A 576,716-nucleotide genomic window follows, 5' to 3' on the forward strand; every position below is an offset into this window, starting at 1 on the left:
TACAGAATGGTGATTTGAGCAGGACTAAGCTGTAAAGACTGTGGAAAGATATCCAGGAGGGTAAAGCTACTTAGCATGTCACAGTTCTTTCTCAGCAGTACATAGATAATGGTGTAACTAAAATCATAGTGTCTTAGAATCACTGAAATACACACAAATACCTTTATACTGATAATTGTTTTTATTTTCAAGGCACATTACATTAAAGATCATGCTTCTCACTTAAATTGAATTAGGCCAGAAACCAATACCGTTCCCTATTGTCCTCTGTGGTATTAATTTCGGTGCGTCTTTTTGGAAAATATTCAGTAACAGAAATCATGGAGACCCAACAATCTCTCTTTTTGATGGCCTAATCATCACCAACTAGATCATTTTTGTTATGTGTTCTCTTGAAGATCAGTATGTTGAAGTCCTAGCTGTCAGTATCTTAGAACATGACCTGAGTCGGAAATAGGGTCATTGCAGATGTAGTTTAGTTAGGATGAGATCATTAGATGGGTCTTAATTCATATGACTGCTACCTTTAGAAAAAAGAAGAAAGTTAGAGACAGAGACAGATATACACACAGGAAAGATAATGTGAAGAGACACAGAGAGAAGGCAGCTATCTCAGGGCCAAGGAGTGAGGTCTGGACAGACCCCTCCCCTGTAGCCATCAGAAGGAGATGACCTAGACACCTGATGTCTTGATCCCTGACTTCTGGCCTGAACCATGAGACGATACATTTCTATGGTTTAAGCCACCTAGTTTGTGGTATTTTGTTACAACAACTCTAGCAGTCTACTACAACCATAATTTTAAAACTATCATTTATAAATTCATAATTACGGAGAAGTAAATATCTAGTGACTAGAAGCTCTGAAAAAAAATTCCAAAATATTCCTTATGTCATGGATGTCATCACAATTAGATAAGAATCTGTTCTTAAGAGAAACGGTCACCCAGGTTCTAAAATTTTGGCTCCACGGCTGTGTGGACAACATACATTGTCTTCATACAATGTGCAATCAATACATTCCATATGTGCAGGTCCCTACAAATGTATAACTTTCATTATTTGTCTAATAATGAGACTTAACCTACATTTTCAGGCACTATTCTGCCTAATGACAGAAATTGTGGTCATCTCTCTGGAGTTTCATATTTAAACTTCAGTGAATGCATGATTCTGCCTTCTTTCTGAGGTGCATTCCATTTTGAGGTCAGCTACGGAGTCATGCCCCTTGGTGGGTGCATTCAGGGGCGACAACGGAGAGCGGGCAAGACGGGGCTTCTGCTGTGCTCAGCCTGTTCGTAAATCTTCTGGCATCTGCTGAGACATAACCATTCTGCCTGGGGCCCAGCGGGAACCATGCCTCCCCATCGGTCCGGACACCCTCTTAGCAGTGTGTATGCCGTCTTCCCCCTGCTGACCTCTAGCCTCCTTCAGGTGCATCAGCTTTCCCTCATGCCATTCATGTCCCTTCCTGGGGGATGGTAGGAAGTTTTAGGATCTCTCCCATGCCCTTTGGAGGCCAAACACAGTGTCTGGACTGTTCTAGGCCTGTCTCAGCCTAGGCCTGCCATCACCGCTCTATAGCTGCTGCAGAATAGAGGAGACTCTCACATCTTATTTGCTCTATTGGCTTTCCTGAAACTTATAGATCAACTCTATCTTGAGGTGTCCATATTTTCTGGGGGCTTTCTCATTGGACCAACCCACTGCACACACTTTCTGGAACTCAAGTGGAGGTCAGCAAATCACAGGGCTCCCCGCTCTGAATCATCACCAGGACCAGCCCCGAGAGCACTTTGCTCTGCTTGCACAGAAACTTGCTCTTCAAGTGAGCTGTCAGCTTACACCTGGACCAAGCATTTTGTTTGTCTTCTGCCTCCTGAAAACTAAGAATTATGAGATCGCTAGTCTCTGGAGCAGAAAAGACCTACATCTGGCAGTCAAAAAGGTGAATGCCTGGGAATACAAGAACAGAAATGAAGTGATGCCCCAAAGGGACTTAATATGTCAGATATTATTCTGCCACATGTTTTCATTTTGATATGGTGTATTTCCAGTGCTGTTGTTGTTGGGTTTTTTTTTTCTAGCCGAAGGGGGTTTACTTCTTTTATAATATTTTTGTTGTTGATGAGAGCCTTTGTTCTCCCTAGTGTCTACATCATACCCTATTAGTTAGCTGGGTGCTTGAGAATGCATGTTATTTTGCATATTAGAAAAATTAGTCATTATGATGATGCTTCCGCTTCCATATTATTGAAGGAAACATTCAGGAAAGAAAGAATACAGTTAATGATTCACTATTAAATGTGCATATTAAGTTGAATATTTTCACAAAGAAAAAGTACCATTTCAACTGTCTTACAGTGTATGATTTAAAATGCAGTAGAGGGGTGCCTGGATGACTCAGTTAGTAGAGTATGTGACTCTCTGTCTTTGAGTTGTGAGTTCAAGCCTCATGCTGGGTGTGGAGATTACATGAATGAATAAATAAATAAACCTTAAAATGCAGTAGAGCAACCAGCAAAAAGGACTAAGGAATCTTCACTTTCTTCCCATACTGATATTCATTTCACTCTTCAAAGATGCATATCATTGATTAGTGTTTCTTTTAAAATTTAATTTTCTTCATACTAATCAACTTTAGAGTTAAAATGGCCTTTGAAATTTTTATTTATAATTTTCTAATTTTCTTTAAAAAATTTTTCTGTTTGTTTATTTTTGAGAGAGAGAGAGAGACAGAGTGTGAGCAGTGGAGGGGCAGCAAGAGGGAGACAGAATCAGAATCAGAAGCAGGTCCAGGTCCCAAGCTGTCAGCACAGAGCCCGACATGGGGCTTGAACCCACAAACTTCAAGATCATGACCTGAGCTGAAGCTGGACACTCAACCGACTGAGCTACCCAGGCACCCCTATAATTTTCTAATTTTATAGGATAAATTGAGGGTCAGAGAATTCAAATGATTCCCAAGGTCATTCAGAAATCAAGATCTTCTGTCTCCCCAGGCTAAACCTCTTTTTACTATCCTGTGTGCCTCTTATACCAGATTTAGAACATTATCTATGAGGACATGTTATTTAAGGTATGCTTGAGTATACCTGCAAAAATAATAGTGGGGTCCATGGGGGGCTTGAAATAGGGACAGGATCCAATTTATTAGCATGCTTTGTCAGCCACAAACAGCTCCTCTAACATAAAATTCCTCAGAAATGTAGTTCACAGCCATTCTGAAACATATTCCAGGTCTCTATAAGTTATAAAAGATATGATCAGCATTTAATGATTTTTTTTTAAAAAACACAGAATACAGCAAAACAAAATGGAGTCATTTTTTCCCCCACACATAAAAGCAAACTAGATTGAGCTACTTGATGTTTTCATCCACTTTCAAAAAAAATCAGTGATGCAGCTCTGGAGAAAGAGGAGTGGACCACGTGTTACAGTATCATTATTTCTGGAAGGGTTGTTAGCGCATCAGATAATGTGATCCAGGGAACAGAAATCCGCTTGCAAAAAGAGGGGGTGATTCTACTTAAATGCATGAAAAGACGGGATGCTGTAAAGAACCAGGGATGGTGGTGGACAGTGAGGTTTGTGAGATGGTAATCACATGTCCAAAAGATGGTTTGAGTACCAGTAGCTCATATGCAGTAGGAGAGAAAAGATTTCAAGGATTTCAAATGTTGTTAAGGATGTGTCCTGCCAAGGAAACGAGTTTGAATGTAAGATGCAGCTTTTTTAAACTGGCAAACCCTTTTCCCTCTGCCCAGGAGGTGAAGGATAATTTTTTTGTGAAAAAGGAAATAGGGAATTCGTACCATAGAAGTCTTCTTTTCTGAATAATAAAGAGTTTACCATATAATATTAGCACAGTGTCTGTACATGGAATTTAATGTATTGTAGCCATCATTGTCATGGTAGAAATATCGATTTATAAACTCCTAAAATATCAGTAAACAAAATCTTTAGAATAAACATGTTCAACAAGGTCACAGGGATACAAATACACAAAAACCTATTGCACTTCGCTATGCAAGTAACACAAAGCTATAAAATAAAAAAAGATTCCATTTAGACCAAAGCAAAACATTTGATTTTTGGAAATTTTTTTCAACTTGAACATAATATTTTATCAAAAAATTAAGTCCTGGGGGGAGCCAAGATGGCAGAACAGCATGGAAGTTTTTTGTGTGTCTTGTGTCCATGGAATACAGCCAGACCAACACTAGACCATCCTGCACACCTAGAAAACTGATCTGAGGATTAACGCAACAATCTGCACAACCTGAACCACAGAATTCAGCAGCTACGTGGCACGGAGAGGTGAACTGGGGGAAACAGAAGCCGCAGAAGGCAGGGAGCTGTTTTTGCTTGCAGAGAGAGGATGGAGCAGGAGGAAGAATATGGGAAAAGCAGCCCCCCAAAAGCAGCTGGAGAGAAAGTGGAAAAGTGGAAACTTTTCCACAGGGACTGAACTAAAAAGGGAGAAAGCAGAAAGGAGAGGGTTTAAATTCCATTAAGACTATAAACATGGGGAGCACAGAGTCTGAGACTCTGCAGTTCCATACCTGGCGGTGCTCTGGTGAGAAGGGCGAATCCCCAGGAGCAGATTGGAGTCCAGGGTTGTTCAGGCCACACAGGGAGAGGCGGTTCCCCTGCTGGGAGGACACCTGGCGGAGGCTGTGTGGGTCCCCCAAAGGCAAGGCCCCAGTGGACCTGGGAGAACAACCACATTCGCCGGTGCTGGAACAAGGTCGTTAAGGGTGAAGCCTGGTGCCAGATGTGCCTTGTGATTTTCCATAGTCCCTGAAACGCTGCTGCTACGCTGTCTCACGAACTTTTTCTGGGGCGGGCTGGCACCAGCTGAAGTCTCTTCAGTATCAGCAGCAGCACAGCCCTGTGAATGTTCCTGGGTGTGGCCGGCACCCTGCCATTGCTCGATGAGACACTCCTGCGGAGGGGAAGAATGGGTCAAAGCCGCAGTCCCTCAGAAGTAAGGAGTCGCAAAAAATGGCCTCACTGGAGACAAACTCAGGAGAGAGGTACTGCCTGAGGCTTGGTCACAGACTGTGTAAAAGCGGGGAGTGGATGGAAGCCGAAGACAAAGGACTGGTGCGCGACTGCTGATCGGGGAGAACAGAGTTCCAACACTAGAGGCTGGAGAGCTGGGTGACGCAGTGTCACCGCTCCCGCGCATGCGCATACACACCTACTAGCGCCACAGCAATCCACCCCAGTAAGCTAAGCGGCGCCATCCAGTGGAGAACAGAGCCATTACGCTCAGCCCTGCCCAACTAGGCCAACCTGGTTCTTCAGGAACACAAGTATCTCCACCTGCTTAGTTTATGGACTGTAAAGCACTTCATAGTCTGACTTCTAGGGGAAAACGAAGTAATTTTAGTGGTATTTCAGTCTGTTCGCTGGTCCATCTGTTCAACTTTATTTCTTTCCTTTTTTCTTTATTTTCTCTTTTTCATTTCTTTTTCTTGAATACAGAAAGAGAAAAATTCATTTTTATTTTCAATTTTTATTAAAAATATTTTTCTTCAATTTTTTCTACTATATTTTTTAATTTTGTGTAATTTTTTCAAATCCTATTTTACTTCCTTCACTTCATTTTAGTCTACTTCAGTGTATTTATTTTTTCAAATTTTCAAACGATTTCCTTTTTCCTTTCCCCTTTTTTCTCTAATCTATCAAGCCCCTTTCAGCACCCAGACCAAAACACACCTAGGATCTAGCATCATTTATTCGATTTGTGTGTGTGTTTGCTTTTAATTTTAATATTTAATTTTAATTTTTTACCCCATTAGTTACCTTTCTCCCTTCAAAATGATGAATTAAGGAATTCACCCCAAAAGAAAGAGCAGGAAGAAACTACAGCCAGGGACTTAACCAACGCAGATACAAGCAAGATGTCTGAACCAGAATTTAGAATCACGATAATAAGAATACTAGCTGGCGGGGCACCTGGGTGGCTCAGTTGGTTGAGCGTCTGACTTCAGCTCAGGTCATGATCTCGTGGTTTGTGAGTTTGAGCCTGCTTCAGGCTCTGTGCTGACAGCTCAGAGCCTGGAGCCTGCTTCAGATTCTGTGTCTCCCTCTCTCTGCCCTTCTCTCGCTCTCTCTCTCTCTCTCAAAAATGAACAAACATTTAAAAAATAATAATAATAATGTTTAATGTTGATGAGGTGCCTGGGTGGCTCAGTTGGTTAAACCTCCTACTCTTGATTTCAAGTTTCTTATTGAATACCAAAAACACAAAATATACTTAAGAAAGGATGAAAAAATAACTATTTTAAGATAAAAAACTTCCATGCATCAAAAAACACCACTGAAAGTGTAAGCTATAGACTAGCATAAAACATGTGAAATGCACATAAACCGCAAAGGTTTTGTATCCAAAACATAAAGATCTTAAAGATAAGAAAAATGACAAAACAATTCAACAGAAAAATGATCAAAGTATGTGGATAGGCAAATGACTGAGAAAGAAACCAGAAAAATGTTCAACTTCACTTGTGATCAGGGAAATGCAAAATTCATAGATTGGTGAAACATTGGAACTATCTCTCACAGCAATTGGGTAATAAGAATTCAACAATGTCAGTTCTGAGTGTGTGTGATGTATATTCTTCACCTCTACATATATACATAGCATGTGTGTATGTGTGTATAAATACACACACATATATATATATTAAATAAGCAGAAAAACAGGTACAAGAAAATGTTCACTGAGTTATGGTCTATAATCTTAAAAAATTAGAAACTGACATCTTCAATCAGAAAAAGATAGTTTGGAATAATATATAACCACTAAAATAAATACGCTAGATACATATATTTCAAAGTGTATGAAATGTAAACAGTATGTTTTAACATTAAAAAAGGCAAAATTGAAGTATATACACAGAAAATTCCACTTAAAGTTATGCAAAACACACTGTATATGTTTTATGTCTACATATGTATTTAGGAACAGTATAAAAATGCACATGATTATAGTAAACACTACCTTTTGAGTAATGGTCAGTTCCGGCAGGAGGGGGATATGTTCTGAGTTGAGGCGGGTTCACAGGGAACTTCAGCTACATTAGCCGTATGTTATTTCTTCCCCATGTGGTATTTTCAGGGTGTATTTTCTATTTTTTGTGTACATTTCTGCGTGCTTGATAATATGATGCTTTTTTAAAAATAATATGATACTTTTTTTCCTGAAAAAGCTTGCTTTGTAAAATACAGAAATAATTGAGACAAATTTATAATGGCTAACATTCAAATTCCATTTGATGATTGGTTAAAGGAAATGAGCATTCAGTAATAGAGAACTACAAATAAATCATCACACTGATTAATCCATATCTCTATCATTTGTTACTAAATTCTAGCAACATTAAGAACCCATTGTATAAATATTACCAAATACGTAAAAATTATAAAATGGAAAATTTTGGATCTGTTGGATCTGAAAATGACATTTTAAATGTTTCTGGTCACATTTTCAATTGCTTTAGTTTTTATTTAAAAAAAAAGCTATGAAACTATTGGATATGATTTGGTGTCATAATCTTACTCTTTGGAACATTCTCTGGGGAAATAAATAGATTAAAAAACTATTTCATTAGAAATATTTATAGTATGCTATTTATGATTGCAAAAACAAAAACATAACAGGGAAAGCCCAAATGTCTAATAATAGGAGATGGCTAAGCAAAATAGGTCACATTACAACAGAAGATCACTGCAGAACTATAAAAATGTCAACTATATGGCTCATGGTGATGCATGAAAATATGAAATAAAATTAATTTTGTAAAGCAGAGTTACAAACATGTCAACTGTGAAAACCCTGCTGACACATGGAAATATAAATTAAAATTAATTTGAAAGAGCAGAACACATTATTTCCTGATTTCATGATTTCCACTAGGAAGAAAAAAACAACAGTATTCAGCAAAGAGAATTTGGAGAGGAATAAATACATTAAATTGGGTTTATTGGGTTATAATTCCTTCCTTTAAAGTTGCCTAGTTGATGTGTATTCATTAATGAAATAAGACCACAGGGACTTTGTCATAGCGTAATGATTTTATTTGTGCCATGTGGTGTGATTAGAAAGTATGCACCTTTTCTAGAGGATATCGTTCATCCTCTAGGCAGGGGACCACATGATGTACTGGGGAAGAACATTTTTCCCTAGTAGATATGCCCAGTCTCAACCATGTTAAAATTTTACCATGGTAATAGTTGTTGGTTAGTCTCTTATTTTGTAAAGGATATAGCTGCTGCATAATAAGATGCTAAATCCATTCACATAATATTTACTAGAGTAGTTTATAACAATCATGTTACCATGAACTACAAACCTGTATTCATGTACAATTCTATACACCATTGTGTGCCATAGCTAAGGTTAATCTTCTATCTGGATCAAGATACGTATGAGCCAAAGGAACAAGAAACCCACAAAAATTGTAGCTTAGCCCTTCTGCAAAAAATCTTTTATTAGAAATGAATGCATGAATGAAATTATTGAGGGGGTAAAAATAGAAAAACTATGGTGAGTGATAATATTAGAAAAATAAAATTAACTCTCTGGGATAGATAGGCTATTCTGGAATATTTTTTTCTAGAGAAACAAAATTTTAATATAAGAATAATATTTTAAGTCATCAGCTAAGTAATTTGATTCTACTACTTCCCGCCAAAGGTAGAGAAAAGACTGATGTTCTAGAAAGATGCCCGTGGGTTTGTGTACTTTCAGCACATGGTCGCCCACTCCTGAGGAGGAAACAAACTCCTGTTTGTGAAGCAGGGCTCAAGCATACACCCTGAGTGGGAGGATTTGAGCAAGAGCATTAAAGTCATCAAAGGCGGGAGAAGAGCTGATATTTGCTTTGCTCATAGATTGTTTTTTGCATTTAAACTTGTATGTATGTGTGTATGTATGTATGTATTTTTAAGCTTTTTAAATTTATTATTTTTTAAATGTTTATTTATTTTGAAAGAGAGAGCATGAGCAGGGGAGAGGCAGAGGAGAGGCAGGGGAGAGAATCCCAAGCAGGGTCCATGATGTTAGTGTGGAGCCCCATGTGGGGCTCAATCTCATGAACCTCGAGATCATGACCTGAACCAAAACCAAGAGTCAGACACTGAACCAACTGAGCCACCCAGATACCCCCTTATCTTTAAACTCTTTTTTTAAATTGAAGTCTGGTTCACACACACATTTAAACTTTTTTTTTTTTTTAATTTCAGAAAGAAAATGAAATCATTAAATCTTTTCCCAAGTAAAGGATGCTTAAATCTATTATTATAAAACAGTTTGTACATAGTTTAATAAATTGTTTTCCAAGCATTAGGCTTACAGTTGGTGAAAAATAATATATGGTATTAACTTTTGCTTCATAATATATTTATCTTTTCTGCAAAATAAATCCAACTAAATGTTTTACTATCTAGTATCGGGTTATTTAAGATAGGATGTTCTCAAGGTCATATTGTCAGAAATCAGTGAAACCTAAGTAACAACATTGTAGAAAAAAACAGAAAACCATAGAAATACTAATTATTTTTCCATTTATAAAATAAGACAATTGATGCTAATAACTCAATGTGGTGAGAGATGATATGAAGACTAAGTGAAATACTTAGAAATAAAACATTAAAGGGGCATTGATAATGTGACAAAAGCCAATATTGTACAACTGAATTTCCATAATTAGCTACTTCGAATTTTCCCTCAGAGCTTCAAATGGACCAGAATGATGATGAAGAAGCAGCAGTACCTCAATAAATGTTGACCAAAGCCTCTACAAAGATTATTGGGCAGAAGTTTTGAAAATACTATTGGGATAGAGTATAAGTATAGTAAAACATAAGTACAGTGTTAGACCTTATCCACATGCTGAGTAAACTTCAATGCACCCAATCCATGCACGGCACTCTGGCTTATCGATACTTGTATCCATGGAAAATTTAGTGTGATTCTAAGAATGTTAGTGATAAAGTAGGAGTCTCGCCTTTTGATTCATGTTTGCTGTTTGTTTATTGCGGTGGTGGTCTGTTTCCAGGTTTAAATCATAGCCTGTGGAAGAAAGATGAGAGCAAAAGTCAAGCCTGTGGATTGGAACTTAGAAACAGTGTGAGTATCCAGACTTACGTGTTGAGTTGGGACGCAAGGTAAGCTAATGTAAGATTAAAAAAGATAAATCAGAGTTTTCTTTTCTTTTTTTGTTTTTGTTTTTTGGAAGATGGAGGTTTATCGAGTTGCATATCTAAAGCTCTATTTAAGAGCATCTGGGTCACTCTATGTGTTGGTTAAGCATCCAACTCTTGAATTAGGTTCAGGTCATGATATCATGGTTCATGAGTTCAAGCCCCATGTTGGGCTCCACACTGACAGTGTGGAGACTGCTTGGGATTCTCTCTCTCTCTCTCTCTGAAAATAAACAAATAAACTTAAAAAAGACTTTAACCCCAAATAGTCTAGTTACTTGCATACATTTCACCATAACAATGATTAGTGAAGATAGGCAAAGAAAGAAAAATCTGAAGTATAATATTGAAAACACATATGATATATTACATAGGTCTCTTAGAGTTAAATTGTACATGCAGCACCTCTTATAGCATCCTTGTCACCCTTGGGTATCTACTGAGCAGCTGGTAACCATCTGTTCTGGCAATTGTTTGAATGTGCTTACCTTCAGAGCCACTCTCTTCGTGTAAATAAGTATGACATCTTGGAAATCTTGGACACAAAAAGACTTAAAGTTCATCCAGGTCAAGTCTGTACTGATGAGTGAATTTCCTCCACAGTGCACTTCTTTTTCTTTTTCTTCAAAAAAATTTTTTTTAATGTTTATTTGTTTTTGAGAGAGAGAAAGAGACAGAGCATGAGCAGGATAGGGGCAGAGAGAGAGGGAGACAGAATTCGAAGCAGGCTCCAGGCTCTGAACTGTCAGCGGACAGACTAATGCAGGACTCTTACCCATGAACTGTGAGATCATGACCTGAGCTGAAGTTGGACGCTCAATTGACTGAGCCACCCAGGCACCCTTCTTTTTCTCTTTTTTTTTTTTTTATTTTTTAATTTTTTTTTTAATTTTTTTTTTCAACGTTTATTTATTTTTGGGACAGAGAGAGACAGAGCATGAACAGGGGAGGGGCAGAGAGAGAGGGAGACACAGAATCGGAAGCAGGCTCCAGGCTCTGAGCCATCAGCCCAGAGCCTGATGCGGGGCTCGAACTCACGGACCGCGAGATCGTGACCTGGCTGAAGTCGGACGCTTAACCAACTGCGCCACCCAGGCGCCCCATCTTTTTCTCTTTTGAGAGAGGGAGGGAGAGAGAGAGAGAGAGAGAGAGAGAGAGAGAGAGAATCTTAAGCAGCTCCACACTCAGCCAGCAGCCGGACATGGGGCTCAATCTCATGACCAACCGTGAGATCACTACCTAAGCCAAAATCAGGAGTTGGATGCTGAACCAACTGAGCCACCCAGGTGCCCCCACAGTGCATTTCTTCTGAGCATTCACTCAGCTTGTCCTGGAACAGGACATAGTGGTTTCAATTCCAGAAGCTTTCTGAGCACATAACACATGTACAGAACTGTGCAAGGTCCTGAGAGAGAAATAAAGTCAAATTAGAAATGGAGACTTGGAGAAGTCACTGAGTTCCTCTTTGAAGTACCCATTCTGATCCAAACAAAGCCACTAAAACAACTTAAGATGACAAGGCAATCATTTCCGTGGTCTAGAAACACACAAACACAGAAACACACAGTGGACTGCAGGGCTAAAACTAGGAGTTTCTGGGTCATAAACTACCAGAAATGAATGGCAGCTCCATTCCTATCAAAAAAGCATTTCATGCACGATGGAGGACTGGAGCCACACTCAATGTCTAAAACTGGGGTTGGGTGCTGTCTCCTGGCCCCAAAAGATCCAGAAAACAGCTTCATTGCAGTGCAGCTGCACTAGGCCTAGGCCAAATTTCTTGCTATCTTGGTGTCTGTGTCTCCCGGACCCTCAATATCACTGTAGAATGGAAGTCCAGCGTGGCTGTGACAAGGCCTGAATCTGGATAAGAAGGTGAGGAACAGGTTGAGGCAAAAGAAGGGAGGGCAGCGGAGAGAGGGAGAGGAGAAAACAGATCTCTACTCAAAGACTGTGAGAATGAGGTGCCTGAGTGAATCAGTTGGTTAAGTGTCTGACTCTGGATTTTGGCTCAGGTCATGATCTCGTGGTTCCATGGGTGCAAGCCCCTCGCTGAGCTATGTGCTGGCAGTGTGGAGCCTGCTTGAGATTCTCTCTCTTCCTCTCTCTCTCTCCCTCCCCAGCTCTCTCTCTCTCTCTCTCTCTCTCTCTCAAAGTAAACAGACTTAAAAAACAACAACAAACCCCCCCCCCCAAAGACTCTGAAGATAATTGACACTGAGAAAACAGTCAACAAAACAAAATTGGAAGACGAACTTATCAGCAATAAAGTTCAAATAGGAAAACAACATCAAAATAACTTTAAGTATGGTTACAATACCCCTGAGAAATAAAGGAGTAAAATGTCTGAAAGAGGTCATTATGAAAGGGAAAAACTGACCATCTCAATAAATACTGAATGGGCCTCTGATAATATCCAAACTTGTCACGTAAACAAGAACAAACAAACAAAAACCACTTCGTAACAAGAGATAATGGAACTTCTTTAACCTGAAAAAGGATCTCTACAAGAGCCTACAGTAAACACAGTAACTTTAGAAGCATCCCCATTAGAGTCAGGAGCAAAATAAGGCTGACTTGTATCCCCTACAAGTTCAGTAAGTGCTTGAGGCCCTAACTAATACACTATCATTAAAAGATATTTAAGAAAAAACATCACCTTTTATAACTCAGAGTAAAGGAAGGATTTCTTTAAAGGACACAAACCTGAAAAAATCATAAGGATTGTAGCTTATAGTAAAGGGATATGTACCAAATTCCTAATAGTTGCACGACAGGCAGCGGGAGACAAAGGAAGGGATGATAAAGGAATTCAACTTTATTTTATTTTTCAACGTTTATTTATTTTTGGGACCAAGAGAGACAGAGCATGAACGGGGGAGGGGCAGAGAGAGAGGGAGACACAGAATCGGAAACAGGCTCCAGGCTCTGAGCCATCAGCCCAGAGCCCGACGCGGGGCTCGAACTCACGGACCGCGAGATCGTGACCTGGCTGAAGTCGGACGCTTAACCGACTGCGCCACCCAGGCGCCCCAAGGAATTCAATTTTATACATAATGTTTTACTTCTTTAAAAACATCAAGAATGAAGTGTTAAATAATATACTAGTCCGTCTGATGGGTGGATGCATGGGTGTTCAATTGCATGACCGCCTGCATGTTCTGAAAAAAAAATTGCATTAAAAAGGACAAAAATTAAAAGCAAAACCCCACAGACAATTAAAAATGTAAAACCAACTTAAAAGAGATGGCTCCTCCTCTTCAGAAAACCGTAGTTGTCAGTTATACGTAAACTAAGAAGTGATTATAGTTAAAACCAAAATATTACAAATGCAATACAGATGTATAAACAAGATGTTATGGGTACCTAGTAGAAGGAAAAAAGTAAAGCAATTCAATTGATAAATGTTTCATGGGAGAGATTTCATTAAGTGTTGAATCCTCAAAGGTACATCATATTTTAATATTCAGAAAAAGCCTTGATAGAGGAGTGTTCCCGGATAAGGCTTTGTGGGCAAATCGGCAAAATTCACAGCCATTCTGAGAACAGGGAGTATCTTGTCCTCGGTGACGGAGCTGGAGATGGAGCTGGTTGTGCTGTGTGGGGTAAAGCATGGTGGCCTTTAGTTTAGGTAACATCTGGACTTGGAACTGTAGGTCAAGGATAGTCATGAAGGGTTTTTGAAGTTTTTGAGGGGACAATATTTGGGGTTATCTGTTCATCTGTACAATACTTATGTCAGTTGTGGGCATCTGTAACATTTTGAATAGGTGCCCCTGACCAAGTATAGGTTAAGAGTGAACACATGAATCAAGCTGGGCCAATTTCCTCATTCCAGGAATGAGGAACTAGAATCCAGCAAAGCGGATCAGTCTGTGAGGTGCTTGAACTGGAAATGATATGAAGTTAGGCCTGGGGTGGCTGCGTGTATCTGCTGAGACAGAGAAAGATGCTGCATATCCAGAGAGCAGAAATGGCTTGAGAGGCCATAGTGCCTGGACTGGCAGGTCCCAGTGCCTAGAGAGGTCATCAGGCTGTGCTTCCAAACTTTGATTCTGGAAATACCTCTGCTTCTGCCTGGTAAATCTGCCTTTTTTCTAAGTGACCTCAAAGGGATTTTATCCCTGACCATGGCTAAAGGATGGGACTTGAAGGTGAGCAGGCTCAGTGTCCTCCAAGGAACAGAGGAGTCCAGCAGGTAAATGACCAGATGGTAAAATGAATTTGGACAATTCTAGGGCCATTTATGACCTTTGAGATAACTGTTTCAGTAGGGCACTGGAGCAAACATCAGACTTGAAGCAGTTAAAGTATAAATCATAGATAGATTTTTCGAGGACTTTGGTAACTAAGAGGAGAGGGAGGTAGGGCTGCCTGTGAGGGAAACAAAGTCAAATGAAGTCTTCTGTTGCCGTCCCTCAGGATAAAACACTTGAGCCTTTGTGTAAACTGGGGCGGGGGGTGGGGGAATTAATAAGGAGGACAGAATGGCTGCACTAGGAAGAACTTTAATGGAGAGTAAGAATTCTATACACTGACCCACATTCATGCAAACCATAAACAGCTGCATTTGCACCCTCTGATTTCGTCCCTGTAATCAGCAAGGCTGACTTATACAACTTCCAAGTTTTAGGGGAACAGAACACTTAGGTACTGAATTTACTCCACGAGAAAAAAATTGCATTAATGCTGTAATAAATAAACCTTTTGTATCACATGGCTATTGTTGCATAAAGGAACAGTCCAACACTTGGGGACTCATTTCTCATTTCTCATGAGTGTATAGGTTCGATGCACAGTTCTGCTGATCCTGGCTCAGCTGGCCTTGCTGGAATCACTTCTTCAGGCTTCTATGATCAGGTGATGGGTTGGCTGGGCATTACATGCTCTTCCACGGATCTAGGGCTTTGAATGGAACATTTGGGCTCTGTCCTGTTCTCCAGCAGGAGCGCTTAATTCTCAGGGTGATCACAGAGAAGCAAGACGGAAACAAGAGCACACAAAGCCTTTGAGGTCTAAGCTTGGGATTGGCATATTGTCACTTCATCATATTCTACTGAGCAAAGTAAGTCACAGGGCATCCCTGGTTCCAGCAGTGGGAAATTGTCCCCACCTTATGATGGAAACAAATACAAAGTTACATTGTAAGGGGGTATTGGTAAAGGGGTTTATCAAGCCCCATCCTAAGTTGAAAATATTTTAAGTTAAAAATGAATTTAATACACCTCACCTGCCACACATCACAGCTCAGCCTAGCCTACCTTAATAATCAAGTATCGAATATCTCATGTAATTTATTGAATACTGTACTAAAAACAAAAACAATGGCTGTATGGGAACAGAATGGTTGTCAGTGTATGGGTTGTTTACTCTTGTGATGGCACAGCTGTCTGGGAGCTGTAGCTGCTGTCCAGCATTATCACTACAGAGGATCTTCCAGTAAATCACCAGCCTGGGGAAAGATCAAAATTCCAAATTTGAAGTACAGTTTATAATGGATGAGTATCACTTTTGCACCATTGTAGAGGCAAAAAAATCCTAAATCAAACCAAAGTCATGGGTCATCTGTAATTCAGGGCATCAATTTAATCTACCATACTTACACAGACATGGTTTTAGATAGAGTAGAGAAGTATTTGAAGGTCAGTGAGGGGTTTTTCAAGGAGGTCATGAATAGGTGAGGAGTTTAGTACTAAAATAGAAGGCTTAAAATTACTTAGGAACAACTTTCTTACTCTTATATCTTATGTTGTTGGCTCAACTAGACTAAGTTGGTGAGCTTTGTTCCATTCAGGGCTTTATATAAACAGATAATCTTATTTTCAGGGTACTATTAATAGCTCAGTAATATAGAGTAATCAACTGTCTTCAATCCAGAAACAAATTCACGATATTTAAGTTCAAGGTGTTCATTGTACACTTGGTAACTAAAAGTCTAAAGAAACATGCAACTTCTTTTCCTATGAGAATGGACAAAGCCTTTTTACTTTTTCAAGCAAATGTCACGTTAGTAGTTTTAGGTCAATTCACATTTGTAAAACTGGAAATGAATTCTGTAAGAATTTTTGTTGGAACTATTATAATGTAAGAGAACACATGCGTATTGAGTCCAGAAAAAGTGGGCTCTATACTTTTTAATGGAATATTAATCGTTAAGATAACGCCTTAAACAAAAAAAATCTGACCTTTAAATTTTGGCTATAGGTGGGGCGCTTGGGTGGCGCAGTCGGTTAAGCGTCCAACTTCAGCCAGGTCACGATCTCGCGGTCCGTGAGTTCGAGCCCCGCGTCAGGCTCTGGGCTGATGGCTCAGAGCCTGGAGCCTGTTTCCGATTCTGTGTCTCCTTCTTTCTCTGCCCCTCCCCCGTTCATGCTCTGTCTCTCTCTGTCCCAAAAATAAATAAAAATGTTGAAAAAAAAATTTAATTTTGGCTATAGGTTTAACAAAATACAGAAATTAAATATAAAATGGAAATAACTCAGACACATTTTCATTTAGGCAGATAGTATGGAAGAGATTGTAGGTACTTTTGGGTTAAGAAAAATCCATCCTTTGAAAGGGCTTCAAGAAAAAAAAAATAAATGAGCATATTATTCTGCAGAAGCAGCCCCCACAGAAGATGATTTGTAAATTTATTGCTGATGGAGTTTTTTTAAAGCACTCAAATCCAGTTAAGGTGACCAGGGAACATCCCAAGGATTAGAAACTGGACCTCAATGAAAAACATCATAACCAGCTGACGTAGCCTTTGAACATCTTGGCTGAAGACCTTCCTTTATGAGAATGGCTGTATTATACCCTTGTCATTTGCTGGCACTACCCATTAGGAAGCACCAGCTCTCCTTGTTCTGATTTCGTGGCCACTGGACAATATTTTAACATAGCTTGCCTTCCTTTGTAGACTACAGTGGCGGGAATGTGCTGATCTCCAAATATCCATCTTATTGGCATTTATATCCATCGGCATAATTGATATTCTTGTTTTTAGCTGGTTCCCTTAGCCTGATCACTTCTGGGAGCATTAACAGACTCAGGTTTCTGGGCCTTAAATAATAAGAACTAGACCTAGACCCTGAACTTGGTGGTTTCGAAAGTAAGTCCTATGCCACGAGACACATCCTGTATAGCCAGCTGGCTTCTTCCATGATGGATCAATGGCAGAGGTAGGAATAACAACCATCTTTCCTGACACCTAGCATGTGTTCTACATCTTATAACACCTGTTATTTCTTAGAGAATGTATGTCTAGCTACAGTTTTTGGGGCATATATCTATTCAAGAAAGTATGAATTGACTACTCTGAATTTTCCATTTTTCTTTTTCCAGATCTCTCACCTCGGAGAAGGTATGTTGCATCATCAATATCTTTGAAAATGAGATTAAAGGCACTGCTGGCTTTCCTTCTGCAGTTTTCATGCCTTTCTCCAAATCCTATTAGTTCATTCAGTATGGTTGTAGTGGGAATTAAAGTTTATCTATTGATATAAGGATCCTTATCTCATTCAGTCAGTTTATACAGACTTTAAACATCATCAGAAATATTTTGTATAAGTTGGATTTTTAAAAATTCCAGGTATAAGTTGGAATATACCTGGAAACAGTGTTTTTATGCTATTTTATGACAGTTTTGTTCCATCAAAAAAAGTACAAGTATAAAAATAAATAGTACACATATAAAAATAAATCTATTTTTGATGAAGTCATCAATTAAAAATAGTATAATGTGCATATTATCTTATTTATGAAGCTTTTTGGCATCATTTAAAGTTAGTTTTGGGGCGCTTGGGTGGCTCCGTTGGTTAAGCAGCTGACTTCGGCTCAGGTCATGATCTCACGTCTCGTGTGTTTGAGCCCTGCATCCGGCTCGGTGTTGACAGCTCAGAGCCTGGAGCCTGCTTCGGATTCTGTGTCTCCCTCTCTCTGTCCCTTCCCCACTTGCATTATCTCTCTCTCTCTCTCTCAAAAATAAATAAACATTAAAAAATTTTTAAGTTAGTTTTAATTCTTCAATGTTATTTACACTTCTCTCTGAACCAGTATTTACACTTAAATATAACTCTATGTAATTATTTATATCTGAACTCATTAATAAAGTTTAATATTGGGCAGTCTACTTAAGAAAATATCACAGTAACAGAGAAAATACAGTGTGGTATAAATAAAATTATTAACAGTGGCATTGACATGAAAATAAACATGAGGGTAATAATTATTGATGATAAATGGTGACCAGTGAAATTATTTTAGCTGCAATGGACAATTTACTTGTGGAATAAGCATAGAATGCTGTTAAGATAACCTCTCTTCAATTACACTGAAGTGTATAAAGGAATTTACTCTGTGTTTAACTCACAAACAGTCCTAAGTATATGCTAGGAAACAATCATGAATTCTAAGAACATGTCTGTATTAATGGGCAATCCTGCTACTGATCAAATAATAAAGCAATGTAATCTAATTCTACTTAACAATAACATTTATACATATAAAAACAACAATATACAACATAGAAAAATAAAATAAAACCACCCAATTAGAAAAAAGTAAATAATTTTAGCAAATTTAAAAATGGAGTATTCCTTGAATAAAGCCGATCACTATCTCAGCAAATGAGAGGGTTTCATTTCCACCCACAAGAGACAGACAGACATTATAGAACTTCCATGACTCTGTTATGCTTTGAAGATGTGCCGAAAGGGGTTCTTCTGTGTTGACCATTCTACCAGCTATGCCTATCTAATAATAAGCCATCCTTACCTGTCTGGCCAACATTAACTTGGCCACTTAGAGTTTGTTAGATTCAACTGAATTATAAATACAAAATGCTGTAACCATCAGATTTCTAAACCCCATTGTTCACAACGACCATTGGTAACACTGCAATACACAACAATGTGGCTATTTCATTTTAATCTGCAGCTGTTCAAATAAAAGGGATTTACTACAACAGCTTTTCAAAAATTCTGTAATAAGTGTACCAGTGCTTACACTGCTTATATTTCCATATAATTTGAATAACAGTATCATTTAAAACAGATGTCAGCTTCTTTGAATATAATCATATGTTGTTGTCAGCACTATGCACCCACAGATTTACATTTAAGTAACCCAGGATGAGGTTCTCTGCCTGTGTCACCTGTTTTATTGGTGCATTCTTTTCCTTATTTAAACCTTGCCCATGAAAACAGTGTTTTGGTTTTCATCAATGCAAGCCATGTATATTCAATAAGCATGTTACAATAACCGTTTTCCCCAAAAAGCGAAGACAAGGTGATGTAAATTCATTCTTTTGGATTTCAATCCAGCTTTCTTTTATTTTGTATAGTATTTAATATTGATTTTTCTAAGGGGAAGGTGGAACCAGACTGCTGTTAACTCTTCTTTGTGCTGGGAACATTTTGATGTTTCCGTCATTAAGACTTAGAGTCTTTAATGATAAACACCACTGGGAAAGACTAGGGTTACATTGCAGTAATCGAGACACTTGTCCTTTGCTAAAAAGACACATAAAGCACATCTATGCTCACCTAAGTAGCAGGGAGGGGGACTTCTCATCCAACCACTGGGTCCTACTCTAATTTCATGCAGTCAGGTGAGCAAGTGTGGCAAGACAGCATCCCGAAGTGTGCCTGTTGTCACAGAAATACACAACTCTATAAAGTCTTTATCATAAACATGTTAAATGGATGAAAAAAGTATACCACTTCATTAGATCTGTTTTAAATGTTCTCTTCTATACTGATACCTTCTGCTTCCTTTTCTTTTTCTTTGCCAGAAATGTTTTTCTTAATTGATTAGAGCATAGAACACAGCCGTGTGTGTATGTGTACTTATAAATTCCTGTGATCATGGTTCCTAATTGAAAAACTGCATTAGCAAAGGGTTTTCTATTTCTCTCTTCAGTAAAAACGCTAAATGGTGTTTGTACCAACGGACCAGTCTCACCTGAAAAATGAAAGTTTTAGTTGTTGGTTTATGGTAGTCAACAAACCAAAAAGATCATTGAGAAGTTATTATTCTTAATCATGTTAAATCACTGAATTTCTTGCTGGAAGCAAGCTAATATTTGTTTTGTACTTGACAGCTATTATTTGCATACTAGAATTTTTACACAAGACACCTCCATGAAAGAAAATTACATCTAAAAGTCACAAAATACAGTCTTCGATTACCAGCTACTTTTAAACATAAACCAACATAAAAGATTTAATAAGTTTCTCTCCAAACCTGCAACGATGCTTTGTGAAAGTCTAACACTAACCTGTAAGACTGTAAGTTTCCTGAGGGCAGGAACTCCTTTGCTCCTGTTTCCTACTCAATCTCAAGCAGCTAGAACAGGGTCAGTAATCATTTGTTCTAGCCGCTCAAAAAGAGTGTTCTTTTATTTTGAAATGGTATCCGCAGACGGGTGTGTAGGGAAGTCGAGAGCGGGAAAGGGGCATCTGAAAGGAGGTTGCAAAATCCTAAGGAGCAGCAGAACAGAGAGGAATCCAGAGGCCTGAGAACATTTGGAAGGTGAATCCGAAGAGCTGGGATGAAGCAGGGATGAGCGCCCCGGGACACCACTGCACGAGTGGGTAGGGGTCAGGAAGGAAGTAGCCAAGATTTGGGGGACTCCTTGCCGGGGAGCATATAAGGGGAAAGACGCACTCGAAGATACAGCCGCAGCCGCCTCCCTCCCACGTGAAAGCCCGAGCGGCCGCCCCGCGTCCACTCCGCTCCCCGGGGAGCGGAACCCGGAGCGAGGCAGGTGCGGCGGGAGCATGCGCGCGGGGCCGGCAGGGGAGGCTCCCGCGCCCCCACCCCGCGCGTGCACCCTCGCGCCCCTCCCGCCGGGCACCGCGGGGCCAGCGGCGCCGCAGCCTGGGCCGGCGGAGCTTTGCCGCTCCGGCTCGCGCCCCGCCGGCCTGTCGCCGAGTCGGCGTTGCGGGCGGCCCGGCTCTGCTCGGGGTAAGGACGACGCGGCAGCCCGAGCCGTGTGGTCGGGGGACCGCGTGAGCGCCCACGGCCGCCGCCGCCGCCGCCGGGGTTGGCCCCGGGCCCCGCGCCCGACTGAGGGGCGTGCGCGTCGCCCGCGGCGAGGCCGGGCCGGGCCAGGGGGCGGTGGCGGTTAGGAGTCGCCTCCTCCCGGCGCCGGCTCTTTCTCTTTCTCTTTCGCCGCCGGGCGCGCGCCGGGCTCCCCGCGCGAGGCGCTGCCCCACTTGTCACCCACTTCGGACGGGCGTGGCGTGGCCGCGTACCGTCCCGCTCCCGGCCGCCGCGGCCACCTGGGCCGGGGGTGTCGGCGCGGCCACCTGGGCGGGGAGGCGCCGGTTCAGCCTCGGCCCGCGGGACGAGGGCCGGGGCGAGATTCCAGGCGGTCCCAAGCCGGCCTCAGGCCACCGGGCGCCCGGCGGTGGGCGTTTGGCTTTTGTTTTCTCGGGGCGGGCGTCCCCGGTCTCCCCCCCTTCTCCGCCGACAGCTGTCGTGTGTGGCGGTACAAGGCTGCGGCCGAGACACCCTCGGGCGCTTCCTCACTCCAGCCCCTTTTCCTCCCTGGTCGTGCTCTCCCAAGTTCTGCCCAGCCCCGGGGCCGGAGCGGAGGAAGTGCGCGCTGGGGGACGCCTCGCCAATCTGTGGCGGTTTAACTAGCTCCAGCCACAAGCCCAGAACTGCGCCCCGGGGAGCGCTGCCCAAGCCTCCCGGGCTTTCTTCGCGGAGATGGGCCGAGGGCGAGGCGAGCGGACCTGGGGACACCTGGGCCAGCGCCGCAGTTACCTGCGGGATTGGTGGAAGCCTTTCCCCAAGGTGGGAGAATTCTGGTGGCTTTTGTCGCCAGCCTTTTAAATCCTGCAGTCTTTGATTAAAGTCCATATGATGTACTTTATTTTGTATATGCCTTTACCCACTTAGAGGGTCATTCTTAATCTGTCCCTGCCTGGAGGTGAAAACTAAATAAAAGGAAGGTCTGGTCATTGTCATTGTTAAGACTCCCGCATGTGAAAGCCCCATGGAGTTCAGTCTGGTCACCGTGACCTGCTGGGGCGGTTCCGTGCCCAGGAGACTCACACTAAGGGTTATTTGGTCTCCACGCCCAAAGTGGCACCGTCTCTTGGATCCCTGTTGGAGGGATCCCTGTTGAACTGTTGGAGCTGTTCTAGAAGGCGTGGGGGCAGCCTCCAGTTTCACTCTTTTCCTGAAATAAGGGTAGTGAGGTCTCCTGGTGTTTCTAGTCCCCTTTACTCAAAAATGTTAGAATGGGAAACAGGTGGAATTTGTTCTTGATGCTTGATAATATAGACTTTGAATGCATTTAGCTCTTCACAAGATGCTAAAAATGTCTTTTCATGGTATCCTAGAATCAGGAGAAAGAGTTTGAAAGAGGAGAGATTTCTCTAACATCCAAGTGGATCGGATTCTGCTATATTCACATGGAGTGCGATTGTTAAGTAGGAGAGATGAGCTTACAAATGCTATTGATTATGCTCTCAGATTGTGAGGTACATTGATGAGTTTGTATCTCCTGTAGCTCTTGACTGTGGAATTCTTTATTCAGCGCTTTGCGGGGCAGTATTGGTTTACCTCTACTATGAGCTCTCAATCTGTTTTCTAATAAAGGAATTGGTGAGACAGTGATCTGGTGAAGACAGATGAAAGAAACTAAGGAAATGTCTTTTACTTTTTACCTTAAGGAGATGTGTGGTTTTAAGTTGATCACAAGAATCTTAGGTGAGTGCTACCACCTACCTATATGTTTCATTGCGATACTTGTGTGATTTGTATCTTAAATTACACTTCTAATTCATCATAAAAATTTCAATTGTCATTTGTACAATAAGCCATTTACTATGTATGTTCATACATTTGTATGACAGACCACCAAAAGCTTGAGCTTTTAGTGCGTTGGGTAGATAAAATATGCAAACCAAATGTTTGTAAACAAAATAATGTGATAGGCACATGAGGTTTGAGACTAAAACAATGTATAATCAAATGCCGTCAGTCTGAAACAGATAGTGGTCAGGGAGTCTGGCAAGGAGAGGGTCTTTGGGATCTGGAGTGATCAGAAAAGAACACAGAGTTGGGTCTTGGGCTGAGTCTTGAGGTGTGTGGATCTTCCATAGATTGACAGGGTGAAGGAAGAAGAGATTGGGGGCCTAAGAGCTTGGAGAAGGGGGTTTCACTCCTCAAAAGGAATGATTATGATTTGTTTAGGACTAAGAAAGATTATTTGCAGTGCCCACATTGGGAATTGTGGTTGTACATGCTCTTCCCATCAGCTTCTACCGTCCCAAACTAGAAACCATTTATTCTTCATGATCAAGTGTAATTCTTCTCCTGGGAAGGCATCCCTGATTTTCACACCAGACTTCCTTCCTTTGGCTTCCACGTTCCCTAGTTCACCTATAAATGCATATGTAAAAACAGGTATTTTTTTTTTTTTTGATGGTCCAGGCTTTAGATTTTACCATTTCCTGTTTATTTTTAAAAATTGAGGGGCGCCTGGGTGGCGCAGTCGGTTAAGCGTCCGACTTCAGCCAGGTCACGATCTCGCGGTCCGTGAGTTCGAGCCCCGCGTCAGGCTCTGGGCGGATGGCTCGGAGCCTGGAGCCTGTTTCCGATTCTGTGTCTCCCTCTCTCTCTGCCCCTCCCCCGTTCATGCTCTGTCTCTCTCTGTCCCAAAAATAAATAAAAACGTTGAAAAAAAAAATTTGAAAAAAAAAAATTGAGATATAATTAACGTATTAGTTTCAGGTGTATGGCATGATGATTTATGGATATATTGTGAAATAATTATCACAATTAATTCAAGTTAACATCCGTTACCACACATAGTTACACATTTTTTTCTTGTGATGAGAACTTTTAAGATCTATTGTCTTAGCAACTTTCAAATATACAATATAATATTATTAACTATGATCGCCATTAATGAGGGTCATCAAAAAAGTTTTATATATTTTCCACAATTTAGTGTCTGTCTTTTAAGTAACGTGTTCAGTAAGGGTATGAACAGGTCCTTAGATCTCTTTTTATTTGGAATATTTTTGGACTGTAGTCATAGCTTTTTTTTTAAATTTTTTTTTTTAACGTTTATTTATTTTTGAGACAGAGACAGAGCATGAACGGGGGAGGGTCAGAGAGAGAGGGAGACACAGAATCGGAAGCAGGCTCCAGGCTCTGAGCCATCAGCCCAGAGCCTGACGCAGGGCTCGAACTCACGAACCGTGAGATCGTGACCTGAGCTGAAGTCGGACGCTTAACCGACTGAGCCACCCAGGCGCCCCTGTAGTCATAGCTTTTTAACTTAAATGATAATAACCCTTTGCGGCCTGGGATGGTACTTGACAAGTGATTAAGTGCACAGACAACAGATATAGGTAGGACTGAATCCCTGTGTGAGCAGGCAGCTGCTGAGCAGAGGCATGGGGTGATAAAAGCAGCAGTCAGGAGGATCATTCTGATTATGGAGGGAGATTTGCAGATGGAAAGCTCTGGAGTTCTTACCTTGAAGGAGGGGGAGTCCTGAAGCCACTGGGGGGTAAGGCTGTATGGGAAGCACCAGAGCCACCCAGTCTGACCAAGGAAGCAAAAGGAGCCCCAGCCTCTCTGCTCCCACTCCATTCCTTCACACGTCTTTACTTCTCCTTCTCTAGAGCTGAAGGAGAGTTTGAAAATTACAGATAAGTGTTCATTGTTTCCATCAAGTATTTTAATTCAGAAGGAATGCTGCTGTTAAAATGGGGAAATTAGCGGGAGAGCCAGGTAGGTGGTTGAGGAGCGGGGGTGGAGCAGATAAGATCAGTTTATAAAATACACAATTGAAAGAGACACTGAAGTGGCGGTGAGTTTGGAGAGAGCAACTGTGATGTTGGGCCAGGAATGGCGGTGACAGTAAAAGAGACAGGGTGAATAAATTAGCACAGAGGTGAGAGAGCACGTCCAGGACTGTGGGCTGCACCCAGTGACAGTGTCAGCGAGAGAAACAAAGAAGTGGTCAGAAGGGGGAGGAAAACCAGGCGTCAACAGTAATAGGGATGCCAGTGGAGGAGGTTCTTCAGGAAACTCTGAGTTAAGTCTCATCAGTTGCAGATGAAAAACCCCAACTGAGAAGGTGTGGTTGAACTTGGCTGGCACCAGGTGATCTCAGTGTGAGCTGTTGGTAGCACTTACTGTCCATTTCAGGGATGTAGATGTCCCCTTTAATATGAATAGTGTTTCCTTGTTTCCAAAGCATTTCCATCTTACAGTATTGGTAAGCATATTTTGAGCATAGTTTATTATAGGCACATACCTCCAAGTGAAGAAAACTATTTAGATTCATTAAAAAACCCCCAATGGACTGTTCACAGTCTTACAGTAAGTAGTGTAAATATAGATACTATCTTGTACTTTAGCAAAATAAAGCAAAAACAATGAATTAGAACATACTCGGGAAAAATGAAAATCTTCATTGACACATGTAATATTATCTTTTGTTTAAACATTTGCATTACTTTTTTTTCTCTTAGAATAGTGCCTGAGAAGAATCTATCCTTGTTTGATTTTGCAAATACAACAAACTTTACACAGTAGCAGTGGAAAAATGAAACATTTACTCTGATTCCATCAGTTGTCACTGCTCTGCTCCCGTGCTCTGTGTGTGCCTTTCGGGGAAGATGTCATTGCAGTAGAGCTCAGCGTCACCTGCTGAAACTTTCTTCATTTTGTATCGATTTCAGCTCATGTGAAGAGTGTTCTCTTAATGAAGCTAGACATTGTGGAGAATGTTTATGCATCCTTTCTGAAGGTGGATCTTAAATGATGAAAGTGTGGTCGCTGCCACAATTAATAATTGATTAATTGTTTGGAAAGTATCAGGTGTGGGATGTGGGCGATGGAGCAGAAGTGCACGCATCTTTCTTTGTCACCGTGACTAGCTAGAGAGACCATATTTAACTAGAGGGACAGATGGACAGCACAACACTTTTTATGCACTGTGCTTTGGTGTGTAAGCTATTATGCTAGCTTTTAGGATTATGACAGCCTTTTAGATGAAATCATTGTTGCCCTACTCCCTGTCCTTTTGAGGGAGAGATGAATGAAGGAGCCCAAATGGGTGCAAGGCATTTTTGCTGGGTATCCACTTGGTGTCAGTTGCATGCTCTGTGTATGGGGATGGCTACTACAGACATAACTCCTGCCTTCTTGGAGCCGATAGTCAAGTGAGGGAACAGATATGAAACAGACTCCAAATAAATGTAGAAGGACAAACTTTCAAGTGTACTATGAGAAAGATCAACAGGAATGCCTTATATGGGTTTGTGGGTCATAAAAGTCCTCTGGCTGCCTTCTACAGAGCATTGTGCGGGTGGCAAGACCAATTAGAACACCACTGCAGGCGTCTAGGTGGGAGTCCTGCTGCTTGGACCAGGGAGGTAGGGGTGGAGATGAGTAGAAATGGAAGGATTTGGGGAGTATTTTGATGGTAGAATCTTATAAAATTGCTGATAGATTAAAGGATAGGGGAAAGGAATGCAGTGTTTTCCTCTGATCTTTGGCATGAGAAACTGGGGACAACTGGTGGGAAGAAGACTTGGTAACTTTTCCTTAGCCATTTTTCCAGTGAAAGACCTATTGGATATAAAGTATATTTAGGGAGATAATTCAGTGTCACTGTGATATGTGTTATTTATCCAGCACTGTGCTGGGCATGGGGTTTTGAAGTTTAGCAGATGTGGTCTTTCCCTCTTCTTTGGCTGTAGGATTTTTGTATTCTGCCTGGCTCACACCTCACACCAGACCCAGTGTACCTCCTGAACTTGAATATCCAGTCTTTCTGCAAATGGGCACATGCACCCAAATACGTGTAATCTCAGAGCCTGCTGTCAAGCTGCCCTGGTGGTAGCATTTTCAGTCATGACTGAGGAGGTCTACTGGATGTACCACATGGACCATTTACTACTCAGTTTCCTTATACCATGGTGTCCCAACACTGATCCTAACACTGGGAGACTCTGCCAGGCCTTGAAAGTTCTTTGGTCCTGTGACTGTAAGCCATTGCTTACCTTCATGGTTCCTTCTCTTGTGAGTACACCAGAGTTGGAGATGAGACTTCCTTGAGTGACAGCATTTAAAAAATTGCTTTTGGTCATTATTGATGAAATTTGTTTCTAAATAAAAACCAAGGAGCAGATGATAGACATGATTCCAGGCCTGTGTAAATGGATCCAGGTTAACACTGATGCCAGTGCAAGGCCCAGTTCATAGTCGAGCAGATGTTCTGCTTTTGCCTTTGGTTTTCTAGGGCTGGCCATGCATGAGAAACTGGGTGAACTTCAGTAGATGGGAACGCCTGGTGAGAAGCAGACTTGGTAACTTTGCTTTGATCATTTTTGCCCTGAAGGACCTGATGGATATAGGCTATTTTTAGGGAGACAACTCGATGTGGTTGTGTTATATGACATGTGCACACTGAGTTGGCACTCTTTGGCAAATGGAGTTACGGCCTAAATCCAGGGTCACAAATTTGGATGTATGTAAAGGGGCCAGGCAGGTAAGGGGCCTGAGTGAAATAGGCAGATAGAAGAAAGCTCACAAAGCACTCTTGATTTCTATTTTCTCACCTTTGAAAACTGGGCATAGATACTTGTCTACCATAGAAAGTTCTTCCTTTTTTTTTTTTTAGATGTTTATTCATTTTTGGGAGAGGGAGCCTGAGTGGGGGAGGGGCAGAGAGAGAGGGGGCAGATATCTGAAGCAGGTTCTGTGCTGACAGCAGCGAGCCCAGCCCGATGTGGGGCCCTACCTCACCAACAATGAGATTGAAGGTCTTCGACCTGAGTCGAAGTCCGACGCTCAGCTGACTGAGCCACCCAGATGCCCCTATCATAGGAAGCTCTGTAAGAACAAGGGCAGTGGGAAGGGAGAAAAATCCCCTCAGTGCAGTGGGAACAGTAGGGAGTAGTCTTATATGGCTTAAAGGGGTAGCTAATATTAAAACAAACAAACAAGCAAAACACCCAAAACCCTCAGATTGGAAATCTGCGTTTTAAATGATTAAAAAATGTTTAAATGTTTATTCTTGAGAGAGAGCGAGAGCAAGAGAGAGAGAGTGAGCGAGAGAGAGAGAGAGAGAGAGTAAGAGAGAGGGTAGAGTGGCAGAGAGAGAGGGAGACACCAAATCAGGAAGCAGAGCCTGCTCCAGGCTCTGAGCCGTCCACATAGAGCCCAACGTGAGGCTTGAGCTTGTGAACCATGAGATCACATAACTTACTGAGACACCCAAGTGCCCCAGAAATGTGCATTTTTAAAAATGTGAAATACCCTATTTAAAAATACTGGCTCAAACCTTTTAGGACACCAATAAGGTAGACAGTATATTTACAGACTAGATGCAGTTGTGGGCTGTCATTTTACAACCTCTGACTTGTGGGGTCTTATTTATCATGGTGGGGGAATATTAGAAACATACCAGTTTCTTGTTCCACTAATTCCTGCCCATTTAAGTCTGCCTTGATTAAATCTGGGAGTTAGGAGTGGGAATCTGGGCCCAGCCCTGTGACTCTGTAAGGCATATGCTTGTGTAGGGGGCTGGGGTTATCAAAATTTGGGTTGAACCTAGACTTTTTAAAGCTTTTAATCATGTTTCTATGGAATTTTTTCATGTCTCCATTGTTAATATATATGTTTTTCATCAAATGTCTAAGAGTTTGTATCACCTATGGACACCTATGATTGGAGGGGGACAGTGTCTTCTCTTGCTTTTGGGATTTTGGACATTTGTATCTGCCTTTCTTGTTGCTGTGAATTTTACTCCTCCAAGAAGCCTCCGAGTCTCCCAAAAACTGGATCACCCCCACCCCCAGTTTCCTGCACAATGTGCTGTCATAGGCTATTTCACTCTGAAGGGTGGAGCCTTACTTTTTGTGTCCCAGGTAACTTTTTGGATTCAGTTCACCATGTCTTTGTAAAGCCTAGGAATTTCCTGACATATGTCAGAGAGCAGTAAATAAAAATTGAATGATTTCGAGTCAATTAGTGACAGGCTCATATAGAAAAGAAGTGCCACTAAATCCTTAGCATTTTGGGATTCTGTTGCGTATCTAGTTGAGACTTTCAATTCGATGGAAAATGTAAGAGCTGACCTTTCATCCACTCATTTTATTATTATTATGGTCACATATCAAAGGGAATGTAAAGGTTTTTCTCTTTTTGCTTTATGGCAAAAAGATATTCTTCTAATTCCCTGTCATTATACCCTTCAGTTCTGGTCTTAGACATCATCAAGGTGAATTATTAGAGATGCCATGATAGCACTTCCAGATCTATATTTTATGCACTCCATTTCTGAGGATAGTTAGAAAAAAGATTTTTCCCCTTCCTCTTCTAAAACTGTGAGCTTGCTGTGATTTTATTTCAAGAAGATATGTGGATGTTTCTCTGGCAGCTTAACACACACAGCTGAGCTTAGAATAGGAACTGTTAGGGCTAACAGACCAAGAATTTGAGAAGTCTTGACCAGCACAGGAGAACATCTTTTTGCTAAGTGCACCTGGAACAAACCAAGGCTCATAGGTGATTTTCAAGGTGATAGACTTCTGTGTAGGGCCATGAGTATACTTCATGGGTTTTGTTAATTGAATGTCACAGATATTTGGTAATTTTTAGAAAGATAATAGGGTAGGGCATGTTGCTGGATTCTGTACCCCATGTAAATTAGCAGCTGTCAGTTGGCATCCATCTTATGTGTAGACCCTGTATACAGTTCAGACGTGTCCTCCCTGCCGGCTGTTGCCATCTTTGTGTTTTGTGTGAAGGACAATGCCCAGCCATTTTACCGCAGTCAGTTATCAGTAATCTTTAGGGCCACTTTATTCTTCTACGGTGAGGACAAGAAGATATCACTGTCAGTCTTTTCAGAACTGTCTGGCATCTGTGTCTAAAACAAACAATGCCCATTGCTGTGGAGTAAATGGTGAAGAAAAAGAAAGGGCACTGTGGAGGGTACAGTTATACATTAATTACCCATGTGATGCACAAAGTGTAAAGCTGGTAGGCATGGTTTTAAATTGGGCTTATGTCCAAGTAAGTTGTCTTTCAAGTTTTTAGAAGTTTCAGCTCATGTAGCTGTAACTTCTCTCGTAGACCAACCGTAGCTTACGAATAAGCTCCTGCTGTTCCACATTTAACAATTTAGACTTACCATTTTTTTTTTTTTTTTAATTTTAGAGGGTTTGGGAGTAATCTGAATCAGATTTTTCTCAATCCCTGTTATCAACAGAAATGTTTTTGTTCTAAGGGGCTGCCCTGGGCACTGTGGGCTGTTTAGCAGGAGCATCCCCGGCCTCTACCCACCAGACGTCTGTAGCATCTCCTCCCACTTAGTTGTGACAACCCAAAATGTCTTCCGACATTTCCAAATGTCCCCTGGGGAGAGGACAGAGAGGGAGAATCACCCCTGGTTGAGCCTGATCTAATTCAGCCTGTTTTATAGATAACAGATCAGAGATCCAGTTGTATTAAGCAATGTACCCAAGGTCAAAAGTCATTATGTGAGAATATGAATTACAAAACAAATGATCTAACTTGAAGGAGCTTCTTATCAGTTCAAAACTCATTTTTCTCTTGTAAAAAATAGTTCTTATCATAGTAAATGGTCCCTGATTCTGTCTTGCCATGACTAGCCAAATACAGCTGTCACTGCTGTTAATCAAACTGTGGCAAAGACCTAAATTAATAGTGCTTCAAAAGCTAAAACAAGTTGTAAAGTAACTGCAAAATTACCATATTGGTAAGTAGTTTATAAAATTACTTGGTTTTGAGCTCTGTAGTCTTATGGCTTTATGTTCTTTACCCAATTCATGAATTCCTACTAATAACAAGGATAAATTGTCACATATATTTCTAATCTAAATCCCTTATTGCAGAGAGGCCAAAATGAAAGCCCAGCAAAAGACCTGATGTACTCAGGTTGATCCACCTGAGTAGTGGCAGAGTTGGACTCTTCACTTGGCCTTCTTGAGCTCCAGCTCAGGCTGTTTTCTATTACTGCATGTCAGCTTTTGTTTTTATAGCCAGGCTTTGCAGTAAAGTTGTATTCAGTGGGTGGCAAATCTTATTCTACAGTAATAATTAATCTTTTGTGTGCTTGCACAGTTGGGAATTATGAAGCCAGTAACACAAATATCTGCTAAGTAAGAGTACCCTCATTCATTCCATAGATGTTTATTCAGTGTCTGCTTTGACCAAGGATGTGCTAAGCTGTGGAATGTAAGGGATACGAGAAGGATGTTGTTAGATGTTGAGATGCAGGTCTACCCTCAGGAAACTCACAACCAGAGACACATTCAAATTTGAGGCTTCTCTGTGTCACATCAGAGAAGATGCACTGATTTATTCATATATTTATGTATTTAACTGCAGTTTTGGGTACTTGCTGCATACCAGGCATTGGCACTGGGTACTCTGTCCATTTAGTCCAGAAAATACCCAGAATGAAGCTGGGAGGGGACAGTGTGTGCTAATGAGTGGGCCCTCAGACTCTACAAGAGAGACATGAAAAATATCAGTGCCTGTGCTGACAAGGGAGTAACTGTGCTTCTAAAAGTTAGTGAGAATATCTTTGTCAAGTCCATAGCTGACAAGCATCATTGTTGTGTTCCACAGATGGTGGATAGAAGCTGACTGTGAAAGGTCACACAGTGCAGGGTTGAGTTACCTTCATGCCAGTTCTAGTAATTGTCAGCTGGATCATATAGCACTCCCTCCAGAGACCAGGTGTTACAGAAGGAAGAAGATGTTCAAGGTGTTAATCAGCCCCTTGTAGGGATGACTGATGTCTCAGGGTTGTGTTATTTTGGTATTGTTTGTGTGGACACTGTTGGCATACAGCACAAAAGAAGAGAGTTCATTTTTTGGAAATGGTGAAAAGTCTCTGTCCTCATCTTTGAATGTTCTCGTTGTGTGTTATATCACAAGTGAAAATAATAAATTCACCAATATATATGCCCTTCTGCATGAGCATTAAAAGTGTTCTCCAAGTTTTCCCCAGGCTAAGTCACTAAACATGTCAGTCAAAGCCAAAAATAAAAAAGAAATAGTTTATAAATTACTTTGAGAGATGATTTAATCCACTCACCTTCTTTAAATTATTCTGATTTTTACCTAATCCATTCAAAGTTTCCATAATGAATATCCTTATGGCTAAATAAAGGCACAGGCGCCTTTTATATCCCTCTTTAGGATCACACTTTCCTACAGGTAATGAGGGTCTTTCTTCTGAGACTAAAAGTGAAAGAACCTTTAAAGAAGGAACAGCAAATGGAGTTTTTTTATTTCTGTTTTGTACCCAAAGTTTGCACTTACTTCCACCCCTGGCCAGGCATAAAATAAAAGCTTAAATAAATGGCTTAGGGTGTATTTGTCACCCATATTCCTTTTTCACTTGTTTGTTGAAGTAGACACAGGAAGAACCAAGGTGGAAGAATGTTTACGAATGTTTATGGGTCAGGAGTTCCAACTGTACCAACCCTTTGACAACATATATTTGTAACATCCCTCTTAGTGCCTTGAAATGAAGTTATTAGGTAAATAATTTACCTGCACGAACTTTCAAAAAAGTCATTATGATGTCCATATATAATATAATGGGAGAAATAAGTGGAAGGTAATTCATGATTAAATGATACTCCAAACGTTTGGACATGATTAGTGTAGAAAATAAAGTGAAGTAGTTGGATAGCTTGTATTATATATAAATTCACCGATAAAAGTGCTGATGGGGGATTGTATCAAGGAAGGGCAGTCTTTGAGCACTGTTGTGCTTAATAACATCATCTTCTGAAATGGTGAAAATATTTGCTAAAGTTCTGCATGAAACATCATAAAACCTTTCCTCAATTTACAGAGTTGCATTCCTAGGAAAGATAGGAAATATTAAAACCATTGCAAAAAGTACTTTTTGATTAATATACAAAATGAAATTATGCTCCCAGTTCAGAGAAACATAAGGTTTTTGCACATACTTGAATGTCAAGTGAGAGACTCTCACCTTTTAAAAGTGAGAGCCTTTGCAGTACCCTATTTCTTTCTTTCTTTCTCTTTTCTTTTCCTTTTTTGTCTTTTCTTTCTTTCTTTCTTTCTTTCTTTCTTTCTTTCTTTCTTTCTTTCTTTCTTTCTTTCTTTCTTTCTTCTTTCTGGAATTGAGAAAGAAAATTAGTGTTAGCATATGGGGCTTACCCATGTATGGTTTGGCAGTAAGAGTCCTGTATACAAACTATATGTCCCCCTCATTTGTGCGTTATCTACATCTTATAAGCTGCCTTCTTGCCCTTGCGGTTGCTGCTCTGAGCATGTTTTGAGACTTGGGGGAGAGGAGGGTAGGATTAGAATCCAGTCCATTGTCACAGCTTGAATATGATTGTAAGAAGCCAAAACAAAGACTTAAATTTCCACAAAGTAGTATTTTAATGGGGTTTGACATCAGTCAAAATTCAGAGTACAGTGATGTCTATGAATGGTGCTTGCAAGGACTGAAAGTTAACATGTGCCGTGTACTCATATGCACCCAAACACCTCCACATTCACACTCACATTGGATGATTTGGGCTTTGTTGTTGAATTGGTAATCATTACTGTCCATGAGCGATATAAAGGCATGTTCCACTGAAGTTCAGTTTGCTTGCCACTGTATACTTAGAATCGGATATAGTGAAAGACTGTGCTGAAAGGGTAGGGCGTGTGGTCTTTTGAAGTCTTTTTCTCATGATGCAAATCAGAGTTGAGAATAGGCTAACATATCTGGTAACCTACAAATTAAAGTTGTGTCCTAGTCTGACCATGCAAATGGGGGGCTTAGCTTTTGACACTCAACAGTGAGGATGGGGCCAGACAGCATGGGAATCTGAAGGGGTGTGTGTGGGTTTGGCCTCTGTCACTGTCTGCCTTGAGGATGCTATTCAAACCCTGGTGCCTCTCTGAACCTGTCTTTTTAGCAGATGTGCATTGATTTTGGAGGTGAGCATTAAGCCATTTTCCTGATTATTGCTTGTATGTGCAAAGCTTTTGGTAAGTTCCCAAGTAGTTTACAAAAATCAGACCCATAGGTTTTATAGTCATTTTTATTTGATATGATCTCTGGGCTTTCTGTCACTTTTTTTTTTTTTTTTTTTTTTTTGGCCTCTTGTTTTATGCTGTATCTATAACCCAAATGTAGAAACACCTGGGAAGAATGCATCCAGTGGTTTTTCAATTAATACAAATGTACAACTAGACCAGATGTAAAGGAAGCAGAGAAAATTGGCATATTAAATTATTTAAGATTCACTCTTTGAATTTTGGAAGGTTTATGGTAGTTTAATTTGGTAGACATAATGTGAAAGAATGTGTAAGGTCGTGATGCAGAACCTCTTAACTTAGGCTAATTTCCTCCCACATTTATTTAGCTCTATATAAGGTGTCTTGTAAAAGTTTGTTTGGTATTTCTACAGTACTTCATACTTTTATAACATATCCATATGGATTTCAGTTATTACTTGTTTTAAACATGTGCTGATATTGCTACATAGTGATTTCTCAAGGTTATTAGTTATTATTAGTTATTATTAGTTATTAGTGGCAGTACACTCCTAGCCAGAGTATTTCAGAAATCTATCTTTGCCTTTATTTAAAAAATTTTAGTTGACTAAAAACATGGTGTTTTGTAGGCCATCGACTACTCAGAATTTCTATACTAGAAGAAATGGTTTTGTGAGGAAACTGGAGTGATTAGCATTCTGAATATCTCAGTGTGTCATATAAAGAAAATTCATATGAAAGGTCTTTTTTTTTTTAAATTTTTTTTTCAACGTTTTTTTATTTATTTTTGGGACAGAGAGAGACAGAGCATGAATGGGGGAGGGGCAGAGAGAGAGGGAGACACAGAATCGGAAACAGGCTCCAGGCTCCGAGCCATCAGCCCAGAGCGCCACGCGGGGCTCGAACTCACGGACCGCGAGATCGTGACCTGGCTGAAGTCGGACGCTTAACCGACTGCACCACCCAGGCGCCCCCTGAAAGGTCTTAAGATAAAATTTACTCTGTTAATTCCCCATTAGCTCTGTTACCTAAGAGAGTTAGGGTTTGTTACTTTCTAAGATGTAAGTATTGTGAAACTTGACATTTTTGCTAGCTTTTGAGAAGATGGCAACTGCTGAGCTTTCTTTGCTGAATTATATCCAGTCAGTGGAGATAAAAATGAATTGGAAATAAATGGTTATGGCGAACAATTAACATGCAGCAAAAAAAACCCCTTAACAAAGCTGGTTATACAGTTAGGTGGCACTGTTTCCTTTTTCTTTTCAAAGATTTGACTAAGTGTAATTAAAATATAAAGAGGTCTCATGTGGTCTTATTTAGATCTAGCCAGATTAAAAACAAATAGGAAAAGTAAATTATAAACCAGTTTGAGGTGAAGATCCAGCCCCCATCTGTTACTGAAACATATCTTCCAACCCATGGGCAGAAAGTGACTGGTTGTGTAGGGCTGCTGAGCAAACATTGAGGTGCTCTCTAGAGTTGCTCAAGGTGGCTTCAAGGGCCAGGCAAGTCACTTAAGTAGGTGAAGTGGTCCTGGGTTTAAGACAGGAGGGAGTCATGGGCTTGTGGGGCCCTGGTGCCTTTGGGAGTTTGAGTTCTTGTTGCCATGCCTAATGTTTTATTTGTTTATTTTTCCCTAATCAGAGTCAGAAATCCAGTTATGTTAAATGTGTATGTGATTTCCATTCTATTGTAGAACCATCTCTCTCTTTTCTGTCCTCCAAACTCGTAACACTTGGTGTCTGGAGCAGATGCTTCCAGCTTTGGGGCTGTTTTATATACCAACAAAACTGTATGTTAGCTTAAGAGAGTTGCCAATATTTTATTTTTTCATGGACAGACAAAAACCAAACCAGCCACCTTGTGTATAACCTCTTTTAAGGAAGGTCACCATAACAACAGAAATATAGGAGAAAAATCATCCCAGAACAATGAATTTTTTGTTCTAACGGACACAGTAGCAGAAAAAGAGTTATGAAACTTCTCAGATGTGAAAAGTTTCAATATAACTGTAAAAATGATTTTTATGATGTCACACTATGATATTGTTTCATGTTGATTTTTTTTTGATATGGATTTTTCAATTTGGGCGATATTTGAAATAAAGACAGGATGTTCACTTGTTCTGGTACTTTCATTTTTTTTTATAACAACTTAAAAAACAACTACACATAGTTATTGACAAAAAGGAGCAAGAATCAACACTAGTTTGCTCAGCTTGCTGTAGCTGGCATAATGTAGGATGTAGGAGGTTTTAATAGTTTTTGAAGTAAAATATTGTGTATTTGCTTTGTTTTATTTTATTTTATTATTATTTTTTAAATGTTTATTTATTTTGAGAGGGACAGAGAGCTCCTGTGTGTGAGCAGGGGAGGGGCAGAGAGAGAGGGAGAGAAAGAATCCCAAGCAAACCATGTGCTATCAGTGCTATGAGCACAGAGGCCAACTTGGGGCTCTATCTCACGAACTGCGAGATCATGACCTGAGCCAGAACCAAGAGTAGGAGGCCTAACTGACTGAGACACCCAGGCGCCTGCATTTGCTCTTTTTAATGCTTGTCCCCCAGTGTCTTGCACTGTGTTTTTCAGAGATGTGGAATGCACTGTTTTGGAGTTGGCCAGGCCCGTGGACAATGGGCCTCAGTCTGGCTCTCACGAGTCCTGCCTCCTGATGTACTCCTGTCCTCGCTTTGTTTGTTGTCTGGGCTCATCTGAATTTCACCTCAGTCTGGTTGGTTTAGCTGTTCAGGCTTATTCAGATTTTTTGTTTAACTTTTCAGAATTCCTAAGCATCCATTTTTACACTTAAAATGTTGATGCCTTTGGTTGAGTAAACAAATGTTCAGAAATACCCCCGCTTTGACTCCTTGCTCAGCCATTTTTAGCCATGAGAACTTATTTATTGTATCAGTTTTCTCAGCTGTAGAAATGGGAATGACGATAGTGTTGTAAATACCAAAGGACTCTCTAAGCATCAACCATGTAGAACCTAGTAGCAGATAGCTATTGTTCAGTAACTATCAGTGACTGAGTGTCAGTTGTTATAAACACTAACTTTAATATTGCCCCAAATGGGTAAAATATTTAGGTACACACTGCAGAATTCTATGCTATTCCTAAAAAGAATGAGTAAATGCATGCTGAGAAATGCACTACTTTCTTAGGGAAGGTCACTGTTGACCTTTGTCAGTCACAGGAGTAGTTTTCTGCTTGAAAAGTGGGTGCTTCCTTGTTCGTTGGCTGCAGCATGGGTATGAAGTCCACACCTTCCTGCACCTCATTTGTAGAGAGAAGCGTGGACTCTTCTGGGTGGGACGAGAGGCACCAATGAAGCGAGTGGGTGGTGGCAGATGAGGTTCCCAGTGTCCAGGCTGCAGGATGGGCCACTCCATTCCCCTGCCTGGTGACACCTTGCACTCGCCCTTGCTGTGCAGCTCCCCTTGCCGACATCCAGGGCCAGCCTCGTGCAGTCAAGGACTTCTCTGGAGGCTTGTGGCAGGCCACGCTGGTTTGCATGATGGGCTCCCTGAGGCCTTGTAATAGTCTGTGGCTGCATAGTAATTGTTTACAAGTTGTGTGAATGATATTAAAAGAATTTTGTTGGGGTGCCTGGGTGGCTCGGTCGGTTAAGCGTCCAACTTCGGCTCAGGTCATGATCTCGCGGTTTGTGAGTCGGAGCCCCGCGTCGGGCTCTGTACTGACAGCTCAGAGCCTGGAACCTGCTTCAGATTCTGTGTCTCCCTCTCTCTCAGCCCCTCCCCTGCTCACGCTCTGTCTCTCTCTGTGTGTCAATAATAAATAAACATTAAAAAATAAAAAAAAAAAAGAGTTTTGTAATCTTATAAAGCGGGGGATCTCCTTGAATCTTCATTTGGGAGATACTTTCTCATTACTAAACACTTTAATACCAAAAACTCAGTTCAGAATGTGAGCCATCTTTATTTACTGTAATAAGTTCAAAATTGCGTTCTTTTTTCTTAATTCATATGGATTGGATTGTTTGTTTTAACCCAGAGAAAGAAACATTGATTAATATGTATTGTGAATATGCTAATTTTAGTACTAGAAGAACTTGGATTTCAGGTCTTGGTCTTGCACAATACTTATTATATGACTTAGGGAAAGAAGTAATTTTATAATGCTGTTTCCTTTTCTGCTTCTTTATTGAGGATAATATCCCTGGGGGTTAAATTATAACAATAATCAAAAGGCAAACTGAATATAGAATACCCATGTGATATGGTAATGTATTTAGCTATTGTGGAGCAGAAAATGATAGTCACGTCTCGATTTTTTTACAGTGTTTAATTATGATTTACTTCTCCCCAAGTGAAAGTTACTTCAGCTTTTCAAGTGTTGCTACTACTAATCACATTTTTTGAGACCTGTGATTGAAATTAATGCGCCGAACATATTGCAGTGCGTATTTTTAGCACGGAGAACAGTAACTTGGGTATTTAGGCACACATGTCACAAGTTTTGTGTCAGACATATCACTTTATTAAGACTACACTTTTTAGAATTAAGAGAAATATCCCTGACCCTGGGCTGAGTTGACCTTTTTGCATTATGTATATCTTCACACTGCACACACATGCTCTTCTTCTCCCTTATGTGTCAGTAAGGGTGGGACAACTATTTTGGTCATCTTTGCCAAAAGAAACCAGAAATATATATGGTGAAATATTGGAAAGCAGAATATGATGAATAGGAATAAGACAGAGTATATGATGGGCAAAACAAGGCTGTTGGTGTGTGAGTGATCATTTTTTATTATCCAAGGTAATCCTGGAAGTAACAGTTTATATATATTTTATATAAAGTAATGGAACAGAGGGGAAGGGAAGAAATTTACATGTGTGTCAAAGTTTTGAGAACAATAAGTTGTATAAAGAATGAGCTACTTCCTTCTGTGTATTGAAGGGAGTATAAACCTTATTTTCATGTGATTACATTTGCAAATAACATTTCCTTGCATCTCCTATGATCCCATGCACATGCAGTAAACAGTCTTAAAAATGGCGTAAATATAGGAGAATTGAAGCTAGTTTTTTCTTTCTTTCTTTCTTTCTTTCTTTCTTTCTTTCTTTCTTTCTTTCTTTCTTTCTTTCTTTCTTTCTTTCTTTTTAACATTTATTTATTTTTGAGACAGAGAGAGACAGAGCATGAACAGGGGAGGGTCATAGAGGGAGACACAGAATCTGAAACAGGCTCCAGGCTCTGAGCTGTCAGCACAGAGCCTGACGTGGGGCTCGAACTCACGGACCGCGAGATCATGACCTGAGCTGAAGTCGGACGCTCAACTGACTGAGCCACCCAGGCACCCCGAAGCTAGTTTTTTCTTGATAAGGTGGTACCTCTCCCTCTGTCTTTTTTTTTTCTTTCACTAGATTTACAAAATTGATGGATTATGTAGTGGCATTATTTCAAATTGATCATTCAACATCTGGAGTATAGTACCTAGTTTCTTTGTTTCACAAGTAATTATTGGGGGGCTTAGTGACATCAGGCACTGATGTAGGTGCTTGGGTGCATCAGTAAACAAAACAGGCCAAGATCTTTTGTGGAGCTTACAGCCATGTAGGGGGAAGACAGTCAGTAACTGATGAACACACTAAATGGCTAAACTATTTAGAATTTTAGAAGATAATAAATGTTATGGAAAAGAACAAACTGTGCAGAGTAAGAAGTACTGGGAGTTCTGGCTAGTCAGATACCAGCGTCCATGAGGAGAGATTCCAGCAAAGTGGATGATACGTGGGCAGGAGTTCCAGAGAGAGGGAGGGAGCAGTTAGAGGAATGGTCCAAAGGCCCAAGGAAAGGTTTGGAGACTGTTGTGAATGAGGCAGTAGTCGGTGATGAGGTCAAAGAAGAGAGGATGGGGGTGAGGGAGAAGAGGTGAGCCCTGTGAGCACTTTGTGTTTATGCTGACACGGGGAGCCTGGCAGGGACTGGACAGAGGATTGACACTGATGGACTTGTGCTTTAGGACCATCACTCTGGAGTGGAGTGGAGAACAGCACTCAAGGATACCTGCTAGGGAGCCTGTTGTTAACTGGGTGGGAGACCATGTAGCTCTGACTATAGTGGTCACAATTTAAATGGTGAGAAGTGGCTGTGTTCTGGATGGCTTATGAAGGTAGAGCCAAGGGGATTTCCTGACTGTGTGGGTGTGCATGGAAAGGAGTCCATTTTGGCTCCTGGCAACTGGCATGAGAAAATTGTCACGTGAGGTGGAGAGGTCTTGGGTGGGCAGGTGTTTGTTGAGAATAGCACAGGCTAGCATGCATGAACCCCTTAGACCAAGGTCTGCTTAGGGCGGGTCCTCGATAAATGTTGGCATCTGGCATTAGCATTGGCAGTAAGTTGTAATTGAGTGCTTTTATGATACTTTGTGTTTTTTCAAGTTTTTTTTTTTTTTTTTTTTTTCTGATCTGCTCCCAGCATATCTTCTTAATGCTCCCTGTGAGAAGTAGGTGGTATAGAATAGACTCAGCGGGCCTGGACTTGACAGATTCAGGTGAGTGGGCTCATCTTTGCCCAATTGCTAATTTCCAGTTTAGGGCAAGTCATTTACCCCTCTACCCCACCAGTAGTATGGAAGGCTTACGTGAGAGAGGAGACAGAAAAATAGGTTGCATGTCTAAAAAGTTAATGTGTGTAATTCATGTAATGTATGATTGATTGTATTTGGTCCTTTGATTCAGTAAAAATAAATATGATACATGGTAGGCTCTCAAGGGGTTTTATTTTCCTTATAACATTTTTATTTTTAGCAAAGTGATACTCATACTATATGACACATGGAAGAATTTAGAAAAGATTGTGATAATAAACAATAGCTTCATGCCCAGCTGTCCCTATCCCCAGCTCTCCCATTCTTTAGAGGCAGCCTCTTTTCTGTTTTAAATGCTTTTTTCTGCTTTGCTCCCTGCTTCTTCTCTTTTCTCCATCTCTCTCCTTCCCTGTTAGGAGCAGCTGACATCTGGCCCTCACTGCTTTGCTGCATCTCTGGTCTCTGGTCTGTTAAAGAGGACACGGTATATCTCTGAATAGTGGGACATGTCCAAGCTGTCCTAGGCCCAGACCCTCAATTCTACTTCTGATTGGATTATCTAGTTCTGAAAAATGCAACAAAGTCCCCAAACCTCTTACTAGTTATACAGATAAACTCATACAGTTTTGCATGGCTAGTGTATTTGTTATGTGTGCCTTTCCTTGCATTTTTATTTTTTTCTTCATTTTAGCTTGTTTCTTCTTTGTTCTCCTACTTCCCTTTGGCCCATCCCAGTGTCTTCTCTCTCCACTAGATCTTGCTTTCTATGTCCTGCTTATCTCACACAGCAGCTCTTGGAAGTCAGGTGGGATAAGTCTAGTTCATTCTTTGTAAAGGCTGTTTAATATTCCATAGTCATGCTGCCCCCTACCTTATTCTGAAATTTCCATATTGTTAGACATCAACTTTTTTCTCCCCAAATTTGTCTTCAAATAATGCAGCAGTAAACATCCATGAACATAATTTATTCAGCATTCCCATATTGTTGAGCATTGGGTTTTTTCATTTTTTCTTATTAATGCTGGAATAACTATTTTAAATACATTTGTTTTATATACAGGTGCTTTCATTTTTTAATTTTATTTAATTTTATTTATTTTATTTATTTTTATTCTTTAAAATTTACTTCCAAATTAGTTAGCATATTAGTGCAACAATGATTTCAGGAGTAGATTCCTTAGTGCCCCTTACCCATTTAGCCCATCCCCCCTCCCACACCCCTTGCTGTAACCCTCTGTTTGTTCTCCATATTTAAGAATCTCTTATTTTTGTTCCCTTCCTGTTTTTATATTATTTTTGTTTCCCTTCCCTTATGTTCATCTGTTTTGTCTCTTAAAGTCCTCATATATGAGTGAAGTCATATGATTTTTGTTTTTCTCTGACTGACAAATTTAGCTTAGCATAATACCCTCTAGTTCCATCCACGTAGTTGCAGATGGCAAGATTTCATTCTTTTTGATTGCTGGGTAATACTCCACACACACACCACCTCTTCTTTATCCATTCATCCATCGATGGACATTTGGGCTCTTTCCATACTTCGGCTAGTGTTGATAGTGCTGCTATAAACATGGGGGTGCATGTGTCCCTTCGAAACAGCACACCTGTATCCCGTGGATAAATGCCTAGTAGTGCAATTGCTAGGTTGTAGTGTAGTTCTATTTTTAGTTTTTTTGAGGAACCTCCATACTGTTTTCCAGAGTGGCTGCACCAGCTTGCATTCCCATGGTGCTTTCATTTTTATGACATAGATTATTAGGAGTAGATTCTTGGGATGATGGATGTATACACACACACACACACACATACACACACACACACACATATAACTTCAGTTTACTTTTGTTTTTAAAAAAGTATTCTAGGGGCGCCTGGGTGGCGCAGTCGGTTAAGCGTCCGACTTCAGCCAGGTCACGATCTCGCGGTCCGTGAGTTCGAGCCCCGCGTCGGGCTCTGGGCTGATGGCTCAGAGCCTGGAGCCTGTTTCCGATTCTGTGTCTCCCTCTCTCTCTGCCCCTCCCCCGTTCATGCTCTGTCTCTCTCTGTCCCAAAAAATAAATAAACGTTGGAAAAAAAAAGTATTCTATTTTTGACATATATTTAAGGTGTACAATGTGATGCCTCTCTCTATATAGACGTATACTGAAATGATTACCACAATCAATTAACATATCCATTACCTCTCATAGTTACCTTTCCTTTGTATGAGTGGTTAGAATCCTTGATATTTACTCTTTTAGCAAATTTCAGGTACATAATATGCTATTATTAAGTACAGTGACCATACTGTACATCAGGTTTCCAGAACTTACTCATCTTATAACTGAAAGTTTATACCCCTTGATCAATAGCTCTTTTTCTCTACCTCCTAGCCTCTGGTGAACACCATTCTATTCTCTGTTACTATACATTTGGCTTTTTTTGTCTTTATATTTTTTAGATTTTATATATAAGTGCGATCATATGGTTTTTGCTTTTTTGTGTTTGGCTTATTTCATTTAGCATAATGCCATCCAGGTTCATCCATGCTCTCTCAAATGGCAAGATTTCCTTCGATTTTAAGGCTGAAAAATATTCCATTGTGTGTGTGTCTGTCTGTGTATAGATACAGATTGTGTGTGTGTGTGTGTGTGTGTGTGTGTGTGTGTGTGTGTATGTGTATCACATTTTCTTTATCCTTTCATCCATTGATGGATACTTAGGTTGTTTACATATCCTGGCTACTGTGGGTAATGCTACAATGAACATGGGGATGGAAATACCTCTTCAAGATAGTGATTTTGTTTCTTTCGGATATATACTCAGAAGTGGGATTACTGAATCATATAGTATTTCGATTTTTAAGTTTTTGAGGAACCTCTATAATCTTTTCCATAATGGTTGTACCAGTTTACATTCCCAGTAATGCACAAAGATTCCCGTTATGCCACATTCTTGCCAACACTTACTGTCTTTTGACTTTTTGATAATAGCCATCCTAACGGGTGATAACTCATTGTGCCTTTGATTTGCATTTCTATAATGATTAGTGGTGTTGAACATCTTTTCAGGTATGTGTTGGCCATTCATAGATCTTCATTGGAAATATGTCCATTCAGGTCCTTTGCCCATTTTTATTTTTATTTTTTATTTTTTTTGGTTGTTGGGTATTATGAGTTCTTCATATATTTTAGATATAAATCCCTTATTAGTTATATGGTTTGCACATATTTTTCCCCATTCCATAGGTTGTCTTTTCATTTTGCTGATCATTTCTTTGGCTGTGCAGAAGCTTATTAGTGATGTAGTCCCACTCGCTTATTTTTAGTTTTTTTTTCTTGTGCTTTAGGTGTTATATCCAGAATATCATTGCCAAGTACCAAGTCAAGGAGCTTTTTCCTTATGTTTTCTTCCAGAAGATTTATAGTTTTAGATCTTACATTTAAATCTTTAATCCATTTTGAGTTAATTTTTGTGAGTGGTGTAAGGGGTTTAGTTTCGTTTGTTTACATGTGAATATCCAGTTTTCCAGTATCATTTATTGCAGAGAATTTCTTTTCTCCATTAAGTATTCTTGGCTCCCTTGTCAAATATTAGTTGACCATATATGCATGGTTTTATTTCTGGGCTCTTTGTTCTGTTCCATTGGTTTATGCATTTGTTTTTATGCCAGTACCATACTGTTTTGATTACTATAGCTTTATATATGGTTTGAAGTTTGGAAGTGTGATGTCTCCTGCTCTGTTCTTCTTGCTCAAGGTTGATTTAGCTATTTGGAGTCTTTTGGTTCCATCTAGATTTTAGGTGTTTTTTCTTTTTCTATGTGAAAAATGCCATTGAAATTTTGATAGAGATTGTGTTGAATTTATAGATTGCTTTGGGTAGAATGGACATTTTAAGAATATTAATTCTTCTAATCCATGAACAAGAAATATCTTTACATTTATCTGTGCCTTAATCAATTTATTTCTCATATATATATATGTATATATATACACACACACACACACACACATATATATATATATAGTTCTTTTTAACGTTTATTTATTTTGAGACAGAGAGAGACAGAGCGTGAACAGGGGAGGGGCAGAGAGAGAGGGAGACACAGAATCTGAAACAAGCTCCAGGCTCTGAGCTGTCAGCACACAGCCTGACGCAGGGCTCAAACTCATGGACCATGAGATCATAACCTGAGCCAAAGTCGGACGCTTAACCGACTGAGCCATCCAGGTGCCCCGTATGGTTTTAAAAGTATAGATTATTTATCTCCTTTGTTAAATTTATTGTTAAGTATTTTATTTTATTTTTTGCTGCTGTTGTAAATGGGATTGTTTTCTTAATCTTTTTTGGATAGTTAGTTGTTTATATATAGAAACATCTGGTTTTTATGTGTTGAATTTGTATCCTGCAACTTTACTGAATTCATTTATTAGTTTCAAGTGTGTGTGTGTGTGTGTGTGTGTGTGTGTGTGTGTGTGTGTGTGTGTGTTTTGTAGTCTGTAGGGTTTTCTATATGTAATATCAAATCATCTGCAAGCAGAAAAAATTCTACTTCTTCCTTTCTGATTTGGATGCCTTTTTCTTTCTTTCTTTCTTTCTTTCTTTCTTTCTTTCTTTCTTTCTTTCTTTCTTTCTTTCTTTCTTTCTTTCTTTCTTTCTTTCTTCCTTCCTTCCTTCCTTCCTTCCTTCCTTCCTTCCTTCCTTCCTAATTGCTCTGGGTAGTACTGCTAATACTATGTTGAATAAAAGTGGCAAGAATGGGCACCCTTGTTCTTGTTCTTGATCTTAGAGAACAATCGTTCAGCTTTTGACCATGGAGTATAGTGTTAGCTCTGGGCTTGTTATACATGGGTTTTATTATGGGTAGGTACATTCCTTCTATACCTAATTTGTGAGTACTTTTATCATGAAGTGATGTTGAATGCTGTCAAATATTTTTAGTACATCTACTGAGATGATCATATGATTTTTATCCTTCATTCTGTCAATGTGGTGTATCACATTTATTGGTATGTGTATGTTGAACCTTTCTTCCATCCCAGGAGTAAATCCTACGTGATCATGGTATGTATTTCTTTTAATGTGCTGATGAATCTGGCTTGCTAGTATTTCGTTGAGGGTTTTTGCTTTTATGTTCATCAGGGATATTGGCCTGTAGTTTTCTTTCCTGTAATCCCCTTATCTGGCTTTGGTATCAAGGTAGTGCTGTCCTGGTAAAATGAGTTTGGAAGTATTGTCCTCTTTTCAATTTTTTGGAAGAGTTTAAAACAGGCTTGTATTAATTCTTTAAATATTTAGTAGAATTCACCAGTGGTCATCTGGTCCTGGGTTGTTTTTTGTTGGGAGATTTTTGTTTACTTGTTCAGTGTCCTTACTTGTTATCATTCTGTTAAAATTTTCTATTCCTTTATTCAGTCTTGATAGGTTGTATGTTGCTAGGATTTATCCATTTATTCTAGGTTATTGAATTTTTTGGCATATAATTGCTCATAGTAGTCTCTTATGATCCTTTTTATTTCTTTGGTATCAGTTGTAACACTTCCTCTGTTATTTCTGAGTTTATTTATTTGAGTCTCTATTTTTTCCTTAGTCTAACAAAAGTTTGTCAATTTTGTTCATCTTTTCAAAAAAAAAACCAGTTCTTAGTTTCATTGATCTTTTCTATTTCTTTTTAATCTCTATCTCATTTATTTCTACTCTGATATTTTTTTATTTCCTTCCTTTTGCTAAATTTGGGCTTAGTTTATTCTTACTGTTCTAGTTCCTTGAGGCTTAAAGTTGGGTTATTTGAGATATTTTGCTCAAGTTTCCCTTAGAATTGCTTTTGCTGCATCCCATAAGTTTTGGTATGTTTCCATTTTCTTTTGTCTCATGATTTTATATATATATGTGTGTGTGTGTGTGTGTGTGTGTGTGTGTGTGTATACATATGTACACATATCTGTGTATATATATTTTAAGTATATATACATAAATATGTACATATATACATATATAAATACAGACACATATCTATATATATATATTTAATTAAGTTTAAAATTTCAATTTCAGTAAACAGTGTTATATTCATTTTAAGTGTACAGTATAATGATTCAACAATTCTATACATTACTCAGTGCTCATCATGATACATATACTCTTAATACCCTTCACCTAATTCAACCATCCCTGCAGTCATCTCCCCTCTGGTAACCATCAGTTTGCTTTCTATAGTTAAGAGTCTGTTTCTTGCTTTGTCTTGCATTTTTTTTTAAATCTTTGCTTGTTGCTTTAGTTTCTTAAATTCCACATATGAGTGAAGTCATATGGTATTTGTCTTTCTCTGACTTATTTTGCTTAGTGTTATACTCTCTATCTCCATCCATGTTGTTGCAAATGGCAAGATCTTATTCTTTTTTATGACTGAATAATATTCCATTGTAAATATATACCGCATCTTCTTTATGTAGATATATTTTGATTTCTCTTTTGATTTTTTCTTTGAATGTTTGGTTATTAAGGAGCGTGCTGTTCACTTTCTACCTGTTATGTGAATTTTCCAGATTTCCTTTTTTTACTGGTTTCTAGTTTCATACTAAAGTTGGTAGATACTTTAAAAAATTTTTTAAGTTTATTTGTTTTGAGAGAGAGAGAGAGAGAGAGAGAGAGAGAACACGAGTGGGGTAGGGGCAGAAAGAGAGGGGAGAGAGAGAATCCCAAGCAGAGTCCACACTGTCAGCCCAGAGCTTGATGTGGGGCTCAAACTCACCAACCGCAAGATCATGAGTTGAGCCAAAATCAAGAGTTGGACACTTAACCGACTGAACCACCCAGGTGTCTGGAAAAGATACTTGATATTATTTCAGTCTTTTTAAGTTGTTTAAACTTGTTTTGTGGCCTAATATATAATCTATACTGGAGAATTATCTGTGAGCCCTTAAAAAAATATATGTGGGCTAATGTTGGATGGAATGTTCTGTATATGTCTGTTAGGTCCATTTGTGTAACATGTAGTTCAGGTCCAGTGAATGTTCACGTCATTCTTTCTTGATGATCTATCTATTGTTGAAAGTGGGGTATTAAAGTCTCTACTGTTACTGTATTGCTCTCTACTTCTTACTTCAGATAAGTTAATTACTTTATATGTTTAGGTGCTCTGATGTTGGGGGTGTGTGTGTGTGTGTGTGTGTGTGTGTGTGTGTGTGTGTATTTACTCTTATTTTCTTATGATGAATTGACCCATTTATCATTATATAATGACATTTTTTTCTCTTAATACAGGTTTTGACTTAAAGTCTACATTGTTTTATATATCTACCCCATTTTCTTTTGGTTTCCATTTGCATAGAATATGTTTTTCTTCATTTCACTTTCAGCCTATATGTCCTTAAAGGTGTAGTGAATCTCTTATAGGCGGTTGGTGAGTTTGAGTCCCACATTAGGCTCTGTGCTGACAGTGCAGAACCTGCTTGGGATTCTCTCTCTCCCCTGTTTCTCTGCATATAAGTTGGGTATTGCTTTTCCATTCATTCAGCCATTCTCTTTTGATTGGGGAATTTTATCCATTTATGTTTAGAATAATTATTGATAGGTTAATATTAATACTAACATTTTGTTAATTATTTTCTGGTGGGTGTTTTTTTCTTAGTGGTTGTATAAATCCTTTGTTTCTTCCTCTCTTGCTATCTTCCTTTGTGATTCAGTGGTTTTCTATAGTCATGTGCTTTGATTCCTTTGTTTTAATCTTTTGTGTATCTACTGTAAGTTTTGCAGTGTGGTTATCATGAGGCTTATGGAAAATATCCTATAGTTTCTAACAGTCTGTCTTAAGCTGAGAAAAACTTAACTTTGTTCATATACAGAAAGTCAACCCTTTTACTCCCTTCCCCCATATTTTATGTTTTTGGCATTATAATTTACATTTTTTTATATTGTGTATTCATGAACAAATTATTTTAGGAATAGTTATTTTAAATTCTTTTGTCTCATAATCTTTATACTGTATTTATACATGATTTATATACTCCATTTACAATATTAATGTAATTTGAATTTGAGTGTACATTTACCTTTACCAGTGAGTTTTATATTTTCATATGATTTAAATGTACTAGTTACTGTCCTTTTTTTTTTTAACTTGAAGAACTCCCTTTAGCATTTTTTATAAGTTTGATCTAATGGTGATGAATTCCTTTCAGCTTTTGTTTGGAAAATTCTATCTCTCCTTCAGTTCTGCATGATTGCTTTACTGGGTAAAATATTCTTTGTTGGAAGGTTTTTACTTTCAGCACTTTGAATATATCATCCCACTCTATCGTGGCTTATAAGATTTCTGCTGAGGAATCTGCTGATAGCCTGTATGTGGTGATCTTCCTTTCCCTTGCTGCTTTCAGGAATCTCTGTTTGTCTTTTATCTTTGACAGTTACATTATATCTCAGTGAAGTCTTCTTTGGGTTGAACCTGATTGGTAACCTTTTAGCTTCATGTATCCAGATATCCGTATATTTTCTCATATTTGGGAAGTATTCAGACTTCCATTTCTTTAAATAAGCTTTCAGCCTCTTTCTTTCTTTTCCTTACTGCAGGTGTGTGCATGGCAGTGGAGGCCAGTGAAGGGAGTTGGGGCTGGCAACATGCTGCATGGACTAGCTGTGGGCACATGCAACAGTGTAGGCCAGTGACAGGAGTCACATGTGGTCATGGACACATGAGCAGCTGTAGGGGTTTGGGCTGTTGACATGCAGTTATGTAGCTACAGGGGCTAGTTATAGGCATGTGCATGGTAGTGGGTGCTGGTGACAGAAGTTGGGGCCAGTAAGTGCAGGTGCACTGATGTGAGGGCTAGCTATGGACACACATGACTGTGCAGGCTAGTGATAAGAGTGTGGCCCACATCTGGGCCCATGAGTAGCTGTGGGGGTCTTGGCTGTCAGTGTGCACTCATACAGCTGCAGGTTAGCCATCAGTGATTGGGCCACAATAGTGGATGCCTGTGATAACAGTTGGGGCTTGGGGCATTCAGGCACATGGCTGCAGGGTCTAGCTCTAGGTCCATACATAGCAGTGAAAGCTGGTGACAGGAGTTGGGCTGGATCTGGGTGCATGAGCAGCTGGATAGGCCTGGGCTATCATGGTGGTGTGGGTGGGGGAAGGAGGATCTGAGAGGGACTCAGTAACTGGTGTCTATGAACATGAAAACGTGGAAGATCCTCAGCAGCAGAAGCTGCAGTGGGTTCACAGCAGTGGTGCTAGCTGTTGGTTCCTCAGTGGTGCAAGCATGCTGGGGCCTTCTGCAGAGTAGTCTGCGGGGGATCCATGATGAAGTCCTCAGTGATGAAGGCTGTGGGGGTTCATAGCATCTAAAGGTCTGGTGAGGTCCTCAGCAGTGAAGGCTGATAGTGTCCTCTGCACAGTAAGACAGTGGGGGCTGCAGTCACTCCTACTGCATGGCTGATACTGGTAGCCTCTGCCCTTCTTCTTTGTTTCTAGCCATTTCTAGATGTCTAAACTATGCCTGTCTCTGGGTGGAGTGAAATTGAAATGAATCCTTTGTGCAGTTCCCTGAAAGGCTGGGCCAGTGGGTCACTCGCCCTGCTCTGCGCTTCCTGGCTGAGGTGTTCCCTCTTGGTGCTGAGCAGTGCTGGTCTGGGAAGGTGGGATGATGCACAGTGAAACTTTTTATTAAACTTTTGGTGCAGTCATTCTCAGGTTTTTTGCTCCATTGTGTTGCTGAAGCTTACATGGGCTCGCGAACATTTGCAGGGCTGTTTTCATTTGTGGATAGCTGTCTAATTGCTCTTGTGGGAGCATGGAGCTGGTGTCTCCTGCTCCGCCATCTTGATGACGTCAAAAATCACATCTTACATCCAGCAGCAAGTAAGAAGGTATCTCTTCCACACATCTCTTGTCAGAGTTCTATTTAATTTCTGGTCACTCTGATGGGCATAAAAGGACATCTAATTATTACTTTAATTGCACTACCTAGAGTCTAATGAATCTGAGCATCTCTAAATCTACTTCTTGGCTGTTGGGTTTGCTGTTTTTTCATAAGTCTAGATAATGTGTGTATTCCCCCACTCTTGTTTTATCAATTTTCACGTACTATCTGTTGACATTCAGATGGAAAGGATGAGAATTAACCGTATTTATACTACTACTACTTCTCTCTCTCTCTCTCTCTCTCTCTGTCTCTCTTTTTGAGAGAGAGAAAGAGAGAATCTTAAGCAGGCTTCACTTCCAGCATGGAACTCAACATGGGGCTCAATCTCCTGACCATGAGAGTATGACCTGAGCCAAAATCAAGAGTCAGACACTCAGCCGACTGAGACACCCAGGTGCCCCTCTTTATTTCAATATAATCATTTCTTATTCCATCAACTTTTGACAGTATCTCATGGCTCTCCACTCTTGAAGATTAGGATATTTGTACGCTTCCTTTTTCTGCCAGCTTCCTCCGTTTCTCCATTCTAACTTCTATCTGTTGGTTGCGCTTGAACATTGTGAAAGATGAGTTATATTTTATTCTGTAATCACAAGCCCATTCTCTATGTTTTGCCCACTAGAAGACTGAAAGTGGAAAGCCAGTAAAATGTGTTTAAAACACAGAATATTAAAGAAGAAGGTCCAGAGATAGCATTTAAACCAGAACTTCTCAAACTCTTCCGTCAAAGTGTGCCAAATGCCAGTTGAGAAGAAAATACAGTTCTTCTCCCATAAACTCAAAATTTTTATGTACATGTTCAGGAAGTATTTTGTCTTCTACTCCATAATACTCCAGTTTTATGTTTTGAGAAGTATAATTGGTAAATACAAATCACTCCCTGGATCTGTTAGTACAGTTAGCTTTCTGGGGAGATGTATAAAATTTTATTGTGGCTTGAATACTTATATGGGTACTCTAGTTTGATAAATACAGACCTAACCCTTTGCTTGATTGTATGGACAAGGGTGTGGTAGCAAAGGAGATGACGCGATTTGTCCAAATTCTTTTAGATGAGGACGTCATGTTTCACTGTTTCCTATGGCTCCCAAGACTTAAATTTGGTAAATGATCTGTGGTCAGGGCCAGCCTGTATTTTCAACCTTGTTTTCTCTTGAGTGTGTTGAGGCCCCAAACCTTGAAGCCATTTCTCTTTCTCCGTAATCCCATTGGTCACCAGTTGTTGGCATCTCCACTTTCAAAGTATACCCAGATTCTGGCCCCCTCTTGTGACCTCTAATGCCACCACCTCTATTCAAGCCATTGTCATCTCACTCGGAGCACTGCTGTGTATGGGTTCTTGATTGGCCTTCTGCCTTCCACAGAGCCCTTTATGGTCTTTTACTGCTCAGAATCCTTGAATCTCATTCACATTTCATTAATAGTAAAATGAAAGTCCTTCCCATGAACTGCATGTTCTGGCTCTTCTCTGCCTCCCTGGCCCTGGGTCCCCTTGCTTACTCTGTTTTATCACATTGGCTTCTTTACTGTTTTTTTGAGTGTGTCAATAAGCAACTCCTGTAGGACTTTTGCATTTCTCTTTTCTGGGAACACTCCTCACAGAGATGTGTCAATTTTTCGTTCCCTCATTCCTTCAGATTTATGGTCAAATTCTACCTTACGAGAGAGACATCTCTGATCCTAGCACTTATCACTACCTGATGTATATATTATGTACTTATTTATGGTCTACCCCCTGACTAGAATGTAAGCTTCATGAAGACAGGGACAGTTTTGTTTTTGTTGTTTTTCACCATATGTGTGCATTGGCCTGAACTGTGCCTAGCACATAGTAAGTGCTCAGTAAAGTATTTGTTCAATACATGAATGGATCTTGCTATTATTGCTCGTGGCCCTTAGTATCTGACTTGAGTCAAACAAAATTATATCCAGTCATTGATTAAATCACAAACATTTATTGTATGTCATCTGTGCCAAGCATTATGCTTTTCTCCTTGTCATACCTTCACACACACTGTTCACATTTTCTCAAATATTTTTTGTGTGTGTGTGCTTTTTTTTCTACTTGTTCACATCTCTCCCATTCTTTAGGTTCAACTCAGATACAATTTCTTCAATGAAACCTTCAATCCCCAAGTTGCAGTTAAGCACTTTCTCCTCTGTGTGCCCAGTGTGCTATTTGTAGTTCTATTTATTACCGTCTGTCTTGTATTACAGTTATTTATATACATGACTTATCTCTCCTCCTGGGTGGAAGGAGCCGTTACGAAATCCTTGTATTCCCTGAGTGCTTGTTCTGGTGTTTGGCATGCCAGGTACTTGTGAAATGATTGTTGAAATGAATTATACCTGATACTTAACCCATGGTATTGGCTCACATTTAGAGACAGGTTCAAATTGTAATTGATGCAAGGAAGACTGGAGATTTTGATTTCCTAAAGATAATACTAGAAAAAGGACTGGCAGATGGACCATATGAGAATTGAGTCCATTTGGCCTTTGGGAGGGAGATTTTGGAGTAGGAAGAGTTTTCTGAATGGAAAGTTGGACAATCATTCTTGCCTTCGAAAGGATAAAGAGTTGACTTACATAATGACTAGTAATTAAGACAACATGTGGAACTAAGTTTTAAAACTGACATATTTTCTTGGAGATCTTGAGGAGTAGTTGGTTGCTTTGAATGAAGGTGGTAAAAAGTTTAAAAGGGTGAGTTTTCTAAACTTGTAGAACACGGTGCTGACCTCATCATTTCTCTTCCCTGTAGTTTGGTGACTCTTGGAAATCTCTACCTGTAACTTAGCTTTTTATCTCACTCTTAACTCCACAGAAATACTGAGATGTTTTGCTTTGAGCTTTTCACGGCCCCTGCCCGTCTGTATTCAGATCTCTGTCTCTGTGTCTCTTCTTTCTTCCCTCTCCATTTGACTTCAGAGGAAGCCTTTCCCTCCTCCTTCCCAAGGCTGAGGCCCTGTTGCAGCTCTGAACACCTCCTGTCCCTGTTCAGACGTCTTTACTGGCTGTTCCCTGTCTTTCAAACATCATACTCCTTTATGTCTTGTCCCACGTGCTTCCCCATGTACTGCACAGACCGCTTGAGGGTCCTCACAGCACCGTTGCTGACACCCCCAGGGTCACCACTAAAGAGAGGGAGTGAGCCAGGTGGGAGCTGTTCTTTATGTCCCAGGCTTGGAAGGTACATGGCATCACTTCTGCACATTCTTCTCAGGAGAAGCGAGTCAATAACTGGCCTGCATTTGACGGGCATCTCTTGATGTGAGTAGTTCTGAAAACATTTGTGGGCATATTTTAAAATAACCACAGCATTTCTGGGAATGGTGTCCCATGCTCAGTGCAAGAAGAGAGAATTTTACAACTTTATTGTGTTTCAATAGATGTTCTCAAGTGGCACACAGTTCAAAGGGGATAGAAGTCTCCCTTCCACCCCATCCTCTGGCTACCCACTTGCACTTCCTGAAGACAGCCATTGTAACCACTTTGTATATCTCTTTCCAGAGAAATTTCAGTTTTGTGTGACTATAGGAAGGTGTGTATGCATGTGTATGTTTGCGTAAACATACGTGCGTGTATGTAGGGATAAAAAATCACCTTAGGTATGACTTTATATTCAAAAGAGAAATCTTGACAAGGTGATCATGGGAGGAGGGCTCTGGCCACTCTAGCGAACAGGTCCTGCACGTTGGGCAGCAGTGGCTTCCTCCTTCTGATTGGTGAAGACTGCTCCTCTCGGGGGAGGACAGCAGTTCCCAAGTATGGCAGGTCATCACAATTACAAGGGGAACTGTTTTTAAAAAGTCAGTTTTTTGGCCCCCACCCTTAGAGATTCTGATGTGGTAAGTTTGAAGTGGGGTCTGAGAATTTTAATTTTAAATATTTCTGAAGATAAAATGGCATACCCTCTATGGAGGCAATTTGGTAATATCTTTAAAAATTATACCTGATCCTAAAGTCTTACTGAAAGGTTTTTATCCACAGTTATAGCAGCCAGTGTATGAAATGATATGTATACATATATCACAAGAAATTCATCAAAGCACAAACCTTAGAAAACTTCTAGTAAGGTGTGTGTGTAGGGGGTGGAGAATGGGGTGGGCAGGGCCAGGGGAGGAAGGGAGATTACTCCATGTGGACCTGTGTATGTTCTGCTCTTCGAAGCAGATGAATACAGAGCTAACTCAGGAAGTGAATGAGTGGATACATGGCTAAGTGAATAAGCACAACAAAATATAGGCCAGCGCTCCCATGGTCAGCCAGGAACCCTGAGACAGGAGGGTGTGAGTGGTAGAAGAAATCCTTCACCTCTCTAACTCCTTTCCCCTGTTCTAGCTCCCTCAAGAGCTTTACTTGCCTTTTGTTAGAACTTCTTCCTGGAATTCCTGAGATGGCTAGTCAGCATTTTTAGGTTCCTTGTATACTTGACACTTTGCGTCCCTTTTTATATTCTTACAACTATTTCAGCGATAAGGCAGGAGGAGGAGGGCAAAGCCTGTTCTGATAGCTTTATTCATCCATTCACCTATTCATTCAGTGAACTTGTTGAAACATGAGTAGGGGCCAGACTCTGTTCTGAGTCCTGGGAGCGTGCTGGTGAAGGACAAGGATGAAGGGCTGGACTTTGTGGAGCTTACAGCGTATGTAGGATAGGCAGACAGTAAGTGTGCGAAAACAGTTAGCAGTCGGAAGCCATAGTGAGTCGGCGGGGCTGCTCTGATGACTGTTTTGATTGGCAGGCAGGGTCTCCATGAGGAGGTGACCTGTGTGATGAGAGGCAGAAGCCATGTGAAGATCTGGACAAAGTACTCCAGGCAGAGGGCACGGTAGGTGCAGGGATGTCAGGGAGGGGCTTGCTTGGCATCTCCAAGGGACGTCGAGACCCACTGTGGCCGGAATGAGGTGGGCAAGGGGAAAACATGATCAAAATGATACTGGAAGGTTGGAGAGAGCTAGACCATGCGGTGCTTGTAGGACACAGTGATGAGCATGGAGTTCATTTAAGTGCACTGGGAAGCCGTGTGCCTCTCAAACAGGAGAATATTGTGTTCTTAGCCAAGACCTCTTGGACCTCAAGAGGTACCTCAAATTCAGCATGTCTAAAGCTAAACTCATTACCTCGTCCCCTGAATTTGCATCTCTCACTTTTTGGTGAAAGACACTGTTTGTGTTCTTGCCCAAGGTGGAGATTTGACATACCAGACCCTTCTTTCTTTATTATTGGCCATGTCTGTTCTGTCATCAAGTCCTACTTGGTAACACCATGTTCTATTTGCTTTCTTCTCTATTTCTGTATCTTCACTGTTTGGGTTAAGCCATCATCCTCTCATGCATTACAACAATGCCCCAGGCATTATTCCAGGTGCTGGAGATACAGTAATAGAGAAGTCCTCTTGGAGTTTACAGTCTGTTAAGAAATAATAAAATAGTGATGAAATGTGATTAAGTGCCACAGTAGGGAAAGTACGGATGAAGCCTGTAGCAAATGTCCCTCCCCTGGGAGATATGCTAGGAAATGACATTTAAACTGAGACCTGAAGGGCGGTTAGGAGGTGAGAAGGGCGGTTGAGGTGGGAAGAGAGCAGGGTGAGTTTGCAGCATGGACTGGATAGGATTAGAGGTCGGCAAGCAGGGGGTGAAAGTTAGGTCAGGAAGTGTCTTATGAGCCCGGTGAGGCTGGACTTTGCCTTACAACAATGATCAGCAGGACAGAGCTGAAGTCATAAGGGCATATTTGGGCCACATGTGGACAGTGGATTCAGAAGGAAAAAGACCAGAATGACAGCAATGGTGGAGGTTGAGGCGGTAATCTAGCTGGCTACAGTGAAAAGCACCAGTGAGTCAGTATTTGAATTTCCTGTGTGGACCTATAAATTAATTCATCAGATCAAATTTGAGTTATGATACAGTAACAGCCAAGATTTCCCAATTACACTAAAGCAGAGTCTTTTTAGAAACCAACATTTTTTCATATTATTGGGAATGTCTTCAGAATATAAAAACTTTATTGAATTGGGTCTGAAATGAATTTCATTTAAATATTGAATTAATTAAAAGCCTCACTTCTGAATATTTTTCCATAGATTTCACGCTCCTTTAGAAACCTCATTTTGGCTCATGTTTCAGTAGTGGCAATAAATACTGGTAATAGAGGAGGCGGGGTTGAGAGCAATGGCAGTGGGAAGTGGGGCTGATGGTCTAGTGGAAACTCTCCACTTTACTGTGGGCAGAGTGGCATGTGGAGGCCAGCAGATGAGCAGTTTTATGGTTTCCACTGGGGCCAGAGTGGCTGTGCAAGGCAAGGAGGTCCCACTCCTGGTGAGGACAGCACTCCGTCCCCAGTCTACCATCCTGGCGATTTGAGTTTAGGAGGCTGCTTGGAATTTTAAACATAATCATGGAAGAGGGGACTGGTTTCTTCATTTGTACAGCCTTTTGTGTCCATCTGTCCCGCACATATTTACTGATATTAAATGTGTGTTAGGCACTCGTTAACAAAAATGTGAATTTTTCAAATGAGGTAGGTGTCAAACCTGCCTTTTGTCTGAAAGGGGAGATATTTTGAGGGATTTTATTTTGTGGCTCTCTTTGTAAAACTTTTTAGCAAACACCTGTGTGCCAGGCTTTGTTCTAAGCACTTTACTGATATCACCCCCCTTTAATCCTCATGGCAGCTCCATGTGGTAGGACTTACACACTCGGGAGTGCAGGCACAGAAGACCTGCCTCAGTCACACAGCTTTCGGGAGGCACAGCTGGACTTGTACCCAGTGGTGGTGGTTCCAGAGTTGGCCATCAGGGAAGAGGAAACAGAAGGGTGTGACTCTCCTGCCAGGGGTCAGCAATGTACTCAGGGCTTAAATGTGGGTGACCACATGGGGCTTCTATTCTGCTTCCCCTTTTTAGTGGACCGCCGATACATGGAGAAGATAGAAGATTGGAACGGTTTTTAAAAATCCTCTTTTAAACACATACTTTTGTTTCTGCTATGAGTTTCTCAGACCCGTCCTTTAAAGAAAATAATAGTTTAGCTTTGTCTATTGCCAGAAAAAAGCAAACACAGTTTCTATTTTGCTTAGTCTATCACTTTCAAGTTTATTTTTAAAATATTTTAGTCTATAGAAATGATGGAAGTGGGGTGTATTTCTTTTTATTAATTCACTTGACATTTGGGCACATCTGAAATGGTTTGTAAACCAAGGCCTGCTGTATGATTCCCTTTTACTTTCCCTAGAATTATCCTATGGTTTACTTGAAGGCATATTTTATACAATCCCTAATCTGCTTAACCACGTGTTTGCTTTGCTGGTACTGGGTCGGTTTCCTTGTTTATGACAGGGATCACCATAATTTGAGGTAGAGTGACTTCCTTTTTCCTTTCATCACATCTTCCAGGTCTTGTTGTGTATGTACGGGGTTGTGTATGCACAGGGCAGGTAGGAGTGGGGTGTGCTGGAGAGCTATGCTTGGCTGCTGACCTCAAAGCATACAGACAAAGAGGAACCAATATCAGGGACACTGGGTTAAGAGACTGTAGTAAATGAAAGGGATCTTGCTCCATTAAACCTGTTGGAGGGCATGCAGAAAGTTGTTCAGAGACATGAAACACTTTGGCTGCCCTTTGGGAAGGTTTGATAGAGGACTCCTCTGGATTGTTTCTTTGCTGTGTGTGAGGCAAGCTGTACAACTCGTAGTGTGGATGGGGCTGCAGAGACAAAGATGTGGAAACTGGATGGCTTCCCAGAATACGCAAAGTCACATCTTCATGGTGCAGCCTTATTATTTTCTTTGGAGAATTCCCCGCCCCCCCAGATTACTGTGGGTGGAGGGACCCATGTTTAAATATTAACATAACATTTAATCAAATGTATATGATTTTTGCATCATTTCCAGTTTTAGATGATTATTTCCTAAAAGGAAAAAAATAAAGCCTGTCTTGGGGCGCCTGGGTGGCTCAGTTGGTTGAGCGACTGACTTTGGCTCAGGTCATGATCTCACGGTTTGTGAGTTCGAGCCCTGTGTCGGGCTCTGTGCTGACAGCTCGGAGCCTGGAGCCTGCTTCTAATTCTGTGTCTCCCTCTCTCTCTGCCCCTCCCCCACTCATGCTCTGTCTCTCTCTGTCTCAGAAATAAACATGAAAAAAATTAAAAAATAAAGTCCGTCTAAATGTAGTTTGCAACAGTAAAGCTCTTAAGCATTCGCTGTCATCTTATGTCAGGAGGATACTGAATATGAAACTTTTTTCCCACTATTTGTAAAATGTAATTATAATGGGTCAAATTCTTGGGGAAAAAGTGTTTTAAATGGAAGTATTAAAGTGAGACCATGTATTTCCATTTTGTTTTTAAGAAAAATCACAAAAATTTTAAGCAATTTATGTATTTGCAAAAAGTATAAATTATAACTGGAGTGATCATGTATTTTAATATACAGGCCAAGACACTTTGGGAGGGAAAGGAGGAGCATACTGGACAAGAATTAGTAGGTTAGCAGGTGTGAACTGCACCATCTTGTGCAACCAGGACCTTCAGTCATGCTTCATATAAGAATGCTCGCTAAAAAGTGAATATTAAAAAAAGGAAAAATCAAGTGTTGCAAATTTTTTTTTTAATTTTTTTTTCAACGTTTATTTATTTTTGGGACAGAGAGAGACAGAGCATGAATGGGGGAGGGGCAGAGAGAGAGGGAGACACAGAATCGGAAACAGGCTCCAGGCTCTGAGCCATCAGCCCAGAGCCCGACGCGGGGCTCGAACTCACGGACCGCGAGATCGTGACCTGGCTGAAGTAGGACGCTTAACCGACTGCGCCACCCAGGCGCCCCAAGTGTTGCAAATTTTTATTAATGTTGAAAAGAATTATTGGTTTATTTATTTATTTATTTATTTATTTATTTTAACGTTTATTTATTTTAACATTTATTTATTTTTGAGACAGGGAGAGACAGAGCATGAACAGGGGAGGGTCAGAGAGAGAGGGAGACAGAGAATCTGAAACAGGCTCCAGGCTCTGAGCTGTCAGCACAGAGCCTGATGCCGGGCTCGAACTCACGGACCGTGAGATCATGACCTGAGCTGAAGTCGGATGCTTAACCGACTGAGCCACCCAGGCGCCCCAGTTATTATTGGTTCTGAGATTTGATGTTACCCTGCTCACAAACTAATAAATTAGCTTGCTACTGTTTCACTGATGTGGGCAGAAGACAGGAGACTCCTGGGTCAGAGACAAAAGGGTTTATAGTTTTTGGCAGAACAAGCATCATGAGCATCTGCATAGTTATGTCAGTTTCCCTTGCTCCTCAAGCCCCACAGTGGTGACTTGATAAGGCCCAGTTGGAGGCTGTGCCCGCGGGGTGTTAATATCACAGTTGAATTATGCACCAAGGATTTCCACTACTTTTATAACAAGCAGTAAGTAAGTCTAGTCTTTTTCTAAGGATGGGAGAAAAGGTGAAAGGAGGAGAGAGGTTGATTCATCTGTCAGTGTTATCAGCTGCATCAACAACCTTAAGAAGTGGTGTGGGTGAAAGGTGAAAGGGTAGGGACTTGCAGCGGTGGCACATCCGACAGGATGTGTAGGAGGGCACAAGACCCAGGAAGACTGTCTCACCTAACAATCTGTTATAGAATGTATTGTCTTTATGGCTTTAGGCCTATGTTAATTGCATTGAAGTAGAAGGGAAAGTAGAAGAGGAGAGATTCATGGAACTCAGAAGGACTTCTGAATAGTGATATTGATAAGCTTCTTGAGAAACTGAGCCAGGCATTTTTTAACCTGTGGAGCTTCCATTTCTTTATAAAATGGGAATATGATATTAATATCTTCTCCAAGGGTTGTGCTGAGGACTAATGAGTTGCATCCATATTTTGTGAATAAAGGTCATGGCATTTCTTAAAAGGCAAATCACAGTCTTTTGTGACTGTTAATATTGTTTATGATGTGCCTTCTCAGTGACGGTGGGAAATCTGGAAGTGAGGTGGCATTCTGGCAACAGCCTGGCCCTCAAAGTGCTTCATTTAAGAACATTCTGCACTGAGGCCAGGTAGCTCCTGGAGATTTCTGATGAACATGCACAAGCTGCTACAGCTACTTGGCAAAGGGGTGAGGTGGTGACGAGACTTAGCTGCCTGTCCCTACTCTAGCTTTCAAGAGGAGGCTCAGCATGCATGTTGTATTCAGAGGGGAGAGGCCAATTTAAGCACCATCCTCTGCAGGCCCAGGACCAAGAAAGCCTGGGGGGGGGGGGTGGTCCGCACCGTGACGGTTAGTACTTAAACCTCCTGGACTTGGTGGGAAGCCTGTTCTCAATAGGAACCCTCTCATTTTCCAGGAAGGGCACATTTGCCAAGTAGCTCAGGTCTTCCATAAGACAGTTTAATTTGAATTGAGCTAAACTGGCAATGGCAGTGGGGTATCTGTGTGCTCGTTTTCTTGGCCTTCCTAGTGATTATTTCTCAGTAAGTTTTGAAATGAGAACACTCTGTTCTATATTTTACTGGAGGTTGAGGGTGTTCTTTGTACATATATGGAGAATACGTTTTCTTATTCTTCAGAAAAGATGGTATTTCAGGCCATCAGTAGGACCTTTACAGAAAGGGTTAACTCCAGGGTGAAACTCTCAGGTTCTAGATCTTAGCTCCTACTGGGTGAGCCTTCCTTCTGGCTTTGCCATCCAGTGCCTGCAGCTGAGGGCTCTGTTAGGAAATTGTGTCTCTGCCCTGTTTGGGGGGGTTTGGTTAGGCACATCACGGCTAGTTACTGTTATTTCTTCTCTTGGTTATGCAGAGATCTGATCCACAGAGAGTGGTTTCTTTGGCTAGAATAAAATAAGATCTTCTTGTGGTTGTAGGGATACAATTAATTCATGAATTTCCTTTGAAGGCAGTGATTTACATTCTTGAATCTGGTAGCAAAAGGCAGGCAAACTTAAAGAAAATCTAGCATTTTGATGGCTTCCCAGTATCTTGGGGCATAAAACAAACATCTGTATTCAGCAGAATATTAATGTTACAACATAATCTATTCAACTAGATTTTCTTTCAGTGAGTGTTCTTTTTGAGGGTATAATGAACTTAGACACCCATTTAAAGTTGTATTCACTGCCTTGCAGCATAATGGAGATATTTAGAACTTTTGAATACTCTTTTGCGTCATGAACTTAATAGCTATATGTTTTACATAGAAAGACTCAAGTCTTACCCAGTCTCTATTTTATACACTTCTCTTTTTTTTTTTTATTCTGAAAGAGCTATTTCTGATGTCATTACTTAAAAACATTAACTTTTCTGTCTTAAGAATTCAGTGATACTGTGAACATTTTCAGATGTTGGAAGATGACCTTAACATAGACATTTACCATATTATGATTCTTTTGTGTAGGCAAAGTAGCCACAGATCATTCTCTGATATGAGAGTGCTTCTCTATATCCTTGGTATGGCTACCTTCTGGCAGGGGGGATATTTCACAGTTGTCTAATGAGGAATGTGCTGATCATCTGTGGGCAGGAAATATGTTAATACTATATGGAGTTTATATTATACGTAATTGTTGAGCTTATACATTTAGAGAAGGAAAAGACTAGAATTAAAAGGTTGAAAGTCACTCCTCAGTATAGCTCATGCACATGTATGATTGAATTCACAAAAGTATGCTTCGTCTCTGTTTTTCATACCTGCCCTCCTAACAGAATGGTCCCCATTGGCTGTGCCTTGGTGAGGTGCTTTAGGTCAACGCTGTGTGGCTTTTTCCAAGCTTATGCATTGCCAGTCTCCTCTTTATTCAATACAGGAGAGTAACCTTGATTAAGCCAATTTAGCTTAGTAATTACAAAAAGCAAGTAACTAAGTATAAAATCTACTGTCCCTTGAAGAACTAGTGATATGATAATTTGAAGATCTTTTTATTTGCAAACAATGCAGCCTCTCAAGTAACATTTTTTAAAACTGGCATTTTTTGCAGAAGGCAGAAAGGGCTGAGGAACCAATTTATATGAGGAGATAGTGGTCAGGGTTTTGTTTTTTCCTTGACTTTACAAGCTTGTCTTGCTCTGTGGGCCTTGTTTTCTTTATCTGAAGTGTGTGGGATCTGATAATTCAAACCATTGTTGCTGCCTTATCTTTGTAAGAGAAGTCTGAACAATTTTCTTCATTTAAATGGCTAAAATGTCGGGGCGCCTGGGTGGCGCAGTCGGTTAAGCGTCCGACTTCAGCCAGGTCACGATCTCGCGGTCCGTGAGTTCGAGCTCCGCGTCAGGCTCTGGGCTGGTGGCTCAGAGCCTGGAGCCTGTTTCCGATTCTGTGTCTCCCTCTCTCTCTGCCCCTCCCCCGTTCATGCTCTGTCTCTCTCTGTCCCAAAAATAAAAATAAAAAACGTTGAAAAAAAAATTTTTATAAATGGCTAAAATGTCTATTTTCAAATAGGAACATGACAGTAGGAGAAATCCTACATTTCTTCTTCTTAGGAAGAAGCAGTTAGAGTAATTTAGAGCCAGTCTAAATTAGCCTAAATAGTTGTTATTATGTGCACTTATGATTAACCTACTTATATTTCTTTCTGAGTTTATATTGTGTATCTTTATTTCACAAAGCTAATAGGAAAATATCTCCTTAGACATCTTGTTGGACAGTGTATTTTTTTGATCTCTTTGTCTTTTGTCTGTGTGTGTCTCTTTTCCTCTCTCTCTTTCTTTTCTGCCTGTATAAAACATCATGTTTATACATTTGGGTTTAGGTATTTTGTAATCTTTATAAACTTTTTGGAAGGAAGCACGTCTGTTGCATAAAACATATTCATACGTACTTCACATCTTGATAGGATCATCTCTGCCTTTAATAGATGTTTTTGGCAATGATGATTGTAATTGCATTGATTGTAAGTATAGATATTCACTCTTAAATTTTAAAAGATACATAAACAGTTTAGTAACAGCAGCATGAATTAACTTTTAATTTGAGAATTAACATTGTACTTATAGTTTTTCTTGCCATAATATATTTTAAAAAGCCAAACAACTGTCCTCACACTTGGTTACTAGTCTTTTTTATTGGTATGGAAGTTAATAGTGCCTTTTGTGTAGCTGCTTTTGACACATGCCTTATATTTTGTTTAAAAATATAAGCCATCAACCTGGATTGCTTAGATGTTAAAAGTCGTAGCTACTTAAGTCTGAGATTATACTTATGAAGTTATTAGGTGTTGTAAAGAATGTATATATGATAGATAAAACTTTTTAGTGTTATAATTAATCCTAATTAATTTAATTTTATTAATTTATTTTTTTAAGTTTATTTATTTATTTTGTGAGAGAGAGAGAGAGAGAGAGAGAGGGATGCAGGCAGGGCAGAGAGAGAGGGAGAGAGAGAATCCCAAGCAGGTTCCTTGCTGTCAGCACAGAGCCCAATGTGGGGCTCAAACTCATGAACTGTGAGATCATGACCTGAGCCAAAACCAAGAGTCGGATGCTTAACCAACTGAGCCACCCAGGTGCCCCAATTCCAATTAATTTTAAATATGATTTGTCAACCACAGAAATATGTTCTTTTGATTATATTTGAGAAATATATCTTTTTGGTTCCACCTTTATGTGAATTTATGTTAAGTGCAAATTTATGAGGTAATCTAATTTTTCAGTTTTGAAGTTTAGAGGCTCATGTAATCACGAAGAATTTGGGGGAAAAAAAATTTCCCAGTGAGTCTTATCTTCCATTTAGGAAGTATCGCTGAAGCTTTTAGGTTTGAAGCTTGAAGCTTTTAGCTTTTATGGGCTCTCTGTCCTCTATAAAAATAAAAATTTAATTAGTATATTTTAAGATGGTAGTTCTTAAACTTTTTGGTCTTGGGACCAGGCCTGTTATACTCTAAGAAATTACTAAAGACCGCCCAAAGTGCTTTTATAATTATTATATGTATTTATGTGTCAATATTTATTGCATTAGAAATTAGAAAAAGTATAAATAATTGTTAGTTTCCTTAAAACTAACAATAAGAAAGTCGCTAACAAATAATATTTTAATGAGAAGTAACTATTTTCTAAAACAAAAATATTTAGTGTTTTGTGTTTTATAGAAACTGTTTTATGTTTTAGCAAATGTCTTGAAATGCCTGGCTTCATAGAAGACAGCTGGATTCTCTTATCTGCCTCTGCCTTCACTTTGTTATGATGTGTTTTGCTGGCTGAAGCATATGGGAAAAATCCAGCATCGCATGGATGACAAAGATGAAGGGAGGACCCCCTGGAAGTGTCATGGAGACCCCCAAGGACACTCACACCACACTTTTAGAACCACTATGTGAAGATGTTGCTATAACATGTGAAAGATTTCATTTTTCCTGTCTTTCCTTCTCTGCCTCCCTCCCTCCTTCCCTTTGTCTTCCAGTATTAGTGCTTGAGGGTGTTTGGTGATAATGAGAGGTCATGGAAACTTCCTGGAGTAAGGGTTACTGCTGTTACTAGTTATGTGGATTAAAGACGTACTGCTTTTGAAACACCGTATCTGTATTCTGCAGTATGATTCAGTATAGCCTAGAAGTTAAGCAGGGTTGGGAACTCTAGCTTGAGATACCTGCATTCAAAACTAGACTTCACTTGCTAGATTCCTATGCCTGGGCCGTCTCGTACCCTCTGTAAGTCTTAATGTGTTCATCTATAGTATGGGAATAGTGAGCATACTGGCTTCCTAGAATTATGGTGAGGACTTAGTGTGATAGCTCCTATAAATATTTGAAAGTCTGGCATATAGTAAGTACTCAGCAAGTTAGCTACTATTATTTTTATTGTTATGTCTGGTTTTTTAAAAGTAGCTTAATGGTTATTCTAGGTAGTAAACGCCATTTTCTTTGTAACTTTTCACATCATGCTTCAGTTTGCTTTAGAATAATGTACTTGGCTATACTTTTCCTGATTGTCAACTTTCATAACATTGCAGTTTGGAGGTAGTCCGGGAAGATGCAGGGGTTCTGGAAGCACACTGAGGCTAGTGTGAGGCCTGGGTGTGTGTGTTTGGGGGGGGGGTGTAGGTGCTGAGTGGTCAGGGTCTGCTTTTAGACCCTTTGTGCCTGATTTTCCATAAAAGAGTTTTTTTTTTTTTTTAATTTTTTTTCAACGTTTATTTATTTTTGGGACAGAGAGAGACAGAGCATGAACGGGGGAGGGGCAGAGAGAGAGGGAGACACAGAATCGGAAACAGGCTCCAGGCTCTGAGCCATCAGCCCAGAGCCTGACGCGGGGCTCGAACTCCCGGACCGCGAGATCGTGACCTGGCTGAAGTCGGACGCTTAACTGACTGCGCCACCCAGGCGCCCCTAAAAGAGTTTGTTTGAAGAAGGGCTCACAAGGTTAAACAAAGTATGAAATCCACTTACTGTTAACTGCCACAGTTTTACCAGCTGAAAAAAAGAGACTTGAATGTATTTGGCGATTTTTCTCTTTTATTTATTTTTCCACTAGAGATAAAATATCTGTATGTAGCATTTAGCTGTGTCCTTGATATTTGCTCTAGACTGTTATCTCTGTAAGATTTCATAGAAAACAACCTCTTCATTTGCACAGGAATCAAGGGAAGAGTGCTTTAGAACAGAGATTATTTGCTGTAATTCACAGTAGATGAGTGCTTTCATTGGGCATCAGTGTGCAAAACACACAAACACCTGCTACCCCCCACCCCTGCAAAAAAAAAAAAAAAAAACAGAATAATGTGGGAATTGTGATTTAACATTTCTAGAAAATGTTCATTTGTTTCCCTATATTTTATATTGCTTTTCTTTTCCCATTACTTTCCAATACCATGTATAAGAAAGTGGCCCAATAACTATTGTTCATAAGTTGATGTTAAGATGTTATAGGACACAAGGAAGGGAAAGTTGTGTATGAAAAAAGTACACATTTTGAAGTCAGAGATACTCGGGTTTGAATCCTGGCAGTATCATTATTGATGTTGTGAGTTGGGGTGAGATAATAGATTTCTATGATACTTCACAGGGATGTTGTAGAGTTTGTAGATTGTATTAATGAAATGTAGCCAGAGTTGGGGTAGCATCTCCTACTGAGCCACATGGCTGGTGGAGTGGGAAGGAACATTTTTCTGATAGAGAGAGATACTGATCCAGAAGAAGAGAAGGGTACAGAGCAGACAAAACACAGAGACGGCGTATGTGAGGTTTCTCGGTATGGGGCTTGGCACCAGTTCATACAATTTCTTTTCTATCACATAGGCCCTTTGGTTGCTTGAAACAGAGGCCCAACTAGAGGTAGCCTTAGTAGGAGGGTACATATACTGAAAAGTTCCTGAGGTGGTCATGGAATCCAGGGACAGGATTGCAGCTGGACATAGGAGCAGAATGTGGGATTGGTACCCTGTTGAGGACTCTTCTAAGTTTCCTTACGTATTTCCTTCATTCTTTTTCACTACAATCTGTTTTAGTCCATTTCACATGATGAAAATTGGGTCTGGCAACAATTCCCAGTCTACATGTTACATTCCAGCTACCCAGAGAAAGATTAATCTGATCTGCCTTGGTTCCAGTAACAAATATCTTGGGAGGCAATCCGATTTGTCTGGCTTGAGTCTGGAAGCCACCTCTGAACCCACCATCAGCTCTTGCCAGGGGCTAAGAACACGTGACCACCGGGCAACTCCCAGGGTAAAAATGTGGATGGTAGGTGGTGGAGACGGGGCACTCCTGAAAACGGAGTGTTGGCAGGAGAGGCTGGCAGCCTGTGCCATTACAATTTATACAGGAAAGAGAACTGAATTTAATGTGAGAAGATTTGTGTTTGAGTCCTGTCCCTGCTCTTTTGACCCACAGTGGCCCTGAACATTTCTCTTAATGGGGATGTGAATCTCATGTCCTCCTCGATGTCATACGCTTAACATATTGCAGGACATTGTTGAAAAGTGAATGAGGGCTCTTGCTGTTACTGTTGCTGTTGTGTTTGTTGCTACTAGTATTGTTATAATTATCATCATTATCCAGTCTGCCCACCCAGTGTCACTCTTGAGATTAAATCAGATCCGTTAATGTATGTGAACGCCGATTAACCACACACACATATACACATGAAGGTGTTATTACTTAATCACTATCTCATAGTCAAATGTCATGCTTTCATCCTTGGATTTCTCAGTTTACCTCATTATACCATTAAAATGATAAATCCCCTTTTAGAATTTATTCGCTTTTGTAAAGTTTTTGAATGGTTGCTATATAAGACCCTAGAAAAGTGAAAACCTCTAGAGGAGTGACTGATTCAATCTCTTGTCTCATCTGGCTTTCTTAACATCCTCCTTAGCAAGTTCTATTTCTATATTAAGCATTGTATTTATGAGACAGAGAATTACTTTTTACTTGCCAACTTGTTATTAGCATGTCATATGGTGGTTCAGAATTATCAACTCATACTTAAGTAATTATGAAACAAAAAGAGAGAAAAAAAGGGCAGACCGTGGTGTCCCCATGCCTACTCCCCTGGAAGCCATTGTGTTTGCTGCCTTCTGCTTGCCACACACGTGGACGGGCATGGAGAGCGGGATGCAGAGAAGGCCCAGGCTCTGTGGCTGAAAAAGAAATCTGTAGGACATTCTCAAGCCCCCTGTCTCTCTTTTTAAATAAGGATGGGTTTTGGTCATCTAGTACTTCAACACAGCGTTGGAGTCTCATTCTCTCCTACACTCTGGGAGTATTTTCTGAGATTAAGATTGATTCATTGTAAAGTTCCTCTCAAAATTCCTTAGAACAGACAATTTACTTAGGGTGCTTTGTAAAAATAATTTCTTTTTAAAAAATGTGTCACGGCCTATCCCTCTCCTTGAAGGGCAGTATATGTACAAATGAAAAAAAAAAGTTTAGTGAAAATTCATTTCAGCCATTTTCTCAGGATTATGGTAAGATATTGTTTGAGGTTATGGTGTATCATTTACATGTTGACATGAGAATTAAGGAAATTACACAATTTTATATGTTAAAGCAATTTCAGAATGTCTTATATGACTGATGAAATAAACTTCTCATGTTGGGACCAGGCTGTGAAGCTAAGTGGCACAAAATAGACATGTTGGATTTTAATCAATAAGTACAAGAAGACCAAAATGCTCGACTTTTGCAAGGCATTTTCATAACCTGCAATCCTACCAGGACTGTCACGTTGGAGATTTAACAGCAAGGGATGAAAATTGCAATTTAACCCATTCAATTCAATTTCATTCTGCTTCTTGCATGTTTGCGCAAGACTCTTCTAGTGGAAACCACCAGGATGCACTGTGGCACATCCCTCTCTCCCTTCTTGCCATCTGACTTCCCTGGGGACTGTCCTCTCATTTGCTTTCTGTGAGAAAAGGTCAGTCAGAGTATTTGAAAAGTCAAGTTTGGTAGGTGTAGAAATTGTGAATTTATACTATACACGGGTGCTTTGAAGCGTGAGCCAGTTAAGATCTTACAAAGTCTTGGATTTGCGCTGAAGAAAAGAAACAGGCAGAGGGGTGGGGAAACAAGGGTAACTGGTTGATACAGCTGGTGGTTACTTTTTTTATCCACAAAGCCTTGGCTTTTGCTACAGCTTTCTTCCATTGTGAGTAAACTTTGTGATAGTGTGTTCTAAAACTTTGTTGGTTTTGGAAGACTCTGCTTTGGAACTGGGGTAACATGAATGTTTTAACTTTATAGAGGGTATTCTTAAGGAGGCAGTGGGGCATGGTTCAGGATTAGTCCAGTGTTCTGACCTGAGCCTGTCATCACCTGGCTTTGTGACCCTGTCTCTGATTTGTCTGAGCTTCAGTTTCTCTTTCTGTAGAATGAGAAGGTTGGATTGATTTGAATGGGTATTTGATAAACCATTTTTCCATTAAACACAAATTCATTTAACATGTATTCTGTGGGGAAAAGGATCTGTTTTCAACTAAGTTTAGGGATAAGGATTGGATTAAAGCTAAAACTTTTCTTTCAGTTGCAGATCTCACTACTTTTACTTAAAAGTTAAAAACTCGTCAAGAGGAGAGATTTAGTGTTCAGGGTTTCTCAACTTTATTTGGTCATAGAGTATAAATAAGGGTTAGGAGTGTGGGCTTTTGGAGATAGTTCAGTTGGAATCTTGGTTGTGCCCTTTGCTAGCCATATGACTTTGGATAAGTTACTTACACTCAGTAATTATATAATGTCTGGAAAACATTTTGAAAAATTCCTTTCAATTAGTAAGTGCTCAGTAAATGTTAGTAAGTCTTAGCAATAACAGATTACAATTCTGTGACTGACATATCTCACCTGACTTGTATACTTTTGTATGATGGGGTGGTAAAGAATCATTTCCATTTTGTACAGAACAAGATTAAAATCTAGAGCATGTGAGTACCTTGCTGCAGGTGATCATATTAATAAGTGGTAGAGGCAGCACTTGAATGGGGCTTCTGATTCTCCATCCAGGGCTCACCTCATAGGACTGCTTCCTGTAACACAGATGGAAGTAAGCCAAACATTTCTCAGCTTAGGAAGGATTCTCCCTTTGCAGTATTGTCAGCAGGGAGACATTGTTTTACTCAGCAGGCTGGGGTCCAAGTTAAAGACATTGTCCAAAGTAGAGTTTCAGAGGTATAAATTAGACGTAGGAAAGGTCTTAGGGATAATCTGCTGGGGGGTGGTGGTGTCTAACCCATATATTCTACAGATGAGGTAATAAATTCCCAGAGCAATGAAATCCTGGTTTAAAGCTGCATACTTTCTAGTGAGATCAGTTTCTCCCTCTTGATGGAGGGGAAAGCTTTCGTAGATGAGACTGTGAAAGAGGACACAGTCTTCTGTCAAGTTTGCCCTGCTTTATCCTTGTCTGTCTATAGCTTACTTGAGGAAACGTTTAGTGGCTACAGTTTTGTGATTTCATATGAACTGCCAAGAGAACAATGAGATAATGAGATTAAGTTCTGAACTTTAAAGCCCTGATGAAATCAGTCTGAAAAGCTTTTAATGGGGAGAGACCTGAGTAATTCCATTTTGATGGTTGTATCACAGTTTATGCATCTTACATAATCCATAATGTTTAGGCAACTGATTTAGCCATCAAATGACCAGAAAATCCTGCCTGTCTCTTTCCTTTATGCATGTGGTTTGACTTTTCTCTAATGATTTTTTTTTTCAAAAGACCTAGATTGTGATAATTGGGCCCCACTAGTTGAAAGGAAGTTTCACAATTGCTTATAGCATTTTGATCAGGCAATCAGCATTTGGAGTACTCCTGCATTCATATTAAAAAGAATAGCAATCTCTCTCTCTCTCTCTTTTTTTTCTTTCAAATCTTCACTGTCTGGAATTAGAATAGTTCATTGGTTGAGGGTGGGGATGTGTGGATGGTTTAACAGAAAAGATACCAAAGTTAAGTGAGCTGCGGAATGAAAAGAAGGTATTAGTTATCTCACTGTTCAGGATTTCTTGGTTAGTGCTTTTACATATTACTAAATTGTTTCCTACCAAGTTTCACTTGATACAAACTTAGGAATTTCACATAATGTTCCAAGGTTTAATGAGAAAATAACAAACTATAGTGTTGGAGCACCTGGGTGGCTTTGTCGGTTAAGTGTCCAACTCTTGATTTTGGTTCAGGACACGATCTCAGATCTCATGAGATCAAGCCCCATGTCAGGCTCTGCAGTGAAAGCATGGAGCCTGCTTGGGATTTTCTCTTTCCCTCTCTCTCTGCCCCTCACTGGCTCATGCAAGTGCGCGCTCTCTCTCTCTCAAAGTAAATAAACATTTAAGGTAGTGCCAAAGGCTGCAGCCTGTCATCACCATTTCTGTTTAAGATAAATGAGGTTTCTTAATTACATTTTTTGGAATAGACTTAAGCAGGCCAAAGTGAAATTTCAGGTGGGAACTAAGTTGATAAGATAGTGCTTTGAATGAGGCATAGCAAAAGTCAAATATGTTTAGATTGATCTAGAAAATCAGAAAAAATATCCATATACGAGAATGCGTACACAGATAATTAAGTTGTAGTACGTATAGGGTTTGGATGTATGCTGGTGTATATGGTTATGTTGACTCCCATCCTCTATCTGAGATTGGCCTTTGGCTTCCTTATGAGTAGGAGCAGTATCTTCCACTTCCCCAAGGCATTCTTTGGAGTGTAAATGTCATCTTGCACCAGGTCCTGTGCAAACACAGAACTATTTTGGATTTAAAATGTATAGACACAGAAAGTCCAATGACTCATGTGGTTTTTATTAGTAACTGGAAAGAGAGCTTCAAGTAGATGGCATGAGGGTAGGTTAAAAGAGCAGAAGTTCAAGGATTTTTGAGGACTGTGACCCAGCAACACAACAGTGGAGGAGCCCTTAGAAGTTCCAAGCCTGCTGCTAACAAATGTTGTCTTAGACTGTGGTCCCATAGAAATGGGAGTGGCTGGCCCCATTGGGGATGAGTCGGACAAATACTGATGAATCACTGTGCATGCACATAGTACTAACATAAGATCTCACTGCTTTGATACTTATAAATTTAGATTAAGGAAAATAATTCAAGTTAGGATAATATGTGGATAATGAAGTTTACCTTTACCTAGCTCAGTGTTTAGTCATGCATGATATAAGTTAATGGAGTTTTAGTATTCCAAGGGGTTGACTTGAATACAGTTGATAGATTTGCAAGTCATTGATATTAATTTATAAAACTAGCTCTGTATCCTTAAAAGTAATAAAATGATAATTCTTTAGAACTGTTCCATAATCTAGACTTTTTACGTTCAGCTAGTTGTTTCTAGTTGGTAGATTGTGCCTATTGGGAAGCGTCTTTGCAATAGCCCTCTGTTTTACTTGACTTCTGAGGTGCTCTGTAGACAAAATGGAAGGAGTTTACTATTACCTAGCACTTTGGCTTTCAGGCTTAAAAGAAAAACACACACACAAATATCCTTGTGTTATACTAATGCTGTTGAAAACATTTGAGTGAATCAAGAGTTAATTTATTAAAATCTTTTGAGAAATGTGCTTAGCGTGTTGACAGAATTCATTTTAGAAAGCCCATGCCACTCACATTTTTGTACCTTTTATTTCATCACATCTGCTTAACTGAAATCCGTAGAATTCTTGCTTCATCATGCATAATATAAAAATTCTGTAGTAAGAATGCTTATTGAAAATAATGAGTAGAATGCATACGTGATTAGTAGCAAACAAATATGCATAGCTTTTTTGCTTTAATCATGGTCTTTTGAAAGCTGAGGTTTTAGAGCTACCTCACAGTCAGTTTTGTCAGTTTGTATCTTACCATGAGCTATGTCAGTGGCAGCGAGCCAGGATATTTTCCAACCTATTTTTTCAAGTATATGTCTATCAGAGGTGAAATATGTGGAAAGCCTCTGAAACAGAATATGCCTGTTTAAAAAGATACTGTATTAAGTTGTATTTGTAGTAACTTATAATTTACATATGTTTCAGTTCAGGTTGTTGATAAACCATGATTATGTTCATTTAATTTATTCCAGAAGTTCACAGTAGGTGCAGTTGACCCTTGGACAACACACCTTTGGACTGCACAGGCCCACTGGATTATTTTGGAGAAATACAGAAGAGTACTGTAGATGGGCTTTCTCCTAAAATTTTCTCCTCTCTAGCTTACTGGATTGTAAGAATACACTACAGAATACGAATAGCATATGAAATATGTGTTAAATATTTATGTTATTGATAAGACCTCCAGGCAGTTGTAGGGTATTAATGGTTAAGTTTTTGAGGAGTCAGAAACTTTGGTGGATTTTCGACTGCAAGGGGGTGGACACCCCTAATCTCTGCCTTGTTTGCAAGCCAACTGTATTTGACTTTTAAAATAAGAATTTATATAAACTCTGTGTGGTATTTAACTATTCTTTAGGAAGATAATGAAGAATAATTTAGGAGAAAATGAAATCTTAGAAGGGAAGTATTTGTGACAGTTTGAAGTACCTGAAAGAAGTCTGCTTTCAGTTTCTTCCAGCTTCGAGGCTAGCAACTGTATCTTCTTTTCTTTAAGTCTTCAGCACATAGTAAGAGAAGTGAACGGAAGTGTTACCATCCATAATATAGCTTCCCTTTGCATTTCTCTGGGAGAAACAAGGTCACTGCCTGTATCCTACCTTAAAGACATTCTGTGGCTCAATGTTTTCTGGCCTCTGGTTTGGGGAAGGCAAGATTCATAATGTGGGAAATTATCTAGATGTTAGGGAGTGATAAATGACAAGTAGTCAAAATAGAGTTCATATAATCTTATCAACCACTTTTATTTTTCCAGACCAGAAGATAGAACATGTGATATGGACGTTTTCTTAGCCAGTGTGAAAACATTTCCCTTCTTTTTTATAATAGGTTGTTACCAAATTTTGAATGAATAGTAATACTTAGAATTTATTGAGTGCCTACTTGTGGAATGGACTGTTGTATGTGAATACTTTAAGTAATTGACATAAACTGAGCCAAAGATTTGACCCATAAGGTTGAACATATTTGATTTGGATAAAAGGATAGAATTACTTAGAAGGGGAATGATCGTAGTATGTTGCGATCTTTGGTTTTGAGCTGTAAGTGGATAGGTGCTTCAGATTTTAAGAGATTTGGAAGAGAATGCTTAGAGTGACCCTGTTTTGAGTAATTATGATGAATAGGAAGGGAGACAAGTAGAGCATTTTAAGTACACTTGAAAATTCACCTTTGGGGTGCCTGGGTGGCTCAGTCGGTTAAGCATCTGACTTCAGCCCAGGTCCTGATCTCATGGTTTGTGGGTTCAAGCCCCACGTTGGGTTCTGTGCTGACAGCTCAGAGCCTGGAGCCTGCTTTGGATTCTGTGTCTCCCTTTCTCTCTCTGCCCCTCCTCAACTCACGCTCTGTGTCTCTCTCTCTCTCTCAAAAGTAAATAAACATTAAAAAAAATTCCCTTTTAATTCTGTCAATTAGTACAGTGACAGGAAAAATAATATATGCTCAATAAACTTAAAAAAGTTTTGGTGAAAATATACATAGCATGAAATTAATCATTTAAACCATTTTAAGTGTATAATTCAGGGACATTAAGTGCATTCACATTGTTGTGTCACCATTATCTCTAGAACTTTTTCATGATCCGAAACTGAAGCATACTCATCAAATGGTAAGTACATTTGTACTTGCTTTCTTCCTCATTAGGTAAATATTACTTCCTCATTACTTCCTTCCCCCGCCCTTGGTAACCATCATTGTATTTTCTATCTCCATAAATTTGACGGTTATAGATACCTTATCTAAGTGGAGTCATACAATATTTATTTATTTGATTTATTTCACTTAGTGTAGTTTTTAAGGTTCAACTGTGTTGTTATGTGTGCCAGAATTTCACTTCTTTTTAAGACTGAATGATAGATGCCCCATTATAGTTTTTACCACATTTTGTTTATTCATGCATATGTCAGTGGACATTTGGGTTGTTTCCATCTTATAGCTATGATGGATAATGTTGCTGTGAACATTGGTGCACAAATTTCTGTTTGTTTTTCTGCTTTCATTTCTTCTGAGTATGTACCTAGAAGTGGATTGCTGGATCATAAGGTAATTCTATGTTTAATTTTTTGAGGCACCTCTGTACTTTTTTCCATAGTGACTGCACTATTTTATATTCCTACCAGTAATGCACAAGGGTTCCGATTTCTCCATATCCTTGCCAACACTTATTAATGTTCTGTATTTCTGTATAATAGCCATCCTACTGGCTATGGAGTGGCATCTCATTGTGATTTTGATTTGTGTTTACCTAATGATAAGTTATATTTAACATGTTTTGATAGGCCTGTTGGCCATTATTATATATTCTTTGGAGAAATGTCTATTCAGGTCCTTTACCCATTTAAATTTTTTGTCAGTTGAGTTTTATGAGTTCTTTATGTATTCTGGATATTATCTCTTATTAGATGTATGAGTTGTAATTATGTCATCTATTCATAGGTTGTCTTTTCACTCTCTTGCCGGTATCTTCTGATGCACAGAAGTTTTTAATTTGACGAAGGTAGTTTTATCTTATTTTCTATCAGTTGTTGCCAAATCCAGTGTCATGAAGCTTTCCACCTGTTGAGTTTTATAGTTTTAGTTGTTACATTTAGGTCTTTCATGCATTTTGAGCTAATTTTTATATATGGGTAAGGTAAGAGAACAACTTCATTCTTTTGCATGTGGATATCTAGTTTTCCCAGGACCATTTGTTGAATCAATATACTATTAAGTAAACTTTTTATTGAACTATAAAATATTTAAAAATTAGGTGTAGCATAAGAATACAGCTAAATAGATTTTTATAAAGTGTACACATTATGAACACTAGCACCCAGATCAAGAAACAGAACATTACTGAAGGAGGACTTCATGGGGGTGGGGTGGGGGTGAAAAAAGGACTTTACTGCCTCCATTTTGACCTCAGACTTTCTAGTTGGGTTCTTTTTTCTATCTTCTCTCTCTCTCTCTGTTTTTTTCGAGTGTTTTATTATTTATATTTGAGAGATAGAGAGACAGAGCATGAGTAGAGGAGGGTTGGAGAGAGAGGGAGACACGGAATCTGAAGCAGGCTCCAGGCTCTGAGCTGTCAGCACAGAGCCCAATGTGGGGCTCGAACTCATGAACTGCAAATCATCACCAGAGCCAAAGTTGGATGCTTAACTGACTGAGCCACCCAGGTGCCCCCCGCCCCAGCTTGTCTCTTGACTCAAACAGAAGACCCTGAGGGCAAAGCATCCCCTGATGGGAACCTAAATTACCCCCTCAAGTAACAAGGACTGCCCTGAGTCAGCAAGACCCTGCCTGTGATTGACTTTCAAGACAGTCTGATCCCTTTGACCTTTACTCCCTACCTGCGTGTGCCCACCCACCTTTGTTCCACATTTTCCTTATATAAACCTGGAAGTATTTTCAGCACTTTGGAGATAGTCTTTGAGACACTAGTCTGCTGCCTTCCTGGTGTTGGCCTCACTGAAATAAATTATTTTCTTGTTCTACCACCCCTCATTTCTCTCCCTTTGGATTCTGTCAGTGGTGGGTGGATGAACCTGGTCTGTTTAGAACCTTGGAGCCTGGTGCTCTTGTACCTCATGCTGGCTACATTACCAGGACCCCAGAAGCCTCCCCACTCTTGGCCCCTGCTAGTCACTCCCTACCGTGCTCCAGCTCACCAATGATGATTGCTCTCCATCAGTTTGTTTTGCCTGTTCTTGAGCTTATAGCAATCAGATCAGACAGTATGTATTCTTTTGTATCTGTTTGCTTTTGCTTAGCATATTGTCTGTGAGAGTCAATGATGTTATTTTATATATCAGTAGTTTTTAAAGCAAATTGGTGTAATGCTCTATGGTATGAATATACCACAATTTATGTGTTAATTCTATAAATGGACATTTTGATTGTTTCTAGTTTGGGATATTAGGAATAGCGCTGCTATAAACATTCTTGTACATGTCCTTGGATGAATATGTTCATTTCTGGTGGATCTATACCTAGGAGTGGGATTGCTGGGTCATAGGAGATGTGTACGTTCAGTCTTAGTAGTTACTTCCAGATGGTTTCCTAAATGGTTGTACTTATTTACATGCCTGCTAGTAGTGAATGAGAGTTCTAATTGCTCCACATCTTATCTACCACTTGGTGTTCTTTTATTGTTAATTTTAACCATTTTGGTGGCTGTATAGTAGTAGCACTTGGTGATTTTAATTTTAATTTTCCTGATGACTACTGAAGTTGAGCATCTTTTCACATGTTTACCGGCCATTTGTACGTCTTCTTTTGTGAAATGCTCGTTCAAAGCCTTTGGCCATTTTACTGATTGTTGGCTGTTATCTTACTGATTTGTAGGAATTCTTGATATTTTTTGGATGAGTGCTCAGTTTGACATATATTTTTCAGGTACCTCTTCTTGCTCTTGGGATTGCCTTTTCACTTTCTGAACGAGGCCTTTTAATGAACAGAGATCTTTAATTTTAATGTAGTCTAGTGTATATACCTCTTTCCTTTATGGTTGGTCCATTTTCATGTACTTTTTAAAGAATCTTTGCCTAAAGTCATGAAGATATTTCCCATTATTTTTTTCCTAAAACCTTAATTATTTTACTTTAGCTACTTAGCTAGATCTACAGTACATGTGGAATTCCTTCTGGTGTATGGGTCAAGTAGAGATCAAGATTCTTTTTATACCATTGGATATCCAGTGATCAAGGCTGTTCTTTCCCTATTGTACATCCTATTGCAATTGTTTACTTCAAATTGTGTCACCCTTGTCATAAATTGTGTCTGTTTCTAAACTCTCTGATCTATTCCACTGGTGCCTATTTATCTTTCTATTGATGTAAGCTGCCATATCTTACACTGTAGCTTTAGAATGTCTTGATATATGGTGATATAAGCCGTCTAGATTTGTTCTTATTCTTAGCTCTCTGTACTTTTACGTAAATGTTAGGATCAGTTCATCAATTTCTTTTTAAGAAAGGCTGCACACATATGGGGATTTCATTATATTGTATTGAATGTATAGATTGTTTTAGGGAAAATTGTTATCTTTTCAATACATAACTTTCCAGTCCATGTACAGTTGACTCTTGAACAATGCAAGGGATAGGTTCACCAGCCCCCCATGTAGTCGAAAATCCACAAAGAACTTTTGACTCTTCAAAAACGTAACTACAAGTAGCCTACTGTTGACCAGAAGCCTTACCAATAAACAATTGATTAACATATTTTGTATGTTATCTGTATTACATACTGTATTCTTACAATAAAGCAAGCAAAAAGAAATGTTACTAAGAAAATAATAAGGAATACAATGGAATACTAGTTGGCAATGAGAAAGAATGAAATCATGCCATTTGCAGCAATGTGGATGGAACTGGAAGGAATTATGCTGAATGAAATAAGTCAGTCAGAGAAAGACAGATATCATATGTTTTCACTCATATGTGGAACCTGAGAAACTTAACAGAAGATTATGGGGGAAAGGAAGGGGAAAAAATAGTTACAAACACAGAGGGAGGGAGGCAAACCATAAGAGACTCTTAAATACAGAGAACAAACTGAGGGTTGGTGGGGGGGGGGGTGAGGAGAAAGGAAAATGGGCGATGGGCATTGAGGAGGGCACTCGTTGGGATGAGCACTGGGTGCTGTATTTAAGTGATGAATCACAGGAAAGTACCCCCAAACCAAGAGCACATGGTATACACTGCACGTTAGCTAACTTGACAATAAATTATATTAAAAAGAAAATTATAAGGAAGAGAAAACACATTTATAGGACTGTACTGTATTTACTAGAAAAATGCCAGGTATAAGCAGACCCACACAGTTCAAACACGTGTTGTTTGAAGGTCAGCTGTATGTGGTATATTTTTTCTTTACTTGAGTGTTTAAAAATTTATTTTCAATGATGTTTTATAGTTTCCAGTATAGAGATCTCACTCATCTTTTATTAGATTTAGTATTAGATTGTTAATATTAATTAATTAATTAATTAATTAATATTAACAATATTAATTAATGCCACTGTAAGTGACATTTAAACATTTTCTTTAAAAATTTTTATTACACATTTATAGAAACAAAATCAGTTTGTTACCTTGACTTGTATCCAGTAATCTTGGTAAATTCACTTATTTATAGTAGTTAGTTGATTCTCTTAGATGTTTTGTCTTTGTAATTATGTTGTCTGCAAATAATGAGAGTTTTATTTTCTTCTTTTCCAGCCCTTATGCTTTTTATTTCTTTTTCTTGCATCATTACACTGATTAGGATATCTAGGGTAATACTGACAGAAATGATAGTGGCTATCAGTCTTCTTTGTTCTATTAGGAGAGAAGCTTTCAGTAATTCACCATTAAGTATGCTTTTTTTTTTTTTTTTTAAATTCAGTGTCTTTCTTTTTTTTTTTTTTTCAAGTAATTGGAGTGTAGTTGACACTGTGTATGATATTTAAGATTTATTGTAGATAGTGTTTGTCAGAATTAGACAGATACCTTATATTCCTTGGTAAGTTTATTTTTTTCAATCATGAATTGATGTTGAATATGTCAGTTGCTTTTTTTGTATGTTTTGAGATAATCATACAATTTTTTCTCCCTTTATAAAGAGGATTTTTGCATCTGTATTCATAAATGCTTGGTCTATAATTTTCTTTTCTTGTAATGTCTTTGTTAGGTTTTGATACTATTGGTTTTTGTTTTTGTTATTGTTTGTTTGTTTGGCCTCAGAAAACAGATTGAGAAGATTAATTCTTTTCTATTCTTGGAAGAGTTTATGTGAACTTTGTGTTAATTTCTTTCTTAAATAATTAAAAGAATTTGCCAGTGAAGGTGTCTGTGCTTGGAGCTTCCTTTGTAAGCAGGTTTTTGTAAGAGATTCATTTTCTTTTATAGATAAAATGGTATTCAGATTTAAAATTTTTCTTTGATTTAGCTGAACATGTTTTTTTTTTAAACAACTTGTTCTTCTTATTTAAATTGCCAAATTTATTAGTGAAAAGTTAATTGTGAAGTGTTTTATTAGATCATTAACACCTGTAAGCTTTGTAGCCATTTTCTCCTTATCCCCACCTAATGTTGTCAATTTGTATTTTCTGGTTTTATTATTTTTCTTTGTTGGTCTTGCTATGCAGTTAACATTTTCATTAATCTTTCCAAAGAATAAACTTTTGGTTTTGTTGAGTTTTTCTGTCGTACATTTGATTTAGATTTTGCTTAGTTTTTCTCCTTTAAAAAATTTTCCAGGGTGCCTGATTGGCTCAGTAGGTTAAGGTCTTGATTTCAGCTCAGGTCATGATCTCTCAGTCATGGGATTGAGCCTTGTGTTAGGCTCTGCACTGAGCATGGAGCCTGCTTAAGATTCTCTCTTCTTCTCCCTCTGCTCCTCCCCAGCATGTGCCTGCCCTCTCTTTCTAAAAAAATAATAAAAACTTTTTTTCCTTCCTTCTGATTTTTTTGGGTTTGATTTTCTTTCCCTTTTCTAGTTTCTCAATAATTCGTTTAAGGCTATAATTTCATTCTAAGCACCCATTTTAGGTGTATCTCACAAATTCTAATATATCATATCTTAATTATCATTCAGTTAAAAATATTTTCAAATTTCTGTTGTGATATATTCTTTAGTCAATGGACTGTTTGAAGTGTACCATTCAACTTCAAGAAGTTGAGCATTTTCTCATTGAGTGTTATTTATTGCTTAATTCCACTGTGCTTAATTCCAGAGCATATATTCTGAATATTATGATTACTGAAGTTTGCTTTATACCTGAGCATATAGTTAGTTTTGGTAAATGTTCCATGTGCATTTGAAACGAATTTGTATATATTTTTTTGTTGGTGCAGTTTCTGTGTGTGGTCAGATTTGTTAATTGTATTATTTAGATCTAATTTAGACTTAATGATTTGATTTCTTGGAAGAATTGGGGTAGAATCTGTAGCTTGATGTCTTTCATCAGTTTTGGAACATTTTTGGCAGTTTTCTCTTCAAACATTGCTTTTTGCTTAGTTATCTCACTCTTTTTCTTTTGGGGACCCCAATTACATTTTACATATTAAAAAAAATGTTTATTTATTTTGAGAAAGAGAGAGAGTGCACACGTGCATGCTCGTGCATGAGCAGGAGAGAGTTAGAAAAAGAGGGAGAGGGAGAATCCCAAGTAGAGGATTGGGCCACACATGGGGCCCAATCTTATGACCTTGAGATCACAACCTGAGCCAATATCAAGAGTTGGATGCTTAACTGACACCTGAGCCACCCAGGTGTCCCACATTTTACATCTTTACACTGTATCCAGCATATCTTTTCTGCTTTTTTTTATGTGTTTCCCATTCTTCCTTTCTTTTGTTCAGTTTGGATGTATTCTACTGATTTGTCATTCAGATTACTGCAGTGTGAATCTGCTATTAAACCCATCTGTCAGAATACTTCATATAGTTCTAGAATTTTCATTTGGTTCTTTTTATGTATTCCAAATACCTGGTGACATACTCTATATGTTTTCACATCTTTTCCTTAATTTTCTTGAACATAGTAATCATAGTTATTTTAAAATTCTTGGCTGTTAGCTTCAATATCTATATTGTCAATGGGTCTATTGTGGTTTTTGGTCATATTATTTCTTACTATGCATAGTAATTTTTGATTGAATGCCAAGCATTGTGTGTAAAAAGTTATAGAGGCTCTAAATGTTACAAATTGCTATTATCTTATTCTAGAGAGGGTTTGCTTTTCTCTGCAAGGCAGAAAAATTGGAGATTGATCACCTTAATCTAGCTGAGTTGAGGTTGGGTCTCAGTTTCCATAAGTATCAGTCTGCCTCTGGATGATCCCTGTTCCTTAAGGACAACCTTCAAGGACTTTAACTGAGACTCTTTTGCATTTACCTCTTCTCCTTGTTGAGTCTTCAATTCTAATCTTTGTTTACAAGGTACAGTGAGACTTTAGAAAACTCTACATTACTTATAGATGCTTATGGCATAGTGTTTTCACTTTTGATCTTGTTACATATCAGAGTAAAATGGGCCATATATTTGAGGGCCTTCACGTCTCTGATTTTGACCCTGTATCCCTCACAAGATCACATAAGCTCCATCCTGGTCCTTCACATGTGCAAATATAACCAGGAAAGTGTTGATGAAGCTCAACACCTCAACTTTCTGAGATCTTTCTTTCTTTCTTTCTTTCTTTCTTTCTTTCTTTCTTTCTTTCTTTCTTTCTTTCTTTCTTCTGTCTTTTATCTTAGCCTTTCTAGTTCTCATTACTCTCATACCTCTCTGATGCTTTTATCAGTTTAGTATTTTATTGAGATTTTCCTGGTGTTATTCAAGGAAGTATTGGTTTGCCATTAATCATTTAATTCTACTTGGATGTCCTCAATAAATATTTATTTGCAAAAATTAATGGCTTTTAGAAGCACATGACATCACAGATCTGACTTATGATTTTAATTTAAGCCTTTAACTACAAATTTGACTTAATAAGTGAATGCTAAGTATTAGGAATTAAAGAATGACTACATATGGCCTTTGGAAGAATAATTCAAACTTTATAGGGGATTGTTAAGTCTTTTCATTAAAGTAAAGAAGATGCATTATTTTTAGTTTGTAAACTATTGATTTTAGAGCAGTCACAAAACTCCAATAACCATATAATTAGTGTGCTGTGAGAGCATATTATTTTTATCTCTAAGACAGAAATTGATTTCTGAGAGCCTTGATACCTTAGAAAGACAGATTTTAGAGAGACAAAAGTAAAATCTTAATGGTTTAGGTGAGGTTTTAGTGCCAGCTTTTTTAGTGTTGTTGAGGTTATATTTTTCTGTCAGTGATTTTGACGATATATAAAAGGGGGACATTTCAGAAATAAATGAAATGATCTTATTTAACCCCAAGCACATATTTGGTAGAGCAAAGATATGAAGACGTATGTCAATAGAGAGTTACATTACATGAGCAATATTAGAAGGAAATCAGCTCATATCTTCTTGGTAATCACACATCTCCTTACTCCAGAACAAACCATATCTTCCACAAACTGGACAGTAGATTTGCTGTGTGTGACTGTTGTATGGAAACCACTGCATTTCATCTAGTATAAGACACTATTGATTGTAAGTTGCTTCATTATTTTAAGGGCCAGAAGTATGAAAAAGCAATGTCAATTAAGCAGTTATATGATGTTTTCATATCACTAAGAATTTATATTTTATTGAAAGAATCTTCTGTACTTAAACATATTTTTATTATTTATTATTCTTGTACAGTTCAAAAAGGAAAATATTAGTTTAGTAACTTGGATTGGGCTTTTCTAAACTTAATCACCTTCAGAGTCCAACTCTACTGAATCACTGCGACTCAGTCATCATCACTACGGTGTTTTCCCACATAGTATCATCCTCTGTGCCCTCAGGAATGCTAATGTTGAATCATTTCTTAAAAGAGTGTTTCAGTATTATCTCTGGGATTTCTTTCAGGCTGTTGGCATACATTCTGTGCATTTTGACGGTATCATCAGATGGTTTATCTGACAACAACAAAGACTTGTATTCTTTCTTCAAATGATCTGCAAGTGGTTTGTTGACCAAAGCATAAAAGGTTATAGTTGTTCTCTCCAGCCCCCAGGAGGCATAGCCAGGTCTGTGAAGGGGAGTCAGGCAGTGATACTTACATAAGAACTGCTACCTGGCTAGCAGCACTGCGAGACCATCCTGATTTCAGATTTGTTAAAATGTACAAGCTGTGTTTTGTTATTAGTCAAATGTGGTGTATGTTGGCATATGTTATGGTCACTTAATATCTGACTACTGTATACATGATGTGTTTTGTATTTCTGACCACAGATATACATGTCTTTATGCAGACAGTATGGAGAGAAATGATGAGTTTAGAACACTGCTTGACATTAATATTTGATATTTGGGGGTTATGGGAGGATCATTTTAACATTATTGAGCGACTAGGAACATAAAGAGGCACAAGAGACTCTGAAAGTGGATGACAGAAAAAAGATATGTTGTTTGGATTGATTTGCCTGGGAGATTTTTGTAGTCTCATATAGCTGGAGTTATGCTCAAAGTTACATAAACACATGTGAGCATCACTCCCCACTCCATCTTAGTCCTTCCCTTACATGCTACTGTCTTATTCATAAACAGTTAGGTGCTTTGTTGGTTTGGTGCACCAGAATCTCACTTACTATTGCTTCTATGTCTTCCAGAACCCAATCGTTATCATTATTGATTTCTACTCTTTTAAGGCTTTTATTTTGTGCCATATCTTAATTTCCCTAAAATTGTAAATGTCATAGTTTTTAAATTTTAGATAATTGAAAACCATTTTGTTTTGAAATTATTGTTTATAATTTTGTGAGGTCTTTCGAGGTGGTTGGAAGAGCACAAGACATTGCAAAATGAAAATTGGATCCACAGAGTATGATATGCTTAATGAGTTAGAGTAATGTCGGGATTACAATCCAAATCTTTTTCAGTGTTTTAAATTGGGGAACTATTTAGAGAGCAGCTGTCCTCTCGGTGTTGCTGCAGTCACTGCTGCTTCTTTGCTTCTAAAATTTTTATTAGCCTGGACTATTTCAGTTGCAAATGACAGAAATCCAATTCAAATTGGCTTAAGCAGAAAAGGGAAATTATTAGCTCATAAAACTCAGAAGCCCTGGTGTGTCTTTGGATCAGGTATGGCTGGATCCGGGGATTTATCCCTCCCAACATCTGGTTCTGCCTCCCTCCTTGTTGCTCTCATTGAAGCTGTCTTTTACTTGGTGGCCTCTGCAGCTCCAGACTTAGCTTCTACTAATTTATAATCTCAGAAGAAAGGTTCTTTTGCCCAGTATTTCCAATTGGAGTCCTAGAATGAGATCTCTTTGGTCTTTCTTAGTTTACATATCTATTTCTGAAGCACTTACTATGGCCAAGAGGATGAATTTTATTGAGTTGGCCCTTTTTTTTTTTAACCTTCCTGGGTTACCTGCCTGCTCTGGAACTATGTGGACTCAGCATGAGGCTTCTCAAAGTAAAAGTCAAGTAGCTGGACAAAGAAACAGGATGGTGAACTAGCCAAACCAATGGATTCTCTTTACTGGCAGTATTGAGCAGAAGCCCAGTGGTCTACAGCACATGTAAACTACTTGGCTTCTGTGAACAAGAGGGGAAAGTAAGAACTACGCTAGTGAATCTGGAACCAAATCCAGGGAAATAGATCCCCAACCTCAGCTCTGACTCTCTCAGTTTTGTAGGGTAATATTACTTCCCTACTTCAAAATTATGTCAATCAAGTCTGAAGAGGGAGAAGATGATGACACACTAGGGAGGCAGAATGTCACGGTTGGAAGGGTCCTTCCCTGGGAATCAGAGTTGCAGGTGCTACTTTCAGCTCTGAGAACTTGGGCCAGGGTTTTTTTCCTGCCATGTGACCTGTGGAGGGTAGAGATGGTGCTTGACTTTGCCTTTTGAACAGTTTGACTCTTTACATTTTTCTTCTAGATACTATAAATCTCTCCTTCTAGATCTGTTATATGTATGTTGGGGCCTCTTAAGTTCTCCTTATATCTGTTCTCTTTAATAATTTTTCGTACCTGCTCTTCTTGTGCTTTATTTTGGGTAATTGTTTTAGCTTTGGATTCCAGTTTACCAGTTTTCAGTTCTAAAAAGTATACTTATTTGGCATAGTTTTCATACCACATTATGCATTTCATTTCTATATTTTCTATTTGTTTTTGAAATCCGCTTTTTTTTTCTTTTGAGAGGGTGAGGAATGGAGGGGCAGAGGGCAAGAGAAAGGAGAATTGCAAGCAGCATGCCACTCAGCTCTCACTCTCTCAAAAAGTTTTTTGAACAATGTTCTGTTCTTGTCTTGAGGAGTCAGTATTATCATTTATTTCTTCAAGAGCCTATGTATTCTTATATTTAAGTCCTTCTAGTCTTTTTCTATTATGAAGACATCCAAAGTGTTAATTCTTTGTTGCTTTTGCTGACTCTGGTGGGTTTCCTTGTGTGTTCTGGGAGTTTTATCTTCAGAGGTAGTTTCATATGAGTTCTGAGAGTGTCCTGGGTGGTTGAGATGTTGCTGTGGGGCAGTCTTGCTATCACTGAGCTTTCTTGATGGGGAGAATTGGAGCCCTGTACGTGTGTGTAGTACAGGATTGCGTTTCTGATTTCTTGGTGATTATTTTTCCACCAATGTGTTAGTGAAGGCGACCCTTTCCTTAAAACCATGCTTGCAGCTTTTGGTTTCATTTCCTATCCCCAGGTGGGAATACAAATAAAAGCTCCTAATTTGTATATCTGATTTAGTTTCCTCAGTTTTATCTTTGTTTTTGGCATCTGAAGATTTCTGTCTTTTAAGCAGTCTAGAGCTCAGCTGTGTAATACAAATATTTTTGTTATATTTCTCCAATGTATTCTTTCCCCCGCACCTATTGTATTTCCCATCTTGACCAGAAGTCATTTCTGTAGCCCCTACTGTATTGTCTTTCACATAGTGGAAATCACACACACACACACACACACACACACACACACACACACACACTTTTTTAAATTTATGTTTATGCTTAGTAACTGCTTCTAGTTAGAAGAATTACAAGGCTGAGAAAAAACTAGAACTGCTGCATAGAAAGGAAGAAACTTGCCATAATGTTATAATAAAATGTTTGTAATACCTACAGGTTTTAAAAACATGTTCAAAATATATGCATACTGTGAAAGGCAGGATACTGACACTCAAATATGTCCATATCCTAATCCCTAAAATAGGTCTGGATACGTATGGTATAAGGCAAGCAGGGGAGTCAAGGTTGTAGGTGAAATTAAGATTGGTAGTCCGTCAACCTTAAGATAGGGAAATTATCCTGGATTATTCTAATGTGACCCATATGATTACATGGGTCCTTTAAATGTGGAAGAGGGAAGCCAGAAGAATCAGTTTCAGGGTGATGTGTTGTGAGAATGACTTGACTGGTCATTTGGCTTTAAAGGTGGAAGACGTGGTTTCAGGCCAGGGAATGTGGGTAGCCTCTAGAAGTTGGAAAAGGCAAGAAAATGGATTCTCCCCTCCAGAAAGGAATGTAGGCCTTATTGACCCCATGACTTTAGCCAAGTGAGACCCATTTAGGACTTTTGACCTCCATATATAATATATATGTATAATAAATTTGAGTAGTTTTAAGCAATCAAGTTAGTGGTAATTTGTTACAGTATCAATAGGAAGGTAATGCACATACTGTGTGACCCAGTAATTCCACTCCTAGAAGAAATGTGCTGAATGGACATTGCATCGGGAAAAATGTAGTAGGATGTCAGATAGCAGTATTTGTAATACCTCACACCTGGAAATGACCCAAACACTTACCAGACACAAAGCAGATAAGTATGTTGTGACATACTCTGCAAGACTCTATAACAATAAGAGTGAACTATCTACATGTACATGCAGCAGTATGGATGATTATCACAGTCATGTGTCAGCAAAAGAAACAGACACAAAAGCAGCGTGTACTGTGTAAGTCCTTTATATGGTGTATAAAAAGATACAGAAGTTATCTATTGTGTTAGAAGTTGGGATAGCTATCAAGATTATCTTCGATGGAGATACATGTATATATACTTCACTTTTACTTTCTTTTCTCTTTTAAAGATTTTATTTTTAAGTAATCTCTACACTCAACATGGGGCTCAAACTTAAAACCCCAAGATCAAGAGTCACATGCTCCAACTGAGCCAGGCAGGCACCCCTTTTATGCATTTTTTTTCTGTATGTATGTTACATTTCCATTAAGAACAGAACATGTCCCGGTCATTGTGTCATTTTCCATAAGAGTGGAAGTGTGGATGACTCTATTCAGTGTGGATGAGGATCCATCTCATTGCCAGTGAGCTGAGCAGTCAGGTCGAGAACTTGTGATTGGATGAGTTTTCTGCTACCCTGGTCTGACTTCTTCCGAGTCATTGTATCAAAGAAATAGAGAAAGGGAAAGTTTCTGTAGTACTCGTTTGTGATTTGCCTGATGAAAATTCTGATGAATAGAATTCAGATACCTAATGTGTTCTTGTAAAGCTTGTATCAGACACCATGCTCTTGTAACACAGTTCGATTTTTATTTCTGCAAATAATGTATTCTTATGTCTTTTAATGTGGCATTTTAGGCAGCAGTACCTGTTATCATGATTCAAGTGCCATTGTATTAAAGATACTCCTGGAAGGAGATTTATTTGAATGTGCCTAGTGGTGTGATATTGGGAAAATTTAATTTGGGCAAGGCTTCATAGTGGCATTTGTTGGAAAATCTGTTTTAATGAGTATAGTCTGTCCTCCTCAATAAGGTATGAAGTGGTCTGTCTAGCTCTGCTGTTAGTAGCCACATGAGCTTAGGCAAGTAATGTATGTACACATTTTGCCATTATCTCACAATAAAAAATGTATGCTAATATTACAGCTATGCATTAAACACATGCGTTGTCTCCGTGTTGTGGCTAAATGCAGCAACAATATGTTTTCAGAAATGGGGTCATTAGTTAAGGTATGACATTTTGCACTTAGACCAGTTCAAGCTTTGCCCGGCCCGGCTTGTCAGCTGGGGCTTGTTAATGCCAAAAGGGCTGTTGAGAGGCTGCCACCGCATGCCTGGCACATAGAAGAATCTTCCTTAATAACTAGTAGTTGCAGGGATGATTATATTTGTGATTTGTTATGTGTCCTGGTTGTAGTTTAAGATTCTGAGCGAATACTTGATACTGAGCGAGGATAGAACTTCATTACTTGATGATAATATTCATGAGCAAGTGAAACCCTTATAGAAATAAATATGAAGATCTAACATTCCTCCTGTAAAACTACCCTGAATGTTGAATTTTCATCATAAATATTCCAGATATGCAGTGAAGTACAGAGAATAATAAAATGAACAACCCTGTGCTGGCCATCTAGATTGAAAAATTTCAATATTTTGACCTATTAACTTCTATTTTTTAAAAGCAATGAAACCATTGTAATTACAGTTGCAGTCTCCTTTCCCCAGACCTACTTATTTCCACCCCTACTGAGATGGGACTACTAAGCTGCAGTTTTGTATCATCCTCGGTCATGTTCTTATATTTTGTTTTTTTTTTTTTAATGTTTTTTTCTTTATTTTTTTTTTTTAATGTTTGTTTATTTTTGAGAGAGAGAAAGAGACAGAGTGTGAGCAGGGGAGGGGCAGAGAGGGAGGGAGGCACAGAATCCGAAGCAGGCTTCCGGCTCCGAGCTGTCAGCACAGAGCCCGACGTGGGGCTCAAACCCACGAACTGTGGATCATGACCTGAACCGAAGTCGGACGCTTAACCGACTGAGCCACTCAGGCGCCCCAGTCATGTTCTTATATTTTGAATGGACATCTATGTATCCATAAGCAGACATTACATAGATGGTCTGTGGTATGTACATTATCCTGCAATTTGATCTTTTTGTTCAAATGTATTTTAGAGATTTATCTGTGATGGGATATATGTCATTCTAGCTCATGTATTTTTAAAATGCTGTATAGTATTCCCTTAAAAATTATTTTAGAGAGAGAGCATGAGTGGGGGAGAGGAGCAGAGGAGGAGAAAGAGAGAATCTTCAGCATGGAGCCCAGCCTGAGACTTGATCCCACGATGCTGAGACCATGACCTAAGCTGAAATTAAGAGTCAAACTCTCAACCAACTGAGCCACCCAGGTGTCCCCCCTTTTAAATATATTACAATGTATTCATTTTTCCCTGTTTTGGGGTATTTAGAGTATTACCAAATTTTTCTTATTTCAGACAATGCCACAATAAAAGCATGTTCTTTTTGCACCTGTGCTAGAGTTTTTCTGTGTTTCTAGAAACATCTGGATCTAGTTGGTAGTATACCAGTTTACACTTAAGCAATATGTGAAAGTTCCTGCTGCTTCACTTTCTCTCCAAGTCCTTGCCAGTCATATTCATGGGTGTAAGAGGATATTTATTTTTAATATGCATTTCTTTGTTTCTGTCTGATCCTGCTGTGGGACATTAACTCTCTGAGTCCTGAATATTCTTCCAGTAAATAACCTTTTTGCTTAGGAGAACCAGATTCAGTTTTTCTGACTTGTGATTTTTCACCCCCATTTTTGCCCTGCTGAGAATTCACTTGGTGGAACTAGAAATTCTGGAGTTCAGTTTATGCCCTGGGTCTGGCAAGCAGCACGGAGGAAGCTAATGCCCTTGGTTCAGTTACAGACTCTTATTTCTTTGAGAATAGCATGGTCTAATGAAGGCAGGTAGGAGTGACACATGCTCCTGGCCTATGTGCCTCTTGCTGTCTGCACATAGTACATGCTCAGAAAAGGTCTAGTGAGATATTTGTTTCCAAATATAAGAGCAAAAGGTAGTGAGTCTTGGTGAAAAAGGGATTTAAAAACAAGAAAAATGGACTGTTCAGTTAGAAGAAAATGCTATGTCCATTCTTTTACCTCTGTAAGCTTTTCTTTTATCTTGGATGACTAGATTACACCATTTCAAATGATTATGCCATTTTATATATACACAATGATATATTTCAATTGTCAGTTATGAAGCACAATAGAAAAAAGTAGACCTATGAAGCCAATATCCAGCTTAAGAATGAAAAGATTATAGTACTGTTAATTTTCCTCTCCAAACTACTCTGCTGCATTTTATGTTTATCATTTCCTTGCTTCTTCAAAATAATTTGCCACATAAGAATGTATCTCTAAGGCACATATTGAGTGCTTTTGGTTGGTTTGTGTTTTAAAAATGTATGCTGCAGTCTTCTGGTTTGCTTTGTTTATCCAACGTTATTGCTAATTATGTTCTTGCATATGTAGTTGCAGCTGATTCATTTTCACTGTGTAATGTTATATTGTGTGAATATAACACAAGCTACTTTTTTCAGATTCCTACCGATATGTATTTGGATTGTTTCCAGTCTCTCCTCCCTCCCCCTCCTCCATTAATATAAACTTGTCTCCTAATGGAGTACAATTGCTACAGTCCTGGGGTCATGGGATTTGCTGGAACCTCTTCAGCTTTCAAGTTTATGATGCTAAATTGTTTTTTGGTGGTTAATCTGCCAGCAGAGCATGAGAGTTCCCATTGCTCCTCAACCTTGCCAACATCTGTTATTACCCGAGTTTTAAGTTTTTGCCACTCTAATGGCCATGAATTGGTATCTCATTGTGGTTTTATTCTTAATTTTCCTGATTACTAACCAGGCTGAGCAACTTTTCTAAAATTTCTTCATGAAGTGCTTATTCATGGCTTTGCACCTTTCTCCCCTCTATGGATTGTTATATCTGTCTGCTATTGCTACCAAAGCTACTGCATCTCAAGATCTTAATAGATCTTTGACTGATTTGTGACTGGGTTTGCCTGAGAAGCTTATCTTTTTATTATTTTTTAATGTTTACTTATTTATTTATTTTGTTTTTGAGAGAGAGTGCACACATATGAGGGCGCAAGTGGGGAAGGGGCAAAGAGAGAAGGGGAGAGAAGATCTGAAGCAGGCTCTGTGCTGACAACAGAAAGCCTGATGTGGGTCTTGAATTCACAAACCATGAGATCATGACCTGGACCAAAGTCAGATGCTTAACCAACTGAGCCACCCAGGCACCCCTCCTGGGTAGTTTATAAAAGACTTCAGGACAGTGGTATGATGGGTGTGGCTACAAGTTGGTAAGGTTCAGGTGTGCTACCTTTATTCATTGTGGGGCTCACTCTGAAGGATGAAAGGCTAACTGAGGCATACCCTTTTAATGGTGTATAGTTGCAATGTAGTAAAGTCAACACAAATTGCACCAGCACATTTTAAGTCCCAGCTAACATTGCATCTCCCATTGGCCAAACAAGTCATAGGCAAGCCTAAATTGAGTGTATTTGGTTCAAATGGAGCCATGGAAAGAGTGAGGATGTCTCATTCTGTAGAGGAGGGTCAAGAATTTAAACTGAGGAAAGTGAAGGTATGGAAAAATACATTTTATATAAATGGAAACCAAAAGAGATCAACTTAGCTGCTATAGCTATAGCTAAGAGAGGTGGGTATATTTGTATCAGACAAAATATAATTTAAGTAAAAAACTGTCACAAGAGACAAAGAAGAACATTATATAATGATCAAAAGGTCAGTCCACCAAGAAGGTATCACAGTTATAAACATATATGTACTTAACATCAGAGCACTTAAGTATGTCAAGGAAACATTGACAGAACTGAAGGAGAAATAGACAGCAGTAACTCTAACAGTAGAAGACTTCAATACCCTACTTTCTGTAATGGATAGAAGATCCACAGAGGATCAATAATGACACAGAGGACTTGAATAATATTGTAGCGCAAATGGACCAAACAAATACAGAGCATTCCACTCAGTATCAGCAGAATACATTTTCTTCTCAAGCACACACAGAAATTTCTCCAGGATAGGTAATATTTTAGGTCACAAAACAAGTCTTAACAAATTTAGAATGATTGAAATCATACCAAGAATCTTTACTGATCACAGTGGAGTAAAGGTAGAGATCAGTAGCAGAAGGAAAACTGGAAAATTCACACAAATATGTGAAATTAAACAAACACTCGAACAACCAATGGGTTAAAGAAGAAATCAAAAAGGAAATTAGAAAATACTTTGAGACAAATGAAAACAAAAATACAACATAATGCAACTTATGGCATACAACAAAAGTAATACTAAAATGAAAGTTTATTGTGATAAGTGAATACATTAAAAAAAAAGATCTCAAATAAGCAAGCTAACTTTACACCTTAAGAAGCTAGAAAAAGAAGAATAAACTAAACCCACAATTACCAGAATAAAGACAATAACAGTTTAGGACAGAAATAAATGAGATAGAAAATAGAAAATAAAAGAAAACCAATGAAACTAAGAATTGAGTTTTTGAAAACGTAAAATTGAAAAATCTTTAAACCAATTAGGAAACAAGGAGAAGACTCAAAATCATATATGAGAGAAGGGATATTACAACAGATGCTACAGTGGTAAAAAGGATCAACAATTCTATACCAACAAACTGGATAATCCAGAAGAAATGGATAATTTTTTAGATACATACAATCTACCAAGACTAAATCATGAATAAATAGAAACTCTGAATAGATCTGTAACTTCTATGGAAGTTGAATCAGTAATAAAAAACTTCCAAGATAGAAAAGCTGAGGACCAGATGGCTTCATTGGTGAATTCTACCAAACATTTGAATAAGAATTAATGGGGCACCTGGGTAGCTCAGTAGGTTGAGCATCCAACTTTGGCTCAGGTCACGATCTTGAGGTCCATGAGTTTGAGCCCCCCATGGGGCTCTGTGCTGACAGCTCAGAGCCTGTAGCCTGCTTCCAATTCTGTGTCTCTCTTTCTCTGCCTCTCCCCCACTCACTCTCTCTCTCTCTCTCTCTCTCTCTCACTCTCTCTCAAAAATAAACATTAAAAGAAAATAATTGATGCCATTTCTTCTCCAACTCTTCTAAAAAATTGAAAAGAGAATACTTTTAAATTCATTTTATGAGGCTGGCATTACCCCAATACCAAAGCTAGACAAAGATACCACAAGAAAGGAAAACTGTAGGCCAGCATCCTGGACGAATATAGATGGAGAAAATCTTCAACAAAATATAGGCAATCAGGATCAAACAATGCATTAAAAGGAGCATACACCATGACCAAATGGGATTTATCTTTGGGATAAAAGGATGGCTCAACATACAAAATCAATTAATGTGATTACTACATTAATGAAATAAATCACATAATCATTTTATTAGATGCAGAAAAAGCATTTGATAGAATTCAAAAACTCTTCCATGACAAAAACTCTCAGTAAACTAGGGATAGAAAGAAAGTACCTCAGCATAGTAAAGGTCATATATGAAAAGCTCACAGCTGGCATTATATTTCCTCTGATAATCAAGTTTTCACATATACCTTTCTTTTTGGAAGCTCTCTCATCTTTTTTGTTGGTCTGTTTGCATATCTCTGCACAAGTATCATACTGCCTTAGTAACTATATCCATTTGTCAATTGATGGGCTTTGAGTTGTGTCCACTTTTTGGCTGTTATGAATAATGCTGCTATGAACATTTGTGCACAAGTTTTTGTACGGATGTGTGTTTTCTTTCCTCTTGGGTACATGTCTAGGACTGGAATTGCTGGTACACGCTGTTTAACATTTTGAGGAGCTACCAAACTATTTTCCATCCTACCAAACTGTTTTCCAAAATGACTGCACCATTTTACATTCTACGAGCAATATGAGACGTCTCTGATTTTCCCATATCCTTCTTACTGTCTGACTTTTTGATTATAGCTATCTTATAGTGGGTGTGAAATGGTATCTGTGTTTTTTTATTTCTGTTTCCCTAATGATTAATGATGTTGAATATCCTCTTTTCACGTCCTTATTGTCTATTTGTACATCTTTTTTTTTTTTTTTTTTTAGAGAAATGTTTGCTTAAATCCTTTGCCTGTTTGGGGGAGGGGTTCTTATTAATAGTTAAACTTCTTTTTATATTCTGAATACAGGTCTTTAAGATATATTATTTGCACTTATCCCCCCACCCCCACCCCATTCTGTGTGCTGTCCTTTCACTTTCTTGATGATATCATTTGCAGTCCAAAAGGTTTTACTTTTGATTTAGTCCACTTTACCTATTTTTCTTTTGTCACTTGTACTTTTTGGTGTCATATCTAAGGAACCATTTCCTAACCCAAGGGCATGTATTTTCTTTCCTGTATTTCCTTCCTGTATTTTCTTTCAAGAGTTTTGTAGTTTTAGTTCTTACATTTAAGTCTGTGACCCACTTTGAATTAATATCTGTATTATGGTGTGAGGGAGGGATCCAGCTTCATTCTTTTGCATGTGAATGTCTACCTGTCCCAACACCATTTGTTGAAAAGACTATTTTTTTTCCCTAGCAAATTGTCTTGACACCTTTGTTGAAAATTAAGTAGACATAGATGTATGGGTTTATTTCTAGAATATCGGTCTATTTAGTTGGTCTGTATGTCTGCCTTTATGCCAGTGCCACACTGTCTTGATTATTGCAACTTGTAATAAGTTTTGAAACCAGGAAGTACAAGTTCTCCAACTTGCTACTTCTTTTTCATGATTGTTTTGGCTGTTCTGTGTGTGTGTGTGTGTGTGTGTATGTGTGTGTGTGTGTGTTTTGTTTTGTTTTTTTTTGCATTTACATTTGAATTTTAGGCTCCCACCTGAGATTTTGATAGAGATTGCATTGAATCTATAGATTAATTTGGATAATATTGCTATCTTAAAATTGGTAAATATTCGAATATATGAACAAGGAGTATCTTTCCATTTATTTTTTTTCATTTATTTCTTTTTATGGTGTTTTGTAGTTTTCAGTCTGTAAGTCTTGCACTTCTTTATTAAATTTATACTTATTTTATTGATCTTATTGTGAATGCAGTTATTTTAATTTATTCTTGGTTTATTAATTTCATTTGTATATAAATGCAAATAATTTGTATATGAACTGGTTTCATAATTTGTATATGATATGTATTAAGCCTAATAGTTTTTTAGTTGATTGCTTAGGATTTTTTTTTTTCACATACTAGACCATGTCATTGTAAACAGAGACAGTTTTCATTCTTCCTTTCCTATTGGGTGCTTTTTTTTTCTTTTTCTTGCTTAGTTGCCCTGACTGGAATCTCTAGCACATTGTTAAACAGAAATGGTGAGATATTTTTGTCTTGTTTGTGATCTTGGAAGGAAAGCTTTCAGTCTTTCACCACTGAGTGTGATGTCAGGTGTAGGTGTTTGATAAACTCTTTATCAGCTTTAGGAAATTCCTCATATTCCTATCTTGATGAGTGCATTTTTTTAAAACATGAAAGAGTCTAACTTTTGTCAAAAGCTTTTTCTGTGTTTATTGATATGACTGTGGTTTTTGTCCTTCATTCTCTTAATGTGGTATAATACTGATTTGTATCAGTACTGATTTTACAAAAATCAAAAGGATTATAAGAGAATACAGTTGACCCTTGATTTTCTAATATTAAATTAACCTTCCATTACTGGTCATGTTGCATAATTCTTTTATATGTTGCTGGATTCAGTTTGCTAGTATTCTGCTGAAGACTATTGAATCTGTGTCCATAGGGATATTGGGCTATAGGTTTATTTTCTTGTGTTATCATTGTCTGGTTTTGAAATCGGGGCAGTACTGGTTTGTCTCACAGGATGAGTTGGAAGTAAGGCTTCATCTCTTCTTTTTGGAGAAGAGTTTGTAAAGGATTGGTATTATTCTTCAAATATTCAATGTAGATCATCTGGGCATGGGCTTTTCTTTTGGAAAGTCTTAAAATTGCTACTTTTATCTCTTTACTTATAGACGTACTCCGCTTTCTATTTCTTCTTGAGTCGTTTTCAGTAATTTATGTATTTTTAGAAATTTCATGTTATCTAATTTGCACACAATTTTTGTGGAACAGTTGACCCTTGAACAACATAGGTTTGAAATGCGTGGGTCTACTGTACAAGAATTTTCTTGATAAATACAGTATGGTACTCTTTTTTTTTTTTTAACTTATTCAAGATTATATATTAAATCAGATAAACAATGTATGGTTATTTTTTTCTTGGGTATTTGCTTTCAGGTGGTTGCTTCCTTCTGTTGATTTAGTAACATATTTTTTTTTTATTTATATATGAAATTTATTGTCAAATTGGTTTCCATACAACACCCAGTGCTCATCCCAAAAGGTGCCCTCCTCAATACCCATCACCCACCCCCTCCTCCCTCCCACCCCCCATCAACCCTTAGTTTGTTCTCAGTTCTCAACAGTCTCTTATGCTTTGGCTCTCTCCCACTCTAACCTCTTTTTTTTTTTTTTTTCCTTCCCCTCCCCCATGGGTTCCTGTTAAGTTTCTCAGGATCCACATAAGAGTGAAACCATATGGTATCTGTCTTTCTCTGTATGGCTTATTTCACTTAGCATCACACTCTCCAGTTCCATCCACGTTGCTACAAAAGGCCATATTTCATTTTTTCTCATTGCCACGTAGTATTCCATTGTGTATATAAACCACAATTTCTTTATCCATTCATCAGTTGATGGACATTGAGGCTCTTTCCATAATTTGGCTATTGTTGAGAGTGCTGCTATGAACATTGGGGTACAAGTGCCCCTATGCATCAGTACTCCTGTATCCCTTGGATAAATTCCTAGCAGTGCTATTGCTGGGTCATAGGGTAGGTCAATTTTTAATTTTCTGAGGAACCTCCACACTGCTTTCCAGAGCGGCTGCACCAATTTGCATTCCCACCAACAGTGCAAGAGGGTTCCCGTTTCTCCACATCCTCTCCAGCATCTATAGTCTCCTGATTTGTTCATTTTGGCCACTCTGACTGGCGTGAGGTGATACCTGAGTGTGGTTTTGATTTGTATTTCCCTGATAAGGAGCGACGCTGAACATCTTTTCATGTGCCTGTTGGTACAGTATGGTACTCTTAATGTATTTTCTATTCCTTATGATTTTCTTAACAGCATTTTTTTCTTTAGCTGTGAGAATACAGTATATAATATATGTAACATACAACTGTGTATTAATCAACTGTTTATGTTATCAGTAAGGCTTTGGTCAACAGTAGGCTATTAGTAGTTAAGTTTTTAAGGAGTCAAAAGTTATGAATAGATTTTTGATTGCACGGGGTGTCAGTGTCCCTAATCCCTATTTTGTTCAAGGGTCAATTGTATTCCCTTATAATCCTTTTGATTTTTGTAAAATCAGTACTGATATAACCTCTTTCATTCTGGTTTTAGTAATTTGAATCTTCTCTTTTTTCTTGGTCTGGCTTAAAGTATGTCATGTTCGGTTATCTTGTTGACTATACTTTAGATTGCCAAGGTTTTAAGCTTTTTTCATATCCATATCTTTTAGTTTTACCTACTTGTGTTACTGTTCATCATTTCTTGTTCATTTCTTAGGCCTGTTTTTACTTCATTTATCATTTTGAGTCTCCTAAACTGATTTATTTAAAAATATTTATCAATATTTTCCATAATTTAAATTTTATCAGGATGAATTCTTCCCTCCAGTGGCTGATTTTATGGTCTTTCTTAGTATTTGATTTCTTTTTGTGTTTTTGAATTTTGATTTTCAGATGCACTTTGAGTGGGAGGATTTTTTTTTTTCTCATTCTACACATACCTACTTTCTCCTGGATTTTTAGTGTTTGTGGTTGCCTGTGCCTGGCTCCCTGCAGCCCACTTCCTGGTCAGGAGTTAGCATTTATTCTTCCTGCCTTCTTAGACTCAAAGTTACAGCCCATCCTTCCGGGCATTTGTCTCAGAAGTTCCATTTGGCTCCCATTCACCAATGGTGGAGCCTCCTTCCACCTCTTGGCTTCTGAGGATAAACCTGGCTGTAGCACCCATCTTTTATTGACCACTGGCTTCCTAACTTCCTCTGCCTTTCTCTTGCTCTGAAGCCCGATAGCTTTAAGACTTGCCAGTCTGTTTCTGATTTGTGGTATGTTGACAGAGAGGGTTATTTGGTGTATATTTTAATGGCTTTGTTCTTGGTTTAGAGCAAAGGAGCATTTCCTCATCTGTAAAGTATGAGTGATAATGGTACATATGTCCTTGGGTTGTCATAAGTATTAATTGAAAGTCTGTATGTAGAGGGGTTGTGGCTATGCCAAGAATATATGAGTACACAGGTAATGTTAACTGCTAATACAATTAAGAGAGGGCAAAAATTCACACAGAAATTGTCAAAATGCACTTAGTTGTAGTTATTTATTAATTTATTCAAACACCAACTACTATGTATTATTATTGACACCGAGTATCAATGGTTACATTTTAGCCTGGTAATGTCTTTGAAATAGTGGCAAATCAATACAATAATCAGATATTTGAATTCGATATTTTGGTGCTAAATTCACTTTAAATTCTATGCAGCATCGTAGAAGCAGGTGAAATGTTTTTCCACAGTGCGTTTTCTAATCATTGTTAAACATACTGTCTCTCCTGTGAACATCATATGAATTAACCACTTATGACTCTTATTTTTTGTTATTTTGTGTATATTTTTTATCCATACAGTGACCATATGATTTACTGTCTAAACTGAAACATTTTTGGGAGTGGAAGGTGGTAGTGCTAATAATTATACCAGGATGGCATGAGACAGAACTATCCTGGGTTATGGGACAATAGGGCTACTTTCATTATCTCCTTTCTGAAATGTCTTAGGAATCATCCTTATATTCTGCAAAGTATCTATGACTGTCTTGATGATAACAGGTGATCAATAAGTATTTTGTGTAAGAATTACCAAATAGCAAGTGGATATAAGCAGGCAGTACATTATTTTTGTTATTTATAGACTTAAAATTTGAAGTATTAAAATTGTTTACATTTTTTCTAAGTAATAATCTTAATTTGTCTGCTTAATTAGGAGGTCAGTAACACAAGTGTTAGGCAGTATGCAAGATGAAAATTCCACAACCGAGAAGGAAAATCAAACTGATTCAGAGGATTAATTTGAAAATCAGTGCACTATTTCCAGAGTTTCTATCGAAATACAAATCATTTACATTATTATCTGTCCTGCTTTAAAATACTATTTAGAAGTGTCTTTAATTAAAATCACTTAAAAATGTTTTCTATTATAGCTAGTGCTTGGGTATAGTTACAGAGCCAAAGTACCCTGGGGCGCAGTGCCACCTAGTCATTATTCACCTTCATTTCCCCTGGATGATATTTCTTTAATGTGTTTTAGAATATGACGCTATTCTTCCTTGGTTCTAATTTTTTTTTTTTTATTTCTTCAAAACTCGGGAAGGAGCCACGTGGCTGATGTGACATTTGGGGCTTTCTGGGAGTAGGCCATGTATTAGGACAATCAGAATAATCCATGTATTTTGATACTGTGTCAAGGATGTCAGGTTAAGTTTATATCAAAAGAAGTGTTCTATTTTGTTGGTAGAATATATCTTGTGGTTTGACATTTGAAGGGGTTATATAAAACCTTCCTGTCGCCCTTTCTGTGTCATGCTATCTTCTATCTGTCCATCTCCCTATCTGCATATCATCCGTCTCCTTTGTGTTGCATTTGATGAAGAATTATATTTAATTCCTTTTTTGTCTGGCAGCAAAATCTTATATGGGCTGTTGGGTATATTTTGTATTTTTGTTTCATTATCTAAAGGAAATCCAATTGTTACTAAATTGTATTTTGAAACTTTTCAGTGGAAAAAAATTCATCTTTTTTCTCCAATACATAATATGAATTCAGGCTTTCTTGTTTTTTTTTTTTTTTTTTTAACAAACCAGAGTTATTGATAATTACTAGGGATTAGCAAAACAGATCACTTTGATGGCAGGAGAAAAGCCTTAGTGGCCAGATGATTTCAGTTTGACAAGCCATGGGGTGTTATTAGTCATGAAATGCAAGTTAGCCTTGGCAGTGCTTATGTCTTGTGCAATAATACTTTGCTAAAGGCATCAAGTCTAAGCTGTTCATTTGCATAGATGTTCAGAGTATTACTGGGAGCTAGGCATGATAAATTTTATTTATATCCTACAAAATGAATGTAATATTATTGAATTTATTATGTAAGTGCCTATCTTAAGGACATAAATATCAAATGGCTAGAAGGAAATGGATATGAGCAAATTTTTTTTTTTTTAATATATAAAAGAAAAAGAGAAAGGAGTTGTTAAGTTAGAGAACTACACTTATCTAGGCATATAGCACGATAAAAGGGGTGGTGTAGGGATCAAGAACTAATAACACTAACTTAAGGTGTTTGAGGCTTCTCTATAATTCAGAGATGCACTTAATGCAGTTAAGGGCCCCAAACCCATCCTGAAAGTCCATTGTGATCCAGGTACTATCTAGACAATAGAAAAATAAGGATCAGTAATTTAGAATCTTTGTCATAAGGAAGCTTGGAGCCACATAAGGGGAGACATATCTATAAATAAAAAAAATATATAGTATAAGGTGTTGAAGAATGTGACAAAGATAAGAACAAGACAATGGATTTTTTTTTTAATTTTTTTTTTAACGTTTATTTATTTTTTTGGGACAGAGAGAGACAGAGCATGAACGGGGGAGGGGCAGAGAGAGAGGGAGACACAGAATCAGAAACAGGCTCCAGGCTCTGAGCCATCAGCCCAGAGCCCGACGCGGGGCTCGAACTCACGGACCGCGAGATCGTGACCTGGCTGAAGTCGGACGCTTAACCGACTGCGCCACCCAGGCGCCCCAAGACAATGGATTTTAAGTAAGACACACCTGGTCCACTGGGAGCAGGAGGTAGGCAAGGAAGACTTTTCTCAAGAATATGAAGTCTCTTTGAGTTGAGTAATAAAGAGTGATTAAGAATTAGAGATTGAAAAAGGAGAGGCAGATAGTAGGGAAGGTGTTCTGAGGTTGAGAGACCAGTAAAAGTATGGGGCTGAGAAGCAGTGTTCCAAATAACTTGGCTGGAGCTTAAGATTGGAGGTAGTCAGAGTTAATAGGAGTAGGAGAAATGAATTCAAGAAATGTTGAGTAGGTTAAAAATGAGCAGAACCTGGTGATGGAGTGTGAGGTGTGATGTAAAGGATGTAAATGATCCTAGGTCTCTGGCTCAGGCAAAGTCAGGGCCACCATTAGCCCAAAAGGAGTCTTTGTTTGAATCAGAAAAAGATGCATTTTCTGACCGGCCAATGTTAACCCTGGCAGAGGGAATGGCACGTGTGCAGAACCCAGAGTACATTTCAGCTTTCACTTGCCATTGGCTTGGTACTCTTATGCAGTGTCTAGTTTGAAGAACTGTGAGGGGCAGAGGTGGGCAAACGGGTGATTAATCATGTCATTACTGCAAATAGGAAGAGAGAGCAGAACTAGGAGGCAGTGAGAGGGGAAATGATGAACTCAGGTGTGAATATGTTCAGTTGATAGTATCTGGGGTCATTGTTCAGGGGCACATATCAAGGAAGAAGTTGGATGTATGATTCTAAAACACTGGGGACTATAGATGATTTAGGTCTGCTAAACTTTTTTTTCCCTAAAGTTTATTTGAGAGTGACAGAGAGAGCATGAGCTGGGGAGGGGCAGAGAGAGAAGGAGACAGAGAGAATCCCAAGCAGGCTTCATGCTCATTGCAGAGCCCAACATGAGGCTTCATAACCTGAGCCGAAATCAAGAGTCGGATGGATGCTTAACTGACTGAGCCAGGTGCCCCTAAACTTTTAAAAATTATATGTCAGTTGTAGTTAAAATTTTTCAGAGAGAATTATAGCTCCAGTGGTACTCATCTAATACTATGGGTAAGTTCTCCAAAATGGTTAACCTGTTTATCAAACACATTCCAAATAATTTTTCAAAGAGTGTCTACTGTTATTTATGTATTCATTTTGTTTTTTTAATTTTTATTTTTGTTGAAGTATGTTTGACATACAATATTTTATTAGTTTCAGGAATACAACACAGAGATTTGACAAATATATACATTATGAAATGGTCACCACAGTAAGTATAGTTATCATCTATCACCATGCAACATTATTATTAATATTATTGACTATATTTTCCATACTGCACTTTTCATCCCCATGATGTTTTTATTTTATAACTGGAAGTTTTTACCTCTTTTCCTTAATTTTTTTTTTCAACGTTTTTTATTTATTTTTGGGACAGAGAGAGACAGAGCATGAATGGGGGAGGGGCAGAGAGAGAGAGGGAGACACAGAATCGGAAACAGGCTCCAGGCTCCGAGCCATCAGCCCTGAGCCTGACGCGGGGCTCGAACTCACGGACCGCGAGATCGTGACCTGGCTGAAGTCGGACGCTTAACCGACTGCGCCACCCAGGCGCCTCTGGAAGTTTTTACCTCTTAACCCCCTTCATCTATTTCACCCATCCTTCTATCTCTCTCCCTTCTGGAAACTGCCAGTTTTTTCTCTATCTCTATGAATTTATTTGTTCATTTGTTTTATTTTTTTAGATTCACATATAAGTGAATCATATACTACTTGTCTTCTTCTATCTGATTTTTTCCCCTTAGCATAGTAACCTCTATGTCCATCCGTATTGTCATGAGTGCCAAGAATTCATTCTTTTTTATGGCTGAGTATTATTCTGTTGTGTATACACACACACACACACACACACACACACACACACACACACACACACACATTTATATATGTATTTATTTAACATCTTCTTTATCCATTCATCTATTGGTGGACGCTCAGGTTGCTTCTATACCTTGGATTTTTTTTTTTTAAATAATGCTTCAGTAAACACAGGGGTGCATGTATCCTTTTGAATTACTGTTTTGTTTTTGTTTTTGTTTTTGTTTTTCTTTTTTTGGTGAATACCCAGAAATGGAATTACTGAGTTGTATGGTATTTCTATTTTTAATTTTTTGAAGAATTTCCATACTGTTTTCCATAGTGGCTATACCAGTTTACATTCCCACCAGCAGTGCACAAGGATTGTCTTTTCTGTGTATCCTTGCCAACACTTTATTGACTTTTTGATACTATTTTGACAGGTGTGAAGTGATATCTTATTGTGGTTTTGATTTGCATTTTTCTGATGACTAGTGATGTTCAGAATCTTTTCATGTGTCTGTTGACCATCTGGATGTCTCCTTTGGGAAAATGTCTGTTCAAGACCTCTCCCTGTTTTTAATTGGATTATTTGTTTTTTTGGTGTTGAGTTGTATGTGTTCTTTACATATTTTAGATTTTAACCCTTTATTAGATATATCATTTGAAAATATCTTCTCCCATTCAGTGAGTAGCCTTTTTGTTTTGTTGATGGTTTCCTTTGCTGTGCAAGAGTTTGATGTAGTGCTATTTTTTTATTTTTGCTTTTGTTGCCCTTGCATGAGGATACAGATTCACAAAAATATTGCTAAGGCTGATGTCGAAGAGATTACTGCCTACATTTCCTTTTAGGAATTTTATGGTTTCAGGTCTTACATTTAGGTCTCTAATCTATTTTAAGTTGATTTTTGTGTATGGTGAATGAAAGTGGTCCATTTTCATTCATTTACATGTAGCTGTCCTCCTTCTGTTTTTATTGAAGAGACTGTTTTTTCATTTATTGTATTATATTCTTGCCTTCTTTGTGACACGTTTATTTACTATGTAAGTTTGGAATATTCTGCACTGTGGATCTATGCATCTATTTTTGTGTTGGTTTCATACTGTTTTGATTACTAAAGCTTTGTAATGTAGTTTGAAATCTGGGATTGTGATACTTCCAGCTTTGTTCTTCTTTCTCAAAATTGCTTTAAGTATTCAGGGTCTTTTGTAGTTTTATTTAAAATTTTTAGGGGCGCCTGGGTGGCGCAGTCGGTTGAGCGTCCGACTTCAGCCAGGTCACGATCTCGCGGTCCGTGAGTTCGAGCCCCGCGTCGGGCTCTGGGCTGATGGCTCAGAGCCTGGAGCCTGTTTCCGATTCTGTGTCTCCCTCTCTCTCTGCCCCTCCCCCATTCATGCTCTGTCTCTCTCTGTCCCAAAAATAAATAAACGTTGAAAAAAAAAATTTTAAATTTTTAATGTTTATTTATTTTGAAAGAGACAGTGTGAGGAGGGGCGTGGCAGGGAGAGAGGGAGACACAGAATCCAAAACAGGATCCGTGCTCTGAGCTGTCAGCACAGAGCCCGATGCGGGGCTCAAACTCATGAACTGTGAGATCATGACCTGAGCCTAAGTTGGATGTTCAACCTACTGAGCCGCTCAGGTGCCCCAGGGTCTTTTGTAGTTTAAAATAAACTTAAGATTGTTTGTCCTAATACTGTGAAAAATACTATTGGCATTTTGATAGGGATTGAATTGAATCTGTAGATTACTTTGAATAGTATGGACGTTTTAACAATCTTAATTTTTTCAGTCCACAAACATGGTATATATTCCCACTTACTTGTTTCATCTTCTTTTTTTTTTTTTTTTTCATCAGTGTCTTATGTTTTTCAGAGTTCAGGTCTTTCAACTCCTTGGTTAGATGTTTTACTAGGTATTTTATTATTTTTGATGCAGTTGTAAATGGGATTGTTTCTATAATTTCTTTCTGTTACTTTGCTCATAGTGTATAGAAATATCTGGGTATTAATTTTGTATCCTGTGACTTTACAGAATTCATTTATTAATTGTAACAGTTTTTTGGTGGAGTCTTTAGAGTATTCTGTACAGTTGTCCCTTGAACAATGTGGGAGTTAGGGGCACCAATCCCAGTGTAGTTGAAAATTTGCATGTAACTTTTGACCCCCCCAAAAAACTTAACTATTAGGCGCCTACTATTGACCAGAAGACTTACTGATAACATAGTCAATTAATCCATGTTTTATGTATTACATATATTATATCCTGTGTTTTATAATAAAGTAAGCCAAAGAAAATGTTATTAAGAAAATCATAAAGAAGAAAAATACATTTACAGTACTGTACTTTGTTTATTGCAAAAAATCTGCATATAAGTGAACATGTGCAGTTCAAACCCATGTTGTTTGAGGGCCAACTATATATAGTATCATGTCATCTGCAAATAATGAAAGTTTTACTTCTTCCTTATCAATTTGGGTGCCTCTTATTATTATTTTTTGTCTTATTGCTGCAGCGAGGCCTTCTAGTACTATGTTGAATAAAAGTGTTGAGAGTGGACATCCTTGTCTTTTTCCTAGTCTTAGAGAAAAATCTTTCAGCTTTTCATTATTGAGTAATCTGGTTTTGTCATATGTGGCTTTTATTATGTTGAAGTATGTTCTTTCTAAACCAAATTTGTTTGGTTTTTTTATCATAAATGGATGTTGAATTTTGTCAGATGCTTTTCTGCATCTTTGAGATGGTCATATAATTTTTATTCTTCATTTTGTTAATGTGGTGTGTCATGGTGATTGATTTTTCAGATATTGAACCATCCTTGCATCCCTGGGATAAATCTCACTTACTTCTGGTGAATGATCCTTTTAATGTATGGTTGAATTAAGTTTGCTAATATTTTTTTGAAGAATTTTTGCATCTGTGTTTATCAGGGATATGGGCCTGTAATTTTCTTTTTTGTAGTGCCTTTGTCTGGTCTTTGTATCAGGGTAATTCTGTCCTCATAGCATGAATTTGGAAGAATTCCTTCCTTTTATATTTTTTGGGGATAATTTTGAGAGGGATAGTTATTAGCTCTACTTTCCATGTTTAGTAGACTTTACCTGTGAATCCTCAGGTCCTGGACTTTTGTTTGCTGAGAGTTTTTTACTACTGATTTAATTTTGTTACTAATCCACTACTGTAATTGTTAGTGTACTGAAGAGTGGTCATAATAAATTGGTTTGGTAAAGTTTTTTTTTTTTATTTTCTCTGTTCCAGATTGCTGTGCTATGCCTTGTATGACAAAAGTCCTCTCACCAAGAATACCTTTGCCTTGACACCTGAGGACGGTCAGACTGTGTGAGTACAGCCTATCTGAATAGGCAGATTGCAGTGAATCCAAATTGGTTAAATTAGCTAAGCAAACAAAACAAAAAAAACAAAACAAAACAAAACAAAGCAAAAATGATGTAATAGGTAAGACCAAAGAAAAGTATCTATTTTCTTTGTGATATAAATTCTAGATGAGGCGGAAAACTCATCTCTTTTCCCGTTAACTTATTATTATAGTAGTGTCTATAAAAGCAACAGTGAAATTTTTATGTCACCTCAGTTTCAGGGTATTTATGGAAACAAATTAGAAGAAGTTTAATGAGAAAATTTTGGGGGGATTGTTTTTGTTATTCTAAAGGGGCAAAACTCCTAAATTTTTTATGTGGCACTATTTTGCAGAAAAACACTTTGCTAAGGAGTGCTAAAGTGGCAATGAAACAGCCCAACAGAAAGAGGAAGCTTAGTATGGATTCCAAAGAGCATTTGAATCAGGATGGATGCTTGGTAAGATGTCAGTTCCTGGACCCTTCCTTCTAGTTTGTGCTCACTGTGGAAATTCAGTGTGATTGTATAGTTTGTGTAACCACAGCAGAGGTGTTTTCTCAATGGCTAGGAGCTGGTTGCTTCTGGTTGAGGTTTATATATAGAGCTATTGAATACATATGTCATTAAGTCCGATACATTTTAAAGGGTAATCTTCATTTTGAAGGTGAAAGGAGACCTTTTCTTTTTCTTTTTTTTAATCTTAAAAATATTTTAATGCATATTCTTTGAACACATTTATATGTACATATATATTTTAAACATATCATAGTGCATACATGTAAATCAGCTATTGTACTATGTATATCTCACACAACAGGGGAATCAATACAATTCTACCTACTGATATTCTGTGACTGGCCAGTGTTGTCCAAGACTTTATGCTGGTATTTACAAACATGGTGCATTGCTATAATAAGATCATTACTTCTGTGAAAAATACAAGATTTATCTTCTTGATAAATGTTTTCATACTTAAGATTTTATCAAATAAAATTTCCTTTAATGTTTTTATTTTATTTTTGAGAGAGAGAGTCAGAGCACAAGTGGGGAAAGGACCAAGAGAGAGGGAGACACAGAATATGAAGCAGGCTTCAGGCTCTGAGCTGTTGGCACAGAGCCTAATGTGGGGCTTGAACTCATGGATGGAGAGATCATGACATGAGCTGAAGTTGGATGCTTAACTGACTGAGTGACCCAGATGCCCCTCAAATAAAATTTCTAAAATAATCTCCTTTTATCTTAATACCCCATCAAATATACCACACATAGTTTATGTCTTCTTAGAAAGAGGTATTTCTCCAACTGAAGATAATTATTTGATGAATAGTTTGAAAAAAAATAATCTAAAATATGAAGAAGAAAAAAGTATTTCCCCCCCCTTACAAAATCAGTTATCTAATAGTCATTTAAGGAAGAGCTTAAATTTGATGTGGAGACATAGACTAAAAGGTTAAGAGTAGTTATTACTAGATGATTAGAGGTGCCTTTTATATTGTCTTTTCTATTTACTTAGTTTACCATAAGCATGTGTTAGTTTTTGAACTAGAGTTAAAGCTATACCTATGTATGTACAGGGAAATTCCAGAAAGAAAATCCATCAAGTATCAGTCCTGGCATGTCTTAGGTTTTAGAGACTTCTGTTTTAAAGATGAAGGTAATTGATCATTATCAAGTGAGGGATAGAGATGGTGAACTGGAGGGCGTTGTGTTTGTTGGGGTTTTGCAGAGAAACAGAACCAATGGGAGTAGCTGACAGTCCTGTCACACACTCTCTGTTCACAATCTTTGTCCCTACTTGATAATGATGAATTATATGTATATGTATATGTATATGTATATGTATATGTGTATGTGTATGTATATGTGTGTACATGTATATAGAAAGATTTATTTAAAAGATATTTTAAAGAAATTGATTCATACAATTGTGGGGGCTGACAGGTCTGAAATCTATAGGGCAGGTTTGTAGACTGCAGACCCACAAAAGAATTGATGTTGCAGACTTGAATCTGGAGGCATTCTGCAGGCAAAGTTCCCTCTTCTTCGGAGAGGTCAGTCTTTTATCTTGTAAGACCTTCAACTGATTGGATGAGGCCCACCCACATTATGGAGATTAATCTGCTTTACTCAGAGTCTATTATTTGAATGGTTTTTTTTTGTTTGTTTTTTATTGTTAAGTTAACTAACATACAATGTAGTCTTGGCTTTAGGAGTAGATTCCTATGATCCATCACTTACATACAGCACCCAGTGCTCATCCCAACAAGTGCCCTATACCCATTTTCACCACCACTCCACCCCCCCCTCATCAAACCTCAGTTTGTTCTCTGTATTTAAGAGTCTCTTATGGTTTGCCTCCTACTCTGTATCTTATTTTTCCTTCCCTTCCTCTACTGTCATCTTTTAAGACTCTCAAATTCCACATATGAGTGAAATCATAGGATATCTGTCTTTCTCTGACTGACTTATTTCGCTTGTCATAATACCCTTCAGTTCCATCCATGTTGCTGAAAATGGCTAGATTTCATTCTTTTCATTGCTGGGTAGTATTCCATTTTGTATGTACGTATGTATGTATGTATGTATGTATGTATGTATGTGTGTATACATCTTCTTTATCCATCCATCATGGTGGACATTTGGGCACTTTCCATAATTTGGCTATTGTTGATAGTGCTGCTATAAGCATTGGGGTGTATGTGCCCCTTCGAATCAGCACTCCTGTATCCTTTGGACAAATTCCTAGTACTGAAGTTGCTGGGTCATAGGGTCATTCTATTTTTAATTTTTTGAGGAATCTCCACACTGTTTTCTAGAGTGGCTGCATCAGTTTGCATTCCCACGAACACTGCAAGAAGTTTCCCCTTTCTCCACATCCTCACCAACATTTGTTGTTTCCCGAGTTGTTAAGGTTAGCTGCTCTGACCGGTGTGAGGTGGTGTCTCAGTGTGGTTTTGATTTGTATTTCCTTGATGAGCGATGTTGAACATCTTTTCATGTGTCTGTTTGTCATCTGGATGTCTTCTTTAGAAAAGTGTCGGGGCACCTGTGTGGCTCAGTCAGTTAAGCGTCTGACTTTGGCTCAGGTCATGATCTTGCAGTTTGTAAGTTCGAGCCCTGCTTCAGGCTCCATGCTGACAACTCAGAGCCTGGAGCCTGCTTCGAATTCTGTCTTCCTCTCTCTCTGCTCCTCCCCTACTCATGATCTGTCTCTCTCTCAAAAAGAAACATTAAAAAAAAAAAAGAGAGAAAAACTGTCTATTCATGCCTTCTGCCCACTGGATTTTTTTTTTTTTTTTCGGGTGTTGAGTTTGGTAAATTCTTTTTTTTTTTTTTTTTAATTTTTTTTTAACGTTTATTTTTGAGACAGAGAGAGACAAAGCATGAACTGGGGAGGGTCAGAGAGAGGGAGACACAGAATCTGAAACAGGCTCCAGGCTCTGAGCTGTCAGCACTGAGCCGAAGTCAGCCACTTAACCGGCTGAGCCACCCAGGCACCCCTGAGTTTGGTAAATTCTTTTTTTTTTTTTAATTTTTTTTTTCAACGTTTATTTATTTTTGGGACAGAGAGAGACAGAGCATGAACGGGGGAGGGGCAGAGAGAGAGGGAGTCACAGAATCGGAAGCAGGCTCCAGGCTCTGAGCCATCAGCCCAGAGCCTGACTCGGTGCTCGAACTCACGGACCGCGAGATCGTGACCTGGCTGAAGTCGGACGCTTAACCGACTGCGCCACCCAGGCGCCCCTAGTTTGGTAAATTCTTTATAGAGTTTTGATACTAACCCTTTACCTGATATGGCTGGCATTTGCAAACATCTTCTCTTATTCTGTCAGTTGCCTTTTAGTTTTGTTGATTGTTTCCTTTGCTGTGCAGAAGCTTTTTATCTTGATGAGGTCCCAATAGTTCATTTTTGCTTTTATTTTTCTTGCCTTCAGAGACATGTCAAATAAGAAGTTGATGCGGCCAAGGTCAAAGAGGTTGCTGCCTGTTTTCTCCTGTAGGATTTTGATGGTATCCTGTCTCACATTTAGGTCTTTCATCCATTTCAAATTTATTTTTGTGTAAGGTATAAGAAAGTGGTCCAGTTTCATTTTTCTGCATGTTGCTGTCCAGTTTCCCAGCACCATTTGCTAAAGAGATTGTGTTTTTTCCATTGGATACTCTTTCTTGCTTTGCAAAGATTAGTTGGCTATATATTTGTGGGTCCATTTCTGGGTTCTCTGTTCTACTCCATTGGTCTGTGTGTCTGTTTTTGTGCCAGTACCATACTGTCTTGATGATTACATGTTTGTAATTCAGGATAAAGTCCAGGATTGTGATGCCTCCAACTTTGTTTTTCTTTTTCAACATTGCTTTGTCTATTTGGGGTCTTCTGTGGTTCCATACAAATTTTAGGATTGTTTCTTCTAGCTCTGTGAAGAATGCTGGTGCTATTTTGATTGGGATTGCATTGAATATGTAGATTGCTTTGAGTAGTATTGATATTTTAACAATATTTGTTCTTCTAATCCATGAGCATGGAATGTGTTTCCATTATTTTGTGTCTTCTTCAGTTTCTTTCATAAGCATTCTATAGTTTTTAGTGTACAGATCTTTTATCTCTTTGTTTGGGTTTATTCCTAGGTATTTATTTTATAGTTCTTGATGCAATTGTAGATGGAATTGATTCCTTGATATTTCTTTCTGTTGCTTCATTATTAGTGTATAGAAATGCAACTGATTTCTGTTCATTGATTTTATATCCTGCAACTTTGCTGAATTCATGTATCATTTGTAGCAGTATTTTGGTGGAGTCTTTGGGTTTTCCATGTAGAGTATCCTGTCATCTGTGGAAAGTGAAAGTTTGACTTTTTTGCCAATTTGGATGCCTTTTATTTCTTTTTGTTGCCTGATTGCTGAGGCTAGGGCTCCCAACACTATGTTAAACAACAGTGGTGAGAGTGGACATCCCCGTTGTGTTCCTAATCTCAGGGGAAAGCTCTCAGTTTTTCCCCATTGAGGATGATATTAGCTGTAGGCTTTTCATATATGGCTTTAATGTGTTTAAGTATATTCCTTCTTTCAGGGCTTTCTTGAGGATTTTTATTAAGGAAGGATGCTATATTTTGTCAAATGCTTTTTCTGTGTCTATTGACAGGATCATATGGTTCTTATCCTTTCTTCTATTAATGTGATGTATCACATTGATTTGCAAATATTGAACCAGCCCTGCAGCCCAGGAATGGATCTCACTTGATCACGGTGAATAATTCTTTTAATATACTGTTAAATTCGGTTTGCTAGTATCTTGTTGAGAGTTTTTGCATGCATGTTCATCAGGGATATTGGCCTGTAATTCTCCTTTGTATTGGGATCTCTGTCTGGTTTGGAAGTTAAGGTAGTGCTGGCTTCATAGAATGAGTCTGGAAGATTTCCATCCATTTCTGTTTTTTGGAACAGATTGAGAAAAATAAGTATTAACCCTGCTTTAAATGTCTGGTAGAATTCCCCTGGGAAGCCATCTGACCTAGGACTTTTGTTGGGAGATTTTTAAAAAAATTTTCTTTAACATTTGATTTTGTAAAAATATTTATTTATTTTTGAAAGAGAGAGACAGAGCGTGAGTGGGGGCAGGGCAGAGAGAGAGGGAGACACAGAACTCATAGAAGGCTCCATGCTCTGCACTGACAGCACAGAGCCCTTTGTGGGGTTTGAACCCATATACTGTGAGATCATGACCTAAGCCAAAGTTGGATGCTTAACAGACTGAACCACTTAGGTGCCCCTGTTGGAAGATTTGTGATAACTGATTCAGTTTCTTCATTTGCTATGGGTCTGTTCAAAGTTTCTATTTCCTCCCTTTTGAGTTTTGGTAGTATGTGGGTGTTTCCATTATTCCAGATTGTCCAATTTGGTGGCATATGCTTTTTCATAGTATTCTCTAATAATTGTTTGTATTTATGTGGTGTTGGTTGTGATCTCTCCTCTTTCATTCATGATTTTATCTATTTGGGTCCTCTGTCTTTTCTTTTTGGGAAGTCTGGCCAGACTTGTTTTTTCTTTCAAAAGACCAGCTCTTAGATTCATTGATCTTTTATACTAGTTTTTTTTGTATTCTATATTGTTTATTTCTGTTCTAATATTTATTATTTCTCATCATCTGCTGGCTTTGGGCTTTCTTTGCTGCTGCCTTTGTAGTTTCTTTAGGTGTGAAGTTAGGTTATGTATTTGGGACCTTACTTCTGGAGATAGGCCTGAATTACAATGCATTTTCCTCTTAGGACTGCCTTTGCTGCATCCCAAAGGGTTTGGACTGTCATGTCTTCATTTTTCAGTTGCTTCCATATATTTTTAAAATTTCTTCTTTAATTTCCTAAGTTTACTCATTCATTCTTTTGTAGAATGTTCTTTAACCTCCATCTATTTGTGTGCTTTCCAAATTTTTTCTTGTGGTTAGTTCAAGTTTTGCAATATCAAAATATACATGGTATGATTTCAATCCTTTTGTATTTCTGGGGGCTCTTTTGTGACCCAGTATATGATCTATTTTGGAGAATGTTCCATGTGCACTTGGGAAGAATGTGTATTCTGCTGCTTTTGGATGAAAAGTTTTGAATATATCTGTTATGTCCATCTGGTCCAATGTGTCATTCAGAGCTGTTGTTTCCTTATTAGTTTTCTGACTAGATGATCTGTCCATTGCTTTAAGTGGAGTATTCAAGTCTCGTATAATCACAGTATTATCTATACATTTGTGTTTGGGATTAATTGATTTACATATTTGGGTTCTTCACATTGGGGGCATAAACATTTACAATTGTTATCTCTTATTGATGTATAGACCCTTAATTATGATGACCTTATTCATCTCTTGTTTCAGTGTTTGTTTTAAAATCTAGTTTGTCTAATATAAGTATGGCTGCTTCAGCTCTCTTTTGACATCCAGTAGCATGATAGATCTCCATCCTTACACTTTTTTTTTTATTAAAAAATTTTTTTTTCAACGTTTTTTATTTATTTTTGGGACAGAGAGAGACAGAGCATGAACGGGGGAGGGGCAGAGAGAGAGGGAGACACAGTATCGGAAACAGGCTCCAGACTCCGAGCCATCAGCCCAGAGCCTGACGCGGGGCTCGAACTCCCGGACCGCGAGATCGTGACCTGGCTGAAGTCGGACGCTTAACCGACTGCGCCACCCAGGCGCCCCACCATCCTTACACTTTTAATCTGCAGATGTCCTCAGGTCTAAAATGAGTCTCTTGTAGGCAACATATAGATGGATCTTATTTTTTTATCAATTCTGATACCCTGTGTTTTTTGATTGGTGCATTTAGTCTATTTACATTCAGAGTAATTATTGAAAGATATGGATTTAGTGGCATTGTGTTATCTGTAGGTTTTGTGCTTGTGGTGATGTCTCTGGTCCTTTGTAGTCTTTGCTGCTTTCCACTCACAGAATCCCCTTTAGGGTTCCCTGCATGGCTGGTCTATTTGTCATGAATTCCTTTAGTTTTGTTTGTCTGGGAAAGCCTTTATCTCTCCTGTTCTTAGTGACAGCTTTGCTGGATAAAGGATTCTTGGCTGCATATGTTTCCTGTTTCAGAACGTTAAATATTTCCTGCAACTCCCTTCTGGCCTGTGGACAGATCTGCTACAATCCTTATGTCTACTCTTGTAGGTGCAGGCCTGTTTGTCCCTAACTGCTTTCAGAATTCTCTTTTTATCTTTGTATTTTTACCAGTTTCACTATCATGTCATGGTGTTGACCTGTTTTTGTTGTTTTTGAAGGGAGTTCTCTGTGCCTCTTGGACTTGGATATCTGTTTCCTTCCCCAAATTAGGGAAGTTTTTAGCTATAATTTGTTCAAATAAACCTTCTGCCCCTTTCTCTCAGTCTTTCTAACTTGGAACTCCTATGATATGGCTATTATTTCATTTCATTGAATCTCTTAGGTCTCTAATTCTCCCCTCGTGATCTAGTAATTTCCTTTCCTTCTTTTTCTCATCTTCATCATTTCCATAATTTTATCTTCTACTTCACCTATTTGCTCCTCTGCTTCTTCCATCCTGGTTGTCACTGCTGCTAGTTTTTTTGCATCTCATTTACAACATTTCGTAATTCTTTGTGACTATTTCTTAGGTCTTTAATCTCTACAGCAGTAGATTCTCTGCTGTCTCCTATACTTTTTTTTTCAAGCCCAGCTATTAGTCTTATGACTGTTATTCTAAATTGTTGTTCAGATATATTGTTTGGATCTGTTTTGAGCAATTCTCTGGCTGTCATTTCTTCCTGGAATTTTCATTGAGGAGAATTCCTCCATTTCATCATTTTGGTTAGGGTTCTGTCTTTTACATGTTTTAATAGCTTGTTATGTGTCCTGAACCTGTGATACCGCCATATTAAAAAGGGGTCATACATTGTCTAGGGCCTGACACTTCATAAAGTGTTTTTGGAGTGTTTTGCATGTACTCTGTTGTTGCATATTTGGCTGCTCTATCCCACTGCTTGTAGTGGTGGATTGTTTGGACCTTCTTCCCGGTATGCTTTGATTTGTTCTTTGACGTAAGCCTGGAAAAAAGGAAAGGGCAGGCGACCTAACTCCATACAAAGAGAAAAACTAAGGGGCAAAAAAGACCAGGCAGACAATCAAAGAAATATTGAATAAAAATACCTGATTAAACAAACAAACAACATAACAGAGAAAGAAAGAAAGAAAAAAAGGGATATAGATATAGATATAGATATAGATAGGATAAGAATTAGCCAAAAATAAAATCAGAAACTATGAGCCTGATTCCAAAGGGTTTAGAAGGGAAAAGAGAAGGAAAGCAAAGAGAGAGAAAAAAAAAATACCAGACTAACATACAAAACTGCAGGACAGTTGTCTGTTTGTTTCTGGGACTGGTAGCTGTGCTGGTCTGGAGGAGAGGCCATCTGGTTCACTCAGTGTTTGTCCTGCTCCAGTAGATAAGCAGTAACCAGACACAGAGTGGCAGGGTTTGGTGTAAGCGGGTCCACCTCCACTGGGGGCCGCTGTCCTGTTCCCTGAAACCCTGCCATGTGGGTGATGGGGAGAAAAATGGTGACACCCGAATCTTTCCTCCCCAGACCAGACCAGGTGTCTCAAATCACTCTGTTCAGGCAACATTCACAGAGTAGGGGTGGGCAGTTGGCTTGTCCTGCTCCATAGTGTCCCGTGCCTCCCAGACCCTGGGCTGGGATTCAAAACTACATGTGTGAAAGGATCCCTCCTCCACCTGGGCCTGGTTCTGGGGTAGTGCCACTCCTCCCTGCTGACAAAGGGCCTCTGGCTGGTGCCTGCAGGGTCTTTTGTCCTTGGGGTGGGTGGCAATAAACCCTATTTGTACAGTACTCCAGGGAGGGGACCGTTCTCTCCCAGTGTCCCGGGGCTGGCTCCCACCCCTCAGGTGAATGCACACCATATGGGGTTTGGTCTGGAGAAAGTCACACAACCCTGAAAACTTCAGTCTTCAGCTCCTAAGGCTGTTTGCAAAGTAGAAACTGATATTTTCTGTATTTCTCATTCTCCAGTCCATGGTCCATAGAGGTTTCTCTCTTGTCGTAACACAATACCACACTTCGACAGCCTCTCTTTCTCTCCCTTTTGTCCCTCCACTTAAGGGGTTCCCTCCCCTCAGTGCCTATGCTATTTTATCTCCCCCAATTCACAGACATGCACTTCTGTCCCGCCAAGCTGTCTCCGTCCACCTGTGGAGATTTTTCTGTCACTCTGAAGACTGTATTCCTGAGTATTTCAAGTGTTATGACCTCAATACAGCAGTATTTGAGGGACAAGGGAAATCCCAGTCCCCCTGCTTCTTCACCATCTTAACTTCCTCTATTTGAATGTTTATCACATCTAAAAAATACCTCACAGTGACATCTTGACAGCCAGAGGGTTTAATAATGCATCTTGCTTCTTAATATGCATCCTGTGCTCTTTCCCTATGGCAACTGTTTGTATTCCTACAAATTTCAAGGGGAAAGAAGTGACCAGGCAACCTCCATAATGACTGTTTTGGGGATAGTGGGCTATTAGAACATTCTCATTAGTGACCCTTTCATGGGCTTTCATCATGTATTGGTTTTGGGGTCTTAATGTGGGTTGTTATGCATTTTCACACTGCAGTTGGTGAAGTGACATGGTGTCACACAATCTTTGTCAAATAGGTACAGTTTATTGAACTCTGGGAATTAAATAAGACATATCAAGTGATGATCTTGTTCATGGTTGGTTTTAAGATGATAAGTGTAGGTCTGTGTCTAGTTACAGAACTGTTTCCTTTGGTCTGACTCACTGGGAGGTGGGGTGGTTAACGTGGGACCAAGGACCATTCCCCCAGAAGTCCACATTGGTTGCATTTCATAGATCAGTTCCATGAGAGTTGAGTGTGAGGGTTGCTTGGATCAGACTTAGGAAGGCCTGAACCTGTCTCAAGTTATGTGAGGATGCCATTTTTCTCAGCATTTCTGGTGTTTTGTGTCATGCCCTCTGAAGAGACAAGGTATTTGATGTGCTCTCAGTTGTTCTTGGATAGTGGTTCTTCAGCTCTGGTCTCCAGAACAACAGCATCAGCATCAACAAACCTGAGGGTTTGTTAGAAATGAAAATTCTTGGTCTTTACTCCAGACCTACTGGATCAGATACCCTGAAGTGAGGCTGAGCAGTCTATATTTTACAGGGCCTCCTGGTGATTGTGGTACACACTCATGATTGAGAACCGTTGTCCTAAGGAAATAGCTAGGCCTATCCTACCTGTACCAATAGTCCTATAGTTAATCAGTATTGGCTGCTGAATATTTATTTTATTTTTTAGTTTAGTATTTGAGACCACCTCTCCTATCCAAACATATTTGCTACCTTTTCTCAGTATCATTTCCTTTTAAGCTGCTAAAATTATTACTGTCCCTTCTCAGAACTTCTGTTATCTTGCCCTACAACACGAATATTCAACCTTCTGTCTTTTCTGTATTGGCACAAATTCCAGTTTTCTCTTAAGGCCTATCTTGATGCCAGTGATTTTACCATTATTTCCATTCCATATGGGGATTTTCCCATTTTTGAACCCCAGAAGTGCTCAACACTTACATAGGTGCTGTTTGAGTGTGGCACCTTACATGCCTGGATTTCCAAAAATATCTGTTAAATGATGTTCCTAGTGTTTAATGGCTACCTCAGTCAAACGGACTTCTTTGATCAATAGTAGATAATGACATTTCAAAGGACTGTATTACCTATTTGAGTTTTGAAGTGTTTGGAACATATAATTATTTTAAAGAGTGTTCATGGGGTACCTGGGTAGCTCAGTTGGTTGAGCGTTTGGCTCTTGATTTTGGCTCAGGTCATAATCTCATGGTTCATGGGTTCAAGTCCCATGTCAGGCTCTTATGCTAGAGGGATTCTCTGTCACCCTCCCTCTCTGCCCCTCCCCCACTCATTCTCTATCACTCTCTCTCAAAATAAATAAATAAAAACATTAAAAAAGAGAATATTCACACAGGATAATAGAAAAGACATGAATTTAGGATGAATTCCACATTATACTGACAGCTAGGGGCTCATTTCCAATTACAATGTCCAGTGTAATTAGTTAAATTTAATAGTTTAATACAGTAAGCTGATTTACATCTGTGGCTGCATTCACTATGTAGAGGAAGGGGTTCAATTATGTTTGAGTTAAACTACTTAAATTATGTTTGGAATTTGCTTGAAATATCAATAATATTCTTTACTTTCTCTGTTACCTTTATGAGTTTACAAGTCAAATTTCCAGTTAATTAAGCAAAATAGCATTGATAGATTAAACACATTAAAGATAAAACTAATGAACAGTTGGGTACTTTCTAAACATCTGCTTTTGAGGTAGTAATTTCATATCTTCAGTGTCTTATAATTTCCAGAAGCTGATAATAATATCTGTCAATGAGTCTTCATATACTAGTATTTATTTTATGTATTTGTAGAATTTTAAAAGCATTTATTTACATTTTTCTATGAATAGGCACATAGTTAAAAAAATAATATAAATAGTATGAAAATAAGAAGTAAATTCTCTATCATACCCACTCACACACATGCTAACTCCCAAATCTTTTTTTAAAGGTACGATCACTGTTTACATTTTCTTGTGAATCTATATAGGAATCAAAGCAAAAAAAAAAAAAAAAAAAAAGGAACCTACAAAACCCAAACCCTTTATACATACATACATACATACATACATACATACATAATACAGGCATGAATGCATACATGTACCCAAATGTGCTCATACTTTATTTCTTGTTCTGTATCTTGCTTTTTCTTGCAGTTAAACACATATGTCTTAGAGATGCAGATATTTCCATTGTTTTCAGTGGTGCTTAATATTCCATACTGTGAATGTACCATAATTTATTGAAGCAGTACTCTACTCCAAACATGTAGATGATTTTTAGTTTTTGTTGTTATAATTCTGTATTAAAACCAAAGGTTTGCATTCATATATTTTGATATACTTTTGCAGTTGATTCAAAGATCAAATCTTACTAGTAGACGTGTCATACTAAAGGCTATGTGCATGTAAAATCTTGATAAGCCTTTTATGTCATCTTCCAGAGCAGTCACCCCAGTATATACTCTAACAGCATCTGCAAGAGTGCTTCTTTCACTTAGGTTTTATTGCATGTCTTATGCCTTTGTTTACTGAAATCCATCACATGAATGAGCTTTGTTTACCATGCCCCATAGTGCTGCCGCAGATTTGGAGAGAGGAGTTTCCCTGCCCCTGTTAGATTCCCTAACATGTCATGCTTTTCCATATATATAACACAAAGACAAGTGCCCTTTTCAGTGCTATTTGTTAGTCTTTTCCACTCAACCACCATTAGAATTGACTGGCAAAGTGTAGGCACACGATAATTGGGGAAACTAAGCATTTTTTTTTTTCAAGGAGATTTCATAGATGTTTGGTGTGCATTTGGTGTGCATGAAACCCCAAACCATATATAAGCTGTAAAATTTCAAATTTCCTACATAAAAATGCAAGTTTACCAAATAAAAAAGGAAATTTTATTTGAGTATATCAGAATAAAATAATTGTGTATATAAAATACTGAATAAATACTGGTTCCCATTCTTTCTTTTCTTCTGAACCTTTTAAAATCTATGAATCTATATCTGATTATTGAAGTAGGAAGTTTGAGAAATAGAAATATGAGACATTATTTGTTCTCTAAAGGATCTGAATAAATCTGAAAAATAAGTTTATTATTATTAGAGAGAAAAGAACTTATAGGGGGTAATGTGAGACAACTAACTGCTTATACACATTAGTGTTTGTAGGTACATTCAACCTTCAGGGCCAGGTAGAATCATTAGGGGCTCATGTATAGACTTTGAAGGGTGAGGAGTACCTAAGATGTCCATATTTAATGCTTTATTTAATTTATTTAACAAATAAAATTTAATGCATATTTAATGCTATTGTGACAAATGGTTCTTATGTCCAACCTGGTAAAAAAAAAAATCCAATTTGGTAAGATGCAATATGCGAGAGTATAACTTATTTGTGTTTTAACATCTGGGTGCTATCTAGGCAACTAACCTTGAGAGATAAGGAAGTTGAAAGGTCAGAGGAGGGATTGTCTGGGCCAAGAAAGCAGCATGAGTAAAGGTATGGGGTTGGAAGCAAATATGACATATGTGATAAATGACAAGATTATAATTACTTGTCTCATTGAGCAGATGTTGCTGTTGGCAGTTTTGCAGAATGAGTGTTGGGCTGGGGGTCAGAATATTTGGATTTCAGTTTTTGGCTCTGATGATAATTATTAGCTCTATGACCAAGGATAAGTCCTTCACCAGGCTGAGCCTCAGCTTTTTTATTTATAGAACCAGAGTCTTAGATTAAAAGATCTTAAGGGTCTTTCCATTTCAGTGAGTCTAAGATTTGGTACATAATGAAATAGCAAGATGACTAAGATGGACGTGAGTGGTTAAGCTTAGAGAGTCTTGAAGATAGAGCAGAGGAAGTTGTACTGTATTGTATCTGCTGAACTTGATATACGTATTGGCAGGAGGGAGCTGTGGTTGGCTTTTACTTGGGCATAATGTAATGAAATTATTTTGTAATATCCTTAATTAGTGAGAAAATGTTTAGGGTAAGGTTACATTGGTTTCTTAATCTTCAGTAGTACTTAATTTTTTATCATTTTGTTGCCCTACACATGACTGATATACTAGTTTGCATCAGCCAATAGAATGCATTTATATATGGGGGAACTAGGGGCTCCTGGGTGGCTCAGTCGGTTAAGCGTCTGACTCTTGATTTCTGCTCAGGTCACCATCTCACAGTTGTGAGATCGAGCCCCATGTCGGGCTCTGCACTGGGCATGGAGCCTGCTTAAGATTTTCTCTCCCTCTCCCTGTGCCCCTCTACCACCTCAAAAAATATGTATGGGGGAACCATAGAGAGGAGATATTTATAGAGCTATTTTAGATTTTTTCTCTTTGATTTTTTATAGACATCTTAGCAGATACTGTTTTAAATATGCCTGGGATTCCCCGCCCCCCCCCCCCCCCCCACCCTGCTCCTAGCTGGCCCTGAACAGGGCACATACCATTTGTAACAATTATATCACAGCCTTCCTCCTCGGAGTCTAGGCCTCTAACATGGGATTTTGTTTTTATTCAGGTAGAGTGATGCTAACAGATCCAGAGATGACTGCCATTGAAAAATAGTTTTTGCTCACAATGAATATTGAATATTTGAATAAAATGAGATCATTTCCTTCTCTGTCTCCATCTGAATTGCAGTAAAGCAATGAAAAATAATCCTTTTCTGTTTTTTTATTTTATCTGAAAAGTTAATTTCATTTGTCTTCAATTTGTCACCCACATTGAATCAGAGAAAAAGAGAATTTGAAAAGTGGACTTGAGACAGCAAGTGAAATTCAAATGGTAGTTTGTTACTGGAGTCATTGAAGGGGATTTCAGTGTTTTCCACTGTCCATGAAACCAATAGGTGTCATCCTGTATTCTTATGGGAGAGGAATAGTGGTTGCTGGAAAATCCTCCAGTGCTCCAGGGACTGGTCTGAGGGTGAAAGAAAGGAAGGGGCAGTATCTGGAAGTTCCAGGGCAAAGACTTGAAATTGCAAACCACATATCAATAGGTGAAAATCTTTTGTTTTGCTTCCTTGATTGGAATTCATAGACAGGGAAATGTCGACACTTATTAATCAGAAAAGTCACTGTAACTTGTAGTAAAAGTATATGATGCATCCGGGTCCATCAGGAGGCAGCAGAACATGAAGCCTTTTGGTTATTATCTCACCTCATCATCCTCTCTTCCAAAATGATGGATTTTAAATTGGTGAATGGAAATGCACCATAGCAAGACTTATTTTATGTTCCTTAAACCACTCTCTTCCCTTTTTCAGAGCACTTTTTTTTTCCTGAAGCTTTATTTTCAGTTTTCAAGAGTAAAGTTTGAAACCTGAGAAATCACAGTAATGGTTTTATTTTTCTCAACTCATACTGATTTCCTTAAGTGTTCTGCCTGGGAAGATAAGGAAAAGTGCTCATTTTTCCTTTCCTTTTTAAAAAAATTAACTCTCTAGTCATTAATAGCAGTGTGGATTTATTACCTTAATGAAATAATTAGTTAGCTCAGACAGAAGCACAGAATGTTAAAACTTGCAGGAGTTCCTGTTGCAGGAGAATATTTGGTCCAATCCCTTTTCTTATAGACAAGAAAAAGTAGGTGCAGATAACATATGTCATTTGTTCATGGTTACATACCTCTTTGTGGGTGGGATTGGAACTTGACCTTGGATCACCTGACCCCAAATTCAGCATTTTTTCTGATCTATTTTAAGATATTAAATCCTCTTTTATTTGCAAAATTTTCCAAAAAAAATGAGGTCGGTGTATCTTAAGAGAAATATAAATTTATTCTTAAATACAAAATGGTGACCTTTCATATATATGTCTACATATCTATAACCTGATCCATCCAAAAAAAAAAAAAACATATGTACATAAGGAGCTTGGATAATTTAACTCTGAAGTGAGAGGTAATGTTATTTTTGGGAAGGATATGTTTCTTCTATCTAGGCAGAATTTCAATAGCAAATAAAGAAGTGTGAACCAAACATCCTAATCCACTAACGGAGTGACAGACAGCATATTATATATTTCTTTTTATATTTGAATGATACAGTGATTATAAAAATGCTTCAGTAGCTGTTGTGCTCACATAATCAACTCTTGAATACTATTTCTTGTTACCATTTCAGTTTTTGCAGTAAAACCTTTATGAGAAGAGACTGGTGTTGTTTCAAATTATGTAAATTTCCTGTGTATTGAGTGGGTAAAAAGGGATGAAATTGGGGTAAAGAACTGCCATAGAAAATTAGACCGATTCAGTTCATCATTTCACATGCAGTAGAACAGAGGTAGATAGGATGGCTTCTCTACTCTCACCCTCTGCCTGGAAGATGGTGGCTGTACAGCTCATGCTGTGGTCCACAGACCTTCAGAAGTGTCTTCAGCTGGGGCTTGTTGGACACTGGTAATCTCAGGCCCTATTCCAGACCTATAGAGTCAAGATCTGCATTTTAACAAAATACCCAGGTGATTCATATGCATGTTAAATTTTGAGAAGCTCTAGGTTATAGTATGTTTTATCAGGATGCTACTTTATTAATTGCATGATAACATTGGATGTGAAATCTACCAGGTGGAAAAGTACTTGCATTCATGCCTTCATTCAGCAAATATTTGTTGAGCTAGACTAGGTGCCAAGTTACCTTTTGGGGATGAAAGATGGTTGAGACTGTGCCTTCAGTAAGTTCCTCAAAGCAGGTGAGTCCAATAAGACAGATGATAGGCCCAATAATAGAGATTTGTACAGGGAATTTCCAGGATTCAGTAGGTTACCCAGTTTAACGTGGGCGGAGAGGGGAGGAGGAAGTAAGAGCAAGGAGACCTCCTTGTGTTAACTTCTAAAGGATAAATAGGCATGTATTAGTTTTCTATTGCTGCTTAACAAATTGCCACCAACTTTGTGGCTTAAAACAGCCATTTATTATTACCTCACACTTTCCATAGGTCAGTCTTCTAGGCATGAGTTAAATGAATTTTCTGCTTGGGGTATCAAAGGGTAAAATCAAAGTGTTGGTCTGGCTGAGATCTTTTTGGAGCTCAGTGGCCTCTTCCAAGCTCATATGGTTGTCAACAGAATTCTGTTCTTTGTGGTTGTAGGAATGTGGGTCCTGTTTTCTCATTGGCTCTCAAGCAAGATCCAGTCTTAGCTCCAAGAGGCCCTGCACAGTTCCTTGTCATGGGGTCCTCTCACTGCATGGCAGCCTGCTATTTCAAGGCCGGAGATCCTCCTGCTTTAGTCAGCTAGTGTGGAGTCATATATTGTAATGCAGTTGAGAAACTGACTGTCCCATCACCTTGGCATATTCTTTGGTCTAGAAGTAAGTAACAAATTTCACCCCTGCTCAGGGGAGGGGATTCTACAAGGGCATTGCTCATTAGGGTCGTCTGAGAATCCGCAAGGAGAGTAGCTGGTGGAGGAGAGGGTGTGGGTGAAGCAAAGTGCAGAGTGAGTTTGGGGAACTTTGGGCAGGGGATAAGAAGAGGTTCAGAGTGTAATGATGAATTCCCTTTGGTAATTACTGAGTTTCAAGAGCTTGTAAGGCATCCAGATGAAGCTGTGTAGTGGGACTTTGGATCTGCAGGTTTGAAACATGGTGGAGGGAGATGTGGATCCATTGGTCATCTTGCCTGTGAGACTGAGAGTGGGTTGGCAGGTGTCAGAGCGAACAGAACAGGGGGTGGGCAGGACAGAAAGTCCGGAGAGCAGTGGGGATGCTTGCACATGAGAGGCATGAAGGCAGGAAGGCAGAGGTGAGGCCAGAGTGGTGCATGGAGAATGGGCAGCTGCAGGGTTGTCGCAGTGGGGGTGAGAATGTATGTCATAAGGAGCTGGGGGGACAGAAGAGTAAATGTGAGGCTTCATTCTTTCCTCAGTCAGCCATTCAGTAGTGAACGCCTATCAGATGATGGGTTGTCAGTGAACAAACACTGGGTGTTGTGTTTCATTTGCTCCTTAAAACCCAGTGCATTTCCTGCCATATAAGAATAGCTCAATAAATTTGTTAAATAGGTAATTAATTCAGTTAGTGGTTTAAGATTCTTCTCTACTCTCTCTCAGAATTCTTCTTTCATCAGAGATTCTGTTCATTTGAGATATGTTTCTTCAGTCAGTAAACACAAATAGGAAGGCTAACAATTTTTATTAAGTCTGGATCCATTTCAAGTCTGCAGCTTGAAATCTGGCAGAATAACTGTGACGGCTACCATGGAGAGTCTGCCATGTGTTACAGGCTGCAGTCAGGTTTTACCCGTGGATCTCTATTCCTTGGAGCAATTCAGTAAAGAAGTTAAGATGATCTCCAGATCACAGATTAGAAAACTGAGGCTCACAGAAATTAGGTCACTTGGTCAGCGTCATACCACTGGTAAGGTGGATTGGGGATGAACCCTCAGATGCCTGACTCTAAAACTTGAACAGAAGGGAACTCGCTTATTGTGGGTAGACGCTAAACAGTCTAGGAATCATATTAAAACACAAGGCCGTCATCATTAAAACAGTGTGGTACTGCTAACTGAAAAGACAGATAAACAAAGAAACAGAAGAGACATGCCAGAAGTAGGAGCAAATGCACATGGGAGTTCAGTATATTGTCCATACATGTTGGGAGAGGTGAAGGGCCACTTGGGTGAAAATACTGGATGTTTACTTCACACTATATCCTGGCTCAGATTCAGATTTATCAAAGATCAGATGTGAAAAAATAAACCGTAAATGTAATAGACATAAGCAAAGTAGAAGGTTTTTATAATTTGGGAGTGGAGAAGGATTTTCTAATGATTATTCAAATTGAGAAGCCATGAAAGAAAAGTTTGTAATTTCATTTCTTAAACAACAAAAATCCCTACATATTAAAAAATACCATAAGAAAAATGAAAAAGACAAATGACAAACTGGGGAAAAAGAATAATGCATCTCATAATGTAAACACAGGACTAATCTTCCTCATTTATCAAGACCCAAAGATGAGCAATCATTCCAACAGAAAACGGACTAAGGATGTAAAAAGATATTTCACAGAGAAGGAAATACAAGTGGCTTTAAATATACAAAGTGATCTTCAGTTTCTTCATAATGTAACAAACGCACATTTAACTGTAGTGAGATGTTTGTCACTCGCCGTCTTGGCAAAAATCCAAAAATTTGATAACACACCCTGGTGACAAGGCTGTGGGAAAGCAGGCACTGATCCAAGGCTTGTGAGACTGTTGAGTGGGAAAGCTCGTGTGGGGATTGGCAGCAGGAAAGCACGAGTCTCTTGACTGGCAGTTTCACTCCTGAGAAGTCATTCCATAGATACCCTTGCACATATGCAAAATGACATACGTGCTGGTTTTTCACTGTAGCATTATATGACTGGGGGAAAAAAAGATTGGAAATAGCCCAAATATCCATAAATATGGAACCAGTTAAGTAAATCATGAAATATCCATTCAGTGTAATGCTGTGCAGCTGTGAAGAACAAACAAGAATGCTCTTCATAATCTGATAAAGATCTCTGAGGTATTTTGTTAAATGAAAAGAGAGGGAAAAAACTGTATTATGATGTGCGACCTTTGTGCATAAAAGCAAGACAATAAGAACGTATATTCATGTTTCTTTGTGTTTTTATAAAGAAAACTTTACAAAGACATATTAGACTCTAGTAACTGTGATTTCCAGGTGGAGGTGTTATGAGTTGGCCAGAGTGGGGAGGATGGGTGGGAAAGTTTTCACTCTATTTGTTTCTCTGTATATTTTTACCTTAAGCCATATGAACTTAAAAAACAAATTATATGTACAGAAAGATACCAAGCTTTCACAATCAATTGTATCTGGCTGTATCAGCAAGTGGCAGCCTGGTGTGCTTACCCATCAATAAAGAAACATTAATCACATATCTCAATACATGTGGGTTATTCGTTTATTTGAGAATTGTATGATTTACTATTACTCAAATTGTATTTTGCACCTCAAAGCCATAAACCAAAAAAGAAACTAAGAAAGTGTCATAGAAAAATGAAATCAATGCTATTTAACAGTTACAAACAAGTTTGCTCCCATTAAAATATTAGCAAGCATGATTCTTTTTTGAAAGCTTGATGCAAAGCTTTGTGTTGGCATTGTCTGAAGTCTGTTTTTTTAGGTTCGGTTGTAATGGTTGTCATAGCCGGGATCACTGGGTGTCCTGGTTTGTCTAGAACTTAGGGCTTCCCCACATGCAGGCTTCAGTGCTGTGGCTATGTCAGACCTGGGAAAACTGGGGTGGTCAGTCACCCTTGTCATAGCTTAAAAAGACATGTCCCGGGGCGCCTGGGTGGCGCAGTCGGTTAAGCGTCTGACTTCAGCCAGGTCACGATCTCGCGGTCCGTGAGTTCGAGCCCCGCGTCAGGCTCTGGGCTGATGGCTCAGAGCCTGGAGCCTGTTTCCGATTCTGTGTCTCCCTCTCTCTCTCTGCCCCTCCCCTGTTCATGCTCTGTCTCTCTCTGTCGCAAAAATAAATAAACGTTGAAAAAAAAAAAAAATTAAAAAAAAAAAAAAAAAAGACATGTCCCAAGAGTAAACAGGCCTAATCTGAAGAAACGATTGTTAGCCAAACCTGCTAATCATGACACTCATTTCTCAGCACCCCTGTCAGTTATGTGAAGGTTTTTGTGTATTTCAGCTGCTGACTTTTCATCTTCCCTGATGACAGTTTTTCTTGGGAACTAATCAGAGGTATTGCATATTTATATTTCCAAAAGTGAGTTCAGAGCCCACTGAAACCCTTCATTTGGAGGATTTTAAAATTGGGAAACTCTGCTCCTCAATTTTTAAGTGTATAATTATGAGTTTGAATGGGGGGCATTCAATGTTTATGACTACAAAATTGTAAATGAAACACATTTCTGAGTACCCACTAACAAACGCTCTTTGTTACTGTGAGTATCTTTCAAAAAGAAGTTATTCCCTTAGTCTTTGTTAGGTGGTCAGCCTTTCTTCGAGAGTTGCTGTGAGAATGTCTGATGAATTGCTTGCTCGGTGGAGAGAAGCTCTGCCATGGTCTTTTTGGGCGCTTGTATTGTTTGTCATATGCAGTCTGGGGTTTTTTCAAAGGAATCTTTGAAGTCATTTGTCTCTTCTCTGGAGGTCAGTTTGGCTAAAATTAGATAACGTTACCTTGACTGAGCCTTAATAAATTGTCATAGATGCCGGTAGGCTGAAGGAGGCTTGGCTGTGGTGTGGGAGTTGACTCTTCCATCAGCCTGCCTCTGGCACAGTGTCACACACAGGCAGTAGGGAGGCGTCCTTATCAGCTTCCGTATAAACTGTTTTTGAACCTTACTCTCTCTCATACTTTAGCCAGAAAAGAATTAAGACAGTAATAGAGGATTCCTGCCATGTCCAGATGGATCATGGTGTGCCCTCTGAGGTCGCACACCCAGCTGAGGGCATTGGCTACTCATGGATTGTTGCTGCCTTTACAGTGCTTTTCACGGTTTGGCTTCCTGCACACAGAAGAGTTCTTTCTGGTGTGTCCAATATGTATCTAAAAATATGGTCTAAACCACATTTTCTGTGTTCTAGGAGCAAGCTGAAGAAGAAAAGAAGCCCAGGGATGGTGCCACCCCATTGAGTCACGGTAATCATGACCATCCCTTACAGTTTTAGTCTGTGAACAACAATGAACAACTTTTAAGTGTAGTTTTTGTTGGGTAGCTTTCATTGTTTTAGGTTTGTTTATTTCAGTGTATAATCATAGCATCATTTATTGACATTGTGTTCCATACCCCTCTGTAGACCATCCTAGTCATCTGAGATTTTCACATAATATACATCAAGAAAAAGTCTGAAGCTCTGATCTCGTTTATTTGCTTTTTAAAAATGCTTTAAGTAAAATAACTTCCGACTTGTAAACCTTCCCAGAGAACAAGACAATGGGAGATGCTACTTAGTTTATTATAATTCTTTGTTTAAGCTCTTCCCGGAGTAGTTTAATCTTCTAATGATTGCATCTGTCCTCTTCCGTTGAAGTCATGTTTTAGAGGAGGATGCATATTTGCTATAAAATGAATATCGCTCATTATGGTTATTAATACATCAATAAGTTTTAGATAACAACTTTTTAATATTCAGCTAATTCTCTGATGCTTTAAATTTAAATCAACAAGTGCAGATGATATTTTCCTGGAATATATTTTCCATTATTAAATTTTCTGTAAAATGTAGCTGAATGTCCAATATTTGTGCTACTCTCCATGGGAAGGAAGCATATAAATTTGATAAGTCTTTTCTAATGATCTTTTTAACATATGTTAAGTATTTGTTGAGTGAGCTTTTTAAAATAAACAATGGCAATAACTAAAAATACCTTGAAAAAATGACAAACAAAAATTGAGGTTTTTAAAGACCATTTTATATTGCTTAGTTTAGGGACAAAAAATTGAAAATTGGTGATCTTCCATCTAAATGCTTTTAAAATAAAAGTTGTTTTCTGCTATAAGCAAAATATGCTGCTTTAAATTCTTTTCTTCTGTCGCCGTCAGCCAGACCCATCATGTTCTTTGCTGAAAAAGCAAAATAGAATGCAGTAATTTGGTAATTATGTAACTTGATGTTCAGCTCCATTGAAATACACTTCAGTTATGCAACACTGGAATTCTAGAAATAAATTTGGACTCTACCTGGCCCTAACAGCGGGGCTTTTTTAAACATTGTTTTTTTTTCTTCTCAGAAGTAGGTTGTGATTTATTATGTTGTTGTTCTCCTCTGCTGCTGTATTTTCACACGAATGCAAATTGTTTTAGATTCTCTTATTCCATGGCTAAAACAGTTATTCTAGAAGAAGAAGACGCAGAGTTAGGCCAACAATTTAAGAATGTTCAGTCCTTAAAACTAAGATTTTTTTAGTAATTTAGTATTTATAGTTCCATTATAGCCGAATATATATTTATCATAAATAGTTTTTCAGTTTCAATACAAAGTGACTTTTTGCTGTTGTTCTTCCATTGTCAGAGTTGTTTTTATGGGTAGTGGTCCATTCTCAAAAGTTTCCCCAGTGGTTTATTCTTCTCAAATCTGAGGTTGTTGTTGTTTGCCCCAACTACTGAAGTTAGCTCCATGTTTACAGGAAGGATGGGGTTTGGTTTGTGCATACAGATGCTACAGACTGCTAGTTGAAATGCAAATTGAATTATTTGCGAGGCTTTTGAAGTACCACTTGTAGTGGGATGAAGGAAACCATTCCCTAAATGGCCTTTCATCTTCATATTAAAGTGGGGATTTTCCTCCCATAGTTTCTGGACATTGTTTAATTTTTTCTGTAGGCTACTTACAAAACAAAAAAGATTTAGTCACTTACCAGTTTCTTAATAACACAAGGAAAGCAAACAAATGTACACATGCACATTTATATGTGAACAGAAAATTGTATTGAAAAATAAACACTTAATTCTTAGTCCTGCTTTTACAACAAGGAAGGCATTTCCTTGGAAATCATTACCAAATCATTTATAGAGTGCCCAGTCTGTGCCACTAATACTGACTGCAGTGTTACACAGATGATGGAGCGTTGGTTCAGAGGCCATTTGACTTATTTAGGGTAAATAACTAGTGAATGGTGGATCCAGGATTTGAACCCACAGCTAGCAAGTTCTAAAGCCTATGCGCTTTCTACTTTACCTGTTACTTTAACATTCTCCCTTTGTAGCTGCTAACACAAAGGTAGAGAAAATGAATCGTGCTTAGAAATGGGATGGGAAGAATAGCTGCTAATAATTAAAGTACTAATGCTGTCTCGTGTAGCTCTTTGTGTCCATGGGAACTAGCTGAACTAGAGTTTTCCTGACAGTCATGCCCTGAGATTAACTTTTTTTGGTTCTTTTGGAGACTTTCTGAGTTATGTTATTCCTGGTGATTGAAAAAATTTGGTAATTATATTGGATACCACTAAGAAAAGGTTTGTCTCGGTATTTGTTAATAATTATGTATGATTAAAGGTATAGAAGTAGTGTCGTCAATCACTGTGTAATCCCAGATGTGTACATTTGAAGTCTTGAAAATAAAAGCAACTCATTTCTTCAGTTGGACAAGTGATCTGGCTTTTCCCCTTCTAAATTTTTTTAAAAAGTTTATTTATTTAGAGACAGAGAGAGAGAAAGAGAAAGAGAGAGAGCGGGAAAGGGGCAGAGAGAGAGGGAGAGAGAGAAAGAGAGAATCCCAAGCAAGCTCTGTGCTCCTTGCTGAGTCTGATGTGGAGCTCAGTCTCACAACTGTGAGATCATGACCTGAGCTGAAACCAAGAGCTGGACGGTTAACTGACTGAGCTGCCCAGGCGCTCCTCCCCTTGTGAATTTTAAGTGCTCTTTTTAGCTACTGCTAATACTTGTTTAGTTGAGTGTTGGGGCAGTGAGGTCTGTATAAACATAAAAAGAGTAGAAGAAATTATGAGGGAAAATGACATGTATACACATCCAAATCAAACTTTGTAAATCAAAGAATGTCATAATAAAAATTAAAGTGGAAATCAAGAAGGTTCATACACACAACAGATTTAGAAAAAGTAATGCACTAAGATCTCAGCGCAAAAATAGACAAAGGACATGAACAGGAATTCATGGAAGAGGAAATAAAAGTAGCTAAAATATAAATGTGTTAAGTACATTTAGTCTTACTAGAAGGCAAAGAAATACACATTTAAATGTAATAATGAACATTTCTTAGCCTTCCAATTGACAACAGTTACAAAAATGCTGATCCTGTTTGCTGATGGGCGGGGGGCGCTGCCAGTACACTGCTCTTGGAAGTATAAGTTGTTCCATTGTTCTGGAGGACATAGTGATGGCATTTATCAAAAGTGTTAAAGAAACATTTCCTTCAGCTCAGGAACTCCATTTTTTGGAATTTCTCCTAATGAAATAAGCCATCCGCATTGAATTTATGCATATGATATTCCCTGTAGTACTAATTACAAGTGGAGAAAAGTTGGAAATGACCTAAATGTCCAACAAATTTGGAGTAGATAAGACATTGTGGTACAACTGTGTGTAAGCAATTGTGTGGTCACTTCAGTGCTTTTGGAAAAAATTAAATTACACGGGAGTGAAAGTTTATGATAACATATTAAGGGGGGGAAGCTCAGGAGAGTAATCTCAGTGATGATTGAAAAAAAGCACATATCTTATGGAACAGAAGGAATGACGTGTTATAACGATTATTATTTCTAAGTTGTGAAATAAAAGAATGCTTCCTATATTTTGCAAGTATTTTTTTTCACAATTAGTAGGTAATCATGGTACAGTCAAGCAAATATTGAAAAATAAATTCCTCAAAGCTTCAATTTGTGGAAAGAAGGATGTGGTTGGAATGTCTGCTTTTGGATTTCTTCCTTTTTTTGTAAGTAAACTTGCCATTTTGGAATAAGTTTAGACTTGAGAAAGATTGCAGAAATAGTAGAGCTCAGTCCTTTGCCTAGTTTCTGCAAACATTAATATCTTACATGACTGCAGGACATTTGTCAGAACTAAGAAATTAACAATGGTACGTCACTATCACTAAACTTTGTACTTTATTCAAATTCCACCAGTTTTTCTACTAATGTCCCTTTTCTGTTCCCAAATCCAGTCCAGAATACCACTTTACATGATCATTGTGTGTACATTTCCTTTACTCCGGAGTCTTGTTCTTTGTGACTGGAAGTCACCACCAGAAGTTCCAGTCTCTTGAGAGAGACATTGTTTTCTCACTCGCTTTCAACTCATCCTGTCTTCACCATCTGGCATCTATGCTCAGCCGTCCCCCACACACTATTCTTTCCTCCTACACCAGTGCCCCACAGATAGTTGCCAACATTTTGTTGATTGAATGGAACGAGGGACCTCCCAAATTAGCGGAAGCTTCCCTGCTCTTACTTTTCTTACTTTTTAGATTTCACATCCCCTTTACAGCTGAATTCTTTGTTCCTAGGTGTTGAGTGTGCTTCCTCTCTAGCCCCTTAGTCTGTAGCACCATCTTTGACCTGGACTCAGTCTAGAGTCCTGGAGATATCCTTGACCCCTCTTTCTCACATACCCACAAGTTTCCTAAATAATTACCAACATTTCTCTACTCGTCTCTCTTGATATCTTTTAAATAATATCTCTCAACTTGAGATGACCCTACTCACTTTTCAGTGGTTTCACATTTTTACCCTCTCTGAAATGAGAGGAAATGTACTGCTTTTACCCTCTCTTACCCAGCTAAAATGTATCTGAAATTCTGTTAGTAGAGGGCCTTGTATCCTTTCTCTAGATTATCATTAGAGGCCTCTGAGCTTCTGGAACTTGCCAGGCACCTGCCACTGAACTCTGCCTCTCCCCGTTTGGCTTCAGCCTAACAGAACATGCAGTATAGACCTTGCTGTCTGAAGAACGGTTTCTTCTGCCTGGAGTCTTCTTTTTCTAGCCTAATCCAAGTAGCTGGATCCTTTCAAACCTCATTATCTTCTCTACTTTGCTTATTTAGTATTTTTCTCTCTATTCTGTTTTCTCTCAGTATATCCTCAGGCATTTGGCTTTTAAAAATTAAGTTATATAATATGCTATGTCTCCCACTTAAATTTGGTGTTTTTTAAAAAATCATGTAATCCAGCCAGAGGATTTATCATTTAGTATACTGAAGTAATAATTTACTAGAGCTCTGAAGGATTAATTAGCTAAATGGCCTGAAGAAGAATTAACACAGCTTCCAAAAGTGCTTAACTTACTTTTGGAGAGTAGTTTTGGTGCTGGGGGATATGGTTCATTAAATGTGATTCTAAAAGATTCAAAGATGGTCCTTTGGGCATTATCCCCAGAGTCTGTTGTTAGAGTAACTAGTTTACTTCCTAGGTGTAATGACGGAAGTACTTTCTTGCAATGGAAATAATGCCCACATTTTTAAAACTTTATGAGAGGTCCGTTTATTCCCATCAAGGTACTTCCTTACCTAACAATGGACAGCATTCCATCAGAAAAGGGAAAACCAAATCGATTTTACTTTAGTCAGTTCTTATCTTTATAGATGGCATTTACTATCATTAAGTGCATAGTTAAATGTTTAGGTATTTGAATGCTTTGAACCTATAGAATTACATTTTCACTGAGCCATGAAACTATCACTCAGAGATAAGCAGGGGATTTCTTTGTAACTAAAGTACTTTTTTGGGGGGAAATTTTAATAAATAAAACACATCCACATGCACTTTAACAAAAATACTACTCTGTAAAAAAATTTATTTGCTCTTGATAGTGGTTTATTAGTGAGCTCATCTTTGAACTTACCTAATTAAGTTACCAAACATCCCCTGTAAGATTCTGCCACTCTGGGTGAAGAAGCAGGAGTGTGAATATACACTGTCACAGAGGAAAGGAGCACATGTGTCAGTAGATGGTACCAGTGACTAGACTGTATAAAGCACAAAGAGAGGGCAAGGGCCTACATTCATAAAACCTGTTTTATAAAGACAGTTTTTATGGGCCGTGTTGAATTCTTTAATATATGAAAGCAGACATCATATTAAAATTTTTACCTCATTAAAGAACTTCCTGAGGAAGCCTCCAGATTATTTATGTTCTCAAGCTGTCCCACAGAGGAGCCTCTACTACTTCTGTTATTAGAGGTCCCTGGTGGATAATAAGGGTATTGAACTCTGGGAAGGGGACTGAGTGCCCTGACTTTTAGATTGATTTAGCAAAAGAAAATGTCACAGAGCAGTACTTAGTCCCAGTGGGGGTGTCTGGGAAGCTTTCAAGCTGTGCAGCCTCGTATTTATAGGGAGGGCCTGGTGGTGGCGGGCCACCATCAATTAACCAAGCAAAACACCCCATCATCTCCTCCTGCAGGACCTATTCTCCTCCTTCCTTGTTCTGTTCCTAAAACCAGAGACTTTGGTTTAACCAAAGGACTCTTTCCACTAACGTGCTTTGCTGTTTTAAAGCACGTTTGATTTTTGTTCAGCATAATTACCTTTCGCTACTGAGATTGAAGCTGCTACTTTGGGGGCATTTCAATATTCGTTTGAACCTAAACTGTTTCATGTGAAATATTTAATTTGGACTATGGGCTTATTTGCTGACATGCCCGTGTTTAATGACTACTTCATCTCCCTGTGCTCTCTCAGCACTACCGAGTGAAATTCTTCTTTTCTTAAATACATTTCTGAAATATTTGGAACTATCTCAAATTTACAGAAAAGTTGCAAGTACAGCTCAGAGACATTTTTTCTTTCTGAATTATAGAGTACCTTACCAGCTTGGTACCCCATCACCTCCAAATACTTTAGTATGTAATGTCCTACAAACAAGATCATGCCATGCACAACCATTCAGGGCAACCATTCAGGGCAGGAAGTTAAAGTCGATACCTTACTGCCATGCAAGCTGCAGACCCCATTGAGGTTATACCGTTATCCTGACAATGCCCTTTATGGTGAAGGGATCTATTTCTGAATGCAGATTGCATTTAGTTACCTCTGCAGTCTCCTACATCTGGACCAGTTCCTCAGCTTTCCCTGGCCTTGACCTTGACACTCTTGAAGATCACAGGCCAGTTATTTTGTAAATGTTCCCCATTTTGAGTTTGTCTGATATTTCCTTATGATTAGATTCAAGTTGTACATCACAGAAGTGATGCTTTTTTTTTTTTTTTTCTCCCTGGGCCTCCTGTCAGATGGCAGACAATTATGATTTGCCCCATTTCTGATGATAACTTACTTTGATCCCTTGATTATCCTGGTGTCTGCTGGGTTCCTCTACTGTAAAGTTACAATTTTTCCTTTGGTATTGGTAAGTTTTATAGGGAGAGAATTAGAAGCTGTAAATATCCTGTTTTTCACCTAACTTACTCCTCCCCTTCCCTCCCCTCCCCTCCCCTCCCCTCCCGTCCCCTTCCCTCCCGTCCCCTTCCCTCCCGTCCCCTCCCGTCCCCTCCCCTCCCCTCCCCTTCCCTTCCCTTCCCTAGAGGGAATAAGAGGGAATAAGTTTTATAGGGAGAGAATTAGAAGCTGTAAATATTCTGTTTTTCACCTAACTTACTCCTCCCCTTCCCTCCCCTCCCCTCCCTTCCCTTACCCTTCCCTCCCCTCCCCTCCCCTCCCCTCCCTAATTTATTTATTTCAATATGGACATAGAGTTTCTTATCTTATATTCATTGGATTTTAATCAATTACTGTCACTATTTTGGTGCTCAAATTGACTCAAGTTTGGCCAGTAGAAGCCTCTTCAAGTGGTTTTGGTGTCTTTCTGATATGTCTGTGTTATTCTTTGAGCACTTCCATATTTTGTGATTCAAGTTGTTTTAGGCTCATCTTGTATTCTCCCTGCCCCAGGCCTTGAATCAGTAATATCTCCAAGGACCTCTGGTTCTTCTTCATGATTGGGGTTAAGTGTGTTAATTCCTAACAGGTTGTCATTACTCCCCAGCCCTCTCGGTGGACAGAGGTAAGGAGTGTCTCTTTGTATGTTTATACACACACATCTACATACATACACATTTATACACACAATATATGTCTACACTCACCCAGACACACATACACTTCATGTTAGTTTTTTGTTTATATCAGTCTCTCTCTGTATACTGAAATTGATGCATTCACAGTGATACCTCCACTTTCATTCTGATTCCATAGGATTTATTCTGGTTTTCCCTTCATGTATTTGAATCACAGTTTGTGACAGTGAAAAACGTGGCTCTTGTTATCTTTAGTATATTTGCTAAATCCTCCTCTATGTAATCATTATTGCCACCCACCCCTCCCTGGAATGTGTGACCACCTTGTCCCACTCAGGCTTCACCATCCTGGGCTCCCTCCTTTTCCCATGCCGCCTCTTTGAAGGACACCATTCTCACCCTAACTGGGCTTTAGTGCTGTGCACCAGGCTGCCCATCCAGAGGGAGTCCTCCTTGCCCCATTTGGGCTCTTGTTCTTATTATAGTAATTCACGTTAGCCTCACTTTTGGTTTCATGGAAGAAAGCTTTATTAATTATAAGGGAAAGGGAACATATGGATTAAACAATTACAGTAAACTTAAAGAGGAAGAGAAGTACAGAGAAGAACAAAGAAGGGTTAATACATCAAATCGGGTACTCACAACATCCAGCCTTCTGGCTGGGGAAGCCCCTGCGGTGACCAGCCTGGTTGGAGTCCTGATTGAGGGTCCTGGGCAGAGTGTCCTCCCCTCAGGTGACACTTCCAACAAACTATTCCCACCAGGGCAATATATGCGTTACCCATGTGTGATTTATGGTTAGTCATTAAGTGTGCCTAAGTGCAGCCCTGAGCAAGATTTTTCTTTTTTTCCTTTCTGTTTCTGTTCTCTCACAATCTTAGGAGCCTGGGCATCTGTATATTTCCCCTCTCTCCCTGATCCATTCCAGGCGCCAGCCTGGTCTGGCTCAGGGAGGTGAGGCAAGTTAATCCCTCTTGGTGTCAGGAATAAAAGGGCCAATTCTGATCCCAAGGTCAGATACGGAGCACAAGCCAACTAAGCCCCTCATGATCGTGTGTGTGTGGCTGTGGGCAGAAATGCATGACAAATCACACAGACAGCTTCTATAGGGAATGGTTCTGACTCTAAACGCTGGGTCAGCTTCCCAAATGGATGCCCTCAACACCTTGTTTAGGACTCCTCCACCCCCTGCCCCATGCCATTTGCACCCCTCTGTGGTGACACTCCCTCACCCTGCCAGGTTGCCGTACTCTGTGCTGGACTCCTCCATGTGTGGGTGTTTTCCTTACAGCCCCTCACCTCCATCCTCCCATGTGGATGCCTACCTTGTTCTGCTCACATACAGCTTTAGAACAGAATTGTTCGGTAGGGGAAGGAAGGGACAGGCAGCAAGCAAAAAGAAGGGAAGAAGGCCAGGGGATGAGAAGAACATGGTGCCATTCTTTTTTAATTTTTTTTTTTAACGTTTATTTATTTTTGAGACAGAGAGAGACAGAGCATGAACGGGGGAGGGTCAGAGAGAGGGAGACACAGAATCTGAAACAGGCCCCAGGCTCTGAGCTGTCAGCACAGAGCCCGACGTGGGGCTTGAACTCACGGACTGCAAGATCATGACCTGAGCTGAAGTCGGCCGCTTAACCGACTGAGCCACCCAGGCGCCCCGAACATGGTGCCATTCTTGAAGAGAGGATCCGGAGAAAATGAGAAGCACCTGAAGTGGAGAAAAAAGCAAACAGACTGGGTGGTGAGGAGTTCAAGTGGGGTCCTGCTTACGTTTCCTGGCTGCCTGTCTCTCCCTTCCCGGTGAGGGCCACGTGTCAGCGGGTAACAGTCGAGGCTCCTATACATCAGAGCAATTGAGTTGTTAACAATCAATCATCTGAAGGGTTCCACCATTTGTGTGCGTGGTACTCTCTGGTCTCACTGTGTGCTTCAGATCTGCGTTCACTTGTGCCCTCATTCTTCTCCCAGCCCTAATGCTGACCTTCCTTCATTGCATTTGTATATAATTCCCAAACTTGTGAAGCACAGGGGAGAGTCAAGTATGACCCAAGTTGTGTTTTGAGTCCCTATGCCTGGGACCAATGTGGTACCAATATGGATGTGATCCTGGGGCTTCCAGAGAACGCCTGTGGATTTCCCTCAAAAGCCAGAAGGAGATAGGAATTGGTAGTGTGTTCTTGCTGCTTTGCTAAAGTTGTTAGCTGTTTTAGTGTTTAAGTGCAAAGCTGCATTTGTACGGTAGTTCCCCCCCCCCTTTTTTTTTAATGTTTATTTATTTTTGAGAGAGAGTGCGAGAGTGAGCCAGGGAGGGACAGAGAGGAAGGGAGACACAGAATTTGAAGCAGGCTCCAGGCTCTGAGCTGTCAGCACAGGGCCCGACACAGGGCTTGAACCCATGAACTGTGATATCATGACCTGAGCCAAAGTCGGACGTTTAACCAACTGAGCCACCCAGGCGCTCCAATGGTAGCTCCCTTTTGTAGAACAGGTGAATCCCTTAGAAATTCACTTGGAATGTTCATGACTAGAATCTTACTATTATTCTACTGTTTCCATGAGCATAATTAATCCTATTTTTTAAAAAACTTTCTTTTTTTAACATTTATTGATTTTTGAGAGAGAGAGAGAGCACAAGCGAGGGAGGGGCAAAGAGAGAGGGAGACACAGAATCTGAAGCAGGCTCTAGGCTCTGAGCTATCAGCACAGAGCTGGACGCAGCTTGAACCCTCGAACCATGAGTTCATGACCTGAGCCGAGGTTGCACTCTGAACCAACTGAGGCACCCAGGCACCTCCCCACGTCCCCCTCCAAAAAAAAAGTTTTCTTTTAGACAGTACCTAATTCACAATGAAGGCGTTATAGTATAATACACAGAAACTTCCCTAGGGTTCAGGCCAGCGGGTGCAGGCAGGTTGATCCAGACAGATGCCTGGGCCCTGGATGTCCTGTCACGGTTTTGTTTTAAGCCCAGGATAAATGTTATCTTTTAAAAGTCCAAACTTTTAATTTCTCTTTTGATATGTGAAAGGAAATAAAGACTTAGACTCAAAGATACCTCATTTGAATTTTGGTTTTGCCACTTAACTGGCTGTGTGACTTCCAACAATTGAATTGTTTAACTTCTCTGATTCCCAATTTACTTGCTGGCGAATTAAGAGTAACAGGTAATTTCTCTTAGCCTATAATACTGTCAGGATTGAATGAAAAAGTATTTATAGTGTGTTTGGCTCCTGGCAGATACTCAACAAATGATATTTTTCTTGAACAGCTTAAATAGAAAATTCATGTATCAGTTTTCAATAGTTTTTAGGTTCTTTTTGGTATCAGTTCTCGTATTTTGCTTAGGAAATTTCTAACGGACAGTTTTAAAATTATTTACTCCGGAGAATTAGCACTAGCTGAAGCATTTTTTAAAAAGTGTTTTTATCCTACTTAAGAAAGGACTTATTTTTCTTTGAGGAAGAAACCGATGCAGAGTTTAAACCTTTAAAGTTTATTTTCTTTCTTTCTTTCTTTCTTTTCTTTCTTTCTTCCTTTCCTTTCCTTTCCTTTCCTTTCCTTTCCTTTCCTTTCCTTTCCTTTCCTTTCCTTTCCTTTCCTTTCCTTTCCTTTCCTTTCCTTTCCTTTCCTTTCCTTTCCTTTCCTCTCCTCTCCTCTCCTCTCCTCTCCTCTCCTCTCCTCTCCTCTCCTCTCCTCTCCTCTGCTCTCCCTGTGTGGGGCTCAAACTCACAACCCCGAGGTAGAGTCACATGTTCTTCTGACTGAGCCATCCAAGCACCCTGAAGCCTTTAAAAACTCATTTGGTTTTTTTCCATGATGTAACTGGAAGCAGCACAGTGTGTTTGTCACAAGTCTTTCCTGAAAAGCCTCTTTGGCGGGTAGCTATGTGTGGAAAAATAATTTTTTGGAAAAACACTTTAAGTGGAAATGAAAGATTGTTGCCAATATTTTGTGACTGTTGTGATAAAAATGAGGAGATGGGAAAATGATAGTGGCACGGGTCTGGTCTTTAGTAAGTTGAACAGATATAAAAGGTATGTAGGGTTATAAAAATATGCAAACATTTGGAAAACTTGCTGAATGGGTCCATGTTTTGGGGGATGAACTGGATCTTATACATGACTTAAAGTCATTCTTAGCAAAACCCATGCCCAGCGGCTCTGGAGAGAGGAAGACACACCCTAGATGGCAACTGACCCACCCATCAGATGCTCAAGCTGAGACCTGGACAGCCACCTTGACACCTTCTTTTTCTTACTTTTCATAGGCATTCTGTCATCAGGAGTTGTTGGATTTCCTTCTGGAACATTTCTTTAGGCGGTCTACTCTTCTCATCTTTCCTTAAGTGTGAATCCTTGGTCTTCTCCCCAACCCTACTGCTGACCTCTCCCCATTGCATTTCAACATAAAGCCCAAAGTGGTGTCGCACAGGGGAAATCCACTTAAATCTAAGCTGCCACCCCTGTCTGCATGTCCCAGCTCATCTCCCCTACCTGTTCTTGAGATGATCTAATCCGGTCTTTCAAAACACAAGACTGGGCCTGTCAACATTCCTACCTTTGCTTGCTTGAAACTTGTCAGATGCCTTCCATTGCCTGTAGGATAGGATATGGGCAAATCTTACTAAGGATTTAGTAGAACTTAACCCTGGAGAATCAGGACCTTTCTTGCCTCCTAAGCCTCATCCCCAGCCAGGCATCTGCCTCCTCATACTGTAATGGCTGCCCTTGTCTCAGGTCTGGCCACAGGACCCCAGTACCTGCTATGCTTCCTGCCACAGTGTTCCTTCTCTCTCTTTCTGGGTCTGTCTTTTGCCTGTTTACAGTACACATGTGTTGCTAATGCCCACAGAGCCTCACATTTTCTCCTTAGGAAAGCTTTCCCTGATCTCCCAGGTGAAGCAGAGCCGTGTGTTCTGTGCTCCCAAGGACCTATACTCTATGAAAGCACTTAGCATAGTTGATAATTATATTTTTGAATATTTGATTTTTACCCACTGGATTTAAAGCTTGTGAGTGAGGCTTCATGTCTATTTCTGCTCACTGTTGTGTCCACAGAGCCTAGCACATAGTAGATCCTCCATATGTATTTGTTGAATAAATGACCAGAGAAAGCAGTTGAAGAGAGTGAAAGTTAGTGTGGGCTATTAGAGAAGCTCCTTATTTGCTGTCTGAAGCTGGTTGTTTGCTGTCCCATAGTTAATAAAGGTACCTTAAAGCTTTGGGCAGGAGAGTGATATTGTTTCTGGTAGAGAGACAGTTGCAGGGAGAATCTCTGGAGAGTTCTGGGGAGAGGTTGTGGGCTGAAGAGGAGTGGAAAGCTCAATGTACTGGCAAGAGCTGGTGAGATGGGGCTGCTTGGCTACTACAGAGCCAGGGGTATCTGAGAGGAGGAGATGGCTTCAGAGGTATTAGGAAGTGGAGCTGCAGGAATGGTAAATGACCAACTGCAGGGGCTGCAGGAGGCAGCACCGGAACTAGTGTGTAGAGACCATTCACTGACTTAGGGAACGTGGGGATTGCATTTGAGGGACAGTGCTGGATTTTCCTGTGGAGATTGGGCCCCGTGGAATACTCCGAGGGTCCACAGCAGAAGCTGGTGAGAGGGGTCGAGCGGCAGCTACATCAAGTGTATAGGTAATAGGGGAACATGTGAGTACAGGGAGACCTCTCTGCGGCAGGGGGCACGTTGAGCAGAAGACTGAGGATAACCCTTTGGTGTGGAGAGGAAGGGAAGCCAGTGAGGAGCCAAGATGGAGCCCTCAGAACCACGGGAGGAGCATTGGATGGGCAGGCACCCTTGGGGCGGGCATGACGCACTGTTCTCTGTGTGTCCTGGGACCCACCGTACAGCACTCTGTGTGAGTAGTTGCTACCTGGAATGACTCTGACTCTGTGATAGAGATTTTGAAATAGAAACATTTATTTCCCAATTAAGCAGGGATTTCTATAAAGCCAGGTTTTAAGAGTTTATGACAATGCTATTTTAGTTTTGCTATATGTTGAGAAGTGTTCTACCAAGATAACCTATGGGTTGCCATTTTCTTTGTACTTTTAATGATCTGTAGTTGTCTTCACAGTGCTTAGGATCTTACGAGAAATTATTTTTCTCTGGTAGTTGTTGTTATAATTAATCTTTTATGATAGCAAATCTGAATTCGGTAGTTCAGGATTTAATTTGATGAGGAAGCTGTATTTTATTGATGATTTTAAAATCATAGGCAGGATGCCTTAGAATTGAAACCAGTTATTTAAATCAATGCACATGTAAGGCTTATCACAATAATGGGTACACAAAATAAGACATTCATACCAAAACTAAACCTTGGGGAAATCACTTCCTTCATCTTTAAGATGATTAGCTGATTTGTTGGCTACCTCCCATCTCTGAAGCTTTATGACTGTATTTAAAACTATTTTGGAGAGTTAACATCATAAGCTTTTTGTATAAAAAAATGCTATGATCGTGAAAGATTTTTGGTGCTGTCTCCATGTGCTATTATGAATTAGTTCCTTGAACATCAGCTTAAAGAGACAGAAAAATATTAGCTGTGAGTGCACTCTCTTAGTTTTTATAGTTCTTGTCTGTATTTTATACAGTGAACCTCAGTTTAAATCAGAAAATACAGTATTTACCATGTGATAACTATACTCCTAAGCTAATTTATCATTTATGCATTCCTTCTTATTTTTCAAGCAAATTAAATATTATTTGGTCTATTTTCACAATTATTGAACATTTAGAAAATTTTTAGTGGCGAATTTGAATAGTTTATTAAATATCAGTACTTATTATTTCTGATATACAGCTCTATATTTCGTTTCTTTTAACCATGACTTAGCAACAGAAATTTATATTACACTTTTGCACATTAGAAACCTGAAATGGGTGCCCCTGAGCTAAAGTGAAGGTGTGGGCAGGGCTGCATTCCTGTGGAAGCTCCAGGAGAGGATCTGTTTCCTTGCCTATTTCACCTTCTAGAAGCCACCTGCACTCCTTGGCTGGTGGCCCCTTCCTCCATCTTTAAAAAAAATTTTTTTTAATGTTATTCATTTTTGAGAGACAGAGCATGGGCAGGGGAGGAGCAGAGAGTGAGGGAGACACAGAATCTAAAGCAGGCTCCAGGCTCTGAGCTGTTAGCACAGAGCCAGATGTGGGGCTTGAACCCACCAACTGTGAGATCATGACCTGAGCTGAAGTCAGATGCTTAACCGACTGAGCCACCCAGCCATCCCCCTTTCCTCCATCTTTTTTTTTTTTTTTTTAAAGTTTATTTATTTTTGGGACAGAGAGAGACAGAGCATGAACGGGCGAGGGGCAGAGAGAGAGGGAGACACAGAATCGGAAACAGGCTCCAGGCTCTGAGCCATCAGCCCAGAGCCCGACGCGGGGCTCGAACTCACGGACCGTGAGATCGTGACCTGGTTGAAGTCGGACGCTTAACCGACTGCGCCACCCAGGCGCCCCTCTTTTCCTCCATCTTTAAAACTAGCAAGGTAGAATCCTTCCTATTTCTGTGTCATGACATCTTCCTCTGACCACAGCTGGGAAAACTTTACCACTTTTAAGGACACCTGTAATAACATTGGGCCCACTGGATAATCCAAGATAATCTCCCCACCTCAAGGAATCTTAATTTAATCACACCTGCAAAATCCCTTTTGCCACGTAACCTAATGTGTTCAGAGTTTCTTGGGATTAGGACGTGCGTGTCTTTGGGAGATTAGGAGGTGCATGTCATTGGGAGGCCATTTTTCTGCTTACCGTAAGTTCTCATTTGCAGAATCACTCTGGGCTTCCATGTAGGAAATGGGAATTATTTTGTACCTGTTACCTGTACCTGTACCTGTTAAGGGCACAGTGCCATTGTTGAGCATCTTGAGCACATAGCATAGGGTCTTATACTCCTTAGGTCTACAGTTACTGCACTTTCTTGTTGCATTTATACAACATTATAATTCAAGTCAGGACTAGGGGGCTCTAATTCCAAAAGAGTCCTGAAGAGCTCAGTGGAGAAGAGGCCAGTGGGGACTAATGGAGTCTTCATTGCTCCTTTGAATGCACTTTCTAGGAATTTAATTTTTGAAACTGGTTTAGATGTTTTTACATTAAAATTCTCCTTTCAACAGTGCTAATTATCTTTCAACTAATAACAGTACTCTTCTTTGCCCCAAATGGTCTGCCAGTGAACCGAAATTTAATGTTCCTTCATGGATTTTAAACTTACATTCAGCAAAAATGATTAGTGTTTTAAAAGGTTAGCAAGCTGTGAGGTTAAGATACGATTTGGGAAGGAATTTATTTTAAACACTTTAGTATCATGAGAAAAAACAATTTTGAACAATATTTAAAGTATGTTCATTAACTGAAGCCCAGCAGGGGATATCTTGAATAGAGGAAGGTCTAAATTCTTGATCGACAGAATTAATTAAATTAATGAAAGTAGCAGTAACAAATGGAGCTATATTATATTTAACAGATTTCATTAGATGTTTCTAGGATACGTAGAAGAAAAAGGTCAAGGGAAATATGCAGTTAATCGCTTTATGAAGAGAATATTGCCATCTCATATAGACGGATGTTATTTTGAAGATTTACAGCATGGTATTCATAGGGGAGTATTTTACTACCAACCCATAATTATAAGGGGCTTCTTTAAGGAGTCTTGGTGATAGAAATTAATTTCATAGACTTGCCTGCCCCACATCTACTACATGTCAAAGAAGAAATCAGTTAACAGTAGGACATCTGCACACGAGTGTGCTCGTTATTATACACTTGGCCATTTTCAGTAAGAACTCTGAGATTCCTTAGTTCTTTATTCTCCTCTAGTGAGAGAACTGGGCCCAGTTAGTGATCTTGATCTCATTCAACCCTGTTGTTAAAGTGACCCTTCATCTTTTCGGCAGTTTCTTCTGGTCTTCATCCTATTTTCCACACCCAACCACCTGTTTGATTTGATCTCTCGATTAAAGACCTTCATTCTCTTCTCCACCTCCTTCTCCCTTCCTCTCCAACTTCTCTTCCTTTTTTCCTTTCTTCTCCTCCTTCTTTACTTGTTCTTACCTTATATTCTGATACACCACTCTGTTCTGTTTTTTATATCTCAGTGCTTTCTCTTTTACAACTCTTTACACTCCCTCCCATTAGGTGCTGAGATTTCCATGTGCTTCACCTATGATTCTCTTCTCATATTGCATTTTTTCTTTTGGTGACTTCGTTATATGGATGTTACCCCATTTGTTTCTACCTAGCGGCAGATTCATATCTCATTCCACACCTGAAGTGAACTTCACCATATCCATTCACACCCTCCTCAATCTTCTTTTCTCTTTGTTTTTGGTCTCTTTTAATGCTGTCACCATTTACCTGTTCTGAGTCTGAAACCGGCATGTGCATATGGCATACATACATATATGGTACATGCTGCATCTTAACCTTAATTACTAAACAAGAAAGGAAAACTAAATGAAGATGTGGGAGAAGTTTTAAAAAAGTAAAAGTGAGAGGGAATAATATCTGCGTCTCTGTAGCAACATATTTGCAACATGATTTCCTAGCAAACTATTGATTATGAAAATGCACCTAAGAACATGCTGAACATTTGAATAGGTCATACAGTAGAAGAGACTGGAAGGTGAGGTCCAGTGAGAATCACAGCTGAACTGTTCTTCATCTTTAAAAAAAAGAAAAAGAAAAACAGGTGATTCCAGTGAGATTCGAACCCTTCCAGGCCATATGAAGAGGATGATTTTTTTTTTTTTTTATTAAGCTAGCATATGATACCTGAGGATGTAGTACAAAACCCTAAGCTTTAGACTATAAATGTGTGTAACCAATATTCTAAATAAATATTGACTTAATCCAGGAATATATTAGAAAATTGATATCCTACTCACAAAGAGGGTGGAATACAAAATTCAACAATGAGACAGTTTGATATCTGTCAACACAATTCATACATCAACAAACTAAAAGGGAAAAATCATATAATGACCTTTAACAGCGAAAAGGCTTTTGATACATTTAACTGCCATCTGTAGCAAAAATTCATGTGTAAAATAGAATTAAATATAATAAAAATTATTTAGCAAAGTGTAGTAGTAAATACGCCAAATAGCGAAATATCAAAACCATTTCAATTAAAATTAGGAAATAGAGATGTCCACTAGCATCATTTATATTGTCTTTTCGTGGGGATTTTAGTGAATGAAAGAAAAAGCAAATTTTAGTGAGTGGTAAAAATTCTGGAAAGAAGAGATAAAACTAAATAGATAGTTGCAGAAGTATGGTATTTATATCTAGAAAACCCAGAAGAATATAATTATAAGCTATTAGAATTAATATAAGATGTTGTGTTTGGGTAGAGAATAAATATAAAAACACATTAGCTTTTCTGTGTGTCAGCCACTAACTCTTAGCAATCAAAAAGGGAAAAATACTGTGCCCACCAAAGCAATAAAGTATAAAATATTTGGAATAAATTGAGCAAGAAATGTGAAGGACCTTATATGAAGAAAACTAGAAAACTCTATTAATGCGTATAAATTAATATCTGAACAAATGGAGAGACAGATCATAAAAGTATCAATTCCCCCAAATTAATATTTGTTTGTTTGTTTTTCTTGTAATTATTAAAAAAATTTTAATTCCAGTATAGTTAACATACAGTGTTATATTAGTTTCAGTTGTACAATATAGTGATTCAACAATACATTTCTCAGTGCTCATCAAGATAAGTATTACTCTTAATCCTCTTTATCTATTTCACCCCTCACCCCTTCACCCTCCCCTCCAGTAGCCATCTGCTTGTTCTCTATAGTTAAGAGTCTGTTTTTTGGTTTGTCTCTTTTTTCCCCTTTGTTCATTTGTTTTGTTTCTTAAATTCCATAGTGAAATCTTATGGTATTTGTCTTTGTCTGATTTGGTTCACTTAGCATTATGCTCTCTAGATCCATCCATGTTGTAAATGGAAGATTTCATTCTTTTCTTATGGATGGATAATATTCTATTATATACCACATTTCTTTTATCCATTTATGGTCTTCATCTATTAATGGACACTTGGGTTGCTTCTATAATTTGGCTATGGTAAATAATGCTGCAATAAACATAGGGGTGCATATATCCTTTCAAATTGGTGTTTTTATGTTCTTTGGGTAAATATCCAGTTACTGGATCATATGGTAATTCTATTTTTAATTTCTTGAGGAACATCCATACTGTTTTCCACAGTGACTGCACCAGTTTGCATTCCCACCTGATAGGTGTGAGGTGATATCTCATTGTGGTTTTGATTTGTATTTCCCTGATGAAGAGTGATATCAAACATCTTTTCATGTGTCTGTTGGCCATCTGGATGTCTTCTTTGGAGAAATGTTTGTTCATGTCTTCTGCCCATTTTGATTGGATTATTGGTTTTTTGTGTGTGTTGAGTTGTGTAAGTTCTTATATAATTTTGGACACTGATGCTTTATTGGATATGTGATTTGCAAGTATCTCCTCCCATTCAGTAGGTTTTGTGTCTCACAGTTTTGTTGATCGTTTCCTTTGCTGTGCAGAAGCTTTTTATTTTTGCTTTTATTTCCCTTGTCTCAGGACACATATCTAGAAACATTTTGCTACAGCCAATGCCAGAGAAATTATTGCTTGTGTTTTTTCTAGGATTTTTATGGTTTCAGGTCTCATATTCAGATCCTTAATCCATTTTGAGTTTATTTTTGTGTATGGTGTTAAGTGGTCCAATTTCATTCTTTTGCTCGTAGCTACAAGTTTTCCCAACACCATTTGTTGAAGAGACTTTTTCCCACTGGATATTCTTTTCTGCTTTGTCAAAGATTAATTGACCATATAATTGTGGGTTTGTTTCTGGGTTTTCTGTTCTATTCTGTTGATCTGTGTGTCTGTTTTTATGGCAGTACCACCATACTGTTTTGATTAATACAGCCTTGTAGTATAACTTGAAATCTGGAATTGTGATACCTCCACCTTTGTTTGTCTTTTTCAAAATTGTTTTGGCTATTCAGGGGCCTTTGTGCTTCCATAAAATTTTAGGATTATTTGTTCTAGTTCTGTGAAAAATGCTCTTGGTATTTTGATAGGGATTGCATTAAATGTGTAGATTGCTTTGGGTAGTATGGGCATTTGAATAATATTTGTTCTTTCAATCCATGAGCATGGAATATCCTTCCATTTGTTTGTGTCATCTTCAATTTCTTTTATCAGTGTTTTATACTTTTCAGAGTATAGGTCTTTCACCTCCTTGGTTAAGTTTATTCCTAGGTATTTAATTAGTTTTTGTACAGTTGTAAATGGACCTGCTTTCTTAGTTACTCTTTCTGCTACTTCATTATTTATGTATAGAAATACAACTGATTTCTGTACATTCATTTTGTATGCTGAAATCTTACAGATTTCATTTTCGGTGAAGTCTGTAGGGTTTTCTATCTGTAGTATCATGTCATCTGCAAATAATAAAAGTTTTACTTCTTTCTTACCAATTTGGATGCCTTTTATTCCCTTAAAAAACCTAATTGCTGTGGTTAGGACTTCCAATACTATATTGAAAAAAAAGTCATGAGATTGAACATCCTCGTCTAATCTTAGGAGGAAAGCCCTCAGTTTTTCACCATTGAGTATGATAGCTGTGAGTTTTTCCTATATGGCCTTTATTATGTTGACGTATGTTCCCTCTGAACTTACTTTGTTGAGGGTTTTTATCATGAATGGATGCTATACTTTGTCACATGCTTTCTCTGCATATATTGAAATGATAATATGGTTTTTATCCTTTGTCTTATTGATATAATGTATCATGTTTATTGATTTACAAATATTGAACCACCCTTGCATGTCTGGGATAAATCTCACTTGATTGTGGTAAATAATATTTTTTATGTACTGTTGGATCTGCTTTGCTAATACTTTGTTGAGGATGTTTTCATCTGTATTCATCAGAAATGGCCTGTAGTTCTCTTTTATTGTAGTGTCTTTATCTGGTTTTGATAAGGGTAATGCTGGCCTGTAGAATGAATTTGGAAGTTTTCCTTCCTCTTCCATCACTTGGAATAGTTTGAGAAGAATAGTATTAATTCCTCTTTAAACAGTTGATAGAATTCACCTGTGAAACCATTTGGTCCTGGAGTTTTGTTTGTTCGGAGTTTTTTGATTACTGATTCAATCTTATTGCTGGTATTGGTCTGTTCAGATTTTCTATTTCTTCCTGATTCAATTTTTGGAGGTTATATGTTTCTAGAAATTTATCCATTTCTTCTAGGTTGTTAAATTTGTTGGCTTATAATTTTTCATAATATTCTTTTACAATTGTTTGTATTTCTGTAGTGTCAGCTGTTATTTCTCCTCTTCATTTGTGACTTTGTTTGAGTTCTCTCTCCTTTTCTTGATCAGTCTGACTAAACATTTGTCAATTTTGTTGACATTTTCTTTTAGTTTCTATTTCATTTATTTATGCTCTAATCTTTATTATTTCTTTCTACTGGTTTTGGGTTTTGTTTATTCTTCTTTTTCTAGCTCCTTTAAGTGTAAGCTTAGGTTGCTTATTTGAGATTTTTCTTGCTTCTTGAAGTAGGCCTGTATTGCTGTAAACTTCCCTCTTAGAACAGCTTTTGTTGGAACCCACAGATGTTGGACCATTGTGTTTTCATTTTCATTCGTCTCCATATATTTTTTGATTTCCTCTTTGATTTCTTGGTTGATGCACTCATTAGTAGCATGTTATTTAATCTCCATGTATTTGTGCTGTTTCATGATTTTTTGTTGTGGATGATTTCTAGTTTCATATCATTGTGGTCAGAATAGATGCATGTTATGACTTGGAACTTTTAGAATTTGTTGATGTTTGTTTTGCAGCCTTTCTTTGCAGTTTGTGGTTACCATTCAGTTTATATATAACATCTTCTGCATATAGCAACCTATATTGAGTTGATGGTCACATAAGTTTGAGCCTATTCTTACTCCTCTTCTTGATATGTTTTAGGTATATAGTGTCATACTTTGCATCCTTTTATTTTGTGAGTCCCTTGACTGATTTTTACAGATATACTTATTTTTATTACTCTTGCTTCCTATTTTCCTTACTCTTGCTTTGATCTTTCCTTTACAGTCAGAGAGCTCCTTTAACATTTCTTGTAGGGATGGCTAGTGGTCATGAATTTCTTTCCCTTTTGTTTGTCTAGAAAACTCTTTGTCTCTCCTATTATGAATGAGAGACTTGCTGGATAGAGTATTCTTACTGCAGACTTTTCCATTCAGCACTTTGAATATATCATGCCACTCTCTTTGGCCTGCAAAGTTTCTGCTGAAAAATCCACTGATAGCCTTATGTGGTTCCCCAGGTGTGTAACTGTTTTCTTTTCTCTTGCTGCTTTTATTTAATTTTTAAAATTTTTTATTTCTCTATGTTTGAGAGGGAGAGAGAGAGTGTCTGCATGAGAGGGAGAGGGGCAGAGAGAAAGGGTGAGAGAGAATCCCAAGCAGGCTCCTTGCTGTCAATGCGGAGCCCAAGGCAGAGCTTGATCCCTTTGAAATGTCAGATCATGAGCTGAAATCAAGAGTTGGACACTTAACTGACTGAGCCACCTGGGCTCCCCTTGCTGTTCTTTAAAATTCTCTTTTTATCATTACTTTTTGCCATATTAATTCCTATGTGTCTTCCTGTGGACCTCCTTGCATTGATTTTGTTGGCAGATCTCTGTTACTCCTCGATTTGGATTTCTGTTTCCTTCCCCAGATTCAGGAAATTCTCAGCTATTATATCCTCATAAATTTTCTGCCCTTCCTTTCTGTCTCTTCTAAGATTCCTATAATGTAAGTGTTATTATGCTTGGTGGTGTTGCTCTGTGCCATAAGTGTATTTGCATTTTGCATAGTTTTTTTTTTCTCACTTGGTCAGCTAAATTACTTTCCATTACTCTGTACACCAAGTTGCTGATTCATTCTTTTGTTTCCTCTAGTCTACTATTTATTTCATCTTGTGTATTTTAAGTTTCATTTATTGTGTTCTTCATGCCTGATTTGTTCTTTTTTTTATCTCGGTTAAAGTTCTCTCTAACATCCTCCACTCTTTTCTCATGTCCAGTGAGTATCTTTAAGGTCATTACTTTAAATTCTCTCTCAATCGTATTACTTATACCCATTTCTCTTTCATTTTGGACATATTCTTCTATCTCCTCATTTTGACTGACTCTCTGTGTCTGCTTCTGTGTGTTAGGAAAGTTAGCTACATCTCCTGTTCTTGAAAGCAGTGGCTTTATGAAGAAGAGATCCTGTAGCACCCTGCAGTACAGTATCTGCTATTCAACAGAATCTGGTGCTTCAAGAGTGTCTCCTATGTGTGTTGCATGCACTTTACTATTATGGCTGAGCTGCTTTTTCCTTTAGTCTGGTTGTGTGCAGTGGCTCTCTTTTGCCTGTTGTGGGCAGTATTCATCCCTGTGGTGTTAGTGGGTTAGTCTGGGAATGCCTTGGGCTGAAGTCGAATCAGACTAGGCATTTGCCAGAGATGCAGTAGCACCAAACTGCAGGGCACTTTCCCTGTGTTGTCCCCTGATAAGTTTTCATTGGTGCACAGGGCCTGCGGTTAAAGCAGCTGTCTGTCCCCAGCCCACTGCAGGGTCCACAGTCTTGACTGGTACAGGTGGTTATCTCTCCCCCTCCCCGGGGCAGGAGTCACCGTGGAGTGGTGCTGGCCCCTGTTGGGGCTGACTGAGCACTGCCAGACTTGTGGCCCCATTCTGGACGGGCTTCATTGAGAGCTTATTGGAGGGAGCAGGACTGTAGAAGGGTGTGGGGTTGGAGGCACAGTGTTAGTAAAGTTTGTACTTGTCCTCAGGACTGAGGCAGGCTGAATTGGAGGGAGCAGATTTACAGAAGTGTGTGGGAGGGCATGCATGATGTTAGCAAGTTAGGTATTGAGTGTCAGCACTATGCTGGTTCCTGCAGGTGGCTGTGTGCTTAATGCTGGGGGGCAGGGGAGGGAATTGGCAGCCTCGTTTCATTTGTTCCAGGAGAAGTCTCCTAACAATCCCTGTTCCTCCAGCACAGGCTCTGAGATTAGTAAGCAAATCTCTCTTCTGTACACCCCAGGCATTTTTTAAACTGCTGCTTCTATCTGTTCTCTCTGCAGGGCCATTTGTTGTTTGGTCTCTCTCTCTCTCTTTTATAATATGAAATTTATTGTCAAATTGGTTTCCTTACAACACCCAGTGCTCGTCCCAATAGGTGCGGTCCTCAATGGCCATCACCCACTTTCCCCTCCCTCCCACCCCCCATCAACCCTCAGTTTATTCTCAGTTTTTAAAAGTCTCTTACGGTTTGGCTCCCACCCTCTCTAACTTTTTTTTTCTTCCTTCCCCTCCCCCATGGTCTTCTGTTAAGTTTCTCAGGATCCACATAAGAGTGAAAACATATGGTATCTGTTTTTCTCTGTATGACTTATTTCACTTAGCATAACACTCTTCAGTTCCATCCATGTTGCTACAAAAGGCCATATTTCATTCTTTCCCATTGTTAAAATGTCAATACTACCCACAACAATCTACACGTTCAATGCAGTCCCAATCAAAATTGCACCAGCATTCTTCTCGAAGCTAGAACAAGCAATCCTAAAATTTGTATGCAACCACAAAAGGCCCCAAATAGCCAGAGTAATTTTGAAGAAGAAGACCAAACCAGGAGGCATCACAATCCCAGACTTTAGCCTCTACTACAAAGCTGTAATCATCATGACAGCAGGGTATTGGCACAAAAACAGACACACAGACCAATGGAATAAAATAGAGACTCCAGAATTGGACCCACAAAAGTATGGCCAACCAATCTTTGACAAAGCAGGAAAGAACATCCAATGTTGTTTGGTCTCTTAAGGGTGGGGACTCAGTTTCCTCTTGCCCTCCTGGCTCTCCCAGACCTGAGCCCACTGACGGTTAGTGTTTCAGATTTTAAGTCCTGCTGGCTGTAAGAACTCATGAGATTTGGCCTTTCTGGGTTTCAAAGCCAAATGTTAGGCGGATTCATCTTCCCCATGGGCTCCCTGGTGTGAGAGTCTGTTTCTCTCCCCTCTTTGCACCCACAGGATCCCTCCCTCCCAGGAACATTCCTGCGTTTGTTTAGCTTCAGACCACGTCTCTTCAACATGGCCTCTTCTCTACGTGTAGCTGTGAAGAGTCTGTTCTGCCAGTCTTGGGTCATTTCTGGGTTATTTACACTGATGTGAGTGTTATCTGGTTGTTTCCATGGGACAAGGTGAGCTTAGGGTCCTCCTACGCCACCTTCTTCCCCAGAAGCTCCCTAATTAATATTTGATTCAGTTCCAAAGTAGAATCCCAACTGGTTTTTATTTAAATGTATTCAAATTATACTGAAGTCCCCAATATTCTGCTTGCATACTAACAGACCAAGAATCTGGGACACAGAATAGAGAAACCAGGAAGAGGTGTGAGTATGTACTATATTACATATAGGCTAACATACACAGTACATACAGGCAAATCAGCTCAGGAGAACAGAGTATGGATATTTTTTTTATAGGTTATTGTTGTGAAACTGGCCATCTATCTATATAAAAATGAATTACAAATAGAGTGTAGACTTAAATGTTTTAAAAATTTTTTTAATGTTTTTATTTATTTTTGAGACAGAGAGAAACAGAGCATGAGCAGGGGAGGGGCAGAGAGAGAGGGAGACACAGAATCTGAAGCAGGCTCCAGGCTCTGAGCTGTCAGCACAGAGCCCGACACGGGGCTCGAACCCACAGACTGTGAGATCATGACCTGAGCTGAAGTTGGATGCTTAACTGACTGAGCCAGCCAGGCGCCCCTAAATGTTTTTTTTTTTTTAAAAAAGGTTTTACAAGAATATTTTTAGGAGGCTAAATGAATTCTCTAGTAGTGAGGTGGAACTTCCATCAGGAGTGGAAACTATATTCAATGAAAGAAATTAGATAGACATGTCAAAATAAGTTTTTATTTAATCTGAAAATTTTGTTATTTCACTCTTTTTGGAGGATGTTTTCGTTGGATGTATCTTTCTTACTTGACAGTTTTATGGCATTCATTGCTTTAAATTTGTCATCTGTTATCTTTTTACCTCCATTATTTCTGATGAGAAGTCATCATATTAAAATTACAGAGCCCCACCTGCTAATATTGCCTAACCCTTTCCTTGGTTTTATTTTCTCCTTAACCCTTATTGCTATCTGACACACTGTATATTTTACTAATTTATCTTATCATCTCTTTTCACAGACTAGAATTGATGGTAGATAAAGGTAGGGATTTTTGTTAGTTTGTTTCATGCTGTATTGTAAGTAACTAGCATATAGTAAGCATTTGATTAATATTTCTTGAATGAAAAATAAAAACAGAATGAGTAGTGTCATCCAGACAATGTTAATTGTTCTGTCCACTGTATTCTCATGGCTCTTAGCTCACGTCTCTGCAGTTGGAATTTTCCTTATTATATAATAGATATCTGGTTCCCCACTAAGCTGCAGTCTCCGTAAGGGCAAATACTATATTTTATTCATCTTTGAATAATTAAGACCTAACAACACAGGGTTTGTGTCATAGAAGATTTTGTTTGTTGGATCAGTTATTGTGCCTGGCTCACCTTGGCTTTCTCTGTGTTGTCCCACAAGACTCCTCATGACTGTAATCCACATGGCTCTTTGAGCTTGTCACTTCTGAAGATGACCCTTTCCAATATGCATTTCATATGCATATCCATGAACCTTGTCTTCATCATAGACTGTGCTTCTGGTCTTTCTCCTGGTCACCTCTAGACTTCCTTGAACCAGTGCCCACTACTTGTTTTCTCGTAGAAAGTATTGTTTTCTTGAAAGTATTTCCTTCCTCATTCATCTTGTTTCTCAGCTTGCTCCTTCTCACTATTGTTTACTGATTTTCTTTTGCACACATCTTAGATACTGAAGTTCCCTAGGATCCTATCCTTGGCCCTGCCTGCTTTGTGCTCTGCATACATTCCCAGAGAATCTCCTCTGCTTTACCCCCAGTCACTAATAGCCACTAAATCGAAGTTCCCGGTCCTGATCTTTCTCAAAAATTTGTGTTTATAATGTCTCCAGATAGTTCACCCTAAATATCACTTAGACCCCTTTAGATTTCAGAGATTTGGCATCTCTGAGAACATGTTCATGTTGCTTTCTTTAAACATTTTTTTTTTTCAACGTTTATTTATTTTTGGGACAGAGAGAGACAGAGCATGAACGGGCGAGGGGCAGAGAGAGAGGGAGACACAGAATCGGAAACAGGCTCCAGGCTCTGAGCCATCAGCCCAGAGCCCGACGCGGGGCTCGAACTCACGGACCGTGAGATCGTGACCTGGTTGAAGTCGGACACTTAACCGACTGCGCCACCCAGGCGCCCCTGTTCATGTTGCTTTCTAAGCCTGCTCCTCTAGTTTTGTCTTGCTCAATGTCAGGCACATAGACTGTGTCTTCTAAGCTTGAAATGTCAGCGTCCTCAATTTCCCATCTCCTTGATTGTCCAATTTTGTCAGTTCCCTTTTAAATGTCCCTCTGAATTATTTCTGCTCCTCTCAATCCTAGAGTAGCTATCTCAAGCCCAGACGTCACTAGCGCATGCCTGCTTGTTGAAACAGCCTCCTTTCTGTTATCTCTGATACCAGTTCTCCCTCTGTGTTCAATTCCATCATCTCTAAAACTGCCATCAGCAGTATCTTTAAAAAAAAAAATCTAAATAACTACCCAACCACTGTGGACAGGGCAGAGGAGAAATAAGACCAAAACTTATTGTGGCATTTCTCTGCTTAAGACATGCACTGGTTTCTTAGCACATATAGGCTAAGACTGAAATTCTTTGCCTGGTGTTTTAATTAGATTCTTCCTTTTATATGGAAGAGAGATCACTCAAGCTTTCCCAAGTAATGGGCTATACTGAACAAATACATACTGGGGGAGGATGGAGACTCATGGAAAGTGAAGAACAAGACTGTGGTCAGAGAGTGCCCATCCTGCCCCTGTCTTTAGGGCCATCTGCAGCTGGAACCTGGCCCTCTTTCTAGGGCAGTGGTTCTTAAACATTAGCTGCATCAGAGTCACCTCCAGCACCTGTTAAAGCAGATTTCTAGGCCCCAGCCCCAGAGTATCTGATTCAGTAGATGCCCAGATTTTAATTGATGCCCCAAATTTGTATTTCTAACAATTTCCCAGGTAATACTGGTGCTGCAGGTCTAGGTACCACACTTTGAGAACCTTTATCCTTTAAGGCACATATCATATCATCTGGAAAGTCTTCTTTGATGATATCAGTCAGAATTAGTTTTCTCTCGAGGTGCCTGGATGGCTCAGTCAGTTTGGTGTCTGACTTCGGCTCAGGTCATGATCCAGTTAAGCGTCTGGCTTCTGCTCAGGTCATGATCTTACAGTTGGTGAGTTTGAGCCCCACATTGCGCTCTGCACTGACAGCATGGAGCCTGCTTCGGATCCTCTGTTCCCTCCCTCACTTGTTCCCTCTCTCTCTCTCTCTCTCTCTCTGTCTCTCAAAAATAAATAAACATTAAAAAAAAGAATTAGTTTTCTATGTTTCAGGTTTCTGCATGTTATGTTAGAACCGTGGTTCTCAAACTTCAGCCTTCATCAGAATCACTTAGAGGGACTATTAAAACACAGGTTGATAGTCTTACTCCCAGAGTTTCTGAATCATTAAGTCTGGGTTATGACCTCCAAAACTTGCATTTCTGACAAGTTTCAAGGGGATGCCCATATTTGGAAAAACCATGGTATTAGAATAACTTGCTTAACCACCTCTCTTCTGTGCAGAACTCAGATTTTTTTGTGTTAGTACCTTTACATTGTGCTTCTGGCCACTTGTTGCAATATCTGAACACAAGTGCCAGCCATACATGTGTGCTGAATAAACTTAATTCACCAGAGCCTGAATTCTGGAATGTTCTTTGATAACACATCCTTAGAACTCCTCCTTCTCCTCACCTCTTTGCTTTCTGAGGAAGCTTTGAAATTGCTTATGTCCTGTATTTTAGCTTTTCTATTTCTTCCTATTCTGTGTCACTGGTTTTCAGCCTTCCAGTGCCTCCTGGGCCAGTTAGGGCCCTTTACACATTTTATCTCCTGTTCTCATGTTCCTCAGTCCACTTGGCGGCCTCCTTCCTCATCCACTCCCAGCTGTCCTCAGAGTTACCCATCTGCTCCCACTACCAGGCTGCCAAGAGCTGAGGAGAAAGTCCCATGGTGCCAGTCACTCCTGTGCAGAATCACCAGCTTAACTGAGTGGGACTCTCAGGGCAGATCTGTGTTCCTTCAGTCTGGTCCTGGTTGAATTTCTGCAGCTCCCACCTTTCCCCGTGCTCCCAACACAACCATTACACCTCGCCTTCCGGCAGATGTCCTCCAGCCTCATGAAGGAGGTGAGGAGTGATGTCCTTCCACCTTCTTCCCTAGCACACTGCAAGTGCTTTCTTTTTACTCTTGTTCACCACCCACCTCTTCATATCAGGATCCTTGTTGAAACATTTCTCTGTCTGATTCTCTCCCCCACTGATTGTCTCATCTCCTCTCAGAGCCTCGCTTCCCTGTCTGGGTTCATTTCCCTCAGCTGCTGAGCTGAAATGCTCTCTTTTCCTTACATTTGTTAAAAAAAAATCCTTTCTCATGAATATTGTTCCCCCTCTGGGTCTCATGTTACCTGTCTCTTCCTTTTCTTTTGCAAACCTCTCCCAGGTATAGTCCACACTTGCTGCTTTCATGATGCCTCCTTTTCACTCTTTGGCCACTTGAATCTGACCTCTGATCTGGTCCTTCCATTGAAATCTCTCCCTGTGACATCACGGTGATGCCGTGGCTGTCAACCCCGGTGGCTTCTTCTCCCTGGTTAGTCTTACTCGACCTCTTCAATATTTGATGGTGCTAATCCTTCAGACCCTGGGAAACCTCCTCCCCTCCCTGGCTCCCAGGTCTTGTATGTCTCCCTGGAGCCTCTTGCAACTCTGATTATTCGTTGTGCTTCCCCAGCTCCTGACATGGGCATTCATGTCTGTCTTTGATTCTTTCTCAGGATTTCTTTCATTGTTGCCTCTTTCTGAAAAACTTGGACCTGTCTTTTTTTGGATATGTTCACCCAGATTATTCCAGTTACCTAAAATTCAGCATCTCTGAAAATAATCCCTTTTTTTCTACAACATCCTGTGATGCTCCCTCAGTTTGCTACTCTCTGGGTACCCAGGACTGAACCGCAAGATCATCTTAGCCTTCTCCCTATACCACCCCACCTCAAGCAGTTGTTTGCTGTAGCCTGTCAATTTTATTTCACCATTGTCCCCCAGTTTCATCTCCACCTTTATTTAGGGAACATCCACACTCTCTTGCCAAATCTGTTGTCAGTCTGTGGTCTCCGTCCCGCGCATCTGCTTCATCCTTGCCTAGCACTGGTTAGTGAGTTCTGATAATACCATTTTCCATTCAGACATCTCTGATGCTTCTGTAAACCATAAGAATAGAGATAAGGCTCCTTAGACTTTCAGGAGCTTTCCTGATCGTATTTTTGCCTCCTTGCAATCCAGCATTCTAGCCTTCTGTTCCGTGGACCCCTGTGAGCTTTATGTTAGTGGACACCAGACTCTGGCATTTGTAGAAGCAGCTCCCCGCTTGCCAGTTTCTCTTGCTTTGGTCCTGCTGCTCCTTCCTGGATCACCTGCTGAATTTCTGTTTGCCTCAGAAAGCAGTGGTCTCCAGGAAGCTTTCCCTGTTCATAATTAATCCTTGTTCATCTTGTCCCCAGACACGTTGTTTGGGTTTCCTAACTAGTGCCTATTAGTACTCATGTCTTCTTATTTGTTCACCAAAACATGGAGTCCTGCATATGTCAGGTTGGGGGTGACATTTGTCTGTTTGCATGTCTCCTCAACCCGAGTAAATGCCATGTGAGGACAGGAGTCAAGCTCCTAGTATATCTCCCAGCACTTGGGACCTGCTTTGTCTAGGGAAATGAGCAGGAAATGACCCCTGAGTTCAGTCGTACTGAAATGAGAAGCAGCCTGGGTGTACAAGTGAAAAATGTTTTAGCAGAGCGTGGACAAGTGGCATGGCGGAATTACTAAACTGCAGGCGCTTGGAAAGTGTGGGTATATTCAGGAAGCTCCTACTTCAAGGGTTGTTACCCAGCAGTGATAAGCTGCTAACATGAGGAAAACTGTCTCATTCCAGTTGGTACCACAAAAGAAGACATTACTTACATCAATGTGTAGTAAGATGGGTTGGTTGCTACTGACATTTGTTTTTCTCACATATTCCAAATTGTGGCCTGATGGAGCTGTATGCAGCTTATCTTTTGAAACGAAGTTGGAATATTGGTGTGAAGTGTTATGTTTATGGCTAATGAAGTTAAAAAGGTATTGTTCTGTGACACGAGCCTTAGGATTTATGTGGTTCTATCCTTAAAAATGATAATTTATTCATTCTTTACCCCTTACCATTTTTAATTTTAGCTCAGAGAATTACTAATAAATATTGTGCAGTTTCCTAAGACTGGAAGTTCCTATTGCCAAAGTGAGGCGTTCATCTATCAGGGATTTTTCAGTCTGCGGCCTCTGAGCGGGACAAATGGGAGCCTGAGTGGTTTGAGCGTGGAGCATCCAGATCAGTTGCACTTGGGGGGTTTCTAATATCAGGGCTCCTAATAGGATATTTTTGTAAGGAAAAAATGGGGTCATGCTAAAGAGAAATTTAAAGTTTGAAAGCATCACAGCATCAGATGACAACTAGGGCTTCTTTCCATATTTCACTAGCATGCTACACTTTTTACGTCATGGATTTTTATAAGAAGAGTTGATGACAAAAATGCTAACATGCAGGTGGAAGAATGCCCATCTGAAGAGTTTCCATACAAAGTAAAGGTTTTTTATTGATTTCAGTAAACTCAATTATTCAGAACTCCAGATCTGAAGTGATGAAGTAGGAGACAGCTGTGGTTTACAGAATTGAAAATATATCTCAAGGTTAAGGTATCTGGTCTGGGATAGAGGATACTCAGTGCATGACCAACCCCCTTTTATGAGGGTGATATTGCTGCTGATCCTATTAGATGTCGTGAGCACTTCATAAAAGGAGTACTTCCGAGAGCTAAAACTCTAGTGGCCCTGTCTTCTGCTCTCTGTAAGGACACGGCCTGACTCAGTGAAGTGTACCCATGCATTCATTCATGATTAAGAAAGGGAGTCATTGTCCCAGTCTTCAACTTGTCCATGCACTGACCCTGCCTTTCCTTGACTTGTGACTTGTGTTCCGCTTAGCTCTTTTACTTTGTCACCCCGCTAGACTTGTTTTTCTCAGCAGTTGACTCTCCTATTCCACTTTCCCAAGTTGAATCCTCTGCCAACACTGCCCTCCCTGGACCATCCTTTCTGGAGCTGACCCCCACTGTGAATCATCTGCTGGCAGCTCTGGCTGGACCCAGTGTGGTTATTCTCATCCACCCATTCTTGCTGATGGTTCCGATAGGCTTGGCCCTGGGGTCGCAGGCAAGAAAAATGATTATGGTCAGTGGAGGAGGACACTGGTTCATGGCTGTGGTTAAAAAAAAGGGGAGGGGGCACGCTGTCAAAGTATGACAAATAACACAGTCACTTCTACCCCTGTGAAGTTTTTTCAGGCTTTTTTTCTATATTCTTTGCCTTCAATTTCCAGTCTTTGCTCTTGCTAATTCTGATGAAGAAGCCAACAAACCTCAAGGTGTACGTAGAAGAACAAAGCAAAATTTAGTGAGGTGGTAAAGTATAAATGTGTCATCTTGGCACGCACAAATTACTGCTTTTAATGAAGCAAGTGCTGTGGGTTTTGGCTTTCTGCAAATTTGGCTGAGGCCATGTAAACCAAACAGCATGGATATGCAGATAAGGAGAGGGAATCTTCTTTGCTTGGTAAGAAAGTATATGTGCTGCACGTGCGCGCATGCGTACGCGCGCGCGCGCGCACACACACACACACACACACACACACACACACACACACTGCCTAGTACTGCTCAGAGAAAGAGAGATGGCCCTGCTTATTTCCACAGAAGGGAAAGTGTTGTGTTTATTTTTAAGAGCCAAATGCATCCCCTTGTTTGGAGGATGGCTCTGCCGTGGTGTCTTGGGGACCCTGTACATACCCAGTTGGCCAGGTAGACGAGGCTTACCTGCAGGTGATCTCAGTCTGAGAGTGCTCTCTGATCCTTCTGGCCCATGAGAACACCAGAGGCTCTCAAGGTGCTGCTTGGAGGAGGCCACCCCCAGGAGGCCATAGTGATAGTTTCTTGTTCCTCCCAGGTTCCCATGAGGCTTGAGTCCTTTTGTGTCACCTCCCCCCAGGGTAGAGCTGCTGATTGTACAAGTGCACAAGGGCAGCATGAAATGGGCTCTCCAGGAACAGGGTATGTGAGCACCCATGCTGCAGTATCTGGACCCTTTGTCTCAGTGTCACCCTGTGCAAGGGACATGGGAGCTGGGTCCTATAATTGCTTTTCCTTTTTGCTGTCAATATAAGTAATAAACTGAAGATTTAAAAAGTGCTTGGTACTTTACTGGCTGAATCTGTCAGCCCTTGTCTTATACCGCTTGACAAATCTCACTGCCTTAACCCAGCCATCTTCATTTCTTTGTTTTCTTATGTTTTTTTTATTCATATGTAAAAACATACATTCTCATGCTGAAGTGCATATAAACTGTGCTGAAACTGTGCTTAATTTGAGATTTGCAAAAGTTATGTCGTGTGGTCATCATAATTGTAATTTATTTGACCTCTGTTGTTGGATATTTAGATTTTTTCCAACTTTGTACTGTTGTAAGGGCTTTTTAAAAATTCCTTTTGCATTTTTTTAGAATAATGTTAAAGTTGGGATGAGTTGATCATCAAATATTAACACCTTATTTTTGGTTATAAATACAGGTATACCTTGCTGTATTGTGCTTTACAGATACTGTTTTTTTTTTTTTTTTTTACACATAAGGTTTGTGGCAACCATGTATCAAGCAAGTCTTTTGGTGCTATTTTTCCGACAGCATTTGCTGACTTCGTGTCTTTGTGTCACATTTTGGTAATTCTCACAATATTTTCACTTTTTCATTATTATTATATTTGTACTGTTGTAACTGTTTTGGGGCACCGTGAACTGCACCCGTATAACATGGTGAACTTAATGGATAGATGTTGTGTGTGCTCTAACTGCTCCACTTACCAGCTGTTACCCTCTCTTTCTCTCTTCGGGCCTCCCTATTCCCTGAGACACAACAGGGATTAAAATCAGACCAGTTAATAACCCTACTGCCACCCCTAAGCATTCAAATGAAAGGAAGAGTCAATCAATGTAGTGAACTTAATTGTCTTATTTTAAGAAACTGCCACAGCCACTGCAACCTTCAGCAACCACCACTCTGATCACTCAGTAGCCACAACATCGAGGCAAGACCCTCTACCAACAAAAAGATTATGACTCACTGGAAGGTCAGATGACAGCAGTTTTTAATCAATAACATATTTTCAAATTAGATTATGTAATATTGTTTTTTAGGACATAATGCTATTGCACACTAGTAGACTACAGTATAGTATAAACATAACTTATGTATACACTGGGAAACCAAAACGTTCATTTGACTGCTGTATTGCAATATTTCCTTTATTACGGTGGTCTGGAACTGAACGTACAATATCTCCCAGGTATGCTTGTATGTATTGTCAACATGACTTTCAAAAGTTTTAGTCAATTTTACAAAGCCACCATGAATGGGTGAGCTTATTAATTTCCCTGTGGACTTAATTTTATGGTGTTTTTAAATTTAAAAGTTACTTGTTAATAAATTTTTATTTATTTGTTGAGGGAGAGAGAGAGAGAGCAAGCATGGTAGGGGCAGAGGGAGAGGAAGGAAGAGAATATTAAGCAGGCTCCACGCTCAGTGCAGAGTCCAACACGGGGCTAGATCTCACCTCTGTGAGATCATGACCTGAGCTGAAATCAAGAGTAAGACACTTAACCGACTGAGCCACTTAAGTCCCCCAAAAGTTATTAATTTAATAGGCATTTCTGCTGTGTCTTCACTGTGTATACTAAAGTGAAGCAATATTATATAATGGGAGTGCATGGGCTAGAAATTCTGTTTATTATTTTTTTTTTTTTATTTTTTTTTCAACGTTTATTCATTTTTGGGACAGAGAGAGACAGAGCATGAATGGGGGAGGGGCAGAGAGAGAGGGAGACACAGAATCGGAAACAGGCTCCAGGCTCCGAGCATTCAGCCCAGAGCCCGACACGGGGCTCGAACTCACGGACCGCGAGATCGTGACCTGGCTGAAGTCGGACGCTTAACCGACTGCGCCACCCAGGCGCCCCTAGAAATTCTGTTTAAATTCAGATTCTTCCAGATGTGTGACCTCTGTAAGCCTGTTTCGTATAATTATAAAATGAGATTATAAATCTGATATTCAATATTATAAGGAATAAATCTAAACATGTACATTCGCACATATACACTTATGTCATGTACATGTGCATGCACACACACACCCTAATTTGGCATTTGGCATATAATAGGTGTGTATTAAGTGACAGGGAATGTACAATCAAATATATATTGTACATTAGTAATGTTTGGCAGAAGAGTAATAATTGGAACATTTTGCTGTAGCCACTGTGTATAGTGAAAAATAAAATTTAGGATTTACTAACCTGTGCGCATATCTAATACTCTATAAAATGAATGTCGTATCTGTAGTATGTTCAAGAAAGTTACATAAAAAATAAAGAAAATTTGGTGCCTGCAGCAGTGCTGTTTCATAATTGGTTTCTTCTCTCCAGGAAACTGGGAAATGAGTTGGTCACAATAGATACCTTTGAATTCATTTTTAAAGCCAAAAGCATCATGTCAGCAGCCTTTAATTCATTAAGCAAATATTTATGGTCAAGCGTGGTTATAGCCCAGGGACACAGTGATAGATAGGATCAGTGAGATTCTTTCTTTTGAGGAGCTTACCTGCTAATTCTAAGTAAGCAAACTCGTTTCTTTCAGCTGGTGTACGTCGCCTAGAGTCAGTGATGATGCGAGGCCTGCCTGTGGGCCCCCAGGAGCAGACCAACATGGTATTTCTTCATCTCACTGGCAGGCACTGTGTTGCTGAGTAGTTCTCTTGCTTTACGAAATATTTAATTCATTGAAAGTTGTTATTTTTGATATCATGTTTTCTTTTTCTGATAAAATTTAAAAGGGTTATTATAGACTTATGTGATCATACAAGAAGATCTTAGATGTGATTTACTTCCGGTGAAATGATGATATATAACAATGGGAAATATGATTAAATTGAGAAATTACACACAATCTTTTTAAGAACACAGCTGTTGTAGAAAATGAGGTATCTATATTTGCTTTAGAGACAACACTGCTGTAATTTTTTTTGTAAAGCATATAATTGTAATGTAGTAAAGTGCTTATGTGAAAATAGAGATGTTGAATAATCTTACTAGGGAATCTTCAGGGTTTGTCAAATTGCTTTCTCTATTTAGAAAAATAAAATATCACATATTGTGGTAGAGATGGCAGTAAACTTGTAAGTGCTATAATGGTTGAACAGACTGTAAGCTCCTTGATGGAAATCACACTGTAATGTCCCATTATTTTCAAAAAAAGCAAGAAAATCCATTGATGATGATTCTGTTAGCCTTATTTGATGATTAAAATGCTTTTCAAAATTCTCATGCTTTAGTAAGTGTATTTCTTAGCAAGGACATATTAGTGTGTTGTGATTGAGAACTAGTAAATGCTAATGTATATACATACTCTGTGTCTGTTTTTAAATTCTGAATTGATGTATTTTCTTTGTAATCTGAGATTAAATTATTCCCTTTTTGTCAATTATATATATGTATATATCAAAGGATAAATAGTATATATTGTTTATTTTTCATCTACTGGACCAGGGACTGGGTTATATTTCTGTTTTGGCAGACAGCACACTTGTTACATAATGGAAGGCTCATCAAATATTTTTTAAGTGATTAAAAGTCTACATGAATTCTTCCTATGCAACTTGACGGATTTTTATGTTTGTTATTCCATCAGGGTGCTTTATTGTCTTGAGAGGTTTGAAATGTTTGACTTAGAGGTGCATCTTACCACCTGTCACTACCTGTGCTCATGCAGTTCTGACCTTTTACCATCTGTACCTTCTTCAGGAACATTTTACGGCAAGATAAATGTTAAAGCTTACATAGCATTTTTGACCACTCTTTTCCAGGATGTGTGCATATGAGTGTGTGTTTGTGTGTGCGGGTGTGCATGTGTGTGTATGTGCATGGTAATAATATTTGCAGAGAATTTTAAAACAGTAGAAGGCAACAAACAAGGAAAAATATTTATGTTAATCTCACTGCCCACATATAGCCACTATGAATATTTTGCTGTTTCTTTTCAATTGCTTTCCTATGCATGTGTGTTTGTGTGTGTGTACAAATATCTATGCATAGTGCCTAGCACAAAGAAGGTGCTTTATAAATATGTTGAATAAATGAATGTCTTAATATATGTCATTATTTATATTTTAAAATTTAGGATAATATAATTAATATGTTTTATGGCTTATGGCCTGACTTTGGTTTTTACTTAACCTAGAGAATTCTAAAGACATTTTGTTACTTAAAAAATATACTTTTTGGGGCGCCTGGGTGGCGCAGTCGGTTAAGCGTCCGACTTCAGCCAGGTCACGATCTCGCGGTCCGTGAGTTCGAGCCCCGCGTCGGGCTCTGGGCTGATGGCTCGGAGCCTGGAGCCTGTTTCCGATTCTGTGTCTCCCTCTCTCTCTGCCCCTCCCCCGTTCATGCTCTGTCTCTCTCTGTCCCAAAAATAAATAAACGTTGAAAAAAAATATATACTTTTTGACAACTTCATAATCATATGTAGGTCATGTGCATATGTATATATGTATATGTATTATAATCTATTTAACCCTTCTCCCATATTAATACTATTTTGTGTTTTTGCTGTAATAATGTTGTGATGTATATTTACTATCAACTGTTATCATGACTCCTTCCTTAGCTTGTTAATCCTAGAGGGAGAATGACTGGGACATAGAATATAAACTTAAAACAATTATCAATCCTTTTCAGCAGATTTTTATTATTTAAAAATATATTTTTATTGAATTACATTGGATAGCTATTGATCTAGAAAATTTGGAAAGCAGAGAAGCGAAGTGCAGAATAAATTGGGAAGAAGCTGTAATCCTGGCAGCTGAAGATGACTTCATTTATGATTTTGATTTACATAATTTTAGTCTTATTTCCATTACATACTTTACCAAAAAGGATCATTTCATTTTCTGAACTGCTGTTTATTTCCCCCCACTAGTAGTGTATCATTAACATAGTCTTTCTCTGCCATTAATCTTCTATAATATTATAGCTTATTGTTAAAATGACATGTCTGCACAATGCATTTAATTAGCCCTCTCTTGGTGGACCTTTGGTTTGTTTCCAATGTTTCATTATTATGAGGAGTCCTAGTATAAAAAAACCTTGTGTTTGCCCCTTGGGCATATTTGCTGTAATCGTATTAAGACAGATTCCTGGAAGCAGAATTGCTGGTTCAAGACATACAAATAATTTTTAAGGCGTTTGGCATATATTTCCACCTTGCCTTCCAACAGGTAGTGCCTATCGATCTTCACCCCACAAAGAGGTGTGAAAATGAAAGGAGATTATAAAGATATTTTCAGGGCATTCACCTTAAAATGGACCAAATCATGCTGTAGAAAACCTGTAGCTGTTGACTCTTCTTTGAGAAGAGTAATAGGCTACCCATTTTACGTGCTTATCAGTGGTTTTATTGAGGGTGAGATACATTCACAGGCCTGCTCTAAAACAGGAAAAGCTGGGGCGCCTGGGTGTCTCGATGGGTTAAGCGTCCGACTTCTGCTCAGGTCACAATCTCACGGTCCGTGAGTTTGAGCCCTGCGTCGGGCTCTGTGCTGACAGCTCGGAGCCTGGACCCTGTTTCAGATTCTGTGTCTCCCTCTCTCTCTGCCCCTCCCCTGTTCATGCTCTGCCTCTCTCTGTCTCAAAAATAAAATAAACGTTAAAAAAAAAATAAAAAAAAAAAAAACAAGAGAAGCTGTAGGTGGACTGTTAGATGATTTTACTAAATGCTCACAGAAAGTAAGAGATACAGGTTTTATTTATGTATTTGTTTATTTAACTAATCAGCCTGCTTGTTGGGTTTATCTTCAATTAAATATTATTCTTTTGTCACTAATTGTTTCAAGAAAAGTCACTGTGTTTTCTTTTCCAGTCCCCTCAGTGGCTGCACAGGAAGCTTGGTCTTGGGAGCAGTACTTGACAGAACAGAAGGCTATAGCGGCACCCGTGGAACTGTTTTCCAAGGTGAACCACTAACTGTTGTACATTTTTGTAAGGAGTGAACACTTAAGAGAATTAATTAAAAGGAAATCATTTGCCCAGATAGAATACCCACTTACTTGATTGTAGGTCTTGCTGGAAAATAACATAAAACCCATCGAAGCCTTTGTAATTCAGAATGTGTGCTCTGGGGCTGGACTACCTGGGTTTGAAAGTCAGTGCTACCATCTCCCTGCTCTGTGACCTTGGGCAAGTCACTCAGTTTCTCTGTGCTTCAGGATCTTCACTTGTAAAGTGGGGGAAACTACCATACCTACCTCCCTGGGTTGTTGGAAGACTCAGTGAGTTGTACACCTAACGGGCATTGGAAGCCACATGCACATACTAAATAGCAGGTACTAGTCTTTCTTTGTATTAGCACATGCCCGCCCAAGGATCAGGTTTGAGGAATCCATTTTAATGTGGTGCATGAAAGTGGTGGATCAGGCAGCATGTTGGAGGAGATGGTGAAACCCCTTAATCATGTTCTACCTGACTCTGACAATGCCCAGAGTAGCCTGCGTGGGCTTGCTTGACCAAGCAGCTGTTGGCATGGAGGCTGGTGGCTTCAGGCGATCATCTTTACCCATGGTACCAAATCTTCTGCTACCCTTTCTATTCTTGGTGTGTGCTTTCAGTATTTGAGGGGAATTTATAGAAAAATTCCATCAGATTTGCATCATTACATTGCATTTTAACCTGCAGCGAGATGCTAACACTTTTTATTTGCTTTACTTTTCATGACATTCCTTGAGTTATATCTAGTACTTTTCATTATGAAAAAGGGCTAGGGATTTTAATCCTGACTACAGCATTAGAATGGGGGAGAAGAAGAAGTGAAGCAAATAGGGAAAGAGAAACCAAGTGCTGGCAGGTCACGTTTGCAAAATACTAAATATTTAGTACTTGAGCCAGTCTTCACATCAGATGCCTTTATCGATCTTTGGAGAACCCAGATGCATGGGTATTCCTGAGACCTACTGAATTAGGCCCTCAGGGGCGTGTGGCATGGCACACTGTAGCTTGAGAACCTCCTCAGGCTTCTGGATGCAGGACAGACGTCCAGTGTGGTAGTATCTTGTAAGAACCAAGCAGAGGCCCAGCTCAGGAGTCCAGTACCTGCTGACTCCTGATGAGACTGTCATGTGATGAGACCTAAGGTGTTTGCTCCACTAAAAGCATGTAAGGTCCCTACGTAGGGGGGGGTCTCTTCTTCCTTCTCTTTCATGTTTCCTCACAGTGTCTGTTCTAGATGTGCTCATGATCAATCAATGTTGAACAACTTCTGGGTAACTTCTTTTCACCTCTGAGCATAGGTTCTTTTTAAAAATTTTTTTTAATGTTGTATTTATTTTTGAGACAGGGAGAGACAGAGCATGAGCAGGGTAGGGGCAGAGAGAGTGGGAGACACAGAATCCAAAGCAGGCTCCAGTCTCTGAGCTGTCAGCACAGAGCCCGATGCGGGACTTGAACTCACGGACCGTGAGATCACGACCTGAGCCGAAGTCGGATGCTTAACCGACTGAGCCACCCAGGCGCCCCTGAGCATAGGTTCTTAAAGAGAGCTGCTTTGGGGAAATCCAGTGTAGCCTGAAGTTGTTCTTTCCCTCTGTCCCTGGGCCCAACTTGTGCCCTTGCTATGTGGTCACTGCAGGGCAGGAGGGTGGAGTGGGTCAGCTCTGGAAATAGCTAAGGTCTATCAGGTGCTATGAGCCCAAAGGGAAGATGTAGCTTGTGAGTCCAGTATGCAAGGTTCAACCACAGGACACAAGCCAGGCTTGTAACCCAGTGGCTTGGCATGGATGAGAATCACTGTAGGCATCTAGAAGCCACAAAAATGTAAGAGCAGTCAGTGATTGAAGTCAGAACCTATATGTAGCAAAATTGGCCATGAGTGACGCTTCGTCTGAGTCAGACCCGTGTATGTGTGTCTCCAGACCAGGATTCTCTCTTCCTTCCACTGCAGATTGAAGCACATGTTAGGGTGTTAGGCTGGAGTGTGCTCTCATTTCCAGAGCTGGTGACAGAGAGCTGCTAGGTTCTGGCCAGTGCCTGCATTCTTCCATCAGCTCCGCCAGTGAGGGTAGTAACACCATTGCTCAGTTTCTCCTTTAGGACACAACACTTAGTGCAAGAACCCCTGCAGAACAGAGAATTTCTCCCCCAGATTTTCCCTCGTGACCTAGCATTAACTAAAAAAACCTCTAAGGGGCAAATGTGAGATTTCTGTTCCTGAAATAAATCCATATGGTAATATTGGGAACTGTGTAATAATAGGTTATGGTTCATAAAGCTTTCTCCCTTGACTTTATAGAGATCTGATTAAAGAGGTACTGGCAAGTCCTAAGGGAGGGAACATGTGGCATGTAAAGACAGGTGTGGGTTCCCTTTGGAGGGTGTAACTAGCATCCATGAGTCTGTCCACTCAGTAAAGATGAGCAGTGAGTAGGAGATAATCTTTGAGGATTCCTTGGCTAATAATGTGACTTCAAAATATGACTTTCTTGAGCTTGTGGACTCTAATTTTTGTTGACTCTGAAAGTGACCGTAAAGTGTTAGCATGTGAGAAAGTGGGCATGTCTGATGTGTCGACATGCCTCTCTCTTCACTCATAAGTTAACAGTCAAGCTACTCATGTTTTTGAGGCTCTTTCTGTAAAAAGCACCATGTAAGATCTGGACTGAAACACTAAGGAGTTTATTACATGTTGCTTAAAATCTTGCCATCCTAGTTGGGATGTAAGATATGCCCTAAAATGTGACAACAGTATGAGGTAGAATATTCTTGTCAGTGGAATGTACAAGTCGTGAGTTTCCTGGGTGTTCCATGCAGAGGTGGGATCTCATCCATCCCTGAACAAGGAGAAAGCTTACCAGTTATTACCTCTGATTTGTCCTGATGACTGAAGATCTTTGCACTCAAGATACAGTGTTACTCTGCACATTTATATTCTAAGATGAAATAACATGGTTTATAACTGAAAATAAGTTTCAGTAGAGAATAAAAAGGGCCAGTATTCTAAGAAGGATGATCAGATTAAACTCAGTTTTGGATTGGCATTGTGCTCTTGACTGTTCCTGTCCATTTTTATTGTGTAAATATTATAATAATGGTGTTCAGGTCGGCCAGCTGAGATGGAACTTTTCAGCTTTTGAAAACTGAAATAGTTGAAAATAAAATGAAATAGTTTGCATATCCTGAATAGAAAACTATTAAAATATATTAAGTATTACTTTACTTTTAATATATAATTTCCATCCTAATATTCAAGTTTTAGAAGATGTACCAGTGACACAGAGACATACACATGTGATCAGTTCCATCATGCAAACCAGACATATATATATATATACACACACATATATATATCATATATATATATATATACATATATTTGGCAGGACAGAGGCTTTTATACTTTTTTTATTAATTTACATTCAAGTTAGTTAGCATATAGTGCAACAATGATTTCAGGAGTAGATTCCTTAATGCCCCTTACCCATTTAGCCCATCCCCCCTCCCACAACCCCTTCAGTAACCCTCTGTTTGTTCTCCATATTTAAGAGTCTCTTCTGTTTTGTTCCCCTCCCTGCTTTTATATTATTTTTGCTTCTCTACCCTTATGTTCATCTGTTCTGTGTCTATAAGTCCTTGTATGAGTGAAGTCATATGATATTTGTCTTTCTCTAAGTTCACTTAGCATAATACCCTCTAGTTCCATCCATGTAGTTGCAAATGGCAAGATTTCATTCTTTTTGATTGCTGAGTAATACTCCATTGTATATATACCACATCTTCTTTATCCATTCATCCATCGATGGACATTTGGGCTCTTACCATACTTCGGCTATTGTTGATAGTGCTGCTATAAACATGAGGGTGCATGTGTCCTTTCGAAACAGCACACCTTTATCCCTTGGATAAATGCCTAGTAGTGCAATTGCTGGGTCCTAGGGTAGTTCTATTTTTAACTTGTTGAGGAACCTCCATACTGTTTTCCAGAGTGGCTTCACCAGCTTGCATTCCCACCAGCAGTGCAAAAGAGATCCTCTTTCTCCACATCCTCACCAGCATCTCTTGTCGCCAGCATCTCTTAGCCATTCTGACAGGTGTGAGGTGGTATCTCATTGTGGTTTTGATTTGTATTTCCCTGATGATGAGTGATGTGGAGCATTTTTTCATGTGTCAGTTGGCCATCTGGATGTCTTCTTTGGAGAAGTGTCTATTCATGTCTTTTTCTCATTTCTTCACTGGATTATTTGTTTTTTGGGAGTTGAGTTTGGTAAGTTCTTTATAGATTTTGGATACTAAGCCTTTATCTGATATGTTGTTTGCAATTATCTTCTCCCATTCTGTCAGTTGCCTTTTACTTTTGCTGATTGTTTCCTTCTGTGTGAAGAAGCTTTTTATTCTGATGAGGTCCTAATAGTTCATTTTTGCTTTTGTTTCACTTGCCTCCGGAGACGTGTTGAGTCAGAAGTTGCTGCAGCCAAGATCAAAGAGGTTTTTCCTGCTTTGTCCTCTATGATTTTGATGACTTCCTGTCTTACATTTAGGTCTTTCATCCATTTTGAGTTTATTTTTGTGTATGGTGTAAGAAAGTGGTCCAGGTTCATTTTTCTGCATGTCGCTGTCCAGTTTCCCCAGCACCATTTGCTGAAGACAGTCTTTATTCCATTGGATATTCTTTCCTTTGTCAAAGATTAGTTGGCCATACGTTTGTGGGTCCATTTCTGGGTTCTTTATTATGTTCCACTGATCTGAGTGTCTGTTTTGGGGCCAATGTGTATATTTTTTAAAAAGCGTATGCTTATTTTATTTGCACACAAGGTTTTTGCATGTCTGTAGGTCTATTTTGAATTTATTTTTGTATAAGACAAAGTGAAGTTCTTTATAATTTATGATTTATTTTACCATCTGGGGTAGTGAGTTTACAAGGATGTAAACACCTTCTGTTGTCAGAAAATGTAAAAACATTTTGTCTTCATTACTGGTGAAATGCGCCTATCTTGATTTGATTCACACTACAATATTTTTCTTTTGTTTTGAAGTTGGTTCCAAAACTTTTCTCTCATATCTCTCCCTGCCAGTCATCTAACCATCCGCCGTATCTTCCCAAAGCATTCCTCCTGACCTGTTGCCTATCACAAATTCAAATACGCCAGCCAGGAATCAAAGTCCCCACCGTCTAGCCCTCTCTGCAGAGGCACATCCACACAGAGTTTCTTCCGTGCCTGCCGGGCTGGTCCACGCATAGACCATTCAGAGTCTTTATCCAAGTGTGAGGCCTCTGTGTCTCTTGTTCTCTGATCTTCCTTTGTAGGTCCATGCCCCCCCAAACCCTTTCCTTTCCTGAAGCTGTCCCACCCTGCACTCTAATCTGTGGACTTGGCAGCCTCTGTCTGCCCAGCTCATGCTGGTGGGAGTTAAGGTCGGGGACAGTGTAGGACTAGCAAGAAGGCAGGTGCCACCCCCAGTGTAATCTGCCCATGAGCAAGTGGGACCTCCACCTATACCTGTCCCTGCACTCTGGGGGCAAGTCTGACTGGAGGAGTACAGCTCCTGCCCTTGTGCTAAACCGCCCTTGTCCCACAAACCACACTTCCCCATTGTCCTTAGTCACTGGCCCAGAAAGCTCTGATTTTTATGCCCAGCAGATGTTCCTGTCTCCCAGCCAGTGTTGGATAGCCAAGCAAATAGGCTAAATGCGTGCTTTAGGTCCCTGCAGGTCAGAGACAGTTACATATTTTAATATGATTGGTATTTCAGGACAAGATGAAAGTTGTCCTGGAAAAACTAAAACTCTCCTAGGCTTCTCAATATGTCTTTTATAGTGTAGTATATAGTTGTAGTTTGAATTTTATATAGCAAGGGAATTGTTTCTCTTTTTCTTTCTTTCTTTCCTTCTTTCTTTCTTTCTTTCTTTCTTTCTTTCTTTCTTTCTTTCTTTCTTTCTTTCTTTCTTTCTGCTATTGTAACAAATTACAATAAACTTAGTGGTTTAAAACAACACAAATTTATTATCTTAAGTTCAGGAAGTCAAAAGTCTAAAATGGGTCAACAGGGCTATGTTCCTTCTGCAGGCTGTAGGGGAGAATCTGTTTCCTTGCCTTTTGTAGCTTCTAGAGGCCACCTGCATTTCTTAACTTGTGGACCCACATCACTGCAACCTCTTTCCATGGTCACATCTCCTTCCCTGGTCCTTCGGCATCCCTTCTGCAAGGACCTTTGTGATGACATTGGGCCCACCTAGATAATCCAGGATAACCTCTCCATCTTGAGATTCCCCACTTAATCACATCTGCACAGTCCCTTTTGTCCTGTAACATACTGTATTCACACATTCAGGGATTAGGTCATGGCTGTGTTTGGAAGCCACTGCCCACAGGTGCATCCCCTTTCCACTGCTGGGCTGATCTGACCCTGGCCAGAGTGACTTCTCATGGCCAGCCCCCTCCTGTCATTCTCTTGTGATCTCTGCAGCACGTCCTGTGGCAAAACAAGGGATGCATCATCCTTAGCTCAACATATGGGTCCCTCCTTTCCCCAGCCAGCATGCACAGCTGCTTGGCCATAACCTCTGCTTCCTGAGAGTGCACTTTCTCCTCTGCCAGACCCACTTCTCCATCCCTCAGGGTCAGTGGGCCCAGCCTCCTCCTGCCTCCTGCCTGCTGATTAGTATGTTGTCACGTACCCAGCCTTCCTCCCTTGAGGTTTATGCCGTCTCCTCCCTACCGTTTCCACCCTTATTACTTCATTGGATTGTGCATGTGCATGGTTGTGTGTGTGCACACTCACGTGCTGTGCTCCTGAGTCTTCCTCTTCTCCTGCCACAGTCTTGTTCTCATCCTTGCACATCCTTTGCCCACATGAGCACCTGGTACCTTGAGTCCCTCCCCCCAGGGCCTGACCCTCCTTTCCAGCACAGTCCATCACTGCACGCCACACTTGCATAGATCAGAACCAAACACCTTCTGCAGTGTGGACCTTTATTTTTATAAGTTTATTTATTTACTTTTGAGGGAGAGAGAGAGAGAGAGCGCGCGCGCATGGGAGGGGCAGACAGAGAATCCCACGCAGGTTCCCAGCTGTCAGCACAGAACTCAACTTGAGGCTCGAACTCACAAACCGTGAGATCATGTCCTGAGCGAAATCAAGAGTTGGAGGCTTAACTGACTGAGCCACTCAGGTGCCCCTGCAGTGTGGACCTTTAAGTCCCACTTTGTGGTCCCGTCCACTGCCAGTGCAGCCTTTTCTTCCCCTTATTTTCACAACACCAGTTTTTCCTTTCATTGACACTTGTGGTTGTTGAATTTGTCCTTTTTCTTCCTTCTGGCTTCACACCTGCCCCTGGCCAGGCTAGGCCCCCTGTGTCCATCATTTCAGCCACTCTCTTGCCAGGATCTTCAACTGCCTTGTCCCCCTGTCATCCTCTCCCCATGTGTGACTGCCCAAACCCCGGCTCTGGATGAATCATGTGTGCCTAACTTCTGCACCTAACTAAGCCACCAGGCACTGCTGGAGAACCACAAAGCCTTGCAGATTGGTGGCACTGCAGACCTACAGTCTGCTGAGAGGGCAGTGCCTGGGCATCTTTCTGGGTCATCAGTCTGAGCGCCACCTGTTTCCTAGGAAAGCTCTTCTCTCAGGCACCTGCCCTCTCTCCCTCCCTCCCAGCAGAAGGAGTCAGTCCCTTGATGGATGTGCTGTGTCCTTCTTCCACTTCCTGCCACAAACTGTGACTCACACCTATTCATACATCTTTCCCGAGTTGGACTGGAAGAAATCTTCCTGCTCCTTGTCCCTTTACCTATGCTCTGAAGCTTTCCAGTTTCTGCTTTTCCAGAGAGAATTCATCCACTACCCATCAGTCATCTCATGTCCTGCATGTAAGTTGCCTTCCCTTCTGAATGTTTATATCTAGAACATAAGTATGCCTGTCTGTCCCATCTTTAGGAAAGCATGCTGTCCCTTAGTCCGGCCCTCCTCTCAATAGCTCATCTCCTTAGTCTGGTCTAGCTTCTTGAAATGTTCACCTGAATTCTCTCTTTTCTTCATTTTCTAAACTTTACCCACCCTCCAAGCACTGCATCCTGGCCCTTACTTCAACCACTGCCGAAACTATGCCCGCAGATGATTTCATCCTTGACTTGACTTACACCTTGACTTACATCCTTGACTTACACCCCCTCTGCCCCAGGACTCTGTCCGTGGTCAGCTGCTGCTTTTGCTTGTTCCCAGCCACTCCTCACCAGGTGCTTCCGAAAGTCCTCCTCTTCTCCTGGGCTTCCATCTAGGGCCCCATTCTGCATGGCTCCCGGGGCATCTCATCCATCCCCGTAACTCGAGTTCTGACTAGACCTCATGGAGGCCATAACCTCCCAGACCTTTCTCTTGGTCTTCTGGCCTCTTCCCCAGCGTGGCCCTCAGGAGGCTTACACTCAGTACATGAAGACCGATTCCTCTTCTCAGTCTACCTGTGTGAGTCTGCTTCATGGGCTCCTCATCCTTGGGAAGGGCCCTCTACTCTCATTGCCCTGTGGCCAGCTGCCATTCCTCCTCTCTCTGCTTGAGTATGTCTGGCAATCTAGTCTGCTCAGGTTTTGCCCCTTCAGTTTCTTCTCTCGGCCCCTACCATTACTGCCTTCATTTGGGAGTAAGCCCTCCACTTCATTTTGATAACAACTGTAACAGATTTGTATTGCTGGAATGATTGTTGTAAATTGTGGTTCTGGTTGTCATTTGTGTACATAGCATGTCTGATGGCTTTTTATGTTGTTCTCTGTGATTGCACACAAGTGTGTTTTGTGTCTGGGTAGAACTGTAATTTCTGTGAAGACTGATTGGGTTTCTTTCTTTTTTAAAAATTCCCTCTGCTTTGTGATTCTCTGGGAGAGGTGCACTTTTGAGCATCTTTAATTGGCTTGGTGCTTGGACATGTGCTTCCTCAATAAGGCCTTTAAATTTTTCTCCCCTCAATAGAAGAAGGACTCTGATGTGTTTCTCTGACTCTTAGTTTTTTAACTGAAAGTGGAAGATAGTATCACCCACTTCTTAGGGACTTTGAGGAATTACATAAAATGTATATAAAGTGTTTAGCACAATATAGTGACTGATGTATAGTTCACTTTATTAAATGCAAGAATTCATTTTCTAAATGTCTATTTATTTATTTTGAGAGAGAAAGTGGGGGAAAGGCAGTGAGAGAGGGAGAGAGAGAATCTCAAGCAGCTTCTGCAATGTCAACAAAGAGCCTGATGTGGGGCTTGATCTCATAGACCACAAGATCATGGCCTGAGCCAAAATCAAGAGTTGGAGGCATAATTGACTGAGCCACCCAGGTGCCCAAATGTAAGAATTCTTAAAATTATACTTCTCAGATTCTAGTCCTTTGCTCTCCCCAGAACTTTCTCTCTGCCCTTCTTGACAGTATTTATTCAGAACACTAGCCAGGACCAAGTCTCCCGAGACTTCATCCTCACTGGGACTTGCCTCTCTTTGACCACAGTAATGCTCTTGGCTGCCCCCATCAAGCATGGCCTATCAACTGAGGTGTTCCATCTCAGTTCCCTGATCTTCTGTGCTTCAGGGTGAATGTCAAGTCTGAAAACCACCCATCATTGGAGCTTCATCTGAAATCTTAGTGTTGGTAGATACTGCTATTCCACATCTTCTACTCTTGTTGTGATGCTGCTCCTTCCATCTTTATGAGGAAAACAGATATATTTCCTCATTTGCTCTCCTTTGTCTCCTAAAGCAAGGCAAAATCATCATGTGGATTTGGTGTTTCTACTTTTTCTTCCCCTGCTTCCTTTAGCAACATCTTTTTCTTGGACACTCCTTAACACATTTTTGTATTATACCCTGTCCCTCTACATCTCTAAAATCTGTAGTAATCTGTTACGATTTTGGAAAGAAATACTTTGTGTCCTGATAAGGAAATTTCAGCCATCTGTAGGATGATGTGCTGTGGGGGGTTCTTTTGGAAAGAGCTGGGGGTAGTTGGGGAACAAAGACACCTTCTCAATTTAACCTCCTAATGGCCCTAGACATGACAGCTTTATTTGAACACACTGTTGTTCTCTCTCAACTTTCCTTATGAAGTCCAAGTGAAAGAATAGCTTACACACTCTCTCTAAATTTAACTTCTGTACCCAGACCTGAATTATATTTTTAAAAATCTATTTTTTAAATATGCCAGTACATTAAATAGAATCTGAAAAACCTGTGTCTGTGTTTTGTTTTTTATAAAGCCTGGATTTGTGTTTAGCTTTGCAGGTGTAGAAAAATGCTGCCATGAAAATTCGTATTTGTTATAACCCCCTGTAGAACAATTTCAGACAAGTAGGACTTTTTCAACCAAAACAGTTCAGTCAAATGTCAAGTTTTTGTGCTTTGAATGTGCTTCCAAATTACTTGCTAATCACTGAGAACCCTATTGTAGTTTTAATATAGATCCTTTTTAGATAATACTTTAAATATTAATCATTAGCCACATTGATGACCATGCATGGCTTTTTTGGTAGTTGTATAAACAAAAATGAAATACCTAATTATACTATGAATTCTCATGTGCTTAGAATCAGATTATAGTCTCTGTCCAGGTGCTCTGTCAAATACTTAAAGTGTGTGCTTGTTTGTTTTACTGCTTGTTTTTCTCTTCTGTATGTATTTTGCTGCCCCATTTTAAGATAACATCATTGATATTTAAGAGTTCTCCTAGGAATAAAGAAGATGTGATATATATATACATATGTATATATATATATACACACACACACACACACACACACACGCACACGTGCACACACACACACAATGGAATACATACATATATGTATGTGGAATATTACCTGGCAATCAAAAAGAATGAAACCTTGCCATTTGCAACAACATGGATGGAACTAGAGTGTATTATGTTAAGTGAAATAAGTCAGCTAGAGAAAGAAGAATATCATATGATTTCACTCATGTGGAACTTAAGAAACAAAACAGATGAACTTAGGGAGAGGGAAGGAAAAATAAGATAAAAACAAAGAGGGAGGCAAACCATAAGAGACTCTTAAATACAGAAAACAAACAGGGTTGCTGGCATGGTGTTGGGTGGGGGGATGGGCTAAATGGGTGATGGGCATTAAGGAGGGCACTTGTGATGAGCATTGGGTGTTGTATATAAGTGATGAATCACTAAATTCTATTCCTGAAATCATTATCACACTATATGTCAACTAACTTGGATTTAAATTTTAAAAAATTAAAAGAAAGAGTTCTAGGGAAAAAACATGTTTTGAAAAAAATACTGTGTGTATTATATTCACACCTTTGGTTGGGGTTTAAATCACAAGGCATATTGAGGGCAGAGAAAGAAGTATATTTTAAAACTAGACTCCTTGCAAAGTGAAGTCATTTAAGCTGATTAATGGCTGGGACTCTGAAGAACGGAGAGAATTCTCATTCATGTTCATTTCTCATGTTCTCTAAAGCTGTAAGTTCTGGGGCAAAACTGAAGATCCATCCTGAACTTGTAGCTCAGGTATTTTTCCTATTCTTAGAATCCACTTCTCTGTAATGGTGGGATTCAAAATACCAGAGGCCTGGGAAATGGTTTAGCACATCTGAAGTAGTGAGGCTGGACAGTCTGATCAGGATTGCCTGTTCCTTCTTGGGGTGGGGGAGGCTTGGAGCCCCTGTACAGTCTGCTTATCTGCAGTTCCAGCTGGAAGCTGAATGTCGTGTTCAGAGATGTTCAGAGGAAGAGAAATTAAAAGAAGAAAATAGTGGTATTCAGAATCAAGAGTAGATAGTTTTCACAGCTCTTCTCTTTCAGTTAAAGCAAATTTATATTAGAAATATCTTTGTCTTTTTTCCCTAGAAGGGTTTAGTCATTTGGGGAAAAAAATATGTGGTTTATTGTTGTAGACACTACACTCAGATATTTGTGGCATCTACTCAGTGATGGCCAGTGAATTATCAGACAACTTCAGAAGTTATTTTTAAAAGTTGTTTCTATGCAGTATTTTATTTTATACTGTGTGGGTTCTTTCTCTTTGTTCATAAAGATTTTTGTTGGTATAAAGCTTCCTAAATCCAACAGTATATCACCCACTCTGCTAAGTGTTTTCTTTTTGTTTCTGAGACTATAAATCAGTCAGTGGGTAGGTTAGGGTAACTGGATGTACACACACACACACACCAGCCAAATTTCTTACTATCAATAAGGTCAGTAGTTCTGGAGAAATGAGAATTTTTGCATCTGAGATTATAGTAAAATATTCACGAAAAAGCAGTAGGAATTATATCCACTAACTTATTAAAGAATACTTTTGTTGTATCATGAGTTCTGTGTTCTCTTTTTGTAGAATGCTTCTTGTTATAATCTTGGCAGCAGTTTGGGATACAGAATTAATCTATGAAAAATGTTCAAAATAACAAGGAAGTAGTCTCTAAAATGAGAGTTTAAAAATACACAATCAGCCATCCTTCACTGCCATCTTAACTGAAGCCTTGCAGCGAGTTATGTTTAATTATGTAGGTGATGATTTTTCCCCATTAGCCTAACAAATAGATGGCAAAAATAGGCATCAGTTGAAAAAGCAGGATTTGAAGCATGCCTTGTTGCCTGGCCTGTATATCCGTGATGAACAGCTGCGGTGAACTGCTTTGTCTGCTTAGTGAAGACTCCTAAATATGTTGTTTAGTCAGTGGATTGATTAATGACAGATTCCCTTAAAGGACAGCCATGTGGCTCTTAATCTTTTTTTAGGTCTGAGACCCTTTTGAACATCTAATGAAAGCTATTGATAATCTCCTTAGAGAAGTGCTTAGATCCATTTGCACACGAAATTTTAAGGAGGCTTCTAGAGTCCCTGAAGACATCATAGATGCCACTCTTACTCCACCATTAAAGTCATGGACCCCGCCCTTGCCCCACCATTAAAAACAGCTACATTAAGGTGTAGTTTAGGCAAGAATAGAAAAACAAATGTGCATATGTACATGATTGGATGCTCTGTGTGAGTGCGTGTATGTATATATGGATGTATATCTGTGTCTGTCTATAGATTTACATATATTCAAGATCTCCATTTTCTCTGTGATTAAAACCAGAGGAAGCCAGGAGGGATTCTAATATTCCTGATAGGTTCTAGTGTTAGCTCAGGTGAAAATCATAAAGCTCCCTGAGGAGAAAGCAAGAAAGGAGTTTCATAACCTCTCATAGTCTGCCAGTATTTGCAGTGAATAGACTTGAAAGATGAAAGATTCATTGCAAGATACTGTACCGGGGGTTTGGGGGTGGGGGGAGGCTTTGAAGCTTTAGTAATGCACCAGAAAGTTGGAATTGAAAAGTAGGTACAAAAATGTCATTGTCCACGAGCTGTCTATAAAGTCCTTGAAGGTATCAGGAGATATTGATAACATTATAAAAGTAAAAATTATCACATTATGGAAAATTTGGGTATTTCTTCCAAGCCTGAAACGTGGGTGTCAGTTTAAAATTCCCTGCCATCTTTGTCCTCTGCCGGTCATCCAGCCGGTCATCAGGTACTGCCTGTCTTGTCTCCTGCGTGGGTGGTGAACCTGCCCCTCCCGCCTGTTCCCAGCTCCGGCTCTGCATTGGTTGTGGTCCTCATTGTCACTTGTCCAGCCTCCTGCAGTGTTCTGGATTGCGGTTCAGCACACGGACCAGGGTTTGAATTTGCAGTCCAGGTTTTTACTGACTAGCTGTGAACGTCTCTGAGCCTCATAGGTGACATGGGGATTGTATAGTTCCAGTACAGTGAGTTTTAAGGCTTAAATGAGCGGAATTAGGTACTATACATGGCACATGGCAAATTCTCAATTATCAGTAGATATTAAAAGCCTCCGTAAGCATCTTTCCTATTTCTAGTCTTGCTATTTTTTACGTTAATTCTCCATACTGCCACTAATAAGATCTTTACAGAATGCAAGAAATTTTTTTCCTCCCCTCTGCTTAAAAGCTTTTTCTGGCAATTCATTGACTAAGAATAAACTGAAAGTTCCTTAACAAGACACACAAGGCTTCTTGGGACCTATGTCCTATCTACTTGCCTGGCGTCGTCATCACCTAGTTTTGTGTGTGTGTGTGTTGGGGGGGGGGGCACACACTGATTTTTTAAAACTAATTATAATGCCATTTAAAAATTCTAATAAGACAGAAGAGTGTGAAAAGGGTTTCTCTCTGCTGGCTCCCCTTTCTAGGTGAGCCACTCAAAATGATTTCATGTATATACTTCCAGGTCTGTATTATGTAGTTATGCAGATATGTGAATAATGCTTATATAAATAGTTGTGTTCCACTCATCTGATGCTTGCTTTATATGTATCAGTATGTCATGGCTATCATGACACCTCAGCAAATTCAGGTCTTTTTTAATAGCGGCATTGTATTCCATTGTATTGTGTCTGTTTTCTCTACCTCTAAAGTTAGTTTTGCATACATTGCTGTGGTAGGCTTATAATTGAGTTAGTCTTCCCAGATGGATACTCACGTGTCCTAATGATAGTTCCGTTTACTCCCCTGACTTAAAGTGCCACCTTTAGTCCATATTAAGTTCTCATATGGCATTTGGGGATCATTTAATGGTCGTATAGTACATATTCAGACCACAAATTTTAGAGATTTTAAAAACTCATTCTACATTTTAATTATAAAATAAAAGTTTAAGAATTGTTGAAGTCTTTAGTTAGTGAGTGTGATGATGTTGATCTAGTATACTGATTACTCACTCATACACTAAAGCCAGACACACATTGTGGTCTCAGGAGGCACGTTACATAACCTCTTGTGCCCCAGTTTCATTATCAGTAAAATGTACATAATGCCTATTTCATATGGTTTTTATGATGATTTAATGAATTGGTATTTATAAAGTACATACAACGTAGCACTTAACTCTGGGCCAGATCCTGTTCTAAGCACTTTATAAATACCATGACATACTGATACATATAAAGCAAGCAAAACCTGTTACCTGTATGTTACCTGTTACATACAATCTGCGGGAAAACACTCCCCAGCTGTGGAGTGAAGAGTTGGCAGATTTGGGTCCTTAGTTACAATCTGCTGCTAAGCAGGTTGTGTGACCTTGAGAAAGTCTCTTAACCTCTCTGGGTTTGAGTTTATTTATCTCTAAAAGTTTTTTCAGGTCCACAGACCTTACGATTTTTTGTGACTGAGTTTAACAGACTATTGTTTGCTTTATGTGTGATTCCAGCTCCCTTTTGTCATCATAAAATATAATTTTACAACATGGCTATCAGTTATGTTCATAAAATATATGATATTTAGAGAAGAAAAAAATTAAATGTGCTATGAATAAACCATTAAACAAAAGAGATTGATGAAAGACAATGCTATTTCTCACTAAATGCTGCCTTTCAGATTGTCAAAATGAATGGTTTTTTATTTGAAACCCTCCAAAGAATGCTGTAGTCATTTTAGCCATGCAGCGTCCCTTGCAATGTTATCTAAAGCTCCCAAATTTCACTCAAAAAAACCTCTGAAAAAGCTAACAAGAGTAATGTTGATCATCCTAACTCCTGGCTGTGAATTATTGTCAGTATCTTGAATTTGTCATTCACATGTGAAAAGAAAGTATAGTCCATTCCATAGAATACTGGTTCCTCCCCGTCTCCAGTTTTGTATTTGAAGTTTTGTTAAAACATGAAAAATGTTCTCTCAGTTTTTAATAGCTTCTTAAATTTCCTTTCAGCGTTATTAGTATACCCCCCGTGTCTCGCCTTCCCCTTCGCTTTCTTATCAGTGTTGTGTGTACACACATGTATGTGTGTGCAGTGCTTTTGAAGTTAACCAAGAAAATTTCAAAGCAGCAAACAGGAGGCAGTCACACAAAACCTGTTACATACAATCTGCGGGAAAACAGAGTAGATGTGAGAAGAAGGCTGGGGGAATTAAACACACACATGACATTTATTTTTGCAGAAATAAAATATTCTTGAGAAATCATTCATTCTTGCCATTTCGTTTTGGGTTTTGTCATCCTTTAAGTTTCTCCTTGGAAGCTTCTAAAATGATCTGTGAATGTTCTTAACGACATTTTACAAGCCAATTTATAAAGCTATGAAAACAATTTCATGTTCATATAAAAAAGGCATTCACCCAGCTGTAGAGGATGGTGGAGTAAACTATGATACATACACACAGTGGAGTAAAATGCAGCTGTGAAAAAGAATGTGGACGTCACTGTGACCTGACATGGAGTGATTTCCAGGGGACATTAGGAAGTGAAAAAAGACACGTGCAAAATAGTATGTATAGTATGCTACCTTTTGTGTCAGAAGGAAGGGAAAAATAAGACAAAACATAAACATAAGTGTTTATTTTTACAAAATGAAATCCAGGAAGGACAAGCCAAAAAACAGCAAGGTTGGTTACCCATAAGAGGTGGAGTGTGGCGGATAGGATATGGGAGGGAGAGGCACTTCTTTGAGAACTTTTTTTGTATAGCTTTAACTTTTGGAAGCATGTTAACATTCTACATATTAAGAGATAAAAATAAATTATTAAGAACCGAAAGCACATTTAAATCAACGAACTCGACCATATTTCAAGTGAATACCATAACTGCGCTAAAGGCAGAGAAAAACGTGAATCCAAGTAGTATATGAACACAGTTTTTAACTATATACCCCATTCTTGGATCGCAGAGCAGGGAGGGAGAATTGCAAGCAAATCTTGAAATTTTTCTGTAGATATGTTTATTATAGGTGTGTAGGTGATATAGTCCTGAAACTCTAACAGATACGCTATAGAATTCAGTATATGAATACATGTGTGGACCTGGTTGGAGGAAAAAGACAAAAGTGGATGGAAAAAGGCAGAATAAGCCCATTAGGGATGGATTGGAATTAGACTTATCTGTCTGAACTTGACGTTTATAAAATATACATAAGAATGCATATATGTACATATATGTGTAAATGTTTATTATGTATGTGAATGTGTGTTTTCTATGTGACTATATAATGAAGGAATTTGACAACACTGTAATTTTGTGATCAAAATTAACATCACCAGAAAGAGGAGTCATGGATATCATCATGTGGCTCCAGATGTGATCTCCTGAGGACACATCATTACCCATATAGTATACTGGCAGAAAATGCATAACCCGAATGTAATCATGAGGAAACATCCGACACATCCAGAATGAGAACTTTCTATTTAACAGAATGTTGGAGGGGAAAGACTATGTTCTTTAAAAATGTCAATGTTATAAAAGATAAATAGTATGAAAAATGTTCCAGATTAAGGGAGAGTAAAAAGACATATCAACTAAATTTAATATCTGACCCTAGACTGAATCCTGTTCTGTAGGGGGACAATGTTACAAAGTGCATTGTTGGATAAGTTGGAAACATTGGAATATGAATGGAAGATTAGTTAACAGTATATAAATGTTAAATTTACAGAAGTTGATAACTGAACTGTTGTTATGTAAGAGAATGTTCCTGTTCTTGGGGAATGTACACTGCCTGCTCTTTGGGAAAATCATTTAGTACTTAAGGGTAAAGGGCTCTCGAATGATTTAGAAAAAATCATAAGTACATGTGTATGTATCTGTGTATATCTATATCTGTGTACATACACAGATGTATGAGAGAGGGAACAAAGAGAAATGATAAAACAAATGAGGTCCTCTACTATTGTTAAGAATAACTGGGTCTAGGCAAAGGCTATGCATGTTCTCTGTATTATTTTGTTCTTGCAACTTGTAAGTTTGACATTATATCCAAATGAAAATATTTTTTCCAAAAGAACAAATTTCACCCTAAAAATAAACACTAATATGTAACTAGTAATAAACAGTAATAAAATTAGTGATTAAAAATCAGCTCTTGATCTAATAGAACTACTAGATTTCAAGCATTACTTTCTATTAGCATACTTATAATTTATCTGCAATTAAGAATAAATTGACTAGTAATGCTGAATCTGCTCAAAACTGCTCAAAAGTAATAATAATTTAGCAAGGCTGTGGGAAACAAGGCTAGTATTAAAGAAAATATTATGAATGGGAATACATTAAAGTCTATTACAAAATAGATTCCATTCACAGTAACAATAAACATTGAAAGGTATACAGAAATAAATGTAAGAAAGCATTTTTGAAGCCTGTTTGAAAATTTTAATAACATATGAAGTCTGTTTTAAAATTGTAAAAACATCTTGGACAAACAAAAGTGATTAGATGAAATGGAGAGGGAACAAGCTCCTGAATTAGAAAACTCAATATGATAAAGATTGCTCTCTGGACAGTCATTATAAGCAAGTGAGACAATGTGATATAGGCATATACACCAATGAACAGAATAGGAAGGCCAGAAATAGACCTACAGATATGTAGAAACATGATATAATGGTGATAACTTTGCTGAATAATGAAAACTGGAGACTATACCAAAAATTTTGCCGAATACTCTGTTTTCCATATGAAAAAATAGATCCTACCTCACACCATAGAACAAAATTAATTCCAGTTGTGTTGTAGATTTGAATATTAAGAACAGAAGTTTTAAAAGAACACCAGAAGAATGTCCGTGTAACTTCAGGGTTGTGAGGCATTTCATAGATTAGATGTGCACACTGTACAGGGAATAATTGGTATATTTTACTACATTAAAATTAAAAAAAAATTCTCTACAACAAAGTTATCATAAAGAAAACAAAGAGCCAAGTCATAGACTGGGAATAGGTAATCATTATAATCAACAAAGGATTGTTTCCAGAGTGTGGCAAGAATTCCTTAAAATCACTAAGGAAAAACGGGCAAAAGGATAAATGGGGAGTTCATAGGCCATGTAGTTTCTCATACGAACTGTTTCATAATGATCAAATGATCAAATGATCAAACACTCTTTGTGGGCCAAATATAGAAAAGCAACCTTCTATCTTTAGAAGCTATCTTTAACTATATCACTGGGATTTCAAACTAGTACAGTAAGTTCTTGATTGTATGCAGAGCCACACCAAGTGTTTTAATATCAAATTGTGAAGGTATTTCAGTAGCTAATGTTATATCATGAAATTTCATAGGACCAATCCTTTCCGGAGCACGAAAATGGTTTTCAGGTTGGAATGAGATTAGAAGGCATTGACCCCCGACATCCATCTGTATTCTGTGTACTGTCTGTAGCTGAGGTAAGAGATGGTGTTACTGTCTTGGGCTGAGTGCACAGTGACAGAAGAGAATTTTCTAGAGAATAATGAATTTGAGTGCTTTCTGTTATAAACAAGTTCCAGTACATTATGGATTAATTTTAGTCAGTGATGGGCGAAATACGTTTCTTAATGAATTTTTTTTCCTTCTCTGAAGATTAATCTTCTAATAAGTCCTTTATCACCAGCAGTTACCCTTGTTTCCATTGGTAAAGTTTTCATCTGAGGTTGATGAAAATCAGTGAATCCCACAGTGTTACTTTTGTCTGTTAAACGAGACATAATTATTTAAGTTTTAGCTGAACTAATGAGAAATGTGTATGAAAAATGCCTATGCACATGAAGTATATATTTATATAAATGCAAGCATTTTATGAAAATTATATAGGATGAAGAGCCATTGATGAAAGTAAATGGCTTATAAGATGTAATATTTAGTAAACGTTTTATATTATTAAAATGATGAAAACTCTGTATTTTTAATAACCACATAAAAAGCACTATTCACTTAATTTACTGATTGATTATAGCTATTAAAATTTGTATAGCATCTCTTAAGGATGCATTCCACATTGTTTTATTATTTCCTTTATTAGGTGTGCTAGATCCATATGTTAGAGTTGAAATGAGGCCATGTCCATTTTGGTTTTGCTCTGTACTTTAGCTTATACTGTCTTGGGATATGAATCCAAGCTAGACAGCAGGAGGTGGGGTTTCTGAAAGCAATATTTAACAGGTATTGAATTAACAAATAAACTTTTTGATTGATGGAGATGTCAATTGACCTCAGATTTCTAGAATGAGTAAAAAGATATTTTTTTATAGAAAAAATTCTAGATACTTAAAAGATAGTGTCTGTTTGTCAGCATTTTGCTTTATTCAGTTGTCCTCTTTAAATTTGTTTTTTTAAATTTTTTTTAATGTTTATTTTATTTTTGAGAGAGAGAGAGACAGAGAGCCAGAGACAGAGTGGGGGAGGGGCAGAGAGAGAGGGAGAAAGAATCTGAAGCAGGCTCCAGCCTCCAAGGTGTCAGCACAGAGCCCAACGCAGGGCTCGAACCCATGAATCACGAGATCATGATCTGAGCTGAAGTCGGATGCTCAAACTACTGAGCCACTCAGGCGCCTCTCTAAATTTGTTTTTTTAACACAAACACATTTGTATGGAAGGATTTGTTCAAATATGTTGATGGCACTGACAGAATATATGACAATTTTGTTAATTTTGTGTACCCTTCAAATGTGTGACACTTAATGAAGGATTGTAAACATTCCATTTTACAGGTGTGTGGTTACCGCCTAAGACTTCATTTTGATGGTTATTTAAGCTGCTACGATTTTTGGACCAATGCTGGTTCCCCTGACATTCATCCAGTAGGGTGGTGTGAAAAGACCAAACATGAATTGCACATCCCTAAGGGTAAGCCAGGTTGGAAAGAGAGTTTGTTTTATTTTAACAACATTTTATGAAACACTAACAAGAGAGCCTGGTGTGAATTGATTTTCAAAATGAAAGTTTAACCCACAAAAAGAAGTAAGACTACAAGGACACCATTTTTATAAATGAATAAATGTCTTTAAAAGAAAAACACCATTGATTACTAAGGTCAAATATTCTGATAAGTTACCTAAGGCAGAAATTAAATCTTATGAGTTACATAAAGTTTATTAAAACCTTATAAGGAATGAAGAAACTTATTTTTCATCACGATTGAAATGAAATATTTCACTTAGTCACTGATGTCATACAGGGAGGAACTTTGATTCACTGTATGTCATCTGTTTCAAACAAATCTTGGAAAACAGGGAACTATGAAAGAGAAGACAGTTTCACAATCTGCTTTCTTTTTTTGGGAATTGAAAATCTCATCTTTGTCTTTTGTTATGTGCTAGAGGACCTGGTGCTGGTAAATGTGACTGAAGCCTTTTTTATTTGCTGTGTGCTGGTGAGATGAGGATTTAATCAGTTGAGATGCCTGTGGGCCCATTTCCTTGCACAGCAGATTTCTGTATACAGTCTCCTGCTTGGATGTTAGAGTATTTGATGGCTGTGGCTCTTCTGGAGTCAGTATATAGTCATTTCATTCTCCGTAACCAACTCAGAGTATCCTTGGGGGATCCGTCCCTAAGACTAATGGCAGAATCCCTAAGATTGCTGGATTTCATGAAAGCTGGTCACAGGCTCATTCATTCAGTAGGTATTTATGGAGCCCTTGCTGTGTGCAGGCACTGGGGACAGTAAACCATCTGCGTCTTCATGAGGCTTTCATTCCAGAGGGGAGAGCAGTAATAAAGATAAGCTATAGTGTCAAGCAGTGACTGGGTTAGGGGATGGAGAGCTCGCTGAGGAAGGGCGTGAGAACATCACTTCCCATACACAGGTGGATGAAATGAGGGAAGCCAGTGAGGCTCCTTGGCTAAGAAGCCTGTCAGAGAGAAAAGCAAGAGTAAACACCCTGGGGCTGGAGCCTCTGGCCACATTGAGAAATCTCGAGGCGATGAATGTGGCTGGAGCAGAGAAAACAAAGGCAAGAGGTAGGAGATGGAGTTAGGGGTCTAACCCTGGCCTTGGAGACTATGCAAGGAGTTTGACTTCTATTCTGTGTAACACTTAATCAGAAAATATTTATTGAGCCCCTCTTATCGGGGCAAGCACTGTGTGAGCCACTTTAAGGCACATGGAGAGGAGGAAAAGTAAAAAATGGAAACCCAATAAAGATAAACAGCAGAAATCTGGGGCTGCCAGATGGTCTTTGGATTGTGAAGGGGTTTCTGTAATTTCCCCAAGGGCTGGCACCCTGGATTGTTGCATCAGTAGGATCTCTGACATTCTCAGTGAGATGACTTCTTCAGGGTGATGATCAACTCAGGAACTTGGTCTCTTCCCTTTTTCCATGTTGGAAAGCCTTACTAAGAGATGAGACTCCCATCAGGCTTCCAGGGTACCAGTTCCATATCTTAATGAGTTTAAAAAATTTGTAGGGAGTGGCACGCCTGATGGGAAGTCACAACAGTTTTGAATTTCATACGTTAAAAAACATTGAAACAATTTAGGGGTTTTAATTTAAGTCTTTTGTGGTCTGCTAAAGGACATTGAATTTATGACAGAAGACTAGAGAAGGCTAATATATTTAATATGCACACGGTTATATCCTGTGGGTATTTTGAGCAATCCATATTTTTTTTAGGTTATAGAAAAGATAAATTTGTTTGGATGGATTACTTGAAGGCCTGCAAATTGCAAAATGCTCCCAAGAAATTATTCAGAAACCGGAGTTCTGTAAGTATTTTCTTCCTCAGTATAAATCAGATTTCCACTTGAGCTTAAATGTCTTAAAATCCACTATATATTCTGTTGTATTTTAATCTTTTCAGAATCCTTAGCTTCCTATGACTTTTCTCACTTAATTTGTCAATTTCCTATGGTCATATCTTTTTTCCTCCTTTAAATTTACAATTAAATACTTTAGTCAGAGGCAGAGAGTTGAAGATTTTATATTTAAATCCTGCTAAAATTTAAAATGCCTTTTAGAAATGTTGTTTCTTTTTGCTTCCAATGAGTTACTTGTTTCAACTTACCTTTGGTGTTTTGAGACTGGTAGTTATCACAGGTGGACTTTGAATAAACCCGGCTTAGTTGGATTTATGTGTAACAAGAAAGAGGGTGACATTTCATACAGATTCAAGGGGCATATGAAGATTCGGGTAGAGCATACTCCTTATGCCCTGTGTCCCCAGCAACCTACCAGCTCTTCAGGACAGAACGAGAGTAAGGGTGCAGAATAGATAGTGAAGAGATAGAAAAAAAACTCTTCTTGTCCCAATATATTGTATGTATACTCTCTAAATCCCAGGACTGGCTAATTACACCCTACAAGAAGTGGAGTTTTATTATTGTAATGTTACGGTAAATCATAGCCCTTACTGGTTTTTAATATGAAAAAATATGTACAGATGCTACAAAAAGCGTGTTTGGATTATTTTTAAGTTTATTTGTGGATTAATGCATGTATTTCTTAAATATTGAGAAAGCCACTATTTTCAGATCTCATCAAAGTAAATGATAAGTTTGGTGCTAAAGAGCCTGTCTTTACTACTTCTTCAAACTCTGATGTTTGGAAACTATTCAAAAGCCTACAAGGAGCAGAGAAAATTATTTGACACTCCCTGCATTCAGTAAACATCATATTTTAAAATTAATACCATTTCTTCTAAGAACTGAAAAGGGAAGATGATAATGAGGAGGGAAATAAAAGTTGCCTGCATGCAAATGTAAAAGCTGGTTACCTGGGTTTTTGTTATGAAGGTTAACTTCGTTAACAGTTTACTGCAATATTATTACTAGCATTTGCTGGTTTCATTCCGGAGGGTAAGTGTTGATACCCCTTAGACTGTTCGGATGCTAAACAAAGAAGTTTTGACAGTGGCTCAGTCCTCTTTGGTGTCCTGTTTCTCTTTGTGCTTCTTCCGTCTGGTGCTGTGTTAGAATGGGCCAATGCCTAAAGAATTTCAGGTTGGAATGAAGCTGGAGGCCGTCGACAGGAAGAACCCTTCCTTGGTGTGTGTGGCAACCATAGCAGATATTGTTGAAGATCGCTTACTAGTGCATTTTGACAATTGGGATGATAGTTACGATTACTGGTGAGACACCAACGTGCGTTTTATTTTCGTGTGTTCGTGTTTGGTGTTAAGAATTTAATTTCATTCCAGTCTTGTCACCATTCTTTCTGTTCTTAGAGTAATGAACATCAGGAATTTAGTGACCAACTTCTCACTACCTTCCTTCTCTTCCACATGAATTGCTGAATTAAAGAACCCGAGAAACTTCTCCGTTCTATGAGAGGTTACCTAATGAGGCTTCATCTGAAATAATATGACCAGTTCAGGGCCCTTCACTATAGTGTGTCTAGTTTGTGAGGGAAGTATTTCTATGAAGAGGAAGTTAAGAACTTGCAGTATTTTTTTTTTCCTGAAAAATGTTGAACTCAGCCTGTCATATTTTTTAAAGGGAAGATTCACAGGGAGAACGGAGGAGTGAATTATTTGAAAGCCTGTGGGGAGCAGAGAAAATGTATGCTACGATACCATTAAACTAACATTGCATGAGTTAAAAGGGTTTTCTGGGTAAAAACCTGAAATATAGAAGAGGGAATGGCAAAAATCATTTTTGTAGCGTTTCTTCACAGTATATCCTGAATAACCAACACATCTCTGCCTGAGGCTGTGGTTCTTCATGTGCATGAAGGGGACCCGGTTTTCTTCTTTGAACTAGGATAAGAAGTAGAACATTGGTTAATTGTTCTATGTGTCTTAGGTAGAATGGTCTGGGTTCCTTGAAACGGTGAGGGAGGAAATGGTAGGCATATGGAGTCTGATTGGTCTGTCTTATTAAACTCTGGGCCGGCCTATTAATATTTTTCCTTGCTGCTAGCAAGAAGTGGTGGAGGAAGCTTATTAAAATGTGCACTCCTTGGGGATATCACTGGCAGTTCGGGTTCTAGTCAAACACTTTTTGAAAATACTTTTAAATTTCAAGAGAGGTTTGGTCACTTAGCTTATGAAATACAGTGCTAAAAATTACTTCTGAGTCTATTTAGCTACAAAATATTTTAGTTATGTAGTTCTATATTCCATGGAGTAATGAATGGTCATTACTCTTGGATTCTCTCTCTGGCACTGAGTCATATAGGCTCTGAAACAGAATCCTGTTTTGCAGGTGTGATGTAAATAGCCCTTATGTCCAGCCAGTTGGTTGGTGTCAGGAGAATGGAAGAACTCTGATAGCACCCCAAGGTGAGTGGACTGGCTGGGTTTTCTTTGAAGCATCTCTGTGTGAGTGGCAATGCCTGTTTTTATTTGTGTGTATGCAAACCACATTTCAACACCAAGTGTGTGATAAAAATACTGTGCAAGATTCTATTGACCAAGTAACCCACATGTCTGAAATCTGCTCGTCTTTCCTGTAATGAAAATGGACTCTGTTTATAAAGATATATTAGGTGGCCATTTAGAAAAAGGTTGCTAAAAAGTTTTACCCAATGAAATGAGTACCATTGCTACAGATCCGTATTTTGAACTATCCATTTCCGCCTACATACTTTATCTTATAACTTATGTTAATTCACTAATTGAGCCATAAGATTATTAAATACACTTAACTTTGGGGTTAAATGACAAATGGAGAAATCTAAGGAGTGAGAATTAGCCGTGAGTCTTCAGACTTGCCAGAACTCTTCACCACACCAACTTAATGGTTCAGCTAAACACCAAAGTAGGGACTTTTTCTAGTTATTTGTATTTTTTCTCACTACAGAAATACTAAGTATTTAGAGACTTTCTCTATCAAATTTATGTTTTATAATTTGAAAATTAGTTAGATACAGTGGCTGCATAAGCTTAGCATTTTTACAATAAGTATTCTAGGAGAAAACAGTTTCTTTCAATTAAAAATGTGCAGGAAGAAATGTAGAGTATGTGACATGCCATTCTAGAATGGAGCAGATATTTAGTGTTTTTATTTGAATGATTCTAGAATTTTACTGTGTTTTAATATTTTTTCTTAATACAGAAAAATAATAAGGATTTGTCATCAAAACGGCATGAAAAAAATTCAAAAACTAAAAACTAATCAACAAACCAAACCAAGCCAAATTAAAAAAAAAAACACAACCTATTTAAACTATCCAGTTAGCTAGAAAAGTTTTATAAAATGTGTAACGTCTTCCCAAATTCTGATTTTGATACGCAGACAGATTTAGAGTTTTTGTCCTATTTTTCTGTAAAACTGGCTAAAGTTAACTTTAGAGTAATGTTCTTCAAGATGAGGTGAAGTGTTTGCGAGATCTCAGAACATGTTGTTTGAGTTGGTGTGTCTGGAGATAGAGCACACTCTGTTTCCCATTTCCTTTAGTGGAATCACTTCTCTGCTGCCTGTAGCTTGTTCTCACTAGACTTCATGGATAGAGTCTGTGGTTAAGTTCATCACCTCGTCTCTTGGTGCTGTGTCAGTCGAGAAGTAGTCTGTGTAGTACTTTAAGAATTGTATGTCCAGAATCTTTCTTTGTTTTAAATTTTTTGATGTTTATTTGTTTTTGAGAGAGAGAGGGAGGGAGAGGGAGAAGAAGAGGGAGAGGGAGAGAACGAGCGGGAAAGGGGCAGAGAGAGAGGGAAACACAGAATCCGAAGCAGGCTCCAGCCTCTGAGCTGTCAGCACAGAGCCTGATGTGAGGCTTGAACCCACTGATCGTGAGATCATGGCCTGAGCCAAAGTCAGATGTTTAACGGACTGAGCCACCGAGGCACCCCTGTCCTGTCCAGAATCTTTCTATCATTAGCGTGAACTGAGAATTGAGGAGGCAAAGCTCCCATACCCCAGATAAAGCCAAGGCTTGAAGGTTCTGCTTGATGGGAGTAAGAAACTATTTAGTTCATAAAGTGAATAAAGTACCAACCTAGGTTTGTCATTTTCCCCATGGAATTGATTGCATATACAAATACCATTACCGTTCTGAAATTTGAGTAAGAGTTGTCCCCATAGACTAATTTAGTGATAGTCTATGCTTTAGGGTCAGATTTTCTTCCCTACGACTTAGGTTTAAAATTCTGAGGAGATTTTGTCCTGTTATACAATGTCTGAATTAGAATCTTTCAGTTAACCTACCTCTAAACCTTATATACTTGTTGGTGTTTCTTTTACACATTACAGAGTGTTTTTATACAGTAAAATACTACCCTCCTCTAAGCCCCAATTCATACAACCCTTTGTTTCTCTGTAGCAAATTCTTTACCTACTTCTTTTTCCTACTGAGATATAGTCCACGTATTACAAATTTCACCTTTTAGTGTATAATTCAGTGGTTTTTAGTATACTCACAAGGTGGTACAACCATCACCATTATCTATTACCAGAGATTTTTATCACCTCCCAAAGAATGTCATCCTCATTTTCTTCTCCCTCTCAGGCCTAGGCAACCACCACTCCCTATCTCTATGGATTTGACTATTCTAGACACTTGGCCACACGTGGAATCATAGAGTATGTGGCTTGTTGTGTCGTAGCTTCTTTGATTTAGTGTAATGTTTTCCGAGTTCATGTTGTAGCATGTCTCAGTACATCATTCCTTTTGTTTACAAATAATATTTTAGTGTGTAGCTATACTACAATTTTTCATGCATTCATTAGTTGATGGCCATTTGGTTTGTTTTCACTTAATGACTATTATGAATAAAGCTGCTATAAACTTTCATGTTAACCTACCTCTAGGTAGTTTTTGAGTGATATGTTTTAATTTCTTTTGGGTATAATTCTAGGAATGGCATTGCTGGGTCATAAGGTAACTCTGTTTGAGGAATTGACAAACTGTTTTCCAAAGGAGGCCACACAGTGTACATTCCCACTGGCAACGAATGAGAATTCTACTTCCTCCACATCCTCACCAGTATGTTACTGTCTTCTTGATTACAGCCATCCTAGTGGGTAGAAGGTAGATCTCGCTGTCCTTTTGATTTGCATTTCTATAATGACTAATGATATTGAACATCTTTTACTGTGGTATCTTCTCTCAAAAAATATCCATCCAAATCTTTTGCCCACTTTTAAATTGGGTCATTTGTCATTTTATTATTGAGTTGTAAGTGTTCTTTGGATATTAGATGCTGCAGTTGTTTTCACTTTCTTGATGGCTTCTCTTAAAGCACAGAAGTTTTTAATTTTGATGAAGTCCAATTTATCTGTTTTTTTTTTTTCCTTTGTTGTGCTTTTGCTAAGAAAGCACTGCCTAATCTTTGGTCACAAAGACTTGTCACTAAAGACTCTACTTTCCCTATTGATTGGCCTTGGCAGAATTATTGACAAAAACAGTTGACTATAGATACGTGAGTTTATTTCTGGATTCTCAATTCTATTGCATTCCTTTACATGTCTACCCTTAGGCCAGTACCAGACTATCTTGATTACTGTAACTTTGTAGTAAGTATTGAAAATAGGAATTGTGAGTCCTTTAAGCTATTTTCTTCTTTCTCAAGATTGTTTTGGCTGTTCTGAGTCACTTGCAAACATATCCCTATGAATTTTAGAATTATCTTGCCAATTTCTGTCCAAAAAAAGTCAATGCAAATTTTGATAGGGATTGATCTGTATCAATTTAGGAATTAGCCATCTCGAAAATATTAAAATTTTCAGCCCATAAACCTGGGACACCTTTCCACTTCTATAGATCTTTAGTTTTCTTTCAATGATATTTTGTAGGTTTCAGTCTGTAAGTCTTATACTTCATTAAATTTGTTCCAAGGTATTCTGTTTTTTCTTAATTGAAGTGAAATTTACATGACACACAATTAACCATTTTAAAGTGTATAATTTAGGGGCGTCTGGGTGGCTCATTGGTTAAGCATCTGACTCTTGGTTTCAGCTCAGGTTATGATCTCACGGTTCGTAGGTTCAAGCCCCACATCAGGCTCCATGCTGACAACCTGGAGACTGCTTGAGATTCTTTCTCTCCCCCTCTCTCTGCCCTTCTCCGCTCAAGCTCGTGCTCTCTCTCAAAATAAATAAATAAACTGAAAAAAATAAAGTGTACAATTTAGTGGTAGTGTATTCAGAGTGTTATGCAACCACTAGCTCTCTAGTTTCAAAACTTCCATCACTTAATAAAAACGTTCTGTACTTATTAAGTAGATACTCCCCACTCCCTGCTCTCATCCCCTTGTAACCTCTACTCTGCTTTCTGTGAATTTGCCCATTCTTGATAATAATACATATCTTAATAATACGTATTATATAAAAAAGAATCCTATAATACGTGTTTGTATTTGGCTTCTTTTACTTAGTGTAATGTTTTCAGTGTTCATCCGAGTTGTAGCGTGTATCAGTATTTCATTCCTTTTTACGATTGAATACTATTCTGTTGTATGTACACACGCCATGATTTGTCTGTCCATTCATCTCTTGGACATTTGGTTTGTACCTTTGGCTATTTTAACTAGTACTATTATAAGCATTCATGTACAGTTTTCTGTGTGGACATGTGTCTTCACTTCTCCTTGGTGTATACCCATTGTAGAATTGCTGGGTCATATGATAATTCTATGTTTAACATTTTGAGGAACCGACAACTGTTTTTTGAAGTACCTGTGCCATTTTAATATTCTCACTAGCAACATGCAGTAATTCTTACTTCTCAACATCCTTACTTCTCAAAGAAACTTGTTCTTTTCTGTTTTCTTAATTAAACCCATCCTACTGGGTGTGAAGTGGTATCTTATTGTGGTTTTGATGTGTACTTCTCTAATGATCAGTGATGTTGATCATCTGCTCATGTGGTTGTGGGCCATTTGCATATCTTTTGAGAAATATTTATTTAAATCTTTTGCTTGTTTTTTAAAACACTGGGTTATATTTTTATTATTTATATATTATTTAAAAATTGTTTCCACTTACTAACCTATATTGCATAAATGATTTACAGATGTCTTACCACATTCTATAGATTGTATTTTTACATTCTTGATAATGTATTTTGCCATAAAATAGTTTTTAGTTTTGATGAAGTCCAATTTATCTATTTTTTCATTCATTCATCATGCTTTGGTATTAAATACAAGAATCCACTGCCAAATTTCAGGTTGTGAGGATTTACCACTATGTTTTTTTCTTTTAAAAAAATTTTTTTTTTCAACTTTTATTTATTTTTGGGACAGAGAGAGACAGAGCATGAACGGGGGAGGGGCAGAGAGAGAGGGAGACACAGAATCAGAAACAGCCTCCAGGCTCTGAGCCATCAGCCCAGAGCCTGACGCGGGGCTCGAACCCACGGACCGCGAGATCGTGACCTGGCTGAAGTCGGACGCTTAACCGACTGCGCCACCTAGGCGCCCCCACTATGTTTTTTTCTATGGATTTTATACTTTTAGCTTTTATATTTGACTTGTTGATCCATGTTGATTTAATTTTTGTATATGAAGTAAAGCAGGGGTTCAGCTTCATTCTTTTGGATATGGTCCAGTTTAACCAGTGCCATTTATTAAAAAAGCCTATTCTTTCTCCATCACATGGTATTGGTACCATTATTGAAAAGAAGTTGGCCACAGATATTTAGGTTCATTTCTGGATTCTCGATTCTATTCCATTGGTCTGTCTATACACCTATCCTTATGCCAGTATCATCCTATTTTTTTTTTACTTTAGTTTTTAGAAAAATTTTAAGTTCACAGAAAAATTGGGAGGAAGGTACAGAGATATCCTTTATACCTCCTCCTTCACATATGCACAACCAGCTGCCAGTATCAACATTCCCTACCACAGTGATACATTTGTTGGAATTGATGAACCTACATTGACATCATTATCACCCAAAAGTAGATAGTTTACTCATGGTTCACTCTTGGTATTGTGCATTCCGTGGATTTGTACAAGTGCCTAAAGACATGTAGACCATCATTTTGGTATCGCGCAGAATATTTTCACTGCCCTAAAAAATCCTCTGTGTTCTGCCTAGTCTTCTTTCTCACTCCCCGAACTCTTGGCAGCCAGTAACTTGTTTTCTTTTTTTTTGCTGTCTTTATAGTTTCGCCTTTTCCAGAATGTTATATAGTTGGAAACATACAGTAGGTAGGCTTTTCAGACTGGCTTCTTTCACTTAGGAGTATGCATTTGAAGTTCCTCCACATCTTGTCATGGCTTGATAGCTCACTTCTTTTTAGTGTTGAATAATATTCCACTGTCTGGTTGTATCTCAGATTATATATTCATTTATTGACTGAAACACATCTTCGTTGTTTTGATGTTTGGGCAATTATGAATGGAATTGCTATAAACATCCATGTGCAGATTTTTGTGTGGACATGTTTTCAACTCCTTGGATAACTTCAAAGAATGATACTGTTGAATGGTATGGTAAAGGATGCTTAGTTTTGTAACAGCCTGCTAAACTATTTTCCAAAGTGACTGTAACACTTTACATTTCCACCAGCAACACCGAGAATTCCTGTTGCTCTACATTCTCACCAACATTTGGTGTTGTCAGTGTTTTGGATTTTAGCCATTTGAATAGGTGTATAGTGAGTGTCTTGTTGTTTTAATTTGCATTTCTCTGTTGACATATGGTGTGGCACATATTTTCATGCGTGTATTTGCCATCTGTAAGTCTCCTTTGGTGAGGTGTCTGTTAAGCTCTTTATCCCATTTTTTAGTTGGGTTGTTTGTTTTCTTATGTCAAGTTTTAAGAATTCTTTGTGTATTTTGAGCAAGTCTTTTATCATATGTATCTTTTGAAATATTTTCCCCCACTCTGTAAATTGTCTTTTCATTCCCTTGACAGTGTCTTTAGCAGAGCAGAAAATTTTAATTTTAACGAAGTCCAGCTTATTAATTATTTATTTCATGGATTGTGTCCTTGGTGTTATGTTAAAAAATCATCACGAACCCAAGGTCATTTAGGTTTTCTCCTATGTTATCTTTTAGGAGTTTAATTATTTTGAATTTCATATTTACATCTGTGATCCATTTTGAGTTAATTTTTGTGAAGGATGTAAGGTCTGTGTCCAGATTCTCTCTCCTCTTTTTTTTTTTTTTTGGTACGTGAGCATCCAGTTGTTCCAGCACCATTTGTTCAAAAGACCATCTTTGCTCCATTCTATTGCCTTTGTTCCTTGTCAAAGATCAGTTGACTATACTTTTGTGGGTCTATTTCTGGGCTCTCCATTCTGTTCCATTGAGCTATTTGTCTATTCTTTTGCTAATACTATGCTGTCTTGATTACTAACAAGCTTAGTTACATACAAGCATACTAGCTGTAAAATGTCAGTCCTTCAAATTGTTCTTCTTAAATATTGTATGTATGTTCTGGATCTTTTGCCTCTCCATATAAACTTTGAAATACCTGACAATATTCACAAAATAACTTGCTGAGATTTTCGTTGGGCTTGCATTGAATCTATAGATCATGTTAGGTAGAACTGTCATCATGATAATATTGAGTCTTCTTATTCATGAACATGGAATATCTCTCCATTTATTTAGTTTTTTGTTTTATTTCACAGATTTTTATAGATTTCCTCATTAGACCTTGTACATATTTTGTTAGATTTTATACATATTTCATTATTTTGGGTGCTAATGTAAATGGTATGATTTTTATTTCAAATTTCACTTGATCATTGCTGATATACAGAAAAGCTGATATTCAGAAAAACGTTTATATATTAACCTTGTATCCTGAAACCTTGCTATATCACTTGTTGGTTCCAAGAGGTTTTTTTTGTCAGTGTCTTTGGGTATTCTGCACAGACATCATGTCATCTGTGAACAAAGTTTTATATTTTTCTTCCCAATCAGTATACATTTTGTTTTTTTTTCTTGTATTATTGCATTAGCTAGGATGTACCACACTATTTTGATCACTATTGCTTTGTAATCAGTTTTGAAATTCGGAAGTGTGAATACTCCAACTTTGTTTTTATTTTTCAAGATAATTTTGGCTCCCTGTGTCCCCTTGCAGTTTTTTTTTTTAATATGAAATTTATTGTCAAATTGGTTTCCATACAACACCCAGTGCTCATCCCAACAGGTGCCCTCCTCAATACCCATCACCCCACCCTCAATACCCATCAGGGAACACCCTCCCACCCCCTATCAACCTTCAGTTTGTTCTTAGTTTTTAAGAGTCTCTTATATTTTGGCTCCCTCCTTCTCTAACCTTTTTTTCCCCTTCCCCTCCCCCATGGTCTTCTGTTAAGTTTCTCAGGATCTACATATGCTATCTGTCTTTCTCTGTATGACTTATTTCACTTAGCATTACACTCTCCAGTTCCATCCACATTGCTACAGAAGGCCATATTTCATTCTTTCTCATTGCCACATAGTGTTACATTGTGTATATAAACCACAATTTCTGTATCCATTCATTAGTTGATGGCCATTTAGGCTCTTTCCATAATTTGGCTATTGTTGAAAGTGCTGCTATAAACATTAGGGTACAAGTGCCCCTCTGCGTCAGCACTCCTGTATCCCTTGGGTAAATTCCTAGCAGTGCTATTGCTGGGTCATAGGGTAGATCTATTTTTCATTTTTTTGAGGAACCTCCACACTGTTTTCCAGAGCGGCTGCACCAGTTTGCATTCCCACCAACAGTGCAAGAGGGTTCCCGTTTCTCCACATCCTCACCAGCATCTATAGTCTCCTGATTTGTTCATTTTGGCCACTCTCACTGGTGTGAGGTGATATCTGAGTGTGGTTTTGATTTGTATTTCCCTGATAAGGAGCGATGTTGAGCATCTTTTCATGTGCCTGTTGGCCATCTGGATGTCTTCTTTAGAGAAGTGTCTATTCATGTTTTCTGCCCATTTCTTCACTGGATTATTTGTTTTTCGGGTGTGGAGTTTGTTGAGTTCTTTATAGATTTTGGATACTAGCCTTTTGTCCAATATGTCATTTGCAAATATCTTTTCCCATTCCATTGGTTGCCTTTTAGTTTTGTTGATTGTTTCCTTTGCAGTGCAGAAGGTTTTTATCTTCATGAGGTCCCAATAGTTCATTTTTGCTTTTAATTCCCTTGCCTTTGGGGATGTGTCAAGTAAGAAATTGCTGTGGCTGAGGTCAGAGAGGTTTTTTCCTTCTGCTTTCTCCTCTAGGGTTTGGATGGTTTCCTGTCTCACATTCAGGTACTTTATCCATTTTGAGTTTATTTTTGTGAATGGTGTAAGAAAGCAGTCTAGTTTCATTCTTATGCATGTTGCTGTCCAGCTCTCCCAGCACCATTTGTTAAAGAGACTGTCTTTTTTTTCCATTGGATATTCTTTCCTGCTTTGTTAAAGATTAGTTGGCCATACTTTTGTGGGTCCATTTATGGAGTCTGTATTCTATTACATTGGTCTATGTGTCTGCTTTTGTGCCAATACCATGCTGTCTTGATTACAGCTTTGTAGTAGAGGCTAAGGTCTCGGATTGTGATGCCTCCTGCTTTGGTCTCCTTCAAAATTACTTGGGCTATTTGGGGTCTTTTGTGGTTGCATACAAATTTTAGGATTGCTTGTTCTAGCTTCGAGAAGAATGGTGGTGCAGCTTTGATTGGGATTGCATTGAATGTGTAGATAGCTTTGGGTAGTATTGACATTTTAACAATATTTATTCTTCCAATCCATGAGCATTTCTTTATATCTTCTTCAATTTCCTTCATAAGCTTTCTATAGTTCTCAGCATACAGATCTTTTACCCCTTGCAGTTTTATATGAATTTGAAGATTGGATTTTTCATTTCTAGAGAGATTACTGTTGGGCTTTTGAGAAGGATTACACTGAATATTAGGGAGTAGTGCCATCTCAACAGTATTAAGTTTTCCAACCCATGAATATGAGCTGTCTTTTTACTTTTTTAGGTCTTTAATTTCTATCAGTGGTATGTTTTAGTTTTCATCATATAAGTCTTTCATATCATTGGTTAAATTTATTCCTAGGTATTATATTCTTTTAGAATGTACTAGAAATATAATTATTTAATTTATTTCCCTTTGAATTGTTTATTTCTGGAATGCAGAAAGCAGTTAATTTTATATCCTGAAACTTTACTGAGTTTATTAGCTCTACTGGTTTGTGTGTGTGTGTACGTGTGTACTCTATGGGATTTTATTGCATAGAATTGTGTAGTCTGTCAAGAGAACAGAAGTTCCAAAATATTAAAATTTCCAATTTGCATGCCTTTAATTTTGCTTCTTGCCTCGTTGTTCTGGCTAGGACTTGCAGTACAATGTTGAATATAGAAGTTAAAGTAGGCATTCTTATCTTTTTCCTAATTTAGGGCAGAAAAATTTCAGTCTGTCACCATTGTGCATGATGTTATCTGTAGATATTTATTAAATGTCCTATATCATGTTAAGAAAGTTCCCTCCCTCTTTTCTTAGTTTTGAGTGTTTTTATCACAAAAGGATGTTGAATTTTGTCTAATGCTTTTTTTATATCTGTTGAGATAATTGTGTGGGAGTTCCCCTCCCCTCCCCCCCCATAGTTTCATGCTATATAATCATTTTAAATGTGCTGGTGAGTTTAGTTTGCTACTATTTTGTTGAGGATTTTTGTATTGATGTTCAGAAGGAGTATTGGTATTTAGTTTTCTTGTTATGTCTTTTTCTGGTCTTTTCATTTTTAAAATATTATAAATGGAATTGTTTTCTTAATTCATCTTTAGATTATTCATTGCTGTTGTGTAGAAATATAATTTATTTTTGTACAATGATCTTATATTCTGAAGCTTGCTGAATTCATTAGCTCTAATATTTTCTGTGTGTGTGTGTGCATGCGTGCATGTGTGTGTATTCCTTAGAATTTTCTATATGCAAAATTGTGTCATCTCTAAGTAGAGAAACATTTACTTCTTCTTTTCCATTTTGGATTCATTTTATTGGTTCCTTTTTTATCTGGCTAGACCTTCTAGTGCGTTGTTGAGTAGTAGTGGCAAGATCAGACATCCTTTTCTTGTTCCTGATCTTAGGGGAATACTCAGTCTCTCCACACAAACTGTTGTGTTTGCTGAGAGTTTTTGTAGATGCCCTTTATCAGATTGAGGAAGTTCCTTTCTGTTACTGGTTTGTGTTATCATAAAAGGGTAGTCCTTTATTCTATTAATATGATATTATTATATTTACTTCTTTTTATATGCTGCGTATGCTTTTTATATGCTTGTGTTCCTGGGATAAATCTCATTTACTCTTTTAAAATGTATTTATTCCTAAGGCTGCTAAGAGTGCTAAGGAAAAGCAGGATAAACAACAAGTCAAATGTTTAATTTTTTTAAATGTTCATCCACAGTATGAATACTTGTTTCTAGGAGGGAATCAACTGTGTCATAAGGGGGATTCTTCTTGTGGTGTTGCAGGGGATTGGCCCTTCATGGTCACAGGACCACCTTGGACCACAGAAAGCTTCCCATTTGATGTGGTGATAAAATATAAGTAAATCAGCCTCTTAATCAAAGTATGAACAAGAGAATAGAGTATAATGAAAATATATGCAGAGGAAAAGTAAGAAAAAATTGGGTAACGGCAATTAGAAAGTAAACAAAATTGCTTAAAGCTTGTGATGGATCATGAGTATGCTGGCCTGTAGGTTTATGTGAAAACTCTAGTGACCGAAGATGTTAGGTCCCTATTAACTACACAAGAGAGGAAAGGTTTGAAACCACGGATGGTAGAAGGGGTCCTAAGACATGAGAATATAATGCTGTGTACTCAGGTAATCCACAAATGGGAATTTGGTGACAAGGCTGAGGCTAAGACTGCTAATAATTTATATTTATATTCATATGCACACATATGTAATATAACTTATGTCATATATATTTTGTACTTATATATGTACTTTTAGGGTTTGAACATAGTAAAAGATAAAAAGAAATTAACACTGGTCTGTATGAATGATTTGTTTCTGTTAGTAATTTAGTGCCACAACTTGTTAGCTGTAGTTATTTTACTTTAAGTGAATTGATATTTTAAGCATCATTTATGCCCATAGATTTTTACATTAAGTTTTATTTTATGGTTGTAATTACATTGTTGTCAGAAGAAAATGTATTGACTATATTTGTTACAGTTTTTTATGCGCGCGTGCATGCGCGCGCGTGTGTGTGTGTGTGTGTGTGTGTGTGTGCGTGTCTGTAATTGCACATCTGAGAACAATTAGGGCGCTTGAAAGTAGAACAGTGTGTACTGATCTGTCTAGTTGTCCCTGGTGTATACTCAGATTCTCATAAATTCCGGATAAAAGAGCCTTTTCAGAGGGAGAAAGAGAAGGGAAAGGCCAGTTTTTAAAATGAGTGAAGTATAAAATGTAAAGGTGCTTTTCACTGATATAAATTTAATCCAAAGCGTTGTTACATATTCTATTCAGTGTCTTTCCGGAGAGGACTAAAATGTATGGGCTTCTTTTCCTTCAGAGGAAGCAATCTGCTGGAATTGTAGTTGAAGTTACAAAATGACAAGAAGGTGTCAGGTAGACGCCTCAGCATTTGAAGGAGAGAACCCTTTCCAGAAGGGTTGTTGGGTCTCATAGTGAGCTTTTGAGCTTCATCTGGCGGTGAGCAGGCAATGTCCAGTTAAGAATCACCTCCTTACCAACAGAGGCAAATCTCATCCTTTTGTTGAAGTAAAATCCCCAGTAGCATAGTTTTAGATGGTTCATGGTATAGTCAAGTCTGTACGGTTAAAAATTAGATCTATTAAAGAATATTAAATAGATTATCTGTGGAAAGTTATATTCTTTGCTTTTTTTAGTTATTTTGAATGGTATTGCTATTTAAAAGTGACTCTGAGTTTGCTTTTTTTGTAATGTTTGTGAAATTCCTACTGCTCTCCATTGCTCAGTGTGGCTTTTACCAGTCAAAACACTATTGTGAAGACTTTTCTCAACAGTGTGATTACTTGTGTGAAAATCTGTTGGCGCAGTCCATGACGGGAGCCACCTCCCCATCCTGTCTCCTGCTCAATTTGGACAGGGGGACAGGAAGCCCTGCAGAACCAGAATGGCTGTGAGGGCTCCTCCGATCGGCAGTGGGACCACGTCCCCCAGGAAGGATGACAGTCCTGCACGGAGCGCCTCTGCAAATGCAGACCGCTGCTCACATTTGAAGCACACTCTGCGACCAAACTCACATTCAGTTCAAACATCTCCACAAACATCTCCGTAGTGACTTCTGTGCTTATAGAATGGAGAGAAACAAGTAAGCATAAAACATGCTGAAGGAAGGGATCTGTTTTTGTAAAACGCTATTGAGATGTGATTCATACACTGTACACCTATCCATTTATAGCAGATATACGCTGTCCATTTACAGTATACAGTTGGTGGTTTTTAACCTATTTACAGAGTTGGGTAACCATCACCAAATTTAATTTTAGAATGTCTCTATCACCCCAGAAAGAAACCCTGAATCATTTAGCTATTATCCCTCAACCCTCCTTTCCCCTCAGCCCTTGGCAACCATTAATCTACCTTCTGTCACTGTAGATTTGCCTATTCTGAGTAGTTCATGTAAGTAGAATTATGTAACCTGTGGCCTTTCATGTCTGGCTTATTCACTTAGCATAATGATGTTAGAGCTCATCCGTGTGGTACCGTGGATCAGCACATCAATGCTTTTTAATTCCAAATATTATTTCATTACATAGATAAATCACAATTTGTGTATCTGTTTATCAGTTAATGGGCATTTGGTTTTTTTTTTTTTTCCCACATTTTGGCTATTTCGAATAATACTGCCATGAACATTTGTGTAAGAGTTTTTGTGTGAACATGTTTCCAGTTCGCTTGGGCATATACTTAGGGTGGAGTTGCTGGGTCATGTAGCAATTCTATGTTTAACTTGCTGAGTAATTGCCAGGATCTTTACCGCAGGAGCCGCACCATTTTACATTCCCCTGGGTAGTGTGTGAGGGCTCCAGTTTCTCTATATCCTTGCTAACACTTGTCTGTGTTCTTGTTCATAGCCATCATACCGACTGTGAAGTAGAATCTTATTTTTGGATCTCATTTTTCTTGAATGCCCAATATTACTTCACACATTTATCTGTTTTCATAGCAATTTTGTTAAGATTTTGTCAATAATTTCAATTTCATAGTTGAAGGCCTGAGGTCCAGAGAGATCAGATAACTGGTCCCAGACCTTTCACGTGATGTGAAGGGGATTAGGTGGCAGGCCTCGTTAGTTCACTTCAGGAATTCCTCTGCCTTTTCTTCTTCCCCACACTGCTTATAGTCTCCCTGCACACAGGCTCTACAATGGAAGGAAACATTTCAGTAGCTCACTGGGAACACAGGAGAAGGAGATGTAAGTTCCAGCTCTGTGTGTGGACACCTTCACACTGGAAGCAATGTTGCATCAGTCTTTGAAGGATGTGCAGAATTTCACCTAAGAGATGGAATGGAAGAGTTAGATAGAAGGAATGGTATGCACCTCCTTAAAAAAGGAAGTTCCTGGAAAGTTCAAATTATGGGCCTATGAGTAATGTGCTGGGCCGCAGGGTAGGGAAGGGGGAGAGAGGGACGGGAGGTGATGGGTGATTTAGAACATTAGGCTCAGACTGCTGTGTGATTGGCCTTGTTAATGTCTTTATTGTATTTAAAATTGGAAATAATTTTAAAGATTCAGAAGTCACATTAGCAAAAATAAACTCCTTGCAAACCATTTGAGGTTAAATTGCCAAGATGAAAGTTTTGCAAAGGTCACCCAATAACAATCCTCTACGAAACACAAATGAGCAGATTTAATCCAGGATCACATGTGTTTACTTGTCATATCTCTTTAGCGTTCTTTCATCTGCAGCGGTTCTTCATCTTTCCTTGACTTTTATGAACTTGACACTTTGGAAGAGTACAGGCCAGTTGTTTTTTGTAACGTGCTTCTCACTTTGGGTTTGCCTGATGTTTCCACAGGAGTGGACGGATTATGTACCAGGGGAGGAATATTCCAGAATTAATGCATCGCCTCAGGTGGATGCTAATCCCCTGCTAATGTTAACTTTGATCACTTGATTGAAGTGGTGTGTGCCACTTCTCCACTGCAACTTTGCTTTTTCCTTTTGTAATTAATATATATTTGTGGGAATTGACGTTGAGATTACATAATTATACTATTTCTCATCTATCACTCAATAGTTTTTAGCATCTATTAATGTTCATTGGATGAATTAGTTGTTATGATATTTGCCAAATGGCGATTTTCTAATTACATTATTTCCTCTACATTTATTAGCTTATTTATTTATTCATTTTTTTACATATAGTTGTGGATTCCTGCCTTATCATTGTGCTATAATATGTTACTATCGTTATACAGGACCTTGGTGGGGGAGGTGGAGTAGAAAGGTCGGTGAGCAGCCTTCCTAGACCCAGGGAACTGACAGTTTACTAGAGACTGTTGGTGAGTTTATAAATAACTGTTATAGATGATAGCAAGGAAATTAGTCAAAAAAATAATACCTGGCCAGAAGAAGAAAGAAGTGCCTCATGGAGAAAATTATATGATGGTGTGCTGCTCCATAGCAAATTACCACACTTAGTGGCATAAAACAAATGCACACTTAGTGGCATAAAACAACACAAAATTATTATCTTATAGTTCTGGAGGTCAGAACTCTGAAATGGGTTTCACTTCAGTTTTGAAATATTAATAGATTAGTTAATTACTAATGAATAGAGAATTAGTAGTATGGGTAGGTTGAAGCCATGTTGTAAAAGATCTTTAAAAAGCTAGAATGAGGAGTTTGTAGTCACATCTCTGATATAAATATGTTTAAGTATTTATTTGGCAATAATGCGCCAGATTAAAGGAAGACCATTAAGGAGACTGATTGTATGTGAAAATAAGGAGTAGAGGCTAGGAAGATGTTAAAATACTTTGGGATTTCTACTTACCTGATTTGGCAAGTGACTGAATAAGAAGACATATATTAGCTCTTTATTCGGAGTTTCTTGTGGTCTGGAATGCTTGGAATTGATGGGCTAGGGAAATAAATCTGGTTCCTGACCTTTTATTCTTGTAAATATCATGTTCCACAGTAAATACATGTTAATGTGATAGCAAAAAGCCACTCAAAGCAGAAAAAAAACTGCACTTGAATATTTTGCTAACTGTGGGACAATTTTCTGTGGCCATCTGATACAGTGTGTCATATTATGTTATGTTATTGTGCCTGTGCCTCAGGTAGACATTCTCCTACCAGAGGTCCCATAAGACATTGCCATATTTCCACCAATAGGTGATCATGCCACTGCAGCATATATCATGATCCTCTCTCTTGTTCTTTAACTTAATTGGAAATCATATCATCATTTCCCCAAGGCTTTTCATAGAAAGTGAATTCCCTACACAATTCTACAGAGACACTATAAAAGGATGGTATTCTGTTCTCTGTCTCTGTAAGAGTGTTCAGTCAGCTAAATTCTCTTTATGAATCCAAGTTTATTTTTATCATTGAATCCTTATAAACAATCACCAATGAAGTGAAGCTGCGGACTTACTAGAAGTCAAACTTATTTAAAATAAATGTTAATTATATTTTATTTTCATAAAAGTGCAGGAAATTTGTAAAATTGAAATGTAATAATGTATACATTGAAGTATTGATCTCATCACTAGATAGAGCTTGCCATTATTATTGTTTTTTCAATCATCTTGTCTTTTTATTTGATTTTATACACATAATTTAAACACTAGAATTATGATCTTATTGTTCATTTCTCCCCTTTACTTGAAAACATAATTTGAATATATTTACTTATCTTTAAATAGTCTTTGAAAACCTAGTTATTAATGACTGCAAAATTATCTGAGTACACCACAGTTTATTTTGGCTTATTTTCTTTTGTATTGGACATTAACTTTTTCTAGTTCTTAAATAACAACAGACATCCTTTTAATTTTTTTTCATGTGTATTCATTTTTGAGAGACAGAGACAGAGCATGAACTGGGGAGGGGCATTGGAAGAAAGGGAGACACAGGATCTGAAGCAGCTCCAGGCTCTGAGCTGTCAGCACAGAGCCCGACGTGGGCTCGAACCCAAAAACCGCGAGATCATGACCTGAGCCAAAGTCAGATGCTTAACCAGTTGAGCTGCCCAGGCGCCCCAAGAAGACATCCTTTTAAAGAAATAGTTATAGATGTTGGTTATTGCTTTGTGGCTGTTTTAAGTGGAGTTAATGGATTACAGAGGATAGAAACAAGTTTTAAGCATTTGATAAATACTTCCAGATTACCCTCCATAAAGTTTCTTCCTTCCAACAACATTAGAAAATTCAGACATGAAAAAGAAAAAAATGGAACAAGACCCCAGATCTCTCAAAATACAGGCACCTGTTTTCTATGAATATTGTATTAGCAAGGACTGTATTGTTTTGTTCATAATTTATCCACAAGTTCTGGTACATAAAAATAGGCAATTTGTGTGTGTTTTAAATCACACTTAAAAATATTTTAAGTAAAGTAACTCATATATAGATTGAATTAGTGATCAGAAAACTCCCAACAAAGAAAAAAGCCTTGGACTTGACGGCTTCACTGGTGAATTCTACCAAACATTTAAAGAATAACTAATGCCACCACTTCTCAGACTTTTCCAAAAAATTGAAGAGGAGAGAACCCTTCCTAACTCATATTATGGACCCAGTACTACCCTGTTACTACAGTCAGGAAAAGTCATTATAAGAAAAGAAAACTGTAGACCAGTATCCCTTATGAACACTGATGGAAAAATCCTCAACAAAACACTAGGAAACTGAATCACATTGAAAGGATTATATGCCATGACCAAGTGGAATTTATTTCTGGATTGCAAGGATGATTCAATATGAAAATTAATCAGTGCAGTACACCAAATTAACAAAATGAAGGACAAAAACCAACATAATCATCTCGAGTGATGAAGAGCTTATAACAAGATTCAACACCCTTTCATGAAACAAAACAAACAAGCACAAACATTCAACAGTTTAGAAACAGAAGGAAACAAATTCAATGTAATAAAAGCTATATATGAAAAACCCACAGGAAGCATCATACTCAGTAGTGAAAGACTGAAAGCTTATCTTCTAAGATCAGGAAAAAGCAAGGATGACTAATTTTGTCACTTCTTTCCAACATAGTACTGAAAATCCTAGCCAGATTAATTAAGCAAGAAAAAGTAATAAAAGGCATCTGAATTGGAAGCAAAGAAGTAAAATTATCTCTGTTCACAGATGATATGATTTTATATGTAGAAAACCTTGAAGATTACACATACACACACCCCTTAGAACTAATAAATGAATTCAGCAAAGTAACAGGATACAAAATCAAGACTCAAAAATCAGTTGTGTTTCTGTGCACTAATTATGAACAATCTGAAAAGTATATTGAAAAAACAATTACATTTACAATGGCATCAAGAAGAATAAAATGCTTAGGAATTAACCAAGGAGGTAAAAGACTTGTACAATGAAAAGTACAAAACGTTGCTGAAAGAAATTGAAGAGGTAAATAAATGGAAAGACATCCCTTGTTTAAAGATTGGAAAACTTAATATTGTTAAGATGTCTATTACCCAAGGTGACCCTCTCAAAATCCCAAAGATGTTTTTTGAAGAAACAGAAAAATCTGTCCTAAGGCTTATGTGAAATATGAAGGGACTCTGAGTAGCTAAAAGAGTCTTGAAAAGGAACAGAGTTGGAAGACTTGCCATTTATTTCAACATGTTACGTATATGTATACATGTTACAAAGCTACAGTAATTCAAACAGTGTGATAATGGCTTAAATGTAGACATACAGACCATTGGAACAGAGGCCCCAAAATAAACCCTAACATATAAGGTCAAATGATTTTCAGCAAGGGTGCCAAGACTATTCAAAGGAGAAAGAATAGTCTCTTCCATAAATATTGCTGGGAAAGTTGTTTAACCACATGCAAAACAATGAAGCTGAACCCCTACCTCACTTTATATACAAAAACCAAATAAAAATGGATCAATGGCCTAAATGTAAGGGCTAAAACTATAGAGTCTTAACAGATAAGGCAAAAGCTTCACAACATTGGGTTTAGCCGTCATTTCTTGTATATGACACCAAAGGCCCAGACAAAAAAAGAAAAAATGGACAAATTGGACCTTGTGAAAATTAAAAACTCCTGTGTATCAAAGCATGCTATCAACAGAGTGAAAAGCAAAACTCATGATAGGACAAATATTTGCAAATCATATATCTTATAAGGTATTATTATCCAGAATATATGGAGAACTCCTAAAACTCAACAATAATAAAAAAAATAACCCAAATTAGAAATGGGAAAAGGACTTGATTAGACATTTCTCTAAAGAAGATACATGAATGGTCAGTAAGGACATGAAAAGATGCACATCATCACTAATCATTAGGGAAATGCAAATTAAAACTACAATGAGATACCACCTCATATCTACTAGGGTGTCTACTATTAAAAAAACAAAAAAACAAAATAAGAAGTGTTGGCAAGGATGTTTGGAAATTGGAGCCCTTGATCATTGTTGGTGGGAGTGTAAAATGGTATAGTTGCTTTGGAAAATAGTATGATAGTTCCTCAAAAAATTAAAAACATAATTACCATGTGATCTAGTATTTCCACCTCTTGGTATACGCCCAGAAGATTTGAGTGCAAGGTCTCAAAAAGACAGTTGCACACCTAGTTCATAGCAGCCTTATTTACAATTAGCCAAAGCATGGAAGCAACCCAAGTGTCCATGAACAGATGAATGGATAAGGAAAATGTGGTCTATGAACACACTGGAGTGTTAGTAAGCCTTACAAAGGAAGGAAATTCTGACATATGGTACAACATGCATGAACCTTGAGGACATTATGCTAAGTGAAGTAAATTAATCACAAAAGACAAATACTGCATGATTCTACTTATGTGAGATCGTTAGAGTAGTCAAAATCAGAGAGAAAAAAAAATATGGTTGCCAGGGGTTATGGGGAGAGCGGACAGGGAGTCGTCGTTTAATGGATACAGGGTTTTAGCTCCACCAGATGAAAGGAGATCTGGAGATGGATGATGGTGATAGATGTACAGCAATATGAATGTACTTAGTATCACTGAACTGTACACTTAAAAATGATTAAGTTGGTAGATTTTGTATTTTACCACAATAAGAATTTCGAAAAGAATCCCTATGTGTAGTTATATTACAAGTCCTATAAATTTTGTTTAATGTTTATTTTTATTTTTGAGAGAGACAGAGACAGAATGCAAATGGATTAGGGGCAGAGAGAGAGGGAGACACAGAAGCAGAAGCAGGCTCCAGGCTCTGAGCTGTCAGCAGAGTCCAACGCGGGGCTCAAACTCATGAACTGTGAGATCATGATCTGAGCCGAAGTCGGACGCTCAAACGACTGAGCCACCCAGGTGCCCCTACAAGTCCTAGGCAAGACTGATGAAAACCAGCATTCTTCTCCCTGTCCCAGAATTTTCTGTGAAGGGGCATATCTGTCACTTGACGTTTACTTCCCTCTTCCTCAAGAATGTGTTTTTTGCTTCCTACCTCTATATTTTTCAGTTTTAGATACTGTCTCTTATACTCAAGCACTTTACATTTAACACATTTCTTTGTATGATTGGATTTAATGTTACTAGTGGCTTTCTATTTATGTTTTTGGTCCTTTTTTTCTCCTTTAAAAAGTTTGTACTGAGAATTATTTAATGCTTCCGTTTTATCTTTGCTATTGGATTTTTATTTTTTTAAGTTTATTTATTTATTTTGAGAGACAGCGTGAATGGGAGAGGGGCAGAGAGAGAGGGAGAGAGGGAATTCCAGGCAGGTTCCTTGCTGTCAGTGTGGAGCCCGATGTGGGGCTTGATCTCACAAACTGTGAGATCATGACCTGAGCCGAAATCAAGAGTCAGACACTCAATTGACCGAACCCCCCCAGGTGCCCCTGCTATTGGATTTTTAGTTTACCTCTTTAAAAATATTTCTCAGTTCTTACAGGATTTGCAATGTACCTATTAAACTCATCACAGTGTACTATACCACTTTTATAATATAAGAGCCTAATAGTGAGTGGTTTACTTTCATTTCTTTCTCCCATTATTTCTCATCTTTTCTTTATTTACAGATGACTTTTTGTTCTCATAAAAAAGCAAGGAACATAAGAAGTGAAAACAGTGTGACCTCTATATATGTTCTGTACCTTATAAATGCTGTTCACTATTTCCAGTGCTCCTTTCCATCTGACAGCATACTCCTTCTCCCCGAAGAACTTTCTTTTAAATTGAGATATAATTTATATATAACATTATATTACATTCAAGTGTACAAGATAATGATTCAGTATTTGCGTGCACATACAACAAAATGATTACAGTGACAAATCTAGTTAACATCTAGCACTGCACATAGTTATGAAGTTTTTTCCCTGGTACTGAGAACTTTTAAGATCTACCGTCATAGCAACTTTCAAGTATACGATATAGCATAGTGTTAACTACACTTGTCATGCAGTGCCTTATATCTTCATACGTTATGTATTTTATAACTGAAACTTTATACTTTTCAACTCCTTGTCCCATTTTGCCAATCACCCACCTCCTGCCTCTGGTAACCACCTATCTGTTCTCTTTGTGAGCTTGTTTTTCTTTGCTTGTCTGTATTTGTTTGTTGTTAGATTCCACATGTACGTGAAATAATATTATATTGGTACTCTCTGTTGACTTATTTCACTTAGCATGTAATTCCTTCAAGGCTCATCTATGTTATTGCAAATGACAGCATTTCCCTTTTTTATGACTGAATAATAGTCCATTTTGTGACTGAATAATAGCCCATTTTCTTTATCCATTCATCCATTTCTGGACACCTGGGTAGCTTCTGTGCCTTGGCCACTGTAAATAATGCTACAGTGAGGATGGGGATGCATGTATCATTTAAAGTTAGTGTTTTTGTTTCTTTCAGATAAATAACCTAGAAGTGGAATTTCTGGCTCATATGGTAATTCTAGTTTTCATTTTTTGAGGAAATGCCATACTGTTTTTCATTGTGGCTTCACCAATTTACATTCCTACCAACAGTGCACAAGGATTCCCTTTTCTCCACATCCTCCTTAACACTTGTTATTTTTTGTCCTTTTGATAATAGCCATTCTCACAGGTGTCAGGTGGTATCTTCTTGTGGTTGTGATTTGCGTTTTCCTGATGATTAGTGATGTTGAGCATTTTTTTCATGTATTTGTGGGCCATTTGTATGTCTTTCTTTGCAAAAAATGTCTGTTCAGATCCTCTGTTATTTTTTAATTGGATTGTTTGTTTTTCTTATATGAGTTTTCTATATGTTTTGGGTATTAACACCTCATCAGATACATGACTTGCAAATATTTTCTCTCATTTAGTAGGTTGTTTTCTCATTCTGTTGATGGCTTCCTTTGCTGTGCAAAAGCTTTTTAGCTTGATCCAGTTCCACTTGTTTATTTTTGCTTTTGTGTCAAATCCAAAAATTCATTGTGAGGACCAAGATCAAGGAGATTACTGCCTACCTCTTCTTTTAGGACTTTTATGTTTCAGGTCTTTTGTTCAAGTCTGTAATTAATTTTGAGCTAGTGTTTGTGTATGTTGGAAGATAGTGGTCCAGCTTTATTCTGCATGTGGCTATGTGATTTTCTCAACATTTATTGCGGAGACTGTCCTTTCCTCATTGTGTACTCTTGCCTACTTTGTTGTAAATTAATTTACCACATATGCATGGATTTATTTCTGCCTCTCTGTTCTGCTCCATTGGTCCCTGTGTTTTATTTATTTCTTATTAAAAAAAATAAGTGTTTATTTATTTTTGAGAGAGAGAAAGCATGAGCTGGGGAGGGGCAGAGAGAGAGGGGACAGAGGATCTCAAGCAGGCTCTGCGCTGACAGCAGCAAGCCCGGTGTGGGGCTTGCACTCATGAACTGTAAGATGATAACCTGAGCCAAAGTCTGAAGCTCCACCGACTGAGCCACCCAGATAATCACATCCCTATGTTTTAATGCCAATGCCTTACTGTTTTGATTACAATAGTTTTGTAATGTAATTTGAAATCAGGAAGTATGATGCTGCCATCTTTGTTCTTTTTCCCAAGATTCCTTCATTCAGAGTCTTATGTGGGTCCAAACAAATTTTAGGACTGATTGTTCTGTTTCTGTGAAAAGTGCCATTCTAATTTTTAGGGATTGCATTAAATTTGTAGATTGATTTGGGTAGTATGGACATTTTGACAGTATTAATTCTTCCAGTCCATGAGCACAGAATAGCTTTCCATTTATTTGTGTCTTCTTTAATTTCTTTCATGAAAGCCTTCTAGTTTTCAGAGTACAGGCCTTTTACCTCTTTAGTTAAACTTATTCTTAATGTATTTTATTCTTTTTAAAGCAATTGTAAATGGAATTGTTTTCTTAATTTCTATTTCTAGTAGTTATTAGTGTATAGAAATACAACAGATTTTTGTGTATTAATTTTGTATCCTGTAACTTTACCAAATTTGTTGATTTATTCTAACAGGTTTCTTTTTATGGTAGAGTCTTAGGATTATCTATATATAAAATATCATGTTATCTGCAAATGGTTACAAGTTTGCTTTTTTCCTTTCCAGTTTGGAGACCTTTTATTTCTTACTCTTGCCTAATTGTTTTGACTAGGACTTCCATTATGTTGAATAAAAGTGACAATAGTGGTCATCCTTGCCTTGTTCATGATCTTAGAGGAAAAGTTTTCAGCTTTTCACTGTGTGTGGTGTTGGCTGTGGGATTGTCATATATGGCTTTTATTGTGTTGAGGTATGTCCCTCTATACCCACACTGTTGACAGTTTTTATCATAAATGAATGATGTGGACGTTGAATGGATAAATGGATGTTGAATTTTGTCAAATGCTTTTTCTGCATCTATTGAGATGATGGTATGATTTTAATCCTTTGTTTTGTTAATGTGATGTATCACATTAATTGATCCCTAGAATAAATCCCATTTCATCACCATGTATGATTTCTTTTAATATATTGTAGAATTCAGTTTGCTAATATTTTGTTCAGGATTTTTGCATCTAAGTTTGTCAGAGATATTGGCATGTATTATTTTTTCTTACAGCATCCTTGTCTGGTTTTGGTTTCAGGGTAATGCTGGCCTCATAAGGGATTTTGGAAGTGTTCCTTCCTCTTCTATCTTCTGGGAGGGCTTGAGAAAGACTGGTATTAATTCTTTAAATGTTTGGTGCTTTTCACCAGTGAAGCCATCACAGGTTTTTGATTACTGATTCAATCTCCTTACTAGTAACTGGTCTGTTCAGATTTTCTATTTCTTCATGATTTGGTTTTGATAGGTTGTAGGTTTTTAGGAATTTATTCATGTCTTCTAATTTGTCCAACTTGTTGGTGCATAACTGTTCATAGTAGTTTTTTATGATCCTGTGTGTTTCGGTGGTATTGGCTGTGGCATTTATTCTTTCATTTCTGTCATGTTCCTTCTTGCTAAAGAACTTCCTTTAGAATTTCTTCTAGCACAGGTTTGTTGGAAATGCATCATCTCAGCTGTTGTTTGCCTGAAAAAGTATTTATTTTGCCTTAATATTTTAAATATATTTTTGCTGGGTATAGAATTGTAAGTTGATGGATCTTTCCCCCTGCATTTCATTAAATATGTCACTTCCTTGTCTTTTGGCTGGTATAGTTTTTGTTTGTAAGTCTACTCTGATTCTTTACCTATGTTCTCCTGAATGTGATTTTTATCATCCTTCTGGTTACCCCTTAAATTTTTATCTTCAGTGCTCTGAAAGGGAGCTCTTGCTAGTCTTCTGTCTCACTCCTAGTCTTTCCTCTGAGCACTTGGTAAGACCCATTAAAACCACCTTGTGAGTGAGTATGGCGACACTCCTCTTATGTCTGGGGTCAGCTATTCCAGACTGCCATGCTAGCTCCCACTTGACTTTTAAGAATTTATTAAAATGTTCGCTGATTTCTTTTTACTTACTTGGGTGTGATTACCTTTTCCTCTAGTTCTCTGCCACAGGTTAAATATTTTGAGTTTCTCAGCTGTCTCTAGAGGAACTTGTGCCCCCTTGTATTTCCATTACTTTGTTTCCTTGGAACTTCAGCTCTTTGATGGACTCCCGGAAGTTTATGATTTTTCAGATTATCTGACTGTTTCTCATTGTTAGGGAGTGGGTAACAGTCTTTTTGGCTTTCTACATTCTACATTGAAATGGAATTCTCCTTTATTTTCCAATAACAATATTTTATGAGTCTTCTCTTAGCTCTCTAAGGATATGAATTAAGGGTTCATTTAGTTTTAATTAATTAATTAATTTTGAGAGAGAGAGAGAGAGAGAGAGAGAGAGAGAGGGAGGGAGAGGCAGAGACAGAGGGAGAGAGGGAATCCCAAGCAGGTTCTGCATTGTCAGTGCAGAGCTTGATGTGCTTGATCTCACAAACCATGAAATCACGACCTGAGCTGAAATCAAGAGTTTGACACTTAACTGACTGAGCTACCCAGGCACCCCAAGGTTCATTTATTTTTTAAACTTGTTGGTTTAAATCTTGTGTTCCCTATATTGTCTCTTTTCTCAAATTTACGTTTTTATGTTAATTGTTTTTGTTTTTGTATCCAGGTATTGCGTTCTTCAAATCTCTAGTGAATCTCAGTTTCCTTTCATCTTTAAGAATAAGGTCCTGAGAAGCAGAATAAAATCTCTGGGTGCCCTGATGGAGCGTGTGAAATTGTAAACATCCCTGTGGGGTGCTGAGATGTTTAACCAGGATGTTTTAGTTGGATATTGGATACCTCAGAATGTCATAACGAGGACTTTTGGGTTGGTTCCCACAGGAAAGGCTCCTCTTCCTCCTTCTGACTGGGGTGTGTGTTATGTCAGGGTTGTGGGAGTTGTTGAGAGCTGAGGCAAAGGGCTGCCCGCAGTTTGAGATTCAGGTACTGCAAGTGGCCATTCTTCTATGAGTGGGCTGCATCATTGCATAAGATCCCAAAGTCTGTTCCTTCTCTGTTTCAACCTGTCCAGAGACTAAACCCTCCAGCCTTTAGCCTTAATGTGGGAGGGATAGTTGCCTAATTGTGTGGGGTCAGGTAGGTGACCTGGTGTGTCTAACTGTTTCTGTTAGGACTTCAAAACAGTCATCTGTTGTTAGCACCACACTCTGCCTTCAGAAGGATCTGATGCCTGCAGCTACTGAAGCTTTCCAGGGTCCTATAACATAAATTAACCTGCTTCTTTAACAGATTTGTTTTAGCTTTCTCAGTATGTGAAGCCAATTTTCATTCATTTATTTCCTTTTCATGCTTCCAGGGGTTTTGTTTCCATTTCTCATCTGCTTTTGGCTTTTTTTTTTTTTTTTTCACTTGTTCTCATTGCGGCTTTATATCCTTGTACTGGTACTGTTTTTATTTTTAATTTTTTTCATAAACTACATTTTATTTATCCTGTTTTTTTTAATTGTTTTTTTATTTTTGAGAAAGACAGCACGAGTGGGAGAAGGGCAGAGAGAAAGGGGTATGGAGGATCTGAAGCGGCTACTGTGCTGACAGCAGTGAGCCCGATTTGGGGCTCGAACTCACGAACTGTGAGATCATGACCTGAACTGAAGTTGGATGCTCAACTGACTGAGCCGCCCAGACGCCCCAATTTATCCTGTTTTTTTAAAAGCATTGTATTTCTTTTTCTACTCAGGTTAGTTACTCCACTCAAGGAAGTAGCAAGTGGTGCTAATCCCTCCATATTAATTACTATGAGCTAACTAGCATAACAAATGACTCCAACATTTTAGTACCTTAACACATTAAGAATTGATTTCTTATTCTTCTCACAGTACAGTTATGGTTAGTTCTGCCCCATGCAGTTATTCCGGAACTGGGGCTCCTCCAGGTCTTTCGGACTCTTTCAGCAAAGCCTGAAAATGGGAAAAGAACTGATGTTTGTTTGCACATGAGATGGTTTTAGGGGCCAAACTTGGAAGTGGCTTATTACATCATTTCTACCCAAATGCATGGGCCAGAACGCAGTTACATAGCTACATTTAACAGCAAGGGAGTCCAGGAAATGTATTTTCTCAAGAGGAGAATGAAAATGATTGAACTATTAGCCATCCTATGCTATATATATTTTACTAATTCCAATATGATTGCAAATGCATGCACACATACACACTCATACATCCATATATTTGTGAACCCATATCCTTTTCAAATAATTGCTTGTGCAAATGAATGAAATTATATTATATACATATTTGTCCATTATCTTTTTATCTTGCTCAGCTGTTTCATGGCAAATCTCTTTCAATTAATTTGGTATAGTTCTGATTCTTTATAAAGGCTACATAGTATTCCATAATGTGTTGTATCAAAATTAATTCAGAATTTTCTCTGTTGATAAGTATTCATTTAAAAATGCCTTTATTGATATTTTGGTGGCATTTAGAAGGAACAGAGCTAAATGTATATGCTCATTTCTGCATTTTTAAATTGGGAGTCTAGTATTCAGATTGGTTGTGAATGTATGTTAAATGCAAGATTATTTCCAGAAATAAAGCTATAATAATTCATATTTTGAGAGGTGATGAAATGTGGTTTATAACAGCAATTGATTTCTGTAGATTCTCTAGAATTATCAGTTTGCTGGACATACTTAGCAAATATTCTAAATGTCTGAGGAGCACATAGAAATATTTTAGCAAATTATATTTTGATACCAAATAACTACTTAACATCATAATTTATTTGGCAAGCTAAAATTACATTAGCAAAATTTATAGCATAAATAAATCTTGTATTTAATTGCAACATGAACTATTGACTTTTTTTTTTTTTTAATTTTTTTTTTTTTCAACGTTTATTTATTTTTGGGACAGAGAGAGACAGAGCATGAACAGGGGAGGGGCAGAGAGAGAGGGAGACACAGAATCGGAAACAGGCTCCAGGCTCCGAGCCATCAGCCCAGAGCCCGACGCGGGGCTCGAACTCACAGACCGTGAGATCGTGACCTGGCTGAAGTCGGACGCTTAACCGACTGCGCCACCCAGGCGCCCCTGACTTTTTTTAGTTACACACAGAATTACTATATTTAAATGGCATTTTGGTATTTTCCAAATATAGATTCTGTTGACATAAGGAAGGTAAGAAGAGTTCAGAGAAAAATGTAAATTATTAATTAATTAATTGAATAGATATTAAGTACCTGCTAAGCATGAGGCCCAGCTAGGAGCTAAAGATGTAGCAAAGACCAATATAGGCATAACATGTAAGGATTATTAGTCATAGAATATTACTCAGTGGAGTATTGTGTAGTTAGTGAAATTGAGAGAAAAATAGAAGCAAAATAACCAGTATGTTCTCCATAATGTTAGCTATTGAGAGAGACAGACAGACAGAGACAGAGAGAGGGGGGGAGACAGAGGGACAGAGAGAAATAGAGGCAATTACCCCATCTTGAGTGCCTGCCATTTACCAAACACTGGGTTGGATTAGGTACCGTGGGAGCCATGGTCCTTTTGGAGACAGTACCGCTGGGAGCTCATCCAGTGTAGCACAGATTGGCTGTTTTCTGAAAGTGATTTCACTAGTTAAAACAGAGACTCTGTTTCCTTAGTCTATTCCTAATACACTTCATCTCAGCCATACTTTCAGCAAAACAATCAATTATGAAATGAGCTCCTCAATAAGTACTTGAGTACTTCTAGTTCATTGTGTAGATTGAAAGTTCTGTGTATGCTTTATGGTCTGGTGATTAAGGAACAAATCTGACATACTCTTAAAAATATTAGGGAGCATAACTGTATTCTTTGGTCAGAAAGGATATTTTACCCCTGATTGTGATGAGCTGAATATGAGTCCAAGACTTCTGGCATCTAAGGTACCATAACTGTGAGGTTAGTTTCAACATATTTTTTGAAAACAAAATCGAGTGAACCTGAATTAGGCTCAACAATGATTGAGATAACTGATTGTCCTCATGTCTTGCATTTCTTTTGTCTTGTACTAAATAGTGTAGTGCTGTCTAACATGGGATATTTAGTGATTCCTTGATGTTAAGATCGTTTTCATAAAGAGCCCCTCCATGTGTGCAGAACCTCGTGAGTAGAGTGGCAGCACACAGTCATTGGCGACTGCCTGCAGTCTCTACCATCTGGAGGCCTGGATGAGTTACTGCTCTGCCTTGTCAGAGCTTCTTGACACAGAGAAGTAAATAGGTAATGCCTGGGGGGCATTCTTAGAAAATCCACTCTCTTGAAATGATGGCAAAGCCGGTCAGTCAGGGCTTCAGCAGTACTAGTTGCATGGCCCTCATTCTTCTGTCGATGCTTCTTCTCGGCCTTAGTGCCTGGCAGCATACAGAGTACTCACCAAGCCTCAAAGCAACTTTTCACAAGTTTTGTTTTCTGTAATTGCAGATCGGGAGACCAGGGTTCTAGCTTTGGCTTGGCTATTAGTTGTCTTGCCTTAGACGAGTCACTTAAAATGCCAGGTCTCACTTTCCTTATCAGTACAACAAAGAGTTAGATGAAGTGCCCTGGTAAGTCCATCTAGCACACGTGTTTATGATCAATATTCTCTGTGTTCTGATTGAACCTTCTCAGTAAGCCTCTTAGCACATCATTATTAAGCTGGACTATTGTCCATTACCTAAAAACTGTTTGTCCTGGGACGCATATGAGTTTTGGTTCCTGGACTGGCCACTGATGTAATTATGGTTGTCATGCTTCTCTAGGTTGCATGGGACATGCTAATCAGACCAGAATTCCAGGACCTCAAGGGCTTATACTATTTATTAACTACCCTTCTTTAGACTGTCCCAGTGGCAAAATTATGTTTCTATTTAGGCTATTGTTCCAGGTGGTAAATTAATGGAGGACGTTGTTATAAGAAGAGTCTGTAACTTGGGGCGCCTGGGTGGCTCAGTCGGTTGAGCGTCCGACTTCGGCTCAGGTCACGATCTCGCGGTCCATGAGTTCGAGCCCCGCGTCGGGCTCTGGGCTGATGGCTCAGAGCCTGGAGCCTGTTTCCGATTCTGTGTCCTCTCTCTCTCTGCCCCTCCCCCGTTCATGCTCTGTCTCTCTCTCTCTCTCTCTCTCTCTCTCTCTCTCTCTCTCTGTCTCAAAAATAAATAAACATTAAAAAAAATTTATAAAAAAAAAAGAGTCTGTAACTAATATGACACATAAGTAGGCCTTTCTTACATGGAACAAACAGTTGAGGATTACATTCACCTTATACAGAAGCCACAAGTCAGATGGCCTTCCCTTGATACTGTGCAGTCTATAGTGCTATTTGGAACCTTAGCCAGAATTAGTACAGGAGCATCAGCTCGTTCTAATGATACCTCTGAATACTGCCAACACCAACAGGCAAACAACTTTATATCAGTGTTCCATTCATTATATTGAGGCTAGACCAGTACAATTTTGGCTCACATATCTGACATTCTTGGCCACCACAATATCAAATGCAAACTTCTTAAATACATTTCATTCAGCAGATATTTGCCAAATATTTAATAAGGGATAACTACTGATCACTACATACTAGGCTCTGTTCTGGAGAAAGTCCCAGAGAAAATGGGACTTAAGTGAACAAATTCCTGTCATTAGGCAGTTATGATCTTATAGAGCAAGAGAAACAACAAATATGTAAATATTAATTTAATAAGTTAATTGGTGGTAAGTGCTATGGAGAAAAGTAAGGCAGGTCATGAGGTTAGGAGGGGCACATGTATTTGGTGAGAGGGTTCTGTATATTTAGGGAGTTCAGGGAAGGACATTTGAGCAACAACTTAAAGGAGGTGAAGTAAGGAGTGTGGAAGGTACATGGGGAAAACTTCTCTGTAAAGGAACAGCAAGTTTGAGACCTTGAGGGAGAAGAAGTCAGCTGTGTCCTAGTTGGAGCAGGAGCAGAGTGAAGGGAGATGAGGTTGGAGTGGTAATGGGTCCCTGGTGGGTAGGGGCCTGTAGATCACTGTAAGGAATTGCTGTTCCGGAATGGTATAAGTAGTCCTTGGAATGATCTATTTTAGTATATTTTCACTTGCATTTAACTTGGTTTGACGTTAAGTTTCTCTGTTTTTGCACCGTCCCATATTTGTATCCCTTTTTTCTTGACTCTCAATTTTTTCAACTCAAAGCACTGGAATTGACCTTCATCTAAGTGACTTTTTCACACAGATCTTTCTCTGTCACCCTCTTGGGATAGCACATTTTGTCGTATCCCAGATAGTCCCACTGTTTCTCCTAGGACAGTTCTCAGCCTTTAGAGAGGCTCCTCTCCCATGAGGGTGCAAGCTCTTCCCCTCCATTGCACTTCCTCCCTCCGTCCTCTCTGGCTGTCATCTGTTTGCCTTCTAGTTATTTGCTGACGTTAATTAAAGATATTTGTCACCTGGGTCTTCCTCTTCTTCAGGAAAGTGCCAGTACCATGGGGAGATCCAGGGGCTGCCTGGCAGGAGCCTTGCTATGCTTGATCCCAATAGCTGACACGTTTCCTTTGTTTGGTTCAGCCACCTGTGCCCACAGCCACAACTTGAACCTCATCTTGCCTCAGCGTTTGCCCATCTCTGATGGTTTAATCTCTCAATAGAGTGGAATGAGGTGGGACGTGAATAAAGACATTTATACCAACAGCCTGCCTCCAATCTAGCAATGTTCCCACCCTTGCCATACGACACCTTGGCCTCCAGGGGGAGCTCATACTCCCAGTCCTGAGGCCTTGGCCCACCTTGGATCATGGAGCTCTGGGTTATAATACTAGGGGGAAGCAGTGGTTGAATCCGTGGGTAATGGAGTCAGACATAATTGTTCCAAACCCATTTCTTCCACTTCTACGTGTATAGCACTGGGAAAGCTGCTCAAGTTCCCTGAGCCTCACCTATAAAATGAGCAGCATATGTGAGGAATGAATGACTTAGTGTAAATGGAGTACTCCGAAGAGTGGTTACTAATAAACTGAAACTAGTTATATGTTGCTTTCTTTGAGACAAGTGAAGATGCTAAAGGCTATTGTTCCATGGGGTGGTCTCATATATTTCTTGAAACAAGAAGGAATTTCAGCTTCTGAAAAGCTTCTGTCATATTGCCACACAGCTGTGTCAGTGGACCTGGCTCTTGCCCCTTCCTCTGTTGCCCTGATTCTGCCCCCTGTCATACCCCCCAAAGGTAGCAGGACTCAGGGTGGGGCTAGGAGGAAGACAGTGGGAGTATGTGGCTTTTGCAGGCCTCCCTAGGCAATGAGACATTCTTCTTCCTTGGACTCATTGAACAGGGAATATACACACAGTACATACATAGCTCATTTCTGGAGAGTGTCACGGAGGCAGTACTGCTTCAGAAACACTGAAAACAGTCCAGTCTTTTATTCTCACTTATTGATCATGAAAAAAGATGATTTCTTTCATAGCAGCATGCAAGATTTCTTTACGGGACTGGAGCAGCACTAATTGCTTCCTCCCTCAGCCTCTGCACATTCATTCCTCAGCCCACCACACACTGCTTTCTTTAGTCACCATTCCCCAGAATCTGCTGCTTAGGCCCCTGGTGAGGGACCTGGAGCCAGGGAGGAGGGGACCCCGGTGCTGACGTGGCACGATATGAGCATAATCAGAACCCACACGGAAATGTGGAAATTCAAAATACAAGGAATGAGTTTGGACAGTCGTTAAAAATATGAGCTACAGGGGCACCTGGGTGGCTCAGTCGGTTAAGCATCTGACTTCAGCTCAGATCATGATCTCATGGTTCATGGGTTTGAGCCCCGCGTTGGGCTTTGTGCTGACAGCTTGGAGCCTGGAGCCTGCTTCAGATTCTGTGTCTCCCTCTCTCTCTGCCCCTCACCTGCTCGTGCTCTCTCTCTCTCTCTCTCTCTCTCTCAAAAATAAAATAAACATTAAAAAGTATATGAGCTACAAAAGTAGCAGAAATAATTCCTGAAACAGAAGGTATGTAACATAGCTCATATATAGACAGGGACAAAAAGCAAAGGAAACCCTAAGAGAGTGTTTAAAAAAACAACAACTCCAGCCTAAAACATGTGTACGGAAGTTAGATAAAGCAAAGGAGCTATGAAAGTAAATGCAAATGGATTTCAAAATCCATTTAGAAGATGTTTAAAATAGATATACCTGAGACAAAATAATTTAAAAGTAAAAAGGATGGGCAAAATTTTATTAAGAAAACAAACAGAAAATACAAGATGGCATACAATTTAATTTTTAGTGACAAAGAAGAATTTGATGTAAAAGCAATCAAGGTGTCTAAGGGAAATTTTTTTTCAATGTTAAATAAAAAGCACAATCAGTAGCGAAAATTACATGTGCTTTTCTGTGCTAACTAATGTAACATCAAAATATAAAGAAAACTACCCCATGATCCAGCAGTTTTACTCCTGGATGCATTCCAAAAGAAGTGTATATTTGTGATGACCAACAAGAATATACTAGAATGTCTGTAGCAGCACTTTCCATAATAGCCCCCGAAATCGAGACTGTCCAAAGGACCATCATCAGTAAAATGGATAAATAAATTGTGAAATCCTCACCCAATAGACTGCTACAAAGCAGTGATAACAGATTTTCTGCATGCAGCTGTCTACACGAACCTGACAGAGTGCCGAGCAAAAGCTGACCACTGCAAATGAGTACATGCTGTATGATTCCATTTATACAAAGGAAAAAATGGAACAGGCAGAGCTAATCTTAGAGGTTAGAAACTAGGATGAGAGTTTCCCTTTGCGGAGAGGGGGCAGTGACTGGAAGGGTGTAGAATGGGGAGGGGCTGTCCTGGGTCCTGGTGGTGCAGCTATGCTAATTTTGTGAACAGTTTTTCAGGCTGTTTACTTCATTGGCATATTTTTCTTAAAATATTCTTTATTTTAGTAAAAAGTTTAAATATGAAGAAAAAGTTATCACAGATACTAGAAAACTGTATGAAAAAGTATTTTAGAAATTTTAGCTTATTGCTTCAGGTTTTTTGCTTAAATAAAAAATAAAGCAGATTTTTTAATAATAATAGCTACTTACATTCAATTGAGGCATACTAATATGCCTCAAAACATGTGTGTATGTGTATGTATAAACTTAAACAAAAATTTCAACTGTTGATCCTATATTATGCCAAAAAGAAATCCTAGATATCATGTGACATTCTGAAACTACCATGTGGTAAAGTAGATATTATTATGAATATTTTAAATAACTACAAAAATTAATGATTTGAGGTATCTCTTAAATAATTATTTGGCCAGTGACTAAATGAAGGTGACACTTACAGATTGTAATTATAATTGTTTTTGAAAAATAAAAGTGAGATACACAAATATTTCATAAAAGTTTGTCCAGATGTCTAAAGCTGTGATATTCAGGGGGAACAGTGGTAATTTCATGGTTTTAAATGCTTCTGTTATTTAAAAAAATGAAAATAAATCAATTATCCTTATAGTTCAATTTGATGAGTAAAAACAAACCTAAGGGAAATATGAGTAAAGAAGTAATGAGTAAAAGCAGCAAATGAAATAATTAGAAAAGAGAAAAAACAAGAAAGCTGATGAATAAATCTAGGTGCTTATTCCTTTAAAGGAAAAAGAAAATGACACAATAATATAGACCTCAGCAAATGTAATTAGGAATAAAATAACACAAATATAAAGAGAAATGAGAAACCCAGTTAGAAATATATACATCTATGTATATATATATGTGTGTGTGTGTGTATATATATATATGTGTATGTATATATATATATGTATGTATACACACACATACACACACACACACACACACACACACACACATATATATATACACACACACACACACACACACACACACAGAGAGAGAGAGAGAGAGAGAGACGGAGGAAGGAACGTGATAGTGAGCACAAGTAGGGGAGGGGGAGAGGGAGAGGAGGAGAGAATCTCAAGCAATCTCTACACTCAGTGCAGAGCTCCACGTGGGGCTTGATCCCTTGACTCTGGGATCATGACCTGAGCCCAAATCAAGAGTTGGATGCTCAACCGGCTGAGCCACCCAGGTGCCCCCAGTTAGAATTTTTTTAAACATACAGTGCTTTGTACCATGTTATACCAATATATAAGTTGCAATTATAAATGGCAAACCTGGGAAATTGCAATTACAGAGATGTAATTAAGAGAACAAAACCCTAATAGATGCAGAAGTATTGGAGAAATTGGAAAGATTTTCAGTTTATGGTCTGAGGTCAGACAGGGATTGTGAGTGTTTTTTCAAACTTTCTAAAGAGGCCTTTTGGGTGTAACCAGGCTCTGCCAAATACCCACCATTTGACCTTGGCCAACCTGTTTAACCTTGTTCAGTGAATGAATGAACTGGTATATGAGTGCTTGCTTGCCTTAGTGGGGATGAAACAGCCCATTCAGAGGTTAAAATAGACTTAGGTAATGTATGTGAGGTTCTTAGCATAGGGGCTGTTAAATAGTGAGCAGTTCACAGAAGGTCAAATGTCTTATAGTACATGGGAATCAGAATATTAGTGAGTAATTTTTTGATATGTATATGTATTTTTCAGGTTATCCTGATCCAGAAAATTTTTCCTGGACAGAATATCTGGAAGCTACTCAAACTAATGCTGTTCCTGCCAAAGTTTTTAAAATGGTGAGTTGTATACTCTCTAATACACTCTCAACTTGAAACGGTGTACATGTTGACTTAATTTGGCAGCTCAAATTATTCTAGTTTTTTTCTTTTTAAATGCAAGTGTTATTTTCATAACCACTTTGCCTGGTTTTCAGTTAAAACTACAAAGGAGGGGGCGCCTGGGTGGCGCAGTCGGTTAAGCGTCCGACTTCAGCCAGGTCACGATCTCGAGGTCTGGGAGTTCGAGCCCCGAGTCAGGCTCTGGGTTGATGGCTCAGAGCCTGGAGCCTGTTTCCGATTCTGTGTCTCCCTCTCTCTCTGCCCCTCCCCCGTTCATGCTCTGTCTCTCTCTGTCCCAAAAATAAATAAACGTTGAAAAAAAAAAAATTTTAAAACTACAAAGGAGGTGACTCATTTACTATTGTTCCTCTACACAAAAGTAATGATGGTTTCCCTTCTTACAAAGCACAGTAGCCCACCCTAGTGCAATTGAAAGCCCCTCATGAACCCCTAATAATGGCAGAGTCCTTCATTTCTGCTTGTCTTAGTCCACATGGAGGGAACTCTGAACTTTCACAGTCTTGGGAACTGTTTGAATGCCAACGATGCCATAATAAAATAGGTGAACTGTATGTAGTGGGTGTGTGTTACAGTTTTATCCATTTTGAGGGAAACATTGCTTTTAACATTTAGAATACCAGTTTTTAACGTTCAAATTTGTACTTATACCTTTATTCCAGGGTTGAACCAAGCATAAATTATTGGGGAAAAGACAGTGCACTGATAGTACAGTTAGAGATATTTATGTTGTAAAGTGGTTTTCAAATTGTTCCCTTTCAACTTAATTGTGTGCTCCAGGCTTCCTGATTCATCTTTAGTCAGAATTTTATATAGTGAGCTTCTACATACGATTTCATTTATAGAAAGTTTTCTAGGGATCAAAAGGGATTTTAAACAAAATGCTATTTTGTTTTTTTAAATAAATCTATTTTAATAGACTGGATTTGGAAAATGAATTTAATCAAATTAAGAAAGCCAGAAGTCCTGGAGTGCTAGAAAGGACTTCAGGAATTGAAAAAACTCGATAAGCAAAGTACCAGCTGCTGGTAGTTAACCTCTTTCTCTTTTGCTTTCTGTCAAAACTCATTTTATTTTTCCAAGAAGAAAATTACAACAAAATAAAATTATGATTTTGTTAAAAAGGCAGCTTCCAGGATCTGACATGGAGTTATCATGGATTCATCTCAAGCTGTGTATCTTTGGCATCTGCAATATGAAACTATTACCTTTGTTATCAGGACAGTGACCTTGGGGAGAACAGAAAGATTTTCAAGCATCAAAGACCTACTTGTAGTCAGTATATTCTATTTAGTAGACATAATAATGCATTCTAGAAGAAAATATACTTCCACAAAAGCGGGAGAGAAGCAAACCAGATATTGGAGAAAGATTTAACTGTTTATTATGTATTATGAGGGTTTCCTATTGCCATTTCTAGACAAAATTCAGTACAGTTTCATTTTCAATAAAGTCGATTGAATATTTTATGTGTAATAGCTTTCAGAGTGACTTTTTACCAACCTATGAACACTGCTGGAGTTGTCTTTTGACTTTGATTTTTTGTATTTAAATTTCATTGGTGTCAATGATTTGGTAAGTCCCAGTGTGCTTTTTCCCACCCCATTTTCTTTAGGATTTCCTAAGTGCCCTCGCTATAGACTCCTGGTTCCTAGGATTTTTGGAAGAAGCTTAAATTAAAACAGTTTTTAACATGCTTATGTTACAGATAAGTAACAAAGCACAGGTTATAGCTTTAAATTACATTGTGGTTTGATTCTAAAATAGTTTTAACTGTCAAGAGTTATGCAGCTTTTATCTATTTTAAAATTTAGATTTATAAAGGATTATGTTTATGTTTTTCTAATTATTTAGTAAATAATTGTGTCTTCTGAGTCATACTCTACAAAACTGGACAGTGAGAGTGGTCAACAGTTTCTTGATTTATAAAGTTAATTTCAGAAAAAATTAATCAAATAGATAAATTGTTAATAAATTAGGACCTATTTTGAATCTTGTGATTGTTAATGAATATATGATTTAATCTGTCTTTTTAGCTATCTTGAAAATGACCAAAAAATTCTTTCTCCTCTCACAGGTTTTTATGAAACTGGATAAAATAATATGCACGAAGTGTTACGTGCCCTTGAAACTAAATTCCAGTTGTGTTCAAGGTCTAAATGCAAAGTCAGATCAATTGCACTTTAGAAAACATGCGATGTGGCATCTGAGCAGTGGGATTTTGCTGACTTTGGCTCTCTTGATGTTTCAGCGGCCACCCCACGGTTTTCTGCCCAGCATGAGGCTTGAAGCGGTGGACAGACGGAACCCCAGGCTAATTCGCGTGGCTACAGTCATCGATGTGGATGAGCAGCGGTTAAAGGTAGGAACTTGCCAGAAGTGCCCTGCTGTTGTGGCTCCAATTTCTTGGCTCCGTTGGAGGAGAAAACTTCCACTGATTTCGTTCCTAGTCCCAGTTCCTGGATACAGAGATTTCCAGCTGGCTGGTACCTGACACGGAATCTGTAGATTAGACACACAACTGATTTTGAGTGGGATTCTAACATATTCACGTTGGGATTTGCTGTTTAGACTTTCTGTGTTCTTTCTTTCTTTCTTTCTTTCTTTCTTTCTTTCTTTCTTTCTTTCTGTCTTTCTTTCTTTCTGTCTTTCTTTCTTTTGTTCTTTCTTTCTTTTGTTCTTTCTCTCTCTCTCTTTCTTTCTTTCTTTTTTTAGCTGCCTTTTGTCACTATTATCAGCTATTTCTTTGAAATAGTCATTAAACACCTTAACAAGAACAATTAAGTCTTTGTTTTCTACTGTTCTTTGTTAGAGCAAAGAAAAATGAATAAAAGGACTTTAGTCACTGTAGCTAAAACAAAAAGTTAAATTTTGATATAAATATTTGATGAACAGATTTCTCTACTGTTCTTATTGTGAAATCTACTTTTTTAAAAGCACACATCATCAAAACTAAATTTTCTTAGAAGCTTTTCATTTTTTTGTACAGAGCTGAAAGTTGTGGTATTCAATAATTATATAACATATGACAGTTCAAAAGTTATTTTCCACCCAAACACAGTTTATTTCATAATAATAAAAAGATTCAAGTCAACTACTTTGAAAATAGGCACTATCAAGAAAGATGCTTTTATGTGTGATGTACAGTTATAATTTAAAATAAATCTTATGTGCTATATGCTGAATAATTTATCTCATAAAGAATAATCAGTACATATATTTTAGTAAAATTTAGAGATGAGTATTTGGCCATAGATTATCAAGAATTGGCAGTGTTTTATTCTTCTGACAAATGGAAACAACTATGCTGAATGCTGTTCAGAACTCATACATTATAGGTGTTTTCTCTTACATATATTGTTATTAATATTTTATTTTAAATTTAATTTTAAGCATATTGCTGAAATTATTATTTGTGGCTCTTTATTGCTTACTCTTACAGCACTTACTCTGGGAATAAATTTTGGATATCGTAATTACTTTATAAATTCATGAATATTTTGTTATTGAAAATGAACCTCAGGTTTTTTTTCTCTGAATTCTCTTTTAACTTTTATTATACAATTATTGCATTTATAGGAAAAACTCAATAGTACATCAAATCTTATTTAGAATTCTAAGTGACAGATTGCTTTCTTGTGATTCATAAGCTATGTATCGTGGTATCCAGTTGAATGTATTTGCCAGCTTATTTATGTGATCATATTGGGCTAACACATTACCTTGAAATATTTGAAAAACTTTAGTTCCTAAATTGAATTTAGTGTATTCCTTATTTACTATCTCAACATTGATCCTTTTAAATCTCTGACAATTTAGCTGGTCCTTCCAAAAAATATTTCATGTATCTTCCCCTTATTTTTTCTCTTCCATGGTAATTGCTTTGTCTTTTACTATAAGGAAAGAGTTGAAAAATGCCTCGTCTCTCTGACAGGATTAGAACCTTAAGTGTTACCTCTGTGGTTGTGAGTGCAATGGAAATCCCGTTAGGATTTTAGGACTAAATTAAGATGTGTTTATGCTGCTGACATTCTCTACCCTGTGAAATGTTGCTTTATAAAATGTGAAATGAATTGCTTCCACATACCATTCAATCTGTCAGAATGTTATCAGTCCTGGAATGGACATTAATGTCTTAGGACTTATAGAGTACTTTTGACCTCACCAACAGCCTCTGCCCTCTTATAGCCCATTCCTGTGATGGAACCTCCATTTTGCCGTGGACTCTCCATGCTGCATCCACCCCCAGTCCTGCAGTTGGGTATATCCTTGTCCTGTCCCATGAGGTACAGGGAGAAAGATTGTGGGCTGGCAGTTTTCTGAATAGACACAAATTATAGAAAACATTCAGAAGTGTGGCTTAAAATTCCATTTATCAGTGTTCCCAGGGAGAAAAAGGCATTGAAAATGAGTCTCAAGTGTTTTCCTCTGAATTGTTGTTTAAGGAAATTGAAGGCAGTGGATGGGACTCTCTCTGCAGTAGAGAGCACAGTTGACACTTCCCTGATCTCCTGTTTGTCCAGCACCATTTGTTTATTAATATGCTGACCATATTCTTCTGTAATTTTCTCTTTTATTTATGAAAACAAAATTTTTTGTAATTTTCTCTTTTAACATCTATCTTTCCAAGACTGTTTTTATCACTGATACTAGCACATAATAGGTGCTTAATAAACATGTGAATGAATGAGTGAAAGAACAGATGGCACTGCATATATTCTGGCATCCTGTTATTTGAGTAATTGTGTGAAACAAAAAATACTCTTCTCTGATTCCTAACTCCTGTCCTGATTACTCACTCTTCCATTGGAAATCCAGTTCAACATAATGTACGAAAGTGACATAGGATAAACGGATCTGGGTTTGAATGTCAGCTCTGACTTATTTAACTGTGTTATTAGCTTGGTTACTCAGTATATTTGAACTTCTTCTTATCTGTAAAGTGATGTGGTTAATAATGCCTACCTTGCAGGCTTGTTGTGATAATTCAGTGAAGTAACAAATGTAAAATACCCAAAAATGTGCCTGACTCTCTCTAGCACCGTTATTAGCCAGTAGTAACTGCTGTTATTAGCCAGTGCAAATGCCCTGTGCTGCTCTCCCTGGGTGCCTTTATTTTCTGTGCTAACAAAGAGGCCTCATGAAAGGAATTGTCATCGGTAGGTAGAGGAGGAACAAGCCCACAGTCCCTGGTGAGTTCAAGGGGTACTCCCCTGGGAGTGCTCGTGCTCATATGGTATTGTGCTGCATGATTGTGTCTGACTGCTGAGAGTAGAGTCAGCAGGTCAACCAAAAAAACTATACTAATGATGATGATAATGACGACGATGGCACTTAATTTTATCAGACGACACTCTTGTAAGGGCTTATATGCATTAGTGCATCCTCATAGCAACCGTGGGAACAAAGGTGCTATTATTATACTCATTTTATGGATGAGGAAACTGAAGGCCAGGGAGGTTAAGTAATTGGTCCAAGGTCACAAGAGGGAGAGAGAGAGAAAGCACAAGCAGAGGAGGGGCAGAGAATGAGGGAGAGAATCCCAATCTGCCCTGTGGCACTCCCTCTCACGAACTGTGAGATCGTGACTTTAGCCAAAGTTGAGAGTCAGAAGCTTAACCAACTGAGCCACCGGGTGCCCGAGGGGAACTGGGTTTAAACCCCAGCTTTCAAACAGAGTTTTCAACTCTAGAGCTTATAGTCTTCCTACTCCTTCTATTCTTATGTTTTAATCGTTATCATAAATATCCCACTTCATAATGGGAGAGCAGATGTCTAGGGTGGGGACCGAGTTCCCTCTTAACCCACCCTACTTTGTCCTTTTGCTGAGCCCACACTGCCTGTCCTCCCTGGAGGTTTGGGCGGTGGTACTGGCACTCCCTGGCAAAGCGCAGTAGATCCAGAAGACTAACTTTTTTCCTTTCTGCCACTCCTCAAATATGTAGTTGACCTTATGTGCTTGATTAATTCTATTTTTAAAGCAGCTTTTTTGAGATATAACTCACACACCATAAACTTCACTGGTTTTGACTATATTCCCAGAGCTGTGCACCCATCACTACTATCTAAGTTTAGAACCTTGTCATTCCTCCCAAAAGAAAGCTCATACGCCCTAGCAATGACTCCTTGGTCTACATCTCCTCGCAGCCCCTGGCAATCACTAATTCCATTTTCTGTCTCTGTGGATTGGCCTATTCTGAACATGCCATATAAATGGAATCGTGTAATAAATATGTCATCTTTTGTACCTGGCTTCTTTCACATAGCATAATGTTTTGAAGGTTCATCCATCTTGTAGCTTGTATCAGTAGTTCATTACTTTTTATTTCTAAATAGTATTCCATTGTACAGATGGATCTACCACATTTTGTGTATCCATTCATCATTGTAGATGTTTGGGTCGTTTCCGTTTTTTGGTTGTTTTGAGTAATGCTGCTATGAACATTTGTGTATGTTTTTTAGTGGATTTAAGTTTTTGTTTCTCTTGGGTATATCTCTAGGAGTAGAACTGCTGGATCATATGGTAACTTTTTTTTTAACATAAAATGTTTTCCATAGTGGTTGCACCATTTTACATTCCCACCAATGGAATATGAAGGTTTTAGTTTCTCTACATCTTCACCAACACTTGTTATGGTGTTTTTATTTTATATTTTAAATACTACCTAGCCTAGTGGGCCTTATGTGTGCAGATACAAAGAATGTGAATTATTACAGTTGACATGTTACCGCCAATAGTACATTGGCCAAAAGGAGTAGGATGCAGTGACTTCTTAGCGGTTGCAGGAGTAGAAGTGATAACAGCAGTAGATATGGTGTCAGGCTCAGAAGTCACAGAAGTGTTATCAGTAGAGTAAGAAGACCCAGTTATTGAATATGGACCTTGTTTCAGACATTTAGCTAAGTATCTTATGTATTGTACCTTTATCTTCACAACAACTTTTTAAAAAACTTTTATTGAGGACTAACTGACATGTGACACTGAATTGGGTTCAGGTGTGCAACATAGTGATTCCATATTTGATCACCACAGTAAGACTGGTTACACAAAGCTCTTACAGGTATGGGTTATTTCTGCCTCACAGTTGGCATGGAGACTTTAAGTATTGACCCAGAGTTCACAATCAGTAGTGGAAGAACTGGCTGTAAACTCAGATGTTTCTAATTCCAAAGCTAGTGCTCTCTCATTTCAGATATTACCCTCTAGCTGTGATAAGCCATAGGAACTAGAGACTATAAATTGTCAGTGTTGGCAGGACAGGGCTGTGGCAGCCTGACTCAAGATATTCTTCACTCTTGCTCTTTTAAGTCCACTGGCACTAGACAAGTCAGATATTCTGATTTTCATACTGAAAATATTAATTTGCTCATGTGTGGTTCATGGCTTATGAAGTTTTTCTTGCCATGGCAGGTTTTTAAGATGCTATTTCCCTTGTGTTGATTACTGTGTTTATTAATTACCATAGTTACTTTCTAATAAATATTTATGATATACTCAGTGTGTATCGTGTTCAGTTTATAGCCATCTATTATGTTTAATAATTATTCTTTTGTTTGGTTGCACAGTATACTCTGTTATATTTGAAGGCCCATTACTGTCACCTTATCAGGAAATGCATGTTAAACACAATAGACGGATGGATGCTTTTAGGAAGGTTAGCCTTTATTTAGGAAAAAAAAGTGTATTCTTCTACAAATAAATGTAAAAGGAGGACTTAAAACAGAAATATTTGATAAATATTTGCCCTGTGGGAACCACAGCTAAGCTGTGAAATGAATTATAAATGAATTCCAAATAGATGCTTTAGGAAATTCTCTTGAATCATTAATAAATTGAGTGTCTTCAGCAAGTCTTTTCATATTTAATGCATTAACTGGATGTATTTGTGGCATTTCTAAATGAAATAAAAGCATCACGACAAAAATTGTCCAATTGTCATGGTAAGTTGTCTACTTGTGTGACCAGACTGTTTTGAATTTTTGGGCAGACCAATAAGTTCAAAGCTTTTGTTTGAAAAACCTGCAGGTGGATTAGTGCAAAGCAAAAGTCCAAATACAAGTCAGTGAATGTTCATTTTAATTAAGGGTTTCCTGTGCTTGGAGAAAGTTGCTTGACCCCTATGAGTCCTTGTTTAATTATCTGTCAAAAAGGGAGCAGAATTGGAATATATCACCTCTCTTGCCACTGTCTCTAGCTGGGATGCATTTTTGAAAATGGTTTTGAAATATGAGGACAGAACAAGATACTAACATTAAAAATGACTGTCCTTTGAGCTAAACTTCTAATTAACGCCCATTACAGTGCCACAATGATTGATGACTGTCTTCATTTGGGAAGGAGACTGGGACAAATTTCAAAAATATTATGACCAATTAATGAAAAGATATTTTTTAAGAGTAGGTGAAACTATAAATTAGTGTCAGCCATGATTTCCAGATAGGTTTACGGCAGGTAGAATGCCCTCCCCGGTAAAGGTGCATTAGTGTAATTATAGTAACAGCAAACAGCAGCAACAATAATATCGGTGATGGCTGACTCAGTTGTGGTGCCTACATGTTGCTGTTTATGTGCTTTTACATTTTCATATTCTCTTAAACCAGACAGCAAGCCTATAACGTAGATGCAGGTGAAGAAACAGTCACGCGTAACTTAAGCCACTTGTCCAAGGCCACCCAACTACAGCCGGAGCTTGTAACCCATAGGGCAGCATCTCTTCCTGTAAAGGGACAGCAAGGAACTATTTCAGCCTTTATGGGCCTTGAGGTCTCTGCCACAACTCGTTGGTTCTGTGGTTTAGCACAAAAACAGTCATTAACAGCGTGCAAGCAGATGAGGGTGGCTATGTTCCTGTAAAACTGAGGACACTAAAATTTGAATTCTCTATAATTTTCACATGTCATGAAATACTCTTCTTTTTTTAAAATTTTTTTTCAACGTTTATTTATTTTTGGGACAGAGAGAGACAGAGCATGAACGGGGGAGGGGCAGAGAGAGAGGGAGACACAGAATCGGAAACAGGCTCCAGGCTCTGAGCCGTCAGCCCAGAGCCTGACACAGGGCTCGAACTCACGGACCGAGAGATCGTGACCTGGCTGAAGTCGGACGCTTAACCGACTGTGCCACCCAGGTGCCCCATGAAATACTCTTCTTTTGATTTTTGCAGCCATTAAAAAAATATAAAAACCAATCAATTTTTAGCTCACAGGATGCACAAAAACAGATGATGGACCCTGTTTGGCCTGTGGACTATAATTTGCCAACTCCTGTCTTAATAGATATACCAGACTGATTTGGCTATGAGAGATGAACTTATAAAGTTGTTACTTTTAGTGTAAACAGTTGTGTATTCTTGCCTTATTTTTTAAAATATTTTTGAACGAAACCACATCTATGTTTATTTTCCAATCTAGTTTTAGATATTCAGTGGAAAGAGGTAGAAGAGATGAGCTATACCATATAATTAATAGCTTCTAGACTTAAATATATTTCTCCTCATATCAATTGATAACCATCCATTCATTTGATTTTCAGTGTGAATGTAGTCAAGCTCCCCAAACGATGTATAATCTTTCATAGGGCAAGCTTCCTTGCCACTAGAATTATACTCTCAAAGAAATGTAAATAGATACTTACCTTGAACGTTTTTATTAAAGTCTCTATATCCAGAACAGAATCATATGCCCAACAGCATGGCCAGGAAGAACTGCCCTGGCGATGACTCGGATGTCCCACTCTGGAGCCATTGCTGGCACTCCTTAAGTAATCCTCACCAAGCCCCCATCTCACCAGCCTGACCTGTGAGATCTAATGAGATCCTGACATGTGATTATTTGGCTGGAGGCATCAGCTTAGTCATGAGCGGAATAGAATAGAAATAGAACATTTCACAGTTTTCTGTGCAGAACACTGTCTGTGTAGAAACTTCTTAAATAAAGATGATGATGTTGTAGCACTAGTTGTTCTTAACCCTTATTTTAGGATTATACATTTCTTTGAGCGTCTGAGGGATGCTACAGATTGTTCGGCTGCAAAATGCACATACCTGTGGGTACAGATGCTGGATTATATTTGTGTTTCAAGAGTTACTGGACTTTTTAGTAAGGATCTCATTTTAGGCTAACAATTCTCAACTTAAAAAAAAGGTCCTCCATTATCTGTAGTCTGTTGCTTTATTCAGTGCTTTATATTTACTCAGGAAGTATGAGACCCCTTGCCTGCTGTGATAACGAAACCTCTGGTTTCTCAGATGTTCAGTCAGAACGTGCAGTGTGGACCTGCTCTCTTCCTTCAGGGAAAACAAGAGAGTCTGTTGGATTTGTCTTGGCTTTGGAGGAGATGTGCACGTTTTCCATGGTTTTCTTGAACAGAAGCGTACTATTTCTGACCAGCTGCAGTTTTGACATTCCACATGCCCTTACTAATACTGATACTTAGCTAATTAGGCTGGATATCATCTCTTTTTCTCACATCTTGCTTTATAGGCACTCTATTTTTACCAGTGGAAGAATATCTATCAAAAATAAATAAGAGCAAAAAACTCCCCAGAATAAAGTGACTAGGCAAGAGGGTGAATACATCTCCCATCTTGTTCTGAAATCTGTGTCATTTCTTGTGAAATAAGAAAAGATGATGGATAGACTCAGGAAAAGCAGCTTCTTCTGTGAGAAGAGAACGAGTGAATTCTTACATTAGATTAATTTATTTCCAAAATGGAGTTGTATTATTTTCCCACTGCTGCTGTAACAAATTACCACAAACTCAGTGGCACAATGCATATTTCTTTAGGTTGGCAGTGTCACTAGGCTCCAACCAAGATTTCAGCAGGGATTCCTTTTGGATGCTCTGGGGGAGAACCCTTTCCTTTGCCTTTTCCAGTTCCTAGGGCCTGCATCTGCTCCTTGGCTCATGTTCCCTTTCTCCATATTCGAAGCCAGCAGCATAGCATCTTCAAACCTCTCTCTGATATTTCTGCCTCCCACTAATCAGGGCAGTTGTGATTACCTTGGGCCCACCGGAAACCCAGGATAATCTCCCCCATCTCAAGATGACACCTGCAAATTCCCTCTTGCCATCTCAGGTAACCCTTTCACAGGTTTCTGGGCTTAGGATGTGGACAACTTTGGGAACCATTATTCTGGTTCTGCAGACTGCAGTAGTACTGGACAAAATTAAGATGCTCATTAAAAAGAGGGAGAGGGGGCTTTTACTTACTAAAATCAAGAGATTTTACTTACTAAAGAGACCATTCCAGGAGCAGTGGGCCCTGGGGTGATGTTGAGATTTGGAACCTGCCCTCACAAGCGAGTTGGGGAGGTAGGTTAAATCACAGTTCAATATGGGGGGCATGGCACAAACTATTGAATGTTGTAAAAGCCCATTTGCAAATGCAGCAAGCCTTGTGAGCAAAGATGCCGAGGGGCAGATGGCTTCTCCAGGAGAACAGTTTTTCCTCTCTTAGAAAAAGTATAGAACATGCCTTGTTTTATTTGCATTTCCAAACACCAAATGCCTTTATTTACTATCATGTAGAGACAAAGGAGATTTCAAATTTAATCTGTCTTAATGTGTATGTGTGTGTATGCATGCATGTTTGTATCTATATACACATTTCTTCTTCTTTTTTTTTTTTTTTTTAATTGAAAGCCCCTTGAGCCAGTGGTCTGTACACGATCTGTGTTTGGACCAGTTGCATAGCTGTGGGAGCCACTGGGGCTCAGCTGTGGGAAATGGGCCACAGGGGTCTGCAGCACAAATGGTTGCTATGGGTCTTCTTTTTCTACTACTGCTTCTTAGGGGCTTGTTCCCAGCACTTTCTACTCCAGGACTCTGCCCAGGTGTGTGTGTGTCCTTGCTTCCTTGGCAGAAACAGGGCCGAGTCATGGAAACAACGGGACAGGGCCATATTCACTGGGACCCAAGGGGTTCTGGTGATAGAAAAAGAAGGGATGTGTAGATCCTGTAAACTCAGAGGATGTATTTGTGTTCCAGGGCCATTGAACCAGTAGGGAATGAATCAAAGTTGAACCAAAGATGGGGTTCAGAGATACAGGCTGGGCAGGATGATGGCCCCAGTGAACAGGTTGATGATCTGGTAGGCAGGCAGGGCAAAAACTGGAAACAGGCACAGTTGAAAATGTTTAGGCAATATTCCACATCCTGGCAGAACTGGGTGTGTCAGGAACTGGGTGTTGCATTTCAAGGGTGTAGTACAGGGGAGGGTTTTCCACAGCAGCAGGATCCAGATCCAGCATTGCCCGGAAGAGTGCAGAAATGGAGAATCAGGGCCTCCCCCAGACCTGCTGGAGTCGGAATGTGCTCTCTTCTCAAACATGAACAAGGAGTACTTATTCACATTCAGAGAAAGGCAGTCTGTGTGTCTTCTGCCCTCGTTTTTAATTCTCTTCTCCACATGGGTTGAGGAGGGTGGTGCGTGTCCACTGCCCTCCACGGTAAGCCAGGCATGAGTGGCTGCTTTTGGATTCTAAATTCAGCAGACATTAAGATCTGGGTGGTTCTCTGGGGAGCCCTCTGACCTGTGATACTGTTGTAGGAAAATTAAGTCATCTAATTAACTCCTTCAAATATATGCTCCCTAATTTGGTGTCCACAGTGAGCCTTTATGTCAGAGAGCTGAGAGGCTGGCACTCAGTCCTTGGACTCCTAATGTAATGATCAGTATTTCCCTGTCCTTTTCCTTTGGGTAGCAGTAATCATTCTTGTAGGGTCTATGTGGTTACATTTACCTTGTTCTCCTCTACCTCTTTGCTCCTTTTGAGTCTTCTCATTGGCTTCTGTCCTTAACCTCTTGCCCAAGGCCTTGGTCCCTTTGTCTTTACTTCTCTGTTCTGGTAGCTCTGAAGCCTGAGTCCATATTTAAAATGCCCAGCAGTTTGGGAGCTCCTCAGGTTATTCTAATGCACTGCCTGGGCTGAGCACCTCTGCTGGGTTCTATCTCCCTGAGAGAACTCATCCACTCCGCTGGTTGTCAGGACCTCTTATTGACTGATAACTTCCAAGTTTGTATCTGTCTGTTTCCATGACCTCTTCTCCAGAGCCCCAGGGTCATATATTTAACTGTTACTTGACATCTTTTATATGTTTCATGAACTCTTCACTATATAGGCCCCAACCCGTTTCTCCCTTAGGCATCCTCAACTTAATAATGGCAACTTACCCATCAAATTGCTCAAACCAGACACTTGGGAGTCATTCCTAAAATTTACCCATCTTGAAACAACCATATGCAGTCAACCACCATATTCGATTGATTCTGACTCCAAATACTATATCCCTAGTCCCATTGCTGCTCTCCATCTCATGACAGTCATCCTACTGACAGCTGACATCATCTGTCAGTTGGACCACTACAGTTACCTCCCAGCTGCTCTCTGGATCCACTCGAGATCCTGTCTGTCCATACTATATAAAGATGCCAGCGTGAACTTAAAAACATGGGTTGGATCACATGACTCTCCTGCACACACTCTTTGGTGTCTTCCTATTATTATATTTATTTATTTATTTATTTTCATTTTTTTTATGTTTATTTATTATTAAGAGACAGACACAGAGCGTGAGCAGGGGAGGGTTAGAGAGAGGGGGGAGACACAGAATCTGAAGCAGGCTCCAGGCTCTGAGCTGTCAGCACAGAGCCCCACGCGGGGCTTGAACTCACAAACTGTGAGATCATGACCTGAGCCAAAGTCGGTCGCCCAGCCGACTGAGCCACCCAGGCACCCCGAGCCACCCAGGCGCCCCATTCCTATTATTATATTTAGTTGAAAAAGAATCAACTCTTCTAATGTGCCCCACTAATCCTGTATAATCTTGACTTACTTCTACAATCTTATTCCACATTTTATTACCTTCAGAGACCATTGTAAAATTTGGAAGAAAATAGAAAAATACTAGGATTTGGCTAGTGACTTTTGAATTCAGTTTGAAAAATTATCTTTTCAGCTGAAAGTGATACTTCACTCTTAACTTCACATGAAGGGATCACACATAACCCTCTCTTCTGCTTTTGAAAAATGCCAAAATCATCTGTTGAAGGATTGGCTATATTCAAAACCAGTGTGGGCAATGACAGCTATTCTGTGACCAACTTCTATAACAGGCAACTGGCAAAATTCTTCACAATTTATTGTAAGGTGCATCTTGATTTAATAATCAGTGAACTGTAGTACAGGGTGGGGTGAGGGATGTGCATGATAGAATCAGGGAAATAGGAGAATTCTTTTTTCATGGTTTTTTTTTTCCAGTAAAGATTTGCTTTGTGAGGTTAGAAGATGCATTTTTTTTTCTAATATGTGAAAGTGGCCTCAATTTTATGTGAATGTACCAAAGTTATAAATGGACAGTGAAGCCCAAAGAAAATATGTATAAAATCTCTATGTATGAGCTACATGTAGATGCTTTTAGGGCCACTCAAAATCAGTAGGTTCTGGGCTGACTTCAGAGGTTTTGCGTAAAGAACCTTCAGTGAAGCAGGTTTTGTTGTCTTGTTTACCATGTGCCATGTTTCTGGCATTTGTGTCCTTTTACAAGTGGACTGTCTTCTCTTTCTGCTCTGAGTGTCTCTCCGTAGCCCCTAGCTTCACTGACAGTGTGATATTCACCCATTCTCAAATGGTTGCCTGTTTGCAAATTTCTGAGTGAGGCCAGAAAAATCCTATGCCTGGAGAAAAATGAAGAGACATTCCAAGAGGTCTAACTTTAAATTTATCTCTGCAAGTGTCCAAGGGAACCATAAGTTCATTCTTGTGATTGCGCTCCATTTCCCAAATCAGTTCATGTCCCCATTCTCCAGGAACACCGTTTCCCACATCCTCTGTCCTCACGTCTTTCTCCTCATTTCCCTTTTGTAACCTTGGCTTCTCATTCTCTGGGAAAATGGAAGAAATGCAGAGTAAAATTGCTCCTATCCCCATGCCAAATCTACCTTTCTATCCTTGTCCAAATATACATACTCAAAATTCCTACTTGTTGCAGTGGGAGAATTATCCATGTTCCTGTCTAATGATCCCTGCTTCTGTAAAGCAATTTACTCTCCTCTTATATGAATTTAATTTTCATCAAAAGACTTGTGGTTATCTGACATTAAATTATGTATTCACTTATTTCTTTTATCATCTATTTTGCCACTAGAATGTAAGCTAATAGAGGAAACCCTTTTCTCTCTTGATTACTCAGGTACTCTTGATATCCCCAGTGTCCATAGCACAAGTATCTGGCATTTCAGGAGTGGCAAATAAATATTTGCTGAATGAATGAATGAATCAATGAATGAATGTGAGTTGCAAATAAAACTGTACTGATAGATTGTTTGCTGTAATGAATTACTGATTATTAAGGATTAGTTATTCCTTAATGCACAAATGAGCATTAACTCTTGGCATCAGCTGTGTGCCCTCTACATATTCCCTCACAAAAGAGTAGCTATTTATAACATCACATGGAAAATTGGATTAATTGGCAGTTTGCTGTTACTAATACACCTTTAATAAGCAGCGTGATAATGGTAAGCATGGCCGAGAATGATATAATATTTGAATAACTGCAGTCATGCATTATTTCATTGTATATGATCCTTTCTCCCTTGTAATATTGGCTTTGTGAATCATGGCAGTTATAACAGTGTCAAAGAAGCATAGCCCATTATGGGGCCATTATACTAATAACACATGACAAACAGTGGCACCGTGGAGTAGTAATGGATGCATAATGGATAATAAATGGTTGGAATTCTGAACAGTAATGCTTGCTAGTGATTTGCTCGTAATAATAACCTTCTCTTAAAATAATTGTGACTTCAGTGTCAAAACTGCCAGCCGCCTGAGGGGTGCACATTACTTTTTGAGGGCGACCCATTTCACTTGGCTTAAACCTTTCTTTGCTTCCCAGCTGATGAGGCATATCCTGTGACAGCCTATGCCCACCGTGTCCACAGGATATCTCCATTGGTGAATTAGCATGGCATATCTTAATAAATAAGAACCCCCAAATTGATATGTCCTGGAATATATGAAATATCATTACATCTTCTCACTTGCTATGCTCCACACTGATTATTTCCCATTTGCATCTGAGATTCCTGAATGAACAGTTTTACCGACAGTGCTTTGTGCTGCCTTCAGGAAACTTGCTGCCTTGACCTCTGTGACATGCTCCCCGAAGCCCTGCTCACCACTCTTTGCTGTCTTTGATGTTCCGTCATGACTTTTGAGGCAGCTCCCTCTTGCCAGGGGGATTCATTACTCTGGCACCTTCCTCCTAGATGGCATTGCTGCCTGGCACCTTCCTCCTAGATGCTCCGAAGCTCTTTACCTCCTTGAGCCCTGGGCATTGCAGTGAGACCCCAGTGTTTTGCTCTGATTATTAATTATAATTTGTCTGTCACTATCCAAGAGCCACTTCAGTGCTTCCCTTCTGTTGAAGCTCATCTTAATGTTTCTATTTCAGTTGCCCCCCCAAAAAAGCTACATTTATTCAAGAATAATATCACAGAAGTCCCCTTCTAACCCCAAGTGTCCATCACTAGTCCTTCAGATTCCCCCTTCTGCTTTGGCTGTAGCCAAAACATCCCCCTAATTCTGCCATTCCTACCATCTCATGACGATAGGGCTCAGTGTCACTTTTTCAAGACCATATTGCCACTTGTCCAGGTGGTAGATTGTTATCCATAGTGACTACCAATAGGCTCTGCACAGTAATCATGGGGACATTCCATCTCTGCTTTCTCTAGTATGGTATCCACTTGGTACATGTGACTGGAAAATGTGGCTGAGGAACTGAATTTTCAATTTCAGTTAAGTTTAACTAAATGGATTGCCACATGTGAGCAGTGACTCTTGGACTGGATAGTGTAGCCGTAGGACATTTGGTGCAAGTGGAAGTGGTGGCTGGTGCACATCCACCTGCAGAAGTCCCTTGTAGGTCATGAGGGGTCAGTTAGCTGCCCCCGGGAATCTGATCCTGTATTGGATTTGGGATCATGCATGCTCTATCCCTGCATCTTTTTGGTCAGCTTGTGTCTGAAGGTCAGGCTTCTTCTGTCTCTTTTAACATTACTAGTGAATATCACAAGCTTACAAGGTTGAACAGATTTTTTTACCCCTTTTGGAAACCAAAAGTATAATTCAGATGAGAGAAAAGAGGCTGGTTAAACAGTAGGCAAAATCAATAATTACTCAGTGATTAATTCTCAAGACTGAAAATTGTCTAAATATTTAAATTGACCTTTCTGCTCTGCCCTAAAATGTGTTTTCAGCAGTGTGAGCATCGTAATAAATATATGCTTCCTTCCTAGCCTAATAGAATATGTCTACAGTTTAGCAATTTAATAATTATGCCCCAGGACTAGATGCGACCTGCCTATCATTGTCACAATTTAAATTCCTTGTCGGACAGTGGGTACCCTGTCGATTTTGAAAAGGCCAAGGACCTTCATTTAATACTCCTTACAACACACGGTTGTTTCTTTTCAACTTCTACTGATTTATAGAATTTTAGAATTTAGGCTTTACTTTGGGAGTGGCACTGAATTTGCTGCAGTTCAAAGCAGGTGGCTTCAAGGGAGAAACAGACCAAGGAGCACACAAGAAAAGAGAAACACAATAGAAACTAACATTTTTAGGCCCATGGTATTCATTTCTTTAAAAACGTTTATTATACAACCGGTGCTCAGAGTGCGACACGAGAAGCAGAAATAAGACAAGGGACTCTTTTAGACTTGAAGTCTCAATAAAGATTAGAATAAGTGAAGCATATTGAGAGTAGTGCAGAATTCCTGGGTTTTGAGGTAGTGTTTTATCTTCCCCTGATAAATACCAGACATTTTATCATAAACCGGGAATAAATCCGATTAGCAGGTGGCGAAATGACAAACGGAGCTGAAATAATGGCTTTATTAATGTTGAGCATGAGCGCTTGCAGCCACAGGGAGTGGGGAATGCGTCGCTCACATTTCCACTGTGAGCATGTGCCTTCTGTGAGTAATGTGACCTTTTCGTCGGCAATATAATGCCCGCAAAGAGAGACTGAAGAGAGAGGAAAGCACCCTTTAGATTAGCTTGAGAGGCCACAGTGGCAGAGAGAGGGGGTGGGGGGATCAAAGAAGCCTGATGAATGGAGAGGGCACTGGAAGCAGGTGGGCAGAGAAGTGGGGAAGGCCACGTGGACCCAGAACTGCGCTCCGCAGCCCTGAGCTCAGGATCCGCTGCTCCTGATACGTACTCCTCTGCATCAGAGCTTCGTTGGTTCTCTCAACTGCTTCGGCTGGGGGGTGGGGCGGGGCATGGCATGAATGTATTGACACCTGTGGGAATGTGTGTCTGAAAGTAACCCTGCTTGGAATTCCATCCAGGTCACCAGCGCCAGAGGACGATACAAGCCCCTGCAGCCGGAAGCTGTGCAGGGCAAGGCCACCTGTGAAAGCCAGTGTCAGCCACTTGGGGCCAAGAAAGAGTTCTAGTGAACACTGTCAGGAACGGTTGAAGTACTGGGGCTCTCTGCACCAAGGCAACTGTCAACAGCTGTCTTAGGCCCAGGTTTCTAGATTTATCTCTAAGTTATTCAGGCCCCTGCCTGGCCTTGCCTTTTGGGTTGAACTTCTGATTTTGAACGGATTCCTGAAGGAATATTTGTGAAGGCTCTTCTGGTGCAAGTGAGAGAAATCCGAGGCTTCCCCAGCATAGACTGGGAAAAAGGGGGAGTGGGAGTAGCATTTGTCTCACTGAAATGGGAAGAGGTGTGTGGAGATGATGCCCAGGGTCTCTGAATCCAGGGTCTCAGGCAACTCTGTCAGTCTTTCCCTCCAGATCTCTTTCTCTAGACCTTCCTGACTGTCTCCCTACTCTCCTTCCCTCTGTGGGTGTTGACGTTTCCTTTTCCATTTAGGCATGCGGCCACCAACAGTGCCACCCTCGAGTCATCCCAGCACTGAGATGGCCATAGCTTCCCTACTACTCTAGCAGAAAAGTCATGGGAAGATTCCAATGGGGTCAGGAACCAACCCCCAGACCCATCACTGTGACCAGGACTTAGGTCATCTAATTGGCCCGCTGTTCCCCTGCTGGATACTGGAACGGGCTGAGTCTGTGGCCCGGTTGATGGACATTGATTGGAATGAGGCCGATTCCCCAAGAAAGGAGCTCCCTGGTCAGGTGGACTACCATAGAGTCGCTACAACACCACTCAGCCTTTGTTAGCATTAGCGCTCATCTCCTCCAGTCCCTACGCCTTCAGGATACAGGTCTGAAGGCAGAGACGTTTCTCCATCCCCACTGGGACATGCTTGACATTGGAGCAGACCGTCAGATGCTTGGAAAATTCAGGCTTTGTATTAAGTCTCTCAGCTCCTCTTCGAGCATTTTTCACCCGGAGAAGGGGTCAGAGTTTTATACTTAAAAGGCTTTGGATATTTTCTTTTGGATAGATAGGCCCCTAGGACCAAACAATTTTCATAAATCATGTAACTTTTCTAGTGATTATCTTTTCTGAACCTAAGAGTGTATTCAAAGTTAATATTCCAAGGTTCTATTTAAGAGGAGCTCTAGGTCAGGGTATTTCTTGCACTTGTGGGAGTAGTAGAACAGTGCAAAGTCATTAGTGAGTTCTAGTCCACCTGTGCTTGCCGTGGGTGCTGTAGCCAGTTACTGCGTGAGTGGGGTGCCGAAATGTGAGAGCCAGAGAGAGGGAGTGAGGGACGGAGTGGGCCACTCCCCCCAAAGTGCACCGCAGAGTGGAAGCACACCGACCCCCTTCTCTGTCTGCTGACCATCAGTGGGCACCAAAGGATATTATTACCTTGTCTGCTCTGGGGTTGGTTGGCCAAGAGCTCTTTAAAATTCCCATTTTGTTTTTCTGGCTCAGGAAAACCAGGCTTTATGGAAGAGCTAATAAGGCCCATCAGATAAGCAATAGGCATCTGCAGGCATTAAACTGAGCAGAAGCAGGGATTGTGTGGAATTTTAAAACCGTCGTTTTCTTCTGGGCAGCAAAATATTGTATCCCTAAAGTAATGTTTTCATCACAAAAATAAATTTCTGCCGTGTTTCAACTCCAGAAATCTTGGTAAGTCTCTTCTGAGTTTGCCGTTTGCATACATCTGTACGTATGTTCCTCAGATAGTCGGAGGCTTACGGGACATTGCTTCATCCCAGTGTCTGTGCCCTGAATGGAATTGTGTCACAAGGTGCACTGCTGCTGCTGCTTGCAGCCCTTTGTAACTTAACACCGAACAGAAAACCCCGACCCAAAGCTCTTAGCTTTAGCCAGTAATTCTGCAAGCCATCTAGCAACCAGTAAAGGGTGAGATATTAGGTGCCACATCTCCCAGTGCACGGGTACTGGGGGGCTTCCAAAGATCCAGGGGACGGGGATTTCTGAAGCCAGATGAGAACCTGGCTCCCTTCCGTGGACCTACCACAGAGGGCATGGCTCTCCTCGTTCAATTCAGGCAGGTTTGCGCTCAGTGCTAGAACAGACATTGCTTATTAATCTACTAGAACCTCAGACCATGGTTTCTTGATGATATGTGTTGTTCCCAACCTACTGTCACTTCCAAATATTTCTTTTTTCTTTTTTCATTTTTACTTAATACCGTAATCCACGATCCCATGCTTTGACATCATTACCTCCATGTTGCAGGCAAGGACGTTGAAGTTCAGGCTGTGCAGCTGTCACACTTAACATCACTCAGCTAGCAACAGGTGGCACCTGGATTCATGTGGTCTATGTGTTTGGAAAGGTCCAGTGTGTCTCTAGTGTGAAGGCAACTTCTCTACTTTGACAGTGACAGCTGTTCTCTGACTTGCCGTCCTGAAGAGGCTCCTTAGTGCAAGATGGAGACTGGGGTTACCTCTGTAGCTCTCCTGATCACCCGTGCCCACCACATCTGTATTGCAGATTTCTAGTCCGTACCCCAAGAAGGAGGAGGTGCTGGTGGCCTCTGTCTCCCGTACTGATCCTTCAGTGCTTTGTGACTGACTTGGCAGTTCCAAGTTAAGGACCACAGCGCCTAGTGTGAGGAAGTAGAGACCTTACTGTTAGGTACTCTGGTTTTGCTGGAATCATTGTGAATTACGCCTCTCTTTAGGCTGCGCAGCACATGGGCTGTAATTAATTAAACGGGCCACTTCCCACTGTGCTTGCTTTTAAATTGGTAATAACTATGATGCCATACTTGTCACTTCACGGAAGAAACATTTTTTTTTTTTTTTTTAAAGAAATGGTGGAGATGACTATGGCGGTGGCATTTAGCAGCCTACGTGTGCCATTTCTTCCAGATATGGTATTTGAGCCAGTTTTCAGAGGCGGGTGGGCTGCTGTGACCTGCACCCTGACCTCCCTTCAGGAGAGCAGGCTCATGCAGATTCCCTTGCTGAGCCACTTTCCTACCTGGATTACGGGGTGTTTACTTATTTTCAGGGGCAGTGTGGGCAGAGGTGCTACCGAATTGCAGTAAAGCATGGAACAGATTCTGATATATTGGGAATTTAACACTCATGGATGCCTAAAATTCTCAAAAGTTAAAATGGGAGAATATCTTGATTTATTTTCCAGTGGGAAGGATTTAAACAGGCTCAAATCTTTTCTCCTCTCCTTAACTTAATTTTGGAGAGCTTGACTGGAGGACATTTAATAGGACAGACTTCTCTCCTCAATCCCACAACATGCTGCGGTGAGCACGGCGGGCTCCAGAGGAGGTTTAGTATATATTCACCAAGATCAGAGGATTCCTTTGCCCTTTTTATTCCTTGAGGTGCTTTTGGCCAAATAACATGAATTAGAGGCCGTACAGTGAATTTGTGCCAATAAAAGATTATTTAAGCATATTCAGGAGTGGCCCATATGTTGGGCGTGTGACCCAATCTCCCCACTCCGCCTCCCCTTCCTCCACAGACCCAGTACCACTCCTCAGCAACACCCCTAACTCACAGCCATGCCACCGCCCACTTCTTTGATTCCACCAGGAGTTGTGCTCTCTGTCTATCCCTGTTTATGGCAATTTGATTAAGAAACTCAGACCCCTGAGCCCTTCAACTGTCCCAGCACCGCAGTCCCCAGTCTTTGCCCTGTACCTTCTGGAGTCTTTTCTCTGAGCACTCTCTTTACTCTTCTCCTCTAGACAAAACCTGGGTCCCCGAGGACACTGCCTCTTCTTCCGCCCAAACCAGCAGGAGCCCCCAGGGTCTGGAAATGGGAGAGTTGTGTGCTTCACTTCTCCTCGTTATTTCCAGACCTTCTCCCTTTCCCTCCCTAAAGCCCTCCGGCCTGGAGACCGTGCTTACCACTACTACTCATAGTTACAGTTGCCCACCGGTGCCCCCTCATTCCTTGGTTATTTTAGCTGCTAGCTTATGGCCACTGTTGCCAACACACCCTGGTCTTCATTCTTGCTGGTTTCAGTATACACATGGATATTCCTTCTGACACTCTGTCTCTTCAGTTCCTTGAACTTCTGTCTTTGAATTATCTTGTCCTCCGCCACTGGCCCCTATTATCCTACTTTAGTGAATACATTAGTCCATTATTATTAGTGTCAATAATGTAACTCTTTTCTAATTGCAGTTTCTTGCGCCTTCCTCTCTGACCACCACCATATTCTTTCTTGGTGATTCCCTTGAATATCTCAATTTCCATCAATCCTTCAACCCTCTCAGGGCTCCTGATCCATTGATTCTACCTCTTATTCACTGTTGCTCACCTTCTCATTTTCTTTTTCCCCTATTTTCCACAGCATGAATTCAGTGGATAAAGGGCATAATCAGACCATAATATATACTTTCAGCTTCCTTGTTCTTCGGTTGATCCTGCTTACTTGTCAAAACTGCAGCGTTGGCAAAATCTAACTGTGCCTTCCTCATGAAGTTAAACATGGCTAGACAAAACGTACGCACTCTGCTGACTGGTCATCTTGCACAAACACAAAATGCACATGTTACCTGGACCTTAATAATGACTGCGAATCATTATGTTTCCCTAATCCATTGAGTCTCCTATTGTCCTAGATAACTGTTTCATATCTGCTTTCCTCTCCTAAATTTCCCACTCCTCTTGCCCTCATCCTTGTCCTCAGATGATGATACTTTTATTACTTCCTACCCCACCTAGAAGATTGATGCAGTCGAAACAGAAATTCCACACATTCCTGACACCATATGTACCCACCTGCCTGCTTCTGTCCCCATGTGTTCCACCTGCCTGTTTTATGGATGAACCTTCCATGTTCTGTTGAAGGCAACCCCTGCTTGTGTATAATCCTGTGCTTCCGGCCTCCTCAACCACATGTCAGCCACTTATCTCTCTTCCCTTTATTATCTTTATTCCCACAAGATAATTTATCATGGAAATATGATATTTCTGTTAGCTTAAAAATATAATTTCCAGGGGTCCCTGGGTGGCTCAGTCGGTTAAGCATCTGACTCTTGGTTTTGGTTCAGGTCGTGATCTCATGGTTTGTGGGTTCAAGCTCTGTGTCCAGCTCCATGCTGACAGTGCAGAGCCTGCTTGAGATTCTCTCTCTTCCTCTCTCTCTGCCCTCCCCCCTTCAAAATAAATAAATAAACTTTAAAAAAATATGTAATTTCCTGACTCCAGTTCCCTATTCATTTTTCTTCTTCTATGGAAAGGAAGCCTCTTTGAAAGAGTTGTCTGTACTTTTGTTAACACTTTCTTCACCTGGTTTCTGGGCACCACATTCTCTTAGTTTTTCTCCTTACTCATCGCAGTTCCTTCTCTGACCCCTTTTCTTTGATTCCTCCTTATGTCCCCAAACTTCTAATATCATGAGCACCAGGGCTTTTCATTGGACCTCTTCTCTTCTTTAACTGTATTTAATTAGTTTGTAATTTCATCAAATGTCATGGCTTTAAATATCATCTACATGCTGGTGGACTCCAGACTCTTACATCAAACCACCTACTCTGTGTGTCCGTTTGATAACTAATAGATTATCAGACCTGACGTGTCCCAAATTTGAATACCCATTCTTCTTTCCTAAAGTTTTTCTACCCCCTGTCTTCTCCATCTCAGGTAATGGCCATTTCATCCTTCCTGTTGCTCAAGTCAGGAGCACGGTGTTATCTTTGAGTCCTTTCTTTCTATCACAACTGATATCAAATCTGACAATGAACTGTTTGGCTCTAGCTTTGAAACACATAGAATCAGCCATCTCTCCACCCCTTCTGCTGATAGCACTGTAGTCCAGCCCACCGCCATCTCTCACCTAACTCATTACAGTAGCCATCTACCTGCTCTTCCAGCTTCCAACCTCACAACGTCTCTGCCACTCTCTGTTGTCTCAGTGCTGCAGCCAGACTGATTCTTGTAAAGCACAGGTCAGATAGGTTACTCTTCTGCATCAAGCCTTCCAGTGCGCTTCTCTTTCTCCCAAGAGTAAAAGCCAAAATCCATAAAGCCCTACCTAACTTGGCACCGATGTCACCTCTCTGACTTTAACCCTTACTACTTTTGCACTTGCTCACCCTGCTTTAGCAAAACTGGACTTCTTGCTGTTCTTCTTGGACATGCCAGGCTATTGCCCCAGGGTCTTTGCACTGGCTGTTCCCTTTGTCTGTAATATTCTCCCTTATAGATCAAAATTTCTAACTCCCTCAACTCTGTTAAGCCTCCCTTTGCCAATTTATTTAAAATTGCAGCAACTCTCAACTGGCACACTCCCATTTCTCCTAACTCTCCTCTATTTTTTCCATCTTTTACTACCCTTTAACTTGCAAAAAAATTTACTTGTGTGATTGTATGTGGTTATCTCTACTACAGTGTAAGTTTTAAAAGCAAAGAGGTTTTTTTTTTCCTTCTTTTGTCCGCAGATATATTCCTAGTGTCTAAACTAGTCCCAGGTGTGTAGTATTGGTGTATTGGATGAATAAATGAATGACTGTTGAGAGCTCTATCAATTCTGAATCTGGCTTATTTTCCATCTAGGACGCATGTCACAATGGAGGAAATATTTGTGAGCCCATTCCTGTTTTATTTCTTTTTTACTTTTGTAGAGTTAAATGTATATATCTTAAGTGTACAGTTCAATAAATTATTACATATGTATCTATCCTTATAACTACCATCCAGGTCCAAATAGAGAGCATTTCCATCACTCAGACATTGTCTCTTGAGCCCTCCTTCATCAATACCACAGTCTCCTTCTGTACCTTCCAGACACAGCTGTTATTCCAACTTGTATTTTACCACAGATTAATGTTTCCTGTTCTTACATTTCTTAGAAATGGAATCATACACTGTTCCTCACAAATGGGATCATGCTCCCTGTGTCTGACTTCTCTAGCATTTTTATTTTCAGCCTATCTATGAATTTAGTCAGATTTCAAACAGATATAAAAACAGATACAGTTGAGTCTTGCTTTTCATTTAGTGTGATAACCTCTAGATCTTTCATTTTTAGCAGTTTGAATTGATGTGCCTAGGTCAGGGATTTTTTGGTATTTCACGTGTTTGGAATTGACACCAGTTTCTTGTGCATGTGGGTTTGTGTGCATCATGCGTTTTGGAAAATACTCATCCGTTACCTCTTCAGACATTGATTGTGCCTATTTTCTGTCTTCTGCTCTTCTGATATCAGTTATCCATGTGTTACACTGCTTGAGAGTATCCTGCATTGCTCATGATCTGTTCTATTTTTATCCATAGATAAATTCTATCTTGAATTCAGGCATTTTCTATTGATCTGTCTTTTGTGTCTCTTGTCCTTCTTCTGCTGTTTCCAATCTGCTGTTGAGCTCCATTGATGAATTCTTAATTTCAGATATAGAATTGTAAATTCCAGAATATCCATTTGATTCTTTTTTAGATAGTACTTTTTTTTCTTGGTGAATTGATCTTTTTGTCCACTTGGCCTACATTTTTTTCTGTTTCCTTTAACATATTTAAAACCACTATTTTAATATCCGTGACGGCTGGTTTGAACATCTGGATCAAACATGCTGGATGTTGTGTATTAAAGAACCATAGATCCTAAAGTAGATGTTACTTTCCCCCAGAGAGGCCATGCCTTTTGTGCAATTAGGCAGCTTGTGAGAGAACGACTCTTGTGGGTTGAATGGTGGCCCTGCAAAAGATACACCCACCTCTGTCTCCCGAACCCGTGATGGTCACCTTATTTGGGAAAAGGCTATTTGCAGATAGAATTAAGTGCAAGATGTTAAGATGAGATCATCTTGGATTATCCAGTTGGGCCCTAAATCCAATGACAAGTGTCCTTGTAAGACACAGGGGAGAGTGGGCCCTAAATCCAATGACAAGTGTCCTTGTAAGACACAGGGGAGAGTGGGGTGATGCAGCCCAAAGCCAAGGAGTACTTGCAGACGCAGGTCGCTGCCAGAGGCAAGGGCTGATTTGCTCTTAGAGCTTTCAGAGAGAGTGCAGCCATGCCAGTGCTTTGATTCCAGACTTCTGGCCTCTGTGAGAGAGTAACTGTGAGAAAATAATGTCTTAATGTCTTTTTTTTTTTTTTTTTTTTAAGCTACAAAGTTTGAGGTCATTTGTTACAGCAGCCCTTGGAAACAAATTCAGAGGTCACATTGGTCTGGTTAGGAATTGAGCTGGGTCTAAGGTAGGCTGGTGGCTTAATTTTAGTTCATCTCTGGGTTCAAGTGTACTGAGAACAAGGACTTTCTTGTGTGCACTACAGACGCTCCCTCTAGTGATGTGGGACCAGGAGATCTCTCTGCTGTCCAGCCCCTCCTCACAGCCTCCTGTGCCCTGAGCATTCAGCAACACTCAGGCGGGAGAGAACCAGCTCCGGGTTTGGGCTTCCTCCAGACTCTGATGCATCTAGCTGGCGTGGAGAGGGCTTTTCACAGCTCCAGAGCCTGCTTCTTTCTCTAGCAGAGTCCTACCACCTCTGGCCTGTGTGATCTCTGCGTCTCCATGAAGCAGTCTGAAGATCTCTGCTCACTTAGGAAGGGGCCCTGCCCTACCTGGTATTTAGAGCATTTAGACTTCTTTTGCATCCACAAGCAATTAAAAAACTGTGGTTTTAAAATGTTTTGTAATTAGGGGCGCCTGGGTGGCTCAGTTGGTTGAGCGGCCCAACTTCGGCTCAGGTCATGATCTCACAGTTCATGGGTTCCAGCCTCACGTCGGGCTCTGTGCTGACAGCTCAGAGCCTGGAGCCTGCTTCTGGATTCTGTATCTCCCTCTCTCTCTGCCCCTCCCCTGCGCATGCTCTCTCTCAAAAATAAATAAACATTAAAAAATTTTAAAAAGACATTTTGTTGTTAGTTTCTAGGTATTTTCTAGTTGTAGTACTTCTCATTGTCTTGTACTGATGTCTAATGTTCAACATCCCAACCAGTAGAATTCCCTAATATATCTATTGCAGCCTAAAATTATTAATTACTAAACATTCAATGTTAAGCATATTACATATTATTTAAATATGTGACACATATAAATGTATATATAATTAATCAAAAATGCATTTGTATATAGTTATATATGTAATTTAAAATATAGCTAGTTAATTATTAATACCTTTGTGTATAATCTGTGTGGAGGTTAGTTAGCAGGACTGGTGTCTGATCTGCATGAGGGCTAATAGTTACTGATTCTGGATTCCAGGCTCTAGGCTTTCAAGGTAGAAAAGTGGAAGAAAGGCAGAGAAGAAATGGATAAGCATAAATATTCAGGAACATATGTAAACAAAATATTAGAAATAGTTTCTGGCTGAACAATAATGATTTTTTAAATTTTGTTTAAAATGAAGTAGAAAACTAGCCCTAGATGATTATATCTTTGCATGATACTTATAATTTACACTCCGTTTAGCTGTCATGCAAAGTTTTAGAGGCAGAAGCCAGGTTGTAAATAGTTTTGTTTTTGTTTTTCCTGTAGCAGGAGCCCTCTGGACAAGAAATATATTTTCAACAGAAATAATTTAGACTTCTGATATTGAATTATGAAAAAAAATATGGGAACACATGAGCAAACATGCTAATTACAAACATTCATTCTCCTCTGTTGCTTTAAAGTTATTCACTGGCTTGAACATTTTTTCTCCAGAAATTTAATCCATTTTCAGAATGCATTGTTCTGGTTGAGATAATTACTCAGTTATACGTGAAAAGAGAAGGCTCCTGCAGTCAACTGGATGAATTACCTGTTTCAGAGAGTACAGCACGTGTAAATACAAGCAATTTGTAGAGAATTTTAAATTCATAACTGTTGTGAGCTCTATCTCCTTGTTGTTTAGAAGCAATATACATTTATTTTAATGACCGGGTGTACTTCACAGGACATGAATATAATCAGTATGTAAATAAAGCCTACTGAAAATAGATACTATTGTTGAAATAGAGCCAGGATCTTCATCTATCATGATTTGACTTTTTATATTAAATCCTTTGAATTGAGTAATGTTAGAGTAAAATACAAGATTCTTTTTCTGTAAAAAGAGACTAAACAAACCATTAAAAATGAGACCTCAGGTATATTTGCTAAAAATAAGCATGTAGGTCTTACAAGCATTTATTCTGAGTGTGAATAGGCAGTTATGCTGTTCTCACCCACGTCATCATAACTCAGGTTGGAGCAGAGGAAACAAGGATTATTGACGCCAGGATCTCAGGTGTCATCTCTTTTCTGCTTCTGGCTCCCATCCCCACACATTTGGGCTATGGCACCACACATAACAGCTTCCTCTTTTAAGATTTTAAATTCCAGAATCAGTTTCTGAGCAGAGTTTTCTCTCTGTTTAGCTCGCTCCCCTTTGCTTCTTGCTCTGCTCCCCTACCCAGACCCCAATGCCCGCCCCCCACTCCTCTCACCCACCTTCTAGGTCTGCCAGCCGCCCCCAGACCCCCCCATCTGGAGCAGACTGCAAGTGCATCACGTAGGGATGCGTCCGTGAGGGCTTTGGCCTTCCTCCCTGTGTGTGTGTACTCTGCCCTTCTTCAGACCTTTATCCATCCTAGGGAGCAAGCATCCGCTGAAAGAACAGCACCTTTGTCAGTTGTCATTTGCCATCCCAACTTGCCTTTCCAGTCTTGTACCACCTTCACCTCAACTGATGACCTTACCTTGGGTGTGCCTGAGCAGCTAACGGCCACCTCATGTTTAGTCCTCAACTTCTCATCCCTCCACCTTCGCCATTCTTCATTTGTCTCATGTGCCTCAGAATCTCTTTTCTGGGGTGCCTGGGGCTCAGTCAGTTGAGCTTCTGACTTCAGCTCAGGTCATGATCTCATGGTTTGTGGGTTTGAGCCCCATGTCAGGCCTTGGGCCGACATCTTAGAGCTTGGAATTTCCTTCAGATTCTGTGTCTCCCTCTCTCTCTGCCCCTCCCCCACTCATGCTCTGTCTCTCTCTGTCAAAAATAAATAAACATTGGGGAAAAAAAAGAATCTCTTTTCTGATACTGTTTCTTTTTTCCCCATTTCCACCCTATCTCTTCATTTCCACCGTCATTCTCTGCAGGGTCTTCCTGTTAGCCTACAATCAAATGTCTGCGGTCCTAACCACATTCTCCTGAGGACACTCTGCCATGGTGCTTACCATTGCTACCAGAATTGTTCCAAGTGTGTGTTACGTTCCTTTCCCTTCTTCTCACCTGTTCACTCTTCAGATCGAGCCCGCCAAGACTCTGTCACCTTGCCGCACCTGCTATTGCTAACCATAGACATTTTAAATTCTCCTTGTGCTTTTCTGTGGCCATGGCACAGTTGACCATACCTGCCTTTGTGAAACAGCCTTCCCTCCACTTCTTCCTCATCATTCTGGCTTGATTTTCTACCTTCTTACCCTGAGGCTTCTTTATTGCTTCTTGTTGCTCTGCTAACTTTTTTTTTTTTTTTTAACTGTGCCAACTTTTAAATAGAATTCCTCAAGATTGCTTTGTAGACATGTATCCGTCAGGATCCTGCTGGAAATAGATGGCACATCATACACTTTATTTATTTATTTGTATCTCGTACACTTTAGTAGAGGGCTATTTATGACGCCTTGGCCAGGGTTGAGAGAAAGCAGTGAGGTGTGGGGCTGAGCACAGCTGGAGTTGCAGGAGAGGCCCCAGGGCAGGGTTATGGCCTTAAGGAGGGAGCAGCCACTGACAAACTGCCCTCCAGCAAGGGAAGGAGGCCCAGGAATAAGCACCCACCCCTTCTCTCTGCCTGTCTTCCTACACTCTAATGACACTTCCCATTCGCCAAAACCTAACCAGAAACCTGAAGGTAAGGGACATTGATGTCACCCGCAAAGGTCCGTGTCCTCTGCACAAGGTGGATCTAGAGGGAAGACAAGAGAATATTCCATCCAGCACTGTTTCTTTCTCTATCCATTCTCACTTTGTTTTTTCTGTCAGCATATACATCCCATAGCTTCACCTGCCACCTCTGTGTTTATGACTCCTCAGTCTGTGCCTCATCTCTCTCAGCCAAGATCTAGGAACTAATTTCATTTGTCTGCAAGATGTTTGCACTTGAATATGCCAGGCACTCAAATTTAATATGATCGAAATGGAATTCATTACATTCCCACTTCAACAAAAATAAATCAAACAAATCAAAAATCAAAACCCTTTTTCCTGTATTCCTTATTCAGCAATGGCACAGCCATTAACTAGGTTGCCAGTAGTAAAAATTGTTTTTATTTTTATCCACGTTACACTCACACAAAATGCAAAAAGCAGTTCTAACAAGTTTTATTATAAAATAGTTGTCCAAAGAACACCCTCTCCCGCATTTTCCCCACTGCAGAGACCACTGATTGTATTAATTTTAGCTACTTGTTAGGGTGTTTATCCTGTGACTCTAAGCATAGACTTGTTTTGCAACTTCTTGACCTCTGTGTGGGGTCCTCACTCTCCACCCCTCGGGCTGTGTGGGCTCGCTCTCCACCCCTACCTCCTGGTCGTGCACACTCTTCACTCCATTCGTCCTCTCCATGTAGACAGGCCATGATTTTACTTAGAACAAAATTTGTGTTTACCCACAACACATCAGTCATTCTACCGAGAGGAATGTTTGTCCAGTTTTGTTTCTAAAGAATAAACGGCTTAAAAACATGTCAGTCAGTTTCACATGTTTCAATGTCATATTACTTGAAAGGAAAAAAGTGTTGGTAGTTCAGAAGATAGATCTGTAAAATAAATGGATAAATCAGTAGGTTTTGGTTAAACTTAAGTACATCCTTTAGATATATTTTTTCAGCGGTGTTTACATAACTTGAAGAGACATACTTGAGTCTGCACATTTGCTAGCTTATTCATTTGCCCAACAAACAGTGTTACAACACTTCAACAAATATGCTCCAGATATTATCTGGTACTGGTGACCAAAAAAAATGAGAAGGTGCCTCTGGCTTCCAGTTCTGTAGGTGAGGAGCTTGAAAGTTGACACTCTGTCCTATCAACAAGCAGAAAGCTGAACAGACTGGACAATCATCAACTCTTCTTGGATCCAAAAGTGAGAAGAGGACGCAGGGCAAACTGTTGTCCCCAGATTGGAGAGATGATGGGAGTACAGGGAGTCGTGACCTGCTGAACAGTAGGAAAACCTGTATGGACAACTCAGAGTTAAATTGTGAAAGTTACCTCTAGGAGGTTGACCAGGTTCTAATAGGAGCTCAATTACAGTAAATACTGGATAAAAATCCTCTCATACATCCAGCAGCGTGAGGGGAAAAGAAACCCTTTTGAAATATGCCAGAGCACTCAGTTCTTAGCAAGGCCTGTTCTCAGGTGAGGGAAACCAGTTAACCAGAGCCTAACCTGCTAAGGTATTACAAGAACCTACCTGACTTGAGGGGAAGGGAAATACCTAACTCTACCCTGCTCTACCAGTCCCACTGAGGGAGGAGAACAAAACTGAGAAACACTTGTGACGTTCACAGGCCAGAGGCTCACTCAAAAACTGAGACCTAATCACAGCTCTCTAGGTTGCATACCCTTCCCCAACACCTTACTGCCACATTAGTAAAGGCCTGTTTATAGTTTTTCTTTTTACTTGATATAGCATGTCTGACTATCAAGAAAAAATTGTAAGGCATACCAAAAGGAAAAAAAAAATTGAAGGCACAGAGCAAGCATCAGAACCAGACATGGCAGGGCTTATCAAACTGGAAGTTGAAAACCACTATTACTAATAAGCTAAGGGTTCTAATGGATAAAGTAGACAGTGTGCAAGAACAATAAGGCAACAGAAGCAGAGAGATGGAAATCCTCAGAAAGAACCAAAAAGAAATGCTAGAGATGAAAGACACCATAGCAAAAATGTAGAATGCCTTTGATGGGCTTCTTAGACTGGTCATTGTCTTTTTTTTAAGTTTTAATTATTTATTTTGAGAGAGAGAGAGAGAGCATGAGCGGGGGAGGGGCAGAGAGAAGAGAGAATCCCAAGCAGGCTTCATGCTGCCAGTGAGCCAGATGTGGGACTCAAACCCACAAACTGTGAGATCGTGACCTGAGCTGAAATCAAGAGCTGGACACTTAACTGACTGAGCCACCCAGGAGCCCCTAGAGGATGTTTTAATAGAAATTTCTAAAATTGAAAAGTGAAGAGAATGAAGACAAAACAACAACAACAACAAAAACCCAAAAACAACAGAGAGGCACCTGGGTAGCTCAGTTGATTAAGTATCTGACTCTTGATTTCAGCTTGAGTAATGGTCTCATGGTTCATGAGAGCATGCCCTGTGTGGGGCTTCATGCTGACAGCACAGAAGCTGCTTGGGATTCTCTTTCCCTCTCTCTTTGCCCCTCCTCTGCTCACACTCTCTTTCCCTCTCAAAATAAACAAACAAACATTAAAAACAACAACAACAACAACAACAAAACATCTAAGGACTGTGGGACAACTACAGAAGGAGTAACATTTATGTAATGAGAATACCAGAAGGAGGAAAAAGAGAGAAAGGAACAGTAGAAATATTTGAAGCAATAAGGATTAAGAATTTTACCAAATTAATGTAGAACACCAAACCACTGATTGAAGAAGCACCAAGAACACCAAGCAGAATAAATGCCAAAAAAAACCTGCACATAGGCATACCGTATTGAAAATGATAGAACGTCGAAGATAAATTCCTGAAAGAAGCCAGGGAAGAGGGATACCTTACCAATAGAGGAACCAAGATAAGAATTACTTCTGACTTATCCTCAGAAACCATGCAAGCAAGAAGAGAATGGAGTAATATTTAAAGTGTTGAGAAAAAAAAAAAAACCCACCAACCTAGAATTCTCTACCCTGTGAAATTAAGCTAAAAAAAAGAGAAGGAAAAAAAAGACTTCCCAGACAAACAATAAGTGAAAGAAATTGCTGCTAGTGTACCTGCTTTGCAAGAATGTTAGAAAAAATTCTTTACAGAGAAGAAACTTGGCTTTACATAAAGAAAGAAAGAGCATTGAAGGAATAAATGAGGAGAAAGTAAAAATTTTTATTTTTATTCTTAATTGATCTAACAGATCACAGTTCAAAATAATAAGAGGAACAATGTTTTCCATTATATTTATGTATGTATATTACATATATATTTATATGTATGTATATGTTTATGTATGCTTATATATGTTCACTGAATGACAGCAGTGATATCAGAGCCAGGAGAAAGGAATTAGTATTATTTTGTTATTATAAGGCACTCACATGACTGTGAAATAGTATGGTATTATTTGAAAGTGGACTTTCAGTTAGTTGTAAATGTATATTGTAAACTGTAGGTCAACCATTAAAACAAATTTAAAAGAAAAGAGTATAATTTGTGCTAAGAAAGGAGAAAATGGAATCATATAAAATACTCATTTAAAGGCGTGAAAGCAGAGGGGGGCACCTGGGTGGCTCAGTCGGTTAAGCGTCTGACTTCAGCTCAGGTCATGATCTCACGGTTCATGAGATCGAGCACTGCACTGGGCTCTCTGCTACAGCACAGAGCCCACTTTGGATCCTCTGTCTCCCTCTCTGTCTGCCCCTCCCCTATTTGTGCTCTCTCTGAAAATAAATAAACATTTTTTTAAAAAGTAAAAAAAACCATGAAAGCAGAAAAAAAGTGGAAGACAAAAAATAGAAACAAAAAAAAAGACAGCAACATAAAACAGTGAATATGGTAGATATTAATCCAAGTATATCAATAATTATTTTGAATGTCAATGGTCTAAAATCACCAATTAGGACAAAGATTGTCAGAGTGTATAAAAATACATGTCCCAAATATATGTTCTCTCCAAGAAATCCACTTTAAATTTAAGAATGCATATAGATTAAAAGTAAAATGCATGGAGAAATATATACCTAACACTAGTTAAAAATAAAAATAATACAGTGTAGCTGTATTAATTATAAGCAGAGCTGATTTCAAAGTAAGAGAAGTTATCAGGGATAAAGAAGGGCATTAGATAATGATAAAGTGGTCAGTTCTCCAAGAAAACATAATAATTCTTAATGTGTATTTACCTAAGAACAGATCCTCAAGCTACATGAGGCAACAGTTGATAGAACTGCAAGGAGAAATAGATGAATCACCATCACAGTTGGAGAGCTCAGCACCCCTCTCTAAGAAGTGGACAGATCCAGCAGGCAGAAAATCAGTAAGGATCTAGTCGAACTCCGCAAAACCATCAATTGGCTATATACACTTTTCATTCAACAACAGCAGAATACAAATTTTTTTCAAACTCACATGGAACATTCACCAACACTGACCACATTCTGACTCATAAAACATACCTTAACAGATTTTTTAAAATGTATAAAACATACAGTGTCTGCTTTCAGACCACCATGGAATTAAACTAAAAATCAAAAACAGAAAAATAACTGGAAAATCCAAAAATACACGGAGATGAAATAATACTCTTCTAAGTAATTCATGGTTCAAAGAAGAGATCTCAAGAGAAATTTAAAAAATATTTTGAACTAAATAAAAATGAAAACACACTTACCAAAATTTGTGGGATGCAGCAAAAATAGTGCTTAGAAGAAAATTGATAGCATTGAATGCATATATCAGAAAATACAGATCTAAATCAATCAGTAATCTAAATATCCACCTTAGGAAACTAGAGAAAGAGTAACTTAAATCCAAAGTAAACAGAAGAAAATAAATAAGAAGAATGAGAGCAAAAGTCAGTGACATTAAAAACAGGAATTCAGCAGAGATCCAGGAAACCAAAACATGGCTCTCTGAGGTAAATAAAATTTATAATCCTCTAACCAGGCTAACTAAGAAAAAATAGAGAGGACACAAATTACTGATATTAGAAGTAAAAGAGGTGACATCACTATGGATCCTATGGATGTTAAAAGGGTAATAATGGAATATTGTAAACAACTCTGCCCATAAATTTGATTACCTAGATGAAGTGGACCAATTCTTTGAAAGACACAATCTGCCAAAACTCACAAAAAAAGAAATATACAATATGAATAGACCTCTATTTATTAAGAAAATTGAGTCAATAATTAGTAATCTCCAAAAGAAAAAGCACCAGGCCCACATGGTTTATAACTGGTGAATTCTATCAGACATTTAGGGAAGAAATTATACCAATTCTGTATAATCTTTTTCATAGGATAGAAGGAGAGGAAATACTTCCTAACTTATTCTGTGAAGCCAGCAATTACCTAAATTCAAAGCCACACAAAAACATTACTAGAAAAGGAAACCATAGACCAGTATCTGCCATGAACATAGATGCAGATATTCTCAACAAAATATTAGCACATTGAATTCAGCAACGTATAAAATGAATTATACACCATGCCCACCTAAGTAGGTTAATCCAAGATAGGCAAGGCTCATTCAATATTCAGAAATTAATTAATGTAATCTATCGTATCAAGAGCCTTAAAAAATCACATAATTGTGTTAATAGATGCAGAAAAAGCATTTGACAAAATCTAACACCCATTTGTGATAAAAATTCTGTCGTTTATAAAAGTAATTTAGAACTTGCTACCAGTGAAATTGATCTTGTACTAATAAACAAATTATAAGAATGGATAGAAAAAATCTGTAGCCCACCAATGGCTTCAAAAATTTAGAAATAGTGCTCATGATACATTCAGTTCATAAGCATAGCTGCAAGTGTGTGTTTATATATAAATTTCCATTTGGCTAATAGTACCTATGTAGATATTAGGTAGGTATATAAATCATTATTTATGCCTTATATTATACTGTCCATTGTGTTATTCAGTGTTCCCTATATGAATGTCTGTACAGTAAATTCCTATCAGTGAAAATTTTGCACCTTTATACTACCTGGTGTAGTTTTTTCATATTATAATTGTGTAATAGATCCTCTTCGCCATTGGTGGGGTATTTTGGAACTATTTATTTGTAGCAATCATCCTTTGACTACCAAGGGTAATTATATATTTTGGCTTACCTGGGATAGTCCTACATTATGCCTGTTGTAACTGTGTAATCAATAGTGCTCCCTTTTACTCTTAAAAATGTCCCATTTGTATAATAAATTATGTGGTCCCTCAAGATATAACCAGCTTTTCTTGGCTTTCACATGCCTTATGTCTTACTATTCATATTTAGAAATCCTGTCTTCTTTTAACATAAGCAGCTAAAGCCCTTTTTGAGTTGGTGGTTTGTGAAGAATGAGTATGAATAATTTGTGATTTAGTAGAAAAACCTTGATGGTTTGATACCATATCCAAAGTAGAAATTTGGAATTTCAAGACGAATGGAGAGTACGTGTTGAAACAGCGTCCACTGTGAGGGCTGGTGTCCTGAACAGAAGGGGAAGGGAGCAGCCTGGTGAATATCCAGAAAGGAAATGGCCTTTGTGTTAACAATGGATGTGTGGCGTATGTCAGTTCAGTGCTTAACACTTTTAAATCTTATGACAGAGCTTACTTATAAAGGCATTTATGTTAGTTATAACCATAAACTGATTTGGAGATTGTTTGTCCTCACACTGCTAATGAAGGAGGTTTTTCTTCCTAAGATATTCCCCACAGACATGTGGCCACAGAACCCTGAATGTGGCTATTATTATGCCTAACTCTGATGAAATATTTAGATTTCTTAACAAGAATTAAAGCCCCAGGGATTCTGTTGGAAATTTGGCGTTTTTATTTCTTGTAGGACTCTTATGGGGAAAATATATCTTATGGGAAAAACTAATTGTATTTGTTATAACAGTAACCATAGAAATAGAGAAATGGAAACTTATGCAGACATATTTATCACAAATGGAAACATTTGGAGTTGAATGTTCTCTGCATTAGGCCTTCAACCAGGTCTCTCTTGGACTTGTTCTACAGAATTAAAAGGGATTTGTGACTGTTTTTAAAAATAAGTTATTCTTCATTGCTTTAGATGTAACTGTGAGTTTGATGGCAAGTTCAGTTGATTAACAACCTTGTTGCCATGGGGATACCCTAAGGAAGCATTTCAAAAAGTTTATCCAAAAACCACCTTCAACAGATAATCTATGATGTGTGATTAAAAAAATACAATTTCCAGGTATCGTTCCTGACATCCTCCGCCCCCTGTATTAGAGTTCCAGTAGAGCAGGAGACAATTGGTATTTTGCTTACTAAATTTTGAAAACCATTGTCCAGGAAATATGCTGAATTTGGGTAGTGGCCTTAAAAAAATGAAAGGTATTTTCAACTTGCTATAGTGAAGCTGTTAATTTTTCAATTTAATGATTACATGTCTTTGTAGTGCTTATTATAGGAATGAACTGGAAGGAAAGTGGAAGCAATTGTATTTGTGAAAGAGCAGAAGGGTTTAGGGAGAGATTAGCAGGGAAAGGGAATTGAGGTAATTTACCAAGAGTGGCTGTGGATGCCCTGGAAAGGAATATGCAGAGGCTGCCAGTCCCAACACTACTCAGTGGCAGTTCAGGCTCATGGCCTTGGGGGAGAGGGAGAGTTTCAAATCACAATCAATGACTTGGAGATGTTGGCCACATTTCCTAATCCCTATGTATCTCACTAGCTTCTTATGTAACATGGAGATAATAATGTGTGAGACTAATTTTCAGAGTGTATACACTTGTCTGTTATAATTCCTTTTCTTCATGTTCCCTCCCTCCCTGTTCTTGCCCGGAAGACCTGTAGGCAGATTGGCTCAGTGGGGAATTAATATTTAATGTGCAAAAGTATAGGTAGTTCTGGACTGCACCCTGTATTATTCCATGTTAATTTGTTTTCATTATGAAAATGCCTTTTTATACTTTAAAAATGTAATTTAACTCGGCTACAATAGATTCTTAGTTATAGTAATCCCAAATATCCCCACCATTTGTATTCTTGTACGGTTCTCTCAATAAACTGTTCTCAGCTGAAGTCTGGTTCTGCCATTTACTGGTGGTATGATCTCGGCAAACCTCTTAAAAGGTTCCTTTTCAGAATGTGTGAAAACAGTATATTGTAGACGTTCAGTGAAAATGTATGTATTTTATAGCTGTGTTTGGACTATGTAAGCATACGGTAAAAGTGAGCCCCCTGCTATACTCAGCGCTCTTGCTCTTAGATGATGGTGGTATTTTGTGAAGGCATTATGTAAGCATGCTTGTCCTGCAGTGGAACATATGTCTGGTCTCATTACTATTTCTTCATCCGCCACGCCGTCCAACAACAGAGCTCTGCATCACAGGAAGTGAGATTTACTGTAGTCTTATTAGCACCAGTAGTTATGAGTAATAGATATCAGGAATAATATATGAAAACCCAGTTTTTTTTTTCTAGAATGAAATTTAATGTTAAGTCTAGTTATCTGAAAATGTATTCAATTAAAGGAGAAGAGTTCAGGTACAGTGAAGCCTTTTTCTAAATAAATTAACATCATCTACGTGCTTAATAATTTGTTCACCATAAGCCTTTAAAATAGATTTGAAGCCTTTGACAATAAAATACACACATCCAGTAAGCCCATTAAAGTGGAAATTACAAATTTAAAAACCATATAGCAGAAGCAAACAAGCATAATAATATCACTTAGGCTAATAAAATTGTTGTGATTGAGCATTAAATTTAGCTCCAGTGTTCCTAGATAAATAACAGTTTATTTTCCAGCTGCTCTAAGGAACAGCGACGAGTGATGATTACTGCCATGCATCTCATTCCGCTGATGGCTTTTGAGGTCTGACAGGGTGGAAGCCATGGTGCTAACAGTCATGGTGGCATCAAAGACAGCTGAGGCCTAGTGGCAAGGCTCCAGGGCTGAGGGACAGTAATGATAAGGCAAAACAAGAAAGACCTTGCCAGTCCAGACAATCAACAGCTTTATATTTACACTCAGGAGTGTATCCTTGTTTTTTAATAGGGTGATCTAATTCTTAAGCGTCCAAGTTATTTTACCAGTCATTAATCACTAATGCAGATGATGTTAATACCATCAGGAAGTATCACTACCCATTTAAAGGTAAGAGCTTGAGACAGTGTTTGATTCAGTTATCTGACCTCTGTTTTCCAGTTTGTCGTAATCTGAGCGAGAAGTGTCCATATTTCTATTCAGCTTTATACAAACCCAAATATTTAAAAATCATAAATATGAAATGGAGATGATTTGGTTTCCAAAATAATTCTTTCCTGTATGAAAGGACTCTGTAAATATTCTTAAGATGCCAGTCTCCTTTATTAACTTGACCATCTGGTTGCAATTCTTAAAATTGGGTTTTCAACTTCAGAGATATGAAGATCTACAGACTTGAAAATATCTTTCATAAAGATGTATATGGGTCAGATTTGGGTTATATTTTCCATGTTTAGATGGCCTTTGTCAGGGAGTGGAGCATCACATCATTGGGTTAGGAGGAGCTCTTTTTAATTCCCATGATTTCATTGTAAGTAATTATATGCAGCATCGGAAAGGGTAATTTAATATTTATTAATGAACATAAGGGAAAACATTGAATAAAGTACATAAAAACATTGTATCTGCTTTCAGAAAAAAAAAAATTTAAAGATACTCTCATTTTAGTTTTTTAGTAATAAGCCTGAATTCCAACAGTAGGATTTCCAAGTCCAGGTACAGTAGCTGAAATAGAAAGACCTAACTCCTTGTAACAAGATCTTGCTGGAACATTTGGCCAGTCTTGTTTGTGCTTAGAGGTGGTTCCCTTGCTTTTGAAATAGAAAAAGTAGCACTGCAAACTTAAAAGAGAAAGGACATTGAAATTAGGAAGAAATATTAAAGTTTGAGGAAATTTTCTGTTTCTTCTTCACAGCATTATACACACTTACACAAACTTCTTCCTGTTGGTAAATCCAGAGCAGCAGGCATCAGTCTTAAAAAGAGTGCTATTTTTGCCTTTCACAACTGGAATATTTAGTCTTCGAGTACTGACGGTATTATGCAGTTCGGCTGTGTCCAGAATGCTGAAACATTGCAATACATAAATATGGTAAAAGATAAGAATAGCCCCCATTGACAGCAACTGCATGTAGCTTTGTGTCTTCCCTCTTTCTCTACATGATGTCTGGTTGATGCATGTTGGTACATGTAGAAACAGTCTATCCTTTTTATTGGTGACTACTGTTCATCTCATGCCTATGCTACCCTTGCTTTCCAATAGATATTCATCTGTTGTTGGGCATTTGGGTCATTGTCAGGTTTGGCATTTTGAATGAAACTGCAAGGAGCACTTGTTTACACAGCTTTATATTTTCATCTCTTTGGGATGGAATTGCCAGGAGTCACAGAGTAGGAACATCTGAAATCTACAATACAGTAGCAAAACATTTTCTAAAGTAATTGTCCTATTTTCCAGCCCCAGTGACATTGTATGAATGTTCTGGGAGCTCCACAGCCTCACCAGTAATTGATGTTGTCTGTCATTTAAGTCATACAGTTGGCTTTGTAGTATGTCTCAATGTGATCTCTTTGATGAATAGTGAAGTTGAACAATTTTTTATTTAGTTTTTGACCATTCATTGAACCTTTTTTTTTTCCTGTAGAGTATCTCAAGTGTTTTGCCTATTACTTACTGGATTGCCACTTCTTTTGTCAGATAAATGTATTACAAATGTTCTTGGTTTGGTTGTCCTTTATATTAATGATGATTTTGAGGAGCAGAAGTTTTTTATTATGATGAAAAATGAATTTCTAAAATTATTCCTTTATGGGTAGTGCTGCTTGTGTGTTAAGAAACCTTTGAGTATCCCAATATCATGAAGATTTTATCTTAAGCTTCATTCTTGAGTTGATTAGGTTGTTTAGGTTTATAGCCCATTTCGAATTAATTTGTATGTGGGAGGTGACATAGAAGTCAACTGGTTTGGATTTTTTCATATGTGGATATCCACTTAATCCAGTATCATTTGTTGAAATTACTGCTCTTTCCCCATTGAATGGCCTTGTTACATCTATTGAAAAGCAATTTAACTATATAGATGTGAGTCCATTGACATAATCTTTTCTGTTCTAATAATGTATTTGCCTACGCTTAGGCCCAAACAACACTGTCATCATAACTGTGGCTTTATAGTAATTATAGAAATCAGAGTGGGTCTTCCAAATTTGTTCATTATTTTCAAAATTGCTGTTGTTCCATCTGATAATACTTATGAAATACTTTCTTTTTTTTTTTTTCAGCAGAAATCACACACTTTATTACACCTGCCCATATTTCTTTGCTTTCCATTTCTCCCTCCCCTCCCACTTACCCATCCTCCTTTCTTCCCTCATTTTTTTTTTATCATTTGTAACTGTTTGAATGCATTTTTTTTTAATTTTTTTTTCAACGTTTATTTTTTTTTATTTTTATTTTTTATATATGAAATTTATTGTCAAATTGGTTTCCATACAACACCCAGTGCTCATCCCAAAAGGTGCCCTCCTCAGTACCCATCACCCACCCTCTCCTCCCTCCCACCCCCCATCAACCCTTAGTTTGTTCTCAGTTCTCAACAGTCTCTTATGCTTTGGCTCTTTCCCACTCTAACCTCTTTTTTTTTTTTTTTTGTTCCCCTCCCCCATGGGTTTCTCTTAAGTTTCTCAGGATCCACCTAAGAGTGAAACCATATGGTATCTGTCTTTCTCTGTATGGCTTATTTCACTTAGCATCACACTCTCCAGTTCCATCCACGTTGCTACAAAAGGCCATATTTCATTTTTTCTCATTGCCACGTAGTACTCCATTGTGTATATAAACCACAATTTCTTTATCCATTCATCAGTTGATGGACATTTAGGCTCTTTCCATAATTTGGCTATTGTTGAGAGTGCTGCTATGAACATTGGGGTACAAGTGCCCCTATGCATCAGTACTCCTGTGTCCCTTGGATAAATTCCTAGCAGTGCTATTGCTGGGTCATAGGGTAGGTCTATTTTTAATTTTCTGAGGAACCTCCACACTGCTTTCCAGAGCGGCTGCACCAATTTGCATTCCCACCAACAGTGCAAGAGGGTTCCCGTTTCTCCACATCCTCTCCAGCATCTATAGTCTCCTGATTTGTTCATTTTGGCCACTCTGACTGGTGTGAGGTGATATCTGAGTGTGGTTTTGATTTGTATTTCCCTGATAAGGAGCGACGCTGAACATCTTTTCATGTGCCTGTTGGCCATCCGGATGTCTTCTTTAGAGAAGTGTCTATTCATGTTTTCTGCCCATTTCTTCACTGGGTTATTTGCTTTTCGGGTGTGGAGTTTGGTGAGCTCTTTATAGATTTTGGAGACTAGCCCTTTGTCCGATATGTCATTTGCAAATATCTTTTCCCATTCCGTTGGTTGCCTTTTAGTTTTGTTGGTTGTTTCCTTTGCTGTGCAGAAGCTTTTTATCTTCATAAGGTCCCAGTAATTCACTTTTGCTTTTAATTCCCTTGCCTTTGGGGATGTGTCGAGTAAGAGATTGCTACGGCTGAGGTCAGAGAGGTCTTTTCCTGCTTTCTCCTCTAAGGTTTTGATGGTTTCCTGTCTCACATTCAAGTCCTTTATCCATTTGGAGTTTATTTTTGTGAATGGTGTGAGAAAGTGGTCTAGTTTCAACCTTCTGCATGTTGCTGTCCAGTTCTCCCAGCACCATTTGTTAAAGAGACTGTCTTTTTTCCATTGGATGTTCTTTCCTGCTTTGTCAAAGATTAGTTGGCCATACGTTTGTGGGTCTAGTTCTGGGGTTTCTATTCTATTCCATTGGTCTATGTGTCTGTTTTTGTGCCAATACCATGCTGTCTTGATGATGACAGCTTTGTAGTAGAGGCTAAAGTCTGGGATTGTGATGCCTCCTGCTTTGGTCTTCTTCTTCAAAATTACTTTGGCTATTCGGGGCCTTTTGTGGTTCCATATGAATTTTAGGATTGCTTGTTCTAGTTTCGAGAAGAATGCTGGTGCAATTTTGATTGGGATTGCATTGAATGTGTAGATAGCTTTGGGTAGTATTGACATTTTGATAATATTTATTCTTCCAATCCATGAGCAGGGAATGTCTTTCCATTTCTTTAAATCTTCTTCAATTACCTTCATAAGCTTTCTATAGTTTTCAGCATACAGATCCTTTACATCTTTGGTTAGATTTATTCCTAGGTATTTTATGCTTCTTGGTGCAATTGTGAATGGGATCAGTTTCTTTATTTGTCTTTCTGTTGCTTCATTGTTAGTGTATAAGAATGCAACTGATTTCTGTACATTGATTTTGTATCCTGCAACTTTGCTGAATTCATGTATCAGTTCTAGCAGACTTTTGGTGGAGTCTATCGGATTTTCCATGTATAATATCATGTCATCTGCAAAGAGCGAAAGCTTGACTTCATCTTTGCCAATTTTGACGCCTTTGATTTCCTTTTGTTGTCTGATTGCTGTTGCTAGAACTTCCAGCACTATGTTAAACAACAGCGGTGAGAGTGGGCATCCCTGTCGTGTTCCTGATCTCAGGGAAAAAGCTCTCAGTTTTTCCCCGTTGAGGATGATGTTAGCTGTGGGCTTTTCATAAATGGCTTTTATGATCTTTAAGTATGTTCCTTTTATCCCGACTTTCTCAAGAGTTTTTATTAAGAAAGGGTGCTGGATTTTGTCAAAGGCCTTTTCTGCATCAATTGACAGGATCATATGGTTTTTCTCTTTTTTTTTGTTAATGTGATGTATCACGTTGATTGATTTGCGAATGTTGAACCAGCCCTGCATCCCAGGAATGAATCCCACTTGATCATGGTGAATAATTCTTTTTATATGCCGTTGAATTCGATTTGCTAGTATCTTATTGAGAATTTTTGCATCCATATTCATCAGGGATATTGGCCTGTAGTTCTCTTTTTTTACTGGGTCTCTGTCTGGTTTAGGAATCAAAGTAATACTGGCTTCATAGAATGAGTCTTGAAATACTTTCTATAATATTTCTTGCAATGCAAATCTATGTGAATACTTTCTTGTTTTTTTTAATCTGAAAGTTAATTTTACTCCTTTTTGAGGGAAGTTTTTTTTTGTAAAACAAAATCTTAGGTTGATATTTTTTTAATTTCTCACTGCTTTAAAGATCTCATTTCATTATCTTCTTGTCTATTCTGTTTCTGATGAGAAGTTGGCTAACATTCCTGTCATGGTTCCCTGTATGTAATGTGTTGTACTTCTGTGGCTGCTTTCAAGACTTTTTCTTTTGTCTTTCATTTTTGGCGGTTTGCCTATGATTTGTGTAGTTCCGATTTCCTTTGTATTTATTATGCTTGTGTTTTGCTGTTTTTGTTAAGCTTGTAAATTGGCTTTTTTTTTTTTTTGACCAAATAGATTTTGTTGATGTTATTTATTCAACTTTTGTCTGGTTTTACCATTATCCCTGCTTTATTGTCTCTCCTCTCATTATGGACTCCAAATTGCATGTGTTAGACCAGGTGATTCTGTATTACAAGTACCTGAGCCTCTGTTCATTTTTGAAATTTTTTTATTGTGTGCTTTAGATTAATAATTTCTATGAATCTGTTTTCATGTTCACTTACCCATTTTTCTGCCATCCCTAATCTGTTAAGCCTATTCAGAAAATTTTTATTTAAAATAGTTTGCTTTTCAGTTCTAGAATTTCCATTTGTTTATCTCTTATGGTTTCCATTTCCCTGCTGAGACTCCCTATCTGTTCCCTCATCAAGACTATTTATCCTTTAAGTTATTAAACATATTTCAATAGGTACTTAAAAACTTCACGTCTACTAATTACAACATCTGGGGCATCTCAGGGTCTCTTTCTATTGACTACTTTTTTAAAAAAATGAGCAGGGCTCACATTCACCTGCTTATTTGGATGTCTAATAAATTTTGATGTTATGTTGGACATTAAGAATGATACAGCATTCAGATTTGGGAGCATTTGTCTTCCTTTAAAAAGGGTAGAGTTTGTTCTGTCAGTCAGTTACTTACTGATGGCTGTTCTTAATCTTGTTGAGGTTTTATTTTGGCCTTTCTTAGGGCTGGTCTAGACTACTCTATGACATGGTTCTTATTAGAAAATTATGGCCTTTTTGCATGTCTCGGTCAAATTCTTAAGATGTCTACACTCTGGTCTCTCTACTCTCCAGGTGTGTGTGACCTCTGCTATCTTCATTTTACTTCCAGCTCTGTATCAGATGCTCTCTTCTTCACTTCACCTTGTCTCACCTTGCACATGTACAGTCCAGCCCTTGACCAAGGTTGTGCAAAAATCCCCCAGAGATTTCTGGCGTCCCCTTCTCTGTAGCTCTATTCTCTCTAGTGTCTGTCCTCCGATTTCCAGCTGCTTCATCAGTGCTGAACTGCATCTGTGTCTCCTCAGCACAGCATGACTGCTCTGTTTCTCCTCCCTGTGCTGCTGTCAGGAAATTGACTACAGGCTGACATCTGGGGCTCATCTAGGTGTACTTAGGGATTACATATCTGTGGTGCCTATTGTCCAGTGTCTACAGTCCCTTCATATATTCAGTCCAGTTTTATAGTTACTACTGGGAAAGGGCACTCTGTCTCAGCCAGAAGCCTAAGTTTGGTAGAAATATTCTCTTCAAAGTTATTCCTAAGATTGTTGATTCTCGGGGCGCCTGGGTGGCGCAGTCGGTTAAGCGTCCGACTTCAGCCAGGTCACGATCTCGCGGTCCGTGAGTTTGAGCCCCGCGTCGGGCTCTGGGCTGATGGCTCAGAGCCTGGAGCCTGTTTCTGATTCTGTGTCTCCCTCTCTCTCTGCCCCTCCCCCGTTCATGCTCTGTCTCTCTCTGTCCCAAAAAAATAAATAAACGTTAAAAAAAAAAAATTAAAAAAAAAAAAAGATTGTTGGTTCTCAAACTTCAGCATATATTAGATACATCTAAAGGACTTGTTTAAAAATTGTGAGTCCCTGTCCTGTAGAGTGTCTGAGTCAGTGGGTTGAGTTGGGGCCTGCCAGTCTGCATTTCTAACATGTGTCCAGGTGATGGTGATGCTGATGGTCAGGGAACCAAACTTGGAGAACCACTAAATAAGAAAGACGGATCTTGAAAAAAAAGCATTGGACTTTTTCCTAGATACAGTTTTACCTTTTTTTCTTTTTTTGTGGTCCTATGTCTTGCATAACAGACTGATGTTTCAGTTAGTTTATTACAATGCCAGCAATCTTGCTGTTTTTATTCAAATTTTGATTTTCAAAAAATTGTGGGTTTTTTTCTGCGTTGAAAAGGGATTCCTCACTTAATTAATAGAAACAGAAAATATGTAAGAGAGTAAGTAAGGTTATGAAATTTATTCTTTTTGCGTGCCCAAATAATTTGGTTTATTCATTCTGATATGAAACTTCTAAAACATAGTGTTTTGTAAGTTTCAGAAATAAGTATGTGATTATTGTTTCAGAAATTGAGTTTTATTTTTTATTCTTGGACCTATATGTATGTGTATATGTGAATTATGTGTATGTGTATGTGTGTTTTGTAGATAAGACCCAAAACAGTGGTAACCATTTGCTGGATTTCTGGACCTGAGCCATATCTCTCCTCAGGTTTACTGAAAGTTTACACTGTCTTTTACAGCTCTCAAGATAGCCATTAATCTGTCTACCTTAGTAGCATATTTCATCCGCTCCTGTGCCTCCATTGTTTCAATGGCTCCATCTCTCCTTGGTTGTCAGGATTTTGAAACTTATTGCTTCCTTTCACTCTAAAATCGATGCATTTCCCGATAGGGTAAGCCTTGTACTTATGTCAAATTGGTGACTCTAGTTGTTGTGTCTGACATGATTTTTCAGAGGCATCCAGTAGAAGAGGTGTCCTCCCGCCAGCATTACAGTATTACTTAGCCGGGGAAATGGATTGGTATTGTCCCTTCAGATTCTGATCAATCTCTAACAGATTTTTTTGTTTACCAACTTCTTTAATTTCTCAGAAAAATTGGTACTACAATAGTCTTTAGTGGTTAGATTAGAATGCCCTTTGATGGCACATTTTAAATATTGTTTCAGCTGTAATGTATAATTGTTACAATTTCAATCTCAATTTCACAGGTCTGATTTCTAATATTTTGATGCAGACAGAGTGAAATACTAATTACTAAATGCTAATTACTCAACAGGTTCATTTTGATGGCTGGGACCACAAATATGACTACTGGATGGATGCAGACAGCCCTGACATCCACCCGATTGGATGGTGTGACATAACAGGGCATCCCCTGGAAGTACCATATCGTAAGTATTTTATTCTTTGTTGTTGATTTTTAAATACTTAGCCTGAATTCCTACCTTAATGCTGTTCTTTTTCCTGTCATTATAAGTATTTTAAAACTAAATATCAGATAGGTGAATTGACTAATCAGTGCTACAGCTATGCTGTAATTATTCATAATTAAGCCTCAAATGAGTGTGCTTTATATTTTTAAAAAGTTATAATAATAATTAAGGAATTATTTTGATAGTGTTGTCTAGGAGAATCTTTATTTTCTACATTTTAGTTTGGGAAACTTAACCCAGTCCAAATCCATCGAACTTGGGCCATTGATTTTAGCTGACGTGCATTTTGGTTTTTTTTTTTTTTTTTTTTTTTTTTTTTTAATTTTTTTTTTTTTTCAACGTTTATTTTTTTGGGACAGAGAGAGACAGAGCATGAATGGGGGAGGAGCAGAGAGAGAGGGAGACACAGAATCGGAAACAGGCTCCAGGCTCTGAGCCATCAGCCCAGAGCCTGACGCGGGGCTCTAACTCACAGACCGCGAGATCGTGACCTGGCTGAAGTCGGACGCTTAACCGACTGCGCCACCCAGGCGCCCCGGTTTTTTTTTTTTAAACATCCCATCTTAATTAATTTTCTTTTATAGATTATATTTCAAAAAGTTTTAGAAAAAATAGATATTTTAAATTTCAGCAATTAAAAAAATTTGTTGAAAAAAGTCCTCTGTTATATTGGTATTTTCATTATTTCTTTCTGGCTACTTAAAGTTAAAGAGGAAATTAACCACTCTAAATTTTAATGAACCTTGAACCAAAATATCTCATTCTTTTGTCTGAAGGGTTCTTTCTACCAGATGAGGCTGACATGACTAATAGCTGGTTCCAGACACATGTGCAGGCTCTCCATTCTTTTGTTTGTTTTGTTCCCTCACTGCTTCTGGTGTTTTTCTGTTGGTTTCTTGGGATAACAGCGAGCGTATTATTCTGTTAATGAGGTTGTCTTATATTGAGCCAGCCCCATGATGCTAGAACCTCAAGGACTAATTGCATCTTTGAAGTAGTTCCTTAACTTATAGGAGTGAGAAGAATTCCTGAACTTATAGAAGTGAGAAGCGTTCCTGACTTGCTAACATGACATCTTTACGTTGTGCTGGGTGCTTCAAAAACTACAAAGTCAAGAAGGTGCAGGTCCTTACTTAACTTAGAGTGTGTTAGCAAGTGTGGAGTCTGTACATACAGAATGTAAAACCCAGAGACCATGGTCAGTTCTATGTTGGGGGGAAAGTGTTAGGATTTGTGCTAGGTGTGTGTGTGTGTGTGTGTGTGTGTTTTCTGATTCCACTTTTAACTCTCCATGATTTCACATCCCAGTATGTCAGGGAGATGTTTCTCATTTTATGTTAACCTCCCCCTTTTCCCACATGGACGTGCACACATCTATCCCTCACACAGTAACTTTCTCAAGTAGGAATGGTCTCAGTGTAAGTAGGAATGGGTCAGCATTCCAGGGACAGGGACACCCTCTCTTGACTCCACTCCATCCCATCCATTACCTGCTCCCTTGTCAAACTGCTTAACCAGCTTCTCAAACTGAGTGTCTCATAAATATCCCAAAGTCTATGGATCAAACTGAACTCCATCCCAAGCCAAAAATCTTGCTTTTCTACTATAGTTCCTACTTGCTTTCAAAGTTCCTACTTCTTAAGCAGAGTCATTCTGGACTTGCCCCCCCCCCCAACCCTTCCTACACCCCACACCCCATGTACAATCAGTCACCAAGTCTTATTGATCCTCTAACTTAATTTCTCTAAAATCTATCTCTGACCCCTGCCTGTTCCCTCCCAGGTCCATTGCATTTGATCTCTCATCATAGTTCAGTGACTTGCAGACTGCTAGTTAGTGAGTTGCATACATCCTCCTGAAAAGCCTAAGATCTCAAAATTCAGGTTCTAGAGGCAATATAGTCTACCAGTTAGAAATGTGGAACCTGGAGTCAGAGTGCTTGGATTTGAATCTCAGTTTTACTGTTCACATAGCTGTGTGACTGACTGTCTATGCCTGTTTCCTCATCTAGGAAATGGAGATAATAATATTATGTGCCTATCTCAAAAATGTATAATGATAAATGAGATAAATGCACACAATACTTTAAAAACTACCTAGCCCCAAAGTATGTCCTGAATTGGTGCTGGCTGCTGTCAGGAAATGATATCACAGTCTATAGATTATCATTTTTACATGAAATTATGTGATTTATTAAGGATTACAAAACCTGAAATTGTGCTAAAATTAATGTGATTAGAGTTTTCCAAATGTTTTCATTCCTTCCTTCCTTCCTTCCTTCCTTCCTTCCTTCCTTCCTTCCTCTCTCCCTCCATCTCTCCCTCTCTCCCTCCCTACTTTCTCTTACTTTCTTTCTATTCATTTATTTACTTACATTTATTTACATTAATTATAGTTGACACATGTATACATTGTAGTGATTTGACATTTATATACACTACAGAGTGATCATTGTAAGTGTAGTCACCATCTGTCACCATACAAAGTTATTAAAGTATTATTGACTATATTCCCTATGCTGTACTTGATATCCTCATGACCTGTGTTATAACTATAAATTTGTACCTCTTAATCCTCTTTACTTATTTCACCCACCCCCCAATCCCTTCCCTCTTAGCAACCATCAGTTTGTTCTCTGTATTTATGAATCTGTTTCTGTTTAGTTTTGTTTGTTTGTTTAGATTCCACACGTGAGTGCAATTATGTGGTATTTATTTTTTCTCTGACTTATTTAATTCAGCATAATATGTTCTAGGTCCCTTTTGTTGCAGATGGCAAGATTTCAATCTTTTTATGAGTGAGTAATATTCCACTTTATATATATGTGCCACATCTTCTTTATTCATCTGTTAATGGGCACTTGGGCTGCTTCCATATCTTGACTACTGTACATAATGCTGCAATAAACATAGGAGCACATATCACTTTTTGAGTTAACGTTTTGTTTTCTTCAGATAAATACTTAGAAGTGGAAATGCAGGCTGATATGGTAGTTCTATTTTTAGTTTTTTGAGGAACCTCCATACTTTTTCCATAGTGGCTGCACCAGTTTATGTTCCCACCAGGAGTGCACAAGGATTCCCTTTTCTCTACAACCTCACCGGCACTGGCTATTTCATGTATTCTTGATACTAGCCATTTTGGCTAGTGTGAGGTATTATCTCATTGTGGTTTCGATTTGCATTTCCCTGATGACTAGTGATATTAAACATCTTTTCATGTGTCTGTTGGCCATCTGGATGTCTTCTTTGGGAAAATATCTATTGAGGTTTTCTGCCCATTTTTTAATTGGATTTGTTTGGGGGTTTTGGTGTAGGTTGTGTGAATTTTGTTAAATATATTTTGGATATTAACCCCTTATTGGATGTACTGTTGGCATATATCTTCTCCCATTCGGTAGGTTGTCTTCATTGTGTTGATGGTTTCCCTCCCCATGCAGAAGCTTTTTAGGTAGGTGCAATTTCATTTGTTTATTTTTGTTTTGGTTGCCCTTATCTGAGGAGACAAATCCAAAACAATTATTGCTTAAGACCCGTGTTTAGCAGTTTATTGCCCATGTTTTGTACAATTTTCATGATTTCGGGTCTTATATTTAGGTCTACATGTATAGTTTTTTTCCCCTTGTAATTGATTTCTAATGTTTGGAAAAATGCTTCATGTGATTTCAATCTTCTTAAATTTATTGAGACTTGTTTTGTGACCTAACATGTGGTTTATTCTTTTTTTTTTAAGTTTTTTAAAATGTTTATTTATTTTTTGAGAGAGAGAGACAGACAGAGCATGAGAGGGGAGGGCCAGAGAGAGAGAGGGAGACACAGAATCCGAAGCAGGCCCCAGGCTCCAAGCTGTCAGCACAGAGCCTGACGTGGGGTTCTAACCCACCAGCTGTGAGATCATGACCTGAGCTGAAGTCAGAAGCCAAACTGACTGAACCACCCAGGCGCCCCACATGTGGTTTATTCTAGAGAATGTTCCATCTGCAATTGAAAAGATCGTACATTCTGCTGTTTGGGGATGGGATGTTCTGAATATATCTATTAGGTCTATGTGATCTAATGTGTTGTTTAGGGCCACTGTTTCCTTATTGATTTTCTGTCTGTATGATATATCCACTGATGTAAATGGGGTATGGAAGTTTCCTACTATTATTGTATTATTGTCAATTTCTCCCTTTATGTCTGTTAATATTTGCTTTATATATTTAGGTAATTCTATGTTGGGTGCATACATGTTTACAATTGTTAGAGACTTTTGTTGGATTTATCCCTTTATTACTATGTAATGCGCTATTTGTCTATTGTCATCATCTTTATTTTAAAGTGTATTTTCTCTGTTATATGACAGGGGTATTGCTACCCCTGCTTTCTTTTAATTTCCATTTGCGTGGACTATCTTTTTCCATTCCTTCACTTTCAGTCTGTGTTTTTTAGGTCTGAACTAAGTCTCTTATAGGCAGCATATAGATGGGTCATGTGAGTTTTATTGGTCCATTTAGCCACCCTTTGCCTTCTGATTGGGCGTTTAGTCCATTTAAAGTAATTATTGATAGGTATGTACCTACTGCTATTTCAGTAATTGTGTTCTGGTTGTTTTTGTATTTCTTCTCTGTTCCTTTCTTGCTCTTTTCCCTTGTGGTTTGATGATTTTTATTAGTGTTATATTTGGATATTTATTTATTTATTTATTTATTTATTTATTTATTTTTATTTGAGACAGAGAGAGTTGGGAAGAGGGACAGAGGGGGAGAGAGAGAGAAAGAGTGAGAGTGAGAGTGAGAGAGAGAGGGAGAGAATCTCAAGCAGGCTTCATGCTCAGCACAGAGCCTGACAAAGGGCTTGATCCCACATCCCTGGGATCATGACCTGAGCCCAAATCAAGAGTCAAATGCTCAACTAACTGAGCCACTCAGGAACATCTTCTCTCCCTCTCTCTCTCTCTCTCTCTGTCTCTCTCTCTTTTGCATGTGTATGTATTATAGGTTTTTGTTTTGTGGTTACCATGAGGTTCATATTATAATACCCTGTGTATACAGAAGTCTATTTTAAGTTGATGATCACTTAAATTTGAACACATTCTACATTTTTACTCCTCTCTGTTATGTTTTGTTTTTGACATATTTTCTATCTTTTTATTTTGTATATCCCTCAACTAATTATTGTAGATACAGTTTATTTCACTACTTTTGTCTTTTAACCTCCATGGTATCTTTATAAGTGTTTGATCCATTACCTTTACTATATTTTCTTTTCTCACTGCAAATTTTTCTTTAACAATTTTCTTCTATTTATGACCTTTTATTTTCTGCTTGAATAAGTCCTTTTAAACGTTTCTTGTATGGAACTTTAGTGGGGATGTACTTCTTTAACTTTTGTTTGTTTGGGAAATGCTTTCCCTGTCCTCAGTTCTGAATGGTAACCTTGCTAGGTAGAGTATTCTCGGTTGTTGGTTTTTCCCTTTCAGTTTAACTATATCCTGCCATTCCCTCTGGCCTGAAAAGTTTCTGCTGAAAAATCAGCTGATAGTCTAATGGGTGTTCTCTTCTATGTAATTAGTTGATCATCTCTTTAATTTTAATTTTTGCCTCTTTAGTTACTATGTGTCTTGGTGTGGGCCTCCTTGGGTTCCTTTGTGCTTCTTGGACCTGGGTGTCTGTTTCCTTCCCCAGGTTAGGGAAGATTTCAGCTATTATTTCTTTTTTTTAACATTTATTTATTTATTTTTGAGACAGAGAGAGAGAGAGAGAGAGAGGGAGAGAGAAAGGGCATGAGCACAAGTGGGGAGGGGCAGAGAGAGAGGGAGACAAAATCCCAAGCAGGCTCTGAGCTGTAGGTTGACACGGGGCTTAAACTCACAAACCATGAAACCATGACTTGAGCTGAAATCAAGATTCGGATGCTCAACCAGCCAAGTCACCCAGACATCCCTCAGCTCTCATTTCCTCAAGTAGGTTTTCCACCCCCTTTTCTCTCTCTCCTCCTTCTGGGACCCCTATAATGTGAACATTAATTTGTTGTTACAAAGATCCCTCAACTCTTCTTATTTTTTTTAATTCTTTTTTCTTTTAGCTGTTCTGCTTGGGTGATTCCCACTACCCTGTCTTCCAGATTGCTGATCCATTTGGCAGTATCCTCTAATTCGATGTTGATTCCATCTCATGTAATTTTCACTTTAGTTATTGTATTCTTCAGCTCTAATCGATTCGTTTTTATATTTTCTATTTCTTTTTTGAAGTTCTAATTGTTTTCATCTACTCTGTTTTCAAGTGTGGGATCTTTATGTCCATGACTTTGAACTCTTTATCAGGTAGATTGCTTATACCTGTTTCATTTAATTCTTTTTTTTTTTTTTTTTTTGAGATTTTTGTCTTGTTCTTTGACTTGGAACGTCTCTCTCTCTCTCTCTCTCTCTCTCTCTCTCTGTCTCCTCATTTTGCCTGCCAATCTGTTCATTTCTCTATATTAGGTAGGCCAGTGTGTCTCCCAGTCTTAAAAAAGTGGCTGTATATAGAAGGTGTCCTGTAGGGCTCAGAAGAAGCACAATCCTCTCTGCTCACCAGAACCAGGTTCCCAGGGTGTCACCTTTGTGGGCTGCATGTGTCTTCTCTTGTGTCTGGGGTGTGACTGTTGTAGATACATACCCCCATCCCGTGAGGGTGGGAGCCATTTTGAGGTGCATCAGTCCAGGCTGTGACTGCTCACCAGGTGCATCAGGGCTGGAGCTGCTGTAGGGGGACACCTCTGCATTTCCTGGTTTGATTCTGGTTCTGGTGTACCCTTTTCTGGGAGTTGCTTTTATTTTTTAAATTTTTAAAAATTTGTATCAATGTTACTTCTTTTCAGTTCATTTATTTTGAGAGAGAGAGAGAGAGCCAGAGCATGCTAGTAGGGGAAGGACAGAGAGAGAGAGACAATCCCAAGCAGGCTTCACGCTGTCGGCAGAGAGCCCAACACGTAGTTCGATCCCATAAACTGTGAGATCATGACCTGAGCTGAAATCAAGAGTCAAACACCCAGCTGACTGAGCCACCCAGGAGCCCCCTGGGAGTTTCTTTTGGTGATGCTGGTCCCAGCTAAGGCCACCTGCTGGGTGCAGTGGGGGCAGGAACCACTTTGGGGGAGTGCCAAACCCAGTTGAGGCTGCCTGCCAATGTGGCAGGGGGAGCTGGTTTGGAGGGGCATGTTGGGCAGAGCAGACCTGCAGAGGATCACCAGGACAGGATGACTAGTGTTGGCAGGGTTGATGGACAGCATCAGAAATGGCACTTGCAGCTTTCAGTCACCATGGTAGAAGGAGGGTAAGAAAAATGGTGCCCCCCTGTGCTTCTTTTCCTCGAGAAAGTTCCTACAGATCCCTGCCCCTCTGGCAAATGTCCTAGACTGAGTCAGTAAGTCTCCATTATGATGGAGATTATGGTTCAGGTGCTTCTTAAAGGGCTGCCTCTATGCTGTGTCTCAGACTCAGTGTGCTTGTGCGCCTGCCCTTTAAGAGTAGAATCTTGGTTTCCTAGAGTTCTCTGGCTTTCCTAGAGTTAAGCCTTGTTGATTTGCAAAGCCAGACATTATGGCGGCTCTTCGTCCTGGTGTGGGTCCTCAGGACAGGGGGTGCCTGATGGGGACTTGAACCTTTTGCTCCTCAGGGAGGGTCTCTGTGTTTTTCATATCCTTCCTGCTTGTGGGCTGTTGTGCTGGGAGTGTGGATCCTGACTGGACCACTTCGTTGCTCCTCTCACCTCTCTTGATGGGGCTTTTAAAAAATACCTTCAGTTATCAAAATTTCTTAAGTTTGACTTCCCTGTTTTTTTGGCAATATTACAAGATTCCCGTTTTCTGTATTCATTTTTAAGGTAATTGGAATCCCTATAATTTGGGAGAATTGGCTACCTCCAGTTGGCCAGGATATTCATTTACTGCTGTGCTTGCTTTTTTGTTATAAATGTGTTTGGATAAATCATTATTAATTGTAATTACATTATTAATTGTAATTACAACATACACACAATGCTACTCCAAAATGTATGTATGTATGTATGTATGTATGTATTTATTTATTTATTTATCAATCACTGAATTATTTTTTCCCCACTGGAAAGTAGAAACGAATGTTTTGGTCAAGATATCTAACAAAACAAAGTGTGAAGGTCTGTTGACAGTTGCAACAGCTTCATGATTATCTTTGCTGATGTCTTTCCTGTGATTGTCTGTATAAAACTCAAATCTGACCTCATTATCTCCATCCTTTTTTTGTTGAAGTATAGTTGACATGGGTTTCCATTCTTAAAGCTCTCCCTTGGCATCCAGTATCTGACAGACTCCTTTCTTTGCACATACACAAGGTGCTTCACAATCTGTGCTTTACTCACTGCCATACCTTACTCTTCTCAAAGCAGAATTATTTCATTTATACCAACAGAATTACTCCTAACACCTTGACCATTGGCCTTATAAGATTTTGAAGCCAATACAGCACCTTTCTATACATTCCTCCATATATTAGCTTTCTTTACAGAAAAGTCACCCCCTCAGCTGGTGTCAAATTCCTGGGTGGTAAGGAGCGGGTAGGAACGCTTGCTCTACAGTAGGAATTACGTGTAGCATCCTATTCTGATGTCTTTTATGGATCGTGTTTGCATAATCAACCAAATCAAATCAGTTTTTATTGCTGAGTGCTATATTAAGTCAAAGAGTTGATCTTATTTACTGATATAATTCAAACTAAAGTTCTAATGTCCAGGATCTTTGAAAATCAGATCAGTAATTGTGTCTACATAGATCTATAAAACCACACACAGCGTTTTCTCATATATGAGCAGATAAAGTCCCTTACTGACATTAATTTGCAAGTATTTTAAGGTATTTTCAGATATTTTAACTTTCATATATTTTTTACACTCTTTTGTTTTACTTTTGTTATATTTATGTGACTCAACAATTGCCTCAGTACTTTATTGTATATGATACAATAGATTTATAGATCAAACATTGCAAAGAATACTAAAAATTTAAGGTTTGGAAAAAAATCTTAGAGGTCATCTTATGTATTCTACCATTTTATGGAGGCTGTACCCAACTTGAACTTTATCTATTTTATTGATATAGTCTAGTGAAATTTTACAAAAAGCATCACACAGGTTGCCTGGTAGTGGTATTCTGTGACAATAAGAACAATTAAAAGGAAATATGAGGAAGACACCTTTTAAATCCATATTCTCATCATATATTTTGTTATGAATATTTTTCCCTTGATTCTTTTTCCCTTGACTCAGTATTACAATGCTTTGGAAACAGAGGAAGAAAAATACTATATATATATATATATATATATATATATATATATATATATAGTGAATTTTTTCTTCCATGAGCTTCCCATTTATGTTTGAGGGAGCTGTAGTTTGCAAATATATGAAATAGAATAAAATCTTATAGCTGCTGATGAATGAGTGAAAACTAAATGTACATTGCTATGTTTCTAAATGTGTTTTTAAAGACAGAGCAGAATGACACAGGGCTAGTCCAGCCAGGCCTCTAAGAATGGTGTTGACCTGGGCCCAGAAGAGCACAGAGCACCTGGACCAGTGGAGGGAGAATGGTGACCCCTTTAGAGATGGAAATGGCACAAGCATAAGTAAAATTAGAATCTGTTGGCTCTAGTACAAATTTTATTCGATTTATTAAAATTTTTTCTTTTTTTTTTTTTTTTCAACGTTTATTTATTTTTGGGACAGAGAGAGACAGAGCATGAACAGGGGAGGGGCAGAGAGAGAGAGGGAGACACAGAATCGGAAACAGCCTCCAGGCTCTGAGCCATCAGCCCAGAGCCCGACGCGGGGCTCGAACTCACGGACCGCGAGATCATGACCTGGCTGAAGTCGGATGCTTAACCGACTGCGCCACCCAGGCGCCCCAAAATTTTGTTTTTCTAAGTGAGTGGTAGTTACTTTAGTTCGTTTCCATTTTTTCTAGTTACTTTAGTTCATTTCTATTTTTCTAATGCCATTTAATTCATATATTTATACTCATTGCAGACATTGAACCAAGGTATAATGCATGTTATATAGCCCAAGCTTCTGCAAAAATGTACAGTGTATTTTTGCAAAGACCATAATATTCAATAATTCATAGCATTCAGTCTCTGAGGCCTAATGTAAGTTATTGAAAAGGTTAACTGTGAAAAGCCACTTGAGAATGAAAAGTTCAGAGTTCCCATTCAGAGCACCAGTTTGTATGGCTGGGTGCAGATTTCCTCCTACCCACCACACCCAGCCAGAGGTGCTCAGCTGCAGTTCACCCAGTGTTCCACCGTCAGATGAAACTCTCCTTTTCTCATGCCATTAAGGCATGATTTGTCTGTTTTATCTTATGCATAGTCTTTCATGGTGGACTTTTTCTACCCTTAGAATCAAAATTAAATACCTAAGATAAAGCACTAAGGTGTCAAGAGCTTTCTGTTGTGCTTTGCATTCCCTGAATGTCTTTGAAAAGGTTTGAAAACACCAGAACCAAAACACCATGCCTACATCGGTCTTCTACAGAATTGCCTTTTGACAATCTTTTCAGTCAGATCATTTGGAAACTGTAATCCCAGTCACATTTGGTGCTCAATTTCTTTTAATAGATCTCATTTCTTTTATTATATTGTGAATTAGCTGCCTAGACTACCTACCCCATTGGGCAATGGGATTTCCAATAGTTCTTGCTTTGGAAATTCACCAAATTTGAGAAGTAAGATGATGGACTTTGGAGCTAGAAAAATCTTGGATTTAAATTTTCATTCTACTCTGGCTGATTCTGTGTCTCCGAGCAAGTTACTTTGCCTCTGCAAAGACTTGCAGGCTTGCGTGTTTAAATACCTATTTATTTATTTATTTATTTATTTATTTATTTATTTTTAATTTTTGAGGAAGGCAGAGAGAGTGCAAGCAGGGAAGGAGCAGAGAGAAGAGGGGGAGAATCTGCGCTGTCAGCGCAGACCCCAACATGGGGCTTGAACCCATGAAACTGTGAGACCATGACCTGACCGGAAATCAAAAGTCAGATGCTTAACCGACTGAGGATTGAGCCACCTTGTGATTAAGTACCTTAATGGCTGCTTTCGGTTGTCTGGCTCATGCTGGCCTTTCAGTAAAATAGTAGGGCTGGGGTGAAGAGTGCAGGCACATGTGCTTCCCATGCCATTTCTCTTCATTGATCTAGAAAATTGGAAGTTGACTTTATTTCCTAAAACTTAAACAACCAGTGTGGTTTTCTTCTCGGTACTTGTTATAATTATACTATCCATAAAGGGGTTGCTGATCTCTGAGCGAATATTGACTAATGTTTAGGATAGTTTGAAACATTTAGAATTACTGATTTAGATTTAAGATTAGCACTCCCTATAAGCCCCATTAAACTGAACTAAGGAACTTTGCTGTTCCTTAAAATAAAAATTTGAATACATTGCAATTCTGCACCTAATTCTGATGTGTCACTTTTTTCCTGACACCAGGCAATTTTTCAACACTGGCTGGGTGTCCTGCAATTCAACTCCATTCTGACACTGCTTACCTAGAGAAAGCGTCAGGCTCCACAGGGTAAGGGCTCAGTCCTACAAGACTGCTCCAACCCCCAACTTCAGATGACAGTCATAAGTCCAGGTCATCACCTGTGCTTCTGGCTACATATAGATCAGAGGTTCCAATGACCCACTGCTTGGGTTCAATTAATTTGCTAGAGTGTCTCCCAGAACTCAGAAAAACATTTTACTTATTAGATGATCTGTTTATTATAAAAGAATGTAATTCAGGAATAGAAGCCAGATGGAAGAGATGCATAGGGCAAGGGACACAGAGCTTCCGTGCTCTCTCCAGACTAGACACTCTCCACGAGTCTCCATATGTCTACCAGCCCAGTGGCTGGTAAGGTTCAGAGGAACCTTATCCTTTGGTTTTTTATAGAGGCTTCATTCCATAGGCACAATTGATTAGATCATTGGCCATTGGTGTTGAACTCAATTTTCCAGCCCTCCCCATCTCCAGGAGTGGGAGGGAAAGTTCCAGCCCTGTAATCACTGGTTGGCTCCACTGGCAGTCAGCCTCCATCCAGCCTTAGGTGCTTTCCCAAACTCACATCATTAGCATAACAAAAAACCTCTATTGCTCTGGGCAGGCAATTGCAAGGGTTTTAGGAGCTCTGTGCCAAGACAAGGAGGAAGACTAAGTATATATTTCTTATTGTAAATCACAATATCACAGTCGTAAACATACCACAGTGAAATGAAAGTATTCTTACTGAGTTGTTCACTAGCTTTGTCGTTGTCAAACCAAATGGATATAAACCGGCGCTCACCTGAGCCTTCTCTGTGAAACACAGTTTTCCATTCTTTTATCCCTGATTTAGCAATGGTATTTTTTCACATCTCCTTCTACCTCTCTTCTTAGTCTACACTCTCAGCTTCTTGCCTCTGGGTAGGGTCTATATTCCTTGTGCCTAGTGCTTATCTGCTAGCATTTGGGCAGAAGGTGGGTGACCTTCTCTCCCAAATTTCATGTGACATCCCCAGGGAGATGAATCGTCTCCACCCCTGCCATCCTAAGGTATCTTTACTTACCCCTCGACTGCCCCAGGGGCCCCTAGCAGGGATTTCCACTCTTGTCTTTGCTCAAGGGACGCCTGCCGCTCTGGCCCTCACCATATCTGCAACACACCAACCTTACTGCCACTGCTGCCTCTGTTGTCCCCTTGGATTGGAACTTTGTGCTGCCACATGCTCCCTGGGCTTGTTCAAGTATCCCCTCCCAGAGGTGACTTCTCTGCCCAAGCTGTCCACGGACAACAACTCTGCCATTCTCTAACTCCTCAGATGTCTTTGTGTTTTGGATGGCACATGTCACAGGCCAGCGTAATACAATATGCTTATTTGTTTCTGTTGTCACCCCTTCTCCATTACTAGAATACATCTCCCATGGTGGCAGGGACCCGTGCCCCTGTTGGTCTTCCATTGCATGGTCTATACCACCTCCAAAGAGTAATGCAGACTTGGAGCTGAAGACATAGGCCTGAATGAATGAATGAATGAATGAGCAAGTGAATGGATGGCTTCCCTTTTAGACTACAAGATCCCGTGGAGCAGGGTTTTTGTGTTATTCACCTTTGCTCCTTGGAATGTGCGCACTCTTGCAGGTGGTAAATGCAAGTCAGAAAATGCTTGTAGAAGAGTCCAGGATGTGATGAGCCAGTTGGTGGCGCTGTCTCCTGCCCCACGCCCTGGACCACGTGCTCCTTCCTACCATGGGCTGGGATGATTCAGCCTGTGTCCTCCCTGCAGGGTGGGCCCTTGGTGAATATTTGTCCAATTTGCTTGGTGTTTGCCTCACTTTGTACATTTTATAAACGTAATCCTTCTGTACTTAGTTCCCCCTTCCTGCTCCTTCAGCCCTTGTTGTAAACACTGTTTTAGAAATCGGAGCTCGACAGAATAAAATATCTGATTGCATGGAAATGCTTTGCTAATGTTTTAAAGTAGGAATAAAAATAATAACATAAAAATATGACTGGCTCCGATGCCTCTAATATGGTAGATCTAGTGGAGAACAGAGAACCTTTTTTTTAAATAAATTAGATTTGGATGTGCCACCTGATAACTATAGACTTTTCTCGCCAGGGTACATATGAAGATGTTTGTTTTTTTCTGAAATGACAACCGCCATGCAGAGATAAGTGCTGGTGGGAGTGTGGAGTGACAGGGCCGGCCACTCAGCCCCCCAGGGTGAGGACCCTCGATGCTGGTGCCATCCTGTCGGACAAAGTTGGCTTCACCATTTGTGCCCACAAACTTGAGGGGAACAGAGCTGCTCTCTCAGCGTGGATATAAAAATAAGTAGATGCAAGAGAGGATTTGATCCATATGCTCAGGAAGCCCAAGCAAACCTCAGAAAAGTGCTTTATCCTTAGAAGTTACCAGAGATGTGACTGTATGACACGAACCTGACAGAATACTCACCGCTCGTCGTGCCCCAGCCTACCACGTGCGGGTGTGGATGCAGTGGTTTGCAGCACCTGTTCCAGACAGAAGTGGGTGTGTGGTCCTGATCACGATGCACTTTCTGACTTGCCTGAACCCTACAGTATATTCCCTTATGATTGTATCAGTCTCCCCGCCCCCTCCCCCTCACTTAGACAGGAAGGTGTTCACCCCAGCCTCGGACGGGCCTGTGGAGCTGCTGAGTCTGGGTTTCCAGAAAGGGGCACCTCCTCTGTTTTGCAGCATCAGCGGTGTTGCATGAAGCATGATGGCTTCGAAGAGGGTGGCAAAAAGTAAAACTAGATTACACTGCCGTGCAGTGCAGTCTCATACATGGAGGGTCTGCAGTAACTGCACATCATTGGTGGTAATTGACAGCCCACAGGGTGTGCAGCTGCGTCCAGGGAAGAGGATGAGCCCTACTTGTCCATAAGGAGCAATCCTGATTGGACCTGGGAGGAATTTGCCAGGTTAGTGCCTCAAGAGACTTCCCCAAGTCATGTGATCCCAACTGTTTGCTCCAGTCCCCAAATCTCTCTCTCTCTCTCTCTTTTAAGTTTTTATTTATTTATTTTTGAGAGAGAGCATGAGCAGGGGAGGGGCAGAGGTAGAGGGAGAGAGAATCCCAAGCAGCCTCTACACTGTCAACGTGGAGCCGGATGTGGGGCTCAAACTCACAAACTGTGAGATCATGATCTGAGCTGAAACCACGAGTGGGACACTTAACCAACTGAGACACCCAGGCGCCCCCCCTCCCCCCAATCTCTCTTTATGTGGCTTTGTCTTGAGGCCAGGCTCTTGCTCACCTAGACCCTGTGCCTCCTTACTGAGGCATAGGAGAACTTCTGGGTCTCTTCTGTGTCCCACACAAGTTGTGTCAACACAGAAGTATGGCCTCGGGCTTATCAAGGTCCAGGTTGAAAATGGCAGTGGCAGCTTTGTCCCAGGTGTCTGGGCTGCTGGGGCAGTCGGGCACATAGCTGGGGCAGTCCATGTCAAGGGGCACCCACAGTGAGGATGACTCACCTCATGTGTGGAAGGCCCTCACCTCCTTCTAGCACTCCCCAGTGTGGGAGTGCACGTGCTGAATGTCTTCCTGAAATCACATCACGCAGAGCACGAAAAACCAGAGTTCATCCCTACCCCTATCTCCTCATCAAGTCCACGTCCTTTCCCTGGGGAGATGGTAATCATACTCTATTCCTAACTGTCATGTGAATCCACTTCCAACTGGCTATGAAGATGCATAAAGAGAACCTGGACCGCTACCCATTGGGGACCACAGCACTCGTGTGGATCATGACTCTGCACATGGACCAGAAAAGTATATAGGACCTTAAGCTCACCTTCCTTACTCGTATCAAATGATGACCAGTATACTGATTTCCATCCCTTTGCTTATGGCAGGAGATGGCTTAAATAAATAACTTAGATTGGTCCATGAAAAAAAAAAAAAAAGCAGAAGTATGGCCTTGGGCTCATTAACTTGGCCACTGGCCACTGCTATGTCATTACCTTCTGCCATGTGGGATCTTTTCCTAAGGATGTGCAGCTACCCCCTAGTGTACCAAAGGAAGCAAATAGCTGACTAGCTCCCTATTCATAAACAAATGCCCACCCCAGTGCTAGTCTAAGGAGGGGGGAATGTGAACAGAAGAGGAAATGCAAGAAGAAGGAATGTGAGTACACACACCTCTGACTTAGTCTTCCTTTCACCTCTTGTCTCCTCCATGCACTCCTTTCTTTCCATTTCTTTTTTTAAATGTTTATTTATTTTTGAGAAAGAGAGAGAGCATGCATGCATGTGTACAAGGAGGGGAGGGGCAGAGCCAGGGGGACAGGATCTGAAGTGGATTGTACTCTGACAGCAGAGAGCCAAACGCGGGGCTTGAACCCACGAACTGCAAGAAGATGACCTAAGCTGAAGTTGGACGCTTAACCAACTTAGCCACCCAGGCACCCCATTTCTTTAAATTTCTTAAACACAAATTATTTACACCCCAGGACCTTTGCATATGCTCTTGTCTCTGTCCAGAATGGTCTATCTGCTCTTCTAATAGATGACACTTTCATACTCTTTAGAATTCATCTCTAATGGTCCCTTCTGAGAAAGGCCTTGCCTGGCCACATAACCTAAAGAACAACCCCCACTTCCATTTCACCACTTCCTTTTCTCCATAGTACATTTCATAATATGCAGTCATTTTAAGGGTCTGTTTCCTTGTGTTTTGTCAGTAGTCCCCATGACACTGTAAGCTTATAAGTGGAAGGATGAAGAGTGTTGTGTCTGCCAGTATTTCTTATTTATCTGTTTATTTCTCTAAGAGTTGGTTAATCACTTATGCCAAAGCATCTCTAGAGGCCACCTTGGGCTCTCACCTGCAACCTTTATGGAGGGAATTCTTGAGTAGTAGCTGTGGAATTAGTCCAGTCCGGCCTAGTAGCAGAAAGATAGGCTGAAACACTCCCACTGCTAACAAAGAGAACTTCCACGAGTAGGAGGTTGACAGGCAGAAAAAGAAGATTTCCTAGCTGGCTTCCATGTCTGAATAATTTTGTCATTGTTCTTTCTTTAGCTTCTGTTTGATTTATATTTGGAAGTAATTATGATGCTTGATTACCAAATAAATTAAACATAGCATTATTATGAAGTTAAATTGCACACTAATAGCATAGTATTACAAACAGTAGTAATAGTATCTATAACCTTTATTATTATTTGTATTAAAGACCTTGTGAACATTGCTAATTTATTTAACTGTTAAGCATAAACAAGCATAATAGAACATAACTCGAGAAGGAAAATAGCTCATTTTCCCATTTGGTTCATTACTCAGCTGATGTATAAATATAACAGAATGACTTGTAAATATACCAAATGTCCTGGCACGTGGTTTATCCTGGTAAATGAGAAAAAAATAATGAAATCTGCAGTAAGAACTGAATGATTAATGAAGCCCCTTTGATGAACATTTGGGACCCTATGGAACTAGAAAAGTTTTGTTTTTTTTTTTTCTGTTGGAGATGGAAAGTCACATAGATTATTAAATAAGACTGAGTGCAGTTCTAGTCCTGATCTGGAATAATCAATCTGATGATGGATAGATGTCATTCTGAGGAAAAAAAAAAAGATTAATTTAGCCAGGTAACAGCACATTTTCAATTTCGTTCTTTTCTAAAGATAATTTTATAAGGAGTCTTTAGTACTTGTTCTTCCAAAATCCAGCAAGCAAGTAATCAGCAGTTTTAAGAGTCCCTAAGTACTCATTGACTTAATAGACAATTACAGCATATTGTGTTTAAAAAAAGTTAGCTATTTTAGAAGTCCCTAATTACAGATTTACATGATAGACTTATCAAGGAAAAATAATACATTTCAAAATGTACTTACAGTCTTAATGATATTATCTGTTTTAAATGTTCCTTGTTGAAGTGCTTATCCTGTGTGCTCTACCTTCTGGAGGTGTGAGGGCAGAATTCATTTACTTTGTTCTAAAATTCGATGTTTGGGTGTCTGATGCTAGCTCAGAACAGTTTTGCAGATTATTTTCTCATCATAGCTAAATGACTTCATTTGCTACTGTTCACAGTTATTGAAATGAAATGTGACACGGTGGTCTTAGTTATCCTATTACAGACACTGGGAGATTGTATCTCATCAGGGCACTGCTCTGTTCAAAGTTACTGGCACTTAATGCAAATGCATACTAACTTCTAAAAGTCATGGCATACCTCAGGTGGTTTGACAATAAAGCAAAACATATTCTCACTCTGTCCCAGTGTTTTGGTCCTATCTGGCCATAGATCTGTGGATGTCAACACATAGATGTCCAGTGGAGACCCTGTGTTGGGCAGCAGACCTTTCAGGATTTCTCAGCAAGAGTTTTAACCCTATCCAGAAGACTTCAATGTCCTCCAAGGAGAGGGAAAGGGACGAGATGCAATTGTTCCAACCCTACCTCTACATTGCCCTACAGGTCCAGACAATGGAAATCTTGAGTGATCAACAGATTGCCTAAGAATATTGCTTGAGGAAGGGCTTACCATCTTAGAGGGTAGTGTTGGAGTTGTCACTGAACAAAGAATTTTTTTTTTTGGCATTCTCGACTGTATTAAGCTCTGTGTCAGAGTCAGAAGGTCCTGTAGGACATGGTTTAGCACTGGTGACCACGGTGGGTGGTGCAGCTGGGAAAGGGAGATGGCCCATGAACAGGCACCCTGGGGGGCTCGGGGCAGGTCACACAGGAGGTGTTACAGGATCTCTCTGCTGCCACAGGCACCTGATTCAGTTTGAAAAGAGTGGAATTCTGCCTCCCAAGATGCTAGTCACACCAAGGTCATTTTTAAACTTGGGGATCAGAATGGGGATGGGGAGTATGTGAGGGCAACTCCGGGTGTTGCTTTACAGACAAGCTTAGTGGTATTAGCATCTTGGAGATGTTTTGTTCACTTGTCTTTCATGGTATTAGAAAGATTGAAAAAAGGGGCGCCTGGGTGGCTCAGTTGGTTAAGCGTCCTACTTTTGCTCATGATTTCGGGATTTGTGAGTTCAAGCCCTGCGTCGGGGTCTGTGCTGACAGCTCAGAGCCTGGAGCCTGCTTCGGATTCTGTGTCTCCCTCTCTGTCTGCACCTCCCCGGCTTGTGCTCTGTCGCTCTCTCAAAATTAAATAAACATTAAAAAGAAAGAAACATTGAAATATATCTGTCCACTGGATATATCCTTAAATGACCCATTGGAATTAAAATAGAATGAAATATTTTTAAATGTAAAATAAACAATATATTTTTGCAGTATGAAAGAAGCTGCATAGAGATTCTGGTTTGTTTTTTCATTTCACTCTGCATTCCAAGCAACCAAGAATCACAAAGTGGAAATGTACACAAAGCTAAACTTCAGTGCATAATGCAAATGACAGACTTAAAGAACTGAAAATTCCATAACATATTTGGAAACTAAGAGCCTTTAGCTTATATTTTACTTTTCATATATGCTTTGATACTCATTCAAACCAGAGAGTAAAAATCAGAATATTTTTTCGTTGCAAAGAAATACATTTTACCTAAATGCATACGAATACTGTAATTATAAGAGATGTCAGAATACCCTCCACGGATCTTTGGGCTAACAACTCTTTACGCTAGTGCATCCAGAAGTGCTGACCCTGGATCTTTCCTTGCATGACCCGCTCATGGAAGGATTGACGTGCATAGGAGCCCCTCATTGTAGGAGCTGCAGACACAAAGTCAGAGCCGCTTTGACTGGCCAGTAGCCTATCCCTATCATATTTGACATGACCACTGGCCTGTCTTCTGCTACATTTCACCTGCCCTAGAGCATTCTTTAGAATGCTTCTAATTTTTCTTGCATCATTCCTTCACAGAATTTTCTATGTGGAATGTTATTTCTATAATCACCAAATGGTTGAAAGCCAATAAGGGTGAGGACACGGCTGCTGAGAGTGTATCACTTTGCTTCTGGGTTACTGACCCTCTCTCCTTTCAAGACATTATTCTCCTTGAATACTGCTACACTCTTTTTATTGCTGCTCTACTTGACTATTTTTCTGAACATTAAAGCCTTTATGTCCTAAGGAATTGCAGAAGAGAGTAAAAGAAATGGCTGTGGAAGTTTATATTCTTTAATGTGGAGTTTGTGGGTTTTCTTAACAATGACAAGAACATCCTCCATCATTTTCTTTGAAGTCATCAGTCTCTTCTTCATATCAATGGATCTGTTTTGAAATGGAAGTCATTAGGAGCCGACTCTTTTTATGTAACACCTCCAAACAAATCTTATACAATGCCAGGCAGTCAGGGGAAACTCAGCACTACAGTGGAGTCTCACATCTGATTCTAGGGTTAGCTTCTAAATTCAGCAAGTAAGGCAAACAGTGTAGTTAGTCACAATTACTGAGAAGTGGGTCTCACTAAGCCCAGCACAGTGCATCTCTGAACTAGACAGTTGGCATGTACTGAGCATAAGGCAAAATGATTGGCATGAGTTCAGGGTCATGCTGTATGAAGACCAAACAGCATTTAAAAATACCTGGACCACTGCCAGCTCAGGAAAGTGCTCCCACTGTGAGGAGCACATGAGGACCGGTGGAGTGGTGGTCTCTGATTCCCTGCGCATGCTCATTCCAACGGCCATTGCTGAGTAGCATGGCGGGATCACCCAGACTTCATTCTGTTTACTTCAGATATTTGACTAACATGTGCATGGCTACCCTAACTGTCTCTTAAAGCTAGGAGTAGTTGATTTTAAAAGTTCACATATATAAACCTGTACAGGTTTTGAATATAGCAGTTGCCTATTAGCATAGCAGAGTGAATAGAGCACAGGTATGCAAGTTAAGAAGCTTGAGTTCTTGTCCTAACTGGCATAATATGATTTATGATCCGGCACAAGTGATTTGACCTCCCAGACCATCATTTCCTAATTTGCAAATATAAGAATGGTCTAGGTCAGGGGTTCCCAACCCAATGGGGAACGCCTAAATAAGATTCAAAAGCTTACCCCTGGAATTCAGATTCTGTGGGACCTGGAACTTTATATATCCCAATATCTCTGAGTCCTTTCCAGCTTCGAATGCCATTAATGGGACCTCTCTCCTCAGGACTCCCAAGCTTTCCTTATCCTGCTGTGTCCATCATCTCTGGTCCATAAACCAGAACTTGTGGAACCTGGTATATTCCTGTCCTGCTGCTTTGGAGTGCACTGAAGAGGCAGGTACCATGGACACTTGCAGTCATAGCCAATTAGCATTTCATGGTGGGGCCGTATAATGGGAGCTTTCTGTCCTTCTCTGAATGGAGCATTTTTATCTCTATGATGAAAGTGGACGTTGTTATTTGCTGTTTTGTTCAGGCAGCACACAGGAGATGTAGCCTATTGCACGGAGCTCCCTCTGGGAAGCACTGACACGCAGTAAGTGCTCATCCTTCTCCCTCAAGCCTATAATCCAAACTAGTTCAAAGCCACCGGTGGATAAACTAGTGCACAGGTCTTGGAGGGAAGGTGAGCTCCTCCTTCCATTTCATCCAGGCATCTATTATAGCCATCGGCATTGAGAATTTCCTTCCCACTAGAAACGTGGCAATCCTGCCAAGACCGTACACAAGTTACTCAGTATGGGAATGTCATTCATTGTAGAATTAGGTTTAGGGCAGAAGCCACAGGGAGAAGTGTACCTGTTAATTATATACATATAAACACGCTTTCCAAAGAAGTCTCAAGATTTTTTATTAAGAGCAGTTAAAAGCTTATGGGTAATGGAAGTTCTTAACGTGGCCGAGCTAGGTCAAGGCTAATTTGAGGAGTGATTATGAATGCCAAAGTTCTGCTTTCAATGTAAGGTGCAGGTTATTGGAACGAGGCTGTTGTCACCCCACTTTGGAATCTGGAGTTACAGAGTATGTTTAATTCTTCTCAATATTTTTTCCTCTTGGTAAAAGGGGAGAAGGCAGCTCAAGGATTGGAAAGCTCAAAAACAAATCACGATACAGTTTTTGACACTTCTTATCTCCCTTCACATGAATAAGAAAAATCCTAGGAATAAGGAAGGCATAGTTACCACCCTTTTGGATTCTATTTAGTATCATGTTGCAGGAGGTAAAGTAGAGAGGGAGAAGGAGAAGTGGGGAGGGGTTCCAGCATTTCATGTCTAATAGGTGGGAGTAATTCATTTACATAAAGCAAGTACCAAACTAGTCATTTTTTTAAAAAGCTGATTTCATATAAAAGGCAAACCAGGGGAGATTCAGGACAAAAGAAAGTAGTTTTAGTTTTTATAATAGCTTTGAGAGAATTCATGTAAAGTTAAGATTTAGAAGACAAGTGCATCTATTTTTATTTCTTTTTTAAAAGTAATGCAAACAATGAAACAGGACAGTCTAGGGAAGTGGTTTTGTCTTACTTGCTGTTAGACACCATATTTCCCTCTGTACCCCCCCCCCATAAGGTTATCAGTTTAATTCAATTTAGTTTAGTTACCTGCAAACCAGATGTTTTTTTTGTGTGCCAGTAATGCCTAAAATTTTTTTCTACTCCTAAAATTCTGTGCTTCTGTGTTATCTATGAGGACCTCTCCCAGTTTTTCCCTTCCACAAATCAAGAGTGTTTTCCAGATTTTTTGAAAGGTTGAAAACTGGGTTACAAAACAGGTTGGCATTTTATGAAGGCCTATGCTATTCAGTAATATGAAGAGCCTAGTTTTGTGTATTTAAATAGTTGGGTACAAAATGATGGCACAGAATTTTTTACTTTAAAATGCTAGGGTGACATACCTGAATGAGAGCTATCTCAAATCTATGTTCCCCCTTTGCTCTGTCATGTCAGCCATCCTCATCATGACTCATCATTACAGCCATGTGTCAGTCAACACCATTCACACTTTCCTCACTGCTTGTCCCCAGTCCTGCTGGGGGCTTATGTCAGCACAATACCAGATCTAAAATATTTCATGCACATATGTCGGATGGGACCATCTCGTGTTACAGCAAACCCCAGGTCTCCCTGATCCTGTGCCCACACTGAAACATGAGATCTAGTTTTTCTGGGATCCTTGTGTTATCAACCAGTCACCCACCATATTAACCTGTCTCTTACTTAAAGCTCAAAATGTGATAATGCATTTTATATTTGCAAAGAAAATCTTTGCCCACTGTTCTGCTGTCTCCTTTTGAATACTGAGCAGAGCCCAAAAGAACATGTTCCACTTTTTACCATAACTGCTCCCTGGGAAACTGTGGGATCTATGAAAGGGCTTTCAGAAGGTCGTCCATTGCGGCTACTCCTGTCTGTCTCACCCGTGGGTTGTTGTTTTCCTCCCCCTGGTGGAATAAGTATCATTATTGCAGCCACTGGTCCCTGGGACTCTGGCACATTTCTATTCTTGTCCTGCATCAGGTGGATGGTTAGTTTGCCTTCCTCTGTGGATATTGCCATTGCTGTATTTTAAGGGTTTTTCTTGATCATCAGGTTAGGCAAAACAGCCACTTTTGTAGGAACCTTTTCTTACTCTTTTGGTGCATTTTCTTATCACACAATTATTGTTCTATTTTACTTATGTATCATGAAATCTGACAGTCTGCAGCCTAGTACAAGCAACCATGGTGTGTGGTTACGTTATTTTCTTCTTCTGTTTGAGAAACGCACTATTATAGCACAGTGGATATTTATGGTCCTTAATTTCATTAGGAGATGAAGAATAAGGATGATTAGTCTATAATTTCAGTTTGAAAGGTATGCTTATTATTTGCATTCTCTAGCACTCAACAGTAATTATTACATTAAATCTTAACAAACTACAATATAAATTTCCTGGGGGCAGGGTGGGGCAAAAAAACCCAGGATCCTAACCTAAAAGTTTTCCATCCAAAATAAAGATAGTGAAATCTTAATTTAAAAAATGGGAATGTGTGCATATTTGAATAGTTTCCTTTATTTATTTCTTTTAAGGTCCAGATTTAATTCTGCCTGCTCCATTCTTTTTTTTTTTTTTTAATTTTTTTTTTCAACGTTTATTTATTTTTGGGACAGAGAGAGACAGAGCATGAACGGGGGAGGGGCAGAGAGAGAGGGAGACACAGAATCGGAAACAGGCTCCAGGCTCTGAGCCATCAGCCCAGAGCCCGACGCGGGGCTCGAACTCCCAGACCGCGAGATCGTGACCTGGCTGAAGTCGGACGCTTAACCGACTGCGCCACCCAGGCGCCCCTCCGCTGCTCCATTCTTAATCTCTGCTGATGCTCTCAAGGCCGGTTTTACTGAGAAAACTAGAGCGGTGGGTGGAGAACTTGGCCATCCTTCTCCTGTGGCCACTGGCACACCCTTCCTCTGTGCAGACGCTTGCCTGGGCTCCCCGTTTCCTGAGCCTGGGGCAGCCGCTGCGCACATGGTGTGCCCACTCAAGGGTCTCTCCCACCAGTTATACCCTCTCTCCCTACACAGTCAGATTTCTCTCTCCTGGAACATCCTCCTCATGACTCAAAAATTAGAAGAGAAATATGTTTTCGACCGCGTACCCACTTTTATACTGCCTTTTATATTGAAAGTCCTCAAAAAAGCTGTTTATCACTTTCGTCTTTTTTTCTCCTCCACTCTCCTTTGACCTTGAGTCAGGTTGTTGGTGCCCGGCTCCCGAAAATGGTCTCCATTCCGGTCCCCACAGCCCCATGCTGCACACCTGCAGCTGGGGAGCAGGTCCCCTTTTCATGGCACCGTGGTCACAGCCACTGACACGCTTTCTGGCGCGCTGGCTGTGCGTCCTTCTCTGTGGAGCATGCTTGTCTCTGCCTGGCTGCACCTTCACAGCTCCTTCCTCCTGCCCTTTTAGTCTCCTTGAGCAGTGTTTCCCAGAGCTCAGTCCTCAGGCCTCTTGTCCTGCAATGACACTAACTCACCATGGGATCTCACCTAGTCCGTGGCCTTGAGCACCAGGTGTAGATGCCTTGGCTGCACCAATACCTCTAGTCCCAGCCACAGGGCACAGCCTGCCCCAGGCCCTCTTCTCATGCACTTCTCAAAGAACGGGCCCAGTGAGTGTGTTCTCACTCATTCATCAGCCCTCTCTGCTCTCCAGTGCCCCTGCCTAACCTAGAATGTCGCTTTGGCCCATGGGACCTCATCTCTTGCCCCCTTTCCTTTGTGTGGCTCCCACCACACTGGCCTCTCTGCTGTTGCCCCAGGTTGCGTTGTACCCTTACTCCACGTAGGGTCCTGCTCACGTGTCGGGACTTCTTCCCAGACTGCCGGCCTTAGGAGCATCCCCACTTCTGCCCCATCACTGTTCATGACTTGCTAGCACCATCACTGTGTGACTCCATCGTGTTTCTCATTTGAGTGTTTATTCTTTGGCACAAGCACCGGGGCTCCAGGGGGACAGGTCTCTCCCTTTGGTCTGCTGCCGTGTCCTTGGTACCCAAATCCTGTCTAGCACATAACAGGCACTCAGTATCTCTTTAAATGTGTGAATAACCCTCAGTGGCTACTCAAAAAAAATAACTTAAAAAATAATACTAGGAAAATAAGAAGAAATAAGGTATCTTAACTTGTCTGTTATTAGTGACATTTACATCTCTCCCACTTTTCTGTGTGTCCTCTAGTGGATATTACTACCCCATGCTAAAGTCATTTGTCTATGAAACACTTGTTAAATGAATCAGGTTGAACGGAAAACTTTTTCAGCGGTGGGTAATTAGTGTTGAAATGAGGCTAGGAACGCTGCTGCTCGGTCCTCGTGTTCTGATGCGGGCCAACACCAGCGTGGAGCTCACATGTGCACTTAAAGGAACGGATCATCAGCGTCAGAATTGTCATTCTGCTCCCGGTCAGCTCTACACCAGATAAAATAACAATCTGGAGAGGGAACGGCTTCCTACTCAGAAAGAGGGCGATGAGCTCAGCCTCTAACCCACATGGAGTGGGATAATGAACGTTTTCACTCACATCACTCAGGGTCACCAGTTTGGGCCATTTTGAAATAAAGGACAGTTGCCCTTCTCATTTTCTAGAGATGGGTGCAATCTTTAATTTATTGATTTTTCCCTTGAAATCTTGTATCTTCTTTACATGACAAATAGGTCTAATGCCCACATGCAATTCTAGTTTTTGTTTTAGAAAAATTACCTAATTTCACAAAAGCAAAAACAAAATAAAATTGCCGTTTCATCGTGTGGACTTTGCAGCTGCAGGTAACACAAAAGTCTGTTTACAATGGTTTAATCCAAGAGAGGGTTATTTGTCCTGCGTGACAGACTCTGATGTGGTGGGTCCACCCGGGCACGTCCCGGGTCCAGGTTTGTCTTCCTTTGTTCTCTGCTTTCTTCAGCTTTTGCTTTTGCCTTTGTGCTTGTCACCTCATCAGTTCCTACCTCTGTGTCCCACGAAGGTCAAAGAAGGAGGACTTGAGGGAGCAAAGCATCACTGGCATCAGCTTTACCCTTCTGCTTGGAAAGAAAAACATTTATAGACATCCTTATGTTGCCTTTCCCTTAGGTCTGACCGTCCTAGACAGTGTCAGATGACCACATCTGGATGGGAGAGGCTGGGAAAGCCAACCTGTCTAGCTGGGCACGTTGCCATCCTGAACCAAATCAGGGTTCAGTCGGCAAGAAAGAAGGGGATGGATGTTGGGTGGGAAATTACAGTGTCTGTTTATGGCAACCATGTAGTTCCATGTGAAGGGGGCTCCGCGAGGACATTTTACTTCCTGTATCATGTGAGTGTGACACAGTTCCCTACTCAGATAATTTACAGTCTACGAGGATATTTTCCATTTCATTTTGTCTTTGCAGGAGGATCTCTGCCATTAGGTTTACTCCTGCCTGAGTAAAATTTTCATAGAAGACTTGGAATAAATTAGGACTTACTCATGCTGCTTTATAGTAGCTCATAGTATTCAGGAATAGAAATCTAGAGATTGATTTTAGACACACTAAGCTCTGCATTAATTTATTCTTATTTATTACAGAGACTAGCCCACAGCGTTGTGGCCAGTATATACCAAATAATGCTTAGTGGGTGTTAATTGTTGTCTTTATGGTCCTTCCTCATTTGTAAAACATACTTATTCGGTATCTATTGTGTTGTAGTGGGTTCTGGGGATACAGTGGTAGACACATTAGATACGGTCAATGTCCTCACTCTAGTGAAGGGAGACAGGAGATCAACAGATACACTAGGAAATTAATTTCAGTTAAAGTGGCAAAAGGAAGGCAAGAAATGGTAAAATGTTCAGAATGGTCTCTCTGAAAAAAATGATTTCAAGTTGAGAACATTTTCTTCTTGAGACCTAATTCTCTAAATATCCAAGTTACAAGGAAGATATTCTTGGTGAAAATGAAATTATTTTCTAGGGAACAAAATATTAATTTTATCACGGGTTCCCTTATCCTAGAGGCGATAATATGAAAAATTGTTGAATTTACAGGTTTCTTTTCCCCAACAGATGGCTGTCTAATTCACCGTTGAGTCAACCCATTAAACCTCATCATACAAAATCTACCAAGGAAAATTTTAGATTCCATGCATTTTTATTGCATGTTCTTCTCGACTCCTTCTTTGTTTTGACCCTTGCTGTGGTTCTTAATGTGATAACTCTTCTCATGATAATTAAGGTGATACCCCTCCTTAAATATGTAACAAGGAGAGAAATGTGACCCCGGTCAGGGCTCTGGAGATAAATATGCATTGATAAAGATGTAAAAGATCACTCTAAGTCTTAGTCTAATCAAATGATAGTCCTGAAAAAAATACTGAGGAATCTTCACTAACAGTTTATCGGAATGTTGTCCACACAGAGCAACACCTGGGCTGACTGATGGAGAGCATTTGTTTGTTTATAGGTTTAATATTTCAGGATTTTGTGATGGTGGCCTTGGAAGTGTATTGTGAAGCGAAGTTTGGAGAAAAGTCTACCTATAGTCTGTGTTTCTTTTTTACAGACTTTTAAAATTTACTGACTGACACAAACATACTTCTTAATTATAGACTTGTTTACAGTTTTTAAACATAGATTCCTTGGGTTTGTTTAAAAATTGTTTCTTTTTTAAGGTTATTTCCATAAAGCTACCCTTGGATAGGGCAACTCTTACTTAACCTCAAGGTGTTTTTCAAAATTATGAGAGCATAATAAGTATCTAGGAAAGACTTGCTTGTTGCTCAGTAAACTTAATGAAAATGTATTTGAGGTGTAAATATTTATTGTAACAGCCTGTAACATTTGTTGTATATATCCTGTGAGCTTGTATATAGCCAGTGAGCATCTATGGCGTATAGTCGGTAAATGAGGCTATAGAAGTGGATGGCCCAGGAACATATCGTGAGGTTCTCTGACATTTTAAGGTTAACTAGAGGAGGGAGATCTGGCAAAGGATATAATGAGAGGATGCCCATATGCAGTCAGGGTGTGATGTCACCAAAGCTTGTAGACAATAACAACTCAAGAAGGACGAGTGATTAATAGTACAAGGCAGGGAGTGTGATACCTACTCAGCAGCGCATGTGGGGCTTAATGCGGAGAGCTCATTAGTGACCTCAGAAGATGGATCTTGTTTAAGAAGTGAGATGTGAGGAAGCAGAAGTCACTTCTTTGAGAAGTTTGGCTAGGAAGGGGAAAAGATTAAAAACAGCTCCTGAAGGGGAATGTGGGGTCCCAGTAGAGTTTTACACTTTTCTTTTCTGTTTTGTTTTGCCTTTGTTTCTTTGTATAGAGGAGAAACTGCAGTTTGTTTAAATACTGGTACAAAGGATCTGGTAGTTCAGGAGTGATTAGAGTGAATGATAGCCTAAAGACCCTGGAGGATGAGGTAGATAAGACCCAAACAAAACCGGTGAGAGACTTACCCTGGAGAGGAGAGAGTGCTCCCTGCGCCATGATGGCAAGGAAGGAGGGGAATGCTGTATGCTGAGGAGAAGCTCCTGCTTTCTCAGTGGAGGGCAGGCAAGCTCAGCCTGCCAAAGGGTGGGGGTTAACAGAGGCTTGGGAGAGTGGGGAGGGGCTAGGGTGACATTGGAGACAGTAGTTTGGGTAATGGTGAATCTGCAATGCTCTGTAATTTTTTCCAGAACTTAGTCATGCAAAACACAGACCAGCAGGATAGTACCACTGACCCAGGGTTGGCTCTTTGTTTTCTTTTCACAGCCACTTGTCACAAAAGGTCAGCGAGGCAGGGGGTTTAAGTTATTTGCAACAGAGGGTAAATACTGGTTGGCACAATCTAAGACAAGGGAAGAGAGTTGTGATGGGAGAGGCTGAGGATGGGAGAGAAGGGAATTCGTGGCCTGGAAACTCCCCTGATGTTGAAGCAGCAGCAGCAGCAGCAGCTGGGCTACCTGAGCGAGCAATCTGGGAGGATGCGATTTTGTCGTCAGATGGGCTGTTGGCTCCGTGCTTTTGGAAGCAGTGTCATTTTGGGTGATGGCAAGATCCAGAGGGTTTTCTCTGGAGGGAGAGCAGACTGAGGAGAATCACAGATCAGAGAAAGAGGGTTTAATTCCTGATAGTCTTTAGAGAGAGATTGCCTCTTGGGGTTGGCAGAATTTATCTCTGGCCTATAGTATACTAAACATAGTATTAGTATTAGCATAGTGTAGTATGGGTACTTTTTTTCAGCTAGCTTTGACAGCTACTTGAGTAAGCATGGGTGGGGCCCTGTTTGCTCTCTTTGGTGTGCCTCATTTATTAGCTGAGTTTCTGTCCATCATTTGGGGGAGCCCTTTGCTGTGGTTGAGTGGGAGTTTCAAGGGAACCACAAACCAGACCTCACCCTTTCACACTCTTATCTTAGCTCATGGTTATATTGCCTTTACCAGCGTTACCTTCTGAAAGAAATGAGCGAATGTTCTCATATTTTTAAAATATTTCAGTGCCTTTATGTTTTGCTCTGCCTCAGATATTAGTTGCATTAGTGTTATCTATTACAGCACTGATATTTTCTGCTAAATCATGTTATAAAACCTCACAGGTATCCAGTAAGTGTTTTAGTGATGGTTTGTGTTTAATTTGCAAAGTCTCAATGAATATCATTTACATATTTTAGTCTTTTTAGTTCTTTACTGAGGGTGTTTTCAAGGTATGTTCTTTTACTTCCTGAAGGAGCAAATGATGTGAAAATCCTTCCAGGTCAAGCTGTTTGTCCTACTCCAGGGTGCCGAGGAATAGGCCATATCCGTGGTCCACGGTATTCAGGACATCACAGGTAAAATTTTTTCTTGTTTAAATTATTTCAAGGATGAATTGGAACATTATGCAGATTAGCAGCTGTAGGTAGCATCATAAATGACTCTCTTAGAGCCAGATGCCCTCCCATTATACTCCCTTCTCTGTGTTCCTAAAGTCCCTCCTTGACATTTCCTGCTGCCCGCCCACCTCTGCCCTTCCTGGAGACTTGTTGGACCCCTGAGGCCTTGCCCAAGCCACATCACTTCCCCCAGCCTCTGCTGACACTTTTCTAAGCCAGTGCCCATTCCATCAGATATGCTCACCATTCTGTGTCCCACCCCAGGCCTGAATTTGCTCCACACAAGTGCTGAGTCCTGCTGTCTTCTAGAGCACTTCTAGAACCTCTTGCCCTTTTCCCCTTTTGTTTTTATCCTTCCCCTCTTTCTTTTTCTCTATGTCTTAATCCTTTGGAGATGAGATGATTCTGTGATAGAATATAAAATAATGAGTGTGAAGTTATACTGTAGCATATACCCATGTTTTTAATATTTCATAATAGTATACGGAGAATATGCGTGTAAAGAAAAGTAAATACAGATAAATCCGTACAAGTCTGTACTGCTTTTTCTGTTTCCATCAGTTGGTAAAATAATGCATAGATGAATTATTCATATTGGTGATCTAGTTACAGAATATGTCAACTAAAAAAAAGTTTGCTAAAATACACAAGTAAATAAAACAAATATCATAGATAAGTATAAAGAGAAAGGAATACATTATATAATGCGTGAAGCAAAAAAAAAAAAAAATATTTGTTTGAATAAAAGAGATCCAAATGGAAGTCCTGGCTTTATCAGGTGGTTGCAATCCTGGAAACAAGTGCTGAAAACAGTTCTAAATTAATCAAAGCAAATATTTCTATAATAAATAATGGTAAATACTCCCAAATAGTCTAAATGAACATATTATGTGTGTAAGTACAATACTAACACTTAAAAGTGTATCACATAGTATCCGTAAAAAAGAAATAAAGACACGCAGACATCTTGGGTACGTGGACAAAGGTGTAGGACTTGCGGACCAGGAGAGTAGAGTTGAACCTGCTGGAGACCTTGTGGTATTGTGTGGGGGAAGGAAGAAAAGAGAGTCAAGGACATACGGGAGGGAAGGGGGGCAGTTGCATCGTTGGGAGAGGGCTCTCTAGTGTGTGAGGACCCTGTTGGGGCAGAGAGAGGCACTTTTCAGACATCCCCAGGGGTATATGGCTATGAAGAATCTTCCTCAGGCTTTTCTTGTGTGCTTGCTGTTTGTTTGTTTGTTTGTTTGTTTGTTTGTTTGTTTAAATCTAGAGCTGCAAACTCCAATATGGTTAGTCACTAGTCATATGTGTCTGTTTAAATTAAAATTAACTAAAATAAGACAAAATTAAAACTTTAGTTCCTCAGTCACACATAGCCACATGTGCCCTTACTGGACGGCACAGGAAGTTCCGTGGAATGGGCCTGAGAGAGCTTACCATGTTCTGCTTTCTCATAGTAGATTTTTGAGTGGAAGGTATTTCCTGATGAAATAACTGGTCACTTAGTGCTTCCTTCAAAACTTGAGTCATTATCCTGAAAGTCAGCGAGACCATAACATTGCAGTTGGTCTGTCCCTTGGTTCTTTCTGGACAGCTCCTTAAGATTGCTGTGTACCTCAGCCAAGGTCTCTTCTTCTACTTCATCACAGCTGACTTGCCTCCCACGCTGTTCCCATGTGTGCCTCTCTTGCCTCTCCCTGCTTGGATGGATCCTGAAAACACTGTGAACAAAGTCACAGTGGATGTGCTCCACTTTGTTCCGGCAACTTCCCAGAAGTTTTCTCATTCAGAATGACACAAAGAGGTCCAACTGTTGCTGTTGTTTTTAGTGTCTAATTATGAATAATATTGACAATGTACGACATGATTTCCTCCATCCACCAACTAGCTTTTAAAGCTTGGCCTCAGAACTTTTGAAGAGACTAAAAGAATATGGAAGTAGAGTTTAAAGAAAGGCATTCTATGAACCTTAGGAGAAAAATGAAATACTGCACATATGTGGTCGAAGAATGGGACATTTTTTAGGGAACTAGAAGGCACAAGGCATTCTTTCTTGAGAGCTTATGATTCACAGGGCTGTTCAGGGAAACACCTACATGATTGGGTCTTGGCTCTTCTCCTACGATAGACCTTGTTGTGATAGTGCCAGGACTCCTGTAAGTGAAAGTCTTCAAAAGCTTAATGATTCCATTATCTCAGAAAAGGAAAATAACAAACAATGAGTACCTGTGATGAGTTTCTCTCTAGAGTGGAAAAGACAAAAATTAGACAACTGGATGATTCTTGAACTTGCATTTAGAACTTATAAGGCATTTACACTATCAACTAAATAAATCCTGACTTACTTATGAAAAGAGCAGATAGAAAGATCATTTTCAGTGACAGGTCTTGTCTTTATCAAGTTTAGTTTTGAGATGCTAGAGTCACTCATTGACTGACTACATCCATTTTCAGTTAATACATTGATTTATTTTTAAAACACCAACTCTTATTTTCAAATATCTATAGGTCATCCCATTCTAAATATCATTGACTAAGTTAGTCAACGTACTGACATAACTATAAGTATAACTTAATTTGCTTCAATTCTCTTGAACTAGTTGGGCAAGAGCTGTTTTGATAAATCATATTCTCTGGGGTTTATCTTCCTGTATTTCAATTATTGTAGTCTTAATTTTACATAGTTCTACAAGATGAAGAATATCCCTCTTCAGTATGTATCTTTGGTGGCATTTGTTGAGAATATTACATACGCACACACACCTAACTTCACCTGCTGGGAATTTGCCATAACATACCCCAAAGTTGTCATTGTACATTTTGCTTCTTATATGTCAATGAGATGGTAAGCAGGAGATGAGAATTTTAAAATGCTGCATTCTCCCAGGACTCTAAATGTGCTGTTATACTCATCTCTAGTTTGAGTTTCCTGAAGCATGTAAGTTAGGCTTACATGCTCTAAAATGAAATCATTTTTCCTCTTGTCATAAACATACATACCTTTACCAAGTAGTCACCATTCTACAAAATGCTTTCTACAGTCTCTAGTCCAGAAGAGTTTTAGGCAAATATTTTTACATTTAAAAAAAGAAGAAAATCATACAACCAGAAACCCCTCCAGCTTCACTAAGGCCTGTATGCAACAGCTCAATTGACTTCTGCTTCCAAAGCCTTGGGGAATGCTTGCAAGTGGAGAGCCGTGTTACAGAAGACAGCGATTTCAGCTGCTCTTCTCGAAGATACTCCCAGGCAGCAAAGTGCTTGCAAGGAGTGAATCATGTTTTTACCATTTTATGTCAGAAGTTCTGATTCTGATATTGAAGTTCCAGTGTTTTGAAAGGAAGTAAACAATGTTCTTAAAAGAAGTTGTCAGCGTCTTGTTTCGTGCAACTGACAAGGAGAGCCGTGACATCAGGACATCACTGAAGACACTGAAAACAATACAGCACTTTAAGAGATCAGGTGGGCCTCTTGGTGTCCTTTGTAGATGGATTTCAGACAGGTTTACTTTAGTTTTCATTAAAATAGTCAAGGGGTTAACAGTAATATTCAAAGCTGTTTGGAGTTCATGTAAAATCTGCATAAACCATTCTTTGAGAGAAATTGCATCAATTCTTATCAGTGTGAAAATGAGACTGGGCACACAATTATCACACAATTTACATGTGATTTGAATGAATTTACATAGTGAATAAAATGAAGTAGGTGTGTTTGTTACCATAGAAATATTTAAAGATTACAATATTGAGACTACAAGATGTAAACTTACTTTAAGCCAGGGTCCAGGATTCGACAGGCAGTTGTTTTTTTCTAAATGAGTAGAATGTAGACTTGGGAAGACTGGTCTACCTCTGGGTCGTAAAATGTACAAAAGTGGTTTATTTAGGAGCTAATAATTACATTCTTTATACAAAGAGCTGGGTATTGTTACAATGTAAGGACCTCTGGCCCTGATGTTCCTGTGTGGGTCCAGGACATACACTGCTCATGTCACACCGTAAAGAACATACTAGAAAAGGGGCATCTGCTGCTCAGAAGTGAGGGTGTCTGGTAAAATCTAAGACGTTTTTGGTGATTTTCATGGAAACTTATGGCACAACGCCTCTATTCAAGATTTATCTAGAATCGTTTTGCCAGTAGTGTGTGTGTGTGTGTGTGTGTGTGTGTGTGTGTGTGTGTGCGTGCGCGCACATGTGTGCCAGGAATGTATTAATGTGTGGTATGTGTGCGAATGTGTGTTTATATGGTATGTGCATATGTATGTGTGGTGTGTGTGTGTTGGGGGGGGTGGGTGCAGTGGGTATGTGTGTGTGGTATAGTGTGTGGTGTGGGGTGTGTGTGGTATCTGGGTGTGTGTGTGTTTGTGGGAAGTGTGCTAGGGTATATGTGTATGTGTGGTGTGTGTATATATATATATGTGGTGTATATGTGTGTGTATGTGTATGTGGGGGTGTGCTAAGGGTGTGCATGTATGTGTGGTATGTCGTGTGCATATGTGTGTGGTGTGTTATGTGTGTGGTGTGTATGTGGGGTGTGTATGTGGTGTGTATTTATGTTTAAGACTTCAGGCAAGCCTGAGTTGGACTTCCAGACCTACCACTTAGTATGAACTTTAGAGCAAATGACAGTATTGTTCTCCATCTCAGTTTTCTAATCTGTAAATGGGGGGCTCTGCACAAAAAGAGGTTGAGTTTGCAATGAGGTTAAAGCAGTCAGAAGCCTTTATTCACTGTCTGGTACAGATTCATACTACTGAAAGCAGAACTACAGGAAATATAAGGAGAAACAGTATGATAGGAGACTTGAACGCCTCCATTTCAGACTACGATAGATTGTTTAGGCAAACAGTAATACAAATCTACAGAATCTGAATAACACGATTTTGAAAAGGAAGAAGATTGACTGAAAGATATATATCAAACTGAAAGCAGAATAAACTACTTAAAAGCACTTTTAAAAACTCAACTATTAGGCCACAAACAATAAATTCTGAAAAGCAAAACAGTTCAGACCCATTCTCTGATCAAATGCAGTAAAAGACGCTGTTGAGAAAAACTCCAGTCAACTCAGAAGACATGCAAAAAAAAAAAAAAAAAAAAAAATCACAAGCAAATCCTAGGATCAAAGGACAACCCAAACCTGAATCTCAGAAAATCTGGATTTAGCGTAATGAGAACACTAAGGATACAAACTTTTGGGATATCGCTGTACCTATGCTCAGAGGCAAATTATACCCGGCTGTTAGAAGGAAGAGGGACTAGAAAGTATCCCCCACACTGAGAAGGCACTTTGAGACCTAAAAATGAGGCAGGCCACAACATCATTCCACTTACGGAGTTCTGGTCAGGGTACCTTACCGAGGGGGACTGGCCCTGCTTGTGTCCAGGCGCCCGACAGCTGATCCCCGCCCCTATTCTCTACCAAGTGTGGACCTTACACCCCCGCTTGTATAGAGGAGGGGCGTGGTGGTGCTTTCTGTCTGCCAGGGACCTGGAGGAGAAGGATCTGAGAACCAGAGTCCCCTAAGAAAGGGCCCAGGGGCACGCTCCTGGGCTTCATGTACCATTGCTCTGACTGCATAGGTACTGGCTTGTTTTAAATCTCTGATCACCCTTTTGGGGCGCCTGGGTGGCTCAGTCGGTTAAGCGCCCGACTCTTTATTTCGGCTCAGGTGCTGATCTCCTGATCTCACAATTTACGAGTGAGCCGTGCGACGGGCTCTGCGCTGGCAGCATGGAGCCTGCTTGGGATTCTCTCTCTCTCTGTCTTTTTCTCTCAAAGTAACTAAATATTAAAATGTTTGTTTCAAATCTTTGATCACTCTTTTAATTGGGACTTGTGGAACTCCTGGATCTGGCTCTCACAGACCTATCTCCTGCCGTTCTTAGAAGTAGGTCTTACTCTTCAAGGGTAGCATTTCCCGTGCTGTCCTGTCTCGTGGGTGGGTTTTGAGCCAACGGTCCCTGGTTGCAGGGCAGGGCGGCCTCTGCACACAAACCCCTGCCTCTAGCCTCTGAGCCCTGGCAGCCTGCCGCACCTGCTCTGACTCCGCTAGGGCCCTCCCCCTCTGGCGCTCCTCTCAGCTGCAGCGGGGCCCCTCGGGTGGTCCACCCCTCGCGTCCCCACACTGGCCACCTTCCCTACCTTCTGTCCCGGCCCTTCTGAGTGACCCGCACAGCCACGTTCCTGGGGCTCACCTGCCTCCTGGAATTCCCTTTGCTTCCTTGCTCTTTCTGTCACATACTTTCTTTCCTGGCTTTCAAGTCTTTTCCCCGGTTTATTTTCTCCTAGCTTTTTGGGGTAGGATTTGTGGGAGGTAGTTGGGTTATATATATTATTTATTATATATTATATATTATATATTATATATGTTATGTATGTTATATATAAATATCTGTTATCTCTCCTTATAAAATATATATATTATATATATGTATATGTGTGTATATATATACATATACATATATATGTATATATATATATATATATATATATATATATATATATATATATATATATATATATATCTGTTATCTCTCCTTAACCACAGTTGTTTACTTGTGGATAGAATTCCAGTTGGGTACCTTTTTCTTCAGAATATCGAAGGCATTGCTCCGTTTTCCGTCCATTTACCAGAAGTCAGCTGTCATTCAAATTTCACATCAGGAAAGGATTGGTCACCCTCTTCCTTCATCCCGCCCTTTGCAGGAATCTCATGCCCTGGACATTTTCAGAACTTTCTCTGTATCCCTGGTGTTCTGAACTAAGTTTTCGTTCATAGGTTCAGTCTGCAAACTCATTTCTTTTGTTTCTAGGAAATGTTTCTATGATACTTCTGGAGTGATACCCTCTTTTCTGTGTACTCTGCTTGCTTTCCTGCAAAAGTGCTTGGATGTTCTCCAGCTTAAAATCCCCTTTCTTTTGTTCTCTTCTATGGAATATCTCAACTTTGACTTGCAATTCTTTGATTAAAGTTTTTAAATGCACTATGACTTTTTTCCTGTTTCTCAGAGTGCATCCTTATTTTCTGATTCATTTTTAATTGCGTCCTGTTCTTTTTTAAAAATATTTTTAAGTTTATTTATTTGGAGGGAGAGAGAGACAGGGAGGGCGAACAAGCAGGGGAGGGGCAGAGAGAGAAGGAGAGAGAATTCCAAGTAGGCTTCACACTGTCAGTGCAGAACCGAACTTGGGACTTCATCTCACAAACTGTGAGATCATGACCTGAGCCTAAATCAAGAGTTGGATGCTTAACCCATTGAGCTACCCAGGTGCCCTGATTGCATCCTGTTCTTGTTTGATGGACTTTGTGTCCTTTCTTTACTCTCTGACAGTATATGAGACTATTGTTTTCTTGCTCCCTGCATCTTTTTTTTTTTTTTTCAGGTACTTGTTTTTTGTTTTAGAGAGAATGTGCATGCATGAGCGAGTGTGAGCAGGAGGAGGGGCAGAGGGGGTGCGGGGAGAATCTTAAGTAGGCTCCACACTCAGTGCAGAGCCCGACTGGGGCTCGATCCACGATCCTGGGATCATAACCTGAGGGAAATCAAGAGTTGGAAGCTTAACCGACTTGAGTCACCCAGATGCCCCGGCACTTGTGTTTTGACTTGGGTTTTGGTGGGGTTGGTTGGCCTCTTTCTGTTACGTGAATGACATTTCCCTAATCCCAGTAGTCCTGTGTGTTCACTCTTGAGAGCGAGGCACCAGAAAGCTGGTACACAGCTTTGTATGCATGCTTGGGGCCTGCCAGCTGGTGAGCTCCATCCACTGGTCAGGCAGGGACAGAGCCAAGGTCGAGGAGACCATCACCAGCCGTGAGCCTCCTCTTCTGAGTAAGTTCCTTCCAACAGACATGATGCTTCCAAACATTTCCTAGGTGCTTTTATGCCATCCTCTCCCTGCGGACTCTTGGCTTTCACCTGATCCATTTTCCAGCTTCAAGAAAATGTGTTGACTTACGTGCTATCATTTTTTCTCTTATGCTTTGTGTTTATGCATTTATACCTTCTCATTGTTTTATTTAGTAATGAGAGGAGGGACTTATCATCAAGGAGAAAGGATAAATTCAATTTTCCAATCTGCCATTTTTCTCTAATGTATTTTTAAAACTTGGTTTACTCCCCAAATAATAATTTAGCTAATAGTATATAACTTTATTTCTAACTTTTTGTTGTTCCACCTTATCATAATTGCACCTTCCTCTTGGTATACATAGAAAATAAAAGATTGTGTAAAATGACTTTATTTAGCTTGGCTCTGTAAATTTTATGAATTTATAATGGCTGATTGGAATACTATGTTTAAAAAATTCTCAAAGGCATGGTTTTAATTTCATATGCACAGTACTTCTTATGTATTGTCGTCTACAGTTAAAACTTTATCTTCCCAAGACAGTGCCTTTGTGACATGTGTTCCCTTTATCTGACTCCTTTGTCACTTGGCCTGTCATTTTCTTTGACTTTATGTAACCACATGGTGAAATTGAACTGGGTAGAAGTTTAAAAATAAACTTGTAGATGTGTTTTTACTTTAATAAGTAAAAAGAAAAAGAATATCTGACTTTAGATAATACTTTTAATTCTCAAAATGACATGATTAATTATCCAGTTTAGTAAAAGCATTGATAAAGTAATGAAAAATCAGCTGTGGGTCTTTAAATCACTTCTGTCCATTACTTGGAATTATTGAAGGTTAATGTATATGTCTGATTTTACTCATTGGGAAAAAATTATGTAAGAATTCTGATTTTTTCCTTCCTTGAAGGAAGAGGATTGCATATGGAATGCTTAGATTTATAGCAACTGAGGCATTTATTTCCAAAGATACTATATTCTTTGACATACTCTGTGGATTTTACCAAGTATAAAGTTTCCAATTCCATGAGTTTCCAAGGTTGTAGTAACTGTATCTTTACTATGAGGAAAGTAGATGTGACTTTAGTTTATTTCTCTGTGAGATCATTTTATGGCAATTAATGGGAGGACAAAATGATAATGTCTGGTAATTTTAAGTCACCTTAAAAACAAAATCAAAGTAAAAATAGACACAGAAAAAAATCCATTCTCTTAGAGATAATACCATGTAACTTATTTTTGAATCAATACCATTTCATTACAGAATTAATCCACAGTCAATAGTAAAATTTTGGATAATATACAGAAGCATTCAAGAATAAATAAAAACCACTCATATTCCTACTTCAAACTTATATGCCTTAAATGGGTTTCATTTTTCAGGCTTTTGCATATGTGTGTGTATGTATGTGTATATATATATATACATATATATATATATGTATGTGTGTGTGTGTGTGTGTACACATACACATACACATTTTCCATGAGTAAAATCAGACAGGATATACAATTTTTTGCTACTTGTTTTTCAATAAAAGATCAAATATTTTCTCCTTTTGTTAAAAATTTCTCAGATACATTAACCAGATATTATTTAGTGCAAAGGCTTTATGACTATTGCCTCTTTGTGTTATGGATTCTGTATTAGTTAGAAATGACTCTTTGTCTGTATTTTTCCCTGACCCCTGCATTGTCTTATATTGATAGAGCCAAAGAGAATTTTTTTTAATTTTGGGAAAATATTTGCCTGTTCTTTATTTTTAGCCTTTCATGTCATTTTATTTAGATACGCTTTTTGCAAAAAGCATATAACTGTCTTAAAAGTAAAATCCCAACTAAGAGTCTTTTCCTGTTGATAACAGAGTTTGACCTATTTGCGGTCATTGTTATAATTATTATATAAATTGTGTATATTCCAACTTGTTTTGTGCCCTAAGTTTTTGCCTTCTTTTTTTTCTTTTTTAATGATGGTGGTGGGGAAGGGAAGGGACCTTCCTTCATTCTTCTTTTCCAGAGCATTTTGTTTGTTGATAATCCCTAGTTTAAAAGGAAGGCTTCTAGTTTCTCTAATGGTTATTCTTAAGTTTTCCAGTGTGCTTCTAAAACTACATTTATGTAACTATCAAAGTCATAGAATATTAATCTGGCTTTTTTGTGAAACTTGAAACAATAAATGCTTTTCTTTTTTCCCTAATCCAACATACCCACTTATATTAATTGAACTTGTGATTCGTTACAATACTCTTTTTTCTTTTCAGTTTTTAAGCAATAAGGATCAATTCTTGGAAAGAGCAAAAATGGGCAAACAATTTTACAGTCATACTTAAAACAACCATGTACTCTTATTTCTGTATATTTTACTGGTTCTGGTGGTATCCTCAGCCCTTTTTATAGTGCAGTTTTTGCATTTTTAAAAGTTTTAAGTTGAATTCCAGTGTTAGTATACAGTGTAATATTAGTTTCAGGTGTACAGTATAGTGATCCAACACTTCAATACATCACCTGGTGCTCCTCACAACAAGGGCACGCCTTAATCCCCATCACGTGTTTATTGATTTAACATTTTCTTTTCAATTTTTTTTTAACGTTCATTCATTATTGAGAGACGGAGCGTTAATGGGGGAAGGGCAGAGAGAGAGGGAGACACAGAATCCGAAGCAGGCTCCAGGCTCTTGAGTTGTCAGCACAGAGCCTGACGTGGGGCTTGAACTCACGAACCGTGAGATCATGACCTGAGCCGAAGTCAGACGCCCAACCCACTGAGCCACCCAGGCACCCCTGATTGAACATGTTTTGTTATTTGTTCTGGCACAGTTCTTTTCAAGGTTTATTTCCATTTGTCTGTGGCGCCTCTGTATCATATTTAAAATATTTGTGCATCGTACCCATGAAATCAGTCTGAGAGGAGACAGAGGTCTTAAGCCCAGAGCTTTTCCTTCAGAGCTCCATCAGCGTTACTTCATATCACTTCCCGGTTCTTGTGCCACGTGGGCAGAGTCTAATGCTGGCCCCATTGATGGTGGCGGAGGTAGTCTGCACTCCTTTTGTCGAAGGTTTCCTGTAGAAAGTCTTTATATGTTTACATATATATGAAATTTAAAATCCCCCTGCATGTGTCTAGATATGGTTTCCTTCTTTTTGAGTTTACCTATATTACTATATGTTCTTTCACAGCCTTCAGAGCAGAGTCCTCTTTCATCTCCTATCGCATTTCTCCCAGTATTTTATAAGGTTTTGTTTGTCTGCCGTCTGTATTCTTCTCTCCAAAATTGATGTTAAATGACATTGGATCCTCTGCCTCTGCCCTTCGTGTCTCTCATTTTTTCTCTCATTGTTTTCAGTTCTTCATTCTTTCCCTCTGCATCCTGGGGCACAGCTGGTTTGATTTGATCTTTTGTGCCTACATGCGGGGGTTGTATGCACCTCCCTGCCAGCTTTCCCAGCCCCTCTTCATTCCTCTCCATCACCATGAGGCTCCTCTAACCAGCAATTAGGGAAGACATTTCAGATGCAAGATTCTTAGCTGATCCTGACACATAATCATCCCTTCACTGGAGAGTTTCATTTCTCCATTTATTTTTTCAAAATAAAAAGTTTCAAGCTCATGCTGCCCTTTATTAAAGGTAACTTAAGAAGATTCCTTATAATTTTAAGTGGTTGGACAAAGGGTAAGTTCACATCATCTCTGGGCCTCAGTTTTTCCATCTGCAAAACGGTGATTGGACTGTGATTTCTCATTTCCTTGTTAGTTACATTACCTACCATATTGTTTACTCTAAGTGACATTTATCAAATTAATCATCTTAAGAGCTAAAGCATACTGTCTGGACAGAACTTATTCCAATTGCAAGGAGCTTACCCGTATGTGAATTTCACTGTTAAATGTGAATTATCTTGAGTTCAGGATCTATATTCCAAACGCAAGGCCCATAACTACAAAACTATTGCTAGCAGAAAGAACTGGGTTGGAATATCTGGTTTCCTAAAGACACCTCAAGAATCAAGATTAATATTCCTTCCATTATTTGCTGGGCACAGGGGAAAAGAATACGATTCCACAATCAGTTTTCTCTGACTTCCTGGAGTTACTCAAATTGTCAAAGAATTTGTTCTAGCTAATCTGAATGCATAAGAAAGTCTGTAATCCAACTTAAAATGGATTTTTCCTCCAAGAAATAACACCCCTAAGACTAGGAAGTTTGTCACTCACTGTGGTTCCTTTCTTATAGATATGTCATTCACTATATCAATGTGTCATTCTTTTGGAGACTCTTAACTTTTAGATAAAACACCATTATTAAAAGGTAGCATAGCAGAACCTGTCTGCCTTTTGTGTATGAGGATAATGTTGATAGTACAACTATTTTGGGAAATTACTTGCAATGTAGACAATAAGATGGACTAAGGTTGATGCAGAAGTTGAATGTTGATGTTTCTCCTTTGGAAAGAGCCTATTGTACGAGATAAGAATACCAATTAATAACATGTTATATTTACACATCATTTAACCACTTACAGAATGATTTCACATGCATTATCTTATTTAATACACAAGGCAGCCCTATGATGTAAATTTTGTTATCTCTATTTTATGAATGAAGAAAGTGAGTCTTGGACAAGTTGTGTCCTCTCCTCATGGCATAGCTGGTAAGTGGCTGATGTTCAATTAGATGTCGCCTAACTACTGCCAGATGCATATGTGGAACTGGGGTGGTAGTTGACGTTTTGTCTTTCATTTGTAGATTAGGAAGATGTAGGTCAGAAAGGGAAATGATAATACTAAACTACACACAAACTTACTTCATCTGGATAATCATCTGTTAAGGAGACTGTTAAGAAAAGTTTTCTCATGAGGGAAAAGCAATATAAAATGATCTCCAGGATTCCTTCCAAACTATACATTTTTTATTCCTACCTCCAAAATACACATATACACACACGCCCACACACACAGGGCAGGGGGATCTTAAAGACAATTTCAGTTGTTACTCATAATTTGCTATAGAAAATAAAGAAGAGTATAAGCTACCTGAATGTTTGCCTCTTCTCTGATATGTAGAGCTGTTAAAATACTCCTTGTAAAACCTGAACTATTAATAAAAAACTTACAAGTCAGAAATCTGAAATAAGGACTCAGGTTGTGAAAATATTAAGCTAGATATGATGATTTTAATTACTCCTTTGTCTCAATTATTCTCATCTTGATGATATAATAAGTACAGCATCATACTCTAATTTCTGTTATTATAGTTCTCTGCCCACATATGTCAGATTTAATATTCATTTGCTCGTCTTTATGTGGAGCCAGATGGAAGAGGTGCATTGCCTATTTATAAGACTAGCTGCTATTAGTGAATTTTCCAATTCCTTCAGTGACTAACAGTAGGTGCAGTTGAGGATGGTTTAGGACTGCATTAGAAATGCCAGAGCAATAATCCAAAGTAAATAATATGGTGCTATGTATCCCAAAAGATCGTGCTGATTACTAAAATAGACACAATGCCATTGACCTCAATTATAATAATGCATGCTGCAGAAGGCTCAAGTATGAATGGAGAACAGATAATTCTGATACAATAAACAGAGCTTTGATCTTGGAAGCCATTTATACAATGTTGTAAACATCAGTTATGTGGTAAATACCAAAAATTGTTTTACAAGATATGGTAATTCTGTGGTTATATGCCCAACCGAAATGTGTGCCTAAGTTCACGAGAAAGGTATGTACGGGAATGTTTGTAGTGGCACCCACCATTCATAGAAGCCCAAACGTGAATTCACTTCTTTGCCCGCCAATGGTGAATGGATAAATTGTGGCACATTCACACAGTGGATGCTCTACAGCAGTGGAAACAAGCCGACTCATAAGTACACACAACAACATGGGTGAAGCTCACAAATGTAATGGTGACTGACATGTTTGAGCCAAACTCAAAATAGTAAATGCTGGGTGATTCCATTCACATAAGATACAAAAACAGACATCACTTATCTACTATATAAAAATTCAGGGCTCTGGTAAGAGGGGGAACGGAGGGGCTTCTGGGGCCAGGTTCTGGTTCGTGGGCTGGTGCTTGCGACAGGAGTGTTCAGTTGGTGAAAACAATTTACAGTCTGCGCATTCTGAATGTAAGGTGTACTTCAATAAAAAGTTTGCAAAGCAAGATTACCTCATTGAACTGGCTCTCCCAACAACATTACTTCACAGGTTTCTGTAAGTGGACCCGTGACAGTCTGACGTGTCAGTTAGTTACACCAAGCTGGAAGGAAGCTGCCTGGCCTTTCCTGCCACTCCAGAGACCTCTAAAGTCAGGGCAGAGGGAGCAAACATCCAGGGTGAAGGCTGCTAATGACGTCACCTAGGCCCCTGGGCTGTCGGCCAATGCAGGAGGCCGGTGGCCAGCTTCCCTGGTGTCCCGTCACTGAGGCCTGGGTGTCACCCCGTCTGTCCAGTGAGATGGAACTGCCCCTGTGTCAGCTTCAGCCTTCATTTGAACTTCATAGTCCACATTGCTCATCTTAGGTTTTAACCTGCTTTGCACGTCTCTATCATGGGTGAGAAATAAACAGATAGAACAGAGTACAATGTTGACACTTCACTGCATTGGGGATTAGGAGACCTTGCTCTTCAGCCTTGTGTTCTGGAATCTATTACCCAGCTGTTCGCCTGTGTTTTGCTTCCTTGATGCCAGACTTTGAGTGGGGTAGAAAGATGCCTTTTCCCTCCATGAGACAACAGGTCTTGTAGGAAGAGATATCAGGATAATGAAAGCAGACTTAAATTCCTTCTAGTATAATGTATTTTTCATGGAAAACCATGGTTTTACCCTGGAATGAAGCCTTCCACACACATGAAATAGGCTGAGTCTTCCATCAAGGGGTAATTGGCCAGGTTTCTGTGCTATTTAAACTAGACTGTGAAGTAGATGACAAAATCTCAGAACAAAATAGCATGTACCACTACTTGGAGTATTTCCTGAACAAGGATCCGCATGCACACAAGCCTGACACCCTGCCTCTTCCTCACATCCCAGCCACCCACACGTTTATCTAAGAATTCTTTGCTGGTAATTCACAAACACCAAAAAAGTCTTTTAAAAAAAGGAACTAAGAACCGTGTTCCATTAAACTGCAAACTGATGTTCTACCCTGTGCACGAGGAAAACCTCTGAGTCTGTGCCCAGCATTTCCGGGCCAGCTGCGTGTGGGCAGCCACTTTCGTGTCCCCGCACTCACAGCAGATCTTGGCTCCTTTTGACAGTTGCTTCCAGCAGGTTCTCATCTTTGTTCACAGGGATAAGTGCTAAGGATTTCAGCATGGTATCCCTAGCTATCATATTTCTAAAAATCGAGCTAGTGGCTGGTGGCAAAAGAAGCCATTGCTCTCTCTCGTTATCTGCGACTTCACATAATTAGTGTTGGGAGCCACCAGTGGAAACTCAGAGATGGACTGGCTATGTGCCACTCTGGTGGAGGTGTGGGTAGGGCTTGCAAGGGAAGCTCTTTGCAGAGAAGGATGCTTTTCTGGTCACAAAACAAACTGCGCTGGAATCAATAGGAAGTACCAGATAAATTTAAGTATACAGCCACACCTCGATGCGAACTTTTGGGCCCAATGACTGAAATCCCACTCTTCTTTAATACAGGAAAACAAATGGCAAAGCTCGAGAAGAACAATGTACTTGATGTTCATTTAATCAATTTTGCTGTTACTTAAAGGTATTTAAAAATAAGGCCATGTAAGTGGCCAATGAAATTTTTATGTGTCTTAAGGGTTTCTTTTGAATGGAATAGCTGGGTACTAATGAGAAAAACACTGCAGAAATTTGTGACTTAAAAAATAGTTAAAATTTGCATTTACATCTTCAATAAAAATAATTATTTATGTCTTTAACAAAAATATATCACCCAGAATGGCTTATGTTTCTTTTTCATACAGTTTTCAGCCTTTCATTGAACAAGCATTTGTAGAATGTCCTTTGTATGCCCAGCATTGTGCTAGGTATAGATCTGGCCCTGTTTCTAGAAGCTTCCAGTCCAGGAGAGGAGATGAATAATACCTATAATGTTAATTAAATGGTGTGAGAACAGTATGCTTGGGGTGTTATGTGTGGGTGGTCACATGAGAGTCCCTGGAACTAATCGAAGAGTTTCAAGAAAAGTGTCCCAGAAAAGTTGGTAGCTTCCCCAAGTCCCAAAGGATGAGTAAGATTTAAGCGAAAGGGGAAAGAAGGGATGTTCCAGCAAGAAAGAGTAGCTAAGACACAGAACGTGTGTGTGTGTGCGTGCGTGCGTGTGTGTGTGTGTGTGTGTGTGTGTGGTTGCATGTAATTTCAAACATCTGGAGTTTGGACTTGGGTGGTGATAGTGGAGGATGAAGGATGACAGATAAGGCTAATGATGTGACCAGGGCCCATGCCCACTGTGCTCCTAAAACATTCTAACCTTTCCTGATCCTGGGCCTTCACAGCTTCTCAGATAAGAGGTTGAGAGCCGACATGTCATCTTGCATTCAGGTCTGAGCGTGTTCAGCCTGTTTGGTCTTCTTCTTGGATGCCTATGCTGGTGGCTGGCTGGTGCCCACTACTAACACAGCCAATACAGTAAAAGTAAGGGCCAGCTGCTTCTCGTGTTACTAATACAAAGTCTTAGGCATTCTTGCCATGAGTTTATTCAGTGTTCTCCAGTGTTCAGGATGTGGGCATCAAGAATACTTATTTTGGAGGTGCCTGAGTGTCTCAATCAGTTAAGCGTCCGACTCTTGGTTTCAGCTCAGGTCGTGGTCTCGCAGTTTGTGGGTTTGAGCCCCGCATCGGGCTCTGTGCTGACAGCATGGAGGGAGCCTGCTTGGGATTCTGTGTCCTTTCCCTGCCCATCCCTCACTTTCTTTCTGTATCTTTCTCAAATTCAAAAAAAAAAAAAAAAAAAGAAAGAATATTAATTTTCTAACAACACCATTGTGGCTTCATTGTCAATAACTCACTGAGATTTTTTTAATGATACTTCAAGATTAGGTTTCTGTTGTGTGCCAAGGATTTGACATAGGTTGCCATATTTAATCGTCACAACAAGAGTTTTACAGTGGATCTGATCGCGTTTCATAGATGAGGAAACTGCGGCTGGTTTCAGAGGGGTGGCCATCTGGTTATCAATAAATGGCAGAGCCAGCATTTGAATACATTTATTTGAGCTCATCGTTACACTAAGTGCCGTCTCCCTCCCCTACTCTTGAACCCAGGAGGCAGCCAATGACTGCTGGGGAAGTTTCTATACCTCTGGCCCCTGGTCTGGCCAGCTCGGGTCCTGCTGCCCCTGCTCGGGCTTAGCATTCTGAGAGGTCTGTGAACTTAACTTGCTGTGGCTATTTCATAGAATTTCTATGTCCCTGCCATCCCTTGCTTCCCCACCTCTTCTGCTCCCTTCCCCAGACTGACCTCAGCCCCTACTGCACTGAAAAAAGAACCATCCGGTCATGCCTCCTTCCCCATTGGCAGAACAGAGGAGTCCTCCTGCTGAGTGCCAGTGTGTGATACCCACCCTGCCCCTTGTCACCCATCTTCCTGTGAACCAATCCCTTCCTTTCTAGGAGCATCTTCCCCATAAGAGCTAAACACATTCTTAGTACAGCTATATGAAGGAACACTACTCAGCAGAGAAAATATACAAACTACAACCAGACACAGGGGCAGGACTCTCACAAATGTCCTGTTATGTGAAGAAGCAACACCAAAACAACACCTTCAGCGGGATGCAAATTATAGAAAGTCCTACAACAGGCAAAACCAAGCACTGTTGTATAGGGATACATGCAGAGCTGGTGAGACTGTGTAAGAGCCAAGAAGTGACAGAGGGAAGAAGGAATTGGTGCGGGGCACGCTGGGAACTGTCGCAGTGCTGACAGTGTTCTCTTTCTTGACCATGATGGGAGATATGCGAGTATTTGTTTTATAATTATGTTTTAAACAAAATACATATGTCTTTTGGTATTTTTTATATAGGAAACATCCAATAAAAAAGAATAATAGAAATGTAAACATACCTAAATATCTTTTATTAAAAAAATCTTCTTTTTAACCCGAGTCCCTCTATAACTTTTTACACGTCCCCCCCCCTCCAGCCTTCACCCCCAGATATCCTGAGGAGTGCTGTGTCCCTCCCTACCTGCCCCTCCAGCCCTCCTTCAGCCTGTCATGTGGCTCCCAGGTCACCTGCTGCCCCCTTGTTGCTGAACCATGTGGTCATTTCTAACCCCCACAGGTCCTGCAGCATCGATGGGCTCTCTCTGTCTCCCATTTCACTGCTACTTTGGTTGTCACTGACCTCTCTTTGCCTGGTTTCTAGGACATTACTGTCTCATGTCCTTCTCTTCCTCCTTGGTCTCCCTTGTCGGCTTCCTACGTGACCTGCTCCTACCATACTCTTCCTCAGGGTCCTTCCCAGGACTGCCTCTCCTCACTGCACTTCAGGGACTCTTCACACTAACTGTGGATGGAATCACCCAGAAAGCTTTGTAGAAGCACTGATGCCCAGGTCCCACCTCCCAGAGATTCTGACTTTACTGACTTGGGGTGGGACCCAGCTTGCAGGATGGCCTTACAGCTCTCCGGTGTGCACGGGGGCTGAAAGCCACTCCTCCTGCTTACTCTGCAAACTCACGGCTTGGTCATTACTGTGGTTTCAGTGACCTCTAAGTGCTCGCGACGTCTGGCACTCCTCTAGCTGAAGACATTCCTGAGCATGGACCTGTATATGCAACTAACTGCCCAGTGAGCACCAACTTTGGGACACTGGTTTGACACCTCACTCTTGTCGTGTTCAAAGCTGCCCTTGTTGCCCCCACCGAATAGTGAGTGGTATGATCATTTATCCTGACTTACACAATGAGAAATAATTCTTTTTTTAAAAAAAAAATGTTTATTTATTTTTGAGAGAGAGCGGGCTGAGTCTGTGCAGAGTCCGACACAGACCTCTATCTCACGAACGAGGAGATCATGATCTGAGCTGAGATCAAAAACCAGATTTCTGGGGCCTTGAGAAATCATTCTTAACCTGTCCTCCTGTCTTACAGGTGGCATTTAGTCAGTCACCCGATCTTACCAGTAGGGTCTGCTTCCTTAGTGGTCTCAACTGTGCCACTTGAGTTCATGCCATTCTCTCACAATGACTCAGCCCTCTCTTGTCTGTTTCCCCTGCTGCAACCAGACTGGTCTTTCCCAAATGTTAACGAGACCATCTCACCACTCTGCTTTAAACACCACTCAATAGCTCCCCATTCCTCGCAAAAGCATTAACATGACTTATGAGGCCCTTCTGTACTGCAGCCATTCACAGATTCCAGCCTCACAGCAGCTGAATGTGCTTTTCCTACTTCTGGAAATCCTCTTACTGTCCCTGTTCATGCATACACTTCCCTTGGAGACCCCCCACTCATTGTGACACAACTTGGACCTCATTCTTACACCTCCATGGCTTCCCCGACCGTGTTGTGGGAGTTCCTGTGTGCCCCCAAAGCATACCCCGCTCCCTAGCATGCCTGTGGAACTCTTGCAGGCCCATTGAGTTGTCCCCAGCACTGGACAGTGCTCCTGAAGGCGGCACCGGGTGCTGATCATCACTGGACTCGGGGTCCTCACCAAGTGCCTGGCACACATGTGACGGAAGTAGTAAGATAGCTTTTGTAATTTTTTTTTAAAAAAAACAGTGAAGACTTACAATATAAAGAATTAAATAGAAGACATTTTTCTGAGGAAATCAAATGGCACATATTTATTGAGCAATGAGAGATGCGATTTTCAAAATGTGATCCGTTTCAGTGATATTTTTGACTGTCTTCATCTGTTCAGGCTGCTATAACAAAATACCACAGGCTGGGTGTCTTCTATGTAACAGAGATTGATCTCTCACAGTTCTGAAGGCTGGAAGTGCAGATCAGGCTGTCAGCATGGTCGTGTTCGGGTGCGAGCCCTCCTTCTGGCTCATAGCCAGTATCTTCTCATATGTCCGCACGTGGTAGAAGGGACGAGAGCTCTGGGTCTCTTTCACGAGAGGACTAATATCATTCTTAACGTCTCCACCCTCATGACCTAAGCCACCTCCCAAAGGCCCCCCCCCCAAACCATCACATTGGACATTAGAATTCCAATATATGAATTGGGGCGGGGGCACAGACAGTCAATCTATTGCACTATTTATTCCAGAAACATTGGTTGAAGTGCTGCTGTGTCCACGGCCGTATGGTGGAAGCTACAAGAAGTCATAAAGGGAATATACACAGGAGCGTGTTGTCTAATAAGGGCGAAAAGATGTGAAATACATGAATATAGATGACTGAATACAGAAGAGAAAATGATGAATATCACAGAACAAGAACAGATAGTCCTTATGGTCTCAGTGGAGGGTAGATTAATTCACAGCAGAGCAGTCAGAGAGGGCTTCACAGAGGAAGTGATGGTCACACTGTAACGTTAATGGTCACGAGTGCAGCGTGCGGACAGGGGAGGGACAGGAAGCCTCCTAACGGGGCAGGGGTGGTGCTGGCTGGTTTCTTCACCTCCTTCCTGTTACTTCTGTGCTTCATTTGCCTTCACCAGAAATCCATGTTTATCTGTGTGTGTGAACGTGCGTGCACGCGTGTGTGGTGGTACATCCACCTAGAACACTTTCTGGCACATGGTAGGTGCTCAGTATTTTTGGAAGAAAGGAGGAGAGAATAAAGGGAGGAAGGAATTCACATTTGAATTTGGTTTTAATCTCTGAGCAGGTACACTATGGATATTACAGAGGTGAGGACGGTGAATTCCATGATCCTCCATACTTTGTTAAGTGTATGCTGGAACAATTTAAAACACTTGATTTCAACTTTATTAGTATCTGGGCTTTCATTGCCCAGTTTTTGGAAAAAAAACAAAACAAAACAGTTATGACAGTGAGGTCAAGTTGTCTTTGAATTGTCCCTTATTCATAGGACATGAAAAGGAAACTGCCCCGGGAGTGGAGCAGAGGAAGGTAGTGGTTTAGTTCCCTTGGAAAGGTGCACCAGTGGGAGCGTCTGGGCGGCTCAGTTGGTTGATCTCGGCTCAGGTCATGATCTCACGATTCATGAGTTCAAGTCCTCCATAGGGCTCTGTGCTGACAGTGCAGAGCCTGTTTGGGATTCTCTCCCTCTCTCTCTTTCTTTGCCCGGCTTTGTGGCCTGCCCCCCAACTCTCTCTCAAAATAAATAAATAAACTTGAAAAAAAAAAAAAAGAAAAGGTGTATCAGTGAGTATCTTTGAGAAATCCTTTTCTGTCCCTATTATCTGTATTTACCAAATAAGGAGAAGGAACAATAACAATTGCAGGATTGCAAGGAGCCTACTATAAAATATACTTATTTGTAATTCTTTCAGCATTTTGGAAGTGAGGTGTTATATAAATACAAGTTGCTCCTCCTTGTTTTCCATTTGCTTTTTTTTCACACATCCCTCCAATTATATATGTGTCATAGTTTTGTTTTAAATGCCAACAAAGCTTTATCAGTTTTGTGGTTATACAATATAGCTTTTTGAACTATTTTTAATATGCTTCCTTTTTTGAGTCTTTGTTCTTCTCTCACAGTTTCTATAAACAGAGAAAGCAATTCCCCTTTTAGTGTATAAATATGTTAGCCGCCAATACTAATCAGATAACACTCAGGCATGCACAAAACAGGATAGTAGCATTTAGTTCTCCAAAGACTCTTGTCCATTCCCTTTGTTTTGGTATCACTCTATACAGTTCTGGAAAGCATTTTCTCATCATTTTATCTTTCCTGAAATTGCTTTTGGGGAAACATTGAGTGAAAGATGCACTATACAAACAAATTGAATTAAATATAAAAGATGGATGATTTGGGCTCTGTTCTTCTGATGTGCTGAGGAGTTAACCAGGCACAGTTCATTAACACTAATGGAAAAATTCATCATTTACCATGTGCACTCCCAGACATTGTAGAGACAATTTCTGCCCCTAATTTGCTACATAACTTGATTATTCGTAAATGTACTCTAAGATCCAGAAAGGAGCTATTTTTATCAATCATGCATCCTAAAGATTACTTCTCATTAATTTAAATGTGAATTCCATTGAGAAGAGACTTCCTCTCCAAAAATCAACTTTTTTTCCCCATAAATACATCTCTGACATCTTAGACACTATATTCTTCTTTAAGTTTCCAAATAATTGAAAGTATATACTTGCCATATTTTAAATGTAACTTACATTCTTATTGTATTTTAAGTATGTTTCAAGATTCATAAAAAAAATTGTTTTTATCAATTTGATTCAGAAACCTATATGGAGTAGATTCCAAAACATGATGGACACCCCTTGCTTGTAGGGAAATGAGTTATTCAACAGCTCTGTCTCCGTGGTCCAAGACTAACACAGGATCTTAGCAGGCCAAGAATGTGCAGAGTGTCTGTTTACTTTATTCACAGGCTCTAGAATGTGCTACACCCAGTGTAAATACTTTTAAAGACATAGTCATTCACTTTTCTGGTCTCGTAAATGTGAAGCATCAAGGCAAAAGGAGAGGGATTTTATTGGAAGTACACTAACTACAGAGAAGAGAGAGAATCCTCAGTTGTCAAAGAATTTAGGATTAGAACCAGTCCTTTAAAAAAAAAAAAGAGGTTTAAACATTTATATTATTATTTTAGAGACAAAACAGAATTGTTTTTACAGTGACACGAGGTCAAGAATTTGGGTTCTAACGTTGGTAAGCAGGTGACATCTCTACTAGTTAACTGTCAGTGTTCCCTCGTCAAAGACGTGTTCGGGTGCTGGAAGGACAAGGACTGATGCTCCTTGCTATTTTGAACACCAGAGAAACAGAGTCACACGACCCGGCAGCAGGCTGCTTCTTGACTTCTGTATCTTTCCTGCACTTCAGCTCCATCTTACAGATTTCTAGGGACAAGGAAAGGCCACTTGCCGGGGAGCCTTGATGTGTAAGTGACCCTGTGGCCTGAAGTGGGGCCCTTGGCTGAGCAGCTTTGCTTTGCGTGAAGTTGGCCAGGGGCTAGTGTGCTTTGAAACATTAACGTGTCCTTAGTTTTTAAATCCTAGCTCACTTTTTGTAACTGTAGCGGCTTTATTAAGACACAATTCACATGCCATGTAATTCACCCATTCAGGGGTACAGTTCAGTGGGTTTTAGTGAATTCGGAGTTGTACAACATCTCCACTCTCAACCTTAGAACACTTCTGATCCCCGAAAGAGACCTTTACCGCTTTGCCCTGCCCTCGTTTTCACTCCTCTGTGCACTGCTACCTAGCTCTTAGCTCTTCCTTCTGTTGTGCTTCCCCCTCCTCATGCTCCTTTCCTGGTCCTCTTCTCCCTGTGTGCTTCTGTGCTTCGGTTCTCTTTCTTTTCCTCGCAGATGGCAACCACTTACTCTATGGTTCATTGCCATGGAGGGAGAGAGAAGAGGTGATGAGGGCGAAGGGCAGAGGGCAGGAGAGAAAGAAGAAAGAGAGAGACATTAGCCTGAAGGTCTGAGAGCATCTGGAGGTGAACATGAGCAAACACAGAAAGTAAGAACTCAGCTTCCAGCGCTTTCCTCCTCTCCTCCTGCTGACACGCCATTCCTCCGAAGTTCTTTCCTACAAGCTCACCTGCCGTGACAACCCTGCACTCACCTTGGTCCTGTCCTTCCATTATTCTCCAGAATAGTAACCCTGGACAGACTGCTGATGCAGACAGGCTGCTGTCACCGACTGCTTGCTCGCTCACTCGCTCGCTCTCCCCCTTTCTCTCTCTCTCTCTCACACACACTCCATAGACACAGGGGAGAGAAAGAGACACAAAAGCAGACCACAGTGTGTGTGCAACAACTGACTCATACAAATGTGTTGATGGGACATTTCAGAAATAACATTTAACTGCAACATTTATTTGTTCTATTACTAGAAGATTCAATTTTGAAACTTGACAGAGGTCTTGGGCATAAATGGGAGGAGAGAGTTTTCCCAGAGGAAACAGAGACATGCCGGCCTGCAAATCACTTGGTGAATATTGAGCAATTTCACTTCACCATATTAATTTCAAATAATCTCTTCTGACTTGTGGCAAATATTCATGAAAAGACACACCCCTAGCTCTGCAGCTCCATTGCCCAACAGGGGCACCCCCTCCCTTCACGCTGTGCACATCCCCCGAGGCCCGCCCTTATTCTGGACACAGATTCTGTTAGCAGTGGTGCCTGTGAGGTGACAGGAGACTCAGTGCCAGGAAAGCACACCGGCCTTCTGCTTTTCTTCAGCAGAAAAAGAAAATATTAGAAAAAGACTGCGGGAAGCCTTCTGTGTGTTGAAACCCTCGCGGGCCCAGGCATTTTCTGTGGTACACTGGGGCTTCCAGGAGGGCTGTGAGGTCAGTGAGAGTATGTGCCACATTCCCTGTGTATTTGCACACACACACTTGTCATCCAGGGAATCCATGATGTTCAACAGAATCTCAAAAGGACTTTGACCGTAAACAGGCTCCAGAGTAATACTGATGAATCATTCAGAAAGGTCCTACAGAGTGAAGAGCTCACCTGAGGGAGTGAGGCCTGGCAGAAGGGCGCTCAAGACAACAGAAGGCAGGGTCATCCACAGGCAGGGACTGTCACCCACGGGGTTGTTGCTAGAGAATTTGGAGTTGAGTATCGTAGAAGCAGGACATGCAACCTCATGACAGTGATTATGACAGTGAGTGACATCTGCATACGGGGACACACTTGCCTGATGCCTGCACGCATGGCATAAAAAGTAAAACCAGAAGGAAATAGAGAAAAATGTTGATGGTCGGCAGTGGGCGTATAGGAGCACTTTTTCTGCCACTAATGTTGTACATTAGAAATTTTATGATTTATAAATTATATATTCTCATTTTTACAATTTTTAAAAAATGTAAACTTCAGTATGGAGTTTAAAAGCTAAAAATGAGACCAAATAAAACTCTGCTCAGGTCCTAAAGTAGTAAAATTCCCCAGTAATTTTCATGGTCTTAAACAGATATGGAAACCTTGCAGAAGCGTAGGTAGAAAGCATGGAGCTAAAATTGAAGTCTGTAAGGAATCAGAACACTTACAAGGATTTCTCTGTCACACTGATGAAATTTAATGCGTCAATTGAGATTTAAACAATTTTGTAAATCCAACAAAGTGAGCAAGCATAGAGTACTTGAAGTCCCACAGAAACTTACAAACAAGGAAGGACCACTGACATCCAGGATAGTCACAGGATAATTTCATGTTTGTGCCAAGCATTGTTTTAAAAAGTGGCCACTGCTGCTCTAAAAAGAAATTGACCATTTATCAGAGAGAAACCAAAGTATAATAAATACTATTGAGAAGATTTCATGTTTTCCAATGAAAAGAAATGCTGTTTTACCTCCACTCCCTTCCTTCCTCCAGAAAGTCCCTGCATTCAGGTCTCTGCAAACATACCCATCTGCACAGATTCACAGCCTCCATGTACCAAAACGGGCAGGGGCCGTTGCTCAGAAGGCTGGGAGGAAGGGAGGTGAGACAGTCAGTGCTGTGCTCCCATGATCTTGACAAGCCTGTCTGCTGGGAGATGGACTCTGCTTCCATTAATCCTCAAGGATGGATTCCCAATCAGTGACTGGCTGTGAAATCCAGTTCTGTGAAATCACCCTGAGAGCAATTTATGGACCCGAATCATCTATGCTCTTGCAAGTTGGAGCTCATTTCAGCTTTCTCAGATTGCAAAACTAACATATTTAGAGAGCTTCAAATGCCAGTTTATCTAGACAGATATGCTAACAAAAACATGCAACTGCAACACTTCTATTAAAACTAATTTGTGCAAGCGAGTTTGTAAAAGATGGTAATTGACAAAATTAAAAACAAAAGAAAACTTTGTCTTTCTTTTCAAATATCACTCACCCTCTGTGCTACACCCAAGTCACCCTCCTCCCTGGGGACCTGCACCAGCCACAGCAGTGATGACCCTTTAGCACTAAAGCACGCATCCTTGCTCCGTTTTAACCTGTGATGAATTATGGCCCCAACCTGTGATAGCTGGAATGCCAGAGGCCACCCATGATGCCCCAGTTGTGTCTAGCGTGGAAAGTGGCAATGCGAGAGGGCTGAGAGTCGGCCTGTGTGTGGGGACTGAAGCAGGGGACAGAAGCCTAGTCACACCATGCCGCACCCATTGCCATGTCATGAGATAATGTGGGAGACTCAGTGGTTAACCAGTGGTGCAAAAGAATTTGACCTCCAGCCAGGTATATAAGGTAAAGTGTGCAGAATAAGCAAAACCTTTGGAGCTTTCGGGGAAGCACCGAGGAGTCCAGTAACACATGAGAGCAGCAGCCGGCCTGTGTTTAGGCTAGAACTTGGGGGGCACATCCGTCCTCTGCTGCAGCCACAGGTGCCTGCCGGCACACCCCAAGTGTTGTCTCCCTGTCCGACTTCTCAGTCTGTGTGGTTGTCTGCTGGGATCACCTGCAGGAGTCCAGAATTATCCTGTCTGTCCTGCGGTTTAAAATGTTAGAAACAAAGGACACTATCTCACCCCCTAAATCAGCGATGCTGCCTCACCCACCTTGATCATCACACTCACAAAATTACATCTCAGTGTTCTCTTTAGCAACTCCCAGATTTACTAAGTCTCCCAGCCCCACTGATTATTTTTCTGCAAGATGTATCAGAATTTTTCTTCTGTTCCTGTAGCTCTTATGAAGACCCTCATGCCCATTGTCCAGATCCTGTCCCCGCCACACCTCAGGCTGGTCCTGTGGGCCAGAGCCACTAGAATGACCTTCCTGATCTTGGCACACCAGCTTTCCCAACTTGAAACCTACTGCATCTCTAACCACTAGAAACTCTTAGATAGATAGGCATTCGGGGCCCTCCTATGGTGAGCAGGTGTCATCCACAGTCCTGCTCCCTGGCCCACTGGGACTCTTCTCCCGGTCCTGCATCTCTGTCTCCACCCTTGGGACTGACTTAAACCAGTCCTATTTCAAGAACCTGCCCCTGTGCCCTCCTCAGTCCTCACTTAACAAACAGCAGCAGCAGTAGCAAAAACGATTTTATGAAAACATTCCCTTCCTAGGTTTTATTTATTTAATGCAATACTGCATATAATGAGGCATGTGCTTATCATAATGCCTGGTTGTATATTAAATATTAAGTACATATTCCTATTGTTAAATTATATCATGCATTATTAAACATGTACTATCCATAATACAATAAACCACAACAAACAGCTTCTTTTATCTTTTAGATCTTTGTTTGGTTTCTGACCCTTGGGGTAGGATCTTTGCCATACTTGGGTTACCATAATGCCTAGTACAGTGCTGTGCGCACAGTGGCATTCTGAAAATCTTTGTGGATGAAATGAAATGGCAGCTGCTTTTGCCTCGTACCGGCCTCCACTAAAACAGGACACTGTTTGGACGCTCGTGTAGCTCTGTTAGGTAGAATGTTGTATTTGGCCATGTGGATGCAACCTTAGTGAAGATGTATGTAGATAATGAAGTATTTAAATTCTCATTTAAAAACATGCGAGGGACAGAGCTTTCAAGTCTTTTTCTGGCAGAAGATCAAGGCTATCTCTTCTCTATTTTCTTCTCCTTTCTCACAGTTTTATAAATTACAGCTTGTCCCAATAAAAAATTATCCAGATGGCCAGTTCTTCACATTACATTTCGTTCCATGCAAGGAATGTGCCTTTGTTTCTAAAGAATCCCGTCTTTAGTACATGTACTATTCTTGTGGCGACTCAGTAGATTTCAGAATGAAATTTAAAAAACACCAAACAGCTTAAATTCTTAAAGTATTCTGATTTCCCCACTTGCTCTCTCTACGTCATCAACCATGCCAAAAATGTTATATAAATATATTAATATCATCACTATCCATTTGACAGAGCACCTAGTATATGCAAGGCATTTTGCCAGATGTTCCAAAATTTTTATTTTTTCCAAAACATTCAGAGAAAGCTCGAATGCCAGAGGCAGGTTGGCACAGTAGCTGAAAGTCTAAACCTTGGCATCAGCCTACCTGGGTTTCAATCCTGTCTCTACAACTTCTTAGCAATGTGGCCTTGAATGACTGACTGAAAATCTCTGTGCCTCAGTTCCTTCATCTCTAAAATGAAGATAATAATAAGGATACTGTGAGAATTGAATGGATTAACATACAAAGAGAGCTTAAATCAAGGTATGGTGTAGCGTAGGGTGAAAACTTTAGAAGTAGAACCTGTTATGAATATGAGACTAGACTAATGAAGCTGTGTTTGGTGGTATCTTTGTTTAAATATTTAAAGAATCCTCCTCCCTAAATTTGGTAGAAACAAAAACATCCGTGTATGTATTTTGGATTAGCCTGGTCATCTTTTAGAAAATATTTTACACGTTGATTCTCAATACCCAATAGCTAAATTACTTGAACAATATTTTAGAATAGTTTATGGTAGGAAAAGTAGGATTGATCATCTTTTCTTGAAAGAAGGAGACATTCATTTTTAACCTTGATTACATTGATGCCCCCAATCTTTAATATCTCAAGATTGTTTTATTTAAAAACAAAACAAACCCTGTTTTTAAACAGCTCCCTTCAATATTTAATGAAAGATCTCTAATTCTAATGTTGGTTCTTATTTCTAATTAGGATGATACTGCTTTACACACACTAAATTACAGTACACATTTGCCTTTGGTGTGTTAACTAATTTAGAGGAAAGAGAATTGGCAATCAAATTCTTTAATATGGAGTCTGCCTGTGCATATTTGAACCTACAGATGAGTTTTTATTTGCAGACTGTGGAATGATGAAAGGTCACTTCCTAAATTGAGATCTAAACTCCAAAATACTCTTTACTGCACTGCTTACAGAGAATGATGGGGCAGCAAGACTTCTGTTAATTTTCCTTTATCTGTTAGTGTTTGGAACTTCTTAGCTCAGGCAGTTGAAGGATGCCTGGTTCTCTGACATGGGCTGGTTTGGTTTTGCTTTTTCCATCACACAGACTGCACTCCTAGTCTTAGCTTATGGGTTTGTCAAATTGACGGTGAATTTATCATTTTGAGAACAAACATCCCAAGACAGCATTTGAATGACCTGTTCAACATTGGGGTCAATATTAGCATTTAAACAAGGGTTAGATGCTTGTGTGTGTGTCTAAATATATGCATAAGTAAACATATGTTCATGCATATCCAAATAGTTTTTGACAATTTTATTTAAATTAAATATATTAAATTTAAAACCATCCAAAAGATGGAATTTTTTCATTATGATCCATAGCCAAATTACATGCCTTTAGTTTATGGATAATTTTTAAAAATTGCCCTTGGAACATTTTTAAGTTGAATTCTTCTTCAGATGCCCTTTGGACAGCTGTCCTGAAAAAAGCTTTCCCTTCTGAGTGAAATTTTGTTTTAAGACAATGCATATTTATAGAAAGAAGAAAACTATACTTTAAAGACCTTCGCAGAAATTAAATGTATTTCAAATTAGAATACTTCAATTGAAAATGCACTTGAGAATTTAAGCTATAAAAAGTAACCTTGAGATGTTCGTACCACTTAACCAAAATATTGAAATTAAAAAAGTGAAAACAACTGGTATATACTAATAAAAATGTCCTTTGTAATAACAGAAATACAAAATAATTACTGTAATTGTTTTGATTGAATTAATAATGTAGCATCTTAATAACTGTTTAATTTACTGCTTAATTTAACCATATAAATAGTATTCTGTTCGAAATTTTTAAACGGCAGATTCTATTCATCAGATTTTCTCCGTGCATAGATTATACAAATTACTTACTTAGTACATTAAGCTGGTTTCAGCATAAAATTTTAAATGTCATTACTGTGCCATTTAGTACACCAGCACATTCCTTTAGAATAATTTAGAATTTTTTGAAATTTAGAAAATTTGGTAACTGTCTACTAAAATATTTTAGAGGAAAGAGAGTACACACATACACACACACACACACACACACACACACACACTTTAACTCTCATTCTTTAAAAGAATTTGTTTTAAATGTTTCATTTATTTTTTGAGAGAGAGAGAGAGAGACAGAGTGTGAATGGTGGAGGGGCAGAGAAAGAGTTATACACAGAATCTGAAGCAGGCTCCAGCTCAGAGCCTGACATGGGGCTCCAACTCATGAACTGTGTGAGATCATGACCTAAGCCGAAGTTGGACGCTTAAACGATTGAGCCACCCAGGAGGCGCCCTTCTAATTCTTGATGCATCTTTCCTTCCCTGTCTAGTTTAGTGAAAACATTACCTGCAACAGAATAGTTCAAACAACATTTTTGTATACTCAGTTAAAGAGTATCTCCTAATTAATATCAAGTAAATGTCATATGTTAGATTTGACTTTTTACTATTAGAATAGATGTTAATGAAACGACCAAGTTCAAATCTCACATGAAACAAAAATAAATGGAGATTGCATTTCATTTTTATCTATTTCTGTGTACACCAGTGGAATTCCTATTCTTGGCGTAGAGTCTAGCCTTATCAGTTTCAAATTTGTGAATATTTTGAAAATCACATTAGGAGCCGAGTTGTGATAAGGGCTAAATATTCTCCAGGAAGCGGCTGGTTCTCCACCTCTGCAGCTGGGCCTTTGTTGTTTCATCTGGGCAGTGGGCAGAGATGCCAGAAAGTTTAGATTATTTTTTCTCTAAGAACAGAGGCAGCTTTTAGGAGGAAGGATTCAACCTAAATTAGCTAAATAAGGGGACTGGAAAAAGAGCCAAAATGGGCTGAGTTAGAGGATATTGATTAAAGGAGTGAAGTTCTGTGCTGACTGAGATAGTTAAGTCTTTTTTTCTGGGTTTTATGTTTGAAATCCTGCATGGCATCAATTCGAGTGACATCCGTACATGGATAAATTATAGGTATGTACATTTTATATCTATGTATCTGTTATTTCCTTAGTAACTGATATCCTCCTGAGATGCTAAGGCATAAAATAGCCCAATCTTACTCAGTTTACACTTATATGAATAATTTATTTTCTTATATTATTTTAAAGAACTTATAGTAGAGAAGATGCATATATACAAATAATAGTATAATGAGATAAATATTCATAAAAACTGGAAAATTTGTGTTAAATCTAGGAAGCATTGATTTTTCTGATATGACCAGAATTTAGGTTTTATGGATGGTTAAAATGAAGAGGGCTCTGCAAGGCAGTCAGATCAAGGGGATCCTTGAATGCATGCAAAAGAATTTCTTTCTTTTTTTAAAAATTTTTTTAATGTTTATTTTTGAGAGAGAGAGACAGACAGAGCATGAACGGGGTAGGGTCAGAGAGAGAGGGAAACACAAATCTGAAGCAGGCTCCAGGCTCTGAGCTGTCAGCACAGAGCCTGACGCAGGGCTCGAACTCACAGAGCACAAGATCTTGACCTGAGCCGAAGTCAGATGCCCAACTGACTGAGCCACTCAGGCGCCCCGCAAAAGAATTTCAATTTGAGTCTAAGAGTGCACATTTATAACAGGTAGAAGGAAGGAAGGAAATAATGCCTCCCTTTTCCTGAACTTCATCTACAATATGAAAATTGAATCCTTATAACTAACAGCATTATGAATTATAGATGGATAAACTAGGGTTGGAACAGCCTTCATCAAATGCACGTGCACCAGTTATTATATTAAGCACTCTGCATCCAGTATAGCCCTTACATTGACACAGTGAGTGGAATGAGATTCTTCATGTTACATGTGAGGAGACCATGATCTGTAGAGGATGAGGATTGGCGGTAGAAGGAGGATTGAAACTCAACCTGGTCGCCAAAGCCTCTTTTGATGCAGGATCCCTCAGGTGCTTTAGATGAGTAGAATAAATTATACCCTGAAAAAGAGAAGTAAAGAAAGGAAGAGCCTTCAGTAAAGTTTCTTAACATTAAAATCATCATTAGGAACCAGAAAGATGGAGCAGACATATTTTTCTCTATTACTCCCACTAAAACGTGGACATTATATATAAAAGAAACACGAAGGCTATGAAAAGTGGAGAGGAGGAGGCAGACCAGTTAGAGACCTTAAGACCTGAGTAATAGCACAGTGACAAAATTCCCTGTGTTTTCTTTCTCCGCACATATCCTAGACTCATTGTTTTCATTTATTCATTTGTTTTAAGTGCATTGATAATTGCTTGTTGAAGCATGGTTTTTATTATGGCTGCTTTGCATTTCTTGTGAACTAATTCTATCATTTGTGTCATCTTGATGTTGGCATTAGCAGCATGCAAATATGCAATTATAGAGCTCACTAGTAAAAGTAAATATACATTCAGATTCAGAATAGTCTTAATAGTGTAACGGTGGTACATCAGTCACTTTAACTCTAAAAAAAAAAGGTAAATGAAAAAAGTTTAAAAATAGCTATAGCTATAGTAATCCATTATAGATTAACAATATAAAAAGATGTAAATTGTGACATCAATAACATAAAAAATGGGAGGGAGAAGTAATAGTGGTTTAAATACAATGGATTTAAGTTATTAGCTGCCTAAAATAGATTATTATAACTATGTTTTATATAAACCTTATGGTAATCACAAAGAAAACAAACCTGTAGTAGATACACATACTATAAAGAAATAGGAGTCAAAGTATATTGTTACAAAAAAAACCCCATCAAATCACAAAGGAAGACAGCAAGAGAGGAAGAAGAGAACAAAGAAACTATAAAACATTCAGAAAACACTTAACAAGATGGCATTAGTAATTCTTTGCCTTTAAATAACCACTTTAAATATAAATGGATTAAATTCTCCAATCAAAAAGCATAGAGTGATTGAACATATTTTTAAAAAGATCAAACTATGTGCTGCCTGGAGAGACTCACTTTAGCTTTAAGGACTCACATAGACTTAAAATAAAGTAATGGAAAAAGATAATCCATGCAAATGGTTACCAAAAGAGAGCAGGGGTGCCTAGATTTATGTTAAATTAAAATATACTTTAAGTCAAAAATTATCTTATAAGATAAAGGAGGTCATTATATAATGAGAAAGGAGTCAATTTATTGAGAGGATATAACAATTGTAAATATGTAGCCAGCATTGGAGAATGCAAATGTACAAAGCAAACATTAACAGAAGTGAAGGGACAAATAGGTAGCAATAAAATAGTAGAAGTCTTCAGCACCTCACTTTCAGCAATGGATAGATTATCCAGACATAAAATCAATAGGAAACAATGAATTTGAGCAGTATAGACAGAACATGTGTGTATAATAGACATACAGAGAACATTCTGTCCAAAAACAACAAAATACACACTCAAGCACACTTTGAACGTTGTTCAGGATATATCATATGTTAGGTAACAAAACAAATCTTAACAGATTTATGAAAATTGAAATCATATAAAGTATCTTTTCCAACCATGGTGGTATGAAACTAGAAATCAGTAACATGAGGAAAATTAGACAATTCAGAAATATATGAATGTTAACACACTCATGAACAACCAATAGTTCAAAGAAGAAGTCAAAAAGGAACTTTTTTAAAAAACCTTGAAACAAAGGAAAATGACACACAACATTAGGGGATGCAGCAAATGGAGGTCTAAGATTAAAATCTGTATCAATAAATGCCTACACAAAGAAAAAAGAACAATCTCAAATAAACAACCTAACATTATAACTCAGGGAACTAGGAGAAAAAGAATAAAATAAGACCAAAATTAGCACATGGCAGTAAGTAATAAAGATTCGAGTGGAGATAAATGAAATTGTTATTAGAAACAATAAAAAGATCAATGGAACTAAGTTATCTTTTTGAAAAGATTAAAAACACCTTTAGCTAGTCTAAGAAAAGAGGAAAAAGACTAAAATAAATAAAATTAGAGGAAAAATTACAGCTGCAATCCATATAAAGGGTCACAAGAGACTACTATGAACAATTACATACCAATAAATTGTAGAACCTAGAAAGTAAATCCCTAGAAACATACAATCTTCCAAGATTGAATCATGAGGAAATAGAAAATTGAACAGATCAGTAATGAGTAAGGAGAATGAATGAATCACCAAAAACCTCACAACCAAGGGAAATCCTAGATCAGATGATTTTACTGGTGAATAATACTAAACACTTAAAGAATTAATTCCAGTCCTCAGCTCTTCCAAAAAAGTAAAAAGGAGGGAGTACTTCCAAACTCATTTTATGAGGTCAGCAATTCCCTAATACCAAAACCAGACAAGGACACTACAAAAAAAGAAATTTATATGCCAGTATCCCTAATGAACATAGATGCAGAAACCCTCAACAAAATACTAGCAAACCATATTTAACAGCACGTCAAAATGACCATAGACCATGATTGAGGGGGATCTATCCCATGAATGCAAGGATGGTTCAACAAATGCAAATCAATAAACATGATACACCATATTAATAGACTGAAGGATAAAAATCATATAATCATAACATATGCCAAAAGAATTTGACACAATTCAGCATTTTTATGATAAAAACTGTCAACAAATTAGGTATAGAAAGAATGTAGCTCAACATGATAAAAGGTGATACGTGACAAGTCTACAGCTAACATTATACTCAGTGGCGAAAAGCTGAAAGCTTTTCCTGTAAGAAGAGACAAAGACAAGGAAGACCACTCTTGCCACTTTTGTTCAACATATTTCTGTAAGGGCTGCCCAGATAATAAGGCAAGAAAAAAATTAAAAGGACTCGAGATCAGAAATGAAGAAGTAAAATGAATAAGACATGATCTTATATATGGAAAACTCTAAAAACTACACTGGAAAACTATCAGAACTAATGAATGAATTCAGTAAATTTGCAAGAAAGAATACCAATATACAAAAGTCAGTTATGTTTCTGTATACTAACAATGAACTTTCTGAAAAGAAATTAAGAAAATTTCATTTATAATAGCATCAAAAAAGGGGCACATGGGTGACTCAGTCAGTTAAGCGTCCAACTTCAGCTCAGGTCATGATCTCGCAGTTCATGAGTTGGAGCACCACGTCAGACTATGCTGACAGCTCAACCCCTCTCTGCTTCTCCTGAACTCATGCTCTGTCTCTCTCTCTCCCTCTCTCTCTCTCTCAAAAATAAATACACATGAAAAAAATTTATAACAGCATCAAAAAGAATAAGATACTTAGGGATAAATTTAACCACAGAGGTGAAAGATACGTACAATGAAAATGATAAAACACTGATTAAAGAAATTAAAGAAGACACAAATAAATGGGAAGTTATCCCATGTTCATGGACTGAAAGAATTAAAATTGTTAAAATATCCATACTGCCCAAAGCTATCTAAAACTTCAACGCAATCTCTATCAAAATTACATGATTTTTCAAAGAAAGAGAAAAAACAATCCTAAAATTGATACAGGACCAAAAAAGACCCTGAATTGCCAAAGCAGTCTTAAGCAAAAATATCAAAGCTGTAGGCATCACACTCTTCCCTGACTTCAAATTATACTATCATACAGTCAAAGCATAATAATCAAAAAAGTATGCCACTAGCATAAAAGTAGTCACATAAAGGAACAAAATAGAGCACAGAAATAAACCCACATATATATAGTCAACTGATCTTTGAAAGAGAGCCAAAAATGTACAATGGAGAAAGGACAGTGTCTTCAATAAATGACATAGGGAAAATTGGATATCCATATGCAGAATGAAACTAGACTCTTATTCCATACATAAAAATCAATTCAAAAAAATGGGGTGCCTGGGTGGCTCAGTCAGTTAAGTGTCTGACTTCAGCTCAGGTCATGATCTCACAGTCCGTGAGTTCGAGCCCCGCATCAGGCTCTGTGCTGACAGCTCAGAGCCTGGAGCTGCTTCGGATTCTGTGTCCCCCTCTCTCTCTGCCCCTCCCCTGCTCATGCTCTGTCTCTCTCTGTCTCAAAAATAAATAAAAACATTAAATTTTTTTTAAATCAATTCAAAATGAATTAAAAACTGAAACGTCAGGCTTGAAACTGTAAAAGTCCTAAAGCATAGGTAAAAAGTTCCTTGGGGGACCTGGGTGATTCAGTCAGTTAGGCAACTAAATCCTGACGTCACCTCAGGTCTTGATCTCAGGGTCATTACTTCAAGCCCCACATTGGACTCCATGCTGGGCATGAAGCCTACTTTGTAAAAAAATTCCTTGACATTTGTCTTGGCAATGACTTTTTGAATGTGATACTAAGAACACAAGCACAAGCAACAAAAGCAAAAATAAGCAAGTGGGATTACATTGAAATAAAAAGCTTCCACACAGCAAAGGAAACCACAAACAAATGAAAAGACAACCTATGGAATGGGAGTAAATATTTGCAAACCATACATATTTGATAAGGGTCCAATATCCAAAATATGTAAGGAACTCCTACAATTTAATCACAAAAAACCTACAAATAATCTGATTTAAAAATGGGCAAAGGACCTAACTAGACCTTTCTCCAAAGAAGACATACAGAAGGTCAACAGGCACATGAAAACATGCTCAACATCACTAATCATCAGAGAAATGCAAATTAAAACCACAATGAGATATCACTTCACGCCTGTAAGGATGACTATAATAAAAATAAAAAGATAACAAGTGTTGGTGAGCATGAGACATGGGAGTCCTTGTGCATTGTTGTGGAAATACAAAATGGTGCAGCCACTGTGACAGTATGGGGTTTCCTCAAAAAATTAAGAATAGAACTACCATATCACCCAACAACCCTGCTTCAGGTGTATATCCAAAGGAACTGAAATAAGATTCTTGAAGAGATACCTGCACTCCTATGTTTATTATAGCATTGTTTGCAATAGCCAGGATATGGAAACAACCTAAATACCCATTGGTGGATGAATAGATTGAAAAAATGTGACATCCACATACAACAGACAATGCTGTTTAATAAGAAGGAAATCCTGCCATTTACAACAGTGAAATAAGCCAGAAAAATACTGTATGATACCACTTTTATGTGGAATCTAAAATAGACTCGTACAGAGTAGAATGGTGGATACTAGAGGTTGGGGGGGGGGGGGGGAAATGGAGAGGTGACAGGTTAAAAGGTACAAGGTTTCAGTTATGCAAGGTCAATAAATTCTGCAGATCTATTATAAAGCACAGTGTGTATAGCTAATAGTGTATACTTAAAATTTGCTAAGAAAGTAGATCTTAAATTAAATGTTCTCTTTTTTGAATGTTTATTTACTTTGAGAGAGAGAGAGAGAGAGAGCATGCATGTGCCGGTGTGTGTGCTCCAGTGGGGATGGGGGAGTGGTGGCAGAATGAGAGAGAATCCCAAGCAGGCTCTGCCATGACTCAGGGCTCAACCCCAGGAACCATGAGATCATGGCCTGAGCCCTAATCAAGAATTAGGATACTCAACCGACTGAGCCACTTACGTGCTCCATAAGGTCCTACCACTAAAAAACTAAAATAAAATAAAATAATTAAGGTGGCAGGAGGAGAGCTTTGGAGGTGATGTGTATATTTATGGTCTTGATGGTGATGATAGTTTCACAGGTGTATATTTATCTCAAACTCATCGTGTTGTATACGTTAAGTATATACAGCTTATTATATGTCAGTCATACCTCAATAAAGTTGCTTTAAGCAATAAAGAACCAAATAAACATTATAGAATGGAAAATAATAACCACAATAAATAGGAACATTAGTATTGTATTTTGTATCATAGAAGGCCTTTTCCAATTAAAGATTCATGGTAGTCACAATACCAGGACCTTGCTTGATTTGTCTCATTTGGTTTTCACAAAAGTCCATATGAGAAAGCTGTTCATCACCATTTTATAGATGAGGGAGTAGGAGACAGTGGAAAAGCTTGCCCAAGGTTCTGGTGCTAACAGCTTTAATCCAGTTTCCTCTGATTCTTAAACCTGTGCTTTTTGGCACTATCCTGATTATAGCCTCCATTTGCACGGTGATTCTCTTCTAACTTCCTACCTGACCATTGCAGCAAGTTCATAATATGTAGCGTGACTTCATGGGCTGCATTACCCCCACAAAAAATTGTTTCTAGAACGAAATTTATTTTATCCAACTCTTTGAACTGTGAGTTCTATAGCTATCGACTTATTTTAACTCTACTTAGGAAACTTTTGTTTTTAATATTCATACTTTTTTTTTTTACTGTGTGCATTCACTTTTCTAATGCTTTTAATGACAATTAAGTGAGGTATCAGCTGTGTTATGGGCAAGGCTAGTCAGAATCAGAGAAAATTTGCCTGTAACTTGTCTTGAGCAACTGTTTTAAAGCCGCCTGAATTTGAGGAAAATTGGCCCTGAGACCTTAGAATCTGACATCTATGCCAGTTGATTTTTGCCCATCTCTGTATCTGAGAACAACATAATAGAAATTGTGTTACATCCTCAGTACATATTTTAAAAATTATGATGTTTCTTTCTTCCTGGGTCTATATTTCCAACATATTATTTGTACGTGCTCTTAATCCTCATAGAAGCAAAATCATCAATAATTTAAGTCATGTTAGCTCTTAAAAGTTTCTGTAGAAACTATATAGGTATTCCATAATTTCAGCAATCTGAACTGGAGTATGTATCATGTTTTTTGTTTTTTGTTTTTTTTTTTTTTTTTAATTTTTGGGACAGAGAGAGACAGAGCATGAACGGGGGAGGGGCAGAGAGAGAGGGAGACACAGAATCGGAAACAGGCTCCGAGCCATCAGCCCAGAGCCTGACGCGGGGCTCGAACTCACGGACCGCGAGATCGTGACCTGGCTGAAGTCGGACGCTTAACCGACTGCGCCACCCAGGCGCCCCTGTATCATGTTTTTTAGTGCCATTTGGCCAAAAAATCAGCATTTTCTTAAGAATAAAAAATGTCCAGTTAACATTCTTATACTATGTTAAGTTTAGACTACCCACGTATTAAAGATTGAAAAGGAATGGCTTATTTTCAGAAAGTTAAATGACAGAACAGGCAGTATTCAGTCTGCTGGGAAAGAGTGTGGGGTGGAGTATGGTGGGCGGGCTGCTGGTCTTCTTACATGACCGGTAGGATGTCAGTCACCTGCCAGAGAATGGGGTCTTGTCGCCTCAGGGCCCAGGGCCAAATCACAGGGCGGGTGGCATTTATTTATCTAGTTCCTTCCCATTTCCTCGCTGACCCCCTTTTTCTGCTAAGTCTCCGTGACCTCTCTCATGATCTGGCAGAGGGAGCCATTCAGTACTTCCCTGCTGCCTTTTGTTTCGGAGAGGCAGACCCCTCAGACCACCTCTTCCATGAATGCTTCCAAATAGGATGCCTCCTCCCACTCCAACAAGTATTCTTTGTCTTTCGAAGATAGATGAAAAGACTTCGAATCTAATATCCCAAGTGAGATATAATTCTTCTGGGTTGCTTATCTGGGTCATAGAAGGAAAAGCATATAGTTGGCTTGTAAAAAAAAAAAAAATCGAGGCTAAAATATAGAACACAGTAGGCCTCATCAAGGGGGCAGGTTAGTTACGTTAGAAAAGAACTCTTTAAAGTCTCACTCTGTTTCTAATTCGTGGGCTAGATGAGGGCGTAGTGCTAGTGCAGAACTCCTCCTGGGAGCTACTGTCTATTTCTGGCAAGTTCACTTTTCAAGATCAGGAGAAAGGTTGTCAACGACTTGACATTCTTCCTGAAATACTGCTGACCTCTGTGTTGTTGTTGTTTATTTATTTTTGGAAGTACAGCACTGAAGGGGCTATTTCATCTTTGCTGTCTTGCTGAAATTTGTAATGCTTCCCAACATTTTAATGTCATGTCACAGAGAAAAAATGGTCACCAGTACCTGGGAACAAGAGGGGATTTCGAGCCTGGAGGAGACTGCTCCAGGCTGGGAGGACTGGCCTGGGACTCTGGCCAGTGCAGCTGTACATTGGTTGGGAAGCTACCATTAGAAAAGTTGTGACAACTCAGTTATAACCTTCTGGCCCAAACTGCCCACTACCTGGGATGTGACAGAACATGGCCCATTGTTTTCAGCAGACCAGGGTAGTCAAAGAGAAGCAGAAACCAAATTTGCAGCTTAGGTATGAGAAAATGAACAGAGTGTTGATACAAGATGATAACATAGTAGAATGAGCAAAACTGGAGTCCGAGAGGTTGGGCAGTCAGGAGTCATCCTCTAGACTCAGAATTGGGACCAGATGGGGAATCCATGATGAACGTAGGGATCCAATTAGAGGGCCAAGCACGGTAATACAGAATAATTGAGGGTGACGAGCACACAGAAGACCAGCCAGGTAGTATCTGGGAAGTGAATCCTCGCTCTGGGGTTGGGACTGGGAGGCAGAAATCCTATCCTGCGAAGGGGCCAAGAAGAAAGTAGGAACATAGAGCTTCTGTCCCAGTAGGGCCCCCGAATTCTAGCTGTAGCAGCAGACCAGGCATTTAGGAACAAGGACCAAGGCATATGCCTCATTGGTAGACTCGGGGCCCACGAGGCTGCCCAGAGTCCTGAACAACGGCATGAGCGCTGGTATCAGCCGTGGGCACCGTTCAGGTTTGGACCTTTGAATCCTAGAATGGACGACTGCGTTTCGCAAATTACCTTCGGCCCCGGATCAGGATTGTTCCTGGGAATATGGGGAAACTGCACCAACCTGTGAGCAAAAAGGAGGACAATCCAAAGGCTGAGGGTCCTCCTGGGCCCGACACAAAACGCAGCGATTCAGCCTCAGCTGCCAGGCGCTGCTGCCTCCGGCCTTGCCCCGTTGTGACTCGAAGACAGAGCAACAGTCAGGAGTGCTCCTCAAAGGAGTACAGGCCAGTTTTCTAAAGAAAAAAAACATGTATACCAGTAAAATTTACTTTTACTTTCCCGTTCATCCTCCGATGTTAACGTTATACTAAAAGATTCGGAAAAGCAAAAGTAATATTTCTAATTGCCATCGTTTTTATGTTTCTTGATGTTTATGAAGAGGACTACTAGGATCTCCATTTTTGATCTGTTAGAAAATCTCTTTTAAAACTTGTCTGCAGCTGGCTGGCACCTTTCTCCTTATTTAGTGTTTACCCTCCGTTTATATGCCTTGCTGTCGGTGAGCTTGGGACTGACATGTTTTTTAATCAATTATGCGGTCGAACCATATGAAATTTGGATATTTGACTGTCTTTGTGTTTTAGAAACTGCACTTTCCTATGGGCTAACCTGGTAGTACCTGCTGTCTCTTGCTTCTTTTCCTGCAAACAGCAAACATGCCCTTAATTAAGGAGGGACCCAGAACCAGGCTGCTCAGTCAGAGGAACCGCGTCTTCCACACAATGCTGCTGCTCAGTGCTTCCCCTCAGCCTGCAGTTTTTACACTTCCTATCTTGGCCAGAATGAGCTGAAATTTGAATGCACTGCTTTCCTGTCAGTCAGAAGCTGACATCTTACCTGGACCAACAGAGCTTTAAGCCATAAGAATTTCAGCTTAGGTCAACAATTTTCTAAAGAGACTGTGTCCTCAGAACCTCCTTTCCCCAATATTTACCTAGCTCATAAGTAAGTTTTAGGGGCGCCTGGTGGCTTAGTTGGTTAAGCGCCCGACTTTGGCTCAGGTCACGATCTCATAGATCATGAGTTCGAGCCCCGCATCGGGCTCTGTGCTGACAGCTCAGAGCCTGGAGCCTGCTTCAGATTCTGTGTCCCCCTCTCTCTCTGCCCCTCCCCAGCTTGCACTCTGTCTCTCTCTCTCACAAAAATAAATAAACATTTAAAAAGGTAACTTTTAAATAGTTTTATCACACCTAGAACAACCAATTCAGTGGGTTTTTTTCCTATGGGTATAGATTTATGTGGAATCATGTATGCTGTTACACACACATACACACACATGCACATGCACGTGAGTAAGGTTCTGCATTTTCAGAAAGGCAGGCCAAAGTTTGGGATGCCCTCTCTTTAACATAAGTATTTCTCTGCAGAGAACACAAGTAAGCACAGGGGCGCCTGGGTGGCTCAGTCGGTTAATTGTCTGACTTCAGCTCAGGTCATGATCTCACGGTCCGTGAGTTCGAGGCCTGCGTCGGGCTCTGTGCTGCCAGCTCAGAGCCTGGAGCCTGCTTCGGATTCCGTGTCTCCCTCTCCCTCTGCCCCTCCCCTGCTCATGCTCTGTCTCTCTCTGTCTCAAAGATAAATAAAAACATTAAAAAGAATTTAAAAAAAACAAGTAAGCACAGCGTTGCAATGCAGAAACTTGTTCCCAGCACAACGCAGGTTAAAAAGGGTGCAGACAACTGTATCTGAGAGCCCCTCATCCCTTGTTTCTTTTGTGCTTTCGTCTCCCATCGTTATCTTCCTTCAAGTTCTTCACCAAAATATGCAACATATGCTCCTGTCATTTGATATATTCTTTTGCACTTCACACTTCATTCTGATCTGTGTGCTCTGGAGACGTGTTCTCACAGGGCTTGCCTCGTGGAATCGGGAGGCGCTCCATTCTTGTGACGCTCGGTGCGTTCCATTCCGTTTTGCATCCCTCATTACTGCAGAGACAGAGAGGAGCTAGGGTGGAATTGGGAAGTAATAAGCAGGTGATTAGATGACTAGAGGGACTGATTTCTGAGTGAAGGTTGAGGGAAACAAAATTTCTCTAAACTGAAGCAAATGCCGAGCAAGAAGGTCTGTGGCTGCCGTCTACAGTGCTGGACAAACTGGACAAATAAGCCTTAGGAAGAGAGTGTTAGTGCCACACAGCACATGTTGGGGTGAGGATGTGGAATTAGGAAACTCATGACTGTAACGAATCATTTAAAAGTCTCAAATTGAAGGGCACCTTGATGGCTCAGTCGGTTGAGCGTCTGACTCTTGATTTGGGCTCAGGTCATGATCCCAGGGTTGTGGGTTTGAACCCTGCGTTGGGCTCTGCACTTAGCATGGAGCCTGCTTAAGATTCTCTCTCTCTTCCTCCCTCTGCCCCTTTTCCCCACTTGTGCTCTCTGTCTCTCTCTCTCTAAAAAAAAAAGTCTTAAATTGTGTATGGGTTAGATGGATAGCAAAACTTCAGAGTAATAGTATCTTAATGAAAACTCAGTTGTACTTGAAATAAACACTTCCCAGTTTCCCTTAGGATAGCCTCAACTTTTTTCTGCAGGAATTTCTTTCAAAACTCCCCATTAGATCTCATATGCTGTAGCTTAAACAAATTAACTCCTGCTGCGTTGTTATTAGAAACAGTACTTACTCACATCTTGGGTCCTCACATGGGACTCTGGCACACGCTGACATATTTCCCCCAGACATGAGACGCAGCAAACGATACTGCTCTACCCTGTAGATACCTGCCTTGGTTTCTCTTTGCACAAGAATTATACCACAGTTCTCTCAAGTTTCTTCCTTTTTTTTTTTATGTTTTATTTTTATTTTTGAGAGAGAGCGCAAGCAGGGGAGGGGCATAGAGGGAGGCCGGCAGAGGATCTGAAGTGGGCTATGGGCTCTGTGCTGACAGCAGCAAGCCTTGTGCAGGATGCAGGGCTCGAACTCTTGAAACGTGGGATCATGACCCGAGCTGAAGTCGGACTGAGCCACCCAGGTGCCCCTCATGTTTCTTCTTTTGATGATGTTAAGAACCTTGTCCCCCTTCTGCCCATCTTATTGGTGCTAATAATTAAGTGAACAATTTTGAGGCTTTTTAAGAAAGTGCCAGTCAACTTAGGGAAAGTTGCTTATCCTGTGTGCGACTGTTTTCTTACCTGTAAGATAAATATGTCAATACCATCTTTGGGTATTTAGTAATAAATATTAGAAATAATCTATGTAAAAAACTTGAATTTTAATGGACCTGTAGTACACACTCATCAGAGGTACCTTTTTTGGTCTTATTATAAATTGTATTTATTAGTATACATCTTCACTAGATTTATAGCAGATGTTCAGTTAATGGATTATTGAATCAATAACTAAACAAAATAATAAATCAATGCCAAGTATTACACATTACGGAACATGAATGTAAAGGGGACCCTCCTGTCTGCAGCAAAGGCTGATGATCATCCCTGTTGCCAGTTTAGATTCACTCTGGCTTGTTTGGTCAGGCTGGTGTCATCCTAACCACATTTATTATGCATCATATATCGGCAAATATACGGTAAATTGGAAGTAAACTCATAAAAAAGACCCAACTGCTTAGATATTGATGCATTTGACTATGTGCTTCCCTACATGGAGAGGATGATAGCACTGGGATAACAGTAGCCACTACCATATAATGGGGTGTGTATATGTGTGTCAGTGTGAGATTTCTCATGGTCCCAACAACCCTTAGGGTTGGATCTGATTTTCCCATTTAACTGGAGAGAAACTGAAGCTTGAGCATGAAGTACCTTCCCCAGGGTTGTGCACAGGTGACCTCCTGTCACACCTGTGCTTTCCCTGACAGTGGCTCTCTGATTCCTCAGCAGCGGCAGAGCTTTGGGGCTTCTTTAGAGACAGGAATGTGGGCAGAGAAATTTAACAGAGACTACTGCTCAGCCTATAGAAAGAACCAGATCCTGTGTCCTGGCAGATCCTTGCTAGTTAGGCTCCAAACAACATTTCAGATTCAGGATCCAGCCTTCACTGTGGTCTCTCCGTTTTCATCTGAGGTGTCTCTTCACATTCAAACACGGCACTTCCTAGCAGGTTTCAGAAGGATTAAGCAGAAATACAGTATTTCTGGATACATGAATGTTAAGAAATAAGAACAGAAAATTCTCTGATACTGGTAAATAGTTACCCATAGTATTTTGTGATGCACGTGGTCAAATCAGGGCATAAATATAAGAAAATAAAAACTTTCAATCAAGTGTTTATATGACATTTTCATCACTCTACCAGAAGCACATTATTATGTTAGTCTTAGATTTTTAAGTTTCCAAAATTGTAAAACTGTATGTGCTAATGACTCTACCTATCATACTCTGTGGACCAGTGTCTGTGATCTGGCACCTGAGATTTCCTCAAAGGGCGATCTGAAAAGAAACATTAGGGTGTATTCAGTGAGAGGAGAATGTCTGTATTCAGACATTGGGTGTAAAGTCTGTTCCCTTGACAGTGGATTCCTGATGTGTCACTATAAACTGACGACTGTGCTCTCACTTTTATACAAACCAGTGCTTTTGGCTGCCCGTATTCCGACATGAACTTGAAAAAGGAGGCAACTCTTCATGACCGTCTGCGAGAACAGACACAGGCAAATTTGGAATCTGACTCTTCACATTCAAGATCAAAGAACCTCTGTAGTTTGAACTTCAACGGAAAACACGAGAAGGTGAACAGTCAGCCCAGGTAAGGAAATTTTTGAAAATGTAAATCAGAAAGTAAAGCATGCAGAATAAGAGCAAATATTTTAACTGTACTAGTTCCTTATGTTTCTTTGAAGCGGTTATGTTCGGTTTTGGGTATGATTATGTTCACTGGCTCCTAGAATTCATCTAAGGCTTGATGTTCATTTAAAACACATTTTTTTTATTTCTTCGCTCACAAAAATTTGAACTTACCCCTTTCTAAATACACATGTGAGGGATAAGAAAGCACATCTCATCTATAAAATTCCGTAAGAGTCCCCTTTATCTTGAACTTCTTTACTCTTTGGTATGGTGTCAGAGTCATGGCCGAGTATTTGCAGTCCCACCAGGACTGCGTCTCCTACCTGGGATCTGTCTTGTCATCGTTAATCCAGATGCACCTCACGCAGGATTTCTTCTCACTCGGAACAGTTTCCATTTTGACTCTTTGATCACGCTCTATCCTTTTGTTCTTAAGTGTGAACTTCTGTTTTAAGTAAGCATCAATTTTTGATTTTCATTTACATGCTATCATTTTCTAAGGGGCTGCAAACACAACCTTATTTGGTATGTTTTAACCTAAATGTGTTAATAATCTAACAATTTTTTTTTTTTTAAAAGAGCTCCCTTTCTCCAAGTCAGGAATTGTAAACAGAAAAATCCTACACTCAGTAAGCAATGGGAGATCAGACAGGTGGAGCCAAGAAATGCCTGTCAGAGAAGTGAGAAGTGGGTGTTTTTCAGACTCTGCTTCAGACAGAAGGCACTCCCCTTCAAGCCCTTGAAAGACAGTAGACCCTCCTTCCTTGAGGTTTGAAGGAGTGGCTACTTGAGGGGCTGCTGTTTCTCTGAAACCTCCAGAGCTTTGCTCTTTTCATTCAGCACGTGAGAAAGGAAGAGGTGCATGCCTTTCATCATGCGGGAGCTGCGTTTCCACTGCAACAACTTTCTGCCCGTTTATGCCATGGGTCCCAGCAAGGCTGCTCCTTCACTCCCAAGGGGAGACCCATCCGTTGGGAGAGTTTGGTGCAAAGTGTGGGTTTTGTTCTTTTTCAGGCAGATGTTGGTATAGGGTATTTGGGTGACCTTTCATTCTTGTCCAATAGCTGATTTTGGTTTTACTCTCTCTGCACACCACTGTGCAGATTAGCTCTCCTGTAATGTACAATTTCTTTCCTATGGATACTCATGCCTCTCTATTTTTGTAGCTGCATCTTGCATTTTTGTTATTTGTTATACACCCACTTCTCTTGTTGAAACTTCACAGGGTCTAGTTGTTCTTACTGCTTTTTCCCACCCACACTGTTTACAACTGTAAGTGGTTTGCAAGCTCAAGCATCCTTTCTATTTCCTAGTTGAGGGAGAATTTTTTCCCTTCCTTTTCTTAAAACTGTTTTCCAAGGAATGGTGTTTATTTATCCCACCCAGAATTATAGAGACCAGTACATCCGTTTGCTCGTACTCTTTTTGTTCTGTTATCTTTTTTTTTTTCCAAATAAAAACTCAGTTTCTCTTGTAAACATTTTAGACATTCATCCTCCATGTCAAGAGTTGGAGAGACAAAACAGATCTTTGAAATGCCTTAAAAAAGCTGTTAGAACTGCCCCATTCTTTAAGGCTAACTAAGCCTTTCTTTTTTAGCAAACACGGACGTATGGCCTCCCCTATCTTGAACTCCTCGTAGGCACTTACTCTTTTCAATATATTATTATATGCTTTATCATTTTGAAGAGGATTTGTGCTGAAATACATCAGATAAGCGTAATTACTACAGTAGAAAGAAGTAGAGAATGCCAGTTGATAACCAAGCAGAAAAATCACACATGATCCTATCCTGTCGAATCCTATTCACGGATGCCAAGCACTGTAGAAGTAGCTGGGAGAGGGGAGGGGAGTCGTGCACATCTTGAATTCTTAAGCCTTCTTTTATTTTCCAGTCTCAAGACCAGCGCCCACATTGCACTCCAACCCCTGTACCCACCCCCGTTTTTTTAACCAGCCATCATGACAATGTTTGTATGGTACTGGCCCTAATGCCCACTTTGATTCTACACCCATCGCTGTGACATCCTGTTCATGGTCTAGAATTCCAGGCTGGGGGGAATAAAACAGATCAAGGAAATCATCAAGGAATCATATGTAGGCCAATTATGAGCAGAAAAAAAATATATTTTAACTCTCCTCACAGTTTACTCGTAGTAGTTTCCTGAAGCTGACTTTTCCATAACCGAAATATTTGCTCTTAAAACCACAAGATGTCAGATACAAGTGGAGGAGAATATTTAAATTCCATCTCTTTTCTTCTACGTGTTGAGGAGAATGATTTTTACTTGGCTCATGTCCCAGATAGACGTGGGGGTTAAATTACTGAAAATTAGAGTTACAGTTTCCACACGCCTCCATCCACCCATCCATCCACCTATCTATCCATCCATCCATCATTGAGCTCAGGACAGGCCTTTTGTAATTTTTTATACCAGCAACACTTGTCACCTTAGAATCTCCAGACTGCTGACAATTCAAGTGCAAAATGTAAAATTAACTCTCAACATTCTTCCAGAATCAATTAGATACTGCCCAGCAATTTAGGGAATTTTGTCTCTTCCCTAACTCCTTATCAGTTTTGTGATTACTTTTTAAAAGTATGTTTGTTTTCATATTAATCTTGGTAGAGGCAGTTATGATTAGTAAATCATCTAATTATGTTCAACGTTTCTGAATAGAGGGTGAAGTTTTAAAGTTGAGTGGATTACATGCTACCAGTGGTTTACAACATTCACGTTCATAGCAGTAATATTACGTTAATACAACTTTAAAGAGTCAGACTCCCAATAGGTCACCATTACTAAAAAACCATATATTCTTTTTTCCTTGTGTTAATAGGGTCAGTCGTATTACATTCATGGTGCATTAAGTACAGGCAAATGACATTATACTTGAGTTTCTGTCATTTAAGTATGGACTCTTGGGGAGAGAGAATAGTTTTAAATTGTTTGACAGTTTTATAGTCTGCACGTACATTACCTTTGGAACTTCCCATAGTCTTGTGATTTAGGCAAAGCAGATATTATTGTCATTATAATATTGCCATTTACAGTTGAGGAATTAGAGATCTTTAAAAGTAACTGATCTGGGACCCAAACATAGGTGTTCTCATTTGATCCAGCATATTCCTGTTTCAGTAAACTAATAATAGTGACGCCAGAAGTATTAGTAATAATAACTATCTAATATTCATGTCACGTGCTTACTTTGCCACAAAGCACTGTGCTAAACAGTGTATATACATCATTGTGTTAATTTCATTTTATCCTCACAACAACCTTATGTGTGATAAGTATTCTTATTCTGAGTTTATAACGCAAGACACCTGCAGGGTCAGAGAGGTTAAGCAGAGCGTGCAGGACCACACAGACAATTAGTAGGAAAGTTAGGATTTGGGTCTAGAATTGCCTGACTCCAAATCTTGGACATGTTTCAACTACGTTAGACTACAAAGGAATGTGGGTTTAATGTTTTGAAGGGCCTGGCTGAATTTATGTATGGACTACTTTCTACCGTATCTAGGATCCTAAGGGTCATCTTGTGATGTATTTATTTCTTATTTTGTGAAAATAGAACTATTGGAGGGGAGGACTCTTACTATGTTTCCCCAAAACCATTTGCTCTCACTTACACTACATGTAACACAAAATTTTCCATCTTGAACACATTTCATTGTAATAGACTGAAGGCCTCACTCTGTAGCAAGGGAATTCAATTATACTCATTAAAACAGTGTCATCATAAAGAAATTACTTTGAAATGCAACTGCTCTCTCCCCCCATATTATCTTTTAACTGGCTTCCCTAGGCCCGAATGGGGCATTTTTTCCAGGCATTTCCCACCCACGTGAGTATTCTTTAATAACTTTTTCTTTTGCCTCCCCAAAGCGGTGCTTAATATATCCTAATTCATGCAATTGGTAGAACCACCATTGTTAATATCCAGTCATATTCATGTTCACTCATTGCTATTAAGAAAATCTAAGAAAATGCCTAATAAATCTCATTTTATTTGTCCTAGTGCCTTCCATATTATAAATTTTGTACACTTCCCTAAGGCCTATATTGATAATACAAATGGCTGTGGAAAGCTATGGTAATCAGGGAGAATGGAACGTAGTGGAATAGTTCCTTAATGTTTCTTGTAATAAATTGTTCTGCCACAAGCAACTAGTTTATTTCCACTACTCGCATTAGCTGCACCATAAATACTTTCTGTGGGGTCCGTTCTCAGAATTAAAACAGTGTTAGTTGGTTGCTTCCGGTATTAACCTTCCAGGTTATTACAAGGGTTTTCCTTAATCCATCAGTATCTTCTCTCACGACTTCCCACATAAATTCCCTGCTGTGGGAGATAAAGTCAACTCAGTGTCCTACTCCCTCCCCGTCATCATCCACAATATTGCTTTAATTACTGGGCTGGTGGTGCTTTTGTTCTTCCTACCTTGTCTACTTCCGCCTATATCTTCTCCCTTCACAAAGGCTCATTTTTTGTCTTAAAGCATTCTATAGCAGTTCCAGCCCATATGAGCTTCTTGAGGTTAGAGATCACATTGTACACATTTCTGTATTTCTGACAACTAGTACAATGCCTGACACTCAGTAGGCGCTCAACAAATAAAATAGATTTGGAACAGCCACTCTGTGTCAGACACTTGCTAGGCCCAGGGATATGGACCTAATAAGAAATAGTCCCGCTCCTTGTTCTTAGCCCTGCTTTGTGCTTTGCTCCATACCACACTTCAGTAGCTTGTGTGTGTGCCTTTTTAATGCTTACTTTGTACGAGTGCCTTATTTTCTCGAAAGGACTGGAGGCTGCTAAAGAGGAAGAACCAGTTTTCATTATGCTTTTGTTGCTTCCTCATTCCAGTCACATTATAGGTTCTTAGTAAATCTAAGTTGGTGGGTTCAGGTATATACCTTACTTTGCCTCTTAGAGTCTTCATTTCTTCACCTGTAAAATGAATATAATATGTGAAGCTTAGATCTTGCATCTAGGTGTATAGATGTAGGTAGATATAGATGTTATGACTGGGCCTGGCATGTAGTAGAGACTATTTAAATAATAGTTCCATATCTTTTCCAATTTTTATAAAAATCATTGATTTTAAAGTCTTGCAACTGGGCCAGTCCTAGTTGTGTATATGCAGCACATGTTTGCACCAAAAATGGAAATTTAGAACTTTATTTATTTAGTCTGAGCTACTCCTTGGCATCCAGAACTCAATTAATTACACCCCTTAATCAAGTGAACAGTGATCAACCATCAAGACAACCAGGATCCTGTTGAGGTTGTGGCTCTAAAGGTTGTGGCTAGACAAGAAAGACACCTCCACCCAGACAGGCTCCCTCCCTCTCCACACCTCCCGGTGCACTCTGAGGGACCTCTAGCTAAGTATGACAATCCTGGGGCTGTGTAATGGGAAGGGACTCAAATATTGCCTACTCCTGCTTCTTGAACATGGAAGGATATCAGAGCCAAAGAATTGAGTTTCCTTATTGACAGTGTCATGAATGGCAACTTTGAGCTCTCTCCCAGTCATTGCTCTGCTCACTATTCCATACCACCTTCTCCACAAGAATTGGGATCCTGACTGTAACCACGTCCTGAAATCAAACATATTCATTCATTCATTCATTCATTCATTCATTCTTTCATTATTTTCCATTTAACAAATACTTAGAAAAGTACTGTTCTGAAATCTAATGCAAAACAGACTAAAATCCTTGTCCTCAATAAGCTTTCACTTGGTGATAAGAAAATCACCCAAGCTAGTGAAGTGGCAGGACGAGGATCTGAACTCAGGCAGGAGGACTCGGCAGCAGGCATGTTGATTCACTCATTGCATTGACATTTATTCATTCAGCAAATACGTGTGGAGCTTCTCTGCTGGCTGAGTGGTGTGTCAGGTGCTAAGGACATGGGGGTGAACAAAACTGCCCCGTCCCTGCAGGTAGAGGAGATGGATGAGGAAAGACAAAAGTAAACCGTAAATGAGGAGAAAATCACAGACTATGATTAAGTGCCACAGAAGAAGTAACAAAGGAGTGAATGGGCAACACTCAAAGTGTCTCCAGGATTACCTGTCTTAACGTCCTAGAGATCACAAGCAGATCCGTGCCATTAGGAAAAACAAGGTGGGGGGGATAGTTCTGTGGAATAGTTTGCAAATTGAAAATGAAGTGAGTTGTGTCAAGATCAGCTCAGCGGTGTGGACAGAAACAGTGCTGGGGTGAAAGGACTTGGCCCTCTTTGGATCCCCCTTGCCTAGCTTCCTTTGGCACTTTCGTGTTTTGTAAACAAATTGACCCTTCTGCTGATATGTTACAAAATACCCAATGTATGCCTTAAAAAGATCTTTAAAACTATTTCTCTGAGCTGGTTCTCACAAGGCATTTTATAATTTATTGTGGATCTCTGGATTTCTGGAATCCTGCCTTGGCCCAGGCTCTTAGTAATTAAATGCTGCAGAACGGCGTGTGCTAATAAAAAGTCCACTGTTCCTTGCATAAAGGAATACTGCTGTTCCTGCACACCAGAAAAACAAGACTTTGTTGCCCAAGCACCAGCAGGCATTTTTTTCTCATCTACATACTTCATTTGGCTTTAAAGTAATTATTTTCCACTCACTGTAAATAGTAAAGTTGGGACACTTGACGTGATTTTTTCTCATAACTAAAACAAGGCTTATGTATTATAAGTAGAAAATATAGATAAGTAAAAATAAAATAATAAAAATTAAAAAATTAATAATGTTCAGACCTTTCCTTGTCAGATAGCATAACTTATAGACTTATAAAAATATGACAAAATTCCCACTACAGTAATTCAGGTAATATAGAAGTTTTTTAAAAAAATTTCTCACTCCCCACTTCTCAACTCTGATGGGTGTCCTGAGGCTCCTTGTGTGAAGAGTCATGTTCTCTTTTACACTTTTTCTGTGTTTATATACATATGGATATTCAGGTATTCAGATATGAATAAAAGATATTCACTCTTTTAAAAAACAGTACAGTAATTTTGTGTTAATGTTTCTTTTGAGGTTGGCTTGTATCACTCTGGGTAGATTAGGGTATAATCATGTTGGGGAAACATGACTACATTCTTGACATGAACACATAAGGGAAGTTTTAAAGGACCCTGACATTAAATATAATAAATAAATAAAGCTTTAGCTTTTATAAAATACGCACGTATTTTTATCCTAAGTTTATAATGGTGGTCTGAATAAGGCACCTGTAAATAAGTCAGCATTTATGGCCAGAAGAAAAATAACCTGGTCTTAGACTTTTATTTTTATATGGAAAAGTTGTAAAGACTTAAGCAACTAAGTCTGCCTACAAAGGAAAACAAATTTGCCCTATCCTTTATGCACTGCCACGTAAAACCATTGTTTGTTGGCTCAGAGGAAGTTTGACAATAAAAGATACTAGCTTAAAACATGCTTTATTTACTTAACAATGTGTCATGGAAAATTTGCAATATTAAGTGGATTCAGTGCATTGTTTTTAATAATGATCGTATTCCATAGTGTGGACGTACCGTAGCTCATTCGCCTATTGACAGGTATTCAGGTTGTTTCCAGTATTTTCCCTCTGTAAATAGTGCTGCAGTAAACATTTTCATATGTAGATCATTTATTGATGCTTTATAATGCAGTACTTTTAAAAGTTGAATTGCATTTTACTTATAAACTAAACATACTGTATGGACCCTTTCTTAGGTTTATAGAGTCTTACAGAGTCCTTGATTTATTTTGCTTTACTATAACTAAATTCACATATACAAACATATACATACATGTGTACACACACATAAACATAAGAATACGTATGTAGAAAGACTTTGCAGTCCTCATAATGTGTCCCCAGCCTGCACATCTCACCTCATCACACACCACAGCCACTATGATTTCTTCCCCTGCCTGCTTTCCACATGCCAATGTCTTTGCGGTGTCTCTCTCGACGCTTCCCTTAGTAAAACTTGGTTTGAGCCCTCTGCAAACTCATCTCCTGAAAGCTTTTTCTGATCTCACTGACATTTTAAGCAGGAAATACCCTCCCACTTTGTGATCCCAAAGCAATTCCTTCCTCTCTTCGTGTAGCCCTTTCCTCAGTCTGCTTTGTGTGGAAATTGGCACTGCTCACATCTGTATCCTCCGGTAGATTATGAGTCTCTTGGTGGCAGACCCCATTTTGGATGAATGCAACACCTGCATTTAGGAAAAGCTCAAAGAAATATTTGTTGGACTTGGGCAATTTGTCTAAGAAATAAAGAGCAGTCAGAGCTCAATATTTGCCTTTCAAGCCCTACTCTAAGTTGTAACTACTGCAGTTATTAAGGCCATTTTGAGAAAAGTAGTAATGTAAATCCATCACATGTTATATGTATATTTTTGGCTTTAGGAGCCTTTTCCTTTACTGCTAGAACAGGAGTCAGCAAACTTTTTCTCTAAAGGGCCAAGTAGTAAATATGTTAAGCTCTGGGAACCTTAAGATCTCTTCTACAGTTTCTCAGCTTGACCACTGTTGTGTGAAAGCAGCAGTGGACAGTAAGTAGCAAATGAGCAGGGCTGTATTCTACTAAAATTTCATTCACAGAAACAATGGGCAGGATTTGACTCCTGGACTGTCTTTTGCAACTCCTGTTCTGGAAGGCATCTAACTACATTTAGACGACTAACCTGACTTAAATCCAAATTCTGATTTTTCCACTTTGGCTCTTCTGTTTACTGTGTGACTTTGGGCCAACTACTAAGCCTCTCTGTGTTTTTCAACACATGTGATTAATATTGCCTACCTTCATGTTAGGCATCTAGTTCAGGGCCTAGCATTTACTGAACCCAGAAACAGTAGCCACTAACTTGCCTTATTAAATGTAGCCGAAGCATAGAAAGAGGGTCAGAGAGTGTGCGGTCCCTTTTTCCAAGTGGACGTAGCAGAATCCTAAGGACAAGGCAAATGGAAAACCAGTGGGTAGCAGAGCCTTTCAGATAACAGGGGCAGGTCTCAACAACAGAAACAGGAATCCTCTTAGTCATGTGCCCTCCTCTCTAGAGTGCATAGGGATACACGGACAGAGAGGTAGCCTGGCATTTACTGCTCTGACAGCAGTATCACTAACAAAAGATTTTGAAGATTGATTGGAGCACCTGGAACTATGAAGGCTGTATAAAAGGTATAGGCTAGGCTTCAAGCAGAATTATCGGTGAAATAGTAATACCTGGGGATTTTAATCGTGATACCTTTTTAGGTAAAATACAAACAATTACTCTTTGGCATATTACTGGCCTAATCATCTGCAAACGTTTCTACTGTCTGTATGCAGTAGATTCTTTTAAGATGCAGCCCTTCAATCGCTTTTCCCTCTGCCGTCAAGGTGAAGTCCAGACACTTGAGAACAGTGTGCAGGGCTCTCCACAACTTGGCTTTAGCTTGTTCTTTTAGTTCTTTGTGCTCCTTGCACAGGGCAGGTGCTTTAGCCAAATAGGTTGATTAGTTTCTTCATGTCCTGCAAACACCCTCCCTCCCATTTTGCTTATGCTCGGTCTACGGCAGTTTCTGCTTTTCTCCCTCCCTAATTTTCTAGAATTTTACAAGGCTGTTGGTCATGCACATCTCCCTTCTGTCAGGACCCGACCCAGCTGCATTCTCCGCAGAACTCCCCACTAGCCTAGTGCCAGGCCATCTCTCCCTCCAGCTGCCAGGAGCATGATTGACACTCCCTTTCTTCTGCTTTGTCTGTGACATCTCCTTGACGCCTTCTGTAAATGCTCAGCAAACATTGGACAGTGATGTACAGAGTACAAATCCAACCTGGATATGGAGTCTACAGACTTGAGTTTGTGTTCTGGCTTCACCATTGACTCTCTGTGTGCCCAAGATGGGCAAGTAGCTTAAGATCTCTGAGCCTTGGACCCTTTATTTATACCAGGAGTCCTATCCCCACCTTTCAGAGTTTGCACGAATGACGTGAGGGTGAACAAAGTGAAAAGTGGAGGAGTCCCTAGAAGGCATCTATCTCCCTCAGGAAATGTTACTGAGCCTGAACCGATTACAGGGTTTCGCTTGGTGTTATCTCCCCAGTGATGTAATAATTTTGAAAGCGAGACTGTACTGAAATATATTGGTGGTAAATGGCAGTGCCTGGAATTTTTTTTTAAACTACTCAGTAAATTTATTTCATTTATTTTTAAATTGCTTTTTAAAATCCCCATCAAAATTATATAAGGCATACCAGCTTCTGTTTTTCAAAATTTTTAAGTTAGAATCAAGATCTTCATCAGTATCTATTGTAGAGGGATGCTTTAAGATGGCTTGAAAATCAGCTCAGTTTCATCAAATTTGTCAAGTTTGGGGGAATATACCCAAACAAATATTTGCCAAAATATATAAACAGAGCTAAAATTATTCTTTTTTCCATCTTACTCTTTGCAAAGTGACTGCACCATGCTATTTAGTGCACATGTTGTGCCCCTGGCATCCCACACTGACCAGCTTTCTCCACCAGATGCTCGCTGCTTCAATTTAAGCCCTCTTTCTATTGTTAATATTCTTTCTTACAAGGATGTAAATTAATCCTGATGATCTGTATATATCCAGAATGTAATGAAAATTAAGCATATTGAATTAATGAAAATATTCCTCACATTTTTATGCGTGTCTGTGCTGCCTAAAAGTTTGTAGACTATTTTGTAATACATCGTTTCACTCATTGCTCAGAACCAACACCTTAAGGCAAGCCCAGTCTCCATTTTGCACATTGGGAAGCTGAGACTGGTAGATTTGAAAATGAGCTCTGGCTCACAAACCTTGAGCCTGGACCCAGATTTTCTACACTGAGGGTACCAGACCTCCTTTTAAGGTCCAAAGATGGGATTTCAAAAGAAATTCTTTCTCAGTTTCTTGATTTTTTGATTTAAGAAAGGTCTTAGTGTAAAAAGGATAATCTAAGTGATATGTGGCTAAAATTACCTAGAGTTATGTAGAAGTTGCTTAGGTTTCTGTGTAAGGTTTTGGGACCTGAATCAGTGTCCTCACGTAAAACAGAAATTGAAGAAATACTCAGGAGCTTATCAGTGAGGATAAAATGAGAGAGCTGCTATACAGGTAATAGGAAAATACATTTGCAAAGCAAGCTATTATAATTTTCATTAAAATCATAAATATATGCAGATAAATTAATCAACTATCTCAGGGTCTCTCTACTTAAAATTAATTTACTAGGTAATTAGCAATGCTGGAAAAAGTTTCATTTTAGAAACTTCCATGTTCATTATAAGCCATGAGCTTCAAGTTTTAATAAAGTTGTATGATGGAAAAGTTACAAAATTAGTCCTTACTGCATACCAGAGCATTTTAAAAGTTAATTAATTCACTGACATTCAACTGCGTAAATTACTTTATACAGTTGTTTTAGTACAATGTCTATAATCTTCTGATCAAAATAAGAGCTAAAATCATAAGTAGCAATTATTATTTACCCACCTATTAGCACACCATCCCCTACCATCCCTGCTAGCTTCTCCTCACAGTCTGAAGAGATTATTCTCCAGAGAGTTTTGGAAATTTTTTACTGTAACAGAATGAATGGGGGTTGCAGAGGGGAGAGCTTTCAAGTTACAGGCTTCAAAGTTGGTTTCCGACGGAAAGTATATTTTTAAAATCTTATATGGAAGAAGAATTCTAACAAGGTTGTGTGCAGCAAGATACCTGCTAATTCACTATTGTTTACTCGGTGGTTTCTATTTAAATTTGTGCTGCTGTCATGATTTATTCCTACCTCACAGGATAATGAATCTAGATTTTATTTCTGTTCTCTGCCCAGACTTGTACAGCAGGCAAAGTGTTTGAAAATCAAAGGAAAAGAAGATATTGACTTGGATAATCTCTTCAGAGGTAAAAACGAAAATACTAGCAAAAACACAGACTATGCTTTTTTGTGTGAAATATGTCTTATTTGTTTGCTGGGTTGGTTTTATCACTCCAGTAGAGAACAGTGGAACGAACTTGAAGAGGGGAGGAAGATTTGTGTTCAAGTCCCAACCCTTCGGACAAGTAGGTTCCACTCCTTCTACAGCCTGACCTTGATTCCCTCATTTTTAAAGTGAAAGGGCTAGACTGTGATTTCTGTGGTCCTCACTCCTGATGGGACAAATCAGAACCTATCAAAGTGAAGGTCTCTGTGGTGGAGTCACTCACCATCTGCAAGAGGGCATGGGGGAGGGAAATCAGGAGTATCTCATGGCATTTGTATATGTTGGGGGACTGGGAAATGTACCTCCTATTTAAGACAGGCAATAAGGTTATTGGGGGAAAAGTTTAACCATTAAAAGCTGAAGGATTATTAGAGTGTAGGAAAAAGAACTGCCTGTCTTCATTTAATTCTCTTTCTTTCTGATTAAGGTTTGCTCTAGACAGAGTTTCACCTATAATTTTGAGGTTCTATTGTAGTAAGCTAAGGAATGAGTTTCCCCTTAGTTATGTTAATTTAGTGCAATAGTTTTTATCTCATCAGATGAAAACATTGGTAATTTGTAATCAGTGTTCTTATGTCTTCAGCCATAGTAGTTCTTCTGTATGTTTGTATCTCCCAGAACACCGTAGGAAATCTGTTCCTCTTCCAGAGGAAAAGAAAATTAGTGAGTTTTCTGCTGACTTGGCCCAAAGTGGAACAGATTAGCACAATTTGGTAGCACTGCGCTCATCTCCACTACAGTTACCCATTAGGCTTTTCTTAAGAGAAAAAAAAAGCTGTACTTGGCAGCCATTGAACAAGAGTTATGACATCTGTGAGCAAAGCTAACCTATTCACTTCAGGCAGGGACCACACTCAGCTGTGGTTGGAATAATGACTCTTGATTTCATCTCAGCCGAAGAGGGAGGAAGAATCTTTTCCTCAGAAAATGAGGGCAGTTGAGTTACTTTGGTTTCTTTGTGCATCCACACATTTCTCCCTAACCAGAGAATTTCTGTGTAATATAATCAGGTCTGAGCATTTAGAAACTGCTCCATACAAATGTTCTAATCCACTTTACCATGCCTCCATTCTGTAAACAACATGTGTTTTGGAACCGTATAAAGAGCTCTAAAAAAGTGTCAGTGTTTTAATTCATATTTTGACACTTTTGAAAATATCTCCACAGAGTAATTATGTATATGTTCCTGTTAAAACAGATACACAGGCAATTTTGTAATTCACATAGTAAAAGTAGTAATGAGGATCATCCTTATAAAAATAGAAAATATCACTAGCAAAATGCATTTGCATAATGTGAAGGATGAAATCTCTTCTAACTTGTTCAGTATGTACTTATTCTCTTCTGCATCACTTTTAAAAGGTTTAGTCGACCTTAAAAATAAAACAGCCAGTTATTTTACCAACAAAATGAGTTTATTTGGGAAAAGCAAAGAATTGCAATTGGGGACAAGCGATCTGTGGCAAAACCACAAGCAAATCTGGAGAAAAAAAGGAAAGGAACGTTACTTTATAAAGAAAAAGGAGGAAGTTGCTCTGAATGAAAGTCATTGGAGGGAGGAAAGGGAGAGTTCAGGGTGTGGTCGTGACATTAAATGATCATTTAATATTTTCCTTTTAATTTTCTTCAGCCTGTAAGTCTCAGCATAAATTCCAAGTTCTTTTGGGTTATTTTGTTGTTGTTCTGAGTATAGATATGAATAAACCCCTTAATACATCAGGAGTATTTTTTTTAAAAGGAAAGTGAGTTAAAATTTGTTCTACATTTCTCCTATGAGGGGAAATAGTATACTTTTGATATTTAAAGATTGTGTGTACATGTGTACATCCAACTTGTGTTTTTCATATCTTGGGCAGGTTTTTAATTTTTACTTGGAAACATCTTTGTTTTCTAAATCATTTTATTCACAATAGATATTCTTGGCAGATAAAATAAAAAATCTCACCATAATTTTCGAGGATACTGCTTAGAGATACAACATTCTTTCCTTTACCATGATAATGTGTAAAAGTACAATTGGATGATAGAACATTTTAATTAGTTATATAAATTTGTTGAGGAAAACATGATGATCTAAAAGCATGTCTGATAGTAAAATTGACAGAAGTTAGAGTTTGTCTTACTACTCTACAGGTGTACAGGTCAGCTTATTGGGTGTTACACCTAAGACGTGTCAAATGGTAGTTCTCTTTTCTGCCTTTTGTTAAGTAAAATAATGCATGAAAATACCATTGCCGTATCTGCTGCACCACACCCCTTCTCTGGAATTGAGTTGGGCCTCTGTGTGGTGGTCTTTTAGGTTTTTACCTTTGCTAGTGAATGTTCCACAGAGAACCGCACAAAATGGGCTCCTTTGAACACAAATTGAGTGAAGCTACTCAAAGCACATTTCCGTTAAGTATAAAGGACCTGCTCACCTAAGTGATCTGCCTTGTGCCAGGTGAGAGAGCCCCAGAACCAGAGCTGTTGAAACTCAGCTACTGGGTACCATAGACGCATGTCATTGTCAGGGCCACCACGCTGCACTACTCCAGGGGACATCTTTGTTGTTGTGGAATGTTCACTATAAAGGTTTTATTTTAACTATTTACTATTTTTGGTCTCAAATGTGTAAGTAATGCTTACTTAAAAAAAAAATCCAAAAATTTCGTAAAGCAAAAAATACAAGAGATAGGCATGAAGAAAGCTAATCGTTAATAAATCCCTCACATATTTATTTTGGATATAATAATCACCTTCTCACTTTGTTACCAATACAGAATCATCTTCGGTGAACAATGACTGACTTCCCCCCCCCCCCAGTTGCTAACGTATCATGGCTACCTTTCTAAATCAGTGCACGTACACCTGCTAAGTTCTTCTTTTTGTTTATTTTTTAAGTAATAATTTTAGACAAGTACAAGAAATTACACTCATTCAATCACCATTTGGGTCAAGAAATAGAATCTGAATGGAAGCCCACCTCTTGATGTCCAGTTACCACCTCCTGCCAGGGTCCTGACTCACTCTTCTGATTTCTATCACTGTTGCTGCTTTGGCCCTGTTTTGATCACTGTTTAGTTGAAATCACAGAGTATGCATTCTTTTTTGTCTGTCTGACTCTTTTTGCTAACATTCTGTTTGTGAGATCCATTCAAATCATGTTTGCCTGTTTGCTTCTTCTCCATACTGGATATTATTCAGTTTTATGAAGATGCCACAATTCATCTGTCCATGTTCATGTTGGTTGCTTTCAGTTTTGCCCTCTCAGCAATGGTGCTTCTCGGAACATTCTCGTATGTGATCTGGTGGATATGTGCATGCGTTTCTGTAGCGTACATAAAAAAGAGTGAAATTTCGGGTAATTGAATGGGTTTGCGTTTAGGAGCCAGTGTCGAATAGTTTTGCAAAGGGTTGTACCAGCGCATTCTCCCAGCACAGTTTAGAAATTGCAGGTTCTCCACGTCCTTGCCAGCAGTTAGTACTTCTCTGTCTCTAAGTTTAGCCATTTATTTGGGTGTGCAGTAGTGTTTAATTATGCTTTTAACTTTTCATTTCCCTGAGGCCTGATGAACTTGAACACTTTCTCATGTTTATTGGCTATTTGAATATCCTCTTTTTGAAATATCTTTCCCATTTGTCTTTTAGATTGCCTTTTTCTTACTAATATATAGGAATTCTTTAGGTCTGCAAATAAGTCCATCCTTGGATAGATATATTGCAAATATCTTCTCCAGTCTGTGATTTGCCATTTTGCTCTCCTAATGGCACCTTGTGATAAATAGAAGTTCCGAAATGTAATAGAGTCCATTAATCCTTTCCATTTTGGTTAGCACTTCTAGTGTCCTGTTCAAAGAATTTTGCCTATTACGTATTCATAACGATATTCTGCTGTTTTTTTTTTTAATTCTAGATTCTTTATTGTTTTACCTTTCAGATTACAAATCTGTATTTACATCTAAAAATGTACCTGGAGCTGATTTTTTTTATACATGGCATCACATGGGAGCCAGTATTCACTTTCTACATGAATATTCGGTTGACCCAGCACCATTTAGTAAAAAGACCTTCCTTTCCCGTATTGCCCTTCATAAATCAGGTGACCATGTATGTATGGGTCTGTTTCTGAACTGTGTTCTGTTCCACTGGCTTGTCTATTCTCATGCCAATACCATACTAGTTTAATTATTATAACTTTTTAAATCTATATAATAGATCTTGATAGCTAAAAATGCCACTTCTACAATTTTATTCTTTTTCTTTGAGATTGCCTGGCTATTCTTGTTCTTCCACATATCTGAAGAGCTTGTCTTTGTACACACACACACACACACACACACACACACACACACAAGCCAAACAACATATTCTGATTTTGACTAGAGTTGCAGTGAATCTATAGATAATTTCCGGTGAATTGGCATTGTATAATTCATGAGTATGGTATATCCTTCCATTTAATTAGGCATTTTTTGATAGTTTTCAATAATGTTAGACAGTTTCTCAGAGCCAGGACCTCCAGTATAATGTGGAGCAGATACATGATAGCAAGGCATCTTTGTTTCATTCCCAGCCTCAAGAGGAAAGCATTCAGAAGTATACTAGAAAGTACAATGTTTGCTGTAGTTTTGTGCCCTTTAATAAGTTGAGAAAATTGCCTCCTTTTTTTAGTTTGTGCTTTTATTTTTATGAATAGGTATTGAATTTTATCAAATGTTTTTCTGCATCTATTTGGATGATCACATGATTTTTCTCTTTATTCTTCTTAATATGGTGAGTTATAATGATTCCTCAGGAAATTTCTTATTGAAGTTAATCATATACTTGGAAAAGTATTAAACTACATAAGTATTACTCAATGAATTTCAATCAATGAATATTTATGTACCAGCACTCAGATCAAAACATAGAACCAATATTTCTTTGCCAATACAGGTAGACCTCATTTTGCAGAATAAGCAATGAATTTCAGTTATCATGGTTTAAGTGAATAACTCCAATCCCCTAAAAACACAATTCAGATTTCAGTTACCACAGTGCGTTAACTGTGGGTCATTGCACATGGTGCTAGCCCTGTAGTCCACAGATCACTACCTAACTAACAGATCTGCATAATGATCAGTGACTGATAATGTCTCTTCTTTCAAAGGCTTTCGATGTTTATTCTGAGCACATCTGTTAGTTCACACACTGAGAGCAAAGCATGTAGTTAGTTGTGTTGCTTCCTTGCTCCCAGTGATAAACACACGTGATATGTTATAAAAGTAGATACTCCAAAGAGTACTGGCCAACACATAAGAAAGTACAGTAAAAAAACAAAGTGATAACATTGGAAGTGAAATTCTAATCGAATGTAAACAGATTTATAGAAAAAACCGCCAACCATGGAGATGCTGGCACTGCTCCCATTTTGAGAGACTCTAGCTGCACTGCCAGAGAAAGTCAATGAAAACAAACTCTCTGACATAAATGAGAAGATGGCAGGGACAAACTAGGTGAATATGTCCCACAGGAAGTGACACTGGCACACACACACAAAAAATCCCTTGCAGATGTGAAAGACAAAACGTTGGAAGCTGATTCAAACTTGGAAATAGTATGACAGTTTACCAAAGCAGAGAAAAGATGCTTGCTCTGTATCATAGATATAAGACAAGAGGAAAGCCAACATTGTTCAACTCTTGATAAATTTTTACAAAGAAATAAAACATTTGAGCTCAATGTTTTTAATGTTTTAAATCACAATGTACTAAAAAATATTACCAGTACTATTTTTTAAATTTCCCTATACAATTATAATTGACAATAAAAGATTTTTAATACTTTGATCAAAACTTGTGAAGGTCACGGAGAAATCAGTCTTCCATTGATTATTAAGCTTGCCTTATATTTAACTCACTTTCAGCTTACACAGTCATTTGTATAGTTCAACTACCATGCCAAGTGAGAATTTCTTATATTTTATAAAGGACTTTTTCAAATATGTTCATAAAAGAAGTTGTAATGACCTCATTATGTTTGGTATTAAGAGTATGATGACCTCATAAAATGAATTGGCAAGTATGTTCTCTTCTTCCATTCCCACAAAGACTTTATATAAAAGTAGTGACATTTCTTTCTTAATGGACTGAGCCACCCAGGCCCCCCATGACATTTCTTTCTTAACTGGTTAGATAACTTCACCAGAAAAGCTGTCTGAGCCTGGACTTTTTTAATGGCAATAATTTTAATTATAGATTCAATTTCCTTAGTAGATTGAGTACTTTAGATTTTATAAATTTCTTACTTGGGACTATGTCAGTTTTTTTTTCTACTGTGCTTTGTTTTCTCTTTTACTAATGTCTGCTATTATACTTTAGCCTTCCTGCTTCCACGTTTCTTGTGGTTTATTATTATTGTTTCTCTGACTTCCTTAGATGATTGCCTAGATCATTAATTATTAATGTATGTGCTTAGAGCTGTTAGTATTAATCTAAGTATCACTTTCCTGTATTAAACAATTTTTGATTTGTTAAATTTCATAGTCATTTAATTCAAACTATTTTCTTATTTACACTTTGGATTATTTTGCCTATGAGTTGATGTATAATGCTTCATTTTCAGATAAATGGAGATTTTATCTTTTTTTTTTTTTTTTTTAATTTTTTTTTTTTTTTTCAACGTTTATTTATTTTTGGGACAGAGAGAGACAGAGCATGAACGGGGGAGGGGCAGAGAGAGAGGGAGACACAGAATCGGAAACAGGCTCCAGGCTCTGAGCCATCAGCCCAGAGCCCGACGCGGGGCTCGAACTCGCGGACCGCTAGATCGTGACCTGGCTGAAGTCGGACGCTTAACCGACTGCGCCACCCAGGCGCCCCTGGAGATTTTATCTTTTATTGATTTATTTCTAGCTTTTTTCTACCGTGGTCAGAGAACATATTCTGAAAAATGAGTTTGTTAATCATGTTATTAAATATTTATTTTTACCGAAGAGTTAACTACTTGTTAACAAGAGTTTGCTGCATGTTCTGTTGGTTCCTGAAAGAAATGTTAAATCCCTCTCCTCTGATTATGGAATTAAGGGTTTCTCCTTTTACTATATATATATATATATATATATATATATATATATATATATAGACTATACTATTAGGTTCATGTAAACTTAGAATTATTATATATTCTTAATAAATTTCCCCTTTCATCATTTGAAATATATCTGTATTTCTCCTAGTACTTCATTCCCTAAAGTCTACTCTGTCTGGTATTAATGTTAGCACATCAGTTTTTTCTGGTTAGTGTTTGGATAGTTAGTGTTAGTCTTTCCATCCTTTTATATCTTCATCTCAGTGTTTATATATCAGTATGTCTCTGGTAAGTGGCATGTGATATTTACTTTGATATCTATATGATTGTAATAGTCTTTTAAGTGAAATATTTAGTATATTTGTATGTAATGTTATTACCATAGCTATCATTTCAATAATTATTTTCTATTTTTCTTAATAGTTTTTTATTTTTTTATTTCTTGCTATATTTTTTATTAACCAAGAATTTATTATACCATTTTCTCTATATTGGCTTTTTGGTTGTGCATTTTTAATGTTCTTTTAGTAGATATCATAGCAAGTATAATATCAGTCTTTTTACAGGATCATTTCCCCTCTATCTGAAAGACTCCTTATTCTATTTCTTTTAGAGTCTCCTAGCTATGTGTTTTCTTTGTCCATAAATCCCTTTTTTTGCCTTAATTTTTGAAGAATAGTTTTACTGGTTATAGAATTCTGGATTGGCAGTTAATTTTTTTTTCAGGTTTTAAAGATGGTGACCCATGGTCTTCTGACCTCCATGGTTTTCCTCAAGAAGTCATTTGAGGTTTTATTGTGTCTCCTTTCAAGAGAGTATGTGTTTGGAGTGTATCTTATCTTTGACTGCTTGTAGGGTTTTTTGTTGTTGTTGTCTTTGACTTTCAGAAGTTTTATTATGATGCCCAGATGTAATTCTCTCTGTCTTTGGGGGATTCATAGTGCTTCTTTAGTCTGTGAGTATATGGCTTTCATTACTTTGAGTTTTTTCTTGAGCATTATCTCTTCAAATATTGCTTATGCTCCATTCTCTCCTTTCTCTTCTTCTGAGACTCCATCTACAAATATATTATACCATTACTTGTCTATATGTCTTATAATCTGTTTTCTATATCTTCCTTCCTTTTTGAACTATATGCTTCAGTTTGAACTTTTTCTACTAGCCTTTCTTCAAGATCACTAATTCTCTCTTTCTTCAGTAGTCTCCAAACAGCTCTCCATCCAATGAATTTTTAGTTAATTCTTTGCATTTTTCAGTTCTGGAATTTTTACATGGATTATAATTCTTGAATAAAATTCTGTTTTGCCATCTAATTTCTTAAACACCTTAGTCACAATTATTAATTCTGTGCCTTCTCATACCAATCTGAATCATCTGTGGGCCTGCTTTTTTTATTGTCCTTCCTAGGAGAGTTGATCTACTATAGCTACTCCATCATAAGTGGGAGTGGGATTCCTGCCATATTCTTACTTAATAGCCACAAAATCTCACTGGGTGATTCTACCATCATTTATTTAATTAAATGCTCATTCATGCACATTTTTATTCTTTTCAGCTTTTACGTTTAAAATAAAGACACGGTAAATACTCATACAGTTATATGTGGGCATTTTCAGGAATGTTTTTATAGGATTAATATCTGAAAGTGAAATTGTTTGATCAAAAGTGTGCAATTATAAATTGTAAGTGTTCCTGTCAGCCTACCTTTAAAGTGTCTGTAGCCATATACTCTCCTAATAACATATAAGAGTAATTACTTCATTCTGCCCTTGCAAGTAATGACTGTTGCTTGTTCCTGTCCTTTGTGCATTTTATTCTTGCTTATGCCATTATTGCAGATCTGAAGCTAGCTTAATGTATTATGGATACCAATTATTCATTGTCTGTTATAGACCTTACTAATAATTTTTGTATATACTCCCATCTTGTGCTCCCACCTTGTATACTTTTTCGTTTTTTAACTAAAAATGAATTTTCATGCAGTCTGATTTATCATTTTTTTTCTATCATGGTTTCTAGTCTTCATCTCATTCTTATTCCAAATTAAGGTCATACAACTATGTATGAAAAGAAAAAGCTGTGGCCTTGTTTTTTTTAACATGCAAATCTGTATGCTATATGGAACTTATTTTTATGTAAGGATTAATGTAATATACCAGCTTGTTGTTTTTCTGAATTATTTCAATACCATTTAAAAAATAACCCATCTTATTTTCATACTAATTTGAATACAGTCTTCATATAGGAAGTTCTGTCATATATTTGAAACTTAAAACCTCTGACAGGGCCTTGGGTGGCTCAGTCCGTTAAGCTTCTGACTCTTGATTTCACCTCAGGTCATGATCTCATGGTTTGTGAGATTGAACCCCATGTTGGGACTTGGGATTCTCTCTTCCTCTCTCTCTGCCCCTCCCCCACTTATTCACACACAGTGTCTCTCAAAGTAAATAAATAAACTTAAAAAAATACTTAAAAATAAAAGCTCTACCATCACTGATACTATGTGTGTGTCCAAGACTCCCTTCATACCTAGAGCTGCAGGCCACCACATTCCAGAGAAATCTGAACCTACTGGAAGAAAGCCAGTGTTGAAATATCATTAGAAGTCAAAGTCTGGAGAAAATGAGGAAGACAAGAGCAAGGAGACAAAGATCATCACCCTAACAGGAAGAAGGAAAACCACAACTAGAGAACCAGGAATGAAAACAGAGATTTAAGCAGTGTACCAGAAAGCCACAACCTGTGGACCTTCCCCATGGGTTTAAAAGATTCAGATCTTAGACATCTTTTTAGTTCACCTAGCTCTCTATGGAAGGTGACTCAGAGTTAACAAAACTCACTAGTTTTATACACCCATTAAAAGCCTCTGCACAGCCTCTGTGGGTCAGTTTCCCAGGAATTTTTAATTCATGGAATTACAATGCAAGTCTGTCTGAAGGGCTCGGTTTTGCAATACATCACAAAAGTAGTTGTTCCTGTATGTACCTACAGATCTTTAACCACCACTGAATGAGTAAGTTGTTTCTACTTACACAGGTGCATGCTACATAGAGTATCGGTGAGAGAAGGAGCCTGATAGCAAATTGATATATATGTAGGCTCTGGATTTTTGGTTGGGGAGGTTGGTTCTTTGAAGCTCATGTTCAAAATTAGTGTTCTGTCTGTCCAAGCTTCTGTCTTAGTCTGTGTGGCATGATCCTCCAGACCAGCAATAACCCAAGTTGCAGTTCCACAGACAGTGGCTGCTCAGAGTTTGGAAGTGCCCTGTGATCCCCAACAATGATTTGCATGCTTACTGCATAATTTCTTCATTAGGTTAGAGACTATCATTAACATACTCTTTAAATTTGGTGAAAATATATTTTGTCATTTTCAGCCTAGGTAAAGGATACATAGAAAATCAACTGGGTGGCTCAGTTAATTAAGCATCCAACTCTTGATCTTGGCTTAGCTCTTGATCTCACGGTCTTGATCTCAGGGTCACGAGTTTGAGCCCTGCATTTACGTCCATGCTGGGAGTGAAACCATGCTGGGAGTGAAAAGAGACAGAAACATAGACAATTATCAGTGTTACACTTTGTGTATTCTGTGAGCTGAATTTTACCCTGAATTTTAAGGGCCTTCTTGGGGTTCATGCCCTGTGGGTTTGCTCACACAGGGATCTGAGGAAAGAAGAGACTACCACAACCTTCTTGATGACATTATTTGCCCATGGGAATCATCACAGGCAAAAAGCAAATTGATGGCTTCAGTTCTGATGTGGAAGTCATCACTCTAGTCCTCACAACAAGAAAGAAGCTGAACAAACTGAAAATCAACAGTTCTTTCAGATCTGTCAGAGAGTGGAGGTCCTGCCCTCAAGGGGAACTGTTTTGCCACTGGTTTATGTGTCCTGTGGGAAAAGCAATTAGACAGCTCCAATCCCCTCTAGCTATGTGTCATACATACTGGAAGGGAAATCAAAAAGGCTAAGAAACTCTTCTTAAGGCCACAGGGACTCAAACCCACTAACAAAACAAAACAAAACAAAAAATCAAAAACAAAAAACAGGTTTAATCATAAGACTCTAGAACATTTTCCCCACCAATACATTGACCACCACATCAACAGGGCTCCAATATAATAACAGTAGATTTATAACTGACAACTCTGAGACACAGACTCTGCTGAAGGAGTTTCTAGGGAAATCCAAAGACAAAGAGAAAGAAAGAGGACAACTAGAGGAAGTTGAAGCCTCTAACATCTACAGGGAAGCATGAATAGCCTAACTGCTAGCTGTTTTAACATAAAATCTCACACCAAAGACCTTTCACCTAAGTTCCTATTACCTGATACATCATGTCTGGCTTTCAGCAAAAACTGCAAAGCATGCTGAGAGGCAAAACAAACAAGCAAACCCACTACAGACTGAAGAGATAAAGCAAGCATCAGAACCAGTCTCAGATATGGCAGGCATTTTGGAATTGTCAGACTGGGGACTTAACCATGATACAGCTATATAATTATGTAACTGTGATGAGAACTCTAATGGAAGAAAAGAGGACGTGTGAGAATAGATGGGTATTATAAGCAGAGAAATGGAAACTCTAAAAAGGAATCAACAGGAAATGCCAGAAATCAAAAATACTATAAGAAAAATGAAGAATGCCTTTGACAGGCTCATCTTTAGCTCAGATATGCCCAATGAAAGGGTCAGTGAACTTGAAGCTGTCAGTAGAACTTGCCAAACTGAAAAACAAAGTGAAAAAGAAATGAAAAAAAGATGCTACAGAATATCCAAAACTGTGGAACAATTACAAAGAGTGAAAAATACATGTAATGGGAAGATCTGAAGAAAGATAAAAAGGAGCAGAAGAAATATTTGAAATAAGAATGGCTGAGAATTTTCCAAAATCAATGACAGACACCAAAACCCCAGATCCAGGAAGCACACACACACACACACACAAAACCCACTAAGGATGAATATGAAAAATTCTATACCTAGCTATATCATATTTTAGTTACAAAAAAATCAAAGACGAGAAAATCTTGAAAGAAGACAGATTAAAAAAAAACCTGTAGAAGAGCAATGAGAAAAGTTACATTGGACTTTCTTTAGATTGGACTAGCCATCTAAGCAAAAAGAGAGTGGACTGAAATATTTAAAAACATTTAAACTTTTTTAAAAGAAAATAAAACCCACAATGAACAATTTTGTGCACAGTGAAATTATCCTTCAAAAGTGAAGGAGGAATAAATACTTTCTCAGATGAGAAAAACTGAGGGGATTTGTCACAGTAGACCTGCCTTGAAAGAAATGTTAAAAGAAGTTCTTCAGAGAAAAAGAAAATGATAAGGGTCAGAAAGTCAGACCTACATTAAGAAAGAGCATTAAAGAAGGAACAAATAGAGGTAAGATTAAAATCTATTTTTCATATTCTCAGTTGATCTAATAAATCAGTTGGTTCAAGTGCTTTTCAAAATAATCATAACAGCAATGTATTGGATAATTCCAACTTATGGATAAATGAAACGAATAAAATTTTAAAGAAAGTTTAATATGCCAAGGAAGGAGAGAAAATCAAATGATATAAAATGCTCGATTAAAATCAGAGAAGGGAGGAAGAGAGGGAGAAGACAAAAGAGAAAAAATGTCACAAGGGCAACAAATTCGAAATGGATCATAGATCTAAACATAAGACACAGAACTATACAACTTCTAGAAGATTATGTAAGACAAAATAGATGACATTGTGTTTGACAGTGGGTTCTTAAATACGACACCAAAGGCACAATCCATAAAAGAGAAACTTGATAAGCTGGACTCCATTAAAACTAAAAACTTCTGTGAAAGACACTATCAAGCAAATGAAAAGACAAGCCACAGACTGGGGAGAAAATATTTGGAAAACATATATCTTATAAAAGACTTGTGTCCAAAACATACAAACAACTGTTGAAAACTAGCCATAAGAAGACAACCCACTTTTTAAGAGGACAAAGATATCAACAGACACATCAGCAGGCCTAGATGGCAAATAAACACATGAAAAGATGCTCAACCTCCTATGTCATCAGGGAACTGCAAATTACAACCATACAATACCCCCCCCACGCCTATTAGAACGGCTGAAATTCCCCCAAACCGGTGAGGACGTGGTGCAACAGGAACTGTCATTCTTCGCTGGCAAGAACGCAAAACAGTATGGCTGCTTTGGAAGAGTCTGGCACCTACTTTCTAAAACGAAACACAGAATTCCCATGTAATCCAGCATTCCTATTCCTAGGTATTTACTCAAATAAGTTTGAAACTCACATCCAAATAAGTGGTTCAGTTGTTTTAAGTGTTTGACTCTTGATTTTGTCTCAGGTCATGATTCCATGGTTTGTGAGATTGAGCCCCTTGTTGGGTTCTGTACTGATTCCGCTTGGGATTCTCTCCTCCCCCACCCCTCCCCTGCTCACATGCATGCTGTCTCTCTCTCTCTCTCTCTCTCTCTCTCTCAACATAAATAAATAAACTTAAAAAAACCTACACACAAATTTTTATAGAAGATTTAGTCCTAATCACTAAAATCTAAAAGCAACGAAGATGTCCTTCAGTAAGTGAAAGGATAAACAAACTGTGGTACATCCATACAGTGGAATATTATTCAGCATTAAAAAGAAATGAGTTCCAAAAATGCATATTGCTAAGTGAAAGAAGCCAATCTGAAAAGACTACATACTCTATGATTTCGGCTATACAATAGTCTATAAGAGACAAAGCTGTAGAAACAGCAAAAAAATCGGCAGTTTTGGGGAGTTTGGGGTGGGGAAAGGCAAAAAGAGATGAATAGGGAGAACTTGGAATTTTCAGGGAGGTGAAACTATTCTGTGTGAAACTATCCACCATGATAGATGCATGGCATTACGGATTTGTCAGAACCCATAGAACTGTATAACACAGACTGGATCTTAATGTAAACTATAGACTTCAGTTCCTAATAATAATGTTTCAATATTGGTTTATCACTGGCAGGATAAGTACCACACTAATGCACGATATTACAAATAGGAAACTGGGGAGTTGGGGAAGAGAGGGGGACTTCAGGAACCCTCCATACTATCTGCTCAACTTTTCTATAAACCCAAAACTGCTCTAAAAAACAAAGCACTAATTTTTTTTAATGTGATTGTAAGTACTTAGTATATTTGTAATGACCCAGCAGTACTTTGTGTGATGTGGGCAGACAGAGGGATGGAGCAAGGTGGATTTACTGGGGAGAGGTAGGGATTTTTTGCAGTTGGCTGAAAGGTGATTCTAAGGGCAGGAGCTTGGTACCCACAATTAAGTGAAAGGAGGACATTCTGAGAATTAAGTGAAAGGAAACTGAAGGTATAATAAACATATGTAATGAGTATTCTCAATTTCAGTCTAGAAAAATGTTTACAGCCATCACAAACATCTGTAGTGCTGTACATTATGCGCCGGTTCTTATGGAGTGTGGATACTGCATCTGTTTTTTCTTTTTTTTTTTTTTTTTAAGTTTATTCGGCGAGCAGGGGAGGGAGAGAATCCCAAGCAGGCTCCACGCTATCAGTGCAGAGCCCCACACAGGGCTCGAACTCACAAACCGTGAGATCATGACCCGAGCAGAGATCAAGAGTCTGACGCTCGACTGACTGAACCACCCAGGTGCCCTGATACTGCATCTGTTCTTGATAATACTCTCATGCAGGCAGTCTGCTACTTTTGATGTCAGTTAAAATATTAATAATAAGAGCTTTCAAGGTAAAATAGAACATAATAAAAGTTTCTCATTTAAAAGGAGAGCTATTAGCCTTAACTTTGCTTAAAAAAAAAAGTAGCAGAGCAGTGTCCCAATTCAGAGACCAGCTGAGACTAGAGGTGTTGAGCTAGAGATTTTGGAGGTGCTGAGATTTGAATGATCAAGTTTGTTTCTCTGCCAGATGCTCTGAAACACCTACACCCTTGGGCCTGCTGGTAGCATCAGCATAGCCGCCAATGAGGCTCAAAGCAGGAAGAAAATCCTTGGAAGTAAGTGGAAGGGTCTGGATGCCTCTTAGCCTTCTTTGTAAGATAGCCTGAGCTTTTTGTTTGTTTTTTTTTTTTCTTTAGCTTGTCTTTTTAATATGTTCTATATTATCTTTCTAAAAACTCCCTTCACCCTTCTTTTCTAGAACACTCTTCCTGTCAAATTCCCGAAACACATGAAAATGAGAAAGCCAGTTTTTTTTTTCTTGATGGACTCTAGATATAGATTATAGCTTATGGGTTTTGCACACATAAGCATTATTGACAAAATATTTTGAAAATCCAAATGTGGAGAAAAGTTATAGTGCAAGAATTAAAAAAAAAGTCTGAGTAAAAATAAATCTGCTTTAATAAGTAGATACTTATTTTTAGTCATAAGGCTTGAGGGACTGACAACTCTAAAAACTCAATTCCGCAGCACCAAGTCTGGTGCAATGTGGGCAGCCCTCCCATACGCTTCCTCAGAGTATTCCAAAAATAACCGTCTCGAACTGGAATCTTCTCTGACACATCCTCTTCCCCATGCTGACACCACACCGTCCCCGGTGATCGGAGAGCACAGCTTTACCTACCCAAGTCTCTCCTGCCTGCTCTGCTGGGCCCTGGAACCTTGTTAGGAGAGAGTGAGCAGATCCCGGTGGTCAAGCTGAGGGGCCTCCTGTTGTTTACTGTCCAGATTTGTGGAAGAGTGGACAACCCAGAGACAACCAGAGAGACAGGCCTTGTTTTCTGGAATAGAATCACAGCTTGCATCCCAACGCTGCACGGTATTCTTTCACCAGGGCCAAAATGGGATTCCTAGGTTCTTGGATTCTAGGCTTGTCATCCCAGACAAGGTGATGGGGAATTCTAATAACTTCAGCTTCTTCCCAGTGTCAGATTTGAAGGATATGGACATTCCCTTCTCATATTCTGTGAACGTGTAAGAATCGTGTGGGTGTTTCTGGGTGCAGTGGATGGCCCCAAAACAAAACCATTTGTCTCCTCTATTCGCCAGTTGTCCCAGGGCATTTACAGGCCTGTCTCCCTTGTCTGTAATTTCAGTGCCAAAGGGAAATATTCCCAGGTGCAGCAAAGAAGCTTTACCTTTCAAGTATATTGGGGGTCAAAGAAAGAAAGCCCCCAAATCTCTCCAACCAGTTGATGTTGTGAGACACTTTTTTGCCTTGATGACAGGTACCAAGGGTTTGAAACAAAACCAAACAAAACTGCCCTGATATACAGTCTTCCTTGGAGAGAACATGCTTGTTTTATAAGAAAAAGTTTTCTAACCTTGGGATTTATACTCCATAAGGATACAGTCAATAAGAGCTCAGGGCTTGTTCTAAAGGATACAGCAGAAAGGTTAGAGAGGACAGAATGTTCACGAAGCTGGAACGATTGAGGGAATGAGGCAGGGGAATTCCTTTTCTTAAAAGCCCTTTACTCAAATGTTGTCCTGGGTTTCTCTACCTAAGCTTCTTCTACTGCTGTTGTGACATCCCATGATTGCTGAGAGAGAAGACATAAACTGTGAGGCCAAGCATCCTGTGTCTAAACAGAGAATCAGGATTCAATATCTTGAATAAATGTAAATGATCCTTGGCTGTATCTTTGGACAGTCGTCATGCTAGATTTCTGAACTGAAATTCTTTGGACCTAGAAATCATTACTGAGCAGTAGAAAAGGAGAGTGTTGTTGCTGACCCCAGTATACTCGGTTGTTTTCTCAAAAGGCTGATCTATTATATAAGTTGAGAAATACAAGGAGTTTTCACCTCTTTATAAATTAAAGGAATAGCTGTTAAAATGAATAAGTTTACATAAATGAGGGGCATATATATTACTTCAGTACCATATGAAAATATACCTGAATATGCTTAGTATATCAATTAGGTATTTGGTTGAGTCACACTGAGTACATTGCCTCTCTCCTTGTTGCCATAGTTACCGTTGCCCTGTGGGGGTACATCCTGTATCATTTATGTCGTAGACTTTATTTATTAGCAAAGACAACAGTTTCTTCTTTTATTTACATGCTTTTCCCTCATTCACTGTTTTCTAATGCTTTCCTTTATTGATTTGTTTTCTTTGCCTTGAATAATTTCAGATGATGCCGTTTTCCTTCAGATTTTGACTGCTAAGACATCAGTGATTTTCATGTGCAGAAAGTCAGATTATAAAATAACCACAAAAAGTAAATAATAAAATAGAAAGCATTTAAGGAAACTGCAAACTAAACTAAAAAAATACAGAAGGCAGGATTCCTGAGTTATTCTAGATGTAGCTACCATGATGAACTTTTATTTTCTTTAATTTCCCTTTAGAAAGATAAGGCTTTCAAAAAAAACTTTCCCCAGTGGTCATAGATTTTCATTCAAATACTTTGCCTAGTTTTTGTTCTATAATTTTGAAAGGAACACTCTTAAAAAAAAAAAAAATTTCTGGCAGTGGCATCAAATAATAGCTGTCTCCTTAATATGTTCCCTGTGATGGTGATCATCTGGCACTCGCTTCCCATATTATAGCGGATGCGTGTTTATTGGCCCTTTTGTGCTCTAAAGGATTGTGGTTACCATTTTACTTACTGTTCACACGGTTGAGAGTCCATATGCGTGACCTGTCCAAGGTCACACAGCTGGTAAACGACAGAGTTAGGTTCGGTTTTCCTCGGGAGTCCAAGGCTCTTCCCTGTAGTGCACCGCTCCTGGAGCTGCCGGGCTGTGCGCCTCCGTGGAAGGTGTCATTAGACGGAACACTGGAGAATTGACTTTAAGCTGAGCCACAAACTCACTGCGTGATGTGGCTAAAACATTCAGACTGGGAGCCCTGGCTTCCTCATTTGTCAGATGGAAAGCATCTCTCTACCTCTCAAAGTGGTAGCTGACCAGATCAAAGGAGAATTAATATGAAAGGGCATTAAAAACAAAGCACTGTATATGTAAGAGTATGACCAATAGTCAAACATTTCTCTATATGTTCATCAGAGGTGGATAAATAACACCTTCACCTGAACCTCCTGACGGGCACTTCATGCCCAGCTGGGCCCCCAGGAGTGCGTGTACTCTTGTGGTTTTGCTTCCTCTCTGACCCTTGCTAAGTCCTCACGTAAACATAAAAGCAAACTTCTTCCACAGAAATGTGGGAGATTTTGTTTTGTGTGGAATAGATTGGCATTGAAGTCTGTGTCAAAAGCCATTTGAGTGACTCTTGCATTCTTACTCTGCTTGTTGACAGTCGTTTCCTTACAAGAATGTCTTTCCGCTTGGTCAGAAATTTCTCCTTGGAGATGACAGAATTGCTGTCTTACCATTAATAAATTTTGTAGCCCACATCCTTTTTATTTTAAAGAAATACAAACAAATCTACCCAAAGCCATGCTTTCACACACAATAGAGGTAACCAATGCTTTCCTGAAACACGGATGTGTTTTCAGCCTTGCTGGTAAGCTCACCTTTCGATAATCGCCTTCTGGCCACTTGCAGAAGCAATTACTTCCACAGTTCATAAACACGGGGCTCCTGGGTGGCTCCGTTGGTTAAGCATCCGACTTTGGCTTAGGTCATGATCTCATGGTTTGTGAGTTCAAACCCCGCATCGGGCTCCGTGCTGACAGCTTGGAGCCTAGAGCCTGATTCAGATTCTGTGTCTCCCTCTCTCTCTCTCTCTCTGCCCCTCCCTCGCTCACACTCTGTCTCTCACTCTTGCTGTCTCAAAAATAAAAAAAAACATTAAACATTTAAAAAAAATAAAAAAGAAACACAAGTCTACTGTATACAGAGAAGAGACTAAGATTAAAAGTTTAGTCATCTGGATTTCACACATATATCCTGACGTATAGTGAAGAGATCCTTCCCTGAGGATCTGAGACTCTGAGTTCAGTCACTAACTTTTTCTGTGGCATTGGACAACCCTCTTGGGACATCTGTCACTTGATGGGTTGCATTTGGCTAAATTGCAGGGGATGTCGGTTATATGTTTCTTTGTGTTTCTTATATTTATATCAAAAGATTAATTTTTTTTACTTCTTTGAATTCAGGGGTTGGAGGATAAGTTTTTCCGATAATCTTTGTTTGGATTGTTTTACTGTTTTACCTTAACATTAAGACCGTTCCCTGAAAAGCGTTCTAAATCACTCCCCTAAAAGGAATTCTTGAACATACTATCAAAGAAATCTTGAACATACTATCAAAGAACATCTTGATACATCTTGAACATACCACATCTTGAACATACTATCAAAGAAATCTTATTTTCAAATATACCTACTCAAGCAATGATCTTGGTGCTCATGGCAATCTGGATTGAGCTGCTTAGAATCCTACACCTGTATCTGGTGCTTAATAACTCTTAAGCCTTGTGATTTGAGAAGTACGTGTATGAGTGAAATGAATATGCTAATACCAGATGTCATTAATCAGTACAAATTAATCTTGGAATGAATGACAAAATGTTATAAATCTTCTTTGGGAGTTCCATTCCACCTAAGGTTAAAACCTCCTTAAATACTTCTAGAAAATTCTTTAGAGAGGTTGTAGTAGGCAAAATGGTTCCTCTTTTACATATATATTGGGGTGGTATAACCATTCACCAAAAATAAGAGAGATGTGCAATTTGAGTTGCTTCTTCAACACCAGAGAGCACGGAAGTATCTAATCATAATGTCTCACAGATTCCTCAGGTAAAAGGTACTAAGTTCTTGGAAAGAGTTTTAAAAACAACTAGGTTTCAAAGTCTATTTTGTGTCTTCCAGTGGAGTCATAGAGTAATCTAGAAGTAAACACATAAAAGCTGAACTCCTAGGAGGGGAAAGAGGGAAGCCCACCCACTTGGTGCTGCCCCCTAACCAGGCAAGGGCCCTGAGGCACTTCCACAGAACCATTTTTGTGGTGGCAGAATCCTTCATGTGTTCATGTGGCCATTCAACACACATTTTCTACACACCCAGCATTATTCTAGGCATGGCGGAGACCACAGTGAACAAGAGCAAAGCTGGTCTCAGCTGCCATGGAGCCCACCGTCTGGTGAGAGTGACTGACACCAAGCCGGGGAAGGTTACAGCTGAAGTGAGTGCCCGGAAAGAGCAGCATGGGGTGCCAGAGGGTCAGAGAGGCTTCTCTGAGGGAGTGACACGGGGTCCACTTCTGAAGCGTACGGACACATGACATCAAGTGGACATCAAGGGAAGCGCAGAGGCAGAGGGCAAGGGGAGAAAAGAAGGACATTTGCTGAGTGTTTCCATGAGCTGACAGCATGAGTACCGTGTGTGTTATTTATTTCAATGATCTGATATGATAGTCTTAATCTGATGTGGAGGGTACTGCTTTTCACCCTGTTTTACCGAGAGGAAACCAAGGTACAGGAATTACATCGTGTACCCTTGGTCCCGCTGTTAAAGGTGATGGAGCCAGGGTTTGAACCCAGGTCTTACTGTAGAGCCTACACCCTGGGCCACCACCCCGTTCACCTCCTAACACGAGCAGACGCTTACAGGGGCTAGAGCGACGGTGACGTGTGCATCAGTCTGTTCGCCAAAAAGATCAACATGAAGACTCAGGCCGGCTCAGGGGCCATTCATTCAGCCCATTGCTCCACACTAACACGCGTGATGCTGTAAAGATGGGTTTGTGAGAGGCTTCTGTGGGAAAGATGTTGTCACTAAATAGGCAAGCTCACGAGAGCACCGAGAGCCTGTCTGCAAGGAAGGGAAAGAAGCAGACGCGGTGCCTGCCAGCAGCCCCAGTCACACTGGCAAGACATGTGAGGAGTACAGAGCTTCACTGGGCCCCGTGAGTTGGACTCCGCAATGACATTTGCATGCCATGATTCCTCCTTCAGTCACCTCTCAGATAACAGTGAGTTCATCTGCCCATATTGTACATAGCGTGTAGACATCATTGAGGTGTGCCCTCTGGACCGTGAGCTCGTAGGCCGGGAATCTTTGCTTATTTCTGTATCTTCTGGGCCTGGCCTCACGCCAGTCCTGCAGTGAACACTCAGTACTGAATGAAATTTGTAGCGTTTCTGGAGCCAAGTCCCTTGCGCCTTTCTCTATAGAGTATTTATTGCCTTATTGAATTTATATTTCAGCTATGCAAGCAGTTGTTTTACTAATCCACATAGATTACAAATGTCTTAATTATCTCAGCATTGTATGTATATGTTTTAATGTTTGTTTATTTATTTATTTATTTATTTTTGAAGGGGGAGGGCAGTGAAAGAGGGAGACAAGAGGTTCCAAAGCAGGCTCCGCACTGACGGCAGACACCTCAACGTGGGGCTCGAACCCACAAACTGTGAGATGATGACCTGAGCCAAAGTCAGACATTTAACCAACCGAACCACCCAGGCGCCCCTCAGTCTAACACATTTTAAAGAGCCAACACCGGCTGGAAATCTGTGAGACATCTCCCTCTACCACTTAAAAATAGGAAGACATAAGAAACAAGAGCAGGGTAATAATCACATGTTCAAACGCTGGACTTGTTCTTCCAGATATTCAATTTGTTGTGGAGAGAATAAGTTGACAGAACATTCTATTGGAATTCTGTGAGTTGTAAATGGATTCTGCCTGACCATCTAGTGCGCACTGTAGTTTAGAGATCTGTGGCATTCAATTTGCATAGCCCAATTTCAGGCCATTGCGGTACATTTTCCAGTTTGTTGACTTGTTCTTTCTCTAAAAACTAACAATGTCAGAATTCTTTATGCCCATTAGCCTACTTACTCACTGAATCTTGAAACAGAAAATTCTTCACCATTGGCAAAGTAAGAGCCAGCTATTTGCAAAACTTAAACCGAGACTCTCTCTGTTACCACAGACAGTTAGATGGGAAAAAATACATATGAATTTTGTAACTCACTGCCCTTTCAGCTGCAAACAAGGATATTTGACCTTTTTTTGCCATTTGCTTAAATGTCTGGAAACTGATATTTATTATACCACAAGAGGCATATAAAGTACAGTAAGCCCTGTTGTTTACTGTGACTAGTATCTGGCAGGGAGCAGGCACTGATTCATATTTATTGTAATCCAGCATATTGATTAATACAATATATTGATCCAATATATGTCAACTGCCATCTTCTGAAAACTGCAATTAATTTCATATTGAAAATACGTTGAACATATTTTATTGCTTTATGATTCAAAAAGCACTCCACAGATTTCCTAAGCTTGTGAGCCATTGTTTCAACATCACTTGAAGTTGTATTGATTGATGCAATGGTGCCAGTTGACAGAAATTTCCGATCGATAATATGCTTTCAGCACCCGTCTGTATGTGTAATTTTCAAATTAAAGAAAAAAAATGCTTATGAAATTGAGTTAAAAGCAGTATTTTAGTCATTACCAAGGGTTTTCTCTAAGTTCTTAGTAAGTCTTTGGAACTACCTCCAATTGCTTTGCAAAGAACTCCAAAAGAGACATTTTATAATTGAGCAATGCGATAACAGAGAACCGGCGAGGGAAGCCCGTCAGTAATCAAGCACAGAGCTCAGTGGCCAAAAATGTGCCATCAGTGCTTAATGAGACAGAATAGCTAACTGATTAGAAATGTTGCAAGACCCTGCTGGTGCCGGCATGGCCGCTCCCATGGCCATAACTGCTACTCTCAGTCGTCCCTGCTATTGATGCGCATCCTGCAAAGCCAGGAATTTTTAATGCAATATCCTGAAAGCCAGTGCTGGCAAATAGGGCATTTATGATGCCAGGGTCCGTTGATAGAGCACGGTACCCCTCAAGATACCTTTCATCAGCACGGGTACTGCATGCTTAAGACTCCCAACAAAACGCAGGAGAGCTGGTGGCGTCCCAGGGCAAAGGCCAGAGTCTCCATCAAAGTTACAGAGTAAATTCCATCCACTTAGGAAATTTTCAAGAAATGGCCAAATTCATCCACCGAATCTGCCCTACCAAGGAAATGCAACAGGATTTCTACCCAGTTCTTGAATGAATGAAGATACAGATGCAGACTGTGATGGGCTTACTGGCATCTCATTGCACCAGGGCCTGCAGGGTTTTAATGAGAATGCTTCCACCCGGGCAGCCAAACTAGATGGGCACTGCATATTCTTGACTTGTTTGCGCATTGAAGATGCAGCAGGAATAAGTGCAGGAGGAGTCCGCAGAGGACCTCTGTGCGGTGTGGGAGGCTGAGAAAGAGCCCCAGGATCCACACTGAGGGCTCTCACAGCCGAACCCTGACCCTCCAAGCGGCTGCTACCATTACCTTTCGCGTGTGCTTCCCCCAGACACATGGAGCAGGAAGGAAAACTAATTTCAGAGCAACAGAAGAAGACCAAATAGGTTACCAACTTGTTGACGTCACCTGTTCATTATTCTTTAATATACAGCATCTTCAGAAAACTGCTAAGGATGTAAGAGCAAATCAGTACATGTTCCGCAGCAAAATTTGCTTAAAAAGTTTTTTCCCATTATGAGCAGATCACCTGCTGGGAAAAAAAAATCTTCTATTTTCCCTCCTTCTCTCCAGAACTCATTTCAGACCCATGTTATTGCCCTAAGAGAAAAAAAAAGTCTCCATTAAAAACCAGAAGTTGCACACTTCACAGCAACAGCCCATGGGGCGACTGGGGGACACAGTAGATCTTCAAATAGCAAATCTTAGAGCCACTGTGCACACTGGAGTCAGGCTGCATTTGCATTTTGGAAAACATTAGGCATTGATTTTGTTGAGTTGCTTAAATGAAATACTTCAGAAATTAATGTGCACAGGTATTAATAATAGAGAGCATTAACATTTATAAAGACTAAGAAACTTTTCTCAAATTGGAAAAACTATGCAGGGACATTATTAATATTTTTATTATTCTGAAGACTACAAGGTTAATTGCTTTTCAAAATGGTGAGGCTAACTAGTTTTTGCAGAGTTTCTACCTAAAGGAAAAGGCTAAGACTAGATTAACCAGGATTTTCTATGGTCCTAAAGAATGTCTCTGACACACATGGGGAAGTACATGGGGAAAATAGGATTTGGTGAGAAGTTCGATTTTACGGGGTACTTTATCTAGAGGAAAAGAATACAAAGAATTAACATTGAGTCCTTCTTTTGACCTCCAAATATTGTGTCACTTCTTAGAGCACTTGATAAACTCCTGGTCAGGCACTTTGTAATGATTTTTTTTTAATTTTGGTCTCTTGATAATTATTATACCCAATTGAGTAGCGTAAGTGCAGTGCTAACTGCTTTTAGTACTCAAAGGACTGTATTTACTGCCTTACTGACTTCACATCCATGTTTTGTGGCATTTTGCTAGCTCACATCTTGACTGGTTAAAAATTTGTATTAACAAGTACAGAATGTAGTCGAATTGCATAGGTGTTCTGTGCAATTACAAATTGGGCTTATTGTGCAAAACTACTTTTCTGAAAGCACTTTAATAAAACAAACTGAAAATTTCCTGTTTCCAGGAACTTTCACTCTGTCCAAGAAGTAATCAGAATAATGGAGAAAGGAAGCTGCAATGGCGGCTACCAGCTGGATTTCTCATGGGCCAGCCAGTGCCCTGGGGGCTTATTAAGACCCTTGTTAAGTCTGGGGAGGTGTAAGTTCAACTCACAGGCCAATCTATTTTCAAGACTTAAACTGAAAACATAGGTAAACCAGAAGCAAAGCCAGTTCTGTGGTGTTCGGGAGCAAAATTACTCTTCTGTTGAGCCACTTAAGGATAGGGAGAAGACTGGATGAAGGTGAACGATGCTCACTGTGTGCCAGGCCCCAGCAGGTTGCTTCTCTCTAAGTTGCGTTGTGTTATCTTCTTCTTTTCTTTTAATATGGAGAAACAGCAGCACATAGGGTGTAAATAATGGGCCCTTCCCAGGGCCACATGGCTAATGAATGGCTGACTGGCACCAGCACCAATTTGTGGTCAGTCACCACGAAGGCAGCATGGTGGGGTAATAATGTCCTGATGAGTAGCTTTGCAGCAGAGGCCGGGGTCGCCAACCTGTGTTCCGTCTGCATAAGAAACACCTTTCCTGAGCGCCAGTTTGAGAGAATGTGGGAGAGGGATTGGCCAACCCCCCACCAAATCCATCTGTGGTCATGGCATGAACATAGACTCAAATGAAGGATATGTGTATTTTCTTCAAAGTGTAATTAGTTGGCGAAGTGTTCTCACTCTGCTTCAGAGAACTAGTGCCATATGTTAATATTAGTGTTCTTTTACTGCATTCTTACAGGGATTTTCCTTAAAGCAGTCATCCGGACACTTACATTCCAAACACAATTTAAAACGTTGCCTAGTCCAAGTGTCTCTGAAAAACAGAAGCAGTTATCAGTTACTGGTGCTCTTGAGAAAACAGTCATATTTAACTTCTGCTGATTCAATGTAACAAAATTACAAAATAATGAACCTACCAAAGGATCCTTTCACTCTAAGATCAGCTGTTCAACAAACATTTTACAGAGCAAGTACTGTGTGACCAACACTGTGAGTTACAGTCAGTCTAATGGTAGCCCATCCAAGTAAAGAAATACAGAAGCAAATAGTTTTGTTTTGTTTTTAGTTAGCAAGCTCTGGAAAATCTTGGTCACTGGAAGTGAAATTTAAAAATTCATCATTCTGTCATTTAACTCAAAACCTTTGATCTCTATTTACATCGTGGTTAAGAGCATAGGGTTGGAATTCGTTCAGTCATCTATTTAATAACCATTTATAGTCTACTGCTTGACAAGCACTGTATTGGACACTGGGTCTATCACTTGTCAAAAAAAAAAAAAATAACAGTCCCTACCTTCACTAAATATTACATTCTAGCTGGGACGACAGATTAATCAAATGACCTTATTTTAAAAATATCAACCTGTACCTGTGGGAAGTGATATACAGAAGAATTTATGTGAGACTTTAATTATAAGAAGACTTGACGTAACTGAGGAAATAACATAAGGTTTCTGAGAAAGGGGACATTTGAGCTATGACTTAAAGAATGGGCAGAAGGTGATGAGGCAGGAAGAGGGAAGAAGGATCAGAGCAGCAGAAGGTAGTTGTACAAAAGCCTTGTGGAGGGTGGGACAGTAAAGCATCAGGGACTAAGAGAAAGTCAGTATAGTTTGAGAAGAGAGAATGGATGGTTGTGAAAATATGATGGTTCAAGATGAGCCTGGAGAAGTAGAGTCTGGTCTTTGTACTGAACACAATGGCAAGGTGTTGATGGGTTTAAAGCAGGGGAACTGGATGATAAGGAACAGAATAGATACAGGCTGATCAGTTGGAAAACTAGTGAAGTTTCCAGGATAAAGGTGATGGTGGCTCGGAGGTGCATGGTGATATGGAAAGGATGGAGAGAAGAGAACATATTCAAGATTTTTCAAGAGGTAAACACTGAGAGGATACTGGGGATGAGTGACAGGGGCTATTAAGAATGACTTGGGCAACCGAAAGTGTATAATGCCTTTCACTAAGGAAACTTGAAAATGACCAGGTTTGGGATTTGAGGGCCGTGGGGGCATGAGTGAGAATACTGAGTTAGGTTCAAGTATGTAGGGTTTTGAGAGGCATTTGAGAAAGCCAGAAGAAAATGTCAGGTAGCAAGTATGTAGGGCTATAGCTGGAGTTCAGAAGTGATGTTTGGACTGGAGATTAACTATTGGGGGTAGTGTGCATAGAGGTGACAATTGAACTCCGGGGTCTGGGTGCAATCAATTTGGGAGAGGGTGTGAAGGGGATGGGGGTCCTAGGAAGGCCTAGAACCAAATCTTGAGGAACTCTAACCCTTAAGGGCTGGTTCCAAGGGAATGAGTCGTAGGGACAGGGAGGACCATCTGCTCAAAAAGTAAGAGAGGCAAGGGCTGCTGTGTCATGAGCATCTAGAGAAAAGAGTCTGTTAAGAAGGAAGGGTTCCAGCACTGGATGTGCTGAGAGGTCAAGTAAGATGAGTACTGAAAACTCTACGTGGGACTGAAAATAAATTATGTTGGATTGAATGATGCCAAGGTCATCAAGGACACTAATGAAAGCCTTGGTGGAGTCATGGTCAGATTCAAGTGACTGAGGAGAGTATGGGAGGTAGAGATAGGGAGACAGCCAGTAAGACAACTTATTCAAGGTCAGCTGAGAAGCTCAGGAGGGAGATAGGGTGAGGACTGGCAGTACATGGGCCGTCTAGGAGCTGTGTGTGTGTGTGTGTGTGTGTGTGTGTGTGTGTGTGTGTGTATGTGTGTGTGTTAAATGAGAGGCACTCAAGAGTGTTCCAGCACCAGTGGAAGGATCCTGGTGAGGCAGGTTGAATTTATACAAGATAGAAGGGATTACTGAAGTCATAGTTTCTGAGAAGGCTCAAGAAGATGAGATTTGCCTCAGGTGGGCAGAGAGACAGCTTCCATAAGCTCAGTTTTAGGAAGATTCAGGCATTCCAGTTTGTGGCTTCTATTTTTTTCTATAAAGTAGGCAGCCGGATCATCTGCTGGAGGGGTTCAGAGACAGGCGGCAGCTAAGGGAGCCTAAATGGCAGGACCGAGGGAAGGGAGGTTTGAAACACTGTGCCTCGAGAGTGGAAAAGCAAGTGAGCCAGCGAGGGTCGTGGGGCTGCTGGGCAGCCCTTGATGGTTATGGAGTTTTAGTGGAACCAATCTGTCCTGTTAGGATGCGTCTGCAGGCACAGAAAAAGCAGTTAGCGAGGCTCTCAGACTGCAATTTTGGCCAGATGGTTGCAATGAAAAGACAGAGAAATAAGGAAATGTGAAGTATTTGCGGGACATAAAAAAATTTCCACTGAATCTGAGCAGAAAGAAGAGGGTAGTGAAGAAAGAATAAGGCCAAGAGGTTGGGAGCAATTAAGGGAATGAATCATTTGAAGATCCCCATGAGGTCCAGGCACTCATCAACCTGTAGGAAGCTGATGGGTAAAAAGAGACGGGACAGGCATGGTGGGCGTGGTCTTAGAAGTCTCTGATGCTGCACAGGCCTGAGGCTGGTGGCTAGAGGACCCTGCTGCTCCCCTGGGGTGTGACCCTAGATCCCAAAATGCAGGTTCCACAGGCCACACCAACAGGATGGATGGCCTTGATGGCCGAGGCCTCCAGGTTCTGCCATGGACAGACCAAGACCACATGTAGGGGGCAGGCCGCTTCACTCCCAAACCTCACCATGCTCCTCTGGAAGTTGGTGTTAGCTTTCTGTGGTTATGAGGATTGAGTAAGGTTATGGGTGTATAACAGCACAATACCTGACTCTTGGCCGGGAATTCATAAAAAGTGTCAGAAGCTGCTGTTTTTTTCTTGTGACACAGGCATTTTCTAGGCAGATCACGTTTCATTGTTGTTATTCTTTTATTTTAACCCTTAAGAGGCAAGGCAGAAAGACATTTTGGATTTCAGAGAAACAGTGTGATTTGTAACATGGTGATATTATCATGTTGACTTAATCTTTTCTCTTCTGACTCTACAGCTGAGAGTTGAGAGCTGCAGCTCCGCTGTAGGGGAGCCAGAGTGAGGGGCAAGCTGACCCTAAAACAGGGTGTCTTAGGTGCTTGCTATCCTTGAGTGCCTGTCTTGTTCAGACTAGACTAACTTAGGTTCCTTTCATAAACCATGAATTCCAAGTGTCGGGCATCGAGGAGTTAGGCCACTCAAGGGGCTCCTTCCTTCCAAAGCAATGTGAGAAAAAAGTTCACTTAGTTAGGTTTATTTGCTTACCTGTCACCTACACTCAACAAAGATGGCTGGGGTCCTGTTTATCTTTGAATGTACACACTCATGGCAGGTGCTCAATAATTGTTGCATGGAGTAGACTCTGAATAGCAAGGTTTTTAGCTCTGTAATAGGTAGGGCAGGGTTTCTGCTCACATCAGCACTATTGACAGCTGGGGCCAGATACTTCTTTGTTCTTGGGGCTGCTCCATGCACTGTGGCATGTGTAACAGAATCCCTGGCTTGTACTCACTAGATGCTGTTAGCAACTCCGCCCCCCCCCCCCCCACCTCCAAAAATAATGACTCTGGACATTTCTAATTATCTCCTGGTGGAGGGAGACAAAATGGTCTTTGGTTGAGAACCACTAGCTTAGAGGAAATCTTTAATGTGGTCTATTTGTTGAATTTTTTTAAGTTTATTGAATTGTTTGCAGAGGAAAAAGCCTGAACTATAACCCCAAATATCTTGCAGGGTTTATTTCCGAGAAGTGAAATTGTAGGTGTTGTAGTTTCTTTCTGTAGTCCTTGGACTTTTTGAAAATGTCTCATGTTTCTTCACTATACATGTATAGCTCTTACAATTTAAAAGGGAGAGAATGAAAAACGTTTAATATATGAAAATGATTCTTTTAAAAGTATGTGTTTCTTCCTAATACCCAGACATTCCTAACAATCGTTTTGATTTCAGCCAGTGAACATTTATTTTATTGTGCATTTTGTTTATCTAATTTGTTCATTAATTATCATGGCTTGGAGTATTTTTAATCAGCAATGTCATAATCTGCTACTAATTGAAGTTCTAGATGTTGACACAAATTTATTGGTCAGCCAAGCAATGGATTTCAGTCTCAGAGACACCTGACCTTTTTCTATAAAGGCAGGAGCTTATCCAGTATCAAGTGACTTTGTTATAACCACACTTGTCCAGTGTCACTATTAGAGCCTGAGGGCCCAGAACATTGGAAAGAAGAGGGTGTGTGTGTGAGCGAGTGAATGTGTGTGTGTGTGTGTGTGTGTGTGTAAGTAATAATAAACTCCAAGTTAAACTTAATTTTTGAAAAATCAGCCAGTTAAGAGATTTTGCAAAACTCTAAAAAAAAAAAAAAAAAAAAAAAAGATTCACAAGAAAGGATCTAGAGCCCCTTTCCCTTACCCCTTAGTTTAAATGAGGGGGAAAACCTAAAAAGTGAAGGCTTTCTTTTAGTACAGACCTTCAAAGAGGTGGGGGGGGGGGGGGGAATGTCACTAGATAAAGATAAAGAGCTGATTCCAGCATTCAGATATGTAGCAGAGTATTTTTAAAAGCAAGAGAAGTTTCTCCTTTTCTTTTTTGTTCCATATTTTCATCACAAGTGATCTTAGAAACTTACTATCTTACTTGACTTGGGCTGCCATAACAAAATAGTACATACTGGAGGCTAGAAGTCCCAGATCAAGCAGCCAGCAAGACAGATTTCTTTCTGAGGCCTTTTATTGGCTTGTAGGTGGCTGCCATCTTGTCGTGTGCTCACTTCTGTGTGGGGGGTGGTGAAGGGAGAACATGAGCAACCTCTCTGGCAGCTCATAATATCTGGGCACTAATCCCATCATGAGGGCCCCACCTTCATGACCTAATCCAACTCTAATTACCTCCCAAAGTTCCCATCTCCAAGTAGCATTGCTTTGGGGGGGCGGAAAGGGGGGACACAAATATTCAGTCCATTACATCTCCTCAATGATAACATGCAGAAATGGGTGATAGAATTGTTTATTATTTATGAGGCAATGATTGTTTGACCCAAAGCTCTCTCTTAAATATTTGCTTGTTCAAGGGAATGTAGGCGTTTGTATTTTTGATTTCTTTCCATCAGATATTCCTTCAACATTGACACATCATAGCACTCATCTTTTATTTACCAATGTGCCCACTCCCCCTTCAGTGTTACTGTCTCTTACTTGATCACCAAGTCGGGAGAACAGTTGAAAAATGATTTTAGTATCCCCTAGAATTATTTTCTAGTGTCTTTATTAAAACAATGTTTAAGTAACTTATTTTGATCTGCATTGCTATTGGTTAAATCTCATTGAGACATAAATACTTCATACAGCAAAATTTCATTACAGTGAAAGTTACTTGTTAGGCCTTTGGTCTCATCATAATGAGATTAGAAAAACAGTATGTTAACGCTGAAGAATTTACATTGATTAGAGCATGTAGGTGAAATAAACGTATATTAAATATTGAGAAATGGGGAAGAGGTGATGATAAAACAACAATGAGATATTTGGAATCATTTTAAAAATACATTTTCTACTTTGGAAAATCTTATTTTTCCTTAGCACGCAGGGTCTCTTCACCTGGAGAAGCCACCTGTGGATATGAGACTCAACTGCATTTTCTTTATACAGAACCTTATTGTTCACAGATAGCTGAGAAGTACAGTTTCTTGCTCCATCCTGGAGTCCTTCCTTCCCCCAACTCCAGGGAGATATTTGGAGTCTGTCTCAGACAAAGGTCAGAGTTGGCTTCCCCAGTTGTGTCCTCTCTCCTGAACTGAGTGCAGTTATAAACACTTCCTCTTTGCAGGATCTTTCCAGTAATAGCTAAGATTGAATCAACTGCAGAAGCACCATTTCTTTTTTTCCCAGAAAACGCCCATTCTGCCGAAACTGACATCACTATGTGGCAGGATGGACATACATATATATTTGATCATCTGTCTAGGAAGTGTTCATGTTCACATCTTCTCCAGTGGCAGTGTTTTCTTGGGCAGCACTTACCTCCACTCCACGCAGACAGAGTTGTGTTATTTGTAGTCACCCGTACCGTGGAGGCCTGTCACCAGGGCAGTGCCCCGGGAACTAGGTCACACATTGTCTTTGAGGGGGTTTACATTGTTGCTGTGTGGTTTCTGTCCGTCTCCAACCTGGGGAGAGTGAAGCCTGCTAGCCAGGCTCACAAGATAGCTGCAGTCAGTAGTTTCAGTGTCCTTGTGCTTCTCTCTAATCCCTGAGCTGGAACAGTATACAGATGTTCCACGTCTCCTAACTCGTTCCAAGTGTTATTTCTCCTGCCTATGGATGTGAGTTATTTTACTCCTTATGTTTTTCTGCAAGTTCTTCTATCAACTCCTTTCCTCCCAGTGCCATCTACTCCTCTGGAGCCAACTTTTATTTCCCTCTTTAAAAACAGCTCTTTTATACATTAACTGAAGCACCGTACTTTCTGACAGACTGGGAGAAATAGGGGGGCCGGGGCAGGGGTGAATCGCGAACTTGGATCTTTGGAGAACCAGGTATTCCCTTACATTTATCATGAAGCCTCCTTTGTCCGATCTCAAATGTCATTACACGGAGGTAAAGAATAAAGTTTTCCGAACCATAATCCTTCAAGCCCATGTTAACAGAGGTTACAGTTGGCTACGCAACTGTAGGTGGTTGTAGTTGCAGATCTGTGTTCTACTAGTTATTCATTTGCATTTTGCAAGCAAAATAACTTAACCTGTTACTAGGTATCAAGCCAATATAACCTGGGATTTGTAGAAATCAAGTTTCCAGTTTTGCGTTTTACCTCCAAGGGAAGCATCCTGCATGAGTCTCCATGTGGAGCATGGTAACTATATCCTACAAGAATAAGATGCTTCGGGTCTGTGAATTACACAAGATGCAAAGGATGGTCCCTTCCAGCAACTTGAAAATGGCTCAGAAGGTGGGCACAGAGAAGTCGTGTTTCTTGTATATTCTCTGCTGATCTGAAAGTAGGTGAAGGATGGGATTTATCTTCTCAAAAACACAAGAACACTCTGCTCCTGGTTCTGTTATGGTTCTTGGAAACAGGTGGATCAGCTTGCAAAAGTCCCTTTAGATTGACGCTAAAATAATGCTTCATGATCTCCCTACTCCTACGGAGGTGGGGCTGGGGGACATAAATCTGAAAAACAGCTGGGCTTGAAACTTGGGTCACATGAAGCTTCTCAGTGATCACAAACTCCAGCTTCCTAGCAAGTAACAATTGGAGTATTTTAATGGGTCAGGCTAGTGAAAGAACAACGATAAAATTGAAACACATGGAACCAGCTAGGTAAAGAAAACCATGAGATGGTAGAAATAATGGATCTGTTAGCACATTGAGTATTACACTACAATATGCTTTTTGTATTTATCAGGGAAAAATACCATTGGGTTTGATTTAGCTGCCTGGCTATTTATGATTTATATAGGTCAGTTTCCGTACTGTGTTCATATGCCTATTTTTAAATGTTTTACATCATTATTATAGGAGATTTTTAAATGCAGTGAAATTTCAACCCAGAAAATTCTTAGAAAATTAACGAAATAGAGGAAAATTGAGATAGCAGTAAATATGACAATTTTGAAACGCTTTATTTCGTGAAATTTGAAGTGGGGAAAAAGCAAATGCACTGGGCCTGCTCAAGTAAGATGGTTGACTAAGTTTTATCACCCTTGAGACTCAGGAATCAAAGATTATTTTTTTCTTTTTTCCCTTTTCTCTCTTTTCTGCAATAAACTTGCAGTGTTCCAACTGATGTTAGAAGAAGCACAAGCAAGTCTGAGAAGGGAAGCCAGCTAAATAAAACATGAATTAGTGTTATCTCCCCGCCCCCCTCCCCCATAAAAGCCTCTTCTTTCTGAAGACAGACGGATATGGAATACGTCATTTGTTTTTAGTAAAACAATGAAAATTAACATGAGAAACAGAAAATGTACATACGCATGTGGTCTGCCTACTTTCATCTAATGATGTAATTCTCCCAGATTTGGCTTTTTGCTAGCTACTGGCTCTATCACTCAGGTTTTGAGAAAGCTAAAAAGCATATTACTGATTTTTAATAGGCATGACATGTGCAGGTACAAAATTCAAAAGGTATAACGGGGTACAGAGTGGAAACCCAGGGCCCTCCCTGCTCCTGTCCTCCAGAGCCATCTTCTCTCCCCAGCGGTAATCACATCACGCTGACCCTCTTTCTGTGTGTCTCTCCAAACTTAACTCTCTCCTTACTTATATGTGTGTTGCGTATCTATGCAAGTGATGGCATGCTGTGTATACTGTTAAACACCTCTCTGTCTTCATTTGGCAGTAAAACTTGACAGACGGTTCATATCAGTACATATGGAGCTCCCTCACCCTTTTTCACCACGTGGATTATAATTTATTTGACCATTCCCTGTCAACAGCAGTCTAAGTGGCTTTCAGTGTTTGCTATGTAATGAATGCTTAACAGAATGTTCTACGCTCATCATTTTACATTTCTGAGAGTCTATGGGATAGATTCTGGAAGTGGAATTGCCGATCAGTGGGATGTGCCTTTTAGATAATGCCACACTTATCTCCATAAACTTGCACCAGTATAGGCCCACTGACAATGTGTGAGAGTGCCTCTGTTTGCACATATGGCGTTGGAGAATTTGTTCATCCACACTAATCAAATAGGCTTAGAAGTAGTATTCAAAGTGAGAGTGAGCATCTTTTCATATTACAAGAGCCGTTTGTATTCATTTTTCTGTGAACCCTCCTTTAAATCTTATTTCCGTTTTTTTTCTATTTAATTGTGGCTCTGTGTGTATGTATAGGGAAATTAGCCATTTTTCTGTATTGCAAATTGTTAAGTGCTGCTTTTCAGTTTATCATTTGTCTTGGACTTGCTAACAGCACTTTTTAGGCTTTTAATATTTTTTTTTGGTATTCAAATATATCAGACTTCTTTGTGGCTTCTAATTTTGTATCATGTTAAGGGGCTTTTGTTTCCTTAAAAAGAAATTTACATTGGTTTATCATTTTATTGCTTTTTTTTTTTTTTTTTTTTTTTTTTTTTTTTTTTTAGTTAGAAGTATTGCTCCATTTGGAATTTAAATCCATGTGACATGTGAGGTAGCGATTTAACTTTCCTTTTTCCTACTGTACTGGTTAAATAGGCCATGTTTTCCCCCCTGGCTCGAAATCCCCATTTATCATATTATATGATATGTTAAATTCTCTTAGGTATTTTGGTTTATTTGCATCGATATGCCTATCTGTTCATATGTTAGTGCCACATTGTTTTAACTGCTGTAGCTTTATATAAGATCTTAAAATCTAAACAGCAGCATTGTCTCTCTTAATGCTCTTCCTTTTTAAAATTTCCCCAGCTACTCTTGCTTATTCATTTTTCCAAATGAACTTTAGTATCAATTTTTCTGGTACAAATACAAAATCCTGTTGGTAGTCTTATCGAGATGGTATTAAATTTACGATTTCACTTTGAATTTGCCCCTTTACGAAGCTAGGTGTAATAAGCCTTTCCCTGTTCAAATGTTTCTTGTTTCTTGGTAGTGTTTTTAGTTTTCTTTATGTGGAAATCATAGCCTTCTTATGAAGTTTATTCCTAAGCACTTTATTATTTCTATTGCTACAACAGATGGAATCATTTCTTCCTCTGTGCCCTCCAGCTAGCATTGTTTGTGTGTAAAGTCTGTCAATTTCTGAACATTAATTTCGACCCTACCACTCGGTCAAATTCTCTCCGTATGTGTAATTTCTCCATGTAATTGATTTGTGTTTTCCAGGTAGATGAACGTGTCATCTACAAATTATGATCATTTTACTTACTGAAAGCTATTTTATTCTCATTTTCCCTTTACCAAAGTAGCTTCACGACTTTTGGACAACGCATGCGAGCATTGTCTCTGGCAAGTAGGAGGGGATTTTTTGAGACGGCAGAGCCATGTCTTCCGTAGGACCAACGAGAACCTTGCTACTGCTTGCACTTAATTAATTCTACCTGTGCTTTTATTGTAATTTTTGTTTGGTTAGTCCCTTACTTACTGAAAGAAATTACAGTAATTCATTTCTCATATTTGTTTAGTAGTAAAGAACATGGAATAAGAGGTGGTCACAGCTTCAGTAATTTAAGCTTTGATTTTTATTGGTGTCCTTACAGATTCTGTTTAACATGCGAAGAGAAAAAAATGTTTAAGTTGCCAAAATTTAAAATTACCCAGTTAAAAATATATGGAGTGTTATTTTAATACTGAGCGTGTTCTGCTGTGGTCTCATTATCTGAAAATTGGCAATCTTGCGGGAAACCAAATTGTTCCCTCTCTCTAGAACTTCGGGTAGGGCAGCCTCCACTATCAGAATCTTCCTAGGTCTCATCTGCATGGACATTAGCTGCTCACTAGTGGGCATGCAAAAACAGTTTAGATTCCTGCTTGAGAGACGATTGATCATCTTAGTTTTATTGTAGTTAAATCAAACCCAGGGTGAGGAAAAGTAATGTAAGAAGTTAGGGATAGACTCTTAGCTCTAGAAACTGGTTTGTTGTACAGCTTTTGGTAAATCGTTTAACTTCTCTCTTTTGAAATTTTAAATTTGTGGGTTGCCTGGGTGGCTCTGTCGGTTAAGCATCCAACTTCAGCTCAGATCATGATGTCACGGTTCGTGAGTTCAAGCCCCACGTTGGGCTCTGTGCTGACAGCTCAGCAGAGGGTGGAGCCTGCTTTGGATTATGTGTCTCCCTCTCTCTGCCCCTCCCTCATTCATGCTCTGTCTCTCTCTCTCTCTCTCTCAAAATTAAACAAACATTAAAAAAAAATTAAAAAAAGAAAGAAATTAAAAATTTTTGAATGTAAATATTATTAAATAATTAGCATGCAATATTAATAAAACTATTAATATTAGTCAGCTCCTTATGTTTGTAATCATACTCTTTGGTCATTATTACGAGTCCTCACTAAATAGCCCTTTGTAGTGACATCATTCCTCACTGTGGTTATTCTGATCCCAATAGGGTATTTTAGCTGACGAAACTGGGTAAGTTTCATGATCTCTCCCATGCTTCTCTGGCAGACTGAAGGAGCAGCTGAGATAAGAACCCACAACCTTAGGTTTTTAATCATCTGCCGCCTTTAGCAAACCATATATCCACCAGACTACCTCCTGCAGTTTGTCTACCACCTTCTCAGACAGTTAAAGATTAACACTCACCTCTTGCAAAAGTCGTTGCAAGTGGGAAGTGTTAACTAATGTAAGTCAGGTAGACCTAGGGATAAGACACTGGCATCAGAAAGCTCTGCAAAGGCTTATAAAATATTTTAAGTAAGCAAAGTCATTTCTATTTGAAATAATAGTCAAAGGGGACAATGACCATGATTTCCTTTAAATTATGTATACCACGTCTTTGTCTTTCTGCTGATGTAGCATTTGACTCTTGTTCTGTTTTTACATCTCTGTGTAAGGCTCAAAAAATGTCCCTTGCAGAAAGGGTCGACAAAAGGAAAAGCCACATGAAAGAAGTTGGTAATAACCTGATGGATCTGCGGATTAAACTAAATTCCTGTTTATCTGCAGCTGACATAACTTAAGTGATGCTGTATAACCAACAGTTGTTATCCTACCAGACATCAGATAGATGAGAGGCAAAATATCCACCAACACTTTAAGTAGGAGTCCTGGAACTAAAGAGCAGCATGAAACCACACATAGTAAAGATTTGGGAGAGTAAAACAGAGTGAATTTTAGAAACAGCAAAAACTGGAGTGTATGTACCCACAAACGGGATAACCCAACACTGACAGCATGGAAAGATCCAGACTTACCTTGAGGTTATGATTCATTTTGAAAAGACCAGATGAAGCTTGGGTTTCATTGGATGAGTGAGGACTACGAGGTGAGGGATGGCAGAGTGGATGCCCCACCTGAAGAGAGCCCATCAAGGACGGGCAAAGGTACACTCTTCTCAACCAATGAGCGATGGCTTTATTTCTATAAATATATATAAATATATATATAAATACATATATATATCTATGTGTGTGTGTATGTATGTATATATATATACATACACATATATATACACACATATATATAAATATATAAAAATACATACATATATATACATATATATAGAGAGAGAGAGATGTTTTTATTTACTTCTTGAAAGAGAGACAGAGCATGGGCAGAGGAGGGGCAGAGGGAGAGAGGGAGACACAGAATCTGAAGTAGGCTCCAGGCTCTGAGCTTGAACTCACAGACCATGAGATCATGGCCTGAGCCAAAGACGGACACTTAACCTACTGAGCCACACAGGCACCCCAAGCAGTGGCTTTAAAGTATATACTTGTCACATACCTGGAAGATCAATGCTGTAGATACCCAGTGGCAGTTCAGCTAATTATTCTGGAATGTTCTGGAATGTCCTTTTTTTTATTTTCAGGACTTTGTTTCATTTTGTGTTCATCAGAACCAACCCAGAATCCTTGTTTATGAATGCCCTTCACGTTGCTGAGGCACTTGGAGGGATCCCCGTAAATTTGACCACCCTGCAGAAGAGAGGTGCTACTTGTGGGCATTTATGAATAAGCGGGAAAAGAAAAGAAGCTGCTTGGAAGAGAGAAATAGAAACACCCTCTGTGATTATTTAGCTAAATGCAGGAGGCGTACTGAACTTTATTTTCAAGTTTGTGACCTTTGCACAATCATAAACTGCATTCTGGAATGTGCCAGAATGTTCAGTAGTTTTAATTAGCCACCCTATTGTGTAAAACCAACAACCAAACTGAATATGAGGGTTTTTTTTTTAATACCCATTGATTTGAGTAATTAGAAAAAAGGAATCATTGTAAGCAATATTCTTCAGCTGAGTTTATGCTGGCCTTTTTAATTTTAACTAGAGTAGGGCAAAAAAGATGTAAATTACACTATTTGGCTACATTTCTTAGTTTAGAAAAATGAATATGGCCAGCACTAATTAATTAGCAGAGGCACTATTTATGTGATGGCATCTTTCAGCTAGCATACCTTAGAGGGGAAAAGGTAAGTGGTTTGTGTTATTCTGTCTCTGTGGGCTTTAGCAAGGCAGTATCCTGGAATATATTAGCAAATAACAATGACAGATTCATTTTGTATTTTGTGCCCTGAAAAGACATTTATGTAAATGTAAATGCTGTATTTGTAATATAAAAATGGCTGGAAATTGCCGTCTCCTGAGTGTGTGTGAGAGATGGCAAGAGAGGGGAAATAAGGAGCCCCCAATTGCACCGGGATTATTAACTTTACAAAAAATGCATGCAGATGCCCCCATTTCATGGAATTCTTATAGATGACCATCCAGTTCAAAATAAATAAATTAGGGTAGTCGTGAACATTGCAAAAGAGTACCGTCAGGTAAGAAATAAGGAGGAATTTGCAAGAGTTGTGACAATTATCAATTTTGTATAAATGAGAAATTGAGAGTTTGTCTCTATAAATCTGTGGTATGCAAAAATACCAATATGACAAAAAACGGAACACTATTGCAAAAATGTTGGTTTATGGATAACTTTTCAGGGATATGTCTATTGCATAAAGTGGGGGTACATTTATATTTAATCTCAGTGTGACTTTTTCCATTGGGAAATAAGGTATAAATAAGCCAGGCTGGTAGATTTTTTTTTTAAAAAAAATGTAATGTTTGTCTATTTTTGAGAGAGAGAGAGAGAGAGAGAGAGAGAGAGAGAGACAGAGCACAAGTGGGGGAGGGGCAGAGAGAGAGGGAGACACAGAATCTGAAGCTCCAGGCTCTGAGCTGTCAGCACAGAGCCCGACGCGGGGCTCAAACCCACAAATGGTGCGATCATGACCTGAGCTGAAGTCGAACGCTTAACAAACTGAGCCACCCAGGTGCCCCTACACCGGTAGATTTTTAAAATGAGACAAGCAGACTTGTTAAAAGTGTAGTCATTATGTATTAGCACTGGCATTGTGCAGGAATGGAAAGCAGACTGGGTTCAAATCATAAGTCTGCCCCTGTTAAACTACACATACTAGGACAAGTTTCTTCACTTCTCTGAGTCTTAGCTTTTACCTGGGAACTAAGAGATAATCATTCTTCCCAGTGTGACTAAGGACCAGGTGAGATGATGTGGAAAAGGTACAGCCCTGTGCTTGGCACCTAGTTTATTGTTATTGTCCTTTTTATGTGAAAATGACTTTCAGTAACAATTACTTTAAGGACTTATTCCAAACATTTTTAATAGCTTACAGCCTCCTGCCTTATTTTTAAGTGTTTCCCACAGTATCTTACCTGATGCTTGGCAAAAAGTGGTACTTAACAAATACTTGTAGCGTGTTGAATTATATAATTAATTTTACTTTTTCATTTTTAAAGTACATGTGAAGTATAAGTGAAATTTTTCCATAGGAAATCAGCCACTTACCATGCCATCGGTCTACATTTTCCACTGGAATCTTCTGTATTCCATCGAAAGGAAAATGAAGCTGACACTTTCTGTAGATTTTTACTTTCTTTTCCATTTGAGGTTTAAGGACTATAAAAAAAACCAGTGCTTTCTTTAATCTTTCTGCAAATCTTGAATCAGTGCATTCGAATGCAAAGACCATTTTCCACTTTTCTCATTTTTTTCATTTTTATTGTCATCCCCGAACCTAATCAGAGCAACTCTTCCAGTGCATCCTTTCCCACAGAAGTCAGTACGTCTAGCCACAGAAATGATTTCTTTTAAGCTCTTTGTATAGCCACCCCTTTACCAGGAACCTGGGAAGGAACAGGACGGTGCCCAGGGAGTGACCCTACCTGCCTGGAGCCCTGACCAACCCCCAGGCTCAGCACGAAGGGGTTAGCATCTGTAATCTTACTGGATCCTCACAGCATCCCGGGTGCCCTGGTTTTTGTCAGGGAGTAACCAGACGCCTGAGGGGCCAGAGATGTTAGGCACGGTCACTGGATTGGAAATGAGGGTGGCAAGAGTCGCAGGGAGCAGCAAGACTCAGGAGTCACTGCTGCGCACAGCTGCCTGCGGGGAGTGACAGTTGTGCTCTCCTGACACAACGTATGCGTGTTTGGTGATACGTGTGGACTTAGGTGAAGTGAAGGACAGTCAGAAGTTGTGAGATAGACAAAGTGGATTTGACCCCTTGACCCTAAGCCAGATCACTTCATCCTCTAGTCCTCCATTTATGCCAAGCAACCAAAGATTATAGTACCTATATTCCAGAGGTGTTGTTGGGATTCCACGGGAAAGACGTACACAACGCGGGCAGCACAGTGCCTGGCACATGGGTGGATGATGCGGTTGTAGAGACAGATTTTTAAAGAGCTTTTGAGCCATGCTAAAGAGCCTCAGCTGTAATCTGTTGACAGTAGGCATCATTGAAAGTTTATAAACTTGTCCAGGAGGCACATGATCAGACCTGTGTCTTTGAACAAAAAGTTTAAAAGCGTTGTGGAAGATAATGGGTGGGAGCAGGACCAGGAACAAGGACACATTGGTCAGAGGCTTTCCTGTGGTGCAGGTAAGAGAGAGTGAAGGTTTGAAGTCGGATAGGGTGGTAGAAATGGGAAAGCAGATCCCTCGATACTTGAAGGGGCTGAGATGCAGTTTAATACAGGTGTAAGGGAACAGAGCCATTACACGTGACCTTGACGACTCTAGTAGCCTGATGTCTGTGATGGTATGCACCAAAAATAGGGAATAGTAAATGAAAAATAGACTTTATGGGGAAAATAGTAAGGCTAGTTTGGGACATGCTGAATTTTCGATTTCCTACAAAGAAAAAATCTGGAGAGAAAATGCCTATTAGAAATTAGCTTAAGGGCTCACAACTCACAAGCTACATCTGATAGGGATCAACAGTTGGGATTTACAGAGGGGATGACAGATGTAAGCTTGGGAGTAAATGACAATCATTTGCTTGATTATATTGATTCATCATTAGCAAAATCACCATCACAATGGGGCTCTTGGGAGGTGCTCTATAAATCCTCCTGGCAGGAAGGTAGGAGGTAGCTAGAAGGTGGGAAGGGAGTAGCTTAAGAGAGAGGGTAATGCCCAGAGGAAGGGCCAAGATGAGCAGAGAGAGGTGGGGTAGGGAGGGAGAGCCAGCATAGGAGGCTGAGAAACAAAATTTACAGGAGAACCGGGAACATGATCTCCTTCTGAACCATTTGTCTGTATTGAATGAGATTTTGCAGATACCCTAAAGGTCGATGTTTTGCCCTTTGTTCACGCGTCTGGAGTAGTCTGAATACTGCTATTTAGTCACTTCGGCACAGGGAGTGCCATGAAAGGCAGGGTCTCCTCCACTGGAGAGCGGCTCCTGCTCCAGGCAACAAAAGGGAACTAGCACTGTAAGGACAGATTCTGTCTTTGAAGACAGTGACTCATGGTCCTAGCTCTTTGTCTCCCTCGGCCCATTTTTCCATTGTCCCTTTCTGATTTGTTCAAGCGTCATTCTAATCTGTGAATAGACCTGTTGGCAGTATCTCCCACAGCTACAGGGAAATAGATTGAATAGAAGAAACTAAAGTTTTATCGTGCTCAGGACTTCAGAGAGACTTGGGTTCGAGATGCGCCTTTGCCACTAAGGAGCTCCTCAGCCCGCCACAGCCTGGCTTGCACTGCCCTCGGGGGCCTAAGGCACTGCTGTCCTCAAGGTGAACACTGGCCTCCTCATTGCGCAGTTTATCGAACGCTTTCAGGGCTTCACTAACTTGACTTCGGACAAGTGTTTGGCCCTGTGACACCACTCCCACCTGTTGAAAACTTCCATTCTGGCTTCCTAGACATCACACTATCCTGGATTATCTTCTCTCTGGCCTCTCATTCTTTCTCCAGGTCCTTTGCAGCCTCCTTTTCCCCTATCTGACTTTAAATATTATTCCATGGAGCTCTCTTCTCTACCAGCCTGTGGGTCATCTCTTCAGTCTTATGGTTGGTGACTTCCAAAGTTCTGTCTCCAGCTCCAATCCCGCTCTTGACCTCCATCTGCTTAATGAGCACTTCCACTCCAGACAAAGGAAGGTAGTCCACGACTAGACTCATTATCCTCTCTTCTAAGTCTAAACCAGAAAATGGCCCCACTGTGCACTTGCCCAAGCCATAAGCCTAGGATCTTCCCTGACTCCTCTCTTCCCCTAATCACCTTATATCCAGACCTATTGATTCTGCACCCAAAGTCTTCTCACCATGCGCACTGTCACTACCCTGGTCCAGCCACCAGCCTCTCACCTCCCCTACAACACTGTCTTCTTACCTGGTCTTCCTGCCTCTCTGCTTACTGCTCCACATTTCATTCTTTCCTTTGGTGTTAAAGTGACTTTCAAGTCCAGTAATGTCCCTTTATCAGCCTCTCCAGTGACTTCAGCATAATAAGCTTTCAAGGACCTTCATCATCTGGTCCTTGCTCACATGTCCAGCCTCCCCCACATTTTTTCCTTCACCTTTTGCCTTTGCACATACTGTTTCCTCTTCCCAGAACCTCCTCCCCTTCTCACTTACATCCAATATCCGGCTAAATCCAAATCAACCCTCTCACCTCAACCCTCACATCTTCCCTCTTTCCCCCTGTCACCACAAGCTCCCTCCCCTGCCTCCTTCCCTCAGTAGGATAGGCAGCCCTGCTCTTTCATCCCTACAATTCCTACACCTCTCCTAGCATGGCATTTATTATGCTTCATTTATTTTATGATGTTTCACTATTTATTTTATGATTCTCCTTAGAATGTGAGCTCCGTGGGGCAGGGACTATGTCCACCTTATCCACCCCTTTACCTGCAGTTCTAACTTAGAGTGTAGCACAAAGTAGGCGTTCAGGAAACTCAGTGAACAAATGCTGCTCCCTGGCAATGCAGACATAGACAAGAAAATCGGCCTCCTGCCTTCAAGGAACTCATAATCTTGTAAAGGAGCAAAGCTTATAAACAAGTATCACACAATAGGCACAGAAATAGAGACACATGCATCATCCAAATTAGCACAGAAAAGGGAATGGCTCACTTCATCTGGAAGGCTTGAGTTGATCTTTAAAAAGCAGAAGGAGCCAACCTAAGGGGCTCCAGCCTTGGACTTGGTTCTGCCCCTAATTAGCCTTTTTATCTTGGGGAAATTACCTGTCATCTGGGAACCTTAATTTCCTTCTCTAGAAAAGCAAAGAGAATAATACCTCCCTTCACAAAACTGTCTGGAGGATTCAATGGAGGTATGTAAACGACCTATACAAACCGTGCCACCTAGCAGGTGCTCAAGTGGTAGTAGCTGTTTTATAATTTGAACGGACTTACGTTGTGTTTGTTCAATGCTGCTTCAACAAGTGCACCTGAAGACAAATAAGGAAAAAAGAATCTCTTTCTTGAATGTGACTAAAATTACAACCTCGGCCTGGTCTACATAAAAGACCTCTTTTTTCTGGTTCAGAAGGTTCCGAACTATGGCCTGATATATAATTTATCATGTGTCTCTGTTACAACTGTAGTACATTATTAAGAACCAAAGGAGCAGCCGTTGTACTAGAAAACTCCTTTTAATACAACCTGAGGAAATTATTTGCTCTGTTACCTTCATGCACAGAGTAATTTCCTAGTACTGAATCATCTTTATCATCCACAATTTTGATTCTGCATAATATTATGTAATAGTCTCCTCTCCCTGGGCCTCCACCTTACCAGCCTGGTACACTTAGGGAGCTCTAATTTAAAACACAAAATCTATGGCTGTCTGTGCAACAGCAGAAATGCATGTGAAGACATGTGCCATGAAATGGAATTCTAATCAAAAGGTATAGGTAATATCCCTTTACTACGTTTTATTTCCTTGGGAAAAGAGTTGTGTCCTCTAAGCAGATTCTTCATGTTGCTGGTGGTCTGAATGGAGTACTTCAACCCTTAGAGGTAATATCATGAATTTTCTATCACTCATTTCCATACCACTTTCAGAATGTCAGCAAGTTGGTTTCAGTTAGTTTGGGGTCCCTGAGAGAAGGTGAAATTATTAATTAACATGCATAGCTGTGGGCGACTTTGTTGGGATCCTTGTAGTTCTTTGTTTCTAACATTGCCAATCAAAATCTTTGCTCTCAGAGTTTTTCTAAACCTGAACTCTTTCAGAGTGCAACTGTGGCATTGGTTTGAAGTTCCCTAAAGAATTATCCAGGTGTCTGAATTAACGTTCCTGGTTAGATTCTTAGAAGTGGTTTGTTTACAGGAAGAAAAAATTCCAATTTGCTCTCAGACTTCAAAGTGGAGAGGAAATGGTAGGGCTTTTCCTCTTTTAGCACTTTTCAAGAATCGCGTTACATGCTCACAACACATGAGATCTCTCATTTTTAGATGTAGTTGATGCCGTGAAGTCTTTAGTGAATAGTCCATGTGTTATTACATGGATAATTATTACATGTACAATTACCAAGTGGTAATTGCCATTCAAGAACCTACCAGTATTCTGTATCAAGATGTCCATGGATAAAAGAAGGAGCTGGGTCTGATTCTTGACTTCAGAACCTTCCATGGTTCTACATAGCCTGTGCAGTGTACCAACCCCTGCTGTATGTCAGAATCAACCATGTAACCTTTTTTTAAATGCACATGCTCAGGCCCCATCAAAGGGATCATAATTTGGAAATTCTGGATTTTACTTCCACAGGCTATTTGGAAATGCAGCTAAGTTTGGGAATCACTACCCTATGCGTGGCAGTCAAGGGTCCTCACGGCCACCCTCCAGTCCAACTTCCCATTTGCTCTGCCTCTACGCATCCAGGACTCCAGCCATGTCTGTCCTTTCCACATCTCTTTCATGGTGTCGCTTCCATTGCAATTCCCTTTGCCGATCTACTGACCTACTCATCTCCTAAAACGGTGGCTTGTAAACTTTAATGTGCATGAGGAAAACCCTGGAACATCTGAAAAAAGTCCAGTTTCCAACACCCCCAACCCAAAGATTCAGATGCAGCAGGGCTGGGATGTGGTCCAGGTGGGACATCGTTTATAAGATCTCCAATCAACTCCCAGACAAACATGGTGGCACTTTGAAGGCCAGTGCTTTAAGCTTTCTCTGCACACCTTTTCCTGTTCCAACACTCCGTATCTATTCCTCTGTTCCGCAGGCCGTGCTCACCCCACTCTTGTCCCTGTTCTGTGCAATATCAGGCGCTACTGTCCGGGGGTCTATGTCGGCAGGGACGGGGTTGTCTTCACTTGTGTGTCTCAACTCTTAATTTAGTGCCTGGCACAATTCAGAAAATGTATATTGACTAGACCATAGTGTTTTGTGACACAACATATATTTATCGTTTTAAATTACAGTGTAAAATCTAGAAAAAGTAAATAAAATTCCACAGCTGCTGCTCCGTGACTCAGTGTCAGAATCAAGAGTAGATTGTTTTCCTCTCGCCGGAGCTACTGCGGTGCCAGTGTCTCCCACACGATCACTTCCTGAGAAGGGTCTCATCACCAGCAGGCCCAGAACTGTCCGTTAGCATTTAAAGGGTGTTTAAATCCATTTTACACATTTCTTTCAACATCAGCTTTCGAAATAACTCTCTCTCTGAGGGAGGATGTGCAGTCTTCTGTTGAGGACACTTAGTGCCTGTCATTGTTCTTTCTTTTTGCCAGATTTCTAGAATGGGCAGGCAGGATCTTCTTGGTAGAGTACAAGAAGCGCAGTTCAAAAGTGGTGACATGAACAAGGGTGGCTGCTCATGAGACAGGGGGAGCTCTCGGAACCACATCCCACTGCCTCTGTGTGAAAACCAAATGCTGGGGCTGTTCTCCCAGAGGACAGTGAGTGTCGGCTCAGTGGTTCCAGCTGAGCCATGTGCCTCCATTCCTGGACTTCACAGGCTGCAAAATCATCTTTGCAGTTTCATCCAGATGAAGAATACTTGAGCTAGAGGCACTGACCTAGGCCCTGTGAATAAAGATTAAAAAGACATGGCCCCTGCCGGCAAAGTGCCTTCAAAGAAATTAGGGCCATGATCACACAGATGAGATTATACAGATAAGAGCTGAATGATGTCCAAGGAGTGACCATTATAGTTGGCTTCCTATTATCTGCAGGATGCAATTCAAAATCCCAGCTGTCTTTCAAGCCCCACCTCCCATCTGGCCCCTTCCAAATGCTCCTGCCATGTCACTTCCTGCTCCCCTAAAGGAGTTCTCTTCTCCGACCATGTGACCTGTTCCTTGTTCTCCAGATAAACTATGCTTAATCCCACGTCCCCACCTTTGCATCCAGTGTAACCCTACCTAGAATGTTCACTTGACTCATGTTTTTTTAAGCCATGCCCTTCAAGACCCAATGTCAATCCTTCTGCCAAGTGGGGCCTTTCCTGACTACCCCAGAGGAGCACTTATCTTCTGTAACATACTGTAACACTCAACCTAGATTATATTCGGTATAGTTGTGATTTATTTTTATGTAAATATTCTCCCTTATTGAGGACCATACTTTATGTGTTTTTAAATTACCAATGTCCAATGCAGACAGTAGTGTCTCAATAAAAATTAAGTGAGGAGGATCCCTTCTGGCTGGAGAGGACAACAGAAATTCCAGAGGACACAAAGTAAAGGAAAGCATTGAGGACAGGCCTGCTCCACTGCTCCTGGGATACAGAAATCCAAGTTCCACATTTATGGGCACAGTGTTGACAGAAGCATCTTGCTTCAGGTGTGGTTTTTTTTTAATGTTTATTTATTTTGAGAGAGAGAGAGAGAGAGAGAGAGAGAGAGCACAAGCATGCACACACGTGAGCAGGGGAGGGGCAGAGAGAGAGGAAGAGAGAGAATCCCAGGCAGGCTCTGTGCTGTCAACACAGAGTCCAATATGGGGCTCAAACTCATGAACTGTGAGATCATGACTTGAGCCAAAATCAAGAGTTGGATGCTTAAGCGACTGAACCACCCAGGGGCCCCATCTTGCTTCAGGTCTTAGCTCCGGGCAGCTCCAAACGTGGTTGACTGCCCTTCCTCCGTAGGAGCGTCACCAGCACCGTGTTTTTCTGGCTCTCCTCCCACATCACCAGCCCCTCCGTCTTGGGCTTCCTTACAGATTCTTCTTCTTCTGCCCACCATTGAAGTTCGGGTTCTTCAGAGCCCCCTCCTTTCTCAGGACTTACCTCTTCTTCCTTTACACATTCCTTGCCAGGGATAGCACTTACTGCATGGCTTTCATTAGTAATCTGTCCACGGAGCTGAACTCTTTGCAATCTGTCTGTATCTCCAACCCACGTCTCTCTCCTGACCTCCAGACCCAGAAATCCAGCTGCTTGCTGGACACCCCACTTACATGTCCCCAAGCACCTCCACATCTGTGTCAGTGGATGGCATCCCTTTCTGCCAAGTGGAAGCCAGAAACCAAGTAATAACAGTGGCTTTTCTCTCTTTTATCAACATCATCCTACTGTTTTTTGAGTTCTACTGATTCTGCCCATTGATTTTTATGCCTCCCACTTCCCTCCATTCCTACTGTGACTACCTCAATCTAAACGACCAGGATTTCTGACCTGATTCAAGGACCCCCTCTTGTTTGTCCTGTGCCCACCATGACCCTCTCTAATCTATTCTTCACACTACAAGCCAAAGCCATATCTCCAAAAGTCAATTGTAGTCATGTCATGTTTCTGCTCGAGCTCTTGGAAGCTTCCCCATTGCTCTTAGCATAAAGTCAAGTTTTCTTATAAAAACCTTACTCATCCATTCCCTTCTAGCCTCTCCTTCCTGTCCGTCTCCCCTCTTGCCCTCTCCTGCTGTCCTTCCCTCCACTGCGTGGTGGCCACAGTGGCCCCTCTGCTGCCTAGATTTCTCCCCGGTCCTCTGGCCTCCAGGCCTCTGCCCTTGCTGGTACCCACTGACACCCTCCCTGTCACATGCACGCTCACTCACCCTTCCCTGGCTAACTCCTACAGATCTAGATTTAGATCTCAGTTTCGACTTCACATGCCTGACAGCCCTCTCTGACCTCAGCGTCTGGCCGGGGCACCCTTTCCTGCCACCATTAGCCGCCTCTGCTTCCCCTGGAATAGATCTTTTCATACTGTCTTGTCACTGCTGTGTCACTTACTGCTCTGTAACATTTTGTCTGGAGGATGGATGGATGGGTGGATGATGTGTTTACTGAAAAGGTAGCTTCTATGGAAATAAATCTTTAAGAAGAAGGACCACATCCAAAGGATTCATGTATGGTATGTGAAGCTGTCAGAGATGATAGAAGTGCCATACCAAGTATTTTATTTTAAAAATGCATTACATTTGTGTGACCGTTCTTTATACAGCACCATTAAAAAGCGATTTTATCACACTAGCCGCCCAGGTGAGTAGTTCCATGTGAGGAGGAAGGAGCAGAGAATATTAAACTTTATTATCAAAGACAAAATTGAGGCTCAGAATAATGAAGCCTGTGACTTAAGGTCACACTGGGTTTACAACTGGGACCAGAAGGAAGTCTCTCACTTTGGGCTCCCATGGCCTCCACAGACCAACTCCCTAGGCCTCCTGCCCTCAGGCTGGTCACTGGAAACAGGAAGGTCTTGGAAAAGAGATAATGGCTGAGAAAGCGTACTGTGAGCACAGAGCCTCACCGTCATGGAACAGTGAAGGAGACAAAGCATTTAACTAAAGGTTTTTCCACCTTCCATTCTGAATTAGCACAAGACTGGTGCTCTAGCCAATTACAGCTGAAAAGTTAGGGGAAGAAAAGATAATGCGAAAAGCTGGAAGGAGAGAAAGCTGGCATGGAAAAGGAGCAAATGAATTTCCCTTTCGCTATTATGTTCCACCTTTTAAAAGCTCTCTCCTCTCACGGACGGGAGGGTGGGGTGTTGGCCTGGCAGTGCCTGCCTCTAGGTATTCATTGAAAGTCATTCCGAGCCAGGACATTCCCCCTGGCATCAGACTTGAACCTGCAGGAGCCCTGCAGGTAGGGACTGTGGACTTTTTGCTGGTTTGGCTCCCCTTACAAGAGGCAGCGTGTGTATGAGTGATGCACTTGGCCCTATGATTGCCCGGGCCTGAGGAGGAGCAGTGAAGAACTCTGGCTACCACCCCTCCACCCCCCCCCAACCCCCCATGGATGAGGAAGATGGAAGAAGAGAAGAGAAAAGGAATCAGGTGCAGGAGAGCAGGTTAGAGGTGGAACAAGAGGGCCAAGCTTGCATGGAGAGTAACAAGCTGTGCATCTATGGAAGTGCATAGATCCAGAAACTACATGTGTTCTCACGGGTTTTTATAGAGTTTAAAGTGAAGATGCCAAGGCTATTAGTGTTTTCCTGTTTGCAAAATATTTGCACTTTGTGACCACTAATCAAAAGAGGAAAATGGTTAATCCAATTGATTTCTGGCAAAACTGATGTCAAAATCAGATGCCTGTGTATGTTTTCAGAACTTATTTTCTCTGCCAGGGGCTTGAAACCTGCAATTCTTCTTTATTACCTTTGTGACAATTTGCCTTGTTTCATGAGGTGTTTCCTCCTCCCTGATCTTTATTTCATTGACAGGCAAATAAATGTAACTTTAAATTTCCCAGTGCACTTGCTGTGTCCTTCCTGACAACTCTTCAGGATAGCTTTTCCTCACCCCGTCTGCCTTCCCTCTAATCTGTTTATCTCCATGCTGGTTATGTAGCACTGCAGTGCGGCTTCCAGAACCAGGACTTGAAATGCCCACCCTGTGCATTGGGGGAGTGACCAAAAATTCTCTTTTAAGGAGAAACTTGATTTTAATATGCTTCAGGCCAGAGGACAAAAGAAAGGGTTTCTATCCAGAAGCCAAGTTTACTATTAAGGAGAATTAGAAAAGCAGCCCATGCCATTGTTTAAAGAGGGAGTGATGGTTTTTTCCTTGACTTAAAAAAATCACTTCAACTCGGGGAACCTGGCTGGCTCTGTCGGTTAACCTTCCAACTTCAGCTCTGGTCATGACCTCACAGTTCATGAGTTCGAGCCCCTCATCGGGCTCCGTGCTGATAGCTCAAGAGCCTGGAGCCTGCTTTGGATTCTATGTCTCCCTCTCTCTCTGCCTCTCCCCCGCTCGTGCTCTCTCTCTCTCTCTCTCTCTCTCTCTTTCTCTCTCAAAAATAAATAAAAAAAAATAAAAATAAAAAAATCCCTTCAACAATTCTTCTTTGGCCAAAACTTCTCTTATTTTGTACTATGTGTTTGTGTTATCATAAGATATTATGAACATAGAGAAATAGTCTGGCCTCTGTCCTCTCGAAGAGGTCAGTAGCATTCATCAGAGCCACTGTGTTTACGTTGAGTGAATCTATCAGTAGCTGATGAGCATCTGCTCATTGAAGATGGTGAAGATGTGGCAGGGCACCCAGAGGGTGCACTGCTGCCTTCACAAGGCTAAATAAATACTGGCCAGAGGGGCAGGGAGGAGTGGTTCATTTTGAACAGATTGAGTAGGGAGTTAAAGAGTCTTGGTGACCAGGAAGTATGGAAATAGATTAGGTAACAATTAAGATGTGGGTCAAAGTACAGCTGGATCAACATCCTTGCACACTGACTTGTCACCTGTCCCCTCTCCTAATTTTCATTTGAAGTCTGTAGAACTATCTTCATCAGGTTATCAGTCTGCAGAAACTTTGACCTCACCCGCAAATACTGCAATTATTTTGAGATGACAAGGGAGTCTGTTTCTACCTCTTGATCTCTTTATATTTTTTACATCTTTCTAAATATGCTATTATGGCTGACAGACTAAATGAGGGCTCGTCACATGCCACTTTAGCTTGTCTTTCTGCATATTTGCAGCCAACATTAAAAACACATGTAGTAGTAATTAAGTCTTCTTTAGAAATCATTTCTTACTGGTAATGTGCTTTTCGGTTCCCTCCATGAGACACCATAGCTTGATAAATTATTCTGTTGGCAGCAGTAACAACAGAGCCTGCATAATTGTAAACCCTTCCCATGCTGGTACTTAGAGGAGTAATTATGCAGCCTGATTTCCTCATTTTAAAATACAGAGGCCAACATTAGTAGGTTTTCAGAAATATTCCTTCATTCTCTCTTTTGGGAAGAGTTACTAGCTACTTGACAAATGAGGTTCTAAAGTGATGGCGCCTTAGAGAAAAGTCTTGTTGCTTTAGAGCCTCACCTCATACGAATTTTTATTGAAGTTGGACTGGTCATGAGATCCAGCTGGGTATAAATCCAAAGAGAAGATCCCATGTTTCCCTTTGTGGTGAAAATTTTTTCATTTATTTTACTTCCATTTTGCCTTTTTTAAAAAACTTAGAATTATTCAGGGAAAATATATTATGTAAATAAAAGGAGACAGATGGGTTAAAGGGGGAAAAGAATATTTCCATTTTAGCTCAGCTTTGGAAATCTAGGCCAACTGATAAAAATTGAAGAAACACAGATTGAAACCAGATCTGTCTTACAAGAGAAATGGTGCAGTATTAAGTCTCCAAACGTAAGTGACTTTGACTACAGAAACCATTTACACCAGCTTCAGAGAGGTTGCTTTCCAACGGGCTTGTTCAGATTTGATTTTTTTTAAATGATTGAGTCATCACTGATCAAAATGAGTCACACATGATTTTTTATGTGACATCTGGAGGGCGTTTCAAAGGCATAAAACAGATCATATCAGAGCTATTCCACCCCTTACATTCATCCTGTATTTCTTATTAGATTAGCAACGTTTTAAAATCTAAACTCTCACTTGGTGACATTTTCATTAGCACTTCTTATTCCATGTTCTAGCTTTTAAATTTTAATGCCTGTCTTAAAAAGAAGGAGAGAGCAGAGCGTTCTTAATCAGAAATGTATTACTTTCAATTTACCATCTTCCAAAAAAAGCCCCAAACAAGCAAACAAACCTCATTGAATAGCTAGTCCAAGCTAGAATTTAAAAGAGTCACAGAAACCATGATGAGAGTAGAGAAGTCAAATACCGATCCTGAAGAACCAAAAATGAGGACTGGAATGGAGGACTGGAATGTGTGTGTGTGTGTGTGTGTGTGTGTGTGTGTGTGTGTGTGTGTGTGTTTTAATTCTGGATGAGAAATGACTAAGGAACTAACAAAATATGGTTCCTAGGCATTGGCTGACCCACATAGGAGATGATGGACAACTTTGTTCTTTGTTTCAATTAAGAATAGAAGTAAATTAAATCCATCTAGCCATCAAAAATGAAGCATGCACTAAGCATTCTTGACTACTTGCACTTCAGTTGACTTCTAGAATGTTGACTTGTTCATGTGCTTTGGAAACACAAGGTTACAGTAAGGTGAGTCAGAGAGGCCTGGTGGGAACTGGGAGGCTCCTGGGGACTCTCCTTGGCTCTAACCCTAAGGTCCTCACCCAGTCCATGGTGTTCTAAGTGGGGGTTGGAGGCCAGCCTCATTCTGGGCTGGTTGTTGCTCTTCCAAGGCACGGCCTGCTGCTGACAGCCTGGGGCCCCATGCCCAAACTCGAGCTACCACCCGTACTTTTAACTCACCACAGACGTCCAGGCCTTGCCTGCCCAGCTGTCCAACCAGGGGCTCTCTGTCCAGCTGTCCCAGGCCCCTGTCCTTGCCCAAACTACAGGCCTCCTGACTTGGCACCCTGCCCGAGGACTTGTGCTGACCGTCACTACTGTCTATGGCTCACAAGAAAGAATTCCCTGCCCACCCCACCAAGAGCTGCTAAACCCTGAAACAGGCTTCTCAGGGAGCTCTGTAGAAATAGGAGAGGCTCTCATTTGTCTGAAATGGTTTCTGTCAGTCAGAGAACACACACAGACTAACTGGTGCCTCATCAGTAGAGTTCATAAACCTCAGATTTTGTAAATGGACTGGCAAAAGAGCAAGGCCAAATTGTAACAGACGGCACCTAGTTTGGGAATTTATACAGAATTCAAACACTTCGATGGAAATTTGCACCATCTTGTATTCTTTCATTGTTGAGGCGCCCACATACATCTCTCTGTTAGACACAGATGGATCCATGCCCCTATTACAACGGAAACCAAAATTAAGGCAGGATCACAGCCTTGCTATGGGGAAGGTGGGCATGTGGTCAACCGAGAGGAGGTAGGAGCGGTGCCCCAGGACTACGAGGATTGATCCCCATGACCACCAGTCCGCAGAGATAAAAAAAGAATCATGCTTCTATACAGATTTTTCTAAATCACAGAATAAAGAAAGGACCTTACTCTACAAGTCTTATGGTAAAGCAAGACACAACACATAGCTATCTTCACATTTTTTTGCCTTTTTAATGTCATTTTTTAATAGGTAGCATATTCACATGGTATGAAAATTTTTAAATGTATAAAAAGGTACACAGTGAGAAGTCTCCCACCCACTCCCTCTACACAAACTCCCCCTCCAGACAGATCCCCACTGTTAGTCTTTTGTGCATCCTCCTAGAGTTTCTTTATACATACACAAGTGAACATAAATATATTTTCTTATCCCACTTCCTTATATTTAACACAGTAAGTAGTATGCTGTATGCACTTGAATTTTTTTTCACTCAACAGTATAGCCAGGGGATTTTCCCCATTTGTACATAAAGCCTCCTTTTCGTGTCTGGACAGTAGTGTTCCACTGAACGATGCACCACTATATAACCAGCCCTCTGCCGTGGACAGACTATTTGCAGTCTTTCATCGCTTCAAACAGTGCTGCGCAAATAACTATGTATGTATGTCGTCCTGCACATGTGCTAGGGGGTCTATAGGATAAATTGCCAAAAGTGGAATGGCTGAATGAAAGGGAATATACATCTGTCAACTTGCCCAACAAACAAATATACCGATTTGCACTCTTCCCAGGAATTGTTGAGGATGCCTGTTTCTCAATACCAACAAAGTCTGTTATCAAACATTTAGATCTTTTGCCAGTGTGGTCATTGAAAAATGCTACCTCGGTATAATTTTAATTTGCGTTTTTACTGTGAGTTACTTTGAGCCTCTTTTCTTTTTTTTTTCAACGTTTATTTATTTTTGGGACAGAGAGAGACAGAGCATGAACGGGGAAGGGGCAGAGAGAGAGGGAGACACAGAATCGGAAACAGGCTCCAGGCTCTGAGCCATCAGCCCAGAGCCCGACGCGGGGCTCGAACTCACGGACCGCGAGATCGTGACCTGGTTGAAGTCGCGCTTAACCGACTGCGCCACCTAGGCGCCCCGAGCCTCTTTTTTTATGCTGAAGAACCATTCGTGTTTCCCTTTCTGTGAACTTTGCCAGGTTTTCTGTTGCCATTTTAGTCTTTTTCCTTCCAATTTCAAAGAGCTCTTTATCTTTACGGATTTTAGGAAATTAGTCCTGTCTCCATGACTAGAGTTGCATGTATTTGTTCCCATTTTGGTTTTTGGGGTTTTTTTTTTTCCAGTCTTTTATTTTCTTATGGGTGTTGTGTTTATTTGTCTGGCTGGTTGACTTAGGTTCACCTTGCCCTTATTTATCAATTGTTTTAGTTTCTTTCGGATTATATAACATAACACAGGCAAAAAGGCCTTTCCCATGTCATGACAAGATCCTGTTGTATTTTATTCTACTACTTTTATGGGCTGTTTTGTTTTTTTTTTTACATTAAATCATACAAATAAATATTTGGAATATATCCCTGTGTGTCATGTCAGCCGTGAATCCATTTTTATTTTATTTGGTTTTGATTCGGAAGGCTACCCGCTTGATTCAGCCAAGTCTGCTCCATTTCTTCCCTAATCTGGGATGTCACCTTCGCATGCTCTAAATTTCCATAAGTACTTGGTCTATTTATGAACTTCTTATTCTTTTTCATCAGTCAGTCTGCATCCTTTTAATTACTGAAGTCTCACAAAATGTTCTAACATCCAGTTGGTCAGTCACACTTCATCGCTGTTCCTGCTTGTTTGGTTTGTTTTCTACACAGACCTCAGAATTAGCTTGTCGGTGGTTTTATTGAGGTCATGGTAAATGTATGAGAGTAACTTAGAGAGATGTGAGGTCTTTATGATGTTGATTCTTCCTCTACAGGAACATGCTGTCTTTTTGTTTACTGGAGTCTTCTTTGGTGTCCTTCAGAAGTCTTTTTAGTTTTTCTTCAACAAGTCTTACACATTTCTTCTTGAATGTCTTCCTAGGTAATGTAAAATGGCCTTTCCACTGTATCTTCCAACTGGTGGTCATATGTGTATATGAGGGCTTTTGCTGTCAGCATTTTAATTTTGTACACTTGCCAGCTTACTAACCTCTTATCTTTTGTTGGAGTTTGGCAATTGATTCTCATGATTTTCTGGGTTTACAGTGATACCATCTGCAGTAATGATAGTTTTAGCTTCTGCTTTGTTACTGTTCCATCTCTTGTATCTTTTCTGATCTCATTGTGTTGGCTTGGGCCCCAGTAGGACGAGGTATGCATAATCAGTAGTAATGGTGATGGCAGGCATCATTCTTGTCCAGAGTTTAGTTTAAAATTACTCCAGTGCTTCCCCGATAAAAGTTTGCTTCAAGATACAGATATTTTCTTTTGTTAAGGAATCATGCCAGTTAGTTCCTCTAGTGGGTTTTTCTATCCATGTTTCTTGAATTTCAATAAATGCCTCTTAAAAATCTATGGAGATAGATGATCACAACTTCTTCTTCTTAGACTTTTTGATATGAATAAATTTCCTGTTACTAAATGGTCCTTGCATTTTAGGAATAAACATTGTATTGTCATGACACATAATTTGCATGCCAATAATTTATTTAAACTTTGGTTTTGATATTAATCAATAAGAAATTTTTTCTTGATATGTATATGCATATGCTCTGTCAGATATGGATATCAATATTATGCTTGCTTCATAAAACAAATTTGGAAGTTTTCCCTTTTCTCTGCACTGGAATGTTTTGTTCTCAAACAATTTGGTAGGAATCCCCTAGGAATCCACCTAGACCTTTTTTTTTTTTTTTTAATTTTTTTTTTCAACGTTTATTTATTTTTGGGACAGAGAAAGAGCATGAATGGGGGAGGGGCAGAGAGAGAGGGAGACAACAGAATCGGAAACAGGCTCCAGGCTCTGAGCCATCAGCCCAGAACCCGACGCGGGGCTCGAACTCACGGACCACGAGATCGTGACCTGGCTGAAGTCGGACGCTTAACCGACTGCACCACCCAGGCGCCCCGTCCTAGACCTTTTTAAGTACACAGTTAAGTGAACTGGAGCTTTGCCAGGTGTGAAGAGGGAAGTTTTTTATACTATTGTCTGTTTCTTCTATGGAAAAAAAATCTGTTTATATTTTCTGTTTCCTCTAAGAGGAGTTTTGGTAAATTGTATTTTCCTAGAAAACTATCCATTTATTCTGCTTTTCAAATGTATTTACCTAGAGCTAAGCATAAGTAGTTTAAAGTTTTCTCTGTTTCTGTATTTCCCCCTAGTATATCTTATTTTCTGTCATTATCTTTTTATGACTTTTATATATGATCTGATTGTTCTGACATTTTTGTGTGATTCTTCTGAACTTAACAAGATTTATTTTTGTTCAAATGGTCATCATTATAAGTTTATATAAGACTTTTATCTTTCTTTTCAAAAGACATTTTCTACGTATTTCCTGCTATAAACAATGAAAAAATTAGAATGTTTTCTCCTTCTCTCCTTCACACCAGATTTTAATCAATAATACTACCTTAACTGATATTTACCTTTGTACTGTTAACATGCGTGTACTTCTATTACTTCAATAAAGGAACTTTTTCTACTTTTCACCGTATCCCCCTTCCTTTTCCTGTGTTCTCCATTGTCAGAGCAGGTATTGTTAAACCATTCCATCCCCCTTATCTTCTTCTTTTTGTTTTAGATCGAAAGTTAAACATAGCCACAACTCAGCACCAGTCCTCCTACTGGACTTTTCTTCTTCTGGGATGTCATTAAGAGGGACTAACGTCATTAAGAAGGACTATTTCTTTGAGTTCTTGCATGTTCAACACATGTCTATAGCTGTATATTTGAAGGATAATTCATCCAGACATAAAACCCTTTTGACACTTCCTTTCCTTGAGTATGTTATAGATGTAGCTCCACTGTCTTCTAGTTTTCGTTTTTAAAAATTATTACAGTTAAATATACATGACACAAAATTTACCATTTTAACCATTTTTAAGTACACAGTTCAGTGGCATTAAGTATATTCACATTGTTGTGTGATCATCACCACCATGCATCTCTAGAATTTTCTCATCATTCCAAACTGAAACTCTGCACTCATTAAAACAATAACCCCCAAAAGCCCAGGTTGCCACTGTTGTACTTTCTGTGTCTATTTATTTGACTATTCTAGATATCTCATATAAGTGGAATCATAGTATGTATACTTTTGTATCTAGCTTATTTCACTTAGCATTATGTCTTCAAGATTCATCCATGTTGTAGTATGTATCATAATTTCGTTCCTTTTTATGGTTAAATAATATTTCACTGTATGTATACACCATATTTGGTTTGTGCATTCAGTCATCAATGTACACTATAGGATTTCCTTTTTTTAAATATAATTTATTGTCAAATTGGTTTCCATACAACACCCAGTGCTCATCCCAACAGGTGCCCTCCTCAATGCCCATCACCTACTTTTCCTTCTCCCCCAACCCCCATCTACCCTTAGTTTGTTCTCAGTCCTTAAGAGTCTCTCATGGTTTGCCTCCCTCCCTCTCTGTAACTTTTTTTTCCCCCTTCCCCTCACCCATGATCTTCTGTTAACGTTTCTCAAGATCCACATACAAGTGAAAACATATGGTATCTGTTTTTCTCTGCCTGGCTTATTTCACTTAGCATAATACCCTCCAGTTCTATAGGGTTTTCTTTAAAAGAAAAAAAAAAAAAAGAAGAAGAAGAGTTTATTTATTTACTTAGAGAGAAAGACAGCGTGTGGATTTGTGTGCAAGTCAGGGAGGTGCAAAGACAGAGGAAGAGAAAATCCCAAGCAGATTCAGTGCTGTTAGCACAGAGCCTGATGCGGGGCTCCATCCAGGAACTGAGATCATGACCTGAGCTGAAATCAAGAGTTGGATGCTTAACTGACTGAACTACCCAGGTGCCCTAGGATTTCTTTAGGGTTTTCTACATATAAGATCATGTGTTTACTTCTTCTTTTTTAATTTGGATGTCTTCCTATGAGTTAGGAAGTATTCCCTCCTCCTTAATTTTGTTGGTTAAGTTTGAGAAGAACTGATGTAACTTCTGTCAGTGTTTGGTAGACTTCACCAGTGAACCCATCTTGGTCCAGGGCTTTTCTTTGTCAAGGAGTTTTTGAATACTGATTCAATCTCCTTAACTCGTTATGGGTCTATTCAGATTTTTTATTTATTCCTGATTGAATCTTGGTAGGTTTTGTGTTTCTAAGAATTTTTCCATTTCATCTATATTATCTAATTTGTGGACATACAATTATTCATAGTACTCTCTTATAATCCTTTTTATTTCTGTAGAATTAGTGGTAATGTCCTCACTTTCATTTCTGATTTTAGTAATTTGAATCTTGTCTTAAAAGTTTGTCAATTTTGCCAGTCTTTTTGAAAATCAAGTCTTGGGTTCATTGATCTTTTCTTCTCTGTTTTATTTATCTGCATTCTAATATTTATTTCTTCCTTGTGTTAGTTTTGAGTTTAGTTTGCTATTCTTTTTCTAGTTCCTTAAATTTTAGTCAGATTGATGATTTGAAGTCTTTCTTTTTCCTTATGTCAACATTTACAGCTCTAAAATTTCCTCTTAGCACTGTTTTTGCTATATCCCATAACTTTTGGGATATTTTATTTTCATTTAAATTTGTCTCTAAGTATTTTATGATTTCTTTTGTGATTTCCTCTTTGACTCATTGGTCATTTAAGAGTGTGTTCATTTCCACACATTTGTGAATTCTTCAGTTTTCCTGCTACTAATGACTTCTAATTCCATCCTGTTGTGGTCAGCAAAAATACTTTGTATGATGTCTATCTTATAAAATTTATTGAGACTTTATTTGTGGTCTGATATGTGGCCTGTCTTGGAGCTTGTTCCGGGTACATTTGAGAATGTGTCTTCTGTTATTGGGTAAAATGTTGTTTATACCTTTTAGATCTGGTTGGTTTATTGTGTTGTTCGAGTCCTTGCTTATTTTTCTTTTGCTTGCTTCTCTTTCTTTCCTTGCTTATCTTCCGTTTGGTTGTTCTCTCCATTATGTGAGAGAAGTACTGAAGTCTTCAATTGTTATTGGAGGACTGTCTATTTCTCCCTTCAATTCTGTCAGTTTCTGCTTCATATATTTTGATAGTGTGTCATTAATTGCATTACTATTTATAATTGTTATATCTTCTTGCATTATTGAACCTTTTATTAATATATAATGCCATTCTTTATCTCTTATGACCTGTTTTTTAAATTTAAAATCTTTTTTATCTTATATTAGTATTGCCACCTGGCTCAAAGGGTACCATTAATATGGAATATCTTTTCCCATCTTTTCACTTTCAACATATTTTTGTCTTTGGGTCTAAAATGTGTCTCTTGCAGACACCATATAATTGTATCATATTTTTTAATTCTGCCAATCTCTTGTCTCTCGATTGGAGGGTTTGATCCATTTACACCTTAAGTAATTATTGATAATGAGGGGCTTGCTTCTGCCATTTGCTGTTTGTTTGCTGTATGCCATGTAGGATGTCTGTCCCTCATTACCTATATTACTGTCTTCTTTTGTGTTTAGTTGATTTTTTGTTGTGAGGATTTTAATTCACTTTTAATTTCCTTTTGTATATACTCTGTAGTTACTTTCTTTTTGGTTACTATGAAGATTACATTTAACATCTTAATATTATAACACTCTAATTTGAATTTATAACAACTTAACAAACATTCTGTTCCTTTACAGCTCCATCTTCCCCACTTTTGAGTTATTGATATCACAAATTACATCTTTCTATATTGTGTGTTCAAAAACATGGACTAATCATTTTGATTCATTAGTTGTTTAAATCATATATAACATAAGTATAATTACAAACAAAAATTACAATAATACTTGTTATTATATATTTCTCTATTTCTCTATGTGTGTATCTTTACCAGATGACTTTTGTATTTTTGTCTGCCTTTTAGTTACTGTCTATCATCGTTTCATTTCAACTTGAGGGACTCCTTTTAGCATTTCCTATAGGGCAAGTCTAGTGGTAATTAATCCTCTCAGCTTTTCCTTGTCTGGGAATGTCTTAATATCTCCTAATTTTTGAAAGACGGTTTCGTCAGATGTAGAATTCTCAGATGACAGTTTTTTGTTTTTGTTTTTGTTTTCTCCTTACAGCACTTTAAATATATTATCACACTGTGTTCTGGTCTGCAAGGTATCTGCTGAAAAACCCTCTGATAATCTTCTTGAAGACTCCTTGTACATGATGAGCTACTTTTCTCTGGGTTTCCAGGGTTCTGTCTTTGTCTTTCAACAGTTTGATTACAGTGTGTCTCAGTGTGGGTCTCTTTGAATTTATCGTATTTGAGGGGCGCTTGGGTAGCTCAGTCAGTTGAGCATCCAGCTTCAGCTCAGGTCATGATCTCCTGGCTCGTGAGTTTGAGCCCCGGGTCAGGCTCTGTGCTGACAGCCCAGAGCAGGGAGCCTGCTTTGGATTCTGTGTCTCCCTCTCTCTCTGCTCCTCCCCCGCTCACACTCTGTCTCACTCTGTCTCTCACTCTGTCTCTCCCCCTCAAGAATAAATAAACATAAAAAAAAAAGAATTTATCATATTTGGGTTTAATTCAGCTTCTTAGATTTGTAGATCCACATCTTTCCTCAACTTTGGGAGGCTTTCATCCATTACTTCTCCTCTCTCGTTCTCTCTATCTTGCTCTTTTTCTCTGTCTATCTATATCTCTGTCTCTATCTCCCCCCACTCCAGCCCCATCTCCAATCTCTCTCTGTCTCCGTCTTTCCCTTTGGGACTCCCACAATATATATGTTGGTCCTTTGATGCTGTCCCTTAGATCCTGTTCACTTTTCTTCCATCTTTTTTCTTTCTGTTTCTCAGACTTGATAGTTTCCATTGGCTTATTTCTTTTCTTTTTTGTGTTTATTTATTTTTGAGAGACAGAGAGAGAGAACATGAACAGGGAGGGACAGAGAAAGGGGGGACACAGAATCTGAAGCAGGCTCCAGGCTCTGAGCTGTCAGCACAGAGCCCAACGTGGGGCTCGACCTCACGAATTGTGAGATCATGACCTGAGCCGAAGTCGGAAGCTTAACCAAATGAGCCACTCAGGTGCCCCATCCATTGACCTATTTTTAAGTTTACAATTTTTTCTGGCTGCTCAAATCTGTTTTTTAATCCCTCCAGCAATTTTTTTCATTTTAGTTATTGTACGTTTCAGGTTCAGGATTTCTTTTTAGTTCCTTTTTGATTTCTGTCTCATTATTGATATTTTCATTTTGTTTATACATTGTTTTCTTGACTTTATCCCCGTCTTCCTTTAGCTCTTTGAGCATCTTTAAGAACTTTTTTCAATGTCTTTTTCTAGTAAGTCTGTCATCTGGCCTTAGGGACATTTCCTATTTGTTTTCTCTGGATGGGTCATATTTTCCTATTTCTTTGTATACCTTGTAATTACTTTGTTGTTGAACACTGGACATTCGAATCTTATAACATGATATCTCTATTAATCAGAATTTCCCCCCTTACCTAAGGTTTGCTGTTCTGTTTTTGTGTTTAATTGCTGTAGGGTGTTTCTGTACTGGAGATCAGACTGAAGTGTCAACTTAAGGCCTTTTCAGGTCTTTTCTGAGCCTGGATTTTACCCCAGGCATGTTATAAATTCTCTTTTCTATGCAATTGCTTTTGGATGTCTTAATCCTCAAATTTCTTCCAAAAGGGGAGAGGGGATAAAATTTTTTTTTTAATTTATTTTTTCAATGTTTATTTATTTTTGGGACAGAGAGAGACAGAGCATGAACGGGGGAGGGGCAGAGAGAGAGGGAGACACAGAATCGGAAACAGGCTCCAGGCTCTGAGCCATCAGCCCAGAGCCCGACGCTGGGCTCGAACTCACGGACCGCGAGATGGTGACCTGGCTGAAGTCGGACGCTCAACCGACTGCGCCACCCAGGCGCCCCATAGGGGATAAAATTTTAAGGCATGGTTTCTTTAAATATCTGGAAGCCACTTCAGCCAGTGGGATTTCAACAACAGAATCTGCCTCGGTGCCTGTACTTCCACAGTCAGAAGCAGTCATCAGTTATCACCGCATGGCTCCTTGATATTTGGTGGACAAGGTCCTTATTGCCTACCCTGACTCCTTCAAGTCACATGCAAGCCACTCCAGGAATGTGGGCTCAGCTGCCCAGGACCAGGCCGGAGGGTGGGAAATGAGTAGCTACTGCCACACTAATAGCTGAAGCTGACCCAAACTCACAGTGAGTTGCTGACTAAGCCTTCCCCTGGAAGGTAGAAGTCTTCAAATCGATTCCAGAGTTCTAAAACTGTTTCAGGCAGAGTCTGCTGGTGCAAGTGCCATCTGGATGAAGCAATGGACTCCTGGCACTTCCTACCCACCATCTTCCCCGATGTCACTCCTGTGTTCTGTTTTTGAAGGTTTTGAGGAGATATCTGAGGCTCACCTGGCTGCCCAAGTGAGCGTTTACTTGTAAACTCCAGGGACTTTACTAAGATATACCTTGTTGTTGAATTCTCATTCACCTAAACTGGCACATAGTTTGCCCTTTCAGCATTTCAAGTACGTTCAAGCATATAGGTTCCAAGTGTTCCGGAAAGAGTTGTTTTTATTACTATTCAAATATTTGTTTTGTTTCATTATTTCAGTTTTTCCTCAGACATGCTGATTATGCATTTGCTAGATCTCCTTCAATTTCATTTTGCTTGCATTTCTTATGTTTGTCTTTTATGTCACTTGCTCAGTATTATAAAAGATTTACTCTGCCTTTCTGCTCCTTCCTGTTTCATCTTCATTCCTATGATGGTTTTATTTTTTTCTTCTGCTTCTTTCTTGAGTTCTGCCTTTCTTCTTGTCTGTTGCCATCTCTTCCTTGAATTGTTGCATTTCTACTTTGTGTTCATCATAGAGGTAATTGCTTCACTGAGCTTTGTTTTGTGTTTCTAAATGCATGTCAGCATGTCTCATTGCTTTTTGCATCTCCTCAGTGGTTAACATTTTTCCTGCTTGCATTGTTAAATTTTTTTAATGCTTATTTATTTTTGAAAAAGAGAGAGACAGAGCATGGACTAGGGGAGAGGCAGAGATAGTGGAGACACAGAATGTGAAGCAGGTTCCAGGCTCTAAGCTGTCAGCACAGAGCCCGGCGCGGGGTTCGAACTCACAAGCTGTGAGATCATGACCTGAGCCAAAGTGGGACTTGCTTAACTGACTGAGCCACCCAGGAGCCCCTTCTGCTTGCATTTTTAAATCTATAATAGCTTCTGTTGGTCTCTTCCACATTTTCCTCATGGGATCTTTGCACAACAGTGTACTAATTCTTTTTCTTTTCTTTCTGTTTAGATCATTCATTATTAAATAGGTTGGATTTTCCTGGACTAGCTATTTGCACACCCCTCTACAGTAATGGGAATTGAGGGTCAGGCTTCACAACTAAAGATTTTCTTTTTCTTGCCTGACACAGAGACAAATTGCTTACTGCAGATATGGCCCATCTGAATTATTCTTGGTGTAGCTCTGGTTTCTCTAACTCTGAACTGAGCTGAGTCCCAGAGGGCTTCTTCCACCAGCCCTGCTCACTCCAGGTCCAGGACCCATTTTTCAGAAACGAGGAACATTCTTTGGTTGGATGCTTATGGAGATCGTCCACCTCTGGGCCCTTCTTTCCCCCCCTGCCTCTATACAACTGGCAATCACAGTTACTTCTAGCCCCTCTTACAGATATATTGGAATCTGGGGAATATGTTTACCTCTAAGTTCCACTGAAAATGGAATCTATGCTGTTCTGTTTGCTTATTTTCTTTGTTGTTTTGTATGGTTCCATGCTCACAGCCCTGTTTCTTACTGATTATCATGTTTCAAATGACTATAATAAACCCACATTCTCTTTTCTTTTATTCCATTCAACACATCTTTATTGAGCCTGACACCTTCTGTTAGGACCATAGGGTGTACACAAGAGAAGTTGTTCTTGTTTAGTGGGGGTTTAGAAATGGAAACAACTGTTATAGGCACAAGGTAACATGGGACAGGTGCTACCTTATGGGTTCAAATAGAGAAGTCTGGGAAAGAGCAAAAGATTCATTTTCTGTGGGAATCAGAAACGTTTTTGGGGCCAGATACCTAAACAGTGGGTAATGTTTCAACAAAGAGAAATATGAGGAAAGAGATTCCAGGGGGCAAAATAGGTAATAAAAAACATAGCACTGGAACAGTGAAGGCATTTTCAGGACACAGCGGGAAACTGGCTACCCTGGAGTACAGGACACTTTCGAGAAAGAGAGTCACAGAGAAGGGGTGGGTAGACTGAGAGCCCACAGTCTTGAGCAGCATGCTAAGGAGTGTCATCCTGGACTTAATGGGAGAGTTTGGGGATGGTTTTAATTCAGTCATTACTTGTTTGTTGTTTTTGTTTTGTTATGATTTTGGAGAGAATGCAATGGATAAATTGTTGCCAGCGAAAAATGCTGACAGCAAGTTGGAGAAGATTCAGAAATAGAAGGGCCTGAAGACAAGAGGCCATTGCGTGCAAATGGTGGCTGAGTAGGATGCTGGTCGTGAGGACAGAATGGGGAGACAGGCACCAACAGAGTGGACCCTTGCTTACCCATAACAAAGCCAGACCGAGACCCTCCAAATTCCCATTCTTTGCCCCATAAATGATTGGCTAAACTGGGAACAAGATGCCTCTTAACCAACCTTTGGTTAAGTTTCTCTTCTTTCCCCAGGCCCCTAAATTTGGCCCACCCTCAGCTCAGCCAGCAAACAGACCCCTCCTTAAGGGCCCTCCTGACAAACGGGCCCCTCTGAGCCACAGACAGAGCTTTTTGCCCTTCCATCCCCTCCCCCACACCCTGTCTTTATAGCCTTGTTTTCTCCCCTCTATGGAAGAAAAACCATTTTTGCCTAACTCTTGAGACTTTGCTGATATTATGGTCAGAGTTGCCACCTATTGTGACAATGCCTTCCCCCCTTATAAATAATCTTTTTGAAAAAAGTCTTTACCTGTTTTTTAGTAGTAGTAGTAGTAGTAGTAGTAGTATTACTTGGAAGTACCAAATCATTTAGGATGTAGGGTCATCCAAACCTGGCCACTGATTGGATAAGAGTTTAGAGCTGGAAGGAGGTGGAAAAGTCAAGCAGGGCAGAGATTTGGGGCCAGAGTGGCCACCATGGCTTTTCAGCCACTGTTTTGTATCTGTGGTTTAATTGGGTTTGTTTTTCTCTTGTGGGGAGGGGCAAATTTCTCTGTTTTAACTTGGGAAAGAAAAATACAACTTGGAGAAAAAAATCTTTGTGGTCCTTATGTTTCTAAAATGCATCTCACCTAAGTTAGTTTTTCTCCCCTTCTTTTAAATCTCCCAACACCAAGCATTCAACTGAGTTGAAATCAGAAGGGAAAATAAAGTTATTAAGTGCTGTTTTCAATATTGGTGATTTTGGCTTTGCTTCCTTTTATTCATTTATAAGATCCATGAATTCAGTATCCAATAATGCCTAAGCCCTACTCCTTGTAAGATATCCCTGCTGCCCATCGTCCCCACCCCTCAACAGCTTGGCGTCCCCAGCGTGCTTTCTGCCACTTTCCAGATTCTTAGTCGTTGGTCTTAAAATGCATAGCTCCTGGCATCTTCAGTGTGCTTCATAATCTCCACTTATGTTAATCCACAGCTAATGGAACCGTCAGGCCCAGCTCTTGCCCACGGAAAAGCCTCCTCTGGCCTCCATTGCCAAGGTGATGAAACAGCAGTGCATGGGGCGTAGACCCCAGCACGCCTGAGAAAGCTGCATGGGCGTGTGCGCCCCACAGATGCCTTTCCTGGGCTTTCATCCAACTCTGTGTTTCTCGGGTGTTTTAGCCCGGACCTGTTTCATACATGAAAATCTCCTGCTCCCTTTAATGGAAATCGAAAATGCAAAATAACTGAAACAGCGTTGCTTGGAATAAATGGAATCATTTCACGGCCCCCTCCCTTTCCATGCTCCTCGCCAACCTTGGCCCCTTAGGTTTACATTTTCCTGTTTCTCAACCTCTCTTTCAGTTTTACTGTGCTTGTTCTCACAGTGTCAGATGTGTCTTTTGAGTCCCCCCTGCTCGCTCTGCTCAGTTCTGTCTGCAGAAGTGTGAGGCCTTAGTGACACGGGCGAGACGATTGTCCAGACTTGAGCGAAAACGCAAAGCTAGGTACTCGCTGAATTGCCTAAGAACGTATTTGCTTTACCTTCTTCACCTTGACTGAATTCTGAGTCCTTATTCTTCTTATCTTCATAAATAAGAAAGGCCATCTTCTAAGTAACTTTTCAAAAATAGCCTATCCGTGATGTGTTGAATTTTTTTAAAAAACAAATTCTGGATTCTGCCTTCAGCATTCACTCCCCAGGACCGTAAAGCTGGAGCCTCGTGGAACGCACAGAGGTGAGAAGTTGGGATTTAATCAAATCCAATGAGCCTACTGCTGTTTTATTTTAGAAGTCCTTGATTGCATCTCTACCTTGCAGTACCCCTGCATGGCGTGGTCACCCCTGTAGAAAGCACAGATGGTGACTGTCAGGCCATGCATCAAACTCAGAGCCCTCCTGGATGCATTTGTTTTCTCTGGCTGGTGTTGGGAATTCAGCTATTTTCCAACCATTTTTAAATTAGCCTTAAATCTGCTTTTGAAAAACCACACTTCTGGATGCACCCTCTTCTCATAATAACAAAGTCTCACTGAATCAGAATGATGAAAGAGAAGCGTATCTTAGTTGAGGGAAGACACCTGAATGTGAGCTGTTTGTAAAGGCCTGTAAAGGTGCGCCATCTAAATGTACAGTAAGATCATGATTTTCTTTGTGGAAGAGAAAACTGACTACTTCAAGGCAATTCCAAAGAGCAAAACCGGGGCTAATGGATAGAGGTTCAAGGAGGCACTGATATTTCAACCTAAGGAAAGCCCAGCACACATTCATGGCCGTGCTGGGGCGGAGCGATTTACCGCATGGCAGGTGACACTGCTACTGGAGGTGGCGGGGAGGAGATGGGCTCCTGCCTCAGGAGAAACCCAGAAACCCAGACCCCTTGCCCTCCAAGGGGCCAGCTCAGCACCAAGTCTGAGCCCACACTGCCAGGATCCAAATCCTGCTCCTCCTACTCATTAACTCTGTAACCTCAGGCAACTTACTTAACCCCTCTCTGCCTCAGTTTCCTCACCATAATGGGTGTGATAATTTTGAGGAATTAATATATGGAGAAAAAAAAACTTATAAGTTAGAACAATGAGTTGCAGGTACATAGTAAGTGCCGTATGACTGTTTGTTAAATGTAACTAAGGAAAAGATTTTCTAGGATGTCCAAAAGACACCAAGGAAGATCTTTTTTGAATGCCCCCCTTGGTACTAAGCAGTAAACAAGATGGACACAGGCCCAGAATCCACACAGCTCACATCTTGTGCTGGAGAAAGTCAGGTACCCAACCCACAGCCTGGAGAGGGCTCCCATGACAGAAGCCTGAAGCAGGGGCTTACTGTGGTCCCTAGAACCCCGGGAAAGGGCTGCAGGACCAGGAGCAGGGAGGTGAGGGAGATGTTTGGCTTGTGTTCCTAGAAGAGGAAGAGGGATGAACGGGAGCAGCTGGGGCCTGATCTTCCTACCAGTATCCTCAGCTGCTGCCGGCATTTTGAGGCTGCTGATTTCCTTTAGAGCCATGATTCTTTACAGCCGCCAACTCGTTCACTCATTCATTCATTCACTTAACTTTATTAATAGGTGAGCGTCTATAATTTTCTAGTGCAAAACATATTTTTTAGTTAGCTAATAAGTACTTTAATCAGCTGGAAAAGCACATAGAAAATTTTTTGATTGTTGCCAATTCCATTCTTGTGCTATCTGAATAAAAACGATTAGGAAAAAACAGTATTTATTCATGTTGTGTCCTTGTAGAAAATAATGGCTTTAATCACAATGCCACTTTTTAATTATTTTTTCTACATAGGTTGAAATAACCAAAGGAGTCGTATCATTGTTATTATGCTGCATAATTTTACAAAATTTTTGTTTGAAGGATCTATCAGTGGAATTATTATTATTTTTTAGTGGGCTATGAATGGTGAGGCTCTTCTGTTTCAAATGAACAGCTCTGATTATTTCTAAGGATTTCTTGTCCTAAGAAAGTGGAAAAACAGCAAACCTACACAAGCATTAACATGCTCTGAAACAGGTATCCAGGTAAGCCCATCGTATTTTAGTTTGGAAATAAAGGATGAGATATCAAAAGTTGCTTCATTACACGTAACCGTGGGCATATTCTCTTTCGGATTCAGTGAAGTGAATCTAAACCCTTGTTAGGTCAGTTTGGGGAGACCTGTATGGCTTGGTGAAATGTGAACATAAAGTGCTCTGAGCCCCTTTCCTCCTTGCTGAGATTATCCCCAGATCTACCTAGAACATTCTTTCCCTTTGGAGAAAACAAGGGTGGGTCCATGTCTTCTCAGCACAGCACATGTCATTCCTCTTCTTGGAAGGCCCCAAGCTCCTCCCACTGACTGTGGAAGACCCAGCCCCAGATCCTCCCATGATCCACAATCATCTTCTCCTTGTGCACCCTTAAACTCGGTACATGACTCTGTCATTGTGTTATTGCATCGCGACAACAAATCCTTTGCACCTCTGCCTTTCCTCCTGGATCGTGAATTCCGTGAGGGCAAAAAATAAGTCTTGTTGATTTTTGCCTTCCAAGCACCTGGCACTGCTTTGGATGCATGAATATATTGTTGGCCACGTCTAGAGCTCAGAGTGGTGCAGTAGATGCCCCTGGATAAGAGGGAGGAAGAGGAGTGGAGGTATGAGACAGAGCCCACCAGCGCATGGGAGGAACCAAGCCAAGGATGCCCGCCTCCCAGTCTCCCAGGGGTGGCCCATTCAGCCCCAGACTGGGACAGCCAGTGGTGAATTTCTCAGATGACTTAATATTTTACAGCTAAGCAGAAGTAATTCCCAAAAATTCTAATGTGGCTAAAGTTGATATATTAAAATTTTATTACAGAGATAGTTAAAGGTGGCTAGCTAAGTAAAGGGCATGTTTTGGTAACTCCTTGCTATTTTAATTAATTAATTAATTAAAGTCTATTTATCTATTTTGAGAGAGAAAGTGCACATTCACAAGTGGGGAAGGGGCAAGGAGAGAGGAAAAAACAGAATCCCAAGCAGGCTCCACGCTGTCAGCACAGAGCTGGACATGGGGCTCAAACTCATGAACTGTGAGATCATGACCTAAGCTGAGATCAAGAATCAGACGCTTAGCCGACTGAGCCACACAGGCACCCCACTCCTTGCTATTTTAAACTTACTTAAAAATGTTTTTGGGGTGCCTAGGTGGCTCAGTCGGTTAAGCATCAGACTTCAGCTCAGGTCATGATCTCACCGTCTGTGAGTTCGAGCCCCGTGTCAGGCTCTGTGCTGACAGCTCACAGCCTGGAGCCTGCTTTGGACTCTGTGTCTCCCTCTCTCTCTGTCCCTCCCCCGCTCACACTCTGTCTCCCTCCCTCAAAAATAAATATTTAATATAGTGTTGACTGAGGTAGTTCCTTCCTCCTCAAAAAATGTTTTCACATGCTGGCTGTGATTTTTTTCTTTGTTTTACCTCTATTGTTTTCTTCTTTCCCCTCTCTAGTTACAGAATCGTGTAAGTGCGAACATAAGTAAACAGGTAAATAGAATAGGCAGCTCTTGTGTAGACAGAAGGTATAAGTGTCAAGAGACTAACTGGCAGTGTGACTTGCGGAGAGTCACTTAAAGTCAATCCACAGAACTTTTCAAGGTCTATTAACCACCAAGCCCTGTACATCTCAGTGACCAAATGAGAGATAGACTCTGCCCTAAAAAAACTTAATATCTATCCAATCCTTTGGCTAACATGTACTTATTAAGGGCCTTTGTGTGCAAGGCGCTGTGCAAAAGCCCTGCATGTATAGTAACAGAAATGCCCTGGAAGTATTGTTGCACCTGATGTCCTGCGTTAGCCAAGCAAAGAGAAGAGGGGAGGGCGTTCAAGGAGGAAAGAACAGCAAGACACATTCAGGGTACCTACTATGTCTGGGCCATGGGAATGGGAGGACAGAGGTGTGAGAGGTCAGAGAAAGAGGGAGGGAGGGAGATGAATACATTAGGGAGGAAGAAAATGCTATTTATTCAATCCCAGGTACCACGATTTGTACACGCATGTCCCATTTCATCTTCATGGCACCCTTAACTGCTGTTGTCGCATGAAAGGGACCATTGGTGAGCCCTGGAACAGAAGGGTAGCCCATCTTCATTCACTGCAAAAAAAAAAAAAAAAAAAGAAAGAAAGAAAGAAAGAAAGAAAGAAAGAAAAAAGAAATATACTGCAGGCTGAAAGGAATTCTCAAGGCATCCACTGGACTTTAGGGACTCGGGATGTATCATAATGCTTTAGGTGGAGCTGATGGCTGTCTTTGCTCTCTCAGATGAAATGGAATGTTATGGAAAATGAAATGTGAGATTCAGAGAGGTTAAGTAACATGCCCAGATCACACAGCTCCCCTCTGCAGTAGTGGAATTGGAACCCGGATCTCTCTGATCCCCAAACCCTTCCACAACAGTAGGCTTCAGGCAAAATAAAATAATTCCTATGGCAGAAGTATGCGTTGTTGTGGGAAAATAGGAAGGGTCCTTTATTCCAGCAAGGAAAGAACAGGGATAGTGTTTCAGAACATTCATTACAGTGAAACGAGTGGGGCAAATTAAAAGGTGTTATAGGTCCTTCTACCTCCAAAATGCTGTGGATTTATAAATGGTGTCATCCTATTAAAAGAAAAGGCTCTGGCTTGTATTGTTCATAGCTCTCTACCTTAACTCACATTTATTTAATACATGTGATATGTTACGATCCATGCACATAAACAGGACTGATAATGACAAAATATAGGGAGAAGAGTATGTTCATTTTCTTACCAACAGTCCTTTTTTTTTTTCCCATAGGGAAACATAATTCTGGGTTTGTGACTAAATTCAGTTTGTTGGGAGGTGAGGTTGGATTTCACTAAAGCTGGGTGCATTCTTTTCTACAAAATGGTTTCAGTGTATTGTGTTTCAGTGAATCCCCGTGTGAATTAATAGCAACCAGACATTGCCTTCCCTTTGTTCTCTTGTTTTCTGCAGGTTTATTCCTTGTAAGAAGACATAGGTTTCTTTGGGTAAAAGATTCTCAGGAATCTATAACTAGGCACTTAAGCAGGAGCAAAGTTGTAAAGCAGTTGCCATTTTAGAAGATTTATTTTGTGCAGCAGAAATAGGAAATTGATAGCACAGCACTCAGCAGGACAAGTAACCTTCCTACTTTATGAAACTTAGTTTCTGAACCAGAGCCCTCAGAGGACCTCATCTTAGCAGCCCTCCAGACAGAAGATCCAAAGCAGGCTCTGAGCTGTCAGCACAGAGCCCGATGAGGGGCTCGAACTCACAAACCCCAAGATCATGACCTGAGCTGAAGTCGGACATTCAACTGACTGAATCACCCAGGTGCCCCTATCAAAATAATCTTCTTAAAATCCTACTTTGGTCATCTCATTTCCCTGCTTAAACTCCATTCCTGCTCCCGTGGCCAAACAGACCCCAAACCCTTCCAACTGAGTCTCTGCTTATTGCTCATAGCATTCTCTGATGGCTTCCTGGTTAGAAACTGCAGGCTGACCTCACTGCCACCTGTCCAGATAGCTGGATTTTTTCACCCACCTGAACTGTGAGGCACCCCCCCTCCACTTGCCTTGGCTCCTGGTCTGGTCACCCCCACCTCCAGCAGCATCTACCCAAGCTCTTTGCTTGGCCTGGGATGGGAACTCTCCAAACTGATTCTTCACTCAGTCACTGAGCAAGTATTTATTGTGCTCCTAGTATGTGCCAGCCATAGTGACAAAAGACCGGGTGTGCCCTCAGGGACAACCAGTCTTATAGTTTCATAGGCCGTGTGATTATGGCCCACCTCTGTGATTTAAGGCTTTGCTTCTCAGTTATGGTCCTTAGACCAATCACAATGGCATGACCTGAGAGCTTGTACTAACTATCAAATCTCAGCTCCCCCACCATCCATCCTGTATTAACAGTATTCCCACATGAACCGCATTGCACAGCAGAGCGTGAGAAGCTCTGCATTAAGGCTCACAGAGTCGGGGTGCGTGGGTGGCTCAGCCAACTCTTAATCTTGGCTCGGGTCTTGATCTCGGGGTCATGAGTTTGGGCCCTGCATTGGACTCTGCACTGGGCCTGAAGCCTACCTTAAAATAAAGACAGTCAAGTTGGGTCGGTGAGTTGGTTCCATTTATGTTATCTTTGCTCTATGATGATTATATATTATAAGTATATATAAGTAAACTTATAGGTTTAAATTGTCCTTCATTTAGTAAATAACATTTATTTATTTTTGAGACAGAACGAGACAGAGCACGAGCGGGGGAGGGGCAGAGAGAAAGGGAGACACAGAATCCGAAGCAGGCTCCAGGCTCTGAGCTGCCAGCACAGAGCCCAACACAGGGCTTGAACTCACAGACCACAAGATCATGACCTGAGCCGAAGTCAGACACCTAACTGACTGAGCCACCCAGGCGCCCCCTCATTTAGCAGACTTTTTAAGGATTTGTTAACATAAGTTACATCATATGGTGCTGCAGAGCACAACCAAATTACAAGCAGCAAATGCAGACCTGTCTGTATTGTGTAAAACATGAGCACTTCCCGGATATTGCTCATGTTGCATTTTGCACATATCGGAGGTATGCTCACATCCAGGGAATGGTGGTGCTAGTTCACAGATTATACGCCATTTTTGGTCATACCCATGTTCGTGTGGCCAACACGGAGTTTTCATAAATTTTTGATTCGTTATGAACAGGTTTTCACATAGAAAGCCAGACTTCTGGCTTCTCTTGAAAACTGGGCAGCCCTGGGCCCACTTTCCTGATGTCACAGTGGGCTGGCACTGGGAGTCTTCTCCTGTACATGGGGGCATGCTCTCCAGTTCACCATGCTCCACCCACGTCACTGTCACTCCTCCTAGGCCTGCCTGGCCCCTATAGACAATGGGGTCTGAGAACCTATGCTAGGACCTAGGGGTACACAGAGTGAGCCTGCCTCGTGTTTGCCCCATTATAGTTACCTTCAGAGTCTTTGTAAAGAAGCAGCCCCCATGGGAGGACAATAGGGAACCTACCATTGGTGAGGACAGACAAATGACTCTAGGCTAGTGATTCTCAACCCTACGTGACAGGAGCTGGTAAGAGTACCAGTGCCCACTTCCCACCAGCACTGCCCAGACATCCCGACTTCATTGCTATGGGCATCACCAGAGTTTACAACCTCCACAGGTGATTCTAATCTGACTGGAGACCCACTGATCTAGGCCATCTACAGTCCTTGCAAAATGAAACTGCAACAACAGGCCGAAGTCGGGAAAATATATATACGCATATGCTCACGTGCATAAATTGAAAGGATTGATATTGAAGCCTCATCACTCTGGACATTGGTAATTCAACATGTATGATAGTTTTGTCTAGGAGCCGGCCTATCATTTACCCTTCTTATCCGTAGAAGAGAGTTGGCCAAGCAAATGAGCACTTGTAAGCAAGATTGCTTTAAACTGCTTTATAGAAACTAGATTTTTTTTTTGAAGGATTTGAATTCAAACACTGACTTGAGCTAAATATAATTTGTATTCCCTCTTACAAAACCAAAAATTTGGAAGATACCAGCAGGCGTGGTGAATGTATCATACAGAGCCCCTTCCACAATTGTAGAATTGCTTTCTTGTGTGGTCTGTTATCACCTCGCCTAAAATTCTATTCGTGCTTTAATTACCTTAAAATAATGCTTATTACTGTCAGAATTTGGCCATTTAGGGCACAGAAGTGTTCATCCAAGAATGTCATTAGAGGAAAAGTTCTGCTAATGTGCCTGCTGTAATGAAACCATTCCCCCTTCCCAGGCCCCAGATTGGCTGTTGCATGGTAGCATCTGGCAATAAATCTCTGCTGTTTTGGGGCAGATTCTCTTGATTAGAGGTCTGACAATCACCAGAGTAATTCATGAGATGACTTTATGCAAGAAATTTCATGATTTCTAATGGCTTCTAATGGTTTAATATTTTAATGTAATTACGCTTAATTATACACTGTAATATGCATTGGCCAAGCTTGGGAACTGGGTCTTAGTAAAATGTAGCTAATGGAAAATTTTCCTCCAGCTTTTTTTAAACAAGGAATTAAGTCCTGACGTGAAACTGAATGCAAATCCAACAAGCAGTCTCTTGCCAGAGAAAATATTGGCGTAATACATTTGAATGGCCCAGTTTGTCAGCTCGCTTGGCTAAATCCCCAAATCATACACTGTTTTAGAATTATTTCAGAAGTTCTATTTCCCACCTTTCCACTAACCTACTTTTAGTAATTTCTGTTTGGTTTTATGAATTTTTATCAACAGGCAGTCTGGGTGAGGGAGATTTGGGGAGGCACACACAGAATAATGTTATTTATTATGATCACCAGTAAAGGGGGTGAGGGAGACAGAGGCAAAACTCATGCCCTGGGCAGGTTTGGGAGTGTCATTTATCTATGCTGCCCACGGTGAGTGGATGTAAAGACAGAATAAAGAGCAGAACTAAAATATAGTGTGTTCCCGTTTCGCACGTCCCCTCGAAGCTAAGCAGTGACGTAGTGTTCGGATTCCATTTGTGCTGTCCTTGGGTTTGCAGACAGTCGGGGATTGAGCAAGGGAGTGTTAAGGCTTACATCTCATTGTACTTTTGAGAAATAAACCCATTTTAGAATGCCCTCCTGCTCTGTATTCTCTCCTCCCTCTTCTCACTTCCTGTCACCTTCTCTCTCCCCCAAGGCACTCAAAATACACCGAACATAAGGAGCACAGCACCTCAGACCCTTCCCAGCCCTGAGCCTTTTCAGAAGCACAGTGGCAGCTATTGGGCAAAGGCCCCTTGAGGCCGGGTTACCTGGAGCCCAAGCCAGACTGCAGGCCCCAGCCAAGCAGCAGGACCTCAGAGTCACCCGAAACACACGGTGCCAGACTTCTCGCTGACGGGAGAACATTCCTACTTGCTTTTCATTTGGGGGTTGCTCACTCCCTGGCCTGGAAGAAAAGGTAGAAAACGAGAGAGGGGTCATTCCTGACATTTACATAGTGCCGTCTCATACAAATGATTTAATTCCCTGAACAATCCTGTGTCACTAACTCCATTTTCCAGTTGAAAACACGGAGGCTCTGGGAAGCCGGACATCTAGGTGAGGTTTACATGGCAAACGCACAGTGGTCCTGATTTCGGACCCAGGTCTGTGGCCCAAGTCCATGGCACCCTGCACATCACCATGCCAGTCACAACAGCCAGATGCACACATTCAGGCAGTTCCCCAAATAGGACAGGCTCCCACTGGAACAGAACTCTGGTTTTGTTTTTAGCAGATTTTAAGAGTGCCTATTTTGAAATCTTTGCTTAAGGGCACATTCTAATGTTTAGGAAAGTAAAAAAAAAAAGAAAAAAAAAAAAAAAGCCCTAGCCACCAGAGGCAAGGAAGGGAGATGAAACCTTCCTCCACAGGCTTCCAGGGACAGTTTTTTAAAGGCTACCTCATCTTATGACAACTGCATGGGAATATGGACATGTAAACCTGGTAGAGATGAGAAAACAGCATTAAGTTAACAGCAAGAGCAGAGATATGGGAGTCAGATGCTTGAGTTTGAGCCCTGTCTCTGCCATTTGCTAGCTCTGTGACTGTTGACAGGTCACTGGGCACCCTGTGTACCGGGAACCGCGGGGTCCCACAGGACCGAGGCACAGCTCAGACACCATAGCATGTGAACTGCACTCCTGACCCAGTGAAAGACTCCACAGGGGAAAGGTGTTCTCATTCGTGTGTATTCCCAGCCCATGGCCTGAGTGGGACACATCAAAGGCACGCACTTCCTTCCACCTCCTTCAGCGTCTCCAGCACCTTCTTATTCTCGGGTGAATCAGCTGCTCCAGAAGTACACGTTTTGTGAATTGGTGTACAGGTCGCTCTTAATTGCAGACCCAAATCAAGACTACATTATTGCCCCCTGGGATTGCTGGCTGGTCCTAGGTCAGTGCGCCCAGAGTCACTGCTACACTGTGTCCCTCTCTGACCCTCAGCAGCATCCACTCCCCCGGTGCCAGCCACAAAGTCCGCCCACTGAATTAGCCTGTCTCCTGGTGTTCGCCTGCAGTGTTGACCACCCCTTACTCAGTACTCTACTGTCTCTATCGTACGCATTCCACCCCAGTCCTAGGTGCTGTAAACTCAGCCCCACAGACGTCAGACGTCAGGCTCTAACTGCCACCTCCCGGGCAGATGAAGAACTCCCTCAGTGTGCTGTCTGCCTACACCCTCATCTCCAGACCAATTGTCACCTCTGTGTTGACAATATTCCTTGTAATTTCAGTCTCCTGAAGTCCCTCCGTGAAGGCCGTGTAATATAGTCATTTGAGAGCACAGACCAGGAAGCCAGACAGCGAAACCTTCTAGAAGGTTTTGTAGGCAAATACCATTCCCTGTCTGTGCCTCATTTTCCTCACTTAAAAAGCTGAAAACCGTGCCTGGCACACAGCAAGTCCTGCCTGCACGTGGGGCCTCGTGGGGTGGTGCCAGCTTGGGGAGGCAGAGGGAAGGAGGGCCGGGCTTTAGTGCTGGGAACAGAACAAGCAAAACCATTTACTCATTGTTTCATAATATACTGTCCACCAGCAACAGTAGCTTCCCTCAAGGGCCATTTCAGGTCAGCCTTAACTAAGGCCCATCTTCTGGTTTCCCGCTGCTTCTCCCAGTATCGCCTGTCACACGATCACCTCTGCCTCAATCTGTTATGTACTTCCGTCCCAGCGCATGCTTCGCCTTTCCGTCTTCACTCGTTTGCCTTGGGCTCTCATTTGAACTTGGAGTAGGTAAGAGCTTTCTACTTAAATTTCAGAGCCGTTTATAAATAGGTTGCTTAGTTTCAGCCAGCAGGTAAAAGCTTTCATTAAATTGTCCCTCCTTCCCATAGTGCTATTATGTGGAGCTCTCAGAAGGGAAGAGTTAAGAATGCTATTTTCCTAATCATTAAGGAAGCCCGGTTTGAGGCCCAAGCTGCTGTTTTCCTTTTCCCTACCTAGACTTGACCAATATGACTCTGACGGATCACCTACACCCATCAGGTTTTCCCCCCTCAGAACGCTCTCCTGAAGTCACCTAGATCATTTTCCATGATTCAGGACCAAAGTCCAACAATAATTCAGAAACAGGGCTCAGAGTCACTCTGCACACAAATTATTTTAGCATCTCCATTAATTTCCTCACCAAGAGAGAAATGGGAACACAAGCAGCAGAAGCTACCTTTGATAGAATAATAAATGAAGGTGAGGGTTGGGGGTCTACCCAGATGTCTCCTTTTCAGTGTTCCTTTTTATTTTTTTAAAGTTTACTTATTTATTTTGAGAGAGAGAGAGAGAGAGAGAGAGCGCACAAGCAGGGTAGGGGCAGAGGGAGAGAGAGAGAGGCTATGCACCGTCAGTGCAGAGCCTGATGTGAGACTCGATCTCATGAACCGTGAGACCATGACCTGAGCCAAAATCAAGAGTCAGACACTGAACCAACTGCGCCACCCGGGCCCTCCAGAGGTCTCCCTTTTTCTATTCAAAATTGGAAAGGGAATAGCCTCTGAAGTATTGGGAAAGGCGTTTTCAGTTTTATACCCAAATATTCAGTTATACCAAGGATTTCTTGCATTGTTACAGTTACATAATTAAGCACGTGTAACATTTCCTTTGGAGTTATATTCACTCGTCAACATCTTCAGTTTTGAATGCCATACAGAAACCACTAAAAAGAGGAAGCTGTAAAAATGACTGAACAGCAGCCATGTTTAGGTGGCACATAGAAGTTGTAACTAGAGATTTGAGTGGGGAGTATTCTAGAATAAAGTGTAGCCCAGAGATGGGCTTCGGCAGTGCTGTCACCCTTCAGAAATGCAGCCACAATGATTTATCCTGGCATTCCCCCCAGATTACACTGGTATGGCCTCATAAATTTATGTGGCCTTAGAAGAGAGTTTCAGATGATCTTGCTGTTCCCAATGAGAATAAAATCTGACACAATGCAGCCTCACTGTGTAATTGAGGAATATTGAGTATGAGGCTATCATTTCAAAAGGAAGACTGGAGTTCGGAGGGGCAGCCTCATTCCCTGAAAGGTCAAGGTTACTGGGGAGGCAGGAGGGATCTTCTGACCTCAGAGACTTGCTGTTTCTCATTTATTTCAGACACATTTTCCATTGCCGCCGTTGCGTTCTGCCACCATTCAGTCTTGTTCTCGATGTTTTCCCTTTCAAATGGTTTGTTAGAAGCTCTGCAAAATGTTCGTAAATATTACCCCTTACAACAAACAGGGCTTTGAGAGTGTGGTGACAGCTTACCTGAGTTAGTCTTCTTCAAACACAGGCTCTTCTCTTCTGCTGTTTTTAATCCCCACTCACCCACACAAAGAAGCAGATATTAGCAGCTTGCCTTTTGTAGTTGATAATTAAGAACAAGATTTTGTGATTGTTTGGGGTGTTGGTGTTACCACCTTGTTCTCTTAACTCATTAGCAGAGATGCGGGTATCTTGTGACTGAGTAATCCTGAAGCGTTCTGTCCTTCAGACATCACCTTACTTGAATGACAGCATTTTCACAAGATCTTCAAGAGGAAAGTAGCCTTTTAGAGAAAATTACTGATTCCAAATGCATTTGCATTTTCAGCAGAGGTTCAAAGCATGGTTATGTAGGCGAGTGTCATTTACTTGAGAAAGAGGTTTGCCGATATCAATACAAGGGAGGCGTTGCCTCCATGTTGGAAATGCAGGCCTCAATTAATGACAGACCGTGTGTTTCCTTGTGATATGGGCAACATTTCTTATGAGGCTCCCATTACAAAGTCCCATCAGCTCATATTACTGTCCGTGTGCAGAAGGGAAAGACCCAAGGAAATTGCCGTTTCTGCTGAGGTAGTAGGGCCCTCAGCCCATTTCCTCAGTTGCCCCTTGGTTGTTAATTGAATTTCTGAGATGACAGGTTTGAAGTAATTACATAGAAGTTACCTAGAAATGGTTGCTCAGTAGTTACATTTACTAATACTCATAAAAAATATAACTTTTAAATTCTGCATCATTTTATGTATTCACATAAATGGGAAAGAATAGTCAATGAATCAGTTCCAGGATAAATCATACAATCTCTCATCCCACCACATTCCTATTTCACTAGACATGCATGTAATACATGTGATCGCTTTGACCCAATCCTGTGCACGTTTTTAAAAATGACAATTACACTGTCATTTTGCGAGGTATGATGAACGTGTAAACTTAGCATGCCTCAAATGTATACCGTAAATACAATAGGATCATAAATGTATGATGATTCTTCTGAGCTTTAATTTATCCTGGTTAGTTTTTAAATCTGCAAAGAGCATATTTTTCTATCAGTATTTTCTAGAAGCATGCCCGTTGGCTGTGTGCTACTGAAGGCTGTCAGTTTCAGGTGGCAGTGACCTGCTTCAGACTAACTGTATGTTCTTGTCTCCTGTGCTAACACATCATCAAGAAAACACGTCTGACTGTGTCCACAGCTCGGTGGATCTGGGAAATCAGTTCTGCACGGTGCAAAGAAACCACCACACTAAATGAAGAGAGCAGATTGCCCAAGGCAGGCGCGCAAGGGGCATGTGGTCAGGAAAATGTGAAAAGGGCAGGGCAGCAGGTGCAGGACCAAGGTGCAGGGGGAGTGGGCAGCCTGCGTAGGAAGAGGGGGGCACAGGTGTTGCTCGGGTGGAAGCCGATGTCTCCATGGGCTGGGCTCCCGATTTTCAAAAGACAGTTGAAACGCAGACTGTAGTGGCTGATCGGGTTCCATCGTTCTCTCTTAACTTATGCCAGGTACTTGTTCCTGCCAGCTGTAAGTCTGGAGTGTTTTTCGTTTCGCTTGTCTTTCCAAAACACACCCACACATGTACACATGCAGGCACACAACCTGCAAACAGTACAAGCTTCCCGTTTTCTTGAAGCTAATACATTGGAAACAGTCGGATATATTATCCGTGAATATTGGCGTGAAGTGATGTTTGTTTGGGGACAGAAAACAGATGATTGGCCAGAGCAGCTTTTGTGTGACTTAGAACCCAGCGTCTGACAAAACTTGAGTCCCATAATGAGGAGCACAGAGTTATCCCATGTGTTTGTTATCTTCTCCGGAACAAGTTGATTTTCTCAAATGTTGGTGTAATTTAGTGTTTCTTTTTATATTTCTAATAATTTTTAAGGATAAGACTGAAGTCTACAAAATACGAAGCTTACTAATTTCTTCTTATAACCAGGACAGCTAGCCTTAAAATAAATTTCCGTTTTTTGCCCGTGTATCTTCCGCTCTTTGCGACCCACTGTGCCATCTGTAACTGACAGGTGAGAGCAGGCCAAGGAGGGTGAGGACCCAAAGGGGCCGGGGACTCGTGCCACAGTGCACGAGAACATACGCATGCTTTGTGCAAACACAGAAAACCAGGGACGCGGGCAGGAGGGGCTCCCCAGAAATAGTAGGGAAATGTGTGGGCACAAACACAAGACACGCTTCCCAGACCACGGCTGCCAGGGATTTCTGCCTCCCTGGCCCTCATCTCAGTGTTGATGAGGGAACCAGAACAAGGACCAAGAGAGCCCCCCTCTTCTGGGTGCACCGCTGTGTCTTGCTTCTTTGAAAGCAGAGGCTGCACTGGAAATATGTACAGCTCCTAAAAAAGAAAATATCCCCTAAGCTGCTTCCTCATTGAATTTGCCCAAAAGGGAAATGAGAAAAGAAGCCCACAAACTAACGTGTCAGTGTGTTCTCAACAAAGGAAGGGATCACAAGTAACGCATAGGATGAACACCTAAGAAGGGGAGGTCAGTTTTGATTCAAAAAGGGGCAGCCCAGCTTCTGCCAAGTCGCTCCCTCTCCCAGAGTGGGAGAGAAGGCGGGGGAAGGTGCCTCAGAATGGAAACTGCCGGCCCGTCAGGCCTGTCCTGGGCTGGAAGAGTTCCCCCAGGACCACTTTCAAAAGAGAACGGCTCATCTGTGGGGAGAATGGAGCACAGGAGCCTGTGAAAACAGGCTGGCTCCCAAGACACGTAGACCAGCCACTTGGACCTCAGCACGCCCCACGATGCAGGCTGATTTCTCTGACTCTCTCTGTGAACACGTCAGCACCTCCAGAAGGGGAGCCCTTGGCACTGCTTCGGAGGGAGCGTCTGCGCTGTGCTCCTCGCCAAGGAAGGAGGCAGTTTTCGTGCCAGAGACGGGAAGGCCTGAGCAGCAGCTGAATTCCCAGGCCGAGGCGGGCGGGCCCCGGGACTCACTCGCTCAGGGCCCTCTTGCCAGGCTGAGCTCCCAATCCCTGTCCTTTCCAAGGCTCAGAGTGCTCTTTTGATTAGGTCTGCACAGTTTCTGCGTAGACTCTCTGGAAGCACGTTTATTTTGAGATAAATATCCGACAGTCCTTCCCAGGGATCTCTCTGGAGCTCTGTTGTCTCAGTGTTGCAACATGGTGGCTTCCCTTATTAAAGAAGAGGCGAGTCTGTCTCCCCGGGAGTGATCAGACCCCAGGATCCCCACCTCCTGTAAGTGTCACTCCTGCTTCTCACCCTTTAGACAAATGCAGAGGCAGTGGCAGAAAGAACCCACTCTCGAAGGATCAGAGGAAAGGAATGCCCCTACTGTGGTGAACTCTGGGGTCAGCATCCCAGCCCTTCCGTTGCCTGATGAGTAGCTTTTGCCGAGTTCCTTTAGAGTGTCTGAGACCCTTGTATTATCTGCAAAAGAGACTTAATAGCACTGTCCACATGAAGTCACGTGGAGTAAATAAAACCAGCAGTAAGAGGCGACCAGCAAGTATTTGTCCCCTTGGTCCCCAGCTGGCCCCAAGTCGGCACTGGTGCTGGCAGAGGGCGCTGAAGCCCTGGCGGGGTACCGGCAGCCCTTAGGTCCATTCCTCGGGTGCCGTCTCATCGTTCCGATTGAGTGCTCCTGGCTGGGAGCACAGTGCTGTGCTCTGGGCTGGCTGTGCCTCTCTGTGGGTCTGGGAATCCGTGGAGTCCTCGGGAACCTTTTGACCTGAGGCTTATCTGAAGTTGGGCACCCGTGGACTGCGTGTCCCGTGGCTGGGAGTAGGTGAGTGCAGAGAAAAAGGAGGCAAGGGGCGCCTGGGTGGCGCAGTCGGTTAAGCGTCCGACTTCAGCCAGGTCACGATCTCGCGGTCTGGGAGTTCGAGCCCCGCGTCAGGGTCTGGGCTGATGGCTCGGAGCCTGGAGCCTGTTTCCGATTCTGTGTCTCCCTCTCTCTCTGCCCTTCCCTCGTTCATACTCTGTCTCTCTCTGTCCCAAAAATAAAAATAAATGTTGAAAAAAAAAAAAAAAAAAAAAGAAAAAGGAGGCAAAATCCATTGAGGTGTTCCCTCACGGCCTGCGCACAGTAGGGAGCCTCCGGGTCCCCATCAGTCAACAGGGATATATGTGTTCTTCCTCCTCACAACGTATACCTGCCCGGCTACTTGTCAACAGACGGCCGTTGAGTGCCTCCCGTGTGCGGGGTGCCACGGTAGTATGCTAGGTGGGGAGCAGCGGGGGCAAAGAGAAATAATACACGTGTCTTCCCACCTGGAGGCAGGTCGTGTAAGATTTGAAGGTTTGCAACATATTAGTTCACTCGTCCCTCCCCGCCTCTACGTTACAGAAGCTGAGAAGCAGCCGACCGAGTACAGAGCCCGGCACCCACACCTGCCTGGGCTCCGGCACTGGTCGCATACACTGCCACCCTGGGGGCAGGTGCCCACGCCATGCCCTCAGCTCAAAGGGTTTGCCTCCAAATCCATTTGCCTCAATCCAGTACCACCATCCAGGGCTGGAATTAAGATACAATTAAACTGTTTCTTCATCATGCTCGGTACTGTTTTCTTCTGGGTCATACTGACATGTGCATCAACGTGGCAGGGCCTTCCAGATTTGTGAATGCCAGCTCAAGTAGGGTTCGGTCTTCTTAAGACTGCATGTGGAGAGCCGGGATAGGAAGCGAACAGGTAGGGGATGCCCGCTTTGAGAAGAGCGACTCCAGTTCTTGGTCAGGTTGGCACCCATGTTCATTCAATTATGGTCTCACTTTTGCAAGCGAAGGAAAATGGTCCCGCTGAGGATAAAAAAAAATACACGCTGAGTGATTGGGTTGTAGTATTCAATCGAAAGAAGCTAATTAATGATGTCTCAAGCTGCGCGAAGCAGATATTAAACCAAAAGGTCACCCTTCAGCCATCAAAAGATGTGCTGCCCTGAAATCTTTTATTGGATGACTAACATATCACAAGTTAATATGGGTTTTTCTGCATGTTTGTTAAAATGAAAGTGGAGGGGGGGTATCTGCTCCTTGAGTATCAAATTGAGATGTTAGTAAGATTCCATATCACAAACAATTCTCAGCTTTTTCAGTAATGAGTATATTTGTCAAACGAGAGCCCACGGGATGGAAACTCATTGTTTTCACTGGCACAGACCAGCTTGGCATTTGCCACGGCGTTATCTGTCTCCGCAGTGAAATTCCTCAGATGGCTCCACAGTCAGCTCGGGTCTTACGCACCTGTACTCCACTGTGCCGGCCACGGGGGTGCAGGATGACTTGGAAATGACTGCCCTTGAGTTTGTACCCCACTTAATCAAAGCCTGCAAATAAACACACAATTTCAATACAGGGTAGCAAGTGGGGGGAGGGGGCTGTCCTGGAGGAGCCACCCTTAAGAGGCATGACACACACCCCCACCACCCCCACCCCACCCCACCCCCACCCCGGCAGGCTGAAGAGAGGGCTGGGGACAGTGACAGGGCCTCAGGGCCTCTGTGTGAGGAGCCCTGAGCATCTGAGTGTGGAAGCTGACGGATAGACTCCTGGCATCAGAGACCCCTTAAAAGAGAGTTTGCTGCAGTAGGACCAAAAGGAGCAGCTATAAAAAAAAACCCTGCCCTCAGGAATAAAAGCCAGCAGCTAAATCCCTTCACAGACTGGAGGACTGAGTCTCACTGTGGGGACTTCGTTTTATTTGCCACTCTCCCTGCTTGGTAAATGACTTGTCCCGTCAGGATCCTGTTGTGTTTGGCCGTAAACTCGTCAGGAGGCGCCTCTGTGAAGGCAGCGAGGCAAGAGAAGCCAGAAAGGCTGTGCCCCATAGGCCAGCGGGCGAGGGCAGGCGGGAGAAGCGCCCTGAGGGCCAGAGGAGATGGGAAGGCCGCTGAAGGAGGAAGAAGCAGCCTCAAGTTCCTGCAGAGGGGCCAGGGAAGAGAGAGAGATGTGCGGGGGAGAAAGGGAAGACTGCAGCGTCTAGCAGAGGGTGGATACAGTCTGGGTGCCCGCTGAGTAGGAGCTGTGAGGAGACGCTCCGCTCCGTCAGTAGGGAAGAAGGCCAGCAGTGGGCTGCGGGGCTGGATCCCCGCCTGTAAGGAGCGCTGCTTCTCAGTCTTCAGAGACGTGACAGCGAGGACATGCAGGAGGGGTGCCAGGGGGAACGGCCGGTATGAAGGCACCTGCCCAGAGGGGAGGCGGGCCTGGAGTGCACAGGGACGGTGGGCTGGGTCACTGACTTTTCACTGAGTGAGGGAGCAGGGCTGAGGAGGGAAGGCCAGTTGGCTCTGAGCAGAGGTGATGAACTGTAAAGCCCAAAAGTGGGGCATTGAGGACCCTCAGAAAATAGACTCCATAGGGAGTCTACAAACTTGAAAGCTCTTGTGTCCGTTTTCCCGCTGGTACCTAGTCACCAGTGAGAAAAGAGCAGCCGGGTTACCACAAGCTCCTTGAGAATTTAGTGATGGAGGGGTGTGCAGTGACACTTTTAGACAAAGTGGCTCTAAATCTGAGTGGTTCCTGATCGAGTTTTGAAAGCCATTCTTTGTGTTTGTAGTAAGCGCAGACAGTGCCTACTTCCCTGATACATGCATTTATTCATTCAGTCCTTTATTCACCAACGTTGCAGCCACTGAGCGTCCCCCGTTCCACTGTGTGCCAGACCAACGTACAGCTCCAGTGTCACGGCCAGTAATCCGTGACGCCAACACCGGAGCTCGGGCAGCCGTCTCCAGCAGCACTCCCCCACCCAAGTGGGCTGTGTTTAATCTCAGGTCTTCTGTCTTCCCCCTCTCTCAGGGTTGTCGGTTGCCGGGGGCTGGGTGGGATGCAGGCTGCCTGGAGCTTCATCATCATCGCATCAACATGAGTCACATTAACTCCATTCAGCCACCCAGCCCTTCCTGCACCAAGTGTGGATCTTGAGAGACGCCATGAGTCATCACTCTTCCAGACTGCACCGTCCAATAGAAATACAACACTAGCCACGTGCGAGCTGCAAGTTTTCTAGTAGCCACATTTAAAATAACAAAAGGAACAAGGAAAGTTAATTTTGGATGCCATTTTATTTAACCCATATCCGAAATATCATTTCAACATGTAAATCAAGATTACAAAAAAAAAAAAAAAAACAAAAACAAAAAATGAAGGATGGATTTCACATTCTTTTTTTTGGTACTAAGTCATCAAAATCCAGGACATGTACACTTACAGCGCATCTCAGTTTGCACTGTCCACATCTTATGTATTGCATGGCCACATGTGGCCAGTGGCTGCTTTGCGGACAGTACACAGATCTAGAACATGCAGGGTTCTTCATTCTCCTGATTCTGTCGATAAGGCCACTGGGAAGTCCCTAACAATCTCTGACATTTCTGTGCTTTGTCTCCCACATTCATGTAAAACCAATACAGAAGAAACGGGTTTGTGATGAGGGAGGACTAATAACCACAATCCTAAAGCACTCTGCAGATAAAAATGTATGGATTCCAAATAACATGGTTATGAAGAAGTAGAACGTGGGTCAGCAGACCAATCACCCCACTTGTTTTAGTAGTAATGTAAGTCACGGTTAGGAACCAGCAGTGGGCCAAGTTCCCGCTGGGAACTGAATGCCTGTTCGGGTGTGATGGCATGGTTGTCTCACCAATGGTGTTCGGGATCCCCTTGTTCTGTTTTTCACTTTCATTTTAGGGAAACTGGGAGGTAAGAAAATAGAAATGAGAAAGGATTGAGTGAGTCAAACCCCATTACAATCAAGAGGAGACGAGTTAGCATAGAAATGAGGGCTCCAAGCACGTTAAGAACGGAGACCTAGAAACAAAGGGATCACGGGAAGAAAAAATGTTGCAAACTGTCAAGCCCCTTTTGAACATTTCCTTGCTCCTCCAGGAGCAGCCACTCCTGGAGCTCGGTGCTGCAGGCGGAGTAACTTCTCAGTGAGTGCTGGGTACATTGAGGAAAGTCAGTCCGGGACTGTCACGGATTATGCAGTAGGCCAGAGAAAACGTAATCAGATATGGGGACCCATGGCAATTTTTTTTTTTTTTTTTTTTTGCTTCCTCCTTTTTGGAACAGAGAACACAATAGAATTGCTACCCCTTTCATTGAAGAGAAGGTTGCTTGTGAAATGGGTCTCTGTTTTTAGTGGGATTAAAAATAACCTGAGACCCAGCCATGCAGCCTCTGGTTACCATTTATGACTCACTTGCTACAGTTTTGTTGTGTGCGCTTTTGTGAAGAAACAGCCATATTTTTAAAGAGCATTTCCATAAAGGATTTTTCTCCCTTTGTGGGGGTAGAGCAGAAGTTGGAAGAACCAGAGGGGCAGAGAAGAAATCAGGGACCTACTTTCATGTTATTTTCAGATGAATTAAAAACCTTTTGTCTCTAAATCCTCCAGACTTTGTTTAAGTCCGTGGAATGGGGAGGCAGATCGTGCTTGTACACCACAGTCATGCGTCTGTTTGATCATTTCACCCGAGAGGCAGCCCCTGAGTCACACGGCATCCACAACCGGCCTGAGCTGGCTGTCCCCGTGGACTGGGAGAAGAGGGCCTGTGCCCAGCGAGGGTTTTCCCATTCAAGAGCAGAGAGACTCTGGTCTCCTCGGGGAGTCCATTGGAGTCGAACAATTTACTGCCTCTGCAAGAAAAGTAATGACAACGTTTTTGGAGATGGGATTATTTTCTCCTCTCTGAGTGGATGCCGATCCACGGCCAAGTGCCCTGGGACGCTAGTTAGGGCGTCCCGTATCCTGGCGCTGGACACACACGGCTGAACCCCCTGGCCGTGGGAACGGGCGATGCTCCAAACCTTGAAGCGACTTGACTGGAATCCTTAAACCCATCATTATAAATTTTTTAAATTCATAACACCCAAAAGAAACACCGAGAGAAAAACAGAGGCAAAAAAACCTCTTCCAAACCATTCTACAAATGGCAAACCACGGAGGTGACAGATATCACGTGCTCTGTTTTCTGGAAAAGGAAAGACATTTTAAATGTAGGGGTATCTTTCCCTATTGTCACTCACTCATTGGTGTTAAAGGCAAAGCCAGGATTACGCATGCATTTCCTTTTCTGGTGCAAGAGGCATTTTGATTAATTAAAATCTTAAAACCTGTAAGTAGGGGGGCTGCTTTCGCAGGCTGAGTTTTCTTGGCTGACCTTTAGGGGAGCTGGCTGGGAATCACTGCTGCAGTGAGGCCGTGTAACTGCGAAGCAGCCCATATCCCTCCGCTGTGTTAGGTGGACAATGGTTTGGATGTCGGGCCTGAGGGGTGAAGTCCGTAAGTTACCCGGTTAGAAAGACCCTTTGTGTCCCCTGCTCATGGCGGGCACCCTCTTCGAATCTAGATGGCTCTGCTTACTCCTAGAGCCCCAAGACCGAATGACCTGATCGTTTTCATTTGATAATAGTTTCTGAAGACAGCATATACTTTTCATCATAGGCTTACGCTTTTTAATTTATTAGCAACCATTCAGGGCGTATCTATCTAATATGACATGAGCTGTGCTGGGCTTGGTAAAAAGTTAAAATCAGCATGTTCACATTTGATAAAAATGTATGCAGATTTTTAAGTGGATATTTTCAAAAGTCTAATTTTATGCGCGGAATTTAAAATAATGCAAATCACCTCACATTTTAAAAGTCTGTCAAGAGCCACATAATTTCAAAGCTGGCAGGCTGCACGCATTTTAACCATGTTACCCTGTTGCTGCACATTGGCACCAGCCTGCCTGGGCAACAGATGCCCTACCCAGCATCACCGGTGGCCAGGGATCCCACACTCATCGCCTTCCAGCGGGATTCTGCACGTGATCTTGGTGACCACTACTCTGTCCTTTCAGGACCACTTGGGTGTGAAATCAGAACATGGCCTGGAGATCCTGGGTTTCAGCTGAATTTCAGCTTTCATAGGTTTTAGGCATATCCAGCCATGCGGGCTTTGGAAATTTTGTATGTCCGAACATTCACTATTGTTAGAACTTAAAAAATCTTTATATCTTATGTTTAAAAACAAAATTCAGTCAGTTAAGCATCCAATTCTTGATTTTGGCTCAAGTCATGATCTCACAGTTTGTGAAATCGAGCCCTGAGTTGGGCTCCATTCTGACAGCACAGAACCTGCTTGGGATTCTCTCTCCCTCTCTTCTCTCTCTGCCCCTCCCCCACTTGTGCACACACATGCACACACACGCACACATTCCCTCCCTCTCTCTGTCTCTCTGTCTCAAATTAAACATTTAAATTTTGTTTTTAATTAAAAAACTTTAAAAATAAAAATGGGCACCTGGGTGGCTCAGTCAGTTAAGCATCCAACTTCAGGTCAGGTCACGATTTCCCAGTTCGTGAGTTTGAGCCCTGTGTCAGTCTCTGTGATGACAGTTCAGAGCCTGAAGCCTGCTTCAGATTCTGTGTCTCCCTCTCTTTCTGCCCGTCCCCTGCTCTCTCTCACTCTCTCTCTCAAAAATAAAATAAACATTAAAAATTTTTGGGGGGCGCCTGGGTGGCGCAGTCGGTTAAGCGTCCGACTTCAGCCAGGTCACGATCTCGCGGTCCGTGAGTTCGAGCCCCCGCATCAGGCTCTGGGCTGATGGCTCGGAGCCTGGAGCCTGTTTCCGATTCTGTGTCTCCCTCTCTCTCTGCCCCTCCCCCGTTCATGCTCTGTCTCTCTCTGTCCCAAAAATAAATAAAAAACGTTGAAAAAAAATTAAAAAAATAATAAATAAAATAAAAATTAAAAAAAATTTTTAAATAAATAAATAAACAACAGAAAATCCAAAATTCCACTTTAAGTTTTAAAGATCTCATTGGCTTTATTCAGCGATTTGTGAACTGGGCAGCTTCCCATCCAGCAGATAGAAAGGAGCTCCAAAGAGCTGTACAAAGTGGGAGATTTTTATAGGCAGAAGTGGGCAGGGACAAGCAAAGGCAGACTGTTTCAGGTAAAGTCACCTTTGTTTGGGGGATGGCAGGGTTGTGTCAGGCAGATTACCTCACCAGGAGATTCCAGACTGACTGGTTGAGATTATATTCCTTGGAGAGGTGGAAACTAGGAAACTAGGAAATTAGGTTCGGTATGAACTCTTGGTTTGCTGATGTGGGCCTGACCGCAAGCGACTCCATTTTGAGCTCGTCTCTTTTATCACACTTGTAACAGTAATGTAATATCTGACATGATTTGAATATTCATTATACTCCAGAAGCTGTTCTAATTCCAACAACTCAGTGGGATGTCAGTGTTATCATTACCCCAATTAAAAACCCTTGTTACATAGGAGCTGAGTATCTCATCCAAGGTGACCCAGCAACTGTGTGGGGACCAGGTTTCACCACTAAGCAAGCTGATGTGGGCCCTTCCCTTCCCCCACCCCCCACGGTGCCGCAGTCCTCTGAGGCAAGCCCATCCCAGCGTTCTCTCAGCTAGACATGAAGATCTCACCCCAAAATCATCAGCTTTGAAGAAATTGGACCTGGAAAATGGTAAAAGAAGGCAAAACAACCACCATAAAACACTCTCCAAAATGCATTCTCTGTCTTCTGTTACTACTGGAAAATTAGTCTTGGATTGTGTTAACTTGAGATAATGCATCATCCCTTCATAGAGCTTCAATCCCGACCTCAAGGAGCTTACAGTCAAGTTTAAAGTAGCACTTAACCACTTAACGACTAGTTACAGCATGCTGGGGACCACACTATGGCCTTATGCACATTTCCCTTTCCCCTCCCGCCAGCTCTGGGTGGTACGAGCTCCCAATTCCAGTTGTATCTTGGAGTTGGCAGACTGGTTCTTCCAAACTCCCTGCTCACAGACTCCCTCCCTAACCTAACTCTTGTCTTTTTGAGCAGGAAGGCTCAACTGTCAGTCTTCCCATTTCATTTTGTAAAGTTGGTAAGAGGAGAATATTATTTGTGCTTAGCGTGTAACTGGTTCTGGCAAGCATTCCCCAAAATGTGAGGTTGTAGGTACGCAGACAGGAGCCCTTTATACCCATGGAAACTCCAAGCCGGTTGGGGGAGTGGGCACCCCAGCAAGATGGTTGCAGACCTGTCCCCACTGCCATGGCACGACTCACTTTGTGCCACAGAACCTATTCTCCACTGAGTTCTGTTCATCCTTCGAGAAATTTGGCTTTCGCCTCCCTTCAATCAAATAGTTTGATCTAATAGGGACACAGTTAACTGAATTCAAAAGCCATAGACAGCATAAAGCCTCCTGAGTTCAAGTGCGTAAGATACAGCTGGAGCTCTCTATCTTTCGTTGTAACCTGTGGACCATCTTATTTCTTGAACTGACTGACGGCTCCTGTCTCCCAGGGCCCAGAGCCATGAGAAGCAGCATACCAAGGAGCCCCAGGGCTGGTCAGTGCTGGCAACCACACATTAGATGTATTTCCAAGGGGACCCCTTGGCTCCCAAGGCAATTTGCTTCCAAAATTACAGTGTGGAAAATTTTCTTGCTTGGGAGCACAGTGGTTCTTTTACATTTTTAATGCCTTCAGCTTTTATTTGTGAATCACAGGAATCTAATCACCATCACTCAACATCTTTGCACCTCTGAAATATAAGGCTCGTTAATTGTGTCTTCTCAGAGTCCTATACATTTTGGAAACTATACATGATTGATTTACTCAGGGCATGGGTTTTGAGATACAGATGTGATTTTTTTATTTTTTTTAAGTCCACGCTATTTCAGCGAAAACAACCAATTGATTGATGCAGTGATTCTTTTCCAGAATAAAGCCCAGCTTTGGCTCAGGTCTTAATCCCTCTGAACACATAGCTTTAACTCTTTGGCTCCCAGGAAGGCCCTCAGTGACTGTGTGGCTTTGACTGCAGGCTTGTTCTGGGATGTTTCTGCCGTGGGTTTTCAGGGCTGGTTTGGCCCATGCTCCTGTCCAACCTGACACCTTCATTAAAGAACATTCACGTTTGTAAGCATACTGGCTTTTCAAAGAAGGTGTGAAGCTTCCCTTCCGAGCCGGCAGCCATACTTACTGTTGGCTGAACTACACGGAGGGAGATAACCTATTTACATACTAAAAAGGTCAGTGTTGGACAATCAGCATTTAGAGATGAACTTGCTGCCGCTTGCAACTGGAGCATAAGAATTTGGGAGAAGGCCGCAGTTTCGCCGCCTCTTTATCTGTGTAGACAGCAAGCATTGGTAATTGTGTAGGATGTCTGTGCCAAGCAGTCAGGGTGGTGACGGATGGGCTCCTTCTAGCCTGGAACCTCTTGACTACTAACGGGTATGACTGTGTGACCATGCACGGTACAGGTCAGCCTCACCTACTAAAAACTGTAGTTAATTTGAGGTAGAAATATTTGCATAATAGCTTTTCAGACTCTGTTAGTAAAAGACAAACCATCATAATAGACTTTACAGCTCCTGCTTACTTAACTTGTCATTTGCATCGGGAAAGGTACACTTTTAGAAGGCTTACAGCATTTTGTGTGTGTGGTCTTCCTTTTCAAAGTATCTTAAGAATATCAACGGGTTTATTTTGCTAATGCGTGTCAAAAGTGCCTTTTCAAACGACCTCGTAAAGGCACGCGTGTTCTCCGAAATCTCTGGGATGATTTTGCTCCGCATCCATTTATAAATTCAAAGCAAATAATTAGAGGATTGAGATCTCTGCCTCCATCTACATGTTGGGATATAACATAAGAGTAAAGTCACTCCTGAAGGTGGAACACCAGTTCCTCAAGCCTGGGGAGAAGTAAGAGGCAGAAGTGAGGTCTTACCCGTTACTGATAGTCTTGAGCAAGCAAGCAGCGCCACCCTTCCCGTGTCCCGGAACACGGCTCATTCAGAGCTTTTTCTCTGAAGAGAGAGCACCCATTTAAGAGCACCTGGGTCGGGGTATACACATCGCAGTGTGGCCGCTTTCCGCAAGTCCCGAGAGGTGGTCGTGTCCTGCGGGGAGCTATCTCGGCAGCTGCCACCCAGATTCTCACGGGGACCCTGAGCCGCATTCCATGTTCAGTGTCCCCCAGGGGACCTATGAAGCCAGATGTGGACCTGGGCTCGTTGTGTCTTTGGAGCCATGGGAGGCGGCTGCCAGGAAGAAGTCGCTGTTTGTGTGCACACACATCCCAGAGGGGTCGGTGTGCAGATTCAGTTAATAGCCACACTCCGTGAGGCTGGCTTCCTCTGACTCCTGATATAGGGAGAGAGAGGCCAGTGGCAGTGACAGGCTAACTCTTGGTTGGCATCAAGCAGTGTCTCGTAGAGATTATTTGACCTTGCTTAGCAAATAGCCAGAGTCACCTGGGCCTTATATAAGGTCCATTTCTCACGACAGTTGTGTTGAAACAGAACGGCGGCATGGGCCGAGCTTGGGGACTCCTCCCGGCGATGATACCAAGCGACCGGAACACCAGGGTCCCCACTGAGCCTGCGCTTGTCCTATCCTGGCTCTGGGCCCCCCCAGGCGGAGGGGCTGACCCAGGCGGCGCTCTGTGTGCGGCTCACTCCCCGCCTCTCTTTCAGAATATTCCGCTGAGCAGACACAGCAGGCGCTGCACCAGTCCGTCTTCATGTCCTCCATGTCGGCCCACCCCTTCCGGGACCTTCCACTCGGCAGGGAGCAGCACTGCAAGTTGCTTCCAGGCGTGGCCAACATCCAGGCAGGCGAGGTGGCCCGGTGGACAGTGGACGAGGTGAGCGGGGCTGCTCTGGGGCCTGGAGGGAGCGTGCCTGGCTGCTGAGGGTTTCTCCTAGGCGCTGAATCCACTGCAGCAAATCTAAGATCCACACTTAAGGGAGAAGGCGGGCATGACTTGGAGAGAGTGAGGAAAGCCCAGTTGGTTTGGGCCTCTCCCCCGAGGTATCCCAGAATGACCTCTGTTCTCCACCACCATCGGCCCAAGCCTCCAGTCCCCCATCACAGATTTACATTGGGGAAGCACACGTGTATAAGCATCTTAGGCTTTGCACCCTGGCATCCTGTCTGGGGAGCCCCCGCCCCCGGGATGTTCTGTTCTGTGCTGAGGGGCACCTGGAGGGCCCCAGAGGATTCACTTGTTCTCATTACTGAGCAGTTCTGTGCTGCCCATTTGTCTACTTGAAGCCACAGATGATCGGTTAGCCTTAGGTTGGTTTTTAAAGTGAATTAGATCACAACATTGCATAAGATGCGGTACACATGGGAAAATTGATCCAACTTTAATATAAATGTTCCTTACAATGTTGCTTTTTAATAAGGATCAGGTAAGTCTCATTGCTTGCTGTAATGCTGCAGAAATGCTTCATATGTAAAGCAGTTTTCTTTTAAGGAATACACTCTCTGACATTTCTCTTAATAAAGGTATTATTTCCACTAGTCAGGCCTTAATTAATTTTTTTTAAATGAAGGAAAACCGTGGGTCGCTCTGAGGACAAGATAACAGTAGAGCTGGAGTGAAGTTAGTCACAGAATGTTCACTGAGCACTTTCTGCAATCAGCTCGACTTAACCTTGGCTTCGGCCTTCCTTCGCAGCCTCGGACGAGGCACAGTGGCAAAGGCCGTGCGGAGGCTGGAGGTTTGGGGCGACACTGGTCCCTCCGCCTCCTCACGGGCACCTCACAAAACCCACCTGGAGCAGCGGGGGCTTTCCCCGGCACACCCCGCCGCCCCACCTCTCCTTCCGATCCCTCCAGTGCCCCCGTGGCACTGGTAACGGAGAGTTGACCAAATATGCCAGCCTGTGGCAACTAAACATGATCCCATTCCTTAAAGAGTATGCGGGGTCGGGCCCCCTGCCCCTTGTTGATGAACTTTTACTGGTTTACAAAGCGTGCAGCAGCTTCACGACCAAGCCAACTAGGTCAAAACCTATCGTGTCTGTGATCCAGTCGTGTGCGGCTTTGGCCTTGTAACAGCCCTGCACACGATGGGGAGCTCCCCTGACAGCTCGGCGGCAATCCCTGGTTCCTGACTTTCAAGCCATTCACTAGGTTGTACCACGTTTTAAGTTAGAGTGACAGTGGCTTCTCTTCCCTCGCCTCATCGCCGTTGTGCCGAGGCCCATGTCCCGGGGAGGGCAGCCACCCACCTCCAGCCCCCGGCCTCACGTTCACAGAGCAGCCGAGACCCGCCAGTGGGTGAACACGGAAGAGACACCTTGGGTGTGAGCTCTGGGTGTGTCTGTGCCTACCTTGACATGATCCCGGCTCCCCAAACGGAGTCCTCAGCTGCGCGGGCCTTAGAACCTGCGTGGGCCGTCCTCCCTGCCCACGCGCCCCTCGTGCTTCTCCCGCGCTGGGCTGCAGCCCCCACGTGGTGTCCTCACACTGGCACACTTTATACCCCTGCCCCAGGTAGCCCCTCCTACTCTGCCAGCCAGCGGCGCAGTGCTCACCTCCTGCAGGAGCCTCTCCGCACCCCCCTTTTCCTCAGAGAATCTTCTGTCACTGACCTATGCTCACTTGTCCGACCCTTGACCAGATGAGTAGAGACCTTATTCCACTCACTTGATATGTATCCTGAGAACGTCTCACTATACCTGGCAGTTAGTAGATAAGCCAGTAATGTTTGTTGAATGAATGTTGAATGACAAAGGCATCATAGGCTGGATTTTGAAACAGAAGTGGAACATATCCAATGGGAGAAAAGAAGGGAGACCATTCCAGTCATAAGGAAAGACAAAAGGTTGCATGAAAGTATGACGTGTGCACTGATAGCATATGTACAGCGAGCGCATCCTTTACTAACATCGATGATGACATTAACACTATTAAGGTACTGATAGTGAGACAAGGACTCTTATTTTGCCCATTTTACAGACAGGGAAATTGAGGCACCTAGAGACTGAGTCACTTCTCAGGGCCCCACAGGCAGAGCCAGGTCCTAAGCTGACGTCTTACCCACCAAGCACCCTGTGGACCTGGGGCACAGATAGAAGAGCCCTGGGATGGGGAAGGTGCGCCAGGTGTGAGGCCGGGCACTGGCAGTACGAGCCACCTGAGGTTCTCATGCAGAAAATCACCTGTGGACATGTGCTTCGGGGGCATGAGAATCACACCCACCTGCGGAAGGAGGAAGCGTGCGAAGGGGCGGAGGAGAGGGACCAACCAGGAGGCACCGCCACGCTCCTGGTGTAGAATCATCTGGGCCTGCACCGGGAGCTGCCATGGCAAAAACCACCCAGAGTCGGCAGACGTTTTAAAGTCGAAAGCCGTAACACAACACAGTGAAATAGATCAGATATTGAAGATGAAGAAGTGAAATGAGCCAAATGTGATTCCACTTGTAGACGCAGCACCACACGGTTTAGGACTTGGGATGGCGGTATGTGAGCTACATGGTCCATAGAGTTCACCTGAATGAAGGGGAAAGTAGTGGTGCCATCACACGAAATGAAACTTTGGGAGAGAGACCCCGTCTTTTCTGAGTGAGAGGTCCCTGCAGATTACATTACAGCAGTGGATGTGCAACAACCATTCCCGGGGGCGGAAATACCGGATGAGGTGTCAGTAATGGATGGGGGGGGGGGCGCTGAGGAAGCCCTCACGGAGGGCATGACCATCCAAGGAGAGCCGTCAAGGATGGAGGTCAGTGGGGATGACGGTGGCGGAGCAAGTCCACGGAAAGAGAAGTGTCAGAGGCGGCAGGTGGTGAGTGTTCCATTCAGCAGGGCACAGACAGCAGATGTAGCTCGGGGCTCCTGGCTGGGGCTGTGGAATTGGGCTTTGGGGAATCTGGAAAAAATGTGTACAATATGTGTATTTCTTGCCCTTAAGAGGAGCGCCAGAGCTTTTATTAACGTCTCAAGAGGACCATCATCCAAAGAGAACAGAACCTCCATTCTAGGAAAATTAAGCAGTGCCTGGGAAGTTTATGGGACCTCAGATCTGACGAGTCCCAAGTCTGGCACTGAAGGAAAGCGAGGGGGTGGAGTGATGAGAGGCAGTAGTGGTCACAGTGCAAGTCTCAGCAGGATAGGGGAGCCTCAAAAGGGAGGGTCTTGCTGTGGGGGAGACCGAGGGTGCCATCAATGATTATTAGGAGGGCAAGGTCACAGTTCCCGAGTTCTCGTGAGCCCCAGCCTTCTATTGCTGAAAGAGGCCTTAGAACTTTCTATGTTAAAAGTAAAACCATCCGTAAGGCTGTGTTCATAAAGTGCTCCTGTCGTGATGCTTCTGTACCCATGACTTCCCTCGGGGATGCATTCCAGAGAAACCACTTGGCTTATCGCCTAATGTATGATATATCATAATCTTGAAATCTCCCTAACCAAATGCTCGTGAGGACAAGGACCACGTCCTAAATTTCTTTCTGTATTCTCACACTCTTGTAGCACGTTTCCTAGAACAAAATAGGGTCTCAAGAAGAATCTTGGATGGATTGACAGTGGGCTTTATGACGGTTCTGTTTGTATCTTTGAAAATAAGGCAACTCTCCGATGGGGTTCGCTTCCGGGGGCATTCCAGTGCGTTCCAACAATAGAGGTTGTGACTATTTTATAAATTTTTTTTTCAATGTTTATTTATTTTTGGGACAGAGAGAGACAGAGCATGAACGGGGGAGGGGCAGAGAGAGAGGGAGACACAGAATCCAAAACAGGCTCCAGGCTCTGAGCCATCAGCCCAGAGCCCGACGCGGGGCTCGAACTCACGGACCGCGAGATCGTGACCTGGCTGAAGTCGGACGCTTAACCGACTGCGCCACCCAGGCGCCCCAAGGTTGTGACTATTTTAGACACCACATTAGAAACGGGAATAGGGCAGTGAAGATTTGAAAAGTCAGTACAGGGCAAGAGGAGACAAAGGGGGGGTGCTATCCTTTTGTGTTTTGTTCTCGTTAGGCAAAGTATTGGAGAGGAACCATGGGAGCCCGAGTCAGGATACATTGAAAACAGACTTGTGTCCTTGTGTTAAGGGCCATTCAGGGAGACTCAAGGCAGGAGTCTGCCTGTGGAAGAAGATGAAGAGCAAGAACGTTCCCTTTCGTCTGCTGTCCTGGCCTGGGAAGGAAGACCTCCTTCTCCTCGCTGCATCATGTTACTTGTGAAGAGAAGCCAGCACAGGGCCTTGGTGACATGGCCCAGAGCAAGGGAGCTGACTTTTAACTCCTTTGTCACTGCGGCTGTTCCTACCAGAGCCGTGTTTACAGAAACACGGGTAGGCTATGAAGTCAATGCGGTGCTTCTAGAATGAAAGACCATGTATTGTAGTAAGGGTTATTATTTTGTGAAACCTTTGTTAGAAACATCTGGGTCTATGCAAACACTCGAGTTATGGTCAGTGTGATGTGTATTTCTGACTGTGGGCCATGGTAATATTCTGTAAAAGAGTAAAAGCGCTTAAGAGTAGGAACTAAAATATCTTTATGTCTCTTTATGCCATTGTAGTAAAGTATCTTGTGCAGAGTAGGTGTCTGAGCGAATAAATGGGGAGGTGTATTTTGTGAAGAACCCTCCTACTCGGTGTGTGTGGGCACGGGAGGGCAAGAGGTGAGGTCGTGTGCACCTTAGAGCCACAGGTGCGGTTCATGTATGCTGGGTGCACACATGGGCACTTTTACTCCTTATGTGCAAAAATGCTTTTTAAAGCAGCTCATATAAATCGCCATAGCCTCAACCAAGCGCTCCCTAAATGTCCATTAAGTTTAAAAGATGGCGGTCGCTTTAAAAGCAATCTTTAAACAGGAGGGAGTGTTTTGAAAAATTCAGGATACTGCTAACTAAGCATAGCAGCCTTATACAATCGGGCCCTTAAAAAAGGGCAAATAACAGATTCCACTGTTAAAAAATGAGACCCGGGCTGGAAGCATGGTCCCCAGTGGACTTGGAGCCAGTGCAGTCAGGCACACAGCTACAGGCTCAGCAAGATAGAGAACACCACCGTTTGGAAAGATTTAAGGGAGCAGCAGCCCCACTGAAGGAAACAGGCCTGCTGAGCTCCAAGAGGATGCCAGGGAAAGTAGGTCGCCGGGGGAAGTAAGTTGGGGAAAGTAATGGGCTCATCTGAGAGCTGGCACAGGGTCATCTTTCTTAGTCTTTCCCAACTGCTGTGTCATCCGCAGAACTCACCTCCCTGTCCTTCCAAAACAAAGCCAGGGCTTTCGCTGAGGGACGCCTCGCTCCTGAGAACAAGGAATGAGGTTCCTTGAGGAATGAGAATGAGGTCCCTTGGGGAACCAAGCGCCAGTCAGCCTCCACACCAGGTGGGCTTCTTGGGGCCAAGGCGGAGGGCGACCGCCCCCAGGCTCCAACAGTAGCACATTCACCTTAGAAAAGCAGCCCCGCGTCCACACAGCCATCTTGGATGCAGGCAAACAGATGGTAGTTTCCTATTTCATGGAGTTCACGCTCATCTGAATAGTTCACGTTTGCCCAATAGGTAAACATATTTTTAAGGGGAGCATGTGAGGGAAACTTTCTGAGAGTACTCTATGGTTTGTTAGAGCTCACCACTTTACATTTAAAGTTTGTAGCAAAATGGGCTTTCTATTAAAGCTCAAAATATAATTTATTCTTAGAGTGAATAAATACTGACTAACAGTACTGAATAATGACACTGAATAATGATCAAGGCCTTTGGATATTTTTAAATTCTGGCCAGAGAAGTCGGCCTCAGTAGATTTCATGGAACTGGTTTTTGACTTTGGAGAAGGACAGATTGAATAGAATCACAGTCTCTTTCCAAAGAGGCAGAGGATTCCAGACACGTGGTGAGGCAGTGGGGCTGTGGCCACCCTGCCTCCTGAGGCCCTAGGGAGGTAGTGCAGGGAGGGGACGTGACGGGGCCCAGCTGAGGGCCACTCGGCTTCCCCTTTGCTCCTCTTTGCCCTGACAAGTTATTTATTCCTGTTAAAAAAAATCCAGTCTAGGGGCGCCTGGGTGGCTCAGTCAGTTAAGAGTCTGTCTTCAGCTCAGGTCGTGGTCTCGCGGTCTGTGAGTTTGAGCCCCACGTCGGACTCTGTGCTGACAGCTCAGAGCCTGGAGCCTGCTTCGGATTCTATATCTCCCTCTCTCTCTCCCCCTCCCCTGCTCACACTCTGTCTCTCTCAAAAATAAATAAACATTAAAAAAAAAAAAAAGTTAAAAAAAAATCCAGTCTACCTTTGACACGGACAGTTGTTGCTTGGCTAACAATGCTGAGGAGGGGGAATGTGATTCTTTTCCCATTTTCCCAGCAAAGGACATTTTAACGGATGCAAACCAACAAAGCAACACACACTTCTGCCATGAACAGAAGTTTGTGGAACGTGTGTTTTAAAAAGATCCTCTCGCGGGGTGCCTGGGTGGCGCAGTCGGTTAAGCGTCTGACTTCAGCCAGGTCACGATCTCGCGGTCCGTGAGTTCGAGCCCCGCGTCAGGCTCTGGGCTGATGGCTCAGAGCCTGGAGCCTGTTTCCGATTCTGTGTCTCCCTCTCTCTCTGCCCCTCCCCCGTTCATGCTCTGTCTCTCTCTGTCCCAAAAAATAAATAAACGTTGAGAAAAAAAATTTAAAAAGATCCTCTCCCAAAGCACTTCACTGTCTGTGGAGAGCCCAGGCTCCCTACTGCTGGCAGGGCTTTCCCACGGGAGCTGGTGACTGAGATGCAACAAAATGTGTATCTGTTGCTAATTCCTACTCCTGCTTCTTTATGTTTAATTTTCCTGCCTTGACAATCTGCCCCTTTCCCTGTGGAAGAACCATCTCAGGAAAACCTTCCTTTTAGAGCCATGGCTTTGTTTTGTTTTGTTTTTTTAAGTTTATTTATTTATTTATTTTGCAATGGGGGGGTAGAGAGAGAGAGAGCACGGGAGGGGCAGAGAGAGGGAGAGAGAGAGAATCCCAAGCAGGCTCTGCACTGTCAGTGCAGAGCCCGACACGGGGCTTGAATTCACAAACCGTGAGATCATGACCTGAGCCAAAACTAAGAGTCAGAGGCTTAACTGACTGAGCCACCCAGGCGCCCCTAGAGCTGTGGCTTTTAACAGGTAGATGTGGGCCACATCTGGACGCATTTCTGGTTGTCACAGTGCGGGGGTGGGGGTGCAACTGGCACCCGGCAGGTGGAGGCCAGGCTTGCTGCTAAACACACTGCAACACACAGGATGGCCCCACAGCAAAGAATGGTCAGTCCCCATCAGTCAGTAGCGCTGGCCTGGAGAAACCCACTCTTCAACACTTTGCCTGGACCCGGCTTCGACTCCCTTTGCCCCACGCCCAGCCTGCAGGCAGATCTCTGGATTCTTCCTATGGGGTACCACCTGCCTCAACCCTGTGCTCTGCCCCGTGTGGAGCCCCCAGGCCCTCAGTGCCTCCCAGCTGACGTCCTGCCCAGTCCATCCAACACTGCCAGATCCTCTCTCAAGCCTTCTCTTGCGCCGGGGTCCTCAGCCCCACCTGCAGATGAGAGTCAACCGGGAAATCTGAAAATGTATGCCCCACACTTGGGTCCCACCCTGCTTGGCTAATTCGGAGTCTGTGTGGCCTGAGGCTGGCCATCATTCGTGTTTGAAGCTCTCCGGATGATCCCGAGGTGTGGCCACGATGGAGAACCACCACTCCAGGGCTCCCTGCAGCTGGCAGGTAGAAGTGCAAACCCACACCAGAAGCCACACGGCCGCCACCTCACCCCTACCCACCCCTGTCCCCATGTCTCCCCTTCTGCTCGGCATTTCTAGCCAAACTGGACTCCTCACTGCTCAGAACATGTGCACCGTGCCTCTTGCTTTCGGCCTTGACCCTGAGGCTCTGTGCCGAGAAAGTGTTCTCTGCTTGTCCACCCCGAATCGCCCCGGGGTAGAAACACTGCCACCCAACAGTGCCTGTCTCAGCTTCCACCTCCCTCATCACACCTCTTCTGAGTTCCCATCTGAGATGCCATCTGTCCCTGCCAGGAACCCATAGCCTTTCCACCTCGCCTCTGGAACTTAGCGCATTTGAGCATGTATCAGTGTGAGTAGTAAGCCGACCTTACTTGCCACTTTCCATCTATCCTCCCACCTCTGATCCAACCATAAACTCATTGGATGTTCACGCTGGACCTGCTCACTGGTCCTGCCCTCCAGCACCCAGCAGAGGCCTCACGCGTAGCTGAGGTCGGGCGTACTTGGCCAGAGAGCAGCCCAGGGAATAAGGGGCCTATGCCCGCCACGCAGCGTCCCAGGCCCTACAAACTCTCTGAGCCCCTGCTGTCACCTGCCCCAGTGACTGTGTCTCTGCAGCTGGACCGGCAGCATTCCAGGGCTTTCCTCAGCTCCATGCTTTGTATCCACCTAAGAAGGGCAAATCATATTAACTCAACAGAGAAGCTCAGCTTCCTGGCTGAGTGGAGCACCGGGAGCTCCAGTGAAGCAGCTCAGAACCGGAATGCCTCCCAGGTGCTTCTGGGGCTTGAGGATGCCATTGTGTGGCAGCGTTCCGGCTGGTTTGGGAAGATCTTTTTTGTTGTTGTTTTAATTCTCATCATCCTGCACTTTAGAAGGATGACTGTAAATGACTCATGATAAAACATACTTGCGGCATCAGAGGTGAGTAAAGTAGACACCAACATGCTGATTGGCCCGAAAAAGATGTTCTGAAATCTACGCATTAGATTAAATATAGCCATGAGTCGAGGGTGTGCATACAGGTGTCAGGCCTTGGGTTTGCCCTGTGGGTGTTGGTTCCTGGCCGCCCTGTAAGCCGGAGATCGCCAACGCCACGATGTTCTCTTCTGCAAAGTATGGGGAGGGTCAGTGTCACTGTCATCTCCCTGCAGGGGGCTGGGGACTCCTAGGGCTCGTGGGTTATAGACTGTGTTGATACAAGGCCCTGAGCTCCCGTCTTCTTGTGGGCCTTTTCCATCAGACGGGGAGAGAAGTGTCAAATGCACACAATTCAGTCAGCACGAGACAGCCAAAAATTAAAAACAGAAAGCAAGGCCATTCCTCTTATACACATTACCTCCCAGGTTTCATTACTATTGCCTTCTGGCATGACTTTCACCCTGTGCTGCAACCATGCCAGACCTTGCCAGGGTGGCCAGAATCCTCTTGCCATTTTGGTCATTGAGAGTCTACACTTTATTATGTTTGGTGGCTCAGCTCCCTGAAAGCACCAACTGGGAAAACTCAGTAGCTTCCTGTGCTTATAGCCAAGGGTTTCTCTAATTAAAAGGAGCTGGGGGCATATGTAGCTGGGGAGCGAGGGGAAAAGAGTGGGAAATGAAGTTGAAGAGAGTGATTTGGTCTGGAGTCCAAAAACCTGATTTCCAAAATGTCCGGGGTACTTCCCCGCCATGTGTGACCTCCAGTAAGTCATTCAACTTCCTCGGGCTTCAGCCTCATTGTCCCTGATGAGGGAACTCACTCAGCATAGATCCCTTGAGTCCCTGTTGCTGTCTGGGCACAGGTAACACTCAGATAGATGGGGCCTCAGGGCTGCCCAAGGGCCAGATGGGCAGGTCCTCATCCTTGACAGTCACTGCAAAGACTGCTACACACAAGGCCACTCCCTCCTGCCTTCCCTGACAGGACAGGAGGATCAGAGGAGAGCAGGTTCCAGAATGCCAGCGCTGCACAAAAGGAGGCTGTCATTGTCATTGTAACTATAACCCGATGTAGGTCAGCCTGGAAATAAGAGGCTAGAAGAGATACTGGCGGGGGCTGGTCTAACTTCTGAGCTGGCAAATGCTAATGTGACTTGATAGTTACTATTTAAATCCTGAGCGTTTGAGGGATTTGAAGTCTATTTTACTCAAACATGGTATTACTACAACCCAAGAAATTATTTCAGGTGCATGTTTTAAGTCAGGCTTTTCATCTTGCACTGTAGGTGGCTGAGTTTGTACAGTCTCTTCTGGGCTGTGAAGAACACGCCAAGTGCTTCAAGAAAGAGGTAAGAAATGCAAAAATTGTATGTATTTCCATACTTCTGGACCCAGAAGTGCTTTGTTTTCATCTACATATGTGCAAATAAGAACAGGCTGGGTAGGCAAGATAAAGGGGTCCGGGCAGGGAGGAGCCCAGTGGTGCCATCAGGCCCAGGCCCTTTGACCTGCTTACGTTCAGCTGGGCTTTGGCGCAGAATGCTATGGTGCTTGGCCCGTACAGTGTGCTCAAGAAGTAGACAGTTTGCTGGAAGAATAAATGAACATGTCAATTACTTAATCCTTACATGCGTTGTGAAGGCCCTACCATGATAACTTTAGGTCCCACTGAGGAGGAAGGATTCCCGCCATGAACCCCCTCCCAGGGAGGGGAGAGGATTTGTCTACTCCGAGGTGAGAGTGGGAACTTCCTGTACATCCCCGCTCTGCACCTGCTCCAAGAAGAATGCAGAGAGGCCACAAAATCCTTCCATGGGGCTTCTGCTTCCTACCCCCCTGGTGGTTGGGAATGTACCAAACTGCTTAATGTTTCTCCTGGAATTAGTAGCCATAGCTCTAGGGACCCCAGAAGAGACCAGCTACAGAATAATAGTGCAGATATGGTGGTTATTGTTTATCGCGGGCTTGCCCTATGCTGGACCCTGTGCTAAGCACTTTACAACCGCTGTTCTTGGGTCCTCACAAGAACCTATGAAGAAGCTGAGGCACAGCAAGAAAAGGGCAGTCAGATCCCGGCCTCTATCTGGGTGATTCCAGAGCCGCCATCATGGCTCCAGAAGTCTCCAAGAAAACCACACTTCTAGAGACTCCAGTTTGTAGCACATCCTCCCCCTCTGTAGAGGTCAGGGCATGAATGGATCAGGGAAAATACTCTTGGTCCTGGACCCCCCTGAGCCGGGCCTCCCCAGTAACTGTGCATCATGGTAGAGGGCAGTATGGTAGCAGTGTGGGTAGCTGCCAGTGGAAACATGAGATTCGACCAGCAGGTCTCGGGTGTGGTTGGGCTGGCCTTGCACATAGGGGTCGATCCCTGCATTAAGCAATGCCAAGGACCCACCTTGTCCACAGGTCAAGTTGCAGGTCAAATTGCTCCCACCTGGCTTTTATGACCAGCCGTCCCTCAATGGGCAGATCACTTAACCTGTCTCATCCCTCTTCTGTAAAACACAGACTTCCTCTCGAGGAGACCTTTAAAGATTAGGATTAGTGTGTTTCAGTGCCTAGCAAAGTGATCCAGGTATTCTGTTCTCTAAATGGATGATTCTTCAACAGACGTTATCATAAATGCACAGGAAGCCTTTTAACACTTCCTTAAAACTTTAAAACTTTAGCCTGTCACTTACATTTTAAACTTGGATTTCAAAACCGGGGTCCCTGGGGGAATCCCTACTTCCTCAGTGAGACATTGATACTGCGAGTTTGTACCGTTAATTAAAAAGGGTTAGAACCACAGTGCTAGGTTCAGGGAAGGGTGTTACCGTAGAAAAACCTTTCATTCTGTCTTCTTGGGTCTAGAACCAGCAACCTTTCTGCGCCAGTTTCTGTAAACAGCTGATATGGGTGCCGGACACGCCCACAGTCCCTTCGACTCCAACTCTGAGAGCAGATCCCAGTCTGCTGTGGGAAAAGCCTGCATGGGGGTCACTCACCATCCTATGAATCTTGGGAAAGCTGTTACATGTCAGACCACGACGTCTTAAAAGTTAATAAATAAAACATTTATTTTGTATGTATTTCTGCTTATAGCATTTATTATAAAAAAAAATTTAATGCAGGAAAGTTCAAAGGAGAAAGCAAAAATCAAACCACTATTCCACCAGAAAAATCTAACTTTGCTTAACGTGTGGCATAAAGACTTCAGATATTTTCTTTTTTTTTTTTTTTTAATTTTTTTTTTCAACGTTTATTTATTTTTGGGACAGAGAGAGACAGAGCATGAACGGGGGAGGGGCAGAGAGAGAGGGAGACACAGAATCGGAAACAGGCTCCAGGCTCCGAGCCATCAGCCCAGAGCCTGATGCGGGGGCTCGAACTCACGGACCGCGAGATCGTGACCTGGCTGAAGTCGGACGCTTAACCGACTGCGCCACCCAGGCGCCCCAAGACTTCAGATATTTTCATTGTGTATGTGTATACATGTGGTCGTGCATGTTTAATTTTACGGGTTAAAGCTAAGATCTTTCTATGTCATCATGTCATGCTTTGTCACTTAACCATGGATGAAAACTTTGCTCAATCATTAAGTGTTTCATTGAGACGTGAATTTCGGTGGCTGCCTGGTCCCCCAGCCGAGGCGATACCAGAATTTATGTGCTTCTGCCATTTTTGAAATGCTGGGTTGTTTCCAATAAATAACACTAGAATGTACACATTGCAACTCGGTTCTCTTGGGGAAAATTCCTGGAGATTTACTTGGTGAATGAAAGCAGGCTATTTTTAAGTTTCTTTATATAAATTCAGGACAAGATTTTTGAAACATAACAGTAGAAATTTAACCTGGCAACCGTGAGTGTATCTTGAATTCGTATTCAACAGAGTTTCGGGCAATAGCACAGAGCGGGGCAGATGTTGGGACCCCGTGGGAGAGGGTGCCGTCTTTCTCTGCCGTTGGAGAGCTCTGCAGGGAGGCCAAAACCGTTCGGTGTCACACAGCTCAGCACCCAAAAGTTCCCAGAGGGTAAACGATGTTTCTTTACTTGCAGCAGATCGATGGCAAAGCCTTCCTGCTTCTGACACAGACAGACATCGTCAAGGTGATGAAGATCAAGCTGGGTCCAGCACTGAAAATTTACAATTCTATCCTCATGTTCAGGAATTCCCAGGACCTCACTGAAGAAGATTCTCTCTCAGGCCAAGAAGCCAGAGGATAAACACACCGCCTGAACCGGCCAGGCCACCAGGACCTGTTCTCCCAGCAATAAGATTGGCCTACGTTAATTTGATTTTAATATCCCCATGGTCATATCCATATTTAGTTTGGACCTTTTAAAGTGGTCGTGGTTGAGATGTTCAGAGGGTTTTGACGGCTGAGCCAATGCCAAGGACGCAGAGGCCCACGTGTGGTTTAGGAACATCTTTATCGTCTGCGGGGTCCTTTCAGCTCCGATGCGGTGCAACGAACAGACCAAAGAAGCCCACGCATACACATTTCAGCTTTCTCCTTCACCATTTCCCATTTTTCAAGCATGAAACTCTCAAGTGGTAAAATATGAAGAAAAACAGCATTCCCAATACACTGTTAATATTCTCACCAGAACATCTGAGCTTGGCCCAGATTTGCCATCTGGGTGCAGTGAGTCTAAGAGGTAGAGGCCTGGTGCTTTAAAAAGACTTCATGTGGGATTTTTGTGTACTTTACTCAGGAAAGTGTGAATCTTTAAAAAAATAATAATAATAAGCACATGTTTTCACGATTCATTAATTCTCCTTTTTGTCCCATGAATCGTTTCTTGTTGGCACTCCCAGTGTCTCCCGCAACGAGCCCAGGAGCACCAGAACACTCAGCCTGGGCATTTAGCGGAAGCTGATCGGACCACCCCACGGACCCGTGCCTGCTAGCAGTGCGTGGCAGGCTCTCTTTGGGGGCACAGGGAGACCCGCCCTTCCCCTGACACAGGCTCGTGGGCCAGCTACCCTCCCGCCCCAAACCCTCCTGGCTTCCGCTCCGAGGAGGCCTCAGGAGGATTGGCCCCGCGCTCTCTCTGAGCAGGTGTGCAGCTGGGTTATATCTTTGTAGAGTCACAGCACTGAAAGGCAACATCTCTAAAGTAGGGAGCTTGGTAGCTGTGAGTCGTTTGAACAATTCTGATTTCTGGTCAGACCTGACTTGTTTCGTGCAAAGTGACTATATCTGAGACTCCAGCAACTTCGAAAGACAGTCACCAACTTTCCTACACCCACAGTCAGCTGCATATGCCCCCGTGGAACTGGAGGTCCATTGTTTCCTGGGGGGCGGGAGGAGGAGACAAGAAACAGACCACACCCATTTGCCTCATTAAGAATCTCACGGTTGAAGAAAGTTGATTCAGCTTGGAGATTCTCAAACTGTAGCGCACTGAAGAAAAAAAAAATCTTCGGTAAGAGGTGTGCACATGTGACATTTTTCAGACCTTTACCTAAATGAATTTTAATATATTATTAGTTCATGTCAATTTTTGTTTTCTATGGAGTTTTGTTTGCTGTTTGTTTTCTGCTTTGTGTGTGTGTGTGTGTGTTTTTTAATTTTTAGACTGCCATGTACAATTCCTGCTTCTGCTGTGTTAAAATTTAATATATTTTAAATGAGAATAAACAGATAAAGAGTAAACCCCCCACATCACTGCCTTAATGAATATGTTGCTATCACCTGTTCCCATGCCACAACCTTTGCATCAGCCACCAAAGAAGTCAGCCTTTTTTGAGTACTTGGGATAGGCTTCCTTAGGGAAGCAAACTCAGCTGCTAATGAGAAGTTAAAGTGGAGTTTTTTAAATTAAAAAGAATCTCACAATTGCTCATTGTATAGGCTCCATGGAAGACACGAGATGCATGTTTCATGTATTTTTTTTTAATGTTTATTTATTTCTTTTGAGAGGTGGGGGGGGGGGGGTTGGGGTACAGTCAGAGAGAAAATCCCAAGCGGGCTCCACAATGTCGGCACAGAGCCCGAGGCGGGGCTCAATCTCACTGACAAGATCATGACCTGAGCCAAAACGAGGAGTCGGATGCCCAACCAACTGAGCTACCCAGGTGCCCCTATGTGTTTCACATATTTAATACTTGTCATTTCAACACAAGGATCTAACAGAACAGACAACACCAAGCCAAATGAGAGTTGAAAAGTTGTGTTCCTAAATGACAGTGTGATCAGGCAGACCTCTATCCAGGTACGTAGCCACCTGCCGGACACCCGGCTTGTCACCCGATACCTTCACCCTGTCATACTCGAAAGGAACTCAGATGGCCTCACCCTAGTATCCTCACCTGAGTGAACAATAGCATATCAGCAGAGTAGCTGCCCAAGCCAGGAAACCCAAACGTCCGACTCTGTCCATTTCTGTGTTATAGATTCTCCTGCCAACACGAACTCGCTGAAGGTGGAGACCGACCCGGTGCGGGTCAGCTCCCGAGCGGGTCCATGCTGGTCCCGCACGCTGCCGGCTTTCACACCTCGCCCCACCTTCCCCGGGCACAGCGCTTCCCTCCCGCTGCCGTCCCGGGCTGCACCTACCCTGAACTCCTTTCCCTCTCCAAACTCACCCTCCTACTGGGCCTCTCAGCTTTGCCTATGCTGCTCCCTCTGCCTGAGATGTTCTCTCCGCCTCTCTCCCGCCTGGGAAGACCCCACTGCAGCGCACCTCCCCATCATGTCGCTCCTCGCTGGCTGTCGTTACCACTTGTGTGTTTCTCCCCACTAATCTAGGGGTCTGTGAGGGCAGAGACTGCGGCAGCCTTGTTCATCACGATTCCTAGCACTTGATGTAGTCCCTGGCACTTCACCGGCCCACAGTAAGTGATTTGTTGCCCCAGGGAATGAGGAGAGTCCATCAAATTCAACTTCAAAATCCCACCTCCGTAACGTCCCAAGTAGGCGTAATTTGTCTGTAAAAAGAAACTAATGCCTACCTTGAGGGATTTATTTTTTTAATTTGATTTTGTGGATGTGTGTGTGTGTGAATGTAGCAGACATAACACACCTAAGGTGCCTGACACCGGACAGTAGCCATTAAGTAAGGGTCAGGAAAACGGTAGCAACAGCAATCTGATTCTCGAGCATTCTTCCAGGAATCCCCACACACAAACTCCTGAAGTTTGCGTCATTCCTGAGGACCCCGAGAGGCTCACGGTGTGTGTATGTGTGAGGGGGCCCAGAAGCATGTGGGGCAGACCCCAGGATGATCGCAGGGCGACCTCGATTGCCCTGACTCAGCCCTACCATGTCCAGCTTTGACTCCAATCAATTCCTTCCCATGCTCTCCAGACGGGCTGGAAACCTTAGAGTTGAAATCTTTCCGCCAGGAGGATCCCACCACCCGCAGGAGTCAGGAAGCATCCAGAAATGCCCCAGATGGTTTGAAAGCCTCCACTGCCCCCAGATGCCACTCTTAGCCTCTTACTCTCCTCTTTTCTGATTCCCACCTTCAATACGAGTGAGCCGAAGACAAAGCAAAATATTGCCAATAGGGCTTCAAGAAATACAAACTTCTAGGTTATTAGAAAGAGTCCCCCTAAAGGACCATTTGTATAACACACCATAAGTACACATCGTGGGGCTGGAAATTAGATCATTAGCAAGTATGCTGAGGGAGCTTAGGACTTCTGAGACCACAGTCTTTGAATACTTTTCATTTTGGCTACTTTTTCACCAAAATAAATTTCTGTTAACTTCCAACAACCCACATTCCCCCCAAGAAAAATATCTCCTTAATCAGCTCCGAACACCTCTTTTCTCCCAGACTGTGATTAGATCCTGACCTTGGATAACCCCAGTCCTAAACAGATTCCAAGAGTGACAGCATGGAAGACTGACTCCTGTTAACCCAGGGCTCTGAGTTGTGACCTCTGACCCTTGCTGCGTGCCGACTTTTGAACATCCCTGGGATTTCCTGATCGAGTTATCTTTGTGGATCTCCTGTTGAGTGCCATTGGAGGCAGGGAAATATAGGGGGAAATACTTGGGCTCTGGAGTGAGATCTGGGCTTGAATCCTGAAGTCTGACTCCTGATCCAGAAACGTTTCTTAACCACCCAGCAAATGACCGACTTGCCACATTTGCACATTCCTTTTGAAATACTGAGTTTTCACTGCATTACATTTTGTTTCATATCATTTTAAAGAATATTCCATTTGTCTCTGCAACTCCCAGAGCTGAAAAATATATTCTTGAATATGAAGTGTTCCTATGAATATATCCTTAATATTCAAAAATACATTCTTCATGAGTTCCTCTTATTCTCCTTATAAATATATTCATGAAAAATATATTTGTTAATAGATTCTTGAATATTCAGAATCCTTTTAAATATATTCTTCCTATGAATAAATATATTAATGAATAATATATTCAGAAAAAAACCTTTCTTCAAAATGATATACTTGTTATATTCTCCCAGTCTCCCGTTTCTCCCCACCCTTCAGTTTGTAGCCGTAGCCAAAGGCTGCAACAGCCCAAGTCCTTAAAAATGCAGCTGGGAAGACCGCAAGAACACTGAGCAGCTCAAACTACCGAGTTACACACGCGAACGTGCTCACTGAGCGCTCCGGTGAATTGCTGATCACAACTTGGTTTCTCACGGAGATCACCTGCTCCCAAGACTTTGCACCAGAGATCCCTTTCAGGCAAAGGATGGATTTTGAATCCAGTGATCAATAAAACACAGCTCAGCTGCCACCATCAAGTGCCTGGTGCTCAAGTGCCCAGTACCCAAGCGCCCAGTGCCCAAGTGCCCAGGCTGGGATGCACAGGCAAGTGTGGAGGGTGAAGGGCAGCTGTGAAGACTCAGTTCTTCTTTCTTTCTTTCTTTCTTTCTTTCTTTCTTTCTTTCTTTCATTGAGAGAGAGAGAAAGAGAGAGAAGGCGCAAGAGAGCAAGGGGTAGAGAGAGAGGAAGAGATAGAGAGAACCCCATGAGGGGCAGAAAGAAAGAGTGAGAGAGAGGGAGAGAGAGAGAAATGGGGCTCACCCAAAGCGGGGCTCATGCTCACCGGAAATGAGGCTTAAACTCACCTGATGTGGGACTCGAACTCACGAACCATGAGATCATGACCTGAGCTGAAGTCAGATGCTTAACAACTGAGCTGCTCAGGCGTCCAAGTCTCAGTTCTCGAGTGATGTCAGCTGAGGACCATGGGCACATTGGATAAGGGCACATCCCTTGGAAACTCCAGAACGTTGAGGGGCAAAGCTGTAACATCCCAATCATGCCCATGGGAATGATTCAGAGGGGGAGAAAGTTCAGGGAAAAGGGTTGTAGGGAAAAAAAGTAACAACTACCATTAAAAAGAAATCAAAAAGCAAAAGGTAGGAGAAATATGAGACTTTAAACTATTGAGTTTTTCTCCTAATGGTTCTATTTCATGGGATCAGACTAGCTGTGTAAGGTTTTGCCTACAAAGCAACACCCATCAATCTCCCATTGGCTTCAATTTGAAATTAGATTGTGTTCCCTTCGATTGAGGAATCTAGACAACAAGGCAAATTGATGCCTGAGGAACACAAGGTGCTGGGGAATCCCAGGTAAACCCAGATGTTCCCACAATGGATTTGTCACAAATGTTGAACCACGACTGATAGCAATTGTATTAAATACACACGGGGACTCTTTGGAAATACAGGAGCCTGTATTTTACTGGGAGATACTGGGGCCTCAAAGGTCTTTTAGAAGGAAAAAAAAACATCAAGAACTACTGGTTGATATTAACTCAGTTGCATTTTTACAAAATAAAAGTGTGTTAACAGGATCTGTTCCCAAAAGACTCGCTTCATCGCTAGTTGTGGATGGATGGAGAGTACGTGTCTTCCACTTCTATGGAGGCGGCTGTTTCTCTATAAATTGTTCCATGATTTGGGGTTAGGATCTGCTCTAACAGTTTGCTTCAGAAGGTGGTGGGGAATTTGTTTTGTATTGTTTTGTTTTGTTTTTTCAACAAGGAGCAATTCAAATTTCATTTGGCCTGGCCTCTCCAACAAAAAGGGTCAAACCAGTCAAAAATTAGTTTATTAAAAGGAAATTCACTCCAACGGGTTACTTGCTGTTGGTGATTGAATTTTTTTTTCATTTTTCAACCAAATTGCAAAGTTAGCCTCCAGAAGAGCCAGCTGACAATTTCCCCCCTTTTTATTATTATTCTTAAAGAATATATTTGCTTTTCACATGCTGTTGTTAGTATTCGTTTGAAACCTGAGGAGGGCTCCTGTTGGGATTGAGCACTGGGTGTTGTATGGAAATCATTTTGGCAATAAATTATATTTAATATTAAAAAAGAATGGAAGCTGAGATTGCCCTTCCTCCACAGAGATTTACCCCATTGCCTTTTGGGCTAAAAAGTTAACTCTAGTAGAAGAAACAATGGCACAGATATACCTCCATATTGGTTCAAAAATTGTCTTCAAATGAATCAGCAAATTCACATGACCAGATGTCCTCATCTTTGTCCATTGTGGAAATTATTAAACTCATCCATTCAACACATATTTATCGAGAGCTCACTATATCCCAGGCACTATTAGCATTTGGAATGCATCTGTGGACAAATAAATACAAAGCTCTGCTTTTGTGTGGCTGAAATTTAAGGGACAGACAACCAACCACAAGCAGAAAAATATGCAGATAAATAGGAGGGGATAAAGAGAGAAAAGTCTGGGTCTTGTGTAATGGAAATACGATCTTGCTGGCCCCCAGATCTTATAAACAATATGAGCAGGTGGTATCACTGGGTGAAATCCCCTGGCATTTACGTATATGATTCACATGACACGTACCTGCACAGACCCAGGTGTTGCTTCAATTCTTTCCAAACCTTTGTTCTTGCTCTGCTGTTGTAAACTGCAGAGATATTCTCACATCTCCCCCGTGGGACCTAGAACAATCCTCCACACAGAGGTGTCTCTCTGTATAATGCTAACTGGCTGGCTCAAGAGTGTGAATATTATTTTGAGTACCGGTTTGATGATAGCAATTAAGTAATCTGTTACCAAGTTTCCAAATTTCTTCTCCCCCCCCACCTCAGATTCTAATTAGTAATTAACAAGAAGTAATCAGAGATACTTATAATGTGATTAAGTGAAAATAGTCATCAGGCGGGTAATTTTAAATACTGCCCTGCTTTAAATACAGACTCATTAATTTTAGCTCAGTGGCATTCTAATATTTATTATGCATACATAAGAATTTTAAATATGAATATATTTTTGCATTGCTATGCTTGGTAATCCTGCCACCTGAGAAAATTATCCAACTAATAATTCTCAAGCCCTCCAATAGGATAGCTAAGGTTAATAATGTGATTCACAAGTATGCTACTGAACAAAAAGGGACAACAAATTGATGAAAGGTGTCTGATAAAAAGGTGGAAAGACTTGACACCTTTTGTGAGTCAACACGAAGGACCTAGAATAGGTCCTGCCTTACAACTGTTTTAGATGTCCCCAAGGGGCAAAATTTTCGATTTAATCAGTTTGGTGCATGTTAATTTGAAAATTATCAGCCTTAGAGGATGCACAATTTGAGGAAAAGTGATTGTCTATCTATCTGTCTGACATCTATCTTATCTATCTATCTATCTATCTAACATCAATCTTTCTATCAATCATCTCTAGACAAGTAAGTACTCTTAAACTGAAAAGTCTATACTAGCCCGTCAAGGGCAGGCTACTATTTGTGAACTGTTGCGGAAAAGACGAATTTTGCACGTCTGGGTAGCTATTTGCAACTCGAAGGGTCATTCGTATAGTCTTAGCAGACTTGGGCTGACAGAAACTTACTTCACAATTCAATCTGAATTCTGTACAGACCGTCAGAATAGTCCTTCTGCCTTCAGAAGTAAACAGTAAAGAAATAAAGAACTTGCTGATTTAAAAACCTTAAACTTGACGTTACATACTCCATTTTTTGTACCGATCTTAAGCTGATGAAAAGTGTTTTGTTCCCACAAATCCATTTTGCCCTCATTTCCCGTTTCTCTGTAGAAAATAGATAATTACATACACTTTAGAAGCAATGTCATAGCTTTCTCAACCTTGATGAGATTCTGAAAATAAAGTAGCAGATAAACAGAACATGACTTGAATATTTGGATCATGTGATTATAGTCATCTTTATTGTTCTATTTCCAAAAACCCCTAGTAAAAACAATTATACAATCTCTTTCATGATAGCCCCTTGAAGAGAAGAATGATGTCTTATGGAATTTTCTACCTCTCTCAGTGCATGCACAGAGCCTTACACACATTGGGTAAATAGAATTTAATATTTAACAGCTGGATGGTGTATAAAAGATGCTCAATATTTGTTGAAGAAATAAAGAAGAAAAAAGATGTATTTTTTCAGACCTGGCTTCAATTACTCCAACTTTAGTTATGGCATCTCCTGTTCCTACAAAATCATCTTTCATATATTTTTGAAGACCCTAATGAAGTTACCCGTCAGCCTTCCGTTTTCTAGACTATTCCCCCCGTTTTAATCTATTTCCATAGGTTCTTAACTCTGAAATTGTCAAGTTTTGCCTCTACTATGAATTTTGCTCCCCTGCCCCCCCCCATCTTTATCTCCATGTGCATTCACAGCTGTTTGCTTCATGAAATTCCTCTCATCATCCCCACATGGTCCTTTAGAAGCCAGCTATTGTCACTCTGACCTATGGCTCATTTCTGCAAAAAGTTAATGATGCCATAGATGTACTGGCTCTCTGTTGCTGTCAAGTCTCGAAAAAGTGATCTGTGGGACCTGAGGTGGAAATAGCCCAGAAAACCACCGAGTCGTGCAGCCCTGTGATGCCTCTCCAAAAGGAACATGGTGGGCTCGCTATCCTGAAGACAATTCCCAGGGACTGTTATTTTGTTAATGGTTTGTAAAATGGTACCCAAAACAAGCATCTAATGAAGAGGTGTTAGGCAAATTAGAATCCGGTGTTCAGGCTTAAGAGTGTTGCTTGAGTTCCTCTATTGCATTTCCTATGTTTGATGTCCCCCATGTCTAGTTATTTGAAGACTTCTCTGTCTGGCCTATTTAATTTCCTTTCTCCCCAGTCTGAGTTTCTCCCTCACTTACAATTATCATCAATGGTTTAGGCAACTCCGAGACTTCTTTGTGTTTCCTTCAGCACCTTGCCCCAGGCTGCATAATGCTAACTGGCTGGCTCAAAAGTGTGAATATTATTTTGTTGTACCAGTGTGATGTTAGCAATTAAGTAATCTGTTACCAAATTTCCAAACTTCTGGACCTTCCGCCCCACCCCCACAGAATCTAAGTAGCAATTAACAAGAAGTAACCAGAGATACTTGTCATGTGATTAAGCGAAAATTAAGGGCTAAGATTCTGGTAACTCAAAAAATTACTCAGCTACATAAAGTCGGTTGTGTATTGAATTGAAATTTTTTCCCGAAGATTTTACTTTAAAAAAAATTTTTTTTTCAATGTTTATTTATTTTTGGGACAGGGAGAGACAGAGCATGAACGGGGGAGGGGCAGAGAGAGAGGGAGACACAGAATCGGAAACAGGCTCCAGGCTCTGAGCCATCAGCCCAGAGCCCGACGCGGGGCTCGAACTCACGGACCGCGAGATCGTGACCTGGCTGAAGTCGGACGCTTAACCGACTGCGCCACCCAGGCGCCCCCCAAAGATTTTACTTTTAATCTGGGAACTGTCAACGACCTAACTTGCTTCAAATGGAAACAACCTGGGTCAGCCACATTCTTTCTGGTTCTATCTTTCATGAGTATCTTAGGTCATAGGAAGGGACCCAGGTCAATGTGATCTGTGATAACATGGATGTGACCAGAATCAGTATGGCCTAATCCAAACTAAGCATATTCCTCACTTGGCTGAGTATGTCAGCAAAGAGGGAAGCCCCACCTTGGTTGTTTTTGACCTTGCGATGTCCATCCACGAGTAAAAATTCTTGGCTTATTCCACCTAGAGTAATTACATAATTAAGACCCTGGTGGTGGGAAGAAAGAAACAAAACTAGTTTATAAAAAGAACTCTAGGGAAAACTAGAGAAAGCATTATCTAAATGCTTTCTAATTAATTATCTAATAAATTATCTAATAATTTAATCATTCACTCACTCAATAATCATACATTTACTGGGCATCTATTTAAGTCAGACACTGTGCTCATCATATAAGCACAAGCAGTGACACAGGTCATTTTCATCTTTGAATTATAATAAATGAATAATTGATTACATAAACAAACAAATTCAGAATTACAATTTAGTTTTTGAACTATAAAAGACTTTCACAAATTCTGATGAAGTGTTTCAGAAGGTCTGAAATGTTTGAGTCACACAAGGTAGGGGCTTTCTGATTTTTTTGAAATGTTTATTTATTTATTTTGAGAGAGAGAGTGAGCGTGAGAGCAGGGAAGGGGCAGAGGGAGAGGGAGAGAGAGAATCCCAAGGAGACTCCGTGCCGTCAGCACAGAGCCTGACGCGGGTCTCAAATCCACGAACTGTGATGTCATGACCTGAGCCCAAATCTGGAGTCAGCTGCTTAACTGACTGAGCCACTCAGGCTTTCTGATTTTTTTGACTGCATCCCACAGAAAGAGACATGGCTAGACCACAACCTAGCCTGTACGTGCACACACACACACACACACACACACACACACACACACGTGCGCGCGCACACACTCACGCACACACACAACCTGTTTCTGTTCACTTATATTTTTTTGGATGCTTGTCCTAACCCATTAAAATTGATTTCATGGGGCGCCTGGGTGGCTCAGTCGGTTAAGCGGCCGACTTCAGCTCAGGTCATGATCTCGAGGTCCGTGAGTTCAAGCCCCACGTCGGGCACTGTGCTGACAGCTCAGAGCCTGGATTTCAGATTCTGTGTCTCCCTCTCTCTGACCCTCCCCTGTTCATGCTCTGTCTCAAAAATAAATAAACATTAAAAAAAATTAAAAAAAATAAAATAAAATTGATTTCATGCCCAAGGGGTTATAACCACAAGTTTCAAAGCACTGCCATAGGATACTCCACATCAGTGGCTGTTAGCCCTGGCTGAACATAATAATCACTGGAAGCTTTTCTAAAAATACCAATGGCTGGGCCCTACCCCAGACCAACTGAATTCGAATCTAGAGGTGCAGTTTGAACACTGGTGTTTTATTTAAGCTCCCCCATGATTCTAATGAGCCCTGAGAGTTAGCAATCACCACTCTACATAATAGGAAATGTTCTTTCAAAATGAACAACTACCATTTTAACCATAAGTAATATGTACCCCTACTGAAAAAAAATCAAATTTATATTTATAAAATAAAAACTAAATCTCTGGTTTAACTCCTTACGCTTCATTTCTGCTGTCTAGAGGTAAACTTTATAGCTTCTTGTGGATCGTCCCCCCATATCTACAGTTTTCACAAGGTCCTGTTTCCAGGTAACTTTATTTTTTATTTTTATTTTTTAAGTAGGCTTCACACACAGCACAGAGACCATTGTGGGGCTTGAACTCACAATCCTGAGATGAAGACCTGAACTGAGATCAAGAGACAGATGCTTAACTGACTGAGCCACCCAGACGTTCCCAGATAACATTTTTTTTAATGTCTTATTTTATTTTTGAGAGAGACAGAGAGAGACAGACCATGAGTGGGGGAGGGACAGAGAGAGAAGGAGACAGAGAATCCAAAGCAGGCTCCAGGCTCTGAGCTGTCAGCATGGAGCCCGACGTGGGGCTTGAACCCATGAGCCATGAGATCATGACCTGAGCAGAAGTCAGACGCCCAGCTAACTGAGCCACCCAGGCACCCCCAGATAACTTTAATATGTTACCAAGCTATAAACATTACTGTTGGTATTCTGACGAGAATTACATTGGATTTATGGATTAACTCAGGGTAAACTGATGTGTTTAACTTATTGAATCTTCTCCTTCAAGAATACAGTAGATCTTCTTATTTGTTCGATTTTTGAAATGCTTTCAAGAAATTACAGGTTTTTTAATGTATATGTCTTATACAATTGTTATTAAGTTTATACCTAAGTGTCCTATCTTTTTTTCTATTATAAATGAGATAGCCTGTCTCATTATATTTTAAAGCTAAATACTGTTTATTGAAATGCTACTGAATGTGGATATTAATGTTGAAAACAGTCGACCTAATTGAATTATCATCTATAGCTGATAGAATTTCCTCCAATTAATTTTGCATTTTTCTACATAAACAATTACATAGTCTGAAACAGTTATAATTTTGTCTCCTCAGCTGAAGTATTGGCACCGCAAATTTTTCTCTTATGAATTTAGTTTGGGATGATTCCAGAAAGTTATATCTATTATATAAATGACTCAAAGCTAAGAATTATGTACGTAATATATAGGCATGTTAAGACTGAGGGAAAAAAATGCAGAGAACTCTGCAAAAGCACTTTCAATGTGGCTGGTGGGCACCTGGGTGGCTCAGTTGGTTAAGCATCTGACTTCAGCTCAGGTCATGATCTCACAGTCCATGAGTTCGAGCCCCACATCGGGCTCTGTGCTGACAGCACAGAGCCTGGAGCCTGCTTCGGATTCTGTGTCTCCCTCTTTCTCTGCCCCTCCCTCTCTCTCCCTCAAAAATAAACATACATTAAAAAAATTAAAAAAATTAAAGTCTGCCAATTTTAAAGAAAATGTTATTTATTTAATTTGTAAAATGTTTCTTATTTGTTTAGTATCAAAGTTAAGATTTAGTCATGGGTATTCATAACAGAATTGCCTGTGTCTTTTTTATTATCATTGTCAGGTTTGGCTTCACTGTGTTACAACTTTACAAAAATAATTTAGGAATTTTATGCTTCAGAATAATTTAAAGAGAGTTTACAGTATCCCTTAAATTTGATGTATATTATTCACCTGAAAATATCTCCTCTCGATGCTTTTTTAGCTTTTGACAGGTTCTTCCCCTTTTTTCCATGGTAATTTGTCTGGTTTTAGCAGAGACTCCAGATAAAATGTAGGACATCAAATTAAATCTGTAATTTAGAAAAACAACCAGTAATCTGTTAGTATAATATTGCATGAGACATACTAAAAAAATCTTATTTATCTGAAATGCAAATTTAACTGGGGAGGGTCCTATATTTCTGTTTGCTGAGTCTGATGACCCTAGTTATAAATCCTCCTGCCACGTGAACTTTGGTAATAAATATTTTCTGAGCAAGTTTTATTTTTCACATAGGTTTTCAGGAGGGTCAACACAATCTTGAGCAATGTGGTCTCTTGCAATATTTGCTCATTTCTAGTTTTATGTTTTTCTCAGATTTTTTTTATTGGAGCACTTAGTGGCTTATCTATTTTGTTGGTTAAATTAAAAGCAGCTCTTGGAATTATTTATCCATTCTTCTGCTTTTCTAAGTAACAAATTAGACATGTTCATCTGTTAATGTCTGTGGATTCCTTCCACGTCCATTCTTTGGTTAATTTTGCCATTTCCTGACTAGGAGAGATTCAGGCTACAGAGGAAATTCTGAAATTCCCAGACAGTAGCCATTACTATTCCGAGTGAGTAGGGGATGAGAAGAATCAGAACCCGGAATGCCAACATTTACACACCTAGTAGAGAAGAATGAATTCAAAAGGGAACCTGAGAAGGCTGAGAAGTGGCCAATTGAGTCAGACAAGAGCCAGGAGAATATTCAATCAACCACTCTAAGCCTCAGCTTCCTCACTCGTAAAACGAGAATAATAGTATCTGCCTAACGATAGTCTTAATAATGCGCGCAACATCCCCACCACATAGTAGGTATTCAGGTACGATTCCTGACAGCCAGTTCCTCCTCCATAGGGCTGCATCTTCTGGTGCCCAGGTCCAAGTTTGAGTCCCAGTCATTCGTCCTCACCCTCCTGCGGCCAGACCCACTTCTTGTTTGGTGTTCTCAGGGGCCCTCTGTGCTCTGCACCTGACGCTCCGTCATCACGTCCTAAGGACCCGCTACCCTTGACTCTCAGAGATGTCACTGCTGCGGTCCACATCCTGCTCTTGGGCGTCTGCACATTTCTCTCCAGAATTTGCTCTCCTTGCGGCTCGTTTTCATCTGCTGTCCTCTCTTCTTGCCTCAAGGCCTCCCTTTTCCTATGGTCTTTTCACTCATAACAACTACTGAGCCTCCAAGGACCCTACGTGGAGCCTGGTCCCACACCTAGAAGATAAAGAAGTCCCAGGGATGTAATGCACAGCATGATGACTGTCGCTAACATGGGCCGTGTGCTACACAGCAAAGTCGTTAAGAGAATAAATCTACGAGTTCTCATCACAAGGAGAACATTGTTTTCTTTTCTGTCTTTCTTTTCTTCATGTTGTACCTACGTGAGGAGATGGATGTTAGCTGAACGTATCGTGGGGCTCATTTCACACTCTGTGCAGAGCACACCTTCATGCTGGGTGCCTGAAACTTATTCAGTGTGTCCGTCACTTACTCCTCAAGAAAACTGGGGAAAACCCAAACAACCAAACGGCAGATTTGCCACTTAAACGGTTTCTCAGGACATTGATTTAGACCTTTCACCCTTTCCTTTTCACTGTTAGGAGGGGATGCTTTCAATTGATCCGTGTGCATGCTGCTTGCAGTTTGTTTGATATTACTTTTGCTTTGATATTATCGACAATTGAATTTAATTGTTAAAATTAAGAGTTAGCTTAGGGGCACCGGGGTGGCTCAGTTGGTTAAGCGTCCAACTCTTGGTTTCGGCTCAGGTCATGGTCTTGCGGCTTTGTGGGTTCGAGCCCCGCATCGGGCTCTGTGCTGGCAGCACAGAGCCTGCTTGGGATTCTCTCTTCCTCTCTGTCTGCTCCTCCCCCACTTGTGCTGTCTCTGTGTCTCTCAAAATAAATAAATAAAAATTAAAAAAATAAGAATAAAAAAATTAGCTTAAATTAATTAGTTAAAATTAAATTAAAATAATTCAGTTTCTCAGTCACAACAGCCACTCCTCCCGTGCTCAATAGCCCTCCACAGCCAGCGGCTGCCGTCTACGCAGCATGGATTATAGAACACTTGCATCACCGCAGAAAGTTCTTCGGCACACTGCTGCCCTAAACTACCACTTTGCGCATAGAGCCAAGAACTTTACACCATCACCCTTGGAAAGGCAAAATAAGGCAGATTAACCCCCTGGGTCCTGCCCTTCTTATTTGCAGGAGCCACATCCGTTCACTGCTACTAGAGAGTAGAAAAACCCGAAGCTGTCAACCCAGCAAACAGATATTTTATTTGAATATTTCCGTGTGGAGAGGAAGAAAACATGTGGTGTCATCTGGACTGTGTTTTCAGAATCGCTTTCACATTTTTAAAGAGAAAACAAAGGAGGCAATAATCCCCGCCTGCCTATCCATTTCCTCCTTCTGGCTCTTTGAGCTGCTGGAAGCAGGTTTAGGAACATGCTCTGGTCTCTGCCTCCGGCGCCTCCCAGCTTCCAGGATGCGAGTGCAGGAACCGGTGAAAGAGAGGACAAAGTCACCCTGTCCCTTACAAACTACTTGCTTAACGCCATATGGACCAAATGTCAATGGCGGGACAGCACTGAAATGCACCTGGCTGGAGCTGGGGCGGGGTGGGGGGGGGCGTGCAGTGAAGCCCCCTCCCTGATGTCTCTTCCCTTCCCCTCTGCCCTCTTCACTCAGTCCCTTTCTCATGCAAACAGAAAGCTGGCAAGACTCCTCTGAACACTGAACTCCTTTGCTCAGCCGCCAGTCCTTCCTTCTCGGAGCCCAGCGGAGCGTCATCGCTGCACTGCGGTGAGGGCAGCCCAGCAGCCGCTGTCCCTTCAGGAAAACAAAAATAGCAAAGTCCCTGCCTTTGTGTGGAACTGAGTCACCGTCTGCCTCAGGCCCAAGGGCCGGGGAGTTGTGTGGGAAGGTCTGGCTATGCCGATGCACTGACCAGAAATCCAAGACGTGACCTCCTGGACTCTTACGGGTCGTCTGCCTTCTCTTGGAAGAGCATCACACTTGAGCTGCCGCCGCTGCTGCTTAGAGTGCTAATAATAAAGTAACACTTTCCGTTCATCACCTCCTTAATTCCCATAGACACTCTGCACAATAGGGACTTTTCCCGTCCTCATGTTACAGACGGAGAAACCGCATAGGGAGGTTATTGCACCTGCTCAAGGTCACGCAGGTAGCAAGTAGGATTTAAACCCAGATATTCTGGGCACGACAGGGCACACTGCTTAGCCACTATGCCAGGAGCACAGCCACAAAGTGGTGCTAAAGACAAACAAACAAACAAATGCAAAAACCCTGAGAAAAATAGTCAAATTCTGCGTTTCAATTTTGTTCTAAGATTTGGCCCAGCCAATTGCTAACAAACCCCACTGGGGCCGGTCAGCCTGGCACAGAGAGAATTTGTACAGACGGTTCTGTCACACTGCGCTCCCAGGCTCACCCAGCAAGGTCACTCTGAGGTGGGACACAGTGGAGGAAGTGTGGTCCAAAACCTCACACTCTTAGGGGACCATAAAGTGCACACTGATTAGTAGTGTTTGGTCTCAGAAGAGATAGCTGTGTCTATTCCTGTCTCACAAATACTGGTTGAGTACCCAGGATGAGCCGGGCTTTATGCAGAACGATGTGCATTTTCACGTGACCAGGTGCTGGTGCTGAGTGAGCCTTATTTCAGCCCCCCTGCACACCTTGCATGGACTTATTCCATGGGCGTCCCCTCTGATGGTTCTTCCTGACACTGTCTCTTCAAATTATTTTCCCAGATCAAACCACATCGTGTTCAGCAGCAGCGACAGTGAATTGCACAGGGCTGGTGCTCAATTAACCATTTCTAAGTGACTGAATGTCTAAGCGAACGGCAGTGTTTGGGTTGCCTCCATTGCGAACAATAACGTCCCAGGGCTTTTTGGTAGCAACCACACTGGTGGCCATCACCAACCCTTTCCCTCCCCCAGTAAACCGTGGCTGAGCTTCCAGCTCCTGGCTTTGAGAACTGCACTGCAGAGCTTCTCGTCTGCCGGCTGCCTCCCCTGCACCTCCCGAAAGACAGAAAGCCAAGGGCATCCAAGTCCACATTTGAAGGGCTGAGGACGCGGTCAGTTGCGGGCCCGAGCAGCAGGTGCATGGCCCCACCGCTTTAGAGATTATGTGACATCTGAATCCCCGAGCCTGAGGAGTCCGTGCTCTATCTGTGGGCCACCCTGCCTCTTCAAGAGGGCACGTTCTTCCCTCCCCTGGGCCAGTGTCTGTTGGCACTGGGCACTCTGAAAGCCAAAGCCCGTGATGGTTTTCAGCCATGGTATCCCAGCCAGGCTTTCTTCCTGCCAGGGGAAGGCTGGTTTTCAGAGCCTTCTAGGAGCCCTCAGGTAGTGTTCTTGTAAACCTAGCATGCAGGATCGTTCACACTGGCCCCTAGGGAATCGCACTGTGCCACGTAGCTCAAATGGCCGCCGGTCGGTGACTCTTCTGTTGAAACTCAATAATCCGCTGAGACATTTTATAACATAAAAGTAGAAAACTACTTTATATGTGAAAGTTGATAACAAAATTAACCCTCGGAAAACATATTTGCTTTCAAATACAACCGCACAGAGGTTATGATATGTAAATATGCCTTCGAAATGACTAAGATAACTAATGTGACATACAGTATTGGATAGAGGACATAAATAACAAAAGTAATACAGCATGGAGGTCCCTCAAAAATTAAAAATAGAACTACCCTACGACCCAGCAATTGCACTACTAGGCATTTATCCACGGGATACCGGTGTGCTGTTTCGAAGGGACACATGCACCCCTATGTTTATAGTAGCACTATCGACAATAGCCAAAGTATGGAAAGAGCCCAAATGTCCATCAACGGATGAATGAATAAAGAAGATGTGGTATCTATATACAATGGAGTATTACTTGGCAATCCAAAAGAATGAAATCTTGCCATTTGCAACTACGTGGATGGAACTGGAGGGTATTATGCTAAGTGAAATCAGTCAATCAGAGGAAGACAAATATCATATGACTTCATTCATATGAGGACTTTAAGAGACAAAACAGATGAACACAAGGGAAGGGAAGCAAAAATAATATAAAAACAGGGAGGGGCACAGAAGATAAGAGACTCTTAAATATGGAGAACAAACGGAGGGTTACTGGAGGGGGTGTGGTGGGGGGATGGGCTAAATGGGTAAGGGGCACTAAGGAATCTACTCCTGAAATCACTGTTGCACTATATGCTAACTAACTTGGATATAAACTAAAAAAATACAATAAGATAAAAAATAATGAGAAGGCACTAACTAAATAAATCAATAACAAAAGTAAAATTATACATAATCAAAAGAGAAAGTATTCAGTATCATTAGAGATCAGATAAAGGTCAAAAGTCCAAATAAGGCCACACCACATTTTGACACAGAAACATTTGTAAAATGATGCATAAGCCATGGGATCAATGGACGGTAAAACAGGCAAGTTCATGTTTCGTTCTCTCCCCCAGAGAAGGTCAGACCTCTTGAACGATACATTGAGCTGTCTTTCTTTCCTGACCCTCAAAGCACATGTAGACACCCAGCAATATGGCATCGTCCCCACACCTCAGAGAATCTGTGCTACCAAAGATGATCAGTGAGCAACTTGTAGTTAAAGCCAGGGCAGACTTGTGGGTCATCATTTGCCTCATCCACCAGCCGCGCTGAGCACTGACAGCCGACCCCTCACTTTTATCCCACCATGCCCTCTCTCCCTTCCAGCCACTCCCTTGCTTCCTCCGTGGACTTCTCATCTGCTGCCTGTGTCCCCTGGCCTCCCTACCTCTCTGCCCCTATAGAATCTCACTGGACCCACTCGTCGACCTGGAGGGCAGGCTGTGTCTGCGGCAGGTGCTGCAGAAGGCTGAACACTTGTCATCCCTTCAAACAAAGTATTCTCTAAACAATTGCTCGACATTTATTTAAAGGCAGAGCTTGCATGGCCCACACAGAGAAGCCAAAAACCCTACAGTTGCTGTCTCTTCAGAAAGCAGACACTTTATATCATCCATTGGTCCCTGAGGATTTGCCACCTCACCCCAACTGACTTATCAGAATACTCCTCCCTGATGAGACTTCTTGCAGATATAATTGTTTCTATCTTGTTGGAGATATTTAGCCCCGTTTCAAAGTTGGAGTCCTGGCCTCCTCATTCTATCTCGGGGGATCAACGACTCCTGAATCTGTCGTCTTCGACCTAGAGTTCCTCCAGACCTATAGATACGAGAGCTCACTTTGCATCCGCTTGTACTTCCTCTTCAAGTTTGGGGTGTTCAAAACTAAACCCAGGGCACCCAGTCCCTGCCCTCTGTGCCCCTCTAGCCAGACCCTCCGCTGGTGCCCCATTTCTGCACGGCTGACATCACCACCCACCCAGGTGTATGCATCAAACAAACTGCAGAGCTCTCGTCCCCTCTGTACTCACCTGCCTTCCCTGTATCCAATCCGTGACTTCATTCTTTTGATTTCACTCCCCAGATAACCTGGGAACTGTCCCCTCTACTCTCACTGCCATACCCCTATTTAAAGGACAGTTTTCTCCTGATGAATGGACAAAGAAATTGTGGTTTATATACACAATGGAGTACTACGTGGCAATGAGAAGGAATGAAATATGGCCCTTTGTAGCAACGTGGATGGAACTGGAGAGTGTGATGCTAAGTGAAATAAGCCATACAGAGAAAGACAGATACCATATGGTTTCACTCTTAGGTGGATCCTGAGAAACTTAACAGAAACCCATGGGGGAGGGGAAGGGAAAAAAAAAAAAAAAAAGAGGTTAGAGTGGGAGAGAGCCAAAGCATAAGAGACTCTTAAAAACTGAGAACAAACTAAGGGTTGATGGGGGGTGGGAGGGAGGAGAGGGTGGGTGATGGGTACTGAGGAGGGCACCTTTTGGGATGAGCACTGGGTGTTGTATGGAAACCAATTTGACAATAAATTTCATATATTGAAAAAAAGGCAAAAAATAAAGGACAGTTTTCTCACCTCAATTAATTCCGTAGCCTCCCGGCTGACCTCCCTGCCTCCGGGCTGTTCCCACCTTCCATATGCTCTCCACTCGGCAGCCCAAGTGACCTTTATACACTGCAGATTTGATCCCTTCCCTCTCCTACTGAAGACATTTCAATGGTTCTTTATTATCTCCAAGGTAATGACCAACCCCGTCAAACGCTTCGGAAGATTCTTAACCATTCCTGCTGGTCTCTATAGACTTCTGTCTCTGACACCTGCCTTAGAATGCAGCATTATTGTGCTTCTTTCAGTAATTTGCAAACATCTTTGTACATTTCTATTCCACCGTCAAAATAGTTTTCCGAATAATCCGTGCTGTCCTTGGGCCTCAGTTTGGACATCACTCCCTCAGAGAGCCTCCTGGCCCCCAGTGGCACATTAGGAGTGCTGGCTACGCTGTCCAGCGGCACAGGGATTCTCACATCTTGACACGTGGGGCACACTATTATAAACACGTCTTACCCTTCTCAGTCCCCTGTGCGCATATGGTCTCCCTGAGGGTTCCGGCCAGTCCTTCCTCCTTCCCTGACAGCCCCAGAGCCTAGGACAGAGGCGGGCACTGAATTCACTGAAATAATGAAAGGAATATCTTCCAAACTTCTAAAATGTGCATGTCCTCCTAAGAATCTACCTTAATAATCAGAAATACAGTTTCCGATTTCTGCACAAGTATGTTTGTTTAAAAATTATTTATAATAGAGAAAATAGTAATAACAAACGTACGACAGAGAAAGAACAGTCAAGTTAATGATGATGAATCTATGTGAAAACTTGCTAAGTAGCCATATTATTATACTTCTTGTCATATAATAATATGGAAAGAAAAGGTAGAATGTGAAATTGTGTGTTGCAATTTAGTAAAAACGAAATTTAGTGCAGGAAAAGACAGGAAAGGAATTAGGCAAAATGTTAAGTTATATCTTTAAGTGATGGGATTGTGGGTCATTTACATTTTTTCTAAGTGTTTTTCTACATTCTCCAAATTTTCTTGATTGAATGTTAATTAGTAATACTCTTCGAATTGGAAATACACATGGGTCATGCTCATAGACACAATCAAGCATGTCTCTCGGGCTCCACAGCATTAAAGACCCCGCACAGGGATACCTGGGTGGCTCAGTCGATTATGTGTTAGACTCTTGATTTTTGGCTCAGGTTATGGTCTCACTGTTCATGAGACCAAACCCCACATCAGGCTCCACAGTAGGCATGGAGACTGCTTGGGATTCTCTCTCCCTTTCTCTCTGCCCCTCCCCCCACTCACACTCTCTCTCAAAATAAATAAATAAACTAAAAAAAAAAAAAAAAATCAAGATCCAGCTCCGTTGGTAGGACTTTGGGTCCCATTTTGAGAGTGACTCCGCTAGGGACAAGGTTTGATGTTCCAACAGGATGTGCCCATCACACCAAAACTGTGCCAAGTACTTGCTCTGGTTTCCTTATTAACTTCCAAGGCCCCTATCAATACCTTATTCCGCCCCTCTGAACCTGAGCACCCAACACTCTGTTCCCCATCACAGAAACTTTGTCTCTCTTTCCAGCAGCCTCATCTAATTTACAAGCCGAAGTACCCCCAAGTTCTTGGATTGGTCCTCAACCACCCTATCAGTGCCTTCCTATTGGTGCCTTCCTATCAGATCTTTATGTTGTAATTACTCAGTATTTGGACAACTTTCTGCCCTGAACCTAGCGAGCAGCCTGCTGTATGGTGACTTGGGGAAGGTAGTCTCTGAGAGCGTCAAGGCAAATGAGGACACTAAGGCCACGCACAATAAGATAGAGCAAAGCTTAAACTAGATCACGTGCCTGGGTTATATCTGGTGACATATTACATAATGGTTTTACATGGTCTCCAAGTTACATTTTTTGGAGTACCTCTCTAATTCTTTTAAGAACTGAAACTTTAATAAAGTGATGAACTACGTGTCATTAACCCAGCATGGGCTCGAGCACTAGAGCGCTGGGGCAGGGATATTATATTCCCCAGAGAGACTCATGAAAAAGGTATGCATGAGAAGGCTGGAAACCAGACACGGTGAGTGACCTGGGGACCTCACCCCCTCCAGTGCCCTGCAGAGGTGCCCTAGACATTCCCAGTGAGTTCTGGTGTCTTCTCTAGGGCACAGATCTTTTTCCTCCTCTCCAACTCTGCCAAAGTTGCAGGTCACTGCCCGCAGCTGGCACCCTGCGGGGCCTGCCCAGAGCGAGATGGTGTCTGCTGTGGAAAGATGCCTCCCATCTGAATGTGAATCCCTGATGCTGCAGAAGCTGTCCCCCCCAGCTCCAATCCTTCCTTCCTCTTGCAAGGTCCCGGCTTTTTCACTGGCATCCGCTCTTTGATCGTAGTCTGCTTGCCTCGTGAGGGCAAGATGAGTCTATGGGACCTGGCCCAGGGGTAGTGCAAAGGCGGGTACCTGCCCGATTCAGAATCACCCGCCCCTCCAGAGCCAGCCTGGTGACCTCCATCTAAGCGTCCTGCTCCACCATTCCTTCTCTCCGCCTGCCTTCTTTTTCAGGGTGCTCCTTGGTTCCTCATTCAGGGACCCTTAGCAGGCATACCCTGCTCCAGGACTCCAGTCCCAGACATGTCTAAAGCCTGAAGCGATTCAAGCGAGAATTCTTGCTGCGTCATTATACTCGTGATGAGTCAAAAACTCTGAGTGATTGAGCATCCTCAGCATCCCCCTCACCCAGGCTCACCTCCTCCACCTGCCCTCTGGGAAGAATTCTGTTTTTACCAGCTCCATCCGTAGCCATGCGTGATGCAGAAGAAGGAGAACGGGGGTGGAAGGAGAAGAGACATGCAGGTTGGAATTGGGAAGAACTTACTGATGGTTGAGAAAAAGAAACTTAAGAAGAGTTATTGCAGGCAATTTGAGTTATTTACAAATTTGTTTGTTCTCATGGCGTGTTTCTTTTTTCGGGTAATCACTCTCGTACCGGTTCATGTGTGAATCATGTGGATCAGAGCTTCAGTGAGGCCGCATAATTTGTTTTTGAAAAATACTACGGAATATGGCAAACTGTTTAAACCTGTTTTTTCCCCCAAATTTATCTATGTCAAAAAGTGTATAATAATATTCCATGTCTACTTGGATTTGGGGGCAACATATTAGAAACTGGGATAAAATTAATAACCTTCTTAAGAAACCCCCTAACCCTTTTCCATGTTAACCGTCCTAAAAATGCTACTGAATATAAGTGAGAATTGAACTTCAAAGCCAGCTCTCTGTGATTCACTGTGGTCTTGATTTTCTCATCAACCAAGAAGATCTATGTCATTAAAAAACTGTATAGGGCTTTGTTCTTTCTTTCTTTCTTTCTTTCTTTCTTTCTTTCTTTCTTTCTTCCGTCCTTCCTTCTTAGTGCTTTCCGGTTTCTAAGTGATTTCTTATGTATTAGCTAATCTGGATGTTCAGAACCACCTGGGAGGACATGGGATGTAACTTCAGCGCGATTGGAAGATGATAAAACTAGGGTTCGGGAAGGTGTTAAGTAGCTCGCTCAAGGTCATGTGGCCAGAAAGAGCTGCTGCCGCTGATGGAAAAACTTGTCCAGAATCCAGATGAGCCAAATATCCCTGAAACCCTGATGAGATTCAGTTGAATGATTCAAGTGTCTACGATACTGTCAGAGAGCGAGAGTGCTTATTAGTTGATTGTTAGCAGGAAAGAAGCTATTCAGATTATGATAGATGTTCAGGCCTGAAAATGAAAGAAATCAGGTTGCTGTTAATTTAGCGACTTCATACAGCAATTCCATGACACTTTCGACTCCCCAGGTCCCATGCTGACAGCTCCATCAGCACGAAGACACGGGCGAGTGTTAGAATCACTGAGGTGACTTGGGGTCTTGATAATGATTCATAACAGTGGAGCCAGGTTTCTGAACTTATCAACCACCCTGGAGGAGGTGGCTGAGAATTCTCAAGCCGGGAACTTTGCAAAGTTGCAGACAATAGACTTTCCTGCTGAATTACCACCACACCAAAGTCGTTTGAGTCTGAATTGACAAGGAGAAGAAAACTGTTCTAAAAGTGTCTCTAGTTGGTTGGTGCAAAAATATACCAAAAACATGCCGGTAAGTGTGGTAGCCCACGTTTCGTGCCTGACACAGCATGGCATTGGCGTTCTTCCATTGGTTAGTGAGTTTCATGTGCAGAATGGTGCAGCAAGAGAGAGCCATGCATATCTCTTCTTTAAATACATTGTCATCTGAAAGATATTTGGAAACAGTCTTCCACGGAACACATGGGCAGTTAGAGCCCAAATCCTTGAGGTGCAGCCCTATTTCTATACTCACTTGGAGATGTCCTTAAAAATCGATCCGCCCTTTACTCAGTCCACATGAGACACAGACGACTCGTCCTCTGGGCGGGGGGGGGGGGGGGGGGGGGGGGAGGGTCATGGACTAAAGGCCATTTTGAGAAATCGGAAGTACATGACAAGAGGAAAAGCAAGAGCTGGTCCCTGTATTCACCTGGAACACTGACTCTGTCTCTCACTGGGTGACTGTCAGTGACTCGCCAGGTGACAAGAAAGAAGGGAAGCACTCCACGGATTGCTCCCCTTTCCTTCTCCATTTTTAAAAATTTCTCTTCTTCTAAAGATTATTTTAATGTTTATTTTTGAGAGAGAGACAGAGAGCAAGCAGGGGAGGGGCAGAAAGAGAGGGAGACAGAGAATCAGAAGCAGGTTCCAGGTTCTGAGCTGTCAGCACAGAGCCCGATGCGGGGCTTGAACCCACAGACTGTGAGATCATGACCTGAACTGAAGTTGGACACTCAGGCACCCCACCTTCTCCATTTTGAGACCTTCCACTCACTGACTCCTCTCTCCATAAAGCTTTCTCAATTCCGGAATGATCTTTTCACCTTTCTACCTCCCTCTGAACTTAAAAGTACCGACGCTTTACCTTTGATTTGTGGCAGACGTACACAAAATCCTCTTTCTCCTTTCCCTTCTGAAGGTGGGTCCCCCAAAAGATCCTGGTTTTGCCAAGCGTTCACAAATATCTGGAGGGCTGGGGGCGTACCAGCAGCACATGTCCTGAGAGGTAAGGACAAAGAAAGATTGGGGAAAAGAGAGGGGAGAGAGACATAGCTGGATGCTTGGGGATAATTTGGGGAAAGAGAAACAACGTTCAAAGAGGATTTTTAGAAAGCTTCGCTTTATGATACAGGACGAAATTCCCATCTTTGTCTTCCAGAGCCCGCCCTCCAGAAAGTTTTAATAAGAATCTTCTACAGTGTCCTCTGTGTGCGTATATTTGGTTGTAACAATTCACTGAGACTGACCTGAAGGTGGAAACTCACTGGATACATTCCAACTGTAGACTGTTACAGAAAGTCTCTTATGTAACTTTTCATGCGTGCATGTCTTGCCTCTGTCTAAATCATATACTTCCTGAAGATAACAATTTGAGGCTATACAATTATTTCTGGATCTAGCATATTGCCACCATGGTGTCTTACATATGATAAATACTCTTTAGATATTTTACTTCTTGATTGACAGTGATAACATGTTTGGCGGGAATTATCATAATTTGGTACAGTGACGAGCCGATATTTTACAATATGAGAGAATCGAGAGCTTCAACATAAGGATACATTTCTGCTGGGATTTTTTTTTTAATTTTTTTTTCAACGTTTATTTATTTTGGGGACAGAGAGAGACAGAGCATGAACAGGGGAGGGGCAGAGAGAGAGGGAGACACAGAATCGGAAACAGGCTCCAGGCTCTGAGCCATCAGCCCAGAGCCCGATGCGGGGCTCGAACTCACGGACCGCGAGATCGTGACCTGAGCCGAAGTCGGACGCTTAACCGACTGCGCCACCCAGGTGCCCCGGGGATTTCTTTTTTTAAAGTTACTAGGCAGAGGCTAGTATAGGCTAGGTATAACTGTGCTCATATGATGAGCCCTGGAAGAAAAAGCGTAGTACTCAATCTTAGGCTAAGAGAAATACCAATGCCTAAAAGCCAGCGTGCTGTTGGCGTTGTTACTTCTCACATTGTTTCCAGTAATTGTCAACACTTGCCAGTCGAATTTCCAAGCAGAGCAGTCTCTGACAGGACCCTGCCTCAGGCTGAGAACGGTTGTCTTAGGGAAATGAACCGTGGACTAAGAGGATTCTGAGCGGTGGAATACTGGTAAGTCTTTAATAACTTCAATAACCGGTCCGCAGTCTATGCCAATTTCCCTGGCGTAAGCACTCTCATCGTGGCTGATTTCAGGCTACCGATATGTATCACTGAAGGTGGAATTAGGAAAAGATGTGTACTATCAGCTCTTTGGAGCCAATCCAAGTCAGTTCCAGCACACCACTGATCCCAAGTCCGGCCCCTTGTGGACACCCAAAGAGCCAGTCTGCAAACTGCGGGGATGGTGGGGGGTTTGTGGTTTTTTTTTTTCCTTGCAGGAACATGAGGCTGAGACTCAGAATACTGCACAAGGCACCAAGTATTATTTTTAAAACATTACAGAAAGAAAAAATATAGAGAGAGGGAAGACAAATAGATGTCCACTCAACCAGCTAATAAAATATACCCACTTAAAGCATTATATTTGCAAAGACCTCTCAAATTTCATTACCACCCTGGGCTAATGTGAGTATACCAGTAGGGAACGTCAGAATTATATACTGTTCAAACCTTAGAGATCATCCAGTTAGCTCCTTTGAGGCATGTGATTTCGTCCTGATAAGCACAGAACAAGGAATATGCCAGCATCTGAACTTACGTCAATCATCTGAAGATTTCTCCTCTGGCCCAAATCCTACCGCATCCAACACTCCATTAGAACTCTCTTCTGTGGCTTGTTTTCCCCCAGAGCCTAAGATGGGCTAACATGCACAGGTCTGCTGGTCCACAGAACTGGGAACAAGCTTAAAACAACCGAGAGCTTGTTGCAAGTCAATTTTGTCTGTTTGAAGCAATCTCTTCCTGGTATGTGAATTGCAAGTGGTGTGAGAGTTTGAGCAGGGATGCACCTGCACACCTGCCCTCCGTCGTCAGTGCCCAGCTACCCGCCCCCTAACCCCCGGCCTGACCCCTGTACCTACTGGAGGGAGAAGAGATAGGATGAGGGCTGGCTAAAGGTTCTTATCTATTCTAATCAACCGGCCCTTTTCTAAATAATTAATGAAAAGACCTGCTCTAAAAGGTTATGAACACTTCATTGTTAGGGCTCCTGCACGGTTATTCTTATAAAAGCTACCAAAAAAGCTTCCAGGGTTGAGGGTGTAAACCTGATGAGGTCTATAACAATACTCTTTCCCTTTTAGGCAAAAGAGGTCACGGACTGAGCTGGGTGAGGGGAGGGTATTGTACCCACGTGTTCATTCTGATTCATATTTCCAATTCAATTCATATTTCTGTTACCCTTACCTCACAATGTCTGTCCTTGACCCAGAGCTTGTTGGATTTTCCGAATTCAGCCTCTCAGAAAAGAGAGCCAGGATCAGGGAGCTCTGAATGAATTATTAATAAGCATTAATAACAATACAAAGAGGTCACACTGAATGAACTTCTACAGTTTACATACTTTCATTGTCCATCCCGTCGAATGACATAAGAAATGTCAATATTGTGCCAGAAAATTGATCCCCAACAACCTTCTGCCTCTGACATTGGAGCAAACAGATATTATACGGAAGAGCTCAGTTGCCCTCTTTAATTCTAATATTATGGGTTAAGGGTGTGCCAAAAAATTTTCCTAAATAATAAATTTGGCTTTGCATTTCACTTACTTACCTAAATGTTTTGACCGTATTTATCTTGGTCAGCCAAGATGGACCATATCAGCCAAATTTTAACACTCTCTGTGAAAAAAACAGTTTCCTTACTGTCCAGCATTTAAAACATTAAGGGAGTGCTCAGCTAAAATTTAATAAAATGTGTTGAGTTGAATAAAAATGAAGCCCATGGCTGTAGTTTCATAAATGCTAATGATGTCTTTCTTTTAGCTCTAATCTCTATCAAAAAATTCACAATTGTTATAGCACCTGGTCTGATTATGTATTTTGCTACTGTTTTATTCCTGTGAATGCTTTTTTCCCCCATTAAATTCTATTTTGCACTAGCTATCTCTTAAAATTTGGTTGAGGGGCGCCTGGGTGGCGCAGTCGGTTAAGCGTCCGACTTCAGCCAGTTCATGATCTCGCGGTCCGTGAGTTCGAGCCCCGCGTCGGGCTCTGGGCTGATAGCTCGGAGCCTGGAGCCTGTTTCCGATTCTGTGTCTCCCTCTCTCTCTGCCCCTCCCCCGTTCATGCTCTGTCTCTCTCTGTCCCAAAAATAAAAAAAAAAAATAAAAAACGTTGAAAAAAAAATTAAAAAAAAAATAAAATTTGGTTGATAAATAATTACCTGGTATAGTGTTTTTTCCTATCTTTATGCTCTACATGTCTGTGTCATTTTATATTACATATGTTTCTTTAAAGTGGAATAAGATTGAACATTGTTTTTTTTTTTTAAGATTTTTTTTTTTATGTTTCTACTTTTTTAGAGAGAGAGTGTGTGTGAGCGGAGGGGAGGGGCAGAGGGAGAAGGACAGAGGGAATCTTAAGCAGACTTCACACCCAGCACGGAGCCTGACATGGGGCTCTGTCTTATGACCCTGGGATCATGACCTGAGCCAAAATCAAGAGTTGGATGCTTAACTGACTGAGCCACCCAAGCACTCCTTAAAGAATTTTTTTTTAATTTTTTTAGTGTTTATTTCTGAGACAGAGAGAGACAGAGCATGAGTGGAGGAGGGGCAGAGAGAGAGGGACACACAGAATCAAAAGCAGCCTCCAGGCTCTGAGCTTTCGGCACAGAGCCCGACACGGGGCTCGAACTCACAAACCATGAGATCATGACCTGAGCTGAAGTCAGATGCTTAACCGACTGAGCCACCCAGGTGCCCCTTAAAGAATTTATTTTTAAGTAATCTCTATACCCAACATGGGTCTGAAACTCACAACCCCCAGATCAAGAGTCACATGCTCCTCTAGCTGAGTCCAGCAGGTGCCCCAGTTGAATTCTGCTTTTTACTCATTCTGTCTTAAGTTAATGAGTAGATGTAATCGTAATCATAATCACTCTTACAATTGAACTAATACTTAACATCTCAGGTTGTATTTTTTTATTCATCCTTTTTGAAGGATGAATTTCCCTCTTCCTGCCTTCTATTGAAGTGATAAGATTTTCTATAGTACACTTTTGTCTCCCATGGAAAATTTGGAAACCATAGATTCTATCATTTTTGTAATTACCTTTGAATGCATAACATACACACCAACTATAACTGTAACTTATTTAACTGTTCAGAGGGTTTTTTTTTTTTTTTTGCTTTACTAAAATCATAGCCCCTACTTAGCTACTTGTACTTTGTAATCTATATTTAGTTACATTCCTAAATTTTTATTAATTCCTGTATTTATTGATGTGTGGCTTTTTTTCTGTCTCATGTCTTCCCTTCAGGTTTCCTGTCTTCCTGATGAGATACAACCTCTAACAGAGAATGCCTCTGATTGGTAAAGGTCTGTGTCTTTATAGGTCTGCAAATGTTTCTCTTTTACATTCAATCTAGAATGATAGTCTGGATGGGTATAAAATTTAAGGTTGAAAATTATTTCCATCAGGATTTGAAGTCCATTGTTTATTGGCATCTATTGCTGATGAGAAGTCTCTCTAGTTGTCATACCTTTGCCAATAATCTGTCATTTCTCCCTGATAGTCTCCATGATTTTCCTTTTGTTTCCGATATTCTAGATTTCACTCTGATGTCAAGTCAGAGATTTATTTTAGTTAACTGGATTAGCATTTGTTAATTACTTTCAATCTGAGGACACACATCTTTCTTCAGTTCTGGGAAGTTTTTAGTCATTAGATCTATCATATACTGAAACGTATCCACATAAACTGAAACTTCTCTTTCATATTTTTCCCCTGGTCTCTTGATGCTACATTCTGGGTAGTTCTTCAGTATTATCCTCCAGTCCATTGATTCTCTCTTTATGTCCAATCTAGTGTTTAAATCATTTATTAAGTTTTTAGTTTCAATATCAACATCTTCTATTTCCAAAGTTTTAAATTAATTCTTAGTCATGTCTATGTGGCCTTGTTTTATTGCTGCTTAGTTTTCTTTCACAACTTTCTGTTCTTGTTATGAATATCATTTGCGTATTTATCTCTTTGAGGATCCAAACATACCTGTGTTCATGTGTTTCTCAGATTGATAGCATATTTGACTCCTGGACTTAATTCACATTTGTTGTTGATTTTGTGTTGTTTCTTAGCATCAAATGTCTTGTGGGTATTTTATAAACCAAAAAAAAAAAAAAAACAACAACAAAAACAAAAAAACAAAAACAAACCTTTTGAGGCCAATAGATTTGTAAGATCATTTTGTTTATTTGGTGTTTGTTTTGTTATGTCTCCTTCCTCTGTGTTCCAGACACCCTGACCATAAGTTTGGGGGCTTCTCTCAGCCACCTGCCTGCATCCATCGCCCAGGGGTAGGTATCCTGTTATTATTCAGACCCCGGCTCAGGAGGTGATCTCAGCCTCACTCTCACCAGCAGCAGGAGGTTTCATGAGACTCATCGCCCCACTATGTCTGTGCTCTTCCTTGGTCAACCACTCTGTTTGTTAGCAACAGTTTTTCACAGCTTTCTCTCAGAAGGGATGACTTAGTGGTGCTCCAATCCCAGGCTCCTAGCATCTGGCTGGTGCCGGCCCCTACTTGGGTGGAAGGCTGTAGTCTCCTTTCTCCTGTAGGAAACAGACATCTCCAGCCTTGGCTGCTTCCTGTCCCAGAGACCAGCAAGCCCACAGCAGTGCCTAGTTACTGTTTTGCATTGTTGTTCCATTTCTAGTCTAGGGGGAGGTTGATCCTAAAGCCAGCTGTGGTTATTCATTTTTTCTTTTATTTTTTTTAAATCAATTATTGCTACATGCTTGAAGAATGTTAATACTTCCAACTGAATTTACTGTCATTACTTTCTGTCCATTTACAACAATAACCGTGAACATTCATTAAATACTTCTGTGCCAGGCATTGTGTTCAGTATTTTCATATCTTACCTCATTTACTTCTGAAAATACTTCTAGGAGGAAGGTGCTATTCTGCGCCTCTGTATAAGTAGAAGTCAACACTCTCTAGAATTTAAGTAACCTGCTCTCTGATACGTATTCTGGCAAAAGGCAAAATAGTATTTACATCCAAGTATGCTTGACTGGAAATTCAGAGCTACTGACTTTGATATGGTAAGGATAAGAAAATGTCTCTGATAATAATCTGACATAACTAGCTTTACGACCCTGGAGAAGAAGCCACAGGAGGAGGGAGAATGTGGGGTCTGGTTTTGTGGCTCTGGTTTCCAGTTAGGGTTCTTTCACTAACTACCAGAGAGACCTTGGAAAGTCACTGAAGCTAAGTATTTTCGCTATAAAATAGGGTTTTTAACAATGGATTTTTCTCTCTGTTTCCTTATAAGGAAAAAAAAATATATATATATATACATATATAACAGATCTAAAATATTTTTTAAATGTTACATATCATGTAGTTCATATTTCATATTGGTTTCAAGCTTTTTTTTCCTGTGCTGAAACCAAAAAGTGTCATAAGCAAAGCCTATATTGTTTTCCTTGAATATATTGCCTTACACTTGCCCACGCTAGAGCTCATTTGCTATTTCGCTACCCACTCATGAAACCTCATGGGATCTTTACGATGGTTTATTCCTGTTTGACATTTCACTTCCATCTTTAATTTTGGAGATCTCACTGTGTATTCTCCAATCCAAATCACTTCTAAAACTATCAAATAAACTCGTAACATTTTTCCATCCGGAAAATTGACCATTTTCTTCTATCTTTGATTTCCTATCAAGCGAATTCTTTATCTACAGCAAAACAAACACTACCACCATTACACCAATTGGTGGTCAATGTCTTGACTGTTCCACAGCTTTTCATCACCATCCGTGCTCTTACCAAGGGGGAAACATCATGTAATGGAAAGAGCAAATTATGAAGCAAACCCACCTTAAGCATCTACTAATAGCCTGATAGAGGCCAGGTATTTAGCATCTTTGGGTGGCAGTTTCTCTAATCTGTAAAGTGAGGGTAACATCTGTCCTGAGGGAAAGATGCGATGACTTTGTAAGACCAAGTATACCAAAGGCCAAGTAGAGTATCTGACACACAGTGGGTTTTCCAATAAATACAGATTATCCTCATCACTATCTGAAGCCTGAAAGTATTTACTGGCAGCAAACTCATAGAAAAGCACATGTTGACTACATTAACCATACTCCAGTGATGCAAATAACTTGCTTGTTTTTTTCATTTTTATTGTACTGTCAAGTTCAATAAAGCAGCAACACACCTTAATGTTCAATGTTGATAGCTAATGATGACTCATTCCAAACTCCAACAAGCACAGAGCCTTCATTTTCCACACAACTGGTGGTCCCCTGTCCAGTGATTCTGAAAGGAAAGAAGTGTAGGATCCCAAGGAAGGATGGCAAGGGTGATGAAACCTGCAGAAGTGTCACTTTCAAGCCCTGGACCATCAGTGATATCCTTTATAAGCTATGGACAAGCTGTTTGCATGACTCATTGGTGGCTGCAATGTGACGTCCAGCCAAATGCAAATCTATTCCTGAGGAATCACTGAACTTGACAAGCATGTTTCATAACCTATGACTCCAGAGGCAGCAGAGTTGCAACCTGAATAGAACTTTTAGGAACTTTCTGGTTCAAGGTTTCCTAGGCTGGGTAAATGCAAGTGTGTGTGTGTGTGTGTGTGTGTGCACGCACACATGCATGTGCACAGGGAAACTGGAACCAACGAGGGAGAAGGGGAGAAGAGAAGGACAGGAGGGAGGACGGGGAGCAGGGAGTCTCCATTCACCTTCCTCTTAAACAAGTTTCCCCATCACTACGTATGTGCTACCTTGCTAACTGTGTATTTCCAGAAAGTTGCACTGTCAGGTTCAATAAGGCAGCAGAATTCTCTAATTTTCAATGTTGGTAGCTAATGACTCATTTCAAACTCCAACAGACATGAAAGCTTCATTCGCCACATAAGCAGTGGGACCTTTTAAAGCTAACTTGCTAAGTGCGTGCTTCCAGAAAGTTGCACAGATTCATATTATTGTTATTGTGTACTATAGGAGGTAGCATAATTTCTTCCTAGAGGAAAGAAGATATATTTGCAGTCTGTTCTTTCATAACTATACTTATTTGCACAGTAGATTTCTCTCCAAGTCACTGAGTCATATCTTCCCAGACACAAAACTGAAACCTTCTTTTCTTTTCTATCAGGAGATTGACATTCTCATATAACATTTCGTAATAAAGTGTTCAAAGGTCACGTTTAAAATATATGAAATGTATATGAAATAAAGTCATTGAGAACTGCAAGTATTACAAGCCTCAAGCTAACAGAATGGCTTAATAAAGAATCACAGTAGCTGGCAGAATAGAAACTCAGACTAAAGCCCAGAATGAATTCTCACTTTTTAGACACCTGACCTCCAGTATTTTCGGGTGCTGCCCAGGGAAGAACCTTTAACCAGGTTACTTCATAACTAGTTTTTTTCCCACTTAAATAAAAATGTGTTGTGTGGAATAAATAGCATCACATTTAAAACATGATGACTTTATATCTGTCGTAGCTACCTTTCATACTACTCTGAGTTTGGCACAGTACTGAAAACTCCCGCAAGGTCTTGAAAAACTAACTAACATCCTTCCACTTGGTGCTTGCTGTTACCTCTCGAGTGGTTGTGAAACCACCATGCTATCACATCTCAAGGAATTTTCTTCCATAAAACTAAATTTATGTTTTTATCATCCCTGAATAAACTTTTGTAAAATTTTGTAAAACGATAACGCAAAGTGTTCTAGTATTGGTGAGCAGCATTGAAACTCTGTCCTCCAGATGAAGACGTGTGTTACAAACAATAAGAGAAAAGCTATGGCTTCCCAGTTAAATATTACCCTCGGCTAAGCGCCAACAACTTTCATTATTAGAATACACAAAAATAAGTCCTTCAGTACTTCTTCCCACCCACAGCCCCCTGGAAGCTTCGAAGGAGTCATAACCCAGATGTCACTGTGGCTTTCCCAGACGCTTAGGAACGATATTAGAATAGGTTAAACTCTCTGTGGAAGCTCAAAGCCCAGAAACCTGTGAAACTGACACTCGTGAGTTCTCAGGGCCACTTTTTCATTTGTTATTTTGCTGGATAGATAGGAAATTCAGCTTCTTCCTCAACACACGCGCACACACACACACACACACACAACTCGTACAAAATCAGTTTTCATGAAGGTGAAGGACAATAAGCAAGGGACACATATCCAACACATTTCAAATGACAGCATCCCCCTGTACATGTTCCTGTCCCTGGACATCTTTTTGGCTTCCCTTTGTCCACCATATTCATCAAGGTGGTTCCTCACTGACTTTCTCCATGCCTCCTTTCCTTATTCCCTGGACTTCCTGGATGGCCCTCTGAATCCTTCCCCCGCCTCTTCCTGCTCATTTGCATTTCCGTCCCCTCCAGGTCCTGCTCCCAAATGCACTGAGGTGCTGGACAAACAAGAGCACCACTGGGTTACAGGCCCCCTCTCCCTTAGAAAGACAAAGTGGTCACACACATCATTTCCCCAGTATACAGCATACCTTTCCCCTAAGTTTTGTGTCTTTAAACAATTTTTAACACATTTTACATCTTTTTCACTTTTTGTCAGAGATCATGAAATACATTTGTAGCTTATAAGGCTTTAGTCTTGCAGTTTATCGACGTAACCAAGAAACTTATTTGCTCCTCAAATGGAAATTTTATAGAAGAGCACATTCTCTCTTTCACAGTTTGACTGCTAGTTAAATTGCCTGCAGTAAGACTGACAGTAATTTTCTATTGTTTATATGTCTTGATCGTGTTGCCATGAAGCTTTCTTAGGTCTCGGCAAATAAGTTCAGAGTCTCACGTGGCTTGGAGAAGCTTAGAAAAACGGACACTTCCATAGTTGGGGGACAAGGAGCTATGATTAATCAATGCCAGACCCTGTGCTAGGTATTTACATCATTGCATTATTAAATTCAGTATGCAGCTGTTTTTGAGAAATGTTCTAAATACATATGTTTAATAACTATCTCAGGATATATGAATGGGATCAGTTTTAGTACCAAGTAGCCTTTTTTAAAAAAATTAAGTGACCCTATTTAATAATTATTTTTCTTCCATACTGGAATTCATCCTTTTTGTAATTTTTTAAGTGTCAAGACTAAATTTTAATGTCACACACTTTGGTTTTTTTAATATTTATTTATTCATTTCTTTATTTTGAGAGAAAGATCGAGTGAGGGAGGGGCAGAGAGAAAGGGAGAGAGAGAATCCCAGGCAGGCTCCATGCCTAGTGTGGAGCCCGATGTGGGGCTCGATCTCATGACTTCATGACCTGAGCTGAAACTAAGAGTTGGACGTTCAACTGACTGAGCCACCCAGCTGCCCCAACGTCACACACTTTCATGGATGACTGTTAATTGGGAAAAAAAAATATCCAAATGATCAAACCTTATTATGCCTTTAGGAACATTTTCAAATTGATGTGAATTTGGTTAATCACAATGGTATTTATATTAGCTACACAGTCTCAGTACATTGGATTGTCAGGAGGGCCCTCTTGAGGAGGTGATACTTGAGCTGAGACACGAAGAGACTGTCATGGGAACATCGGAAGAACGGCAAGCTTAAAGGTCTCGAGGCAAAACACACTGGGATGTTGAAAGGAGAGAAGAGGCCAGACTGGCTGGTGTACTGAGCAAGGGCCAGTATTTGAGAGGCTGGCAGGGACCAGGTGCCACAGCGCTGTGAAATCAAGGTAGGAAAGCTGGCCTTGACTCTAAGTGCAGTCGGAAGTCATAGTGGGATGGAAGCAGGGCAGTTTGGCTTTAGGTTTTACTCGATCGCTCTCACTGCTGTGAGGATAAAGATTGTAGGGGACAAGGGAGGAAGCAGGAGGTCTAAAAGGAGGTTCCTGCCCTAGTCCAGGGAAGAAATGATGGGGCTTGGCCCATAGGAGGAGGTGACCAGGGAGGAGGGCAGAATGGGGACATGTGCCTTACAAATGCGTACCATGCCACACCAGCACCAAATCAAACGTGCGCCATGATGATGCTACACGCCTGGCAGCAACCACTATCCATTTGATGTCGCTGGTTATTTGTATGGAAACATAAGCTCCTTTCAATAACACCAGGTCCCTCTTGAGAACCACTGTGCTAAAATATTGCAGCAGGCATGGTGGGAGCCCCATTTGCTCCTTTGCCTCAGTAGGTGAACTTTCAGAGTATCACATGAACTATTTTCATCTGCAGAATATAGGAAGCAATTCTTTCGCATCAGTGCCTGATGAGGCTTAATTAGTTAATGCTTACAGGGTGGTTAAAATGAAAAATGAAAAATGTTTAAATGTCAACTATGACTCTGCTTAATTGTATTGTAAGCACTTAGCTCTGAAGCTTGCTGAGAATTCCTCTTTAAACCGATAGCTATTCTCGAGGGATGGGAAGAAGGCAGGAGCAGCTTTTTCTAACTGCAATCGAAAGTCCATCTATCACTTCACATTCTTTTCCAGAAAGGATGTAGGAATCAAGTCCTGTGGAGAGGTTCTTCATTATCTTCTAGAAAACCATGTCAGAGGGTCATTTTTATGAGAAGACTAGATGCCCATAGAAATACCACACTATTCGATATCATTAGAGAATAAACGTTTCCAGAAAATGTCTACCTCAAAGCACCAAATCCTTTTTATTGTAACTCATTCTGATGGATATCTCTCTTAAATGTAGGGCGCACTTTCTTATATGTAGGGCTAGGTGTTCAGTATGACTTAATCTTTTTTCCACATTTTTAGGTTCATGATTCCAACAATGAATACCATGTTGTGTTGTGAGTGAGTGATACTTAACAGGACCTGCCACATTCCTTAGTGGCCATTCATTAAAAGGTCTGCCCTTTGTGGCTTTTTTGGGGGGCGGGGGGAGATTTTCTGTTTTACAGTCAAGCCAGCTATTGTAACCATTATTATTTTCACTCCGATGACTCCTCATTTGCTGTTGTTAATCTGCTGCAAGCCAGATATTTAGTTACTGAAGTTCTGAGAATTCTGTGTGAAATAACAAGGGAAGGGGTTTGAAGTGAGGAGATGAGGCTGCTCTGTTTTGAGGGCAAGGGTTTTGAGTTTTATTGTCTCTATTGGGACCATGTGGAAGACTAGAACACTGGCATGGCTTTGTAAATGAAAAAGCAAACTGAGAAAGGATTTGTCATTGCCACTCACTCTCACAGTGAGTTGACAAACTCTTAGTTTCCTATTGCTGCTACAGAAAATACTAGAGACCTACTGGCTGAGAACAACAAAATGTATGATCTTACAGTTCTGGAGATGAGAGGTCCCAATGGGTCTTCCTGGCTCAGGTCAAGGTGTCAGCAGTGCAGGTTCCTCCTGGACTCTGGAGAGGAGGCTCTAAAGGCCTTGACTTTTCCAGCTTCTAGAAGATGCCACTTTTCTTGGCTTATAGTTTCCTTCCATCTTTAAAGTCAGCAGCAAAGCATCTTCAAATCTCTCTCTGACTCCCACACTCCACTTTTGTTATCACCTCTCCTTCTCTGACCCTTTGAAGGACCCTTGTGATGACATTGGGTGCTTTCAGATAACCCAGGAGAGCATCCCCATCTCAGTGTCCTTGCCTGCACCTGCCCTGTAAGGTAACATAATCACAGGTTCAGGAAGGGATTAAGACATGGACATCTTTGGCAGGTCGCCAAATTTGAGTCTCTTTAGGATGGTGTTGGACATGGAAACAGGAGGCTATTTATCATGTTTTTAAATAACCAAATTCCTTAAAGCTTACAAGGATCTAACAATCTAAACCATGTAAGGAAACTGGAAGGTTTATTCCCTTTGTGTTTAAGTCAAGATGTGGGGATTCAATTACACCTGCTGTCAGGGCTAAGAGATTCCCCTCACTTCCTGGCAGGGATAGGAATTCACCTATACTTCCAGTCAACTGTAGGGACTCGGAGGGCTCTCTTACCTCTATTAGATCCTTAGATGTCCAATCAGGGAGGCTCATCTACACACAGGTGACCACGGTGCTGTTTGGAGTGGTTTCCAGAAACAAACCCTTGACTGCGTTGCAGAGAGAATTGGGTGCTGGGCACGGGCTCCATCCTTCAGATGAGCAGCTGGCCAGAGGCACCTGTCTCCTGTATTCAAAATATATCTGGCTCCTTGTTATACCTACATGTCGTGCAGAGATATAACATGTATACTTGTGTTAAATGAATAATGAGGTTCTTATAAAAGTTGGGTAATTAAATAAAAAAAATATTTCTATTTACTCTGAAAGAGGACAGAAGTTCAGCAACACAAATCTGGAAACATACTTCCATTTATTCACACATCTGCATGTTGAGAAATAGAGATAAACAAGACAGATGAAGTCTTGGCCCCTAGTGGGTTTATATTCTCATTTGGAGAGGCAGACTCAAATAACCAAAACAAACACAAAAATTTTAATGTGATCGGAGATTGTCATTAGGACCATAAAATAAACACGGCTGAGACTGTCAACTAGTTGAACCTTGGGGAAAGCCGAAGGCAGGATAGTTACTCTGAGCTCTGAGAGATCTGGAGGCAACCACGTGGAGATGGCTGTAGGCAGAAGGAACAATGCAAAGACCCCCAGGGTGAAAAAGAGCCAATCAAGTTGAAAGAATGAGTACAAGGTCATTTCAGCTAGAGTACAGTGTGTGATGGGCTAAGGGTTATGGGACCCAGATCAAACAGGGCCTGTTGGTTTCAGTTTTATTTGAAGATTAACGGGGAACCATGAAAGTTTCAGGCAAATGTGAAGAATGACATTTTCTAAGACAGTTGTATGGAGGATGTGAAGACGATCTGGCTGTGATATCTGTCACCCCATTGATCACCAGGGTTGATTCGGCTGATCTGGCTGGCTAGGCGGGTGTCCCCTTCCTCCCTCACCATTCCATGTGCGTCCCTCCAGAAGCTGTGTGCTCTGTCGAAGAGGACCACCTTCCCCGATAGAGGAGGACCATTCTTCGATCCAGGGTAAACGAGTAGCTGCTCTCCCCTGCTAGAACCTCCAGACAAGCTCTTAAGACAGTTGTATGGAGATTAGATAGGATAAGAACAAGAATGGAAGCAGGAAGACCACTCAGGGAACCAGCACAGTCCCCTGGGCAAGATGGTGCGCGGTGTCCAGGAGATGAACCAGAGGGGATAAATGGCAAGATCACGTTCTGAAGGTGGAATTGACAGGAAGGCATCATGGATTAGATGGGGTGGGTAGGAAAAGCAAAGGGTTCAGAATGATTTCTCCTTCTTTTTGGCTTATTAACTGGATGGATGGTGGTGACATCTATCAAGGAGAGGAAAATCAGAGGCAAAACAGGTTTGTGAGAGAAAATTAAGAATTCCCTTTTGGGTATTTATTATTCAGAAGCCTGCTAGATACACAAGTTGAAATGTCAAGTAGGCCGTTGGATGGGGAGTCGTCAGCACTGGAGGAAAGCGAGCACAAAGCTGTGTTGGCTGTAGCACTGTCTTCCATGACAGGGCTGCCCTTCCCCAGGCACCACTGTTGGCCCTTAGAAGTTTCCAACCAAGTTATCCCCACTTCTTCAGGTGACCCAGGTTTGCTTCTTGATGACGAAATATCCCTGAGTTGTTAAGAATGTGTTTGCCTCTTAGACCTCAGAGTCGGCGGTAGTCCCCAGAATTAATGAACACCCAAAGCTGTGACTGGGGACTTATGTATAAGGTGTAATGAAACAAACTACCAAATGTCTAGCGCACAGAGGGTGCATAAAGTTTTGTTGAATGAATGGTTTCCTGTAATGTCTTTACTTTTTATTGGGGTTAGCAAATATGAGTCTAATTTTCCCTCAAGTAAAAAAAAAAAATTATTTATGGGTCTGCAAGCTAGACCTATGTTTCTCAGACCTTAATGAATTGAAATAATTCTATTAATCATTGGGGGTCTTGTTTTTGTTGTTTTGGGTTTTTTTTAATTTTTTTTTTTTACATTTATTTATTTTTGAGAGAGAGAGAGAGAGAGAGAGAGAGAGAGAGAGAGCACAAGTGGGGGAAGGGCAGAGAGAGAAGGAGACACAGAATCGGAAGCAGGCTCCAGACTCCGAGCTGACAGCACAGAGCCCGATGCGGGGCTCAAGCTCACAAACCATGAGATCATGACCTGAGCCGAAGTCGGACGCTCAACCGTCTGAGTCACCCAGGCGCCCCTGGGGGTCTTGTTAAAGGCAAGTTCTGATTCAATCAGTCTGGGCCGTGCTTGGAGATTCCTCATTTCTAACAAGCTCTCGGGTGTTGCTGAAGCTGTGGGTTCTCAGATCCCACTCTGAGTAGCAAGGAAATATACTCAACCTACCATCTTCTATTTCATCAGGCAACTTGTTCTGAAATGGACATGATCAGGTAGGCAAGGCTCCCACAACCAAGTGTGGCCAGTGATGTTTTTGTCTCCTGTGGACTTCGACAGCAGTTATTTCTGATTTAATCATTTGACACCCAGTGTTTATCACCATGTTGTTGGTTATCATTCTATGCTGTCTTATTTTCCAAACAAAACTAAAAGTGCATAGAGAGCAAGAATAAATCTCTGTAATTTTTTCTTTTTTTTTATTACTGGCCCCAAAACTCCACTTCCATACCTGGACAAGGTAATGGCTCAAGCAATATTTGTTGACTGATTAATGGATTTCCCCAGTAGGGAGGGACCCATTAGCATTAGCTAGACTCATACCGAAATAGCAATATGGCTTTTTCTATGAAGCCTAAAATTGAAATCAGATAGATTTATAGTCATACTTACATGTAATAAAGACACAGAATGTGTACATCTGTGTTAACAACCTGGGTTAATTGCAAAACAAGATTCTTCTAAAAGTTGGATAATTGAATAAAGAAGTATTTCAGAGCACCTGGACCCTCTAACTGCTTCTCAATTACAAAAGGATTACATAAAACTGTAAATCCATATTAAAAACAAATTAAACAATAATCATGAATATTATCCAAAATAATAAAGTAACAGTGAGTAGCTGCTTGAAGTGAATTATCGGGAACATTTTCATGATTATTCTTTAATTAATTGCTCCCTAATCTGAAAGCTTCTCTGCCTCTCAGTATGCATGGCAGCCTCATGTACTTCCCTCCCCAGAACTCACCAGCAGCTGAACAGTTTGTTCGATACATTATGGCAGCGAAAAGAACATCTAGTTGTGTGGGATAACACTTATGTGTGGCTGCCACTTGGAATTCAGTATGAATTACATACTGCAATTAATACGAAGACCACTGTCTGAAATGACAGCCGGCTCTCCAGGGGCCATCACTTCCCCCTTTGTGCTCACTGGAAACAGGGTTCCTGGCAGCCAGACAAGATTGCTCCAGAACGATGAGGATGGCCAGCTCTGATCTCTGCCCAGCAGTGGATCTCGGAGATGCTGCTCCAAGGGGTGGCCCGGTCGCAGGGACAGCTGAGAGGAAGTGTAACCACAGCTGACTTTTCTTTTCATTTTTCAGAAGTGTCAATTACCCGGTCAGTCATTCTTTAATCAACACTTTCAAAGCGTCTATTCTAGGTTAAGCACAGTGCTCGGCTCTAGATAGAGATACGGGGACAGACTCTCCGTCTTTATAAGCTTGTCGTTCACTAACATGTAGCTCCGAGAGGGCTGGAGCTTTATCTGGCTCGCTCACGCTCTATTCCCCAAATCCAGGAGAGTGCTTGCTTTACAATAGGGCTTCAAAAAATATTTCTCAGGTGAATGGATGGGTGAATGAATGGGTTTGGTGGGGCGCCCAGATGTATAAATGATTACCTTCTGGTTAACGGAGTACCTTGCATAAAATTATGCCAAAACTATAATTTACGGAGCCTCCACGAAGCCCCGGGCCCGGTACTCTCCTATCAGTTCTGCACATGATCTATTTTCATCCTTACAATCACCTCTGAGTAGCTGTGACCAGCACACCACCGCACACGTAAGGAGCTGGTGCAAAGGAACAGCCATGCATGGTGCTACTCTGTTAGCGATAAAGAGAGAACTCAGATTCAGGTCTGCTGACCCTAGAATTCTTAACTGCGGCCCTGCACTGCTCTCTCTCCCAACTTCAGACAGTCAAGAGCCTCCAAGTTGTGGGTCCAAATCTAAAAAGGAAAAAAGGAAAAGTGTGAGTAATTTTCTGCCATGGGAATGCTCAACATGATAGCAAAAGCAATCTCTATCCTGTTGTGAAATTGCTCTGCTTTCCTCGGGGAAAACTCGGGTTTTTGTTTTTTTTTTTTCTCACAGACTGAGCTCAAGGAAAATGCAGGAAGAAGACCCGAGCCGATTCATCCATTGGCTAGACGAGTCAAGATGGCAGTGCTTACCTCGAAGAGAATTCTAATTTTCATGAGCAGACAGAAGTCAGGTGGCACTCCCTCTTCAAGACAAGCTGCAGCAGAAAACCTCACCTTCAGCGGCTTTTAATACAGGGAATCTGCTATTGACAGCAGAATCGGAGGGTGAGGGCCAAAAACAGGTCAAGATTTTTTTTTAAGTGACTTTTCTTTTCAGAGCGTTAATTTCCAGGTAGTATCGCAGCAGACAATTCTAAGTTAAAATGACAAAAGAAGCAGGCTTCTGGATCACGAAGTTTGACATCAGTCACAGACTTGTAAATTCTGAAGATTCCCTCTTCAGATTATTTACCCCACCACTGAAACTGGGAGCTGATTACAGAGCTGCTGGTGTGCTGGGGAAGGAAAGTCTGTGTGCAGAGCCAAAGTTGGGGACAGTCAGAGAACCTCCAAAGTCCAGAGCCCTCAGGATGGCAGGGAGACAAAAAGCTAAAGAGAGGTGGAATGACACCCAGAACAAATGTCATCCCCCTTAAAATTGTGCTGGGGGCCAATCATCGTATACTTTTATCGTACGGTATCGCACACAGAAAATCCCTTTTCTCTATACTTCCCAAAAAATCCTCAGGCATTTGCCCCATTCCACTCCACTCCACAGACTCCAGGCCTGTAGTGAAACATTAACACTGAGGAGTGTGGGAATAGGAGGGGTGTTTAATTGAGAGCCACTGAGAGCAGTGATTCTCAAAGTCACCCCCAGAGAAGCGGCACCTCCCAGAGCAGGGGTCTGCAAATATTTTTTCCGTAAAGGGCCAGAGAGTAAATATTTTAAGCTTTGTGGCCAAGAGGCAAAATTGAGGATATTGTGTAGGTACTTACAGAACCAGAGAGGAAGTCAAAATTCCACAGTGTTATTGATGAAATTCAAACTAATAACGAGTATAATTTCTTCGTAATACGGATTTGCTAATGAGAAGAATGTAATTCTCTTTGTAGGGGATATTTCACTTCATTGGGGCTCAAAGCTAGTGTTGCCTATCATGGAATCAAAGAACCACGATTAGCTTGTGAGTCTTACAAACACAGGTTGCAACACAGATTTGGCTCTTGGGCTAGTCCTGAGAACTTGCTAAAAATGCAAATCTTAAGGCTCTACTCCCTACCTACTGAATTAGAAAATCTGGGGGTGGGGCTAATTGTGTCTTAACAAGCCCTCCAGGTAATTCTGATGCACCCTAACATTTGAGAGCTACTGCTAAAGGGCCAGCTAGCCCCACCCACCCTGCTGTTACCATGGTAACAGCCAGTTCCCAGTCCTAGTCTTCAGCCCTACCTTCCTATTGACATCATTTTAGTGACTTGGATGTGTATTTTTTTTTCAAAATAACCTTCTGGGGCTTGGGCAACTCATTTAAGAAACATGGCCGCCCATGCCTTCTCCGAGATTTCTGAGCAGACAAGCAGGACTCCTTTGGGAAGAGGCTCAAAGCCAGTGAGTGGAAACCAAGGCGCCAGAAGGATAAATCCACACTTTGTTTTCCATAGAGATTCCTAATGGAAGTTGTGACCTTTCGCCTTTTCACTCGCTACCTCAGAACTACCTTTGGCCAGTGAAAAATAGATGGAGGGGCATCTGGGTGGCTCAGTTGGTTGGGCTTCGGGCTTCGGCTCAGGTCATGATCTCACAGCTTGTGAGTTCGAGCCTGGCGTCGGGCTCTGTGCTGACAGCTCAGGGCCTGGAGCCTGCTTCAGATTCTGTGTGTGTGTGTCTCTCTCTGCCCCTCCCCCACATTCATCCCCCCTCTCTCTCTCTCTCAAAAACAAATAGATGGGAAAGTGGGTGATGGGCATTGAGGAGGGCACCTGTTGGGAGGAGCCCTGGGTGTTGTATGGAAACCAATCTGACAATAAATTATATTTAATATTAAAAAAAAACTTAAAAAAAAGAAAAACAGATGCAGTTACAATATCGGCACTGTTTCCTGGTTGAATTGGGAGACTTGGCGGTATAATCAGTTCACACAATTCCTGAATAATATTTTTGCAGCCAACTCAGAGGGAAGAATTATAGAGGCTGTCCCCTGGGTTCATTCTTACCGGCTCATCTTCTCTAATAAGCCACCTCAGTTTCTCCATGTGTACAATGGAATTAATCAAACCATACTAACAGAATTGTCTTGAGAATAAACCTTTGTGAAGGTCTCTGAAGTTGACAAATGCCCAGAATTATTAGTAGGCATTATTATCCTAACAAATTGACAATATGATGTTTATGCTGACAGAGAGTACGGAGAACTTATTATTCACGCAGTATCTCTCCTGTGGCAAAACTGATCACTTTATTGTCCATCTGGCACCTTTGAGGCATAGGGAACTTTCTGCTAAAAATTCAGCTCTTTAGACCCATTGGACAGGCTATCTCTGTAGATATTTTATTTTTTTTCAACGTTTTTTATTTATTTTTGAGAGACAGAGAGAGACAGAGCATGAACGGGGGAGGGGCAGAGAGAGAGGGAGACACAGAATGGGAAACAGGCTCCAGGCTCTGAGCCATCAGCCCAGAGCCCGACGCGGGGCTCGAACTCACGGACCGCGAGATCGTGACCTGGCTGAAGTCGGACGCTTAACTGACTGCACCACCCAGGCGCCCCTCTGTAGACATTTTAAATACGTTCCACACTGGCCTGATCCCCCCTCCATCCACTATCTGAAATTCAGATCAGAAAACAAAGGCAGAAGCGGAAGGGGTATCATCTCTGGAAGGGCTTTGGTAAGTCTTCCAGGAGCAGCTTCCAGATGTTTCCCATTAATATCAGTTAATTGATCAAATTAGGTGGGTGACTAGGAAGCCATAGAGATCCAGACCCAAGTGGACAAGAGGTGGGATTTTAATTTTCCTGTTTTCGAATTATGGGGGTAAAGCCAGGAAGGCTATAGATGTTTGAGGGGAACCCTGTATTCTCCTACTTTGCAATGTTTGCCTAAGACAAGCAAGGAACTCAACTCTGAGGGATCTCAGCACCCTTTTCCTCATCAGGAATCCTAATCGAGCTGAGCTTCAGTTCAGTAGATGCAAAGGAAAGACCCACCCAACTACACATCCGAATATGGTGGTGGATTACTGGAAGGCACATTGGAAGGAGAGTTTAGAAAATGGGTCCCAAGGCAAATAAGCAGCTCTACGTCTAATTTAAAAATCTAAGACCTCAGAAGACAATTTGTTTTCACCAGCACTGGAACAAAGAAGGAAGTAACAGGGAAAAAAACAAACAAAAAAAAAAACAACAAAAAAAACCCCATAACTGATTAGAAGAAAGCAAGCCTTGTAAAGAACCCCATAGAATCGAGAGAACTATGTAATATTCCTAAAAAATAAAGATGAAGGGTGCCTGGGTGGGTCAGTCTGTTAAGCGTTTGACTCTAGATTTCGACTCAGGTCACGATCTCACGGTTCCTGAGTTCGAGCCCCACATCGGGCTCCATGCTGACAGAGTGGAGCCTGATTAGGATTCTCTTTTTCCCTCTGTCTGTCTGCCCCTCCTCTGCTCTCTCTCTCACAATACATAATTAAACTTCAAAAAATAAGTAAATAATAAAGATAGAATGTATACAGAGTTGAATCCATAACTGTCTCAAAAACTTTTACGTTGATAGATGATATTGTCAGTTGTTATTTTTAATCCCCACTTCATGCTGTGCTTGGCACTTAGATTATTTTTACAGTGATGTATATTTTTCATTTTCTATTCTTTGGTTAGGAAGCCAAGAATTCCGGGGTGCCTGAGTGGCTCAGTTGGTTAAGCCTCTGCCTTTGGCTCAGGTCATGATCTCAAGGTTCCTGAGATGGAACCCTGTGTTGGGCTCTGTGCTGACAGCTCAGAGACTGGGGCCTGCATCGGATTCTGTCTCCCTCTCTCTCTGCCCCTCCCCCGCTCGTTCTCTCTCTCCCTCTCTCTCAAAAATAAATAAACATTAAGAGAAATTAAAAAAAAAAGAAGAAGAAGCCAAGAATTTCAGGTGGAAAAGTACCTCAATCTATTTCCATAAATAATCCAGGTGACTGTTATTTTTTTTAACATTTATTTACCCCTGAGACAGAGAGAGACAAAGCATGAACAGGGGAGGGTCAGAGAGAGGGAGACCCAGAATCTGAAACAGGCTCCAGGCTCTGTCAGCACAGAGCCCGATGGGGGGCTCGAACTCACGGACCTCGAGATCATGACCTGAGCCGAAGTCGGCCACTCAACCGACTGAGCCACCCAGGCGCCCCTCCAGGTGGCTTTTAGATGTTAACTTGTTGAGGCAAGTTCTATCAGGTGATAGTGGTTCTGAGAATCTCCTAGTTCTGAGCCTCAGGTAAACAAAGAGGTGATCTTAATGTGCTTCCTAACATACTTTCAAGTAAGGATAGAGGCACTGGTTAGAACCTCTAAAGGGGCGCCTGGGTGGCTCAGTCGGTTGAGCATCTGACTTTGGCTCAGATTATGATCCTGTGGTTTGTGAGTTTGAGCCCCTTATTGGGCTCTGTGCTGACAGCCTGGAGCCTCCTTCAGATTCTGTGTCTCCCCTCTCTCTGCCCCTTCCCTGCTCACTTTCTGTCTCTCGAAAATGAATAAACATTAAAAAAAAAATCTTTTAAAAAAAGAACTTCCAGAAAAACGCTTTTGCTAGAACTTACTTCTTTTCTGGAAGTTTTAGGCACAGGATAAGTAAGCTTTGCTTCTTTCCCAGATTTAGAATCCTAAAATGACTTTGGCTAAACTACAAAGTTCCATGTGTCTCCATTTCTTCTTCTTTTCTTTCTTTTCTGTTTTTGTGAGCGGGGCCGGGGGCACGAGGTGGTTAAAAACCTTTTTGTTTTGAAATAATTACAAATTCACAGGAAGTTGCAAAGGAATATATAGACAGCAGGTCCTATGAACCCTTCACCCAGCTTCTCCCAATGTTTACAATCGCATCATTATATCACAATATCAAAACAAGGAAACTAACATTGGGACAATCCACAGAGCTTACTCGAAGTTTACCAGTTCTCTATGTACTTATTTGTGCGTGTGTGTGTGTGTATCTGTATACAATCCTATCACATGTGTAGCTTCATGGAACCACCACCACAGTTAACATGCTTAACCATCACCAGGAAGTTACTTGGGGCAACTGCTTTATGGCCATACCCACCCCCACTCCACTCCATCTCTGACCCGTGGAAATCACCAATATGTTCTCCATTTCTATAATTATGCCCATTTCTTCATTTGTAAATGGTCTTGCCAACTCGTATCTGGTGGTTAGTTCGAGATTTCCTTCACCAGAGTTGTTCTTATTAATATTTTCTTTTTTACTATATATAATTATAAAAAGTATCCACGGTCACTTTGAACATGAGTGGCAAAAATAAATAAATAAATAAATAAATAAATAAAACATGCAAAGAAAAGAAATGAAAAAAGATATTACCTCTGGAATCCCATCACTCAAAAGATAAGTGCCATGCAATTTTAATATGTTTCTCTGCACTCTCCTAGATTCTGGCTTCATCAGATGGAAAACTAAAGTTCTCAGAAGTCAGGGCTTGTCTGAGGCAGCATTGTTAATGTAGAATTTCCTTTCCATTTTGTATGAGTTAAGGAATGCATTTGGACTCACGGTATAAAAAACCCAACCAGTAATGCCCTGATCATATCGGGGGGTTTGTTTCTCACATACAAGACAGTGGCAGGGTAGGAATGAGGCACTAGCTTAGGGATGCACCAGGGACGCAGGTTCTTTGTGTCCCACTGTCCTGAGCAAGTTGGATATCATCCCCAAGCTTGTAAGTACCCTTTAATCAATAACATTCAAAGTTTTCTCACTAACCATCCTTTGTAGACTTCTGCTCAAATCAAGTAGGCCAGAACTGGGTTACACAGCTACTTCGGGCTGCAAAGCAGGGCAGGGCGAATATCTGTCTTCCCAGCGTCTAGAGAAAACAGCAAGGAGAAGGAGGTTAGCGTCCACTTTCAGGCAGCTAAACAGCAGTATCTGTCACCTTTCATCAAATTCCAGAATCTTTTGCATTTGAACGTTAAATACATGTTTCCATGTGCGTAAAAAAAATTCTGGTCTGCCGTTTTCACTTTCCATATATTTCCATACATTTCATGTCAAAATCTAGGGGCGCCTGGGTGGCGCAGTCGGTTAAGCGTCCGACTTCAGCCAGGTCACTATCTCGCGGTCCGGGAGTTCGAGCCCCGCGTCAGGCTCTGGGCTGACGGCTCAGAGCCTGGAGCCTGTTTCCGATTCTGTGTCTCCCTCTCTCTCTGCCCCTCCCCCGTTCATGCTCTGTCTCTCTCTGTCCCAAAAATAAATAAACGTTGAAAAAAAAAATTAAAAACAAAATCTCATGCAGTTACTGTACAGCAGGGGTCAGCAAACTATGACATGCATGCAGGGTAAAGCCATCCCACCCACTGCCTGCTTTTCCCAGCAAAGTCTCACCGAAGTACAGCTACGCTCATTCATTTCCACACCGCCTATGGCTGCTTTTGCCCTAGAAGGGCAAGCTTTAGTACTCTTACAGAGACCAACCACATGGCTGGCAAGGCCTGACATGGTTATTATCTGGCCCTTGACAGAAAAAGTTTGCCTACCCTAACTCCACAGCACCTTTAATGAATGCTGATTTTCAATACAGTGGATGGATAGCCCCGAAGTTATCAAACCAGTTCTCTACCTTTCAATATTGACGTTGTGCTACTTTCCACTCATGCAGAGAAAGCAGCGAGGGACATCCAAGCACATAATTTTGCAAAACTCCTATTTCTTATTGTCATAGGAAGAGAGAAAGTATGGTGTAGGAGTTAACAGCATCTTCTCTGGAGCTTGACTGCTGTGTGCAGATCCTCGGTTTAACTGTCATTAGCTGTGTGACCTTGAGTCTACAGGACTTAACCTTTATGAACCTCGGTTTTCTCATTTGCAAAACCTACCTTGGAACTCTTGTGACGATTACATGAGTTAATATGTGCCTGGTGCTTAGAAAAATGCCTGTACATACTAAGTGCTGCGTTTATTAGTTATTATTTTTGTTGATGTTAATTTTTTGTCCTTAGTATCATTAGTAGTCACGAGTTAAATCCCTAACAGTGGAATTGCCCGAAGAGCAGGCAGATTTTAAAACTTGTACAAGTTTGGAAGGAAATATGTTTTCCTATTTCTGAGCAACAGTGCGTATTACCTTTTGGAAAGAAGAGTTTTTTTGTTGCTTTGTTTTGCCATATTGAGAGATGTTAAATTGTATTGAAATGCAACTGTTATTCTTAAATTTGTTATTCTTTCATTATTAGTGAAATTAATCGATTTTTGCCTATTTGACATTTGAATTTCTTATTTTGTGAATTGTCTTTGTTTTTTCTCCTTTATCCATTATTTCTAATTAAGATCTTGTTTAGGTATTGGAAAAATTTTTTTATACATTAAGGATATCAACTCTTTGGTACCTAGACTTTTCAATTATTCCTTATTTTGTCTTTGTTTTTGAATTTTCTTTTTGATATTCATCAACTAAAATATTAAACTATAAGGAGTACAAACTATCAATTTTTTTTCTTTATGATTTTAGTCTTTAATTCCTGATTGGAAAGCTTCTTACCATCCTGGGATCCAATATGTATTCACTCACATTTTCTTTAATTTTTTAACAGTCTAATTTTTTGACTTTTAAATGTTTAATTCACCTGGAATTCATTCTGGGATATAGTGAAAAGCAGCAACCTAACTTTTTTTTTTTTTTAACTGAATATCAAACTTCACAGAATTTGTTTAAAATCTTGGCCTGCTGCCAAGAAGTATCACCTTTCACGTATGTTAAATCTCTTTGATTGATTTACCCATGTATATATGTATATATACATATACATATATATGTATATATACTCAATTAATAGAACTTTAATAATTTAATTATGACTTTATAATATATTTGTGTCTGTGTAGCTATTTTTTCTTTACCAATTTTTTAACTTTTTAATTTTCAAATTAAATAGATTCACAAGAAGTCGCAAAGATAGTAGACAGAGGTTCCCATGTACCTTTCACCCAGTGTTTCCCAGCGGTTACATCTTACATGGCTCTAGTACAAGATCAAAACTAGGAAACTGACATTGGTACAATGTGTGTATGTAATTCTGTGCCATTTTATCACATGTTTACATGCCTATAATCACCGCTGATGTGCAGATTTCTGCAACTACCACCGCAATCAAATTGAAAAGCGATTCTATCACCATGGTCATCTCCCCTGTTCTACTGCTTTATAGTTATACCCCAGCTCCTTCCCTCCCCACTAGCCTGACCCTTGACTACCATCTCTAACCTCTGAAAACCAGCAATCTGTCCTCCATGTCTATAATTTTGACATTTAGGAAATGTTATAGAGATAGAATTATACTGTATGAACCCTTTGAGACTGGCTTTTTTTTTTTTTCCTTCACTCAGCCCAATGCACTTGAGATTTATCCAAGTTGTTGCATCTATCAATAGTTTGTTTTCTTTTATGGTTGAGTTGTCTTCCGTGGTGGGGATGTACCACAGTTTAACTATTCATTTATTGAGGGACATTTTGGTTGTTTCCAAATTTTGGCTATTACATGTAAAGCCATGAACAATCGTGTACAGGATTTCGTGTCAATATAAGTTTTCATTTCTCCGGGATAAATGCCCAGACGTGTGAATGCTAGGTCATATAGCAAGGCTATGTTAATTTTGCTTAAAAGCAGCTAAATTATCCTAAGAGTGACTACACCATTTACACACCCAGCTGCAATGCATGAGAGACGCTGTGTCTCCTCCATGTCAGAGGCATTTGATATTGTGATTTTTTTTTTTTAATTTCAGCTGTTTTAGGAGAAATGTAGTGAATGCTCATCATAATCTTAATTTGCATTTTCCTATTGCTTATGTTGTTGAACATCTTTTCTTGGGCTTGTCACCCCTACATCCTCTTTAGTGAAATGTCGGTTTATGTCTGTTGCCCTTTTTCGTTCTCTTTTTCTTTTCTATTTGAGAGGGAGAGAGAGAGCATGCAAGCTGGGGAGAAGGGTAGAGGGACAGAGAGAGAGAATCGCAAGCAGGCTCCATGTTCAGCACAGAGCATGATGCGGGGTTTGATCTCATGACCCCGAGATCGTGACCTGAGCTAAAATCAAGAGTCTGACACTCAACCGACTGAGCCACCCAGGTGCCCCTATTACCTGTTTTCTGATTTGATTTTTTTTTTTAAGTGTTGAGTATGTAAAGTTCTTCATGCATCATAGATAGGAGTCTTTTGTCTGAACATGTGATTTATGTGATTTACAAATATTTTCTCCCAGCCTGTAGCGTATCTTTTCATCTTCTTAATGAGTCAGGCTTGCACAGAGAAAAAAATATATAGTGATTTTGATGAGGTCAAGTGTATGGATTTTTTTCTTTTTCTTTTTTTTTTTCTTTTTTTTTTTTTGTTTATTTATTTTTGAGACAGAGAGAGACAGAGCACGAACGGGGGAGGGTCAGAGAGAGGGAGACACAGAATCCGAAACAGGCTCCAGGCTCCGAGCTGTCAGCACAGAGCCCGACGAGGGGCTGAACCCATGGACCGCGAGATCATGACCTGAGCCGAAGTCGGATGCTTAACCGACTGAGCCACCCAGGCGCCCCTGGATTTTTTTCTCGTAAGGATTGTGTGTGTTCAAGAACTCTTCACCAGGTCCAAATCTGGTCCACAGAGTTTTCCTCATGTTTTCTTCTAAACATTTTTATAATTCTACAATTCACTTTACAATCTACTATATCTTAGGTTACATCTTATGTATGGAGTGAAGTTCTGATCCAGGTTTATTTGCTTATTCTCAATATAAACTCATAAGCTCTTATTTACATAACATATTCCTCATCCCTTTTTCGGTGTACTGTTCAGTATTTTTTTTTTTTTTTTTTAGCATATTTACCGAGTTGCGCAGTCATCACCACAGGCTCCTTTTAGAGCGTATTTCACCCCCAAAAGAAACCTTGTACGCATTTACAGCTCGGCCCCAGCCCTAGACAACCACAACTGTACTTTCTGGTTCTCCAGATTTATCTTCTCTAGGTTTTTCATACAAATGGAATGGAAGATTCAAATATGTGATCTTTTCCACCTGGTTTCTTTCACAGAGTATAGTGTTTTCTAGATCATCCATGTTGCAGCAGCACTTTATTCCTTTTTACTGCTCACCAGTATTTCTTTGTATGGGTGCAAATTTTGGTTATCCCTTCACAAGCTGATGGGCATTGAGCTGTTTCCACTTTTTAGCCGTGATGAATAACGCTGCTAGAAATGTTCGTGTACAAGTTCTTTAAAATATTTTTTAAGTTTCTTTCCTTATTTTGGGAGAGAGAGAGAGAGCGTGTGAGCACAAGCAGGGGGAGGGGCAGAGAAAGAAGGAGAGAGAGAATCCCAAGCAGGCAACTCGCTGTCCGTGCAGAGCCTGATGTGGGGCTCAAACTCACAAACCATGCGATCATGACCTGAGACAAAATCAAAGAGTTGGACGCTTAACCAACTGAGCCATCCAGGCGTCCCTCATGTACAAGTTTTATGCGGAAATATATTTTCATGTCCCTTGGGTAAATCTCTAGAATAATTGTGTATATGGTCAGGTTTGTACTGGAATTGTATTAAGCTAAGGGAATGATTCGCATCTTTGCAATATTCAGTCTTTACATCCAGAAAGATGGTGTGTTACTTCATTTATTCAAATGTCAGAACCTCCTTCCAATTCTTCCACTTATATAGGCCCCTCGACTAATGGAATGCTGTTCAATACTTCTAATTAATTTTTGTAGACCTCCCTTTTGCCCACAAATCCATTCACTGTCTTGTACATGGAAGGTGCATGCCAGGTGCTTGCCAGGCACTTTCTTTGGTGTTCAGGACGCAGCAGCAAAAAGATCAAGTAGCGGCTCTCATTGAGCGTACTTTCTAGTCAAACAAAGGGACGACTTGCCTGAAATCTTAAAATAGCTGGCAGAATGGCAGCACAAGTTAGCATAGTTAGTGAGCAAGACTGGGAAGTGGGGAACTTAGTGTTCCAGGCAGAGTCTGGGGCCATCTTTCCAATCCAGAAGGCCTCTGAGATGCAAATGACCCACAGTTTTTAGACTAAGCTACCCCTGAGATTTTGTCCCAAACTGTCAGGCTTACAGCGCTAAGAAGAAGGCCTGTCAGGAAGAATGGGTAAGTGCAGTCTTTGCTGGTTGTAGGGCAGGAGATCAGGACTCTCAGATATAAAATGACCTGTGACATAGCCAATGGGACATGCATTCACAATCTCATCAGTGTGAAGGATCCTGTAATCCCTGTAAATTCCTAAGGTGTATTATTTATATTATGCTGGCTATTGGCCCATGGGATTGACAGCAAAACTCTAAAGAAATGTTGGGCTGTTTGTTTGGAGGGAGTGAGAAATGTGATAGGAATAAACATCCCTCTCTGAGCATGAGTTTGGAGAGAGAAATATCCCAAGCAGGAGAGAAGAGAGATGGCAGTGGCTACTTGTAGAAGACAAGGCGTGGGTTGCCTCCGTGGCTCAGGCAGTTGAGCACACAACTTTGGCTCAGGTCATGATCTCATAGTTCCTGAGGTCAAGCCCCGCGTTGGGTTCTCTGCTGTCAGTGCAGAGCCTACTTCAGATCCTCTGTCCCCTCTCTCTCTGCCCCTCTCCCACTCATTCTCTCCCTCCCTCTCTGTCTCCCCCCCCCAAAATAAATAAAACATGAAGAAGAAGAAGAAGAAGAAGAAGAAGAAGAAGAAGAAGGTGGTGGTGGTGGTTGGCGGGATCTCTGAGCCCTGCTGAACAGATGACGAGGAAAACCCAGAGAGGCTGTATAGATGAGGAAGGGCCTCCAGCAAAGGGAGAAGAGGCACTTCCTTCCAGAGGCACAGGGCTCATGCCCCTTTCGCCTGAAAATCCGAGGAGACTCGGGGTGGAAGAAGGACCCACCTGGAAAACCGCCAAGAGGATTTTGCAAACGGCTAGTCCATCACCATCAACCTCATACAGAGACGCTGTGATGAGAAAGTGTTAAATAATCTGCACAATGAACACTTCTGATGTGACACTCAGGATGGAAATGCAGAGGGGTGTTTGAATTCAACGTGAGTTTATTAGCTGGTTTACGGAGAGAAATATTGCATGAAATGTTTCTTCAAAAACGGACTCAAAGTGGGTTGAACTCTTGCTCTGTCTTAAAACAATATAGGTCTCTAGGTACTGATCCCTCTGAGAATAGTGAAGTTCTGAATACAAATAACCAGAGGAGAAATTCCCCTGGTGATCCTGAACCTTCTGTGAGTTCACTAATGATCAGGAGAAGGGAGTAAACAGTACCCTAACTAGGGCTGAGACAAGCGAAGGAAGTATTATAGACACCCATAAGGATAGAGCACGATAGCAGAAGATTTGCTTGGATAAGGAAAATGTGCTAGGGTGAAAAATACGAGGTTCAACTGGGGAAAAGTGCCAGCTGATACCTCTGGGGCATTGTCCAGAGAAACAAGGTAGTTAATGAGCTAGAGAAACCTGAAAAGCAGTGTTGCTGAAAGAGGCCAGAGCAGAGAGAGAATAAGCAGGTAGGTGTTTGCTGTGTGATCCTGAAGGTCAACATGTTAAGTGGCAAAAGCAAAAATAAGAGCCAAAGACAAAGCTCCTGGGTTGGCCAACCATGATGATAGCTAAGAGCATCTCTGAAAAATTATATTCTTGAAGAATACTGGTCCATAACTAGGTCAAGTTGTCCCCTGGCTCAAATAAACGAGTGTGTTCTTTTCCAGTTTTTAGGATGTTATCACACAAGGGTTCCTAGTTTCAAGGTTTTCTTCCCTAAGAAATTCCTGAAAATATTTGCTGCTTGCTATATTTCTATGTGAGAATCTGTGTTAGAGGATTTGTGATGCAATCCAAAATCATCTTTATTTTAAGTTCGGTATCTCAAAATGTTCCCAAGAAGAGCTCTGAGATTTTCAAATATGCCACCTCCTGAAGAAGTTTGCGAGTCACTAATCCAAGTGAGGCAAAGTGCAGAGCAGTAGAAAGCCAAACTCAATAGCTTCTCGATGTTTTTGGGACATTTTAATGTTACTGTTTTGTACAAAACGATGTTTCTGGTTTACACAAGAGAAGTAGAAAGCACAGTGGCCTATTGACATTACGTAAAGGACCTGTCTCCAATTTCTATGGCCTTAAGCAAGAATATGAGGGATCGGAAGACAAGAAGGAATCTTTCAAAGCCATCTAGTACTCCCTTCAAATCACATCATTCAATACCAACTATTCAACATTATGCATCATTTAAATAGCGCATTAATATGTATTGTGTCCAAGAGGTTATGCAACATGCCCTTGAGATTTTTATGGCTGCAAACACAAAGAGGGAATCAAATTATCTAGTTGACTTTCTACATCCTTTGTATAAATAGGACATTCTCAGTCTCCACCTCACCTTGTGAGGGGAAGCATCACCCAGGAAAAGAGGACGATAATTACCATTTTGCGGTGGTTTAGAAGCCATCTTGCTCAGAACTGGAAGACTACGGCGACTTTTGATGTTTCCACATTCCAGTGAAGACGGGCCCAGATAATCAGAGAGCTGGTTCCATTGATGAAGTCCTGGAGCCTTTTAACTTCCTCCCAGCTGAGAAGCAGTGCTCTCGCCCCCCACCCCCCCAACCACTGCCCCTCCCCAGTGCCCTCTGCGTTAGCAGACACCCTGCAGAAATTCTCTCAGGGCTTACAGAAGGACCTGGCAGAGTGTCTCTGAAATCTAAGACTTCTAAAGTAAGCCATTAAATATACGTTGTAATGTGCGGGCTCTTAGAGTGATGGCTGCAAATTACCGTCTCTTCTAATTCCCCTCCCTTGGGTCAGATGCTCAGTCTTCATCATAATATATTTATCTCTGTAAATGGGAAAAACATAATTTCATGGGGGGGGGTGGTGTAGGGGGGAAATGGAGCTTTCACACTGATTGATATCAAAATTTTCTATCATTTCATTAATATTAATGTCATCAAAGCCAGGAGTTTTAAGTGATTGGGAGGAATTTAAAGGAAATGTGTGACAAAGCCTTCTCACTTTTGTGAGGTGAATACATTAAGCTCTTATACAATTTGCTGTAAGTACTCAGAACTCCACCCACCTTTCTGTAGCCAAACCCTGATCTTTGGAGAAAGCGGCTTTGGAAAATAATAAAAATCAGGTATATTCTGAAACATTATCTCTGCTTTTTCTACGTATCATTTTCCAACATACCATACCAATATTTCACCTCTGTAAAAAGCTGTGTAATCAGTTTACTGTGCCTGTCAAGAAGTGATGTTGGCATCTTTCTTGACAGAAAAATATTTGTGATGCTTTCCTAAGGTAATGATACTTCAATCTTCTTCAGTATAAAGAAGCCAGCTTAAAGAGTTATCAGTAAGACTTTACAGAAATTCAAAACTAAATTTAGTGTAAAAACTGTTGCATGATTTTCACCGTCAGACATAAAACTTACATTAAGGTTCTTTTGAGCCCATTTTAATCATTTAACATGTCTTTTGGGGTTCTCGTAAGATCAGGAAAGTTCCATCAGGTACAAATATGCTATTAGTGCCGATTTACTGGTTTTATGTATTTAGACATATGTTTGCTTTGTGATGGTAACCTGGGTGATTCGGTTTTCTCTTTTGCTATGACTCTTAATACCTCAAAGAATAAAAATGCATTGTAAATGTTACGATGAGGTCATCTGAAAGATATGTGTCATAAAAAAAATAAGCGGGTGGCACCCTCTTCAAATGTGAGATTTAATTCTCAACATGGCCCTTTGACTCCTAAGGATCTTGAGCCCCGACCATTAAGATTCCATGTTCAGTAACTCAGCGGTGGGGATGCCAGAGCCTTGTGAGGCTCAGAGAGGCCCGCTACCCAAATTCCTAATAGTGGAGCACATTGTGGGACTCACCCAATGGTCACAACGGCATGGCTGGGGGACTGAGGAAACCCACGCTTACTTCAAAACATAATTACCTAGGAGCTCAGAAGGGAAGGGGGTGGGGCGCCTGGGTGGCTCAGTCGGTTGAGCATCCGACTTCGACTCAGGTCATGATCTCACACTCATGGGCCCAAGCCCCACGTCGGGCTCTGTGATGACAGCTCAGAGCCTGGAGCCTTGCTTCGGATTCTGTGTCCCCCCATCTCTCTGCCCCTCCCCCGCTCACACTCTGTCTCTCTCTCTTTCTCAAAATAAATAAACATAATAATGAAAAAAAATTTTTAAAAGAAGGGAAGGGGCTGACAGAGTGGAGGCCAGAATGCCACTGCCATGTAGAATACAAAGCAATTTGAGAAACATCTCCCTGTCTCTTGTGGATCTGACCCAAACTTCATAGGTAGCCTTTACCCTCCGTCGCATCTCCAGTACCCAGCTCAGTACCCGACACATGATAAGGACTCTGTAACTATTCGCCGTTACCATCACGACCGCTAACATCTGAATACAGCAGCACAAGCATGGCTGCCTGTATCCCAAGAAAGCCCTATAGTGGCGGCTCCAAAATTTTGGCACAGAATATGCTTAGGGACAGTCATAGGGTGTGACAAGGAACACTGAGGTAGCAAGTACTCCTATTTTGCTTCTACATGTTCACTTAGGGGCACTTTCTGGGGTAGCAGAGGTAATGGGACCAGAGCGCCTCTTCCTCACAACTACTCCTCTAAAGTGCCACCGATGATCTCGTCTCTCACTCACAGCTACCTGAAAAGAGAGGAGTTATAAATCACCCTTTACAGACAATACAATTACATCCGGACACTTAAGTAACTTGCTCCATATCACATGGCCAGAAGGGGCCAAGTTACTCGAGTAGCAACAGGTAATCCAAAAACAGAGTAATTTGGCCTTTTACAAAGCTGGATCCAGGACTCAAATCCACCAAAGTGGTTTTTTACACAGATGCATACACCTGAAATGTGATGGAGTCTAATTTCCTCTTCAGTGTGAGCTAAAACACCATGCTGGCTGCCCTACGGTAAGAAATGCATATCTGGCCACAGATGTTATACACCTCTGGGTTCATTATTTGAAAATATCAGTTAAAAGCAAAATTCTCTCTGTGTCACTCACGTATGCACACACACGGGCAAAGATGGGGATCTGGTCCCTCATCCCTAAAGTGGGAGGTCTGGACCAGAGCAGGGTCTCACAAAGTTTGATGTGCGTAGGAAATCATCTGGGCATCTTGTGAAAATGCACATTCTGATTCAGTAGGTTTGAGACGGAGCCCAAGATTTTGCCATTTCTAGCAAGCAAGGTGCTGCTGCTACCGCTCCATAGATGATACACGGAAGAGGCCTCTTCCTGTTGCAAGCGTCTTGGTATGTCTACCAATGGCCTCTCGGCCCCTAATCCCTGGTCCCGGCACCTATCAGAGGGATCATGTCCATTACTGCTCACCTGCCCAGCTGCAAGCCTTCACTCCACTTACCCACTTATCCAAATCTCTTCCAGGCTTGGGGTGGGCTCCACATCCGTGAGGTATTCTTCTAAAGACCCCAGCATTAGAGGTTTACTCTCTTGCCTTGCATTGGTCACTAACGATTTCTGAATGAGATCTAACTAAATTATAGGCTAGTAAGGACACGTCCCTTCATTCTTTTCTCTCAGTAAGAATGCTTTCAAATGGTCACCTTTTTTTTCAGTCTTAGTTCTCCATACACATGACACTCCTTGGTGGCCTTCCCTGAATGCCCAATCTAAATTACTATACATCTCAACCATGATCTCGCGGTCCAGGGGTTTGAGCCCTGCATTCAGCTCTGTGCTGACAGCTCAGAGCCTGGAGCCTGCTTCAGATTCTGTGTCTCCCCTTCTCTGCCTCTCACCCCCCCACCCACCCCACCAAGTCACGCACTCTCTCTCTCTCTCTCTCTCTCAAAAACAAACATTAACATTTTTTTTAATTAAAAAAAAAACAAACAGAAAATGCTTTGTGGATCCATCAGAGACCTGTCACCGGAGCACTAATCTTGGGACTCTCGCGTGTCTTTATTCTTGAAAACCACTTCCTTGTCTGTGTTCCTTCTTTCCTGCTGGGTACTCACAGCGGCCCACATCACAACTAATTCTGAAAGGAGACCAGACATGTGAGCTCCTATCAGTTTCCAGTAAGTTTCCAGCAGGACAAATCTCTTCTCTCACAGAGCTTGTAGATTCTAAGAAGTAACAGGAGAGACATACCTGTGGACATTTAGGATCTGTTTGGGGAACACAGGGCAAATTTAGATGTCATCTTTCCTTGGCTTCTCCACTGACGGAGCCCTCTCTAAAGCCCTTTCCTAGCTCAGCTTTGATCTGCTCTCAGGCCTGCCAACACACCCGTTTCTCATCTCAGACCTCAATTATTTTATAAGACATACAATCTGGCTTTGATAGTGTACATGGAAAACGGTAGAAAATGCAGGCTGCAGGGGGAAATCTGAATGTGCAAAAATGAACCCACTTATTAGAGAAAACCTCCCCAGTTGGTCTCTAATCAAGAGCTTAGTGATTTGTAATGTTAAGAATGAATGAAGCCGAAGGCAGAAGCGAAGGCTGCTATTGCCATGTGCCATCTATCTGCAGCAGAGGTAGAGACCCCGTCTCCTGTGTTCTAAGGAATTCTCTGTAGACTTTTCCTGATCATCATTTCCTTTCCTCTGTAGTGAAAGCTTTTGGGCTTGAACTCTTTGACACCCTTCAGACACACAAGAAATAGGCTTGATCGTGACCTTGACACTAGCATGAGTTTACCTGTTTGCAAACTGAAGTTCTAGAAAGTGGCACTGAGTTCAGTCTCTCAGGGGTTCATCTATGGGACTTGGAGACGGAGGCAGGCACCTGTCCCTCCCCCAGGGCAGTGTTGCATGGGGAAGGGCTAGAAACGCCAACCGCGGAGCCTCTAACTGTGAGAAAACCCAAGAGCCAGGGCCACCTGGCTGTGGAAATGCTGTTCTTGCTCCCTCCAGGGTCTGCTCAAGCTTTTTCTGCCTCTTCTGTTCCCAAAGAAATCTAACGAGGCCTTAACGTACTATCGCATTTCACATTTTCTATCAGGCTCGTTTATCTTTTACACATCATGAAAAAAACTTGTGAGGCTACCAAGGTATGTTGTGTTGGAGTTGCAGAGAGAAGGCAGGCGGCCCGGTATGTTGTGTTGGAGTTGCAGATAGAAGGCAGGTGGCCCAGGGTGCCTGGGAGGCGCAGTCAGTTAAATGTCCGCCTCTTGGTTTTGGCTCAGGTCGTGATCTCACGGTGCTGTGAGTTCAAGCCCCGTGCTGGGCTCCACACTGTCAACCTGCTTGGGATCCTCTCTTTCCCTCTCTCTCTCTCTCTCTCAAAATAAATAAATAAACTTAAAAGGCAGGAGCCCAGTTAAATCTGAATTTCAGATAAACAACAAATCATTTTCAGGTTTATGCCCCCAGCAATATTTTTATTTGCTAAATCTATTGCTTAGCTTATCGCTTTCTTTTGTCACTCTTTAGTCTGTCATGTTGCTTCTTACTGGCAAGTGTACGAGGAGGGTGAAGGAGCAAGAAGGAAAGAGGAGGAATTTTATGCCCCGTGTCCAGCCTTGGGATCACAGGTTCCTTCTTCTGCTTTCGAGATGCCAGAAGAGGGCTTGAGAGGCCTTCCTGTGATATCCTCAAACCTTCAGGCCAAAGAATGTTCTCTTGGTCGTGTTTTCACAGACTTCGAATTTGACTGTAGAGTGGTGTGAGTTTGAAAGCTGGGTTCTCCAGCAAAGTGAAATTAAAGGGTCCCGGTGAACCGCAAAGCGAGGAAAGCAGCCACAGAGAAAGGGTCTCCGTTCTCCTGGACACAGCAGGCTTTCGTGAGTGACACTGGTCCCATGCCATACGGATGCCACAGTTCACACATGGCAGCTGATTGTGTAACTCCGTTCCGTGGAGGTTAAGTGCAGATACGGTCCCATGTGGATCCTGGCGAATAGGAACAGAATGGGAGAGTGAGGAAAACAAACTGGGAGAAGACGTTAGGACTAACAAGGTTGAAAGCTAAATTTAATGAGTGTTTACCGCGTGCTGGGCATTAATTTACAGGAACTAAACTTGTTGATTCCTCACGATAATGCTGTGAGGTAGGTGTTGGTGTCATTATCCCCATTACAAATGAGGAAACTGAGGCAGCCGAGATCAGATCACTTACTTACTCAAATGAAGTAGCTGGTTAGGGGAGGATACAAACTGGTTCCAGAGCCCACTACACCAAACTATCTCAATCTCCTTCCTCAGCCTGAGCCATCTGTGACAGCAGGGCATGCGGAGAGGTCCCAGTTGCTGAGCTGTTGACACAAGCAAACCTGTTCCTCCTGCAAGCTTCCGGAGACCGAGAGGAGCCTGTGTGGACGCCTGGCCGGGCATCTTCTCCACTGAGCAGCCCCGGGAGCCCAGATAGGGGAGCCAGGCCAGGCTGATGAAATGATCAGGGGAAGCAAATGGGTTGTGAAAAATGATGAAACTGAAAGAATTACATAAGGATTGTTTTTAAGAAAGAGCAAGAGCAAATGACAGGTTTCAGGTCAGAGTTTAATCCAACTAAACGAAGCTCATCTGTTTCCTCTTCTTTTTTTTTTTCCCAAGGCCTTCATTGGCCTCTTGCTACAACATGTTTCAAATATTGTCCTGAGCTCCGAGTTCTTGAGAAGCCAAGGAATGACCACGATTAGGTAGCCTTAGCCTATTAGTCCTTAGCAGGGTGACAGGGGTATCCCACAATCCCAGAAATCATCTCTACTGAAATGGCCAGTGAACTTAGGGAGAAAATAACTCCGGAAGGGCCAAGATCATCACTGTTGCTTTAAAAAGAACTCTACGTAACTCAGAAACCCCTAGGAATGTATGTTGATACCATATTATTACAGAGGTTAAAGGACCCTGCTGGAAACAGATGGGATCTATCTGATTTCCTCTGATACCCTGAGCTAACAACAAAGAAAATTCCTGAAGGTGGTAACACTCGGGTTAAAAAGAACAGTTAGAAGTTCCAAAGAACTCGGTCTGGAAGGACGCCTCTGAGTAAGAAATCATAAATCTTAATGCAGTCACCAACATAGCTAGAAAAACTAGCTATGTCCAAGGCCTGTTCATCTAGAAAAGGATTCTTCTCTTCTCCAGATCACTCAAATGAGTTTTCAAGGTACAAATGATGGCTATAATATATGCAGAAATTAGAAACTGTTAATGACTTAATCCCTCTGAACTCCTAATGAAGTTCTGCAATATTATCCTCTGTATACAGCTTAGTGAACGGAGGCCCACAAAGGATAGGAGTCACCTCCCGTGGTCCCCTGGCAGCCAGCTGTGTAATAAAATGAGATCTCAGGTCCTGTCTTTGTACAAAACAGCAGCTTATTATTGACATTCAAGAAATCTGGAAGCTTGGAGCCCAAAACCCTTTAAAGATGACAAGCTAGACTTAGTTATTTCTCCTTTGCAGTGATTTCTCTAAAGGGAAACAATCCATTTTGGAATTAAAACTCTCCCTTCATATGGCTTATTTTCTAGCATTCAAAATCTGAGCAGGAATAGAGAGGTGGAAAGAGGTGTGCTGGGAACACTTTGATCGTCATCCAGATGCATTATTTGCTTGGAAAGGGTATCAGAGGTCACCTTTCAAACAGGCAGGTGCAGGGTTTCCTTTAAGGAAACACTTCTCCTTCAGCCCGGCCATCACTCCACCATCTCCACCTCATATAACATGGTCCACATTTATATCATTGAATCTGTAAGTGTTAGTATCCTTAGTGTTCTTTTGGGAAAGTGTCTGCCTGAGCTTTAAACACAAGTGAAGGCTGTGTATGTGAGGAGGAACAATCTTGTCCCCGGAACTGTGGCCAGCAAAGCCCTCCTGTGTGGGTTCTGTGGATCCTTAAACAGCAAAACTCAGCATATCCAATACCCACTCAAAACCACCATCGTCACAAGATTTCTGTCTGGACCCCAAAGTTCAGACCGCCCTTGTCTGTCGTCTGCTCTTCTCTTCCTTTCTTCCTGAATCCTGGCTGCCTCACTTCAATAGATAATTAAAATCTTTCTTACTTTCTCAATACTCCGTGGGGAAATTCCACTTTGAAATTCTCTTTTCCCTGTCATTTTTACTTTACAGTTGGGAGGACAGGGATGAGCTAGGAAACAGGATCTCTCTCTCCCTCTCGCATTTTTAAAATGACGTAGGGAGTTTGGACATCCTCCCTACCCCCATCTCCCCTCTTTGATCCTAACCCTGATTCCTGGAGAATTATAGTTTTCCTTTTAACGCTTGCTGATTACCGCACGGGGTGGGAGCAGGACCGGCTGCCCAAGGAAGCGCCCCGGAGAGCCGATTCTAATCTCCGCGAAGCCCCAGCTGCCCCGCGTCGGGGGCCGGGGGGGGGGGGGGGGGGGGGGGGCGCCGAGGTCCCCAGGAGGCCGGTCACAAGCCCGGTTCTGCCGGAGCACGAGAGCAGCAGACACTGGCTGCCCCGGGCCCGCGGTGAGCCCAGCGCGGCGGGGGCGGCTCCACTCCGCCGGGCCGAGTTCGCTGGGGGACAACTTACTGTGCTCGCTGTGCGTCCACACTGCAAACTCCCAAGCGGGAGGGGGAGAAACAGCCAAGGCTGTGTCGTGTCCGAGAGTAGAGGCAACAAAAGAGGAAAGGGGAGAGGGAGGAAAGGAGGGAGGGCGGGCGGGCTGGAGACGCGGGCACTGCCCCCTCTCTCACCCAGAGCGCCCCTCGGATGCTGATGGGGAGACCCTCCAGGAGGGACGGCCCTTTCTTGGCGCCCCCGCCGGCCCGCTGCTCAGACAGGTAGTTGGAGGGAAAAGAACAAAGCTCCCGGTGCAGGCGGGCGGCGGTCCCGGGGCGCCCCGGGGGCGGGGAAGGCAGAGGCCGAGGCGCCGCGCGCCCCGCGCTCCCCGCCGGCGCCCCCCGCCTCCCACCCCGTGCCCGGGGCCCCTCGCCGGCCCCCCATCCGCCTCCCCTCGCGCCTCCGGGTCCTCCGGGAAGCGCTTCCCCCGAAGGCACCGGCGGCCGGCTGCGGAGGAAGTGGGGGGAGCGCAGGGAGGGCGGCGCGGCGAGGTAGGGGGGGGCAGCGCCGGGGAGGAGGCGGGGGGCGGGGCGGGGGGCGGGTGCGCCCCCGAGCAGCGGAGTCGGGCCGGGTACCGACTGCCATCCTGCCGCAATTTCCCTGTGTCATGGCTCCGGTCTCTTAGCAACAGCCGCCAGTCCGGCCGCCCCGAGCAGCGCCAGCCGCCGCCGCCGCCGCCGCCGCCGCCGCCGCCGCGGGCTCAACTCCACCCGGCGGAGCCCGGCGCGCCGCAGCCACACAAAAGAGGCGCTGGGGCCGGCCCGGGAGCGCCGCGGCGGGGCTCGCCGAGAGGCGCAGGAGGAGCGGCGGCGGGGAGCACGGCTCCGAGGCAGGATGCGGGCTGCGGAGGACCTGACACTTCTTGGAAACTCTTGGAAATGGCTCCCGCCACGGCAGCGGGGGGAGCTGCGAACCTGGGGCGGGCGCTCGCCCCCGCTGGGCTGCTGAGCCGCGCTCGGCTGGAGGGCCCCGAGGCGCTGTCCCTGCGCCCCGCCGTCGGCTCGGGCTGAAAAAGTTTCTCCATGGTTCCTTTGTGTCGCCCGAGCGCCCGTTCGCCGGCCCTGACCTGCCCCAGCCTTCCCGGGTAAGTGAGCGATATTGTTTGCTTTTAGTGCTGCCATTTTGAGCAATTCCGTGAGTCCTCAGCCCCCGAGTCGCCCCTCCCCTCCCCTGCGGCCCCAAGCCCCGGTCCCCGGGCTGCTGCTGTTCGGGGAGAGTCGTTTTCCTAGGCGGGCTGCACGGGATGCGCTGCCCAGAAAAAGCGAGCTCGGGATTGCCCTCACTTCGCTCCTGCCTCTGTTCTTTCCAGAGGCGGACTCCCAGCTGCTGCACTCATGTGACTCCAACAGAAATAAGCAGACCCAAAGGCAGGGCAAGGGGTTCGCTGTCCAGCCAATTAGGGAGTGGGGGTCGAGGACCTGGATTGAGTCCCGGGCAGGGCAGGGCGCTCCCAGCCTGTGGGCTGGGAGCCTTAGACGCCGAGTGGAGCTTAATCCATCATGAGCAGAGAAACTTGAATGTCTCTCTTGGAAGCAGTTGTATTTTTAGACATCCCTCCTTTGCTTTCCCCCATGCTCCATTCCTTAACCACGGAAAGACCAGCACCAGGCAGTAAATTGCGAGGGCAGCCAACCTCGACTGCCAAGTTTGTTTCCCTTCATTATGTATGAAGAAAAGCCTCAAAGGTGGGTCTTCCTTGCCATCTGACTTTTGTCAGTATTTCACGTCAGATGGCAATACATTATAATGGAGTTCAGCTTTCAACAGAGCTGAAGGAATAATAAACTAGGGAGTTAATTACTAGCTATTAAACTAATTTTAAAGATCTGTAAACGATTGTTGAAATCCATTCCAATTTTCTTTACATTCTGTCTACCCAAAGCCAAAGCCGCCTTATTGGGGAGAAAAACATGTGGATACCTTCTTTCCCAAAGATGCTCAGCATTCTGGTGCACCTTAGCAATGCCCAACAAAACGTTAGCCCTTCTCTCCTCTTGGAGAGCCCCTGTGCCAACTGAGTCTAGGTTTGTTTCTAAAATGTCTGGCTGCTAAAACCTTAAAATAACTGCAGATCTCCAGATTATTGCATTAAAGATGCTGTAGTCTAGGGATCACTTAAAACAGCAGTCTCTATGTTACAACTACACAATAAATGCGCTTATTTTGGGGGATGACAGATGAACAGTAGCTACTCTTTTTTTTTTTTTTTTTTTTTTTTTTTTACAATCTGTTTGTACTTACTGGTGCAGCCTCTTTTTAAAACAAAATTGTAAAGGCTTATAGATGTATTCTCTACGAACCCCTCTAACCTACCTAGTATTTCTCTTTAGTGAAAACCAACTAAGTTCCAAGGAGACATTGATTTGCAAACATTGCAAAGAGCTGATTACCATTTGCTTTTCCACCAGTGGAGAAAAGATTCTGCCTATATTGATGTAATGGAGGGGATCAAGGGCCAAAGCTCTTTACCCAGGCACCAATTAAAAGCAAAATTCTTCCTAAGTAATCCCACATATTCAAAGGGTAATTTATTCGAAAACATGAATTATTTCATAAAGGGCAAAATACCAAAAGGCTTGTGAGTGGTATCTGAGCCTTTCAAATTCATACAATGCCCTTAATTTTAGCATCTCTATTATAGGAGAGAACACAACCAATGGAACAGAAAATGTTTTACTCTGGGGATCCAGCAGGATTGAAATTTTTAGAAGCTCACAGATATCTGCAAAGACACATCTGTGCATTTACCTACCTGGGCTTTATTATATTAAACAACCAAACTTTCTATAGGATAGTCCATGGATCCTTGCCACCCTCCCTTCCTAAACACGACCTCATGAGAGAAAGATGAAGAAAACAGCTCTCACTTGGGGAGAGGTCATTCTACAAATCATCATTATTATGTAGACTGCTGCACCTAATTAATTGCCTATTCATTTGAATATTGGGAATCTGAAGAGTGCTGTTGGCACATTAATAAGGGGTCAGAAAGCTATTATGGCAGAGTGGCTATTTTTTTTTTTTTCTTTTTAAGATTGTAATTTTCCCACAGGAGGAAAAAAAAAAGGTCTTTCTCTTAGAGATTCTAGGGGACTTCTTAAATTCCCTGATGAGGTTTAGCACATGATACCTTTAAGGGAGTTCCTCTGAGGGAGGAGAGGAGGCCAGAAGGAAGAGCTCAGTTACATAACCAGTTACCTAAAACTAAATATTCCACCCCAAGAAGCTGTCCAGATGTTGCAAAAAAAGTGATGAGGAAAAGGCTGCTTGTCTTTAGCTGTAGGAACATCAAGAGGTGGGAGACAACTTTGGAAAGGGATTTATTATCAGAGGATTGACGTAGTTCTGGTGTTCTCCCCGAAATGAACTCTCCATTAATTATCTGCAGTATATAAGCCGTCTGCCTGCCAGTATGTGACCTTTCATTTTCATCCAGTGATGAAAATTGCTTTTGTCATTATAAAACAGTAACTTTTGTGACTGTTTTAGTGACTTTGAGCTAAACATTGACAAATTCCTCTGCTTAGAGACTTGAACCTCCTGAACTGCTCCCTTGGGCAATCTTCCTATTCCCACAGGACAAAGGGAAAGGCTTTTGCCACGAAAGTCCTCAACCACCTCTTTGAGCCCCCACATTTAGTTTCTACTAATGGTCAGCCCTCCTTCAGCTGCCAGCTGGGAGGGTTTGAAATGAGCCTTGCTGGAATATCACCTACAGAGTGTGTGGGATGAGGGAGGGGGAAGAAAGAAGGCTTTCTCTCAAATTGTTTTATCACCTCCTATCAGTGATTGCAACAGCGTTTCTCGGCCCTAATCCATCTACCCCACCCCCTGGCCTCTACATTCGGCACTCCAGTTAGTGGGTAGCCCTGGGCTGGGGGGGGGGGTACACATGTGGCGAGACCTGGGAGCGGGACAGTCGCAACGCGTGGGATGTTGCTGCAGCCAAGCCTATACCCTCTGACTGTCTTCCTCTGCTTTGCAGCAGGAGGAGGTGGCCGAGCAGCTAGTGGGCAGTTGGCGCCCCCCACTACTCAAGCCTCCGCCCCAGAAACTAGCCGCGCACCGCACCGGCTCACCATGATCGCCACCGGTGGCCTACTGAGGATTTCCGCCAGAAAGCAGGATCCCCTCCGGCCCCCAAGCCAGGTCCCCAAACGCAAGCGGAAAGCCAAGAAAAGGCGCAAGAACGACGTGGTGGTGGTAAAAGGCAAGCTAAAGCTGTGCTCCATCTCGGGGCTCATTGCCCTCTGCGGGATCCTGGTGCTGCTGGTGGGCATAGCCATGGCGGTGGTGGGCTACTGGCCCAAGGCCAACGGGGCCAATAGGGAAGGGGGTAAGCAGCTGCCGCCCGCAGCCAGCGGCCACCGCGTCCCGACCACGGCCAGTAGCAGCAGCAGTGGGAGCAAAAACCGGTCCAGGAGCCACCTGGGGACTCCGGGGGGTGTCAACTCCAGTTCGGTGGGTGCGCCCCGAAGCACCCCTCCAGCGCGGTCAGCCTCCCCTTCGTCCTCCTCCTCGTCGGTGGGTTTCTTCTTCCGCGTCTTCTCCGGATACCTGCACTCCGACAAGCTCAAGGTCTTCGGGCCCCTCATCATGGGCATAGGCATCTTCCTCTTCATCTGCGCCAACGCGGTGCTCCACGAGAACCGAGACAAGAAGACCAAGATCATCAACCTGCGGGACCTCTACTCCACCGTCATCGACGTGCACAGCCTCCGCGCTAAAGACCTGGCGGCCGCCGCGGCTGCGGCCGCCGCCGCCGCCTCCTCGTCCTCCGCCCCCACCTCGGCGACCCCCGGAACCGCGCCGCTCAACGGCTTCCTCAGCTACGTGCAGTCGCGGGGCCTGGAGCTGAAGCCCGGGAGCTGCAGCGGCGGCTCAGGGGACGCCTTCGGGGCGGCGGCGTTGCTGGCCAGGGGCTCGTGGCCTCACCCCGCGGCGCTAGGCGGGGGCGGTGGCGGGGCCAAGGAAGCCGCGTCCCCGCCGGACCTGGCCTCGTCTCCGCGCTGCCCGCGGGAGTCCCCGAGCCTGACGGAGGCCGTGTACAGCATCTACCGCGAGCGCTCGGGCGTGGCTGGACGTCGCCGGGCCGCCGCCGCTGCCGCCGCCGCTGTGGCCGCTGCCGCCGCCGCCACCGCGGCCGCCAGCAGCGGCGGCAGCCCGGCGCCCTGCAGCCCACCCGAGAGCTGGGGGCGCCAGAGCACCGCCAGCTCCCTCGTGGGCTCTTCGCTGAGCGCCTTCGCGTTACTACCCTTGCAAGGGGACCGCGACGGGGATGGGGACGGGGACGCGGAGGGCTTGAGCTGCAGCTGGCAGAGGCCGCCTGGGGAACGCGGCTCCCGGGAGATCCCAAGGGGCGAGCTCGACCTGAGCTTGACCGACCTCCGCGGCGCCCCGGGCTGCTCGCGTTGGGCGCCCAGCGAGCTGGAGGAGCCCGAGGGCGCGGCGGCGGCGGCGGCGGCGGCGCGCACCGCCAGGGGGCAGGGTGGCCGCCTGCCCAGGACCGGCAGGTACGCCGCCCTGCGGCGCCGCAGCACTAGCGGGCTGCCGGACTACCGGGCGCCGCCGTCCCCCGAGCCCCCACCCTCCCCGCGCAGCGCGGAGCTGGACTCGAGCCTTCTGGCCCAAGCTGCCTCCCCCTCCCCGCCCCTGCGGCTGGAGGACTCGCCCCCCGCCAGGCCGGACTCGCCGAGCTCCCAGTCGGACGACCCTTCCTGCTGCAATAAGGGCTACAGCCCCCTGCGGGAGGCTGGCACCTCTTTGGAGTCAGTTGTGCAAGCAGTAGCCAGTAAAAGTCCAGACTGTGAGGCCGCCACGGCCCCGGGTGCGGAGCCGAGCCCCCCGGAGGATCCCAGCCAAGGGCCACCTAAGGCCCAGCCACCTCAGCCGGTGCAGAGGCAGTTTACAAACAAGGAGAAACTCTTTATGATTTCCCGGTCTCATGCCATAGGGGTAGAGGATGGAGAGCTGGAAAGTACTGGCATTTAGGGCAAGAGGGAGCAAGGGGGCGGGGGGGGGGGGGGGAAGGAGTGAGAAAACTGGGGAAATGCCCACTCCAATCTCCAATCGGCAAATTTAACATTTCCCTCTTTCCCTGTGGACTCATCCGAGGAAATCGTCCAATACCCAAAGAGCTGCAGAATGTTATCCTTGAATTGCGTTCACAAGATTCCTGTAGATAACTCCAAGCAAAATTTTTTTTTAAAGCCAGCTAGTCTTTCATGTCCGATGGTGATTGTACGTTCCATGAAAACCAAATGTATTAAAAAGTCAGCAATCTAGTTCATTAGATAAAATTCTCTTAATTTTCTTAGGATCAAAATAATATATTTTTGACAGTAACTGTGCACTTTACTCCAACTTCCCACCCCCCCTTCATTTCCCTAACCCTGTACTCTGCTGCTGGTTTTGTCCATAGCTGCTTGTGAATGACAAGCTTCCTTTCTCTTATGCTTTTGTGGAGCATGGAAGGGGTTGTCCGCAGTTCTTTTAGAACTGACCTTACTAGAGGAAGTCAAAGCCAGAAGCAGGAGTATGTCAGGAAAGAGCACTTTCCTTGCCCTACCCCACACTGCTCCAATAGCCCAAAGGCCTCTTTATTTTTTAAAAGGGTATTTACATTTTGCTACTAGGGTATCTGATGGAGAAGGGGAGGGGCAGCATCTAGATGGACTGTTACATTCCCAAATTCACTCTACCAAGTACACGATACTTTCTTGAGTATTATCACACGTGTATTGCAAATAGCGTTATTAAAAATCTTTTTTTAATAAAAGAAGTTTCCAAACAAACAGTTAACCATAATATTGCCTCCTTTTGCCTTGGAACTAATGCTTCTAACACATTAAACATTTAACAGTTCAGCTGGTAAAATCTAAAATATTTTGCTATGACACTGTACTATGATAGTAGGTATCCGCCCCCAAAGTGCTCTGTGCTATCATGACTCCATCCATTTCCAGTATATTTTTAACTTTTAAATACAGGGTAGTATTGAACATTTGGGAGTTTCTCTTTCAAATAGAATGAGACATTAAATAAATAGTAATTTTCTATAATACTTCTAGTTTACCTCAAAGTATTAATTTATGGAGCACCAGGCTTAATGGCCCCTTTTCATCCTCTTGGATTTGACTTATTTGGTTTTGATTTTAAGTTCAGGATCTCAAATCCATGGCCTACATAGGCTAAAAAGATAATGTTTTAATAATTTGGGAGATTGTTTACAGTTGATTTTATTAAAAGTCAGCTACTTACTCTTTAAGAATAGTAGACGAGGTACCATTTTGATGCCTCTTCCTTGGAATGTGAGAGCCGAGAATCTCCAGAATGGTATTACTTGCTTTGGGCCATTTGGAAATGAGGCCTCATTGTAGGAGGCTAAAATACAGATTTTAAAGGAAAAAAACAGCCAAAGATGTCATGTTTGGTCTCCCTGGGTGAAGCAGTGAGTGGGTCCAGTGGGAAGAGTGCAGATTCAGGAGTGAGACTAGACCCCAGCTCTCAGCATTTGCTAGCTGTGTAACTTTGAACAGAAACAAATGCTGAGTCTCAGTCATTCGATCTATGAAATGGGGATAATGAGACATACCTCATAAAGGTATGAGAGTGTTGGACAAGGGGTTATAGGTACAGAGCAGAGTACCTGGCTCAGAGTGTGCACTCAGTAAATTGTTCCTGTAATTACTATTATCATTATAATAAGTTGTCTGCATGCACTATAGAAGAGTAACCCTTCCTTCAACTTGAGCTCAAGAAAGCCTGGCTAAAATCTGGAATATCCACTTATTATCTGCATAACCTTAGGCAAATCACTAATCCCTCTGGGCTTCAGGTGGATGATAGAATCTCTCTGATTGCCTTCAGCTCTAGAAGCTTTACTTCAATTCAGGGTATTTGTTTTGTCCTAGATATAATCATATTTGTACATACAACTTTGCAAAGTGAATATACTTCGTAAACTACCATTTAGTGTAACTTTGAAAGGACCTAATTTATTTCCAGATTGGATCTGCATTAAGCTATTAACTCACTTTAAAGCTCTGGACTAATATATTTGGTTCTTCTATATAGCATACATGAGCTTCCACTGGTAAGAGTGACAAGCAAGTGTAATGACACCTCCAGGCAGTGTTAAATTTCAAGCGTCTCTATTGTTTTATCACACTCCCCCCAAATTTCTAATTTCCTTAGTTTCTTTTCTCCATCATCTTGCATATTGTGTAATACACTGAGTTTGATGGGCTGTTTTAAAGGGAAAACAGGGGCACCTGGGTGGCTAAGTCTGTTGGGCTTCTGACTCTTGATTTTGGCCCAGGTCATGATCCAAGTTTGAGATCAAGCCCCGGGTCCAGCTCTGCACTAAGCATGGAACCTACTTGGGGTTCTGTCTCCCCCTCCCTCTCTGCCCCTTCCCTACTCCTGGTGTCTCTCTCAAAATAAATAAATAAACATTAAAAAAAAAAAAAAGAAAATAAGCTCCAGTGCTCTGAAATACTGTTTCTAGTCCTCAGAAAAATGTACTGTAAGACATTTAGCAAATAATAAAGCCCTACCTCTTAGTTTAAACAGAGGTGGGCATAATAACATTTATCCCTTACAAACTTTAGAAAGTTCAATCCAACCGGGGCGCCTGGGTGGCGCAGTCGGTTAAGCGTCCGACTTCAGCCAGGTCACGATCTCGCGGTCTCGCGGTCCGGGAGTTCGAGCCCCGCGTCGGGCTCTGGGCTGATGGCTCAGAGCCTGGAGCCTGTTTCCGATTCTGTGTCTCCCTCTCTCTCTCTGCCCCTCCCCCGTTCATGCTCTGTCTCTCGCTGTCGCAAAAATAAATAAACGTTGAAAAAAAAAAAAAAAAAGAAAGTTCAATCCAACCAATTGACTAGACTCAGCAATGCCAAGTGCCTGGTTATATGAAACAGATTAAACAGACACTTGTAGCTCAGAAATTAAATAACTTCAGGGGAGCCTGGGTAGCTAAGTCGGTTGAGCGTCCAACTTAAGCTCGGGGCATGATCTCACAGTGTGTGGGTTCAAGCCCCGCATCTGGCTCTGTGCTGACAGCTCAGAGCCTGGAGCCTGCTTCAGATTCTCTGTCTCCCTTTCTCTCTAGCCCTCCCCCTGCTTGCACTCTGTCTCTCTCTGTCTCAAAAATAAACAAAAAATAAATTAACTTCAGCAAACAATTTATCTTAGTATTAAATCGTATCTATCTTAACCATTCAGCAATTTTACTGGATCTTTTTTCTCCCCCTGAAGATAAAAAAGGCTAAGCTCAGTTTTCCAAGTCTTGGGAGGAGCCCAGGCTTTCATCGGCCCTCAGAAGGAGTCCTCTGCAATTATGCCAATGGTAATTTACAATCCTCCCTTTTGCGGGAGTGGAGATCTGCGATAATAATGCTAGATTTTTGCTCACTACTTCCTGTGGGCCATGTTCTGTTCTATATGCTTTGTGTATATTATCTCAATTACTCCTCGAAGCAGCTCTGTTGAAGTAACATTATTATCCCCATTTTACTGAGAAAGACACTGAGGTCAGGATGGTGGAGCGCTTGCCCAGGTTCAAACAGCTGGTAAATGGAGGAGCCAGGATTTATACAGAGTTTTGAGGATTCTCTGGACCTTAATCCAAACTGGCATTTCTAGAGACCATCAGAATATCCTCTACCTTCTTAGCTTCCTGCTAGATCCTTTCCCGGAAACTATTCTTAGAGACTTGCAGAGAAGTGTTAGGGTGCGCGGCCAGTTTAAAAGCTGGAATTTGCATTTAAGTCTTCAGGCTGGCATCAACAAAGCTTTTCTCGGTGCGACTTACAGGGTTTGTTGTACCAAAATCAACAGGACTATCTGAAGGGATCTTGGACATCATGGAACCCTTCCCTCCTTTATTTATAAATGAGATTGCTAAGAATTAGAAAGATGACAATTTGTTCAAAGGCAAATAAAATAGCAGTGGCAGGACTAGAAAGCTAAGACTGTTGTGATTGCAACAGTGGACATACACATCCCCCCTCCTCTACCAACCAAAACTCTGTCCTGTACGAACTAGCTGGGTGAAATGGGCAAGCTGCTTAGCCTCTCTGTGTCTCAATTTCCTTTTCCATACAATGGTAATAATAATGCTCCCTACCTCTAGGGGACCAGACTGAAGATTCAATGAATTACCGTCTGTGTAAGAGCGTTTGCAACAGGCGTGGCACGTGGAGAGTGTCATAAAAAGTTTTTTTTTTTTTTTTAGTTTTATTTAAAATAGAATTAAACTGTTAAACCAAATCATTTTGTATGACTTTCCTTTTTATTCACAGAATAATTTCAGGTTTAAAAATCTGAAGTTTAAGGCAACATAGCATAGGGGCTCAAAGGATGCCTTGGAGGGTTACATAACACTTCACCTAGGTTTCCACATCTGTTAAAGGAGATAATAAATAGCATCCGACTCGTGGCATTCATTATTTAAATGAGGGTTAGATACACTAATATACTCAAAGAACTCAGAACCACCCCTGGCACAAATAAACCTCAGTCACTGTGAATTACTGTTATTAAGGCAACATACAGAAAATTAATTAGTAGGCTAAATTTATTACTCAGTTGTTAGGGACAGCCATAAACTTACTGTGCTGAGAAGTCTGTATAGTTTAAGTATATTGGAAAGAAAAAATAGACCTTGCGAAATGAGAATCGAGGCTACTGCAAGGTCCCCAGTAGAACGTAGAACTAATGACAGGTATGTGCCCCTCAGGGTCCCATCATCATAATATGTAACAACAAATGCGAGCGCAAACTGCTTACATGGCTGCACTTGGTCATGAGTATTGCTTTTCCGCTACTGAGGCAGGTTCCATCAGAAAGGCCAGGCTAGCCATGTAGTCTGGGCCCCATTCTGTCCGAGGAGTGCCCAACATGGGCCAGGTGTCTGTTCATCTATTCACATTTCTAGACGAAAGTTTTTTCCATACTAGTTTTCTCTTTCATCATTTTGGGTTCTTCAAGATGCACTTTTGAAATTCTCTTTTTGGGTTAAGGAACTTTAAAAAAAAAAAAAAAAAAAAGCCCTTCAGATGGCTCAGCCGGTTAAGCCTCTGACTTTGGCTCAGGTCATGATCTCACATTTGTGAGTTCGAGCCCCACATCGAGCTCTGTACTAACAGCTCAGAGCCTGGAGCCTGCTTCAGATTCTGTGTCTCGTCCTCTCTCTGCCTCTCCCCTGCTCACACTTGTTTCTCTCTGCCTCTCAATAATAAATAAATAAATGATGAAAAAAAAATTTTTTTAAAGCCCTCCAACAGCGTAAGATTAGAACAAACTAAATCTATGAATTTGTATTTGATGGGAATAGCATTTTTGTCTAAATGCAAAAATACATTTTATGGTCAAATAAAGGATAGGATTGATATTCGTGGAGGTTGTTTTCTGTAGACCCAGACTATTTATTTTGTATTTTTTGGCTAAAAATCATTGGGTGAATATTTAGACTAAGTTTTTGAATGACTCACTCTGAAAAGTATTTTGAGACTTTTTTTTTTTCTTTCCAGGGAAATCATCTTTGAGCTTTTTTCCTTCAAAAAGGGATGAATCTCCTTAAATGGATGGCAAATTATATGTTTTTTAAAATATTAAGTCACTACAAATTGGTGGATCCATTTGCATTAACAACTTCAGTCAAACACTGCCTATCACTCTCTAAAACCAGATGAGCTCCTTATTATGTGTGTCATCTATTTCTTTATGATGTCAGAGAAGCACTGGGATGGTGTTGGGTCTAAATATGGTCATGAACCACAGTAGGAGTTATAAAGCCTGCCATCCTGGGAATTTTGCCTTCACTACTGAGCCGGGGGCACATTAGGGTTTCTACCATCTGAAAATACATTTATTCAATTTTAAACTCACCCCGAATCCTTACCCCATCAGTAATTGCTAGCCTGTGATATGGCCCTGCATGACAAACAGGACATTTGGCTGATTCATTGCTAAGATAACAGAGGTTTTTTTTTTTTTTTTTGCTCAGGATGTTGCCAGTCAAAGACTAAAAAAGCTTATGCAGATTCACCTGGAATGTCACAAAACATGTGTCTGTTGCAATAACGTGTGAGGCTTACCTTTGCTTAGGACACCACACTGCGAATCAGCCCTACTAAGGGCAGGAAGGTTGACTGTCAATCACATGGGAAGAAAACGGGGCATAAACCCAGAGGTGGAAGAAAAAGAGAATCCTGGGGAAAGAAAAGAAGAAAAAGATGAAGTCAGCTATGAAAGCTTTTTGTTTCACAAATGAGCACGTGATCATTTGGCTTGGAGATCCTTTGTTTGTAGACAAGTGTCTTAAACTGAAACATTACAATAACTTTTATTCTTAACTGACTGAGCCACCCAGGCGCCCCTAATAACTTTTATTCTTTAGAAAATCTTTCAGCAAATGCAGAGTTGGACATTAATTTGCGTATTTTTCAGTATTTAAGAAATTCAACATAACATTGTGCTATTGACACAAATCCACTAGAGTCTAAGAACTGAACATCTAAAAATGTTTAATAGCAGGAAAGAAACTTATGGTCAAATTTACAAAGAATTGCTTTTATGTTGAAAAATCTGAGGATCTTTATGTCTATACTGTCAAAGAAAGAAAATATGCCAGTTATTAGTTGTAATGGTGTATTAGGACAACTGAAGCAAAGCAGGCCAAAAATCTGCTTTGTCTTTGTGTAGGACTTTGGCCATGGCTTTGTTTTACAATTGCCTCATCACTCCGTTTTGTACAGACATAACTTACAAGAGAATAATTTCACCTGTAGGAGTAAACAGCTTTGTTGGAAGCAGCTGCCCTTTCAGTAAAATACATAATTCATTTTGGGTTAAATTGCTTTATTTCTTTTTCAAGATCCATTTTAACTGCCTATCATAAGTCAGGCAGGTGCTGTGCTAGGTGGAAAGGATTAAACCTTATAAGACATAATTCCAGACCACAGGGTCTTGCAGATCTCATGGACATAGGCACATAACCAATAATTTCAATACAATGTGAGTGTCACGAGAGAGTTATGATGTGGACCCTACAGCTGAATCTTGAGATATGAAGAAAATGTCAGCTAGGTGCAAAAAGTTGGAGAACAGTAGAATGGAGCATGAGCAACTATGTGGATGCAAAATGCACTTCAGCAAGTTAGACTTTCAGAAGATAACTTACACTTGACTTTTCCCCAGAACCCCCATAATCTCAGAGTGAAATACTTATTTTGAAAAACAAAACAAAAAACCAACAAAACCCGTATCTATCTATCTGTCTGTCCATCTCTCTATCTCCTCTTATAAGTAGTAGAAACATATTTGGAATTAAGATGAAAGTGATTTGGGTGTTAAAAGACTCAAAATGTATACTCTTTACCATTAGATATCTAATTACTCCCTATTTATAACTGACTTCAACTGGCAAGAATTCTTGAATACTGAGAAGTATCGGTACATGGACGAATGAACCATATTCTCATTGGACCCACACCATCTTCATGAGCAAGAATGATTTTTGCTGAATTATATACTGCTTTAAAATGACAGTTTAATTTAAATATTCAGGTGTGGGAAACCATTTCTCGAGATGTAGTATAAAGGGATAAAGCTGGGTGGGGAATCTGCTATTTGGGAATGCTTTGTATGTTTCCGGCATGGTGGATAGTGTTGCATTGATCCATGTACTGTGAGGCTTGGATAAACTTGAGGATATTTTAGCGGGCTACAGGGCATTTTTGCAGAATCTAGACCTGATAATTGAATGTATTTCTACAGCAATTTGCAACGTCATTTATATTAGATCAAAAATAATTTATCTTTGTTAATAAAGAGTCCCATCGTGATCTTTTCCCTCACTCTCATGTTCCTAGCAAAAATGAAGATTAGTTCAGGCCTAGTTATCCTTTTATGAATGTGTACAAGACACGTACAAGCATTCTTTACAAATTGGCACCAAAAGACTGTGCTTTCTAATTTCTAAACAGGCAATAATTTTTTAAATTTTTAATTAAACAATTTTTTTAATGTTTATTTTTGAGAGAGAGAGAGAGAGAGAAAGAGAGAGACAGGGCATGAGTAAGGGAGGGGGAGAGAGAGAGGGAGACACAGAATCCCAAGCAGGCTCCAGGCTCTGAGCTGTCAGCACAAAGCCCAGTGTAGGGTTCGAACTCACAAAGTGAGAAACCATGACCTGAGCCAAAGTCATATCTTAACAGACTTGGCCACCCAGGTGCCCCTAAACAGGCAATCATTTTGGGATAGTTACAAAACCCGATTCAGCCAGAATAATTGTTTGGTACTGTATACATGCAGCCTAAATACTTCATTTACTCACAAAGCTTCCAACTAAAAGATACCTCCCCTCCAAGAATAATCTACTTTTCAATACAAATATTCCCTTAAAGTAAAAAAAAAAAAAAAAAAAAAAAATTAGTTTTCTTCTGTTTTTTTGAATTCCCCATATTTTGTTTTCTCCAAGATCTTTTTAGCGCTTCAAGCAGTGAAGGCAAAAGTATGAAATGTGTTTTTTCTTTTTTCTAAACCACCAAAGTGAGAATTTTGCCAAAGCACTTTCCATTGCGCATAAAGTCCAACAGATACTGTCAATTGCAGTTTTATTGTCACAGCCGCCAAATAAATCTTTCATAGAAGATATATTTATGGGTAAGAGGCTTATAATTTGGAAATACTGATAGATAAAGTACTATGGTTAATACAGCATGGTAAATGATGTCGGGAAGCAAATTGAATTCTTGATAGAGCAAGAAAATTCAAAAGACTAATTTGGTGACCTAACTGCTAATCCTTCAGCTTATATAACCACGCATCTCGATGTGTTTGGAGCACAAACACACGCAAAATATGGAGCACAAAATATAACCTCAGTGCTTGTGCACTTGATTGTACAATTTCTTCCACTTGTATTCTTAATCATTCAGAATCATCTGTATTCATTTCAGTTTCATGCCTGAGAACGTTTCTTGATTTATTAGTCTTGCTTGCTTGAGATTACTACTTTAGAAAAAAATGAATACATTTATAATAATAGTAATAATAATAATAATAACAACAACAACGGGCTTACAGGAGAACAAAAATAATTTGAGTACGTTACTAATACTATAGTAGTCGCTTGCACCCAGTTTTTTTATATCTTTTCAAATAGAGAGTGAATTGGACGATATCTTCTTGAAACATGTCCTGCCCAAAAGCCAAAACACAACAAAAATGTGCCTCTGCAACTTCCTCATTTCTTAAATCCCATGAACGTTGGACTCGAGAAAACTTTATTTTCATGGCGCGTTCTAAGTTGAGATATGGGGGTGAACGCTTTCCAAGATTTCTTTTATCACAACATGAATGGAAAGGAAACTTAATAATGCTATAAATGCTTTTTAAAAAATGCCAGCTTTGATGAAGTTGATGGCAATTAAACATAACACTTACAAATAAATTGAATAGAGCATCTGGCCAGCCAGTAAGTATGAATCATCTCCAATGGAAGTACAGAGTAATAGTAAAATAACTAACTAAATAAATAAATAAATAAATAAGGTGATACGAAAACAAACAAACAAAAACGTATTTCAGGCATGATCAGAGCCATGAGTAAAAACAATCCGAGTTGATGTGTAGCAATTTCTAACGCAACATAATTTTTGAAAATTATTTAGTGATTGTATAAATGTGACATGCCTGGAAAATGTTAATTAAACTGGTTTACACAATGGTTGAGATGTTTAATTATTTAGCCATGTTCCCACAGTCATGAGCAAGGCAATTGTAAGCTCCAGTTCCACAAGGCTGTTTTGGATTGTAGCCCCTGGAGCTGGTGGTTGAATGAAGAACCTTTCTAGCCACTGAAAATGAAAAGGTCCTAGGAGTGTCCACCTCATTCGTCTTTGATTTCATTTACGGATGTTAGGAAGAACAACTTCAGTGGCGAGCCGAGCGAGTATCGCCTCGCACACTGAATTATGGAAATACAGCAGTAAGATATTTGGTGGGGGTCAGAATGAAAACTCCAGCCATTGGAAATTTTGATTCACAAGCACTCCATAAACATCTTAAAGACAGAGAGGAAGGAGAGATTGTTGAGAAGATGAGCCAGAGGAACTCTTAAAATCTGGACCATTTTTACCACAATGTCCTGAAACTGATCTGAATGCCTGAGATTGATTTCCAGATCTTGGCCTGGAATTAGGCCTGTTGAATCAGGCTGTTGAAATAAAAACTGGGATTGATGATGGAAGCATTAAATGGAAGGATACTTTGGATTTTGAGTTGCAAAAGTTACAGACCAGAGGACGTCTCAGACATGTGCACGTGTGCATCAGTAAACCCAGGGCAACATCGAGCAAGGTCATCTTTGCAACGCACTACTTTGTTTTGAGGTCTAGGAAAAATTGCCTGGTAAGAAAGTATGGCACAGTCAGAAAACCCTTGCTTCAAGCCTCCGACATAGACTGTCTTACACAATCCACCAACACCCAAAGTTGATTTCTTTGCCACAGAATTCTGTTACAGATCAGGTTTAGAAATGAATTTGTTCGTATTTACGCTAGCAGAGTAGATACGTAAATCTCAGTGAAGAATCCTATGGTCTTTAGATTATGTTTTGGTTGTCATATGGCATAGTTTACGTCCTCTTGAAGCCCGCTATTGTCAATATTATGAGCTAAGTAAAGACCTGGACGCTGGAGAGCTCTGGGCCTTGCCAAGTGGGCTTCATAAGACTAAAAAAAAAAAAAAAAAAAAAAAACCGAACGTGAAATTGAACCAAACAAATGTCAACTGTACAAGCACTGGAATTGATTTCAGACTAAATTTGCATATTTAAATTAAAATAAAATAGGAATAATTCATTATGCAACTCTTCTGTTCAGTTTGAATACACAGGATTTTTTTTTCCTAGACTCTAATTAGAAAATTCAGATGTGGTCAAAATAACTTTGAAAGAGTTTATGTTTGTTCTGACGCCAGCTGGGGGTATTTGTTAGGGAAGATTTGCTGTGGAGAGTGTTCAAAGGACTCTTCCGGAAGTGTAACGCCATAAGCATTCACTTGTGGCGATGTCGTACGCTTGAAGTGAACTAGATTCTCTCTAGTTTAGACTTCATAGAACAAGTCTATGAATTTCTTCTTGCATTTCAAAGCAGAATATAATCCTTCTTCACAAAACAAGCAAAACACAGCAATAGCGACGTAAATTTTATCTTACACTATATTATGCCTAGGGAAGCTCATTTAAAGAGTATCATTTTTCACGCCAATTTTGGTTTTCCATAGACCACGATAAAGGGTTTAAGTCTGGGCCTAATTAGCAAAAAACATGGTGGGAATTTTTACCACCCTTAAAGAATGAATCAGTTAATTTAGGTTAAAAACAATCTATTCTGTTTTATCCTTATTTGAACACCTACACCTGATCGTGGCCAAATCTACCTTGAACTGTGTGCTACGATGCCAAAGGTCTGGTGAGCAATTTCAAAACATTTTAAACACAAGTCAGTATTTAAAATATAGCAAGACCAAAAAAATGAAAAAATAATAAAATAATAAGATAAAATATAGCAAGACCCCATTTTCCGACTGTTTTGTGTAAAATCACTTTCTCATGCTTTTATCCCTCCATGACTCAGATATCTTCATGCTTTTTATAGGAAGTGTTCTAAAATTTTAGATTTCCCTGCATCTTACTCCCCCTACTGTTCAGTAGATGTATGTACTCCTTAAAGTAAAATTAAGTGCCCTGGTCAAAGCATACGCTTTTATACATAAAATGAGTGTCCTTCGGGGCTGCCCTCACCCCTTGGTTAAAATGTGAGGTAACCCAGATAATAAATATTTCTATCATAATTATTCCATCAATAGCATAATCTCACTCTGTATTCTTTCTGAATTCTTTTATGTAGAGGGGCTCACACCCTAGAAATGTTAATAAATCCATCACCAGGCGCACAGCCAATTTTTCTTGACCAGAAGTACTATGCTGGCCGCATCTTCTACTCATGTTCCTTTTATGTGTGCATTTATTCAGCAAACATTTTTCAGAAACCTTCTAATTTTCAGATTTTATGTTTAACAGTGAAAATAGTAAAAGGATGTACTTCTTGACCTTGAAATGTCATATTCTAGTGGCGGACACTGATATGTAAAGGGACAATTATTCTGCGTGGCCAGTGGAGACGAATTATGCACATAGTTTTTGAGAACATGCATTCTCAGCTCTGAGCTAGCCCCAAACATCTTCTCACCTGCAAAATAGGAAGGCGATTGTCACCTACCTCAGAAGGTCTGTGTGAGGGATAAGTAATGTAAGGTATATAAGGCCCTGGGTCTAACACATAGTCTATGTTGGGTAAACGCATGCTATTATTATTACTGGCCAGTGATAGTGCCATAAGCATCAACAGCTATCTAGGCTTCCTGGAGAAGGCATTTCTCTCAATCATGTACTACTCGGAAATGCCTTCATCAGGTTTGGTACAGCATGTTGAACCAGTCAGAATTCAATCCAAAAGGTGGAGCATTGTGAGTCCTGGGGCAAGGGATTTAGCACAGGAATGGGACCTAGGACTTTGGAGAAGGAGGTGGGGGAAATGAAGTTCCAGAAAGGAATTCGGAGTGTCAGAGAAGGAGTCAGCAGCGTGGGAAGCCAAGCATGTCCAACCACCAGAACGGGAGACTCCCGGGATTGCTGTGGGAAGCTATGTCCCTGGGTACTACCCTCCATGGGTCCACCACCAAGCATCGGGGGTGGGACCGGAGCTGCCATTGTTCCAAATGGTCATCCATTGGGAGGAAGAGTTGGGCATGGAACAGAGGAGGGAGAAGGTAAGCCGGATCCCACTGGCCCCTCTATGTCTGCTGTAACCCCACTGCTGCTTCGCTTCCCCCTTCTGCAAATTGGTCTTTTGGCCAGCTCTAACTCAGAAGCATACAAGGCAATATATTCCGAGAAAAATAGATCCAATTTACCTGAGTTGACACAGTTAAAAAAACAAAAACAAAAAAAACCACCAGAGTCTGGGGCACCTGCGTGGCTCAGTCGGTTAAGCATCTGACTCTTGATTTTGGCTCAGGTCATGAACTCGCAGTCGTGAGTTTGAGCCCCACGTCAGCTCTGCTCTGGCAGTATGAAGTCTGCTTAGGATTCTCTTTCCCTCTCTCTCTTTTAAAAATAAATAAACATTAAACACACACACACACACACACACACACACACACACACACACACCAGAGTCCATCTGTCACTAACTTGGCATCCATACACACCCCTTTAGCCATATTTAACTTACAAATAAAGACATGAGAAAATCACCTAACGTGATACAACGATCTCTCACACAACTGAAAACACACGAAGGCTCTCTCTAAAAAAGACAATATAAATTCAGCGCGTTCTTCTTTGAGTGATGTTCATTCTTCTCATAGCCAACCCTCTGCCATCCTGTAGCTTAAATACTGAAATACGACAAAGTTAACCACTGTTACCCTATCTTAAATTAGACAAATGAAGAGCTGAAGTGGAGGAAAAAGACAAGGACAATGTTTATATTTCATATTCCTTCCCTTTCAGCAAGCAGACTGGCTGGTTGTGATTCTCTTTGGGTGATCCAAACCTTCATTCCTGAAAGTTCTGTGCCAGGAGCATTCTTGCCTACGTCAGGCTGTTGTCATTTTACATCAGAGGACATAAGAATTTGAACAGGCACCATCAGGACCTCCTGCATTCCAGATAACCTCGTTGCTAGCATTGTGTAATAGCAAATTTCCCCCTTGACAGTCAGAATCAACAGCATCAGCATCACCTAACTCTCATCATTGCCTGCAGGTTCACTGGCACAAAGATCCCAAGAACCCTCATGGCAATCTTAAATTCCAGCTGACTGGAACCAAAACTGTGTCTCTTGTTGAAAGCATTCCTTCCTTAAGAACTAAAATCTTTTTTTTTTTTTTAATTTTTTTTTTCAACATTTATTTATTTTTTGGGACAGAGAGAGACAGAGCATGAACGGGGGAGGGGCAGAGAGAGAGGGAGACACAGAATCGGAAACAGGCTCCAGGCTCTGAGCCATCAGCCCAGAGCCCGACGCGGGGCTCAAACTCCCGGACCGCGAGATCGTGACCTGGCTGAAGTCGGACGCTTAACCGACTGCGCCACCCAGGCGCCCCGAGAACTAAAATCTTTAGACCCAACAGAACCCAAACTTGCAGCCTCTCAGAAGCAACCATGTCACTAGTAAGTCATTAGGGATGATAGTGAGAGGAATCACTCCCATTTCTGTCCCTTGATTATTGGACACATGCATCATGGCTATGGGAGAAACACCAACGCATACTGGCTACTAACTCAGAGAATATGACACATTCTACAGTATATTCTCCAGGCCTATAAAGTATTGCCACATAGCTATTGCTGTGGCTTAGTCTTCAAAAGGCCATTCTACTGTTCTGTCAGGCCAGTTGTTTAATATTTTTTTAAAATGTTTATTTGTTTGGACAGAGAGAGAGAGAGAGAGAGTGTGTGTGTGTGTGTGTGTGTGTGACTAGGGGAGGGGCAGAGAGAGAGGGAGACAGAAACCCAAGCAGGGCCTCATGTTGTGAACCATGAGATCATGACCTGAGCCAAAATCAAGACTCTGACTCTTAACCGACTGAGCCACCCAGGCCTCCCAAAACTCTATAGCCATTAAACAATAACTCCCTATGCTCTCCACATAACCCTTGACAACCACCATTCTACTATATATCTGTATGATTGTGACTACTTTTCAGTACCTCATATAAGTGGAACCATACAGTATTTGTCTGGATTGTTTCATTTAACGTAACGTCCTCTAGATTCTTCCATGTTTAGCATGGGTCAGAACTTCCTTCCTCTTTAAGGCTGAACCAGAGTCCATTGTTTACATTTTCCATATTTTGCTTATCCGTTCATCAATCAATGGACGGTATGTTTCCATGTTTTAGCTATTGTGAGTAATGCTGTTATGACTATGGATGTACAAATACCTCTTTGAGACCCTGCTTTCAATCATTTGGGGTATATAGCCAGAAGTGGAATCGCTGGGTCATATGTTAATTCTATTTTTAATTTTTTTTGAGGAACCAGTTTTCCATAGCAACTGTACCATTTTACATTAGCATTAATAGTGCAGTGTAACAAGGGTTATACTTTCTTCACGTACTCACCAAAGCTTGTTGGTTTCTGGTTGTTGGTTTCTCCCTTTAGTAGCCATCCCAAAACTAAAAAATTAAAAACAAACTAACAAAGTATAGTATCCATCCCAATGGGTGTGAGGTGAGATCTCATTGTAGCTTTGATTTGCATTTCCCTACTTATTAGTGATACTGAGAACCTTTTCATGTGCTTATTAGCCATTCCTGTAACTTCCTTTGAGAAAGTCTATTCAATTTCTTTGCCCATTCTTGAACTGTTTTTTTTGTTTGTTTGTTTTGTTTTGTTTTCTTGTTTTTGTCTTCTGTTGTTGAGTTTTAGGAGTTCTCTATATATTCTGGATACTAATCCATTGTCAGATATATGATTTACAAATATTTTCTTCTATTCTGTGAGCTGCCTTCTTACTCTGCTGATAGTGTCTTTTGATGCACAAAAATTTAAAATTTGTATAAAGTCCTCCAATACATCTATGTTTTCTTCTGTTACCCATGTCTTTGGTGCCTATCCAAAAAATCACTGTTAAATCCAATGTTTTGAAGCTTTTTTTCTTATGTTTTCTTCTAAGAGTTTTATTGTTTTAGGTCTTACTTTTAGGTCCTTGATCTATTTTGAATAAATTTTTGTGTAAGGGTCCAACCTAATCCTTTTGCATGTAGATATCCAGTTTTCCCAGTACCGTTTGTTGAAAAGGTTGTCCTTTCCCCATTGAATTGTTTTGGTGCCCTTGTCAAATATTATTTGACTGTATATGTCAGGGTTTATTTCTGGTCTCTCTCTTCTATTTTATTGGTTGAGATATGCCAATATCATACTGTTTTGATTACTATAGCTTTGTACTAAGTTTTAAAATCAGGAAGCATGAATCTTTCGGTTTTGTTTTTCTTTTTCAAGATTGTTTTGACTATTTAAGGTCCCATGAGATTCCATATTAATTTAAGGGTCAGTTATTGTATTTCTGTGAAAAAATGTCATTGGGATTTTGAGAGGGATTGCATTAAATCTGTAGTATTGATATTTTAACAATATTAAATCTTCCAATCCATGAACATGGGTTGTGTTTCCATTTATTTACATCTTTAATTTATTTTGGTAATGCTTTTTAATTTTAATTGTACAAGTTTTCATCTCCTTGGTTAAGTTAATTCCTAAGTATTTTATTCTTTGCAATGATATTGTAAATGGAATTGTTTTTATAATTTCTTTCTCAAATTGTTTATTGTTTATGTACAGAAATACAACTGATATTGTATGTTGAATTTGTACCCTGCTGCTTTGCTGAATTCATTTCTTCTAATATTCTCTCATGGAATTCCTAAGGTTTTCTACAGATAAGATAAAATCATCTACAAACACATCATTTTAGTTCTTCCTTTCCAATTTGGATGACTTTTATTTATTTTTCTTGCCTAATTGCTCTGGCTAGAACTTTTGGTACTATGTTAAGTAGAGGTGAAAGCAGACACCTTTGCCTTACTCCCCGTCATAGAGGAAAAGCTTTTAGTCTTTCACCATCGAGTATGATGTTCACTGTAGGTTTTTCATATATGTCTTTTATTATGTTGAAGTGGTTTCCTTCTATTCACAGTTTCTTGAGTATTGTCATTAAAGGGTATTGAATGTTGTCAAGTTCTTTTTCTGCATCAATTGAGATGATCCATGTTTTTTCCCTGCATTCTGTTGATGTGGTTGGTGTATTACTTTGATTTTCACATGGTGAGCCACCCTTACATTCCAAAAAGAAATCCCTCTTACTTAAGCTATACAATCTTTTTAATTTGCTGCTGAATTTGGTTTGCTAGTATTTTGTTGAAATTTTTTGCATCAATATTCATAAAGGGTATGGGTTTGTACTTTTCTTGCAGCATCTTTGTCTGGTTTTGGTATCACAGTAATAAGATATAGTAATACAATAAGTTAGGCAGTGTTCTCTTCAATTCTCTTAGAAAAGTTTGAGAAGAATTGGTATTTGTTCTTTAAATGTTTGGCAGAATTCACCTGTGTAGCCATTTAGGTTCAAGGATTTTGTTGTTGTTTTCGTTGGGAGATTTTTGATTACTGATTATAGGTCTATTTAAACTTTCTATTTCTTCATGAGTTAATCTTGGTAGGTTTTATGTTTCTAGAAATTGCCCATTTCACCTAGTTTATCCAACTTCTTGGTGTACAATTGTTCATAGCACTCCTTTTTAGTATTCTTATGATCCTTTTTATTTCTGTTGAATGAGTACTAATGTCCTCACTTACATTTTTTATTTTAGTAATTTGAAACTTCGCTTTTTTTTATCTTAGTCCATGTCACTAAATATTTGTCTATTTTGTTGATCTTTTCAAGAGATAAGCTTTTAATTTCATTTTCTTTCTTTCTTTTTAAAATTTTCTGCTTTATTTATCTCTGCTCTCATCTTTATAATTTCCTTCCTTCTGTGACTTTGGATTTAGTTTGTTTTTCTTTTTCTGGTTCCTTAAGTTGTAAAGTTAGGTTATTGACTTGAGATTTTTCTTCTTTTTTAATGTTAGTGTTAAAAGCTGTATTTTTCTTTTTTAGCATCACTTTCATTACATCACATAAGTTTTGAAGTGTTGTGTGTTTGTTTTCATTTGTCTCTAAGTATTTCTAATTTCCCTTGGGATTTCTTCATTGATCCATTAGTTGTTTAAAAGTGTGTAGGGGCGCCTGGGTGGCGCAGTCGGTTAAGCGTCCGACTTCAGCCAGGTCACGATCTCGCGGTCCGGGAGTTCGAGCCCCGCGTCAGGCTCTGGGCTGATGGCTCAGAGCCTGGAGCCTGTTTCTGATTCTGTGTCTCCCTCTCTCTCTGCCCCTCCCCCGTTCATGCTCTGTCTCTCTCTGTCCCAAAAATAAATAAACGTTGAAAAAAAAAATTAAAAATGTGTTGTTTAATTTCTACAATTTTTTTTTGAATTTTCCAGTTTTGCTATTGATTTCTAACTTCATCCCATAGTAGCCAGAAAAGATTCTTTGTATGATATCTATCTTGTAAAATATATTGAGACTTAATTGGTGGCCTAACATATGGTCTGTCCTGGAAAATGTTCCACATGTACCTGAGAAGAAAATGTATTCTGCTTCTGTTGGGTGTTCTGTATGTGTCTGTCAGATCTAGTTAGTCTATTACACTGTTTAAGTCATCTGTGTCCTTACTTATCTTCTGTCTGGTTGTTCTATCCATTATTGTAAGTGGAGTAAATTCATGCTTGGCTTCTCAGATTGACTGGTTGGTGACTTCTCTGATCTGCTAACTTAGCTTGCAAGACTTTACTTGCCCCAGCTCCTCCCACAATTATGTACAACCGACTTTCTGCATAAATACCTTATTCTAGAACTCGTGGAAATTCTGCTCCTCTCGCTGAATCCTGATGGATGATTATTGGCACTGGAAGTGGTTTCAGGGGAGGAGAACCTAAATGATGAGAATCTGGAATAAGTTCTCTAACTCTATTAGATTTAAATGCATCACTGACATGTTTCCAGAAGTAGAGGGGGCATTGGTGGTCCACACACTTCCCACCCCCAAGCACCCGTGTGCATATTCCTGGAGCAACTTGCAAAGAGCTTGCGGGAGCCATGGCGAGCTCCTCTGATTATCAGAGATCTCTGTTCTGATCACTGATTGCTGCTTCTGAACACACAGGTGCAGACAAAGAGGCAGGTAGTCCTGTTGCCCCTTCCCCGATTGTCACGAGCCCCGGTCAATCCGAGAAACCAAGCATGTTCAGCTGCCAAAATGGTACTGAGGAGGGATGGCTCTTGGGACAGTCTATGGGAAGCTGTGACCTCTGTTTAGTTACTGCTTCTGTAGGTCTGCCACCGGCCACCTGGGGCCACTGTTGGGAAACAGTGTCAGGAGCTGGGAAGAAGAGCTGACCATGGAGTGGAGGAAATCACAGACAAACTGGAACCTGCTGGCACCCCTACATCTGTCTGTCATCGTAACTTTAATGACCTTCATGAGTAACTGTGGATGCTTTATTTCCACCTTCTGCACATGACTCTTTAGGCTACTCTCACCTGGAACCATACATGGGAGAGGATCCTGAAATATCATTCAGAAATGTTACTGACGTGACATAGTATTAATTTGTGACCATGATGACAGTCCTTACTAAAAACTACTAAAAACCTAATTTTAGAATTTGTACCAAGTTGATTTTTACTTCTTCTTGTCTTAGGAGACATGTAGTTTTGTTGCCTTTTCCACTAGAAGAAATAGTCCACGTTTTCAAGAGCAATTTTGAAGGCACTGGCAAGAACCATCCTTTTTTTTTTTTTTGTCATCAATCATAACACATAAAATGAGTCAATGAACAGTTTGAAAATATTCCTTGAAAAGAAAATCCCTTGTAATATTTTTTTAAATTTGCAAAGCGTTTGGTTAACATGCAGGAAAGGAGGAGGTGGATAAATAGGAATTACATAGTAAGGCAGGTGTGATGTGTTTTCAGATGGCAATTACAATTATTACATGAAATTATTACTAGGTATCTTGAGCTATTTAAACGGTCTCTCCCTTGTGCCATCATTGCGGTGATACAAAACAAACCCAACTACAGTGGACGCTGTGTTACCTAGTATTTTATCAGATGAAAAGCATGCAAACAAGTCCACGTAGAATCCCCCATCTGAAGAGATGGGATAGATATTACCGGTATTATTTGGCAGCAAGGGAACGTTTAATTCTTTCATTTCCTACCCTCCATTTGTCCTGAGATTTCATGAGTAGAGGTTATTTTCTTTAACTTCTTAACATGGCACACTTAAAAAATACATTAAACAGGGCGCCTGGGTGGCGCAGTCGGTTAAGCGTCCGACTTCAGCCAGGTCACGATCTCGCGGTCCGTGAGTTCGAGCCCCGCGTCAGGCTCTGGGCTGATGGCTCAGAGCCTGGAGCCTGTTTCCGATTCTGTGTCTCCCTCTCTCTCTGCCCCTCCCCCGTTCATGCTCTGTCTCTCTCTGTCCCAAAAATAAATAAACGTTGAAAAAAAAAAATACATTAAACGTTTACCCATGTTTGTAGGGAGCACTATTCACAACAGCCAAAAGGTGGGAGCAACCCAAATGTCCATCAACAGATTAAACAGATGAACTTTTGTGCATATACATATAATAGAATATTATTCAGCCTTAAAAAGGAAGGAAATTCTGACCCATGCTAAGTAAGCATGGATGAATGTGCGAAGTGAATGAGCCAGTCACAAAAAGGCAAATATTGTATAATTACGCTTATACAAAGTACCTGGAATAGTCAAATCCATAGATTCAGAAATCAGATTAGAGGTTGTGAGAGCAATGGGAAGTTATTGTTTCATAGGTAATAGAGTTTTAATTGAGGAAGATGAAAAATTCTGGAGATAGAAGGTGGTGATGGCTGCACAACAGTGTGGATGTATTTAATGCCACAGAACTGTATACTTAAGGTGATTAACATGGTAAATTTTGTTATGTTTTGCCACAATTGTAAAAAAATAATAAAAATTTATTGAGCAATGTTATTCACTGCTCAGTATAAGTTAACCCAGGCACATTCATATACGTACTGAGCATTAGGAATGGCGGTCATGACTGATGAGGAGAAAACAAAGGCTGTAAACTTGGAGCGTAGTACACTGACTCTGGAACAACACCTTAAGAGAGGTGATGATGTCGAAAGGAAGCGTAATTCACCAAAGACTACCTGGGAAGTCTTAGGATGCAACGTGAAAACGGTGTGCAGGGGATACAATGTGGGATAGCTGCCCCACTTATAGCAATTCCTTCCTCCATGAGGCCACCACTGACAACAGGAGTCCCCACTGTCCACACCTACATGACATGACTTTAGCTTCCTGGCCATAGCTAATTGACCCAGGGGTAGTCACCTGTCCTGAGCTTGCCAGTCAGATTTCCTCTGCCATGCACTTAAAATGTGGAATGGGGAGAATCAGAGACCAGCGGCTCTTGAGGTTGGATCACATTACGTGATCGGCAACACAACACACAGAGGGTCCCCAGGAAGGTCCAGTCGCAGAAGTTCCTGGGGTTCCCCTGGCTCCTGCAGTGGTAAGCCTGTTTGGTTTGGGTTTGGGTTAGATCCAACAGGGTCATTCCCAGTTCCCCTCGCCTTCATTTCCCATTTTTGCTCTGTTTTGTTTTCTCTTGTTGGCTAGCATCGGCTACTGCACTCACAACCCGAAGAACTTAAACTAACACGGGAAGGCACGGAGGAGTCTGATCGCGGCCGTCAGGGGGCCTTCTCTCTCTGACCTGTGCCGCCCTCACATTTCAATGTCAGGAAGGGAGGTACGTGGTGCAGTGGGTGAGTACACTCAAATCCCAACTAACAAAGAGTTTTTGACAAACTGATACCACTCATTCTTACAACATAGACTTTTACTAATATATTAAGTATTGTCACACACACACTCAAAACTTCCAAGTCACGATCAGAGGGCACTCAGCAACTGACATAATAACTCTTACAGAACACTCTTTTCCATTTTCCTGTGATAACTGCTACGAGCACTTTGTCTCTCTCAGCGGCTCCACAGAAGTTCAATGCTTCAAAGTGAAGAGTAGATACCCTACAAAAATGTAATTATCATGATTAGTTTATCAATCACCGTAGTAGGTACATAGTTTCCTTCCCTTAAGGCTTACTCTCACCCGTGGAGAAACATAAATAAATACATAAGACTTAAAGAAGGCACGTGATAGCTCACTGACCTCAAAGAAAAGCTCTTGCTAAATGGAATTTTCGAATATCTTCATCTTGGATACACCTGGCCTGTCAGCGACTTCATTTGAGGCAAATGTCATCACAGCATACACTCCTTCCTGATACCCTCTGTGACAGCATCTACCTCAACAGAAGCCTGATTTAAAACACAGGTACAAACATTAAAAAAGAAAGTCTATCCCATCTGCTGTGCTGAGCAAGGGTGGCTTGGACGGGAGCCAGAGAAGTGAGGACTAATGATCTGTTTTCCCTTTGTGCCAGCCCCCAGATATACAGGTCCCTGAGGCAGCAACGGGCAGATGATCCAGGAATTTGTTAGCGATGCAAATTCTCAGGCCCCACCCTAGAACTCCTGACTCGCCGAAAACTCAGGTCAGCCCAGCAATCTGTGTGTTAACGAGTTTACCGAGCCCCCCAGCTGATTCCGGATGCTCCGTTTGAGAACCACTGCCCCAGGCTCTATACCTACCGTCATGCCTGCTCAAGCACCTTTCAAGTAAGTTACCCTTTGGTTCTGAGGAGGCTCAGACAAGAGAATGTGGGTGGATGGAAAAACAGTCCCCTCTGAGGAGGCAGCAAGATCAAGGACAAAACTGAACCTGTATGCCTTCTCCGGGGAAAGGAGGGCAGGTTTGGGGGAGTGGGGAGGGAAAGGTTGCGGGGGGGGGGGGGGGGCGCTGTTACCAGAATCCCCTGAATTCCAAGGCCCTTATTATTCCATCACGGTGACTCAAGGGAAATTCAGACTTACTGGAATGGCTAGGATGCTAAAGGGATTTCGGGATGCTGAAGTTCATCCCTGCCTTCTTGCTTCAAGGTTAGGAACCACAGCCTCATCACAGCCCCCGCGGCGACTTTCTTCCATTGCTCTGAGTGGGAAAATATAAAGCAGACCTTTCCCACTGTATGAGTTTGCTAGAGTTGCTATCCCCAAACCCCGAAGAAAGGGGCACTTCAACAACAGAAGCTTGCTTTGTCGCGGTTGTGGAGGTTGGAAGTCCAAGGTCAAGGTATTGGCACGCTTGGTTTCTTTTGAGGCCGCTCTGGCTTTAGAGGCCGCCATCTCCCTAAGCTTCCACGTGGTCTTCCGTCTGTGTCTGTGTCCCAGGGTCCTCTTCTTCTAAGGACAGTAGTCAGATTGGATTAGGGCCCAAGCCCAATCTCCAAATACAGTCACATTCGGAGGTGTGAGGGGTTAGGGCTTCAGTTATGACTTCAGGGGAATAGCATTCAGCCCATGACACTCAGAGAATAAGCGCTGACCGGGCAGCCTTCAGTGACATCCCTTCGTACCTTTGTCACTCCAGATACTGCCTCCCTGTCCTGCCACATGCTGACAACAAAACCGGAAGGAGCTCTTTAACTCAGGGCTTTATCAAGACAATTAAAAGACTGTAAATGATTGATCTCATATAATTCAGTAAGAAATGGGCTTTTCAGTTTACGTGGTATAGTTATACTTACATATATACATTTGAAAGGGCTGTGCAGTAAAGTTCCAGTAAAAACACAACCTAATAAAAATAGGTAAATCTTTAAACTATTGTGGCTAAGTGCATTTTTTTTTCCTCTCTGGATTCTTTAGGTCATCATTCAGATAGAGCAGCCAGCTCTTGTCGTCTTTTTTCTGCGCCTTTTATTAGAGCTGCCACCACAAATTGCAAAAAAGCACCTTGCTTCAGGCCTCTCTTTGCTCTAACTACAGACTGTAAATCCTCATACCTGCTTACTGCTAGGAAGTTTTGTTTCACCAGGAAACTGCTTCCTCCAGTGGACAGAATGCAAAATGCCTGCTGTCAGTCACTTATCACCCAGGAAGCATGCCTCCCTCTGTCTGGATGTGACTTTAAATGCTTTCTCTATCTTATGCTGTTTGTGGGGGTCGGGGTGCTTTGGGTCGGCAGGGGGACTATCCTGGCGTCAGTAACCCCTTGAAAACAGAGCCTGAGACGAGGATTTGCATACAGATTCTTCATCACCTTCTGAGACCACTGCTTTCTGGTGAAATGACCTCACGTGTCCAAAGGGTAGACTCCTTCACCATTCAAAAAGCAAGGTGTTCAAAAGTGAAGCCCAGGGGCGCCTGGGTGGCTCAGTCAGTTAAGCACCCGACTTTGGTTCAGATCGTGATCTCACGGTTTGTGAGTTCAAGCCCCATGTTGGGCTCTGTGCTGACAGCTCGGAGTGGGGAACCTGCTTCGGATTCTGTGTCTCCCTCTCTCTCTGTCCCTTCCTTGCTCGCACGCTCTCTCTCTCTTTCAATAAATAAACATTAAAAAAAATTTTTAAAAAGTGAAGCCCATGTTTTGCTTAAAGATTAGGGCTCCAGGTCTCCCGGGACATCTTCAAATGTTAAATTATTTTCAATCAACATATGTTCCCTGGCACTAGGTCCTCAGATTCTCCAAGTACTATAAGAGGTATGTGGCTTTCGAAGAGCCAGTCCTCACCCCTTTACCATCACACAGGTAAATCAAAGATCTAGCGTGCCCCTGATTTCCAGACCTTACCACTGGGGTGAACCACGTTTGGGAAAGGTACACCACCCCTGAGAAGGTAAAGAAGGCCTGTTTGGTGATTTCAACAGTCGAGGATGCTCCTGCCCCATAGAGCTTAAGAAACTAAAGCAATGCATTATTGACAATGACGTTTTAAATCCTATACACCAGAACTTGTGAAAGCCAAGGCCACTACTACCCTGGCCCAGTATTGAAGAAAACCAGCAGTGACCAAATATCGCACTAACCGAATTACAAACCTAGACTAGGAGATCATTCTAGGTCTAAGGAGGCAGGGATATATGAATCAGCAGAAGGAGCTGATGAGGGGTGAAGGGAAATGAGAGAGAGAAGAGAGAAAAAGGCTTTGCAGCTTCCAAAAGGAAGCGCTTATTTGCTGTAACTATTTCTATAGCTGTTACATTTCCGCCGTGTTGTGATTATTTATAGACTGTCAAAGGAGTCTCTCTTTTTCATGTGTAGGTTCCAATTAAAATCTGTCAGCAGTTCATCAGCCCTGTGAAGGTAGCGCTAAGTCTGTGTTCGTGTCGCAGATAACTCACGCAACCTGGCTCCCGCTTCCCCAAATCAGTTTCTTTTATGATGAGAAATAAACGTTTGGAGCCCCTTATTTAAAAGATAAGCAAGGGGGGGGGGAGGGTGAGTCTGGGTGGCTCAGTCAGTTAAGCATTCGACCCCTTGATCTCAGTGCAACTCTTGACCTCAGGGTCATGAGTTTGAGTCGTGCGTTGGGCTCCACCCTGGGCACAAAGCCTACTCAAATAAAAATAAAAATAAAAGATAAGCAGGGAATGGGCTTGGCGGTGATTTTCACTACCGGCCTCTCCATGTGTTCCATTCCATAAGCAGAATGTTCTACCTCAGTGTTTTGTTCCTCCTTGATGGAGCAAACACGGTTTTGTTTTGTTTTTTTGTTTTGTTTTGTTTTGTTTCCTTTTCCTGTGGAATATGAATTTCCTCTCAGCCTCTCACAGTTCAATGATTCCTGGCAACATCAAAGAACTGAGACAACAAAATGGGATGCTTTCTGAACATAAAGATGCTGGGTCCTTCAGTCTCTCTCAAGAAATAATGGTGTCAGCAACACCTCTCAGCCAAGATCATCATCATCTCAAACAGCCTTGAGGAGCTGGAAAAAAACTAGATTGTCATAGCATGGGTATATATGCCATCTTCAAGCCAGAAATGCATCATTTTGTAATGATTACTGAATCTCAGGTATTGGGGGGTAGGGAACAATGAAGCATAAGAAAAATCTGGAAATTCATAATGGCTCGGGAAGAAACTTCTGTTTAAATAATAAAAGGCAGCCATAAGGAATGCTACTCCACAAATATTACTCCGAACCGCAGCTTAGGAACATTCGAGGTGGTAGATTTTCCTTTTATGTGAGAACAAAATAAAAGTAACTCAACTCCCAACAAACTGCAACATGCCTCCTCCGTTCACATCCGTCTGCTGAACCCCTCTCCCCTCCTCTTCGGAGGCGGCCGCCACTAGCTTGTCCTGCCTGCGTAAAGCCCACGACGGGTGAGTGACCTCACCGTGGGAAATGACAAAAAGGAAGGCTGATTGCTTCCTGATGCTTGGAGTGCCTGTATCAGATGGTGCGCCTGACACGGCCCAGGAGAGGGGTCACTGAGTCCGTCCGCAAACAGGCCTGTGAACTTGTTGTTCGGGCCAAATGAGTTAGTCCAGATGGGGATATCCATTTATATAAGCGGATTTGAGTCAGCGTTGTTCCAGAATAGTAGGTGCTGATACCAAGTCCTAAAAACCAAGACTCCGTTTTTAGTTTTTAATCGACACTTGCAGTAGGTCAGTGGTTCTCTAATAGGGGTGATCCCTCCCCACCCCCAGGGGACATTTGGCCACGCCTGGGGATGTTGGGATATTTGGGGTTGTGACAACTGGGGTGTGTGTGCGCTACTGGCCTCTAGTGGGGGGAGAGGCCCGGGATGTTGCCAAGCATCCTCTAATGCACGGGGCACCCCTCCCCAACTCTGCTCCACGAAACAAAGAGTTAATTGGTCCCAAACGCCGATCAGTGCCCACGGTAAGAAATGCTGTGATACGTTAAACGTGGCCACAGACGCCTTGCCACTTCTTCCATCAAGAAATGGAATCTCTCTCCCCACTTGGGGCCTGCCTGCACTGACTGACTGGATGGATGCAGGGGACACGATGTTCAAATTCCAGAACTAAGTGTCCAGAGGCCTTTGAGCCTGTGCTCCCCGAGACCATGAAGCCTGAAAGAAGCCCAAGAGGCAAGATCAAGGTCTGTGGCACAGGAGCAGGGCTCGTTGACTCCACCCTGCCAAGGAATCTGTAGGTAAAGCTCTCTGTCTTGAACACAGCATCTTCCAGGGCTCGGTAAGGAAGAAGGATGCCTTTGCATTGGGAAAAACTCATTGTGTGCAGCGTCTGAAGGAAGCAGGATTGACTGTGGTCTGTGGGGGAGCATCAGCCCCGTCAACTCCGTGCCTGCTCTGTGCTCCGGGGCTGGTGGAGGAGACCCAGCAGCCTAGGGGTTTCCCAGGGTGGGCGAGGCAGGGGTGGGAAAGGAGGGAAGAAGAGCCAATGATGTGGATTAGGGGGTGGATGGGGGCCCACCGCAGCAAGTGGACCACATCTTTGAGGGAGTGAGAACTACAAGCTTATCTCCTCCCAGTCCTGCGTGGCACCTGGGATCAGGTCGCTTTCGGCTTCCTTAGGGCATCAGAGATTTGCCACCCTGGCTGGGCATTAGAATCATCGGAGAGATGTATTTATTTTTTAAACCGATGTGGGCACGCACCTGCAGAGAGTCTGATAAAAATTGTCTGGGATGGGATCCTGGTATCAGTAGCTCCCAATGTGCAGGTATTTGTTTGCAGTTTGGAAGGAATCTACTATTTCATTGTCTTGTGGGGTTGAGGCTCTTGCCTTCTTCAGCCCACCTGGGTTCCAGCCTCAGCGTTGGCGCCAGAAGAATCTCACAAGCGCCAGCGCCCTCTGGTGGCAGCCAGGACCTTGTACAGTTCTAAGAAAACAGTTTATCATGCTGGTCGTTAAGGATTAAAGAAAGAAAAATGAGAAGATACAGATACACAGAAGAAAAAAATACACAAATAACCTGAACTACTCAATGTTGACTTGTGTACATATTCACAGAATTTCTTTGAAAAATTTGTTCTTTACCAAAATAGAACTAGGTTGCATATGCCGTCTTGTTAACCCTTTACTTAATATACTATGGATGGATTTAAGCAAATACATTGAATTGCTACATTGATATAAAGTGAAATTTATCTGATTATAATTTCGCACACAGTAATAGGAAAAATATTTAATGTTTATGGAGCACTTACTATATGCCAGGAACCACTCGAAATACTGGAAGTGGATAGTCTCGTTTTATATTCACGACACCCCTATGAAGTGGATATTATAATTATTCCCATTTTATAGATAAAGCTACTGATGTCACAGAGTTTTGATAATTGGAACCCAGAATCAGGCATAAATATTTTACTTTATGTTGCCAGGTATTAGGTATTAACTATGTTCCTTCCTGTGGTCATATTTGTGGTTTCCTTTTGGGGGGGGGGGTAACAAATTGTATTGTGTAACACACACACACACACACACACACACACACACACACACACACACCTGTGGTCATAGATTGTTTCCTTACCCCTTATGCTAAATTCCTGGATGAATTTATGGTAAGCATTTTAATGGTTTTACATCTATTATCAAACTTTTCTCCAAAAATGCTCTACTTAGAAGGCTAAGGGGGATGTGTGCTGGTATATTCTTGTGTTTACAAAAATTTCTCAGCCTTAATTTCTAATACAGTGCGTGCACACACACACACACACACACACACTTACACACAAGCTTTTTAGGGCCTCAGTAATTTTAAGAAAGGATTCCTGAGACCAAAAAGTTGGAGACCCTCTGGGCTAAGAAAATCAACCTAGGGAAATTTCTTTGGGGGGCACTGCCCTGCCCCCCATCTCCTCTATCCCTCTCCTCTCGGTTCCAGGCTGTCCCTTGGCTGCAGGACCCATTCTTTCCCTTTCAGTAGTTTCATTTTCGTGTTCATCCTTCACTCCTTCTATCATCAAACCCAAAGTCTCTGCCAGCAGTTGGTCTAAATACCACGTGTGCCCCATAGACACGGCAGCCATGCAGCCCAACACTTCCAGAAAACACCCTCTTCCAAACATTCGCCTCTCTTACTCCCTGTCAACGCCCACTCCCAAGAATGCTATGACGGGCCAGCCTGTGTGTTAGGAGGGGCGACACAGTCCTGTGCAAAGAGAATTGGGTTTGAATACCACCTTTGTTTGGTGTCACAGTACTTTGATAACCACGCGTAACTTCCTTAACCTCTCTGAGCCTAGCTTCCTTATCCGTAAAACATGAGAACATCACCTACATTTTTAGGGTTCTGAAATTAAATGAAATAAAGTGTCTAGAACCATGAGTGGCAGAGAATAGAAATTCAACCGTGTGAAGTAGTTCCACGATTTCTCTCCGCATCCCTTTATTTTCAAGGTTTCCTGCCTTTGTTTCATAAATAGACCTGAGAAATGGCACATATCTGGATTTTTTAAAGAATCTAACATGACAACCTCAGTCTAACTAGAGAACTGAATCCATTTAGATTTGTGATTCTAACATAGTTGGACTTGTTTCTTTCAATTTGCGACGCGAACTATGTCACACACACAAAAGTAGAAAGAACAAATGCTATGGTGTAAGGAATAACTAGAATATCCGTGTACTAACGCCTGGGGTTAAGAAATAGAATTTATCATGACTCTAGATATTTCAATCCCCAGTTACAACTGTTCTTCCCACCTCCCTGTGGTAACCAATATCCTACTTTGTGTTTTAAACATTGACTCGCTATTTTTAGTTTAATCTCCGATGCATGTGTTTCCATATATTGTGTAGTCTTATTTTTTTGAACTTACAAAACTGCGATCATATGGAATTGATTCCTCTGTAAACGGGCTTTTACCAGCACTCACCATTCTATTTTTTAAATTTTTTTTTTCAACGTTTATTTATTTTTGGGACAGAGAGAGACAGAGCATGAACAGGGGAGGGGCAGAGAGAGAGGGAGACACAGAATCGGAAACAGGCTCCAGGCTCTGAGCCATCAGCCCAGAGCCCGACGCGGGGCTCGAACTCACGGACTGCGAGATCGTGACCTGGCTGAAGTCGGACGCTTAACCGACTGCGCCACCCAGGCGCCCCTCACCATTCTATTTTTAAGACCATCCATGCTACCATGTGAAGCTAGTTTATTCAATTTCTTTATTTTTTTAAAGTGTATTCATTTATTTTGAGAGAGACAGAGACAGGGGCAGAGGGGCAGAGAGAGAGGGAGAGAGAGAATCCCAAGTAGGTTCCGAGCTGCCACGGCAGAGGCCCTTAAGGGGCTCGAACCCACAAAGCTGTGAGCTCAGGACCTGAGCCGAGTCGAGTCCATTGCTTAACCGTCTGAGCCACCCAGGTGCCCCTGGTTTATTCAGTTTCTGCTATGTAGAGCATAGACCAAATATGTCTACCCCTTGTGTTGATGACACTCGCATTGCCTCTAGCATTTGTGCATAATTTACATACATATCCGTTCATTCACTTAGGCGAGTGTGATCAATGCTCAAACAGAGTGTCTCCCAGTGCGCACGTGCAGGGTTTTTTAGGAGTAGAATTGCAGCCCCATATGCATACACATGTTGTTTTCCCCGGCGATGCCAAACTGTTTCCCAAAATGTTTATACAAACACACATTCCCATTACAATTGATGGAAGTTCCCTTTTTTTCCCAAATCCTCAAAGCATTTGGTATCTGGATTCTAAATTTTTTGACAGTCTGAAGGACGAGACATAGAATATTAGGATATTAATTCCAACTTGCCTGATTAATTATAAGGTTGAGTATCTGGACATCTGCCAATGATCTTTTGTGTTTTCTGTGAAATGTTTGTTCGTGTCTCTAGCCCATCTTTTTAGGCAGAAGCATTCTGGATGATCTTTTTTTTTTTTTTTTTTTTTGTCCACCGTGTATGTGTCAAATTTATTTTTACAGCATTTTCACTCATTTTGGATGTCCTTTTATAATAAACATAAGTTCCTAATTTTAGTGGACTCAAATTTGTCAATCTTTTCTTTATAGAAATATATAATCTATTTAAGAAATCATTCCCTACCCAAAGCCACAAAAATAAGTTTTCCTATATCATTTTCTCAACAGTATATAGTTTTAACTTGTACATTTTCGTCCTTAATGTGCATGTGGAAATTATTTTGTGTTTGGGAAAGTGGGGATCCCATTTCTTCTTTTGTCTGTCCTGTCTCCACTTATCCGGAAGGCTTTTTATTTATGTAGGCGGTCTTCGACATTTTTCAGTAAAGTTTTATAATTTTTCCCACACATATCTTACACATATTAGATTCAATGCAAAATATTTAAATTTTAGTCTTATAAACAGCATATTTAAAAATTTCATTTTCTAAATTGAATTTTTTTTTAATTTAATGCTTATTTATTTTTGAGAGAGATAGAGAGAGAGAGAGAGAAAATGCTCGCGAGCAGTGGAGGGGCAGAGAAAGAGGGAGACAGAGAATCCAAGGCAGGCTCCAGGCTCTGAGCTGTCAGCACAGAGCCCGATGTGAGGCTCGAACTCACAAAACGCAAGATCATGACCTGAGCCAAAGTTGGATATTTAACTGACTGAGCCACCCAGGTACCCCTCATTTTCTAAATTGAAATTTCATTTCAATTGTTGCTTGTATGTAAAATGTGATTAACAATAATATATTGATTTTGCCTCCAGCAGCCTCCCTAAACTTACAAATATCAACCTTTTCTATAGATTCTTTTGGATTTTCTTTTTTTTTTTTTTTAATTTTTTTTTTCAACGTTTATTTATTTTTGGGACAGAGAGAGACAGAGCATGAACGGGGGAGGGGCAGAGAGAAAGGGAGACACAGAATCGGAAACAGGCTCCAGGCTCTGAGCCATCAGCCCAGAGCCCGACGCGGGGCTCGAACTCACGGACCGCGAGATCGTGACCCGGCTGAAGTCGGACGCCAACCGACTGCGCCACCCAGGCGCCCCTGGATTTTCTTTGACAATGCTATCATCTGTCAATAATGAGTTTGTATTTTTCTTTCCTAAAATATACCTTTTTTTTTTAGTTGCCTCATTGTATTCACTGGACTCTCCTGTATAAAGTGTAATAAATGATTGAGGGCATCTTTGTTTTCTTATTAATTATAAAGGGGATATTTTCATTATGTGATCATTAAGAATAATGCTTCCTATAAGTTTTTTTTAATGTCCTTTATCAGGTTATGAAATATTTGCAGAACTTTTCCTCAAGGAAAGAGAGTTTAATTGATTGCTTTTTCTCTACCAATTGAGATAATAGGATTTTCTCCCTTTAAACTTTTAGTGCCATGATTTCAATGAATTGTTTTCTTAATGATTTTTAAATTTTTTTAATGTTTATTTATTTTTGAGACAGAGACAGTGTGCGAGCAGGGGAGGGGCAGAGAGAGAGAGGAAGACACAGAATCGGAAACAGGCTCCAGGCTCTGAGCTGTCAGCACAGAGCCCAATGCGGGGCTCGAACTCATGAGCCGTGAGATCATGACCTGAGCCGAAGTTGGACGCTTAACTGACTGAGTCACCCAGGTGCCCCTTGTTTTCCTAGTGTTAAAGGAACCTTGAATTCCTAAGATAAACCCATCTAGGCCACGAGACATTATTATTATTTATTTTTATACACTGAATGATTCCATTTACTAAGATTCTGTTAGAATTAAGAAAAAATATTTTTCCTTTCTGGTCATTAGGTTTTGGTATGAAGATTTTACTAGACTTTATTTTCAGGAAGAGTTTGTATAAACTTGCAGTGAAATGTTCCTTGAACTTATTATCTGTAATGTCAGATAGACCTCAAGGTTTCTTTGTTGGAAGATTTCTGCCTACTAATTCAATTTCATTAGTGATTATAAGAATATTCAGATTTTCTATTTCTTCTAGGGTCAGTGTGGTTAAGTTATATTTTAAAAATCAATCCACTGTAATATTACTCAACCATAAAAAAGAAGGAAATCTTGCCACTTGTAATGAAATGGATGGAGTTAGAGGGTATAATTCTAAGCGAAGTAAGTCAGAGAAAAACAAATACCATGTGATTTCACTCATATGTGGAATTTAAGAAATAAAACAAATGCTCACAGGGAGAAAAAATGAGAGAGGCAAACCAAGAAACAGACTCTTAACTCTAGAGAACAATCTGATGGTTACCAGACGGGGGTGGGGGGGTGGGGGGGGGGAATGGGTGAAAGAGGTGATAGGGATTAAGGACTCCACTTGTCCAGACGAGCACCAAGTGATGTATGGAAGTGTTGTTGAATCACTACATTGTACACCTGAAACTAATATTTACACTGTATATTAACTCACTGGAATTTAAATAAGAACTTTAAAACAAGAAAAAAAAATAAAGATTAATCCATTGCATCTAAGTTTTCAAACTAATGGCCTTAAAACAGGACATAGTACATTCTTACCTATTAAATCCTGAAGCACCTGGGGTCACTTTCTTTACTGCTATTCCTTGTCTTTGCTCCTTAACTTTTCAGAGGTGCGTCTGTGTTTTTATAGTTTATTTATTTTGAGAAAGAGAGCACACGCACAAGTGGCAGAGAAGCAGAGAGAGAACCCCAAGCAGGCCCCACACCACCGGCGTGGGGCCTAACACGGGGCTCAAACCCACGAACCATGAGTTCATGCCCAGAACCAAGAGTTGGACACTTAACCGACTGAGCCACCCAGGCACCCCCAGAGGTGTGTCTATTTAGTTCACCTGTTTTCAAAGAACCTACTCATGACAATAATTTTCTCTTTTATGTCTGTTTTCTGTTTCATCAGTGGTGGCTTTTATCTGTAGGATTACTTTCCTTTATCCTTCTTCCTTTGGGATTTATTTGCTGGCCATATTTTGTTTGTTCTCATTTCTCATGATGGATGCTGAGTGCCTTAATTTTGACCCTTTTTCTTTTAAATGAAAGCATTAGAGGTCACAAATTTCTCTGTGTATATCACAAGTTTTAACACAATATTTTTGCTTCTCCTTTGACCCATGAGTTACTTAGAAGTTAGAGAAACGAGGGGCAGTTGTGTGGCTCAGTCGGTTAAGAGGCCGACTCTTGATTTCAGCCAGGTCAGAGTCTCCTGGTTCGTGAGTTCGAGCCCCACATCGGGCTCTGCACTGACAGTGTGGAGCCTGCTTGGATTCCCTCTCACTGCTCCTCCCTGACTTTCTCTCTCAAAAAAAAAAAAAAAAAAAAAAACAAGTTTGAAAAACTTGCAAACGTATGGAACTCCTTTAATTTTGTTTTTTATTCCTAGTTGCACAGTGGTCAGAGGATGTGGTTTCTGTGACATCATTCCTTCGTTTCAGTTGAGACAAACTTAATGACCTTACAAACGATCAATTTTTGAGAATGTTCGCATGTGTTTTGAAGAATGTGCATTCTTTTCATTGTTATATGCAATTCTGCACGTGTCTAAACTGTGCTGCTTAAACCTTCTATATTATTACTCGGTTTTGTCTGCTTGAAGTGCTAATGTCTGAGAACAACGTGTTCCAATCTCCTACCTGTCTGTTTTCTCCTTATGGCTCTATTTAAAAAAAAAAATTTTTTTTAACGTTTATTTATTTTTGAGACAGAGAGAGACAGAGCATGAACAGGGGAGGGGCAGAGAGAGAGGGAGACACAGAATCGGAAGCAGGCTCCAGGCTCTGAGCCGTCAGCCCAGAGCCTGACGCGGGGCTTGAACTCACGGACCGCAAGATCGTGACCTGAGCTGAAGTCGGACGCTTAACCGACTGAGCCACCCAGGCGCCCCTGTTCTATTTTTTTTTAATTAAACTATACTATTGGGGCACCCAGGTGGCTCAGTCAATTAAGCGTCGACACTGCTCAGGTCATGATCTCACAGTTGGTGAGTTCGAGCCCTGTGTCGGGCTCTGTGCTGACAGCTCGGATCCTGGAGCCTGCTTCGGATTCTGTGTCTCCCTCTCTCTCTGCCCCTCCCCTGCTCATGCTCTGTCTCTCTCTGTCTCAAAAATAAATAAAAGATTAAAAAAAATTTTTTTAATTAAACTATAGTATTGCCATTTTAGAATTTCCTGTCTTCCTGCGGAATCGTACTTTTTTGTCATTTTGAAGTGAGTCTCTATCTCTGGTAATACTTTTTGCCTGAACTCTTTTATCAGATATTACCTAGCTATGTCCTCCCAGGCCCCGAGTCTTTGATACCAGAGACAGAAATCCTACACTCATCCCCAGTTCTCTTGCTTGTATGCTTTTGATTTGTCCTGCCGCTTGTTATTCTTTTTTTTTTTTCACCTGTTTTGCCTTTTCTTCTTTTAAATTGTCCTCTGTTTACTTACTTTTTCTTTTTTCCCTATCTTTTATTTGTGACTCATGATTTCCATTCTTTTAGGATTTACCCTCAAAATGCAACCATGTATCACCATCTCAACCTTCCCCTTGAGTAACAATAGGGCCTTTGGAGACCAAACCCAATGATTCTGCTCCAACTTATATGGCATTTAAAAAATCAGTATTTTAGCACATTAATTAACCCTACAACTTTGGTATTTCACTTTCACATAGAAAATACCTAGATTGACCAACAGGCTTACCAATTTTTTGCTAACCATTTCTTACTTAATCTCAGACCTTCTTTCTGAGATCAGTTTCCTTCCTGAAATACATCTTTATGTTTATTTATTTTGAGAGAGAGAGAAAGTGCTCCTCCCAAGTGGGGGAGGAGCAGGGAGAGAGAGAGAATCCCAAGCAGGCTCCACACTGTCAGCACAGAGCCCAATGTGGGGCTTGAACCCATGAACCACTAGATCATGACCTAAGCTGAAATCAAGATTCGGGCCCTTAACCAACTGAGCCACCCAGGCTCCCCTAAAGAAATACATATTTTTAGGAATCCCTTTGACAAAGTTCTGTTGTTCATAAACTCTGGTTTTGTATATATGACAATATCGATCTCACCCTAGTTTTTTTTTTTTTTTAAGTTTTTTTTTTTTCAACGTTTATTTATTTTTGGGACAGAGAGAGACAGAGCATGAACGGGAGAGGGGCAGAGAGAGAGGGAGACTCAGAATCGGAAACAGGCTCCAGGCTCTGAGCCATCAGCCCAGAGCCTGACACGGGGCTCGAACTCACGGACCGCGAGATTGTGACCTGGCTGAAGTCGGACGCTTAACCGACTGCGCCACCCAGGCGCCCCTCACCCTAGTTTTTAAAAGAAAAGTTTGTGGAGCATACAGTTCTGAATTGGTGGCCATTTTTTCCTCAGCATTTTGATTATTCTCCAGTTCTTGCTTCTATTATTTCTGCTAAAATCTATGCAAATTGTTTTTTCCCTTCTGTCTCCCCTGTTCTATTCATTTTCTTCCCAAACACCAGCTAAGTTTATGCTAGGCCTTTCTATTCTGTCTTCCACATATATTAATGTCTTATTTCCTACCCCCCCCCCCGCCCCAATCTTTTTCTTAAGGCTGTATGCTAGGTAACTTCAATATCTTGATATTTATTTTTCCTTTTTTTTTTCCCAGGAAGTGCAGGGATTACTTCTTGAATTCAAATATATTAATTCTTTATTTGTGTAAAATATGCTGTTTAGATTATTTCAAGAATTATACTCTTCATTTCATCTGCATGCTATTTTTGATAATCCTTTGTTCCTGTTTTTTGTTTTTTTTTTTTTAATTTTTTTGGGGGGCGCCTGGGTGCCTCGGTCGGTTAAGCGTCTGACTTCAGCTCAGGTCATGATCTTGCAGTCTGTGAGTTCGAGCCCCGTTCGGGCTCTGTGCTGACAGCTCAGAGCCTGGAACCTGCTTCCGATTCTGTGTCTCCCTCTCTCTCTGACCCTTCCCCCGTTCATGCTCTGTCTCTCTCTCTCTCAAAAATAAATAAATGTTCAAAAAAAATTTTTTGAACATTTATTTATTTTTGAGAGACAGAACGAGTGAGAGCACGAGCAGGGGAGGGGCAGAGAGAGGGAGACACAGAATCGGAAGCAGGTTTCAGGCTCCGAGCTGTCAGCACAGAGGCTGACGCGGGGCTCAAACTCACGGACCGCGAGATCATGACCTGAGCTGAAGTTGGACGCTTAACCGACTTAGCCACCCAGACACCCCCCACCTTTTTAAAGATTTCTGTATTTCATTATAATGGTCTTTCCTATTCGAAATCTGGTCATTCCAATAATCTGAGGTGTTTGTGCAGGAGTGGAGTGGTCTAGATTGATTGTTTTTGCTAATTTACTCCTGCTGATTTGTTTCCTTGGGCATAGGATAGTGACCTGGAAATTAACTTATATTTGACTATCTTTGACCTCATAATCCATGAGAGTTCTGAGTTCTTGGGTTACCTTCCTCCATCAAGGGTGTTTCTATGGGGAGTCCCGAACATTTTCAAGTGTATCCATTCCATCCATTGTGGGTCCTAAGCTTAAATTCCACATCTGCTGCTGGTGTGGGCATTTTCCAGGAAAAACCTAGCTTTTTGGGTTTGCCCACACTCCATTCCATTTTCATGCCATTGTTATTTTTCTTGTTTGGGGGATTTGTTTTTGTTTGCTTGTTTTGGCTGTTGCAAACTCCCATTGTTTTGTTTATGAGCTCAGCAGGATTTGAAAAAGTGTTCATGTTAAACCACAAGAGACTCTTAAATACAGAGAACAAACTGAGGGCGGATGGGGTGGGGTGGGGAAGAGGGGAAGATGGGTGATGGGCATTGAGGAGGGCACTTATTGGGATGAGCACTGGGTTGTTGTACATAAGCCAATTTGACAATAAATTATATTCATAAAAAAGTGTGCATGTTATAATCTATTCTGAATGTAGCAGTATTAGCTCCCCGACCCTTCCTAATGTCCAGTCCGCCACGTTGTTGGATGCTGTAAATCTAACAAACGGTAGTTAGTTATTATTATTATTGATTTGAAAAACACAGCTTCTATACCACAGGGCAGCATGGAATCCAGTCCTGGAATGTGGAGAAATTCATCAACAGTATTCAAAGAAACTGATAAATATAATTGACTGCCTCTGTTACACAGGTTT

General features: G+C 40.7%; 2 protein-coding genes, 1 long non-coding RNA gene and 1 pseudogene across 5 annotated transcripts; 3 read left to right on the top strand and 1 right to left on the bottom strand.

Moving 5' to 3' along the window:
• Positions 1–21,010: 21,010 nt before the first annotated feature.
• On the top strand, positions 21,011–470,606 carry L3MBTL4 (L3MBTL histone methyl-lysine binding protein 4). 3 transcript variants are annotated; one of them, XM_086682502.1, is made up of 19 exons: positions 21,011–21,167; positions 106,548–106,628; positions 107,001–107,105; positions 128,341–128,395; positions 167,557–167,648; positions 186,742–186,846; positions 188,149–188,284; positions 190,053–190,144; positions 191,351–191,505; positions 192,581–192,657; positions 227,902–227,987; positions 230,299–230,409; positions 275,470–275,584; positions 305,225–305,327; positions 350,318–350,491; positions 362,362–362,432; positions 455,996–456,165; positions 466,239–466,301; positions 468,996–470,606. In XM_086682502.1, exons 3-19 carry the CDS (start codon positions 107,034–107,036, stop codon positions 469,161–469,163), a joined length of 1,845 nt encoding a protein of 614 aa, XP_086538628.1. In that variant the 5' UTR covers positions 21,011–21,167; positions 106,548–106,628; positions 107,001–107,033; the 3' UTR covers positions 469,164–470,606. The 3 variants fall into 3 exon arrangements, with proteins under 3 accessions (XP_086538628.1, XP_086538629.1, XP_086538630.1); XM_086682503.1 differs by lacking the exons at positions 455,996–456,165; positions 466,239–466,301; positions 468,996–470,606 and adding an exon at positions 448,294–449,888; XM_086682504.1 differs by lacking the exons at positions 455,996–456,165; positions 466,239–466,301; positions 468,996–470,606 and adding an exon at positions 428,726–429,371.
• LOC147575509 (cytochrome c oxidase subunit 6A1, mitochondrial pseudogene) lies at positions 289,858–291,344 on the top strand (annotated as a pseudogene).
• Positions 470,607–529,924: 59,318 nt separating the features above from the next.
• On the bottom strand, positions 529,925–533,558 carry LOC147575510 (uncharacterized). The gene is made up of 2 exons (XR_015242465.1): positions 533,072–533,558; positions 529,925–530,456 (listed from the first exon to the last, which is right to left on the bottom strand). It is a non-coding gene; the product is annotated as an uncharacterized LOC147575510 (long non-coding RNA).
• A 99-nt stretch (positions 533,559–533,657) lies between these two features.
• TMEM200C (transmembrane protein 200C) lies at positions 533,658–539,895 on the top strand. The gene is made up of 2 exons (XM_086682505.1): positions 533,658–534,185; positions 537,087–539,895. Exon 2 carries the CDS (start codon positions 537,182–537,184, stop codon positions 539,090–539,092), a length of 1,911 nt encoding a protein of 636 aa, XP_086538631.1. The 5' UTR covers positions 533,658–534,185; positions 537,087–537,181; the 3' UTR covers positions 539,093–539,895.
• Positions 539,896–576,716: the final 36,821 nt, after the last annotated feature.

The sequence above is a fragment of the Puma concolor genome, chromosome D3 (assembly GCF_028749965.1).
Source record: "Puma concolor isolate L17-30 chromosome D3, mPumCon1.1.hap2, whole genome shotgun sequence".
NCBI classification, from domain to species: domain Eukaryota; kingdom Metazoa; phylum Chordata; class Mammalia; order Carnivora; family Felidae; genus Puma; species Puma concolor.

Excerpts from the sequence above, each read along its gene's own strand:
- L3MBTL4 (XM_086682502.1), top strand. The coding sequence starts at position 107,034 with ATGAAACAGCCCAACAGAAAGAGGAAGCTTAGTATGGATTCCAAAGAG. Across the intron at positions 107,106-128,340 it reads TGAATCAGGATGGATGCTTG|GAGCAAGCTGAAGAAGAAAA; the intron begins GTAAGATGTCAG and ends TCTGTGTTCTAG. Across the intron at positions 456,166-466,238 it reads CCCGGTGGACAGTGGACGAG|GTGGCTGAGTTTGTACAGTC; the intron begins GTGAGCGGGGCT and ends CTTGCACTGTAG.
- TMEM200C (XM_086682505.1), top strand. The coding sequence starts at position 537,182 with ATGATCGCCACCGGTGGCCTACTGAGGATTTCCGCCAGAAAGCAGGAT.